General features: G+C 38.9%; 5 protein-coding genes across 5 annotated transcripts; 2 read left to right on the top strand and 3 right to left on the bottom strand.

Annotated features, from left to right (window-relative positions):
* Nucleotides 1–76104: 76104 nt before the first annotated feature.
* Nucleotides 76105–90963, bottom strand: PSAT1 (phosphoserine aminotransferase 1; the record flags this gene model as incomplete). The annotated part of the gene is made up of 9 exons (XM_082013408.1): nucleotides 90703–90963; nucleotides 88310–88370; nucleotides 87100–87169; nucleotides 86079–86284; nucleotides 84322–84494; nucleotides 83105–83274; nucleotides 79502–79630; nucleotides 76816–76953; nucleotides 76105–76210 (listed from the first exon to the last, which is right to left on the bottom strand). The coding sequence occupies exons 1-9, from the start codon at nucleotides 90760–90762 to the stop codon at nucleotides 76105–76107; spliced, it is 1113 nt and encodes a 370-aa protein (XP_081869534.1). The 5' UTR covers nucleotides 90763–90963.
* A 5893-nt stretch (nucleotides 90964–96856) lies between these two features.
* CEP78 (centrosomal protein 78) lies at nucleotides 96857–122966 on the bottom strand (the record flags this gene model as incomplete). The annotated part of the gene is made up of 16 exons (XM_082013261.1): nucleotides 96857–97381; nucleotides 98888–99041; nucleotides 100512–100678; nucleotides 102414–102491; nucleotides 108512–108655; nucleotides 110506–110551; nucleotides 111482–111617; nucleotides 112628–112645; nucleotides 113241–113349; nucleotides 117700–117764; nucleotides 118024–118137; nucleotides 120040–120214; nucleotides 120987–121090; nucleotides 121626–121698; nucleotides 122317–122492; nucleotides 122714–122966. The coding sequence occupies 16 exons, from the start codon at nucleotides 122964–122966 to the stop codon at nucleotides 96857–96859; spliced, it is 2337 nt and encodes a 778-aa protein (XP_081869387.1).
* A 41948-nt stretch (nucleotides 122967–164914) lies between these two features.
* Nucleotides 164915–299249, top strand: LOC309415893 (guanine nucleotide-binding protein G(q) subunit alpha-like; the record flags this gene model as incomplete). Its single annotated transcript, XM_082013571.1, has 7 exons — nucleotides 164915–165050; nucleotides 209458–209642; nucleotides 264661–264815; nucleotides 276982–277110; nucleotides 277970–278099; nucleotides 295336–295489; nucleotides 299059–299249. 7 exons carry the CDS (start codon nucleotides 164915–164917, stop codon nucleotides 299247–299249), a joined length of 1080 nt encoding a protein of 359 aa, XP_081869697.1.
* Nucleotides 299250–320806: 21557 nt separating this feature from the next.
* Nucleotides 320807–411553, top strand: LOC309415547 (guanine nucleotide-binding protein subunit alpha-14; the record flags this gene model as incomplete). The annotated part of the gene is made up of 7 exons (XM_082013092.1): nucleotides 320807–320927; nucleotides 358317–358501; nucleotides 404375–404529; nucleotides 406822–406950; nucleotides 408748–408877; nucleotides 410212–410365; nucleotides 411363–411553. 7 exons carry the CDS (start codon nucleotides 320807–320809, stop codon nucleotides 411551–411553), a joined length of 1065 nt encoding a protein of 354 aa, XP_081869218.1.
* Nucleotides 411554–419345: 7792 nt separating this feature from the next.
* On the bottom strand, nucleotides 419346–536509 carry VPS13A (vacuolar protein sorting 13 homolog A; the record flags this gene model as incomplete). The annotated part of the gene is made up of 73 exons (XM_082013506.1): nucleotides 419346–419396; nucleotides 421751–421825; nucleotides 423365–423488; nucleotides 424135–424220; nucleotides 434827–434941; nucleotides 435970–436093; nucleotides 436366–436411; nucleotides 436766–436929; nucleotides 437039–437114; nucleotides 437588–437701; nucleotides 438653–438734; nucleotides 438850–438995; nucleotides 441307–441420; nucleotides 444550–444655; nucleotides 445141–445210; nucleotides 446512–446593; nucleotides 447155–447301; nucleotides 448183–448336; nucleotides 449463–449698; nucleotides 450048–450177; nucleotides 453021–453154; nucleotides 453848–453976; nucleotides 454886–454924; nucleotides 457725–457871; nucleotides 457957–458061; nucleotides 458888–459283; nucleotides 460489–460786; nucleotides 464548–464651; nucleotides 465812–465972; nucleotides 466886–467147; nucleotides 467292–467450; nucleotides 468799–468900; nucleotides 469642–469998; nucleotides 470516–470608; nucleotides 473029–473261; nucleotides 474462–474682; nucleotides 475033–475202; nucleotides 476137–476261; nucleotides 477104–477254; nucleotides 478084–478231; nucleotides 478938–479245; nucleotides 479888–480055; nucleotides 480482–480585; nucleotides 480672–480788; nucleotides 485924–486080; nucleotides 486159–486218; nucleotides 486479–486558; nucleotides 486920–487076; nucleotides 488576–488748; nucleotides 490468–490552; nucleotides 495489–495627; nucleotides 501104–501221; nucleotides 502032–502164; nucleotides 508723–508859; nucleotides 512596–512710; nucleotides 512800–513001; nucleotides 514378–514520; nucleotides 515322–515416; nucleotides 515967–516102; nucleotides 519503–519565; nucleotides 519932–520103; nucleotides 520790–520896; nucleotides 521122–521249; nucleotides 523276–523333; nucleotides 523768–523848; nucleotides 524083–524142; nucleotides 525332–525391; nucleotides 525720–525829; nucleotides 526523–526624; nucleotides 526902–526997; nucleotides 528004–528046; nucleotides 528573–528616; nucleotides 536410–536509. 73 exons carry the CDS (start codon nucleotides 536507–536509, stop codon nucleotides 419346–419348), a joined length of 9627 nt encoding a protein of 3208 aa, XP_081869632.1.
* Nucleotides 536510–576716: the final 40207 nt, after the last annotated feature.

Below are 576716 nucleotides of genomic sequence, written 5' to 3'. Positions count from 1 at the left end.
GTGATGCAATGTTTTTAAACACTACTGGGGCATCATTTGAGTAAGATATTATAAATATAGCCTTTATTTATAAGGCATAGTATTTCTACAAAGCAGGCGGTTGATAAAGTGAAATACGATTAAAAAATTCCCTACAACAAGGGTGTTTCTGACAAAAGGTTAGCCAAAGAAAGAAGCATCCCAGGTCATCTAAGTCTAGTGAGGTTTTACTAGCTTTATCCTGCTGACAGCAGTAGTACAAAACACATTTACACTACCTAAATTTCACTGAAATCTGCTCTCCTGGAAAGTACCAAGGAATTACAGTGGACACCAGGCTGAATATGAACCAAAAATGTGCTCTCACCACAAAATAAGAAAAACCTCATAGAGTCTACATTAGGACTTTGACCAGAATATGGAAGAAAATTATTATACTCTCTCTTTGATGTTGCTAACCTTGCACCAACAATATTGTGTTCAATCTTGGTACCATTTTCTCTGTATTTTAAATCAGTAACTGGATTTTTAAAAAAATAACGTCAAAGATAAACCCTTACATGACCTAAACCTTTGAGGTATGTACCCCTGGTCTGGAATGCTTACAAAATAATTAATTTTCTCATAAGACTTTTCAGCTTCTTGTTTCAAGCTAATGTATATCATGACAAATCTTTCGTTATCTTTCTAACAGGAGCTACGAAAATTGCCAAAGATGCGTGTGAAAGTCATTCAGTTTCCATCCTTCCATGATGAAAGGTTAGCTCCAACTTCTTTCACGCATCAGTAGGCATTCCTCATAGTCACATGGGAATCACACTGCTAATGAGCTAAATGCCTGATGACTTGAAGATTGAAGGACTGAAAGGCATGTTCCACAGCTTCTTTTAAAAACTGAGGTGAGGTCATAATCCTGACCATGTATTAACAGAAACAAGCAATTTCCTCCATATGATAACATCCCTTGAAATTGCCTTGGAGTAGCCAGATGGAGAATTCAAGGAGGATTTTATGGAACAAAAAGTTTCACATAATATTTTCCCTTCTTATTCATTTACCTGTTCAGCCAGAGTAAAATTGAGTTTTATGTGTTTGTAAGTTTCAAGAAGCTAGTATTAATTTCTATCTTATTTTTGATGATATCACAAAAGTTTAACAAAGGTTCCAAATGCATTACAGGTATAGAGTACATAAAAATTAGGTAATATCATCATGCAGGTCAAGGAAGATTTGATTTATGTATACCATACTATTTTGACGCACAAAATTTTGCAGCAATATAACATGTTTATCTTTTCCTAAAAATGGTAAGTACCAGCAACTCTCAGAACCAGCCCTAAAACACAGTATTAGCATAAGTCTAGTGCAACATGACACAGTATTAATCTAGGAAGGAAGGAATCTAGGAATCATAGAAAGGAAGTTCTCTGGTACCCCCGAGATGAAGAATTGCTTCCTCTTTTACATTCTACCTTCAGCATCAAAGGTAAGATACCTTTGATACAAAGAAAAAAGAACATGACCAGATCTCTGCTTGTGCTCCAATGATCCCTGTGCTGACTGCCCAATAAATCCATGAATACACATGGACAGCCAGAGCTGCTGTAAATTGCAAAAGATACCACCCTGATCATGTCCAGGACAAATAGTAGGAAAAGAAACAGAGTGGGTGTTTCTTCCAGGTCTGAAGTATAACAGCAAATATAGCCTGCACAAATTACAAGGCCTACTCTGACAAATACCTCAACCACTAAGAGGATTCCAGACCAAATTTTGTCCTCCACTTCCTTCTTTTACTCTTTTGTAAAGTAATACAACTCTAAGACAGAAAATACAGAAAAATAAAAAAGAAATAATCAGCTTTATTGTATTTTTCATAGCAACAATCAAAGCAATATCTTTTTCTTTCCTTAATTTATGAAGGAAAAAAAAGGGAAAAATTTATTATATACAGAGTCAAGAAACAAGACTGGTGCATGTCTAAGGAGGAAAGAAAATACCAGCATAAAACTGATTCATCAGCAAAACCTTTATGAGAAAAGGGCATCTGACATATCTGTTCAATATCGGAAATCTTCTTTAATTTACTCACTGTAACAACTCTCACAAACTTGCATCTTTTATAAGAGACAAGGCTCATCAGGACGGCATTTTACAAATTCCTCTACTGCCCTTCTGGTGTGTATTTCCACTTATTTCTTGCAATAAACTGGCCAGTCTATGATTGCTCTTTTCAGCACAATTTTCACGGAGTCATATGTTCATTTCAAGGTCATGCTCATTGCACTCCCCTGAGGTAATTCGTTTGGTGCGGAAGGGGCCTCTGCTTTTCTTGTGGTCCTTCTGTTCACACCGCCAGAACCTCATCTCATCTACGTAGCAGCTTTCTCATTCTGCAGTAATTTCCAGCCTGACTTCTCAAAGCTCTCTACAGATTTTGTGAACTTATACCACCTCACCCCTTCCTTGGCCTTCGGAAGTTGGGAACCACAACAGCCAGATCGAGCGTCCTGCCTGATGCTGCTCAATAAAGCCTGAAAGAGAACTAAGAAATGAGCCTGGACCACAAAAATCTTACGCTTTGTTGAACAGAATGGAAGCAGTTTTGATGAATCTCTGTACTCAATGAACTTTTTACTTCCAGCTCGCTCCATGGGTGAGGGTGGTTCACTGGGTATTATGTTCAAAGGTTTTGTGTGTCTGTAAAAGAGATGCCAAAAGACTCAAGGGACAGGGAGCAAAGGGAGCGAGAAAGCTGAACCACTAGGCACAGCCACAGTAGCAATAGTAACGTGACCCTGAGAAAAAGCTGACAGAGAACAAGCTTTGGGGCTGAACAATGGTTAGGAAGGTGACAAAGCCATAAGCAAAGATGCTGGCTCCTGCTGTGCAGCCACCACTGTACTGAGAGAAACAGAATTTTTATGTTCTTTTCAAATATGCAGGATTGCAACAAAAGTACCTGGCTCTGTCTGAAGTTTTTCCCATTAGTGTTTTTCCCAAAGCCTAACTTTTAGCTATATAGAAAGTAACCAAAATCATCGTATTACTAAATATTATGGGACAAGCCAAACTCTTCTTTCACATTTTGTGGGAATAAAGAACGGTATGGCGAGGGAGAGACTAATAGCTTGGCTCAAATTAATTACCTTTTTCTTATTAGACTCTCCAGACAGCCATTACTTTCGCTTTCTCTTGTGCCTCCTCACTCCTATCACTCCAACATATATTCCATTGAAGGGTCTCAGATTTTGGCACCAGAGAGTCCCAGTCCCCCTCCTCAGGACTTTTCATGACTTTGCCTCCCCAGAAAATCTTTAAGTTTCTCCTCTCTGTACTGTATTCCTCACAAAGCCACTGTACCCTTCAAAACATCTCAGACAAGAACATGGTGATCTCCTACACTCCAGGTAAGCAAGAGCTGATTGTATATTATTTCTCCCATCTCAGGGAGAGAGGGTGACATGATCCTAATTTTCATTTTCTTCTATTTTCTTCTATTCTCCTCCTAAGCAAGGGTGGTGCAATTTCCTTCTGCAGCTGGGGTGTGAAGAGGGGCTGTGATCTAAGCCAGCACCCCAGCCTCTGACTGTCCCCAAGCACTGCCCTTTAATGCATTGTAAACTGACCTTACATTCTTTCCTCCTCTTTCCTCAGGTGTTCAAGGGGTCCTGAATCACAGTGGAAATATTTCTGCAAAAGACACAGCCATATTTCTTGTGCTGAGCAGCCTTAGCCATCCCCAATGTCCAGATCAAGAGAAGAGTATTAGGCACTTGACACTGGCTGATTGATTGGTGTAGGGTCACGTCTAACAGCTGACTGGTATGACAAAGTGTGAACAGTGCTGCCAAACCCAACTTTCCACGTCTCTGTAGATTCATCCTGCAGATGGCTAAGGGTAGCCCAGTGACAAGCCACATGGAAGATTTCACCACCATCCTCCTATCCTGAGTCCAAACCACATGACTACAAAATTAGCTAAGTGCTAAACAAAACCTCTCAACCTGGTAATAGCTGGTGTTAATTTACTGACTCCCACTCTCTTAAAGCCTTTTCAGCAGCAGGCTGGAGAGAAAAACTGTCTTGTTCTTGCCTGCAGGGGTGTTTTGATCAGCTGAAACTTTATCTACACTGACAAGTCAGTAGTGAGCAAGTGTCAGAGCATTTTTATTCAGATCTCCACCACACCTTAGGAGCGTTTCCTACATCTCTGGGAGCTACAAAGAGGTGAAAAAAACAACCCAGAAAATAAAACACACTTCTCACTCAACTTTGGCAATGGCTAAGCATCCAGCAGCCACGATATACAATCAGATTAGCCAAAATTATATGACCTCCCCGCTCTCAGAAAGAAAGACCTGAACCAAGGGTTCTGTGCACATCTTGGGAGGGGGTGGAAGGGGACAATGTTTGTGTGCGAAAGCCAGAGGGAGAGAGTCAGACTACAGCTTATGCTGCCACTCCTCTCCAGAATAAGTATTTCAAGCAACAAATAAAATATAGATGAATGGAATTGATTTAATTTAATCACCATAACTAAGTTGTAAAATCACTTCTTCACTTCATGTTGGGTGAAATATTCAATGGTTCTCCCAGCCCTCTCCTGTTCTTTCAGCTGAGGAGACACAGAGCATCTTTGTCAGCAGAGGCAGCTGCTTAGGGCGCTGAGGCTGACCTCCCCTCTTTCCGCAGCTGATCAGTTCATCCCTGATGCAGGTGAATATGCCCTCAAACAATAGGGGAAAAGAACAATAAATGCACTGACTTTACACCAAACAAACCTGAACCACATTTTAGGAGAAAAGATGCGGAGAGTACAGAGACAGGTACAGAACTGAGGGGAAGTACTTCAGTGTCAGTCGGCAAAAATCTGTAAGACTGAAGCCCCTACTATAAATGCAAGTAACCTCTGAAACAGCTCTTGTTGAAAGGATTGGAAATCTGAGAGAAACTGACTTAATACAATTGAATTAATTTACCCCCAAAAAGAAAGCACTACCAGAGCAAATCAGTACTTCATTATATGCCTATTCTTCCCAGCATACCTTACTGAGGAGAAAAGCAACACACAATGAGCTCATTTTTACTTTATAGACTTCACTCAAGATACAGTCAAATTCATAGACCAGCCACTTATCAGAGGATCTTACAATGTGCATCATTTAAGCATCAACATAAGATGCCCCTCTAGTCCTGCACATCTGTGTTGCGGTTAGTATGATTTTAGGCTATGTCTCACTACATAAACCACTGCACACAAGCTGGGATATTTCAAATCCTTTAATAAAAGAGCATTGCCAAAGCACAAGTTTTAAATAGTATAAATACATTACCTGTTTCAATATTCTGTTTCCTAAAGATAGATAGAGTGGCTAAGAACACACTGCACTGTATGACCTACCATAAGATTATTCTGAAATTTCAAAGACTCACACAAGGAGATGTTGGACTCCTTTACTCTAATAAAACTGTTCCTCATTGTAAATATCTTATATATAAACACAGCTGGGATCCATTCCAGCTGTCATGCTAGGAGATTGACATTTCATGGGTTAATGCACATGCTTTTTATCATATGGCAATGGTAAGAAATCATAAAATTGTAATTTTACCTAATAGCAAACAAATATTTTTAGTAGCATAGATTTATATTTAAAATTATACTATTTGTAAAGTTGCTTTTATGCTAGCCATTTCTGAGGCAAATGTCTGTCTAAGACTCCCTCTGTCTCCCTCCTGGCAGCAAGAATCAGATTTCTTGTCCCATGCTCTCCATCTCTAAAAATTTGTTACCATGTTTTGGCTCTAGCTACCAACAAAAACAAGGTTAGTGCTTTAACCCTCAGTGATTAGATTGATTAGATGATGTATATTTACATCTACATATACATCTACATATACATATACATATAGCAATGAACTCCAAATCCACTCTGAAAAGCAAAGACCTTGGACTCATTCTGGACAGTTTCATTAAAATATCAATTCAAGAATAAGAATCAAAAGTCCTGGAAACCAGGTCAGTGGCAAGCTCCTGGCATCTAACTAAATGACAAGAATTTAACACTTTGCATTCAGTAAGCAAGCAAGACCTCATGGCCCAGTCACCATGCTCCCATACAAAGGCAGAGCCCTGATCCTCCTGAGGCCTTTGTTGTCCAGCTGGGTCAGAACACACAGTCCAAATAATGCGTTATCCTGCTCCTGACTCTTAGCGGTACTGAAAGTAATGTATGTGTTATTCTTTAGTTTTCTGAGATTGGAACTGTGAAGTTGTCACGTTAATAATTCTTCTGAAGTATGCATTAACATTAGGTGTTGCAGTTCTGGATATTCTTGTTCGCTATCACTCTCCTAACCTTTTTGTGACTCATACTAACTTTGGTTTCAACACCATCTTTATTGCAAAGAGTTTGAGGTTTTAATTAAAATTGTATGAAAAGGCATTTCTTTCCCTTTGTTCTTAGCCCATGGTGGAATTCAGAAGTAATGAGTCAATTCTCAATCTGCGTTTCCTAAAACACTGGGTTTTGTCTCCATTTCTAAATATATAATTCTAGAATCAGCCTCAGACATGTGGATCTCAAAATCATCTCATCCAAATTCAGTCACTGTAGTCAAGAGATTAAAAGGAATTTCTTTGTCCTCTTTCTGTTTTTACCAGAAAGAGGGTATTAGTACAAGAAGGACCCACGGACTTTGATTTTTTGCATGGATTTTGTTCCCATGTTTTTCCTTCCCACAGTCTCACTCATGCCAAAAGTTAAGAGTGAAATGAAAGTGACTTTTTTCCCTGAGTCAAGTCAATCAACTGCAGAACAGCTTACGACAGAAGAGGTACTATCTGGCTATGTAGACAAGACATTATTTATCTCATTAGAGGGCTTTTCTGGTTTAGTTTACACAAGGCATTGCAGAACAGGAGAAGCCAGTACAGCTGCAGGCAAGGATCATAGTTTTCCCTAATTCACATCCAAACTAACAGCCAGAGCTCTGCCTGCGTCTATGTGTATAATGTGTCCAGTGGACTTCCCAATCCCACCAGGCAGAAGCCTGTTAGGCTGGTAACAGTTTTACTACTTTCTTGGCAGCGGTCCTAGTTTTCTTGCTGTACTCCTTGATTAAGCGTATTTTGGGCAAGAGAATAGGAGGAAATAAAAACACGGGGATTTTTCTTCCTCCTTTACATTTTGTCCCACCACTTTTGCAGGTTAATTCTGGTCTCTAAACCAAATGTTGATGACTCTTGCCGTTTTGTTTAATCATTCCTGGACATTTATAGCCAAGGGTGTCCTTGATCAGCCAGTTCTGGAGCCTCTCATGTCTGTCAGTGAAGAGAAATTTCACTTGCTTGCCATAGATTGTTGTTGTTATTTTAATTATGGCATTACATACCTTTTACAGGCAGAGATTCTGCCTTACTCTGCCTCATCCAGAGCTGATGATCCGTCAAGAAGCTCTGTGTGTGTAGATATGTATATATAGTGTATATATATATGCAGTATACACACAGAAACACAAGTGACCTGAGACAATAGCCCTAAAACTTTCAAAGGCAGTTAGCTGCCAAAAAGAGCAACCTCCTGTCAAAAGCAGAGACAAAAAGACGGGTACAGAGTAATCTGTGTGAATGAAGAAGAACATGGTAAAAAAACTCGGAGGAGGACCAGCCCAAGAGCCATGGTAGAAGGACGCCCCGACCTGCTGCCATCTCCTGATCACCCCAGCAAACCCATCCCGCAGCCTCAAACAACCTTCCAAAGCGAGAGGCACAGGGTGGCTTCTCCAGCACTGCAGCAAGCAATATTACCAGCCCCATTGCACAGACAGAAAATGAACACGCGTGCTGCCCGCCCGACTCCGCACGAATAAACCTGCCGCCTGCCAGCTGGCACCCTGGCAGGCCGGAGGTAGCAGCCGGGGCAGCCGCCGGTACACGCTGCCTGACAGCACCCTCTCCAGAGGCCTGGCACTATTACAGCCCGCACCTCGCTCTCCACGCGTTGAATTAACTTGTTCTGACTGTCTGACGGCTCTGGCGACCGCCGCGCGGACGCGAGAAGCCGGGGTCACACCCTGCCACGTGCGTGGCCTGTCACCCACCCAGCCGCTAAAACCAGAGACAACCTTGTCACGGGAGATAAACTCCTCCAGAGGGGGAGGCAGGCCACTGGACTCGTGGCACTGCTGGTGAGGGTTGTGCTCGGCTCAAGGACAGCGTTCCCCAACGGGACAGCCAGAGGCGGGCGGGAAGGCGCGCACACCCGCGCCTGGAGGGAGAAAGGCAAAGGCAGAGAGGCCGGGCTGCCGGCGCAAAGGCAGCAAAGCTGGCAGGGACTCAGCTGGCGGCCAGCAGTCTCAGGATAAAAGGGGCAAAGAAAATAAACTTCCAATTCAGCCTGCAAGCCTACATCAGAAGGAAAGGAAACAAACAAAGGGGGAAGAAAGGAAGAGGCGGGGGGAGAGAGGAAGCATGTCTTCCCATTTTGAGGTTAGGTTCTGTATGTGACTAGAAATGAAGCTAGTGAGCAGGGCAAGTGAGTTTCGGAAGGAAAATGCCCTATTAAATTTAGCAGTCAGCACCTGCTGCAGCAGACACCTTTGCTCGTGGCATGCCTGGCACAGCCAGTCAAACCTGGCAGAAAAACTGCTTAATATTTTTTTTTCTTTCTTCACCTTCATTCATGAGCCTACATCTTAAACATGAAGCCCACAGGTGATTATGCTCTGACAGTGCTTTCAAAAAGAGCTCCCGCAGAGTACTCCCTGCCCTGGCTCTTAGCTGTGCTCCAAGGGGGAGAGGGAGGTCTGGCTAAAAACAAACGCCGTTTGTTGTCTCCTCTTGATTTGAATTATAGAAAGTTTCCACTCTGCTCTCTGCCTACCCTAAAATACCAATGAAATTAGTTTACTCCCTGTATTATTTGCCACTAAAGTACTATATGACAGAGAGAGAAAGCTTTTCTTCCTACATGAATTAAAACATTCAGCTTACCAACCATGTTTGATAAGGATCTGTTGAAAGCACTTACAGGGCATAATGCACACTTTGGAAGGCATATATACTCCAGATGTGGTCTGGCTGCTTCACATTCCTGCCGTGACACAAAGAAGATTTCCCATAGGTTAAACGCTTGTATAAATGGAAGTTACAGCTGCTATATGAGGACAGGAGGAGCAAAGTCCCTCCAACTGTAAGAGAAGTTCAGGTTTGAGACCACCTGAGGAACCTGACCATACGCAACTCTATGGGACCTGACGAGATACATCCCAGAGTCCTGAGGAAATTGGCTGGTGGAGTTGCCAAGCCAGTCTCCGTGATATTTGAAAAGTCCTGGCAGTCAGGCGAAGTCCCGGCAGTCAGGTGAAGTCCCTGGAGACTGGAAAAAGAGAAACATTGCATCCATTTTAAAAAGGGTAGCAAGGAGGGCCCTGGAAACTACCAACTTGTCAGCCTCACCTCTGTGCTTGGGAGGATCATGGAACATATCCTCCTAGAAGCTATGCTGAGGCACATGGAGGACAGCGAGGTGATTTGACACAGCCAGCATGACTTCACCAAGGGCAAATCCTGCCTCACCAAACTAGTGGCCTTCTATGGTGGAGTGACCACATCAGTGGACTGCTGGGAAGAGTTACAAATGTCATTTGTCTGGACTTCTGCAAGGCCTTTGGCACAGTCCCTGACAACATCCTTCTCTCTAAATTGGAGTGACATGAATTTGATGGGTGGACTGTTTGGTGGATGAGAAATTGGTTGGGTGGTCACATCCAGAGGGTGGTGGTCAATGGCTCAATGTCCAGATAGAGGCCAGTGACGAGCAGTGTCCCTCAGGGGTCCATACTGGGACCGGTATTCTTTAATATCTGCATCAATAGGAACTGATTGATGAAGTCTGTGAAGACTGATCACTCAGACAGTGGGACTGAGTGCACCCTCAACAAGATGCAGACCATACCAAACTGAGTGGTGGATGGGATGCCACCCAGAGGGACCTGGACAAGCTCAAAGAATGGGCCCCATGAGGATCCACAAGGCATAGTGTAGGGTCCTGCATCTGGGTCAGGGCAACCCCCGGTATCAATACAGGCTGGAGGATGAAGGGATTGAGAGCAGCCTTGCCAAGAACGACTTGGGGGTACTGGTGCATGAAAAGCTGGACATGAGCAGGAATGTGCACTTGCAGCCCAGAAGGCCAACCATAACCTGGGCTCCATCCAAAGCAGCATGGCCAGCAGGTCGAGGGAGGGGATTCTACCCCTCTATTCCACTCTGGTGAGACCCCACCTGGAGTGCTGCATACAGCTCTGGAGCCCTCAGGACAGGAAAGACATGGACCTGTTGGAGCGGGTCCAGAGGAGGGCCACCAAAATGATCAGAGGGCTGGAACACCTCTCCTGTGAGGACAGGCTGAGAGAGTTGGGATTGTTCAGTCTGGAGAAGAGAAGGCTCCAGGGAGACCTTATTGCAGCCTGCCAGTACTTAAAGGGGCCTTATGAGAAAGATGGGGACAGACTTGTTAGCAGGGCCTATTGCAATAGGACAAGGGTTAATGGTTTTAAACTAAAAGAGGGTAGATTTAGACTGGATATAAGCAAGAAATACGACAATGAAGGTAGTGAAACCCTGGCACAGGTTTCCCAGAGAGGTGGTAGATGCCCCATCCCTGGCAACATTCCAAGTCAGGTTGGACAGGGCTCTGAGCAACCTGATCTAGTTGAAGATGTCCCTGCTCATTGCAGGGGGGTTGCACTAGATCACCTTTAAAGGTCCTTTCCAACCCAAAGTAAGGCAACCTCTTCCAGTGTTTCACTGCATCCTGGAGACTGGCTTGGCAACTACATCAGCCAATTCCCTCAGGACGCTGGGACACATCTCATGAAGTCCCACAGACTTAAGTATATTCAGGTTCCTCAGGTGGTCACAGACCTGATCTTGTCTTACAATTAAAGAAAAGAAAATGAGAATTAAACTACCATCTTACATCTATTCATTCTATTCATTCACAGGAAGCCCTTGATTTTCAGAGGGAAGTCTGATGTGCAGTGAGTCAGGAGCTCCAGAAATGAAGGATCCCCTTAGTATAAGTTTTGAGGTTTTTTACCTCTATTACTAGGTTTTTTTCTATAGGCTCAATGTACTGTCATTCACATTTTTGAGTCATCTCTTATCATGGTTATCCAACAGAAAAAGCATAATTTTCCATTGACCCCCTTGATTTTGATAATTTTCAGCCTTCTTCTAGAGTATAATATTATTTTTCATTTGGAGGGAAAAATAATCAAGGTTATGTCTAGTCCTTAGGATCATGTAATGATAACCCTTTAAGCCCTGTAATGTGTGTATAACAGTCTGCGAACAGAATGTGACCAAAACCAACACACCAACATTTTCTGTCAGTGTACCAATTTGAAATCATCAGGATACTCTTGATCCTTATTTAGCACTGAGGCGGTGCACTGTGCCTGGCCTGTAGGAAAGCTTTAACATACCGTGTTTCGTACAGGACACCTTGCTCCCCAAGCCGTATCTCGTTTTCATTTCTGCTAGCCAGCAGTTGAGAATTGCCCTCTGCTACACTTCAGATTCGGAAATAACTTCTGATTTTTACCCTCCAAGGGAACAGCTTCCCTGTCATTAAGCAGAGATCAGTCTTCTGGTTATCTTGATTTTTAACTGCCTGCAATCAATAAAAGATTTAATTATTGTACACTCGTAATGCATAATGCCGATAGTATGACAGAGCTCCTTGATCAGCAACTATCTCCTGTCTACTATGGTTTGCAGACAGAATTATACCTCTTGCTTTTTTTTGAATTATAGTGACTGCTACTTACTAAAATAGTAAGTAAGAGTAGGACTAGGATAGTAAGTATGGATACTGCTGGTATAATGGGGAGCAGGGCAGTGGTAGCTGTGGAGATAAGTTGGATGAGTAGGTGGCCTGCTGTGAGATTTGCTGTCAGGCCAACACCTAGAGCCAATGGGTGGATAAGTTTCGATTATAATTAGTGCTGGGATTAGAGGGATGGGAGTGCCTTCTGGTAGAAGGTGGCCCAGGGAGGCTGAGGGTTGATGTCATAGACCCATTAAGTAGGATGGTGAGTCATAGTGGAAATGTTAGGGCTATGTTTATTGATAGGTGGGTGATTGGGGTAAATGTGTAAGGTAGTAGACCTAGAAGGTTGATTGTAAGTAGGAATATTATCAGCGATGTGAGGATTAAGGCTCACTTGTGGCCTCCTTGCCACTTTAGACACTCTGTTGACTGAAGCAATTGAAAACTTCAGTGAAGCAATTGAAAAACTGACCCCAACTGGACAAAGAGCTGTCCCATGCCATATGACATCACGCTCAGCAATAAAAGCTTGAGGACAGGAGGAGGAAGGGGGGGTATTGGGGGCTACGGTGTTTGCCTTTCCAAGTCAGCGTTAGGTGTGCTGAGGCTCTGCTTTCCAGGGAATGGCTGGACATCTGCCTGCTCGCTCCATGGCAGGCAGTGAGTGAATTCCTTGCTTTTCTTTGCCTGCGAGTGCAGCTTTTGCTTCTCCAGTTAAACTGTCTGTGTCTTCATTTCGGAGTCTTCTCGCCTTCCTTGTGTTTTGTCCCCATCCTGCAGGAGAGGGGAGTGAGAGGGCAGCTGTGGGGTGCTTGGCTGCTGGCCAGAGTCAACTCACCACACACATGTATCCTTTCTTTTCAGCAGAGATTCCTAATAACTATAGAAACCATCTAGAACAAGTCAAAGATAATCATTATAGTTCCAATATATTATTTTTACATCTCCTTTAACACCCCTCCTTATGTAATGGAACTGTGAACACATATCTCTTGCTAACAATCAAAAACATTTCTTGCAGACTTGGACCCTTTTTATTCAAATATCTTAGTATGGTGGATTTGTTGCTGAGATGTTATTACTAAGGCAAATCAATTTCTTGGCACTGGCCACAGAAAAAGGAAAGGCTGGGCAAATTTACCCATATTTCATCTTTCTATCCATGTCCTGGAACAGCTCACATGAAATATCTAGAAAGTACCATGGTTAATTATTTAGTTTATCCCAATTTCTAGCATGAGGGAAGGCATCCCACACATCCTATAGCAGGAAATTGCCAAAACTTCCGCTCTTTTGCTTCCATGTCCGCATAGTCCACAGCCTTCGTGTTGTTCCTGTGAACTTATTTTCTAACAGTTTCCACATCCAACCATGTTCATTTTGCAAATAAATTTAACCTAAAATTGCTTGCTTTGTTACTGTCAGATTCACCTCTTCCAGGTAATACTATTTAACCACAGTCAAGCTGTTAGGACTATAAGCAACAGAATGCAGATTCTTGAAATGGGATTTGTAGTGTTACTCCCAACCTGTGCAAGTTGGGGCATCTCTGTGTGAGCAGTTACTGAACAGCAAAGGTGGGCTGCTGTGTCTCAGCTGCTTAGCATGGAGATCTCTCCTTGACAGTTTCAGCAAGGATAGAATAGCACTTGATACAGAATAAAGTTCCTCTTCTCACTGTTATGGGCAGTTGCCTAAGGATTTAGCCAGCAAAAGTCCTAAAGCTGCTGAAAGAGGGCAAACAAAATTAGTAGTTGCTATGCCTGCTTCACTGTTGGCATCTTCCCACATAGCAAACCTCTGGGTTACCTTACCCTACTAACTTTTTAGTTCTTCAAATCTTCTGACCTGAGAGGATGCTTCCCAAGTGCCCCATTAAAAGGACTTCACAAGATTTCTGCTGCTCTGGTTTCACCAGGTGTTTCATTTCGTTTGGGCAATCTCACCTATGGTTAATTCTCTCTGTTATCTCACAGAGCCATCACCTGAAACCACTGACAGAGTGCTCACAGCTGCAGTATCTTGACCACCATGCTTTTCAGAGTATGAACATTTTGTATTGTAATATATAACAACCGTGCTATATATGTGCACTAACTTCATCAATATGGCTGTAATTCATATTCAAGTTCATTTAGTAATTGCACTTGGCAACACGTGGTTTTATGCTCATATAGTATAAAACAATTAGAAAACATATAAAAATAATACTTTTGACACTTTTACTCATAGCTAAAGACTCTTTAACATCTATGTTTCATTGGATTATGTTACAAGCTTAAATATTTCAGGGTTCCCAGCAGGACGCCTGAATCCAAAAAATTGTTGTAATTTAATTATGCCTGTTAATGAAATTCTCTAGACGTCTATCAGCCTGGAGCTTTATGGTAAACTTCTGAATGTCAAAACTCACAGAGATCAATCTCGTTCAGAATCTGGTCTTGGTGAAGCTAATTTCAGTAAATGAGGCTGAGATAAGCTATGCAAATTTTAGATCATTAAAGGGAGGAAGAGTCTTGCAAAAGAAAGTAATTGTTACACCATTAAATGCTAGCATAAAGAATTCCCAGCATGAATTATGTAAATTTACTTATTAAATAAACAGTTATGGAAAAAGACTGCAATGTCCAAGTGCACTTAATGTTTGGTGCAATCCTAGCTGTTTGAGGCTCAATAACTACCAGTACAATCTTAGTACAGTAAAATAAATGGTTAAACAATTCCAGGGTTTTTTTTATGTTTGTGAAATCAGATCTCTTCTGTCTTCCAAAAACAAGAAAGAAGAAAAGCTAACAATAACACACACACACATACACATCCTACTTCAAAACAGAGATATATGCCAGTATTACCTACATACCCGTACGGGGTATTCAATTTTCTACCACTCTGAGATGCAAGATAGGAAAAAGCTCCCTAACAAATGCCAGTACATCTTTTACAAAAAGAAGATAGGAGACTTCTGCTCTTTTTCACAGTAATAAATCATGTATTTCCAGAACCTTACATTGCATATATTATATCACAGTCAGCAGTAAAGCCTACCTTCCTCCTGTGTTTATAGTCTTATGCATATGAAATTCATAAAATTTTTACATGTGGTTTTTTTGGTGTTGTTGTTTTAGAAAGCAAAATAAAGATATACAGTAATTTACTTTTCTCTCAAAGGTATGTGTACGCAATGAACACATATGTAAGGCGGGCTAATTAATTTACCTTGTACCACCTTGTTGGAAGTTAGGGGACCCTCTCATTACAGCTTGATTAGGTCTGCAGTTATACCAAATGTTACTTCCATCACCTTCCCACTGCTTCTCTTCTTCTCTTCCTGTCTTTGTCTCTCCCCTTTGCTTTTTAACAGCTTCTAACCATTTCCTGTCACATACCGGCTGAGAAAGCTCTCTCAAGTCCCAAGTGCAAATCAGTAAGTTATAGTGATTCATAAAAATAAGGCTGTCATCATTATTGTTCAATTATTGCTGGTTCTGTGGAAAGATTCTTCAAGAGCTGGAGGTTTCTTCACTAGTATTTATAATCTGCATTGAACAGTGCTAATGAATGAGTGGGTGTACATTAGGCTGAAATGCAGTGGTATTTGATTTATACTAAGTCCAGGTCTGATTGTTAATGTTAAATCCATTAAAGTGTCTCTTAGATCTGCCTTAATCTACTTCCCTGCATACAATAGAGCTTAAACATTCCCATTTACTTAGCTGTTCATTATTGGTTGAATACTTGTCTTTATTACATCATCCTATGATAAATTGGACTGGGGATATTTTGAAAAATAGCACTTTATTAAAGCTTCACTTGTCAGAAGCCAGTATCTTAAAAATTGTCGGCATGTTTGGTAAAAAATAACCAGTTCATGTTAAAAATGTAAGAATAAATTCAACATATTCAACCCTAACTCATAAAACCAAGATGTTCAAGGCAGAAATCCACATTTCATCTTGGGGAAAAGAAATTCACAAACAGTTTTCATTTGGAAGAATAAAAGATAGTATGTTTACCTAAGCTGTCACCTTCTGAGTGTCTCCAAGGGAGGAATTCTTTTCTCTAGTTCAAAATTGCTTTCTCCTGAAAAAAGCCATTAGACAAAAGTGTAAATAGGAAAAACAGGGTAGGGAGAACATGCAGGAAATCATCAACTTGCAACTCAGGTCAGGCATTTCACAGCAATTCTGCAAAGGCCATTGAGTATTAAATACACAGGCTGACTACAGCATTTCTTCCCCTCTACAAGAGTTTTCCATTCACAGTACACAGAAACCCAGCCCAGGACTGCTAAGTCAGCCTGGGGTGTATTTCTAATGCTGCCTCCATGCAATACTTCTTTTTTTTTTAACCTGAATGTTTCTGTTGTTGACTAGAATCAGAGAGTTATTCTGTCACTATTTAGCTGTTATTTTCAAACCCTTTGCTGGAGGAGTTGTAGGCTTGATTTTGTCTTAAGAGGAGTGATTGAGGTAATTTGATAGAATGCAGCTCATTTACAAGTAAAAAGTCCTTCTTTTCTGGTGCAGGAGACATTAAACTACGTAGCTTCTTTCCTCACATTCCCATGGTTCTTCTAGCCAAATATTTAACTCCCAAAATTTCTGTCAAGCCAGCAGCCCCATCCTTGTTCACTCTTCTGAAGCATCCTTGAGCTCTGATATTCTACTCCTCTCCTCTCACTCCTGCATTTTCTTGCCTAAACTGATATTCAACAGAGCTTCTTCATCCAAATACCAAATAGTTTTGTACAGATTCTTGTTTGTGTAGGAATACATTGTTAGCTGCCTGCCGCACACATTAAATGAAAATCAACAGCTGAATTTAGCAACCTCAGCACCGCCACTGCTGTGCAGTGTATGTCAGAGTTGTGCCTCTCCAGCAATGCAAAGTCGTTAGAAGCACACCTTTATCAGTATACACCCTGAGTATTTCTTCTCGCTAAGGATATACAAAACCCACATGCTATATAGAACAATATAGCTATAAGGTGTCAGTCTCTGAAAATAGGGTTTGGCCTGGAGTTCCCATGCAGTTGACCAAGCCTGGCCAAATGGCAGGGCAGCTCCTGCACCTCGGAAGGCACAACTCTCCCAGCTGCCCACAAAGGACCATGCAAGCCACAGTGCTTCCTAGCCTGCTGAACCCTCTTAAGCGGTTTTTTCATTGTCCCTCACTTAGAGTTCTGCCCGGAAATATAGTGTAGATCCAAGTGTATAGATTGCTGTAAATTATTCCAACATATCTGGAGAAGATTTTAAAAAGTTTAATAACAAACATCCCCTTTTATCACATCACTTATATAGTAATCTAAATAATCACTGAGATTATCACTTTTTTATTCATTAGGTTTTTCAAAACTTTCCTTGTTTTGTATTCTTAAATTCTCATTTCTTTGGTGTCTAAGAACTGAACTCTTTTTTTTCAGAAATAGTCCTGCCAGCACAGGCAGCCTGCATCTCTTTGCCTGTGTCACTCTAGACTTGGGCAACATGGAAATATGTGAGTTTGGACTGGTAAAAACCTTTGGATAGATTTTAGCCCAGTTCTTCCTAAGGTTAACAGAGAGTTTCCTTTAAATCAGCACCTTAAAGTTGATTAGGATATAAAAGGCTGTGAAATTATTTTGTATTTCTTGCTGTACAGAGCTTTTCCATCTTTTTCATATGTTTCTTTCCCTAGACCTGCCAAAATGTGACCTTCTCCAGGGAAGGCGTCTGCTTTCACAAACTGGAGCAGGCTTTGCTGGCTCCCAGAACTTGCAGGCAAGAAGAATTTGCAAGTGATACAGGCTCACTACTGCAAGCAGAAGACGCTACTTGCAGAAGAATGTTGGTTCTTGATAATACCGTGGATCCTGCTGCAATCCGTCTCTCAGAAAAGACGCCAAATTGTGCAAAATGTTGCAATCTCTGCTTCGTGGCAATTTAACAACTAGACAGCATTGATAAGAACTGAATGTAGATCACTGCAAATCAGTTCTGGTCACACAAAGAATATGTGTTAGATTCTGAAAATGTCAGAAAATCCCATTAAAACATCACACTCTCCCAAATAATAACCCTGAGACCTGCTGGTATATTTTTCTTTTGATTCACTTCTTTGATAGATGTTACAGAAATATTTATCACATAAACTAAATAATATAGGTGGTTAGGAGAACATGCACAAAAAACTACAAACACATTGTGGTATTCTCTTTTTGGTTGTTTTTAATTTTATCTTGGCATTTTCTAAGTTTGAGACAAAACATAAGAATACAATACCAAAAAAAACCCCTTTAATCCCTTTCTGTGTTCCAGGGTGTGTAACAACTGGGGTTTTTTAGTTACAAGGAATGATATTTTCTGACATCATTCCAGTTAGGAGGGTGGGGAGAAGGGATGTGTACAAAGACCACAGTAGATGCTGACATCCTTAAAGAGTCTTAGCAGAAGAACCAAAAGAGAATGGACCTTTGGGAACAAAACTACTTTCACCTGGCTAGGTCTGGTGGTTGATTTCCTGCATCTTGCTTCTCAGGAGTTAGCACAGATATTTCACACCAAAGGTGAAAGGGAATTTTAATGTTTCAGAGGCATATTGTGCCCTCCTGACCCTGCCCCAAAAGCCAAGTCAAACTCAGCATAATTAAGCAGCCATTAAGTCGCACAGCCACCCCAACCTGCCCACACTTCCCAGATTACCTCTCAGTGGGTGTATGCCTAGGGAATCCTCTCCGAACCAGATCCCAAGACTTTAAAGTTTCCACCATCCCATCCTAATTCCCAATCCTAAGATTATTACTTTGTCCATTAAAAAATAGAGGTATCTGTATATATCCTCTTTCAGACAAACCAGTAGCCAGTGCCTGGTATCACAGAATCACAGAATCACAGAATCACTAGGTTGGAAAGGACCTTCAAGATCATCAAGTCCAACCATTAATCCAGCGCCACCATGTCCCCTAAACCATGTCTTGAAGCACCACAACCACATGTGTTTTGAACACTTCCAGAGATGGCGACTCCACCACCTCCCTGGGCAGCCTGTTCCAATGCCTGACCACCCTCTCGGTGAAGAAATTTTTCCTAATACCCAGTCTAAACCTCCCCTGGCGCAACTTGAGGCCATTTCCTCTCGTCCTATCGCTAGTTACTTGGGAGAAGAGACCAACACCCACCTCACCACAACCCCCTTTCAGGTAGTTGTAGAGAGCGATAAGGTCTCCCCTCAGCCTCCTCTTCTCCAGACTAAACAACACCAGTTCCCTCAGCTGCTCCTCATAAGACTTGTTCTCCAGACCCTCACCAGCTTTGTCGCCCTTCTCTGGACACGCTCCAGCACCTCAATGTCCTTCTTGTAGTGAGGGGCCCAAAACTGGACACGGTATTTGAGGTGAGGCCTCACCAGTGCCGAGTACAGGGGTACAATCACTTCCCTACTCCTGCTGGCCACACCATTTCTGATACAGGCCAAGATGCTGTTGGCCTTCTTGGCCACCTGGGCACACTGCTGGCTCATGTTCAGCTGGCTGTCAGCCAGCACCCCCAGGTCCCTTTCCGCTGGGCAGCTCTCCAGCCACTCCTCCCCAAGCCTGTAGCGTTGCATGGAGTTGTTGTGGCCAAAGTGCAGGACCCTGCACTTGACCTGCTTAAACCTCATACAGTTGATCTTGGCCCATCGATCCAGCCTGTTCAGATCCCTCTGCAGAGCCCTCCTACCCTCCAGCAGATCAACACTTCCACCCAACTTGGTGTCATCTGCAAGCTTACTGAGGGAGCACTTGATCCCCTCATCCAGATGATCTATAAAGATATTGAACAAGACCGGCCCCAGAACCGAGCCCTGGGGAACACCGCTTGTGACCGGCCGCCAGCCAGATTTAACGCCGTTCACCACAACTCTCTGGGCTTGGCCTTCCGGCCAGTTCCTCACCCAGCGAAGAGTAAACCTCTCTAAGCCACAAGCCGCCAGTTTCTCCAGGAGAATGCTGTGGGAGATGCTGTCAAAGGCTTTACTAAAGTCCAGGTAGACAACGTCCACAGCCTTTCCCTCATCCACTAGGCGGGTCACCTGGTCATAGAAGGAGATCAGGTTGGTCAAGCAGGACCTGCCTTTCATGAACCCATGCTGGCTGGGCCTGATCCCTTGGTTGTTCTGCAGGTGTGCTGTGAGCACTCTCAAGACAAACTGCTCCATGATCTTCCCCGGTACAGAGGTCAGACTGACAGGCCTGTAGTTCCCAGGATCCTCCTTCCGGCCTTTCTTGTAGATGGGCGTCACATTGGTATGCGAAAAATCAGGTATGTCTTGTTACAAGATTGGTGATAGCACTTCCTAAACAAGTTATACCTTCATGAAATTAATTTCTTATTACTAACAATAATTCAGATCTGTTTGCAATAATGTGAATGAAGAAAAGCCAAAGCACAGATGACAAGATATGAAATCTGAGCCAAAGCAAGATATAAAACCTGAACTATTCTCTCACCCTCGTAGAAGATTCCTCTAAGGGAATGCCAAGGTTCATTAATAAGGCAGTGGAGGAAACTTGCTATGACAAGTTACTTTGCTCACAATTAACTTGCACAGGGAACAGCGTTTGGCTTTGGCTGTCCCAATTTGCAGTTATCAATCTGCTGCTCCCACCTAGCGTGCTTCTAGAAGTTCCTTTAGTGCCTGGAGCATAAACACATTGGTGTTTCTGCATCCAGGAGGTGTTTAAAAAAAGGGAAGTAGCTTTCTGTCAGGTACACACTCCAGCTGAACACATATTTGCCCTTTCATGGCTTGATCCGGTTTCCAGTTCAGATAACAGTCTTTCCATTTATCTCAGTGGTAGGCAGACCAGAATTTAAATGATCTTTCTATGGCAAAGAAAACACTTGCTGCTAATGAGCAGCAGGGATACCTCCTACTTACGTGTGCCCCAGGACTCCCGCGATAGTAAATCACCACCGTTTGTGTTCCCCCATGGTAAAACTCTGCATAGCAATAGATATAGGTTTCTTTGAATAGAAACAGGTTTCTTTGCTTGGTGCCACTGTGCACCTTAAGGATCTGGACACAACTCAGAGGTAATGACATTATTAAAACAGTACTACAGGTAAGGAAAAATAGGTCAGCAAATTTTGCTATTAAGAGTGGTATGATGCACTTTGGAAGTCCAGATTTCAGTGATAAATATACTTATTTTAGTTGAATAACTATTTATAATTCATCATTTTGGTAACAAGAGGGAATAGTTAATTTGCACAAAAGTTGCACTTCTCAGTCTGGGCATGGAAAAATTGGTGATTCATTTATTAAAGAGCAAAATCAAACTCGGAGGACAAACCAGACTTAGAGAAATAAATGGGCTGTGACAATATGTAGTATTTATCATGTTTAAAAAGAAGCACGTCTTCTGTAAAAAAAGCAGTAATATCCTTTTCCTAGTCATAGATTTCTATTCTGCAGCATGCTTTAAAGACAAAAAAGGAGACCTCAGACATAATCCTTTCTCACCAGATACCACATTGTGATAAAAGTTTAGAAATCAAGTCCTGATGGAGGGAACAGCTGGCAAAGTGTAACTGTTTAATGGGGAATACTGTTCTGCAGAGACTTCTCAGGAAAGAAACACAAGACTTGACCCAACATTTCCTATTATGTACAGTAAACTGGCAAATTCCTGAAAGGCTGGCTTTCTTTTCCTAAATTCAATCCAACAAGTCTAACGCCTTTCAAGGAAAACTCAATCCTAAACATGCAAAGGGACAAACTTCCTCCTGTGGGCTGTGAATAATCCCATGAAGTCAATGGGACCACCAAAAGTATGCAAAGATATACATCATTAAGTCTCTCACACTAGTGCCTTACAAAGTATCATTTACTCTCCATTGTATGCCTTCAGTTTTATGGGCATTAACCATGTAACCTAACAAGAAAAACCGGTAGCTCATCACCAGAAGTCATTTCTGGTTATATACACAGTCATTTTGCTTGCAGTAGTGTTTTATCAGTATTGTACAGCTGTCCTTATTCACTGCTTTAATAATTTAGTATGTTGTCCATTAGATTGGGAAAATATTCATTAAAATTTTCTACAGGTATTATATCCAAGTGTGAAAAATAGATCTGAATTTACATTCCTTGTGTGTTTATTTCTTGCATATCACCTAACAAATAGACCTAGCTCTATTGTCCATTATATTTTATCTTGGCGTAACTCTGGTAATTTAATTAGTTCATGTAATATCTGTTAGTATCTGTATAATGTTAAACATTGTTTTTTCCTCAGAGGTACAGAATAAGTTTGCACAAGACTCACTGAAACAGTAAAAACTCAAGGGACATATAGGACCATACTTGCAAAAACACACAGATTTCTAGTTCCTGCTAGGTCCCTAAATCCCAATGGTTTCAGTTAAAGTTGTCCGTTTAAACAATTTTATGGTTTTGGGCCACATTGGCTGCAAGAACATGCAAATTTTCACTACTGTCAATTAAGCTGTCTTAGCCCACTGCCTGTAAGACCTGTCCCAATAACTGCTTTTAAATATGCATGATGAATTAAACTTTCTGCAATGCATATTTGCACACATGCAAAGACTTTCATGTGTGGAGATACATATATGTGTGCATGTGTGTACAGATATATGCGTAACAGAAGTGTCCAAATATGGATTGATGGGCCTACCACACACTACTACTTTTCATAATCTTGGCCTATGATATGCAGTATGTGTGTGAGACACAGGGCTGACATGAACAGATGAAAGTAAGTTTTAATTTAAAAAAAAAAAATCTGTGATTAATATTGCATCCAAAATGATAAAAGTTTGAATGGTTCATCTATCTAGTGAAGTTATTGGCAGGACTATTCACAGAGCAGCATATTTTAAGGAAATAATGCAGAGAACTTGCAGCAAACTGGCTCCAGACTTGCAGAGAACTGTATCATCCTCCCAGCCATATCACCATTTTTCACAGTATGCCATGAGATATTGCAGATGCTTTGAATATGTCCTGCGTTAACCAACAAAGAAGAAAACAGGTGTCATTAACTTATGGTTGACCATGAATTTGAAGCAAACTGTTGAAAACATAAGGTGCTTCTGGATGTCTGTAGTATATGGCAGAAGTTTGACAGGCAACCCCTACAAATGTCAGGCCCCCAAAGCAACAAAGTAGAAAATAAAAGTGCTCCCAAAAACGTTTAAAATGATTCATCTCACCGTTTCGCTTTGAAACGAGGAACAAAAATGGAAGCATTCCTATTCCCTATTGAAAGTAATCACAGTTTTATATCCCTCAGTATTTACATAGAGCGAGCTGTTTATTTAGAATCCTTGGTGATAAGGACACAGCAAGCTCATAACTTATTGTATATTCTCTTTTCATTTTGTCTTTTTTGGGGTGAGAATTATGTATATTTTATGATAACCCAAAATGACTTATACATAAAAAATACAGACTTTAAAGATAAAAAGGATTAGTAGCAGGTAATGCATTTTCCATGAGTGGCTATAGGGCTCTCAGTTCCAGAATGTACAGGCTGCATACAAATGAATTGATAAAAGTCTGAGGCTGCGGATGGGTAGAAAGGCTCATGCTTTGCTGGAGATGGTTCTTAAAGTTACAATAAATCAGACAGACAGTGTCGGCCTTTGAGGATAAACCTGTGATGGCTTGTTGTGCCTCTTTGAATCGCCTCAGAGGCCCAGGGACTAAAAAGTGCCTAGATGTCACATTAAATCTACCGGGAGGATGGAGCACTTCAAAGAGGAATGCAATCAGATCTGATGGAAAATACATTTTCTGAAAGCTACTGACAAAAAAGTAATCTTTGATGTGGATGTTGAATAACAATTGATATTGTCTTTCCTGACATTTTTCATTATTGCTGTCTTATACAGCCTACTTCATGTATTAAAGCAATATTAACTGTTTGACAGGGACAAATCCTCAAACTATCACATAAGCAATTGTTTCTGAATTGTCTTAGCCCACTGCCTGTAAAACCTGTCCCAATAACTGCTTTTAAATATGATGGTATACTCTTTTCCTTGACTAGCTAGACAGTGTCTGAGCCTTGGCATAATATGATAGAGTCTAGGGGATATTAAAAGTGGTTAGGTGGTTATGAGGTGTCATTTGATTATGAGCAAGGTACAGCAGTGTCTTCTGAAGGTGACTAGGTGACTTTTAATGAGAGAGGTCTATAGAAAGTTAGTCCTTAATATTCTCAATCTACAATACACATTTATAGCAAGTATATCTACCCCACAAAATTTTTAATCTCCTGCAATTCTTGCAGCTTAAAAGAAGAAAAAAGAAATGTACAAGAGATCTTTGTTATTTATGCAAAGAAATAAACCAATCTGTAGCTGTACAAAATGCTATAAAATATACTGTAGATAAATCCCCCAGTTGTTACTGGAGAGATATTCAAGCAGACGTAGAAGCCACATGTCATTTCAGTGGACTGCATCCCTCCCGAGGTTTGATGTCTTAACCCCCTACTGTAACAATGTGCTGCTTTACCAAAGACCTTTATAAATCCAGAACCCCTGATTCCTAGATGACCCCGAGCTACTGAGTGTGCAGGTGGAAAGGCAGCTGTGGCTCTAATCAGGCTGGTATACAGGGGTTAACTGCATTAGCAGCAGGGAAAGGCACATGTACAGAAAACCCAAGCCTGAGAGTAAATTGTAACAGCGACATAATGTACTGCTCTCAGGCTCTCACAAGTTACTGGCATTTCTGTTGCACTATAAAACAGTGAAGCTGTGGCTGTCCCTGCTTACTTCCAATTTTGTTGACAGCCTTCAGATTTTCACACTGCTGGAAGATGGTTTAACCAGCCTTTTCTCCCTTATCATGACTACCCCTACCAGAGCCTTCCGCAGTCACTCACTTGTTTCAGACAATTGCTCCTTGTTATGGAAGAGTCCCTCAATGAGGTTTTTGGTGGAGTCCCTCCCCAGGGAAAATGTTTAATGGCATACAGTTAATTTGTTGCATAGCATGAACTGAGAGTAGTTCACTTAAGAGGCTCCACAGAGTAATTGAGAGCATATCTCTAGCAGGAAAGAGTAAGCAGCATCCCTGTCCAACTGCGCAGTGCGCAGCGCGCAGCTGTAATGCGTTGGATATTTTCATTAACAAGCAGAAGAGTTTGAAAGAGAGCATTCAGCTACACAGAAACACACCTCCAACAGGGAGGAAAAGCTGTCATTTGCCACTCTTCTGCATCACCCTTTGCCCTGCCTGTGTGTGCTCTGGAAGTCAGTCGTCCCCAGGGGGACAAGAGCAAGTCGCGTTACTACTAGCATTTCCACCAAACCCAGCCCACGTGTGGCTACTGCCGAATTGTCAGACTCCCTATGGGACCAGGCATTCAGACTTTGTTTCTTCCCAGAATGCAGTTGCTGTCTTCTCCTGAAGCAAAGACAATGAAACATTCTTGGGTGATTCGCAATTGATAAACGACTCTACCCTCACACTGAAAAAAAAAAAAAAAGACATCAGCAACATTCTCATCAGCTTCAAAGTTTATTCTTTTTTATCTCCCAAGCCTGACTGTTGCTTTAGTATTTCAGAGTTGGCTGAGGCCAAATACATCCCAAATATACTTCAGTCTAAAGTTCGCATTGGCCCCTTCAGGACTCCAGCTCCTTGACACTTCAACCCCAGATCCACCAGGAGGGATTTCTTTTCTTTCATGCTCTCCATCGCTCTATCCCTGGTGGGAACTCATCCACTCCCAGGTTTCCTAACACCTTCCTTCTGAGTTATTGAAATGAGGCTGCTTGGCCAGCTGAAACCTCTTTGAAGTCTGGGAATATTTCAGATGTCAAGTCATAAGATTTCCTCTCTCTTTATTTTAGACTGTTGCCTGTGCTTGTAAAAAATCTATGAACTACTAAGCATTAAAACCCCATGCACAGTGAACTGCTGGCACCGATTTTGCAATCCTACAGTAAATGGAGGAAGGGAAAAACCACAGAAATTATTATAATGCATCCTCTGTGGAAATATTAGAAGGATTATTGTTGTTGGGGAATGGGGAAATAAAGATCCATTAGTTGGCAAAAGATGTGTAAAAAGCTTTTAGTTCGGTTTTTATCCCACTGAGGTCAAACTAACTATCCTCACTCTGCACAGGTCATGATTTTACAGCAGAGGAAATCTGGCTAGCACCACATCAGAAACGTTGCAGCCACATGATGCAAAGTAGCCAACCATATGAACTCACGCCACTGCTTCACGTCTCTCTAAGTTTTCTCATGGGTTAATGCTGTGCACACAGGCTTTGTGACAGGCCTGCCATTGCCTGCCTTCCTACAGCCAGCAAACATTTCATCCTGTGCACCCTGCCTTGGACTGAAGCAGTAGCACGTGCCCTCACCTGACTTGTGCTGCTGCTTGGTCTGGTGGGGCTCCAGCAGCGCACATCTCCGGCATTAAACGCAGGGCAGCTACCGCTTCCCGCGCTGTTTTAGGGCTTAATTACATAAGGCACAGAGATAGAGTGTGCAACTGCTACGTTCAGCAAATCCAAGCAAAAAGCAATCAGCAGGTCAGTGAGTAAAAGAAATGCAGTCTTGCATTAACGACGACAAAGCAGTTGTGAGGCAGCTGATTTTCAAGGGGAGCAACCGGAACGATTGCCCGGAGTTCAGGCTCACGGTGACCCTTTCAAAGCTGAAGTTTGGCAGCAGTGAAGGGTTGTCACTTGGTACACAGGAAAAGGAGGAAGAGGGGAAGGGGCCAAGCCGAGATTCCTTCCCATGGTTCTCACCATCACAGGCTTGCTGCAGAAGCAACCAATTTGCGCACTACTACTAGGTAGCCGAGGTCCAATACAGCATTCGTACAGCAGCTACTATGGTTCAGCCCAGCTCCCTCTGGAAACCACAGTCCTCTACTACAGCTGGCCGATTTCATATGCACAAAGCAATGGAGGGCCATGACATCTTACAGGTATTGAATCGCTGCTGCCAGAGTGAAGGAGCCCAAATTTAGCACTTAATTTTGCTCATGTCCCTTTGCAGCCTGTGCACACACTTCTGCACATCGAGCTGGGCTTACAGATTCACGGCTTTCCTGAGCAGAGCTGTGAAAGGATGCAAATTGCTCCATAATTACTCAGATGCATTACAGAGGCCTGTGCTACTCAATGTCCAATTTATAACCAATCAACCCTGTACAACAAGCAGCTCCATGTACAATAACAGCTGATTCTGGCTGGCGCTCAGCTCTTAGAAGTTACATCCCCGCAGGATGTAACAAGACAGTTTTATAAAGCTGTGCGAGTATAAAGAATCATCAAGGTCACCATTCCCAAAAGCACCTAGAGCTGAAATGAAAGACTAAGCAGATGGTGTGTGGCACAAAGTCAAACCTTTCCTAACTATGGTCCTTTTTTCCCAGCTCCTCTGACAAAAGACTGTATGAGAGTTGTCTACATAAATTCAGCTCTGATTTTCCATATTTTGCCTTAAGACAGTTAAACTGATATCAGTTAGTACTGTGATGTTCTCAGTGACCATCTTATGACCATATAATTCTACCTTTGAACAGATAAGTGCTTATAGGCATGTGGAATTTGTATGGCAGCAAGTATTTAAAGTCCTAGCATTCAATATTATGCATTTCACATTTTTTTTTTAAATTTACTGATTTACTGAGCAGAGCTACCGCAGGAACAGAGTATCATCTTCACACTGGTTAGACCAGGACACCGTGGATCAGTATTCTTGAGCTCTGTTTCCTTTTTCATCACTAACTTACTCTTTGACATCTTTGTGGGTGTGTTTTTTTGTGGGTCTTATTCATAGTGTAAATACAAGCACTTGTGCAACTAGCAGTTAATTAATTACAGGGTAATAAATCCACTACATGAATGTGGTGGGTCGACTCTGGCCAGCAGCCAAGCATCCACAGCTGCCCCCTCGCTCCCCTCTCCTGCGGAGTGGGGACAAAACACAAGGAAGGTGAGAAGACTCCAAAATGAAGACACTTTAATTCTTCTTCCCACTGGCACCCAGCAGTGGCACATTCTTTTATACCCTTCCCGGAGACTAAGGCAAGCATTTCTCCATTGCTGACACATTTCAAAGGTTGTTCTCCCCAGCAGATTTTCTTGATGACATTGTCTTCCCCACATGCCCTTTCTCCTAATTGATACCTCATCAGGGAATATTCCTCCTGCCTGAGAAGGTCTCCATGAAACTCCAATTTGAGGCCTCCGGTGCCAATCTGAGCGAGCTACAGAAGATGCTACCTTGCTGCACAAAAAGCTGTTTCTTTTCTCCTCCTGGAGCAGGCAGACTGTGACTTGTGCCCCAACAACATCCTGACATCTGTCAGCTGAGGGAATGTAAGACCCAGCTTTATTTTTTTTTATTTCAGATTCATGTAAATGGATCTTCTGCCCTGTAATTAATTTGCTGCTAATTACAAAATTACTCTCATTTATAGTATCATTTAAAAATGAATTGATGTTAGCCCAGTCTAATTTGCAAAATAAATTAAGCAAATTGTTACTTCATTTTAAATCAAGTAAATCAACCCCTCCATTCAGTCTGCCCGCATGGTGCCACAGCTGACTGCGATGCTGCTGGATGTCGCTGGTGTTCATGTTGTCCCTGCCATTGTCAGGAGCCTCACTCTAATGCAACAAGGGGAAAATTAGGGGCTGTCACTGCCTCTGGTTGTGTGGCATTTTGCTTTTCCCGGACTCCTGTTTAAGCCGCCCACTTTGTTCTTGCTCATTATGAAGATTTATACCATCATCTAGTGGAACTCCCTTTAAACTACAATGCATTAACTCCTAGTCTGCACTTCACATGCAGCCTGAGATGGAGATAGTAGGCAATGAGGTCTTGTATTCAGGTTACTAAATATAAGAGGATTTTTGACATCTCCCAGAGCAGGAAAATTTGCCATAACTGCTGTAATTAAAATCTTGCTCAATATTTGCCTAATGTCGCATTAAATCCATGTAATACGGCTGCTTGTCTCCCCCGTCCCACCCATCCTTCAGTGTTATTTTTCAGGATCTAGAGACATGACAGCAGCAGCACCCAGAGCTAAGTTGTATTATACAGAGAGGAAAAAATCTTACTTAGAAAAGCACATTATAAACCAAGAGAATAAACATGCGTCCTATGCTCTCCACATAGGATAATAAACCATACCTGAATAAAAAAGGTATTTCATCCTAATTTCTCATTACAATGGAACAGACAACATTTCCTCTTGTCTTGTTACAATCACTCTTGTCTAGTAATACACGTATGCTTTTGTCAGACATAGAAATGAGTTACTGTTCTCACAGTTAATTCTATCCACTCTGCCAAATAGCATCAAAGATCTTTCCTTGCTTAACCCAGGAGTCCCTCCAGACAACTTCCAAATGAATTTGTCCTTCTTAATCCAGAACAAGCTGGGGAATCACTTGTAGTCCCCCTCTACATCATGGCATCCAGAGGAGCTTCACAAAACTCTCTGAATCAGCAGGAGGAACACACAGTACTTCCACACCATGGAGCTGATTAGGAGACTGAATCAGAGGTGGCATGGCTTTACATGAGCACATCAGTCAGGAGGAGTATTCCCTATTCAGGGCTCACTCCTCACACACTGGCTCCTGGCTCCTTATCTGCCTTTTCGGCCATTGATTCAATGCAATGAACACCTCTCACCAAACCTCCGCAAGGCGGGGAAAAAGCCATGCGCCCCAACCCGAGCGTGCTCATTGAGCGCACGCCATGAGGTGCACATGGCCTGCTTCCCACAGTCCTGCTCATTTCCAATGTAGATGTGACTGTTGGGCCGGTGGGAACCAAGGAGTAATTGCAATGGCTATCCCAACACCAGTATCCCATGAGGTCGGTGTCCCCCCTCGTACCCGGGATCTGTACCAGGTCTCCTCTTCCTGCTCCCATTTTGTGACGGTAGCCCAGTGTGCCCCTTACATTACTGCTAGCACCACTACCCCAGAGCCAGAAAGGCACCTTCTATTTCTCTTTGATATGTACGATTATTTTCCCACAAAATGTTTTTTCTCCCTTCTGCCATCATGACAGTAACCAGATAGTGCTGTGGGGAGCCCTCCCAGGAAAAAGTGCTGACCATGCATCCGTGTTGTGGATTAGTTTGCTTTTACTCTGATTTAACACTAACATAATTTTCTGTGACCAAATGGCTGATACCTCCCTCGCCCCCAAGGGCACAATTATACCCCTTCAAGCCCAGCATACGAATTTCACAACAGTCAAAAGACAATGTAAAGGCGAATAGTAATCCAGTATAACAGCACTTGTTTTGTAATAAAGTGTACTAGAGAGCTACAGTGCAGCTGTTTCATCTAATCTGAAGCATGTGCAGTCCATATTAATAGTTAATTTAGTCTGCTTTAAAATCACAGCAACCTGAACAACAACAAAAAGGCGTGACCTGTCTTTCCTGGAGGAGCTGAGTCACGTTCCTCTCCAACTTCTCCATGTGACAGAGCACTGCTACAATTAAAGCACAATAATTTGCTTGTTATTCAAGTCAGGCATTAGTTCTAGTAATGGGGTGCTTGGTGGCGAGATGGATTTCCTTGTTAGGAGCTAAGCACAGGATTAGCTGAATTCTCCATGGAGAAATCTTGATTTGTTCAAGGTCTTTCATGTTTTCTACAGAGAAAGGATTATGTCTACTTAAAGAGGGGACTTGCTTAAAAAGCTACAAAGTATAAGAAAAGGATTTAGGGCAGTCGGGCCTGTGGTTAAGTAGCTGAGGGGTAGAGGGAGTTTTAGAGCAGAGGATTATTTAAAGCCATAAAGTTCAAAAAATAATTGGTTTAGCACTACTGGGTCAATGCAGGGTAACATGCTGAAAAGGCAGTTAAGCATAAGCTAATATTCATTTTACTTTGGCTAATTATTGCAAGGATTCAGAGTAGAGGGTGAAAGAAGAAATGTTCTAGCTCTTTCCTTTGGGGTCCAACCGTACGGCACATTTCTGTGCTCCTTTGCTTGCCTATATATATCTGTTGTGACATATATTACCAGCCCAGTGCAAGAATCACAGAGGGCTCTTTCTAAAGCTCTGACATTGTTCGCTTAATGAGGCCATGAAATAGACCATTAAAAGCCTTTCAGAGGACTTGCAGAAATCACCCTTCTCCTGCAGCAGCTCCACTCCGCCTCCCCCTCCTTCTCTCAAGGCATGGGCAATATTATTAGTCCAGTTTGACTCCAAGCAGACCCTCATGATCATCGGTGCTTGTGACAAACCTAAACGGAGGCGTCTTGCCCTCATTGCCCAGCGCGGGGGGGCCATGCCGAAAGCCTGCTGACTCAGGAGGCATGAGGACCACCACGCCTCAGCACAGAACATCCCTTGGCATGGAGGCAAGAGGTACAGGCTTCAGGCCACCCTGGACTTTCACCTTAATCACGCTGCAGATTAATGGCAGACTTCTGAGGACAACAGAAGTAAACCATCCCACCGCAGCTGGAGAGCCTGGTAGACTGAGCACGGGTTTCTCCAAGGCAGATGGGCCACGGCTGGTGGATTAAGAGGCTATGGGCGTATAGAGGAGATACTTCCACAGGAGGAATAGCAGGATGAATCATTACAATCTGAGCACAAGCAGCACAGATGAAAAAAGTGTCGGACGGATGGTCCAAAACAGCTGTTTAAAGGTGTTCAGGCTGGACAACGGCTCAGCAGCCAGAGGGTGGTGAGAAAGAAGATTTCTTTAGTAATTTGCTGAGGATAGTTCAGTGGGTTTGGTGAATGCTAGTAAAGAGAAATAAGCATTCATAAGTGCGGTGGGAGATAGATACACTCTCCAGGGAGAAATGCTCTGAGTTCATTGAGCAGGATGGAGAAGGGAACATTATAAAGCTCTGAAAAGAGTCAAAGCACTTGGATTTCGGTGTCACATGAGGGAACTGGAACAGACTTCTTCCCTGTGTCCATTCCCCACATCATATATGCTCTTTCAGTGTGCTGCGTTCCAGCCACAGCCCAAAAGGTGATAAACAGGGAGGAGTTTACACTACAGCACAAAAATATTAGGGGTCCACAAGTGAATAATGAAACAAGATTATGGGAGCTAATTCTGCTTGATAGCTTGGCTAAATGACAACTCAGTGCATGGTGGGGAGACATAAGAGATGTCAAATACCAGAAAGGTATAAAACCAATCGCTGTAAAAGGGGTTATCTGGAGCCATGCATAAGGTATAATAAGGTGCGGAAATAGAATGAAGAAGTTGTGCAGACTGAGTGTCAGAAAATTTACTGGGGTAGCAAATAGTGTTCCCAAGTGAAACTGCAAACTTGACTATTCTGGAAAATTAAAACTTGTGTGAATGTGAGACTAAGAAATGTACATTAGGGAAACACCACAAGTGGGAGAAAGGAGTAAAACTTTGTGTTTGATATGCATGACATGAGTCAAGGTATGTGGAACCTGGACAAAGTAGATAAGATACTCTAGCAAAACATATATAGTGCCTATTGCTGCAGACTCAGCTAAGCACCTGAAATCCATTCACATCTGTATATTCATCCTTGTAGAGGTTCTGCAAGGTAAGAAAACACATCCCTTCCTATTCTATGAGTCTCAAACTGATATGGAGACTAAGAGCTAAATTTCCAATGAGATTTGGCATTGCCATGCCCATAGCTGCAAACCTGACCTAGCTCAAGCCATGAGGAGTATGCTTACCAGTAAGGTTAACATCTCTTTACCTTTATTCCACTCCCAATGCAGAGACACCTGCAGTCAGCTGGTGATTCTTCACCCTCTGCTATGACCAGTAGACTGAGTTCTTCACAGATTTGTCCTGTGCATGATTTTATTTCCCAAATTCAGTAAATGGGACACTTGTCTTACGATAATCCAGGTACTATTCCTGAATCTTAGCAGAGTTTACCTGTGTAGGACTTTGGAGAAACCACTCTTACTCATTTTGTCTTGACCTGCTCCACCTTGAAACTGAAATACCAACATTTGCAAACACTGTACTATGAGGGGAAACTAATTTATTCATTTTTTTGCAAAGTGCTTTGGATGAAAGGCACTATAAAATTCAAAATATTGTTTTTGTCTTGCAAGATTCATGCTACTGAATAGGTGAAAAGGTTCCTTTGAATAAAAGCTGATGATTTATCTACCTTTTAGTGGTTTCCTTTGTTCCCTGAAGCTACATATTTAAACTTTGCTAGACAGGAATTTATTATAGATACAAGAGAATAGAGCAGTCTTTTTAAAACTCTATTGCTCTGCTCAGACCAAAGTTCTGGGATGAAGTAAAATTGAATCTACTGTTATTACAGATATTAGCTTTTTCCATTTCAAGATTTTTATGGATTTAAAAAAAAAAAAAACCAAAACCAAGTACCAAGTACAGTCAAAGTCATTAAGACTGAGGTAAAAGTCTGGCCCCCACTTCTTACCTTTTCCGGATTAGAGTAATTTGTGAGTATTTGACAACACTCTTTAAATTCCCGCTTTGCTAGCCTAACACAGTAATTTGCCATCACCACCTTCTAGCATCACACATGGCATCTCTTCTGTATGAATACCCAGCAGCCATACTAGAGATGCTAGTGAATTGCAAATACTGGCACAACAAAAAAGCATTTGACGGAGTCAAAACTCCCAGTTCTCAAACCAGGCATCCATTTTTCACCTCCTGATTCCTCTTCAGAAGTGGAAGTGGCTGCGTGAGGGACTGCAATCAGGCGAAAGCATCCATACTTGTAATGACTTATGACTGTCCTGATGGATGGGTAGTTTTGTGATAAATTGAAAATTGTGCGCTCGTGTTGTTAATTATTAATTTTGCTTCCTCGTTTTTTAACTTCAAATCAAAATAAGAATGGAAGGAACAACTTGGGTCATACAGTAGATATTTAACCCAGGGGAATGTACAGATTACCCACTCTGCACAACGCAAGTCATGAAGGCCTTTCAGAATCCTTTAACAAACTGATGTACGCTGATACAGAATACAAACAGCCCCGCAAAAGAGAGGGCGGTGGAACAGGATGCCAAGCTAACAGAGCCAGTCTTATTTTCAAGCGCAGCCCTTCCTGTACCCAGTGAGGTGTTTGAACAAGGAAACGCCTGTAGCCTCCTCATCCGGTGCCTGGACGTGCTGCTGCCAGCCTGCCTCAGGAGCGCTGTGACAAGCCCCCACAGAAACCTCACAGGCCTGCAGCCCTTCTCACTGGAAAAACAGCTTGAAGTGACAGCCAGAGTGAATCATGTGTAGCCATGAGAAGTGGTAGATGCCCCATCCCTGGAAACATTCCAGGTCAGGTTGGACGTGGCTCTGAGCAACTGGATCTAGTTGAAGCTGTCCCTGCTCATTGCAGGGGGGTTGGACTAGAGGACCTTAAAAGGTCCCTTCCAACCCAAAGATTCAATGATTCTATGGTGACTAAATCCAGCTGTTATCTATCGGAGGGTTCATGCTCTTTCCCCTACACAAATGAGCACACAGCCCGTGTAATACACCCCTAGGTATTCCTGTCCTTATGATTTTGTCCTTCCTGTTCTAAATGGCCTTGGTCCTCACGTAGCCTTTTGTTACTTAATTAACATTTAGAGTTTCCAGAGGAGTATCTCCACCATCCTTGGACCATGGAGAGGGACGGCAAAGGAACAGAGCATTAGGAGGTTGCTCAAAGCAGGAAGAATAAAATTTAAATCTGAATGCCATTCAGCTGAGTTAAAGAAATAAAAGCAAACACAATTCACTCTACTAGAGATTTGTGGTTTTCTACACCTGTGAAGAACAGGTACTACCTAAATAATAAAAAGAAAAGGAACTTCCTTATTTGAAAGAATTAATTGAATTTTACTGTACCGTGTAGGTAACTTCTAGATTTCATACCATATCCAGTGAGAGGTCCATCTCAAATCTCTGCCCAATCATTTCAAATATTACCATGTTCAAATTGCTTTCTTTTTTAAGTAGGCTTTTGTGCCATATATATATATATTTTCAACTGGACTTGTATGGCAGAGTAGAGACATCCAGTGGTTTGTTAGATTATTAAACTCATGACTGTCACTGAAGATATAGTACAGAGCTAATTCCATTAGATAATGGTAATTTTAATTTGACCTCAGACGCAAATTTAAGATTTGATATTAAGCAGCACTAATTCAGGAACTTGCAGTAATTTGACATCAGATATTTAATTTAATTTGCTATACATCTAACTACTTTCTTGTGATTTATGTGAAACACGGGCTCCATTTATAATATGGGGTAAATCTTCAATCACCATAAGTCAAAGTAACTTTGCGGAAGTCAATGGAGTTTTGTCAAGTTACTGTCAGAGAACACGGCCTTATCTATTTTGGAGAACTGGGAAGGCACATCTTTTAAGAGTTTCGGATTCCTCAGCAGAAGATGCTGAGTTTTGCCTTGTATTTTCATGCTATTCGTTTAAGGATGCTGGGAGACCGAATGAGAGTGTCAGTTCACCCATCTTGGGCATCTCATTAAATAGCAGCAAATACATTATGGCACTTGAGGAGGGAAAGAAGATTGCTGGGAGCAAGAAAAGATCTGGCAGTTGAGAGGAAGAAGGCAGCCCAATAGAGAGAGACAGAGATTTAGCAGCTGAGTGATGGGGCCAGAGCTCTGGAAACACAGAAATAAGAGAGAAATGAAATTTCGAAGGAAGGGGTGGGGGAAGGGGCGGGGGGGAAGAGACGAGCTAGCATGACAGTGAACCTTGGATCAGAAAAAGACAGTATCAGAGAATCAGAGACAGTTCTGACTTACAGTCTGTAATACTCCATTTACATTCAGCAGGGCTGCACAGAATGTAAGTCAGGGCTGCTTGGGTAGAATAAAATCCTTAAAAAGACAAAGAAAACCCTAAAGCTAGCAGGCCATAGAGAACCACAAAGGTATGCAGCCTGTCAAAGAAGTTGCAAGGCTGTGATTTATTAAAGTGCTGCCTTTGCTAAGAGCTTGATCTAAAACAGGTTTAACCCAGCAGGAGTCTTTCCACGGACTTTGGATCAGGCTCTGAAATAGCAATGTTTGACTGTCTGATAAAGTGAGTAAGAGCGCATATCAATTCTATTCATAAAATCAAGGAGTTTTAAGCTGGTTTATTTCACACAAGCTATTTACAAACAAAAAGCAGAGCTGATGCATGCACAGTGCCTTGTTAGATGGAGGTTGAGGGGTGTTAACACTAATCAGTGTTAATTAGTAGTTGGTATGAATGCCACAGAAAAACTTAAATGAAACACTGAATATATTCACTAGTTTCATTGTTTTTTCACCATTTTAATAGATACACATGCCTGTAGAGGAGGAATGAATACTGGTTTAAACCAAGGGTCGGTCTGGACTAGTGTCCTGCTTCCAGTGGTGACTATAAGCATATGGTCAGTGAGGAGTAAGAAAAGGACATGTCCTTTTGACAACTGGAGGCTTGCCAATGTGATGCCCATCTACAAGAAGGGCCAGAAGGAGGATCCCAGGAACTACAGGCCTGTCAGCCTGACCTCGGTACTGGGGAAGATTATTCAGAGGTTCATTTTGAGGGTGCTCACAGGGCATGTGCAGGACAACCAAGGGATCAGACCCAGCGAGCACGGATTCATGAAAGGCAGGTCCTGCTTGACCAACCTGATCTCATTCTATGACCAGGTGATGCACCTAGTGGATGAGGGAAGGGCTGTGGATGTTTAGTAAAACTTTACTTTAGTAAAGCCTTTGACACTGTCTCCCACAGCATTCTCCTAAAGAAATTGGCAGCTCATGACTTAGACAGGTTTATTCTTCACTGGGTAAAAAACTGGCTTGACGGTCGAGCCCAGAGAGTCATGGTGAGCAAAACTAAATCCAGCTGGTGGCCGGTCACAAGCGGTGTTCCCCAGGGCTTGGTTCTGGGGCTGGTCTTATTCAATATCTTTATTGATGATCTGGATGAGGGGATCGAGTGCTCCCTCAGTAAGTTTGCAAGTTGACACCAAGTTGGGCGGGAGTGTTGATCTGTTCGAGGGTAGCAGGGCTCTGGCAGAGGGATCTGGACAGGCTGGATCGATGGGCAGAGGTCAACTGTATGAGGTTTAACAAGGCCAAGTGCCAGGTCCTGTACTTGGATCACAACAATCCCATGCAACACCACAGGCTTGGGGAAGAGTGGCTGGAGAGCTGCTCGGAAGAAGAGAGTGTGCTGGTCGACAGCCGACTGAACATGAGCCAGCAGTGTGCCCAGGTGGCCAAGAAGGTCAATGGCAACCTGGCCTGTATCAGAACTAGTGTGGCCAGCAGGAGTAAGGAAGTGATTGTGCCCCTGTACTCAGCACTGGTGAGGCCGCACCTTGAATACTGTGTTCAGTTTTGGGTCCCTCACTGCAAGAAGGACATTGAGTTGCTGGAGCGTGTCCAAGGAAGGGCAACGAAGCTGGTGAGGGGTCTGAAGACAAGTCTTATGAGGAGTGGCTGAGGGAACTGGGATTGTTTAGCCTGGAGAAGAGGAGACTGAGGGGAGACCTTATCGCTCTCCACAACTACCTGAAAAGACGTTGTAGTGAGGTGGGTGTTGGTCTCTTTTCCCAAGTAACTAGTGATAAGACAAGAGGAAATGGCCTCAAGTTGCACCAGAGGAGGTTTAGATTGGCTATTAGGAAACATTTCTTTACTGAGAGAGTGGTCAAACATTGGAATAGGCTGCCCAGGGAGGTGGTGGAGTCACCATCACTGGAACTGTTCAAAACGTGTGGACATGGCACTTGGGGACATAGTTTAGTGGACATGGTGGTGTTGGGTTGACAGTTGGACTTGATGATCTTAGAGGTCCTTTCCAACCTTAATGATTCTATGATTCTATGTCCTTATGTCCCATCCTACCACATACTCGCTGGTCACTACATATCTTCACATGAAAAAGTTTTTGAATCTGCTGGCCAAATACAAATGGGAATAAGCAGTATGGCATAGGAAGGCATTAAAACAGTATACTCCCTTGTGTCAGGAGCGTTTTCAGTCTGAGTCTTTTCTTGCAGTTAGACCTACATGTAGATAACTCAAGACCTTCTTACACTGCAGACAAAGCAAAACTGCAATGTTTTTTCATCTCATGTGCTTGGGAAAGCTACACATTAGTGGGAAGCTGTAAAACATCCCCACAATGAAAGAATTTGGCTTCACCCTTGGTCTTGATTTGGTACTGTACAACTACTTGCAAATCCTTCATTTCTGCACCACACTGGATTCCTTAAGCCCAGCGTTCTTCATTCAGAGTTGTTAGCATAAGCCAAGAATTTTTGCACCTCCTATCAGAAGTGTGATCACAGTCCCGATTTTGATGGCAGGTAAATGGAGGGATACTTTGTTCAACTGAACAAAAGAGCTCTGCCTGCAGTAATACTTTTTCATGTCTTCAAAGTGAGATCCTAGGCTGAACTTCAATATTTGACAGAGTGCTCCGTTGACAGAGGTGACAGGGCAACAAATTCATTTTTTATTGAACTGTGTCTCAAAAATTCAGTTAGGGCACAAATGATAAACAAACATTCACAGTGAAAAATAGATCACCAGGTTTCCAGGACAATTAACACCTAGCACATTCTTCTCAGGAGACTACTGAAATATTACAGGTGACATTCAGCACTAGTTTTTCTTTAGTTCCTAGTAGTGCTGGTGAAAATTGCTGGCTTGACATAGGTCAAGAGTCTATAGCATTTTTTTAACCATTGATCAGAGAAGAAACAAAACAAAACAAATATAGAGCCTTCCCCAAACTGCGTACTGTCCCTCTGCATCAACTTGTCAAAATGAGACCAGCTCTAGGGACAAACTAATATTCAGTCTCCATGTTTACCCAAATTTTGCCTGTTCTGCTGCTGCCATGATCATGTTGCAAACTATTCCCTTTTCTGACAGTGTCATTTTTGTGGGGACCAGAATGGCCTCATGTCTGCTACCTCATTTCAGATAGACATCAAATGAAATAGTTTTCAAGTAGATAATATTGAAGAAATAATTTGCACCTTTATTAAAAGTTATCAGAACCTGCTAGCGCAGGAATGAACATATGTAGCTAGCTTTGTACATGGTCAGTAAAAACAAGTATTTGTACCTTTCACAGCTCATGGAGTTTCATCATCATATGTATCTGTGTAAAGACAAAAACTCAGAATAATTTTCTTTCAAGACCTCTTCTCATAGGCTGTTGATCAGAACAGAGAAATTGGCTCACTTCACAAGCTGGACCTTTAGTTCACATAAGGATTTTCTTTATTTCCATTTCCATTCTCTTAGATTCCTACATATGGCCACTCAAAAGAAACTCTGAAGTCAATAATAAAAATAGGTATCAAAAGTTGAGTTAAATTTTAATGTATTCAATTATTCTGATCTCTTGGGAACTGAAAATCTATTACTCATGATACAGATCAGAAGATTTAAGACATAATTTTATTCCTGATGGGCTTTAACTCTCAAAACAAAAAACAGAGAAACAGTGTCTTGACCAGAGAGATTTCCACCTCAGGCTGAGCTGAGCAGCACTTATTTTAGCTCAATTTTAGCAGTATCTCTTTCATTTAACATTTGTAAAACATTTCTGCTAGAGCTTCTTAGAAAAAATTCTTTTGGACATATTTTCTTTATTTTGATGGCTGAGCAAAAAGACAAGCTCTATCACTATTATACTGCTAGGGATTATAAAGACTTTATTAACATTAGAGTTCATTTAAAAGTAAAATGTTATATTACAGAGAGTAGAAAATTTGCCATAATCTGTGCCTTTCTCATGAAAACCTCAGAAGGCAAACATAACGCTTTTAAATAGATGTCCTTTCATTATATACCAGCTATAGAAGAAGGTAACAAAAGAAAAACAAGTTGAATCTATATGAAATATAATTCTTTTCCCACATTCTGACTGCAGAGGAGCCTGAATTATATACCTGGTTATATACCAGCTACAGAAGAAGATAATAAAAGGAAAACAACAGTTGAATACATACAAACTAGAATTCCTTTCCCACATTTAGACTGCAGAGGAGCCCAGGATATGGCTGAGGCATCAGGAGAGTGCAGCTGGCCTCTCTTCTGAACTCATGGGTAGCTTTCAAATACCCAGGGCTCTGAAGCCAATTGTTCTCTCTCTTGAAAGACTATCTTTAACCACCTCAGCCGCATCACATGATATGATTCTCCAGATACTTATTTAGATCCTGTAAATTATATGTAGCATGGTAGGTGGTATAGGAAAAGTGTGTTCTTTGCACGTTGGCCCACAAAAGGCACAAAGCGTGTTAAAGACAACAAGAATATATCCAGCTGCCTTTCGTCAGCTCAGAAGCTGAACTCTTACTGTCATTAGTAGTGCAGCACCCTTAGAGCAAAGAGAAATTTTTCTTCTTTTGCAAATGAGGACCCTTGAGCAGAAGGGAGCGTAAGTGATTTCCCCGGGTCAAAGGGAAGCATGACACTCTGCCAAGAACTCTCTCTGGGTCTCCTTAGGTTTCAGTTCAGGGCATTGAGGTCATTCCAGCTATCCGCCTAATAGCCACCTCTCTGGGACACCTGCAGTCTTTCTGGGTTTTGCTTCATATGTGGCTAGTTAAGGAAAAGGCTAAGGGATTTTTCAGCAAATTAATCTGCAACATCTCCAGTCCTTTTAAAAAGCCTGCTTTGAGTGGACTGGACAGATACATTAGAAAAGCTGTGATATGATGAATAGAAAAATGCAGGGCTCAGATGAAGTCTTGATTAACTTGTCATCCTAATCGCCTCTGGAAACAGAGGGAAGAGGATATTTTATCTTTAAATTTTCATCTAGGTGACATCTAGTGCGGCAGAAGAACATTTGCATTGTTTTCCACTAAATGTGTGAGTGGGAGAATGTGAATGTGAGAGTTCTCGGTGTTTCCTATGTGACAGAAAAAGACAGAATTGGAAAAGTGGTTTTTGAATCTGTATGCAGGAGATCAGGTGTTTATCACAGGACTTATGTTTTGAAATTGATTTAGAAGACCAAGCGCTGACTGGAACCTTTCCCTAAAACCAAACCTAATTTTGAGGTTTGGAAGAATCTCCTCTACTTCAAAAGTATAGAGAAGAAACAAGAAGCTTCCCTGTTCCTTTCTGCTCCTGAATTGGTCTATCTTAGCAATTACTTTCCACTTTGCCAGCTTTCACAGAATGTTCAGGTCCATGTTTCAGAATCAAGTTTTATGTAGTTATAGGGCTTATCTGAATTGGCTCAAGGCTTAAAAACTAGACACAGGTAGGGAAACTTGATAGGTATGACAAAGCACTGAAGAAGGAAGCCTTAAAATGAAAGTTAAAAAAAAAAAAATGTTGAATACAGGATAGACCTGGAGCAATTAAAGGTTTTTACCAAAAATACTTATCCCTGCCTTTTCTCTACCTAAAAAAATCAAGAGGTTGAGACTGTATTGGCTACTTAACTTACTACTTATTGTACTGTAAAGTCATGTCATGTAATATAATTGATTTGTAATGCATGCTGCATGAGCATCAAAGCAATATTACTGACAGAGAAGCACTTACAAAATAAACAGTTACCTGATGATGGAATGATGATGATTTTATTGCATAGCTAGATTGTTAATCTTGTACCCTTGTTCAGTGATACTAGTTATAAAAAACTGACAGAAATATCCTCATGTTGTTAGCGAGCTATACCTGATTTTTCTGCCTCACTGCACCCACGCATACTTCCTTGCCATGGTCTGAAACCTTCCACAATCTATTTAAGCTCCCTATACTTACATATACATCCACTGCCATTTGAGGTTGGTACTTCTCAAAACTCCTGTCTGCAAGGGGGAAAACAACTTAAACAGATCCTGGGTGCAGAAGAGCTATCGCTTGAAGGGACCTTTATGTCCTATTCCCCTGCTCAACAATGTGAAGACATCTGCCCTCCTCTGCCTGTACTTACTCCCACCAGGTAGCTCCCGCTGCCAGAGGAAACCTGTCCACTTTGGGAACAGAAAGGGAAACTGTTCTCCAGCCATCCCCTCTCTATCATTATGTTAATAACCGTGTCCCCATCTGCCCTCCATATTCATCTGCTGTCTTCTGTCTTACACTGAGCTTGGAAGATCCTTGGTGAATGCATAGCCCTTGGTGACTATACTTTCGTTATGCTTCAAAAAAGCTGAGTAGATCAAGAACATTATCCCTGATCCATGCATAACAGATAATTTAGGAGGAGGAGAAGGAGGAGTATCATTATACAAAGTCACACGTGCTGGTTGCCTGTACAATCCAGTACAGTCCAGGAGAGGCCACAACCTACCTGCTGCTGTTCTGAGTGAGTGGAAATGGAGGATCTCACCCACCCTTCTCCAGCTGAGGGCTGGGCTACAGAGCCATAACTTGCTGGAGGGTTGTAAGTCCAAGGGATTTCAGGGGCCCTAAAGTCAGCCATGGAATACAGTAAAATAGTAAGAGGAGCTGGCCAAAACATGATTGAAGACAAAGAAAATCTTTTGAAGGAAAACCATGTGGAATCCATGGAGGATTTGCATGTTTTCCCTGGAAAAAAGAGGCTGTGACTGATTATTTTTAGGGATCAGTGAGTGTGGAAAAAGCAAGGAAATATGTTCTACCTATAACAAATATCCTTAGTACCAAATATCAGCATGCTGGAGTGTTTAGATCCAGAGGTATTCATTGTGTCCACTTCAGTAACGATGTATAAGCCTTTAGGTAAATAAAATTTGTAACACCCTAGCACCACATTTTTAATATTTTGTGTTGTAACTCTTTCAGTGTACCATAGGACAGAGTGACTTTCACCGGGCATTGACTGTGAACCTTTGGAAATTCTCAGGATGGCACCCTAATTTTCATGATTCCAAAGAAATCATTTTTGTGATTCAAAAAATATTTACCAGAGAAAGGAAAATACTTTTTCTCTCTGTGAATTTATTCTAACAAAGTGATCCTGTTGTAATGTTCTCTTACTATTTCTGAAATCTGGAAATGTCCCAAAATATGCAAAGGCAATCACATGAAATAGAAAAACCACAGGCACATATTTGTCTTGCTCTATCCATAGGAATCTGTCACTGAAGAAACGAATCAGAAGGGAAGAAAAAAAAAAAAAAAAACCACTATGTTGGAAGAAAAAATGTTGATGCAGACACACAAACCAATAAAAGCAAGGAAATTCTGAATCCAGGTCACTGCGGACTCCTAAACACAGGTCTACTGTGTTTTGATGCAGCAGTAGCCCATATGGTCTTCCATTAGAGGGTCTCAAAGCAGTGGGCAATGTTACCGTACCATATGTGCTGATTGGAACAACTGTGGTGATTTATGTTAGCATGTGTAAGGATTTTTTCTCCTTCTCATTTTGTTTCTAATTCTTGTTCTGTTAGTAGAAGCCTAAGAATGGACAGCCTGTCATTACATGTTTCCAGCATTAATATTAAATTTGTCTCTGGAAAAAGATGAGCAAAATGATTCTAAGGCCAACAGTGCAGGAATACATGCTTAAAAGTGAGGTCTCTAACCTGGAACTACACGTTTCCACCAGATAAAAGATCCCAGTTTCTACTTTGGCTTCACACTGCTTCAAATCAATTCCCTGCTAGGAAGTAACAAAAAGGCAATGGCCAAAAATGAAACTGATAGAAATCTACCTCTCAGAAACTGAGCTTCACAACGCACATTTATTTCTCGATTCTCCCTTTTAAAACAAAGCAACTGAAAGAAAATCAAACAAACATTAAAAATTGTACCAGTGAGTAAAAAATCTTGCTTTCTGCAAGCAAGAAATAGTAACGCAGCTAAACAAAAAAGGCCAGCATCATCTCTCATCTCTTCAGGAGCACAAACCAGAGATATCCATCACTTTGCTACCATGGATCAGTTCTGTGTACAAAAACCACCACACACCACCCAACAGATATGCCACTGAGTCCTATGTCCTGTTCTGGTGAGTACTGCATTCTTCAGGGAAAGGTTGTAAAAAGAACAAAACAGCTCAGTAACAAAGGAGCAGTTTTATTTTTCCCTTCCATTCTGTTACAGCTCTACTACCCCACCCCACCAAATGCCTTTGTCAAGTGTAAGATCTGCAAGGTGAGGATGCAGGTCATTATTTACAGACTGAACCAGTTGAATAATTAATGAATCTGACAGTTGTTGAGTTTACGTATTTATAAAATATAAAGAAAAAATGGCTTAGAAGGAGATTTCAACAGCACAAAGACAGGAGGCACTCAATCCCTTACAAAATCTTGGGCAACTGACAACCAGCCATAGCAATCGCTTTCCTTCAATTCAGTATAATCCTCTGACTCAGTTTTCCCTACACCTTTTTCTGACTCTCAGAGAAAAACTAGGTGCTCCAGTGTCAGGTGGTATTCTAAGCTGTTAATCTAGAACATGAAAAAAATAAAATTGAGGTAACTCACCCAGCTGTGTGTACATAGACTTCTCTGTACAGGTATATATGGACTGTGTGTACATGGACACTGACGTCACATATATAAGGCACTGATAGTTCCACAGATTGCTTCTTTATCATCTGCATATTTTGCAATTGCCCATACACAATGGAAATTAAATCTAAAATCAAATAAGCTCATCAGATCTTTTGTAGAACTGGATAGCAAACAGAAGTCCTTGCCTAAAAGCCGACTGCAAGGAGAGCCCACACAACGAACCCAAGGAAAGTCATGGGGGTTTCTGTTAGAACTCAGTGAACTGAAGCTGGCCAAAGCAGGACAGAAAGCAATCAAAGAAAGAAGATAAAGCCAGAAAAGAACAGGTCGCCCAGGAAGGTGTGCAAGAAGAAGCACTTAGGGGCAAAGCACTGGCTAGAAAGTCATCCTGCTTACCACAGAAGCAGACTTGCCTCATCCAGTGAAATAACTTCATATGCCTTCCATCTAAATGATGACGTTCCAACAAGTAACGCTGAACTTATCAATTACTGCTTTTAGCAGAAACATTAATCAGTTGCGTTTTGAAGTTGTTTCAGTCTTAACCATTTGGTCTTCAAAGTGCTAGATCTCAGGAAGCACAGAGCTCTGTTTTGGGGAAGTGGAGGACAGGGCCAGACGAGTGCAATGAACTCAATAGAAATAGCGGAGTATGGCTCCATGACTCATTGAGCAAGTCCTTGATTTGGCTACCAAATAGGCAGGGTCAGTCCAGCCACAAAATACTTCTTTCATCCATTTCCATACTATGACAGAATGCCTCACAGTGAGGCCTAAATAACTCCATTTTATTGGTTCTTAAAACACAGACAAATGCCATGCAGAAGCTGATGAACTTGGAAAAGAACAGCAGTAATCAACCTGAAAAAAAAAATTTCTTTTTTTTATCCCTTTTTATTTGATCCTAGTCACTCTGTGCTATAGTCGGTCAGTAAACACAGGGTTGGAAGATAAATAAATACACCCTGGCAGTTGCCTCAGCTGCCACTGCAGTGCTTTCTGACACATAATTAGAAAACAAATGGCAGATTAGCTTAATAATATTCATTAGCATCTAATGAAACCGAGAGTGTTTCCTGTTCAAAGCATGTTGGGCTGTTAGTTGAATTTAAGTAAATTCTGTATTTCCACTCTTTAGCTATGAGAAGAAGACTGGGGGAGGGGGAAGAGAAAGCATACAGTTAACCCTTTCTCTCTTGGCCATGTTATGAATTGATGTTTTTTCCCCAAGTCTTTCTGCTAGTCCTCGGGGAAGGAATGGTTAACAGAAAAACAGGGCCTCCTTTCAGGCGTTGTTGTTCTTCCGCACCCCCTCCCTTCTTTTTTTTCAAATTATCCTAAGTAAGGATTTTAATGATATTCAGAAATCATAGCTGTCTTGCTGAATCGCTGTAGGACTGACCTCCCTTGACAGTTCTTAAATTATTCAGCTATCAAGGGCCTGCTAAACATTAAATTAAGCATCCTCTCTCCCCTGTCCTAAACCATTAAGTTATGCAAATGCACAGATAATGGGGCATATGACAGCTGGAGGCATTAATCAGGCAGCTCTGTCTCTGGGCTGTTGTTATGTAGAAACCGCATCTGCCAACAGACAGAAGAGACACAATTAGATCTCACTTAATGGAATGAGAAGAAACTACCGAGCTCTCTACACTCCTGTTAGGTTGTAGACCTGGGAGGGAATAAGACACTTGGGAAATCTAGCTCGCTCTCTGTTTCTCTTGCTCTCCTTTTTTTTTTTTTATACCTGTTCTTCCAATTGAAATGAAAAATTACCTGTAATTGTTATCATTTGCAAACAAAGCCTGTCAGAAGACCCACCCGCTGTTTACAATGGATGTTTTTCTTGTTCCCTGCTAAGGTTCTTTGGGGAATTTTCCTTCATTTGTTTTTTTAACTAATGTTCTGTCTTTGGAGAGGGGGAGGAAGCAAACAAACAGATCTCCCTTTACACCATTTGAATTACTGCTTTAAAAATGAACTTGCATGCTCAGTCACAGCAAAGAAGCATATTGCTGAGGCACTAGCTGGTTTGCCGTTTGTACATATGTGATGATTTCTTTCCTATTACTTACTAATTATTGAAGGCAAGTGTTTGCACGCAGACTCATCTCTCCTGTCACTTTTAGCACATTTCTTTATCACATATATCACACTCTAATGGCTTCTCCCCTCTAATGGGGGGAGGGGGAGTGGCCAGAATTTCGGGGGTGTCCTATGAATTTCCTAAAGAGGGTTAGAAAACGGTCTGAATAATTTAGTGCAGCTTACTTCAAGAGTGGCTTTAAAAATTTTTGTTGTTCAAACTTTGGGTGATGATGGATGACGGAAGGAAAATACTAAGCTGCGTAAGTATGTAAACATGAGGTACTGTGTTGGAGAGAAATCTTTTTCCTATACAGACTGATCTCACATCTTCTGCTGAAAAATAATGAAAGCCTTCATTAATTAAGTATCTGATAGAATTTTCTTATCACAAAGTTCTTCCTTCACCCATGGTAAACATTCGCCTTCTCCCTGAAAGAATACCTACTAAAATGACTTCATTAAATCCTTTAGACAAAGTCTTTAATATAGATATTTTCCTGTGGAGAGGCTGGGCTTTTAATTCAGATGATGTGTTAACTTGTTTAATAAAAGCAAAGAAAATCAATCTCCTCTTAATCCAGATTTGATTTTTGGAAAGCAGTGACTTTTTTCCTGGGCCTTATGTTAAGATGAAAATGTTTGTGAAGTAGTGGAGCAGATTAGTAAGCATACATCAGTTTGTATACTGCTACTCAAATAAGCCCAATATGTGCTACAGGCAGTCAGCAGCACAGATCTTTTTGTGCCCAGCTGCCATGATCAGAACTCCTGCCAAAGGTTTCACAGTCCAAACTGTGAAATCTAAGCATATGGGTTGAACCTTTAAAATTGATCTCTACCCACACACAAAATAGTCACCACGTCTTTCACCACTGAAAGCCTGAGACCTGGTGATCTTAACTATCACCTGCAGCTGAGCAAAACTAGAACCCAGTCTCTAGGGGAGGAGAACAAATCCCAGAGCCTCAAAATACTATGTCTTCCTCAGCCATCTGCATTGAAAAAAAGGAAGCACTAGGACAAACATTTCAGATGCTCACAGCTGCCAGATTTCCACATTTAGAGGAAGCAGAAGTGGTAGGAAATATAAGCTGCTTCTATTATTTCGGTGACTGTGCCTGTGACAGGCAGTTGGAGATCCAAGACCTTAAGAATGTAGATCGTAAAGCGATGTTAAAGTAATAGTGTAGGTTTTCTAATGACTTCCTTTCTCTGTTCATATTATCTCAGGTGTACTGGGAATTTGGCCGAGTGGATGTACCTCATCCCTACCCCCAGCTTTCAGGTAGAGGACAATTTTTTCAAGGTCAAGGTAGGAAAATGGAAGCCAGGCATAATATAACACCTCCAAACCTTCTTCATTTCATTTTAATTTTTTGACAAACACAATGTTTCAGACATAACGTCAACTGCACATATTTGGTGATGTGTTTCTTCCCAATGATCTTATTGACACCGCTCTAATATCTCTTGTTTCCAAGGTGTTCCTAGAGCTCTGGAATATGAAGCTCTTCAAAAAACTTCCTGACACCAAAGATCACATGCAAGCCGTATACTGCTTTCTTCACTGTTGAGGTGTTGGATGGCTTCTGATTTGGGTCAGCAAATCTTCACTGGTATGTTTTACATTAAAAGTAAGTGATATCCAAATAACATCTTAGTTTTTCTGCAAGTTTAAAAGTATCGTGGCAAATCAGCAATATATTGTATGTGTATAAATTGCATAAGTTCCTGAAACCTGCAGTGGAGAGGATGGGACAGATGCAGATAATCAAATCCACTGTTTGTTCCATATTGTATGCTTTGTGACATTTGACTGCTTTCTAGTGCCAATTCTGAAATTGCGCTGACTTTGAAGCGGTCATCCATTAACAGTAAATGCATTTATTTGTCAAATTCCTCCATGCCAATGCCTACTAGGGTTTTATAATCCTTCATTAGTTTTTCAGCTGTATTTTTCAGAAAAAGCTAAATAGAGGCGTCTGACCAATCTGAGTGCTTGTTCTGGACTCGAACAAGATACACTTGGCATTTTAACTAAATAACCTCTATAAAAACACCTAAATAAGGCATCTGTAGAAAGCAATTACAACCACTCAGAAATTTGTCTGAAGTAATCTTGGCCTATGGTCCTGCTTACATTCTGACATGATATTTAAACCACGAACTTATAATAAGGTATTCTCTTTTTCTGGTCCCTGGTTATATGGTACTTAATACTTTGACCAATATATGTGGGAATAATTCCCTCGATGAACTGCGTGTAGAGGATAAAGTGCTCAAAGATGTATGTATATTGGATTCTATTAGCAAAGTATTAAGCAGATCAAGAGATAAAATATTTCACAACACAAAAAACTTTTTCATACACACTGGCACCATACGGAAGCTAGAGATCACAGAGTACATCCGTGTTTCAAACAAGAAAGTGCATACAAGTTATTATTCTTGCTGTTCGTAATGGTAATTGTCAATGTTAAACAATAGAAAATATTAAAAAGGAGAAAGGTTGCAGCAGCCAAAGACAGTCATTCAATAACCACCTTGGTGTTCTTTCATCCCTGACAGAGTTGTAACCATGCAGTGCTCTCAGACTGCTTTAGAAAGGTGTGTGATAGTCTTATCTTTACAGTTGTTCTTAGGGAAGAGTATGTGTTCAGCGAGACTTCCTTAAGTGAGACTAGACAGTGAAGAGCGTAACACTGAAATTGTTAACTTGATTTGTGGAGCAGCTATCCCACCCTTCTTCATGAAAGCTTGCCCTCAAAGATTATTTTAAATTGTTTTCTATTAATATGCACCTGTATAATAAAGTCTTCTGCCAACATCTGTGAACATTTGGCATTTTTAGTATTTAATATCCAAAAGAAAGGTGTACTGCCATCTTCATATATTCATATGTGTATTACAATGCATATGTAGGTACATTTATTTTGAGAAGAATTAAAAATGTAAGACACTTAAAATGTGCAAGTGCATAAAGTTCTTTACTGGGTTTCTAAATTTGAAAACAGAGTTTGCAATATGTTGTTTGCCTTGACTTTGCAAGTGTTTTTTCATATATGCCAAGTGGTGATGTATATCAAGCTAGGACTGAACATGTAGATTACTTGTTGAATGTAACTTCATTATAGAGAACACAATTCCTATTATTCAGTACAGATATACTATTTGTGTTTCCATATTACAGTGTAATGACTGGAACGTTGTTTATATTTGCCTCTCTTTCAGATACAATTTTTTGCTTATTTATTGCCTGTGGCAGAGTCAAGGTTGGGGTGGTCCTCAGAGATTTAGTGCTTCCTTTCAGAAATTCAAATTTATCTGTAAATAACCTTCTCTCAGAGCTTTGCTACTAATTTTCATGACATCAGGACTGGACTCAGTGTAAATTTACAGCAAAATTACATTGGTTTAGCCTGTTAAGGCAGTAAACAACTTCACTATGGTATGGTACAAAACAGTCACAGACATGGAACAATTAAGGTTTGCTTTGTTATTCCTATCATATATATCAACAGAATTCCTATTTTAGTCTTCCATGGTAACCTTATTCCTGATTCTAGCTGGTTTTACTCACAGGCTCCTAAGCATAACCTGATACTGCTTTCTCTGATGCTTTCCTTGATTGCTTTGACTGATTACCTTCTTCAATGTTCAGTACAACTTTTTTCTCAAAATATAGGACCTGCCTCTGTGTCTCTTCTCATTTCATATGTTTTCAGGCCTGGAACATGATACTTGTCAAGCTAAGCTCATTTTCTATTGCAGAATATTTGATAAATGTCAACATTTCATACAGGTTCCTATCTCTATTAGTAATCACTGGTGTATTTTTTTTTATTGTTCTGAAAGGAAATACATGTTTTTGCCAGTTTTGCTCACATCATCTGTCTGTGGCTGTTATTAGACTTCATTTCATGCTGCCCAGATACTGCATTTTCCTTTCAGGTCTGTTTTTAGCTTGGTCTTACAGAAAGTCAGTGGTTTAAATCCTGGTCCCTGGATGCTTTTCTCTATGTTTTGATGAAAGGTTTTCTCACTGTCACTTACCAGTTTACCTGAATATACCTTGCCATGGGTCTGCTCTGTCTCCACCTTTACACCTTCTGTCAAGGAACATATTTCCAAAGCCGTAGGGTCTGGCTTTCTTCCTCTATGCACTTTCCTTTGGGACTCAGCCCCCACCTGAGTACTCGTGGCCCACCTGCTCCCAAATGCATCCAAAGTCCAAGCAGATCCACAGTTCATTGTCCAACACAAGGCAATATTGGACAGTGCCCGGTTCGGACAGGAAGAAAAAAATTGTCGCTTGTGCCCAGGTATCTGTACACGGGCAGACAGTGACTACAGGTTTGCCTCAAGACTTCCACAGTGTGCATGCTTCCCGGTGCTCACGGACAGATGCTCACCGGCAGAATTCCCATCATAGCAACAGCCCCTTCCTTCTCAAACCTGCATCATGCTGTTTCTGACCCTTCTGACTTCCCTGGTCATCAGTCCACAGAAATTAATGCCAACCTACTGGTCTTCCACGCATTGGCAATCCTTCATCAGTCACTCCGATCAAACCAAGTAGATGGAGCAAGACCAACCACAACCTGTGATCAGGGAAGAAATTTGTCTCTGTAATTAACAAAGCTTCACCGTACCTCATTTCCACAGTGACAAGAAGTGAGTTATTCACATCTTCTACAGAATATAACTACTTTGTGTCTTTTGTAAAACTTCTCATGCTGCGCTGCAGTGAGAACTCTTCCCTGACGTCCAGGGCTACCGGGGATTTTTAAAGCAACAGACCAAAGTCTGTTGGTCTACTCATGTCTGTAAGGATAACTTACGCAAGTGTCATTTTCTAGGATATGGTCTGTGTGTCTTTTTGCAGTTGGCATGTGAACTTATTCAGAATCATTTTTAGGGTCTCCAGGTTTTCTATGAAACTTTTACAAATTTGTGAAACCATCCAGTGGTCATTCACTTTCTATTTTCACCTGTCTGGTTGATTTTTATAATGCCCCAGGCAACAGCAAATTTCCAGTAAAAGCAAACTGGGACACATCCTTTATTTCACTCACTTCCTCAAGACCACTTACTGATTTCCTTCCTCAGATTGTTTTGCTTCTGATCATATTAGAGGCTGGGATTTTTCTCCCTTTCTTTTAGCCTCTATTCTCTAACCGCAGCAATCTATATATCTATGGTTTTATATATACAGAGAGAGAGATAGAAGATATTGATCAGATAAGATATATAATATATATGAGATAAATTATATCTTACTTATATTTTGGATAAGAGTGTCGTATATGTACTTATATTATGTATATGATACATTTTCTACCTTGACACCCAAGATAATTATAGATATCAGCACTTTTTTTGTGGAGTGAAGTTGAACTCTAAGCCTTCAGGCCTTCCTAAGTCCTGAGGCATACTGAAATGATAATAACCCATGGTTTGTTTTGCCATATTACTTAATTAATCCAGCTGCTCTAGAACTGCGTTCTTCCCTCACTGGATATTAAACCAACTTGTCAATCGTAATTGCAGAGCTTCTTTTTCCCTTTTTATCTTTTCCAGACCAATTCTACTGAGTCTATCTTTTCTATCTCTTTATTTCAGTCATTTTTAGTCTAAAGGAAATGTATGATATGGGTTGAAATAAAAAAATTGGTTAGCAAGTTTATGAAATAATAATTTTATTTCATACAGAAACTTAATTAATATTTCAAAAGATTTTAATTATAAATATTGTAACAGTTATATCTGCCAAAGCATAATAAAGTCGTCCACTTACACAATAGCATATAGGCTGCGGTGTTAATATGGGCAATTCTGACACATCAGTAATAAATAACTTCAAGTTTTAAATAAATTTCTAGTCTGTTGTGTTAAAACATGTGTCAATCTGTTAAAATAGGCTCACGGTGCCACTCTGCCACGTGCACGGGAAGATGAGCTCTTCTGAGGAATAGCGGGTAACATTCAGTACTTGCGACATTGCTTCTTTCTGGGTGCACAAGCACACGAAGCTCCTTTATAAAAAGTAGGTGCAGAACTTTCTTGTCTTCATTTAATTTTGCCTTCCCTCTTTTATTGGCGCTGAGCAGGAAACTACATGCAGAAGGTGCTACAAAGAAAACATGAGCAATGTAGTAACAAAATAAGGTAAATGAATAACATTTCTCCCTCAGCAGTTAAACCGCAGGGAGAAGAACTCGCTGACTCTGACGTTCCTGTCCTTTTGAGAGACATGACCTTTCTGCCATCATTAGTGCTATTTTTCCCACCAAATATTCCAAAATCAAGGGCTGTGAGCAGTTCCCTTACAGTCTTCATCATAACTGGGAGTGAGATCAGGTCCAAACGAACAAGCAGACCTACAGCCACACATTTTTGCCAGCTAGAGACCATGAATGAGTCTCAGCTTTTCCCGTCATTTTCCCAGAACAGTCCCCATTTCCATTTCTTCTTGAAAGGTGTGCTCCTCATGTGTCTTTTCTCTGCAAGTCCCTATCTGTCTGAAGTTTTACATGAGTAAATTTTTGTTCATTTCCCAGGGAACTTAAACATAAAAACTACTGAATCAATGCAAACACATGTGATCTACTCTTCTTCTTTATCTCTCTGCACAGTTTTTTTTATTATTTTCTGGAGCATATTTAGTGTTTCAGTCTCTGTGTGGAGTATTATATTTTTTAAATAATGCAATATTACTGACAGGGTTTGCATGATGGAATCATTGATATTGATGTGACAGCCTTGATGTCTCTCTGCTTATTATTATGAAGTATGTCTGCTGTGATGCAGAAAGCAGTGTTCTTGATCCTCTCTTCGCTCTACATGATTAGTTGTGCTGCCCTAAAACAAAATCTTAATTCACTCTGAATAGTGACAGTGATCTTGGCAATCATTAACACTCATCCTCAGTGTGAAATCCATTCGCACACTTTTCCTTTCATTCCCATTTTTATGAGGCAATAATCCGGTCCAGGTGGATACCTCCAGCACACACTTGAATCATCCGTCACCCAGACAAATTGCAGGCAGCCAGGGTACCCCAACAGCACAGGGTGAGCGTGCCTCCATGAGGCACCGGGGATGCTGGTAGGGACGAGAAATAGAGGCTGAAGCATCAGTAAAAGGAGAGAGCACTGGAAACTGAAGTGCTAGCGTTATCCAAAGTGTGTTTTCTTAACATTTCTCAGGTGCTGCGTCTCAGCTACAGCTCAGAGCCGTCACATCTAGTGAGAAAAATTTCCTTCCAACTCAGGCCAGATCCTCTGGGAGCAGTACAGTCGTCTTTTGGGAGCAGTTCTGATCCTGACCCCTGTGAAACAGCCCTTCGCCCAGGAAAGAGCATGAGAAGACAGCAGATGCTACCTAGGAGAGGGGGGCCAGGCACTGGACTAATAGCACACAGTAAAGGGTTCTGCACCCTCTTATCCGCCTTCCGAGCCATCTAGTCCCACCATCTCCTCCAACAGCACCGGTTTTCATTTAATACTGTCACTTCTGCCATCTCTACCATTCATTTCCTTGGGTGCGGAAATAGGATGGAATTCTTAAGAGACTTATGCAGCTGGAATCCCCACGACTGTCTTGACAACTGCTTAAAGAACAAAAGGGAAGAGTCTGAGGCCGTCCTTGCCAGCTTCCAAAGATGATGAACTATGCCATACGCACAGTTCCTGCACTAGAAGTTATCATAAATCAGGCTAGTAGCCTCATGTCTGAAGAAGGCTGTCTCAGCCTGAGAGCACAAATATCATTTTGATGCCAAGTTTTTAAGGTATGTTTCAAATTTACTGCCAGCAAATAAGCTGCTGCACTTCATATCCAGCCTCCCCATTCAAAAAATAAATTACAAATTCATGTACGTACTTAACTGAATTTTAAAACAAGTTAAAATGGGTTTAGAGGCAGAATTCTCTTTTTCCACCTGAAAGAAGGAATACCTTCCATTCTGCAGACCTCTAAGGCACAGTGTACACCCAGAACACAGAACCTAAAATGCACCTCCATGCACCCCTCGTCCATTCTCTGACAAGTTCATGCTCCTGAAACAGCTCGTTTAGCCTGTTTTACTAAAACCTTCTTTTCTGCTTCAGGGCTATGGGATTAGTGGCCAGAAAAACACAGATCTAGGAAGCAAGGGCACATCGTCATAGTTAGGAGAGTTGCAGTGAACAACCTACCAACAGCCACTGCGTCTACAATCACATTTTCTTAAAATTTCCCACTGGTGCAACGGTCTCCTTGTAGCTCGGCCTGCTTGTCAATGGCGAGGTTTTTTGAGCTGCTCAGAACTATCCAACTGACTAAAACTCCAGCAGCTTCTGCTGTGCCAATCACTACTACCAGCAAAGATCTATCGCAAAGCTGACACGTCAGCCACATCATTTTAGAAAAGGGACAGTAGAGAGGAGAGCACTGCCTCTGCCACACAGCCCACGTGGCTCTCTCCAGACTGCCCAAGAGCTCCTTTTGGTGCCTGTTTTAAAGCTCTGGCTATGCAGTGTTCCAGCAACAATAATTACTAGCTCAACAGACCCACCTGGTCTGTGCCTGCCAATTTACAGTCAAAGTTGTTCTTATTTAAGGAACAGTTCCTGGTGCTGTTAGAATACAATGAGTTTCTCTACTCATTTCTGCTCATAAATGACTTTTAGGTTGTTTTGCCGATCTAAAAGTCACACAGATGTTGCATATGTGTATTCTAAACACATACTTCCATTAAACATTCGGTTTACATGTTCTTTTTAATAGCATGGAATTTAGCCATGTTTCATGAGTTTTTAAATGTCCAATACAGTATTCCTTTATTTCACATGTGTATATTTCTTGTTGCTATGCATAACATGTAGAAGACAGCTCTTTGATGCAGTTTGGAAAGGCTGTTTACCTAGTCACAATTCATAACAACATGAAGAAGGCTGCGTGATTCTGGGTCTGAGACAAGGATATGAAACCATCCACTTCTAGAAGCAGATAGAGTACAGAGTAGTACTGACCAATTTACTCAACTCATCATCCCCTGAACTTAATTGCACTTTAAAGTATTAATTCCTAATCACACGGAATTACTTTTGCACATTTTTAGTCTACCAAAAGCTAAGGATTAATTGGTATTTGCATTTTAAAATGTTGTAAGCAGGTATAAAACACAAAAGTAGTGCTACAACGGCAGGGTAGCCAACTTGGTAAAACCTGCATGAGTGACTAGTCCTACTGCTCAGAAGTTTGTCCACATTATCATTTTGTTGCCTCATATCCAGCTCTCTTCCACCATCTTTAAGTCATATAGCACGCATTTTTAGATGGCTTTATTTTCTTGACTATTTGGTTGCAACGCAAAGTCCATCCTCTAGGTCTTTGATGGCCAGCGTAAGCAGGCTCAGTTCACCTCTCAGCAAGCAGGAACCTATATCAGAAATCAGAAAAATGAGCAGATTTTCAATCTCAGCAGACAAACCCCAAGTGTACAAGGAAAATGAATTCTGGAGAGGCTTCTTCAGAGGTATGGTTAACTCACACATTGGCAAGGCCAAGCACATTGTTATACTTCTGCTGTAGAGGAAGAGAGCTTCAGTCTCTCAGCTGTCAACCAGCCGGTACATTTTCCCAGGTCTGCTTTCACTGCAAACTACAGTAGGCTGTAAAAATGGTGCAGTCATGGTTTGATAATTTTTTATGCCAAAACCTTTTGGAAGAAAACAATTTTAAAAATCAATCTCTATCATGTCTGTTTGCTACGTCTCAAACGAGAGAAAGCACTGCAAAACACTGTAAGCACGTGCCAAATGGTGTTATATTTTAAAAACAGGAGAATTAAAAATAAGTGCATCTTACTCCAAACATCAGTGGTGCAATCTCCAGTAAGAGACAACGTAACTCTCATATGATTTAATGTATTTTTTCTACTGGCAAAACCACATCAATGTCAGCTATAGACACAGGCAGCAAGGGAAGACTATCCATGATACCACTTACAGAAACAGGCTACGAAATTATTGCATTAACAGCAATTGGTAAAGGAAAATGAAAAAGGGGAAACTGTTTCTCACTGAGTAATATTAGGTGGCAATTTAGAAAGCAATATGGCATGTGATAAAAGTATCACTTGTAGTCATACGCAATACTTGCAAATCACTAGCTGTATTCATTCTAAGCTTTTTTTTCCTGAAGCTTAATTTTTAAACAGTTCTGGTGGGGGAAGAAAAAAGACATTCGATCTTTGCGTCTAACTCTGTCATATTAACCAAGTCTTTGTCTCCCTCCTGTGTTCACAGCCTATAGTTAACATGAATTTGAGAGAGTTGTGAATGACAATCTTTCAAACATTTACAGGCACTGCTTTAAACTCTTTTTTTCAAGTCATATGCAAAGCAATACGAATATTTCTCACATAAAATAAATACTTCCTAGATAAAGGGTAGTTCACAGCTGATAAAAGCAGGTCAGAAAAAATTGCAAACTAGGCTGAACAAAATCAATGCAGTCCCATTGTGATTCATGATTGATTTTTTTCCCCCTGCTAAAATGCTGCATCTAACATTTCTTGGTAACCTGCAATATAGTATTTTGCAAAAACTTATCCAAGACCTCTAAACCTTTCTTTTAGCTGCTAGACTGCTGAATTTACATGATCTCATCAAGCAATGACTTTCAAAAGCATTAACCTCAGAAGGGAAAAAATGATTCATGCACAGATGAAATATACCATTAAATCTTAAAGTAATCAATTATTAAATTCTGCAATACCTTAGCAAAGTTGCCTGTTTTTATTTCCAAAGGGAATATATGGAGCTAGGGTGGATATATCATACATTCTTGATGCACCTATGTATCTGTGCCCCAACTCATTGAGTAGTGTCAGACTCTTTTAAAAGAACAATATAAGTACATGGAAAAGACCTTCAAACACATCATACAAAATCTACCCTTTTATTTTTCATTTCTTTTCCTTTTTCTCATATTTGAAATGGCCAAGAGAACTGTCTTTGTGAAATGTCTGATATGCGATTTGTTGCTATATTTTTAAATTTTCTTGCACTGTATGTATCCCCTTTTTAAGGGAACCTATAGATCTTTCTCTGTAAGGGAACAAATTTCCTGTTTAAATCAAGTCATACTCCTTAGAAGGCAAAGCACCTGACACATAAACCTCCAGGATAGGAGAAAAGGTGTTTCCAAAGAGTATACATGTACAAAACATAAGAATTTTGTACGAACTCTCAGAAATTTGTAGAGGAACATTCCAAATATTTCCAACAAAAAATATGACACACACGGACAGCTACTAAGCATTCATTTGCAGGGGGGTGGGGGTGGGGAAAGCAATGGCCATTATTTTAATCAAAGGGGAGTCTGGAAAAAGCCACAACATTTCAGCTGTTGAGTTACAGGTCTCTTACTTGCTATAAGCCCATCCCATCACCAGTGGCTTGTAATCTTCCATTTCTCTTTGTTGACAGCTATCTCTACCTTTCCCAAAGGAGAATGAAGACCTTAGGCCAAATCCTTTTCTCATATATGCTTTAGCCACATGCACCTGAAAGTCAGGTCTGGTAGATTCCTTTCAATAAACTGAGGTAGATGATCCAATCCTAGAAGTATTTAAAGCATAACAAAATACCTTTTTTTAATGAAAAGAATCTCTTTTGTAGCCCTTTTGTAGAGCTTGGATATATTTGTTATAATTTCTTTCCCCATTTCCTGCCTCCCCAAAGGTCACAAGAATCTTCCAGCTAATTCTTGCTTTGGTTTGGTAAAATAAGTAGAAATTGAACACGATCTTTAGGCAAATAATCTTTCAATTTAGCCATCAGTCTGCAAATAATTTGATATTACATAGACAATAATTATCTAAAACAATTTACACACTTTTACTATTATTGTGAGTGACTTGGAGGACACTAAATCATTATAAACATTTTAAGGATTGTACCCTAAAATGTTACCTGATGCTTATGTTTTTGACCCAATGGAGGGGTCAAAATTTTTCTTCTTTTTCTAAGTCTCAGTTGCTCCAATAGAAAATATTAGTAGTTCTCAAACCCTTCCATACTTTCAGTTACAGGAATTCTCTCTTATTCAGCAGTCTGTGATCAGATTTTCTGTAAACCTGTACCTCCATTGACTTCAGTAGGATTGCACACAGCTCTCTGAATTTGTCACCCATCACCCTTTTATGTTCTCACTGTTCCTATTTAAGGGAGAAATGAAGTAGTGTTGTTAGTTTTATGGCTTTGAAAATCCCTTCAACAGGGCAATAGAGAGAACATTGAAATATTTGTTGTAATAACTTTTTCTTACCTAGCTAAAGAGAAAGGCAGTATATTAAAGCTAGAAGGAAGTTGCTTCACACAACTTCTTCAGCTGTTACCCTCTTTGGCATACCTACATTTGAACATTTTCTTTCTTCATAATTCTGCTTTCCTCCTTCTACATATTCTTTTATTCAGACAGCAAATGCAACCACAATGAGATGTAAGTAGGATTTGTAACCTATCCTGAGGAGGTTGAGTGATAGGCAGGTCACAAGAAGACAGACGTTGGTGGGTTGATTTGTCTGTGGGATGAGGAAGAGCTCCCACATTTCTGTCACATACTCCTCCTAATGTAATGTGATAGAGTCGTCTTGGGCCAAAATGTAGAGTCAAGTCAAATTCTCTTTGACCTTCAGTGAGGATTTTGCTTAAGTGTTGAAGTACTCAGCCCACAACACAATAGTCTCCAGTAGCAACATTACTGAAAATGAGTTTTGAAACGGCAGTAATATTGGTGCTTTGTTTGGCATTAGATGATGCATGAATTCAGCTGCAGTTAGACAAGCCAAGCTTTCAATTACTGCAGACACCGTAGTGGAAAGAGGACCAGCATGTGGGCAGTAATTTTCATTGTTTGTTTTACTCCTGTATCCTTTGATAGCCAGCTGGTGATGGATGGGAAGCAGTGGAATGATGCAGCCTCCCTCTTCTGAAAGCTGTTCCGTGCTGCAATCCACATACTAATAAAACCATGTGAAATACTGCATTTTTACGAACTGCTAAAGTGATATGACTGTTATATGTTGATAATGATAAATTGAAGAAGTAATTGGCAATAATTTATTGCTCCTCTCCTTGAAAGAAAATTACTCATATGGCTAAATGCTACCAGTATATTATGAAAATGAAGTCATTCTCTTCCTGGGCCATTCTTCTTACAGCTAGAAGCCATGTCTGCTATTTTTGCATCTTTCACTGCTGTCCAATTCTGAACTCCAGGCAAGAGGGACCACTCTTTCTCTTCTTTTTATGGCACACTGTATGCTATGATCCAGGCAAGGATTGCAAGATTCAAATCTTCTGACAGACATAATAGCACCAAAATATTTTTGTAACCTAAGGAGATTGAAAGGAAATATTTCTTTATATAGCGCATAATGATACAGTATAATTTCCTGAATGGGTCACTGGTCCAAGATGTGTAGTGCAACAAATATCTTACTGAGAAAAAAAATCTAAATTAATTTAAAAGGTAGAAGGAATTATCTGAATAATAAAAAGTCATCCTTAGTTATACAAAACAAGATTAGCGTACAATAGCTCATCTTTAGCCCTCGTCTCGGAAAACACATCAAATATTACCTATTTGGGATGAGAAGAAAACTCACTAGATCACTAGTCATCCAGTGGAACCATTTACTTCAACAAAACTTGGCTTCTGTCAAGTTTGTTATTGTAGAGATGTAATAAATACACAACTAGCATGGAATACCCTTCAAAGAGCCAAAAGAAAGCTTTTAATGGCCACATATCTATTGACAGTGGCCTGAGCTCCTGAGCATTCTTTTTTATAGGAAATGTTTAATTGCTCTTTATTGAGCAGAACCTTTCCTTCTGCTTGTAAAAGGAATTATTGCTTTTCCCCTCTGGTTCAGTCAAAGGAAGTTAATAGTCCCCGTTTCCTCTGGCAGCAGAGACAGTTAATGACTGGGAGACTATCATAAACAGGGTTTATTGCCCAAATTACAATCCAGTTCCTAACCAGCCTTCTCTGTTCAGATTGCCCTCCTGGCATTTTGGTGATTTTCTGACTTATTTTCCAGTTCACAAAGATGGTTCTCTGATATTTAAAAATTTAATGTGCCTTTTTTTTTATAGTATTCACAATATATTTCTGCAAATTCTTAAGTGCATTGTGATAGGTGTATTTATTAACTTCATGACACCAGTCAAAGTGCTTCTCAGCAAAGATGATTCTTCGGTGTGCAGCAAAACCTATGTTCACATACTCAAAATAAACTAGTTCATTCTCTGTCCTCGTGTTTTCCTTCTCACTGTAATGTCTAAGTGCTCTTAATAAGGCATATATATAGAAAATATAATTGTATATGCACACACTTGCAAATTTTAAGGTAAAAAATTAACACAGTTCTGTATATGTAATAATCTTTCTTACTATGATATCATAAATGTACATAGAGATTTGCTGTAAAAAGGCTAAAGTCCCTGCTTTATCGTTCTTACAAAGCAGTCTAATGTAATGACCAGGTGTAGCTGGTATTATGGTTGGAATACACCATGGAATGAGGAGACTTAAAGAAGTTTTAAGATGGATTTTATCTAACTAGTTAGCTCTTTATAAACAAAAGAAGTGCTACACAAAACAAAAATTTTAAAACTGGTTTCCCTGAGGGGGGAGATTTCAGGAAGGGAGATTTTGGGACCACATACTTGAGAACTTCTTTGCTATTATGCTTCATAACTAGGTTCCCGATTTTCTAAACAGAGAGATCTGACGCAGACACTAACTCAGAGTGAAATACAACAGCAAGAAATGTGAAAGCCAAATTCTTACCAGGATAAGGAAATCAGTAAAAACACCGTATAAATGCAACCAGTATGTTATACTGTCATAGATGGCCAGCAGTAACAAAACTCTACCAAGATCACAGGCTTGAAAAGTGACTAAGTCTCACCATGAATTCCAAATGCCATTACTGCCTTTGTATTCAACAAGTGTCCAAAATTTTCCATCATTTAAAAAAGCCAGAATATGCAGAAAATGATCTCAAATTCACTGAAAGGGGGAGAAAACAGTGATTCTTTTTAAATGTACCACCCACTCCCTAAGCCTCTCTAGCATCTGAATAGTTCCAGTTCTGTCAGGACATTTCCTTGATGCTGTACTCAAAATTCAGACTGGTGATCTTTTAGAGTTTGTATGAGCATGAGTACTGCAATTCTGAAAACACGATAGCTGCATTATTATTACATTTCATGTTGATATTTTTCTACTCTTAATATAAATAGATAGATCTATTTTAATTGCTCCTTGAATATAGTGAAGCTTCTAAAAAGCATATGTATGTTGGAGGAAGAAATAAAAATATTTGGTGTAGAGATAAGCTCTAGTTTGGTTATGGCTAAGGATTCATACAAGACTGTACGTATACACATGTATCCATGTCTTTATAAGAGGTGTTGCAACAGGCACAATAAAAACATTATGAGCCATCAGGATGATTTATTGGAATGTTTAATTAACATTTATAGAGCACTTCAATATCATTGGCTACAGCGTGCTGCAGGAGTGAATTAAAAATCAACAGTAGCAAGCAACAGAGACTCTATAACCAAGGCATAAAAGACGAGTTTTCAAATGGTTGCTTATTTTTAGCTATTATGATGAGTAGAGTTGTTAAAAATAAACATAATATTTCCAAAAGGCATCGAGTGCTTTGAAGCACAGAATTTTGTTTAAGTCCAGTTTCAGTCTTGCTTTACTCTTTCCTTACTGTGTCAGTTTTCTCTTTGGCTCAGAAACTCATTTCTTAAAGGGTGAGATACAGAATAATAATGCAAAAGACTGCAGCTGATGACAAATCCCTTAACATTTTTATTTCATGTTATTACTGTGTTATACAACAGATGATTTCCCCAGTCAGGTGCCACAGTCTTTAGGGACGATAGTACATGTACAGATTCTCCAGAAGAGCAGCCCCGCTCCCCACTTTCAGTCTGGGAATTGGAGACTTTCCCACAACATCAGCAACAGCTGCACCCCAAACACCCTAGAACAGCTACATCAATCTGTGAGAGAAAAAGCACTTTAAATTAGCCCTGCTGAGCAGCACCACTTTCAAGGGAGCTCTCCTTCTAATAAAAGCCATCAGACATGAAATTTGTGGTTCTGTGTCTTCAGCAATCAAGTGCCATCATTTCACGTTGACAGCAGAGAAAGGGATTAGTAGCCTCTTCAAAGAAAATCAAACTGACATCCTTTGAGTCGTATGTGAAAGTAAAATTGAGGGCCGGGTTGTTGCCTGCAGCAGTTGCTTGTTTCAACCATTCCAGCACCAGGAAAGAAAAAAAGCGACTCTGAGCCCAAACCAGAGCCTTATAACAATGACACAACAGCTGCTTCAGCATTCTTACTCCAACATGTCGTCTTAAGACCTTCAGTCTTTATTTCAACCTGACTAAATCCTGAGTGCCCTCTCCAAGTGACAGTGAAAGCCATAGCCCTGCTAGGAGCAGCTATCATTTATTCAGAAGCCAAGGAGTAGCAGCCATCGTAAAAGCAAATAAAAGATGAGTCCCTGTGTCCTACAAAGCTTACATGGAAAGAGAGACATAACTGAGGAGTAAAACGAGAATCTAGGCAAAAATGGCGTGGTTAGGTTCCCTGTGTTGATTGTACATACACATGGCTTTAAAGGTGACTCTGGCCTTGCACCAGATGTTCCATGTCAGTCTGAGCTCCACCTCTGCTCACTTTTGCAGATCCTCCCAGCACCAAGCCCACTGCCAACAAGTACATTTCCTGACTTCGTTCTGCTCTTTAGCTGATTATTAGTTCTTATTCGGGGTGATACATGTATACTAAACATCACTAGCACTGAAGGTCTTGTCTATTACAGGTAGGCGAGAGGTGGCTTGGAAATCAGAGCCTAGCATGGGAAGGAGCATGGTACAAAGTGGGCACCTGCAGAGCACCCCTTAGGGCAAAACTGCACCCCAGTTTTTCAGATCCCACTGCCTGAGCATAACACTCACTCGTTCAGCCCCATCTGATGCCTCCCCCACTCCCAAAAAAGTATACTGGCACTCCGTGCATCCCCAATGCAGGCATCTGATCACCCTCTCACGCCACAAGCCTGTGAAACAGAAGGATAACCTGAGGTTGGGGTGCTCACCTCTGCTCAGGGGGAGACATCCCCTGGGGCTGCCAAGCGCCTCGCTACCTGCTCTGGCACCCGAGCTCCCATTTGGGACCCCACAGGCTGGCGTTACGGTAAACTCAGTAGCCTGTAGCTCTGTTCATAGGTTTTAGAAAGGCAGACTATATGCCAAAAACCCTACTTTGTACAGTTACTTTACACATATTGTTAATGGGTCCTTTATTTTTTAAGTGAAACAAGCTCAAAACAGATTATCTGATCCCTCAGCCTCATAGGTACCATGTGTTGGATGAGGAGATAACTGGTCTTCAGTTCCAAGAGCCAGATAAATTCAATTCATATCCTTCTATTCCCAAACCAAAAGGACGCATACGGTTTAAAAAATAAGATATTAGAAATATGTTTTAATGGGCTATTAACAGAGACATAGTATAACTGTGTGGCAGACAGCCTTTGCTTTCTATCACTAAACACAGCATTAATGACCAATTAAAGAATCCCCTGAACTAGGTCATTTGCTGATAGAGTTATTTAAACCATATTTTAGAAAACTAAGTTACTCTCTTTGGAGCACATTGGAGAATACTGTGCAGCAGAAAAATCTATGCCAGTAGTAATAATAAGACAGTAAAGTCCACAGCCGTTCACTCAAGCTACACTTCAACACCACCTCAGGAAAATCAGATCCCGAGAATTAAACGCTCCCCCTGAAGCAAATGGCAGCAGCTGTGGGCACCAGGGGCACCTCAGCGCGGGCTGCCGGCGGGGGCTGAAGTGACTCCAGCGGCTGCAATAAAAGACATCGCCTTTTCCAAAGCCTTGCGTCACTGGTTGTGGATATCACTTGCACCGATGCCCATACGCTTAACCTCAAGAGTTTGGGTGATTCTGGGGTGTATTGCCAATTATTGCCCAGGTGGAAGGGCACATCACAGTTTAGATGTAGGAGACGGAGACTCATCCACCTCTCCACAAAACAATGGCCACCTCAGCTGGCAAGGTGAGCTACCTGCCCTTTGGCCCCGAGTAGCTTATCCCTAATTGTCACAGATTAGGAAAGAAAAGGACAGCAAAAATTAAAACACATTCTTCAGTCCCTTTTAAAAGCAAAACAATAATCAGGTCATTTGCTCTGCAACTCTCGCCAAAAGTCCCACCACTAAGGCTGCAGGGCCACCGACTGCTGCAGACCAGGTTTCTTACAGGAGGGACCTCAGCCTGCTGCTGCATGAGCCCCGGAGGGGATGGTGGGAAGCACCCCGATGGAGCCTGTCTTCTTCTCACCGTGACCTCTTGGCTGATGGGAGACTCCTGCCATCTTTATGCAGCTCTGCAAAAATAGATACTTAAATTTTCATCCTTTAATGCAGAGCCTCACCATCTCAGCCTGCTCATCAGCACTCAGCTTGTGAGCACCCGACCCACCGGTCAGCAGCATCTGTCGACATTGGTGCCCAAGCCCTGACTTCTCACCCACCCCAGCTGTCCCTTCTCCTTTGCGCTTCTCCGCTGGTCTCCACGTTCCCATGCCGCAGCCACCTAGCCTTCGCTCTCCCACACCGTTTTGATCTATCTATCTCACTTGCAAAGGGCAGGCTCTCTGGGGACCTGAGCCAGCAAAACCAACTGCCTACTCAACATGTGCAGGTATGATTTCTGAAAGATTTATAGCATGGCCAAGGGCAGGTAGAGAGCTCGAGCACTGCATTGCAAAGCTCTTCAAAATGCTGCTCCAGAATATAGGAACTCACCAGTTGAGTAACTCTGGTCATCTCTTCTCACTTGTGGCAAACAGACTTGCTTTCTTTCTGGAACTCAGAAACAGCTGAACTATTTCACCAGGTTATTTTTCCTGGAAGATCAGCTTGAGGCAGTTATTTAGGAAGGAAAATATCTGCCTACCAATTTTAGCAAAAGTACAAGCTAGTGGACGTGGGCTTTTAAAATAGGATGTTTCAGGCAAGCTTGGTACTGGTGCTGTAAGCATTTCAGCTGTAATCACCACTGTTTTGTGGGGTGGTGGGAATGACTTCAGAGGACCTTTAAAAATGTGTTTTCCTGTGAACGGTTTTGTTATTTAATACATGGATACATGGAAAGAACAATCCCGTCCATGGGATATTTTCCCGACAATGATCATTTTCCAAGTGGGTTGCAAAAGCAGACACCCACTACTGGATTCGGCATTTTGCCTGTGCTCTTCACAGCAAAGGGAGTTTGTGTGGCCATTAAATGACATTGCAAATGGAGTACAACATCTGCTACATGATGCACAGTGCTCTCTTGCCCAGGGTCTGGGCATCTACTTTTTGTAACACGCCCAACCTTGGCCAACTAAAAGGGAATGATTGAAAAGACAGAGACTTTTTATTCTTGCATTCCCCTTGTCACTGCTACTGTTCCCAGCTCTGTCTCTGACTCCCTGAACTTCCCTTGCCTAGAATATTGTCTCAGTGTGAATCCAAACTACCTCTGTCTTCAGTATCTCTTATTGAATAGTATTTTTCTCATAGGATGATGAACAGGTGTACCGTATTTTGTTATAAACAGCACAGCTGGAATTCATAGTGTGTTTCATATTAATTGTCCCTCAACTAATGGAGATCACTTCTCCTTCTCCTTTACACCAGCCCAGTCCTGACTGAGTTGCTCTCCCTTCGTTAATCTTTATGTATCCCACTCAGTAGACAAAACAGTGGCACCAGCAGCATTAAGAGCAGCTGAACAGTTACTGGGAGTGTTGCCATCTCTGTGGTGACCTGTAGGGTACCCTGCAATGTACTGTAACCGACGATGTATCGTCTTCGGTCAGCTAACGGTTTGGATGGGGAAAGAGGTTCAAGCAGCGCCATGGCTCAGAAGACGCCTGGAATAATACACACCGAGGCCCACTGCCAGCGAGGACTCTGGCTTAACTACTGTAACTTTACATCTTGCCGCTACAACTAACAAGCTGACATCAGTTCTCCTTAATAGCACTGTGAAACAGAAGTAATCCCAATCATTTAAATGAGCAGTAGTAATGGAACGAGGGTCATAAAGTCGCCTTTTAGCCTACGTTTTTAACAGTAATTATATTCTTTTCAGAGAATAATCACTAATTTCTAGAACTGAGCTTTTAATACCACTGTAAGATTTTAATCTAGGGACTGGAATTTTTGAGACTTCATTGTAGACTACAGAACACCCCTTACAGATAAAAAGTCATACAATAAGCATCGCTTCAAGAATAAACTCGAAGCAGCCCCCACACTAAGGAGGCTCAGACATTTCATCCCATAAGTATACCACACATTTTTCAGGTGGGGTACATGATGTATATAATCTGTAAAACAGCCTAAAGATACTCTGAACACAGTCAGTCAGACATGTAACAGCCTATTCACTGCTCTTTAAGTCCTTAAATGAGATCAATTTCTCTTTCACGGTTCCATGCCGCAGCATCAGGAGCTCATGATTTCTGAGAGATGTACTGTGACTTGTCCCCAGTACCCTGTGGGGACTGGAAACTTCCCCATTTGTGAATTAGAGCAGCAAGCTGAGCCAGGAGATTCAGGCCTTGCAAGTCACATCAGAGCTGCGGCCACCTCTGTTGCGTTAAGAGGCAGAGCAATTTGGCAGAAACTAAACCTCCTTATGTTCCAGCTGATCCTGAGATATCGGAGGGACTGGGGGTGGCTGGGCTTAGTTTTTGAGTGATGCCCAAATCAGCGTTAGTAGTCCGGTCGTGCCCAACACCTCCGTTGGACTCTCAGGGGTCCGGATGCACTACTAACATCACACGACCTGCTCAGCCGGACACCACCTGAACTCACACGGCCGCACTCAAAGGTACGGTCGCATTCAGGGACAACACACGCGGCTGAGTCAATCAATAGTGCGATTGATTGAAGCAACAGATGCACAAAATCTTTTAGATTGTCGGTGATAAATTCATTGTCTGCAAAACACATGCAGATAGATTAAATACGCCTGGGTTACACACTTGTGGGGGAATAAAGCAGCTCTCTAGAGACTTTTCCACTCAGAATAGCTGAATGTTCAGATCTTACCCAAAGGCGTCCCAATGCAGAGGAAGAGAAGGTCAGCGCATTGGCAGATCCTAAAGGTCAGGAGAATGGGGTCATTCCTGGGATGGTATCTTCCCTGACATCTATCCCTTCTCAAACTATTTTATAATGTTTTACTTTGCAGGTGGAGCTTGAGTAACTCTAGTCATACATACCTTTATCAAGATTGGTCCAAAATTCTCTTGCTTCACATTTAAAAGTACAGACTAGGAAAAATTCAGTGTACAAGCTCATTGAGGGGTGGTTGCACCTTGGGAGGTGGGTAACTTTTGGGATGGAGGTGTGTTTTGGTATTATACTAAACGAAGTTCACTCTGAGTACAGGATTTCATCAAAAGTTGAGAGACTGTTGGCCCAGGGCATCAAATGTGTAGCTTATCAATTTATACCATGTACTTTGAGATTCCCTCGTTGTCACAGAGCATGGCCACAGTGTCTCCACTCAGCTCCATCCTCCATGCAATTTCTCCCAGAGTCAGCACACCAAGTTCCCCTGATGTTACCAACACCTAGGGTTGTCGAGAGAATTGCCACGGTACAGAGTCATTGTACATTAGCTGCGTTCCACCCTGCTTCAATGCTGTTCTTAGAGTGTGAATATAAGTTTGATTTCTAAACCACCCCCAGCAATTATTCCACAACCTCTGATGATGCCCTGGTTCAAGTAAAACACTGCTCATCCCTCCTTCCGCTCTTGTGCGGCTTGCAAACTGTTTCAGTTTTGCATTCTCAGCTATCATCTCTACATGGAGCTGAATCATGCTAAGTCCACAGAACGGATTTCTTCCTGACCTGAACTACAATCTACCCTGTGAAGTGCAAGTGTGTTAAGCTTTATAACATGCTAATGCATTCACTGACTTGTTAAGATCTTTGCCTGGAGTTGAACTCTCCAGTTTTACTCGCATCTAAGCATTGATCATTTGCTTTTACACTGAAGGGACCCTCTCCCAACATCTTGTCCACACACCGGCACAGAGTGCCAGCAAGCACTGCGAGACACTTCAGTACGGAGTGAGGAGAAATGCGATACATTGAACCGCTGATCCCCTTCTGCCCTGGTGGGTCTTTCCCATCAGCGTCTCCTGAGACACAGAGAACTTACCAGCCTTTCACATTTCCTAAATGGCTAGCCTGCTTGCTTGGCTTAATCTGAAATAAAAGACATCTGACTGATGGATACGAGGTTATTCTTCCTGTGTAAAAGATGTAACAAGGAGCTTTTCACAGTCTCTGGGGGTTAACACAGAGGATAATGGATATCAGCACTCCAGATTGTTTATGCTTTCCTAGGAGCATCTTCCTCTGAATATAGTTTTATTATTCTACTAAGGCATATACTTCCTGTCTACTTCTGACTCAGCCTTATTCCAGCACTAAACCTCTTAAGAAGGTGCCTTTGTGCAAAATGTTCTCCCTTCCACAGAGACGGGGAGAACCACACAAAGTGTGTGATGCTTCATATTGCATCCCCAGACAGCTGATCGTTTAAGTAAATGCCTCAATGCCTTTCATTCTGCATGAGCATTCTTAATAAAATAAGCCCCACATTTTCTACAATCAGGAATGAGAATCTTAAATCAGCTAAATAAACGCAGTTTTTATGAAAGTGAGAACTGGAAGCAAATATACTGGGCCCAACAGCCTTCTGATGCTGTTCGTTTTGCTTCAGGCAAGGATTTAGCAATGGTCAGTAGCATTTGGGCTCAATATTTGCAGGTATTATTCCAGTACTGTTGAGGCAAGCCTGTTCTGGTCTGTGAACTGCACCTGTTACTCATTTATCCCCTTCTCAGCACAGATCATGATAAACTTCTACCATTTTGCAATGTGCAGAACAGATTCACTGGTGGTACAAATCTTGAACTAAGACTTACACTAGCCTTACTCCAAAATAAAAGATTTGTTTCATTATAGAATCACAGAGTGGTTTGAGTTGGAGGGCACCTTCAAAGATCATCTAGTTCCAATCCCCCTGCCATGGGCAGAGATGTCTTGCACTAGATCAGGTTGCTCAGAGCTCCATCCAACCTGACCTTGAACTCCTCCAGGGATGGGGCACCAACTACTCTGGGCAACCTGTTCCAGTGTCTCATCACCCTCATCATAAAGAATTTCCTCCTTACATGCAATCTAAATCTACCCTCTTTCAATTTAAAACCGTTGCCTCTTGTCTTGTCATTATAGGTCCCAATGAAAAGTGTGTCTCTATCTTTTTTATAGGCCCCCTTTAAGAACTGGAAGGCTGCAGTAAGGTCTCCCTGGAGCCTTCTCTTCTCCAGGGAGAACTCTCAACTCTCTCGGCCTTTCTTCACAGGAGAGGTGTTCCATCCCTCTAATCACTTTTGTGGCCCTCCTCTGGACCTGCTCCAACAGGTCCATGCCTGTCTTGTACTGGGGAAGCCCAGAGCTGGATGCAATACTCCCTGTGGAGTCTCATGAGCATCATTTCATACACAACCAGTACAGATATTTTTTTTTTGTCAGAGTTTAAGACCCATGGAAGAACTGTAGAACTCTTTCCACATTGGCTGAGACAGTCACATTGCAATGTGTATGTAAAATCATGATCAGAACACAAATTAAAACTTCACAAAAACAAGGGTAACCAATACTGACCTGTACACGTTATCTTTTAAAACTTGAAGGACCTGTGGCTGATTTTTGGGATGCATTCCCTCATGCAGGGTTTGCATCCCAAAAAATAGGGGGTTTTTTTTCATTCAGGTGTGGTTCAGAGGGTTCACCAGCCAGTAGTGAGAGATCAAACCAAAAAAACTTAGCAGAGAGCTAGTGTCAGAATCCCAGATATGTGGTTGCCTTCTCTGTACCAAGTGTGGTAGGGATAGAAATGGTATTCTGGCTGGTATGTATTTTGTATGGAAAAAAATAAAGGTTTGCTGGTAACACAGTGGATTATTTTTCACTTACTGAAATGTACACTCAACTGCCAGTTAAAAGATTTTAACTAGCGCTGTCAAACAAGCAATTTCCTTTCAAAGTAACGCTGTAATTAAAATCATACAAGAGGGTATTCAGAGCACAATGGGACTGCTTCTCTGATTGTGAGAGAGATGTAAAGAAGTAATTGAACGGAGAATTTTATTCATCTGCAGTTATCGTTACAATATGGATCAAGTAAGTTACACATTGGGAGTACATTGTATGGCTGTGCATGCAGAGTGAGAGTGTAGTTCTACCCTCACACTTAACTGACATACACAGGCGTGTTCTGCCACACTTCCTGCTCTAGCCACATTTTTGTTACACCCCTTATGGTGACATTAGCAGTCATGGAGGCACAAAATAAGCCATACCCCTCCTGGATGGGTAAGCAAGGCAGAGGGCTACCCCTTAAATATAGGGGTGAAATGGCTACTCCACAACAACAACTTTATCTTGTACTACCCTCTTAATATTTGTCTTCTGTTGCTATTCCTCCCTTTTAGTTTTACACAACTTAACTCCAAAGCCTTGCCATATAGCCTCCTGTTCACCAGCTGTCACCCAGCATTGATCTTGCACACACTTCATGACTAACTTGGTCCATTGCTGCCTACAGAAGCTGCAGAACATATAGCTCTGCCATCAACATCTATCACCCTTTCTCTTGCCACACCACAGGACCCCTCACACCCGCAGAGCAATATCCTGTCTTAACCTCAAACTACTTCAAATCACCAGTCCTATTTAGGGAGCTGAAGACAAGCCTCCATGCCATACCAAGAAGGAATTACAGTTGAGATGGCCAACTGAAATACCTCCAAAGCCAAAACCTTGAATTTCAGTCCTGACAGAGTGACCAGGCTTGACAGGCAACTCAGAGTACTGGGACATCAGGTGAAGCACAATCACAATTGAGACAAGCATTAACACCTGCCTAGCACCAAGACACAAGGTCTGTTTTCACAATAAAAATGTGTCCAAAAGCAGCATAATTGGGGCTGCCCTGGTAGGGAAGAAAATCTACAAGCCTGTGTGACCCTACACTGTCAGGGCAATGCCAGCCCAGAACTAAGTTTTCCAGGTTTTGTAATTCTTTAGTTCTGGTTTGCCCAGCTACAAAATCTAGCACCAGAGTTTGAAAGTTTCATACAGTTTGCTTGAAGCCCAAAAATTACTGCTCACACTATGGAAAAACACTTATTCAGTTATACAGCAAGAAGAATTTGCTATTACAATCCCTAGTTTTACCATATGTCTCTCAAATATCTTTAGTTTACCTCATGGAAATAAAAGAATCACAGAATTTATAATATAATGGCAAATCTGACTAAGATTTTTAACGGTAATTTATCTTACAGTAGTTTAGCAAATTTCAACCTTTCTCACATGATTTTTTCATACCTTTTTTGTAATTAATCCATTTACTAAAATACTCAATTTTGCTTTTTATGCATAGTGCAAAGGTAGGAGGTTGAATTCAAACCCGGGATTTCAGAAACTGTACAGCTTTTGTTTTTGTTGCATCAAACACACATTTATTCCTTAGCTACATAAAAAAATAAATGCATCTTCACAAGCTAGCAGCTTTTCTATATATCTCCTTGTATCTCTCTGATCATGCTCCTTCAACCATTCAGCAATCCATCTGTAATTATAACTGCTTAGCTTTTTCAGCCTAAAAGGGGACAGTTTGTCACAGACTGCCATGAATCCTAGTTTTAAATTATCAAAAGTCCAATTACCAACAGGAATGGGGATACCTCTTTCCAATTAAAGTGACTGATTTCATGTAAGACCTTGTAACATTTAACTTTTTAATTAAGTACATCCTTATAAAATACAGAGGTTCACCCTCATTTTATCGTCTATCTAGAGAATGAAATACAGCAAACATTAATCATACACCAATATAGTGCCAGACCTAATAATGTTTTCAGTATACTTTGACAACTTCCAATCCATCAGTGTATGTCTTTTGCTCCTGTTTCATTTGAAACATTTACTTGAAAGTCAGGAATAGGCTTAAACTTTTTACTTCCAAAACATCCCTAGGTACATCCAAAAATATTAAGCCAATTACAAGTTAAAAACAGGATTAAACAAAAACTGGAAAAAATGAAAACACAGTACCAGCTGGCACAGGGTCAGGACTGTCCACACTGATGTCCATATGAATCATCTATTTCCACTAGAATTACTAGTTAAGTGAGGGTGTGGCAATCCAGAATTCTAATTCTTATTTAATTCTTTTGTGCCAGGCTTAGAGATGGTACCACAACTGCCATGGAAAGAACCCATTGTTGACAACTGACACAAGTCCCCTGGGACAGGGTACCTTCCTGGGCACAACCTCCTCAGCAGCTTTCTCCTTTCAGGCCAGTCCTGGGAAAGACAGTGGCCAGGGACTTTCATACTACAAACTAAAGAGAATGCTAGCAACTGCTTTTGTGAAATCAAACACAAAAGCTAGGAGATGTAATAGAGAAAGCTCACTAGAAGAGGAATTAGAGCACTGTTCATTTAAAAGAGCTCCTTACAATTCCCTCTCTACATGCACAAACTCAGATGAGACCAGTACTTGACTTCTATTTTTCAATACCTTTGAATGCCTCAGGAGTATTTGTATCACACCAAGAAAAGCCCTACTTCCAAACACCACAATTATTGACCCAGCTTGGAAGTGCTGACATAAGGGAAACAGACCAGGACTCTCAGCAACCCCTTGCTGAAATTCCTCCTAGTGATGAGGGGGACCTGGATTTCTCTGTCCACCAGGGCTCAGCACCCTGATTACATCTTTCAGGGATGCACTTGGAAGGGTAGAATTGTTGTATGGATGAGTCTGAAACAAATCTCAAGTAACTAATTCATTCAGCACATGCTCCAGTCCTCCCAGCATTCCCGCATCCCCCTCACATGATATTCAGTCAATCACTGCCTGCTAATGTAGTCTTCAGTCTGCATTTTGCTTTTACTTTGTTTTTCCTTTCTGAGTAAAAAAAGGTCTAACTGACAAGATGTTAGGCACAGTTCAGAAGCAACAAAGAAGGTCTGTCATGGTTTAACCCAGCAGGTAGCTAAAACCACCACACAGCCATGTGCTCCCACCACCACCGGCCCCAATAAAAAAAGAGTAATAATAATGATAAAAATATGCAAAGTAAGTGATGCACAGCACAATTGCTCACCATCCCCTGACCAATGCCCAGCCCCTTTCTGAGCAGCACCCTCCCCTGCCAATGACTCAGTATATGTACTGAGCATGACATCATATGGTATGGAATATCCCTTTGGCCAGTCTGGGCCAGTTGTCCTGGCTGTGTCCCCTCCCAGCTTCCCATGCAACCCCCACCTTCCCAGTAGCAGGCCAGCATGAGAAGCTGAACAGTCCTTGACAGCTTAGGAACAACTAAAGACATCAGTGTTATCAACATTAGTTTCATCATCAAAACACAGCTCTATGCCAGCTATCAGGAAGAAAATTAACTATCCCAGCCAAAACCAGGACAGGTTCCCTGGTGGGTTCATGAATCAGCTGCATACAGCACTGCAAGCTTTTTTTTCTCTAAATCACATATAAAAATGTGCCTTATAATAGCAAGGCTATTCTAAAATACAAAGGTTTACTAGCTTTTGGAAAGAGGGATAAGCCAAACCTACTGTTGAAAACAAGTACACAAAATTTGAAGGAAGAATTTTAGAAAGTTAAAAAGCTTAATACAGAACTTGAAGTAGATGTTCATGATTGGCAGGGCAAAAAGGGTCCTCAAATCCTTCTCATAGTAATACTCTTGTTTCAATACTAGTTGTAGGAAAGACTATTTTCAGAAAGCATGAAATATAAGTGAGGGAAGCTTGCTTTTTAGGAAAAAGGATAATACTAGAATATAAAATTCTAATACACATTATACACAACCTCTCATCCTTCTGAAAATGACAAAAACAAAAGCTTCAGACACACTGGTACTTCACAGCATGCTGTGATTAAGTTTTATTTTCTTCATCTATTTGTTTAATTAGAATTACACTAAGTTGACAAAAAAATCTCAAAACAGTAGTCATATAAAATGATGACTTTTCAGATAGGAATGTAACTCAACCCTAGCACAAATCCACTGACTTCATGTGAGGTTCCACCAAGAAAGGGACAGTCCATCGTTACCATTATTAAATTGTTATCACTGTACTCACATTACATTAACATAAAAAAATCCCAGTCCTTTACCAAAGAGGTTACAGTCTGAAACCAGCTGCAGTAATGCTAAACACTACAATACTAGCAGATCACTTCTACATAAGTTCCAATAGCAGGCTAGTGTCACTATATGGTCATTGGCAGTAAGTTCACAAGCTGAGAACAAAAAATAACATCAAGGATACTGTAATGGAAGATCTTCAGAAAAATCTTTGCATAACTACAGTTCCTTCTTTAGCCCAGGGTATCAAAATCTGGAATAAGCCAGAAGGATCAAGTAAGAAAGGTGGACCAAAAGTATGATGTAGTGTCAGGAAAAGGCAGAGAGTCAAGACTTGTATTTACTGCAGCTGGGCAAAGACTCACACACAAAGGCTACAGAACAGCAGAGATGAAAAGGCAGAGAAAGTACCGGAGCAATTAGAGAGGAAAGACATTTAAGAAGCACCAGCCAAGAAAGTCTGCTGCACTTTGCGCTAGGAAGTCAGCGCAGAGAAATTCACAGATTGAGTGGAATACAGCAATCTAGTTTGGCACAAGGTTAACAAATTAAACCAAGTTTTTGGCAGGAGCAAATATGCACACTCCAAAATAAGAATATAAAATTAATAACCTAGAGAAGTTTAATATACAAAATGCATAGAGAAGTAAACAACATCTTATAAATTGATTTAATTACAGACTCATGCATCTTAGCTTTAAACCAATAAATGATAATATGAAAAAAGGCCCAGTCCTACAACAGCTTTAACAACAGTGGGTATTGCTACATGGAACTATTATGATAGTACTTCAAGCATGGGAGCAGAAGTCTGAAGGCAAGGTCCTCAAGTTTGGAATACAGATATTAACTCCTAAATACTGCTGGTGGTATACTGTTGGAATATATCTGACAAACCAACTATATATCCTCAGAGAACACTTAACATTAGTTCCAGTTTTACTGTGCAGTCACATAATATTTGTAAAGTACTACAGAAAGCTTATGACAAATTTTACCTCCTGACACTTACTGAAAACAAGGCATTGCTGAAGAAGTTGTTTCTAACTACAAGCAAGACTCAGATCCCTAGCATCTTACAATGCTACTTGTATTTTAACTACACATTAAAAATACTGTTTTACAAATTTTGGAACCAATCTTGATCAGTCTGGAAATCCTCACATTCAGTAAAGCCAAGGCTGACAAGTCATTGCAAGATTGGGCCTCAATCCCCACGCAGTTAACTAAAATAGCTACAGGAACTAAAAGAAAATAGAACTTGTGTGCTACAGCTGTGCAGTACCACAGTAACTTTCAAACCCTTTAGCTTTTATTTCATAGATGTGCAGCATGGCTCTAGCCCCTGGGCATTATGACTGATGCATCTGCATGAAGCTTCTCATGAATGTTGCAAGCTTCTGAACATCTTCTACAGTCACCGCATTATATAAAGAGGCACGGATTCCTCCCACAGATCTGAATTGAAAAGAGGAGGGGAGAAAAAAATAGAAAAGTTTTGTAAATTCTAAAACATATTAACAACGTTCACAGACATTTAAACCTACCCCTACTTCAAAGGGATAAAATTCACATTGTGTGAATCAGAAGCAACATTTAATTTTTCAAGGCAACCTTGCAATCTAGAAAAACCTCAGTATTTATTAGTTACTTACAGCTCCAATGCTGTAGCCCTGTGACATCAAAAAGCTATCTTTTTAAATCCCAAACAACACTGAACATGGGAAGGAACTCTTGCAACTAGGTAGACAAGCCATGTAATGGGAAGGCTCTATACGATGACGGAATCTGACCTCAAGAGTCACCTCATTTGGCAATCGCCCAGAGCCACATTTATCAAATTGGAGAAGAAAGCAGAATTAAGGAGAAAGCTCTCCAAGCCCCACCACACCTAAGCAGTAGTTGAGCCAGCAGTCTTTGATTACTGTCTCTAGACCACTATTCCCACATGGTGCCAAACCAAATAGAAGGAACATCTTGTGAGTGAGAAAGGCTGGTAAATCAATGCACAACATCTGCAGTTTATTCTGCACAGGAAAGGGATTAATCTGACTAATACTTACCGATGCCCTTTCAGAGATATCATGTTAAGTTCCACAGCTTTCTCAAGAAATTTCTTTTCCAGCGCTTCATCACCCTTGATACTACCAATACGGAAAGGAACATTCATTCTGCTTCGGTTCTTTTTCTCCACCGGACATCTAGAAAAGTTGCAGAACGTAATGATAAACCCATTTTGTACTAAATTCACATTTTCAGCTATATGCAGTTTCAGAAAGTGAATAATTGTACCTGCTTAGCACCAAAGCCATTCCTCCATAACTGAAAAGATCACTAATTTCTGTGAAAGAAAGGAACCTCCCTTTTTTAACCAAGTATAAAAACAGAAACAGTAAACGGAAGGCTTATTAACCCTCCCTGACACACTCAAAACTGCCCCAGAGAAATGCACATGAGGCTTGTAAACAGAGCCAATTTTAAAAAAGTAATAAAAACCACCACCCCACCCTCAGTCTCAGTAACATTCCCCAGGTAAGTGAGGTTTACAGTGAACTTTGACTAAGTCTCAAGAAGTTTCTTCTCCATCTTTAAAGACTGACACATTTTTACTCAGCTAGTGACAAGTGCTACCAGAATTGAGCTTGACTCAGCTAAACAGAGCTAAAGGAAGCATAAGAATATAGCATAAGGAAATTTCCATGGACATTAGAGACTTCTGTTAGTGGTTTCAGCCCACCTTCTGCATTAGTATTATTCAGAATCATGAACATCTCAGGTAGATAAGAGATATCTCTAGAATAAATCTTGCATTGCATGGCCACAATATGTATAAGGTGCATCACCTCTCTCATCTCAAAATTTCCTTTACTCTACAGTAGAGAATTCAAGATACATTTAAAGAAAAAATTTCTCTTCAGTTATTTTGTAAAGGTAAGAATGGCTGGCGGGGGGAAGACTTAAATATTTTTCTTTAGTGCTTCTAGTTACAAAGGAGATATAAAGCCTCCAGATTTATTCTTTCCTGAGGCTGTGATGTAGATTCTTGCAGGGATTCATGAGGAGTAAGTTCTCATAAACTGCATATAAATTTCATACCTATTATTATTCTATCTGACAAAAAACAGGTATCATTCTCTTTTAGTTCCTCCCTTGCTCCTTTGTACAGATGTCTCCATTATGAAGAGAAAAAAGATCAATTGTACATGTCTATGCAAATTTCCTGCTTCAGATGCAACCAGGAAAACACACTTCAAAGAGGCCTACGCTTGTAAGCATTCCCATATTTTAATAACTGTAGCTATAACTATAGTTTTTAGACAATCCAGTTGCTATTAGGCAATCCAATGTAACTCGGTGCTCAGACTTTGGAAAGCGAACTGTGAATGGCACACAGCACTTTGTGGAAGAAAGTGTCCATTTGCTAAATGGCTTGTCACACTGCTTACCCAGTGAAGCATGCCACAGATTAGATGGCATATTTAAGCTGGGAAGGCAGCTTCAGATAAATCTTCCTTTTAGTCATGGATATGATAAAAAAAATCCACAGTCTTAACTATATTGCTTAGTAAGATGCATACAGCTCAGTGAAGCTTGCTTTGCCTTCCCAGTTGACTATTTACTATCCCATCTGCATTGCATTTCCCACTCACAGCCTTGCAGACCAGCTTGCCAGAAACAGATTTCCATTTGTCATAAAATGCTTTTTCAAGGCTTCATTTGCTTACCAAGGTTTATAAAAAAACCCTCAGGATTTCAGTAGAGTAAGATCACAAGCCTGATCATGACAGTGCTAAAGGCAAAGCTGTTCTCATTAACTAAATGGATAAGCAAAATGTATTAAATATTATGATTAAACTATATTCCTGCCAATTAACATTGCAGCCAGCTTTAACTTCAAATCCAAATTTAATTTGACCTATCCTAACTTTGACTTGAAAGTTAATTAGGTCCCAAAATGGTTGATTTTATACTGAAGGGGAAAGTAATCTGCAGTTTCATAGTCAATTACTAGTTTTTGAGCTTGGCGAATATTAGAACTATTCCAAATCACAATATCAGCTTTTAACTATACATATTTTGGGTCCTATGAGCTCAAAAATACCTTGCAACAGTACGTGGAAAAAAATTAGAGGGTTAAATCTGCTTTGGAAAACCATCAGAAATAACTGAAGAAAAGAAACTGTACATGAAGAATATTTTGACTACATCTAGGTCTGATCTGTCCATTTTCTATTTCAGAAAGTGTTTTGGAACTTCATACAATTAGCTAATAAAAACACTCTGCTTGACAGAAAAAAAAGGTAGAGTCTGAGTACTGAAGGAGATGGTAGGAAGAATATGATGCAAAAGTGGTCTCCACAACTTCTTGTAAGCCACTTTCTGTTTTGGTATGTTATTTCTCCAAGAGATTCAGTAAGCATACAACAGAATCTGCATATCTGTTTTTGGGATACACTTTTCCTAGGCTCCTGCCTTTTATTACATTTAGAACATACGGTATTAATATGCTTCATAACTGATCTGTGCAGGATAACTTCCTACTGGAATGACACTCATCCTTGGATAGTTATTTCAAGTTAAGTGAATGGTTTGCACAAATAATTCCTGTAGGATTCTAGGATTCCTTAAAATCTCTATATACTGAAAAGGGAGCTTTAAAAATATACCTCAGTCAGACTCTTAAAAGGTATGAATATGTTTGTCTCTGCAACAAATATTGCAACCAAAGAGAAAAGCATAGCAACTTACACATAGAATCCATTAGATTTGTCTATAATATCATAAATCATCCGTGATTTGATTAAACTAAGCTTATCCATAGCTGCAGCTCCGCCATTGTTCTTTATCCATTCCAGTACCAATCCCATGATATAAATACTGCAAGAAAAAAGAACATTTTTCAGTCAGATTATTTAAAACAGAAAAAGATAACAGGCCTGTTTAATAGTTCAAAATGTTATGTTTGATTTTAGGGTGCTTGAGATTAACAACTCAGAATCTTCACTATTTTGCAAGTTACAATTCTAAGCACACGGTATTTTCTGGACACAGATGAAGTATCCTGAAATTCAAATGCTACACAAACCTGTTGGACCAAACTTAATTCTTTGTACCACAGAAGGACAAGTCCTGCAGCTCTGCAATGCTCCCAAGGGCATCCCCAGGCATGCTGCATGGACTGGCAGTTCATTGACCACACAACTGCCTGTCAAGTCCTAGAAAGAGCCAGTTAGCACAAAAGTTAGTGGCATCCCCCCTAAGCAGGTGCTCTAGCAAAGAGGCGGGGTGAAGGGGTGAATCCCAAATGTTTATGTACGTTAATAATGCTAGAAATCTAATTCCATTATTACAAATGTTAAATAAAAACTATAATTCCATTTCTGTCTGAAAAGACCTTTTTCCCCACATGAACAGTGACATTTGGCGAAACAAATAATGATATATTATGGTTTATTATTCATTATCATTCAAGTTCTAAGAGATCTGGAAGTCTACTGGCATCATATGGCTTGGGACCAAGTATTTCAATGCTAGTTACCAAGTGCAACATAAAAAAACCCCCAGGCCTTTTGCCTTTGTGCTTTTGCTACAAACTCAGCTTGTTCAAGTTCAGGCATTTCCCACGACTACAACACTTTACATAATAAAGTGTTCACAAGTTTTTATGGCATATTTCCAACAAGTTTGCTTTTATTAATCCCTTCATTACAGATTCCAAGGGAGTGCTCAGAGAACATTACCCTACAAGTTTCCCTAACACAAATCTAGCAGCAGACTGTATTAAACTTTGTTACTTTTTAATTTTTCAGGGGATGCCAGGGTCAAATCTTTGAATGCTGCAGAAAGAAGGCAGAACAACCGAGGTTACCAGCTTTTATACACAGCTCCTTATAGCTTTGAGAGCAGAATATCACCACACTTATGACAGCATGCTGTCAACTGCCCCAGTGTAAAGGATGTAAGTGAAGTATAGCCTAGGCCCTTGCCAAATATACAGGGCCACATTCACTTCTTGCCCTCACTTCCTTGAGGGAAGCTTCTTGGACAAGTAAGGTTTAAAGAATTCAGCCTTGGAGTCATCCACAAGACCCAGCCAGCTAAAATCTTCTACCCTTCTTTAATGTCAGTCAAAATAATGTTTCTGGAGCAATTTTAAATGCAAAATAAACCCTTGGAGCTTCGGAAATGAGATTTTTATAGCAAATTCATTGTTAATTTTAGCAAAGCAGATTAGGGTCAAAAAGTCAAGCTCTGTAGTGCCAAGAGGTTAAAGCCATTAGCATTACCTTAATTTAATTTCACATCCTGCTGGAGTAGCTTTTGCAAATTCAGTTAATATTTCCTGCCTGTTTGCCAGCAAACCATTAGAGAGTGCAAGCGAAAGAGTAGAGAAAAAGAACTAAGACGCTTTGCCAGTTCCTTACAAAAACTGGAACAGGCATTTACAGCCAAGCCAAACAGATGTGCACCCTGCCAACACTTCTGTCTGTGTTACATTATGGATTCTGGAGTGTACTCTAAAGCGGGTCTGTAGCATGAAGTGAAATCTGGCAAGACAGTCTTTCTCCTTTCTGATCACTAGTAGTTCAACTTCATTTTCTGCTCCCTTAATCTCTCATTACCCTGTTAATGTTACTGACGTACTGAGTTACAGGTAAAGCAGCACTTTCTTTTCAGAAGTTTTTCACAGTGGTTAAAACAAAGCAAGTTAAATTATGCAGCTTCTCAAACCAGAGGAGCAACACTTTTCAATGCTGAGATTAAATAGAACTTTGGTTTTTCAAATGGAAATAGCTTTGTACTTGGAAAACGTGAATGGCTGGCTTTAAAATCTGGCATGTGCAAGTACACAGTGTCCAAAACTGTATGTGTGACTTGGCAGCAAGGAAAATGATCATGAAATAGAGGCTTTATCCATCACTGGGAGAAGACACACGTACTGCCCATGTTACAAAGCTACATTCAGCAAGAAGACAAGAATCTGGAAACATTGTAAGGTTAATTCTTGTCTTAGACACCAGCCCTAAGGATATTGGGTATACACAGCCAATAGCACAAGCGGGCTGACAGCAAGAACACACCATTACGGCACTACATACTCTACAGTATGCATAGCCTTGGGAAAACCAGTTGTGCGTTGTGAAGTCTGGAATAAACATATGCTCACACATTTTATTGTTCTTTTGATAAATTGAGATAAGTGCCTCTATGTCATCACAACAGTACACCCCATAGTGAGCATCAGCAGATTCAGAGATACAGTTTGTCTCTCAAACTTCTACTGAACTTAAGTAAGCAATGGCATTAAGGTAGGCTTTATACACAGGAATCACCATGCTTTATGCCTATACAGTGCATTTGACATCTATTGGACATCATTATGCAACTTAAGTTTGCCAGTTCTGGCACATACAAAAAAACCCTCTAAAACCAGAGATTAAGCATCAACAATATAAGACTGCATTATCAAATTACCTGGATCAAAAGGAAATCTTATCTTTAAAAGTAGAAATCACTATTTTCAAAGTAATTAAGAACCTTCTGGGGAAAAAGGGTACCTGGTTTGAAGATTTTCTTTAAAATTATCATTTTAGTGGACATTGCTATAAAAATGCTCCAGATTAAAAATGGGTAGATACTGACTCAAAACCTAAACATTCCAGTAGCAAAGCATCATCTTGCTAGCTATCAGAACCTAGGAGATAGTAATTTTAAAAGAGCAAACTGTAGTCTGTTTTGCTTCTTGCAAGCATAAAATCATCAGGTACATGCCAATTTCATGGTCTTGATTGCTAGCAATGAAGATTATGAAGCTAGACCGATTTTATTTTTGGATGCCAAGTCTAACTGAGACAGTACTTAAAGAAATATGAAAAGTTGTACTAGAGAATAAAGCAAAGCACTGACTAAAATGCCCTTTTTAAAAAGATCTTTTACAGGGATAGGGTTCAAATGCTGAGAACAACCTCAGAGGAAGTTAAATCAAATTGGTACCAAGTGTTGAAGAAGCAAGACTAAGTGCCAAATTACCTACTTGCAATGATCAAATCCACTGATTTGATTAGAGTTGTGTTCATCTAAGTCAGAATTGGATCCTGAAACTTCTACAATGGAATTATGACATAGCATTTACCTCTAAAAATATTATGTCCTTTATGGCTGAGTCCCACTAGGCAACATCAGAGCCTTCTACAGACACTTCCCATGTTTACACAGGAATCATGTGAAACACTCCAACATAACAGTGACTTGAAGGCAAAATACTCAACTCCTGAAACTCTTTGATAAGAGCAGCAGATGGCAGTGAAGCAGCTTTCTGAATAAGAGATACCAAATAGCAAGGTAAGTTACCTGTAGCACGGTGGAGTGTTATACAAAGATCCATTTGTTGCTTGTGTTTTGTAATCCAGTACTACAGGGCATTCTTTCAGTGCAAATCCCAGCAAGTCCTCACGTACTATTACAACAGTAACTCCAGCACAGCCAACATTCTTCTGAGCACCAGCAAAAATAACACCAAACTTCAACAGAAAAAAAGAGAAGGACTTGCTACATGCATTGACTAGTAGATCTTATAACTGAGTAACACAGCAGTATCATTATACAACAGGCATAGAACTCAGTTGAACAGCTTGGAGAACGTGTTGAAAATGAGCAAGTTGTAGGTCAAAGAAGAGTTAGGTGAAGTTCTGATTTCAAAGTGCGTTTACAGCTACAGTTGTTATCCCATGTATATCCCTTATCAGAACCATGTACCTTCATTCAACTGAGGAAGATAATCACAGAATTCCCAATGATTTGCTAAATATTTATTTAGTAGCCACAAATAATTCTCAAGGCAGCCTATCCCCATTTCACATTATTTTTAGTAAATTTGCTTGGAGTAAATTCAAACATAGACCACAGTATTTTCAACTGATCTGGTATTTCAGAACAGGCATCACATAATCCACCTGTTCAAAGAGGCGGGTCAGGAAAGGCCCAGATGAATGCATTAACAATTGCCCCTTTTGCTATACACAGGTAAGAAAGGTCAAACATGCTACTTCACTAGTCAGTAACACTTCCCACAGGTAACACACTTTACAGCCATAAGCAAGTACTATGTTATGCCTCTATTCTCTATGAAACAGATACATGGAAATTCTGTAAGCCCTTTTAAGCTGCTAAAGTTTCCTGTGGCTCAGTTACTATAAGAGGCTGGGTCAAAAATCCTGATTCACAGTACCCTGCTATAGCCATATATGCTATCTACAGATTAAATATGATTCATAAGACACCTTTCAGCTACAGCATCAGTGAAGACAAATTATCTTGGACAGCTATTAACATGCACAATTTCTACCTATTTCAATATGCTTTTACTAAAAGAGAACAAAATACAGACATTTACGTCTCAAACTTTAAATTCCAACATTTGTATTCACCATCAAATACCAAATTAACAAAACATGATTTCCTTAATTTCACTACTTAGTGTCTCTGGCCATCCAGAAATTTCAGAGTGCCTAATTATACGCATTCAAGTTTGAAAATGCTTTGTCCAGCCACTGTGTTCAATACTGTACCTTGGAAACATCCACAGGTCTGGACAGGAAGTTTGATGACATGTCACAAACCAAGACTGCTCCTTTGACATCAGGTACAAAGTCAAACTCCACACCATGAACAGTCTCATTAGCACAGTAATAGACATAAGATGCATCTGGATTAAGATTCCAAGTGCTTGGGTCGGGAATGTCTGAGACAGACAAAAAAGAAAACCAAAGGTCACTGGAGACAAGTAATTTCCCTGGCATGCAATTTTACTTGAACACGGGACTTCAGTGCAAAGCCAGAACGATTCTGCAGTGTAAAGTATTAATTATCTTGTTACAAGGATGTAATAAATTATCTGCAAAGGAAATACACCAATGCATTCCCAAAATTCTGTGGTGAGCCATCATTAAGCTGGCAAACACTCTTCTGGTTTTCAGCCCTTATTCCTCAAGGGATTTTCATCAGATTTGCAATCCTAGACTACAAACTACTACCCTAGGGGTCCAAAACAGCATTTCAGAGGAATTCAGACACTGGGCCCAAGAACCTTCCTGATGCCTTTGGAACTACTGAAACATCCAAATTCTCACTGGTAAAGTTCTCTAAAGCTGTGTTTCTGTACACCCCCAGAAGCATTTCAGTCTCGTCCAAGCTGAACGCAAGGTTACCTACCTCCCATTTAAGCCTTGCAACTGATTTACAAAACTAAGATCTCCTCTATCAACAGGCAGTATACAGGCATGCCCTGACAGCACAGAACAGGTTTTGCACCGAACAAACTGTTGCTCTTCCTTCTTTCTCCAAAACATGGAGGAAAGAGGAGGAAGAAATGCCGCTATTACCTCCACCATTATTTACTGCCTCTCCCCTCACCTACAGCTGCCAAATGGTGAATACATTCCTAAACTAGGAAGTTATAGGTTCAGATTCCTTGCTGTGCCTCCACAGATATAAGCTTATCTTCCAGTGCCCTAATCATCAGTTCATATAGTAAATTGTATGGGGATATTCTTTCTCTTTCCTGGTGCCACTCTTCCCAGCTCAAATACTATAATTTGGACCAGAGGGCACAAAAGAAAGCATGACTAGGAGGAGTAGAAACCAGAACTCAAGTGTCCCTGCTCCAAGAATTATTTATGTATCTCCAGTGCCAAATTGCACACTTAATGTTCTTGAAACAGACTCTCAAATTCCCAATGCCTCAACTACAGTTAACTTTTTTCCTTCTACACTGTGGTCATTCACATTTTGTCATGTCCAGTAACAAGCTTCAAAAGTTGAAAATGCCTCTTGTATTTCAGAGCCTGTTATGACACATGGGTAGGGAAGGTAAGTATTTGGGAACCCTTGAAAGAAGGAAACAGAATGCAGGTCCCCCATCTCCTGGGCCAACAACGTTAAAATCCCAGACATGCTTCTAAATTTCAGAGCAATCTCACTGAGTGTACCTGAAACACCTCACAATAGCCCTGCAAATAGCTTAAGAACACCATTAACTCACAAAGAAAAGCAGACAGCGCAGACCATTCCCCTACTAATACACATTTGCTTCTCACCACTTATTTTCTGGCATCTCCTCTGCCTAGCTTAACAGATATTTTCTGTTAAACCATCTAACGGATCTCCCAGCAATGAACATTGAGAGATGTGGCAAGCAATATTCTGACGGCTGGGCAGTCAACTCTAACTAGTTTACGTTCAACAATCCAATAGCCGAGTTGAACCAATTTTTAGAGTGATTCAAAAAGCTAAGCATTTACATGGATGGATGTAATCATCAACTTACTTGTATAGGTTCCTAGTTTTGGATGAACGATATTCACTTTGGCATATTTCTCTGCTTCTTTAGCTGCTTTTGCTGACCAAGCTCCAGTGACCACATAATCTGCATGTCTTCCCTCCTTTAAACCGATCAGATTAAGTGGGACTGCACTGAACTGACCAGATCCACCTCCTTGGAGGAAAATAACTTTGTAGTTTTCCGGTATATTGCTGCATGCAAGAAATAACCATTTATATTATTCCCAGAAGACGCAGAATGCATACTACTTGATACTATGCATTTAACAGCAACTGAGGAAGAACACTGTTTTACAAGTCTCTTTGCCAAGAGGTTAGACCAAATCCCATAAACTTACCTCAGCACTGGTCTTGAGCAACAACTTAAGTATTAAGAATAATGCTATACATTTTACTGATAAAAATTTGCTGAAAAAAATCTTTTTAACCCAAGCATTAAGCAAATTCACTTCTGAGCAGTCCTACTACCATAGTACACACAAACCTGAAAGATATTCCAGCAGGATGAATGCTCACTTGCAGTTTTGTCTGTTACTAGCTTCATGGCTTTTCTGTCAGGCTAGGAACCTCACACCAAAATGCTCACAGTAAATTTCAGCTTTGAGACCCTTCAGTTTGCAAGTGCAACTGTACAGTAAATTGTACTTGCAGAGCAAGTGCCATAAGGAGTTGTTCATACAGTCACAAAAATTACTTGTTCAAATTATGCATTAAAACCCCTCTGCCAATTCTGGCTGTGACTAACTTAAAATTTTGGAAGAAAGTCAACTAGTCAGTGTACAGCAGACACATAAAAAGGATCTTAACCTAAATGTCCTTTGTAACATTCAAGTAAGTCAGCATCAAACAGAAGACCAATGTCATCTACAAGATTATTACTCTATCAGACACAGTATCCAAACAAAAAACCACAAACAGGTTCTTTCAAGGAAAGGCTCCATGTTAGTCATTATTGGTGCAACTAGCACAAGCATAAAACAAAAATAAGCAGGAAGTAACTCACTTACAGCAATTCACGCATGAGATTTTCAGCTGTATTTAAAATTTTTGTGAAATCTGAGGTCCGATGGCTCATTTCTTTGGTGGAAAGGAAAGATGAGATAACATGAAACAAAATGGTAATACATGAATGCAATTTAAAATTGTGTTAAGCTTTAAACCTTTTACACTACAGACCCAAATGCCTGAAGGCTTCCATTCCCAGTTCCAACTCCTTCTTTTTTTGCTGAGCCTTCCTAAATACCCACACAGGACTTATACCTCCAGTCTTGTCCAGATCCAGCCAAATCCAGTCCACTCACATTTCACATCCACATGACCTTACTACCCCCAGGAACAACTACATCTGTGTGAAAAAATACTCCCTAGAAAGGTGTAGGTTTTCCTCACTATAAGAATGCTCTCTGCTACTGATGTTGTAGCAAGTATAGAGTAAGGTACAGGGGTTTGTTTTGTTCTTTTATTTTTAAACATGGTTTCTTAATGCAGTAATCCCAACTAAGCATTAAGGACACTTAAAAGGAATTAGTATTATTAAATCCATATTCTTTCTTACATCTGTAAGAGTGTACAATTTAAACATGAATCCAAATCCTGCAGAAACTGCTACACATTCTACTTTTAGCAACCAGTTTCACAGGACTAGTAAAACACTGACCATCTTCTTGCATAAGATTTTTGTGCAACTGGGTCTGAAAAGCCAGTCGGCTACCCATGTGGCACAGAAGACACCTGCTCCTTATGACAGGACAGCACTGCCTTCCTAATGGAAAGGATGGTATACATGAAACCTGAAACATTTTGCCACATAGATACCATATGTAGTATCTCATATACTAAATACATATATATGCATACACATGTATAATATGTGCATACATACACAGTATTTTAGAGATTGTTGTGGGGTTTTTTATATATTGCCCATACATATACCCTCCCCGCCCAAAGATCCAAAAGTACTAATGCTTTGCATATGAATAGTAATCTTTTTTGTTTCTAGTCCTTTGTTTTGGATCACTAAATATCTGGCTATATATCATTTTATAGTCTCCTGATGACTGGTAGAAAAGCAGCATGAAAAAGTATTCTCTGGACATACACGTTACCAGAATAAGGTATTAGAAAAGGAGCTGAAAGACCAAGATCAAAAACTCTTATTAAACAATTTGGTTAAACATCTACATTCTGAAAAATATAGAATTTTTAAAGTTTTACCAAGAACACTTATGCCAAGTCCTTTGTAGTCCACCAATTCTTTCTGTGCTTCTAACAACACCTAAAAAAAAGAAAAAATCCACAAGTAAATTAAGGGACTTTTCCACTATCTGCAGTCACTGATGCATCATGCATATGTCAGCTGCTCCATATAGCAATAACCTGACACTTGTCAAGTGAGATTAATAGAAGTATAGTCACCGATATAATTTGGTTGTATCTACTAGCTGAAGGCTTTTCATAAAAGATAGCATAATTAAAAATCACACATTTGTTGTGCAGACCGTGTTTTAAATTATTATTTCAACAGTTCGATTTCAGAATGATTTCAAGGAAGGGGATGGAACTCCCAACCTTTTACAGGATTATTAATATTTGCATGTGTACTCTTTCTAATCTGGCATCTTAAATCCCCACCCCTCCACACTGTGTTCTTTCACTTGACTTGTACAAATAGGACAACCAAGGTATTGAGGCAAACAAAGGAACAAATCAGCTTAGATAATTGGATACCTCAAACTGACCCAACAGGACAAGGCCTGGTTTTACAGAAGAACCCCTGCACTTTTTCCAAGATGAGCATTCTCTATGTTACTGACAGTTAAGAAAGAAACGAAGCAAAATTTTGAGACCATAAAAAAACCACAGGTCACTCCTAGAAGACCTAGCCAGGTAATCTGCTGCTTCAGCCTTCCATTTTTCTTTCTCCTCCCCTAGCTCTCGCATATCACCAAAGTGGAACTGGAAGCTGTAGATCAGTGGTTGGAATCTAATTTCAGTAAATTCTTGTGCGAGAGCCAGAACATTCTTAGTTCCTCCTAAATGAAGCAGGAGGAAAGGAAGTCCCAGTAGAAATGCCACCCAAACAAATGCTGTATGCATGCGCCCCAGGATCTGCCAAGAAACCACATGCTCTGAACAGTTGCAGGAGCGAGAAACCTACCCTGCTGACAGGGTATCTGCCTGGCTTGTCAACTGTAACAGCTGGTCACCAAGAGGTCAACCAGAACCAGCTGTGCTGCTTTTGATGTTAAGAGATTGTGAAGTTTTAACCACTGTGTTTCACATGCAAACTTACTCATGCCAGAGGAGGGGGAAAAAAGTTGAAGGGAACACACAGACCACTAGAAAGTGCTTGTTAAGCTGCTTGATAACATCCAGTTCTGTTAGTAACGTTCTTTATCTGACAATCTGCACAGGCCTTACAGTAGTACATTTAGGATATGCCTTTTAATAGCCATGAAGAGCTCTGTCCACCTTCTTGCTTCGGTGAGTCCCAGCGCTTTCCACAACCAACGTGTAGCAATGGAGGTGATGCAGTAGTCCGTTTAAGAGTACTGCATTTTTCAAGAGGGGAAAACAGATTAATAATACAGAGTTCAGCTATGCTCACCTCAAATCCTAAACCCAGCTCTCAGTACCCTCTGTTGGAGGGTTGCATACTGCCGCAGTTTGAAGAGGAGGCCCCTTTCTGGAGCCAAGGGTTCAAGACAGAACAAATTTGCACAGTTTGCTACAAAATTGCAAGTTTGTAGATTTTGCACATAATCTGCAAAAGAACATCTCCACGAGAAGAGAGGAGAAAAAAAAGCTGCTGTACAGCAAATTTTTTTACATAAGGAAAACCGTTAAAGAAATAACACGTAAAATAACAAAGAAAACCATGAAGGAAACCAAGAAAAGAACAAAAAAAATACCACAATACATAACTCTTAAGTTGAAATTCAGATGCATACAATTTGGTTGAAACCACCCCCTCTCCATATGTAACTGGATAATCTATGGCTGCTGATGCAACTTTCCAGAGGGTTGAGTCTACACTATACTCATTATCGTTTTTAAATAAAGACCTCTCAGGGAACTACCATGTATTTTATTTTATCAGCTGACAAATAACAAACCCAATATAGCTTCTGCATCTGAGGACTCGCTTTCCACCCCAAAACTGATACAGCCCCTGATGAACGACCACATGATCGGATTCAGGAAAAACTCTGGGAGAGCAATCCTAAAACCACATTAGGCTGCGTTTCCAAAACAAAAAAAAATCCGAACTTAGCAGGGCATTTAGTCGGGTGGGAAAGGGGAGAAGAAATGAGGTTTCGTTGCTATGTCGGTAATTCTTTTTATTACCATTTACTCCAGCTTCCCCCAGCCCTCGCTTTGCAGTCGGCGTCCGCGGAAGCCCCCAGGGGGCCGAGCTGGGGGACAGAAGGGGCAGCCCGCCACTGCCCCACCGCCTCAACCCAGGCGGGAGCGCCCCTCAGCGTCCCCGCGAAGCCGCCTGCCCCCGCCAGCACGGCTCCCTGCACCGCAGCGCTGGGAAGGAGGAGGACACCGACCCCCGCCCTCCGCAATGCCCCCGCCGGGAAGGGCCCCCGGCCCCTACTCACGGAGCGCGGCAGCTTCGCCGGCCCGGCCCCGAAGTTCGCCACCTGCCGCCCGCACTCCATGATGGCGGCGCTGACGGTGCTGCTGACTGCGGTGCCGCCGCTGCTGCCCACCAGCCGTGCCGGCGGCCCCCGCCAATATAAACCCCCCGCCGCCGACCCGCCGATTGGCTCCTGTCACACACCCCCGGGGGCGGGGCTGCAGCCAGCCCGCCCCGCCCCTTGCCCCCACCCCCCCACCCCCACCCCTGGCCACCTGTTGGCAGCGCGGCCACGAGGAGGCAGCGTGATCAGGCTGGCGGCGGCTCGGGGCGGAGCCAGCGGATTGCAGCGCGCGAGGCGGCCCCGCCCCCCCGCGGGCATCCCCCTTCGCGAAACTGCGAGCTCGGCCCCGGCCCCGGCCAAGGTGCGGCCGGGGTGGCTTTTTGCACCCGAAGAAGCCAAAAAAGTGGTGGGTTCCGGGGAAGGACCCAAAGCCGTGAACGGGATGTAACCGTGCCCTGCGCTTGGAAAGCCTCAGAAAACCTTGCCCAGGTCTCATTGCACAAACCACGCCGCGTGGGTGCGTGGGTGGGTGGGTCGGTGGGTGGAACGCGTGTCCTGCAGTAACTTTACTGTGCTTTTTCCACATGCAGCTGCTGCTGCAGAGCTGGGACGCTTGTTCCAAAAGTATTCTGAATGAATGCACGAGAAATTAAAAACGGCAATCCATAGCTAAATCGAATTTGGGGTGATATTTCGTCTTGAAAGAGGTGGTTTCACAGGACCCAAACGTTTTCGTGTGTTGTGTGAAATGCTTTCCTCATAGAGGAGCGGGATCCCTGCCTTCTGCAACCCAAGAAGTATCTGCGTGTTGCGCGCCGTTTCCCCAAACAGCCCGTTGCAGGCAAATTGCTGTTTGGATTTCGTAGAAAGGGAATCAAACCAGGAGAGCTGTGAAACTTAATTAATTTCATGGAGTGGGTAGTGGAGCTGAGACTCGCCTTGAGGTCTGCCAAATCCTAGGCTAATATCCATAAATACTAAACCATTCTTTCCACAGGTGCCTTGTTGCAAGTTCGGTGGAGACATGCAGTTAATACAATTAAACTGTTGTAACTGAAGGAAAGACTTTAGCTCATCCAATTTCTTCAAATTGTTTTAGTGGAAGACATACTGGCTCACACTCAGTTTTGGAAGTAATTTTAAAGGCAGTAGCAATAAATCAATTTTGACAAAACAAGCCATTATGATTGAAAACAGATGGGTTTTACAGAGTCCCATAATTTTCAAATATCTTGGATGAGATTCATGATTCCCATATGTAGCTGCATAAAGAACAGCTCTTGAACACGTTAGTCTGCCCTGTGCTACCCACAACACTGACCCTGCTTTAGCCCCGTTCATGTTCACCAAATTTATCATCAACGTTGATCATCTGGATACCAAATCTGCATTTTTTTCAGAAAGGAAAGTGTTGCTGTCCGTTGTTTTGTGAATACTGAGGTTTATATAAAAGGTCATCACTGAAGAAATATTGACTACTTGAACTTGTTCTTTTTCTGTCAAGGTAGGTCATACCTAGAAGGATAAAAAGAATTTATAGATTACAGCCTGATCTGGTATTTAGTTAATAGATTTTCATCTTATGTGTGTTACTTTGTTTAAAAGACTGTAAACAGAGACAATGGTTTTAGAGCAAAGATAACCTTCATTTCAATAATGGCTATAGTTTAAGAAAAACCCGCCAAACTCGCTTTCAGACACCAGAAACCCTCATCAGTTCTAAAGAGATAATAGCAAATTTCACGGACATTACAACCTGGATACATTATCTTCAAAACAAGGTATTTTTAAAGCATGTCTCAGACCACCCAGAACAACTACATTACTTCTAATTATTAAAATTAGTTATAATTAAATAGAAGCCTCAACAGAACTGCTCAGTAGATGTGTAGTCACATAGATGTGACTACAAAATAATTATTTTTACTACAGTTTCAAATAAAAACAGGGCTAAGAGATATGGGCTCCTCATATGGGCTTTTCCCAATATTAAACCCAGACTACCTATGTCTGCCGGGAGAGGCGGCTTCAAACTCCAACCTCCTGGGGCAAAGGTATTCTAGGCAGGAACGGGTAGTGAAAGCAGTCAAAAATAGTTTAGGTTGGTGGTTCAGATGAGGAAGCCTGGCCACTGCTATGGGAAGTGCTTCAACATCTGAGCAGGATGAGCCTCGAATCCTAACTGTGTGGCACAAACCACAAGGTAAATTAAAACTCTAGAGTTAAAAGTGTAATTCATAACTCTGGCACAAAGAGCTAGAACAGAAAAAGAGAAACTAGGCAAGCTGATGCTGGTGTTGCCTCAGAACAGTATGAGGTATGGCAGCTTTTCAGTTCAGGGAAGTCCCATCCTGACCAGAAGGATCAAAAATAGCGGCTCCTGTGAGATGAGAGGACAACTGTGCTGGAAGCTTTGCCACCCAGAACTTTAGAAAATCTACTTCGTCTTGTGCATTGATGGGGACTAAATAAACTTGATAAGGATGTATGAACTAGGAAGTTTCCTGGATGCAGAATAGTCCACTTTTGCTACGTGCAAGGGATTATTATGCTTTTACAATTGGAGACAATTAAGAGGAATAGTAAAGGTCATACCAGAGTTTTGTTTCTATTGAATTGAGATTTCTCCTATTTTAATATTTTGCTACCAGCAATTATGATTTAATATTTTTACTACATCAAAAACTGTAAATTCATCATACCAATATTCATAGTCACCTGATATAAAACACAAGCTTTCAAAACCATGACTTCCAAGAATATATCAAGCTTCTAGCATGTGACAGAAAACCTGACCCTTCGACTGTCACAAATCCCTGTAGAATGTGAATTTGCACAATTAACACAAAAGCAGAGCAAGATATATTTACTATGATGCATAACTGTAGGGAAATAAAAAATCAGAGAAACTGATATTTAAATAAAGTTTCAGAGTTTTCAGTGAACTTTTGTAGGGTTCATCATGACTTCATGTTGTGCTGGACAGAAAAACCTTCATCGACTACTGCTGGAAAAGAATCAGCTTGCTCAAGGAGAGCACACGCACACGAGTTCTCTATCTGGTACAATAACAGACAAACTGACGTCATTATTAAAAGGCAAATAATTCTGACCACATAGCAACCTGGCAACTGTTTCAGGAGGCAGCTGGGATGTCTGTCCAGCAAACTAGTGAGACTAGCAAATTTTGGTGGGATGTAAAACAAGATGCAGGTAGTTCAGACAAGGGCTTGGGGTTATTTTTTTTTTTCAGAGGTCTCACTCCAAATATTGCAATTCTGAAGCATGCAAAGTAATTTTTGGGAAGCCCAAATGAACAGAGGAAAAGTGCTCGAGTTTTATAAGTAAACAGTAACATGTTCTCTAGCAAATAACTGGCCTATTGATTTGAGGTTTTTATGTCAAACAAGAACACAGACAAATACGTAAAACATTAACTAATAGCAAGAGGTTGAAACAATTTATTTCCAAACTCAGAGTAAAATGGTTTCATAATAATTTTAAATGTATTTATATATGCACACAAAAATCTATCTTTGTTTACTTTTTATTAAAATACTTTATTCTTACATATACTTACATATACAAAAAAATTATATTTATAATTTAAAAATATTTTTTGAAATGCATTTTTAAATCAGTAGTGGAAACCTTGAAACTTCTGAAATATTCATGATAGCCTCAAAAGTTATCCTTCTCCCCCAGGTAACTTAGATCCATTTATCTCTACTGAGTTCAGATCCAACATTCAACTACACTCCATATCCTGACTGTTAAGAGCGCTACACAACAGCACCAGTAACAAGATGGAGGATCCTTCATGTTTCTGATAAAAAAAAAAAAAGTTAAGTACTAATCCCACTGAAAAAAATATGCCCATCTAAGTGATACACTACCTGCTCAATCTTGTGTTAAATGAAGATTTTTTAGATAATTCATACTTTAAAAGCAAATACTAGTAGTATTTAACATAAAATATTATAGGCACACAATACATAAACTGTTTTAAGTTCTTTATGGCATTTTAAGGGACAAATAACAGACTAGTAATTCCTAACCTCAAAAATCTGAACATTTTTTAATTTATAATTTTATGCACCATTTCACAATGATTCAAGTTTTAGTTTTAAAAACGGAACATGTAGCATTTTAATGCTGGAGAAACTGATTGCATGTGATTGTTCAATCAAATCAAAATCACAAGCAGAGAATCATGGCTGAAGCAACAGACCTCAAATGTTTGGGATAATATAATAATCAATGCAATTTTTTAGATATTACCTGCTATTATTCTGAAGTGACAGTCTGTATAAATAATGTACTTTCATTGTGCAATTACTTATGCAATATTGCAATAGCTAAGGCAATCTCATGCTATTTGTTCAGCAGAAAATTTGCATTTGAGGATTCATGAGTTACTTCATAATTGTCAAGCAACTGGAGTCAGGAATTTCTGCAGATCATCCATGTTCCAGAACTCTCACAAGAAATGACAGAGTAAAAAGAAAGCTATACATAATTTTTTTCACCCCAGTTTAGCCCAAATCATCTTGCGTAATTCCCATATGTGAAAAATACCTTCTGTTGCTCCATCACCCACTGTCCCCTTCAGTCTGAAAATGGAACACACGTTGACAAGAAAGAAAAAGTCCGTATCAAACAGGTTAAAATAGGATCATTCAAAATCTCAGCTAACTCTGTAAATAGTGAAATAAAGGCAAAATATTTAGTTTTTTCAAAAAGGCAGCTTTTCATGACCACTGCACAATGTGATGAGTTTTCAACATTTGAAATGCTCATAAAGATAAGCATTATATGTCAGATTCTACTACCCCATCTCTCAGAGTTGCTACTGCAATTTCAGAAATTTCTTTTAAATGAGGACTGACACAAGCACGTGCATGTGAAAAAAGTCATAGAAAGAAGTTATTTTAAGGAATTGAAATTGACTGGTTCATTCAAAAGCAAAATTAACTTCCATTGTTGAACCAAATGACCTAGGCTTAAATCCTAAGCGAAAAGAGTTTTGGTTGTTTCCTTCTTCCAAATGCACATTTTCTGTTGCTTAAAACCACTTTTCCTAAAATTTGCTTAAATGTTTAACATCCTCCTCATCTCTACAATCCTTGCTAATAAGTATAACTTTACAGAACTCCCATTTATATAGAAAGCAGTAGCTAGTGAAGCAAACTAATAATTACATAGTTACTATATTAGGCTCTTGACCTATTGCCTTCGCATGGCACTCAGGCAAGGGTACAAACATAGAAAGATACTCCTTTATTTTTCAGGGCCATACTGAAGTGTCGTCTTGTTATTCCTGGCAAAACAGTATGATTTTCTGTGTCACATCATGCAAATCAAAATCTATGTTACTCTGTGCCGTAGTTCAGAAGCTGCAGATCAGCTGCCTGTGCAAAAGGACAGAAACAAGAAGCTGAGGGGCAAATCCCGGGAGTTTTAACCCAAAGATATTCTTTTAGTTTTACGTTCTCACATTTCTCTAGGTCCTGAGAGCAACTGAACTGAGTTGGTCTAGACATCCCCTAGAGGGCCCTTCCAACCTGTATTATTCTATGATCTGCAGTCATAGCAGTAAGGAAGAATGGCTGTATTTATATATTTCTTTTAGAGATGTTTCTAAGCTCATTTTCAAACCTGAAACTTCCACTACCTTTGGGAATGTCATACCCATACACTGTTAGGCATGAACTGATGTTTGCCCTACAACTATTTTTTCCCCCTTCCATTGCAATACACTCGAAATAAATGAAAAGCAAAATCTGTACTCAAATTAATTTTATTAGCTCAAAACAGTTTACACTCTACAATGGGATCTGTGATACACAATTAAAATCTACACTCCAGGCATCCTTTGTATGTAGTTCAAACTAAAGGGTACCATTCTACCAGTGCCATCACATTTCCAAAAATAAAAATCTAGTGACAAGTGATGCAAACATGAAACAGGAATACCAAAGAGCATGTAATGCTTTACCAGTTTACAAAGTCGACATTACTTTACAAAAAAATCGCAAGCTATACTGAGGCATCCAAAATTTATTTTTAATCTTGCAAATGTAAAGAGCAGTTCAAACATTTTAGAACCATTTCAAATGCTGGTAACACTTTGGATACTTTCTTGTATTTCAGAGCCAGATCCCACAGTATCAGTTCCAGAGCGGCTTACTGTCTGCAGTCTACTTTGGTCTCCTCTTGCTCCATCATTTGGAATTGCTGTTTCATTTGCTCTAGGGGTGTATTTCTTTGAGGAACAACTTCTGCTGTTTTCACCAGAAGCACCACTGGATATTCTGCTACCATTACTTTTAATATGCACACTGGAATCAGAAAATGAATGCAGACTGGTAACCCGTTGCCTTGCTGAGTGATAGCCTTTTGCGTGCTCATTTTGTTTGACTGTCCTCTCAGACAACGTTGGAGTACTATTTCGAGGCTTATCCTCTTTATTTTGGTTAATTGTTTGAGATTCATTTTCTTTCCTTGTGCCTGGCTGGTACCGTTGCCCAGCAGTCTGAAGTTCTTGTATTTCTCTAAGAGCAGAGAATGCATTATTTACAGCCATCTGGGATTGAAATGTGCCGGGAAGAGAAACTTGGATGTCCTCAGCTCTGTTCTGAAATAAGAGATTCCAATGAAGATAGTGATACAACTAGAGAAAAAAAATCCAGTATTGCAACTGCCATATACTACAATCTGCATAGCAAAATAAAGTCTTTGCATAATATAGGAAAGATTCAGAGATAAGAGCAATCACACAACCTTTATTACCTTTCAAAGCAAGCAAGTTTCAGAAGCTTGCTAGGGTGATAATGACAGAGTAGGCATATTACAGTTTCACACCTAACTTGAACTTTATACTACAGAAATGTGTCAGTTATGCTGAAGCAGCCAAAGCCTAATCACGTCTATCATTCTGAAATATGTGCAATTCATTACATTTGCTCACAGTTCACAGTATTGTGATCCCAATAGTCTATGCCACAATACCTAGACGCTACAAGAATCCAAACTAATCAATACTAGAAGATAAGTATGAGAGTAGTGTGTTAGCTGAAGCTTTTTGTAATCATCCTTTGCCACGTATACCTAAAAAACACTTCAATCTCAAGCTTCTAAATGTAGACGAATTAGAAAAACAATGATTCAAATAAACTGCATGAACAAGGTAATGTCACAGTGCATCAGCTGAAAACACTGCGGCAAGCCAAACTATAACAAATGTTGAAGAACCTATAATGAGAACTACTCCACTACCCTGAATAATTTTAGCAGATTCAAACTGCAAAACTGGAAATTGCTTTGCACACCATTAAAAAAACCCAACCATTTTTACCATCATGTTTTAGAAGCTCATGGTGTTCTTGAGGAATTTGGAACACTTAACAGTAATGATATTGATTATAAAAAACATACTGGAATGCCAAATGAATCTTAGCATTACAGTTTTATCCAATTTGGACAAGGTTGTAGGCTGACAGTATCATAATTTTTAATTGTCTTAAAAACTGAAGCCTGGTGCCTGGTCCTTTTTTTTTGTTTGTTTTTAAGGGAACTTTAGTACCTCCCTTGAAAAATACAGAAGGTTTTCTATTTATTGACTTCAGAGTAGAAACTAAAACCTTATGGTGTTAATATTGCAAATTTGTAGTTGCCTGAAATTCATGGCGTGGCCCATATGGAAATCTAACAGGACTGACACGTACGCTGCAATAACTTAAGAAAATTCCTGCTTTTCAGTAGGCGTATTGTACTACCCTCTATTATCAGACCAAGTTTTTCAAACCCACTACACATTATTAATTGGTTCTAAAATACCTAGTCATTGTATTTTCCACTTTTAATGGCAGCATACCACTACTGGAACTTCATATTTCAGAATGAGAAACTTTCTTTAGAACATTACAAAATACTACTGTTTCTGTTCCAAATGGTAATTGCTTAATTACATTAATCATTGAATTACTATGCTCTGTATAAATACAGATACAGCAAAAGATTGCAATAACAACTTCATGGATCATTTGGTAATCATTACTTTCAGTCAGAGGGGCATAACAGCTGAAAAGTACATTAAATAGCATCAAGCATATTGCCACTAGTATTCCCTCTACAGACTTACTTTGCTATTCTGGGTGTGTTCTTGTCTTTCTTCTTCAAAAGACTTCTCCTTTAGCATGTTAGCAGGCTTACTGAGAGTAGAATTCATTTGTGGATGCCCCAAAAGACCAAAATCTGACTGGTCTATTCCAGCTAATACAGCAAGTTGTCCAAGTCTGTAAAATAAAGTTTAATAGGAAATGACACAAAAAATTCTTACCCCATGAAAGACCTAAACATTCAAACCTAGAAGAAGAAACAGAATCTGTTTGAAGTTTTGAAGATAGTTTTTCTATTATTTTCTGAGAAGCCCAAAATAGCTTAAAGAAGATAAAGCTGTTTTCCTGTCTTAGCACAAATTAGCTTGTAGGTTCAAAACTGTCAGCCTTCACTCAGTGTTATGAGGCTAATAATAAAGTTCTCCCAGTTAGCATTGATGTGAGAACAGGACGCTGGCAAGCAGATTCCCTGTCAGGCAGAACAAAGATTAAAACTCTATCATTCAAGCAGAATATTGATGCACATCTCCCAAACTAGCATAGTCTCTAACAGCCAAATCCAATTACATGCTTCACAACCACAGTCATGTTGTTTCACCTGCCAGCTTACAGGTTGGCCAAACCTACCACTTGGTGTTTTAAGCCTCAATAAGAAGTGAGAAGTTGCAGACACCAATTGATAGCACAGCATTAAAACAGAAGCTTATTGAGAACAGCAATCTTTGTGACTGGGGTTCTGTAACTTTCAGAGCAGCCTCCTATTATCATGAATAGAGGTAGGATGCATGTGAAAAATTTATTTTTTTATGTAGTGAGAGAGAATTTTTTCCTTCCTCCAAAGTTTGACATTCATTCTTAAAGTAATGGCAACTCTACCACTTGATCAGCACAAAACTAGAACACAGCCTCAGGGTGAACTTTAGAGGTGGATGGAAGCAGGAGGCAGGGAGGGCAAATAAAATCTTCTGTGGTCTTCTATGAACATGCAAAGTAGACTACAATGTATCTTCACATCATTCCTTCATTCACCTGGAGGAGATTGCCATGCCTGGCTACATAAGCTTTAGAAAACAGATTTGACAACTTAAGCTGAAATTCATTGACAAATGGGAAGGATTAACCTTCCCCTGAGAAACTGCAAGCACAGTGGTAGAACCTTAAGACAAACTTTAATCAATACTCTTTTAAATATTTCAAGTAATAATAAATAATCCAGAATTTAAGTACAGAGGCCAGATGCATCCATCTAGATTTCGGTACTTCAATTAGTAAAATGGGGCCCAAGGCAACAGGACACTTTCTGAAGCCAGTTCAACTGCATTTTGAGCCTTTCATATTATGGGAATGCTGCAGGTGATCTAATGAAGACTTGGAAACAAGCTTAGAAGCTTTCTTCTCTTTTGAAATGCGCTTCTTGAAAGCCTTTCCCAAGAACAGGTACATGAATTCAGATGGACAGTGCTTGGATCATATTTTTCCCACTGAGAAAAGCCTAAACAGTAGGTACATACAGTTAATTTTTCTTCCTTTACTCTTTGCAAGTACAGTCCTAGAGACCTGGGCGGAGGAGGCAGCACACTTCATCGGGATAACTTTGGAAAGAGATCTCAACAGAAACAGTAAGACTTAAGTAAAGTGACAACTTACCCAGCATCTTTAAGGAGGTCTAAAAAAGCATGAAACTTTTGGAAAGAATTCTCAATGCTGCCTAGAACACCTTCATCTTCCAAAATCATGTTTGTTACTGACTGTGCATGAAGAACCTCAGATAGGGAGATATTTAGATTCCTTAATCTTGCATTTTCAATTTCCAGCTATGGAGGAAAAGAAAAAAAAAGAAAAAGGTGAAGTAATTTCTATCATTGTCAGTCAAAAAAAAAAAAAAACCCAACAAAAAACCCAACCCCACCTTTGCAAGCCTACAGAGCAGTATCACAAAGAGAAATACCCAGAAATATAGAGCTTCCTATACCAGAAGTAATCAGGGCACTGCTACATTGAGCTCTGTGCAGGTTTGTTTACCCACAACTGCAGTTCTGTGCTACCATAGTGAAATTGCTGCAGTCACACAAAACGGCTGGCTCAGCACTGTCTTTGGTATGTACAGAATGTTGCAGAGCAAGTAAAAAAAATTAGCTTTCATATCATGTTATTTTGCATGTACTATATGACACATTAACACCAAAGAACTTATTTTTACTAATAAAAAAACCTCAATGAAGGCCAACGCTCTCCTTACATTCACCCCTCTGTATCACAGGGAATACATGCTACTGTATCTCTCCCTTGCACTGTGCATTCCAAAACTGAAAGATGAAGACAATCCGATTTTTCTTCACATTGAACATTAATCGACTCAATGACAAGCGGAAAGTTGAATGGTAACTGTAGGATATACAAGGTTTTGTGTTTGAGGGAAACATTAACTCAGACACCCATTTAAGATTACAGCTAAGCAATCACTGCTACCGCAGGCTTTCCTTCTTTCATCTTTTATGAGGGGACAAAAAATTATAGATCTCTGTAGTGCACTGTACCTGTTAAACTAGGATCAAAATGAACAATTTTAGAGATTACTGCTACTTAGTTTGTGTCCCTTCTCCTGTGACAAGGTGCTAGGTCCAAGCAGTCTAGCATGACAGAGAAAGATTTGTTGGAGTGGGTATTTAGCCTAAAAAGCATTGAAATATTCAAACAACAGATATCCAGCACAGGATATTGCAGGAGGATGGGGATGGCCGCACTGGAGGACTACAATGAACCTTGTAGATAGCAGAGTCCTTTGTGGGTATCTTCTCCCTGTAATGTGGGGCACTATTTCATGCTCAAGTTCCAAAGGGTACCACCACTTCCGTTCCACTCCAGATGACATCTAAGAATCAAATACATTCATTTACACTATCTTACACTCAACTCTATTACAAGAAATTCTGCTTATTGATGCAAAAGGATCTTTTTAGGTCAGCAACAATGGATGGAGGGGAAATAGACCTCACAATTTAACTGTTGTTCAATTCTGTCATAATGTGAAACTGCACTGACGGCTATGGCCAACACACTATGCAGGAAACCATCCGATATTTTTATTGTCTGCAGAAACAGAACTTAAAAATCAAAGGGGCAGAATAAGTCAAATAAACAACATTTGCAACAAACAGCTTTTCAGCACGTCATGATAAAGAAGGTGGGAGACCTCAAAGAAGTATCCATCTGCTGCAAATTGCAAACAGATTTAATCACTTTCTCAAGAAAAACAAACATCAGGACGCCCAGATCATAGGCAATACACCAAATGAATGAAACGCATTGAAAGAGTAGCTTGACCTGGAGTTCAAGGCTCTGGAATAGGATCAACAGAACAAACACACATTACTTAACGCAGATTTCATCATTGTCCTTAGGCTAATAAATGATCCATGTGACTTTGAACTGAAACTCTGGAAGCTACCACATTAGAGGTCATTGATAATTACTCCTAATTAAGCAAGTAGGTAGTTTGATTGGTGCCTCCTTTAAAAGTAAAGATTATTAACAATTAAGTATCATTACCTCCATTATCCGTTCCTCAGCCTTTACTCTGGCTCTTTGTTCTTCCTTTAATTTTTCCACGCATTCTTCCAGCTCCAACTATCACAACACAGACAAACTATCATGAAATTTATCTCAAAATGTCAGATCAACATGCAATATTATACAAAAAGTCAAAGTGTCCAGTTAATAACTAGCACATGACATTCCAAGCAATAACATATCTTCTACAAATATACATGACAGAGGTCTACTGATACGTAACGCTAGGCTGCAAAAAATTATCACAGGAAAGTGGAAATAAGAGTGACTCACTTAACAGATTTACAATATAGCAACAGATAACATGAGATTATAGCACGAGTCTCTTGGGCCTATGACATTACTATCAGGAATGTATGTTCTTCTCTACTCTTCTTCCCCTTCACCTTTTCAAACCTCATTTTTAACTAAATACTTCTACCTCATCAAAAGCTCAAATTGAGCTCTAAAAAAAATCCTTAGTAGCCATACCTAGATTTTCAGACTGTACTCTTCATCCAGGATTTTATTCCTTATTACAGCAGTAGGAATACAAAATTATGGACTGCAAGAATTTGGTCTTTCCAATTGGTTTCACTTAGTTCTTCAGCAGAAAAAGTAAGTTTTTCACAATCCCAAGCTGTTTGAGGGAGTTAAACAGCTTCATGTTGAATTAACAACAACAAACCCAAACATCTAAAAAATATATTCTAGTCTTATTCATGAGATGCCTACACTTGTATTTTAACTTTCAGTTCTAAGTTGTGAAACTCTCAGTTTCAGTGATCAGTAGTCAGGATTTGATAAGTAATCACCACATTTTCTCATACCGTAGCAGAGCATTATTATCTTTAATTACAGCATCTGTAGTCGAAGAACAAATAGGAATTTTTCTTCTTGCATGCCTTAACACAGTCTTCTGGTTCCAAAGGTAAAAACTGTTAAAGTTATCAAGCTGCTCTGTTTTTCAGAGGGCAACCTATATGAATTAACAGTATACAAAGCTTCTTCATTTCTCTATACATCTTGTATACAGACACATATATGTAACATAGGACACTGTTTTTTGTACACACCTTATCAATCAGTTTGACAGAGCAGCAAAGATCCAAATATTACTGAAACCCTTTGTTTACTATCAAAAGCTTACTCAAGAGCATACTACTGCACTTCATACAAGCAATCAACTGAGAAGACTAGTGTGGAAGGGGATGCATAGTAAAAACAATCCTTCTACAAACACAAAGAGGTCTTCACAGGTCTTATACTACGTGAGGGACTTTGAATCTCATTCAAAGATGCAGGTTCTAAAATATTCAAGATACAGCCCTCCCAGTGACAACCACTCAGAGTGAAGATTATGGGTCTGCCACTACCGTCCAGTGAAACCCACTCCTAAATTCCCTAGACTGGCATCAACCAAGCTAACCCTGGAACTAGAAAGCTAGTCATATCTTTATCATCTGAACACATGAGAAAGACCCTCAGAGGCCAGAACGTACAGGAAAACTGCATTTTGGGAAGAGATTTAACAGTATCTAACTGCCATGACATAACAAAGTTGCCTCCAGGCACGGGGTGGTGGGGAAATCTCTAAGGAGAACCCTCAACAAATCTTACCACAATCTACCTCAGCACGTGTGGAAATAATAGGAGCTAGAAATCCTTTTATGGATACAGAAGCACAGCACAGAAAGTAGAGACAATAATTTTCTACATCTACAACTTGACATGTAAGCTGGAATCCTGTAACATAGCTTTGAAGATCAGTCACAGGTACCACAAACCTGAAGAATTCTTACAGTTCCATTTATAGTGTGTGTGTGTGTGTGTGTGCATACACATATGTATTTTAAAGTTTCTATGGTGTAGGGTTTTTTGGCAAGCAACGAACTTTAGAAACCTTAGTTCTATAGTATTTTTGTTGTGGACAGATTTTAGACAATTCTAAAGGTGACAGAACTGACCTTTTTCTTCAAATTGCTGGTTTGTGTTTTCAAAGCGCAAAGTCTTATACAATAGTCAAATTATCAAGATTTTTTAAACAGAAATTTGCAGGCTTTGTAGCTTTTGTTTAAACTTGATTTATCACACAATATTTGATGGTTATGGGCTGACTTCACAAAAAAATTGACAAACACTGCAGTACATGTCCTCATAAGCACTATCAGAAGCCTACATGTAAAGAAAGATGCCTTGCACCTGTGCAAACATATATGTCACCATTAAATTACAAGTATATGTACATTTTATTCTTTGATTTGCTTTTGAGAAATTCACTAGTTTACATAATCCTCTAGTCTTTGTGCAGAAAAAATTTATTAGAATACATCAGAGCACCAAACGTACATCCAGGCTACAAGATTGACCCTTCTAGTTGTGTGGTCCAAAATACAGCACTGACCAGCTTTAAGATAAAGTTGAATAGTAAATATATCTATAGCCCTTAGAATTACTGTACACAATATGACTACTCAACACTAGACAGAGGTATAAAACCGAAGTTTAAAAACTAAAAATATAAAAAAACTTAGTTTTTTTAGGAACAGATCCAGCTTAATTACTTTTTTTAGGAACAGATCCAGCTTATTTACTAAGTAATTAGCCATGTTTTTCTACTTGATGACATTGTTGTCCTTATTTTTAAAAAAAGGGTTACAGTGCAATTTCTGATTCAACTTAATTCACGTAGCATTAATGTGTAGAAAGAGTTACCTTGCTAACTATATTAAGTGTGAAGTTCACCATTTATATCCTTAGTCAAGATTTCAAAATCTGGGAGTTTCCTCAACTACATTCTCCATCAGAGGCAATTCTGACATTTCAGATTCCCTCTAGTGGAAGGAACAAATATTTATCAGTTCTTACTTTTAATTTAAGCAGAAAATAAGTTTTTCATTAGCCAAGGGATTTTTTTTTTTAAATGAAAACACAACTAATGTTGTTCCACTAAGTGGTATGCTTAAAGCCCGTTTTTGAGCAGAAGGATGCAGAGAAGTTTTCAAGGGCTTGCACACTGAAGTGAAAGTCTGGTTATTTAGTCCCTTCAAGGGATGTTTGGAGAACTTTTTTGGCACAGTAGTAGTTTGAGGAGTGCCTACCTCCTACTGTTTATTCCCACTCTGCAATCCCATCATTGTTCTAGCGCAGATGGTTGTCCCACTTTACTGAAAGGCTGTGCCAAAGTCTGCTACAGCCAAATACACTAGATTACTTTTCCGCTAGATCAGTTCCTCAAGTCAGCTCCCCACTCAAGCAGCTCTGCTGTAAGAGCTGTTTAATGACAGTACCCAAGTCAAATTAATGCAGATAAAAAGGATTCTCCACTACTCCTCTCACATTATCAGCCACAGACTTCTGCCACTACCATGCTCCAGTTCTGGAATGCACCCAATCACATAAGCCAGTGTGAGTCACTAAGATGGCCGAAAACTAACCTGGAGAAATATCACAGAGCCACAGAAGGTTGAGGTTGCAAGTAACCTCTGGAGGTCATCCGGTCCAACCCCTGCTCAAGCAGGGCCACCTGTGACAAGCTGCCCAGGACCATGTCTAGATGGTTTTTTAGTATCTCTAAGAACAGAGACTCCACAGCCTCCCTGGGCAACCTGTGCCAGTGCTCAGTCACCGTCACAGTAAAAGTGTTTCTTGATGTTTGGAGAGAACCTCCTGTGCTTCAGTTTGTGCCCATTGCCTCCTGCCCTGACACTGGGCACCACTGTAAAGAGCCTGGCACTGACTTCCCTTTGCACCCTCCCTTCAGGTATTTATATACAGTAATATGATCCCTCTGAGCCTTCTCTTCTCCGGGCTGAACAGATCCAGCTCGCTCAGCCTCTCCTCATCAGAGAGATGCTCCAGTCCCCTAACCATCCTTCTGGCTCTTCGTTGGACTCTCTCCAGTATGCCCACGTCTCTCTTGTACTGAGAAGCCCAGAATTGGACACGGTACTCCAGGTGTGGCCTCACCAGTGCTGGAAAGGATCACCTCCCTCAGCGTGCCGGTAACATTCCTCCTGATGTAGTCCAGGATGCCATTCACTTCTTTGCCACAAGGGCGCGCTGCTGTCTAGTGTTCAATTTAGTGTCCACCATGACCCCCCCGGGGCCTTTTCTGCAAAGCTGCTTTCTGGATGGTCTGATCTCAGCATATATTGGTGCATGGGGTTGTTCTTCCCCAGGTGCAGGACCTTGCACTTCTCCTTGTTCAACTACATGAGGTAACTCCACATAAGCAAGTTGAATCAACTTGCCTTATAATAAGACAAACATGAAAAAAGACACAAGAGAGAAAAAGACTGAAGCAAGAAATGGAAAAGTACTAAGAGACGGAGACGAAATAGAGCTCACAATTTGGTTGTGACAAGTTGTTAATTCAGTTCAGCCATAATGTGAAACTGTGCTTTGCATCAACATAGCAAAAAGGATGAGTGAGGCACAGCAACAGTTTGAGACTGCTTAAACAGTGCTGCAAGATACGCAAACATGGCCTAAAAAAGTATTTGGGTTTTCAAATTCAGAGAATCAGGAAAATCTGGACCTTCACAAGCACAGGAAATTTAGAACCAATTTTGGAGTAGGTTCCTAGAATTTGTAGTTTTACATCCCAGGAAGCTCAAATTAATCACAGATCCTCCCTTCCTTACAGTTGCTCTATATGTAATACTACAGGCAACACTGACAATAGGTCAATATGACAACCCTTCCACAAAGCACAAAACACTGCCTCTGCAGTGTGTCCTGAAAGTAATATTCCTCCCTCTCCAAACACCAAGATTCAATACATCAAGTGTTTCCTGAAAGCACCATACTTGCTGCACAGAAGTTTTTGGCACAATATGCATGTGACATGGAATTCCATGATTCTCAACACAGTGCTCTTGATGAGAGTGTTGAAGCCACTGCACAGCACTATGTCAAGACATTGCACACAAACAGTAGTATGAAATCACCTACAAAGAAGAAAGCTGCTATACAACTTTCAAGTCCCAGCAACATGTGAAAACCTTGAAAATCTTCCTGAACAGAAGGTCTAGAAAGAAAAAGGGTAGGCATAAAGAAAAAATATGCCTCCGCTGAAAAAAAAGGCAGGTAGTTATTTATGTAGTATTTATACGTTTGTCCTTTTGCCTTCCACAGTAACTCTAAGCCACTCTCCCGTTAGGTATAGCTCTGCAATAAGTTAAGCTTCAACTTCACTTCACTTACATAAAGACAGGTATATAGTCTTTACACACAGGAACATCATCCACCCAGTGTGAATGAATGAACCACCACCAAAACCAGACTGGCTATAGGTCTTATTTTTAGCAGCATTCATTTAGAGGCAGTGCAGATTCTCCAAACAAAACTCAAATCCTGACACTTCAGAAACAACCCAGTTATTCTGCCTGGGGGTGTTACTTTCTAATAGTGACAGATTACCTCAGCAGCCTTTAATGAGGCACTGAAACACAACTGTTGTTTTCCCTTCCTTTGAGAAGAACATTCCCTGTCAAGACATTTGCAGCAATAGGCAGTCTCACTACTGCTAGTTTTTTTAGATCTATCAAAGAAGTAGGGGGAATAATAAAAAGCAAATGAAAAAAAGTTTGTTACCAAATTCAGTTATAAAATGGTGCTTTAACACCCTTTCAGTTATTCTTAAAATTATTTTTACACAACAATCATTACAATATTTTAGCTCTTAGAAATAACATTAAATGACATTTATGAAGGAAATACTTGGAAGGAAATAGTGCATGCAATAACACTGATCAAAAGATTTGTGAACCATGATTCAAGACTGGAACAGAGAAATTACGTGTATTGCAGCTATGTGTATTAAGTGAAGTTCCTCTTATTACGGCCGTATTTGACAATATGCTTCTAATGTACACATCTTCAGTAGAACTATTCAGACATTGAAAATCCAGTGCATATTTGACACACATCTTTTGAAATGGATGCCTGTGTAACATAATGCAGGTTAACTGAAAGTTATTCAGAGGGCCTGCTGCATGGCTGGTTATTGGAGTAACCATAATTTCTGAATAAAACATGGTTTAATTGATATAATTTGCCTTTATGGAGTTTAAAGCACAGAACATGCTTCTCACCTGTAATTGTCGATACTTTGTTACATTAATCTTATCCAATGATTTTGCCAAATCCGGATGATGGATAGCATCCTCTAAATCTTCTGTGTCTTCAGCTTCAGATGTAGAAGAGCTTTCTACTGTCACTTTCACAGGAACACCTGTCTAATTACATAAGAAAAACACACCCACTCACAGCATTACACTGTGCAATAATAATCAAAGATTAAATAGTATCAAAAGCTTAATTTAAATGCAATTGTTTCCCAGAGTCCCTTACAACGTATATACATTGTCCCACTATGCAATTTTGAAATAATTTTTCATAAAACCAAATTTAAAAAAAATCATATGTGTGCATACATTGGGTATATGTGGCAAGGATTTAGGAGCAGGGCCTGCAGGGCGGCCCCTGTACAGGTCGGCTGGGGCTGCCCTGTACCGGACACAGCCAGTTCCAGCCGGCTCCAGCCCACCCACCACAAGGGCACGGCTGAGCCCAGCAGCCAAGATAGCAGCATCTCTGGGAAAGCCTGTGTAGGAAAAGGCAAAAAATGCTGCACAGCTGATGTCAGAGAGAGGGATGAGGAAAAAATGGGAGCTGCCCTGCAGACCCCCAGCTCAGTGAAGGAGGGGCAGGAGGGGCTCCAGGCACCAGAGCAGAGCTTCCCCAGCAGCCCGTGGTGAAGACCACAGTGAAGCCAGCTGTGCCCCTGCAGCCCATGGAGGACCACGGTGGAGCAGATACCTACCTGCAGCCCATGGAGCATCCCACACCACAGCAGGTGAGCATGCCCTGAGGGAACCTGCAGCTGGTGGGTAGCCCATGCAGGGACAGGCTCCTGGCAGGAGCTGTGGCCTGTGGGGGACCCACGCTGGAGCAGTCTATTCCTGAGGCACTGAACCCTGTGGGGAGGACCCACACTGGAGCAGTTTGTGAAGGACTGTATGCCATAGGAGGGACCCCACACTGGGGCAAGGTAACAGCATGAGGAGGAAGGAGCGGCAGAGAGGAGCAGTTCTGGACTAACTGCAACCCCCGTTCTTCATCCTCCTGCCTCCTCCTGGGGGGAAGGAGGAGATGGGAGTGAAGGACTTAAGTCGAGCCTGGGAAGAAAGGGGAGCGGATAGGTAAGCGTCTTTGATTCTTGGCATCGTACTGAGATGATGGCGGCATCTCTGGGAAAGCCTGTGTAGGAAAGGGCAAGAGTCAAGACAGGCAGAAGAGGAGGGAACAAAAAGAGTGAGGAAAGAGCAGAGGGAGCACCAAGCTCAGAGGAGGAGGAAGAAGAAGTGCTCCATGGTGGAGCCAATACCCTCACTTCAGCCCAGGGAAGACCCCATGCCAGATAAAAGGGATGGGCCGAAGGAGCTGCAGCCTGTGGACAGCCTGTGCTGGAGCAGTCTTCCCAAAGGACTGCAGCCCATGGGAAGCCCATGCCAGAGGAGAGGATAACTGTGCCAGCTTCATCAACCACCAGACCCTTCTGTGAGCCAATTTAATTCAATAGTACACACTAACACACTTCTCCAGCTTTTCTCGGGGGGAGGCGGGGGCAGGGGGGAGGATGGAAATGAGATGAAAAAGAAGAAAGACGGGATTTTTTTTCCCCTGCTGGTATGTTCACCACAGCAGTTCAGAGATGGGTTCAAACACACGTGTATGTAGTCCAAAAGCAAAAGGAAGAAAAAGAGGAAGGAGGGAGCACAACCTTTCAGAGAAAAATGCTGCTAATTTTCTTGATTGCCTCTGGAGGGATTGTGCCCATACTCAAATCCAGCTTGCTCAAAAGGCTAAGAAACCAAAAGATAGTGGTACAGAAATGGAATAAACTAAGTATTAAACAAGTTTCAATCAAATGCTGATGTAAACTATTATTTTGCACTTCTATGAGAGAGAAACTTTAAAAGTATGTTACATTCTTAACTTTCAGACAATGATTCCGTTGAGAACACTTTCATCTTTTTTCAGGAATTCATCTACTAAATAAACCATCACATGAAAGCAAGAGTACCTGAATCTTCACTGGTAATTCTTCAGTACTGTCCACTGGCCCCCCTCTAAAGTTAGAAAAAAACACTTTTGAGAAAGGTACTTTTATAACATATTATACTTCCATTTCCAAACACAGGATTCTAGGACAGGTGAAGCAGTAAGAGTAAAACCAGCATGAGACACTGCACTCTATCCCTTTAACAGTTATGATATCCTCATTTTGTTCTATTAGTATTCCTACTTAATCATGAATTAGAGCAACATTACTGGATGCTGAACAGTATCTTCAATAGGGATCTTGCTTAGTTAATACTTATGAACTACAGGCAGCAGGAGAATCTGGTGTTCAGCATTTTGAAAAACAAGTTCAATAAAAATAGTTATGTTAGACCATCAAGTAATGTTTATGTTTAAATATTTATATAGCTTCTATTTTGAGGGGGCAAGGTCTAGGGAACACATTAAAAAAACCCCACCACTGTTTCAAAAGGAAGCACAATAACAATATTATGGCTTCCATGTGTAACAATTTTTGTTTTTAAATTTTACTTCACAGGGCTTAGGTGATCACAGCAATTATGTTGGCATTGGGAGAGATGGAGAGAAAGAAGAGATGGGGAAAAATGCCTAGGCACTGCAAACTAGATGCCAAATCAACTACACTACAAGCTCAGAAAACAAAATTGCATCTTCAGCTGTGGTAAGTCTAATAAACAAGAGAACAAACAAGCAAGGTGGGTTTGGTTCTGGGGGGGTTTTTTTGCTACACCTGGATAGGCTAATCATCAAATTATATCTCTTTGTGTATTTTAAAAAGTTCCTGGAATAGAATTTATGTAATATATATATATAAACAAATATATAATATATATATAAACAGAAAAAATTATGGATGCAGTATGAAATTCAGTGTGTAACTTTCAAATACTGTTTTAAAAAACCTAACACTGCTCTCTACTACATTTATCATGCAGGTTTTATGCTTTAAACCTCACCTGCATCTCTTTGCACGTTCTGCAGTCCGCCAAGGAAGGAAGCCTTTTGTGCCTGGTGGTAGTGGTTTTGGTGAATAACTATCTTTCACAGACATATTTTTTTTCCCAGGACTTGCAGACTTTTTAGATGTTAATCCTGTATTGAACAGCAAGAATAGGAGAAAAAAAGAATTCATTATACCTAGTTATTGACTTATAAATTCACAGCTTACTTTTCACAAATAAAATCTCCTATGTAATAAAAGTGACTGTAGGAAATCTACCTTCAGTCTAATTTTGCTGAAGCATTCAAAAACTTTTGTTCTGCTTCTCAAAAAGAGGGGTGGACAGCTTATCTGCTTGCAATTATAAGCTGGTATACTTAACTGTTAAGTTAGGTTGATATAAGTAAGAGACGCTGTTACTCAAAAAAGGAAGCAAACTTTTGTAGCTAAAGAGGTTTTATTCACATTACTCATTTCAGATGCCAAACTACATTGTCTCAAGTGGGAGCTTAGACAGTCCACTAGACAATACGGCTATCTATGTGCTTCAAATTGCCCCCTAGTGGCTTCAGTGTGCAGAACGTTGGTTTTGTACCTGGCAAAATGCCTGAAGCTAAAGCTGGTACTCATGTTGATCACTTCTACAGAAGATCAGCAATATCTTCACTTAAGAGGAATAATAATGAAAAGTCACACTCACTAGTCCAGTCTTTTGTTGTTCTTTACATCATGCACTTTTACTCAAAGTAGATTCAGAACAAATACCTAGTGTGGATGATCACTCTAACCCCAGTTCTGTACGAGTCAGAAACTAACAAGCCCAGAAAATTGTTCACCTAGCATTTCATGCAGTTAAACTAGTGAGAACTCAGATTACGGTTTCTCTGAGATCAATAAAAACCCTAATTTTGTAGTGGGATAAAAATGCATAATTGTGGTAATTTGATTCCAAGTCTCATTTCTTTCTCAGCAAGTAAAGAGGATAAAGAGTAGTTTTCATGTCCTGACTCCCTCCTTCCCTTAAAAAAAAAAGAAGAAAACCAAATGAACAAACAAAAAACCCAGACCACCACAACTATATTTAAGTCAGGCATTTTCTTCTTCCATCACTCTGATCACCACAGTTTATTTGTAAAAAGACTTCAATTTGATTTATGCTTACCTCTCTGCTTCCAGATAACTAGAGTAAAGATGAAAGACAGACAAATGTATTACGGTGAAATTTTTAGTAACTTAGTGAAAGATAGTGTATCGCAGCTATCAGTACTTAATTATAAACATTCAAGGTATGTATTTTATTTTAAACGTATTATTTATAATAGGTTTACATGAAGTTAAAAAAAAATATTAGAACACTTTGTACATCAGTAAATATGCTTGTTTGTTCTGGTAGAGGACAGTCTGCTACAGAAGGGTTACAACACCGTAAGAACAAGGCAACTTACTACCACCCAGCTTCCTAGAAGTGAAATCTTGTGGAGAGGATGAACTCAGAATAAATACATGCAATGCTTCCATATATTTAAGTCAGCCTATCCTACAATTTTTCTAGCCACATATCTAGCAGTACTAAAAAAACCAGCAAGTTTCCTACAGAAACCACTGATGGTAGAAGACACGTTATTGAATTAAGAATAAATAGAATTCTTTTTTAAGACAAGTATTCTGCAAAACACTTAGACACACCCTATATCTTATAATTAAAGCTCTTAAACATTAAAAGATTATTTTGTAGACAAAATTTACTATAGTAGAGAAAATAAAGACAGTATTACCAATACGAATAGTAGCTTTTCCTTTTCGACCACTTCCAAGGACAACAGTTCTTTTCTTTGGTCTAGTTTTCAAAGCATCCTTGGAAGATGGAGATGTCAGCCACTTATACTGCATTTTTTTTTTTTTTAAAGAAAGACATATTATTTTAGTAACTGATATTTAAAGAGGCGCTCATTTAAGATTAGCGAGGGTTTTGTCAGACATATGGAGAACACTGCTAGTTACATAAAATTTAACAATAAACTGTAAAATTAAGGAAAAACAAAAATCCCACAAACCTGCGATTCAAACAGATTCAATGCAAGTCTGAGTGCTACATTATCAGCAAGTGTCCTCAGAACACCACTATAATACCCCATCCAATATTTTCCTTTCTCCTGTGCAAAACACTTTTCCTTTTATAGTAAAAAAATGGCATCAACCCTATGAAAATGAAACTCTGGCTCTTGTTTTTCATTCTCAGAAAGCTGACTTGCTAGGAATGACGGGCTCAGGCCAAAGTTCTCCAAAGTAACAAAAGCTTCCCTAATATGATTTTTGTATTACCAATAAAGTCAGTATTTTAAAAAATATGAAGTTTAATTTCCAGTGCCTGTAATGAGACTTCATCCTTACACAGTAAAAGCCTCCAAACTAAAATTAAGACATAGTGATAATCAAAGGCAATTTCTGTACTTCAGATTTCATTTCGTTACAGCAACAGCTCTATTCTTAAAGGTTCCCTTTTCCACAATAAAAGTTTTATTATTCCGGGTAGATACTCCTAAGTTAGATACTCCTAGATACTCCACTGTTTTTTTCAGCGTGCATCAAGCTATAGTTAGCACAAAGTCTAGCGCTGAAGCAGCTGTTGAAGGAAATGCAGTTGACATTAACACAAAGCTTATCTCAGTCCTAAACCCCACATCAGAGTACTATGAACAGTATGCCAAAGTTATTCCCACCTAATGCACAGGGAAGATTAAAATGCTATTACTGTGCTCTAGCTAACCATGTTTAGTCCAAGTTTATCACTGTCAAGAAAAACTTTTTCTTAAAAAAACTTTAGACTCAAGTAATCCTTGTGTAAGTTTTGCTGGGTCTACAGAAGGATCTAGCTTCTGAGACAAGTGAATTGTTCATTTTAAACTAAAAAAATAAACAAGTAAAATTAGATTGTAAACTTCTAAGAGCAAGAGTATCTCAATTTTGTTTTACTGTGTTTAAATGTGTTTTACTGAATACATAAAAGAGCAGCTATACTAGGTTAAACCTGAAGCCCAGTAGCCAGTCTCTTGTCTAGATGCCTGCTGCTGTTGTACAACATCTAAGTATAAAGACAGCAAACATATTAAGACAGTGTTGAAAAGTAACTGAGTCCTTCAGCTAAGACTATGAAAGCCACTTGTTTTATAGACACCTTCAGTGGATTTTTCCTCTTAAGCTATTCAGTCTCCCTCAGAATCTACACCAACTTTCACCACCTGTGACACCCAACCATATCTATAATTACAATCCACTATACTAGTTACACAGTGCTGCTAGGATAATACAGCTTCCCTCTGTTTTAGCTGCCCATCAAATTTATTGAAATTTTTGCTATATTTAAAGACATGAATTAGAAGCAGGCAGCTCTTCTTGCAAACTTGAAAACCCAACTCAAAAGGCAAGCACCTACATCCTACTGAAAAGCAAAGCAAAAGAACCTATTTTTACGCAGAACAGGATGGAAAGGCTGCTGTGACTGGTATCTGGTAAGCAAGTGGTGACAGTATATTGCCGGCTATTTGTGGTAGCCAAGACACGATCTTTTTGTAGTTATGATGGCTCATTATTATGAGGCCATTCAGAAGCCCAAGAAACTTCCCTCTGTAAAGCAACATAGCAGCACCTTAATACATTTTATGCTTAAGTAAAACCATGGACTTGACATAACAGGTGCCACAATGAGACAGTACAGAATGCAGCTCTGCCACTTCTCCAATATAAACAAATTCAACATTTTACTGAGTTTTACTCATGAGAATTATGACAGTTAGCCTTCGTCAGGATAAAAAGCTGAAACTAGAGGTAGATGAAGCTGGAAGCAGTACTAGGGATGATCATCCATATATCTGCTTAGTTATCTGTGGCTGACACATGGTATGAGTTAGGCCACTTGCTGCAAAAGTAAGCGACAGATTATTTTCACACAGAAAATTACATCTTACAACTTGCGTTCAAGAAGTCTCTACACCTAGGTTGAACTTAGTCCAATTGACTGATTTTCTATCGATATGAAATCCAGATCTCTACCAACTACAATAGATAAAAGAAAAAAAAATCTACTAAATTAAATCATTTCAAAGATAGATACCCATGTTTTCTCCACTACAAGAAGTGGACCAGCACATCCTTTTAAAACCTCATATGTTTGGAGGCAGTACACAGATTACAAAAGGAAGCAATGCAAATGCTAACTGACTGTATTCTGTTTCACAAGCTTAAGCTACAAGAAACAAACACTGCTTGTTTACATTTGTAAACTTAGTCTATAATAGATCCTCCATAAAAAAATTCATGGAAAATCTGGCGAAAAAAATTGAAATTTTTGTATTATGCTAAAACTTGTTAAAAATGAAAGAATCAGAGTGTTAGTTACATCCATAATTTAGAATATGTCATTAGGACACTCATAAATAAACTCTTAAATTGTTTTTACTTGTACGTTGGGGTTTTTTTAAATTATACGGATGAATTTGGACTATTGATAGAATGAAGAAACAGTCCTTGCAGTTCTTTCTGCAACAGACCTTAATGACCAACTGTTTGTCTTCGTTAATACTTCTGACACTTTACTGATTTATTCCCTGAGTTTTGACTCTTAAAAAAAAAAAAAAAAACCACAAAACAACACACCACCAACACCCACACACAACACAAAACCCCACATTGCTGACTTTCAATATAGAGCACATCAAGACACTACCTCAAAGAAAGTCAATTGTTTTTCTCTTCATAATATCCAGGCTTCTGTAACTGAGCTCAAAACCAACTGTAAATTCTAGATTAGGGTAGTAAATGTTTCTGTTTCAAAAGAATATCAACCTCAACATCAAATGTTTGCGTTCATCTTGCTAAACAGGGGGATTATTCCTTTCTGAGTGTCTGCACTGTTTCCATGATAAACATGAAATGTTATTTACAACAGCCTACTCACAGAACTTACAAAATAATGGATCTAGGCTGTTTTTATTTGTGGAAGAAGCAAAGTTACATAGCAAGCTGGTGGTCAGTCATTTTTAATTCATATTGTTAACAAGTTATGAAGAATTACTAGCATCACCAATAAGACTTAAGATACTGCACTAGTTGGATGAATATAAAACAAATGTCTTGAGTTGAGTGCTCTCTTAGTATATGGTAGATTCCCCAGAGAGTTGCTTCTTTTCATGGTTCAACTTTCCAGTCATCTTGAGCGTCTCCAGGCAGATGCTATATTCACGTGATCCCTACAAAATTTGGCAAGTGTTGATTGCATCTGCCAAGGAGAAAAGAGTACTCCTTCAAAACCAACCTCAATTTAACCAAAAAAGTCTTTAAGAGATTGACATGGGGAACTGTATTAATCCCCAAGGAGTTCTGCACACAAACTGCTCAGGTTGTTAGCTACTCCCCACAGGTCCACAGCTATGACTTCTAAGCCTTTCCAAAACCAAAAAAGCAGTAAGTTCCAGAACAAGAACTGAGATTGTTGCAGCTCTGTGAGTACACTCATGTGTTTGCCATCTCCTTTAAGAACTGAATCCCATCTCTGTGTTATAAAGAAAAAGATTCAGTATTTAAACATAAACAGTCCTGATAATAAGTTTATGCATGTTACTGTAAAATTCTATGGACTATTAGATAAAGGTGGCAAGGGGTACTGTACTTCAACTAAATTATGTTTTCTTAGATGGTTAGTATTGGAAAGGATAGTCTTGAGTAACTTAAAAAAATCTTAACTATGTAAATTACTGACAAAAAAATAAGTTTCAAAATAAGTTGTTTTAAATTTTAAATTGTGATTTCCTTTACTTTTTAATGAAGAGTTATTATTACCAGGTTAACAAGGAAGACATGTAGAAGAAAGCCTTCCAGCAGTCCAGCAGCAATATTTACTTAACATTCTATGGTAACGCTCAAGTATACACATACATTTCCGGTTTTATTTTCATTAAATGGATATCCTGGTTTTATTACATGTTACATCTTAAATTACATAAGAAATCATACAAAATGCCCAATACAATATCATGTTACTGCTAGTGGTTTTAGTTTTTCCCTTCAAAGTAGTTTTTGTTTGTTTGTTTGTTTTTTTAACTGAATAAGAGTCATACTTCTGTTTGTAACTACAATAGCTGGTTTAGATTCATTCTGAACAAAGTTGTCCTTTTAAAAAAAATGCAATGGCAGCTACAAAGAAAACCCCAAACTCACTCCAAAATGCTTAACACATACCTCTGAGTTAGCACTATTTCCATTCATAAGAACTCTTTCAATAATGTTTTTCATCATAACGTGATCTAGAATGAATTAGGATATCTTATTAAGAATTTCCTGTATGAGACAAGTATTTATGCAAACAGACAGATCATTAAATCAGCAGTACACATTACCTACACTGCTCCCTTCCCCCTTTTTAAAAATGTTTAGCAAAATACTGTTGCAGGTTTTTTCCTTAAAAGCAGTTTATTTTTGCCCAGAGCAAAAATTTTTTTTACAAAAAAAAAAAAACCAACAGAAAAACCCACAAAGAGGACAAAGGTAAATACAGATACATACCAATTAATGGATTTTTTCTTATGTCAAGTATCACTAATGTTGTATTAGTTTGAAGAGCATCTAATAATGACCTCGCTCCTTCATTGGATATTCCACACTGCTGCAAATCAAGTGCTAAAATGTTTAAGGAAGTAAAAGCAAATATTCAGTGGCATAACCTGTAGTCAAGATCTAATACAATTAATCCACACCTGCTGAAAATCTCCACTTCATAGAACATGAAGCATGAGAAAAGGGGACATGACAGTAACTGCCATGTGTAAAAACAAGACTATTACTTTCAGAGAAGAAAACTAGAAATTTAAATCGGTATTACAGATGAACATTAAGAAATAACTTTGCTAAACAGCTGCAAAGAAAGGAATACAAAAATCACAGCTAAGTCACTGTTCTTGACCATTCCTTGTAGCTATAACATTCCCAGACAGCAATTAATTCAACTGCCCAAGGTAATATCATATATACAAACACACAGCTTATGTCTAAAAAGTCTGAGTCAATACTTCTACATGATCATTGCTTGCACACATCAGTCAGTTACATGGTTGCCATGAAGTAGTACTATCACACCCTTGGCATTCATTTCATGTTGCGCATGCACAGTATCAGAGACTGGTTGAGCTTGGAATGGACCTCTGGAGGTCCTCTTGCCAACCCCCCCTGCTCAAGCAGGCTCACTTGAAGCCAGTTGCCCTGTACCATGTCCAGACAGCTCTTAAAGACCTCCCAGGATGAAGACTACAACCACTCTGGGCAACCTGTGCCATTGTCCGGTCACCCTCACTGTAAGAAAGTGTTTCCTCATGTTCAGGAGAAACATCCAGTGTTTCAGTCTGTGCCCACTTCCTTTTGCCCTGTCAGCAGGCACCACTGGAACGAGCCTGGCTCCATCTTCTTTACAGCCTCCCTTCAGATATTTGTACACCTTGATAAGACCCACTGTGAGCCTCCTTTTCTCCAGGCTAAACAATCCCAGCTCCCTCAGCCTTTCTTGAAATGAGAATTGCTCTAGTGCCTTCATCATCTTAGTGGCCGTTCACTGTACTCTCCCCAATAGCTCCAGCTCTCTCCTGTAGAGGAAACCCCAGGTCTGGCCTCACCAATGCTGAGTAGAGGGGAAGAATCACCTCCCTCAACCTGCTCACAAGTCTCTGCCTAAGGCAGCCCAGGATACCATTAGTCTTTTTTGCCACAAAGGCACTTTGCCAGCTTATGGTCAGCTCGTTGTCTACCAGGACCTCCAGGATCCTTTCCACAAAGGTGCTTTCCAGCCACACAGCCTGCAGCATGTTCTGGTGCATGGGATTATTCCTGTCCAGGTGCAGGACTTCACATTTCCCTTTGTTAAACTTCAGGAGGTTCCCATCAGCCCATTTCTTCAGCCTGCTGAGGTCCCTCTGGATGGCAGCACATCCCTACCTTCCCAGAGGCTGACTGCCCTGTGGTTTCCTGGGTCCTTCTTCCCAGCCTTCTTGAAGACAGGAGTGACATTTGCTATCCTCCAGTCCTCAGGGATGCCTCCCAATCATCATGATCCTTCTATTGAGAGTGGCCTCAAAATTACATCAGCCAGCTCCTTCTGCACTTGTTGATGTATCCCATCAGGGCCTATGGACTTCTGGCTGTCCAGTTTGCTTATGTATTCTCTAATCTGATCCTCTGCCATCAGCATGCATTTTATCTGTACACCTGCTCAAACTATAAAACAATTTCAACAGGTAAGTATTTTATTCCATGTGCAGAATGCTATGACTTATACCACCAACATTAGACATTTTACACTGATATACTGTAGAACAAATTACTTCTCTGAAATACTAGATGACAATACTAGATGACACAACAGTATTCGGACACTTTGACAATTTGCAAAAGAAATTTCTCTTCTTCTTTTGAAAAGATTACTCTTTCCTAGATAAATAGTGAGTTACTCTTCTGGCTACATTTGCTATAACTGACAATTTTAAGTTTTCTGCCTGCCACTACTGTATCTTAAAAGTCAGTACTGCACAATACCTTTTAGCCAAAGGTCCTCTCCTAGACAGTCTGCAAAGGCACTTGCTCCTCTGTCTCCAACAAGCATGTTGCAATTGAAAGTAATCCGCCTCAAGCCAGTCATATAGTCAAGGTCAGGTTTCCTGTAACGTAGGCTTTCAGCCCAAGCTTCACCATGTCTTTTCATTGCCTGGTGCTTTGCAAACAAAGAAGCTGTTATCAAGTGCAAAGGCAAAACCATTACTGATGACAAGATCACAAGCTATCTTTGTAACTGATGTTTAATGGCCTGAGTGCTGATATAAGAAACATTCTAAGTTCAAGAAATACAAGTAATTCTTAAACATTACAGTTACGTCATATTTGTTCTGATCATCCAATTTGCAATGCAAATTATTAAATATGGCTACAAAACATCTTATTACCTTCTTTTGGCAGACAGACACTTTCAACTCATCTTGAATATGAAATAGACACTAGGAAATTATGTGCTTTCATGCAAACCAATGTTAACATTAATTAGAATATTGTACTAGTCACAAGCTTACTAATCAGTTAATTAGTAGCTTCTAATCTGTAAGCTCAATTATTCTTACCCAAAGCTTAAGAATACTTAAGACATTTTTCAAAATTTGTAACAACAAAAGAAGCACTCCCCAAAACAGGTGTCAGACATCTACAGCCCTAATCCTCATTTAAAGAAAAGACATCAGTCTGAACTGCTATTTGTTTAACTGATATTTACTAAGAAATACCATATTTGAATCACACACCACTAAACTAAGCTACTTTTGGCATTCAACGTCAACAAATTTCAGAAGGACTATTCACCTACTTAACTACAGTATCTATATATGCTGCCCACAAAGTGCTTTGATGGATTTAGAGCTTGAAAGTCAAAGAAAAAAAAAACAAATGTATTTTAATTTCTTGTGAACATTTGGTTCTAATAAAGGTGGTTAAATTACCTTTAATACATTTGCTATATGTTCTGCCCCTCGCCATGTGAGGCTACATCCTGTGAAGTTTACGTTTCTGATAGTAGCTGAATTCTTTACACTCTGACATATTGCTGAAGAAAACAAAAGCATGCATGTTATCTACAGACACCACTGCCAGATTATCAGAACACACTTTTTTGCCATCATATTAAGAAGCTCAATCAGCTTTAATAGGCAAAGCCTTGACAAAGAGCTACTGTTGAAATACAAAGTATATTTTAAATACATTTAAAGTGTTCTAAGTTTATATATTTCTAGCGCAAGTGTTTAGCAAAGACTATCTGAAGAAGGTAGAGCATATTTGATTCAGTTTACTTCTGTAAACATGAACAAAACAAGAAAGAGTTAACCTCAAACAGCTATTATGACTTGTTTTAAATAAAAGTATAAACATAAATATAAAGTAGTATAGCTATTTACTAGCATCATGTGAAGAAATTCAAGTCTTTAAAATCTTGTTAAGTCATGTAGAATAAAGTGAAGATCATTATTTTAATCACTACAGACAAATTTAAAACAGGAATGGAAATACTGAAAAACTTACTTACCTATTTAAGGACTAAAAAAGAGAGAAGTATATTTACACATTTTTGATCCTGAACTTACTTTCTAATCCTCCATCTCCAATTGGACAGTAGGCTAAAGAAACACTCTCCAGAGATGAAGTTGTGGCCAAGCCCTTCAGAATAAAAACAATGTTTGTCAACTGGCTTGAAAAGTAAAAGACGTCACCCAGACTGCTCAGAACTCTTTGTGCTCCCTACAAGAAACTCTAGCAGGTTCAGAGGAGGGTCAAAATAAGTGAACTTTGAAGCTCAGTTCAAGCTGATTGACTTCTTTAGCACAGGAGGAGCCATAGCCTATGGGCAACAAGCAGCAACCTCCCTTCCTAGAAGCCTCTCACAAGCAAACTGGAGAGTGTTCCAGTAATACATCTTGAAGACCTGTTTTTATCTCCTTGGTGTCACACAACTTATCTTCTGTCATGTACATGCACAGTAGTTTTAGTCACAACTCTTAGGTTATATGCCCCAAACACATGGCAGAGATGTTGCTAAGAACTTTCCAATAAGCCTTGATGAATCAGGACAAGGGAAGGTTATACGATTTTGACAGATTCATCAAGACTAGATTATAATACTAAATGTCTCAGCACAATCATTCATACAATGGATAACACAAAGATACCTTAGAATAGGAACATCCTCATCTGTGACAAATATTTATAAAATTTAGTTGCTACTTTTCCACATTCTAAGAATATTTCCCATTTATCTGTATACTAATATATGCTCACCTTTGTTAAAAGTATTAGATCTCTCTCCCTCAGAAGCAAACCCTGCAATTCTAAATTTTTTAGTACATCTGATATACTAAGACAGCCTTTGACAGCTTTGCATAGTTGGCCAGTCAAGTCCTTTGGTCGAATTGCTGGAATTTTCCTTCTAAAGTAAGTTTTATATCTTTCAATACCTAGTAAACAACAAAAATTACACATCAGTAAAACCCAGTCCCTGTTTACTTAAAAGCAATCATAATCACACTTTGATTTTTTGCTGCTTTCCTTAAATAGAAGTAATTCCTTAGGTATTACGATTCCTACCCCCATGTATTCAATCACACAAAAGTTTTGTACAACAAATTCTAACATGCATATGTCAACAAATTTATCTTTTATAGCCATCACTACAAACCTGATTCTCCAAGACCCTGTTGATGAAAACTTCTTATTCCAATAGAAGTCAGAGTCTTATTATGCCTGATAGCATTCAAAAGTGGTGCCCAATCAGCAGCTTTGATGCGATCTACAATTAGATCAAGTGCACCCTGAGTCAGGTTAGCCTTCACAGCTTTCAGTGGGACAGAGCCTTGAAGAGCACAAAGGTGTTCATAATGTGAGTAGAAATCCAGCATGCACTGTCTTCTTATTTTGACTGATTCAATCATTTCTTTTATGTGATAAATGTCTCTCTAAAATAAGAAAGGGGAGGAAAAAAAAAAGACAAACTTTTTTCAATGTATAATTGATTTTGCAACAGTCTCAATTCAACATGCCTACCCAAAACATGAATACGTTCATGCATATTGTATAGCATTTCCATGTCTTTGATGTGGCAACCAAAACATTGATGTCTTGTGATGCTCACTACCTGTGTAAGTACAGCTGATTGAATAAGAAGGTGAAAAAACCACAGACCTGCATTTTTATTCTCCCGCACAAATACGTACCCTCGAAACACAAAAGGCCCAATGTTCAAGCAGTAACTGCTGTAAAGTTCTTGTTTCCTCTTAAAATTTAATTCTGTGGTGTCAGAGTCTGCAGATTCCTGGAAGCCTTGGAGACTCCCTGACGCAACATCAAGGGATACAAATGACTATTGCACGAAGAACTAGTTGTAAGCTTCTCTGCTACTTCAATCAAAAGTCTAAATTCTCATAATACAGAATAAAACACGTGTTTTCCTAAATATTTTTGCTATTGCATAACTTACATACTTATCCCAGTAAATTTAGGAAAGCACTTCTCAGGCCCAAGTTTTTGTTACACATTAGTACCCAGGTAGCAAAACAGTATTAATTCCCAAGTAGAATCTCTAAATACTGCTATGGCACAGCTATGCAGAGTAAGTAATTCCACAGTCTCAATAGGAATATTTGTCAGTACATTTAGAGGACCCATTTATTCATATATTTATTTATTACTCAAAACAACATTAATTATCCCACACAGGATATCAAACATTGTTCACACTGCAAACATTTTTTCATATTGTTAAAGACTAGAAAGCTTCAGCCGATCTTCTGAAACACTCTGTATGTCAATGTGATTGACAGGAGCTCCTGACCCTAGCACTGAAGTTTAACCTACTTTGAGGTAGAAAGGAAAAGGACCAAACTACTCAGACCCACAATAACTTCCAATTGTGAAACAACTCTGTGAACTAGAACTCTTTTGCATAGAAGTTCATGTATCTGACACAACCTTAGAATACCTTCACTGGCTCTGAGAATGTACACAGGGGACAATTATTTACTGTCTTTTCAATACAGAAGCAAGAAGACATCAAATGATACTAGCTGGTGACAAATTAAAGGAAAAAAAAAGAAACAAACCACATAATAAAACCGATAAATCCAGTTCCATACTACAAGTTTTTAGGAAGCTATAAGTTTATACAGATTCAAAAAACAGCTGGGCAAATTTATAGGGAGGCAAAAAAATTCCACACAAGACCACTGACCACAGAAACAGTGACCATGCCCTACGTCTGGAACTGCAAGACGCACACAGGACGCTGCATTCTGTGTATACTCCCTGCTTAACACATTTTATTAAGCATGGCCTGGTGGTCTGCTGGGGTTGAAAACATTTTATTTGGCTTGTTAGACGACTGTATTTAAGTATATAATACAGCACCTACCTAACACGCAAATAAACAGCTCTGGTTATAACTGGGGTAAAACAAGGGGGTTTTTACGTTTCACCCACTTCACACTGACACCAACTCCGCTTCCTCAACAAAGTACACCATCACACCAGCATAAGCGGGGGGCTGCGCTCTTCGCCGTCAGAGACGGGATACGAGAAGAAGCGCCCGCGGGGCGGGAGCAGCGACAGGCGGTCCCCTCCCCGCGCCCGGACGGCCTCACCTTCCCAGTAAGCGGCCTCAGCCAGCCCCTGCGGACTCACAGCTGGGCCACCAGCCCCGCGCCCGCTCCTCGATCGCGACGCGGGCACAATCGCGCATGAGTCACCCGCCCTCTCCCGCATAAGCCAGCAAGCCGCCGCCTCGCACCTCCTCCCGAGCCTGCCGGCCACCGCGAGCCGCTACGGCAGCCGCTACGGCAGCCGCCCGCCTCCGCTCAGCGCTCAGCCCCTCAGCGGCGCGCGGCCGTTTCCCTGGGATCCCAGCCGCCGGCCGGCCCGCCCGCCGCCACGTGGCGCGCGAGGCTGACGCCCCGATTGGCTGCCAGCCCTCCAGCCTCCCGCCCTCATTCATTCAAAATGGCCGCGCCACGAGTCGCGACCCCGTAACCGTCGCCCCTGCGCGGGAGGGGCGGGGCGTCCTGTTCCATGAGCGCGCGGCCAGACCCGCGCCGGGGGACGGCATGCCCTCATTGGCCACAGCGGGAGGGTGTGTCGGTCGGTCCCAGCAGCCGCCTCAGCTCCGGTGGGGTTGCGGCCGCTGGCGGCGGCCTGCACGGCCCCGGGGCCCCTACCGCCCGCTCCCGCCGAGCCCCAGCGGCAGGGCCGGGCGCCCCCTTCTTCCCGCTGCCGCCGCCTCTTCCTCCTCTTCCTCCTCCTCCTCCTCCTCCTCCTCCAGCGCATGCGGCTGCTAGTATCCGAGCGCAGCCCAGCCACGGGGTGGGTTGGCCCCCGCAGGCCAAGCGCGGCCCGCCGCCCGGAGCTGCTGTTCCTCAGCCCGCAGCTCAGCCTTGCACCTCGCGGGTGGGTGGCCCCCCCGAGGCTGACCGGCGCCCGAGGAATCGGAGACGTACAATTAGCTATTCCAGTCGTTACTGCCGCGTACGTTCTCCCGCTGAGGGCAGGGAAAGTTTAGCACGTTCCTTTCGCAGCCCCGCGTGAGCGTAGTGTCTTCTGAGCTAGGCAGGAGGGGGCTAAAAACAGCAGAAGTTTTACAGTTGAACGGAAACGGCCGTTTCCGTGTGCTACAGGCAGGCGAACAGACCACCCTTTAGTATGTCCCCACGCACAACTGCATAGCTTTACTGGCAGCAAAGCGTACACAGAAGAAGCCATATAGATACCGAAACATTCTGATTGACAGCAGTAGAGCTGGTCAGAGCCGTCGGGGAGAGATTAAACAACTTCCGTTTTCACAGCTACACATCTCATTAGTTTGCTAGGTTGGTTGACACAGACATGGCTTCCATTCAGATCAGAGAGTTCCCATTAACATTCAGTGGAGAGCATTACAAGGTGCAGCATGTAAGGCAAAATGACTCAAATGTAGTCCATGCGCTGATCCTAGAATTGGCAGTTTGTTCAGGGGTAGGGACACCAACTACTTAAGAAAATGATTACTGTAAATTGGTGACTAAGAGCGATTTGGTTAGGCTTCTAGTCTGCTTGTAAGCAGCAGGACTTAAACTCTAAAGCTGAGCAAACTCCAGAGAAATTAAGCAGGTTAAGGCCCCTAGAACACAGTGAGAAGTCTCTCTGTTCACGCAGATGTAGCGTTACACACCGTCTCTAACTGACATCAAAAGCAACTGAAGTAGCCTCAGTGCTATAATCAAGTGTGCCAGCAGAAGAATTATTTCAGTAAGTCTGAGGTCACCATCTGTACAAGTCGTTTCACCATGACATTTTGTGAATTGAATATAAAAGACAAAGGACACAGGGCCATAATCAGCCAGAGGCAACAGCAGTTTTTCTTTTCATGACTGTATGACAAAATGTTTCCGGTGTTTGTCATAACTCTGGGTACCATAGACTAAACTCAAGCAAGATAAAATGTAAATATTCTTAGGAATCTTTAAAGATTTGCTGTTTGTGCTTCTTAGTTAAATCACTCTTTAACAGGCAGGGACTACTTCAGTGCTAGTCCACATACATTTGAAATTTTCTCTTTGATTAGTATGTCCATAATCACTTTTATATTTTTTTAAAATTCCTTTACTCATTTTATTTCTCTAGACACTATTCAGTCAGTCAGGATTTTGCTCTTGTGTAGCGTGACATCTACAAAACATCTTTTATCTACAAATCAAAGGTGTAAGATGGTAACGACATCTTCTGAAATCATTTAGGGGTGGAATTTTTAGGCATGTCACTCTTTTCTTTGGAAAAAATGAATCTTATCATGCTTAAGATGATATTTCAGAAGTAGTAACTTGGAATTCCATGCATTATAAGCTATGAAAAATGGAAAGCATCTGTGAAGATTCCAGGAGAGACAGACCTGGTGTCTGCAGACATTACATACCTGAGAATCTCCAACTCTTCCATTTTATTGTCAGTCGGTTATGCTGTCAACTGTAGAGACTGGCATTTCAAGATTAATTTTGAATGAGAGCAGCACTGTCACTGCCATGTAAATGAAGCAAGAAGCTTATCTGTATGCAATTGACTAGTCATGTGTTGTGTGCCAAGAATAAGCCTGAAATAAAAGCAAGATGAAGAGTGTTTAGACTGTTGATATAGCTCGTGCTATTTTGTGGCATGTCAAAACTATTATCCCTGTTCTTTACTGTATGTGGCCTTGAAACAGTCACACTAGATCTCTAAAACTGCAGACTGAATAGATAATAATTAAGTTACAGTTAAAGGGGAATTTGACTTGTCAGTAAATAGACATCTCCAAAGCTGAAATTCATCATATTGCAGAGAACCTACCAACGTTGTTTTTCTTTAAAAAATAATGCTGAGTGTCCCTTTCCTCAGCATGTGATTAACTGGTTTTGCTTTGCATTCTATTTGCTCCTCTAAAGTTTAAGATAGCTTTTTTTACATTTTTTTTTTTAATTGAATTTTGGTACACATGACACAGATCTGCCAAAAGGGCTGGGTACTGAGGAAGTGTCAAAAGTGGTCTGTGTATATGAAGCATGAAGTGTAGGCTCTAAATACAGGCTTTGTGAAGTAGACAGCTGTAATATGTGTAATGATGAATCTACAGTTGATGTCTCCTTCTGCATCCCAGTCTTCCATTCGTAGGGTTTTCACAGCCTACAAACTGAAGTAATCCTCTTTATGGGCATTGTGTGCTTTGAAAATAACATAAAGGTTTGGATCATTGATCAGTTGCTAAAAAATTTAATAAGATGTCATTCAAGAATTGTTCTTGGTTTCCAGGAAAAAAAAAATAGGGGCAGGCTATGACCACTTCGACCCGAACCACAGTATTATGTGAATGGGGTATGTAACTACACTCTCTCTTGGTCTGCAAATGATAAAAAAGCCATATTACCTTCCTGTCATTCGTAAGTATTCCATAGTCTTTTGTGGTCACAAACTTCCAAGTAGTTACACTAACCTCATATACTCAATGTAGGAAGAACATAAGACAGAAAATAAATGTATCAGAGCATTGTATCAGTCTGTACACAAACTTTGCCACAGTCAAGATTTACTTATTCAGGACACTAGAGAAGAGGCTGATTTACACTATTAGTTATTGACAAGATACTAACACAATGCATTTTTAATAGCTTTTCTTCATTTCTTGCGTTTATTCATTGCTGTATATAGAAGCCCAACTCACTCAGCAATGAGACTTTTTTTGCTTCATAGTAACTATCCATACAGTTAAAGTAGTATTTAAATATTTTTAAGCGTGTAAAAAACATGTATTTTAGGGTACTTAGATCTTGGAGTAAGCCATTTTACTTTATTTCTTTTATTCATGTTCAGTCATTGCTTGCATAGCACTTCCGACAATATTCTGACAACACTGTGAAAGCCATTTAGTTAATTTTGTCTCATTAAAGCATTAAAAAATGAGACTTGGAATTTCTACTGTAGTGTTTTATGTTTCTTTTTTGGCTGGATGTCTCATTTCTATGTAAAATGTCCTACATTTTGTAATTGTGACTATAACCATTGCTTGCTTTTTCAGTCAGAGACAGTTCCCATTACTGTTTTAGATCTTCAAAAACACGAAACTATTTGGTGAGATACCAGATGTCTTTCACCTAATTCTGTCACTTTGGCAAATGATGTCTTCTTTACCAGTCATCATTTTTCTGAATTTGTGGAACTAATTCTTGTTGTCAGTGTTTTCTTCCTGTATCTTTCTAGGACATACGGTCTTCGGATTTTGTTTGTTTGTTTAATGTATACTAATTCTAATTTTTAATCTGATGTAACACCACAAGCATTTGTCAGTCTCACATCATAGCCAATGTTAGCTTTCTTAGAGACAGCAGGGAGAAAAAAAAGGGCTGTGCATTCTACGCTGTCACTGAGTGGGCAGCAGCTATTTTCTCTTGGCTTTATGAGGACGTCTGGAAGGTATCCTACTTGGCTGATTTTATTCCACATTATCCCTTACTGCATGGTATGTGTTAAAGGAACAACTTAACATTTTGTCTTTTTTTTTTTTTTTTTTTACACTTCTGTATCTAGCCTTTTAAAGTCTGCTTCCAAGACTAAATAGCTAGCAATTTTCCTCTGTTCCGCAGAATGCCAGCTGGCATTGAATGCTAAGTGTCAGAACGACAAAAACAAAATTTCCAAAACCATTTGAAAAAGTTTTAAGAGCTGCTGCTAGGGCAGTTCTTTATCACTTTGTCCAGAAACCTGAGAGGGTACTTTGTTGCTGTGTTCCTCAAACAAAGACATATTGGTAGAGCCTGTAAATCTTTTGCTTAAAGCAAGGAGGAAATAATTATTTAATTGTGTCATCATTAGATGGCTTTATCATATTTTTCTTGGAAGCTCATTATTTCATAATGACAAGTGCACAGTGTTATTTATTATTTGCATTATACTGTAACAGGACACTTTAACACACACAAAACATATAAGACAAACCAAAAAATCTCAGTATCTAACTCAGGGCAGCACAAAGATATGTCAAATAAAAAAAAGGTCCTTGTTTGTCAATTTTCAAACTTCTTGTCAGTAAGACACACTGAGGGATCCAAAGAGGTATGAGACTTGGTATAAAGAAAAATTCTTCTGATAATAAGCAATTGCACAAAAACTCTTGAAACATGAAGTGGGCACTGAAGACTGAAGCAGTGGTAAGGACATATGCTTTGGACAGCCTGAAAGGAATGGAGATGGAATGGACAAGATGGAAGTATAAAATGTTTATGGACTAAAGAGGGGAAAAAAAATAATGTTGAGAGTGCAAGGGTAAATATTCTTTGTTTTAGAAATCTTGAGTTGTACATAGGCCAAATAGATTCAGTTCTTTTCCCTCTGCAATAGCCAGCCATGCCACCCATTCCATGGATTAGCACTCGTTTTAGCAGACTGGGAGCTCCAAGTTCATGTAATGAAGGCTGAATGCAAAGCAGAAGTTGTTCAGTGGAAATAGGATTTTTTTCCTTTCCTCTACCACTGGCTTGCTTTTTGTTCTCAAAAGCTAGGTTTCTTGCCTGCAGTATAATTTTGTTGTTTCTTTCTGTCTCACTGTCATATATGTACAGAAAACCTTTTCTCTCTTTTTGTTTCTCCTTCTTATTGTCTCCCTTTTTGATTTTTTTTTTTAATTTTCTATTTTTCAAAGTAACTGTTTAACAAAATCAACCATCTAGGTACAAAAGTCTTTGAAAAGAAATCATTATTCCCCCAAACATTGTACTGAAAACTATCTAAGATCAGTTTTGAAAATCATACATTGTTATAGCTTTAATAAGAAGCCATAATGAAAAAAATCACCCAGAAAATTAAATGCCTCAAATTTAGGAAATAACTAAATAATGAGAGAGGAGGATATAGAAAGAAAGTATCAACAAAATAGCAACATAATTTACTGTGTGTTGATATATATGATATATTAAATAAGATATCCTATGTACTATATCTGTTACATTGTATATAGGATAAAATATGTAACGTGTAATTATATGCCATTATATATATAATAATATAAATTAAACATTTACAATAATATCTGTAAAATAACATCTCTTTTTCTGCTGAAACAGGTAAGTAAGTAGGTAAAATTTATGATCTAATGAATGTATAAGAAAATGCACACTTTTAGATAACTGTTCTTAACCTTAATTTCTCTCCTAGATTGGGAACCATTTCCTAGGCTTCATTGCACAGAGTATGTCATGCTGTTTTGATTCACTACACAGACCTGCACAGCCTAAGCCACCCGAGTAAGTTATAGTAACAGTAGTAAATACCATATACTAATTTGGAAATCTGTAGTAATTTTGAATATCAATGCTAAGAAAGGATGGAAAACATGTTTTTTCATTAGGGTAGCTCTCAGATATGCTTTCTACCTGCTAATGAAACATACAGATTACAACAGACTCAGTCACACAGAATTAAGTGGTTGAACGGAGGAATATTGTCTATCGTTATTCCAGCTTTGTAATATTAATGCATAAGATGGTATTGCAAGGGGATCCTAGTGCCTGAACAACACAGAGTGTTCCAGATAAAACATCTCCCAAGAGGCATAGACAGGAACCAAGACACCCAAGTAGCTACTGTATTTGGCACTGCTGCTGAACAGACAGATGTTCCCTCTGAATGCCTGTGCACCTTGGCTTGAAGAGGATCGGGAAGAGGCAGCTGCCAGCACAGGATGAAGCAGAATATATTTCTTACACAGCTTTCATTACCAGACCTGTACTTAGCTATACATGATGAAAGAGCTAAATTTCATTGGATTAAGTCAATGAAATTGAATTAATTCATCAAATATTTAGTCCATAATTGCAATAATAAATGTATTTTTCTGTTCAGCTTTCCATCATTATTAGTTTAATCACTTCTGACATTTTACTCAATATATAATGAATTCTTATTTTCTGTTAATAGCAAGTCCCCATGTGACATTAAATGAAGCTTGCTCAGACTCAGAATTTTTGTATACTTAGTTCTTCTTGTGTCTTTGAATTCGAGAGATTTTCTACCAGGGTAATCCAAAGACCATTTTATACTTCCAGATACAAGTTCCTTTCAAAAAGAGAGAACTAAAAGATCAAACAAATATATTTGGAACTGGATAAATGTATTATTGTTTTCGACCTGAAGTAAAGCTTGAATGTAAATTTTACTAAAATATAGAAGGCCAATACACTTATTTTTGTAGTATTTTCCCACAAAGTCTTTTTATTAAAGGTTTGTGATAAACACCATAGAAAATCAGAACTTTAGAAAATACTGCCTAGTATTCTGAAAATTCATGAAAACAGTTAGAAAGAGTGTTTATTATTTTGTATAGAGGTAGTAGTATCTACATATTTCACTAGATAATTTATAATTTCCCAAGGGTGGACTAAAATTTCATCTTGGTAAGTTTTCATGCAGTTTTCTATGTATCCGTCTAGATTTGCATCTGAATTGTAAAGTTCAGAGAGATGTGTATTTGAAGCTTTAGATCAGGATCTTTTGAGGAGACAACCCACTGGGTTGTGATCTATTCTCACAACAATATTCCATCACTTACTCCCATTACACTAAAAGTTACATTGTTTTAGTGGGCTATTTGTGTTATTTTCTTTTTGTTTGTCTGTTTTTACATTTTCTTTGCAAATAGGTCCTTGTAAACAGTTCAGCTGAATTGGAGGCCGTTTTCTGAAAACTTTTGATCAAATCCAGTGCAAGGGAAGGAACGTGTTTTTCTTGTTTAAATCTCTAGTCTTTCTCAAAAGCACTAAGGTTGTCCTATATTAGAAATTTCTTTAAAACTGTTCTTCTAGGTGAAGCTCTCCAATTTCCACAAGAAAGTAAATTATCAAGGTAAATTATTCTTTCATTAAAAGATAAATATTTGTGCTGTTTTTACAGGGCTTTGTAATTATACATTGAGATCGTAAGTAACATTTTTTAATATTCTTGTCAGGATCTTCCTAAAACACCTTTTGCACCTGTCATCTGAGAAAAATGCTTTGCTAGTTCATTATACGTAAGAATGGCTCTTAAAATATAGCAAGTCTCTCAAAATATGCAAGCCCTAAGCACCAAAACCACAGAAATTCACTCAACTTCATAAACGTCTAGCCAAGGCACTGAGTTGGGCACTGAGTTTTCTAAAATGCAAATCAGAAATTGTTAACTTCCTAAAAGTTATAAAAATATAAAAGGAGAAGGAAAGAAAGCTTGATAATTTTGTAATGCAAAAAAGAAAAAAATTAAGTATACCAAAGAACATTTTATGTTTTACAAAGCCAGTTCTATTTCTCAATATAAACAGTTTAACTTTTACAACATGCAAAACATACAAGCAATAAAAGAATTAATGTGCATACTTTTAAGCCAAACTTAATAAATTACAGACTATACTGTAATGACAAGGACAGTATTAATTCCAAATACATTACTCAGAGATTACTAAAATCTTCAGAATGCAAAATTCATTTCACTTCATGAGAGAAGGCCGTCACAGAAAGGACTTTTTAGCACCTGTCTTTGAGAAAAGTAGACCTCAAGAACGATTGTATCGTGTAAGAGAGTATTTTGAGGAAAGTAAGTGACATATTTAAGGATCGTATCACTAAATCAGCAATATTAGAAAATGTTACTTGTCTTTTGTGTAATAATCTGTGGCATTTGTATAAATTAATTTGAAAACTGTGATATTTGAATTCACCGTTTGCCTTTATTAAAAAGACAGTGCACTTAAAGTATTAATTTTAGTTCATCATAACAGAAGTTCATAGAACTGCACTTTTCTAGTGTGAAGTTTGATTCTCTGTTGAAAAGCGCATACAGAACAATGCAAAAATTGTTGCATACGAAAACATTTCAGGCTTTACAATAAGAACTTTTTTGCAACAAAAATAAAAACCGTGATACCACTAATTTCAATATACTTGAGACCAGTTGAAAAGAATCAGCAACATTGCTGCTGTCAAGAAGAGTATTTTTTGTGAACAAATCATAGCAAGGCTATATAACTTAGAACTAGGTTCAATTTTACAATAAATTATGCTCCATTTTCAGAACTAGGTACGGTTGGATAAATAATGGAAGTATAACATTTTGACAATATAATTTTAAGAATAATGAAGGACATATAAAGCAAAATCTAACTATTTCAGACAGTCAATCCAAACTTATAAAATCTTCATCTGAGTTTACAGAACTGTCAGAGAGCAAGTATTTTATTGCTTATAAATTAAATTTCTATTCAGAAGTTGTTAAAAATCAACAAATGTTCATCCCTCAAACTGAAAAGATGAGGGAAAGGCTATGGATGTTGTCTACCTAGACTTCAGTAAAGCCTTTGACTCTGTTTCCCACACCATACTCCTGGACAATCTGGCTGCTCATGGCTTGGGCAGGTGTACCCTTTGCTGAGGGTGGTTGTGGTGAAGACAGTTAAATCCACTTCGCAGCTGGTCACAAGTGGTATTCCCCAGGGATCAGTTTTGGGGCTGGTTCTGTTTAGTATCTTTATCAATGATCTGGATGGGGGGATCAAGTGCTCCCTCAGTAAGTTTGCCGACAACATGAAGTTGGGTGGGAGTGTTGACCTGCTTGAGAGTAGAAAGGCTGTAACAGAGGGTTCTGGACAGGCTGGATCGATGGGCTGAGACCAGCTGTGTAAGGTTCAACAAGGCTAAATGCCTTTGATCACAACAGCCCCATGCATCGGTACAGGCTTGGGGAGGAGTGGCTGGAGAGCTGCCCGGTGGAAAAGGACCTGGGAGTGCTGGTCGACAGCTGGCTGAACATGAGCCAGCAGTGTGCCCAGGTGGCCAAGAAGGCCAACAGCATCCTGGCCTCTATCAGAAATAGCATGGCCAGCAGGAGTAGGGAAGTGATTGTACCCCTGTACTTGGCACTAGTGAGGCTGCACCTCAAATACTGTGTTGAGTTTTGGGCTCCCCACTGCAAGACACACAATGAGTTGCTGGAGCGTGTCCAGAGAAGAACAACAAAGCTGCTGAAGGGTCTAGCAAACAAGTGTTATGAGGAGCAGCTGAGGGAACTGGGGTGGTTTAGTCTGCAGAAGAGGAGGCTGAGGGGAGACCTTATCACTCTCTACAACTATTTGAAAGGAGGTTGTAGCAAGGTGGGTGTCAGTCTCTTCTCACAAGTAACAAGCAATAGGACAAGAGGGAACAGCTTCAAGTTGTGCCAGGGGAGTTTTGGATTGGATATTTCTTCCCCAAACTGCACATTTCCTCTCCAAAAGGGTTGTCAAACACTGGAACAGGCTGCCCAGGAAGTGCTTGAGTCACCATCCCTGGAGGTATTTAAAAGACATGTTGAAGTGGTGCTTTGGGACACAGTTTAGTGGTGAACTTGGCAATGCTAGGTTAACAATGGACTTGATGACCTTAAAGGTCTTTTCCAACCTAAATGATTCTACGATTCTATCTAAATATCATCCTTGTTCAGACCAGTCATCCCTCTAATTCATTCTCCTACAGTGGCTAATGGAAATACTGTGTAGGCACAAAAGCCTGGCCCTTCTCTGTGTTCTACTCCCCTTGTACTTGCCCAGCATCCACATCTGTTTTACTGTGTGTGTTGGGGAGGACCTTCCGCCCTTCTCCTTTTTACTGTCCATCTGTTGCCCGGTACTTTGTGTAATCCATTTTTTGAAGTTGCTCATTTTGTCTGCCTCTACAAGCTTCTGCGCAGCAAGTTCCACAAGGTCAACATCTGCTATGTAAGAACACTGGGTTTTGTTACACAAAATCTCCATTTTTTTTTTCATAAAATGCCCCTTTTTAGGGGATTTAGTATGTAACAGCTTTGCATGCACTTCAGTGACCACCTTCATGATTTTGTAAACTGCAATCATATCCTCAATCAGGTTTATCTTCTCCAAATTGGAGTCCTGGTTCTTCTGATTTGTTCTTGCAAAGCAGCTGTTCCACCACATGACTGTTTAATTGCCCCTTCTCTGAGCTTTCCCTAATTCCACAACATACTTGTTGAGACACAGAAAACAGAATTGGACGTGGTACCCACAACCCACAGGCTCACTGAGGTTTAGACAACAAGGAGATGCCTCTGACCTGTTTTCAACACTTTTTTGGTGCTTGCCAATATCCTGTTGTATTTTCAGCTGCTAATGCACACTGGGCTGATGATTTCTAAGAGGTATCAGTGATGACTCCCAGAACTCCCTCCTGAGTTGTAAGTCTGAGTTAAATATAAAAGCATTTAATTGCATGTATCTGTCATTCTGAGTAGAATCATGTTTTCAGTACTGAATTTCCTATATTTCCTCAGTCAAAATAATAAAACCACATGAGTACTGATTTTAAAGCAGGAAATAGTTCTTTTGTGGTAGTCTTTATCTTTGGCCTACACTTCATGGAAAGCCATTTGTGTGAGTTCAGCGGTAGTGGTTTTGCAGAAGGAAAAAAAGAAAGTGACAGCAGAAAAGCTTTTTAATAGAGAATCAGTTTTCTTCCTATAAAAAATAATTTTCCTGTTATTACCTCTCCTCCAGGGAAGATTTACCTTCTTTTCATTTATCACGAATCTTTGACATTATGCTGGATGCTGCTTCAGAGGTCATACAGCACTACTTAGGACATCCATCTAATATGTGTAACTATTTAAAAGAGCCTGAAACAACAGAGTTTTGGATTCATTTGGCTAGATGAAGTGGTTGGGATGAAGTAGAAAATTAAGGAAGAATTTTAATACTATTATTGTTCAAGAGCCTTGGAGTGAAGTTTTTCAGAAACAAAAGCTGGTATTAGTAGTACTTCACATGTATTCTATACAATCCAAATTAAAAAACTGAACACAAAATAGATAAGGAGGCTTCACCTGTTACAGTAAGAACACTCATATGACTCAGTAAAGATTCTGCAATACTGCTTGAACTTTCTCAAGATGATAGTCATATAGGAAATTTGAAGACTGGGAGTTTAGCGATTAACTGCAGGGTATATATAGTTGATGGCATTTAGAAAACACCAAGAAAAACATCCCATTTTCCCAAACAGTGTATTTTTCAGAATTGTAGCCAAGGACAAGCACATTTTCACAACCATGACATATAAAGACACAGTAACATTTGCCTGACTCAGAAAAAGTAGTCTGGCAGCCAGCCAATCTTAGGCTCATTGTTTGAAAAATATTAAAGGAAAAAATCCAGCATCTCAATCAGTGCATGTGGAAGTAGGAGGGGGGTGGAATGAAGGAGTGGGAGTATAGAAATATAGGAGCATAGAATATACTGTCCTAGTTCTGAGCTGGTATTTGTTTGATGTTACCTAAGAACTGCCTATAAAAATATTTTTGATCAACAAGTAAATAATTTTTTTCCCTGGATTTCACTGCCAATAATGTCTCAATCTGGAAGTAGATTGTTCTTTTATAACAGATTTTTCCACGGTTGTCCTGAACATCATTTCATGCCCTCTTCTCCTGCTTGCAGCACCAATGCCCTATTTCGATTTTCTCTTGAGAAGTCATAAATAAATCATTGTACTGGCAGAGAAAAAATCAAACAGGAATGGTGTTTCTGTTTGTACTCTCCAACATGCGTTAACTGCTGAATATAAATTCACTATATGCAAATATACACTTTATTATCTTTCATGTAATTTCATTAATAGATCATTTTGTTTACATTATTGAGCTCCAACCAGTAGTCTGAAAATTCAGATCCCCTACCCACAAGGAACATTGTAGATAGACCTGTCATGCTGACACTGTTTCTGATGCAGTTTGAAGGTATAATGATATAGGGATGCAGGAGTTTTTAGCCATTATTTTAATTATTTAGTTGTTGCATATAGTGCCTGCTCATTTTACATTATCACCTGAAAGGTCTAATAAAGACCTAAGTTTTACTGTGGCATGTGGCCTAATGCACTATGCTGTATGTGGTGGGTTGACTTTGGCTGGCTTCCAGACATCCACCCAGCTGCTCTTTCACTCCTCCTCAACAGGACAAGGAAAAATCAAACAAGATGGAAAAGCTCATAGGTTGAGATAAAGACAGGGTGATTGCTCACCAATTACTGCCATGGGCAAAACAGACTTGACTTGGGGAAGATTAATTTGCTGCCAATTAAGAACAGAGTACGATGCCGAGAATCAAAGATGCTTACCTATCCGCTCCCCTTTCTTCCCAGGCTCGACTTAAGTCCTTCACTCCCATCTCCTCCTTCCCCGCCCCAAGTGTTACAGGAGGATGAAGAACAGGGGTTACAATTAGTCCAGAACTGCTCCTCTCTGCTGCTCCATCCTCCTCACGCTGTTACCTTGCCCCAGCGTGGGGTCCCTCCTATGGCATACAGTCCTTCACAAACTGCTCCAGTGTGGGTCCTCCCCACAGGGTTCAGTGCCTCAGGAATAGACTGCTCCAGCGTGGGTCCCCCACAGGCCACAGCTCCTGCCAGGAGCCTGTCCCTGCATGGGCTACCCACCAGCTGCAGGTTCCCTCAGGGCATGCTCACCTGCTGTGGTGTGGGATGCTCCATGGGCTGCAGGTGGGTATCTGCTCCACCGTGGTCCTCCATGGGCTGCAGGGGCACAGCTGGCTTCACTGTGGTCTTCACCACGGGCTGCTGGGGAAGCTCTGCTCTGGTGCCTGGAGCCCCTCCTGCCCCTCCTTCATTGAGCTGGGGGTCTGCAGGGCAGCTCCCATTTTTTCCTCATTCCTCTCTCTGACATCAGCTGTGCAGCATTTTTTGCCCTTTCCTACACAGGCTTTCCCAGAGATGCTGCCATCTTGGCTGCTGGGCTCAGCCGTGCCCTTGTGGTGGGTGGGCTGGAGCCGGCTGGAACTGGCTGTGTCCGGTACAGGGCAGCCCCAGCCGACCCGCAGGCCCTGCTGCCAGTGCCCGGCACACCACACCACAGCCCCTCCCTCAAGAAATAAAGTGGCACACCGAAGGGAGAATTTATAGGTACAATTATCGAGATAATGTAAGGCATGCATGCCTCTCAAGCTTGAAAGGTTTTTTAAGGGTTTCTGAAAACTAAGCACAAATTCAAAAATACATTTTTTTTATTGGCCATATGTTTTTAAAGACAACTGTTATCATCTGAATATCAGGAGCAAATGGATACCTGCTGGAACAGTGTTCCCAGAGACAATATACAGCAACTGGTAATGTAATTCTCTCTGAAAGGAACAGGCTAATTGAGAAAGCAGCTACTGCCCACTGTATTTCTAGCCAGGTCAGAAGAGCAATGCAAACTTAAAAACACAATGAATGAACAATATACAAAGTAAACAGCAGTAACAGTCTGATTTTTTATATGAGATGATCCTGACAACAAGGTACATACAGTGGCCACCACAGTTAGTTGTAAGAGATCGTACTGCTAATGACTCAGTGCATACCACAAAGAGTACAAGATAGGAGAATATCCTGCACCAAGTACTAAATAGAAGCTGGATGTTTCTCAAGTGATCGTTTCATTTTTAAAAAAGAAAGAGAGGGGAAGAGAGAAAGCAAAGTTGGGAAGCCACATGTAGAGACAGCATGCAGTCCTGAGAAGAGTGAGAAAGAACAGTAAGGCAGGAATGAATCAAAGCACCCGAAAAGTGGTTTGAGCAAGCTGGCTCTTGTCCTGAATATGTAGCTAACATGGCCTCTTCCACTGTCACAGCTGAGCTTCCTTGTGAAGACTGCTTGTGATGCTTGCTGACCCAAGATCAAGTGCTCTAATCTGACATATTTCAAAAACTGCTGAGAAAACGGGAGAAAAGGCATGCCTATTTGGAGCTGTATTTGCTCAATATAATAATAGTCCTCCATCATATTTCAGTCTTTCTTTACTGTTAGATTTTCTTTCTAACCTTAGGGTTTACTAATCAAGTTAATTGAGAGATTAGCATTTAATTTTGTAGAAAATCAACAGCTTTAACATGCAGGATGATGCTTATTTATCAGGCAGATGATAGTAACTGTTCAACATTTTTTTCCTAAGGTCTGGTAATGACAGATATTCCTTTTTTTGATTCAAATTTATCAAAGGTATTATTAATTTTAAGGCTGCTACTGTGGTTTACTATAAAAAACAGTGCCTTTTGTACTACCAAAAAAGAATGCAAGCACCATTGGAATCAGTGTGTTCACTGAGTCCACACATTTTCCTGAACAGTGGAAAGCCGCAGAATTGGGTGTTTAACCAGTATTTGTTCAATATTGGCAGCTCTATTGATCCAAATAACTATCAGTTGAGAAAATATGTTAGAAAAAAACAATTACAAATTAAAAGTTATGACAAAGTACCTTAGAAATGGATCCAAAAGAAGGTTCTGGATAGGGAACTGGAACAGAGAGTCCCAAAGAATCCCCCTATCCCCTACGTGGCAAATAAGCAGCCCATAAACAAACACATTTAGGCTGGAACCTCAAAGGAATTCCCTGCACATTCAAGCAACCAGATACTGGAATGTGCTTACAGCAGTGGAGGCAAAAATGATTTCTCATGAATCGGAGCTCCATGTATTTATGAAAGGGGTTACACTGACTCCCCAACAGCGATAGGAGACTACACTGTGATCCAGTGAGTCACAAATTTACATTGTGTGACAAATGCACTCCTCCTGTTTGAGCTAACTGAACTTTAGTCCAGGCAGATGCTCAGCAAGCAGGCCTAACCAAAGTTAATCCCATTGTGTGAGGCTACCAGTGAGAACTCAGCACCAAACCCCCCCAAAAAAACAGTCTGGCTGGAAAATGGGCTGATAAGCAGCTGAAACTGCAGGAACACAAAGAAAATCTGAGTACAAATCAACCACTTCATACTATAAATATCTGCAGCCCGCAGGGCTCATTGAGCTCTCCCTCCGTAGCAGCTGGCTGTGTGTGGTGATCTGCCCTTGAGTAGGGACACCCCTCAAGGCTGAAAGACCCCTAACCTGACACCAGACATCAATGGGTTGGTAAGAGACATTTTTTGCATGCATGTAACGCTTAAGCAAGTATAGTAAGCTTAAGCGATAATCTTTGTATCCCATACTAACTTTAAGTGTAGTAAATAGCACAGTGTTGACCACCAATCCACCTGTACTTATTAAATATATTACATATGTAAATTTGCTGATTAGAACTCAATAAACTAACGAGTAAATCAGATCTGTCTGAGTGATGTCTGACTCTTCTCCATGATGTAACACATCACTATCTCTGTTTCTTTATATTCAGAATTATCCTAAGGAAAGAAAGGATTAATTTTTCAGATGAAGCCTGACCGTCTGCTTTTTAAACTATCCAACTGGCATTTTCTGTATGTACTTTTTTTTTCACAGTACAGCTAGCTTTAAGACCAGCAGTCACGTATTTCAATGCTTCAATATCTAGACATGAGATGAACTGTTAGGAAGACACAACAAGGGCTTTTTCTTTGGTTCTCAGCTTTGCAGCCTGTACTTATTTAGCAAAACACTTAAAAAATAATTTCACTTTTATTCATGTAGGTAATCAGTTTGAGGCAAGTGGAGTCTACAGGTAAGTGCTTTGCAATTTTCACATCATACCTGATACTTCTTATTTTTATGAAAAGACACAAAAAATTCAGTGAAACTAAGAATAGACACTTGTTGCTGTATCATATGCAATAAAATACATTTTTTTAAATATTGAATTCCTCACACATATTTACATACTAACATTTAAAACCAAGTTTGTACTGCTATTCATTTTTTATTGCTACTTAAGGAGTAAATAATCAGGATCTCTAAAAAGATACTGATTAGACTTTGCTCTTAACGGGAGAAAAAACACATTCACTTTATGGCCTGAATTAATGTAGTTTATCAGTTAAGGGTTGCATTTTTTGGGGTAGAGAACATGTTATGGACATTTCTTACACTCTGAAATATTAGACTTGTCATCAATACGGATAACAGGATATAAATAATCTAATGTTTTTATTCCAAAAGTAAACCTTGATTTCAAATGTTGTCTCATGAAACAAAACTGCTGTAAGTCTGTGTTGGGCTTTACTCAGAAGGTAATTCAGCACACTTGAATGCCTTTGTAGTTTTGCTTAATTTTACATCTAAGTAGCACAATGACTAGTCAAAGTTCATAAAAATTTATCTAGTGGCATGTGACCACAAAAGTCTGTATGTAGTAAACTCATCTCTATGATCTTGTAATTCTTGAATAACAAACTCAAATTTAAGTCTCCAGAAATGTTTTTTAAAGCTGGTCGATGTTGGGATCACCCTGCATGGCTCGACCTTAAGGAGAAGGAGCTGTGGCGTTGATCTGCATGGCTCGACCTTAAGGAGAAGGAGCTGTGGCACTGAGAAGCTGGTAAACAGCTGGATATCTGCATGGCTCGGCCTTGAGGAGAAGGAGCTGTGATAAACAACTAAGAAGAAGCGAGGAAAACAGGAACACCTGCAAGCAACAATCCTGACTGTGTGAGGGGCGCGTGGACAGCGCGTGATATTTTGTATATAGCCAATTGCAATAGTGTGTGTAACAAGCTGTAACCAATCATGAGTGTGTGCGCAATTATGATATATACTGGAGTCAGACAAGACAATAAACGGCTTCGGAATATAACTCTCATAGAGTTGTGAAGTCCATCCTTCTCCCGCAACTGGTGACCCTGACGTGATACGATCTCTGGGATCTCATCGTTGAACACCGGTCAAGCGCAGAGGACGCCGCAGGAGAAGCCCGGTTGGAAGAATTGCAGTCAGCGGGACTGATGCAAGGAAAAAGAAAAAGGAATACGTTGCAATGGAGAAGCACCCAGCGAGGTGAGGTGAGCAACCGGGGCGGCATGGGGCAGAACACATCGCGTGAAGAAGGGGCGATAGTCAGACTCCTGCTGCATATGCTCTCTAAGAGAGGACTGAAATATGATGAATATACACTTAGACGGCTTCTAATTTGGAGCCGAAAGAAAGGGTACCCCCCCGATCCGTCTGTGGCGTTTAGGGCAGAGACGTGGGAGGAGATAGGAAAAATGTTATGGGAGCGTATTGAGAAAACTGCCGCAGAGTTAGTGACGGCGTGGAAGTTGATATTAACCACATTAAATGCCTTAAAGGCAGAGAGAAAAGCTGCAGCTGATGTGGAGGAGGCTGTTAAACTGCTTTCAACCAATCCCTTCTTAACCGAGTCAGAGGGTCCGGGACCTTCAGCGACTCCGAATGCACTGCCTGAGGTGCCAGATGCACCGGGTGAACTGGCCGCATTAGATAAGTCAGAGAAACAGATCTACGATGATATATGTGAGGGCAAGACGGGACAAAGCTGCCCAGAACAATGTACTCAATGTTCCTCTGTGTGCCCATGTGAAAGATTGATGGGGCGGGCTTCACCACCCCCGAAACCACCCAGGCTTAACCGATCGAAAGCCGTAGTTTTGAAGCCCTCAGCCAAGCCCCTGCCACCTTTACGGCCCCCGTTGCCTGATAGAGGCGACGAAGAAGAGCCTGCTGTAGAGACTATAGGGAGGCAAGAGCCTAGAATGAAAGGCGACCCTAGAGAGCGGTGGAAAGACGTTTTTTTAGGAGCGATGAAAGACGAGGAAACAGAGTTACTGATGGCATTTCCTGTTAGTGTACAGCCTCACGGGCCCAATCGCTGGGACCCATTTCATTGGGACTTGATTAAGAAAGTGTGGAAGGCAGTACAAAATTATGGCTTGCAATCACCTTTCACGCAAGCTCTATTAGATAACATATTCACGGGAATGATTCTTACACCATGGGATTGTTGGCAGATGATAGATATGTTGTTGACACCAACCCAAAGGTTATTGTGGGCAGACAGATGGTATAAACTCTGTATGCAAGAAGCCCTGAGAAACCTGGAGCGTCAAGACGGCGATCCACTTCAGAACATTACTATGGAACAAATGACAGGCCAGGGACTATTTGTGGATGTTAGATTGCAAGCTCAGCTGCCCTTAGAAGCCTTGCAATTAGTTGGGCGACTAGCATTGAATGCGTTGCGAACAGTCCCTGAGGAGGGAAAGAGGCAACCATCTTACACTCAAATTAGACAAGGGAGAGATGAACCATATATGTCTTTTGTTGATCGTCTGAGAGACACTTTGAATAAAGTGTATACCAATGAAGAGGCAAAACTAGCAGTGTTGTTGAATTTGGCAGTAGAAAATGCCAATGTAGATTGTAAAAGAATTTTGTTAACTTTGCCAAAAGAAGCAACGTTAGTACAAATGGTAGAAGCCTGCAACAGAGTAGGCTCTGCCACACATCAGGCAGAAACACTCGCAAGTGCCTTTGCAGCAGCAATTAAGCCATTTATAAATGGAAAAGGGGAGAAAAAATGTTTTAATTGTGGAAAAACAGGCCATTTTAGAGCTCAGTGCAAGGCCACAAGGAAAGGACCTAGGCAGATTGAGACAGGTCATAAATCCTTCCAACAAGGACCCTTTCAGCAAGGAATAGGCCCAGCAGGAGCACCATGTGGTCGATGTCAAAAATTTGGTCATCAAGCCTCAGAATGTTGTTCAAAGTATCATCGGGATGGTATGAAATTGGGAAACGGGTGACCGAGCACGAAGGCACCCCACACGACGACACAAATGGGGAAGCACCACCAGGCTGCTTGGCAAGCCTCAGCGCCCAAACCAGAGGGAGCGCTGGAATGGACGTGGAAACAACAGTAGAAGTTACCTTATGGGACATGTCGGTTTATGATGTCCCGACTAACGCAAATGGACCATTAGGATATGGATTGAGTGCTTTGTTATTAGGACGATCTTCAGCAACAAAGTAGGGACTTTTTGTTCTACCTGGAGTCATTGACGAAAAAGGCCATATTGTGCCAACCACTAGTCCTTGGAACACACCTGTTTTTGTGATTCCAAAGAAAAGTGGAAAATGGAGACTATTACATGACTTGTGAGAAGTCAATAAGGTATAGTGGACATGGGAGCCTTGCAACCAGGGCTACCATCTCCTTGTATGATACTGAAGTATTGGAAGCTTTTGATCATAGATCTCAAAGATTGCTTTTTTACAATCCCTCTGCATGAAGATGATGCCAAACATTTTGCATTCTCAGTCCCAAGTACAAACAAGGCGCAACCCATGCAAAGATATCATTGGACAGTATTGCCACATGGCATGAAAAATTCGCCCACGATGTGTCAAATTTATGTAAATTGGGCTTTACAGCCAATCAGAAAAAGGTGGCCTCAATATCTCATCTATCATTATATGGATGACATATTGTTGGCCGGTGATCAATTAAATCCAGAAGAAATGATCAGGGAGCTCGTTGAGCTTTTAAGACAAAGTGGGCTGCAAGTGGCGCCAGAAAAGATACAAGCTGAAGCGCCTTGGAGGTACTTGGGGTGGATGATCACTGAAACGTCGGTAACCCCCCAGAAGGTTGAATTAAGAATTCAGATTAAAACATTAAATGATGTACAAAAATTGGTAGGAGATGTTAACTGGATTCGACCTATTTGTGGGATCACAAACCAAGATATGGAGCCCTTGGTTCAGCTCTTGCAAGGGGATAGCAGGTTAAACTCTCCTCAGCAATTGACCAAGGAAGCCTGGGAAGCAGTAGCAAACATTTCTGAAAAGGTAACTCAAGCATTTAGTTCTAGGATAGACCCCTCGATAGGGATCACTTTGGCAGTAGTCAATCATGAGCGACATCCCTATGCGCTTATAATACAGTAGATAACAAAGCTGGAATCAAAAGCTGAGAATTTTAGAGTGGGTCTTTTTACCTCAGTAGCACAGAAAAACCATCACCATGAAAGTAGAGTGTTTTGCAAATTTGATTATGAAAGGGCGCAACAGAATTATTGATATGTTGGCAAAGGACCTGAAAACGATTTTAATACCATTACAACAAGAATATTTGACTTGGGCTTTGCAGCACTCGGTTCCCTTCCAAACTGCATTAGCAGAATTTGAGGGTGACATTTAGATTCATTATCCATCACACAAAATGTTTACCTTTAAAAAAAACAAAAAACCTCCCCCAAAAAAACCCAAAAAACAACCCAAACATGAAGTAGAAGAAAAATCAAAGTGTAGTCAATATCCAGTTCAAGGTGCTACAGTATTTATGGATGGTGGTGGGAAAACACGCAAGGCAGCAATAGTATGGCGAGAGCATGGCGAATGGAAAGAACGGGTACTTGTCGTGCCAGGATCAGTTCAAAAGGTAGAACTACAGGCAGTAATTGAAGCCTTTAAATTATGGTCTGAAGAACCTGTGAATATAATTACTGATTCTTTATATGTAGTTGGAGTACTCCAAAGATTGGAAGGTTCAATCCTCAGACAGGTACAGCAGGAACAGCTATATCAACAATTTAGAACGCTTTGGTTTTTATTGCAGAAAAGATGACATCCTTATTACGTTATGCATATACGCAGCCATACCAACCTTCCAGGGGAATTGGTGGAAGGAAATGCAAGAGCTGATCGGCTGACTGCCGCAGTATGGGCTGAACCTGCTCCGGACCGTTTAGGTCAAGCACAAGCCTCTCATGCCTTTTTCCATCAATCTGCCAAAGTTTTAGCGAGACAATTTAATCTAAGTGCAGGTGACGCTAGAGCTATTATACAGACTTGTGCTGATTGTCAACAAATAGGCCCAGGAATCGCAATTACAGTTAGTCCCCGACGATTGCATTCGCTACAACTATGGCAGATGGATGTGACACATGTTGCTGACTTTGGAAGATTTAAATATGTTCATGTTTCAATTGATTTCTATTCTGCAATAGTTTGGGCCACTGCACAAACAGGAGAAACTAGTAGATATGTACAAAAGCATTTGCGAGCTGCATTCGCAGCCCATGGTATACCCCTACAAATTAAAACCGATAATGGTCCTTGTTATGTAGCCCAGTCAACCCAAAGTTTTTTTGCTCAATGGGGAGTGGCACATGTTACTGGAATACCGCATTCCCCAACTGGACAAGCTATTGTTGAACGAATGAATCATTTCCTGAAGTGTTTATTGCAAAAACAAAAAGGGGGAGAGGCTACCATACCACCCCAAGAACATTTGAATAAAGTCTTATATGTGTTAAATTATTTCCGTCTAGCAGAAGGAGAAACATGTAAAAGGAATGACAGGAAGTCTGGTTGAGTTAACACAAAATGTGCAAGTAAAAGTTAAAAATTTGGAAAAGAATATGTGGGAAGGACCTTTTCAACTGCTAACCTGGGGACAAGGTTATGCTTGTGTCATTGCAGATTCTGGAACTCGTTGGGTACCCACAAAATGGGTAAAACCATGGGTGAAACAGTCACCATCGTCATTGTGGGACACATCTTGACACTATCAGGTGTCATCGCAATCTGGATGCCACCTCAGCCAAAAGAAAATGTATGGGTAAATCACACTGAAATTAGCAGTATCATGAGAGGAACATGGAAAGCTTTTAGGGCAAACCGCTCTATAACTACAAATCCTTTGGTAAGATATAATATTGGTTTTCATAGCTTTATACAAGCACTTTTTCCATCACTAGAAGTAGCTTCTATCGCTAGGAGTAGTACAGCTAGAATTGTTTGCCTTGTAACATACTGCTATTAATTTAAGCATAGTTGATATGTGACTGCTGGATTATGGTAAGATGCCGTGTGAACAAAGCCTACGAACCAATAGACGGGGTGGCTGTGGCGCGTGCAGCACGTCTGGCCAGCGGGCACATGCGCCATAGGTTCCCTGTGTTGAAAGGTGACAACCGAGGCGAGTTCCGACACTCGCTGGCCACGTGTGTCGAAACTCGTTCCTTGGCAAATGTATAAATACCAGGATTTCCCGAAGAGCAGGGGGATCGGTATATGGCAAGGCCATCGTTGCCTCCGTGGGGACGCCCACGTAAAGCTGGCACCTACCGACTGCTGGGCTGAGTTCACGGCACAGGACAATACAAGCATGTACAGATGGTCCATCTTCCTCACAGTCCTTAGGTTGCAAATGATCCATCAGGTTTTGTTTTTAGATAAACAAAAAGGGGGAGATGTTGGGATCACCCTGCATGGCTCGACCTTAAGGAGAAGGAGCTGTGGCACTGAGAAGCTGGTAAACAGCTGGATATCTGCACGGCTCGGCCTTGAGGAGAAGGAGCTGTGATAAACAACTAAGAAGAAGCGAGGAAAACAGGAACACCTGCAAGCAACAATCCTGACTGTGTGAGGGGCGCGTGGACAGCGCGTGATATTTTGTATATAGCCAATTGCAATAGTGTGTGTAACAAGCTGTAACCAATCATGAGTGTGTGCGCAGTGACTAAGCGAAAATTATGATATATATTGGAGTCAGACAAGACAATAAACGGCTTCGGAATATAACTCTCATAGAGTTGTGAAGTCCATCCTTCTCCCGCAGGTCATCATGGACATTATTACACAGAATGTGTCTACCGAATATGGTCTTTCAAAGAAGAGAGCTTGTTAGAGGTTGTGAGGGCAGAAGGTGCCAAGAGGAAATACAAAAATGGACAGAAGCAGCATAACAGATCCTAAATGCTGACCAAGCATGTCCTGAAACAAAGAAGTCACATTTGCTTAGTAAGAAGGGCGCTGCTAATTGATGCTGTTTTACTAATAGCGATGTATGTAACTTCTAAGTTAGTTACTCTGTGCTTATTTGCAGCATGGCTGAAGTTTTCTCTGAATGCAGTTCTACTGCTGTCGAGATGGTACACATGAATACAGAGAGGGCTTTGCCATGGCAGAAAGAAGAAAATGTACCTTTTGAGAGAACTTGTATTGTTGAAATACCTATATTAGGACACAGGGCTTCGCACATGTATTTCTCTTACAACTACTGTCAGTTAGGACTGGAATCCCTATGTTCCAGACAGTAAATAGAATTACAGAAAAAAGGAAAAGCACTCCTAAGCTTTTGATTGCTGTCTACCCACATGCATTACAATGCAAATGAAAAGATGCAACATGAACAAAGTGGCCAAATGGGGCAATGGAGACAAAAAATGGAATGTAACAGAGATTAAGCAAAAGGTAGTAACTAGGGTCTACAGTTTATAACACAGAATTCTAGTAACAAGCAGTACTCTCATCTCACTGCTAGAACTGGCTGTCCTCAGCATGGTCAGCTGTTAAAGTATTATATCACATGTAAGCCTCAAGGAAGGACTTAATAAAACTTGTGGAGACTGTGGAACTGTTTTTTTTCCCATTCATAAAAAGAAGAGAGAGAGGGATAGCAATCATAAAGGCAAAAGAAAAAGATTAACTGGTTACTTTAGGAGCAGGAAAATGGAATGAAAACTGCAATTACATTGTACTTTACATTATACAGGGGACAGAAAAATTGTGAATTATCTGAGATTAAAAACAAATGTCTTCATGAATCTTGGAGAGACATCTCTCTAACAAGACAACAAAGTGGGAGCAAAAATCAACCATTTTGATTTAGCTTGTTTATTTTTTCATTAACTATCACAAATGCCTAAACAAGCAACATGACCACTTTTTGAAAAGAGTGCAAGAAGATGCAGTATTGTGAGCCCTGCTGAAGACATTAAACTTGAGAAGCCGGTGATCTTGAACAGGCCATGTCTGCTCTATTGGAACTTGTACTTGAGAAGCCCATAATATATAATCTGTAATACAATCTGTAAATTATAATATATATTTGGGAAAGGTAAACTGTATGCAGATCAAGGGGTGGAGTGTACTGATCCTGACCAGGAGACCACTGTACACTGCAGCTAACCTGGGAAGGCACCATATGGTCAGTGTGGCTTTCAGGCTGGGCTGTGCCGAGCCACAGACACCTCCCTCGGCTGCAGGACAGACATGGCCCATGCATGGCACCAGAGGAGCCTGCGAGCAGCTCCTGCCTGGCACCACAATTGCAACTCTGGTGTGGCCTTGACCTTATGTGAGGCAAGTGACACATGCAGTTCTTATGAGAATGTCCTTTAGAAACAGAGTTGTTTTCTTGTAAGAAAATTACACATGACCTCAAATGACTGAAAGGGAGAGTTTCTCCCCTAGACAGGATCTGTGCTGTGCAATGCACCATGGGAAAATCCATAGGGGCTCCATCTGATGCTGCATGAACACGGGGTGCCCAGCATCTGAGGGACATAAGATGTAACTTACTATCTATACTCCTCTTCTTAGTCTGTCTTTTTGAAGAAGTTATCTTATTAAGCCATTTGTTGTTGGGCCTTTCCTACTGAGATCCAGAAAGATCCCTGCACCAGCTCGCTCTCCCCTCACCCCCTACTCAGTGCAGAACAGATGGTATTTGGCATTATGAGACCAAAGAAATAAGGGTTAGCTGAACTATTTTTTGGAAGTCAGAACGGTAAAAAAGGAAGGTGATTTCATCAGAATAATTTTGAACTCCACAGAGAAATTTAAGCATAAGCACCAATATATATGATATACTATAAGATTTTACTTAGGGTTTTTTTTTGTACAACACTAGCACCTTAAGGTCACCTGTGAAGAGTCTAGCAGAAACTTTATGAGGACGAGTATACCAACAATGCTTGAGACAACCAGCACATCAGTATCTGCAGCTGTTAAAATAATGAAAGCACAGAACCCCAAATAAAGCTCAGTGTATGTGCAAAGATAGACCAACATCTTTTTTTTCTGGAAAAATTAAGTCTTATTTAACAAAGAACATGCTAATGAACAGATGAAAGTGCTTTAATCCTGAGTGCTGATGATAATCTTGAAGTCAGTAATTATGTTACAAACACATCTGGCCATTATGAGATTAAAAAGTTAGATTTGGTGAAATGTATTTGTAATGTGAATAAGCATATGGATTAGACTTCTAATTCTTAGAGTACTCTCTGTTATTCACCATGACAATAACAGAAAGGGCCTCAAAAAGTAGATTTGCAAATAGTCCATTTATTAGAAATTGCAGTATATGGGAGTTCCACAATCACTTGTCTGAAATAATAATAAATCATGTCTTGAAAGCTATCTGGGAAGGTAAATTAAATTCATCACGCTTATGAATGCACCATTATTCACTGATTTGTGTGATCCACAAATTTCAGACCAACATTTAAATTATTTTCAGAGAACTGATTCTAAGGACTGATGCAAATTTATTCTCATTTAAGATGAAAAATGATTGAACCAAGTGCTACAAAAAACACTCACAATGAGCACACCAGCATTTGTTGCCTCACGCAAGAGGAAAATCTTGCAACCTTTTAAAAAATTTCTAACCGCATAAAATGTTTTCTACCTCTGACTCTCTATGTGATTCTACAATACAATTACTTCTTCATTGTTGGGTTAGATGCAAGGAATGGACTAGCAGGTGGATCTCTCCACCTCCACAGCACACCATAAAAGTGAACTCATATATTATAAAGGGAAGTCCATAACTCATTTCTAATCTTCTGGTTTTTATCTTTGCAACTTCCTGTAATACTGCACGATATTTATCTTTAATGTCTAAATGGACAACTTCATTTCTTCATCCCCAGAACACCCAGTAGTATTTGAATTGTCTCAAAAAGGATTTTAATTTCATTTTATGTTGACCTGTGACAAATTTATCTGTTTGGAGCTCAGTTTCTGAAATATTTTTTTATTGAGATAAATATTTCTAGTCACATGGAATTTTTAGCTGAATTTGAGCCTAAGATTATGACACATTCCTAGAAGGTGCTGATGAAATATGTAGTCATTCAGCAAAAACCACAAAACTGTGAGTTTAGGTCATGGTAATTAACAATTTTGGTTATTTTATACTAAATCCTAAACACTGCTCTTCTTATTCAATGACTACTGAAAATTTGATCCAAAATACAATGTCTGTGCTCATGCATGTATCAGGACAGATATATAAGTAACCTTTTTCCACCATTTATCTCTATAGCTTTTTCTAATACCATGCAACACATACATAGAATGCCAATCATTAATTTCTTTAAATCATTATTTGTTTTGTTTTGATTTAACTACATTTAGGGTCTAACCATTAAATCGTTTATTTAGTTAAAGTTGTTATTTACGCAAGGGAAACAAAGTGTGACATTTTACAAAAAGACTCAGTTGGTTCTGACTAAGTGCCTGGTATTACGTAAAAAAGTGAAAAATAAAGAATACAAGTTCTCACTTCAGGATTTTCTCTTTGAAATACACACCAAACATTTTTTCTGAATGCTGTGGATCTACTAAGCTTTGTACACTGCTTGCTTAACACATCAGATGGCACATTTTATTTATCAAATAAAAAAACCCCTAAATGCCACTGATAACATATTATAAAATATGTTTTTATTTAATCTGGTTTTATATTTCATAAATAATTTCTAATGGCAACAGTGATGTTTTGGATTTGAAAAACTACAGTTAACTTTGTTATTTCACTGTACCTTAGAACTGATAGTTTTCTCAGAACCTGGTGTTGCTGGAAGAGAAGGAACAATGACATGACTTACACGTTATATCCTTTGCATCCGCAGAGAGGCAAAGTCTGTACAAAGAGATAGTATCTTTCATTAGAACATCTGATATGTGTAGTTGAAAAAAGGTATGTTTTAGATTGAGTTTGAGCATGCTGCAGATTGTACTGCTTTTTTAAAGACGATGTAATATAGGGCTTTACATATGTCAAATAAAGTTGTCATTAGTTGGTTCAGTAGAGCAAATACATACTGTGGGCTTCTTTACAACAGCTTAAAGTTAAAAAAAAGCTGAGACAGCAACTTTACTGCTGCCTGCATTAAGTCCTGTCTTTACCCACTTAAGCACTCAAAATTAATAAAAAGATAAACAGTCAAGAACTTAGTAAAACTTGAATAGAAAGTTGAAAGAAAGAGAAAATCGTATAGAAAAGGTCAGTGTCTTAAGGGAGAGTCCTATCGCACCCCCCTCCCTTTTAAGATTCTAAACTTAAATTCAACTTGTGTGTTATTTTGGTAAGATGGTATGTTTCTGTTTTCGTGTTTCTCCATCCATTGTTTGGTTACTTCTAAGAAAAAAACAACCTCAAAACCTCATCATGATGTATAAAATGTTGAATTGGTATTGGTATCATTGGTATGCATGCCAGAACGCATTTAGGATCATTTTTACTCATGCTTAGGCCCTTTTTCCATGTGCCAGCTCATTTGAGGTCGTTAAAAATAGAATACATATTTGACTCAAGAACATCAGGAAGTAAAGGGGGAGGGTAGCCATTTATAATTACCTGAAACAGGATAATAGCAACACTGCCGTTTCTGTGCAAAGAAATTAAGTATGATGTTTCATGTAGGCACTGAATTAATTCTTACAGTATGTCTTAAGCTTTTTCCAAGCAAACTCTAAAACTACTCCACAAACTGTGTGCAATGCACTTCTGAACTAAGCCTTAAAAGGGGAACATTAAAGGCTCCTGGTCTGATACATTTAGATCCCCATGCTCCTAAGGGGTATTTTTCCCATGAAAAACACTGCCTCTTGGTACACCAGCCAAATTCTGTTTTTCAGTATATCCACAGGGCTTCTCTTTTCACCAGCTTTAGCTGTTTATTTGTATTCTAGGTTAAAAATGAGTGCTAAGTAAATACTTGCAAAGTTTAGCCATCACCAAACAGCCAAGAAAAGGAAGTAAGGCTTTGTATGTAGGAAAATATGTAGATGCATTCATGTAACATTTCGTGCATTTGCTAAGCAAACAGATGTTCAAACACAACATCTGCCTCAGTTCCCTCCTAGAGCTTTTGGAGTACTAAACTATACCTTATCCTGAACTGAACCTAAAGGCTCGTTCTGGTTGTCTTTCCATCCATATTACACATAGAAACAACACCATCACTGACATGAAGTCATCAGCTTCCTTCTGCTGTGTGCATGTATCTGTTGCCATTTATAGCTATAGGTCCTCAGCTTGAATGGCTTGTCATATGAACAGTGGCATGACAACATTCTAGTGTACCACTTACAAAGTGCAATTGGATTACAACCAAATAAAATGTGTTTCACTCTCCAGCAGCAGATCACTGGTTAACGTTTCTTTATTTCAAGATGATGTTTGACTTCGAGACTGGGTTTCCAACTATTCTGACACACAACAGACTTCTGCCTCCACCCATAAAATCTCCTTTAACTGTTGAGACCGGGCATTCAACCTTTACTTTGGTAATAAACTGACAAAACAAAAGTGGAGTGGAGGGACAGGGGACAGGGAGAACCAAAAAGCCTTTACCAAATTTAAGAAATATAGCTACTAAAACTAAAATATAAACAATGCCAGAAAAATAAAAAAGTCCCGGGTAAATGTCCTACCTAGAATCCTCCTGTCTGAGGCTAACAGCTAATCAGGATTCACATACAAACCCGCTTATTGCTGCCAATGTCTGTTTATGCCAAAGCACAAGCTAGTTCTGAAATATTATGTAGATAAGCTTTTCTAGGCAAGTGCAACTCACATTGTTAAGAGTTTCTTCCGAGGAACGCATGGTATCCCTGTAATACAATACTGGTGTGACAAGGCTTCCGAGTCTTTCTGATTTCATGTGGGTGTGCATCTAGATAAAAATGTATGGGTGAAGGAAGGGAGAAGAAAAAGAAAGTCCCTCATTAATAATGTCCAGTGCAACGCTGCCAGGCACACAATTCAGCAGCACCTTTTCATTCCTTATCTGTACGTCTTTTTGGCTCTTCCATGTATATGTGAAAAAAGGTATCAGTGCTGCATGTGGAGAGAGAAATACTGGTTTGCCTGAAGGCAAAGGAAGTATCTATCAGTGTTTATTATTTAAATGTCTCTCCTCTTTCTCCAATTTTCCATTTTGCAATACCAAAAATATACCCATGTTAATTTCTTGTTGACTGTTCAGCTGTGGGACACAGCTCAGCAGTCCTTTTGGAGGAATAAACTCTGCTCTGTTCTGAGTCCAACCCAATGGCTCAGTATAGTTGATTCGATTTCTATCCAAAGCACCTCTAGGGAGAACAGCATTGCTGGCTTACAAAGTAATCAGCATTGTTTAGGCATCCATGTTGTCAGATTATCATCACAAAACAGAGATTATCATAAACGTCTGAATTTACAATTATCAACATGTCATTAATTCTTAAGAATAATTCCTTATAGCAAAAAGAACCCAGAAGATGTACCTTTTTTTCTTCAGCATCTAGGAGTCTCTTCATGGACATGTAACTGCAACAAGATTAATTGTATGTATGCACAAACATTAAATCCTATCTTTGCACAGGGAATTTAGAAAACTGTTACATGTCAAAGAATACATGCTCATGCACATTATGCTACAAATACCAAAAAAACTGAGAATACAAAATACTTGGAAGAGAAATTAAATACTCTAGTTCTCTCCACTGTTAATAGCATGTTACCAGAAACTGAAAAATAGTCCTTCTTTATTGTTAAAATTTTTCTTTTACCTGACTGACATTTTACCCATCAGAACAAGATCCAGGTTTTCCAGTTCTTTGTGTGCAGTGGAACAGCAGGGGGTGCTCAACGCTTTTGTGCTGGTAAATCCCACAGGATCATGACTAGTTTGTTAGCGTAGACAGGTATTAATGGTAAAAGGTTCCCCCATAAATACAAGAGGTTTGAATATGCAGTGTAATTCAAAATATAGCTATAACTGTTCTCAGTATCAAAACTAAAATTTAAGCACTCATTCTTCTGAAAATTTCCCAGTCTCTTCAAAGTTGTAGATCCAGTAAACATTCTTCACTTTGCAGTAAAAAGTTAACTTCTTGCAATCCCTTTAAATATATAACCAGCAAAACTGAAAAAAAAAAGGGAGTATTTTTATTTATATACTACGTAAGCTAATGCAAACCACAATTCAAAATATAACTGGGTTAGGAAGTGGGCTAACAGAAACACAGCACCCTGACAGCCTGCTTCATTATTATACACACAGGAGGGTAATAAATGGGTTTTATCCAAATATGTATTTAAACCATCTTTGCACTCTACAGAACTCTCTATGTACATCCAAAGCATCATTTTTTGAGTGTTGAGAAGTCTCTCTTGTCTGTCTCTTCAGACAAACAAAACCAGTCATGTTATCCTTTTCCCCACTGATAAATTTCCGTAATTCCCTCAAATATTATTATAGATTCACCAATCTTCCTTGTAAGAATACAGCACTATCTAAATTCAATGTTAAGTGCCAGGGGAATTTGACTAATATGCAGCAATCACTGTACTACTACCATTAGCTGTGTGTCTCAGGCATGAGAATTTTTTCAATTTCTGTCCAAGTTCACATTCACAAATCACCCCATACTGGCTTAGGGAACATACTACCTGCCTTATAGTTATATATATATATCTCTCTCATATAAATATATATATCTATCTTATAGTTATAAGCTGAGACTATAGTTGTAACCAAAGTTATAACTATAGTTATAAACTGAGGCTTACCATACAACCCACACTTTTACTTCAGTATGTAACTAAGTGCCTCAATTCCTGCAGAAGTATTGAATGGAAGCCAATTATTTGTTATCTTCTAACTCAGTTTCTCCACTACTTTAAATACATTTGCAGGAACCCTACTTTCCTCAAGTATTTGTGATGGCTTTACATAAGACTTACAAAGGACTGTTTTTTCTTAGTACTACAAGCTTTTGTAATGGAATCTCACATGAAGATACCTCCATTGTTGCTGTACTTCCACTTAAAGGAAGACATTGATTAGTTTCTGTCTTAAGATCCTTCTCTGCACTCACTTTAAACAACAAAGACTGGAAACAGTCTCCTGATGGACTTCTGTAATCATTCTATAAAACTATATATAGCAACAAAAAGCATTCAATTGCCCACCCAAAAATGCAATTGACCAGGTCATAATTTTTATCCTTATGTCACTGACCACTCAGACATTTCTTCTCGTTTTTCATTAAGAAATTCGGTAGTAATGTGCAAAAAATATTGATGTTCCTATTAATACAAGATATAAAGCATATACAAAGTACAGAATTCATTACTGAAGCTTCCAAATTCTTGCAGTGAATTTGTGTTTGAACTGCATACTGAAAAGGCAATTTTAAGAAGTACTATTACACAAAAGAGAATATTTATTTTCTTTTCATATTCACTGGAAAGGTATCACATTGACTTATGAATTTACATACTCTAATACTATATATGGAAGTTCTGTGGTAAGAAGTACTTGCAGTTTCCAGCCGTGAATTGTCCATTTGCATTCACATACAAATTAATTTTTACACTAAATTTGCTCAATTTTTATCCTTTTGTTTCTATGTTTGCTACCTTTTAAGACCATCAAGTGAAAATACTTAAATGTGAGACAACTAGATGTGAGACAACTGAAATGCATTGTCCCTTGAAATCTTTGGCTGATGGCAGACTCTCTTTGATTTATGGTGTTGAATGATACCTGAACCAGTAATGATAGTGTGTGGTGTCTGCTGGAACTGCACCGATAGTATCCAACTATTATTTACTCTGCTACGGAATTATTCAGGCAGAACAACACAGAAATATTTTTACTTCCGGTGTTGCTGTAGTGGTGATCACATTACAGTTACATGAAATGCATTCTGTGCTGTAAGTACTCGATCCCAGCTGGAACACTTTGCTTGAACTGAAATACAAAAACATTTTTGAAAAACCCGAATCTCCGACACCTACTGCATACCTGTCTTTTGAGTAGGCATTGCTCAGGTATTTTAACCGAGGAAGTGATACAAGGCAAAATGATATTTTTTCACTTTACATACTAAACTTTGGTCTAATGTTGTTAGAAGTATTGTGGCGTGCTTTGATTTTGGATTCTTCTTCGACTATAAAATTATGGCTATTAAGATAGTTATCCATAGTTCTTCTAGTGACATACTTTGGATTGCAAAAAATATAACCTTAGCTGTTACACCCTTCAGATGATGGAAGGAATGACGAACAATACTTCTTAATGAATTACTAAAAGAGAACTACCTCTATCTGAGTACTGTGCAACTCTTCTCTCCCTGTCTTGTGACTGTCATGGTTTAGCCCCAGCCAGCACCTAAGCACCACACAGCCACTCACTCACTCCCCTATCCCCCAGTGGAACGGGAGAGAGAATTGGGAAAAAGCTTGTGGTTTGAGATAAAAACAGTTTAATAGGACAGCAAGAGAGAAGGAAACAACAACGATAACAACAACAATAATACCGACAAAGGAATGTACAAGAACAAGTGATGCCCAATACAGCGATTGCTCACCACCCAGCGATCGATAGCCCATCCCCGAGCAGCAATTCCCACCCCCAGCTAACTCCAGTTTATGTGCTGGACGTGATGTTGTATGGTAGGGAATATCCCTTTGGCCAGCCTGGGTCAGCTGACCTGGCTGTGTCCTCTCCCAGCTTCCTGGGCACCCCCAGCGTTCTTGCTGGCAGGCCAGCACGAGGAGCTGGACTGTCCTTGACTACTTAGCAACAGCTCAAAGCTTCAGCACGTTACCAACATTTTCTCATCCCAAATCTAAAATACAGCCTCACGCCAGTTTCTGTGAAGAAAACCAGCTCTATCCTGGCTGAAACCAGGACAGTGACACAGAAAGAAATAAGGTGGGAATGATGGCCTACCAGATTATTCTAATGGTTAGAAGATTTCTGAGAAGGTACGATGGAGGCTTCATACCATTACGGTGTGTATGTTGAACATCGTAAAGGGAGCTCAGGGTCTGATACTACTACATACAATGATGAAAAACAGCATTATTCCATTGAAGATGATGGAGTTCCAATACTGTGAAACTTGAATGAAACGAGAACTAAGTAGCATATGCCCAAGAGCAGACAGCAGGAAAGCAGTAGAAGTTAGAATAGGAAAAGAATGCTTGAGGTCTGAGATAAATAATCCAAACGACTAATGTCATTAACACTCATAACCCAGCAAAAGCATGAGATGTCCTACTGACTGCAAATGAACTAGACATTATACAAAGTATCTACAGGTTAATAAGTGTGCCTGATGAAATAGCTAAGAGTAACTTACTTTGGAATTGCACAAAAATAGAAACACCAAAAAGAATAAAAGCTGCCTTGTGACAAACAATGCCAATTCAACAAGTTGAAAGAAAAATGTGCTTGAATGTGAAGAACATAAGAAATAAGCATAAAAGGTATCTTGACAGAAACAGCAGTATTTCTATGCTGCCAAAATACAGATTTATCTTTTCAGTCACAGAGGTGGAGGAACGGTATCTCACAGACTATATCCTGGGAGGAACACTTTATCATAGACTTTGCTGAAACTTCCGGGAGATTTTAATCCATGTAGTTCACAAATAATAAAAATACAAATACGATAAACTTGTATCCATTTCATGATGAAAACAGTAGATAAACAATAGGACAAAAGTAATCACAGAGACAGCAGGTGCTAATATCAAACACTTAAGTATCTCTCTTCACTGAGCTGCTGTAGTACTGTGATATCAACTCATACTCTTCCAATCTAATAATGTGTGTCATATGGCTATGTCAAGTGTTCTGGTTTGTTGTTTTTTAGGACTGGAATTTATGATCCTGTTCCACCAGACCTGTGCAGACCATATGAGAACAGCTGGCTGATGCAGCTGATCCAGCAGCTTATTGCCACAGAAAGGGTGGTTGGGACTATCCTGTGCCTAACTGGCCATTTTGCTGGAGCAGGCTCGAAGGGTCATCAGAACATTTGGGAAGCCAATGCAATTCCTTAAACTAACTCAGGAAAAAAACTCCAGTAAAATAGGAACAGTTCCATGCTGCATTAAGGAGTTAAATCAACCGGTGAGGGCCAGGGCTGGCAGAAGAGAAGGCTGTGGGTGAGATGGTGCAGAGCAAGGGAGGGAATTGCGAGGTGACGGAGGGCAGAAGCCTCCCTCTGCCTCCTCTGTCCCTCCCGCCTCCGCTGTCAGCACCAGGGCCTGCTGCCCACGGCGGCCATCTCACCCACAGGGTCTGCAGCCCACAGCAGCCATCTCGCCGACACAGTGTGCTGCTGACAGCAGCGATCTCACCCACCGCGCCTGGCAGAGGGCCTCTGTGTCCCTCTTGTCCCTGTAGTTGCCATGGCACCTTCCCTCCCCTTCAGCCTCTCTCTGCCCTCCTCTCCAGCCGGGGGGAGAACAAGCCCAGGAGAGGACTTCATCCAGCCCCGAGCTCGACCTACCACTCGTCAGCACAGACTTCAGAAGAGAAATTGCAGGCCATGAGGTGCTATTTTACGGAGGATTCCCTCTCATGCCCGAAGGGCGGTTTCTGGAAGCGGCGGTGTGGCTCGGGAAGGCGGCATGCCGGTGCGCGCCGTTGTGCGGCCGGTCAGCCCAAGAAGCGCCGCTCCCCGCGCAACGACCGGGAGCTGCGGCCCTCACCGCGCCGGGGACGGGCGCCGAAACGCAGCGATGCTGACATCACCAGGGCCCCCGACTGACGGACGGGAGGGAAAAGTCACCATTTCCGCTCCGCAGCACGAAGGAGCAGGAAACGGGCAGGTCCGCCCGCCTGCTGCCCCGCGGCCCCCCGGCTCCCCCGGCCACAGCTGGGCGGGCTCGCCGGCAGCCGGGCACGGCGCCTCCTGGCCGGCAGGGGGCGCCGCCGCCGCGCCGCGGGGCGGGCGGGAGACCCGCGGGCCCCGCGAGGGGCGCGCCGGCAGGGCGCGGCGGGCTGTGGGCGCGGGCAGGCGGGCACCCACCCGCTTCCCGCGGGCGCTCTGCACGGCCGCCAAGGGGCGCCGCGTGCGGCCCCGCCGCGCCTGGCAGGCAGCGGCTGCCCGGCAGCTCCTCGCCCGTTCCGCCCCGCTCCGCTCGGCGCCCGGCGTTGGCGGGATGGGCTGGGAGGTGCGCACCGCCACCGACTGCAGCTGTGGCGGGGGCTGCCCTTAACCGTGCCCGCTGGAGTTGTGCGAGCCGTGGCCAACGCCTGGCACTAAGCGTTAATAAAGGCAACTCTTAAAGAAAGAGGAGTCTCTGGGACTTCAGACGGCAAAGGAAAACGGGGAACTGTGCTGCGGCTGTTGGTAGCGTGCTCTGTTACGCCATAATGTGTAGTTTGTGCACGGCAGCGACGCTACACATTCCGCAGAGTCTTTACAGAACATCTGTCCACTGGTGTTGACAGAAAAAATTAGGATGATCAAGACAGCGTTTGAAAAACAAAAGAATATCGAACAATTCTTGCACTTTTTCCCAAACAAGTCATCAGTAAAAACCTCGATATGCAAATAGTTAAAAGGAAATAAATCTTTAAAAATTTCACATAAATCAAATGAACCAATAGGTATTTTAACCCTTCCCTAGTCATTAGTCTGTACCTTAGGACCTTGGCAGACAGCTTTTATTTTGAAATACATTAACACTGGGAAACTTTCAGAAGGTGATTTGTCAAAACAACACATACTGGAACAAACATTATATCAGTTGAAGGAAATCGCAAATACTGGATGTTATTAATTTAACGGTAGAGAACCAGCAGATGCAATTTGCTGGTGGTTCTTAAAAAAAAAGAAAAAAGAAAAAACCGAAACCAACAAACCACCAAACAAAAACCTGGTTAGGATGGCACACTGGAAGTATAATTTGCTCTACTCAGACACATTGATGGCCTCTAAATTAACTGCAAGTACTCACAAACAAGACTGAGACGTACTTGTGCATAGCACTGTGAAAACATCTTCCTAATGCACAATGGCAATCAAAAGGCACTTGCAAGATATTCCATTGCTTACGGTGGGATGCCAACTAACTATGAAAATCCCGTGATGTTGCTATACGCAATCTGCTGGTTTTCTGTCATGTGAGTGCTGGGTTCAGACACTGTTTGGAATCTGTCAAAACATCACAGAAAACGTATCTCAAGCAGAAGAGACAGAGGAGAGTGACAATAAATATCTCCAGGCATATGGCAGGAAGAAATTAAAAACTGGGATAGATTAGTGCAAAGAATGATACAGAGATGATAAAACTGATCAGTGGTTTCCCAATCTCTGACAGCTTCTGAGGAAGAATACTGAAGATGCAGGGTGTTTAATATCATATTTTGCTCCCTCTGTCAGTCTCACTTCTAACTTTTAATTTCCTGTGGCAGCAAGCAACATTAAAATGTCTCACAGGCAACGGGGTTGCTATGAGCCATGCACAGGAGACTACTTGGATAGAGGAATATGAGATTATTAGTTCTACAGGGGAGGCTTATCAGGAAGTATCTGTCCAGGATTAGGTAACAGTATGGATAGTATCTATGGATAATAATTATCTGTATAGGCAATACTGGTGTCTGTCACTTACTGATAGTTATTAGGATAAAATATTTATAAAGGATGTTTCATGTTTCAAAACAACAGCCAACCATTACAGAGATGAGGGCTGGAAAGAAATTTCCGTGTAGGTTTATTATCATGTAATTGTCCATAATGGGCGTTCTTCTGACTTCCACTAAGTCACAAAGCAAATGGGTAAAACAGTGTACAATGGCTATATGCTGATGCCAGACTCAGGACTAGATGGCTCATCCATTAAAAATCTGAAGATATTTGTTCAGTGAAGATTTAAAATCCAATGATATCAACAGAAGCAGTACATACAGATTAAATTTATGGTCCCTGTGGTATCTTTTCTCATTAAAAATGCAGAATCAAATGGCAGTTCTGCATTTGAGGTACACACTGTGTTCGTGCCTTCTACACTGAGAGCATATGAAAGAGTTGGTTAAGAAAGTTGAGTCAGACTTCATCTACTGGGGAATGTTACAGTATTGTCTGAGGTATGTAGCTCTCAATAGAACTGCTGTGCCCACAATTTGCGGGGGGACTTTGATACAGTTCACCCGAAGGTCGCAAATTCATCAACCCATTCATACCCTTTCATTAGACATGATGCCAGAAGATGGTTGTTGAGGACTTGAACTCTGTGTACCAGCGTTCTAGGCACAAAACAATTGTACATCCATCGAGTATCTCTTGTGACCTGTACCGTGCACCCGTCTTCACCCTTTAGGGCCACGGCTTTTAGAAGAAAACTCTGGTATGTTGAGAATTAATTTCCTGAAGAACTTTTTTCCCCTCCCTTTCATTACTTATTCGCATTTTTACGTAAGCCGTCCCTGTAATTCAATCTTTAGAAATCTTTATTGGATTTAATATTAATGCATTAATCTGGGACCGAGAGAGAGAGAGAGAGAGAAATACATAGATATACCTACATACATACAGGTTTTAAAATAGAGAAGATGGTTTGAATGAAATGCAATTTTTTACTGGTAACTAGGATTACACGATTTTGACTAAAACTCACCTATTAATTTACTGGAGTAAAGAAATGTAATTATAAAAAAGATTCCAAGTTCTATTAACTAGTTTTATATATTATACATGAAAATCCTACCATAGATCTATGTGGAAATCATGCATTTTTTTAAGTAATGGAAATTTTTTTCATGCTCTGAAAATTGATTGGCTGTATTCTTTTCCTGATTACTTTATTCTCATTTTTTAATTTCCTCCTAGTCTTACGCCTTATGGCAGACCCTACTTAATTCATATTGTGAGTACATATGAGGAGTTTTAAGAAAGAGTACATGGATTTCAAAACAGATGCCAAGAGGCGCTGGAAAGGACACCGCACCTGAAGCTAGAAGAAGGAAAGCGACATGCCCCTCTACCCACTTCATAGGCTAGCACGAGTTTCCCCCGCAGATGTTGCAACATTCCCAGATATGAACAGTTTAATACGGAGGTGGGCAAGCGAAGGGCAGGTGTGGGAATTTTGCAAAATGTATGAATCCCCAAAATACTAGACGCTGCGTCAGTAGGTCCCGTCCAAAGGTGTGCCGTCGCCCTGGGGGGGCTACTGGAGGCTACGTGCGGACAAGCTGGAGTGGGACTGGGGCTGAAGGCGAGTGAGGCCGGAGATGGGGTAAGGGGTGGCTGAACAGCGGTTACAGCCGCGGAATACCAAGCGCAGCGAGCGTGCCGGTTCGTGTCGGGGAGGCGGGAAGTGTCCCACAGCCCCGTGGCCAAGGTCTTTGCTTGACCCCGCGCCTGACAGACTCACTCGGGCAGGGTGTCAGGACTGCAGGCGTAAAGCCTCCGTGCTGCCCGGTGGTGTACGCGTGTCCCGCTTTGCGCTTCCACTCCGGCCCCAGGCGGAGAAGGCGCTTCTCCCCTCCTTGTCCCTTCCCTCCGGCCAGCTGTCACCTTCCCCCCCCCCCGCCAACGCGAATCATCTCTTCTAGGACGAGCACGGAATAAAAATGTGCGTCCCCGACTGAAAACAAAGGAAGCGAAAGCCACCGCAACGCCTGGCGTGGGGAAAGCGCTGCCTGCAGGACGAGCCGGAGCGGGCTGCCGTCTTCGCGGCCATTTGGTGCGAGAAGCAGCCCGCTCTCAGCCCCCACCTGCCCTCCCCTGCCCTCCGCCACTGTCGCAGGGCGGGCTGGGGCGGCCTTGGGGCGCCGGGCCCAGCTGGGGGCGGCATCTCGCGGGGGTGGGGGCCGGCTCCCCCGGCCGCTCGCCCTCGGCATGCGGCGGCGCGAGGCGGAGGGGGGGGGGAAGCGGGAGAGACGGTCCGCCATATTTCTGCCTCACCACGCCCGCGGAGCCGAGCCATTGAAAAGCCGGGCAAGCCCAGCCCCTGCCTGCCTGCTTGCCTCTTCCTCCCCGGCGGCTCCTCGCCGCCTCCCCCCTCTCTCATCCCTACTGGCCGGGCAGGGGCGAGCCGCGGCGGCTCTCCGGCAGCGGCTTCCCGCGCCAGAGGGGCGAGCGGCCGCCGCGCCGGGAAGAAGGTCCGGGCCCTGAGGAAGCGCTTCCCGCCGGGCGCGCGCTGAGGTTGCCGGGCAGCGGCGGTCTCGCCCCCTTCGCAGGAGTCCAGGCCGCGGGGAGCGGCAGGGAAATGTGTGTGCGGAGGGGAGGAGGGATTAGCGGGCATTAGCGTTTCCCCGGGGGGTGGGGTGGTCGCGTCGGAGGGCGGTGGGGGTGTTGTCCACCAGGGACACTCGGGGACCGCGTTGCCTGCGGGCGGGCGGCGAGGGAAGGGGAGCAGCAGAGCGAGGGGCGGCGGTGGCGAGCTGCGAGCGGCTCGGCTCGGCTGGGTAGCGCTTGCTGCCGCCGCGGTGGATGTTTCCATGTTGTTTGGTGCATGATTTAGAGGAGAGGAGGAGTTGGCAGCTGCGGGTGTCAGCGGCAGGGAGCGGGGATCCGCGCCGCCAGCGGCCCTGCCTCTTTCTCCTCGCCCCTGTGTGGCATCGAGGCAGCTGCCCGCGCTTGCCCTGCGGCGCCCGGCGGGGGCTCCGGGCCAGAGAGCGCCTGTGCCCCCCGGGGCCGGTGCGGCGGGGTGCGTGTGTGTGAGTGCGGGCGTGTGTGTGCGCGCGATTTTAGGGGGGGTGGGGGCTGTGTCTGAACCAGTTAGGAAGAATGACTCTGGAGTCCATCATGGCGTGCTGCCTGAGCGAGGAAGCCAAGGAAGCCCGGCGGATCAACGACGAGATCGAGCGGCAGCTGCGCCGGGACAAGCGGGACGCCCGCCGGGAGCTGAAGCTGCTGCTGCTGGGTGAGTGCGGGCTGCCGCCGCCGGTTCGGCCCGGCCGCCTCTCCGCGCCGCGCCTCGGGCCGCCGGCGGCACGGACGCCCCAGGTGCCGCCGGGGCTGCAGCCCAGGCATGGCCGCCGCCCCGAGCTCCCTGAGGCCGGCGCGTTACATGGCGGGGCCGAGGCCGGGGCGGCGGCGGGGCAGGCCCCGCTGCCCCCGGGCGCTCGCCGCCTCCGCCGCGGGGAGCCGCCGTCCGTGACCCCGCCGCAGTGGGGCGTGTGTGCCCGCCCGCGGGCATCGCCGACCGCGGGACGAACGGCTGCGGCCCCCCGCCGGTGGGCTTGGTGTGGAGGGGGAACGGCCTTCCAAAATGGAGAGGGGAAGGATGGCGGGTGAGTGAGGGGGTGCGGGGCGGGGGGCAGCTGTCGGCGGCGACGTGTGTCGGAGAGCGGTTGGCAAGGAAGCGGATTGACGAAGGGGCTCGCAGCGGGAGTTGCTGTGCATATCGATGGTGGCGGGTTTGATACCTGCATTGTTCTGTGAACCTCGGGGAGCTTGTTGGCTCACGGGTTGCATTTTTTACTGTGATTTTTATTTAACGAGGTAAACTGAGATAAGGGGCTTAGGCTCAGATTGTAGACCAGTTTTTGGAAAGAAAAGGGAACTGTAAAGCCCCACATGCACACGCGAAGCTGAGGAGTAACCTGAAGTATGTCAGGAGGATGACAGGATCTTTAATACCTTTGGAATCCACCCCACTGGTCAGGAAATAAAATATATTATTTATCTTTAATTAAAACAGAGGTGGTTGTTTTGGAGCCACAAGTATGCAGAGACATTGTTTATCTAATAGAAATTTGGCTTATGTTAAAATAAGCCTTTTGAATTAAAATGCATCTGTCTGTATCCAGTGTGCTCTACTGTGTCGTGTAGCTCCCATGGTAAGACAGTTTCTGCCTACGGCTCGCAGGCCTTGAAATATGTCTGCAGCACTGTCTGGTGTGTGGATGAGCGGGGATGTTCCAAGTGGACGCGGGATGTTTACGCTGAAGATTCTTCTCTTGGGTCATGTATATGAAAGTAGTGATTTATACTGGGGGAGTAAACTGCCTTTTCACTGAGGTAAGGACAGTTGAAAGGAGAAGTCAGAATACATTTTACTGCTTCCATATGAATATGCTATTTTCTGCAGTTTGTCGTCTTCTGCGTATGGAGAAAGGTGTTGAGATTCTTAACTGGTGTGGGAAGGGAGTAGTGGAGACATGCAGCACTTCCAGTAATAATGCTCTGTCTCATTTTGGTCTGATTTTGGTTGATGGAGGTGCATGTTGTGACTGTTTCAGGATTCACAAAGAAGATAAAATAGGGGATAGATAGCTTGCCTTTGCTTAATTTTATGGGTGTTTAAGTATAATTACTTAATGATACACATTTGCTTCAGGAGAGGCAGTTAGCCTATTTGACTTGTTATTCAGGTCCATGTTGTTTCTGTAATATTTCTGATTTTTCTTGCAGTATTGATAGAGGCTTCTCCCAAGTTTTAAAAAATGTATAGAATTTACTGAATGAGACCAATATATATTAACCAGCGAAATAATTGAGAGATCCACTTCTGCAGTCAGTAATGCAGAGCTTGTACTGCTTTGCAAGGTCCTCCCACCCGTAACGTGAAGTGTAGGGGTAGGTGTTGGTAGACTGAGGTCCACTTTGTGGCGTCGCTTTGGACCAAATGGTGTGTGGTGATTTGAGGTAGAACAGGGCAGAAGACCCACAGAAGGCGTTGGGGAAAACTCTCCTGAGTGCCTGTGTGAGAGGTTTTTGCATTCATCAGCATCAGTGCAAACCTAGAGTTCTGATACGCTTGTGAAGGTGTTAAGTGTGGTGCACTAGAGACCAAGGGGGTGAACATTTCGGCTGCTCATACTTAACAGCATTATCTGTATACTTGAGTAACGAAACCAGTACAGACATTTTTAGTGTGCACACATTTTTGGTCTCTTCCTTTGTCAGCCTCTGTCATGTGTTTGACTGAAAGTGTGTGTGCGTGTGCAGCTGTTTGGATTAACACTTAATGATCTCATCTTGTAAAATGCAGTATAGTGGTGAACCACTGTTGAAGTCATGGGATTGGGTAGAGATTCAACTTTCAATTTATAAACAAATTTTGAGGAAAACTTTTTTATTAGTGGGTTTATTTTAGGTCTCTGACAGCACTTTTTTTAATCACTCTCACTGCTTCCCCAGCATAGGCAGTTGCTCAGCTATTAAGTTTGTGTAGTTTGTGTGGGTCATTCGCATAGTTATGAGGCAGATAAAACCATTTTAAAATAGAATTGTAATGTCTAAAACCAGTAAGGCTTGTAGCACGAAAACCACCTGAAATTTCTTAATGTTGCCTTTTTTAAAAAATTGAATAGACCTTTACTGTCCCATTACATGTCTTTTCTATTCTTTAATACTTAAATTACTAGTGTTGCTTAATTTTATTTTATGTAAACATAAGCAAACGTGGTATGGGTTTTTTTCCTTCTTTTCATTTTTTTCAGAAGTGCCAACTGTTCAGTCCCTCTTTGTAAAGTATTGTGGGACTTAAAAGCCTAAGTGGGTTAAAGGCTTTTGAATATGTGACTGAGGGATATCCTTCGGCTCATAGGGAGAGTAGTAGCGCAGTTTAAGCTGAACCATGTTGATTGACCATGCATGTTCTTCAGACTTGTTGCAAGTACAAAGTGAAGGGTATTACTAATTCAAAAGGTTTTAAGGCACAAGAAGGCACAAGTAAGGATATCTGTGCCAGATTGTTTTGTTTTACTTGTTCATAAATTACATGTACATAGGTACAAATGCATATACGTAGCAAATAAAAAGGAAAAAAATAAACATTTTTGGATCAGAAGAGGAGGTTCCCCCCCAACTAGTGCTTCCTTGCAAAGTGAGTTAGTTTCCTCTTAACTACACCTCCCCCCCCCCCCCCCCCCCCCCGGTTCACACGCTCGGTTCACACACACACACATGAGCTCAGTTTATCCTTCTTGTGTTTTAATGATGACATCTTTTTACTTTTCATGGAATCAAAGACTTTAAAATGCTAATTCGTTTATGGAAAACTTTTACTGCATGCTAAAATTATTTTTAAGTATTAGTTTAAAAATAAACCCTCTCTGTGATTAAACATTAAAATACCACTTTTAGGTACTTTATTGTACATCATTGGATGTTTTTGGAGCAGATTAGAACAGGACAAAGTATTATTTTACTATTACAATTCTGAAAAGCCAGAATTCAGAAATACGCACTGAAGCACATTACATAGTCGTAGTTCGGCTAGCACAACTTGGCTGTAATGTTTTAAGATGCTTTGTAATAAGTTCAGTCTTCCACTGAATTTGGTTTTAATCTCATGTATTTTCCAAATTCTTCTGGATTTCATTACTGCTGAACACTTTGTAAAACCCTATGATTGTTCTCCAGAGCTTACAGTTGTTAATATCCATCCATTGTTTGCTGTTAGCTGTAAAAACACTTACATTGTTTTTATAATTGGAAAAAAAAAGAGGTGTTTTAATGTTTTATATTGGTCTATGCCAAACAAAATGTACAGTATTCTGCATGCTTGTATTTTAAGCATGTATGTACATACACACTGTTAAGTAGTAAGAGCCATGTGGTCCCCTAGTTCTTACGTATATAATTTTGCCTGTCATCCATGGAAATTCTGCATGGTTTCTGAAAGCAGCATTTGGGCCTGCGTGATAGATTGTAGCTATAAACCTTAAATCCTGGACATCCTCTGCCTGTGAACTTTATATGTTTATATTATACACTATTTTCTCAGTGTGGAATGCCTTGAATATCTAAGAAGATAATCTGGCGTTATCATGATAGCAGGCTAGCTATGCCTACATATCTATAAACCTCGGCCAAATTAAGTACTGGAGGTGTCTGACCATCTTTGCTATTTTGTGGCGTATTTGCTGGTATTGTGTCGTGGGTAAAACATGTTTTTTTTTAAGGGACAGGTGTTTCTTATTTTTGAGATAGATGTGTCAGTGAAGAGAATTGCCTGAGAGAAGTGTCCTTTTATTCTCTGTGCATTAGCAAAAGAAGTAGATGGAAGATAAGCCATTTGAATTAGTGTGAATGGTGATCAGTCTTACATGGAAAGATGCTTTTGAACATAAGGTGAACAACCAGCAAGCATGCAGGATATACATGCATTTATTTTCTTAAACCTGTGTCAGCCAAATTAAAGATTTATATGCACAACTTTGTGAATTAGAAAAGACTTAAACTTCATGTAGGTAAGTTGAAGAGTAAGTGGGTCCATTAAGCCAACAATGGAGTACGCTGGTTTTTTATGACTCTTTCTTCAGCTAGAGAAACAAGTTATATATCCTTGTTTTTCCTGTAACCTGTACTTGCATTCGCTGGTCCTAATCACACTGAACACTTTCAGATAATTTTAGGTAGATATTAACAATTGTAAAATGAACAAGTAGTTAATGTACATCTTGATATTTGTTGTGACTAGATTGGTAAATACCTCTTATTTAACAGAAGCTGTTTCTAAGGAAATACAATTTCATTCTGGATGCAAAACACCTTGGTATATTCTTATATGGACATATATGTCCATATATAAAAATACCTTCTTTTTTCTAGAGGGAAACACAAATCATCATCTGGATATCAGTGTGATAACATACTAAATATTATATTGAGAACATATCTAAGAACATTTATTTATTTTTAGTGCATCACTAAGGGATATTTTGTTTGCAGCCATTAAAAAGGTTTTGTTGCTGTTTTGGTTTTACTTCATTAGAAGTGTTCTATAGCCACTGGAGCTAATAGGAAATAGCTGAGGGCCTGAGCGGTTAAAGCGTTCTGACTAATTTGATTTTATTCATATGTCAAAGAGTCAAGTGACCCCAAATTTGTATCTTGCATTTAGGAATAATATTGAATTCATGCAGGAGGGAAAAGTATATACTGAGCAGAAGAATCCCTTGAGAGTGGACATTTGAGTGTATGCTGCAAAGTTAAGAAATAGTAATTCTGCTTTTTTATCTGCTTCAAACTATTTTTATTGTTGTATAATGGCAATTTCAATTTCATAGGGGAAAGCATTGCTTATGAAATAATATGACAATCTCTGCAAAACTAATCCCAGGAGACTGTGAAATGACATTGTAAGGTGGATATGTGATTGACTGTAATTAACTTTGTTGCAGTAATAGAATGCTATAAACACCAAGCATTTTTCCTTGCCCTGCTGAATGGTCTAAGACCTGGAAAAATCTGTTCCTGCACTCAAATGCTACTATGTGTGAACAGCTGTTCATTTTTAATAAAATTAGGGAAGTTTTTCAGCATTCACCTTTTATTTACTCTAACCATACAAGCTCTGACTGGCAAAAATGAAGAGCAGGAAAGCAGTATAAAACCAAGGAAGAATTAGAATGTGAGAAATACTAGGAAGCCATATATGCGATGTTCTTATCAAAGAAGGAAGCATGCAGCAGGCTTTTAAGTGTTGTTAACTATGTGCAAAGAAGTTAGATGCATTAACACAGGACAGCAGAAGTCTAATAGATACCACAGTTTTAGAAGTTAAAAGTTTTGAAAGACTGGGGAGAGTTCCAGGAATAGCACAAATGTTTTTTCAAGCTAAATTAAAGATTATATCTTAAATGTTCTGAAAGCACATTGTTCCCCCAATAAGTAATGTTGATACAGAGACTAAACTGAAGCGTGATTGTCCACAAATTTTTGTTCTTTGTGAGTTTTCAAAGGACAGATGGCACGGAATAATCAAACTACTCAATTTGCACACTATACTTAGTGTTGAACACTACTGTAGAGTTTTGTCCCAGAAGCCTTGTGCAGATCCAATGGCCAACAGAAAAGTGCTGCTATTGATTTCATTCTGCATTTGAGAAGGTGGTGTGGCTATTCCAGACACAAAAATAAAATCCACTGAACGAGATTCTTCCTTTGTCAGCTATTCAGGCAGAATCATCCGTCGAACTACTGATGGGAAGGATACGCTTTAGGCAAGCCGCACTGTGGTGGTTCAGCTTGTCTTTCTCTGAAGAGGAGGTGGTATGCAGTATATGCATAGCTTGAATAAAGCAACAACATCAGAAGGTTTCTGTAGTTATTCAGTAAACTGAAAAGATAGAGAATGTATTACTGTTGCCTCAGCACAACTGAGCTGTGTATCAACACCCATCCTGGAGCTGTTGTTTCTAAGTTAGGTTGACCTGCTCTGTGTATGGAAGAAGGAATTCCCCTGTTAGGAATGGGCCTAGACACTTTTGTCTAGTGCCTTGGTCTGGTTCTGGTTTTGCTCTGGTCTCAGAGCAAGTAGGTGGGTTAAATGTCTACCCAAGGTCTTGTCCTCGTTGATTGTGTGTGCCTTTTGTTTTGTATCTAGGAGAATGCCATGGTGGTCCTTGTCAAAATGCTTTGGGACTTTGCCTCAGCTATCAAAAGTCCGTTGAAGGAGGGGTTTTTTTCCCCCAAGGGAGATTGTGGAAAGGTCAATTAACATTTGAAATATGTTATATTCTTCCCCCCCAAATATTCTCTTCTCTGAAGAGATCAATGCAGTTAGGTCCTTAACTCTTCTCAAGTTAACTGAAAATACAGCTCTAATCTTGCTAAGTATCACCAAATGTGGATCAGGAGGTCTTTTTCCCAGATGGGGTTAGCCACCTTCAAGTTAAATCCAAGGTAAGAGCTCAGGTTTACTATTCAGTAGAAATTTGGTGTAATTGGATGTGATGGAAACCCAACCTGTTAGATTCTTTCGGTAAACAGGAATCAAGAGTTTAGAAATTCCTGGTTTAGTTACAATATAGCCATGAAATAACCAAAAGAAATCCACTTCTTGATCAGAGTTTTATAAACTGAGGTACTGTGTAATGAACATGTCTTAGGTACGTTTTGAAATGCTCCGTTAGGAAAAAATATTTTAGATTTCATGGTATTTGCTCTTATGACACAGAATATACATTACTGCCTAGTCTTGTTAGTATGTCTGTCACTGCACCTGAGCTATATGCTCACTGGCTGCTAGCATACCACTTTTTGGTCCTTGGCTAGTTCATTGCTCTACCAGCTGCAAACTCAAAAGAAACAAGATAATCTTTGGCAGGAATCCTTGTACTCATTGAAAACATTTCTGTAAGTTAAGGAAAGTTGCTTTTCTCTCCTTGCTCTATAAACCCATCACAGGAGAGTTTTTAACTTGTAGAATCTTCAATGTTAATGTTAATTATCTTGCTCATATTAGAGAATGTTGGAGAAGAATGCCAAAAGCTATCCCAGCCCATGTTTCTGGGTGAACAGAGTCAGCCAGAAAGTCAAACAGAAGGTTTTTGTAGCAGCAACTGCTAACTTATAAGGTCAGGAAAACTCAAACACATAGGAGTTGGGAAAGGTGCCATCATTCCTTGTGCTTTTAGGAACTGATCAGGCTTGGGAAACTGAGGATCAAGTATGGAAGATTTATTTTACTTTGATAGTGGATTTACTAGTAGGTGTAGGGGCCACTTCGTCTCGTAGAGCAGAACAGTAAATGCAATGGAAGTTAAATGCTGAAAACTAAAGCCTTATCTTTCATTATCTTCAGCAGGTTCTTATGTAGCCATCCAGGTAGTTGGATGATTTGATGTTTGCCCTTTTGGAGTGTGTTGTCTAGATGGCATTGAAATCAACATTTTTGTTGTTAGTGAAAACCTTTCAAAGGTGGTTTGCAAAAAAGAACAATTAAAAAAAAACAAGCCACAATCCAAAATACTCCTTTGTTACAAGCATAATTTGCTTTAATTCAGTTGATCCTTTAAGAGAGAAATCATGATTCTTAAGATACTTCTCACTTCTACTTCTGGATTTTTTTGTTTGTTTCTAAAGAAGAAATAATAGTAGCCTGGACACTGAGACATGGTATGGTTGTGCTGGGGAAAAAAGCCCAAAGAATAAAACATAGGGTCTTACAAATGTATTTGAATACCTCTGGTTAAATTCTCTTTTGCCCCTTTTCATTTCATGTCTCTGTGTTGATGGAACCTGACATTTAGAAGTGTTTTCAAAAAAGGTGACAATCTTCATGCCAATTCAATGTCTCCTGTCCTGAGGCTGCCAGTTTTTATTAGGGTTGGTTATGATGTATGCACGTGATCATCATTAACAGTGATGAGATCGGTAGCTTGTATTGGAGTGCAGGCCACCAAACAGCTGTCTGAGTGACTTTTGAACACTGCTGACCTGGCCCATTATTGAAAGCGAGATTTAGAGATCAAAGACCCTTTATCTCATTACCATTCCCCTAATCCGTCAAGCCTCCTTTTAAGTGAATTTTTGTGTGGGGTTTTCGTCTGGGAAGTTATAGGTGTTGCATGTCATGCCAGAAGGATTTAATGTAAATCCCTCATGAGAAACACGTCTCATGTGTGAAACTTTTTTTAATCCCCCAAGATGGGGCAACATTAAAACTCAAGCCAAAACTCAGGCTATAACTTAGCCTTAGCCTTAAGATCATGGAGCAGATCCTCTTGGAAGGTGTGTTGAAACATATGAAAGACGGGGAGGTGATTAGAGACAGCGAACATGGCTTCACAAAGGGTGAATTGTGCCTGACTGATGTAGTGGCCTTCTGTGATGAAAGAACTGCATCAGTGGACAAAGGAAGAGTTACAGATGTCATCTATTTAGGCTTTTGTAAGCCCTTTGATACGGTCCTTCACAGTATTCTTACTGCTAAATTGGGGAGATGTGGGTTTGATGGGTGGACTGTTACATGGATAAGGAGTTGGCTTGATGGCTGCATCCATCAATGTCCAGTTGGGAACAGCAATGAGTGGTATCCCTCAAGGGATCATACTGTTTGATACTGTCATTATGACATGGACGGTGGGATTGAGTTGCACCCTCAGCAGATTTGCAGATACCACCAAGCTGAGTGGTGCAGTTGGTCTACTTGAGGGAAGGGAAGCCATCCAGAGAGACCTTGACAGGCTTAAGGAGTGGACCCATGTGAACCTCATGAGGTTCAACAAGGCCAAGTGCAAGGTTGTGGGTGCATTTTCCCTGCGTCCGGGCAACCACTGATATCAATACAAGCTGGGGGATGAAAAGATTGAGAGCAGCCCTGCCGAGAAGGACTTCAGGGTGCTGGTGGATGAAAAGCTGGACATGAGCCAGCAATGTGCGCTCACAGCCCAGAAGGCAAACTGTATCCTGGGCTGCATCAAAAGCAGCATGGCCAGCAGGTTGAAGGAGGGGATTCTGCCCCTCTACTCCGCTTTGGTGAGACCCTACCTGGGGTACTGCATCCAGCTCTGGAGCCCGCAGCACAGGAAAGACATGGACCTGTTGGAGCGGGTCCAGAGGAGGGCCATCAAAATGATCAGAGGGCTGGAACACCTCTCCTATGAGGACAGGCTGAGATGGCTGGGACAGCCTGGAGAAGAGAAGGCCCCTGGGAGACCTTACTGCAACCTTCTAGTAATAAAGGGAGCTTACAAGAAAGATGCGACAGACTTTTTTGCAGTGTCTGTTGTGATAAGAAAGGAGTAATAGTTTTAAACTAAAAGAGGATAGATTTAGACTGGACACAGGGAATACATTTTTCATAATAAGAGTGGTGAGACAGTGGAACAGGTTGCTCTGAGAACTTATGGCTGCCCCATCCCTGGAAGTGTTCAAGGTCAGGCTGGATGGGGCGCTGAGCAACCTGATCTACTGGAAGATGTCCCTGCCCATGGCAGGGGTGTTGGACTAGATGATCTTTGAAGGTCCCTTCCAAATCAAACTATTTTGTAATCTATGATTAGAGTGCTTTGGTAATAAGTAATTTCCTGGAATTAAAGGTGTTATACCTCTTCCCAACCTGATTGCTGGATGCAATAATGCTTTATTTTTATTTATTATTTTTGTCCACTGAAAATGCGCCTAGAAATACTTCTGCTTTTCTTGGTGGTAAGAGAAAGTTGAGAAGAAATAGCGTGAGATTTTTGTGCTGTGCTAGGTTTCCTTATGGTCTCTATTTATCTCAGCATTGAAGTGGTAAATAAACTAAAGGATATAGTAAACATTTACTCTCATCCATGAAAAGACGCATTTCACTTAGATGACTGTTTCTCCTTAGCAGCTGATTTCATAGAAAGGCAGAACAGACAATTTAGGAGTAAATTTGCTTTAATCAAAATGTAAAATGGAGTATTTTCTACAAATGGAAGAGATTCATCGGAATTGCTGAATTTAAGTAAATTGACTAATAGCATGTTCGATCTAATTCTGATGTTAGGATCAGTAATATTTTACTTTTAAAGATGGCTTAGCTTGTAATCATTTAAACTTGGCTTTTAGTACTGTCTGTGATCATAGGAATCTAGAAACATTCTTTGTCCAGAGTAATTTTTGTTCTCTTGGAGTTTATTTACTTAATTCCATTCATTCTTGCTTCTTATCTGCAAGACATGATAATAATGAATTCTGATTCACTGTTGTGTTGTTGTGTGTTTGGCTGTACAACAGAGTAATACACTATTAATTATTAAATCTATTTAGGGTTAACAGCTAGACTTACGATAATCGGTAAAGATTTTAGCCTTTGAACCAAAACCAGATAAACAATGTGAACAGAATTTGCTAATAGCTTAATTGTGGCTGTACTCCCAATGAGAAATGCAAACCTATGACATTGAACAGTGAAGTTAATATATATGCCTTTAAATTGTTTCCCTTGGAGAAATTTCTGACACAAGCATTCTCTGGGTAATGACATTCTTATGCCTGGTTTGGTTTTGTTTGGGGTTTTTTTTTGTTTGGTTGGTTGGTTTTTGTTTTTGTTTTTTTCATTTACAAGCATGTTAGTTTTGTTAGTGCAATTTTAATTTGGTTATTCTCAGAAAATACTTTGGCTGAATCTTTTGATTTACAGATTTCTTTGCTCTTACATTTTCATGTTGTAAAGTGAGGAGCATAGTATTTAAGTTTTTACATTGCATTCTTGTCTCTGGAGTTTTCCCATTAAACAATACAAAACCAGTAAAGCAGGAGGATATACATGGCTTTTGTTATTTAAAAAGGCGAAATAACATGTTTTTTAAATTGGTAATTATGCAAAGTTACTGTCCATGTGACTTGTAAAGCCACTAGGGCACATTCTTATGTTAGAGTAGCTTAAAAAAAAGTTAAAAAACCACCATGACAGTACTTTGTAATGCCTTTGCTTTATATTTTAGTTTGTATCTCCAAGGAGTGATAGTGTTTTCTGCAGTAATCCATAGCTGGAGAAATGGGTCATCACGTTCTGTGGCTGTGTGTTGTATTTGTCTTGTTTACATGATACCAAGCTAATTCTGCACAGTGCCATGCAATTCTCTAATGCCCTCCCATTTCTTCGTAAGGTTTTTTACGTGCTCAGAGAGCCAAAACTCTTGGAAGTGGTCAGAACAGAGCCTGAAGCAAGACAAACATTTATATGTTGATTTAGAATATCTTTTTTCTTTAAAACGGTATTTCAACCTACCAATCTAGACTGTAGTTTGGGCATAGTAACATTAATTATATATGTCACTGTGCTTAATATCTTTCAGGCTTGCTTGTGTGTTGGGGTTTATTTCAGTGTTTTTTATGGGGTGGGATGTTTTTTGAAACAAAATACGTGGCTATTCCATGAAATGCCAGCAAACTGTCTGATAACCTCTTATTGTGGAATTTATTTTCTGACATGAGATGAAGTATAAGAAAATAACTACACTACTCACGGTCTAAATTCATCATCTTGAACATCACATTTATTAACAACTTCAAGGACAAAAAAAAAATTCCAATATTCCCTGTTGGTAGCTCAGTTTGCATGGTTGATAGTTCAATCCTAAGTATGTATCTGTAGGGTGGATTTTTTAATCATTCTCGTAGCTGTCTTTTGACTACTTTCCAACTCTTCAATGTCATTACTGAAGCACAAGACAAGGAGAATTGAACATTGGTGTGTATATACTTTTTATTACAAGTACAGGAGTAAGATTTATCTTCTGTTAGTTGGGATACCACTGTTGAGGTGTGTTCAAGGAGTGCAACAGCCTTCTGAGCCATGACATTAAACTATTCATGTTTAGATGACTATGTGCCCTTAACTCAAACACCCTTCTAAATAACTGCTTCTCGGGGGGGGTCATTCATTGTTTGACAGTCTTACATTCAACAATATTTAGATGCACATTCTCTGCCTGTTTCCGGTTTACAGGTTATTCTGATTATTTTTCAACATCATATCCTCTTCTTAATTTACCGATCCACAGCTTTTGTGTCACCTGCAAGTACTGTCAGTAATAATTATGTGGTTTTATTCTGTCTTGTGGGTGAATATACTTACGTTTCTTACCCCGATCTTAATATCGCTGGGATCCTCTTTGAAAGACAGCTGTCTGTTGAGGACTTTTGCCTATGCAATTTAATACTCACTGTTTAAACAACTGTTATTTAATGCATGCTATGTTGATTTGTTGTATGATTAGTTGCTTAGAAGATGCCTAGTTCCTCAAAACCACTGACTTTGTCCAGCAAACTGTCTGAAATGTTGTAACTGCACAGCTCTTGGTATGCACGCTCTTTCCCTCACCCCTTTCCCATTCTTTGGGTTTTTTGGGGTCATATTTCAAGAGTTACAAGGCAGGATGACTTCTAGCCAGGCCTCCTAAACCACTTTGATAAGGAGTGTCTGGTCCTGCTGAGTGACAATGTTCTAACTTCAGTAAATCTTCTGTAACGTTTATCTTCAGGGGATGCTACACTGGATACTCTCTCATTGTCATTGCAATTGTGGTCAGAGTTTCCCTAAAAATAAAACAAATATTTGCAAATTATATGGTTTTTCTGTGTTAATAAATATCAAGTGTTCTACTGCAGCAGTTTAGTGAGGGACCAATGTGGGTTTAAGTGTTTTGTGATTAAAAAAAAAAAAAAGGCAAGGTGTCCTGTGGAGCCCTAGGGTTCTTCATTTGATTCCTTCTACAACGATTCATGAAATTTACCAAATTTTTGGTTTATCTATTCCAATTTTCTGCTTTTACCTCCCCTCCTATCTAGGTTACTCTTACTATTTTGCATTTTTCCTTGTTTTGGAGAAATAAGACTGTCTAGGCTATTTCATAAAATGTTCTGAAATGACTCCCAGTTGTTCCTGTTTTAAATCTAAATCCAGTTACTTACACTTGTAATTCTGTCAGCTTTTGCTAAAGCAGCTATTGTGAAACACAGCATACCTATAACATAACTGTGCTACTGGTGTTAGACTTCTTTTGTTTACACATAGCAAATGGTATCGAGTCATAATCACATGCTCCTGCAGTTGCTTTTGACTGCAGTTCTGCCACTTGTTCTATTTGTTAAGAAATATTTCTCTGTGGTGCTTTTCTGGTTTAGAAATTACAATTTGTAAACTTGCAGAAATAACAGGTAATTTGCTTGAGACGTTTAGCACCGGTTACATGGCCCTGGGAGTTTATACCTCCTTCCCTTTTCGTTGAAGTGTTTAAGGAGCCTCACTGTGTTGTCTGTCACATTAGCTGTGATTTAATCATCTGCCACAGTACCAGCTTTTGTGTCAATTTTTCTGTATTAGAATTTAAACCGAAAAAATTAAACCTCACTGTCAGCAAGCAAATTCTGAAGAATTTAAAAAACTAAGCACTGAACTTTCACTTGTGTAAATACTTGTTTCTGTAAATACTTGTTTCTGTTACATCTTCCCCTTCAAATCTGCATATTAGCAGTTTTTTGGGTTTATCACCTAGGCATCTAGCATGTTTGTACAAACAGTTTAAATGAATAATCAAATTAAATGGAGGAATTTTAATTTTAATTTATTTTGATTTTTCTGCTAAATAAGTGAACTTGCCCTCCCCCTCCCATCCCTCATTTTCAATAGTGCAAAGATACTCGGATGTCTCTGGCCAGCCTGCCTTTCTGAATGTTTTTCCTGCTCTTCTAACAATGAAAACTATCCAAACTCTGCAACTTTGTCCTCCACAGAAATCCAGTGACTAGTCCCCAGAACAAAATCTGTCATGTATTCTTTACCTGTCCACAAGTTCATCCCTAAGTTGTTCTGTTTTCTTCTGGTATGGAATAGAAATGCTATTCAAACTGGGTGTCAGGATAATAAGTGTGGGGTGTTTAGGTATTTATAGTTTGCAAGATTCAGACTAATTTGTCCCATGGAATGTATTTTAGGCGCATGTACAATTTTTCTGTCATTATTTCTGGTAAATATAGTTGATCTGTTTGCAAGGACTTGGCATCCAAATAGAGTGCACTCTAATGGAATAGCTATCCCAGCTGTTTGTGCCTGTGCCTCAGGGTACCTGCAGGCTTCTCCTGTGTACTGAATGCACAGTGCTCATGGCTCATACACCTTATGAGCACATAGGCCAGTGCTTTGTATAAGGGTCAATGCTTGGTGAATGCTGGCAGCAGTTGCTTAGCACTTCTGTGAAATACGAAAACAGCTTCAGGTTGCACCTTGAGAAACACTGGCTTTAGGGGCGTGCTCTAAGCAGTTCTGCATCTTCTGCAGAGGGACTGTGTCTATCCTTAGAAGCTGAGTGCTCCTTGTTATCGAGGAGGAAGTGGATGTTCCAGGACTTTAACTGCAGTTGGAAGAGCCTGGGATGCTTACAGGATACCTTCTCCTCCTTACTGTCTAGCTTTCAGACTTTAATGGCAGACTTAATTTTACCAAGATGAGAGTGTGAGGATCATGGGACTACTAGTTACTTGTGGGACTGCATTGTCTTATATAACTGTGGAGACTAGCAGGTTTTTGCAGAATTTTCAGATCTGCACTAACCCAGCTGAAGCATGGTTGGGACTTGACTCGGCACTGACACAGATGCAGCCTGAGCTCCTGTACACCCTGGAAAAAAGGTTTCTTCATCTAGCACTTAGATCTCTTCTGATGGGCAATGAGTTTGAGGTTAGGCTTCTCAGCACAGGAGAGAGGGGAATGGAGCTTCTGCAGAGAGTCCAGCAGAAGGTGCCTAAGGTGATGAAGGGACATCTCTCTGATGAGGAGAGACTGAGAGAGCTGGGACTGTTCAGCCCGGAGAAGAGAAGGCTCAGGGGATCACATTAATGTATATAAATACCTGAAGGGAGGGTGCAAAGGGGACAGTGCCAGGTTCTTTCCAGTGGTGCCCAGTAACAGGGCAGGAGGCAATGGGCACAAACTGAAGCACAGGAGGTTCTGTCTGAACATCAGGAGACATTTTTACTGTGAGGGTGATGGAGCACTGGCACAGGTTGCCCAGGGAGGTTGTGGAGTCTCTGCCCTTAGAGATACTAAAAAAACCATCTAGACATGGTCCTGGGCAGCTTGTCACAGGTGGCCCTGCTTGAGCAGGGGTTGGACCAGATGACCTCCAGAGGTCCCTTCCAACCTCAACCATTCTGTGAAATACAGTGATTATCCTGCAGCATCATCTTGCAGATACTGATCAGCTGTGTCACCAGTTTACCCAGACCTTTAATTAGTGTGTGGGGAAGCCCATGGGATTCACTTTTCACTATGCTGCCACTCACTTATCAGTTACTTACGGGTGTACAAAGAATCATTTTGTAGGCACTCCTGGGCCACTGTGACCGGGTACCTGAGGGGAAATCGGTAAAAACCTTAGTTCTGCAGTTCAGAGGTCTTCCGGTGGCAGTATGCCAGCATGCTTCTTGAGGAGTAGTCACCTTTGCTGCTTAAGTCTGTCTGGTGGGAAAGACAGCAGGGTAGCTTGTTAACCTGTTTGTAAGCTGTATTGGGTAGTATAGGGCTGTCTTTCAGCTGATCCCTGAACATCTGCAGGACTGAGGTGGGTTGTAGCTTCAAGCAGTTGATTGTAGGCTAAGGGACCTCCAGACCTGATGCAGTGTCAGTGCCCCCAACGGTGTCAGCATCATTATGCAAAGTAGGGCAGTTACGGTTTCAGGAGTTTGGTAAATCATTATAAACTGAGTAGACACAGCAGTATTGAAACCATCCAGCTTGGGTACACAGGCTCACTCTGGAAATGCCCTAACACCATGTGTGAAGTTCGTGCGTGATGCTAGCTGTGCCTGTAAGCCCAGACCAGTACAAGAACATCCTAATAAGTGACTCTTGGGGTGTGGTCACAGACTCTGTTGTTTTGCACAGTGCTCAGAGATGCCCTGTCTAGTGCCAACAAATTGCCTTTGCAAGAGAAAATTATTTACAGATCAAAAAAAAGTAACAGAAAGAAAAAATACTCTCTTCTCCTACCCTCTCCACATTCATCACTAAAAGAAGTGTGCTGCAAAGTCAGGAGATTATTAAGATGAGGGTTAATCCTCACTGTGTACATCCATGAAAGAAAGAGGTGGAAAAGACCAATGGCTCTCTACAAAGGTACTGTGCATCGGATATGTGTATCCTAAAATACATACAAATAACTTTTTAAAACAGCCATTCTGTCCAGTCAAGGCTATTCTGACCTTGGTGAAAAGGATGAAGGTGAAGAGGAAGAGCAGAGGCTGCCAGTGTGTAGCCCTGCCATGCTCAGGCCAAGTGCTGCAGTGACGTAGCAGCTCCTGCCTTTGCTCCTGGAAGAGACCAAAGCTGGCAGGACTTTACTCTGGAGTAAGTGGATGCCTGCTAGAGGGGCTGGTGGCTTATCTTGGGGGACTATAGGGGATAGTGAGGAAGGACATAGGCTCAGGTGCAGACAGGCACCAACTTCCAAAGCAACAGGTAGTCAGTCATGTTCCCACTGCTTTGTTGCTTTCTTCAGGAACCTGCCTCCTTGCTAAACACTAGCTAGGAAGGTAAGCCTGTACCCTGTAGCTGACTGGTGTGGTGCACCATGTCTCCAGTGTCCCATCTCCAGTAAAGCATTGCAGAGGGATCTGGACAGGCTGGTTCAATGGGCTGAGGTCAACTGTATGAGGTTTAATAAGATCAAGTGCTGGGTCCTGCACTTGGGTCACAACAACCCCGCGCAACGCTACAGGCTTGGCGAGGAGTGGCTGGAGAGCTGCCCAGCAGAAAAGGACCTGGCAGTGCTGGCTGACAGCTGGCTGAATATGAGCCAGCAGTGTGCCTAGGTGGCCAAGAAGGCCAACAGCATCCTGGCCTGTATCAGAACTAGTGTGGCCAGCAGGAGTAGGGAAGTGATCGTGCCCCTGTACTCGGCACTGGTGAGGCTGCACCTTGAATACTGTGTTCAGTTCTGGGCCCCTCACTCCAAGAAGGACGTTGAGGTTCTCGAGCTATGGGCTATGAAGCTGGTGAGCAGACTAGAGCACAAGTCTTATGAGGAGTGGCTGAGGGAACAGGGGTTGTTTAGTCTGGAGAAGAGGAGGCTGAGGGGAGACCTTATCGTTCTCTGCAACTATCTGAAAGGGGGTTGTGGCGAGGTGGGTATTAGCCTCTTCTCCCAAGTAACTAGCGATAGGATGAGAGGAAATGGTCTCAGGTTGCGCCAGAGGAGGTTTAGATTAGATATTATGAAAAATTGCTTTACAGAGAGAGTGGTCAAGCATTGGAACAGGCTGCTCAGGGAGGTGGTGGAGTCACCATCGGTGGAAGTGTTTGAAAAATATGTAGACGTGGCACTTTGGGCCATGGTTTAGTGGGCTTGCTGGTGTTGGGTTGATGGTTGGACTTGATGATCTTAAAGGTCTTTTCCAACCATAATGATTCTGTGATTCTGTAATCTGCTGCCTTAGTGTCCACTTATGACTGACTGTGATGTCTGGGAGACTGAAGCATGAGATGTGATACATATCTTAGTTTTGTCTGTTTGCTGTGCTGCAGGGAAGAATGAATGTATTGCTGTGGTCTTACAGTAAAACATCTAATGCAGTTCAGTTTGGGAGAGATGGGACATTTGTCAGGCTGCACTGGAATGGGAAGCTTGGCCCATCAGTAGGTGTCTCTTTTAGTAAAAATGCTGCTCAGTGGTTACTAGGCAGTGAAATCCTTGAGGAGGTCTGGACATCAGCAAGTGAGAACCATCAGGTGGTTGTGCTTGGCTCTTCACTGTTATTTTCTAAAAATGGACTGCATTTTTTCCTTTTTTGATAATCCTGTGAGGGTTTTTTGTTGTTGTTTGTTTAAAGTGGTCTTTGAGCCCTCCACCTGTAGAATGTCTTTGCATCTTGACCTGAAAAAGCAAATGATGGCAAGTTGTTTCCCAGGCTCTCCTTAGATGATTCCAGTAACAGCTATTAGTTGAGTCAGCTGTTCTAGGCTGTACCATTTTCTTTCCTTTCGTTGTGAAATCTGATAAATGAAAGGAAGGCAGAAGCCATTTGAAAGCTGGATTATTTTATTGTCTGTGCTTTCTTGGTAGCCTGCTTTAAATGCACTAAGGCCTTTGCTTCCTACAAAGATTTGTCTTGTGGTCTTACCCCTTCCCCTGCAGAATAAAGTACGTTTAAAAAAAACAAAACCAAAACAAACCCCAGAAAACAAAGCAAACAAATCCCTTTGCATGATATGGAATAGAAGTGGAGAAAACCTTGGAGCTTTGGATGCATAGTCTTCCTGCAACCAAGTGTAGTGAGCTTGTTTGTTTTCTAGTGTATCTTGTTCTGTCATGAAGTACCTTGGAATATCTCAGGTTTCCTTCATTGAGAAGACTGCAATGAGGAAATCTAGAAATTAATTTTTATGTTTAGTTTTGCAGTTGTAAATGAAGGTCTTACCTTCCCGCCGTTCTCCCTGTTGACTCAGTTGCCTTACTGATGAATCCTTTTTCACAGAGGGAGGAAATTATTCTCTCCCCAAGTATTGTTGTAGCGGAAGACTTTCTTGACCATTTGATAATACAAATTCCAAAGTTGATTGCTTTCACAATCATCTTGTTCTGAATTTCAGCCCTTTAAGTCCATCAGGAAGCAAGGTAAATTTTTTTTGTGATAATGCAGATTATTGTAATTCTATGTTGTGACATGAATGTCACCTAGGAGTATTTCCTCTTTTTTTTAAGCTAATGGTATCTCTGTAAAAGTAAGTATTATGAGCCTTCTTTTCTTCACAGTAATCTCATTGTAATTACAGCTCTACGAGTTACATTTCAGAAGAATGCTGGAAATGACACTAGGCTTTATTCTTGGATCAATTAATGAATCTACACTTGCCACCATTTCTCAAAGTGGTGATTCAGGCTTATCTACGTTTTGTTTTGTTTTGTTTTTTTCCATTTGCTCTGTAGTGCTTTTGATCCTGTAAATTACCAGGGAATGACTGCATCTTACCAACTTTGATATTTTTCCCGTGATCTACTTAAAAATAATCATTACAATTTGGATCCTGCTGCGTGATTTTGTTTCTCAATGGTAAGGAGTTTGCCTTCAGATGAGGATTTGGTGGATCATTATCTTACCTTTTCTATTTGCATAAGTCTCATACTGAAACTAAATTTTCAAGCAGGGGAAGGAGAGAGGCAAGAGGTGTTCCTGTTAGGGATGCTGCTGTTCCCCCACTAGCACATCACCCAGTTTATAGACTGAGATGGAAAAGAGACTGAGGTACCAAAGCTAAGAGGCAGGTTTTAGTTTACACTGGACTAGAAATACTTGCCTAGGAGTAGTAAGGTTTTCGGGTCTTAATCCAATACTCTACTAAATGTCTGAACTAAGCTTCACATTTAGGTATCGTGGGAACATCTTCTTGTTCCAATTCCATAAAAAGTGACTATTTATAGAAGTTCCTTTTCATTCTTTTCTGTCGTGTACAGTCAGGTACTGATATTTTTGGTGGTGCTGGTAGTTCATTTGTTCCGAAAATCCTTATTGTGAGATGTATTTGAATGCGCTGTTATATTTGGTCTAAACTATGCAGGCATACTGGTATTTGGAAGTAATTTTGACTAATCCTCTTGATTGTGTGTGTGAAAGACCCTGTCACTCTTTCCTCTAAAAGTCTTTTTAAACGCACTGAAATTTCATAATTTATTTGCAGTACATCTAGCTTCTTTAGGTAGAAAGAGGGCTTCTTTAGTTAGAAAGAAAGGCTTCTCGCACTGCAGCTCTCAGCAGGTTTGCACACCTGACTGCGTATGTTCATGCTCATCATGCCACACCATGTAGGTGAAGAATCTGTTTGGAGAGATTGTAGGATTCCTGGAGAGAACTGGGTCCTGTGCCAGCGAGCTCTTCAGTGCCTATATTACTTGCCCATTGACCTGATTTTTAGAAGCCCTTGCAGAATAGGTGAGTGAGTGTGTGCCCATGTAAATAGGCAGAACTGGCAGGATCTGAAGCTGAGAGTCTCCCTTTGATCAAGGGTGAGAATGTGATCATTTTTGTTCCCTTTATCTGATGATGCTTCCTGTGTTTCAACATGTGTATGGAAGATACGTGGCTGTGTAGGGTAAAAGTGAGTGATCTTTCTTGAGAAGCTGAAGTTGGGAGTTTGAGCAGAATTGACCAAACAAGAGAAATTAATTAAAGTTTTGCCATGTCCTGCATGACTTTGCTGAACACTAAGCTGCTTCAAGTAGAAGGGGTTATTTCCTCCTCTGGTCGTATTTTGAAGCAGGGAAAATGCACTCACACTATGCCAGGCTTGCTCTGGTAGACTTACTCATGTCATATGAGTCCCTCTGGGAGGCAAGGAGTTTACCGACTCCAATCAGCATTTACAAATTGTGGCAACCACTCCTTGATTTTGCCAACAGCGGGTGCTTTTGGTCAGGAGCAAAATCCTAAACAGCTGGGGAACTTAAATGTCAAAAACTGAGAAATTGCAGATTTTACTCAGTTGAAGTGTAGGGCAGCAGCGCACTGATGTAAAATCTTCGCGGTTGTGGAGTTGGGCCTAAATTCCAAGTCATTCTTTCTTCTCTTGTTGATGTGAGGGGAATATGTCTTAACAGCCATTGATGAAAGCCCCAGTGAGGATGATCAGTGAAATGCCCACAAAGAGCAATGGAATACACATTTGTAGCCTGAATCAAAGCCATAGTTTGGAGCCCTAGTTTCCAGGTTGGAGGTATGTTCTCATCATGTACCGAACGGATAAGCTTTTGCAATAGCATGTGCATCACCCTGTCATCTTCTGCCTCAGCTTCAGTCAGGAGTCCACACATTCAGATTGACAATAGACTATTGCTGTACTGCCAAGCCTGACAGATAAAGAACTCAAGAAGCTTAAATACAGTACCAAAAAGGTACATTAAAGATAGTAATTAACAAAATGGCTATCTCAAAAGTAACTATCCATGAACTCCTTAAAATATCTTCGGTTGTATTAAGCAAGAATAAATATGTAGGGATGCACAAAACCACTGGCAGGTACTTTTTGCTTCTGTTGTGTGCAGCAATGACATTGAGAATTCAGTTAATTTTTCATGGTGTTTTTTAAGATCCTGATTTGTTAAATATTGAATAACCTTTTAAGGCCTAGAAAAGTTTTTACTATATAAAAGAGCAGATTTCTACTTAACAGAACAGCATCCTAACTAAAATCAACACATGTACTTTGAGTGGGCATGTCAGATTATTAGTAACTTTTATATGATCAGAGTGGCTTAATCAACTAGAGCAAGGTTTTACTGTAGAGAAACCAAGGATGTTCCACATTGTTTTGTGTTTTCACACTGCTCTGTCTTTGGATGGTAACAGCACAAGAGTATTTGTAATACAGGGGAGTAGTTATGTAGCACTGCAAATTTTCAGAGTGCTGCATACCCAGTAGCTAATCAGTCACTCTCACCTCCACGAGGGAGGAAGTAGTTAATTATTATTATCCCTGTGATCATAGATGGGGGAGTGGAGACAAAGCTTATGTCGAAGTTAGCAAATAGTATGAACAGGAGAGTGGGTCTGTAGGGCAAAACAGTGGGTGCTGAGAACCTGATAGCCATGTTCCACGGTGTTGGGTTTTTTTGCTTCAAACCAAGTCTAGTCTGATCCCGGGGACTAAATGGCTGTTGTGGATAAAATGCATTAGGTGTGGTCCTTAATTTCCATTTTTATTGGTTTCATTCTAAAGGAATCAAGCTCCTCACTTGGAAACATTTTGATGATAATGAAGGAGAACACAGTGAGCAAGGGAGATGAGAAGGTTCGTTTAGAAAGTGTTCTCTTGAACTGAGCTTATAGACTAGTGTATGTCTACCCAGATGGATACTCTGGCAGGTGGTTTCAGGTAGGAGTTTTGCCACACCTACAGGTTAAGAAAGCCAGGTCTTCATTTTCAGAGCTGCTAAGCACAGCTAAACTGGAAGAAGGCTTAATGTTTGCTGGCATCTCCAATTAGCATTTTATATACATGAAACAAAAATGTGGCCCTGGTGGTTGGCTACTACTTTGCACAAAAGTAGTGGAACTGGCATTTCACCTCAGGAATTTTCCCTCCCTGCTAGTGCTGATAGGTAATGAAATATTAATAATTTGAAATAGGTTGATTTAGGTTTAGCAACATCTTGTAATTAAGCCTCATTTTCATGAAGAAGATGAGCTACTTACTCTCTTTTTCTCTGTGTCAGTGCCAGTAGTAATTTGAAGTCATCATAACACGAAACAACTGTGAATATATTATCCTCTTTATGGTATTTTTTATTTTAAACTGTCTGAACCATGGTATTTCACTTGTCCTTTGCTTTGCTTTCCATGTTGGACCCTGCAGAAAGTTTATGTTGCAACACAATTAATTGATTAGAGAAGTGTTTATTTTTGATTAGGCATTGTCAAAACTCTTTGTTTATTATTTGCCATTAACATCTAAATTACTAGTCTTTTCTGTTTGATTTGACTTTTAGTTAATGGTTACAGCTACTGTCAGTTCACATCAATGTTCTTCAACGGAAGCATCAGACAAACAGGAGATAATGATGATAAATGTCTCTGATCTTAAAAATAAGGAATTGAGCTGGGAAAAATACAAACAACCTTTCAGGCTGTCCTTTTGTCAGGAAGAAATGAAAGACAGCTCCCCTTCTGCCTTTCTTTGCAGGTACAAATATATTCATACAGCCTTTAAAATAACTTTGACCTATGCAGTGTGTGTAGCTGCACAACAGTGTTAGAAAGAGAATTTTGATGCTGGCTTTCCCATATGTCAGTTCTGTCTACCAAAATGACCCTTTTTATTTTTTTCATGCTTAAAGTGAGCCAGATGCCTTTAACTTGCTGTACAATTATCTTCTACATATTTCTCAGAAGGTTTTTGTCGTGGAAAAGAAAATTTTAATTTAATAAAGAGATGGGAAGCTGTTGATAGCGTGGCTGATAGAGTACCTTTTTAAGTGTTGGAGATACACGCCTTGGAAATTATATCACACTAACTGGGCGGAAAAAATTAATCTTAGTCCATCAGTTGAATTTGTAAGGGAGCAAGCTGTTACACCCTAATGTTACAGGAGTCAAATACTGCCCTAACAGTGATCTGATGTGATACTGATAGCAAAAAGCTCCCAACCTTATCAAGGCTATAGTTTACCACCATGGATCTTGTGTTATTCTTAATGAGAAGAAAAATAGTTTTTTAAGTAAGATGAAGACGAGAAAGCAAAACATGTAAAAAATATTGAGATGGGATTGGACTTGCAGCTAGATAGTCTGCTAGCTGGATTCATGGGACATGGAAATATAAAACATTAATTTCATTGTCCAACTTCACAAAGAGAATCACAGACTGTCTCTCATGGCCTTGCAGAAAATTAATAAATATCTCATAAATTTGATCAGGTAAATCGTCAGTTCAAGTAAGCAAACCATAGTGTAATTATATGATGTGATGCCTTCTAACTAAGATTGCTGGTAAAATACATAGAGAGACACATGTATTCATGTAGCATTATGTTAGCAATCTTCCTTGCAAAAGCCAAGATAACATTTTTGTTTAATAGTCTGTTTTGTCATCATACAGAGTCAAGTCAAATAATGTGTACAGCATTGCTGGTAGGGTGCACGTGAACCAACAGTCCTACACCAGTAGTTGACATAAAGGAATTGCCACTTTGCCCTAGGAGGTCATGTTGGTGATTTAGTAGCTGTCAGTAATGAACTGCTGTTGCAGTGTGAAAACACCCATTGCTGTAGGTGCTTCAGACAGGATCTCTGCGATTTGCCATAAAAATGAGCTCATTATGGTATATCAGTGTGTTATGTACGTAAGCTTATTGATACTGAGGTTCTAATGAGTTTCCAGCTGGGATGGTTAAACCATTTGCTCTTCTGCGGAGTGCTGGGTTGGTAGGTTTTAAAATGCTTTACACAAGGTTATTTATTGCATAAAATAGTGCAATAAATAAAGGCAGGGAAACTGAAACAAGATTGTATTTGCCAAAACCTACTTACCAAATCAAAAAAAGGTGCCAGAAGTAGAACATATTACCTGGATGCCAGTTCAGTTCCTTTTCCAGCAAGCCTTTGCGGTTCACAAATCAAAGAAAATAATTTATGGGTAGTTAGTGAATTGCAGGCTTGCTGCTTCATCCTAGCTGCAAGTTGCACAATCCCTGGCTACAGCAAAGCTCAAGGGCATCTCCTTCACTACATACTTGATCTCGATGGCATTTCCCAGCATGAGAGACACATTACTGGTTAGTAGTCCACGAGCAAAAAGCCTTAGGAAGCCACTGTCCCTTCTGCTTGCTTTAACCTGTAGAGCTTCAGTACCATTCGGTGTTTGTACTTGTCTGTTACGCTTACTCAAAATAAGAGCACATTTCAGCAGTGGTATGATTCAACCCAGGATTATGTCTGTAAAAGGCCCTTGGGTGAAGGCCCGTGCCACAAAGAAACCTCATATTTTCTGGTTGGTAATTTATAATAGTTCTGCCTGGAATAGCCCGAAGCGAACATAGCTTAGGACAGTTCAGTGTGTGCTGAATGTAATTTTTGCTTTTCAATGTGTAGGTACTTCAACCCGTTAAGGCATATTAATCTGGGGCTCTTGCAGAAGCAGCCCAGGAATAATCGGTGGAGCAATTAATTGCTGTGCAAGTGGTTGCAGCCCAGGAATGTTCTTACAGGGCCCTCTCATGCTCAGAGTAAAAGTAGCATACCCATATACTGTGGTCACTGTACAGATTCTTAGTAAAGCCACTGCTTTCTGGGAGTGCCAGGCTTACTGCATGCATGCCAGTAGTGCAGTTGCATTGTGGTTGTGGAGAAAGCCCAGTGATTTTATAAATCTGTCAGGCAGGTGGGCTGTATGCAGACCTGGTAAATGACAGCCTCTGGAAAGTTCTGCTTTTACAGCTTATTTGCCATAGGTCCTTCCCTGCAGCAGGGAAATGTCATGGCCAGCAACTCTGTAGCACCAGATAGTATATAGCATTCCAACATAAAGTTTTTCTTCTGTTTATCTACAGAAATAGAGGTGATTGCATTTCGGTCTTACTAATTCAGGAAATAGCTGTGCAAGGCAAGAGAAGAATCTAAGACGCTACTTAGGCTTTAGTCCACAGTATTAATGGCTATAAAAATGTAGAAGTTGTTTCAAATTTCACATACCTTCCAGAGTTAACCAAATAGTAGATTGCCTTCAGTCATCTATTTTTTAAGAGACAAAGTTTTGTGCAGTTGGAAGCAGGTATACAGTATAGAGTACAAATCTCTGCATCTGCATTTATTTTGTTCCAGATTGTTGTCACAGCATCTGTGTTTTACTGAAGACAGATAATGCATTTTCTAGTGGAGGATATATGGTCAAAAGGGAATATGTATGGTCATGGGGCACCACTAAGCAGAGTTTTTAATAAATCCAAGTGGCACTGTGTGGAGATGTAGTTTGAGTGAAGTAGCTTGGCTGTCGTGAGGCTCTTCTTAACACTGACTTTTGTTTTTAAAAAATCCTGAAGAGGCAAAACAACAATGTAGTAGCATTTTATGATAGCTCATGTAGAAAAATGTTGTGTGGATTTCTTTTTTTTTTCTTTTTTTAATCTCAGTAAAATCTAGCATGTAGCTGACATTTATAGGAAAAAAAAAACCCAAGAAAAACAGGCTTGAAATTGATTCTAATTTGTACTTACTTATTGGTTAAGTACCAATAACCATTAAAAGTAATGCAGGAAAATGTTGTTGACACCTTCTCTTTTTGTTTGTTTAGAAATAAGTAAACATTTTTTTGTAATGAAAATTAAGAACAAAAATGTAAGCACCACAGTGAGGAACTGTTCTGTGGACTGGTAAATCGCATACAGCAGGTGTAACTACACTGGGCTCAAATGTGTTCTCATTCAGGTAATTGTATGTTTCACCTCTGCATTGAGAAGGAATGGGACTGTGACCTGTACACCTGGTTTTGTGATGTAACAGAATACGTTGCAAAGAATTGTTTCTCAAATAGAAGGTAAAAAGCATTAGAATAGGTTAATAATAAACTTGTAACAGTAGAGCTGTACTAGAGTAAATGTAGGGAATTAACGGAAAATTAAGCGTTCTGCTCCTTTCATTCAATAGTTTAGTCTAAAAATGTAGTGGTTACTAGAAAATTATAGAGTGAACTTTTTAAATAAATTTGTCTGGATTTGATAGTATGCTATAACATAGAATAAGTTGCTTTTAGGAGAGTGTTTTAACATGTTTAATCTTCTCATTAACTACTAAGTCCAGCAGGATTTGCTGAAATAAAGAGGACTAATAAATTAATTCGGCAGAGCTTGACATTTGCACGTAACTGAAGCTACCCATGCAAAATACACTGTGTAGTAGCCGATATGTGATAACTACTCACACCATGGTAACTCTGTTCTTAAGACTCTTCTCTCCCATGTTAAAAACTATTAGGTACTTAGGTTACTAAGTTATAGGCAAAGAAGTTTTGAAAACATCTAATGCTCTGTATTCCTTATTTTTCAAGAATGCGTCTCAAATTATTAAAATACACATTGCAGTATACTCTTTTCATGTCTACATACTAATAAGGCCATGGTTTGCAGTAATCTCTTGGGACTACTTAAAGAGTAAGGATGGCAGAATGAAATCCTTAATAAGGATCACAGAAAAAAAGGTCTTATGATTAACCTTTCCTGAGGTCATTATCACTTTCTTTTATTTCTTTTTCCAAGCTGTTCTGTAACTTAATTTTTTTTTGTGTGACTATGTCTTTTCTTTATTACTGATACCAATAGAATCAGTATAGGAGGAGATAAGAATTAGAAAGTTGGGCAGTGCATCTTTTTTTTTCTGTTGTTCTGAAAATGGCCTGAGCATTGGGTCTGCTTAGCTGCAACAGGGTTTACCATTTATTGTAGTTCTAGTAGTGGAACCTCAGTATTTTGACCCTAAGATGCACAGTGTAAAAATCCTGTATTTTTATGCAAATACTGTGTGAGTTTTCTCTTGTGTTCTCTTGCAATCTCAGATTGCAGAAGTCACTTTGCACTCAAGACTCGGAAATTTATCTTTTCAAGATTTTTACATTTTGGAAGCTTCGTATGGAAGTGTAGGAAACATTCTCACTCTTACTTTCTGACTTTCCAGGTTGCTTTGTTGGGAAAAAAGTACTTGGCAAGTTGAAGTAAAGCTGTATGGTACTTGGCAAAAGTGCCAGTCTCTGAAAACTTGCGCAGAAGCCTTTAAAATGTGTTTTTTCTTCATCTTTTGTACTTCAGAGTTTCATCTGATTTCTAAAAGCAGTGAAGATGGCACGAGAAAACGTAATCATCAGAACTTAAAACTGATCTCAGATGGTAATCCAAAAGGATTGATGTTTATCTGAATAGAAACATTAAATTTTATATCGGGGAATAACACAGGATATCTGGGATTCACTCAACTATTGTCTTCTTTTAACACATTTTTACAGTTTTATTGTTTGTCTGCCACAATAAGAAAGTAATCTTTGACTGCATAGTTTGGTCAACAAAGTTGCTTTACCAGAATTGACAAACTGTTATTTACTAGATAACATTTTTCCTAAACAGCTACAAATTGAATACCATCCCCAAAACACTTTGGTTGTCTTTTATGGGACCGTTCCCATGCGCCAGGGTTTACAGGACCAACTTCTGTACTGTGGACATAAATACCAGAATGCTTACATGTTTCTGTAGATCATGTTAAAAGAGAGAAAATCAACTGCAGCTTCTTCATGGTAAACGTTTTTGAGGAGGTTACTGCTAATTAGCATGAGATGTTGATTATATTGGATACCCACACATGATTCGGTAGCTTCTGTGTACTTACCTGGGAGGGTGTGTGGTTAATCTTTTACTAAAGTGCAAAGGCTTCCAGTGGTGGTTGGGACTGTAGGGCAGTAGTTTTGGAGCAGCTGGGCTTTTCTTGCGTTCCTTCTATGACACATGAGACAGCTGGAGTCAGCAAAGTTGTCCCAAAAACCCACAGCTGACCAGAGGAAAAAGGAGGATAGATCAGAACTGGCTATTGCATTGTCTTCTGCCTCCCATCCCTCTTAAAAAACCGAAAACGTTGCGAAGGAATAGGGTTGGCCACTGCTACTAATGAAGGTGGCATCTTAATCCTTTTTCAGTCACCTCTTTCTCACCAGTGTGATGGCAGCCAAATGTGTCTGTGTTGCTTATGCTTGATGCCTTGGGAGAGGGCTCCAGAAACAAATTCCGCATCGTGAGCTTTGTAGGGAACTGTCTTGCCTGCTTCTGGTCTGTAAGTGGGTGAGGGGCTCCTTCCTCACACTGCCTTGCGGAGGTTCAAGCTGTGCCCATGCTGGGGGGGGAGCTGGCTGGCAGCTTGCATGGTGGTATTGCGGGTGGAGGTGATTTCTTTCACACGTAGCTTTGCTTTCCCGGCTTGCACAGTGCAGAGACCTGCAGGGAGGGCTTGGACAGCTGCTGGTGGCTTCATGAGAAGTCCTGTCCAAAGGGCATGAATAGCCACTGGCAGCAACACCGCTGTCTTTGGCGGTAATTTTGCAAATTCTGCAGAACGAGGTCTAAAGCTGTATGGAGGGGTCTGTTGGTCAGAAGCTGTGAAGTTAGTGGAGGAAACTGTGTGTGTCACAGTACTTTTCTTGTGTTGAAGAATGTTAGCATTTTCAGTATTTCTACTCCCCATAAAATGAACTCATGTTGTATCAGATTGAAGGGGCAATAGTGGTGTTATGCTGTGTTTTTATACACTAAGAAGTCTAGGCTATTTTTTAATCATTTTAAGCTATTATCTGTAATTTTCTTTCTTTTTTCCTTCTTTCCTTCCTCCTAGAGCAAGCCTGAGAATGAAGAAAACATTTTTAATAACTTCTGTTGCACCTCCTGGAGTTTTTCATGATACATTTTCACACAGTCAATTCCTATACAAAAGGGAATTATAGACTACAGTTTATCAAAAACATTTTTTAATTTTTAACTTGAAAATCGACAGAATTTCAGATCAGTCATTTCCTCTGCATGTCCATGCACAGGGGCCTCCTTACGGTTGCAGGCATGGTGTAACTTTAAATAAACTAGTTTTTTTCTTTTGTTACTGTGTTTTTACTGCAAGGGTATAAAAAGAGCAATGCAAATGTAGAGGTAAATATAGAGGTGCCAAATATAATCATGTTTAAGCATCATGCCATTGTTGTTTTTGGAAGTAAATCCTTGTTTAGCTTTGGACAGTTAACTGTGTGGTTTGTGCTGACAGCTGGATGTGTGCTTGGTTGCTTGGTTTTTTTTTTTTTAGGTGAACTGATACTATAATGCAAAAAATTAATGAAGAATGTTGGCTTGTGTGGATAACATTGTAATAGCCTAAACCATAAACTAAAAATTTGGACTGGAACACTTTTCATTTGACTACTGTGCAAAGAAATGACGTCTAAAAATAAATGTTCGCTTCCTGGAAGTAAAAGTTTCCTCTAGAAAGAAAAAAAGGGCTAGCAGAAACTAGAAGTCCTTCCCCCCACCACCTGTGTGAGCTGCAATTGTGTTATGGTTCTTTGCCCTGACAGTTAAATTTGTATATATTTTGATGTACAAAATTAGAATAGTAACGGATTCCCATCGTAAGCATGTTCTTGAGTGTCTTGGTCCATAGCACTGAAAATGGCTAGGAATATATTCAGTGTAACCTCTGTGAAACTAGGCGCATGTATAACTACTGAAAAGCAGAATTACATGAATGGAAAAACCCAGAACCACAGAAAACATAATTACGCAGGGACTTAAGTCAATTTAGAACTTTTATCTCCATTGCAGAGGTAAACCAGGATTTATAATGCCAATAACTTATATGCCAATGAACAGCATGTGGACTTAAATGTCAAAAGCAAGCCACATGTCATTTCAGGAGAGGTCAGAGCTATGAAGAGACTCTGGGAAAGAAAGGAGGTGGCTTTTTCTAAGACACATAGACACATCTCGGTAGTGTATGTTATTGTCTAAGGTTGATGTTGTTTGAATAAAACAGTAACTGTAACTCAGAATGCGTCTAGTTCATATGTTTCTTAAGATTTATTTGAATAGCGTAAAAGGATCGAGCAAATGGATACTTTTTCTGAGAGGCAGCAAGGCACATTGCTTATCCATAATTTCCATTGTGTTCTGATTGATATTATCTAACTTTTTTTTTAATTACCTTTAGAAATAGAAAGCAGTTATTTGTTAATCTAGCCATTACTGATGTTTGCCTTGTGTATGTGTAAAGTAAATACCAATATATTGTGAAAAAAATTAAAAACTTTGAGAGGAGGTAATAATCGGGTATATACAAGGCAGGTTACATAATCGGGTATAAACAAATAATGTACCTTCAGTCTATAACAAAGTAATTGCAAAGAGGATCAGCAATTTCTTTTGAAGAGAACACAGGAGACCTAGAGCTGTCAGTTTTGACTTGTCTGAGACGTGGCTGGAAGCTGTGTTCCTTTGAGCTGCTGAAGTAGCTCAGCTGAGCAGGTTAATGGTGTTGGAGCAGGGCTCAGGCTGGCCCACCTGAAGGGGCACCAGCGGTGCATGCGTCCATGCAACAGCGTGGTGCTCTGCCGTGCTGCCTCCAGACTTCTTTTCTGCTGGAGCAGCAGAGCATTAAAATGTTACTCTCCTCAGCCATTGGAAAGTGATGCTTTACGTGGCGTGGCATGCTAGTACGCTGTGCAATTAGAAATGCAAATGCAAAATTATGTGACTGGATGCTTTGACCAGTAAAATCTGCCCACTTGTCCCTGGTGTCTTCTGATACCATGTTCTTAGTGACCCAGTAGTAGCTTTCATCCTTCACTTCCCCCAAGCTTAAAATCTTCCAACTTTTCCATTATTTTCATGAGCAAATGCTGCATCTGACAAGAATGTTGCATTTCTGTAATCCTGTACTTCACATGAAAATACCTGTACGGTGTAGTGTATAAGGCTAGCAAGGATGTCCTCTCAGAACTTAGCTATTCAATTTACTTTTTTTTTTTTTTAATAAAAGCCAGTGGTAGGGTTTTTTTTGTGGAGAATCTAATTATAATTTTTTTAATTATAAAATGGTTCTTTGGTAATATTACCCTTGACCTGATTTCTTAAACTTGAAGAGTGCTGATGGTATATTTGTGTCTATAGAGTCTTCATCACTCTCTTGGTGTGTGTGCATGCACATGGAAGTATGCACATAGGTATTTTTACATTAAAATAAGCAGAGGAACATGATTAAAACATTAATTTTTTCCATCTTTCTTTTATTAATAGTATTCAAATCTTGCTAGATTTGAAAAGGTTGAAATCAGACATAGGCTGTCTTTCCTGAGGTACGATAATATAGCACTTGTGTTGCTCCTGTCCAGCTAATGAACTGGCTGGCCCTGGTCCCCTCTCCTTGCATGGGAAAAGGTGTGCGGAGGGGCTGTTTAATTAGTGTATGGCTCCTTGCAATGGCTGAGAAGACATAAATTGCAAGAGGACAGCAAAAAATAAATAGCTGGTGACTCCCTCCAGGGGAAGCAGCAGTTAAAAAGCACTCTCAAGTTAAGGACGATCTGCCATAAGCTGCAGGAAATGTGCCACAGTATCTGGAACTGTGCTTCCTTCTGGGTGGATTTATAACGCGCTCGGCCTCGGAGACAGCCTGGGTTTCGCTGTGTGCGAGCGCGTGTGCGTGCGCACACCCATGCCCATGGAAACACGTAAAGCTCTGAGTGACACTTTATATGTAGGAACAAGGAGAACACAAATCCAACACTTGAACCTCTCAGATTATTTGAGGGATGAAAATAAAAATGAAGTAATGTCTTTTTATTGTATTGCGGCCATGCCAGAGCTCCTTATCGTTGGCTGTCGGCTCTGCTGAGCTCGGCGTGTGTGCTAGAGGAGAAGGGATGAAGGAAGACTGCTTGTTGTAAGGGACAGGTCCTTCAGGGACAGAGCCTCTCTCAGCGTTGCTTAACATCTGAGAAACATTCTCTTTGAAGGTGGTTGTCAGGAGGAGTAGCCCTGGGCTGTGCGCAGCCCTGCACCGCCATGGGGCGAAAGCCATGGCCATGGGGCGAAGGCCGTGCAGGAGGAGCCCTGGCCCTGTAGGGGAAGGGGAAAGCACTTGCCAGGCCTTGTCATGGCTGACAATTCGAAAGTGGTATCTGCGTTGGCCTTGCCCTCCCACCCCCCAACTCACCTCCTTTTTGCTCCCTCAGCGGCAGTTACGTCTGCTGAAGCTCCCTGCCCTGTTCTGTTTTTTGGTGGCATGTTTTTCCTTTGTTCTTTATGAAATGCTTAAGCCAGCCACCTCTCCCACCCCCCCCATCAAGTTTAATGCTGTGATCAGCTGTAATGACATTGAGGCCAGCGCCAGATGGTGTAGCCAGGGTGGTGGTGCGTGGGAGTGAGATGGATGCTCATTCTAGGAGTGGGTATGAGTAGGCTTGAAACCGGGTGGGTGTGGGTTTGGATTGCCACCACCTCTTCAGTGTCTCTGGAGGAGAGGAGGAGGAGTGTGGAGGCGTCCACTTCACACTGTCGTGAGGGAAAAGGGTTAAATATGAGACGAAAATATTTACTGTAAGACTTCATGTTTAGCTGACGCCAATAAGACAGTATTGCCTTTATGGTGCTCTCAAGATGGGTTTTCTTTGGAAATGAGGGAAGATACACAATGTGCAATACATCTTGTAAGGTAAATTATTTTAAAAATCATGCATTACTGTGGCAGATTCCTCCCTCACTTTGTTTGGGCTTGCTTGTTTGTAGTTGAACTGAAGCAAAAATTACTTTATCATCTTAGTGTTCAGGCTATATTGGACGTTTGAAAGCATCCTTCTGTCTCAGGCCTAGTGCTGGCTGAGTGAATGGACCAGGGAAACTGTCCAACAGGTGTCTGCATACTGACGTATGATATATATATAGTTCCTTTATGTTTCTAACGTAATCTAATAATGGACAATAATACTAGTAAGTTGACTCTTGTCTAATTACATGTTCAGAAACAGCTTGGTGCAGAGGTCATAGAACATGCTCTGAAGCATGAACAGCAACAAATCATGAGCAGAAGAGGCTGAGGGGACAGCCTGAGTGTCTTTCCCCGCAGTACATAACCTAACACAGTGAGACCTGGAATAGCTTTGTAGTTAAAATATTATTAACTCTTCATCTGTTAGAAGAAACAGCATGATCTGCTCTTCTTTTTTATTTTTTTAATCATCTAAATACATAGGAATCTTTCTTTGGCATGAATGAGGGACATACAAGAAGGCTGTAAACTGAAGGGATTTTTTTGTTCATTCATTTTGAGGGTTTTTTCCCCCAGACGGAGTGATCCATGCTATCTAGGCTAAAGCCCAGATATTTGAGCGAGTATCTTTTCTGGAAGCAGTGGCCAACCATTTTTGAGAAAAAAATGTACCAAAACACTAAGAAGCACTTGCTGTTCTTAGTCTTTGATGTAAGATAAGGATACTTAGTAATGTCACAAATGCTGCTTGACATAAGTATTTCATCATAACAGAAGTGCTAATATTCCTATGACTTCCGTTTTTAGTAACAACACATTTAGACTAGTTTTGGTATAGCAAAACAATTAATATTGAAGTGTTTTCACATTCTAAGAAACAAAACACACTTCTGTATCCTTTCAGGTCCTGGATCAAGCCATTTTGTATGAATGGTAGGTCAAAAGTTTATGTCAGACTCTCAAAATAGAGCTCAGAAACATAAACTAGGCTAAATATTATTTAAAAAAACCTTTGGAAAGTGTGTTTTCATGGTTTTGTACTTAGTTGTTGTTAACATAGTGTTAAAAATTAACGAATTACATAACATACTGGTTTTTATTGGCATTTAATGGACATCAGGTATACTCTCTGAGAAGGTACTACTTTAAAATATAAATTTGAAAATAGATCACTGAAATTCTAACTACACCTCATGAAAGCAGAACATGCAAAGTGTAAGGGCTTTGTGTGCATGATAAATACAGCTATCATTTTGTAGATATGTTTTTGTACATGATAATTGTGTTTGAGAACAGAAAATGTCAAGCGATCCAGATTCTCCTTTTCCAGTTTTAATGATGGCAATTTAATTTGAGAAGAATGTTAGTCTGGCGGGGGGTGGGGAGAGTGGGGTAGGGGCAGGGGGAGGGAGGAAGGAACAACAAACAACTCTGTTGCTCTGTCTTAGACATGAAGATCACTTAAGATGTAGGTATTTTACTCCCTCCCATGGTAAAAATAAAGGAAAAATGTTATGATTCTGAATGCTAACAGTGTTTGTCCTTGCTTTTGATTAATCAAAGAAAAGTGGCTTATGCTGTCCCTGAAATGGTGTCTCTCCGAGTTCCTCGGAATAGGAATTAATGTCTGTCTGTTCATAATCCCTCTGAGTAACAGAAAATGAAAGAGACTTGAAAGGAATTTAAACAATGAGCTTCCTGATATGAAGTACTCAAAGCATTCTGAAACATCATCTTGAAGAGTTGATGCTGTTGTTTCATTTTACAAATGTATGTAACAGTAGAAGATGCAATGCTATTAAAATATCTAATTACAGATTTTTATAATACATTGATAATACCTAAATTATTTACCATCAAAACGTCTTCAAGGCTTTTGATAACATAACATTGTATTGTAATAAGCCTTAAGTCAATCACATGGTGATTTTTTTCTCCACCCTTCCTTTAAGAAAATCTTATTTGAGATACTGTTAACCAACTATTGAGTGTTAACCAACTTGTAGAATTTTTTTTTCCTCATGGTTGCATTTTTTTTCCCCAACTTTATTTTAAAACCTTTTATTAGATAGGCTTACTTAATGGCAAGAGTATTTCCTTTTCTCCTATGTTTTATATAACCATCTTCCTTAATAAAGTTTAGAGCCAACGCAAGCCTTATCCCGCAATGCGGGAAACTAGAGTCTTATACTGAAATTAACTCCCAGAGACTTCCAAGACATGTAGGGTTATATGGTCCATTGCCGTGCCCCAACATTTTCAGTCCAATTTATGTGCACAGGTGGAGGACAATGGGTGGACTGTAAAAGAAAGTTAAGAGGTTTAACTCCAATCCTGATCTTTGTCCAAGTAGTAGGTAAGTTAGTTTTAACAGGAAATCAGGTGGTGGTCAGCATATTACTACCATTTTCTATTAATAAATAGCTTACAAAAAACATACATGCTGACTTATAGGTAGTTGTATAAGATACTGATCTGCTCAAAGAAGATATATATTAAAATAATAAGAGAAAATAAAATGTTGGGAGAAGAGGATATTGGTTTATCTACTGGGATTTTTATATCAGGCTTGTTGCTGAGGTGAAAACCAAGCACCTTTGACAACAGTGATCAACTCTTGACTCATTTGTCCCTTGGAGTCTACTTAAGTGAGTCTTCTTTCCAGCGCTGTATTCTGCCCTCAGATGTTGGTATAAAAACCCATTTGAAATCAATTATGCACAAGTGGCTAAAGACAGATTGGGCCTTTCCTTTGTGCAAGGAAGGTAATAATTTGCATCGTACCATCTTTTGCTAATGCTGGTGTCCACTTTGGTTCTGTTCATACTTTTTCTGTGGAAGAACAGCATTCAGTGGACGGACTTCCAACAGTTTGCTGTCAGGTGGAGTTGTGAGTAGCATAAAGAAAATCTTTTTGAGGGTGAAACTTCGTTTGTGGCATTTTTTCTGCACAGATGAGCTCTTCAGGCAGAATTTGTTGAAGTTGCTCCAAACCATATAAAATGGAAGGCTAAGCACAGCCTCCTTTCAAGAGGAGGGAGGAGAAGATCACACAGGGTAGGCTCTTGTCCTCCACTGAACCCATATACAAAGCTCTCTAAAATCTTGAGAAGTTTAGTTTTCCTCTGTAAAAAGGAGGTTGGCTGATAAAAGCCAATTTATCTCTTCTCTCACTTTCTTGCCTCTGAATTATAGCCAAACCATAAGAAGACAGCTCTAGAATTGTGGAAATTATCTGATTATAGCTTGAAAAGGTAATGAGGTTGTTACGCTTTGTTGGGTCGGGTTTTTTTGGGGGGTGTGTGTTTTGCTGGGGTTTTTTTGGGTTTGTGTTTTTTTGTTTTTTTCAGAATTGAAGGTGGAGAGGGGAAGACTCTGACTTCCAGTAGCGGGTTGTTCCTGGCTGCATAGTAGTACAGTGTGGTTTTGATTATCTGGCACAAAGCTATATTTGATTAACTAGATTTCTTGTAAAGGATTTTGAGAGGTTCTGTTTCAGTAAAAAGCTTAAATTAATACTCATTTAAGAAGCTGCAGAACATCAACTTGAATTTTACATTTTAATTCTACCTTCTCAATTGCCAGAAATTCAATGTCTTACTTAGGCTTTATTGTAGCAGTCACTTGGGCTGTTTTAATTGTGTCACTCTTACAATGAGGATGAATATTAGTTTTATTTCTGAGTTTAGTAGCTGCACTATAGTGACAAGCAAAGTTTAGTAGCTGCTGAAACATGACCAGATTAAATTTGGAAGAAGATTTCTCTGCTTTAGAAAGCATTCAGACTGACGGTCTATATAGTGGGAGGTTTTCTTTCCCTTTTTAAGGAAGGGAGAGAATGTGGATCCTATACTCTGCTATGGAGAAGTTCGTTGGTACAATGTGATATTTATGAATATGATAATCCAGAGGAAAAAAATCATTCTTAGATAAAAATAGTTGTTACAGTTATTATAGTCTAGTTTAGGTAAGGAAAATATGCTAGTGTTTTGTAATGGATAACACTTGCTTAGTTTTTTATAAACATTTAAGACATTCATGACTACTCTTGAAACAATTGATGCTAGATTGATGTAGGTGTTTCATATTACTTATTTGATGAAATTCTCCACTTCCTGAACTGTATTCATAAAATTCTACCTGTCCTTTCACTTATCTTGCCAGGCTCTGTTTTGTTGTTACATGAGTCATTCATGAAATGATACTTTGTTTTTCTTCATAGAGTATTGATAGTTATCCTAACTAAATGTTTATAAATCACTAAAATGATGCAGAGAAGGTAATCTAGTGACTGGCAAAATGATTTTATGCTTCCTTTTTTGAAAGCAAGTGGAGTATGCAGATGTAGATTGTGAAGAAAATAATTAAGAAGATGAGTATGTAGCTATTTTAAATTAAAGAGATTCTGTCAGTGGAGTAAACACTTGGCAACAGAACAGTGTGTACACTTCTCACAGGCTATTTATTAGTGTCTTTTAATTTAAACCTGTGCTTTGTTAAATCACTCAAGTTCTCTCCTACCTTAGCTTTTTGTAGTTGTTCCATTCAGTTATTAATGTAAATACAAAACCCTGTGATATTGGTGTACAAACAGACATCAGGAGAACTTAGCTCCCTTTCTGTCTTGTTTTGTTGTCATGCTTGAAACTTCAGATGCTTTCCTGTTCCACAGCCTTTTCTATTAGTCTAACTGAAACACCATCGAAAATGATTCCTAGAATCAAGTGACTCTTGTGAGGTGTAATCTATTAATGTTAAGAGTTTGATAATCACAGAAGGAAGTTACTACAGCAGTACTGTTCATTTTATGGAAAATACAGATATGCCTACTATATTCATTGTCAGGGATCCTAGTATTTTCTCATATCAATTCTACTCCTGTGTCTGAAGTAATTGTCATGTAAAGCCTTTGGTGTTACACCTCAGTTTTTATGACCACAGTGAAAATGGTCAATTCCAAAAATTAATTTATAATTGTTTAAAATTGTTGGAGGTATAAGTTGGTACTTAAGTATCTTTATGATACAGAGATACAATATGTCATGGAGACAATATTTTTTAAGCAATGGAAAAAGAGTTGCACAGAGTACTAGGAGTCCTCAATTAGAAAGGAGTCCTAGGCAATAGCTGTACCAGCTTGAAGCTCTTGGACAACTCGTTAGTTGTGGCCACAGTTGACAGAGATCATGGTCAAGGCTGTAGAAGTAAGGAACCATTTGTAAGGCATCAAAATGAGGAACTTGTCTGTGTAGGTGTCTGTAGGTGCTTGACCTCGATCAGATGGACAAAGCTGTTTAGGCACCTGCTTATTTCACTAGCTGCTGCTTCTTTTGGTGGAGAAGAGGTAATCTAGTTCTGCTATGACACTTGTACGGAGGTGTTATGGGGTGAGCTGGGGAGCTTCCTCACCACCTCAGGGAGTTTCGCTGCACGCTCTACCAGGCTGGCATCCCTCCCACCAGTGGCCTTCGACAGCGAGTCTGAAAGCCGCTGTTCCAAATGGTAGGATAGACTAGCTCCTTTGCTTCAGCTCCTGGGATGATCTCATGCATTCTGTAATACGTTTTGGATATTTTGGCATCTAGAAAGCCAGGCCAATCCAAGGCCTGAATTCTGCACAGTTGTTATGTTTTCATATAGGACCATACTCGGTTTCAGCAGAAATGTGATCCTGCTTCATTCCACTGCTGAACGGCAACAAAAGAAACCATATTTTTTGTCTTCTCTGTAGCTGCATTAGTAGTAGCAGAGAGGACATAAAACTCTCTTCCAAGTGAAATATAACTGTAGTTGAAATCAAATATTTTTCTTTTCATGTGTCACCTCTCTATTACTGTTTTAGCTCTTACTCGTCATAGGAGTTACTCTACTACTTAATACTTGATCAGGTTCATTTCTCCACTTTTCTTTAAATCTGTGAGACAGTGCATAACAGGCTGCTTTTTTCAGGTAAATGTTTGATGAAGCAGTGTAGGTATAGTAATACAGGAAGTAGAAAAATGGTCAGCAGATAGAAGTGTCAGGTTGTGCCCAGTCTGTGCAGTATGTTGGCTCCACTCTGACCCACGAATCTTCACTTTCCAGGTTCCTCTGGGCTTCTTTCTGCCACCGAGTCCCAAGCTACAAGCCAGTCTTGTGCAAACATACATACTATTGATTTAACAGTTCTTAGTAAATATATGTAGATGGTGACTTAAGAGGGTATTGGATTTCAATGGCTCTTTTTTTCCTTGAATATTAAGACTGTCTTTTTCCATCTAGTTTAAATATGACATGTCAAAAAATAAAACACACCCTTTTCTTCCCTTGCCATTTCATAGGTCAAACTTAGGAATAAGTTTGAGAGTTGGGCATAGTTTAGCAGCATTTTTTTCTTAACAGATGTTGGTGTGGATTTTGCTTAGAGAATGGCATCTTTCTTGTTTTAGTTTAAAAATAGACTTATATTTGACCACTCAAGATATTATACTTCAGATTTGTTTAAGTTACAATGCACAGAAATACAAAAACAAGTACAGGTATGAGTTGCACACCCATGGGAAAGAAAAGTTTGTCTGCCTAGGCTTAGTCTTGAATTATTTTTAAATTAGTCTCCTATGTTGTCCTTGTCAGCCACCACATGTTTCGAAGCCACTCTGCCAGTAGCTGCATTGTTACCTATTTAAAAATAACCATGTGTTAAGTTTTTCCAGAAGTTTCACAGGGCAAAGACTGTTGTGTTTCAACATTTTGTAGTTTCATTTTTGTAGGATATGCACCAGGAGTAGTAGTAATAATACAATACGTTGTGCATGATATGTATGTGTGTGTGTAAGCAGGCACATAAGGGATTACTGCTGCATTTAAGCAACCTGGCTTTCTTCCTGGTTCTGCTTTTGGAGATAAGACCACTGGGGGGAATTTCAGATCACTGGTTGTAAAATTCTTGATGCAGCAATATTGGTTGCTATTACCATTTGAAGAAAAATATTTTGGGGAAGTCTTCAGAGATTTGTAAGATGCTAAGCTCTTAAAAGTTTTGACAATCCTCTATGCCACACTGGAATGGGAATTCATCTCTGTTTGACACATTTCTTCACTGCTTTTAGAAGGCAGCTAGGTAATTCTTTTAATTGATCAGTTGGCTTGTTTTTTTTATCTGGAAGAAAATATAAAAAAAGTCAAATGACCAACCATACTGTGTGCTTGAATCAGGACATGTTTGGGGTTTTTTTCCCCAGTTACACTATTGACTTCTCTTCAGAGTACCACCCACAGATTGTATTAGGATCATGTTTTTTTGGTGGTTTTTTTTGGAGTCATTATTTTTAAAAGATGAGGAGGGAGGGTGTTGTTGTTGTTATTGTTATTATTATTGAGATCCTGTTTTGTTGTGTGACCTTCAGCTGTCTTCTGACAGACGAGAAGATATTACTCATCTGCCTTCAGAGAATGGATCCAAGTCTTGACTAATTTGAATGTGCAACGGCAGCCAGCAGAAAATCTACCTCAGTGTATTTTTTCCCTCACTTGGTCTATTCTGCTGATCGTCTCTGTTGCCATTTCATCTTTGCTCTCTCCTTATTATCAGCTAGACACATTCCTGGGATGATGGTGGTAGAAGCAGTGGTTAGCAGAAGCCATAAGGTATTCAGACCCTCTCAGGACATGTAGATGTTTTTAATCAGCTTTTAAGCTTGCTTCTTTTCGCCAGGTGAAGCAGGCCCACTCAAGAGACCTGTTCAGCCTATTAGCCAGTGTTGTTCTTGTTTATTATGGTGATAGGGTAGGATTTTAGGCACATACTGCCAAGCTGTACTTCTCAACTTTCTCTGTAATGGATGAGGCTGTAGAAAGCACAGCTGGTGTTGTATCAGTCAATGTCTTGATCTTCTTATAATGTCAGTCATGGGGTTTTAAAAGCCAAAAAATATATAAGAATAGTCAAATCTAAGTTTGACTCAGTGTTGTAACCAGGGATAGCTTTAAATCCCACTCCCCAGCAGGAATAATCCTGTAATGATTGCAGCTTTGCTTAGCTAACCTTGGTAATTCATTAGGCCAAATTTTTCACTGTTTCTCTGATAGTAAATAACATTGCTTGTTTTCTTCCCAGTTATTTTAGTTTGGGGGGAAGTATCTGATCAAATATCTAGTGACATGCTTGTAAATGGCATTTATCGCTATTAAGCAGTTTCAACAGAAACAAGGCTTTTCTTTTTTACAGAAAGATTTGATGCTACTATTTAAAACAAAAAAGCCATACTTGACATTTTCTTCATATGCTTTTTTTTGTCAGCAACAATGTAAAAATACTTACTTTCTGTCCTTGATCATAACAATCTAAGAGGAACTATCATGTGAAGTTTTTCTGAGTTCCTGTATATTGTGCTGAAAACAAATATTTTCACTTCTTGGTAATTTTTGGGCAGTCCTGTAAATTTTATTACTATCTGTCATTCATATTCTTTTATCTTATTTTCGTGCATTCTGTACTGGAAATTTTCCATGATTTCCTTTTTCACCAGGATACTTTTCACACTTTGCTCCTGCTCATGTGACACTCCATGCAGTTAAGGAGGACTAAAAATGTTCTTATTGTTGCGGCCGGCTTAACCAGAAGATTAGTCTGTGGGCGGGCACAAGAAGGTCGTTCTAAGCATTGACCAGGGAAGGGACAGACTTGAGGAAAATTTGAGATGGCCTTCAAATAGAGAGAGGTATACCATTTTCGTATATGTATGGGTAGTTATACATGTTTTATATCTATGTACAATATAGGTATTTCATATACATATCTATATGAAAAATGTATATATGATATAATTTTCACATACATACCTATATGAAAAAATACATAAAAATGCATAGAGCGAGTGAGGGTCTCAATCTCCAAGTATAGTTTGTTACTGGTCTTTGACTATCAAAGTCTTCATACACTGCCATCCAATTACAGAACCATAATGCTGAATAAGATGCAGACTGAAGTTTTAGACTCTTCTTTGGATTTTAATTTTGTCTTCCTACATATTGCAGTTTTTGTAGACTCACTTTCAAGGTGTAAACAATCTGAAATATCCACTTCTCTAACATGATGCAGATTGCTATTGCTTCAGCCCCATGTTTTCTTGTGTGTGATTATCATGTGTGGTATCGATTGCTACCTACACTCCCAATAAAAAATTCAAAGAATGAGAAGCTTCAGGTTTTGAAACAGAGTAGATAACACAAGCATGTTCTTCCTATCTCTATGATAAATTTGGATTTGGGGATTTTGAAGGAATCGGGATTCCTGTGTAGGGAAGTGTCAGGACCAGAATGGGAAGTCATTTTGTATTCCATTGATTCAGAGATGTTTGGTTGACATTAATTTCTTATGCATTGATTAAAGCAGAATTTTTAGTAAAAGAGATAGGCATCTCATCTATGATTCTGTGCTTCATCGGTTCATGTTGAATTTTGTACTAAATGTGTGACATACCTTGCAGAAAAGCTGGACAGTATTACAAAATTACTAAAAAAAATGTGTGGTATGGCACTTTATTTCACTTTAAGCCATTACTCTGTTTCATAGGTTTCAGAAAAAGAGAAAAATGGTGGTGGCCTTAAAGGTAGTCTAAAGTGTTTTTTACTATATAATAGTTCCGTATTGTCTAGGTTTGTAATTTGGTACAGTGTTAAGGAAAGTATTGTTTTCTCCCCACTGGTAGATAGCAGAAGTGTAAAAATCTCATCTCTGATTCTGATGAACTGGAAGACAGGCAGATACCGTTGACTCAGCATAGCCTGTACTACATCACCCTTTCCACAAAGACTTGTGTCTGGTTAGCATGAATTTGTTGGGTTGTGTGGGGCAAGTTCTGGCTGGTGGGCTAGGTGCTGTCCTGCAGAGGTGGCCTGTGCACGTAGTGCTGCGCTTCTGGCCAGGCTGAGGATCACCCTCAAGGCTGAGGGTGGAAGCAGACTTGGTCTCACTTTTCAGCTTCAGAGCATGTTCTTCTTCATTACAATAATAACCACTTTCTCCCCAGAGAAATCAAAATTGGTCAATATGTAACATTGTGCTTGATTTTCTGGGAATGTGGGTGTAAGGAAGACTTGTGTTAGAAATTTGTTTTATGCTTGCAGGAAATGGGGCTGGAGGTTTCAAAATGATGCTCATGGTAAAGGCAAAAGCTTTTAGAGACTTCCAGCTTAGATTTTTGCAGTGTGAGCTGTCTCAGAAGTGGTTAAGGGTTGCCCCTTTAATCTTGCACTGCACTGCTGTGAAGCATACTTCTCTGACAAGACACCTAAAACATTATCTAAGGTGCATAACGCTGCCTTTGTCCTGGGACACGAGTATCGTGGTATGAGGCATGAAAGCTTTACAGAAATGATTAAAAAAAGCCCAGGCTGAAAGGCTCAAAGCACAGTGCTGAACAATGCACGCTGGTGCATGCGTTTTGTTTCCTGCAGGCCTGAGTAGCTGTGTGAACCACAGGGTTTATGTGGCTCTGCAACTGCTCATTCTAAACTTCAACTCCTCCTTTTAAGCAAATACAGGAATAATGTAGACAAACTCTTCTAGTCACAGAGGATGAGCTCACTGAACTGGAGCAAAGGAAAAATGTTGTGTGATTTATCCTGTGTGAAATTTCCAACACGCAGATCTTAACTTTAAGATGGTCAGAAATGTTCATTATCAAACTACTTTTAGTACAAAGACACAAATTTAAAGGCAGGAGGGAATAACTGCCCATTAATGAATATGAGCCAAATTTTAATTGACACTGATATCACATGTTTCTGGGGTTAATGTTTGCAGGGCTGTAATTGTTAACACTACAACTTGCATTTAAAAAAATGAAACAAAACAACCCCCCAGAAGACAAACCAAACAACAAAAAAACCAGACCAAAACAACAAACAAAACCAAACACAAACATCTATTTGTTCTACACTGCCTACCATAATGTCCTGAAAGTTGGCAAAGGAAAACAAATTTTTTTCTTAACTTCCCAAATTTTCATGATAAAATGTCGTATAGTAGCTGCCTGAAGTTAGATGTTTTTGACAATTATATCTTCAAGGATGGAAGACTTTAAAGTATGTGGTCATATATTTTTTATATATATATATATATATATATATATATTTGGAGTTCTGTTTTACTCTTTAGTTTAGTTGTTAAATCAAAATGCAAGTTTTAATTCAGTGGTACTTCAATTCCTACTGATGCTGCCGTTTGACACTGAACTGGTCCTTGTAGTTACCTTGCAAGTACCACCTCACACTGTTCAGCCCTGCGCTAAACAAGCTGTCAGCATTTTGCAAAAAACGTCATGTTTGTGTCCAGTGGCTAAAGTGTATGCTTCTTGCTTGTCTTGCAGGCACAGGAGAGAGTGGCAAAAGCACGTTCATCAAGCAGATGAGAATCATTCATGGATCAGGTTACTCTGATGAAGACAAGAGGGGCTTTACAAAACTGGTGTACCAGAATGTATTTACAGCAATGCAGGCCATGATCAGAGCCATGGATACCCTCAAAATCCCGTACAAGTATGAACATAACAAGGTGAGATTTTTCTTTATTTCCGTAGCTGAAGCTTTTCCTCTTTTTATTTTAGAAAATATACTGAAGGTCTGAAAAAACTGTGTCACGCAAATTACACTCAAAGTTCAGAAGAAAAGGGCATCTGCCAGGAAAAGCTTCGTTTTTCCATTTGCATCTTCCAAAGTCATTGCAGATTGTCATCACTTTGTTGGGAACATAATGTTGCGATAACCAGTGTCTTGCAGGACACTGCGTTCATGCAGTGGGAAGTCAGGAGGATCCTGTCTGTCAAAATCCATATTGTTAACCTTCTTCAGTGACGGCTTGGGATTTTTTGTGCACATGAAAAAATTTGAAAAACTTGTCCTAATCGGTAAAAGAGACTGTTGAACTTCCCAGTCCGACTGTGTGCTGGAGCTGTCTAGTTTCCCCTCATCCCTCACAAATCAAAATCAAATGTGTAATTAGTATTAAAAAGAAAATTGCATTTGTATGTGTATGTCAGTGTTTTGGCTCCCATGTTTCTGCTGTGTGTAAATCATATAGCATATTGACCTGAAAAGTTAGTTGATTGTAAAGTGCAATCGTTTTTTCTTCAAAATGGGTATTGGCTGTCACTTTGCCTTACTATCTAGAAGTCCTAATAGTAAACCAGGATTTTTTTCCTTGTATTATTCTAAGGAGTATATGCTCTGTACTTATTGTGTGCCGAATTTATATAGTGTTCTTACATAGTTGGAGTTTGGCATTAGGTTTGACATAGCTGTATACACATGGCCAGACCTTTATGTATGTTCACTTTCTCTACATAAAAATAACTTTCTTGAAAGTGGGAGTCTACCTGTGTGCTCAGCTCCTTCACAAGTGTTCCCATCAGTTTCTAATGAGGCTACATGCAGAGTGAAATAGAAGCCACCAACTGACAGGGTCTCAAGGCAATTCCTGTATAAAATCCTTTGGAAGGACAGGGGAAACCAAACTTGCTTACAGCATTGTGCCAGACTAAAGAAGATTGTGGTCTACTACACTTCTGCTTTACATACAAGGTCACTTCACGTTAAAGCAGTGAACACCAGTCAGTTGGTTAATCTGCTGCTTTTATTTTTAAAGGCTCTTGAAAACAAACTCATTAGCCTAGCAGTCTATAAAACACAGGAAAGGCACTTCCTATTAATTTGAATCTCCTATCAGGAAGTCCTATCTCTGGAGAGAATAACTCAAAGTTTGAGTAACAACGTATTTTTAGCACAGTAGTTTTGCACAATAGTTTAGAAAACTGCAGCTCAAGCTAGTATTGATGTGGGTGGGCCTAAAGAAAAGTGACCCTTTTTTGTCAAGTTCTTCATGTTCAGTCATAGGCTTTGGGGCTACAGTAGAAATGCATTTCTCTTGCTGTACCAATTTTCTTACCTTTAACTGATAATTATTAAAATTGGAGTGTTTTGAATCTCTGAATGCTGCTGGAATGTGAAATGCTCTCATGTCTAAAAGTTAAGTAGGTAGTTGCGATCTTTGTGTGGTACACAACATCACAAAAACATTTAGATTGGATCATTTTAATATAATGAATTTAGCAAGATTCAAGTTTTAAGTTTAGCAAGTTCTTGTGGCTTCATAGTCACCAATATATCTCAAGAGGCAGAAACAGAAATTATTTGTCCTGTATTATAATAATCTAGGCTGTTTGAAAGATTATCGGAGTAGTGAAAGTCAATTGAGAAATGTAACTCTAAGAGTGTTGATATCTCAGAAATGACAGTAGAGCATTATAAGATGAAAGACATTTCTTTTTCTTGTTGAACTGCAGAATACGAGCTCTACTGAGGTTTAAGATAATGGGTGAGGGTGATCTCTTCTCTTAGGAATTTGTCTGTCATAGGAAATGGTGGCTTATGGACTGTTTTTTAGTTTCCTTTTGGGTAAATGTTATTGTGTTTCCGTTACTTATTTTTTAACTAGAAGTTGCGAAGTATTCATGTGGGCGTTGAATTTTAGAGTAAGAAGTGTTTTATGAAATGTGGGAGAGTCTTAATTTTTTATAGAAATGTTCATGAGCAATTCTCAAAATTGCCTATCTTTGCAAAATTTTGTGATTGTACAGTACTAACTCATGTGCAACCACAGATACTCAAATGCACATTCTTAAAAAACTGAAATACAGGATTATGTTTTTTTACAGTTTGTCTTTCTAGAAAGCTGAACCGTGTATCCATGCTTCTGTCATTCCTTTAAAATACTGAAATAAGACAACCTTTCATTTTAATCTTCTAAATTATCATATTACCTGTGTTCTTCATAATGGCTTAGAAGCCTTTCTTTCAGATAAAGTAGTGTCCATATCTCCTTTTCTATCCTTTTTTTTTTTAATATGTTTAATATTGCAGAAGATGGGGAGTATACATGGGTGTATATATATACATGGGTACTGTTCCCTTTCAGTGTAACTACCAAGAGACAAGCAGTCTGTGTGCTTTAGCAGAGAGTATCAGGAAGGTGTCACTCCATGGTGATTAACAGGCAGGAAATCTTACTTGAATCCCATGCCCATAATTTCCCATCAAACTTCTTAAATGTTCATGACAAGATAACTAATGTAGGTAAAGGTAACAGACAGGTTACAAGAAAGTTTTTAAAAAAGCTGGAAACATAAAAGGAAGTTTTACTGTAGACCAAGACATTTGCTATAAAGTTTCTGAGAGTGTTTTCTGCTTAAGTTGTTTCTGAATTTATGCCTATTCCCTTTGGGGAATGTTCTACAGTAAAAATAAGCAGATATGGGAAATGCTCTCAAAGTCCAAAATGTTGTTGGCATTATCTTCAAGTCCATGTTTACCTTAGATCATTTCTTCTAAGTCAGACAAATCCACTGGAGCAAACAAAAATACAAATAGAAGTAGGACAATAGGAGTGAGTATGGAGTCAGACTGCATACGTTTTTATCTTGGGTAGACAGTTGGGGGTGTTAAGTGTTCGAGAGGTCTGTGGTGAAATTTGATGTTGAACAAACCTAGGTTGGAGGAAAGGGCCTCCTGCAGACACCTCACCTGATGTGCAAGGAGTGTGAAGGACTGAATCCAGAGCAGGAGTATGCAAACATTGGGGGGGGGGGGGGGGGGCGGTTATTGACTGTCAGATGATTCAGAATGTGTGGGATTTCTGGCCTTTTGAGGGGTATGTTTTGAGGTTCTGTTGTTTTGTGGGTTTTTTTTTTTAAAAAAGCAAGTATGATGTTCTTGGGATGGTGAAATGAAATGCTTTTTGGTTTGGAACAGGGATAATCAAGTGGCTCTTCAAGCAGGTGGAGAAACTCAAACTGAGCCATCTGAACAAACAGTATTCTGCAAAGTCTTGAACCTCTAGCAGTGAGCATAAAGCATGTTACAGGAAAAACAGATTTATGCTAATAGTGTTAGTATTTAATGTGTCGTAGTGCTCAGTTAGTATTTAAGTACTGTCAGATGTTCTTCTCCAGGCTCTCAAAAACAAAGAAAAGTTACCCAATAAATTGGAGCCTTGGAGAAGAGTTTAATGCTTCTAATACCGGCAGGCTCCAGCTGCTTTATTTTGGCAAGAAGTAGATTGCTTCAGAGCCAGTCAACATGGAAGAGAGTATAGTTAGATTTAAAGTATCATGGTCGTTTAACAACATCTATTCAGATACAGGAACTGAAGGTAGCTCCTTGGGAAAAAAAAAAAAGCTATAGTGTAGGGTAAAACCCTGAGAGCCATGTTTCCTCCCATGAGGACATAGAGCTTTAGCAGCTCCAGTAAAGCCATGAACAATTTCCTCATGAGCACTTCATAGAGAAGCCTTCATAAGGACTTTGCCAATCCTAACTAGATTCCAGTGTCACCCCAGCTGCCTTTCTCATCTTTTTATCAGTCTCCTTCTCTCAGTCTTTACTCCTCTCATGCCCTGCCTTTCTCTCTGGCACCTCTCCAGTCTTACATACATTTGACCTCAGCAGGTCTTTATCTACTTACCGGTGCCCTTACCATTTTGTCCTCTGCTGTTTTCTTTCTCCTCCTTTATATTTGCAGAAAATGTAAAAAAAACCCCAAACAACCTCATAATGTAGTAATTTACATCCTGTCCTCTTTCTTTGTTCACTCATTTGCTTGCCCTGTGTTTGTTTAGAGCAGAGGTCTCTTGCATTTGTCTGTATTGCTCCAATGGATTTGTAAGTAGCTTGTTTCCTCTATTATATTCTGCTTACCTGTTTCATACTTTACCCCAATAGAAGTGCAAGTTTTAGGTATTTTTCCAAGTGTGGGAAAAAATGATTGCGTACCAGAAGTAAGCTAGATAAGCAGTGTTCAGTGTTCCCATGAAGAGCTGAGAATATCTTTGTTTAAAATAAACTTACAGATAAATTGACATTCTTCCTTTCCCCAGTAAAATGATAGGTAATTTCACCAATATGAAATGAGAAAAGTGTGTTAGCCTGCAGTTCAACATAAATTTGAAAACTAAATTTTAGCTACTCTTTTTGCAGAGCAGTAAGATTTCTTTGTTCTTCCCTTTACATTTCATTTTAAGTGAAGCTCTTTTGTTTTTTTAGATATGATGTTTTAAGTGATTAACTGCCCTTTGCTAGCAGGAAGTAATAAATCATATACAAAAACACTCATGTGGGGCGTGATGTCTGTGTTTCATCTTTCCAGTTCCACCATTTTAATGTTTCTGCTAGTGTGGAGAATGAACAGGTGGTGATAATGCTGGCAGATTCTTGTAGATTTTGTGATCACTCATACACTAGATAAAGGACCATAAATATAGGAAAACAGGCTTCTAGCATTTTTTTGCTTCCTTCCTTTCTGACTATTTTACTTCTGCTCGGTTTGTTGCTTAGTTATTTTGCTTGCGGAGCGTATTATGTGTGTGAAAGGAAATATGCACGTGAGCATGCTCTCTGACAATGAAAATATGAAATATGCTCGGGGGAGCTTTTGTACGTAATAGAAGTTTGGCATTTATTTTAAGGTAACAGGTGAGATTCTGTACTCTTGGAATGGTTCTGACTTTCTCAATAATTAACAACAGTTCCATATATATATGTATTTATACAATACAATTTTATACAGAAAAGATAAAAAGATAACCATATGTAAGTATTTCTTAGAGGAAAATATTTAACAGTAATAGCTTCCTAATTATTTAATTTATTTCTACAAAAGCCATGCTAAGGTTATCCAGCATTTATTTCTGAAGTAATTTCAGATTGAAATATTTTGGTTATATTTTCCTCTGAAACTTTAGGAAAATACTTTCTTCCTGCAGTAAACTTTTCTGGATACTTCAGATCCAGTTATGTTCTGGGTATATTGTGTAGAACTACTGAAAATTCTTGAAATCTCTTATCTTCATTGTTCATTTCTAGTAACACACAAAAGTTGCTTAAAATAAGGTTTAGTACAATGAATTAAGAAATCTTCAGCTGAAATAGATGATATTTTTCTGCAAGTTTGTTCAGTCTCTTGTTCAGTTTGCACTTCCTATGTGGTAAAAGTTACAATGTCAGAGATGCAAGAAGGCTTTGTCTTACAATAAAATTCCTCTTTGGCTTAGAAAATTTGCAGTAACAGTTAAGCAGAAGTGTTGTTTTAGAAAACCAAAACACAATCCTCCCCCTTTTTTTCCTCAAGTATGATTTGTTTTGTGTTGTGGGATGTATTGCCCGACAGAGGTATCTACATCGTTCCCTTGATTCTCTACTTTTTCTGAAAGATTATTTTCCTCTTTTTTTTCTCCCTGTTTTAAAATAGGTGTAAGGTTTTTAAAAAGAGTTGATTGCATATTCATGCTTCATCAGTCCAGTCAACCTGTTTTCAGACTGTGGACCCATGTTGCTCCACTCTTAGACTTTGTATTCATTTTGTGTGATTGCATAGAGGTGAGGTGTGAGGCAAGAGTCCAGTGTTTTGCTTCTGGAAGAAGACGTTGGCAAAGGGAAATTTAAGCATGAAATTAGTCATGTTATGTTTTGATTTTTTTCCTAGTAGGTTTTATAACAATCAAAACACAAGGCCATGGTTGTGTGCTTCAGCTTTGGCAAAAAACTACGGAGATCTTGACTGTAGATTGTTTAATGTTATGGTGGACCTAAGATACTGGGTATGTAGGAAAATAATTTATTATGAGCAAGTCACTTCTGTGAACAGTCTCACGCATGACGAAAGAGAGCTTAGTATTGGATTGGAGGGCTAGTAACTACCAAAAGTTGGGTTTAATCCTTCCTAACATTTCTTTAACCCTCACGTGTTTTTCCATTTCCTTAGTCCCTATCGTATGTGAGAGTTTGTGGGCACTCGGCTAGCACAAGTGGTACTGTGGAAAAGCTGTTGCAATTAAGGTTTTTTCCATGTTAATTAAGGTTGTTTCATGATGGTGACTTTCCATTTTTCTTAATGTTACATACAGGCCAGAGTTAAAATTTGGTTATTGTTTACTTGTTAACTTTCTAAGCCACTTTGTAGAGGCAGTGTAGTAATAGGTTGCAGGTACACATTTCGCTAGTTTGGAGTGTTACTTGAAAATTTCCAAAATGCAAATTGTGTCCTGAGTTGTTTGCATTGTGAGATGATCTCTATTTTTAGATAATTTTTTGTTTGGTAAACTGTGACTGCTGGTTTGAGAACCTAAGCTCTCTGTATGCATTGTTGGCTGCACAAGGAGGTAGGTGAGTGCTCTTGATGCATGAAGACATTCTTTGCGTCTGGTCCCCAGTCTTTATCCAGCTGTTTTTTTGAACCCTAAACCAAATGCTGCCAGTTGTACACGTTGGATGAAAAGGTAACTGCGTATCACTGGAGCATCAGGGAAGCCTTGGGCACACCTGCCTCCCCCTTGGGGACTCCAGCACAGCCATGTGGGTGGAGGAACAGTGGGGATGTGCCAGAGAGGAAAAGCTGGTGGCATAGTCATTATGTAAGCCTCATAAATCCTATCCTGGCGTTCAGGGTTAATTGCACCACTTCATGGCTATTTTCATGTTTGTTTCTGTTTATCCAACGAACAGAAAAGCACAGGGATGGGAGTTAATGTTGAGTTATTATCTAGTCTGTATCTATTTGTAATCTACAGAGATTTTACTCTGTATGTTGTAGAAGAAAATAATCATCTTGACCTTGGAAAATCTGACTCCAGACTTGTTTTTCTAACTGTACCGTTTGTAGGGCCACCCTATGTCGTACTGCACTGGTGAAAAGCTTTAGAACAAAGTGGACATTAGATTTTTGTGTACACCCTTGTATTAGTGCCTGTTTAGTCAATTACGATTATTTTTGAGGTAGCCCACTAGTTTCTTCTTTAGTGCTGGTTCTGCTCAAGTCAGCGCTCAGAACTGGGAAACGTGGTAGCACCAATTACTTGAGGCTCTTTCAAGGATCATTTAAAGCAGAAATCTGCTGAGTGCAAAACAGGCATTCAGTAGGTTTTACACCTGGAGGATTCAGTAAGTATTCTTACTCAGATTCTCTCAGACCACGCTGGCAATTTGTGGTTGTGCAGAAATAGGATTTGTGCCCCGTGTAAGAATTTTCAGAGTTCTTCTGATACAATAGCATTTTTCTGCAGTTTACTAAAATATTGCTTCTGAACTGACTGTAGATGCAAAGGTAGTATCAGTTACCAGTCCACATTTGCAGTAACAGAAAAGAATCTGTAATTTGGATTGGAAGAGGGGTTTTTTGCGGCTTTTGGTTTTAATTGTTTATTTGTATTAAGGGTACCAATCAAGATGATATTCCAAGAAGTATATTTCTGTGTTTTAGAGCCACAACAGCATTTGTTCAAATACAGTTTGAGGATAGAACTAAGGCCGGACTCATTCATTGTACCAGCCTGTGAAAGCTAAACTCAGTTCTTAAAGGCACTCGTCACAATCAAATAGGAAGAAATTTTAAGCTCTTAGTAGGGTAGGCCTTTTTTCTTTTTTTTTTTTTTACACTCACTCATAAATCCATGTAATCAGATAAAACTGATTTCTGGGATAGAACAGTTTTGAAAAACTTTTAATGTACATTTTTATATGATTCCTTTGACCCTATGCATTTTCTTAAAGCTGCTTTCATTCAAACTTTGGATTGAAAAGGGACTTTTTGAAAGTTGAAATCTTTTACTGTAAAGCTTTAATTGCTTTTTCACTTAAACGTAGAATTTTATGGGTTTCCTTTAGTTATTTTTTCTTTCTTTTACTTTCTCTGTCACTGAAACTTTTAAATACTCTCTTGACCTTTGAAAGTTGAAAGAGTAAAAATGAAGGATTGAAAATAAAGCCATTCAAAACAGTGCAAAAACATACCAGATATTATAAATTCTCTTGCAGCTAGTGGTCTGCAAATAAAAAGAAGGGCACAGGACAGAATGAAATGTGGTGACATTTTTCAGAAATATTTTATGGATTTTTTAATTTAGATGTACAGTAAGAGTTTGGGAAAGAAGTTAACTTCAGTATTCTCTTTTTTTAAAAAGCTGGAGTTTTTTCAACCACTTGCCACTTTATAAGCAGCTTGTGGAAACTCCTCTGCAGTAAAAGAAGTTGGTTCTTTGATGTTGATGGAGGAGCCATCGGTATTGGTCTGAGACATCACTAAAAGTCATGAAGAGTGTTTGACAAGTGCACGTATGTTCTATGGTGTATGCAGTATAAAATGGATTTTTATACAAGAAAGTTGGGAGTTACTTGTCCAATTCAAACTTGCTCATAAGGGAAGGTGTTTAAGGATATGTATGAGGAAACTGAGGAATGCATGAATGGACAGATCTTCTCAGAGGTTGCAAAGGAGCCTCCACACTGAGAATAAGTGAGGTATTTCTGCAAGGGAGAACATAGACCATGCAGGAGGTTTCTAAAGTATGGTCAGGAAGTTTCTATGGTCCGTTTTGCGATTTAGAGGGTCTATGTCTATTTGTACAGGCTTGTTCGTTTTTAGAAGCATGTTCTTCTAGAAATTGTGTAATGATACTGTGTTGTGTATAGTTCATTTATTGCTTGTATCCCATCTTCCTGCTCTTAGAAAGGAATCTGAATGCCTGTTGGCATTTTTCCAAGCTGAGTCTTGGAATTTTTTAAATTTCATCTGTGGGTAGTTCTAGTGCCACTGACCAGGAAAACAAATTGTGCGACCTCATGATGAGACTCATTGTGAAAGGCCTTTTCAAACAGAAAGTTCTTCTGCAGGGCAATGTTTATAAATAAAACCATCCTAATCAGAGAGGGGCATGGCAGTACAGCCTTGTAGCTCATGTCCTTCTTGTGTGATAAACAATGACTTGCACCGCTGCCCTTGCTGTAACAGAATACTCATTCACCGCATTGCAAAATGTTTTAAACAGCAACTCCCTCCTGTGAAAAATTATGTAACTTTTCCTCATCTGTTTCAGAGAAGAAATGTACATTTTAGAGGTAGATTTTTGAGGATGTAGTATTAATGACAGAGAAGCTGTAGCTCTCTCGCCTGCTAGCTCCATTGTTTCCTGATTCCAGTAGTGTGTGCATGCTCTTACTGGTTTGTTTCTGCCTATCTGTCTCTTTTTGGATACTCGTCATCTTTTGCGGTCTTCCTGTAGAGCTTCCTGTGCCTTGCTGTCTGATGATACCATATGAATCAGCAATGTGGGTGGTGTTTTGCCCATCTGACAAATAAGAAAACTGCAACAACAATATTTTTAATTTTTCTTCATTCAAGTCAATGCTACTCAGAGAATTACTTTTTTAATTCACATTGGGATGCATTTCTGTGATCCAGTAGGTCTTTTTTGATTTATCACCTACTGAATAGAATAAGCAGTAGAAAACCACCTTTTATGAACGCATCCCAGGCAGATGTTATAACAGTCTGGGTGTACTGAAACAGACACCATATACAGAAACCTTGCCAACATAAAATGCAATCGAATTCTGGATGTTCAACATTTTAATGCAATTTTTCATTGTCTCTTGTACTACTGGTTCAAATTACATGAGAATTAGATGTTACAAATTCTTTCCTCTTGGGAAAGGGATTAAAATTAGATTTCTCATATGAAGCTACCACAATGAGAGGAAATTTAAGTAAATATGCATTGGAGGGGGTTTGGTAGAAACTTGTGTATTGGTATGAAGAATGTGATGGAGTTGATGTCTCAGTTGTCAAGAACCTACTTTTAAAGTAAGGGTTATTACCTGAAGATAGTTTTGTTTAGTAATGCTTCTCTGCTGTTCAGATGGTCTCATTAAGTCATCATTCTTTGAATATGACATAGTTATTTCTCAATTGGATACCCAATAAGCTTTTTTGCTAAACACCTTTTTGGTTTTGGGGGGTGTTTTTGGCCATGCTAGATTTGACAATTAGATCTCTTTCTTCATGTTAAGGTTTGTGTTTCTTTTCTTTTTCTTTTATCTTGGGTATTCTCCCAATCAGATATTATGCAATTATATTCTTCGGAAGAGTGTAAGAGGAGGGTAATAAACAAGAACTGTTACACTGCTGGGTTTTTTACCTGGTTCCCATATTCCTTTTGAACTTCTAGAATTTTTGAAATTTGTTGAGTTTCTCAGGAGAATCTTAGTTCTGTCCAACAATATGGATCGTGGAATTAATGAAATGGGATCATTATTGGACGTAACTTCATATGCGGCTAGATGAAATATGGTTAAGATGGCTGTGGAGTACACACTTCCTCATTTAGTTGCATTTTCCAGCACCCACTTTGCAGAGACAGAGTTATACCAGCTGCAGAGTTCCAGGGAATTCTACTACAGTGTATGTTAAAAATAAGTATTTCCAAGGGGCTGAGGAACCGAAGAGAAAACAATGCCATAATTTTAGGTCTGCAATTGGCAGCATTGCACAAATACAAAACATGCCCTCTGTATGCTACATGAAAAGAAGGGACAGTAACTATGTCTTCCTTACGATGAGCTAAAATATAATGCATGCTTTTACTATGAAGAAATTTTGTCTTAGAAACTGGAGTTCATAGACACTTTGAAAGGTGGAATAAAAATGTGCTTAACCAGAATGCTACCACACCCAAAATTCAGACATCTGTATTCGTCTGCATCTCCTAATTATGCTTCACTGCATCAGCAGATGAATGTAATGAAAGTAAAAAGGATAAATCTTCACTGTTATGATATGTTAGAGATGCCAGCACTGTTAGAGTTTATAAATAAAATCAGTAACGGAGCAAAGCATTTTGCTCTGCACTTCATAGAAATTTTTTTCCTCAGCACAACCAATTATAGAATGAGGGAAAGGCTCACTCCCTTTAAAATGTTTCTTTTGTTTTAAGGGAATCTTGCCAGTCTGAGCATAAGTCTGCGCTGTCTTTCATATTCTTACAGCATCTTGCTGTGCAGAGGCCTGTGCGCTAGTGACCAATGGTTATATATTAGTAACTAGACCTTAAAATGAAGAACAGTGCTGGAAAAGTGCTCAAAGCCGCTGTTCGGATACTGTTCAAAGGTGGAGCTTTTCCTCCCTCCTTTCCAGTATGCTGGACTTGTGTCTTCATCCAGCACTTCAGCCTCTGCACCTCTTTGCCCCACTTGCAGTAGCACTCCCGTCATGAGCTGTGCCAGGATGACCTCGCGTCCGACTTACAGCATGGAGTCATGAATGGAGAGCAGTGGTAGCATGCTCGGCTTCTGCCATTGTGGATCATCATGAGCTACACAATCTCTTTGAGCTGGGGTTTCTCGTCTGTGTGAGTGAGCTGTCAAAGGTTGTAAGGATCCTGCCTTCGATCTCTCACACTTACAATGGCTCATGTGGCCAGGAGAAAGTCAGTTTTACCGTAAGTGTTGAATGTGCTTGCTAAATCTGCGTAATTTGATCTAAATATCCTATAGTAATGCCCTAATCTGTTTTACTTGCTTAATTTACTTAATTTCAATAGCTAGCATAGCTGCCAATAGGGAAATTGGAGTAGCATATCTAAGAGCCTGAATATGAATCTTGGATAGGATCCCACAGCATTTAAATTAACATTAATGTTACTTACTTTAAAGGAAGAAAACTTAAAGGAAATGAATTTAAGTGCAGTGATTGTCTCTTTTTTTTCCCTTCTTTTTGACCTCTGTATGAAACAAAACTGTTTCTTCCCTTTATATCATTGTACCAAAGTGTTAAGCATGCTAGTCTGGGGTTGCTTCAAAACCTGTATGATTGCAGAAGTGAATACTGGAATTGTGTTTGTGGCTCAGTGCCTTGTGCCACTGTGCAGTCATATAGAAGTACTTGCTCTGCATACACGGGAGCTGGTTCTGGCAATCGGCTGTGGGTTTTTTGGGTGTATGCTACCTGTGCCCAACCTTGGGATCTCCACACTTGCTTCCAGTACTGTGCAGTATTCATGTTGTGAGTGTACAAAGATGTGATTAGACCACCGCGGGCTTTGGTGAAGTAGGGAAGGCAAAGCAGTGTCCTCCAGATCGATTAGCAGCTGATAAAAGTGAGGTCAGCCAAGGAGGATGTTCTAGCTTAACTTGGAGTAGTGCCTGAAAGCTAAAAGCTTCAACGGTCAGGAGGGTATAAAGATGATATATATGACTACCTTATACTTAACTCTCTTTTTTTTTTTTTTCTCCCCCCCCCCCCCCTCTTTTTTTTTCTTTCTCTGTTGTCCATCCCCTTGACCCATTCTTCCTACCCCATCCCTCCCTCAAGCTTTATTAAGTGTGTTGAGCATATATTGCCTGGCTAGCTTTAGGGGTTTGACCTTAGACCTCTCATGCAACAATATAACGTTCTAGAAAATGTCAATAAGTCAATACCAGACCCATCTGGGGGGAATTTTTAATGTACATTTATTCAATGGCTTTTCAGATACAGCTGGTAACTAAATATGCCTTCCACTGGTTAAAACAAGGAACAAACTATTTCCCTAATAGCTAAATGAGGAAGTGCTCTACCTGAAGCTAAAGTAAGCAAGTAAAATTTTGCCACAAGGTCTCAATTTCTTTCAGACCTCATTTGTTTGTTGAACACTTCTTTTCTTTTTAATTCATAGACCTAGATAATTATCACCAAAAACAGGGTAGAAAAATTCTTTTTTTTCCCCTGGTAAAAAATTATGTACATTTGCATCTTTGTTTTGAGATTGAAGGTATAAACTGCTGCTTGTCCAGAAATTTTCTCTGTTCACAAGTCTCTGAACAGGAATTTCACACATTGTCAGTGTTTGAGGTTTTTTGTTTTGTTTTCTTGTTTTTTATGGTGGCAAAGTTTCTTTTAAGAAGTGAAATTTATACTCTGGATATGAAACAGCAGTGATTTTAATTACAATTCAACTTCTAAGTAAGGCAATTTGTAAAGAATTTTGCTTCAAAAATATTTTATTTTAATATTGGCTATGTAAAAAGCAGGAAGAGAGGTGCTAGCTTCAACAAATGCAGGTTTTCTCTGAAGACAAGCTGCAGTAAATTTCCATTAATCTGATGAAATTAATGCTGCCTGTTGTGACATCAGTTCTTTCAAATATTTAAAAAGAAAATGTCTACTTTTTGCTAAAATATGTCTGATGGCATTTTAAACTTTTTTTTAATAGGTTGCTAATTGTACTAGCAACTAGTTTCTAGGCACAGGGGAGGACTTTTGATGTCAATGTTTTTATTCCTAAATCTGCACTCAACAAGGGGACGCATAACTGAGCTGCTAATTCTGCTTTCAGTGGCGCTTTTTTTCGTCTCTCCCTTTTTTTTTTTTTCTTTTAGGGTTAGCAAATCTGTCTTCTGTGAGAAGTAACAAGTGAGTCCTGATTTTAGAAATTGCAAGATTTTGTATAGTCAATTTGTAATAAATAAATGCTAATGCTTTCCATCATCATCCTATTTTTACCCTGCTTTACCACCTCTTCTCCTCTTTTTAATGCACTTAGTTGCTTTTTAACCTTCCACTACCACTGTTTCAATTATATAAAAACAGAAGAATAGGTTTTTCGCAACTGAATAGAAGTCAGACATAACAATTAGGAAGGTGAAGCTTATTTGCCTCGTCTTCCAGCTCTTCTAATTGAATGCTGTTAACAGAAGTGGGTTTGTGCCCAGTAGATGGACAGTGAAAGCATGAGGCTTCTGAGAAGATAACTCTTTTTAATTGCACTGCCAGCCTCCAGAAAGAGTCTGGCTGAGATAACCAGTGTTTTCTTCCAGCCCCTCTGCCTTGTCACTGTTGGTACGCAGTTGTATGGATATGGCACGTGACTTCCATAAGGTAGTACACTCACACAAATGTCATCTGTAGTCTATAGGTCAGCTAAGTTGGGTGTACTAACAGAGTGGGGTGCACAAGGCAAGTAGACTAAGCTGCTTCTGGTAGGAAAAAAATTTGGCTCAAGAAACAGTCATTTTTTACATCTTTAATCAGAAAATTACCTACTCATCATTTACAGGTCTTTTAAACCAACACCCTGCCACTACCCCAGACCAGCAGCCTGTGTTGAGCTGCCATGTAATTTCTGTGCTGTTAACAGGAATGGGTAGTTTACCCCAGAGCTCTTTCTTCATGGAAGCCCCTTTGACTCTGACAGGTGTTATTGTTGGCAGTTAAGTAGTATATAACCACTCAGCCAGGAGCCATAGTACCTGCATTTCAGATTAGACAGAGATGGTAAAAGGCTTTCCTGCTCATTTACTTCAACAAAGCAATTAAAGATGAAAGATGTAGTTGAAATTGTAACCTAAAATATGAGTACTCTTTCCATTTTTTCACCCCACAGGCATCTCCCTGTTGACATCAAGTATCCTTCCAAGCATACTTTATGAGTCTACTGGAAGTCCTCATGTAAAACCTTTTTGAAAAAACTACATTAAACAACTATTTGAAGGAATCTTTAAACTTGTAGTATAAATTGAACTAGATCTGACCCATAATTATTTTTCTATTTCTTCCCCAAGGGCATTTATGACTCAGCATTAATTATGATGAGCCCAGTGGTTGTGCTCTTAATCATGTTGATGAGCGCTTGCTCAAACTAATACCAGATTATTGATGTAAGAGTTTATAAGCGTGAATGAAGGTTGCATAATTGGGCTCAGTATACTTGAAATGTCTAAAAGGTGGGTGTCTGGCTAGTTGTCTTCCTCTCTCAAAGTATGGGACTCATTAGAGCCCTGCTTAGGGGACTAATGCACCTTTTCTATGCTTAGCGTTAAGACTGAGTCTCAATCTGCAATACACAGAGTGCTGTCAGTAATAAAGTCTCTGTTCAAGAAACTTGTGTATTTGTTTATTTCTATAGTCTGCGTTTATTATATAGAAGTCAATTAAAATTAGGCTTCAGACTGTGCTTCAGTAAGTCATTTGGTGAGCTGCGTGAACACAGTTTCTGTAAGACAGAGTTTACCCATTTTTGGAGGCTTTTCTTTGTTGACAGGAACTGCTAATATTACTGAGTATCTGACTCGCTGAAATGAAAAATAACGGCGAAACAAATATCCACAGAAAGATTGCCAGTAGTAAGTAAACTGAAATTCAGTTAGTGCTGTCTTTGACAGTGGAATATTCTTTGGCTTTTGTTTGACTTTGTGTATTTAATGCTTTTTTTTCCTTAATCATATAAATCCGTGGTATGGTCCTTATGCTCCTGCTACCTTACTCCCTCTTTTCCCTTGTTTCTATTACCTGTGAGGGGGAAGAAATAGCATCTCAAATCACATTGCCTGAAATGATTAATTTTAGTCCTCTACCAAGGATGTAACTGCTGAAATAGAATTACAATCTTTTTTCCTTTTTATTTTCTCCTTTTAAATTCCCTTTTAATTAAGGAGGGGAAAAAGTGTATGTTTACTAACAGGATTTTTAAAAAAAAAAGTCTGTAATACAGACAGCAACTCTTCATAGGGATTCTTCCCAAAAAACACATTGCTTCAGGAACAATACTTATATCTTTGGATTTAGGTTTGGATACTTGATGGCAAGCAAACTAGGAATAACTAATGTTACTTAATGCATAGTTGTGTTGTTGATGAGTCACTGTCTAGTTAATTGTGTTCTTTTTTTCATCTGCTTCATTCATTGCTTTTTCAACTCTTAACTGTGAGATGAAAAGCTATTGTAGACCTTGATTGAATTAAATCTTCTAATGATGAGTAAATTGTATAATTTCAGTATGTTGATATCTTTTTTTGTTGTTTCTGTTGCTGCTCCTGAAGCTAAAAATAAATGGTGAATCTCTGCAGTCAGTACCTGAAGAAAGTGCGAGGGGTTTGCTGGTTAACTCACAAAGTTACGCACTTTCTGGCCTTGATGTAACTTCCATGTCACAGTCATTCACTTACCAGCTCATTTTGAGACTCATCTTTGGTGTCTCTTCCCACCTATTGTTCTTAGGGAAACTAAACCTAATGAGCCAGAATTAAACAAAATAATAAAGAGAAAAAACCCAACCCCAAACACAAATCTACAACGGGCAATACTTTTCTTAGTTATTCTTAGATATCCTAAAGGTGCTAGACTGGAATTTTGGGGACTCCCCTTCTTACTAATGTCTGGTTATCATCTTACTAATGATGGTTATCCTGCTCAGTGTAGGAAGAGAAGAAGGAGCTTTTATTTTTTGAAAGCGTGCGCGTGCGTGTGCGCGCGCGTGTGCGCGCGCGCGCGTGTGTGTGTATATCTTGATGGCTGACTCAGGCTGTGTTTTAGGTTTTCCTCTTCCTTAAGAGCTCAAGTCTAGAGGAACAACAATTCTGCATCTCATAACTACCCTTAAGTATTAACAGCAGAATATAATTAGCATAGTGTTTTAATTATATGAGCACTGCTGAAAAAAACAATGAGGTGAGGCTAGTCATGAACTTCTTAATTCCTTCTGTTGGTGTTTGACAGAGCAATGAAAGGCAGCATAAGCAACTCAGGTTTCTGGCCATTAACTAAGGAAGACAGCACTGTTTTAATGTGCATGTGAGTCATGCTTGTTATCTCTGTAAATACAAAAGGAGGAGGCAAGGAAAGTAATGGTACTTCACTTAGAGGTCCACGTTATTAATGAAACAGCCTTGAAAAATGAACCAAAACAAGCAGCTCAAGGGAGTTATGGAAGTGGCTGATCCTTGTCATAAACCAAGCAGGTTTTCACTGTAATACATGGCACTGTTCCGTAATTTGTGAAATACAGTCATGTAGGGGTTGGGGGCAGGGGACCTTTTTATTGTTTGTCTGATTCGGTGGTTTTTACAACAGCAAGTCAGTGCAATTGTCTCTGCCTAATATATTGCTAGTGTCAATGAAACTGCGTCTCTTCTTGACCATTTTCCATTCACTGTAAATGCAATAGGCAGAAGATGCTTCATCAGTTACCTCCTGTGGTGGGCTGATGTTGGCTGGATGCCAGGTCCCCACCAAAGCCACTCTATCACTCCCCTTCTCAGCTGGACAGGGAAGACAAAGTATAATGAGAAGCCTGTGGGTCGAGGTGAGGACAGGGAGAGATCATTCAGCAACTACCATCATGGGCAAAACAGACTCAACCTGTGGAAATTAATTTAATTTATTGACAATCAAATCAGAGTAGGGTGACAAGAAATAAAACAAAATCTTAAAACACCTTCCCTGCATGCCTCCCTTCTTTGCACGCTCAAGTTCATTCCCAGTTTTCTCTACCTCCTCCCCCCTGCCTCCTGAGTTGCACAGGGGGATGGGAAATGGGGTTTGTGGTCAGTTCATCACACACAGTTGTCTCTGCCACTCCTTCCTCCTCAGGGGGAGGACTCCTCACACGCTTCCTCTGCTCCAGTGTGGGGGCCCTCCCATGGGAGACAGTCCATCATGAATTTATCCAACATGAGTCCTTCCCACAGGCTGCAGTTCTTCACAACCTGCTCTAGCCTGGGTCCCTTCCATGGGGTGCAGTCCTTCAGGAACAGACTGCTCCAGTGTGGGTCCCCCACAGTGTCACAAGGCCTGCCAGCAAACCTCCTCCAGTGTGGGCTCCTCTCTCCACGGGTCCACAGGTCCTGCCAGGAGCCTGCTCCGGCGCTGGCTTCCCATGGGGTCACAACCTCCTTCGGGCACATCCACTTGCTCTGGTGTGGGGTTCTCCCTGGGCTGCAAGTGAGTATCTGCTCTAGCATGGAGCTCCATGGGCTGCAAGGGGCACAGCTGGCCTCACCATGGTCTTCACCAGGGGCTGCAGGTGCCTGGAGCACCTCCTCCCCCTTCTTCTTCACCGACCTTGGTGTCTGCAGAATTGTTTCACATATTCTCACTCCCCTCTCCGGCTGAAATTGCTGTGTCATCTTTCCCCCCCCCCCCCTTCTTAAATACGTTGTCACAGAGGTGCTTACCACCATCACTGATGGGCTCAGCCTTGGCTAGCAGCAGGTCCCTCTTGGCACAGAAGCCACCCCTTCAGCCCCCCTGCTATGAAAACCTTGCCACGCCAATCCAATCCATCTCCTTAGTTCACAAGCTCCTTCTGCCTTTCTGTAAGCTCTCCTTGCTCTGTAGTTTAGATTCAAATAAACCTTTAGATGCCAGGCTCTCCACATTTCAAAGTGAGAAGCAAGGAGCCCTGTAGAAATCAGAAGCAGGGTGTTTTGAATCTGGGCTCGTATTTGTGATGCTGATGTGAGAGGCAGTGATATGGGGGAGAAGGCAGTGAGCTGTGTGAGCAGTATGTGTGACACAGCACCGAAGGGATTCATTGCCGCGGTCTAGTTTTTTACTTCTTAGCTTGATGACAACAATGCAGTAAATCATTGCAAACAGACAGGCAGAGGTCAGAAAACTCACCGTACAGGTGACCAAGGAGTCATTAGGCTATAATAACATGGCTGGTTTCATGACTGAGGTGGGTTATAATGGTCACGTATTAGGGTAAGGTCTGTCTCAGTGGGTCTGGAGGACTATACTGTTACTCGATTATCCTGTTTTGCCAGCAGTGATTAATAGCGGTCTTGGTAAGTTTTATAATGCTTGGCATAATTAGTACAGACGTTCATGTGCATTTTTAAAAGAGAATGTGATACTGCAGTGTTTGCCGTTCTTTCATAAAAAGTAACAAGCTATTTTGAAAAGCTGTTTTGAAAACATGCATCAATGATTGTGTATCTTCTGAAAAATGTTTTTTGTGGGAATATTTCTTTTTTCCACACTGCTTCAAATATTTGTGGTTAAAGTAATTTTAGAACAGACTGGATAAAACCATGCCAATCCTAAATGTATCTGTGCTAAAATAATTCTATGTTAACTTACTTGTAAGTGTGTCACTATTAGAATAAAAAAAATCAACATCTTGGATGGTATCAGTTAAAAGCATAGGGAAAGCTTTCAGCAATATATGCTGTATGAGAAAGACAGTAATGAAAATAAAGTTAGGACCAAATTCCAGTTGATGTCAAAAACTCTATGTTGGGCTACACAGGAAAATTACATACCAAAGTCTTCATACAGAATCGTTTGGGTCTGAAACGGGCCTTTTAAGGTCATCTAATCCAACCCCTCTGCAGTGAGCAGGGACATCTTCAACTAGATCAGGTTGCTCAGAGCCCCGTCCAGCCTGACCTGGAATGTTTCCAGGGATGGGGCATCTACCACCTCTCTGGGAAACCTGTGCCAGTGTTTCACCACCCTCACTGTGCAACATGTCTTCCTTCTATCTAGTCTAAATCTACCCACATTTAGTTTAAAACAATTACCCCTTGTCCTATCACAATAGGCCCTGCTAAACGGTCTGTCCCCATCTTTCTCATAAGGCCTCTTTTAAGTACTGGAAGGCTGCAGTAAGGTCTTCCCAGAGCCTTCTTTTCTCCAGGCTGAACAACCCCAACCCTCTCAGCCGGTCTTCACAGGAGAGGTGTTCCAGCCCTCTGATCATTTTTGTGGCCTCCTCTGGACCCGCTCCAACAGGTCCTTGTCTTTCCTGTGCTGAGGGCTCCAGAGCTGGACGCAGGACTCCAGGTGAGGTCTCACCAGAGTGGAGTAGAGGGGCAGAATCCCCTCCCTCGACCTGCTGGCCACGTTTCTTTGGATGCAGCCTAGGATACGGTTGGCTGCTTGGGCTGAAGGCACACATTGCTGGGTTATGTCCAGCTTTTCATGCACCAGTGCCCCCAAGTCGTTCTTGGCAAGGCTGCTCTCAATCCCTTCATCCCCCAGCCTGTACTGATACCGGGGGTTGCTCAGACCCTGCACTTGGCCTAATGAGGTTCACAAGGGCCCATTTTTCGAGCTTGTCCAGGTCCCTCTGGATGGCATCCCATCCCTCAAGCATGTCAACCACTCAGCTTGGTGTGATCTGCAGACTTGGTGAGGCTGCACTCAGTCCCACTGTCTATGTCGTATACTAAAGCATACATGATTTGTAGTAGTCCTTAGGGAATTTATGAGTAAATGTTCAGGAAGTAAGAAAACTCATTAGTTCTTACAAATGAAGGCATTAAATTGCGGAGAAAATCTGAATATTTCTTTTTTACACAGTTTAGGAGTCATATGCACTAAACTCTCTTCTCCTGTTCAGAGCCTCATGAAAATAAGCGTAGTTTGTATTATTTTATGTTTTGAAACACTACTAAAAAGAGGAAAAAAAAAAGATGAAGGGTATAATTTCAAGTTTCATAGGAGTTTGTGGGCTTGTACGGTACAATACTGTAACATTTTATGGTCATATCACTAATGGAATAGAAATATACACAGTAATCTATTCATCGCGTCTTTTTGCTGATTTTAAGATTGTTGTTCAGTATACATATGGGTAATATGGCTAATCTTATCCTCACACAGATTTGCTGCCACATAGCCAAGTTTATATACTTAACAGAGCAAAAATAGTTTATCTATGATTCTCCATAATGCCAAAAATAAAAGGAAGAGGGATGAGAAAGCAAGGAAAAAAACCTTTCTTTTGTACAAATCTTCAGGTTTTATTAGAATAACGTATTGCAAACTGATCCAAACTGTATATACAGGTCAAAGAAAACATACAGCTTGACAACACTTTTATCATCTGCGTTTGACTTCATTTTTGGTCTTCCGGTGTTTAATCATATGGAAGTATACTTCCCAGTTGGTATGTGTGGGAAGATGTGTGGGAAGGAGTCTAGGGAAGAACTCCTGGGAAAATGTAGCAGGTGTGGTCTTTGCAGTGTTTTGCTAAAACTTTTTTTAAAGCCAGAACCAACAAACATATCCAGTACTCTGTCCTGCTCAGAAATCTCCCTTCTGGAGCCCGGGGGTCTGTTGGCATCTTCGTCTGCCAAGATTTGAAGCTTCTGTGGATGATCCGCTGCTCTAAAAGGAAGTTTCTTCTTCCTGTACTTAGATTTAGTGACTGTATGAAAGGTATTTAATAGATCCATAAAACCTGACATTTACAGGTAGCTTGCCTAAACAGGATCTTACTGAATATATAAACTATTGTAATAACCTTCCTGAAATAAGACATAGTTCCAATTATGTAGGCTTTTTCTGGTCAAGTGTGTGCTCACATTTTAGATAAATTTGGACTATAGATGAGTAAGAATATATGGTAAGTTCATAATGATTTTTTTTCATGTCTTTGAAAGATAATTTAGAAGTGTAGGATTGTTTTGTATTAGGTTGTGTTTAAGGAGGTTGTAATCTTCCGTGGAAGTGCTGGAAGCCTCTCGTTTCTAAGGTTCAAATATATGAAGAGTTGGAAGACATTACAAAAAACAGTCTTCAACACAGACGTAGATAAATTTCTTATGCTTCTTAATTTTCTCCTTCAAGTTTGGTGGTAAATAAAGAGTAAGGCTTTACGCTGTAATAGTTTGTCAGAGCAGGCTTATATCAGTTACAGATGCATTTACTATGCAGATTTGTTTTTCCTATTCCTAAGGTACACACACCTTTGGAAGCTGGAGTCTTTATAGTTAGTATGGGAACTGACGCAAACTGTTCAAGAAGTTTTGCAGCACCTTACAAGAGCCTGGAATGCTGGTGAGAATGCAAGAGGAAATACTTTGGAGCAATGGAAAATCAGTGAAACAATGGAAAGGAATAATAAGGGGGGTGTTGCAAAAATTTGATAATTGCAATTTTTATTACAGCAGCATGTGATCCAGTATATAAGACTACTTAGTTTTTTCTCTTCACTGATTTACTGATTTAAAAAGACTTTTGTATTAAAAATGTTTCTTTTTGTAAATATATCTAAAAGGTGATCACACTGACTTCATCAATATTTATGTAGAGTTCAATTATTTATGTCAGGTGTACAGTTCAATAGCCATTTGTTCCTAATAGTATTCTCAACAGAATAATAAAAAATGAAGAAAATTTTATCAGGTACAGAATATAGTTCTCAGCTTTCTTTCAATTTTTTTGGGGGGGGTGTTTTGTTTGTTTTTATTTCAGCATTCAGGGTCTCCTAGTTCTTCTGCAAGACCTTTAATGATCTGCTGTCCACCTGTCAAGGTGTTGCTATTGTTTCTTTCTTTTTTGTTGACAGTAGACTTCTTCATATGCCAGCACAAACTTCAAAGCAAGAATAGTTAGCCTGGACATAGTTTAGTAATCATGATATTTCTGTCATTTTTCTCATGCTGCCAGAAGATATCCCTCCACAGTAATGAAGGATTCTGTTAAAGTAATTCTGCACCTGCCTCCAGAATTAGATGATTCCAAACTGGGTTGTTTTCACGGGTTCTTCTGTTTCATTTAGTCTGCTGAATTACCAAAAGTCAAGTAGGAATTGCTTCAAGGTTTCTTTTTCTTTGTTTTTTTGTCTTTTCCTTTCTCCCTTTTACCATCAAAACCTTGGATTCAACCTAGCCCTTCTGCCCTTCAGTGAGGGATTTAATTTATACCTGGCTTTATTCTTCCACTGTTGTTTTGGAAAATTAAATCTAAGGAAGAAAACCCACAGCACTCCAGACGTTTTAATTTAGGATTCTAAAACTGCTGCAGTTTTTTAGTATTGTGTTCAAAAGTTGCTTAGATCATACCTAATACGCTAAATAAGCTTATCTTTGTGCTGTTATGTTTAGCTGTGCAGGTTTAATGTCTTTCTTCAGTAAGATTAAAAAGTAACAAATAACTGGAACTATAAAACAATTTCTTCATAGTTTATTTGTCCAGTCTGGAGATTTACCTAGATGCTTACTGTACTGAAAGACTAATATATTTATTATTGACATTTAGTAACTGTGATAAGCACTAAGATGCATATCATTTTTTTTCCAATTTCTGAAATTGCAGTACAGTGATACTCTGCTATGTATCCTCTGTTTTTTCACTTACTTTAAATATAACTTAAATTTCAGTTACCGTGTCATAGTAGCTATGTATTTCCGAGTGTAAAACCCTGCAGTTTTCATCATGAATCTGAAAATAGGGAAGTATTTGAAGCAGATATTATGAAGATGATTTAAAATAAAACATTGCTTTAAATGGTCATTGCTTGGAGAAAAAAAAACTTTTTATCTCTTCTGGGGAATCTAAATTCAATGGTAAAGAAACAACAAGCACTTCCAGTTTCAACAACAGAGCACATTCAGCCAAGAAATGTAATGCAGGAAACCAAAAGTAGCAATATTGGTGCCAGTGAATCCTGTCCCATTTATATGGCTTTTGCACATAGGCACACATAGCCCTTTTAGCCGAGCTTTAGTTAAGTTTTAAGTGCTGAAAGGAGAAGCCATAAATAGAGAAACTGAATGTTGGATTAATTGTTACTTTCTCATTAAACAGAACTATTTATAAGGATATTATATGATGGACCTTTTTCCCCTTTCATTTGAAGAAGTTAACATCACTAGCAGTTTAAAATTGCAAGTGAGCTAATTCTGTAGCAGCACCTGTAGCAGTACTTATAAAATGGTCATGCGCTGAACGTGTTTTTATAATTGTACTGTACGCATTCTTGAGTTACAGTTAATTCTAGTTACTTCTGCTTTCGAAGATTTGCAGTGGATGAACAGTATTTCTGCAAATTCATAGCTTTGGGGAAATGGCTCTATTGGCTGTTTTGATAACTGCTCAGTGAAAACATTTAGATAACCCTTCTTATTGATTGGATGGTTTGTTTAGAGTGAATTTGTTGTAGGATCAGATTACTTTGTATAATATTACTGGGTTACAGACTATTAAACTTAATTTTGCTCAGATAGCTTGTATAATTTCAGAATCTTGATGGGATAAAGATAGCTTTGTGTTTGCTGCCTTTATTTGGGGCAGTGGTACTATTGTATCATATTTCATTATCACTTGCTTCTTTTAAAATGTATGTTTTTAACAAATAGAAGAATAGATGTGAATTCCCCGATTCTCTGTTGTTCAGGAAAAATCACTTATATCCTAGGGATTTCTTCCCTTAGCTAATTTGCAGATCTTGAAAAAAAACCAGATTTTTAAAAAGCTTCATGCCTTTACATGCTGCAAAGCCACTCTCCCCTAATTTCTAAAGAAATTTTCTTTAACAACCCTCATGGATCATGACACCAAGTTGAGACTGTCATCTGGTAACTCTGAGAACAGTCGCAGTTACCCTCCTGCCCCAGATGTCTTCCTGGTTGCCTTCCTTACGGAAGGTCTCTCATGTTTCATGGTTATACTTCGCTTTTTTTTCCCTTTCCCTGTTTTTTGCTTCCCCATGTGATGGCAATTTATCCATCAGAGCCTTCCCACTGGGCCTGGGTGGAATTCAGAAGGTCCTCTGTGGGGCTTTTCAGGTAATAGAATGTCAGCTGTAGGACCCCTACCCCAGCAAGAACTCTATGGGAATCATAATTTACATGGACACTCTTTATTTCAGGAAAAGAAATCTTACGTTCCCAGTCTTAACTAATGTGTTTGAGTTTTATGTCTGAAAGTTCTTGTGGTTTTTCGGGTGCATTCCTGAATAGATTGACCTAACTCTTTCAGACAGGAGGGACTGGAGGAGTTGAAATTGATTTGTTTTTCTCAGTTTGCAGAAACAAGATGGCAACGCATGGGAATCCTAGGAATTTTTGGTTATTTCCTTTCCTAATTTTCACAAGAAGTTTTGTATTCTGGTTGCACAAACTTAAATGAGTACATTTTTGACAAAGAACAAAAGACAGCTTTTTGAGTTTTATCAACTGTTTACTGAATGTTTTCAAGAAAAGAAATGTTGATAGAATTAGATCATTTCTTCTGAAACCTTCAGTATCTCCCAAAGAACCATCTGTCTAATTACAATTGAAAAAAAATTTAAAAGGAAATGTTGTGTAACTTTTCATACATTTTGATGAAGCTAGTGGAAAGTTTGTTTCAGCCTTAATTATAATGAAATTACTTCTTTTTCTGGTTCTTTATTTAATTCCATTCTGCACCTTTCCTTGCCGTTTTGGTTGGGTTTTGTGGTTTGAGTTTTTTTCTGCCCCTTGTCCAGGCTAGGAAGTTTATTTTGTGTTACTTGCAAGTAAGTTTGGAGGGATTTGTCAATCACAGATTAATCTAAAAGGAATTCAAATGGAAATACACCTAATTATATATAATGCTAGCCTGAACTGGCATCTTTTTGTGTTCCAGATTCTCAAGGAGCTCTTCTCAAGCCATTTCTCTTCAGCCTTTTCCCCCCCTTGCTTTCTCTTTGCTTAAAGCATAAACTTTCTGTCAAACTTGTTGCGTCCTCGCTTCAAAGTGTTACTGGTGCAAAGTCCAGGATTTACATGCATGCAAGAACATCCAAGCTCAGAAGACTAAATACAACTTGTTCTCTGAAAATTATTTTTCTCTTCTGATCATCTTGCTGATAATCTAGCTCGGAACCAGAAAATACTTCATTGGGAGCACTTTTCTTCCTAGGTTGCAGGGAAGTAGGGAAGAGTTTAGCTCCTTGAATGGGGCTTTTTAATGGACCTTCTCCATAATGTTGTATATAGTCTAAGCAAAACTGCTTTGCTTTGTTTACACTTCTCATTTTAATTGCATCTCCCATGTACGAGTTCTTCAAAGTGAGTAGATTAGTTATGCAGGAGCACAAAACTATTGGTAGAATAAACTAAGAAGTATGCGAGGAGTTATGTAAGGAAGTCCAAATTGATGTTACTTCCTTTAGTTTCCCTCTGAGAATATCTGTCCTTGCCTACTATGTATGAAGAAGTTGTGCCTGTTTGAAAACTTGTTCTGTAAATTTTTCTTTACTCACTTGCAGTTTTTTTGTCTTCTGAAGTAGTGAAGTGCCTTCCCATTTATTTCTTTCTGCCTACATTTAATATTTCTCCAAATGCACCAGATAAGCAGTATTGTAAAGCTTTGCTATACTAGTGACTCTAGAATAATTCCAAGTTACTTAATTTTTGCTTTCCATTAAAACAGAAGATTATATGTATCTCTGGGAGTTGTTAGCCTTTGGACATCTGCCTGTTTTTTGAGGGGGAAAAAAGTAACTGAAACAGACCAGAAGGAAGAAAACTCCCTATGCATGCTGTTTCTTACTGTTTTCTTAGTGAATAATTTAAAATATGTAGTAAAAGGAAGAGATCACTTAATTCATTATTTTAATTTAAATTCATCTCTTCATGATACTGAAAAGTGAAGTTTAGATACAGTTATCTCAAAGCACTGTATATGTCCTCTGCCAGTGGTTTTAAACTGCATATGACTAAAGATGTGAGCTTGTAGAAATAACTCTTGTCCATGAACTCACAGGCAAATAATATTTAAAAAAAAACAATTTGGGAGACCTTGAAATATGTGAAAAACTTCTGAGTTCAGTATTCTCTTAAGATGATGCCATCCATGAAGGCATAGGGGTTTTTTTAGTGGTTTTAAATTCTTACTACCGTGTTGCAGCCCTGCAAAATATAACTGATGTATAATTTGAATGAATTTACTTTGTTTTGAAATGGTGTTCAGCATTTACAGTTCCAGTAAGCTCGGGGCTAAATTTACATCTGGTCCTCATAGCTGTACTAAGTGCATTACAGTCAACATATATGGACATAGCATGTACATTTCCAAGATATTTCTCCTAAGAATATGATTTTCTCTTTATTGGCATATAATATTTGATCTCTATAGATTTGCTGTTTCTAAGCCCAGTGGCTGTTGTCCTTTTAATTTATAGATCCAACAGTAGTGATGATTTCTACTGTCAACATTTTTTACTTTCTATTGCTTTAGATGTCTGCTGAAAAGCAAAACCCACACTACAGTATGCTTATTCGCTTCTACTCTAAAAATAAGTATAATATTTTATAACAAAGCAGGTATATGTTTATCTGTCTATTATTTAAATTGTACTTAACACTTATTACTCTGCAAGAAGTTAATACAGCTGTTTTAACAACGAATTAGTTTCATGTCTTTTACTCTTTTCTGCATATGTCCCATTTTCCCTAGAAAAAAAGTCCTTTCTACGTCTTTAAAATGTTTTGTCTCTGGGATGCAATATTCTACTGAAGTCATGTTCAAAGGATACACCCTTTTAAAAATTTTCCTAGTGTTTGTTTTTCTTAGTATTTTATCCAGGATGAGGCTAAAAATTTGTTTACCAGTAATATGGCACCCTGATTTCATTATTTCATAAAGTTATCCAGAATTCATTTCGGTGGATTGCAGTATATACCTTTTGATAACCTAATATGAAATGGAACATAAATATTAACTGTGTTGAAGACTAGCGTCTTAATTGGCATGTGTTTCACACCTACCAGAATTTACATAGACCAGTAGCAGAGTAGATCCCCTTTAATGGAAAGATTTACTTGGTATATAATGACCTGTCTTTAACTTTTAGCTTCAGATACACGGTAGATATTTCATACCTCCAGAATGACGGTGAACACTTAAAATTTGTTTGACAGAAGACATTCTGAATTCGTACCATTCATATATCTTCCATTTACTTGCCTGGAGTAATATTTATCCAAAAGTGGTGCCTGTTTGATGATGTAAGGCAAGGTTTTGAGTAAGAGGCTGGTGAAGGTTGGAAAATCCTGACAAATCCACAGTGGTTTCAGTGAATCTATACTGATTCGTATCAGGTGGACTCTGCATTCAACAATTACAGGTTACCATTCATAAGATAACAGTACTACAGCAAGTTTTAGAAGAAATGTATTTCAATTTTCTAAAATACTGTACTTCAGCACAAGTGGAAATATTTTTCTTCAATTGTCTAGAGAAATTTAAATAGAATTGCAACTTCTCAATGGAAAGAAACCTTTTCATTTTAAAATGTATTTTTTCTACTTAGGGTTTTGCTTTCATTGTCATAATATATGTTGCACTAACAATGTTTCCTACATAATAGATATTGAATGCATATAAACAGTATAGCACTATTTCTTCCAGGCAAACCAGGCAACAGTGACTCAGGTGTTTCATGTAATTGGAATTGTGATGAAAGAAATCACTGTTGCCACTAAAGGCTTGCTTTCTAGGAAGGCAGTTCCAGAGTTCATTTTACTTCCACTTTTCCAGTTTTATTATGGGGCTAGTATACCTTGTCTTGAAAATATTTTTTTAATATATTCGGAACTCAAAAAATAGGGCTATCTGACAAGGAGAGAAACTGTGTCAGAAAAATGAGACCAGGCCTGACAGAACCCTCAACTCATCCAGCAGTGTCTACTTTTTTTTTCGTGATTTTTTCAACTGTATTTTGTTTTTCAACTGTTGCTGATGTTTTTCAACTGTATTTTAGTAAGATATACATATATGGTTAAATGTTAATACTGCTAGATGGTTACAGAAAACCACAAATCCCTTAATCTCCCTCTTACTTTATTGCGTAATGTACCATAAAAGGTGTTTATAGCATATTTAGGGGCACGATCTGTTCCAGTTGCAGAGTTTTTAAGAGAGCCCAGTAACTACTATGAACACCTCTGCTTAATTTTCTTCAATAAATAACATCTGGAGGAGAGATTTGGAATTCTTAAGACTCATATTGATTAAAAAAAGGAAAAAAGTTTGTCTTAAGTATATTTGCTTGTAACCAAAATCATTCTATTGAACTATAACTTATGCTGTAATCTTGTAATGCAGCAAACTCAGTAAATGTCCTTTTAAATATTTCAGTTTTTCAAAAAAAAATGTTCAGATTTTAGAAGTGGAATAAATACATAACTGTTGTTCTTTGTTTAGTGAAGTAGGAGCAATATTGGCATAACAACAGATCTCACTTAAAAAATTGCAAGCACAATAACTGAGATTGATTTATACAGCAGGTCTTTAGCCTCAGTTGACTTTAAAAGGCAGTTTCTATTATGTATACAAAAAAGGATGTGTGGTGAAGCTCTTCATTCAGGTATTATTGTAGTTTAGATGTTGGAAATCAGAACACCTATGGAATTCAGGTGAGGATTGCACATTTTGAATACATTGCAGTCTGTACTAAAATACTATAAAATGTTTTACAACATAAGCAGCTCAGTTACATTTCTAGAAAAAAATCTGTGGGTTTTCTCTATTGACATTTGAAAGTAGCATTTCTAGCAGATATCTCATGAGAAAAACCAAATGAAGGATATGGATACCAGAGAAGCTTCTTAGTGCTTGGGTCATTAACGTTCCATACAGTAATTTTTGCATCTTTCTTTCTCCGTTGTTGTTGGGTAGGCAAGGATTGCTGCAGTGGAGGTTGCCATAGGGGCTCACAATACACCAAATATTCCTGGTTACCCTCTCCTCCCATAATATTCCCCTGTGAAACAGAGCTTGGGATGCTTTGTGCTGTTGGCCCCCTCTAGTTGAGGGAAGACCTGTGGCCTCCTGCCAGGTTGATTCTCCTCGTGGAGAATCTAAGTCAAGAGTATATATAGTCCCATGAGTGATAAACCTAAGTGACCTAATTTAACTACAAATTCATGAACATTTATTGTAACGTGCTTCTCTAGGGAAATAAATCTAGCACCCTGAAAATTGCAGTAGTCCACTTTTTTCTCAAGAGGCCAAAAACCACCCGGAAGGCTTTTCCAATGTCTCATTCCTGGGCCAAGTAATTGGAAAATTATAACTAACAATCTCCATTAACACATGTCATCTGTGAACATCTCTAATGCCCCACAGTCAAGGGTTCAAACTAGGGCAGAGCTCACAGATGAGCTCAGGGGCAGGAGGTCCGAATACAAGCCAAGTCTCCATTCTAATAGAGCCTTTTCTTTTTTTTTTCCCTCCCCCTCCCTTTTTTTTGTGTTAACTTTTAACAGCAGACCTAGTTTCCAAAGTGAATTAGGCTGATCTGAATGAAGGGCTATTTACTGAATGATTATGTCTACATTTCAGTTAATTCTCCTGTGTGTTCATGTGTTTACATATGGAGAAGCTATTGGTTGGCACCAGTGTTGTAATGTTGTGCTGCAATACTGAAAGAGATTTTTTAAAGTGGAAGAGAAACATAGGATCCACTTTGTTTATTCTTAAAATAGATTTATTAAAAATTATGGTCTGGTACTGTATTTCTCACTCTTCAGAAAAGCATGCACAGAAATAAAAAAATTAATATTATAAAAATTTGCTCCATAAGCAAGAGCCTAAATTAATATAAGAAAATAATCAGTGAGTATAACTACAACAAACGTAGCACTGAACTGGAGCTATAGCTATGATATAAAACATCCTGTATAATGTTTCAGAGAGAAACTCAGGGCAGTAATTTCAAACCCAGTTCCTCAAGACTGTATGATAAATGCATGCAGCTTTGGAATCCAGCAAAGCTTGTGAGTCAGTAAAAGCTCTCATAGTGCCAAAGAATGAGCTCAATTTAAATCTCTGTTTCTTATGCCTAGAAAAGAAAGTGGCTATTCCTATATAAGTATCTTTTTTTTTCTTTTCTCTTTTTTATTATGATAAACCTATGTTCAGTACCATAAAAGCTAGCTGGCTTCCAGGCTTTCTGAAAGAACTGAGAACAGCTTAACATCTTCAAAGAAAACAAAGGCTAAAATGTCTGGTTCTTAAAATGTGTTCCAACAGAAAGAGAGAGTGCACTGCAGTGCAGTAACAAATGAAGGGATTTTTTGGTTTTGGGGTTTTTTTCTGAAAGGGGAGCAAATTTGCCAAGGCCTTCAGCAAACAAAACAAGTTAAAAATTACAGAGTTTTAATCAGAGCTATCTCTATACAATTATTCCTGTATATCTGGATTTCAGTGTTTAATGTGGGATAAAGCTAAAGACGGCAGTAATGGCTAGTAGAAGGTTTTCCTGAGGGAAAAAAATAACAGGAGCATGGTGTGGGTGAAAAATATGAACAACACTGATAAAGATTCAGTGGTGAAAGGTACATGAATGATGAGTTCATGGGTTTTTTTCCTCTACAGCTTTCAATTTCAGTGGTTTGTCTGTTTAATAGTTCTGCTTTCAGAAGATTTCTGTCTGGCTCCAAAGTAGCCAGAAGGCTGTCTTCCTCCAGCAGCGTACCATTGCATTAACACAATTACATATATTTTCTTGGTGATTTTTCATGGCTAAATCTTCTTTTCGCCAGCTGAGTAATAGTAATGATGGCTTAATGATTAATCTCCGGGGTAGCTGCAATACAGGGAAGGGGAACTATTCTGAATGCATGATCACTAATTTCAGATTTTAGTTAAAGATACTATTTTTTTCTGTATAGGTTAGAATAGTGAAATCATGGATTCTAGTTACAAGATGGAGAATGCCCTTCCCTGATTCTACATTATATCAAGGAAAGCAATTTTTATCTCAAAAGTTTTTTGCTTGGCTCTTTTTTTCCCTCCTTTTTTTTTTAAATCATCCTTTTTAGACTAGAAATGTGCATATTTCTGATAAATCAATAAATACAGTTCACTTTAAGGTCCTGCTTCAAGTCACTGGAGCTGTTTTCTTTCTTCCTTTTGGCCTTTAGGGCATACTCCGGTGCACATATTGAGACATGATGTACTTCCTAAGTGTCTTACGTCCTCTTCCACACCATTTCCTCTATTTGCTGTTTTCATAGAATCATAGAATCATTAAGGTTGGAAAAGATCTTTAAGATCATCAAGTCCAACCATCAACCCAACACCACCAGGCCCACTAAACCATGTCCTGAAGTGCCACGTCCACACGTTTTTTGAACACCTCCAGTGATGGTGACTCCACCACCTCCCTGGGCAGCCTGTTCCAGTGCTTGACCACTCTTTTCAAAATGAAAGATAATGTTTAAACATTAAAGAAATGTTTCCTAATATCTAATCTAAGCCTCCCCTGGTGCAGCTTGAGGTCATTTCCTCTCATCCTGTCACAGTTAGTTGGGAGAAGAGAACAACACCCACCTCACCACAACCCACGTCCAGGTGTTTGTAGAGAGCAGTAAGGTTTTCTAGCGTAGATACATTTTTTCATTTGCACAAAGAGGTTTCAAGTATTTAAGTTACAGCATTTTAAACTAGTGAAGCACATAGGCTGTATCTGGCATTTACTCTCTGTGTTAAGTCTTGCTCTTTTCCTTATGTCTGTTCTCTTCCTCTATGTTCAGCACGTCCCAAAGCCTTGCTTTTGTTTCCAGAGTCACTGGTGCAGTACTGTGCTGATGATACAGATTGTACCGAAAAACGTGGCAAGCCACATTCAAACAAATGGTGTCCAGACCAAGTGATTTCCATGATGTGTGTTTTCCGAAAATGAAAAATTAATATTTGTACAAATGCAGAAAGATCAGCCTGTTTTAAATTTGGAGAACAGCCCACAGTATTGTAGCTTGAACAGAGGGTAAAAACTGTGTTGTTACCTGTAGTATACTTAACACAGTAACTCGTTAGAATTAGTATAGATATGAATTACATTTCAGTAAAATATATTCCTATAGTAATTTTATTTTTAAAATTTCTGAAATGACTTTTATGTTATACTGAGTTACTCGTTTCTCAGTTGTATTTCTGTGTGTGATGTTAGCATGTTACTATGTAACCAAATTGATGATGCTTATATCTTGAGTATCAGTTGAATGGAATATTTATCATCTCTTTGGCAAGCAGCTTTGTGGTTTTTATTTAGAACTAAGTAAACCTGTTTGTTTAGTATAAAAAGTAAAGATCTAATATATGCAGTATCATTGTCAAAGTTTAAAGTAAGTGTTAAAATGGGAACTGTAATGGTGGTGTTGCTTTTGTTTTAGGGTTGGTTTCAGCTGTCTTTAGAAAGGCAATCTAAAGGCAATGAAAGCAGGAATGGGAAAAGTAAGATTTCTTTTGACATTAACTTTTCAAAAGGTTATCTTTTCATCTATCGGCCTGCTTCATGGTTTCTTTTCTGTGGTTATTAACCTCACCAGATTCTTCAGTTTCAGCTTTTCTTTTGCAGCCTGACTCAGACAACATACTTCAGGGATTACCAAATATAGTCCACAGTCAAATTCAATCCCCAGTATTCTGCAAAAGCAATTCACAGTTTAATTATGAAAGTGTAGAATGTATAGGCATGCCCAGCTTCTTCTGTTGTCTAGAAACCCTTAAGCATCTTCTCCATCATTATGCAGGTTAGGAGGGGCAGCTGTCTCCTGCTTTGTTTGATGCCATTTGTGTATGGCTCACAAGCTCATGGCAAGCTGCCACTATGACACTTGGATGAGTAATTTGGTTTCTCCCAGAGTACTTACTCTGCTTGTTGCTTGTTCCAGCATCTTTATTTGTTCGTGTTGGAAAGGAAGACCAGCACTAATCTGGGCAAAGCCTCTTGATGAAGAGAAAAAGACTACTTAAGCCACCTGTCTTCATTTTGAGGGGGGGGTATGAACCCCTAGCAGGCTTTAAGGTTCAGCGGTCAAGTTCCTGTGTTGATGCAGGTACTGTTGGTACATCACTTGAACAGTTAATACTGAAACTGAACTTACCTGTCACGAGGTGCTAAGAGGATTGTACATGTAAATGTACAGTCAATCTGGTGGTGCATTTACCATGAAAAATAATAATAAAAAATTATAGCCATATGGTTAGAGCTATGTTTCTCAGTTATTTTTATTAATAAATTCTTTAGCTCACCCACTGAATCTCTGGATAAAAGTGGGGAGACCAGTATAGCAGTATTAGTTTAAATATGCTTCTAAAATACTGTTCTAGGAATGTTTTTAGTACTTCCCTTGGCTTCAGGGTATGCTGTCTTCCTTTTATAATTATAATCCTAGGACAGTAGGAGGTGGTACTGCCCACAGGGTATTGTCTTTAAAGATGTCATTTCCTTTCCCATCCCTTCCTTCTTGTTGCCGTCACTTTTTTTTTTTCTTGGTGGCACATGCAACAGGAAAATGCACTCAGTAGCTGCACTTTGTATGAGCAGCTTTTTGAGTAAATTTTGAGTAAATCAAGGCCACTGAATTCACAGTAATCCTCACAGAAGAGTTGCAGGGCATTTGTAATGTACGAAACCTATAATTAGGCAACACAGCCTTTTGAACCACTTCTCATCATTCATCAAACACATATTGTGATTAGGTTTACAGTATGGTCTCATACCAGGACAAGGCAAAGAGAACAAGACCACTTCCAGATCTCTTTAAGACCATGATGGAGTTTACCTAATGTATGTGGTTCATGTAGGGACAGTGACTTCTGCAGTGCTCATTCAGTACAGAATACAGGAGTTATTCCCATTTAGATTTCAGTGGAGAGACAATGAGGCTGCTAAACAGTTTAAAAGTTAGAGAATTGTTTTTTATTGTTTATTTCCTCTCTTTTTTTTTCTCTTCTAATTTCTTTCTTGACATGGAAGTATTAGCATTAGACTGAAGATACTGCCATTGGTCGTGTCAGTCATGGAGGTGAAGAAGTTTGGGTGTATTTTGAGGTTGATAACAATCAACAAATTTTAAAATTACTATTATTTTTCTTGATCAAAGGTTTTGCTTACAGTTACAGCAGTGGAGTTGCAGGGAGGTACGGTGTATATGATGTGTCAAGACATACAGACAGAATTTGTGGATTCCTATTGAAATAATAAATCATATGAGAGAAGCACCAACAGTGACATCTCTGAAAGCATGGAGACGCCAAGCACAAATGTGTGCTTGCCTCAATTTCATGCTGCTGCTTGTCAAACCTTTGGTCTTTATGGGACCAAAATATGATTTCTAATTAAATTTTTGTTTTCCTCCTCAAGAGCCTGCATTTTAACTTTTTTCCTCACTAACATGTTTTCCAAATGGCATGCACACAGCCTGCTTGTCAGAGCTGAAGCAGTACTTGTGACCTTCTCAGCACTATGCAGTGCCTGTGGCAGGACACTGTGACAGCTTCTACAGAGAAGTGTGCACAGGCAGAGCCTCCCGTTCTTACCCAAACTGTTCTGTTCTTTATGTGCTTTTTTCCCTCCGTTATACTTGAGTCACGTGCTGACCCTCAGGAGGAAACACTGCAAACATTTCTGGCTTTTTTCTGCTGAAATTGAAAAGAGGGTGACCTACAAAGAGCAAAAGACTTGCTGACCTCAAACTGGTATCTTACTTTTATCCCTTATAGAAAGGAATGATTTTACTGCTCTATGATTAGCAGTTTGTGAAAGGTAAATGTGATTGTTCATCCAAATATGCCTTTAGATAAATACTTCTGGTGGTGAATTACTGGGACCTCTGGATGTACTAGTAGCATTCTCCATCATAGAGCCCCTAACTAAGGAGTATTTTTCTGTATTGTGAAAAGCTGAATTTTGAAAAATAATGAGGAAGACTATTTGCAATTTGTGATCAAAGAAGAAAAGCAATGATTACTGCATGGAAAAATCTCATAGCAGAATTCTATATCCTATTTTCTAAGATTTTTTTCTCTTTTTAGTTAAAGCCATATTCTAAAATTTAAAACAGTTCAATATATAGCAGTTTAACACTTGCAGCAACTAGTGTGCTGTGAAAGGAAATTACTGAAAGGAAGAAGATGGAGGAGCAACAGCACTGAAATCTTCTGGAAGCCCTGGGTTCAAAGGTTCTTTTGTCCCATGCCACAAATAAGAGAAAGTTTAGTATCTTCTTTGAACTATACTATGAATGGCTCAGCTTTCCATTAAATGATTTTTATTATTTTATTACAGAATTAAAAATAACTCACTAGTGTGACACCAGTGCAGTGAATTATTCAGCTACTGTAAGTCTGCTATAATCCACAGCAAGTGGATTTTTGGTTAAAAATGGTTTTGGTGGCATGACAGAGATAGCAACTGAGAGCATTCTGTAAAATCAGAGGTGCTCCAGTGTCGTTACGTTGATACCTGAACCAATATATGATTGTATTTGAATAATAAAATTCAGACTTTACTATAAGGGACATTCCATGCTACATCACATAACTACACAGTTATTATGCATTGTTAAGGGTCCCCTCTACCTGCTCAATGTTGGCCTTTTTAACTAAACCTGTCATTACATCACTCATTTGAAAATACATATTGGTTATAGCATCAAAATAATAGTGTGAAGGAAGGTGAGGTGGTGGCAGAGCTATGTCCTTACCACATATTCTCCAACTTCCCAGCCTTCTAAAATTTTACCCTCTTCTGCTAACACTTTCAAGTAGGATTTGTGATCATGATTAAGGAAGAGCATCTTGTCCCACACAAGTCTCCTGCTGCTTTGTGTGTTCGACCGCAGAGGTTGTGTAAGGACAGCAGTCGTTGCGTACCTAAATGCACAGAATGGCAGGTGCCGACTGTGGCATGGGCTGTCAAGTCACCAACCATCGTTGCACCGTTAAGAGTGACCATGGGGCTGCAGTGCTTTTGCAGATGATTTAATGATCTTCCAAAGAAATTGTTGGGTGGCTGCAAGTCCAGCATAAGGCTTTTTCTAATTCCTTTCTGCCAGCTGTGCTCTCTAATTTGATTAATAATGCCCTGGCCTACCTACAAACATGCAGAAGTGTTGCTGGTCTGGGATGTGTCCTGTAGGTGGGGTGATTACCTGAAATCGAAGTACCACAATTATCCAGTGAAATGAAATATTACTCTCCTTCAATCCAATTTGTGGTTCATTTTAGGCCAGAAGTCTGAATTAAAATACTTACCTACCCTTCCTAAAAAAGGAATTAGGATCGTTTTCGTATTGAGAGGGAGTTTGAAGCCCACTGAAGAAAACAGAGGTCTTGATGTTGGTGCTTGGTTAGGGTAACAGTGCTTTGCTGGCTTTTTCAACAAAATCCTTTCTTGTTTCTTAAGGTGAATTAATGATATCTTCTGTTTTAAAGACTAATTATAAACTTTTTATTAACCATCTAGTTCAGTCTTAATACCAACCTTTGTGTTAATACTGTACTTCCAATTCAAAATATTTCTTTGTGTGTGTGTGGTAGTTGCATGCTGATTTCTTAAGTAGTTGCCTGTCTCTGATAGTAATTGTGATCAGGGTAGATAAGGCTTCTTAATAAGTGTTTTTTCTGGATAGCAGAATGTAGTACAAACAGCCTGTCTTTTCTACACCAACAGCTTTCCGAAACTGACTTGATAAGTTTGTCTTGAAGATTTTCTGGGAAACTGCCTTGGGCATTTCTGAAAGAAGTATTAAGGGTATAGAGTTGGAAATCTGTGGCTAAGTAGAATCTCTTGACTCCAGGAGACTTGGTGTGATAGGTCAGTATGCAGCTGTTGACATTGTCCCTAGACCGTTATCTCGTTGCTGTGTCCTGCAGAATCTCCAGAGTGTATTGCACAGCAGGATTAGGTGACTGAGTATGAAAACCTTGCTGTACTAATAATGTACACAATTTTTCTCAACAGACTTTGTTGTCACTTTTCTACCCATCTTACTCGGTTCCCAGAAGCTTCTTCCAGATACAGTTTAATCAAAATTAACTCAAAAAAGCCCTCAGTTTTGCTTTCCTTCACATGGATTTAACTCTTATTGCAAAGATGGGCTTTTATAAACCATTTAGATGACTAAAAAAAATACCACAAGCAAAGAAACAAAACCCTCCAAAAACCTGTATCCCCTCATTTGATGACTAATGGTACGTTTGTAAGGACCGTGTCTTATTTTGGCTGACGTCTTGGGAGGATAATCCATTTGCGCTTTGGCAGATCAATAAGCCTTCCCAAATGGTTGTTAAAAAGCCTACTGTGACCTCTCCCTATAAATACTGTTTAGTTAGTAAGCAAAATTAATCATTTAAAAATACATATTAATGAGGTGTTCAGACTATGAATCAATTCTATACACACCAGGCAGCAAAGGAGGAAGCTTTTCAAGCTCTTATTTGCATGAAACTTGATTCTATGATTTCTGTATAGGAAAGGTGTTGTGTTTTATTGTTTTTTCTTACTCCTTCCTAACGATAGAAGTTGGCAGCATGTTTCAGGAGACTGGTTATTTTGCCTGAAGCCTTGAAAGAGAAGTCAGCAGTGCTTTGCCATCCTTCTTTAAATAAGCTCTTCCTGGCATCTGATTTGAGCCAGCAGAAATAAAGTATATTTCTAGGAATGAGAAGATTGTACCTAATTTATAAAGAAGCTATCACTTTTTTAGGTCACACATGGCATAAAACATTTTTTTAATTCTCCCTCAAGGCATGTTTCAAATTGTTACTCATCACATGGTGTAATATGTCTGTGGTTTCTCTAGAGAAAATAACGTTGGGTTGCTATCTTTAACATCTTGGGGCTAAATTAATTCTTGTGTGACCCTGTTTAAACAACAGCTTTTCATCTGAGATTACATTTTGCCCCCTTACTTCAGTCCTACCAATGCATTACTTCAGACATAAAGGGATTAATGAAAGCAGCCGAAAGAAGTAGTTGATGGGATATCATTCAGCTTTGCATGCCTAGGGTAAGTCTGAAGCTCGTCTTCAGACTTGACTTCCAAGAAATGAGGTAATTGTTTAGAAGGACAATCTTCTTGGTTGGACAACACACAAATGCAACCATTTAAGTTAGTTGCAATTTTTGCAGAGGAAAATTCCTGCTGGAATCATTCATTATTTTGAAAGGGACCCTCCCAGTCCTCTGATACTTCTAGAAATACCAGTTTGAAATAACTGGTTTTGCTGTTATGCGTTAGTCAGCAGAGGGCACTCTCCTCCTTTAAAAATAGAAGAAAGTATGGCTTGAAAATACAGAGGCAAAGTGCTTTGCTTGCAGTGCTTTTGTTTTGTTTTGTTTTTACTTATGAATTATAATTGTGAAATTTGATATGATGGAATTCTGCAGAGGATATTTCTGCAGAGGATTATTCTTCTTCTGAATTGCAATAGAGATATGATGACATGGTTCCCTTAAAAAGAACCTTCTCTTTGTTTCCCTGTGCTTGTCCTTATGTTCCCCACAAGTTCTTCTCTAGACTGCAAATGCAGTGAAACTTCTGCAGTTCCTTTGTGTAGGCAACTGGATGGGGTGGCTGAATTTCTGAACTGTCTGAATCAACTGGCTGTAACCTCTAATCTGTGAAGAGACGTAAAGTCTTTTCAGTTCTAGCTATTTGAATCCCTGAAGCCAAGCAAAGTTGTTATTCCTCTGATCCTTAAAAATGTCTGTAGTGCCAAACTCATTCAGGCTTTGTACAGGAGTGAGGCTCAGCAGGAGTTCTGCAGGTCTGTATGTTTCTTAAGTGAGAATTCACATGCTGAAACATTGTCCTGTTATTTATTTTTTAATGCAGTTAATGGTTGAGTGAAGTAGTGGATTCTTATGGGATTGTGAAGTACAGCCAGTTACTTTGTTTGAAAAGGGAATGAAAATTTCAGTATGCTTATGTTTGCATAACATTCTTTTCCATAAACCCAGTTGTACCACTATACAAAAATATTATTGTGGAAAATTTTGCCATTATTTGCAATACTGGTACTGAATACGGTCTTTAAACAACAGGTGCTAGGACATGAAGCCTGCTTTAAAGCTCTTGAAGCCTGTAATGCATGTAAAGTAGGAGAAGGATTAGTTAAACATTGTGATCTATCCTACCTTCTTGAAAAGTCACTATAGGGAGACTGGCAGTTCAATGTTCTTTTTTTTTTTTTTTTAATTATCTTTCTGTGGGTGAAGCAGATGGAAGATGCTTTTAGGAAAGATTGGGAGGCGGCACTTTTGATTTGTACTACGTGGTCCAATACTTTGAATACTGTTTCCCGATGACAAGCTTGTCAGGCACATGGTATTGAACCATATGCATGATGAGGAACTGTGGTGAAATGGAAAATGCATCCCTGATTCTGTTCTCTGCTCAGAGCTGTTAAAAACAGCTCTAAGCCTGCCCCAGTTTATACCAGCTGAATATAAACAGAGAGTTATTTGAGCTTCTCAGATGCAAGTACACCCCCTCCCGCCTCTGTATTTACTGCATGTAAGCTTGATGCAGTAGTTTTAGTGACACTTGCTTCATGTTTCAACTAGAGTAACACTAAGATGCAGTGCAGTAGTTTGCATTTTTGCTATGTTTATAGGACCTGGTTTAGCTAACTCAAGAAACAATGGTATATTTTCTTATGTGTGTGTACAATAATTATTTGTTGGATTACTGCGCAATATTCGTCAGAAGATCTCATATTGAATGTGGTTCTTGGGGAAAAAAAGAAAGTAAAGCCTAGGAAGTTGATATTTTTATGAAAACATGATTGTATATATATGCTTGAATGTGGTTTGAAAACATCAGTTGATAATACTATCTCTACATAGATAGTGCAGTGATTTGGATAATTCATGTTAGCTACAAAAACTGTTGAGAGTGGGGATCTTGTTGCCAATTCTTGCTTATGCTGGTTCAAATCTGAAATGTTTTTAAGTTAGTTTCTGTCGTTGCAGATTTGAGTTAAGTTCAAAAATAGATTTTATCACTAGAAAAAGATTTTACCCATTTGGGCTTGTCAGTTATTAATTGTGAGGACTTCATGACAATGTAAGTTGATGCTAGTGACTGTCCAACAGAAGAAGTTTCGATTTGGTTTTATGTTCAGATTAGCAATGTCAGAACTCAGATGCTACAGTTCGTTTTGAACTCTTTCAAAACTTCAGTAGATGTCTTCCACTACTTCCTTGGGAATCTTAAGGATTTATCTGAACCAGGGTGTGAACCCCAGAGTCTTGATAGCCACTGAAAACCTTTGAAATTTTGGTGGTAAAAGTAACATTTGGAAAACAAGTCAAAACACAATGTTTTGAGACTATTTCATTTTTAAACCTAGTAGTAAAATGCCATCCAGTGCTCTGGATCTCTCTTTACTTATAGGGAGGGCCTGTATTTCATTTGTTGCTCTATTTTCTTCAAAGCAAAATTAGGCAAAGCCTGGAAAACAAACTGAACTTGCTGAATTAATGTAATGCACTCCTAATGAAGCAGTTAAACGTATATAGATGACTTCTGTAATTAAGGAAGTAGAAGCTATTGTTCAAAATCAGAATATAATTGCATGTACATTTAAATAAAAGGATTTTAGCAGAAATTAATGTAAACAAGTAGGACATTTAGGCAGATTATCTTGAGCAATTTCAGGGCACAATATCTAGCCTCCCAACAAGACAAAAAACAATTATTTGGAGGTGAATTGCTAAAGCAGTTGGAAAGGATATAGCAGTTGGCTGATGAGGTTTCTGAAAGTCAGCAGTGGAATTTGCCCAACTCTGTAAAATGAAAGTGTTGTCCAGAGTGTAAAGTGGTTTCTGCTTCTGGGATCCTCAACAGCAAAAATGACAGATTTTTACAGCACGTGTCAGGAAAGTATTCGCTAGCTACTGAATTTCAGGACCAGTGTGTAAAACATTTCAGCTAGGTTGCTACATTTATTACCAGCAGAAGAAGTGAAAATGCCTAATTTGTAATCTGTTGCAAATGTAACATGCCACAAACTCGAGTAAATATTAAGTATGTTTTTTGGAATAGGTCTTTGCAATCTGCTGTTCAGTTGTTGCACATTGATGTCCTCTTCCAGCTCAGCTTTCCTACCCATGGCAATATCTGAAGAGTGTAACAGCCTATGCAGTCATTAACAAGCAAAGTTGTAATACTTAAAATGATCTGACCTCTTAAAAATACTATCTAAGAAAGAAAGTAGCCAAAAGTCCCCTAGAAATCTTGGAGGATCTGCCTGAAGTGTTAGGTATATGAAACTTTTAAAAGAGAGAATAAAAGAGCCTATCTGTTTTGTTTTAACAGATCTGATACTATGTAGAGCATATTTTATTTTATATCTAAAAATGAAGCAACTAGATCTAGTGAAAAAGATGAGGGAAGAATGAATAACTAAAATCTGAAGTTGAAATTTCTGTTTCTCTCTTTCACCTCTGTTGTCAGAGGAGAACGTAGGGCAACTGAGAGGATACTGAGTTACCTCCTATGGAGCTTACATCTTGCGTAGCCAAGGGAGAGAGTGCAAAGTTCCCCCTCTCCATTTCAATGACAGATAGTTTTGGTTGTAGCTGTTGTTCTTTCTTATGAGGCCAGGAGCACAGAGAGGTTTTGAAAACCAAGTTTGTACCTGCCATTTTCGTCAAGTCTGAAGTCTCTGAAATGCCACTACATTTAAAATGGCACTAAATGCCTGGTAGATTGCCTGGTATACTAGACTCAGGCAAAGCACTGGAGAAACTTTGATAATTAAGATTTCCATGACAGGGAACAAATGCACCAGCACACTACAATTACGTGTCCCCTTCTAGGCAACCTGGAGCTGTAAGAGTTTTGAGCAGTTCCTCAGAAATTGCATACAATTTCCCATCTTTATGGAAAAGTCTACCTGCAGAGCTACCTTGTGCTTATTCCATATCTTACTTCTTGGTCACCCCAGTGAGAGCATTACTGACATGATTATATAGAGTCCACTTCACAAGTTATCCCATTTGGGCAGAGAGATGCCAAGATTGTTGGAATATATTATGTTAGGAGTATAGTAAGACTTACTGATAATACATTGTATAGTATACTGGCACTATATTGATGATATTTCATGTCATATTATGAACTAGAACTCTGTGTTCATGCTTATTTGCAGTGAAATGGCTCTGCGTAAATTAGTCTGAAATTCTAATGGATTTCAGTTCACATAACTGAGATTTCACCCTTTCACTGTGAAAGAATGAAAAAGCTATTATTCACCTTTATTTCCCTCTTTGTGCCTTCACAGTTGTGTATATCTTCATGTTGTAAGTGGGCCCATGGTGAGGAAGGTGCTGCTCTAACAGGTTTTGGGGGGGCTCTGCCTGCTTATGTGTGAATTACTCTATAACCCATACTGACTTACAGCTGGAGCTTTAAGTGTTACAATATGCATCGTTTATGCATTTAAGTTCAACCTACCAGAAACTGTTAGGATTACTGAAAGTTGCTGGGGCGTTGTCCTTCTCTAGTTGAGATTTTAGAATACACAGGTGAAATAAGTATATCTTAGTATGTTTTAATAAAATGTAAAACGTTCTAAATTAGAGGTGTTTAATGTAAATTGTGGCATGATTTTTAGGCAGGAACATACAAGGCTTGTGTTAATGAACATTTGCTGTTGCATCTGCATTTTAATATAATAATATAAATAGAAGAAGATTGCATGCTAGAATGGGCAGGGAGCCTTTTGGCTATCAGTTAAATTATAAACTTTATGGATTAGGAGCCACTTCAAATCTCTGTTTTGAGATTTTCCGTATTTTTTTTATAACTTTGGATGTTTGCACATACAGTTGTTGCAAATGAACTTACTAAATACACTGTCTAGGTAGGTCCCAGCTTTTTACAAATAATTGCCATAGAAAAATTGAACCTGCTTCATGCATGAAATTTGGCTTTCATTCACATTTTTATATTATATATGTATGATCCAGAAGCTAAAGACATTGCTTAAAGAAAGTGGTATTATTACATTTATTTTAGTATCTTCTCCTTTCTAAGTGTGTTGACAGAGTTCTCTTTTCCCCCACTTTGTCTTATGACCTGATCTCAAACAAAGCTAGGCAGTAAGTATTTCTTAGCAATAAAAATAAATAACAGTATAATGAAACAATAAGATAGTTCTTCACTGTACTTTACCTTCAGTGTCCCATCAGTCTGTTAAAATGAATTCAGTCTTTTGGGAGCTTCACAAAAGAACCACTGTTGGCAGGCATTTGGCAGCAAGCAGATGACTGACTTTGTAAAGTTTCTGCTATTTACTCCATTTTTTCGTTTTTTGACTGTCAGCTAGGTCTGAGTTCTTCTGAGAGAAATTTCAGGCTTGATAGCCGTTTCTGACTCGTAATGCAGTTCAGTAATGGGGCACCAGTAGCCTGTGGGAACATCAGACTTTTGGGGTGTTTATCCCCTCTACTCCATTCCCTAGGTGGTACCTGCTCTTTCACAGGCGAGGAACGTGTAAATAAATAAGCTAACAAAACAAAGAGATAAGAAGGTCCGTGTCTTTTTCTGTAACATTCATATGTATCCACAGTTTGGAGTGGCTTCCCTGACCCTGCATGTTTATCATAAATCAGGCAATTGAAAAATATGCTGCGCTTTTTGGCTGTTTTGTCTTTCCATTTTCTGTGGAGTCATGTATTGTCCAGAAGACAGAAAGTCTGTCTCCTGACCTCCAAGATTTTGTGATGCTCTGTGGGTGTTCTAGCTCCATACAGAGGCTACAGAAGAGACAAAGCAGCATTGCTATTTCATGCCCTTTTGGTTGATAAAGGTTTTTCTCAGAGATCTGGCTAATATTTCATTCTTAAAACTCACACTGCTTTACAGAAAAAAGATGACTGATTTAGTTCCCCCCATAACTGGAGAGCTGAAATGGATGTTTACCATCAAGTGTTCTTTTTTCCTGGAATTTATTTGGCTAACTGCTATTGTTCCCATAGTTAACCACTGTGGTAATTCAGTAAAACATTCATTTGAGAAAATTAGTAAAATCCAGCTTAATTTAAATGTACAAAAATAGCTAAAGCAAGTACTTTGTAGAAGTGTAACATCAACTCACTGACAGAAAGGAAGTTTTGTGCGAGTCTTACCCACCATTAATGTAGTCCTGCAGCACAGGAGAGCAGAGTCTTGAAAGTGTGAAACTTGTTCTTAGTAATAGTGCTGAATTATTATAGAATCATAGACTCATTAAGGTTGGAAAGGACCTTTAAGATCATCAAGTTCAACCATCAACCTGACACTACCATGCCCACTTACAGGAACTTTTTGATCAATTGTTTCCCTCTTGAAGTAGATTATGTAGGATCAGGTATCTCCAAGTTCCTTTGGGAATCCCATCATTTTCCCATTACTGCCAAAAAAAAAAAAAAAAGGAAGAAACACCTTTCCTTAAGTTTTAAATCCATTGTTTCCTCACCCTGGCAACATCAGGATGTGAATGTCATGTGGCTTCACTTGGTATTCTCATGTGAGCCATGTAGGTTTTAAAAACACATGGCAATAGACGTTTTTCATATATAGTGTGTTTAGGTGGAATGAACATCCTATCTTCACCTTACTGGCTGGAAGTAACATAATGCTACTGTGTTTTGGTTAGAGGGAGTGATAAGAACATGTAATTCTGCCTCAGAATTACCTTCTTTCCTATTCTGGAGACATACTGTGCTAAAACAATTATCTTTAAAATTAAATAATACACTTAAATTGCACGTTATAGCAATTTAAATTAAATTTAAAACTTTCTTGGAGCAGAGAAGAACGCAAACTGAAAAACAACCAAAAGAAATACTACTTTTGATGTATTTTTGATGTACTTTTGATGGGGGAAGCTTCCTGGCTCTTGGAAAAAAACAATTTTTTATTTTACCTTCAAACCCTTTTAAGGACAATTTTTACATTAGGAAACTGGGGCTGAATTATTTGGCTACAGAAAGCTATGCTACGTCTGTGAAACTTGTTATTTGAAGGAAGATTTTCTTCAAATAATGACAGAGCGTTTTACTAAATTGAAGTGATAGTTTAGACAAAGTTTATTTTTTTTATTTGGGGATGTGTAAAGATGTGTGAGCAGATGTTCGTGTTTGGACATCTGGGTAACATGGTGTGGTATGCCATTTAACACTCCTGCGACTTGTGATGTAGACGCATCAGGTTTTGTACTGTGTCAGTAAACTCATTAGAAGTACTTACAGAAGAGTTGTTACCATTTGAAGGTAATAATTACTTTCCTCTACAGGACTGAATCTTAGTCTCAAATGTAATAATAATCTAGTGGTAATTGCTATTAACTGAACACTAATGTGATTACACTTTGACCATTGGAAATGATTGACCTGTGTGTTGTGACAATTTTATGTAACTGCACTTAGTGGTACTTAGAACCTTTGTGAAGTGTTTTGAGATCGTTAGGTTAAAATACTATGTTATATAATACAAAAATCTAAAAGTCAATATTTGGTTTTTAGAGATACAAATTGAGGAAATTTTGTATTGTATTAAATGTGGCGTTACCAATTCTTTTACCACAGTTTTCTTGTAAATTACTCTGCTTAGAATTACTACGAACAAAACTAGCATGAATGTCCAAAACATAGCCTTCTTCACAGAGAAAGAAATGGCGAAGACTAACAGCTGAAGTTGCCTAAGATCAGTGTAAGGCTGTTTCATTTTACTTCATCTGCCTGTGTCCTTTTGGTAGAGAGGGAATAGCTTATGGATTCTTCACTTCTCTTTTTCTCCATGATTTCTGTTTTCTCCTTTTTTGTAAACCTGCTTTGTTCTGTAAATGTTGATTGCCAGAAGTGTTTGCTGAAGAGTGTTTGTTTCAGTTGGTGGAAGTACTACAATACATACGGAGTTTTGAGAGGGAAGGGGTTAACAGTGATAAAAATGGTAATTCAGGTTGTTCCATGGAATTAGATATTCTATCGAAGTAACAGTGATGTTAATGTTTATGTTGCTTTTATTTGTTGGACAACAGCTTAACAGTGATAGCCAGGCAACCTAAAATTTGTATATGGAAAATAGAGTGACTACAGGGACACGGCCCAGTTGCATAGGGATGAGGTCAGGAGGTCCAAGGTGTGGCTGAAGCTGAACTTGGCAAGGGAAGCAAAGAACAATAAGAAGGACTTCTATAGGTATATCAGCCAGAAAAGGAAGGTCAAAGAAAGCATACTCCCTGATGAGCAAGACTGACAGACTGGTAACAACGGAAGAGGAGGCGGCTGAGGTACTCAGTGACTTCTTTGCCTGAGTCGTGACTGGCAGTGTCGCTTCCCACACCTCTCAAGCAGGACGGGGACTTGGGGAGAAAAGTCCATCCCACTGTAAGAGAAGATCAGGTTCGAGACCACCTGAGTAATCTGACCATACACAAGTCTGTGGGACTTGATGAGATGCATCCCAGGGTCCTGAGGAAATTGACTGATGGAGTTGCCAAGCCAGTCTCCGTGATATTTGAAAAGTCCTGGCAGTCAGGTGAAGTCCCTGGAGACTGGAAAAAGGGAAACATTGCACCCATTTTTAAAAAGGGTAGCAAGGAGGACCCTGGGAACTACCTGAGACCTGTCAGCCTCACCTCTGTTCCTGGAATGGAACAGATTCTCCTAGAAGCTACGCTAATGCACATGGAGAACAGGGAGGTGACTCAACACAGCCAGCATGTCTTCACCAAGGGCAAGTCCTGCCTGACCAACCTCGTGGCCTTCTATGATGGAGTGACCACATCAGTGGACAAGGGAAGAGCTACCGATGTCATCTGTCTGGATTTCTGTAAGGCCTTTGACACGGTCCCCCACAACATCCTTCTCTCTAAATTGAAGAGATACGGATTTGATAGGTGGACTGTTGTATATATGAGAAATTGTTTGGATGGTCACATCCAGAGGGTGGTGGTCAATGGCTCAATGTCCAGATGGAGGTCGGTGATGAGCAGTGCCCCTCAGGGGTTCATGTTGGGACCAGTACTCTTTAATATCTTCATCAGTGACATAGCGAGATCGAGTTTGCAGCAAGTTTGCAGATGACACCAAGTGGTGCGGTTGACACACCTGAGGGACAGGATGCCATCCAGAGGGACCTGGACAAGCTCAAGGAATGGGCCTGTGTGAACCTCATGAGGTTCAACAAGACCAAGGGCAGGGTCAGGGCAGCCCCGGGTACCAATACAGGCTGGAGAATGAAAGAATTGAGAGCAGCCCTGCTGAGAAGGACTTGGTGGTTGAAAAGCTGGACATGAGCCAGCAATGTGCGCTTGCAGCCCAGAAGGCCAACCGTATCCTGGGCTGCATCCAAAGAAACGTGGCCAGCAGGGCGAGGGAGGGGATTCTGCCCCTCTGCTCTGGTGAGACCCCACCTGGAGTACTGCATCCAGCTCTGGAGCCCTCAGCACAGGAAAGACAAGGACCTGTTGGAGCGGGTCCAGAGGAGGGCCACAAAAATGATCAGAGGCCTGGTATACCTTTCCTATGAGGACAGGCTGAGAGAGTTGGGGTGGTTCAGCCTGGAGCAGAGAAGGCTCCGGGGAGACCTTATTGCCATCTTCCAGTACTTAAAGGGGGCTTATGAGAAAAAATGGGAACAGACTTTTTAGCAGGGCCTGTAGCGACAGGACAAGGGGTAACGGTTTTAAACTAAAAGCAGGTAGATTTAGACTAGATGAAAGGAAGACATTTTGCACAATGAGGGTGGTGAGACAGTGACACAGGTTTCCCAGAGAGGTGGTAGATGTCCCATCCCTGGAAACATTCTAGGTCAGGTTGAATGGGGCTCTGAGCAACCTGATCTAGTTGAAGGTGTCACTGCTCATTGCAGGGGGGCTGGACAAGATGACCTTCAAAGGTCCCTTTCAACCCAAAAATTCTATGACTCTGTGAAAACAGGAAAGCTGAACAGTAAATAGAAAAATGATCACACCTCTTTGTTGCCCCGTACTATGATTTGACGTAGCAGAACGAGTCTGTGTTAGCTCTGGGCTCTTTAGATCTATTTACTTCTAAACGGTATCCACACTGTGCTGCTGTAATTGCACCATCCCATAGCCTTCCTTTCCCGTAATAAACATCACATATGTTCCATCTTATAGGAGAGCATCTCATGTTTCATGAAGACACTGTGCTTTTATATACTTAATTTTCTAAGTGAGCTAACTTTCTAACAGTTATTCACACTGGGTGGATTATTTAGCAGAGAGTAAGGCAACTTTTTATTGTTCTGCCAGACATCAGAAAAATCTTACTTTGTCACTGTTAAAAAATTAACCATTTGTTTATAAAAAGAGGATAGGAAACTTCAGGATAGACTAGTAGGGTACATGTAACAAAGTACACTTATGAAGATCTGGATTCTGTATTTAAACTGTATACCTAGCCTCCCTTGTCTTCTCTTTTGGCATGACTCTTTGTCACGTCTCTTAACACTTGCAAAAGAATCTGCTAGGGTGACAAGAAGTTGTTTCATCACGTTTCTCTTGCTGTATTATTAAAACAGATTTTTTTCAAGACGGAGTATAGCAATACTATGACCATTAAAATGTAGGTTTCAGAAGTATTTTCTGTTATCTATATAGAAATTTTGATGTAATCCTCAATAAAAGCTTGCTTGACTGTTCTGGTTGCAGTCCTGTAGTGGTGGCTTAGAGTTTGTCTTGCATGTCTGGTTCAGCTTAAATAAGACAGCAAGAAAATTCAGGGCTCTGATTGCAGTGTACAAATGAAGTTCTCATTTATTCAGCTACTTCCTAAGCTTTCTGTGAGCCCTAATAAAAACAAACAAACAAACAAACAAACCCCCCAGACCTGATATGTGTATGGAGCGTGTCCAGAGAAGGGCAATGAAGCTGATGAGGGGTCTGGAGCACAAGTCTTACGAGGAGTGGCTGAGGGAACTGGGGTTGTTTAGCCTGCAGAAGAGGAGGCTGAGGGGAGACCTCATGACTCTGCAACTACCTGAAAGGAGGATGTAGCAAGGTGGATGTTGGTCTCTTCTCCCAGTAACTAGTGATAGAACGAGAGGAAATGGCCTCATTTGTCTGCCAAATTCAGACTGGGTATTAGGAAAGATTTCTTTACTGAGAGAGTGACCAAGCATTGGAACAGGCTGCCCAGGGAGGTGGTGGAGTCACCATCACTGGAGGTGTTCAAAAAATGTGTGATGTGGCACTTTGGGACATGGTTTTTGGGGCATGGTGGTGTTGGGTTGATGGTTGGACTTGATGATCTTAAAGGTCTTTTCCAACCTTAATGATTCTATGTAGACATTCATTATTCCACTGTTTAGATACATAAAAGTATTACAGCTAGCATTTAAAGATGCATTTTGAATGGGTTAAGTTTGGAACTTAAGTCACAAAGTAACTTGTTTAAATCCTTAGCATTTCATTGTACTGCCCATAAGCCATGGTTTAGGGGCCATTATCCTAGCCTTTTTAGAGACAATGACCAGTAATGAAAAAGTTTTCTTCATACAAGGTCTTTTTTTAGATTCTGTTACGTGTCTGTGGAATTCTTTTTCAAAGAGCTTATGCTATTTTTTTCTCTTTCCAAAATTTAGAAAACGAAGCCGGAAAAAGTGACAAATTCTGGTTTAGGTAGTTTGATACTCTGTTAACCTTTGTCAGCAACTGAAGAATGATTAGCATTGAACCAAGCCTTGTTTCAGCAAGACATAGCACACTTTGTTAATTTAAATACAGTGCTTTAGCACACCATGAAACCTCCTCTTTGTTTATCCTAGCCCATCCTGTGCTGTAAAGTTGCTCAAGGGAAGCAATATCCTCTTTACAGTCCTCTTACAAACTGTTTATTGTGGGCTTCTATGTAAAAACACTTTCCTGCCTTGGACTGATTATCAGTCAGAGGTTGCTGCTTTCTGATATGTTAAGGAACACATACCCCAACTGTCTGCTTTTCAAGACTGTGAAATAGACTAGTACTACTCTCCTTGAATGTTACAGCTGCTTCAAATATCGTCAGGTTTGCAGGAGTCCCCAAAGCAGCGTATCTTGCTATACAGGCCTATACTACCTGTAAGGTATTGTATGAAACACACTTGCAGATTACAAGTCACTAGGGTCAGAATCTGTAAATAACTTAATGACTCCTGTTGAGCTGACAGAAATAATTTCTGCTTTAAGATGCATGATCAAAAATATCTCCCCCTGCCCCCTCCCCCCCAAAGAAAAAAGAAAAAAGAAAAGACAAATCCATAGTCATTATGATGTCTTTGTAATGACTTCCATTCAGCTCCTGGTCTGCTTGGATCTGAGCACATGCCATTGCTCTCAGTTTTGCAATCAATGTAAATTAGACTCTCCACACCTAATTAATATCACTCTACTTGATCCTTTAGTTACCGACAGGCAAGCACTATAGCCACAGGCATTTTCTGATTGGTTTGGGAAATCCTTTTACAAAACAGAAGATGTTCCCTCCCATGTAAGAGTTTTTTTTAAATGGGAACCTTAAAATCAACTAGTATGCAGAGACCATTGATACGAAGCAACCTTGCCTGCTGCGTCTCAAGCATATTGCTTACTCCTGTGGATTAAAGATCCCAGAGGAATTTCTTTTGAAATAGAGTGTGTATTTCTGCCTGGTCTCCCTCATATAAATTATTCTGGTAGGTTGGAATGCTAATTCGGGAAAATTGCAGACACTATATCAAAAGGAATGGGAAAATACGAACTTTTTTCCATGCTTCCTGCATTGATTGTAGCTACTGTTGTAAGGCTCCAAATGGGTGATAACACATACAGAGATAATACAGGACCAGATCCATTGGCTGGCCCAATTAGTCCCTTAGAAGCATGACAGCTTTCAAAAAATTATGAAGATGATAAGTAGAAAACTGACACAATGAAGCCTAGAGATTAAAAAAATACACTTAACTATTAATGGATTGTGGCCAAAAGGGTATGGCCAGAAAGATGAGCATAAAACTATAATGGTATTCAAGCTCAGAATTAGTTTTTAACACTGTCAATAGTTTTCTGAGGGGGATGAAAGAGGAGAAATGATAGCTATTTTGGTATCTCCTCAGGCTCAGATTTCCTGGTTTCAGAAGCTAATACTGTTCCCAAAAATCAGAGTTTTCTTATTCTGAGATCACTTTTTAAATACTTTTGGGAATTGGTGAAGAAGCTATTAAATTTAAGATTTATGTGATTTGATAAAAAGAATTGAATGAGTTTTTATAAGATTGCTAGCAAATAATGCAGAAGTTTTTACAAGTATTCTTATATTCCCAGGAGGCCATGGAAAATGTTGACTGCTAATGTCAAGTATTAGACTGAGAAGTCATCTACACCATCTAGGTTTTGTTTGTGGAACACTACAGCTGAACTAATTGTTACTTACTGACCAGTTTGAATTTGGTGGTATTTACAGAATCCTTCAGTTTTGTCTGTCATTCTGGTTTGTGTTTTTTTTTTTAATGCTTTCATAACAATTACTGAGGTCCCAAAAGAGAGAACTCTAAGAAGGTACAGTTTTCTCAGGGGCAACAGCTTGACTTTTTTCCTTTTGTCCCCCCAAAATAATGTCAATTCTAGGGTAAAGTGAAAGGATAAATAATGACTAAGAAGTACTCAATAACATTTATATTTGCATAAAATGCATTAATAATAAGTCCTTGGATCTGAGTCATGTTTGAGTGCTAAGAACAAAAGTTATGCTCCAAATTTGCTCTTACATTAGTGGAAGGAAACTAAATCCAGTAATTAGCAGTGGTGACACCACACATGATACATGATTGATTCTTCTTCTGCGTTAGATTTATGCTTCTCCATCTCACAGGGTTTCACTAGAATTACTTTTGACTTGTACCAGGGCAAATGAGAGAAAAATTAAGCCAATAGATGAGACCCTGTATTTTCATCTCTGTCTCCACCACCGGACGTCAGAAGCCAGCAAAAGATGTTGCCTGACAAAGGCTCTCAAAGAAGGAAAAACTGTTGTCTATGGGAAAGTATAGTACCTCTGGGAACAAGAAAGCATGGCTGAGGTTTAATAAAGATTTGAAATCTATGTGAAGGCACATTACCTTTTTAAGAAACACAGCACTGATGTGAAGAGCTGTGTATCAGTAGGGTACAAGCTGTCATGAGTCTGCTCAAGCAAGCCCAGGGAAGCAGAAGCAGTGTCCACTGAGGAGATGCTGTTTCTTTTTCATAAGTTGAATCAATTGTTTTGCTGGATTTAACTTCTTGGCATATGTCATAGTTTATTTGGTAAGTTATGTCTTGTAGTGTAAAGTCATATTAGTTGTATGGCAGAAAATACAGAACTGATAAGTAAAACAATGCCAGATCTTGGACAACTTTATAGTAGTCAGTCTGGATAGATAACTGAATAAAGTGGTTACCTTTTAAGATTCTCTCTTCTACCAATGTGGAATACTGGAGCACCTGTTAGAGAATGTTTACAGAACTGTTGGAGGAATACTTCAGTTATGACACATTTCAAATGAAAGCTTTTGAATAGTAAGTTAGTCGTTCAGCTCTGTCAGCATTTTGATATCAGTTGGCCGTAATTTTAGAGCTCAAGTACAACAAAAAAAATAGTATCTGCATATGTTCTTTTACCAGTTTGGCATAAGTTGCGGGAAAATATTCAAGGCACCATTCTTTCAAATGTACACAAGTGCAATAGAATACAGAATTGAGCTTGATAAAAAAAATTACCCAGTTTCACAAGAACATTGGCTTGTGTTTTAGTAGAGTACCATTTCTTGTTACTTGCTTTGAGAATGTAGGGACCCTCTGTGATTTGTCCAGACATTTTTGGGGATGTGTGGGTATCATCCATAAGAAAATAACCTTTGTTAGAACTTTGGAGATTTGGGTTCTGATAACAGAGAACATACATTGAACTTGGAAGATTTTATTTCCTCTTGAGTAAACAACAGGTGCCAGTATAATATTTTGTTAAGTAATGAGAAGTAGCCTTATTCTCCTGGGCTGTCTAAAAAGGGGAGTAGGGATTGTATGTGTGTAAACAGAGGACAAATTTATTAAAAAATAACAAGAACACTCCTTTCAGTATACCTAACTTTAAGTGGAAAGAAGTTTGTGTCCTCATCTCAAATGTAGACTAGATATGAGAGTTGAATCCCTCAGATTTTTGCTTGACCAAGTCTTCATCTGTTGTCGTGTGTGAGTGTGTGCACACGTGTGCATGCGTCTCTACACAGTTACATACATTCATGTGTTTGTTACTGAAATGTATACATAATACTTCCAGGACAAATCAGAAAACATTCTGCAATATTTCTTTGGTAGTTCTGACTCCATAGGATTTAACTAAATTTTAAGTATTTAGGAGGGTGATAGATTTATTAGGGATTATTTTTTATTAGCAACTCCCAATTTTAGACATTACTGTTTAAGAATCTCCATAATTTATAGTACAAATTGAAACTAGAGACAATTTCTAATAATTTTGCTTTTCTTTTTCAGTAGTAACTACTGTTACGTTTGTGGTAACATAAAGAACTTCTCTGAAAGGCAAATTGCCTCCTTTCCATTCTCTCAGGTACCATCAGAGTCTAAACCTGTCAGATTGGTTAACTGGTCATTATTTAAAAAGCATGTTTTACGTGCTTTAAGATTGTACCTGAAAAATTAAAAATGAAAGCTTTCTTTAAAATTAGCTTAATTAAATATAAAATTTAATGGGAATGCTTCATCCATGTCGTCTAGATAATACTGGATTGGAATAAGCATAGTCTTAAATAAGAGACCATATGTACGTTTATTAATTCACTTTCTGTCTTTATATCATATTTATTACTATTTGTCTTTGTTTGAACATACCGTATCATCACTCATTCATAATTTACTCAGTACTCTTACATATTCTTATTCGTTCACCATTTGCTTCAAGGTTTTCTCCAACAAATCAGTAGTACTGTTTCCCTCCTACACCATCACTAAGTTCATTCCCATGAGTACAGATTTTGGTAAAATAACCATCTTTGCATACTTTGGGGTTTTACTGTCTTTCCTATCTTTATGTTGTGCAAGTGTCCTGGGTTCAGTTGCTAATGAGTGGTTCAGTTAGTAGAATGAATGGTGGGTGTTCTGTTTAACAGTGTCTTTTATCATGAAAGGTAAATAATATGCTGATCCATGTTGAGATTATATACTTTCCATAAGAAATTGACATTTATTTCTGTTCTTCCTCAATGCTGGAATTCCCTATAATGGTTGTCTTCTTTTCCTGTCTTAACAACCTTCTTCATGTTGTTTGATTTTTCAAATTGTATATACATGTTGGTGATGTGACCAATATGAAAAATTATTCCTGTTAATCCTGTCCAGTGTATATGAGCTATCTGCAAACATAGAAAATGAAGTAAATTGCACTGTTTTGTTTGTTTTTAATTAGGCTCATGCACAGTTAGTTCGAGAAGTCGATGTAGAGAAGGTGTCAACTTTTGAGAACCCATATGTAGATGCAATAAGAAGCTTATGGAATGACCCTGGAATTCAGGAGTGTTACGATAGACGACGGGAGTATCAATTATCAGATTCAACTAAATAGTAAGTACACAGTGGCTACAAACAACTATATATCGTTTTCTCTTTCTAACAAAGTAATGTTCAGTTTTTATCTTCTTATACTGTAAGTCTGTATGCATGTTTGTATGCATATGCAGCACAAACATACCTGAATATACACTTAGTAAATTGAATTTGGAGGATACTTTAGGGAGCGGAGTACATCTCCTTTAGGTTTATATCTGTGTTTGTTTCACAGAATGACAGTTTGTGATCATTTGAATTATTAAAGTAAGATTCTGACTAGGGATAGTTAATCACTGGTGGTTTTATTTTCTTTTGTTAGAGCAGCTCAAGCCCTTACTCTGCTCCGACATACACTCACAAATGCAAACTGGACAAAAATACTTTCAGTATGACAGTAGTGAATACTGGGAAGTGCAATGAAGGTAGACCTCCATACAATTCGTAAAAACTATAATGCCCCAGAACTCCTGTTTTCCCAGGTTTTCCCCTTTTCCTCACAGATTGCTTTTGCAGTCCTGGTGGTGAGGTAGATAGTACTAAGCAAGTCTCTGTGTTTTCTTAACTGCCTTTCTTTTATAAAAAAAAAGCCTAAACTTTCAAGAACATGGCTGCCAGTAAGACAACAGGAAAAGCGCTTTAAATTAAACTCTGTTTGTTATAGATCAACAATAATAAAAAAGCATGTGTGACTAAACTATCTCTGAATTGTTATGCCTTTAGTTTCTTGGGGCAGGAATCTGATAAAATAACAGTGTGAAATTTAACATTGGAATCTGAGGGCAGCCTGAAGGTTGACTCCATGAAATCCAGTTACTCTTGAGTTATGTAGCATATAGACAAAATTTCTTATCTGTTGCCAAAGAAATGGATAATGGTAAGAGATGATGACTTTTTGGTGTTGACCATTAAAAATACAGTATAGTTAGTTATTAAAAGCTGTGGCAAAATCCTCCATGGTTCCCACATGAATTTTTGTATTAGTTATGAAAATTATTCTGATGATGTCATTACACTCCACATTTGTCAGGTGTACATGAATGAAAGCCTCTTATTGAGGAAAGCACAGAAGAACAGAAAGGTACCGTGAAGTTCCCATTAAGCTCATTGGAACAGGGTTATAGGCATGAGAGGTCTGGGATGACATTTATCTGCACAGCTGTCTGGGGATTCTTGCCTAGTACAAGACTTTATATGTGATTTAGTCAAGACAAACTTAATAGTATCTTGCTTATGCAATTTATGCAGCTGAAGAGCTACAGATACTTGACATAGGTCTCTAGATTTGCTCCGATGTTGTCACTGCACCATGTTCTTCTCCTGGTATATTTGCCCCATGCATAGGGTTCCTGTTGTCCAATGCAGTTTGTTGTCGTGTGGAGCTAGTTACCTCCCCAGTATACCACTTTTATATTTGTGTGTCCATAATTTGGAGCAGAGTGGTGGAAAACCAGTGCCATCTCTCATTTATTGTTTGGATTCTCACTGTCCCCAAAGATGCCATACTGTGTTTTGGGTTTTAGTGGTAAGAAAACAAATAGAATATTACATAAAGTGAAAAAATTCAGGATGCATAAATGGTGAAAATAAAATTTCAGAGCCAAGTTACTGACAACATACTTTCATATTGTTTCCATACTGAAATGAGCAGCAAACGTTAAGTAGCAGGTGAAGCAGAGCTTGTCTTATACTTTGAATTTCTTGTATTTGTAGGTCCTAACTTTATTTCCACAACAGATGTGATACTGTTTTTAAAGTTGAAATAAATGTAGGTATTTTGTGTGCTTGCCTTAAAAGATAAAAATAGAATTACTTGGTCTCCAAAGTAGGAAATAATCATCTGATGCTACTTCAGATCAGATTGTGCTGAATACCTTAGTTTTGACCTAGTTCTAATGAAATTGTTCACCATAGTGGATCTTTTGGGTAGTATTAAAAATGGTAGGGGATAATTCATTAAGTAGCTATAGAAGTAAATTGCTAGTACATTGCCTTGCACAAGGTAAATGTACTAGTTGATTGGTTATTTTTCAAGCTAAACATGTTTAGCAATTTAACATGAATTTTTGCAGATTTGGTGATTTTAACTGTAATCTATTACAATTCCTACTATGGATTTCTGCAAAATCTGTTTTAAATTAGAATTGCGAATCATTGTATATGAGTTTTTAGAAGAGCTTGTCATGTATTTATGCTTGCAAGTAGAGTTTTTTCAGATATGTAAGTCCAGTAAAAGCAATTAGCAGAAACCAAAGAAACATTGTTTCGAAAATATAATGTGTGTGTTTAGCCAAAAAGAATTTGCTAGCTTTAAGTCCCTGACACAAAGCAAGAAAACAGAATGCTTAAAACTTACTACTGGGATTCACAAGGCAGTAAGACAGAAGTAAGCACCCAGTGCCCATTGACTTGTTGAGTCCTAGTGATTTCTTCTGATCTGATGTATAAACCAAAATGGTTTTGTTGTCCACCAGATCTCTTATATGCTTAAAAATATTGACACATATGCTTACGTGTCAATATGTCACACATATTCTTCATTCATCCCTTGCATGAGCCTCTCATCTTCTCAGTAGCTTTCCCGTGTTTTTGTAGTCGTCGTATTTTCAGTCTGTTCCCTGTATTGCTGCTTTTTCACCCCTCAGTGTTATTACACATTGTCTTCCTCAATATCTTCCTCTGTATTTTCTGTTTCTTTTATTGTTTCTAAATTCTGATTCTGGTTTCTAATAGATACTGTATGTTTCTATACTTTAACTTTCTGTCATCTTTTGACATGCTTTTGTCATTGTTAGCTACACTTTTGATGTTTTTACACCCACTGCTAGTACCCTGGAAGAATGTATGAGATGTGTGTTTACCAGAAGAGGTGAGAGTAGATTCTAAGAAAGAAAATTTCCTGCATCAGGGGAGTTGATTTGAACCTCTTTGAGGCTCAGCAAATACATTCCATTCTCTTCCCTTGCCTTTGGTTGCTCCAAAGGTTGGGTGTTCTTGTTGTTTTTAAAACCGATTTCTAGACTTCTCTGTGGTAAAGTCAAGAGTACATAAGGTAAATAGAGATTATTCACTTCCTGTATACATGACAGGGCGACTTAGCCACCTACTTACCACTAAGCCACTTCCCTTTAAGATAGTCTTCACAGTGTGAGACAGATGTAAACCAACACCACACTGTGGATTGCGTTAAGTGATAGCTGCGTGAGATGAGGTCATTCTATATATACTGTACAGGGTGTCAAGACTTTAACCCAAATGCAAACAGGTTGTCAGTCAATGGTATGATTTTCAAAGCCTGGAGAAAGGAGATGCAACAGTCTTACTGTTGTCAGTAAGAGAGGCAGTTGCCATAAGTAACATTCCACAGTTACGTGACAACTTGCAGAATTTGGGTTGCAACTAGAATTTATGGAGATTTTGTGACCATTTTTCCCCAATATGCCACTAAGGTATTTCCGTTTGTGAAGAAAAAGTAGGAAGTGTTTAGTACTGGAAAGTGTCCCAGAGCCTTGCTGAAAAACTTCATCTTTCTCTGGCCCCATGAAATGGAAGTATTATGTCATGTGTACCTCCAGCCAAGGACTTTTTAGTTGCTACACAAGCACTGAAGATATCTGTTTAGTTCCCCTTCTATGGCTGTGTTTTATAACACTTCAAATAATTAAATATAATTTTCCTTCGAGTTCCTACCCTGCTGTGTTAGCGATGCCAGCGGGTATTTAATACCCCACTTTGTTATTTAATGCACTGCCTTTATTAGTCATACATGCCATGGCATTCTCATACATACATGAGAGTCCTTCAGGCTTTTATTTCTGCATTTTCTATCACCTTTAACAAGTTAATTCCTACAGTTACACAGCCATGCACATACCTATGATCATGTGAGTTTAGTTAGCTGGACAGTTAGTACAGAAATGCAGATTCCAGTATTTTACCATGTAATAAGAGCTCCAGGATGTGACTCAGGACTTCTTCAGAATATCACTGATTGTTAACAGGAAAGAAGGGCGTAAATCGTAATGATGTCTGCTCATTAAAGTTCATGTTTCACCTTTTGTGAAACCGTTGCCTGAATCGTAGTGCTCTGGTCATTAATAACTTTTGTGTGATAGTATTTGAGTTTGAAGTTTTTCGTTAACTTCAGCTGAACAATTAATTCCTTCATACCTGTGCATTAAAAGTAACATTTTGCTTCCATGTTCTAGTTCTGAAACAGGTGTGTTTCAGTGGAATTACTGGGTGCTAAATAGGATGTGTTTAGGGGAAGTTTTTGCTGCAGCAATTTACTCCATTTGCTGGTATTGCCTCTAGCAATTAGAACATTCATTCTTTTATTTCATGAAGCTGTAGGGAATTTTTAGGGCATCATGGGACTGTGTGAGCCTGTCAGAAGGACTAATATTGTCCTAAATTGAGACCTGCTATGCAGCTGGCACTGGTAGAGCAAATTACAAACAACTGTCTATCTGGTATCTGTGCAACAGTCATTTGTTGTGGGTGAGAAAACCATATACTCATGATTTTTATAAGATACATTAGTGCATCATTATTTAATAAACATGTTAATACTGTTTATTGATTCTTTCTTCCCTTCATTTATAGAAATGTACTTCAAGGTTCTAAAGCTGTATTTGGGGGCAATTTGTGTTGCAGAACAGTAGATTCTGCTTTTATGTATTCACAGTGTACACAGCCTTACTTGTATAAGCTTTGCAGTAAAACAGCAAATAAAATTAAAGTCTGAAGATTAAGGTCAAGTACTAGCAGCAGAACCATGCTTACCCTGTCTTACGCCGTAGATATAGTCCCCAAATATAAAAGGAAGGTCTGAAGAAAGATGGGCCATGAAATCTACTGCATCCTATAGAAAAACTGAAAATTATGCAACAGAACTAGGGAAGTTCAGAAAGGGAAGTGGGGTTATATAAAGCAGTATACAGTATGTATTTCTTTCAGGATCCTTTTTTTCATGCAGCACTGAACATGTTTTTAGTATCTGTACAATTTTTAAGCCACATTTCCTATTAAGAAAAGTTTGCACAAACATTTTTTTATTTCATGACTTGCTTTTTTTAGTCTTTGCTAAGGCTGGCTTTTAGCCATGTAGGAAACGGAGGGAGACAGCTTGGTAGGATTTGGGTGGGATAAGGATAAAAAGAACACAGTGCAGACTTTTTCCTGCTTCACTGCAAACCTCTTAGGTTTACTGTGTTTACTTCAGATTAAGATTAGATAGTTCTGGAAACTGGTAAGCGTGCCTCAACTTTTCACCACAGGTGCAGAGGCTCAGAAATGCAAACCTCTACAGAAATTCTGAAAACCTAGCCAGTACTTGTTTACACTTAGCTTTTTTCATGGCTCGTGTTTGTACACTGAAAATTTATTCCATTTACTGTGCTGCTGCCTGTTAGCGAACAGGACGCTTGTGGCAGTTACTCTGGCAGCTCTGTGAGGTAGGAAAAATCCTGCTAGAGCAACTTTAACATTTAGTATATGTGAAGTTGAGAGACAAGAAAGTTGTATGTGTTCTCAAAAATGCAGAAAAAGGCTTTTCCCTTTAAAAGCTTGTTTTCCAGCACATGATCAAAATTACTGCTAGTTTGGGGTAGTCACATCAGCCAGTTCAGAGTTTTGCAGAACAAAGACACAAAAACTCCAACCCCTAAAAGCCACACCAAACCCCAGCCACAGCAAGGAGGGTTAGCTGCACCCAAACAAGGATAGACAGTCTCCAAAGTTCAGTCAAATCTTACTAAATAGTTTGCCTAATCAGCCTTAGTCAAAGACTTTGGTTAGGGTTTTATTTTCACTTGTACTGCCACCATATGTGTATGAGAGAGAGCATTTTGTAGAGGGTCATACCTATGAACTATCCTAACTTCGAGAAAAGTACTTTTTTTTTTTTCTTTTTTTTTTTTTTTGCATTAAACCTGTGCTTGAGGGTTGAAAAGATGTAAATGTTCATGGTTACTATCATACTTAGAAAAAGTCAGCCATGTGGTCATGTGGTTAAACACAGTGAAAGCATTTGCATATGAAATGTTGCTGGTAAGCCTTGCTTTTATAGCTGTGGTTACACTGAAATCACCCAACAAATTTTCTGTTAAACAACAAAGGTTGTAGAGTGTCTTGGGGTTTGTCCCTTCCCTCTTCCCCTGTACTCTTATTCTCCCCATATAAAGAAACGGGCACGTTGTTTGCTGGCTGGATGCTAACAGCACATCTTTACTCATTTTAGACTGACCCTTTTATCAGTGTCAGTAATTACCTCTATTTCAGCATGTTTGGTCTTGTTTTAGAGATTTCTGAGTGTGTGTCTGGTTTGGTGCCAGGCAGATCCCTTCTCCTCAGCGGTGCATTTCAGAGGCACTCTGCTCCCCAGAGATTTCTCCTGTGCGCACAAGTTCTCTCAGGCAGACTCCTTCTAAGCACAGGGTTTATTAGTGTGCTAATGAATATTAATTCAGCATCTTTCTACATCCGTTTTGCCTGCCGAGTTTGGGAAGAGTTATTAGGCAGTACTGATTAATAGAGCAATCTCATTTTTAACCTCTAAAAGGGAAATGAGTGTTAGAGATGGATGAAGGCTGTAGCTTTTGTACTTTTGTCTGTCCATGCCTTAATGCCTTCTTATGATTAATTAAGCTATACGCTAAACTTAGTTTAAAGTTACAGAAATCCATCTTACCAAATTATTCCTGCGAAAATGCTACTTTATCACCTGATTACCTGCAACAAAAATCTGACCTCAAAGATGCTGGAAAATAGTAGCTCATGGCTGGAGGAGGGTGTTTGTTTGAATTGCTTGCCCCATGTTTCTTCATGTTGAAGGTGCTTCAAGACCTCATTCACTGAAAGTAAATGCAAATAAGTTTTGGTGGTCTGTCTTCATCAGGTGATGTAGCTCTGGGAAATGAATTAAGGCTGAATGTTGAGCTACCTCTTCGTTGCGGTGCGGGTTATATTTGGCTTATTGAAGAAGGTTGTTGGTTAAAACAACTCTGATCTGTTTATTAAGGTTAGGGGTCTTACTTTGCCTGATTTCTGTATGGGAAAGGCATATAGGAAAGTACAGAGCCTCCTCTGATGCCAAACTCCCATGATCCCACTTCTGCTGTTTATTTTGAAGTGTCGACAAAGAGTACCTTTGAAACGTGCTCTCTTGCAAGGGCATCGTTAGCACCTCCATAGGCTGGCAGTTTCCCTGAAGCTGGCTGCAGGCTGGAACCTTTTCATGGGTGATGTAAAGTGCATTAAAAAAAAGTACTTCTCTCTCAGCGCTGACTGGGAAACAAAAGGCTTCCTCTGCCTCTGGTCAGTGTGCAGGTCACAAGCGTGCTGCGAGACGGTGGCAGTTTCTCCTGACGTCAAGGAAGGGCCGCTGCCAGCAGCTCATTACACACACATCGCCTGGGTAATGCACCTTCTGCCTGTTGCTGTAGCAACCCCTGGAAGATTACCTCAGCAGCCACTGAAATTCATTTTTACAAAACTAATTACACGTACAATTGACTTTTTAAACTTGGTCTGTACTATAAATTTACTCAGGCCTGTGTGGTTTGGCTTTTTTTTTTTAAGTAATTTTATGCAATTTTCCCTTTTTTTGTCCTTTTGTATAATACCTATCTGAGTAGGTACGGTTTGGGTGAGAGGCCATATAGCTACAGCGTGTCTCATCAAAGGAAGACATTTCTTAGCAGGTGGGAAAAATAAACTCAGAATGCCATACAGTTGAGACCTAAATGGCTTGCACAGTTGCTGCTACCTGTACAACTGAACTCCCCATGGTAACGCTGGTGGTTAGCCACTTTTGGACTAGACCTCAGGACAACACTCGTTTTGTGGAAATGTATGTTTATGACAAGTCCAGTGGTTTGTTTGCAAGAGTGCATGTGTAGCCATTTCAAGTATACGTTGAAGAGTTAGCTGCATTGCAAAGGCTGATGGCAGTATTTTGTGCATGCATTTTGAGTTACACACTTATGCTAAAATACTCCATGCATATCTTTTAAGTGCTTAAATTTTTTGTATGTGCTTAGGACTTGTTTGCCCAGGTGAGCGATATATTTGTCAGTACTTTGTTCAGGGCTGCATTAGAGAAGTGCTTTAAAGCCATGGTGAATAATAAGCAGATATACAAAAGAGTCAGTAAAAATCTTCATTTTCTTTCATTCCTCACCCATGTGAATTCAGAGGCTCGAAACATTTCACGTAGCCCTGGCTTCTTAAGTCCTCTTCTGGTTGCAGATAAGCCAGTGGAGGAAGTAACTCCACCCTGCTTTCCTGCTGGAGCTTATGGACTTCCTACACCCCAGGCTGTATCTATCAAATAAACTAGCTTAATTTGAACAATTTCAATAGTGTTTCTTCACTATTCCTAATAATTTTCACAGAAATGTTACCAGGCTGTTGCACAAGCAAAAGAGCTGGCAGCTGGGGATGGGCAGAGGTGCAGCTACAGTAGGGCTTGAGCCAGCACATTTGAAGGTGTAGAAGAATTGGCTAGCATGTTTTGATGTTTTTATTTAAAGTTGCTGCTTGGAAAATTAACTGAAAAGTAAATAAATTGTTAGTTTAATAAGCTGTAGGATGCTTAAAGTCTGTGCTTAAGTTCTGCGTTCCCCTGGTGATCAGAGAATTTCTTTAAACCCCAGCTTTCGTGTGGGGGAAAAAAAAAAAGTTATGTTTCCAACTCTTTTGGTATGAGGAAGATTTGAATATATAAGTCTGTATTGTGGCAGTGAATTAAACTATGATAAAACAAATAAATGAAATTTAAAATTTTCAATGATGCAGGAACAGCCATAGTAGTAATATGTGGAAATTGTGTGTGCTGGTAGTATGTCTTTAAATATTTGTGGTATTCCGGTTGTCTTTTCTTTTTACTTAAACAGTCACCTGTGTTCATTTACAGAGGGATACCCTCTCAGCACTTTGAAATAGTGAGTCAACCCAACAAATTAGTTACTCAGAAAAATCCCCTCCTAATACAGTCCAAAAATTATTCTTGTGCTTCAAGAAGATAAAATGTCTTGGTTTTTGTCTATGTAGTACTATGGCCATAGAAGTATAGTGTTATGCATTTAATACAAAAGTCACGATAATGATTGTTGATTGCTCCCACTGGCGCTTTAGGAAGATTGCACCTGACTGATGAGAGACAATTTGTTTCTGCAATATATGAAAAACCTTCAGATGTGATTTAAAGCAGTGGGTACAATGGAAGAGAAAGTCCCTGATGTCAATCCCAATGATACATGTTTTTACCCAAAGCTAATTTTTTTTTTTTAATTAATTAAGTTACTTTGGCTTAGAGGTTACATGAATTTTAAGAGAGACTTAAGGAGTTTTTAGTGATTTTAGAGTATCTCAGAGAGAACTTTGTGTTGGTGCTGGAGGGAAGGCTTTCAGTCTGATTTCCAGAAACATATTTAATCCCCATGAAGTTGATAGCAGAATGTGAAATTACGTATCTTCATATGGTAACAGGTAGTGTAACTGATCTGCAGAACTGTTAAAGTCAGTAGAAGAAAACACCTGCTCCTTTGCTTCACAGCAACAATGCACAAACTTCATTAAAATCTGAATTCCAGCACAAGTGATTCTTCAGCAGAAATGCCTTTCTTAAAAAAATAAACAAATAAAAAACAACAAATGAAAACTTAACAGAATTTTTTTTTTCTACTTGAAAAGAATTTAATTGACTTTGCTGTATGCTTACAGCATGAAACTAGCAATAATAAAAAGATGAAAAAGTAAGATTGTGCAACAAAGAACTGGGACATTTTCATATAAATAAAATAGTATGTTTGCTTATTAAGTTTTAGGTTAGAAGGAAAAATGGTAGGTGATAAATGTCATTATTGGTAAACAAAAAATGAAGGATATATTCTAAATTGCTTTTGTTGGACTGTAGATTCTGGTTATGATTTTTCAGTATCAGAGATTTTCTTTTAAAAGGGTTTTGTGCATGCTATCTGATTTTTTTTCTGTGAGATGCTCTTACTGGTTTTGACACTGCTTCCTTGATTCTGTGTTGAATGTATAATCTAGGACACTTAGAGACTCCAACTACCTTTGATCTGGTAAGTGAAGAAATCTAGGGAAAGAAATGGGAGTCCATAAGGATGGATAAGGACTGTTCTGTGGACTGTATAGGCTCTGTGAGGTGCTACAGGTGAAATGAGCGAGAAGGTTGCTGTTCAGTGATCAAATGAGTGTATCTTGAGCAGAACTGAATGAGGATGGGGAAAAGATACGTATTTTTTAAGGATATGGAACTAAATGTTTCTGGAACTAAATGACTTCAGTGATTTGTGTTAGGGAAAAAAAAACCACCTCATCTGCCCTTTTAATGTTTTCCAGTAACTCACTTTAGCATGTAATGACCCACAATGCTTCTTTGTACACTTCCAAAATACATTCACAAAACAAAACCAAAACCAATTTTTTGTGGTGTGGGAGGGAAAAAGAAGCTAGTTCAGGGTCTCTTGTCAGTTTCTTATTGTGGTGGTTATGGATTTCTTTCACTTACACTTCTGCTTCCCCAACAAATTGATGTTGTTCTTGTCCACTCTTTTTCTGTAAAACAACTGAGGGCAGATGAAGTCCTCAGACTTTCAAGGCTTTTTCTTATTGGCAGGAACTAATCAGGCTTCTCATAAAATATTTTCGGAGTAGTAGCTTCTGACTTACCTGAGAAATATGATTCAATACATCTTTCTAACTATGTGTAACTTTCTCACATTGAATGTTTACTATCAGATTAATCTTTCGTGAATAAAATCTTAGTGAGGGAGATTTAATAGTGTTCTTGGCTCTGTTCTAGAGCTAACAAATTAATTCTTCCGTATTTTTGCTGTAAGGTAGAAATCAAACTGCTTTATTTCTGTCATTGTTCAGGATAACTTGCTCTCACTATCTTGTTAACAAGTTATTCAGAGCATCTAGAAGAAACCTAATAGTTTCTTCTGTGGGTTTATTTAAAAAGAGCACCTTCACTAATAACTACAAGGAAAAGAACATGTTCAGAGCTTAGTGATACTTCGTCATCATTCAATAAATTACAAGACCATTGCTCTCCTCCCCTAGAATGAATGAGGGCATCTATAGTTTAATTTATCTCCTCAGTGGCTAACTCTGTCATTCTTGTGCTGGGAAGTAACCAAATGCCCAAGAACTTAATTCCTGCAGCAATCTTTCTCCCAGACTTCTACCATGGGGAGAGCCCAAGCTGCCTGGTGCACTGATTTCATGAGATGTCCAGCTCCTGAACCCGAACAGTCTATCATACACACATTGGTACACTTCTTTTTTCGAAGCATGTCTTTTATGATAATTTAAGTAAAACTTTGAGTACACTGGTGCTTTATGGTTGGACCCACCATTAAGAAAGAGCAGAATAGTTTTGTGTTGTGGTCAATGAACCTTTACAAGCAATTGTAGAGCAATTTTGGATTACTTGCTGACTGACTGGGGTGCATTTCATGTGCTGCAGGCTTAAGTTAATTGGAAGTTTCTGTGTGAATGCAGGAATTTCAGGTGTCAGAGATACCACTAAATAATCAGTGCTGCCTTCCAATAACAAGATGCAGAGAATTTTTTAATTTGTCAGTGGGTGGGTTTTTTCCTTTTTAAATTTTCATTCCTAAATTCCCAAACAGTACCATTTATCCTCTTATCATTTTATAACTGATAATGATCTGTTCTATAGCAGTTCAGCATTCCTTGGGAGATTATGTTTGTCTATCCATGTAGCTGTGTAGACACTGCAGAATGAATATTAAGAAATAGGTTACATATTCAAATACAGCTGTGCAATTTTATATTCCTCACACGTTTCATAGTATTATTTGTCTCTAAATTGCCTAGAATTATGTAATTGAAAACTTTGAATCTTTGGTGACTTTGCAAGTGAAAACCAAGCAAACCTGCATTAAAGAAACCAGAATAATTATGCTCCCCTTCTGTAGAATGTATTTGAAGCTATGAAAGTGTAGAGGAAGGGATGATGGAGCACATTTTTATACTTTATCCCCTCTTTTATGCCAATAATGCTCTCTTTTCTGTTGTACTTTTCTACCCCACAGCCCATATCCATTCCCAAGTCTTCCTTTATCTTTTCCTCAGTGGGATGATGGTGTTACTGTCTTGCATTCCTGTTGTTTCTCCCTGTCTATAGCTATCTTAATGACTTGGACCGCATAGCAGATTCCACCTATCTGCCAACTCAGCAAGATGTGCTCAGAGTTCGAGTCCCAACAACGGGGATCATTGAATATCCATTCGACTTACAAAGTGTCATTTTCAGGTAGAAATAAAGTTTTAACACCCACTTGCTTTGTCATTTCCTTTTACATTAGTAATACCATGTATAGAGTATTGGCTAAAAGTGCATAAAAAGCAACTATTCTATGTTTTTAAAATTTGAGCTTGGTCATTATATTTTCATGTAATTGTCCACATATAATAAGGAGCTGCTGTTAAAAGATGTCAGAAGGATGAAAGGCAACTAGGTTTGTCTTTTTCTGAAGGTGGTTATTACTGATAGAAAACTTGCAATTCATCTTTTCAATAATACATATCATAGTTTCATTATGACTAATAATCTGAAAATACAATTATGTGTCCTCGTAATTCATGTAAATTATATAATACAAAGTTAACACTCATGTAGTTGTTTTTTAGAGGGGAATTACTCTGCTTTAGAGAGTAATCACCCTACTTGAATGCAAGTACAGTTGTTTACATACTGTGTTCTATTTGTCCTCTTAGAATGGGGCAAGCTTTAACAAGTTGGGTATTTTCACTCTGGTAATATGGGGGGGAAAAGGCAGACCACCAAGTCTATTCTGTTCACATGTGTTTCTGATGAATACACAGGGCATACACAGCCAAATCATGGCTCGTGAGGCCTTTGTATCTCAGAAATCTGAGGGCTTTGAGTCCCACAATAAATTAAATACAGAAAACACATCATACTTAAAAGCAAATATGATTACCTGTCTACTTACAACAGATTCCATTAAATATCAATGGAAAAAATCATTAAGAAAAACAAACCAAACTATGTTTTCAACTAAATTCTTGGATTTTGTTATTGTATGTGTGTCCTTGTGTGTTTATCTGTTAAGGTATTCATGGAGTTGATGTGGATGTTAATTTTGCAGAATGGTGGATGTAGGAGGCCAACGATCAGAAAGAAGAAAATGGATACATTGCTTTGAAAACGTCACATCTATCATGTTCCTAGTAGCTCTTAGTGAATATGATCAAGTGCTTGTGGAGTCAGACAATGAGGTAAGCAAGCATCAGCAAAAAGCACCCGTTTAAAAAAAAAATAACTTCACTTGTGCATTCCCAGATGTTTTCCAAATGTGTCTGCCAGCAGTCGTACACGACTGTACCCAATGGAGTGAGTAGCACTACAGGGATCAAGAAAGGAGGTGGGGATCAGTCTTCAAATATGGCAAAGCTGATCCCATCCCATGGAGGATTCAAAGAAGCCTATCTGTGTTGTGTTGAAGGGGCATACAGTTGAATATAGAGAAATGTTCTTAGTGTAGCTATTTGTGCAGTTAGTGTTACGTAGCAGAGCCACAAAAATAGGTGGTGGAAATGAAGACAAAGTTTATAGATTCTTTGCTAGAACAGACCCTAAAGTCATAAACTTCATTCCATTGACTTAAAGCATAGAATGTATATTGTACTTTCATTTCAAAAAATAACAGAAGTAAGAAAGTGGATGAACTGAGGAGGCAAAGCACACTAGTATCCAGTATTTTGAATGCAGTTTTACGCAGTAGGGAGATTATTTAATGTTTAGATTTTTTTCTTTCCTAAGGACTATTTTAAGTTGCTCATCAAACTCTTTATGAGTTCTGCACCAGCACTGTCCTCTGCCAAGTTTTTTAACAAACACTTAAAAATGTTAAGTGAAAAAAAGAGAACATTTGAATGTTCCTCATCACTGCATGCATGTGGGTTTAACTGTTGAAGAGAATGGTTGACATAACAAGGTAAAACAGATGTCCCTGGACATTCATGTAGATATGCTGAACTTTCTTCAGAATTCATTTTTAATAAAGTCTGAGAGCTCTGAAAGCTTCTGAATTCATAGACTTTCCATAAAAGAAAAATATCCATGCGTTTGTTAAATAATCAACTATATAATTCAAAGGTGAATTTCCAGAAACGAGTATGTAATCTGCACCAACTTAATCTCTTCTAATTTTGGAAGCTAGACATGTAGATAAAAAGAAAACTGACTCAGACTTGGCTCATTCCAAGCCAAGACAGAAATGTCTGGTTCTGTCTTTTTCTGTTAGCATTATTCTTTCATAGCCACGAAGTCAACACAGAAGTATTAAGCATTTTAGTTATACAAGTCAAAACAAGATATATTGGAAATCACATAAAGGCAAATTAGTTATGGTAATTTTCAAATGCTATTCTAGCTATCCAGAATAAACTTCCAAACTTCCTGATGTTAGCTATTTATCACTGTGTTTTCACACTGTCTTTCTCACAGAGAGAGCTGCTTGTAGGTTTAGGTTTACCAGACTCTGCTTCCCGATTAAATGTATTCTGTCTCATTCAGGTGGCTTGCTCAGACCCTTGCTGTGATTTGCCAGATAACTTCAGTGTGCAGATCATGACTTAGAGCATCCCTACTGTAGAAGGTGGAGCAATACCTTCCTGGGCTGAGTCATTTGGAGTATACAATCTTGCTCTGTGTTCTCATAAACTAAAAAGGTTCACATGTTGGGAACTGAACAGGACATCTGACTGAAGATTTCCTTTATGTTTTGGGCTTTCCAATGACTCAAGTGGTGTTTAAAGTTGTGGTAGCTTTTCTGTAACTACTTTCCAACTATTGCGAAAAAAATCACTTTACTTATAAAGCTGTTTCAAGTTTTCAAGTTTTCACTTTCAAAACACTTGATGGAGGCAAAAGCTGTAAAACTCCTCATTGTCTTGCAGATGGTTCTTCCACCTCACTGCTAAACTATTTACATTTCTTATTAACAACAGTGGAAAACTTCCAAACCTTTTTGTCTTTCAGTTTAAAATACATTCATAACTTTAATTCAAAACAGTTTTTGTTTTCAAGTTATACATACAGACCCTCATGGCGCTTTCCAGCATCCTTAGGCCTGGTTAGACTAGCTCTGGGATGCATCCAGATTGTCTTAGACCTAAGCAGCCCTCTGGGCAGCTTAATTTTGGCTTTCAGCAAGCTGTAGCCTGTCTAGGTTTTGTTGGTATACCAGAACACTTCTTTCTTCCCTTCCTTTTGCTTTCCCTATATCTCTAAACATTACAGTCCCAGAATGCATGGGAAAAGAATGGGTTTATTTATTCTGCGTAAAGCAAAGTGTGGTTTGTATACGAGACATATGGGAGAAGGTTTTAGATGTCTTGGTTGACACCTTGAATTAAGAAATTTACCCCCAGAAATATTTTTATTTTTCACTGGGGTGTGACTAGCTCAGCTGGGAAGACTAATTTAACTTGGAGACTTTGGTAATCAGCCAAGAGATACATTTTTGCACTTATCTTTAAAATGTGAAACAGTATTAAAATTTTAGCACCACAGTGAGAGAGTGTGTGTAAATGCCCTACTTTCTTCATATGTATGTCATCCATGTGATGCTATGATAGAATCTAATCCTTCTTTGATCTGTGTACTTCTTACTGAAATTAAAAGATCTGACTCGACAACTTACAGTGTTCTGCTGCTCCCTTTGCATTGCTTTCATGGCCTGATTAAACAGTATGATTTTTGTAAGATGGCCTACTTTCATTTTCTAATTAGTCCACTGCATGTTATTGCCTGAAGTCTTTTTCTTTGTAGTATGTTTTTACAAAGAAAACTATACTTTTTAATCATCTGTGGCATTCTTTTTAGTTAATTTTTTCATTAATCTCATTTTCATGAGTAAACATAAATCTGTAAGAATTGTTATTTGCCATTTGGTGCATGTGTGTTTATATGACCCTTCATCATTACGAAACTGGTTTAGAGCCCTTAAGACTTTTGATTTGTATTTAAAAATGTAGTGCCTGATAGACTCTCAATTGTAAATCCGTTTCTTCCCTTGTTTAGCTTATTTGAGTGAAATACATTTGGATTATAAATCAGATGAGGCTATACTGAGTTGAGAGGCTTTGCCAGTGTCTCTCAAAGACTTCTACTCGCTGGTTGTATGTGAGTTTGAGCTGGGAACTGTTTCCGTCTTCATACCCTTGGAGGAGTTAAGTATTAAAAGTTCTAAGGAATATATTGTAACTACTCTGTAAGGGGTATCATACATAGGAAATAAGATGAGTTTTCAGACTGCCTGTTACTCAGAGTCCTGTGTAGGATTATTCTTAAATGATACATCTGTGAAATTGCACTCCCATGACAGAGCTGCAGCAGAAAAGTTGAGGTCTTCAAATCTGAAGAAAAGCAGGCATAGCTGCCCAACTCTTTTTTAGTTATGGTTCCTCTAACAGGCAGTACTCAGAAACAACATCATCTCTCCTCTCTCAAGTATGTCTAGATTGTACATAACTAAACATCTGATTTTGGTCCATAAATACAACATGAAACTTGGTAAGGACAGTATCTTTCAAAAATTTCAGGTTATGTACAGTTTTGAAATGTCTTCCTCATCTTAAATACACGTAAAAGGAGAGATAGCTAACTGTTCCAAATTCTGCCCTTAATAAAACAGTAAGTCTGTCTCGATTTCATGGTGGAAATGAGGACAAAATTTGATCCAGAGGACATAATATACTAATTACATTAATAGTACTGTAAATTAAGTAAATCATCCTTCAGTCTGATATGATGTGACGAAGGAGAACATTGTATAAGTTGAATTATCAGATTCTTGACCTTTTCACTTTTTCAGAAAAGTCTGACAGAATTAGAGGTGAGATAAAAAAGGAAGGAATCGTCTCTCTGGTAAATTAATATATCATGTATCATGTCCTTTAGGTCAGGCTTTTGCTCTGAATTATACCAGCAGATCTGGAGAAATTTTTGATTTTATCAAAAAGCACAGTTTAGAACTTTTCCATTCTTAAAATCAACTTGTTTTCTTAAATGAAGGATTTTTTCTAGATAAAGCATATGAATCCATATTCCAGGATATGCTGCATTTAAATATGTGTCACAGATAGCTCTTCTAAACATATAAAATCTCATGCTCTCAGTGCAATAAATGCAAAAACAAGTTCCAGCTTTATAAGAGAACTGGTAACCACTTGCAGTTATGGAAGGACTAGAGACAGAGAATCATAGAATGGTTTGACTTGGAAGAGACCTTTTAAGGTTACCTAGTCCAAACCCCCTGCAGTGAGGAACAGCTTCAACTAGATCAGGTTGCTCAAAGCCCCGTCCAGCCTGACCTGGAATGTTTCCAGGGATGGGGCATCTACCGCCTCTCTGGGCAACCTGTGCCAGGGTTCCACATCACAGCATACCTATAAAATCTGGTTTCATGAAAAGGAGGTTTTCATTATCTTTGCAGACCTTGTTAAGTAGTTAGAAATGGCAAAATAAAGACAGTATTTATTGATGCTTTCACATATTTTTCTTTGGTATTAGCACACTAAAAGTCATAAGGTGTATATGATTTCATATAGCTTGTATAGGTCTATGGTGGTTATGAAAATGTGGGCTTTTTATAGGTGGCAATCTTTGTTTTTCTGTGTTCCCAGAGGAAAAACGGAGAAGACAGGATATAATTTCCTCAGTTCAGCTAAATTAATGAATTAATAGGCTATGTGAAATTTTGAAATTTTCTAAACTATCAAAAAGGAAATACTGTCTTCCCTGAGCTATCATCAGAGGCTGCAAAGCTACAGAGACATTGGACAGCATAAAGTACTCATTGACCACACAAGGTCACAAGAGCTGCCAGCAAACCTGCTCCAGTGTGGGCTCCTCTCTCCATAGGTCCACAGGTCCTGCCAGGAGCCTGCTCCAGCACGGGCTTCCCATGGGGTCGCAGCCTCCTTTGGGCATTGTCATGAATGAGTAGTTTAAACCACTTAAAGAATCACTGCCAAAGATATTAGAAAGCAAATTATTTTAGTATAAATTTGTAAAAAACATGACTTAGCAGAGTTCAATGGTAAGGTCCACTCTATTACTTACGGAAAAGCATACAGGTAGAAATTGAATCAAAATTGGGTTGAAATGATTAGCATATGGATTGGGGAAAATTATTTACACAGGGTCAGGAGAACTAAGTCAGAATTGGGTTGGTGTGATTTATATATGGATTAGGGAAAGAAGATGAGGGACACCCTCCTGTTGAGTCACGAGGTTCAAAGTGGACTCCCTTCCTTTCTAAACTCACACTTGGAGGAATCGTGGGGCAGCTGAGTCTCCACTCCTAGTCCCAGACTTGGTCAATGCTTTATGTCTAAAGAGGTGAAGTGCAGGGATCTTGGTGTGATGATTTAACATACGATTTTTGTGTTTTGTATAACTTTAGAATGGTAGCAATCTAATGTGGAATAGTAGCAATTTAAAATTCACTAACACTGTTAAAATAAATCACAATGTTAGATTATATAATTTTCTGATAAAGCTTAATAACACAACAACTTAGTTAAAAACTTACCAAGATTCTCAAATTACACACACGGATGTAGACAGAGAGACGTATACAGAAATACATAAAGATACATCACAGAATCACTAGGTTGGAAAGGACCTTCAAGATCATCAAGTCCAACCATTAATCCAGCGCCACCATGTCCCCTAAACCATGTCCTGAAGTGCCACATTCACACGTTTTTTAAACAATTCCAGAGATGGCGACTCCACCATACAAAGGTATACCTGCTAAAAATTCCCTTTGAGTTCAGTGAAGCACTCTGGTTGAATGCCTTTGCATTTCTCAGTGAGTGAGAGTTGAGTCTCCAGAGTAGGTCTTTCAGCCCAGATCTCATGCTGGTCTTCAGTGGTGGTCTTCTGAACTTAGCCAGCTTGAGGGTTTGCAAGCTCTCTTGGGACTTGGTGTCCCACTCAGAGGGAGATGCTCATCACAGCCCGCTGCAGTCCAGGAGAGCTCAGAGAGTCTCACTGAGAACCACTGTTTATAGGGTTGGGGGATGATTGACTTTAGGCATCAGTAAATTTCCATCCTTGCCACAATCATTTGCCAGTAATTGCTGGAATTTTCAAAATTCCAGCGATGCTGGTACTGATCTGCCCAAGTCACAATTGGACAAAATATGTTCCGGGGCTATCAGGGGAGGATTAGTTACTCCCACAAGTGATAGTCTGGAGATGGTCAGTCCTGTCTCTACCCTTAGCTACACAAGAGTGCTTGGCATGGTCAGGGGGCTCTCAGCTACCAAACTCTTTGCTCTAAGGCCACGGCTTATCATAAGTTCCAGCTGCAAGGAGGTACAGAGGCGGGGCGGGGGCAATGCACCACATGGGCACCCGCCTACTCCAGCGTGGGGTAATCCGTGGGCTGCAGGTGGGTATCTGCTCCAGCGTGGAGCTCCATGGGCTGCAGGGGCACAGCTGGCCTCACCATGGTCTTTACCGTAGGCTGCAGGGGAATCTTTGCTCCAGTGCCTGGAGCACCTCCTTCCCCTTCTTCTCCACTGACCTTGGTGTCTGCAGAGTTGTTTCACATATTCTCACTTCTCTCTCCAGCTGGAATTGCTGTGTCAGCTTTTTTTTACTCCCCCTTCGTAAATATGTTATCCCAGAGGTGCTACAACTGTCACTGATGGCGCTCAGCCTTGGCCAGTGGCAGGTCCATCTTGGAGCCGGCTGGCCTTGGCTCTCTCTGACATAGGGGAAGCTTGTAGCGGAAGCCACCCCTGCAGCCCCCCTGCTACAAAAACCTTGCCACGCCAACCCAATACACTTGGTTTAAGAAATCCTAGATACATGCCTTCAAGCTATGTCTAATGTTGCCATTACTTCCTGTGTGTCCTCCTTTCACGTATGTTAAACTATTATCTAAGATCTATTTTTTCTATGATCTTGACAAATGCCATATTGCTCAATGGACACCCACAGAAATGCTGCCATAAAGATAATTTTCCCAGCTTCTTGCTTTTGCCTTCTGTTCATCTGTCCACTGGCTTTCACTTCCTTACTACATGGCACCAAGTGATTTGTCTGCTTTAAGGTCCTGCATGATCTAACCTCATACGATAACAAGATTGAATCTTTTGTGCCAGTCTTGATCAGTCATTTAAAAAATATTCCAACGAATACGTTTGCATGTGCTACCATATGCCTCATTGTGAACAGAAAATGTTTCCCAGAAACTTGCCTAAACCTGCTTCATTGCTGCTGTGTGTAGCATATAGTAGCATATAGTAGTGCAGCATGTAGTGGTGTAGCAGCCAGAGTTGTGTGAAGACTGCTGTTTGCACTGTTGAGAATTTTGCTGCTATAACTTGATGCTCTCTCATTCTGCGTTCAGCATCCCATTGTCTTACAGATTTATCCTGAGTTCATAAACTTTTAAAGCAGTGGCTGGTAACCTGGGAGCAAAGCGTAGCTGTGGTCCCCGATCAAGTCTTGTAAGTTTCTGAAATGTAGAATAGCAGGTTCATTTACCAGTAGCAGACATTTGCATGGCACCAGCAGTAGGAGAGCGTAACATTTTTATTTTGAGATGTGAACAGAACCAGTAGGTCTGGAAGTCACTCAAGCAATGTCTCCAAAAGCCGTTGTACAAAACTTGCAGGAAGGGGATACTCAGACAAGCAGAACAGGAGAGATCGAAGGCAGCAGGTGCATGTGACTGGTGGAGTCCCTTTTGGAAGCAGTGTGGACCTAAGTAATCTGGGAATGAAGCTGTTCTGAAAAATGCTTTCTCCAAAACATTACTACAAGGGGATCATTAAAACTGTCTCGTGACTTAATAGAATAGTTTGTAAATACAGTGGCCCTCAGTAAAACTGTGTTGAGCTTGGTGTTCATAGATCACAAGGGCTGCAAGATCATAGCCACGTATGAGTGAGTGAAATAGAATTGGTTGCTTAGAGGGGGTAGTATCTCCATCCTGGAGAGAGTTGTTCAGAGCTTGACTGGACACGGCCATGAGCAACCCAATCTAATGACAAAGTTAATCCTGCAGGTAGCGAAGAGTTGGACTGGACAGCTTCCACAGGTCCTTTCCAACACTCTTCTGTCATTCTAAGCAGAAAAATCATAGTTTGACAAGTGAAAGGAGATATTTTTGTTTGTTTCTTTGTGGAGCATCTTTGTGGTCATGCCATGTGATTTTGCCATAGCTTTCTTTAAAACCCTGAAGAACCCTACTTTATTTGATGGTGGATATCTTGATTAATGTAGTTACCTTCACAGTACTTAATTTACACTGAAGAACTATCTTGCAGTTTTATCAGAAGTAACACTTGTATGAAGGCAAAACAGGATGTTTAGAAAATTAGGACTTCAGTAGCTCAGCCACAAGTGCAAATTAAAACTGAAGGAACTTAGTAGGATGGTTTTGTGTGATGTTTCTGTGCTTCAAGTACTGAATAAAGGCACTGTGCAAGGATATCAATTCTTTTGATTGACGGAAAATTTTGCTATTCTTTGCTTGTCACAAGTAGAAAGGATCAGCGTTGCTTGGTTTCTTAAAAAACATCTTAGTTAAAGTCTAATGTATTAAAATTACATGAAAATAAATTACATGAAACCCAGGATGGGTATTTTTAGTGTGAACTCATTTGTGTGTGTATACAGTTATGTAGATGCAGGCATACATGCTTATGTTTTGAATCTGGATAAAATACATCTGCAAAATAGATGAGTATCTAGAGCCTAGATGGAACTTCCGTAGCGTTCATCAATGTGATTTGTTAACAGGTGGCAAGTCGGTACGGTGTTCCAGTCGCACTTTCTTTTGATGTGGGACAAAAAAGAAATGGCATGAGACCACAGAGTTCAGAATACTTTCACTTTTTATGGAGGCAATTAACTGAAGCACGTATTTCATTTTTTCATCAAAACTATCTCGCTGTTCACATCTGGGCATGCTTCCACTTCTCTTCCAGCACTTTGTGTTCCTTATTCACAGGGTAGTCCTACATGGCTTAGCATGAAGGCTGAAAAAACCCAATGTTGCGATCAGAGCACTTCTCTTTTTCTGCATCCTGAATAAAAATACTTCAGTTGTCTGGCTTTTTTCATCAACATTCAGCCATCCAGAAAATTGAACATAGGGCAGAGGGATAATATGAACTCACTGATAGAATTAAAATCCTGAAATGGTCTTTGTAATTGTTTAACAATGTTATCTCCATGGGAAATAAAATCTTCAGAACTCATTTATTTGGAAACCAGAGAAAATAACACATTAACCGCCTGTGCCAAACGTTGTTACTGTATGTATGGTATCTGTTCATACCTGCTCACACGTACACATACGCATTTTCTTTTTGGTTTGTGGATAAAGAACCTTTCGAATGTAAACTATCAGTACTGGGAAGCATTTGCATAAGGAAGAGCCAGAGCCTCTCTTTTGTTAAAGTGGGTGGTTCGTAATGGAAGTGGGAAGTTGACTGACTGCGAACCCACTTGCAGAGGCTGCCAGAAATGCTGCTGGTAAATGCTGCTATTGGCAGCAATTGCTGGCACAGACAACTGCCACTTATTTTTTTTTAATAACCAGTGTCAAAACTGTCCAGAAAAGAGCCTTTTTCAATGACAATTTAATTTATAAATGTTTTCACCCATTTTTGCTCAAAAATGTGTAGGTATTAATGAAAAACTGATTATTCTGGCATTCATGTTATTTTATCAAAATTAATTTAACAGCCATTTTTTAATTTTAAAAATATTTGACAGCAATGTTTTGACCATGTTTTTTGGCCACTTTCTGGACCACTTTTTTTTTTTTTTTTTTTTTAAACAGTATTTTTGTGCTTTGATGATTGTTGAACATGCTGATTTGATGGATTTCAGCTGTCATTTGGTTCATCTGTTCCCCTGCTGGGCACATAAAAGTGCCATATATTTGCAAGTGCAGTGTTGCAAATTTAAGTTGCTGGAGAGGTGAGAGTTCGCAGCTCTCATCTACGCCCAGTCCTCTACCAGCAGCTTTTTTTTTTGTCAGGCTAGTTTGCAGAAAGACAAGGTGAAGAAAATTAAGGAATTATTCTTGAGCTCTGTGTTTGAAGTTGTCTCTTACTGCATTTGAGCTATTCATCAAAATATTTGTACAACCATCACAGTTCTTTCTTAAATGGCTAGTTACAGCGGTATTGCTGCAAGATTATACTTCATACTGGTGGCAAAAATCTGAAGCTCTTCCCGTTTTGATGCTGTATTTACTTTTTTACATAGTAGAGCTCTCTGCACTTACCTCCCACTTCCTAATTTCCTCCGTAATAACTTTAATATAATTTTAACTTAAATAATTCCCAACTTTAATGTAGCAGCTCTATTAAATTTCTAGACAAGGAATACACTTGGTCTTTCTTGCAGCCAGATGATGCTTCTACATAAATAATTGCTGGAAGTCTTATTTGAAGAACGGAGATATTCCTAATAAATACAGAGTTTCGCACAAAAACCATTCACATGCACAAGATTTTGTCAGGTAACATAGAGTGCAATGCTGCGATACTAAAAAACTTCCGAAATACTAGCCCCTGGGTTTCTTTCTGAAGCTCTCTTGCATCAGTACCTCCTCTTCTACAGTTACCGTCTCTGAATGCCTTCTGACTCAAATGAACGTTTGTTTCAGCATAAATGTAGTTATATATGGAGGGCAAGTTGCTGCCTGAAAAATGCATCTTGTTTACCTCCTTACTACCTTCTTTTTCACCATTTCAACATTTTAACAGACACTATTTAAATTAGTAACAATTTTAAAGACAAAAATTAATTACTACATTTTTCACTCAATATGTAAGTTACAGTATGCCCACTAGGTGCCACTCTAGACAATCGTAAAGATAGTGAAATGGCTGGGTGAAAACTCCACTACTGCTTCTGCGTTGGTTCAGATTAGTATGGTACTTGGACATTTCTGTCAAAGCACTATGTTTATTTGCTGGGAAATACTGCTTTCCCTTCACTGTGTACCAGCTGATGCAGCTTTTAAATGCTATTTTATTGCTCGTCAGGTATTTTTCAGGATTTCTCTTCTTAAACTGCTTATAAATTATGCCAATTTCTATTATTTCTGTAATTGCAGGAGTAATTGCATATTTTTCCAGATAGCAAAGAGAATTTCAATTCATAAGCCCAAACTAGAAATCAGTCATTTTAACATGAAAACTGAAAGTAAATTATTAAAAAAAAAAGTGGAAGGAGGTACACTCTTTTTTTAATGTATTAAAAATGAGGAAGAGTAAGAGTTTCCATTTGGATAAAAATGTGAGAAAACACAGTTTGTATGTCTAGTTATATTTGTGTTAATGTTTAACCATCGTACAAAACACTTAGAGCAAAATCTTTTATATAGTAAGAGGTACGTGGCAGAAAGAAATTTCATTCTGTTTTTATTTATGTTTCATAAAAACAAGTTTCTAGTCATAAAACTGGACAGTCTTATGATCTGTGAACAAGTACAGCCTTTTTTCTTGGTGTTTAATAAGAGATTGGAATAATCTTGTCCGAGATTATATGATCTGTTTATTGTTAACAAATTTCTATTCACTTGTGGAGTTTGTCTGCTGTATTTTTTATTCTGTGTTTCATTATGATATTTTTACATTGGACTGGTGACTCTGTCAGTTTGTGTGGAGGATGGGAGAATTTTATGCTGGCATCTGTGTACCATAACGAGAAAAATAAAGTAATGGCTGACAATATCAATATGTCTTTATGCAATTTGGGACTTACTGCAGACATAGGCAGAGCAGAGAAGTTGCCCAGGCCAGAAGATCTTGGGGGATGGTGAAAACAGTGATCTCGCTGCTCATTTTCCTTGTACCAGCTGCCTCCAAAGCCGAAGAGGCCATGCTGAGCTGTTGCTGCTGTCAGAGGGGATTGCTGTGAAGGTTGGCATCGCTGCTGAGAATGGCTTGTTGGCTACTGAGAAAGCAAGCTCCAGCTTGTAGCAAATAGTCCTTGAATGAAAGACTAAACTAGATGAACTCCAGAGATGCCTTCCAGCCAACAATTCAGAGTCATTACTCTGCTGCCATTCAGTGGTGTTTCAGAGTGGGAGATGAGTGACAGTCACTGTGAGCACTTACAGCTGTTTACATTTAAACAAATTAAATGTGGGGTTGTTACTCATTCATCTTGTGTGGTGCTTAATGGTATCAACAGTGCAGCAGCATTCCTGCTGATATCTCTGTGTCCTCTTAAGTTGTAATAGCAACTGCTGTCATCTGATTGTACTGTTTTACCACTGGTAGACCCAGCCCTTACTCAGAAGACATCCAGGTAGCTGGACCCTGAATGTATTGGGTAGGAGCAGTACTACTGTTATATGAAGAGGCTGTTTTTGGAATTTAACTGTAAATTATTGTTTCTAATTTTAAAATTAGTATTTTCTGGTGAAATAAAGGCAAAATTCTTGTCCAAATAAAAGTGTCCCAATGTTTAGTACAGAGAATATAGAAGGTTGCCTCTTGGGAAGAGCTGCTTAGAAATGGAAGAGCATATGATGATACTTTCCTACTCCTTTCCTAACAGCATCTGACAGCAAGATCTTGACCTAAGCCTAATGATAAGCAAAGGAGTAGCTTTGCAGAAGTACATGCGTATTTCTAGTTGAATTGTGCTACAGTACTTTGCTGAATCCAGCTTCTTGACATGTTAATAAGAAATTAATTCTTCCCTTAATGTTCATCTTCAAAGCTTGTGCTGGATATTTATCAGCTAGCCCACATAAGTTAACTGCACTTGTTCTTCATTATAACTATGCTAAGTTCTTTAGTGGCAAGTTTAACAAAAACTTGCAAAAGTCCTTAAATTCAAAATATAAGTTGCAATGTTTTCCTAGGAAGTCCATCACTTTCCATTGGTATTGAAGCTATGACATTTAATCTCTGTGCTTCCTTTGTTGTGCCTTTACTTTCTTTCTAAATTTTCTCACTCTTCTCTGTTAAAACAGAAACCATGAAAGCAAATGGTTTGATTCAATATGTGGGATAGTTTCAAAAGGAGAAGCCAGAGGCTAATTGTTTTTCATAATGATGCATACTAATTTCAAGTTTACAGTGCTTGCTTTTGGGACTGTTTTTAAAAAGTGCTGAGAGTTTAGTATGTATTTAATGAGATTCTGTCTACCTTCCTCTGAAGCATAGGGAAAGGGAAAAAGCCAGTGAGATTTCCCTCAGGCAATGGGTAAGCATTTTTATTTAGTTGCTAAGAAAGGGCTCAGTTACAGAAAAACAACTCACCTGAAGGTGAGAGTTACAGGGTGGGAACAGAGGAGATTCTTTTTAGGTTTTATAGAACCTTTATATAATAGAACCTTTAGGTTTTATTATGTTATGACTATAGTCCCAGAGAAGATATAGGTATGGTCAATATATAGTGAGTATCTGCCTTCTGTTCAGGGCATATTAAGTACTTTGTTCTCTTACACTTTGATAGCATTGTCCATACTATAAGTGCAGTTCATGGCACTAAGAAGAGGCAGAAAAACTAGTAAAAACCACCAACCCGAGTGTGAAGTTAGGTCATCTATTTACTAGGTTTTTTCTCCCTCCTCTGAGTCACCTTAAATTTTCAACTATGACATTATTATTAGGTCTATGCATAACAAAGTTATAAAAGACTTGGAAAAAAACCAACAAAGACCCGGAGTTAACATTCAATTACAGATTTTGGATTTCTTTGGTTTGATCTTTAGATGTCAAAACTATGACGTTAATGTGACATATGACTACAATACCAGCTCTGTGATTTATGATGCTGTAAGTTACAACTGACATTTTTCATTCAGAGAATCCGTATGGACAATACAAATGCTAAAATAAGCAAGATCTGTAGAAAGAGGCAATAACTTTATTAGGCTGACTTAATCAGAGTAAACAGACGAGCTTATGGGCAATTCCTTCATGACATCGTTGCATCCAAGATTGTTTTCTTCCAGTGAAATAACATTGACCATAGCAGTCATTTAGTAATACATACATAATGTTATGTATGTCATGCAATGAACTGAAAAGGAATTTTCTTAATTAATTATCTTTACAAGGCTTTGCAAGACACTTGTTAAATATGCAAATGACGTGAAATCTACATTGAATCCCTGGAATTGACTGATCTGTCCTTTTAAAGTGCTAGCAGTACCATCTTATTACATATATCTTTTGTGAAGCTGTATTTGTCTGTGGAGCATTGTAATGTGACATAGGTTCAAAGAAGATAACCAGTGCTATCCTAAATCTTTTTTCCACACTTCTGTTGTAAGGGCAGAACATAGCATTGGGTGCTCTTTTCCTTGTGAAGGATCAGGGAAATTCATAGACGTGTCAATTATAGATCTTAGGCAGAGTGACCTTTTTCTTTGCTGATTTGGACAGCTTGAAATCCTTTGTCAACTCCTCAGAAAATGTGTCTGCAGCCTTCCTGATGTCTTACTTTCTGCTGTTTGCTTCATTCTGCAGATGGAGGTGCAGTAAGAGCCGTTCTGTAGTGGTGTACACTCTGAAATAATCTCTATACCAAGATAGGTACTGTTCCTCAGAGCCACCTTTTGGTGTGCAAGACTTTAGTGTCTTACCTTCTTAATAGCCTCAGCTGTAGGACTGTACAGGGCAAGACCCTCGTACCGTAAGAAGTAATTCCACTTCAGTGGGCTCTGGCAACGTAATGTGCATTTTTTATAATTTCCCACAATTCTCTGACTTCCAGTTAATTTTGTTTAGGACTGGATAATTTAATAAAAAATTAGCAAAGGCAACAGTCTACTGCTCTTACCTCTTTAAAGCCTATTCTAGAATCAGGAATAGATTCAGGTTAAGCCTGGCTCTTCCTGGAAATACAATTAACTGGATGACTTTTGGAGGGAAGTGGCTTCTGTAGGAAATGAAGCTTTGACTATACTAAAGCATACAGTGAAGTGAATGAGGCTGGGATAATCTGATAGTGTTTTACTGCCTTCAGTTACTGACATACGAACTACATAGTTTTTCTAAAGCAGTTGAGTGTTTCAGTTGTGTTAGAATGCACATACTGACTACTTCTGTAAACTCCTTAAGGCTGTAATTATTTCCTTTGATAATATTATTTTTTCTGAAGCAGTTCTTTTACATTGCCTTCTTAGTAGTATCCTTTCTTGGCATCCCAGATTGGTTTTGAATTAATTGAACTATCTTTGGAGTCATGGAAACCTGCTTCACCTCTGATCTGTCTGTTGAGTGGAATCCTTAGTAGATACCTTGTCAAGGAGAGGTTTAAATCAGATGCCTCAAATCAAGTCTGAAAGGAGAGAGAATTATAAATTTATAATAGGAAAAAGTGACCCTGTAGAATGCGTTTCATGTTACACAGAATTCATAATTAATATATAGTACAAGACATACTGTACTTACATTGAAGACACAATAATTTATTCTTTATTGTGTATGTTTCCTGGTATTTTTATGATACGCAGCAGATAGGATACCAGAAATTGTTTTAGGGATGATATCAGTGTAGCTTTAGTCTGCATACCTTTTCCACTTCATCTTGTTTGGCATCCCTTTCAAACAGAAAATGAAAATGTGCTTCTGGGTCTAATAACAGTGTTTGCAAAAACACAGTTTTCTTGAGTTTTCCTGGAGGAACAGTCATAAATTTATCCAAATCGATTTATTCTTTTGTCTTTGCAATTCTGTGTTAAATATACGGAAAAAAATCAGCAGTATAGATGAAAATATTGCAGCCCTCTTGAAGGGTTTTTTTGAAAAGAAGGAACACTTACTCTAGATAAGTAATTTCTTTGTGTTTTCCATGCACTTTTCTTACTGCGAAGTTTTCAGTAGCTTATAAATTTACTGTGGAAGACACTGCTAATTGAGTCATGATGCTGTTTCAACTTGTGTCACATTAAAAGATGCCAAGTGTTAATGAGTTTAGGTAAATATTTATAATTTGAACAGTAATTTGTAAGTTTACATTGCTTTCTCTTTTTCATCAACTGTAAAAGTGAAAACTACGCTGTGTAGTTCCCATTGCCTTTCTCTAAGGCCTTGTTTAGAGAAGACATCTATGTAAAATGTTGAGAAGATGACATGGTCTGATTAACAATTAGTCTAAGGACTGAGGTTTTATGTTCAGCTCTGTTAACATTTTGGTTTTTCTCCTTTCTGAATGAAATCCTGGCACCATTGAAATCAATGTGAGTCATAAGAACTGACTGTAAGAAAGCAAAGGTTTTACTCCTCTGCATTAGTTTCTCAAGCTATAACTTGGTTATTTATTTTCACCTACCACTCCAGCATGTGGTAAAGTTTCATAAATTGCTTGAAGATGCTGTGGTGACATTTGAGACCAAACCATCAACTTTTATAAAATGGAAAATTTTTAGGGTTTAGTTTTGTGGGTTTTTGTTGTTTTGTGGGTTTTTTTAAAGTTCCTGTTCTTCATGCTTATATTGTTCTCTTTAAAATACAAATTAATGCAAGTAAAGATACACTTTTTGCAAAACTGAGTTATCTGACAGATTGGTGTATGGCTCAGCAACAGCAGAATCTGCAGGATTTACCTCCTTGCTCTTGTTCTCTGGAGCCCCATTTGGTGGTGACGGTTTTTTTCAGGGGGCTGCAGCTTTAAATAGTAATGATTAAAAGAGTAAGTTAATTCCTTTGTTTTGAACTCTGTTTGTTCTGACTCTCTATAAGCCACATTATGTCAGCCTAACAGTTCTTCAGAAGTGTATCAAATCATCACTTAATTTTACAGTGACAGAAAAGTGTTACAAATAGAACTGTAGGCTTCACTTACATTTCAGCTATAATGTAAAGTGGTTTGCAGGAGCAGTTAAGCAATTAAAGTAAAGGCTAACCCGATGATGTTAGAAACAAATTTAGCAATTTACAGATTTTTAAGATTTTAATGTCATAAGCCTTTGGTGTTGACAGAATGTTCTCAGGTTCCAAATTTACTTGCAACTATTCTAAAGCCGATTTCTTTGTAAGAATTATCTAACTCTGCATTTAAATTTCAGGAAGGGCCTATAAAGTAAATAACGTTCTTAAAACTTGAATTGATTATTATGTCGTGTCATGATAATCTTGTCCCTCCCATGAATCGCATGCATTTCAATACCACCAGATTGGTGACTGGTCATAATTGCATACGCAGACTTTACAAGTGTACCTGTTACAGCTTTCCTGTTCATGACCTGTGTTTTAAAGAATACTTAATATTTGAGCAGTTGCATTTGCAAAAGGAAGATGCCTGCATATTTAATTACCTGCTTACTTATTAACTGCAATTTAATTACTTGAACTTTACATATTGGTAGGAAGGTGCAAAATGTGAAATGGATCCATTTACCAAATAAAGTGAAATTGCATGAATTTATTTTTAAAAAATTTTAAAAAACCCGCTATATTCATGACCACCAAAATTCCACTCTCTTCTTTGTTCCAGAATCGAATGGAAGAAAGCAAAGCACTCTTTAGGACAATTATCACATATCCATGGTTCCAGAACTCTTCAGTCATTCTGTTCTTAAATAAAAAAGATCTCTTAGAGGAGAAAATTATGTACTCCCACCTAGTTGATTATTTTCCAGAGTATGATGGTAAGTATAATGACATCAGAGCTCATGCTCTGTTTACATGACAGTAATAGCCTTGTCCAAATGCTAGATAGATAGATCCTTTCACATATTTTGCTCTTTAAAAAAAAAGGCGCTTTGCAATTTTTAATCATCTAAATTTTTAAAATATGGTTGAATGCTTGTGGGACTTTTAGACTGCTAGGATTTCATTTTATACTGTAATTAATTGTGGTTAGCATAGCAAGAACCTTTAATGGGAAATTGTGACTTTTAGAAGAGTATTGTCATATTATCAGTGAACCACATTCTGTCCTTTTCATAAGTGGTTTTTTGTTTTTTTTTTTTTGAGGTTTGGTTTTGTGTGAGGGTGAATGTCTGAGGGGAAGTGTCATAAGCATTCTGTGGCACTCAGAGAAACCCATGCTACTCCTTCTGCCCTTTTATTATACCTTTTCTTTTCTTTATAAATTATACATTCTTTATGTGAGGCTTAATGTGCTTGTCCATTAAAAAAAATGTGGATTGTACAGCTGGTTTCTACTTTCAGAAAGTTCTCGTGAGGTAAAGCTAAGTATTTTGAGGTAACTGAGTGGATACCTTGGTAACAAAGAAAAATCAATCATGTAATAAAAAGTCTAAAGAACTAAATGCTCCTATTTTTAAAAAAATAAAATCTGTTTTGTCCTACTGGGGAATGAATAGCAGATTCGAAAGCTGAATAGAAGATTAAACCTCTCATGTTCAAATATGGAGAGTAATAATGGGAAAAATTTACATTTTGTTTCCTGTTTAAGGGGAAGGAAACACTGAACAGCCTGCAGTATCAGACCATAGTAGTTGTGAGACAGTGTAAGTTTAGTTTCATAGTGCTAGGCAGAAGAGAGCTGGCTCTTGAATAGAAATACGCTCATTGCTTTGAGTTTACTTAGCATGACCATTTCCCTAGATGACATCCTGAAAGTGAGAATACTCTACAGTCTGCTCTGTTATCACCACTCAAGTGATGATAAAGTCTGTGTTAAATGCTTGTCCAGAAAAAACAGACAAAATTCAACCATTTAGCTGAGAGAAACCCTGTTTCTCCTGTCCTTCGCCATTGGTGAGGGAAAAAAAGATGATGGACTTGTAGGGTTGTTGGACTCTGGAATTCTTCAAGAGTCTTTGTCTCTTAACTATGCAGATCTTGCTGGACTTAACTCCATAGAAAAAGTTATGGTTTGATTTTATTTTTTCTGGTGGCAGGGTGGGGTTTGTGGCTTGCAGAGCTCACCATGTGGTCCCATCTTCTGTCCCAACACACTGGCGATGTGGGAGGTGGGAAGATTTGAGGAAGGGATCAGAACTGGGTGTTTTTCAGCTGGATCACGTCTCCCATCCATTGTCCTTGCACAAGGGATAAAGTAGCATAGGGATGAGACCTGCTAGCCAGGATGACAAATTGGACTGATTGAATTAAGCTAAGCAGTTCTGCTGCAGGGTGTATTGTAACAGCATTGTGGAAGGGGGACTGAGGCATGCTCCGGTCAGTGTATATCACAGGAAGACATCTTTGCATGGCTGGTACTGGAAGACTGACCTACAGACTGGAATGAAGAGCTGGGAGAGGGAGAGAGGACAAAGTCAAAAAGCAGCCATAGTTGGGAGGAAGATAAGAGAAAAATATGGATGCAGTACTTCTTATATAGATCTTGAATGGATCATGTACAGATACCCTTCAAAAGCTGCTGATGAGGGAGCAGTGGACAAGAAACCTACTGATTTATATGGCAGTTCATTTCCAAGTCTCCGTATTATTTAGATCACAACCGTTTCACAGCCTAAATTTAACATTGACTCATACCATTTTTTATAAATTTCTGAGGTCATAAATGTTCTTTTTAACCTCAATTTTCCATGCTTGAACTTCAGTCAAACAAAAATTTAAATTACATGACAGTCAGTAGAGGTGTGATTAGGTAAGCAAATGTGGATACAGCCTTTGAATAGTGCAGTAGATGTTGACAGGGTACTGTGTCTAGCTACTATGAAACTGTTTAACAAAAGTCTAGGAAGTTGTTTAAAACATTAAGTGGCTTATTTCAAAGAAATCATTGTCTTTGAAAGTCATAAGAGTTTTCTTCACAAATACCACAAATTTATTTGTGGTAGTGTGAGACTTATTGTTGCTGCTGTTTCTATAGTCTGGGTGACCAAGCCAAAGGCTGGACCCTGCTGTGTTTTAGAACCTGTAGAAGTGTTGAACAGTCCTCTGTCCTACTTCAGAGAGCTCATGATGTGTTTACATACCTAAATCTCAGGAAATGTGTAATCTGAATATGTTTATGTACGTACTTAAATGTACATATATGTTCATGTGCATACACCCATCTATTGCAGAATATTACTCCTCCTCCACATGGATTTGCAGCATAAGAGAAAGTACATGATTTCTCTTCCATGCATTCCCTGCCTAAATTTTCTGGAGTTACCCAAATTGGAAATGTTAGCAATTGTAAGCTTGAAGTATTAAAAATAAGGTTTCTTATCCAATTATTGAAAAATAGTGTGCATGTGCTAAACTCCAAAGTACAAATTTTATAACTGCTGAAGGACAAAGCTACATATAACAGTGGAGCACTGATATTTATATTGCCATGTAACAAGAGCAGAACTAAGGAAGAGAAGAGGAGGAGGAGGCAGCACAGAAAACATGCATGCTCTGTAGAAACCCAGAAATGTGTTCCAGAAACAGGAGAGCAAGGGAATAATGGCCATTGGAAACAGCACTGGAATAATGGAACAGAATTCAACAATTTGTGGCTGTTCTTGCTTCTGCACTTTTCTTTTGGCTGTGAACGTGAATGAATCCTCACTATTCTAGGCTGGAAGTCATTACTTTACCTTCTGTCTTCTTTAAAGCCGAACTTGTGGTATTGGTTACATAGACGCTGCATCCTTCTGAGAATTACAGCCTTAATTTACATCTGATAGTATCATTATCATACATAATTTAGATAACAAGTGATTTGTTAGTACATGAGCCTTTTGCAATGAAACAGCTTCAGATGGAGAGCATGTGTGTTTTATTGTCACTAAAGTAAATGACGTTCTATGGATGACAGTGTCAGACCAGTTCAGGATGTAGCTTCATTATGCTACCTGTTAAAATCCTCATAAAACTAGTAAATGTTGCAGTGCTAAAAGAACTTAAGTGTAATTTAAATACAATAGGTGTTGACTGAACGGTCAGCAATTCTATTAATGTTTTAAAAGATTTATTAGTATAGCTAATCTTCTGTTTATCATTCCATGCAGTTAGAAATTACCTGTTTTAAACATTATCTTACCAAAGAAGAGTATAGTCAGCAGGAAAAGAGCAGCTTTGACATGATAGCTCTGAGTTGATAAACTTCTGAAGTTTCCTCCCATCTTTATTTTTCATAGTTCCTACCAGGAAGAAAGTAGCCGCTATATGATACTACTGATGAGGAAAAAGTTCTTTATCTTCTCTTACGTGAGGACCACAGACTGACCCTTTCTTGTTTTCTGTTAAAGATGTCCAAATACTGAATCAACTTTAAGAAAACTGACTTGTTCTTCTTAATTATCAGGACCACAACGGGATGCACAAGCGGCACGAGAGTTCATCCTGAAGATGTTCGTAGACCTGAATCCAGACAGTGACAAAATTATCTACTCCCACTTCACATGCGCTACAGACACAGAGAATATCCGCTTCGTCTTTGCTGCTGTCAAGGACACGATCCTACAGTTAAACCTGAAGGAGTACAACCTGGTCTAACCGTGCCTAGGAGGCCCTCCAAAACCAACTTTGCGTGATTAAAGATGTACAAGAGGGACTGTATTATCTGTGAAAACAATTTGCATAATACTAATTTATTGCCGGCCTGGACTCTGTGAATGTCCACAGAGTTTGTAGTTAATATTATGATTTTATTTAAACTATATGGAGGAAAACCAAAAGATGCTGAAGTACATTCACAGCACATTTCCTCATTTTTTAGGCAAAACCACGTGACTCAATGTGTTTTAAATTCTCAGTCGTACATTTACAAAAGATAGCAGTTTTTTGCTATTGAAGCAAAATCAAGCTCGTTTCCTCTTCCCTCGACCCTTTCTCTCTCCCTCTTTCCCCTTCCCCCTTATCTTATACAAGGTACAATGGCCTTTTCTTTCCCAGTTGCATTCCTGGGTGAAGTATTTTCTGTTGAGTGATTTGGTCAGGAAAATACTATCATCAGAATTTAAGTCATCAGTCATTCTAATTTTACAGTATGTACTTTCTCTGAAGGATCAAAAGTATTGATACTGTGATTTTTAAATTCTTGACATAGGTGTCTTCATTCTGTCTTCACTTTTGGGACTAGAATATTGAGATTGCAAAACAGAATTACAGTTGTTCAATGCTATTAAATTTAACCATATTTTTACAGTGCAGAAAGGTTCACAGAAGACAGTAATGAAATAATTAAGACACAAGCTGGAATGTATGTGGAATATATTTAGAATCTCTTTTTAATTGCCATGTGCCATTTCTTTTCTCTCTTTTATTCACAAATGCCAAATAGAAATGTCATAGACACTACATTTTCCCCAGTGGCTACAGCCTGAAACAGTGGGGTTTTTTCAGTTGTGTGGGGTTTTTTTCTTAAGTTAGAGCTTTTTTAAGTGTTCTTTTTCCACAGTAGAAAAATTATTTTTATTGTATAAAATTAATGTTGCCAAATCTGGCTTTTTATAAAACCAATGCTCTTGAAACATAAGATACTGATTGAAATGCCAAACTGATGGGTTGGGAACTGACCTGATTGAGTCAACTGCCAAATGATAAACAAACAGTTTCAGCTCATATGTTCCCTTTTTTAGAAAGTGTTCCATTTTCTAATGCCAAAACCAACAGTGTGAGTGAATATGCTACAAGGTGCACCATGCACACGCATGCAGTCTACTAATTTAAATCTCTCCTTATGTCAGATATGGCATGAGATTATTTTCTATAATAATGCCAAGGCACCTTTAGTTGTATAACAAGAAACTATTAATGAGAGATCACATTCAGGAACCTTTCTTTATAAGGTTGCTTGTTAACTAACTGATTCACAGACATTTGATAGGCTTTCATGCAAAATAGCCTCTCTCAATGTTCTTTAGAAAAGATTTATTAATGTAAATGAAACAGAAAATCATTCTTGAAATATAAATGTGCAATTTTTTAACAACAAAAATGCAGCACACAGTGATGAGCCTTTATTCTGCAGCTTAGGTTGAAAGGTGTTTTTTGACCAGGTGGCTAGCAAGCTACAGAAAACTCAGAGTTCAGACATGTTATTGGATTGATGATCTGCAATGCCAAGTAGCACTGGAGTGCACTTAACACAGAAATTGCTGCCTCATAGCAGTGGATGGGAGGTAGAAAAAAGAATGGCTTATTAGATGATTACCAAAGTTAACAATAAATACTAATGAGACGTTTTTCATCCTTAACCCTCCCAACTCCAAATCAACAATAGTAAGAACAGTTGCTATTTTTTGCTCCCTCTTAAAACACCTTGTAATTTAAAACTGGTTGTAGGTATAGTGCAATTATGAATGCTATAATCATTGTACATACATCTATATATATATATGGCAGCATCCATATTGGCTTTGTAATCATTAATTTTTGGCAAATTGAATGTGCTGTATTGATATGTATCTATGTAATTGTATTGTATGTCTTATAGCTAATTCACATTTTAAATAATGTTATTTTATTTACTTTTTTAAGAGAGAAGAATGTAAATTTTGTCAGTTTATTTCTGACTAGGGATTTGTTGTTGGTTTTTATTTACAAAACAAAAAAAATTACTATAGTACAGAGCGGTACTAGCATCGTGCTGTATAAAATCATTTGCACATTCCTGAGTAGAAGTAAATTGGAGACATTCAGACAGAGGCCATTCACATTCAAAACAATACTTAAATCTTGTCAGGGCTTCATACAGATGTAGAAACCAGTCTTACTAGAAGAATTTACACTGTTATATCTAGGATTGGAACATAAGCCTTTAAATATAAATTTAATTTACATTTGGCAGATTCACGTTAGGTTACTTTTACTTTTCTAATAGGCTTTATTAGAAAAGTAAGTTTAGAGATATTTCAAACCATTGTACATAAGTACTAATGGGTATATGCTGTTGCCCTAAAAATAGCCTGAAAAGATATGGAACATCAGATCAATCAACCAGTCTGTCAGAAACTGCAGAAACTTTAGATACAACAACAACAACCAAAAAGTCACTATTGTTAATGATTTTAAGGAGTTAAAGCATTTTATTTAATAAAGCTAAAGCAGGTAGATCTAGGTTATAAAAAGTGACACTGACGTTGTGAATTAGGGGATCAGAGCAGTGACTCTTACATACAGCATTACAAAATTGGTCCTGATCTTGCTACAGAGCTTCTGTTCTCACAGTTTCACTGTTGATAATATCCCTTCTTTTAATCTGGTAATACTGCCATTGCCCATGCTGGATTCAGTGCTATAAATGAAACTGTAGCCAAAAAAAGAAAAAAAAAAAAGACAGTGGTGTCTAACAAAGATTTGGGCTTGTTTGGGTTTTTTTTTTAATTTGTTTTGTTTTGTTACGGGATATTGGGTGGGGGAGAAGGAAATGTGGTTCTGAGTTTTGTATAAAAACAAAACAAAAGTTTACTCATGCTTTATACTTACATTGTGATTGCAAAAGTTTTCAAGACTGTGCGCCACTGGGCTATTTCTGGTATATTTTAGGTAAGCTGAACCTGTGGCAATGTTTAGATCATTTGAGCATGTTCTGGGGGAAAAAAAAAAAAAAGAAAAAAACAAACAAAAAACCTCAGCATGCCAAGGCAGGCTTTACATGAATCACCTAACACACCATTGCAGTGTGACAGTTTACAAGAACATTTCCTTTTTAAATGACGCAGCTGTTCCCACTTGCAGTATATTCTGTTGTTGTGGTGGTGCTGTTGTTGCTGTTGTTTTAATTGGTGGTTTCTACTATGCCTTATCGTGCGTGAGTCCAGAAGTTCGTGCCTCTAACATGAAGCTGAAGGCAAAAACATCAAGACAGAAACCCTTTTAACTTTGCCAAAATTACGTGATTTCTTTGAATGTCATAAATGGGGAGGAGGGAAGGAAAACGTCTTGGGAACCTGTGTATTCTAGATGTTCACTAGCACAAGAAAGCTGTAATACATGTTTTACAGAAACCTTAAACTTGCCTTTTTCACAAATTAACTGGCACTGTCCTTACATATATAGGATGATGCAGCTATAAGGGCAGTTTACTTTTTATAATTCAGACTCTTGATTGTCAAGGTATATGGACTGTAATTTTTAATCATACTGCCACATGATTGTGAATCACTTTTTTAAGTTTGAAAGTGGGGAAGAGACTTTTTTATGCTGGATATCAGTCAGAACTGACTGCATGATTTGCAAAAACTCTAAAGGGGGTGGGGGGGAGGGCTGCATATAAAGATATTGCTAGACTCCCAGCCTTTGGTTGTAAGGTGCAGAAGACTTTCAGATTACTCAACCTCATGACCCTTTCCTTGTTACACATTCTTCATGGAAGAATGGAATATTAGGAGAAAACAAAGACATGTTAACCCACATGAAAAAATAAAATTTATCCCATTAATTTATTACATGTGCTGCTGTTCTTGGAGCTCTGTGCATGGTTACCCTGCAGACTATTGCATTAGTGAACTAATGAAGTATGCGCAGCATATTAACAAGACCTACAAGTGACCTACCTCTAGCTATGAGACCAGTAAAGTAAATCTGTTTTGGAGAGACACTGCTAAGTTAGGAAGTTAAAATGTCCTGCTGTAGGTAGTTAGCTGCGGTATTTTAGAAATTCCCGCTTTTGCAAATGTGTTCCCTCTTTTGACAAAAACCATAAGTTCCAATATTTAGTACACGTTAAAAAACTACAGCCATCTGTCCCTGTCCAGGTTGTTAGTTTAGTAGAGATCTCACAAAACCATACGTTCTGTTTGAGAAGAAGAGCTACTAATATTTCCTCTTTTTGGCTTTTGGTTACCTGTAACATTTCGAGTTTTATCAGTCAAACCAGAAACATTCCTACATAGTCAAGAGTACACTGAGGGTCACTATTTAGCTGGTTAAAGGGATTTTACTGTAAGTTTCACTCAAGCTTTTTCATAGTAGCCATGCTGCAGGAAAGAAAGGAGTAGAGGGAGATTATGAAGATAGTATGAAAACTACAAAGTTAGCCAGATCAATCTTCCTGTAAATCTGTTGGTTTTGGATTTTTTTTTTTTCCTCAAAATACAGTTTAAGCTGAACTCTGTTGCTGGATTCCTCATTCACCATGCTGCAGGAAATCCTTATTTGACCAATTTTTTGGGGAGGGTGGGGTGTCAGATACATTTCTAAACTTGCAGTATTTAAAAATAAAATCATACTTGCTGTTCTTAAAGTGTCATTTAAATGCATGTATTGTGTGTTATTTGAGGGACAGAATATAGGTTTTTTGGGAAAAAACTAATATTGTACAGTTACTGCCCCTCAAAACTGTTGCTGGTTAAAAATACAGTATTTTTGGCCATAACTTTGTACTACAGTATCTTCATTCCTTGAAATTTGCATCTGGTATCAAAGGCAGCTGACCCCCTCGTGTAGCTCATTGCTACCAACGGACGCTACCCTCCAAGACCTCAGTTCCCGCTTCTTGGCTGCGTGGCAGCCCTACCGCTTGGCCAGCCAATAAACTGGGTGAAAAAAACCCACTCATTTTTTATCTTCTTGCTTGGATGGTTTAGTAGTCTTTAATTCTCAGGGGTTTCAGCCAATTTGGCTAATCAACAGTTCAGACAAGTGCTACACTGACTAAATAGAAGAGGTAGAATTGCATGGCCAAAAAGCTTAGAAGTTGGGAGGGGAAAAAGAGTAACGCTGCCCTCCCTTCAAAACCTAGTCCTGAACTAGTAGGATAGTTTTTAGGATACTACTGTGTAGTATCTAAAGCACTCATTCTGTGCACTTCATGGGCTATTGGCTATTCTGGCTTGGAAGGATTGATCTTTTCACTTTGAAAGGTTTTGATTGCATTTTTATCCTGGGAAAAAAAATTACAGGAGAAGGAAAACGCTTTTCTGCTCCTCTTTAAGAATAACACGTTTGTGTATACAGGGACTAAACCCAACTGTAGTTGAATGAAGCCAACAAGTCACATTTGGTGTTAGGGATGGAGAAATACAAGAATTGGGCTTTCATTCATCTCAGAAAAAAAAGGGAAAAAAATAGTTCTTGTTATTTTCCACTAAGACCTTAAAACAAAGTTTTCCATCTTAAGGTGTTTAAAATGCCATGTCACTGTGCATGACATTCAAGGTTTGCTGTGTCCTTGTCCAAGGCACTCCCTCCTTCTCCATTCACACTTACCTATCACACTGATTAATAGCTTCCTGCCATCTAAAGACAAAAATTTTACAGTACTGGTTTATGTATATACACTCTGGAGTACTTTCTGATCCTTGTGAATGAAATGTAAAGTGGTCTGCTAAAACCGAACAATTGCTGAATTGTAATACAGCTGAAGAAGACCGCACTTCTTGCTTAATCTTACTTCATGTTCCTCCTGCCATCTTGTTCTGATTACTTTTCTGTATCTTTTCTTCATCCTGTTTGCCATAAAGAGAAGGTTGCTTGACGTATCAGGTTCAGTTCTGGTCATCATTACAGAATGGATTATACTGGCTAAATTAAAGACAAATTGTGAATGAGAATAGCTTCAGAAAGTTCCTGTAGTCAGGGGCAGATCCAATTAGCCTTCTGGACAGGCATTTCAGAAAACAAAGCTCTAACACTATAGTTGTAATACAGTCAAATGAAGGATATAGTAGCCTAATGTGGGCCGAAGTACCCATTTTAATATGTCATTTTGCATTGTCAATAGAGAACTGTTTGCCAAGATGTTACTGAAAATTTGCTTTTTTTTCCTACAGTCCTGTATGAGGTGGTTAATGCAATGATCAGACTGGCACTCAACTGAAGAGATGCATTAATTCGACAATAAGTTCAAGTGTATTCTTGCAGAGATAAGTTATTGCATAAGATTACTTTATATGATGCTAACAAAAAAGATGACTTGCATGCAGTAAATATTTAAGATATTGCACTTTTATACATTTATTATAAAGAGGAATCACTCTCTCCCTAAAAATAAAATTCCATTTATCTCAAGATGAAGTATCTGGAGTCTCTTAACAACTGTCAGTTAACTGTGCACACAAATGTGATTATGTATACTAGAGGTTAATCACCAATTTATTATCACATGCTGTGGAATATTTGGTTTATTCTAAATGCTGATTTTGGAAAGGCAGAACAATGTTTTGTATCAATATCATCTTGATTGCTACTTTTCTCAGCATGTCTTAGGAAAATCTTCACAGTTACTGATAGGACCTGATTTATTTTAGCTCAACAAATTGACAGCCATGTAAAAACCATTATTAAGGTTTTCCTTCAAGTACTGTAGAACTTCACTGTTTCATCTGATTTCACCTAATTTAAGCAACCTGAGTGTAACTGAGAGGCAAAAGGCCAGATATAAATGTAAGCAAATAGGATACTTCCCTTGCATAATAATCTTCTAACACATAAATCAATAATTTTGCTATAATTTAGCTGATGGAGCTATTCCTCTCAATTGCAACAGACTGTTGTGGTACTAAGACAGAATAAATCAGTTTTCCCTCATCTTACATAGGTAATCATATTATTCACATTCTTTACCAGATGTCAGAAGTGTTCAAATGATGTTATGACTAATATTTGTAAAAACAGATTAATTGATTTCCAGTAGTATTCAATACAGTCTAGAAATTATTTGCATCTCTTATAGGAGAGTATAGAAATGGTGGCAAAAGTGGAAGATTTCTGTGGTTATGGATTGAATAATTCTCTTCTGATATATATTCACATTCAAACATGCTGATTTCATTTCTGCGAATAAGAAACAAAAGCAACTCCACTGAAGATAGCAAAATGTAATTCTCAATTTAAAACCAGAAGAGCAAAACTTTATATCTCTCTAGAAGGTGAATACAGGACTCATCCTAGGTGATGGTGTTGGAGTGTAAATGAGCACAGCATATTCGTAAGCAGAGAAAAGCTTAAGTAAACTGAGAAACCATTTTTGAATCGTTTAGGTGAGAGTTCACTTGTTCAAGGTTAATAGGAAAATAAAAGCTGGGTATGAGATACTTCTTAGCGTGTATCTAAGAGACTGCTTTAAACGTCAGTCACAAAGATGAGCAAGTAACGCAGGTTAAGAGCTCACTCCCTTGCTCCGGTGTTCAGGAGTTGAGTCCTGCCTCAGAGCGCTCGGAGCGAAGGACACCTCCAGGCTGCAGCAGAGGGGAGTCGCGCGATGCTGCGAGGCGTGGAAGGCTGACCTTACATCCCCCGTCCTGCAAGTGACACGCATTCTGCTAGGTGACCTGCAAAATATGCGTAACTCCATTACTTGCTGCGTCTTAGCATTGGAAAAGGTTGCTGTGACTTCAGTAGCCTAGCAGAGGATCTTTTTTATTCTTCCCTTTCCGGTCGTTCTAATGGAAATGCGAAAGAACGGTTGTCTTATGCTAGGCTACAAAAAGAGGTGAATTCCTTTCCCCAACTCTCCAGCGCTGCATGTCCAGACTTGCTGTCTTAGAGAGCCAAAAATTGATTTGCTACCAAAAATTAATGGACATGGCAGACACACTTAGCTGCTGCAGACTTCATTTTCTGCAATCTATTTATACTACTTTAGTCTTTGCTTTCGATAATTCTGTGCCCAGTACATTTTAGTAGAAGGAAAATAGATTCACTTGTCTGGCTGGAGGTCTTGGGGTAAAAAATTGACTCTGCTGAGAACTACGAAAAAGAAAGCTGCTTCTCAGAGGAGGCTTCTGCTAAGGGCTGGTCATCTGAAATTTCCCAACATTAACTTGCTAGTTTAAGTTCTGCAAGTAACAGAGATTGAAGTGTTAGTGTAAAGAAAGCATGCATTGCCATCACCGAGGGCAGTCTGTCGTGAGCAAGACTGACTCAGGCCGACGTGGCATTTTGTAAAACACTCATGGTGGCAGGGAAGATCCCTCATGGTACACTGCTGTCACCATGACCCGCTGTGCCGTCTGTGAACCCAAGGTCCCAAAGGGTGGAATTTTTAACAGAAAATCTTAGTGTCTGATCTTTCTGCATTCAAAACCAGAGCAGTTCTGCCGCTCCTTTAGTGGAACAGAATTTCTCTACCATGGAGATGTCTTACTTGCTTTCTGGTTTTTTTTTCCTCTCCCTCTCTCTCATTTTTATTTAAAAAAAAAAATAACTTCCAAGGGAACCGGGAAGGCCTACACTCACGTTCCAGACAACACTTTTCAGTAGACTTGTTGGAGCTTACAAGAGACCAATAGGTCTATGAATGTGATCACTGGCTATTGATTTCGAGGATGTAATTACAACATCAAGTCTTCACTGATGCTGTAAAAGGTGGTTTCACGTTTAGGCTTTCTCAGGTGGCCAGAAAAGAAGTAATTGGTGATAGATGGCCATTAATAGTGTACTGAGGTCTACAGTGAGAACAAGTGGGACAGTGAAGTATCCACATACTAAAGCTACTGATGCAGTAACTTTTTGTGGAAGACTAACTCAGTTAACTACTTACACTTAGGCCAAAAGCACACTGAGAAAATAGCAACGTGGAAATCATCGTACCACTTAATGAAAATTCTTTTGAAAATACAAAAAGGTAAAGCCTGAGGCATTTTGCGAAGGCTTTGAGGCTGTCATTAAAGAAAAAACAAATTCAGAATGTATCTGTACAACCATCTATACATACCTAGCTATAAACGCAGGAGCTGTGTCACTTAGGAAATGGCATCTATAAATAACAACATAAAGAATTTAACACAAGGCCAATGCCAGGCCACACGATTTTACATCTTCCATCACAGGTACAAACACTTTCAGTATATTTGTCTATATGTACATATGCATTTCTGTTGGCATAGCAAGCATATCAGGCCTTTTATGATGTCTGAGAGAGTCATAGTCTTACAGACAATGCTTACCTACTTAAAGAACTTCCAGAAAGGTATCATAAAACCATTTTCATTTCATAGATATTAATGAAAACTAGAAGTTGTCTTCTGTTTGATTTTTTTTTTCTTTAAATTAAACAGAAGTTTATTTTAAAGGTGTTTTCTACAAGAGCCTGAGTTTCTTGGCATCTTATGTGCAAGTACAGTGATGGTTGTTCTAGTGGCCTGAAGGATATTAAATATCCTGGATGCTAAAGTAGTGTGTGGTCAAGAGACCAGAAGTATCTTGTGAATGTCTGAAAACAGAAATACTCAGAATGTATGTATTTTGCAAATCTTTCTCTATATTTCATCATTTAAGTCTCATCATTTGGGATCTTAAAAGTTTCAGATGTCATTCTCAATGTCTTTGGTGTTAACACTACCTGTATTGATTTTTAATTTTTTAGAACTATCCTGAACTAGTTAATACTTTTTTAAGCAATTTAACCTGTATTTATTAGCATGTACTACAAAATTGCATTTGTGTTCAGAGAAAAAATAGAGTGGGAATTGCTCACCCACCAAAGAACTGTAAGACGACTCTCTTTCTATCATCCATGTTCTAGCACACCAAACACTGTCACAGCGAATACTGTAAGAACAAACAAGCCCTTAGCAGACTCTAGAAGTCATGTAATTCCCATGTAATTCCTCCCAGCTTCTTGTGCACTTCCCCTCTGGCAGAGCACAAGGAGCTGAAAAGTCCTTGACTGAGTAGAAGCACTAAAACTACTTGGCAGCAACTAAAACCACCAGTGTGTTATCAACATTATTCTCATACTAAATCCAAAAGACAGCACTGTACCACATGTTCGGAAGAAAATTAACTCCATCCCAGACAAAACCAGGACACTCTGACATCACTGTTTGTGTGAAACGCAAGTGAATTCTGCAAGTTAAGAGGAGAAGGGTTTGTTGTCCATGATAGATCAGGACCTGGAACTCTAATACAGGTCTTTATTCAGTAGAGTGCCTGATGTCACAAGTGTATTTAGTTCACCTGCAGTACTTGAAAAGTCATGCGCAGAAGGAAATGCGTCGGAGAATGATAAGGGAAAGAGGGGTGAGGATAAGGGAGTTCCACAGGAAAGTTCATTATGTAAAATATAGGCTAGTGGTCTCCTAGTTACAGCACTGACGCCAAATTGCCTTAAACCCCAAGCCTTTGTGTAGCTGTAATAAATATTGTGGTAAAATCCTTTACCACTTTTCACACATCTGTATCTCATTCTGACCTGTTCCTTCACCACTAATGAGTCCTCTGTCAGACCTGGATATGTCTTCTGACTATGTGTCTGTCTCAATTCTTACAACTCTTTGGAAACAAATCTCAAATTTTTGAATGCCACCATGTCAACATATTTTCCTTACTGAGACGAGCGAAAAGCAGTTGCAGAATTTGAATGAGTCAAGAGTATGGACGCAGACCCTGGGAGAATGCTGTACACTGCATTCACAATGGTTTGATTTGTTTACTTTATAGATTTTTAAATTGCTGTTGGACAGAGAGTTAGTGAAAGGCTTACTGGAATGAAAACTTTCCAGAAAATAAAAGCCTGCAATTCTGTTTAGAAAAAGTGACAGACTTGATTTCAGGTCAACTTAATACTTTCCTTCCAAGGAATAGAAAAAAATCTCTTTTAGATACAAGTCTATGATTTTCAAAAGTTCCATTTAGTTTACAGTCTAAATAAATTCAGAAAGCTCACCGCATCCTGGGCTGCATCCAAAGCAGCGTGGCCAGCAGGTCGAGGGAGGGGACTCTGCCCCTCTACTGCACTCTGGTGAAAGCCCACCTGGAGTTCTGCATCCAGCTCTGGAGCCCTCAGCACAGGAAAGACATGGACCTGTTGGAGTGGGTCCAGAGGAGGGCCACCAAAATGATCAGAGGGCTGGAACACCTCTCCTGTGACAAAGGGCTGAGAGAGTTGGGGTTTTTCAGCCTAGGGAAGAGAAGGCTCCGGGAAGACCTTACTGCAGCCTTCCAGTACTTAAAGGAAAGATGGGAAGGGGCTTGTTATCAGGGAGTGTAGTGATAGGATGAGGGGTAATGGTTTTAAACTGAAAGAGGGTAGATTTACATCAGATACAAGGAAGAAATGCTTTCCTGTGAGGGTTGGTGAGACACTGGAAGAGGTTGCCCAGAGAAGTTGTGGGTACCCCCTCCCTGGAAGTGTTCAAGGCCAAGTTGGATGGGGCTTTGAGCAACCTGGTCTAATGAAAGTTATCCTGCCCATGTCAGGGGGGTTGGAACTAAATGATCTTTAAGGTCTCTTCCAACCCAAACCATGCTATGATTCTACAATTCTATGACAATTGAATAGTAGGAATACGTGTAACTTTAGAAGTGGTAGGTCAACACAGGCGAAACAAAACAATAGCAATAATTCTGAAATGGCGTGGTTCAAATATTTTACATGCAGTATTATAGAAGAAAGGCCTCTTTCCTCCATGCTTTCCTCCATGATTCTGCATTAAAATTAGTCTTTCAGATACCTTTTAGTCAAACCCAGGATAAAACCAGAAATGCATTAATGACATTCATGGCAGCAAGACCTACAAACTGGACTGTGGAGTTCACTAGTGGGAACTTGAGGATGATAAAGTCTACTGAGCAGTGGCTTTGAGCTCTTAGGTGGAGACACAGGCAAAATAGGCAGCATGTTCTCATGGCTAGACATGAGACTGGCTTTGAGAAGTATGCAGTTGATGTTTTCTGACATGAACAACTTTTACATAATATAGGAAATATTTAACTTCTGTCTGGATGGACATTCATGCCGAGTAGCACAAAGACATTAAGGGGACACTAGCATGCTCTCCTAATTTTATTTTGATTATACATTTCTTTAAATGTATTATGTTTTATTTATAATATGGCCTTGTATAAATCTATGCACAGAAACAATTGTTTCCCACAGTACATATAAATATATATATAACTATCAAAAATACCTGTCTATAATTGGCCTGAGAACCTCAAAGCAGCACTCTGGTAACTGACAGACCTTCCTTGAGTCTCTCCCCAGACGAAATGGTGATTTGTAACATAGGCTTTTGTGTCATTAGAGTAAAAAAATGTGAGGGAAGAGCCAAGCGCACCGTGCATATTGTTCTGTTATTTTTTGAAACATATGCTGGTCACAACCAGATGTAGTTTAAATCTGATTTACATGTGAGGGAAAGCAATTTAAAAATTTATTTATTTCATTATGGTTCTTATTAGCCATAATATTTAGCTATTTCAAAACGTTAATGGTGAAACTTAGAATCACTTGGCGTTGCTGTTTCTTTACCAGTCATCACTCAGTCTGACAGCATGTACGATTCTCCAGCTTTGGATGCCATTTTTGATAACCCAGTTCCCTCCCAGCGAAATACATTTTTTTTAATTTGAGGTGAATTAGCCTTTTTTTCCTGAAATGAACCAACATGGATGGGACTTGGCATTGCTGCTGACATTATCAGCGGTTCTAATGTTTTCCATGGTACAAAATAATCAATATATATTTTAATCACTTTTATCTGTCTATTTTAATTTTTTAAGTCAAACTTTCTTTCATATATCATGTCTAATTCTTGTTGAATAATTACTTCAAATATTTTCAGAAACTTTGTTTGGAATTTCCCAGATAATTTGTTTTCTTTACTTTCGTTTCAGCTGAAGGAATCCAAAAGCCCATCTTTCTTAATGTTTCTCAGTCTTGTGATAATTAAAATAACTAGGCAATGATCTGCTCTATTTCCACTGCTTGGTTTGTAGAACTTCATATACTGAATGTTTGATCTTAAATGCATCAATGATCTTTTAGAGGCTCTGTATTGATAACAGGCAGCATTCATTTTTGACAAAATCTGTTTACAACTATTGAACCATATTGTAAGCTCTAGGCCTTTTCTTTTCATCCTGCTACTGTCAACCTCATTAATTCATGCTTGCTACTTTCCGTATTACTCATGTGCTAAAGACAGGATTTCAATTATTTTCCCAATACTTTATGTGGTTTTGATTCAATGGACATCGACATGATTTTATTTTGTTCCTAACCTGTTCCTTCTGCATCTTTGAAGATACTATTCAGATAGAAAGTAAATCCTACTGTGGTATAAAATTTCAGTATTTCCTGTGACTCCAGTTGCAGCTTAGATTTTCCCAAAAGTTCAGTCACTCGACAATTCAGACTATTTTAGCTATCCCTATTTGACTCCTTTAAATACTCTTCCTTACCCTTATCTACAAACCCAATTTTATATATTAACAGTAGCTTTCAGAGCCCTTCACTTAGTATTGTTTACAACTTATATATGTTGATTTTTGTAACTTGGCTTATACATGATTGAGTGGTTTACAGGAGTGGAGCAGATATATCTGATTACAACCTTTGCTCTAAAAAGAGTGCATAAAACAGGCTGCTTGGCATTCTGAGTTGAACATAAATTTTCTCCTGTCTTTATTACCTGATAATTCAAAGCTTTGAGGATCTTAAATGAACCAATGCATTAACTAAAAAAACCCCCAAAGCTGGCAGAATTAGAAAGGGAGGGAAAAAGGATATTAAAAACCACTGAATTAAAAAAGAGTAGAAGTAATTACTCTTAAATCGCCTGGTAGTAATGTGTTAGGAGATTGTTTTCTGGGGAATATGAACCTAGCCAGTAAGAAGGAGTAATTTCTTCCACTAAAAATTATTTGCAGAAACTTTTAAAACACAAAATCTTTGCATACAACCTAAAGTAGCCTTTTTAAAAACTGAATTATGGTGAAGAAGATTAGTTATCAGACCAGAAGCCAGTTACCGAAGAAACCTGTAGTAAAAATCTGATTAGAATCATAGAATCATTTAGACTGGAACAGACCCTTAAGATCATGGAGTCCAACCATTATCTGAGCGCTGCCAAGTCCACCACTAAACCATGGCCCTAAGCACCACATCTACACGCCTTTTAAATACCTCCAGGGATGGTGACTCCACCATTTCCCTGGGCAGCCTGTTCCAGTGCTTGAAAACCCTTCTGGTGAAGAAATTTTTCTTAATTTCCAATCCAAACCTCCCCTGGACCAACTTGAGGCCATTTCCTCACATCCTATCACTAGTTACTTGGGAGAAGAGACCAACACCCACCTCACCACAACGCCCTTTCAGGTAGTTGTAGAGAGTAGCCTCCTTTTCTCCAGGCTAACAACCCCAGTTCCCTGCATTTATTATGGGCAAGAGAAGAGAGTTCCTGGAAGTAATCTGTATACTTGGTACTTCAAAAATGCCAATTTTCCAAAGCTAGGGAAAATTATGAGTGAGGTATGGAATAAAAATAATCACAGAGTACTGCAAAGAAAAACTACAATTCTTAAGAATTTTTTTAGGTCAAGAAAAAAAGATTCAGTAACAAGACAGGTTTGGCTAAAAGTTCTTCTTGACTCAGCAGCAAAGGGAAGGGAAGGGAAATGAAACATACAGAAAAAATTAAAAAGCTAGTAATAAATCCTAGGAATTGGAAGGTAGGGAGTACAGAAAATGTTAAAGGGAAGTTTAAATACCAATGGCTCTTAAGGATATGGCAACACTAAAAAGGCAGATATTTTAAAGTACATTAGGATATATTAGCAATGTTGTAAGTCCTATGTGGTTTTACCCAAATGGTAAAAAATGAGGATGAAGAAATAAGAAGCAGGCATACCAGACGCTGATATCTGGTATATGTCTGAGGGGAACGTAGCAAGGTGCTGTCACGTGAGCACGATTAAATACTTTCTAATCCATTAGTAACTAGGGGTAATTGTGAATAATACTGAGCAGGAATTTAAACAGGCCCAGATAACTTGCAGCCAGAATTTCTGAGGAGGTCTTGTTCTGTTTGATGTGAAATACTAATAAATTATGAACTCCAAGAGAAAAACCAGAAGACTGGAACAGTGCTGCTGTTGTGCTGTTATCAGCTGTAATTTCATTAATTAAAAACTGCCATTAGTCAGCACAAGCAAACATCCTGATACATTTTCAGAAACATTTGCCTGAATGTTACTGAACGCGTTACGACAAACTGAAGAACAGGATGAGGAGTGATACAATCAGCTCTGCCATAGTCGTGGCGTGATCCAGTGGAAATGGAAATGTGTTGCTCTCCTGCCCGTCAGATAGGGGTGGTGGAGCACAGGGAGTACAGACAGTCCATCCAAACCGGCTTTTGTGGGAGGTGGTGCATTGATTTTAGTGAAGTTTAGACTTCATGGTAAAAGATGACATAAAAATGCAAAACTTCACTGTATTTGCCAGCAACCGAAACGTGTATTTTTTCCAAAACATCTCTTAATCCAGTATGTTTCTAAGTCCCTCTTTGAACCCGCAGTTATTTAATGTGTTTATATCAGCACCATGAAATACCTGAACCTGACAGAATTTGAAGACTGCTGTTAGGACTCGTTGCTCTGTAACAGGAGATGGTGGGCTTAATTCCTCCATAGATACTGCAACATTTATGCAACATCACTTCTAATTAGTGGTTTTAATAGCAACAGGATTGCAGGCTTGTAGTTAAGTGTGCATTGGCTCCTTTATTCCTGCACACCATAAGCCTTTACAAAACACAACATTAGTAAGTCTTAACAGCACCACGCACGTGTGGAGCCACTCGGGAAAATTATCCTATGTGGTCAAACCTTTAGGATTTAAAAGAGGAGTCTTTCTCTTATCCTTCCACTTACGTGAATGATAATCTGAAAATTCCTTTGCTTCGCCATATGCTCATTTTCTTTCATGTCTTTTTTATTTCTCCCATGAGAAAAGGTGCACCAGCAGTGCACTTTACACTAACTTCACATGCAATTAAATTAGCAAAATTTGGCTATGATAAGTCTCAGTTGTCTGTTAGAAAGAAACCTGAGCTGCTGCTGCTGCTGGTTGTTTCTGAAGTATTCCTCCTGCAAGGACCAGTTTTGCCTTTTGAGAATTAGACTGATTTGTGATTTATATCCAATTACTTGTTCACTTTCTAAGTGCTACTTCAGCGGGTATCTGTTTGAAGGGAAAGAGTCTATTAAGTAACGTGTTTTTACCACCACTTGGAAGGTGGTTGAATCTGGGATATTTTTCACTGCATCAGTATTTGGGGTCATTAAACCCGTCAAACTTGTTTGGGCCAGCAGGAAAGTTTCCCTGTGCCCGTTCCTTTTACGGAGTGCCGCTACTGTGAGTCACTCAGCAATGACTTGCGCAAAGTACACAGAGTGCCAAAGAAAATAAACAAGTCAGCTGGAGTGAAACCTTATCACTGTGTAGAATTACAAAACAAACTAAGTCACCCACCCTAAAAAGAAAGCCACACATGAATGTTAGTGCAAAACTGAGTTTATTTTAATCTCCCAGTTTTGAAATACGCATAACATTTGGGGTCTGTTTCTCTTTGAATTTCTGTATCCTACATAGCTGTTTACTCCTAAGAAAAGCGGATATAAACCACTACCAAATAAAAAACCTGTATCCATTTTTCACAGGTTAAAATGACCATGCTCTCTGAAGGCCCAGGAAAAAAATAGATTTCTCATTTTTTCGATACTTCTTGAGGGAATGGCAGCAGGATTTCCAACGCTCTTCCACCACTGCTCTCAGTTCTTACCTGCTACCTAGTCATAGTAGGTAAGAACATACTAGTAGCTAGAAATACTTAAGAAAATTTAGGAGTAAAACTGAAATATTAGTGGTATCAGGTATTCTGCCCTGAAGTTCTCTCTCCATACCAACAATAGCCAAAAAGCCACTGTGAGACATCAAAAAAATACCACTTTTAAAAATAGCAAAACTGAAGTTACTTCCCTCATTGAACCTACAGTGACACATTTTTGCTCATAGTTTTTCTAAAGCATAATCTGCCTCACTTCTATACTCGTTGCCTTTTTTATTCAACCAACTACTTCCATGTAAAGCACATAATAAAATACGAGGTTATGAAACATCTAGAAGTTCCTTCTACTGTAGCTGTTCTCCAGGTTCCTACTTCTACCCACAACCATAATATCCACTCTCTTCCTGGTTGTTACAGGGCACTGTTTCTTGGTCTTTTTAGTTGGTACCCTCCTGATTTGAAGATGATGTTCACTCTTAAGGAAGCATAACTGCAATGAAAACCTGATCAGCAGAAAACAGCAGTATATGATTTGGGGTGGTTTTGCTCTTGAAGAGTAATGATGTGCAACCAAAAGAGGGAAGTGCCTGTAGGTGTTTTATGATTTTGTTCCCAAATATTCACTGAAAATTACTTCTGACTGTCCTCCATGAGGTCAAACATGATGACCACCCCACTTAAGAAAAAGGACTGATTTAAAACTTTAGACAGACAATCAGATGTTTGAGTTCTAAGCATTTTTTATACCACACCAGGTTTTTAAAAATCTCAAACCTATCCTTAGCAAAAAGTACACTTTGCTTAGCTGAGGGCAGAATTTTCACCACTGATGGTTATTTATATTGTAACCAGCTCAGAACGGAATCCTGCTTCTGAAATCTTACCTGCTCTGAAGAAAAACTGTACTAACTGTACTGCCACCAGCCTTTTATGTACCCCTGAGTTTTTGGCAGCCTTCTCAAGATTGTTAGGAGTTCATATGCCAGCACCTGTGGGAGCAGGCACATCTGGATAATGGTGGATCAGAGAGAGGAGTTAAAGGGAAATCTGCTGGGCGCTAATAACTGGTCTAGAAAATACCACTAAGTCTTGACGTTCTGCACAGCTTCTTGGAAAGTGACTCTTCATAAAGCCTAGAGGCTGCTGCAGACCAAAGTGGCTGCCAGGTACTTTGAACGGTTGTACTTCTCTTCAGCTGCACCAAGGGAGATGTAGCAGCATTTTGGATAAACAAAGCCCTGAAGAGCTCAGCAGAAAATATTGATAGCCCTGTAATCTGCACAACTCTATTACTCAGCTACGGGAAAATCAAACCGTAAGCAGTGCAAGTTTATTGAAGAAAGCAACGAATAAGCTGGAAAAAAATAGCACTGGTGACTGGAAGAAAGCTTAAGCATATCACATAAATGTTAGTTCCAGGAATAAATTGCCCGAAGAATTTCCCACATTACACTAAATTGCTCTTAGATAAAGAAATAGGTGAAATAAAGTCTAATGCATTGGGAAGAGTTATTCAGCCTGTTAAGAAATATACAGGTAGGGAACTCCACAGTCACTGAGAAGTTGTTTAGAATGTGACTGTGTTATGGCACAAAACCAAATTCACCTAGAAGCCTAAACCCGCTACCTGTAAGAGATGGGAATCTGTGCAGCTTCCCTTTCCCTCTTCCTTTCTTTGATGATGCTTTCTTCTTGTTGTTGTTGTTGTTAAAGAATCACTAATGAGGGAACTGGGACCCTCCTCCACTGAAAAAGGAATTTTTATTGACACTTCTTAAGTGAGCTGATGTAATTCTGTGGAACCATGGAGGAAAAACTTGTATAGTACAATCCTGAAAACTCTTGTGTAGATGCTTATTTTTGCTTTTAAATAGTGCTAATAAAGGTAAGAGATATACAGTAAGAATAAACTTGGACTTCGAATTTTTTCCTTGGAAAGCCAACCCTAACATGGGAACTGAGATATGATGTGAATTTTCAAAGTTGTTAGCGCAGTGGGAATTGTACTGCTGTGTACACCTTTCTGTAGTCCACCAAAAAAACCCCCTAATTCTGACACTTATCTCAAAGTGTATGTACTGGTCATCAAATACTATTAGACAAGGCAAATATTTACTTGCACTAGCAACAAATAACATTATTCAGAGAATAGCCGCATTTGTATGAAACTCCAGGATCAGCAAGCTCAGAGGATTCTGACTCCTTTGAAACCTGCTTCCATTCTTTCTTATGTCAGGAAGGTATTCTAAAGAGTTACTAGCACTAAGAAGTTCAAAAATATTTAGCCTTCAAATTATGAAGCAACTGCTTTATAATTACTCACTCTTACATATTTAATTGGTAAAGTGTGGAGACACTTGTTTTCCATGGACCTAGAAATACTAAGCTTTGTTTTTAAAAGATATTTTACATTCACAATATAAATCCATGCAACTGTGTATTTGTGGGGAAGAAACCAACAAATCAACCACTTACATGTGTTTAAATAAATATTTGCTTACCTTTCTATTTTCTAATGGTTTCACCTATCACTGTTGCATAAACTTTGGGTCAAAAGCTTGTTGCTTGTTATTAAATGCATTTAAAATTCTGCAAGTTCGAAAGTTCAAGTATCATTACAAGTTTTCTTTAGAATAAACCAGTAGAGAAAAAAATTATAGGAGAACGACTAAGTAAAGAATCAAACTCTAAGGAAACTTTGAACACATGCACAGAGAAGGCAAAGGTGAGAAAAAAGTAATTTTTAATGCATATAGGATGTTGTTATAAACCTGAGGATCTAGCTCCTGTGCAATAAATGTTTCTTCCTCTCCTCTCCCCCTCCAAAAAAAAAAAAACCCACAGAAAAAAAATGCTTTCTATACCTGAAATAACCTTGAAAAGAGTTTTAAAAATCATGTGCTGATTTTGCAGACCTTCAGTACAGTTAGAAAGTCACAAATATATTCTCCACTGTTGGCAAACTTGCAAACGAGTCTCAAACTCTTGGGGCATGGAGCATGATTAGTAGCTGTGTCTTAAAACAGCTATGGAGATGATTCTGCCCAGACAACAGAAGGGGCTGATCCTGAAGCCATGGGATCTCTAGCCTGAAGGAGTTCCCACCTCGACCACCCTCAGCATAGGCTTACATGTGTAATTTCAGCACAAGTGAGTACGTAGCTCTTTCTCTTTGGCGCTACAGTAGTCAAGCACCTTGCTTGCAGTTCCATGCCCTCAAAGGAGACGGTGATAATTGTTCTGTAGTAAGTCAGTGTTTTCCTATATAAAGGAATAGCAAACATTATTAATGCTGCTAACTGCTATGTACCCGTACTACAATGGGACAAGAGGAAAGTGCCGCAAGTTGCGCCAGGGGAGGCTTAGACTGGATATTAGGAAAAATTTCTGTACTGAGAGAGTGGTCAGGCATTGGAACAGGCTGCCCAGGGAGGTGGTGCAGTCACCATCACTGGAAGTGTTCAAAGAAATGTGTAGACGTGGCACTTGAGGACATGGTTTAGGGGGCATGGTGGTGCTGGGTTGATGGTTGGACTTGATGATCTTAGAGGTCTTTTCCAACCACAATGACTCTGTGATTCTGTGATTCTACCGCAGACCTTGAACTACTTGTGGCAGGCAGAAAAGCAGCTGTTGCCTGGCCAGGAGGCACCGGAGGCTCCCAGGACACCCACAGGGCACCCAGGCAGCCCTTGCGTTGGCGCTTTACAGCTGCTCTGAAGGGCACCGCTGCTGCTTGCCGGCAGCGCAGCTTAGATGCGGAAGGTTTTCCAAGACTATGTATTCCTTACCGAATGCAAGCCACGAAGCTGAATGCTCGATTCAGCTACGTAAGCAAGGAATGAAACACAGCTAATTCAAAAAAACCACCTCCAACACGAAAACCAGCCGACGCCAAGGGCGGGGGTGTCCCCCTCCCCGTCACAGCTCCCACCCCGGCTTGAGAGGCAAAGGTGTTAGGTGGGAAAAGGGAAAGCAAGCCCCCCACGCGCGGTTTTACGACCCTAACCTCGCAGGTCGACCCTCTAGCCTGCGGCGCCCTCAGAGCGGGGCGCGAGCGGGGCCACCGCGGGCTGCCCGCCCGCAGGCAGCCCCCGCCGCCGCAGGCAGCGCCCCCCGCCCCCGCGGGCACCCGCAGCGCGCAGCCCGGGCGGCCGAAGCTCCGTGACGAGAGCGAGCTGCCCCCTGCGGCTCCCTAACTCCGGCCAGTGGGTGTGTGCGGTTTTGGGGTGGGTTTTTTTAGTTATTTTAGGGGCTTTTTATGTGTGTATGAGGGTTTTCTGTGTTGTTTTTAGGTAACCGGGTCCCTTCGCCTCCCGCCTGCCCCCGGCGCCCCGCAGCCTGCGAGGCCCCCCGCTCCGCGACCCTGAGCCCCTGCGCTGCGAGGGGAAGATCGTTCCCGCCCCGCCGCAGCAGCGGCTCGGCCGCGCCCGCAACCGTTAACCGGCGGGAGGAGGCGGCACCTGCCCGCCTCGGCCCCGCGGCCCCTCCGGCGGCGGGCGGAGAGGCGGCAGCCCCTTTGCCGCGGCGAGGCGCGGCTGGCGGGCGGCTCTTCCCTCTGCTCCCCGCCGGCGGCTGGCGCCGGGGGCCATGGCCGGCTGCTGCCTCTCCGCCGAGGAGAAGGAGTCGCAGCGCATCAGCGCGGAGATCGAGCGGCAGCTGCGCCGGGACAAGCGGGACGCCCGCCGGGAGCTGAAGCTGCTGCTGCTGGGTGAGTGCGGGCTGCCACCGCCGAGCCGCCCGCCCCGGGGCGGGGAGACCCCTCGCCGTGGCGGGGGTCGGCGGGTTCGGAGGTCTCCCGCCGGCGCAGCGACAGCCGCCGCTCCCCTGCCTGCGGCCGGGCTGGGCGGGAGCGGCCGACCATCACAGCCCTGTGCCTGGGGGCTTGCTGCCGCCGTGGTTCTCTTTCGAGAGAAACCGAGCGGAACCCAGACGTGCCCGGGCACCGCCAGGAGGCCGCGGTGGTGCGCACGGTACTGCTGTGGGAAGGCGTGGTGAGCGAAAGGCAACCGCAAGCTCAGGAACGGCATTTACACGCCGTCGCCTGGCGCGTGGCCTGTCCCGCGTCCGGGAGAGCCCGGTGGTTCTTGGTCTCCCGCACCATGTTGAAGGCCTCCCGGGGCGAGGCAGGGCCGGCCTGCCAGGCCCTGCCCGCATGCTCCTCTTCGGGGCCTCTCTGCTGAGGCATCATTTTCTACGTCAACCACTTGACTTTTTGAAATGCGTGCTGTTTCACCGGTGGTAATTCAGCTTGGCGGAGGTGTTGGTGAGGGCTCTAGCGCACGTGAAGTCAACGGCCTTAAGCCTTTGGAGCTGTTGCTGCTCACTGCAGATGCGAAGCAGAGCTGCGATAGCGTGCTGGCTGCTCTGATACGTGCTGGGGGGAAAGTAAGGCCACCGCAGTGACTGAAAGAAAACAAGAAACTTGAAACCATCTGGTAGAAAACCTTAAACTAAGGAGAAGCAGCCTCAGCCTAGGAGAGCTTTATTCTTCTGTGTCAGCTGTTGGTGCCCAAAGAGCTCCATGCGGAAGCTGTCAGGTGTCAAAGCTGCCAGTGTGCGAACAGCTGCTCATGCTACAACCAGTGCCAGCGGCGAAGCCTGTGTCCGTCGTGCAGCGCGTTGGTGAGCTGGCGCTACCATGTGCTCCTGCCGACACGCCCTCGCTAGGGCCCCTGCCTTCATCTCTGCTGCCGACGGGTCAGCATGTAGCAGCTTCCCCAATGTACCTCACCAAATAACCAACCGGGCTTCCAGCAGTAAGTTTTTAGGAAGACTGAACAAAACTGTAGATCAGAAAGTAAGCTTAAACAGGCTGCTCTCAGTGCTGAATTACAGAATGATTTTAACATAAAACCGATCTAAAAAAAACATGAAAACCCCAAACACTGACTCACCCTCAGTGCCTTATATGTGGTTTGCTATTGCCTTTGCGTGTTACCTGTGTAGAAGTCTGTGCCTGACTGATGCAATAGTCTAAATTGTCTGTTGGATTTTGGATTTTGCAGTAAATATTTGTAAGAAATAAGAATTGTCTGTTAAAAAGTCCTCTAGCGCAATGTGTTATCTGTGCTGTGGATGTCTTGAAAGACTGTGAAGTAACTTTTATTCTAGTTTGCTTTTCTTCAGTATAATGCTCTACCTTTATGCAACTTAAATGTTATGAAGTCTACTGTTCTCACACTTCCTCTTCTGTTTGCTTTTGGACTGTCAAACACTGTGCAATGTTGCTTTGCTTTAACTGAAAACACTGTGGGTGTTTTTCTATATTTATTTACTGTTTTTACCAGAAAAACAGGTGATCATGAGAACAGTTCAGTTTGTTTTGGAAAACATAGGACTAACAAAAAAGCCCTCAGAAACCAGAACGCTTATGTTGTCACTCTGTTTGCATTTTTTCTTACAGAATTGTAAAACGCACCTTCTCCAGGTGTATACAGCAGTGTACTTCTATGATTATTGGATGTTGTGCACAATTGAAAGAATTGTTTTGTTGGACAGGTTGGCTGTTTGAATGTAAAGCAGAGTATAAAAATAATACTTAGAGTTGGGGGTCAAGTGTAATTTTATAGGTTTTTGAACACGAAATAGCAGATTCTTAGTGTGTTTTTAGTAAAAGACATAGGGAAGTAAATGAGAAGATAGAACTTATCAGGCAAATCATAAGGACCTGCTGCATCTAGAAACTGAATTTGTATACTTTCTTGTCAGAGGTGACGTGAAATTTTTAACTGTGGGTGTTGTCCTTAGGTAACTCCTGGCTGTGTTCCTGTGGACAGCTTGGTCAACATTGTTGAGTCATGGTGGGGAGAGCCCATGAATGACCAGCCCCAGGAGGCATGGTTCTGGAGTCTGGATTTTTCCAATGCTTAAGTTATTTAGATGAATACATTTTTCATAGCTATCTCAAAGGAAAGCTTTTGGCTAGCGTAAGACTTTGGTTTGATGGAGAAATGAGGGTGAAATTGCATGTCTGTATTAGCCATGAAGTCAAATGAGGCTATTGGTTTGTTTTGAGGGCAAATCTGTCCATTACAGTTTTGAGTCCAAGTTTAAAAATGTAAGCAACTGTAATGTTACAACTTTAAAGGGCAAAAGTAAGTTTATTTACTGTTTGTGTTATTCTGCTGGTTCTTGTTGCACTGTAGTCAGCTTCTCCTTCTTTAAAAAGTATTTTATTTGCTTGTTGTCGTGCAAAACCATCACAGAAAACCTCGGTTGGAGCAATAGTATTAATCACTCATGCAAAAAGACTACAAACCTGTTGAAGAAGCTGTATGCTTTCAAAGAGGAGACCTTTCAAAAACACTTACCTGTAGCTGTACTCATGGGCCTTGGGGGAATACCAAGCCTTTTTTCAAACTATCTGTTGCAATAACCAAACTAAAACTTCATTCTGACCTAGGTGGGACATTACCAGTGTATATAATACTGGGTAACTTGTTTATGGTAGTAATTAAGTTATTTTCTTGATTGGATATGGATGTCACCATATACATTCAGATACTGCAAATATACTTTAGAAAGCGTAATTTGAAGCATATAGTTCAGTTCAATTGAAAAGTAAAAATGTATCTCCTTGTCTGGCAAATTTAGCAGTTCCTTTAGTCTTTTACATAATAGGAAAAAAGGTGGTTATTCTGGATTACTATCCATCCAGCAGTGTTTTGTCATCAAAAAGTGGATCTTCAGGGAATGATGCAGGAGTGGCATAAACATGACTTCTCTCCTTTCCTTAGCCTGTACTCTCAGCTTCCAACTGCTCCTGTGTCAGGAGCTTCCTGAGCCACAGGGGTGTTCTGAGTTTTCAGCAGCTCTCAGTGGATTCCTCTTCAATGCATTTATCTAGCATCTTTCTGCCATCCACAGCATTTTGTGGCAGGAGATGGTCAGCTTAACTGTGCTCTGTGTCGAAAAGCGTGTCCTTTCATTTTTGATTGGCCTCCTCTTTAAAACCTCTTAACATCTGTTGTAAAAGAGACAGAGGACTGTCAGTGCCTGTTCATTCACCCCCATACCTCTCCTGTTTTACAGACCTGTTATATCACTCTTCAGCCATCTGTTTTCCAAGTTGAAGCAGTAAGTGATTTTTTTCTTCACTGTGCCCATGCACATGCATGGCAGCAGTGTGCTCAGAAAAGGGGCTATAATATATCTTGAAATCTTTATTCTTGAGAAATATAGAATCATAGAACCGTTTAGGTTGGAAAAGACCCTTAAGATCATGGAGTCCAGCCATTATTTTGAGCACTGCCAAGTCCACCACTAAACCATGGCCCTAAGCACCACATCTACACGTCTTTTAAATACCTCCAGGGATGATGACTCCATCACTTCCCTGGGCAACCTGTTCCAATGCTTGACAACCCTTTTGGTGAAGAAATTTTTCCTAATTTCCAATCCAAACCTCCCCTGGACCAACTTGAGGCCATTTCCTCACATCCTATCACTTGTTACATAGGAGAAGTAACCAACACCCACCTTGCTACAGCCTCCTGGGAAATGGCTAGTTTTTTGTTTTGTTTTTTTAAAACCTCAGTTTTCATTGTTACCCTTGAATGCTTGAGTATCTGTTCCCTACTTGCCTTTTTTTTTTGCTTTTTCCGCCCCCCCATGCTTTTAGTTTTTTTCCCTGCTTTTTGGGGTTTTTTTTACTTTTGGGTTTTTCTTTTTTTGCTGTTTTTCTTTTTTTGCTTTGCCTCTTTTTCCGCTGCCCTTCCTTTTTTTTGCCTTTTTTCCCTGGTCTACCCCCTACTCCCCCACATCAAATGCATCAGGGTTTCCCTTTTGACAGTGGTTGCAGACTTTGGAAAGAGCTCAGATTGTTCCATAGTGCTGAGACCTTTTGCAGAATGGACCCCTTTGCAGTCATTATGTGTTCCTAAATAAAGACCCCATTAAAAACTCTTAATTAAAAGGGATTTGTTGCTTTGAGAAGCATGCATTTTAAAAAAAAAAAACTACAAAATAAGTTTAATGGCTAAGAGGACTAGTGTTGTATTCTTTTCCTGGTAGCTTATTAAAGGACATAATTTATTAATAAATACTTAAATTATGATTGTGAATAAAACTTCAGTGTAAAACCTCTAGGCATGGGGAGGATAACACGGCTTATGAACACACATAAGCATCAGACTGTGAACTGTGGAGGTGAGCTGAGGTGGTCCTGCTGAAGTCCCAGTGAGGCCATCTCAAGTGGGTTTTCTTCCAGCCTGCATCATTATAATGGTGCAGAGAGGGTCATGTTTGACAGGCGGTCAGTTCTCCATCGTAAGCCACGTCAAGACAGAACAGCTTCTCTTTCTAGGGCTTGTATAATGCAGACAGATGCATTCGGGGGCAGTAATCCACAGCAGCTTTAAGAAATGATAGAAAGATGGTAGATGGGCAGTACATTGACTCATGATTGGAAGTAGGAAGATCTCCAGCCAGACAAGACTGTGACAGATTTCAGTGGAGTAAGATTGCACTTGTGATAGACATGCTGTCATAGGCCTTCATTTTCTTTTAAGCACCATTGATCATACCACATGTGGGTTGTCTATGTTCCACTTCCCCCCCCCCCCCCCCCCATAATTTTAGGCCATGTTTTGGCAAGGAAAAAGAGCAGTAAATAGAATCAGGCTCTACTGAAACCTTTGCTGTCATGCATGGAACACTGGAGTCACGTACAGTTTTTCCATTTAAAACATACGTGTAACAGAAGAAATCATGAACCTGGAAGACTGAACCATGTGATACCATCATTCACTTTCTAAGGTACTAAAGGAATTGACCAGCACTGCTTTTTGCATTTCTCAGAGAAGTGTGCTATATTTAGAGAGAGAGTGAGCACGAGCATGCAGATTTTGACTGGCTCCTAACTGCAGCAGAAAGTCCTGTGGAGGCTCATCTGATTCTGAGGATTGGACAATGGTCTGAAATACGTGATAGAGTTCTCCTGTGGGATGTGTCTTCCCAGTTATGCCAAAAAAGAATGAGTTTCTAAACACCTACAATCTAGTATGAAACAGTCCAGTTTTACTTTTTCAGTTATAGTTGGGTATGTGGACAGGTGCACTGTATTGAACCAGAAACTTTCATATAGGTGGAAGAAATGCTTTCTGGCATTCATTGCAGTAGCAGAGATCTCTTTGGACCTTTTGGTTCCTTAAAAGAAGGCATTAAGATTTCTACAGGAACCACAAATTAGTATCTCTGAGAATAGGAAAGTTCTAGATGTGTCAGCACGGTTAATTTTTTTGGTGGCACTGGGCAGTCTGTCATTCATGGATGTGGTAAAATGCAACTTACTATTTTTGAGTAGTGGCATAGTACTAAGAAACCTGTCTATTATGAAACCTATTTGAATTTGCACAAGTCTGAAAGATACGGAGAAAGGAAGTATATCCCTATCAATCTAGTGATGGTAGAGTTGTTCTTACCAAACTCCTTAGTACATTTGTCCATGTTAATCTGAACAGCAGACTGTATAAATTAATCTTAAATAAACATCTTTGGATTTAATATAAGATGAAAGAGGGAAGACTGAGCATCTAGAGAGAATAGGATTTTTTTCTTAGCACACTAATGGCTTTGCATGTTGGTTTGTCAGTTTTCTGCTCTAACTCTCACTGTGTTGTAATTACCAGAAACATTTTACTTTTCCATTTTGAATGTGGTTTTTATGCATTGTTTTTTATTACTGTTGGTAACCAGATCTGTCTGTGGTGCATGAAAGGCTGGTGGAAACCTTAAGGGCTGAGGCAGAGCTGAGTTAATCAGTGAGCATGACTGTATGTGGGTGTTGGAGGGCACAGTCAAGGCATCTTAGTCTGTGCAACCACATACTTCATTGCAAATACAGACATGAGAAAAACTGCTGCTGTGCCTCGGCTCCTCAATGTTAACTGGCAGTAATGGCTCATGGTATATCTTCCTGGGGTATGTGCAGTAGAGGGGTACTTATATCCTAAGTCATGAGAGCGTATCTGATAATGTTTGCTTGCTTTTTTGTAGCCTTCCTCCTCCAAGCTGTCTGCCTGCCTTTGTCAGACATATTTACTATATCTCTGTTGGCTTCTGTGAACAGATTTTATGAAAAACTGAGGAATCCCTCTGCTTATCTACCTGTTAAATTTGTTCTTTCTCTTTCCTACGAGTTTGAAAATTAAAACCAAGAAGAAATAGTGTAAAACTAATCTAACTTGAATAGATGCAAAGGGAGGAGGCTGTCTTAGTTTGAAGAATAGTATATTGACATGAATGTGGTTAATTCTTGTTAATTTTGTTTTAGCAGTTTGCTAAACAGGATTCCCAAAGTTGACTCTAGAGAAAACTGATGCAATAAACAAGTGCTGGTTATGCCGTGAGATTCTGATTGGGTACTACGGTAAAGAGTAAATGAGATAATCCATTTCTTTAGAAGCTAATCTGAACAAATACTTGATACAAATCAATTTCAGTAGCCACAGGCTTCGTCACGACGGGCAGTTGTAGACTTTTTATAAACTGTTTGGATTGTGCATGGCTTAGGGCATCATAAAGTCCGGAGATAATGTAAGTGTATGTAAGAACAGATCTGTCAGTGTACAAATACATCTTCATTCTTAATTATTTCAGAATTACATTACAGATAGTTGGATCAAGGTAGCATCCTTTTTTAACTTAGAAAAACTCAATGTGCTTTAATATTGAGAACCTGATTTTGCAGCACTGAAGGTAGACCGTTCCCTGGAATGAACATGCTGGGTGGCAAAACCCATCATAATTTATACCAACTAACTCAAACCTTTGCTCAGATTTTTACCGTTCAGTATGTGTGTCAAGACAGTAATTTTACTTGAACTGGATTTTATTTCTGAGAAAGGTTATGTTGAAGCTGTCGAATGGTAATTAGTGAATTCTTCCTGTGTACCTTTTAATTAAAATAGCCTTTCTGCTCTTTGAATAGAACAGTTTAAATCTTTCTCCTGACTTTATCATTATGCAATTTTAAATGTTTTAAGGATTTTATAAAGATAACATTTCTTTCTTTGGAAGTTTAGGAAGATTATCATTAAATTCCAGCGCTTTGTGCCAAAAACATTTTTTTGTCTTCACTGGGTACTAGTGAATGCCCATTATTTTCCAGCTCTAGTATGCTCTGTGCTTCGTTTTGGGAGAAATTAACTGCTATGTGTCTAGTTGATGCCATCATTATAAAAACATCAAAGAATTTTTTAAAAAATGTTCAAAGGGATAGCAGTTACTAGACAACTAGTAGCAGTTGTTGTAAGATAAAACAAGGACAATGCTTTGAGGAGGAAAAGGATTGCATGGCTTTGTTGCCTTTAGTTTTGTAGTACCTGGTATACAAAACCCATGAAATATTACTTTGGGAGGAGGACAGGTTAGTAGTGAAGAGATGAGGACACAACCTGTTGAGAATGCTTGCTACCTGTAAGGTCGCAGAAAGGTAATTCACTGAAAGGAATAAAGTGGCATCCCTGCAGATCTTCTAGAAAGTGACACCTTACTGTTGACCATTTGGGCTTTTTGGTGCACCATCATTTTCCAAGATAGCTAATGTTCATTCTTCATGTTTCTTGAAGAAAGCAACAGAACAGAGTAGGGGAGAAAATGCAATTGTTTCTGTGACTGCTATCATAGAGGAAGATAATTGAATAACTTTTTTCATTTCATCCCATCTGGCGTTGTTTCCAAAAGAAATAATAGGATAATAAGCAAGACAAAATCAGAATTTTCTGAAATGATTGTTTTACTTAGAAGGGAGGTTAGTGAGTAATATAATCATTTTATCCTTCTGAAAGAGAAGGAATGAAGAAATGAACAATTATATTTTTATGATAATACTATCAAACCTTTTGTTAACTGCTAAGTGATTCTTGTTAGGATTGCCTTCAGGTTACTTTCTTTTACTGTATTTCCTTCATCCTTATTTGTATGAGTTACTTTGCCTAATATTAGTGGAAAGATGTAAATCGAGTAGTATGTCTTTCTGCTTTGAAATCGAAATACAAGGACTAGCTTAAGATAAGTGCTCAGGATTCCACAGCTCCCCCATTATGCAGGAACACCCCATAGTGGTGGGCACTCAGCTAATGTAAATGAACTTGGGAGCTTATACATTGCAAGCTTTTATTTTGAAGTACTGAGGAACTACAACTTAAAACCAAAGCCTGACTCTTCGTTGAAGTTCTCTCTGAGCAGCAGTGGCTGGGTGAACTAAGCAATAAATTGTTTCGTTTGCACAAAGCAAACCCAATAGTGCATACATTCATTTTATCTGATTTGCTGTGATTCATACAGTCTGTGCTATGGCTTCAGTGCTAACCCTTTCCAAGTGAATGACCTGTTTGACTGTTCAAGTATATTAATAAATTGCCCTGTAATATCACAATCACATTTTGCTCCTATAATTTAACTAGATCTGATACAATGATAATCTACTTTTCTTTAATGATCTATGTAATATTAATAAATATGTCTAGCTGGCTAGCTTCGCTTTGACCTCCAGAATAACTTAATATGAATGAAGGCATCCAAAGAAAGCAAGGACTGCTGTATGCTATTCCTTTACCTTCTTTTTGTGGTTTAAGGTGGCTGTGCCACATCTTTATTGATTCATAGCTACTATTAAACACATTTTTTTGTAAAAAAAAATAATTTAGCAATGTCTGTCATGTGGCACTGACTCACTGGTTTTTTTTCCACTACATAAACAGACAACCTCTCCAAGTAATAGATGTTGATCTTATGCCTAGCAAGTGCTGATCCATGACAGATTAGTGCTTGGCTTCTACTTGAGTGTGAGAATCACATAAAGCCACTATTAATTTTGTTCCTTTTTGATTTATAAGAGCAGATGGTCAATTTGAACAAACAAATGCTTCTGAAAGAGTGCTCCTGTTGGAAAAAATAAAACATAAAAAAATAAAATATTGTCCTGGGAAACAGTTTATCTCTAGGTTATGAAGTGAAATATTAAATACAGGCTTTAGTTATTACGTTTTCCTTTTTCCTTTCTCTTAAATCAGTTCCAGGTCTAATGATTTCCTCCACTGAGGAGAGCAGGTTAGATCATTTTTTATAAGTACTAGTATACAAATTGTTGCCTCAAGAACTTATGTTTAAAATGTACCTTCAAAGCCCTTGAGATTGATTTTGCCACTTCCTAACATTGTAAATGTGCTGTGTTTAATTTGATCTCTTTATTTTGGATAGTCATCTAAGCATGCAGCTTCATTTGCAAACATCAAAAAGGGATCAGAACTCATTTGGAATTTGTTTTCCAAAAAATGTAGATATAGCTATCTTTGCATGCAGAATGCATGTTGTATTATCCAGCATATTGGAAGTTTACCTTGTCTATGTTACTTTTCTCTGGCTTCAGTTTTAATGTATTTAGATATTGCTCATTTTTTTTCTCATTCTTTCTTCCCCCCCCCCCCCCCCAAAAATTAACTCCTTTGAACTTAATTTGAAAACTGTTGCGTGTAGCTGCCTTTGCCAAGTAAGTTTTTGTGTCAATATCATGTAAGGAGAAACTTCTGGAAATTTGTTTTTAAACTGTTTTGGATCAGGCACCAAGTATTTCTAATTACAGTACTTTACAAATGTATGTGAATATTTTCCACTTCAGTGGTACCAAGAGTTACTTTTAGGCTTACTTTGGAGGGAGTGATCAGCTTGCTGATGTGACTTGAACTCTGGTTAGCGCAATTGTTTATAAACCTGAGCACTGAGAAAGCTTACTGAAAACATACTTTTGGGTTTCTGCTCAGAAGGGTTAACTTCTAGCTGGCAGTATGTAATGTTGTGCAGGTTGCCACTTTCAGTATACTAAAAACAAAGTTAAGATTTGATTCAGGTAAAGAAAATCTTGTTCTAAAATTAAAATCTGATTACAATAAAGCACGTAGGAAATCTGAGGAAAGAAATAACTGGTAAATAACAGGTAGCTACTAATCCATTCTACCCAAGTACTTTCCTATTTTCAGTCAGTAAATCGATCTAGGCTGTGATTTAAAGGGCTCTGAGGAAAGGTTTTGATTTCTTTGCTTAGCAGATGATGAAAAAAAAAAAGGTGAAAAATTACGTCGTATTGATAACTTTTCTCACTGAAATTTCCATTCTCTATCATATTTAATTGCTGAAGCTTAGCAGTAACTCAGAGACTTTTTTTGGTTATGTGTTTTAAAGTTCGTGTTCAGTGGCTTTTGAGCTCATATATGAGTTTATTTACATCAGAATCATAGAATGATATTACAATTTCTGGATGTTCCAGCTGTGTAGTTAACCCAGGTTGATTACTGCAGCATAGGAAACTTTGAAATGGTTTTTCCATCACTCCTATTTGCAGATTTTTTACTGATATATGAGTTGAAAACAGAGCACAGAGAGGGAGCATTTTCCTCTTGAAACATATACACTTTAAGCAAGTATTACCAAAAGCAATGTGAAAAAATGTGAAATGGTAAAACGGTAATTATGTAGTTTTTTCCAGTCTGTGGTTAGCACAGAAATGTTCATGTTTCAGATATGTTAACGCTATGTGTTTTTGTCCAAAAAAGAAGGAAAAAAGAACAAGATTTGATAATGGGTTTAGTATCTTGGGTTTTTTAAGTTTTGCTTTAGGAAAATTAAATTTGAGGCCTCTTTAACTCAGGTAGTACAAATTAAGCATACATGCTCTTAAACAAAAATCAAAACATAAAGGCCAACTTCATTAGCTGTGATTTAGCTTCTCTTTTCTCAAATGTGCTTTTAAAAAGGTGTCCTTTTCCAGTTGATTGAATAGTTGCTATTTTGTACATTTCTTCGAATATTCATACTCTTCTAATAGACTTCTGATATGAAATAACACAGGGATTATTAACTTTCTCTAGATAGCATTCTGAACTGTAAATAGGAAAATAAACTGTGTCTGAAAATGAATTACTGCTTTTTTTTCTTGGTGGCTGGAGAGAGTAGGCTTTGCTGTCTGAACATAGTAACTGCTGGTAGTAGTGGTGACTGTATAAGTATTTTAAATTAAACCCAAACTCATTTCTTTCAGATATATTTACACTGGTTCTTTTTAACCTGCAATTTTATCAGCCCAAGGCCATAACTATGAAGAAAAATGTAATAGGAACAAAGTTCTCCAGCTTTGTTTCAGAAATCACTTCCATTCTGTGTTTTTCATTTTACCAGAGGCAAAAATTGTGTAAATGATAATGTGGGAGTTGATGCTGTCTATCATATTGTATGTTCACTTATTTCCAGGCTTTGAAGCACTGTTGCTCTTTCTGCAGGCAGAACTCTCAGCACATAATGCAGGATTTTCTCTTGAAAACTATCCTTTCCATACAATTAGGATTTGAGGATGTTTTCTGTAACAGCATGGGTAAGCAAATCTTTGCAGAAACCTTTGTGCACAGTGACAACTGCTGTTCTTTATGATTATCATCTCTCATCATTATGGAATTTCAGTGTGATTATGTTAGGAAATTGGATTTAGCTTAGAGAATTATTTTTCAAAACGGTATTCCAACTTGCTAAGAGAAAATTGAGTGTGCTTGTAATGAATATTGAATATGAGTTAATAAAACTTCATTAAAGTTCAGGAATACATTGAGGTATTTCATCATTGAAGTTCTGTTGGGTTCCTCAGTAGTAATACTCCCCACTACTGAAATAGCTATTTCCACTATGAAAGTATTAGTTTAATGATGAAACCTCTCTCAATGTTGAGCTAGAACTGGAATAGCTTATTGGAGATACCTTCATTTGCTATCTTCAGACTGAAGCTGTTCCATAAAAGAAAAAATTAATGTAAAATAACAAATAAAAAGGAAGAATGGGTTCCTAGATGCAGTACATACTTGCAATGTTTTGCGGTTCCACTGCTAGTGCCAGGTCTCCTGTAGTTAATTTCTTTTAAATGTTATTACTTTTCCTAGTGCTTGTGCTTGTGCCCATCTTTTGCTGAAAAAGCATTAGAACTTTATGTAGACCATCTTGGAAATATCTGTAGTTAGCCACTGCTTGGGAATTGCATGGAACACTAACTGAAAAGCAGAACGCTTCCAAGTAAACACTAAAAATGTGTCACAAAATAAGCCTTGTTTTTTTTTTAAACTTATAAGTAAATACTTTTTGGACCTAAATATTTCCAAGGTAATTGTGCCAAGCACCTACTCATAACCATAATATATATTTTAAAAAGCAAGTAAGTTTCCAACCTGATACATTTTCTTTTGTAGGAATAGCCAAACAATTCATTTTAGCCCTTAGGACATATCCATTTCACAATTCCTATCTTTGTGTTTGAAATTAAAATGTGTTTTGTATAAAAACTTGGCATTCATTACCCAAGCAGGAAGCTTTTATGCTTAACTTTGTTTTACTGTTACTTCACAATCTGAAAGCCACGTGTCAGCCTGTGTTTTTTCTGAGGTAGCACCTTCTGGGACACTGTGCTGTGTAACCTTTGAGTATCTCTTACTTGACACAGGGGTCCTAATTTCCAGCTGAAGTTCTTAAATGCTGGAATGACATAATGGATGTCAAGGCAAGGACTTTGCAAACGTGTGTTTGGGAGAGGTTCCTGCCAGTCCCATAGTGCAGGGTTGCCAGACCTTTACTCTGCATGTGTATTAGCGTGCTGTAGGTTTCCCTTTTTCTTCTTCCAACTCATAGAGCAGCGTGAAAACTCAGTAGATGAAAGCAAAGTTTTTTTCACTGGAAGATTTCAGTGGTTATGAAACTTCTTTTTTTTTCCTTTGCTAACTTTTGCCGTGTCAATCCTTTTAAATTCATTCCCAATGCTTTCCCTGCGAGTTCTTGCCATCTGCATGTGTACAGGCATCTCCCAGCACAGCTGTATCGACAGGTTGCTGTAAAATGACGCCTGAAAAGTCTGGTTCTTATTGCTGAGAGAAAGAATAAAGGGAGTGTTGTGTAGAATTATGAGCTGACCTGACCACTGCCAGTCTGTCCCCGAGATTAAATCAGCCATAATTTCCCATGTTAAAAATTGAGGCCCTATAAACCTCAGGGTGGGAGTTCATTTAGGGGAGAGCTGCCTACCGTCCTGCTACCACATGAGACAGAAGGATTTCAAACCTCTGTTACTGTTTTGAAATTGTTTACATGCCAAAACTCCAGATGGGTGAGTTAAAACTAGTTCTGACAGATTTAGGAGTATGTCTTCTATATAATGCCAGTAGGCTCAGTGAAACTTAGGGGAATTTCAATGTTCGGATGACGTGAGGGATTTTTTACTTCAGGGTGCATTTTTTTAAAATAAAATGAATCTTAAATAGGTATGTTTTTAAAGGGCAGCAGTTTCTTACAATTTTTTTTTAATTCTAACATGAAAGAGTCTGTTATTGTAGTTGGTGTAAAGTGTGCTATTTAGTACTTTTAAACTTAATGGAGCAGAAATGTCTTTTAATCAGGTGTACTTATCTGTAAAAATGGAAAAAAAATAATTTTAAATTTGAATTTATTTTATTTTGCACTATTGGGCTTGGGTTTATTATTGTTTTCTATCAATGCAGCCTTCAACAATGTTTAATTTGGTAGTTGCTTACACTTTCAATCCTGCAGTTCCTATCAACTAATTGTTTTTGATACCTAGATGTTTGAAAATCTCAGTTTAAGCACCGAGAATGATAAACAAAGGATCTTTTGTGGACTGACTGCATGTTAACTCGAGTCTTTTATTTGCCTATGTGGAGAAACAGCTGGTGCTCTGTGAAATGCAGACTAAAAAGAGAAACCTGCTTAGTACTTGCAGGCTTTTTATTGCAAATCATGTATGTAAAGCATTTCACACTTTTGAGCTTGTGTCTGAGGTAGAGGTACACATGTTAAATACAAAACAGTATTTCTTGTATATAGAGGATTGATAGAAGTATGATGATAATGGCAAGGGAATGGTGGTACAGTATTTCACCGCCGTGTTTCAAACCTTAATTCAGATGGTTTTGAATTATGACCTATGAAACCAGATGAGATAGGGAGATTGTGTATTGATGCTATTAGCATCTCACATAAAGAATATGTAGTCTAATCACAGAGGTCTAATATTTTGCTGCTTTGGAACAGATAAGGACACTGTATATCTCCTCCTCTTCCTCTTCTGGAGGAAAATACAGTGTGTGTGACCAAGTATACTGTTGTGGGAATCTATTTTTTAATTGTTATTTTCTGGAAGAGCTGCTGGGCATTTTGGAGCTCAGCACTTTTCTGCTAGTAACATTTGCTGTAATCAGGCTGTGGTTTTGATCATCTGACAGTTCTCATTAGGGCCAGTCTCAAGGAGATCAGTAAGTAAATTTTACTCTGAGTGATTTGTGTAAGTACATATCTAGCATCTGTTCAAGCAGTTGAATGGCTTCCACTGTGCTGGGTATGCTTTGGACTTGGAGTGCAATCCCTAACGAGTGTCTGTTTTACCTAGTAATTGACCATTGCTACAGGTAATTTTGTGGCTATATGTTGGAATAAAGTACATACTTTATCACTTTTTGCTTTATCAAACTCATCTGAGTTATCTGTGTTCACACGTGCAATTCAGGGAGATGTGTGGACATATTTTTTCATGCTCATGTATTACAACTATTTCATTAAAGAATTGTTCTGCAGTGTCAAAAAGACCTTTGGTCACAGTATAAATATCCTCAGAAATTCCTAGGAAGGCTGCTTTAATTAGATGAAACAATTGTAACTCAGGTTATTTGAAGCTGCCTCAGATTTTAGTATTAGTATGATTTTTCTTAGAAAATTTTGCTTGACTACCTTTTTGAACTGGCTGCTCCTTCATGGCTGCTCTTTTTTGATGGGCCACCTGTTAAACCATTTATACCTCCCTGGCAAATAACTGCAAAATTAATCTTTACCAAATTTGTCTTGTCTCTTAAATTGTTGTTTGGCTATTTATCTTTCACTTCTGGGTCTGGAGTAGGGTTTTGTAGTTGTTTCTTAAGTGCTATACATAATGTATATTGAAAAGGTTGGCTATAGACGTGTTCTGTGTAACCAGAAGGACCTGTATGGGTCTGGAGACTACATTTTTCTTCACTGCAAACCATAACATCTAGATCTGAGTTTTGGTCATTTCCTTAGAAGGATTAAAACTCTGCATTTCAGGAAGACTGATTTATTCTCCTCTTTGTCTCTTCAGTAAGATCCATCCAGCTGTGTTCAGTTTAATGCAACAGCCACAAGAAAGCAAATATTAACAGGTTGACATATGTTTATATTCTCTGGGGGCCAGGATATAAAAGGTAATTCTTGTATAAGTTCTTTTACTCTTTTTGGGGGAAGGATTGGAGGGCATCTATTGCTTTGCCCGTTGAGTTCAAATGTTAATAATAGCTGTTTTCTTTTCAGGTTACAGTGGTTTTGATTAAGCTCATGACCCCAAATCCTGTTTAGTTTTTTGCCAGTTTACATGTATGTATATTATTGTATTCCAAATGGTTTTATATTATTGTATTTACATGTCACTGGGTACACTAATCTTTTTAAGTCCCTTAAGAAATTTGTAATAGCTTCTTCTTATCCTTACAGTCTTTTGATAAGTTCTTCAGCCTCCTCAGTGCCCCTGAAAACCAGTTCCCTTTCATAATACAGCTGTGTTTCTTGGCTAAGGTGTAAGTTTGCACTGCACCCTCTATCTCAGTACTAATCTTAGTATTCACATAATAAGTGCAAGTGTTCCGTGAGGGCTTTCAGCTGTTAAACTTAAGAAGGGTTCAGTACCAGTAGCTGGCTTTTGGCTCCTGCTTAGGTTCTTAGCATTAAATTCTTTTTCTGTTTCTCAGTTATGCCCTACAAGATCTTGACTTCTTTGAGGTTTGGCAATGGTTGTAGATTCAAAGCCTAAGACTGAACTTAGAAGTTTGAACCTAAACCACATTGGGTAACTGCATTTGGTGTTAGCAGCTGTGGAGACACTTAAGGAACACTTAAGCCTGAAGGAAGATGGTAAGTGTTAACTAAATGTGTACAAGTGACATAATTGGTCTCTTTAATTAATTGATCAAACTTGCCATTGTGGCAGTACCTGTTAGGATATAAATCTAAAATGGTCTATGAAATGGTGAGGGATATTATGGTCATAAGTGGTTGCAGATGGTTGGACCAGCATGCACCAGCATGTGGTTCTGGCCCCTTAGAGAAACCAGAGTCATTGGCAAGGAACTGTGACAGCAAATGACTGCAGCTTTTGTCAGATCCACTGCAAAAGCTCTGGTTTGGTAGCTATGTGCCCATGGAGATTCACTGAAGGACTGTGTGGCATTATTCAGTGAAGACTAGCTGGGAGTTGATTGCATCTAGTAAGTTATACCATTCTGTATCTGATCTGCTGCAGTACTGTATTGGGACCTGGTTTGTTAGGTGCAGTGATGTGGTCCTCTGGGGCTGGGAAAATATTTTGGTCTCAAATCAAGAGATTTTGGAGGTGGAGACAGAAGGCTGGGGAATCATGTTCCTTTAGAGTCAGATTTATTTTTTTTAACAGCTCACTGAAATAGCAAAACTAGGAAAGATAGGATTTTCACCAGCCTAAATTAATTCACCTTTTCTTTCCCTTGCTGAGCTATAAAATTTTAGTAAGGTGTAGGTCTGGTTCAGCCACTTTCCTGTGTAACTTCACGGAAATGAAGGCATGACAAAAAAGGCACTTGCATATGTACAGTTGTATGCATTGTGTGTATGCAGACACGTACATACACACACACCTCAAACAATGGGTGCTGATCTTGGGGGCTTCTTACTTTAAAGCTGCATGTTTAGATGCGGAGTGATTAACTTCAGCAATGTCCTACATGTTCAAGAAGTGGTTAGAGAGCTTGCTTGCTTGCAGCAAATAAGCTACCACATTGAAACTTCAAGCAGGCATGGGCTGTTTTGTGTGTTCTGACACCAAAGCTTGAACTGCAGTAAGGAGATTACTAGGTTTCTTGTGTGGGAGCAACCTCAGTTCTGGAAGTCGTGCCTGTGTAGCATCTGAATGGCAGGTTATTAGTTGAGGCATGGTGACATTCAAAAACGACTGCTACTTCTGCTATCTTGGTATGTTCTCACCAAGTTCAATTACCTGTAGCACCAACAATTTGCTAACTGAAGAAGTGGGATTCTTTGAAGCACCTATGGACAGATTAAGGGGCTGCTGCAGATGAAACAGCAAGAATACCATCACATCTACTTTTCTTGGCTATTTAAAAATAAGTTGGGAATGATTGCCCTATATTTCTTCAGCCTTGTAAACAGCTAGCAAAATTTTTAAATTCCTAAATTTAAAATAAAAAAATAGAAACTTTTATTGCTGTTTTTTAAAAATCAGGAAAAAATACTCATTTTGAAAGCAGATTTTGCTAGGATTTATTATTGGTGGTTTCTAAAGTTTTCTACAACTCAATGCAAAGACTTCAGTTATCAGCTTGTTCTCACAATGGAAAATTGTCATTGTGTACAAATACAAGTTGTAAATAGTGTCTGTCATCCTGTCATGTTAAAGTTTGAAGGTATGTAAGGTAATCTTCAGAGCTTACTTATATCTATAATAATGGGGTTTGAGTATGGATTTGTCCCCATTCACCTCTTCTTTCACAACAGTATTTAAAAAAGAAACCTGTGGAGCTGCTGATTCAGGGAGAACCAAAAAAGTGGAGCATGAGGACTATAATTGGTGGTTGAGATTGGGGGGGGGGGGGTTGTTGTTTGTTTTTTGACTAGGCACAAAGTTTGTTTCTGGCAATCCATAATCGTACTGACAGACTCCAAAATGCATACCTGCTACCTTTTCTGATACAAAGTCAGTACTCTTACCCTTTTTTGACCAACAGTAACTAAATAATACTGCTAATAAAAAAATCTCTAGGAGAATAATAGGTGATCTGCAATCTGTGGTCCAAAAATCTACACTAAATTTGGGTGGTATGCAGAACTGGATACACAACAGCTGTGCTTTGATCGCACTCAGTCTCTTAGGAGACTGTTTCCATTTAGTCACCACTCCTTGTCTAGGTAAGATCCTATTCCGTCCATCTCCCAGAGCTGTGTAGGACTGGGGGTGTTCAGGTTCTTCTCTTGTCCTCTTTGTGAATCAGATAGCTTTTTCAAGCTCAATATTATGTTGGCTAAATGGAAGTTTTATGTGAGGTGCCCTTGCCTCTGGATACAGGGTTTCAGTCAACTTCCAGATACTCCCTACCACGCTGTTACTTTGGGCTGTGTTTTTATCCACCCAGTCATAGAATCACAGTGTCATCAAGGTTGGAAAGGACCTCTGGATATAATACCTCTGTATTATCCACGCTCCTGCTCAAAGCAAGGTCACCTAGAGTAGGCTACTCAGGACTGTATCCAGTTTGGTTTTGTATATCCTCCAAAGATAGAGACAACCTTCCTGGTTGCATGTTCAGTCACATTCACATTAAAAAAAATTTCTTCTGATGTTTAAACAGAATTTCTTACATTCCAATCTGTTTCCATTGCCTCCTGTCCTGTCACTGGGCACCACTAGAAGAGTCTAGCTTCATCTTCTTTACTCTCACCATCAGATATTTATGCATACAGATTAGACCCCCTGAGACTACTCTTCCCTATGGGAAACAGTCCCAGCTCTCTCAGCCTCTTCTCATATGAGATGCATCATCTCCATGGCCCTCCACTGGACTCTGGTATGTCTATATTGCTGTTACAACGAGGAGCGCAGACCCAGCCCTGCACTCTGTATGTGTCTTACCAGTGCTGATTAGGGCGGAAGAATCACCCCCCTCAACCTGCTGGCCACACTCCTCCTAATGCAGCTCAGGAGGCTGTTGGGTTATGTTCAACTCAGTGTCCACCAGGACCTCCAGCATCTTCTCTGTCACGCTACTTGCCAGATGGTCAGCCCCCACCATGTACTCATGCCTGGAGTTGTTCCTTCCCAAGTGCAGACCTTTGCATTTCCCTTTGAACTGCATGGGAAGAAATGTTTCACAGTGAGGGTGGTGAAACACTGGCACAGGTTGCCCAGAAAGGTGGTAGATGCCCCAAGCCTGGAAACATTCCAGGTCAGGCTGGACAGGGCTCTGAACAACCTGATCTACTGGAAGATGACCCTGCTCATGGTCCCTTCCACCAACCCAAATCGTTTTATGGTGTATGATTAGTGTTTAGACTAGGCCTCAAGTTGATCTTTTGGTAAAGTTCAAAGTGTGTGAATGCTGAGTGCTGCTGATCTCCCACTTCTGCTTTTGGTCTCATGAGTTAAGTTGGGGTTTTGTTTTTGTCCCATCTATTACAGGGCTTGTCCAGGCACTCCCACATCTTCTCTTGGGTTTATGCCAAACACACATGCAAAAAGGCTGATGTTCAACTCTGCGGTCACCGTTCTCATGTCACTGAAGTAGTTTGTATTTCACTGGTGGTATGCATACCAGAGCTGAGAGTCTTGATGAAATACTTCTTACACTCAGAACTGGTCTAACACTTACTAGTGTGGTGGTTTTTTGTTTTAATCTTTTCAGTTGTATACACCTTTTTTACACCAGCATAATTGTCATCAGCAGTTAAAAATCAGTTGTTATATGCTACCACTCCTATTTTGCCTCTATAACAATGGCATCTGTAGCTGTAGCTATGTAAAGAACAGCTTTCTCTCCTTCTGCCATGTGAAAAAAATTACTGATTCGTTTTTGTTGTCTTTTCCTTGTAGCTAAAGAGAGCACAGCATCATTGTTCTTAAAATTCTTCAGTGCAAGTTTGTGTTTCCTAATAATTACTTCTAGGCTTTTCTCTGTCTTTAGTTTTAAAATAGTCTGTCAGAGTAGGGAAAGCAAGAAACAAGGAGATGAAAGATTGAACACATATTGAAAATCACTGTATGATGTGGATGGAGAAGGAAGATGCACATAATATTTTAGTGGTGGTAGCTTCCAGATGTCGTAGGAGCAGGCAGTTACTGCCATACTGGTATGCTAGGCACGGTGGACCTTATATTCTGCTTGCAGATGCACTGGTGGAGGCTTGCCTTGCCAAGTGGCAAAGTTTTCCTGATCAACTTTACATGCTGTGTTTCTCTACAATGCAGAAGGTGGGGTGGTAGATTGAGAAATCCAGGGAAATAGGGAAATTTGGTTCAAAGAAAAGATTAGAGTGTACCTTTTGTTCTTCTTACTTAAAAACGCATTTGTTCTGACAGATATGTAGTCCCAGTTTAGCGTGATAGAATGTGAAGCCTGGATTATCTCTGAAGCTCTTGTAGCCCGCAGAGATTTGCTTACTAGTGCGCAGCTACTTCTTCCTTGCCAGCTGAGGGAAACGGAACGTACAGCACCCATGGAAAACACCGGTAGCAGGCTGTCTGGCCCAGCCTGCTTCCCTGAAGAAAGGGAGGGAGAATGGTGTCTGGGAAGACGGTGGGGCAGGATTAGGAAACTAAACAGCAGTGTAGGACTGTTACATGATTTCTTGTAGTCTATGTTGATGTTATGACAATTAGAACGAATACACTTCAGTTTGTGAAAGTCAAAAGATAGGATATGCTGACTTTTCAAGGAAGATTCAATTTAGTCTGAATATTGCAGATGGAAATAATGAGCAGATTTAGTTTTCCCAGGAATATCAGTAACCAGTACAAGTATGTTTGGAAGCTAATATACTTCATCGAAGAAGAAACAGAATGATTTTATTGTCCAATATGTGACAAGCACAAGTTAACAGTCATTGAATGAGTTTGGGAGAAAGAGGGAAGGTGGGAGTAAACCTCAGAAACTTCAGTATGTGTAGCTCAAATTATCACAGAATCACAGAATCACTAAGGTTGGAAAGGACCTTCAAGATCACCAAGTCCAACCATTAATCCAGCACCACCATGTTCCCTAAACCATGTCCTGAAGTGCCATATCCACACGTTTTTGGAACACTTCCAAAGATGGCGACTTCACCACCTCCCTGGGCAGCCTGTTCCAATGCCTGACCACCCTCTCAGTGAAGAAATTTTTCCTAATACCCAATCTAAACCTCCCCTGGTGCAACTTGAGGCCATTTCCTCTCGACCTATCACTAGTTACTTGGGAGAAGAGACCAACACCCTCGTCGCCACAACCCCCTTTCATGTAGTTGTAGAGAGCGATAAGGTCTCCCCTCAGCCTCCTCTTCTCCAGACTAAACACCACCAGTTCCCTCAGCTGCTCCTCATAAGACTGGTTCTCCAGACCCCTCACCAGCTTCGTTGCCCTTCTCTGGACATGCTCCAGCACCTCAGCACCCTTCTTGTAGTGGGGGGCCCAACACTGAACACAGTTTTCGAGGTGCGGCCTCACCAGTGCCGAGTACAGAGGCACAATCACTTCCCTACTCCTGCTGGCCACACTATTCCTGATAGAGGCTCACTTTGCTCAGGCCTGCCTGTTCTCTGCATGCTCGTCTCAGTCTTCCTGTGTAAAACTTTCAATTATAAACTATGGCAACTTGATCTTCATTTGAATTTCATTAAGCTGTTCAGCAGTGTGGCATTTAGATTCTCTTATTCATACAGAAGTTTTCAAGTTTTTAAAAGAATATGAATAATATTTAAAAATTTAAAACTACTGTTCAATGTTGATAATCTCCTTAGATTATTACTGTTTTTTTCACTTTTTGACTAGCTTTTCTGCATTGTACAGGAAATTATTCTACTGTAATATAATTGCCAGCATTACAGGCAAAGTAGAGTGTTTTGGGGTTTTTTGTTTGTTTTGTTTTTCCTGTGACTAAAGCCAGCTGTATTCCATCCAGAAAAGAGTGAGAGAGTTTTTCCAGTTCTGTAGTTCTGTTCTGGGGCTCAATAGAGACTGCTTCCACACCCCCACGATATTTTTTACTTCTCATAGAAGTGGTGAGACTCATAGGTTTTGGCTGGGTAGCTTTCTTCTGTCCGCTTTCTTCTTTAGTCTCTGGAAGAAGAGAGGTGCATAAAGAAATGAGAAAAGAAATGCCCACTTATCTTTCTGTTTTATACATTTGAACATGTACAGATGCCTTTGGCTTTTCAGCACAGAGATCACTGGTACCAAAAAGAATGGACGTGGGTTGCCCTGAGCAGGTGGCAGAGCAAGTTCTGAAGGTTTGAGCATCACATGTCACAGCAAAGTTCTACTGTCTCAGTGAGGGCAGGGGGATTAATTTGAGAAGATAAAGCTAAACTGAACCAAGGCCACTTTAATTCTGACCATCAGCATCCTATGTGAAGATGTAACGTATTTTAGAAGCTTTTTCATATTGAACCTGTGCATCTTAGCATGTTGGCAGTTTCATGTTCACAGATTCCATTCTTACACGAGAGATGTTGTTACAACGTCCTTCATTGTGGAGGAGGAGAACATCTCGGCTCTGCAAGAAGTGCCCAGAATCCCAAGTGTGGAGTAAAGAATCAAAGGAAGAGGGATCAGCACAGGAGTGAGTGCTGAGCTTTGAAAGATGGAGTCTGGTCTTCAGTTGTGTGCCAGAAATTTGAATTTGTAGGTTTTCATTAGCCATAAGAATAAGGGAGCCCAGATTATTTTGGGGTTTTCCGATTAGTCAAAAAAAGTGCAATACAGCATAAAGAACTAGAGGGTGACTGCTTGGAAAATAATAGGAAAGGAATCTGCCCCTTCATGTTTTTTCCATAGAACACTGTTGAAACAGGATTTTTGGGACTGCATTAAGATGTATCAAGACATTGATTATCAGTGTTTTTTCCCTGGGAATGAGCTGATGAGAATCTAATTCTGCCTGATGCTGCTGGCCAAAGTGCAACATTAGAATTGATCAAGGAAAATAATCTACTGAATATTGGACTTATCAGAAAACAAAGCAATAGCAAGGCTGTCCTTTTAGATGTTCAGCTATATTGTGATCTAGATAGCGTAAAGGACTTGGCCTTCATCACATACCTTGGCATACCTTGGTTTTCAACGTGTTTTAATTATAGCAGTTTTATTTGGAGTCTTTTTTACATTACCGTTCTGTTTCTTGGGATTAGTAGTAGTTTGTAATATGTATTTGTCTGAAGGATTGCACAGAAATGTAGCTAGAAATGTACAGATCAAAAAAACATACAGTCCCAAAAAAGAAGAAGGATGAAGAGTGGGAAGAAAAGAATATAACGTGGAAAGACCTGTTGGGTCTTTACTATTTATTCGTTTATTGTCTGCTTGGATTTTTGTGAAGACTGCGTTTCCAAAAGTGCTAGCTAAACTGAGGAAAAAGGAAGAAGTGTGTGGTGGAGACTAGAAGGGGGTCAGGAGGGAATATATAAGAGAGAGGTGAGACTGATAAGGGATGGAGGGAGGATGGGAAGAAAAGGGAATCTGAGAGACTGTGAAGGGAGGGAGAAAGTGGGCTCAGGAAGAGCACTGTGTCAATCATTTCATATGCTATTTACTTTCTTTTCTTTTTCCTTTACATTTAGAGAGACACATCTTTGTCTTTTCAAATCACATCACTGTATGATAGAGCCTTGCTGGTAGTACTTTTTTTTAGCTTCTTGATTGGTAGTAGTTTTTTTAGCTTCTTGATTAAATTTGATCTGGTGGTGCCAAAACAAAGCTTCTTTCTCAACATTGACAGAAATCTCTCTGGATTCTTGTATCATGCTTATTTTCAGATCTCTCTCATATGAACTTCAGAACCAGAAGAACTTTGGGGGTTTTGCCATTCCATTACTTTTTAATTTGGTGATGAAAGAAGTTAATTAACTGCAGTATCAGACATTTTATATGATATAAATGAAACTTACTATTAAATGTTAATTAAGTATAAAAAAACATAGCACTACTATATGTGTATGACCTTTTTAATAATTATTTGCCCCATTTTGCATCTCTTTAGGATACTCTAGTCATCAGTTATAGCATGCTTGAAGTGGAAACTTTCTGTCATTTGTTTGCAAGTATTTGCAGGAATAGTCTGGGGTGAGGGTTAGACTAACTATAAATTCTCATATTGACCCTGTTTAGCACAGTGTCTCTCTGTCAAAGATGAGTTTTCAGACTACTGCGTTCTTAAAATACTTAGAAACATTGAAGTCTATATCCTGTCCATCACTAGATAGACTAAATTCCCTTTGAAGTGAGTAAGAGCCACCCATGTATGTCAAAGGCAGGATGTGGCCTTTTATGTAGTGAGGCTGCTGTAAAGGGACACGCACCCCTTGGTGTTTGTTATGAAAAAAAATCTCATGCCTAAGTATGTTTTGTGGTCCATCACAGCTTGAAGTGAGAGTGTGCACTGGCTTCCAAGTGCGTGTTTACCAGGAGTTTTAATGCAATTCTAAATTTGATCATAAAGTGGGTACACTTTTAAGGAGGTAATAGCAAATTTGCCGTCTTTTTCTAATGACCCAAGACTCTCAAATACATGTTTCCCAACACCCCCACCCCACCAGGCATGTGGTATTTGTAAATGAGCATGTCCCCAGGCTCAGTACTTTAATATTGCCTCTGCTGAAGTCAGTCACTTGCGAAGTGCTCAGGAATTGTAGCCACAGCAGTAAAAGCACTTGGCAATAAGCATTGAGGAGATGTAGCAGAAGGTCTGTCTTTGGTTTGGGTGCATCTTGCAGTTAGTTTAAAGTCAGTGCTTGGAGCATATGAATGTTGTCTGGAACAGCTACTGCTGCTCCTGATGGAAGATCTTTGTATAAATGTGTGCATATATGTAGTTTGTTTCCTATTTTATACTATAGAGCTGGGCTGCAGCCTCTTGTTACTGCTGTCCAGTAATGATATTTTACTGTTCACTAACTGCAGAATTCACTGTTTTGTGGATTAATCTGAAAAGGTATTTGAACTAAAACAATAAGATTTTAAAGTAAGGTATTGATCTGAAACGGGATACTTTGATGCAGGGAAAGACTCAAGAATGATCGATCAGCCTTTCTAAGCTGCCTCACAGTAAGTGACAAGGTAGGGTTACTGACAGTTATATTTTGTAAGCAAATTTTGCCTCAGGTGTGGTATCTTTTTGATACAAATACAGTGTAAATTTGCCTCATCCTTCTATTTCATAAATGAAGTTGCCAAAAGTTGGGTTGTGATATGGACTAATGGACACGGCTTATATACCTGGTGACATTGCCTTAAGTAGACAACTTGAGTTTGAAGTGAGTGGCCTCTGTTCTGTAGGAAAAGTACGTTATTTGGGGAATAGTCACTGTCGGTTAATTATGAGTAATGTGAGACTATTGTGATTTCTTTAAAGGAATAACCTCTTATGAACTCTGATTAACAAAACAATGTTTTACCCCGTCTGCTGATGTAATTCCTGAATGTGGTATTAGTTGTGGCATAAGTTGAAGACTTGAGAACTAGCTAAACCAGTGAATTTGGATCTTAATGGAATTACTAAATTCAGGATGAAGAATAAGGAGAGGGACAGATGATTCTGTCTTATTTGAAGGGGAAAGGAGCTCAGCTGAGGGGAATGTTTAGGGATCTTCATTCCTATAGAAATCTGTTAGGACTGTGGTTAAGTTGTGCACTTACAGCTTTGCTATGATGGTGTTTTTCAGCAGATTAATTCAGCTGACTTTAATGAGTTACTACTGAGTAATGGTGCAGTAGAGAACTGTGCAGAAAGGTTTTCAATTATGTCCTTGCAGGATAAGAAGCTTTACGCATTTGTTTTGCTGGAGGGTTTCAGCTGTCACAGTTTCAGACTCAGCTTTGCACTTGATGGATATGTAACTTTTCTTTTTCACAGCTACAGAAATATTCTAGAGCCTTGCTTTCAGGTCTGTTATCACTGAAAAAGAGTTTTTTTAACTTTCATTTTTCATTCTGGGTAAATGAGTTGTACACTTTGTGTACCATCTCCTCATCTAAATGTATACCTTTAGTTTGATTTATTGGAAGTGCGTGACATGAATGGTCTTACTGATACAAAAACAATATCCAAGGAGACCATGATTAAATGATAGCTGGACAGCTAGAAGTAGCCTCATGTTTGCATTCCCTGGCCCTCAGTGGGGACCTCAGCCATCCTGATATCAGCTGGAGGGACAACATGAAATGGCATAACCAGTGTGACAACTTCCTGACCCAAGTGACAGAGGTCCCAACAAAGAGAAATGCTCTGCTGGAACTCATACTCACGAACAAGGCAATGTGGAGGTGGAAGGCAGCCTTACCTGCAGTGACCATGGAGCAGAGCTCAGGATCCTGAGTGGAGAAAGCCAGGTAAAAATCAAGTATAAGTACACAAGTAGCAAAAGGAAGATTAGGGAAGGTGTGGGCCCATTGCTGAATGGGATAGGGGACGTGGTGGCACAGGACATGGAAAAGGCTGAGGTATTGAATGCCTTCTTTCCCTCAGTCTTTACTAGTAAAGACATCAGAAAAGTCTTCAGAAATCTAAGGACCAGGAGACCAGGCAGAAAGTGTGGAGCAAGGAAGACACACTCTTGGTGGAAGAGGGCCAGATTAGAGAATAATTCAGCAAGCTGCATATACATAAGTCCATGGGCCCTGGTGGGGCACCCACCAGTACTGCGGGAACTGGCTGATACTGTGAGGCCACTCTCAATAGTCTTTGAGTCGTGGTGACTGGGAGAAGTGCCTGAGGACTAGAGGAAAGCAAATGTCACCCACATCTTCACGAGGCCAAGGACCCAGAGAACTACAGCACAGTCAGCCTGCCCTCGATCCCTGGGGAGGTGATGGAGCAACTAATCCTGGAAGCTATTTGCTCATTAAGGGCAAGAAAATCAACCAGTTGATTTGGGGACTCATGCTGGAGCAGTCTGTTCCTGAAGGATGGCACCCCATGGAAGGGACCCAGGCTGGGGCAGTTCGTGAAGAACTGCAGCCTGTGGGAGGGACTCTTGTTGGAGCAGTTCATGGAGGACTGTTTCCCATGGGAGGGACGCCACACTGGGGCAGGGGAGATGTGTGAGGAGTCCTCCCCCTGACGACGAAGGAGCGGCAGGGACAATGTGTGATGAACAACCCCCATTGCCCCATTGCCCATCTGCCTGTGCCGCTCAGGGAGAGGAGGTAGAGAAAATCAAGTGAAGTTGATCCCGAGAAGAAGGCAGAGGTGGGGGAAAGGTGTTTTAAGATTTGTTTTTAGTTCTTATTATCCTACTCTGATTTTTATTTGAAATAAATTAAATTAGTCTTTCCCCAAGTTGAGTCTGTTTTGCCCATGACAGTAGTTGGTGAGTCATCTCTTCCTGTCCTTACCTCAACCCACGAGCTTCTCATTATACTTTCTCTCCTCTGTCCAGCTGAAAAGGGGAGTGATAGAGTGGCTTTGGTGGGCACCTGGCATCCAGGCAGGGTCAAGCCACCATGGATCTTCTTTTCTATCTTTTTAATAAAATTATTTAAAAAGTACTTTTAGTAGTAATGTTTTCAAGAGTAGCAGGCACTTTTTGGGGGAGACCGTAGCTTTTGCCTGCTAAGCATGTGAACTGTTTTACAAAGCCTTATATCCCGTGTGCAAAACCTTGGAAGATTTGACCAGAGGTTTTAAGTTTTGGTTCCAATGCTGATTTTCCTTCAAGATATTTGGAATGACTTAGAATAATGGAATGAAAACTAACTTGATCCTGCGCTTTTACCGCACAGAAGACCAGAATGATCTATGGAACTTTTGCTTTATATAATTGTTCCTCACTAAAAATGCATGTATTCAAGCTTTTTGGGGATTTGTAAGAACCCTGTAATTGAATGGCTTATTTGCCCATATATTGTCACTTCCACCTTCATACTTAGTAGCAGAAATAACATTGAAATAGTGAGTTATGTAGGTGTCAAATAAGCAATGCCAGTGCAGAAGCAGATATTCAGCTATATGCATAGCACTAGTCCATATGGACTTATAAATCATTGAAAAAAAAGTGTGGTGTTCTTTTCTCTACAGAGCTTTTGATGGTGATTATTAAATATGTTTGGAGCCTCCCCCGCTGTTAATTTAACTTCAGAAATTGCAAAACTTTATTCTTAATCATGTTCCCTGTCATCAGCAGGGGAAAAGTCACTGGAATGTGCTTTTAACATGTGGGATTTTAGAATGAATGAGAGCTGTTTCCCTGGTAACAGATGTGGAAGATGGTTCTGAATCCTACAGAATGGAGTATGTGAAATAGCTGCTGGTTTTTGGGGGTTGTTTGTTGTCCATCATCGTCCCCATCCCTGTGCCGCCAAATTTGTTTTTATACATTGATGGAAGGTTTTTTTTGTAGAGTTGGTTAGTAAAAAGTGACAGATAATACTTCAAAATACTGCCTGGCACAGATATCAGGAATGGTCATTGGTAAATGAAAAAGAGAAGTGAAGACACATTTTGGTTTTGGGTTACATTCCTATGGGAAAACAAGAACAAACTGTGTATGAGTTGTAGAGATGAAGTCTGCTTTGGCTTTTCTCCAGGTCATTAAAAATACTGTCTTGTCCCTGCCTCATAGTAGTGGAAATGGTTGTGGCTTTATTTTCATGTAACTATGTGCATTATATTGTGAAGCTAATTTCAGCACTTAATATGGTACCTCCATGAAAGTAGTTAACAGAATGGGCAGAATAGTCCTCCAAGATCGCTGAATGACTCTAAAGATTTTCGTTTCTGATAAACCTCAAAAATTTCCTTTCTCCTGCTTCAGGTATCCTCCTTGAAATAAACAGAATTTAATTCTGTATAACTTTTCTGCCTCTGTTGTTTTAAAAATACAAGTTTTTGTTGCTCTAACATTATAAATTTTCAGTAAGTCAGGTTTATTTACTTGAAAGCCTTTTTTGTTATGTCCACATTTGTGCACTAATACCATTTACTTCTGTGCATCAAACTGTTAATCTTACAGTTGTAGAAAGAGGTTTCCTTCTGTCAGCTGAACAAGCCTAACAACTGCAATACAAAATATTGCAGAACCTGTTTAAATATCGCTATTTTTCTGTAAAGAGTCAGAACTGTGCCCTGTTACAGAGGCTTGAGAGGAGAGGCTTGAGGCTACTGAGCTTTGCAGAGCTGATAAGTTACCTATAGCTATAAATGTGAGTCTGTCAGTGAGCCTTTTCCAGTGGCCACTCATAACTGGAGAAGAGGTTTAATACTAGATTCTGGCCTAAAGATGGCATCAAACATTACTTTTATGGCCCTGTGCCTTACCTTTTTGTTTTACTTGTGGCATTTTAACTTCATCATGTTTATCATGCTTGACAAGAGAGGCAACTGGGAAGGTAATAACAGAACTTCTCTTGCTCCTGCTGGGACCAGGGAGTTTGCTCATGCTGATATCCAGTGACTTGGCCCTTACTAATGCCACAGCTGTTGGGTGAGACACAGCTGCCAGGACAAGAGTGAAACCTGTTGTCATGCAGCAACAGATGAAATATGTTTGCTTACTAACTGACCTACATCTATTCATGTAAGGCAAGTGGAAGTGAGTGCCCAGGCAGGTCTATACTGTAGATGGAGGTATCATTGCCGTTTGAGAGCTGATAATGGTGACAAACTTTTTAGCAGGGCCTGTTGCAATAGGACAAGGGGTAATGTTTTTAAACTAAAAGAGGGGAGATTTAGACTAGATAGAAGGAAGAACTTTTTCACAAGGGTGTGGAAACACTGGCACAGGCTGCCCAGAGAGGCGGTAGATGCCCCATCCCTGGAAACATTCCAGGTCAGGTTGGACGGGGCTCTGAGCAACCTCATCTAGTTGAAGGTGTCCCTGCTCATTGCAGTGGGGCTTGGACTACATGACCTTCAAAGGTCCCTTCCAACTCAAAGAATCTACAATACTATGAATGGTCAAGAGCAACCCAGATCTCAGTCATTTGAACAGCTCAGGTGTGGATCCAGGACTTAGAGCAGGCTTTATCACCTCTGCCAAAGCTGCTGTTCTGTTGTTTTTAATGATGGTAGGGTTAGGAAAACTAGTTAGTTAGATTTGCTCTGTCCTTAGCAATTACAGCCTTCTAGTTTTGTTGTGGCTTTATTCACAGTCTGCTCATTGATGTAATGGAGTTGTACACATGAAGCCTATAGGAGAATGAGAGCATAGAGTTGTGTTATGTGGGGTTTTGGGTTTTTTCTTTTGTTTGTTTGTTTTTCCCCCATAAAGAATTGAGATATTAGACTTGGAAAATAAAGCTGACAGGCAAAGGAGGAGTTAAGGACAAAAGAGACAATGGCCAAAACAGATACGTATTTTATTCCTTGAATTAACTGTGCAGAAGGAAGACTGTGCACTCTACTTAAGGTCAGGGTAGGGAGAGGGAGTACAAAGCTTTTAAATCAACTTGTCAGGGTTATGAGAGGTCAAGGTGTAAAGCAGGATGGCTCTGTATATTACCATGTATGTCATACCAAAATTCCAACATTTCTTTTAATTGAGAAAGTGGATTTGGATAGGTAACACTTACTTATGTGGCAGTCAGTAGTTGGAAGAGTCAGAAAAATGAGTGGTTGAAGTGGCTGGAATGAGGATAAATATGTGACATTAACTAATGTATTTACCTCTCATCTTTTAAGAATTTTCTGTCTCTTGACCTAGTCAGTAGAATATGTATTCCATGTTTGGCAGCAATGATTTAACAGATCATTTCCTGAAGATAAATGCATTAAATGTATTCTAGGCAAGTGTTTACGACAATTGCAACTTAGAGTAAAATATACTTTGCTGGTGGGTTTTTTGGGGGGCGGGGGGGAGTATTTAGATTTTTTTTTTAAATGCAGATAACAGTTTTGAACTTGCATGTAATAACAGAATTCTAACACCATGGAGGTATACAGCCACATTTTAAATCCCCCCATTCTCTAATGCTTCTAGAATGAATGGCATTAAGATGTGATGTTAGGTCAACTGTATGAGGTTTAACAAGGCTAAGTGCCGGGTCCTGCACTTGGGTCACAACATCCCCATGCAATGCTACAGGCTTGGGGAGGAGTGACTGGAGAGGTGCCCAGCAGAAAGGGACCTGGGGATGCTGGTTAACAGCCAGCTGAACATGAGCCAGCAGTGTGCCCAGGTGGCCAAGAAGGCCAACAGCATCCTGGCTTGTATCAGAACTAGTGTGGCCAGCAGGAGTAGGGAAGTGATCGTGCCCCTGTACTCGGCACTGATGAGGCCGCACCTCAAATGCTGTGTAAGTTAGTTTTGGGCCCCTCACTAAAAGAAGGACATTGAAGTGCTCGAGCGCTTCAACGAAGGGCAACGAAGCTGGTGAGGGATCTGGAGAACAAGTCTTATGAGGAGCAGCTGAGGGAACTGGGGTTGTTCAGTCTGGAGAAGAGGAGGCTGAGGGGAGACCTTATCACTCTCTACAACTACCTGAAAGGGGGTTGTGGTGAGGTGGATGTTGGTCTCTTCTCCCAAGTAGCTAGCGATAGGACAAGAGGAAATGGCCTCAAGTTGTGCCAGGGGAGGTTTAGATTGGATATTGGGGAAAATGTCTTTACTGAGAGAGTGGTCAAACATTGGAACAGGCTGCCCAGGGGGGTGGTGGAGTCACCGTCTCTGGAAGTGTTCAAAAAACATGTGGATGTAGCACTTCAGGATGTGGTTTAGTGGGCCTGGTGGTGTTGGGTTGATGGTTGGACTTGATGATCTTAAAGGTCTTTTCCAACCTTAATGATTCTTTGGTTCTGTGATTGTATACCTCCAAGGTATATAATATGTCAATATTTTATTGATGTATTATCTGCATTTTCTGTGTAGATACCTGCTTTTTATTATCCTATTACCATTTTTATTATTCCTAATATAAAAACTGTACTCCATTTTTTTAAGCGTGACTACCTTAAGTCTTAAAACACAAATTTCATTTTCTGTATCTCCATTTGTTTTCCAACTATTTTAATGAAAAAATTCTCAATCCAAATCTGATTGTGTATGCAGTCCCATCCTGAAATGCAGTTATCTTTAGCTTAATATCTCACAAGTATGTATGTTGGCACAACTACTCCATATTCAAACTCTTTTTGAAAGCCCTGCCACTTTTTAACATGCTTTGAAATGGTGCTCTGTCAAGTTGCGCTTCAAAAACTGTGTTTCATTTTAAGCTGATGAGCCCTGAAGATTTTTTTGTATAGTTTATAGGAATGGAGAAACAAAGAGCTTGCATTGTTGGATTTGCACAGAAACCCTGTATTCTGGGTTTATGATAAGATGCGCAGCTAAGCACATGAGTAGTTGCCAGAAGGAAGAATACAGAAGGAAGACTGTGCACTCTACTTAAGGTCAGGGTAGGGAGCACAAAGCTTTTAAATCAACTTGTGTTCAGGATTATGAGAGGTCAAAGGGTAAAGCAGGATGGCTCTTTTTACTACCCGTGTAGTCCATACCACTCTATAAATCACTTGAATAGGCAATTTTCATTTGCTGTATGTTGATATAGATTAGATCAAATCATTAACCTTAAATTTATTTTGAAAGTAAATTGTATACATGCAGGGAAGGACTGTAGCTTGGATTACAGATGATGATCTTTTCAAACCTGATTCCATCTACCAAACACCAACACCTTTGGTGTTTGTGAGGCTTGGAAAAAAATTTCTTTCTTTAAAAACCAAAATTAGATTTTTTTAAACTTAATTTCACAGCAATGTTACATATCCCTGGCAGTGAAGTTAACAGTTGCACAATGTTTTTTCTTCAACTCAAACATTAGTAGAGGGCACTGCTGTAATGTGATAGGACTGTTTATTATGAGTTATGTAAAAATTTAGGCCAGAAATTCAACCTAGATTTATCAGAGTGTTTTCCTCTTGAATACAAGGGTTCCACTGGCAGTGAAAAAAGTTGGTGATGGGGTTTTGTTTTGGTTTTAAACTGAATTGTATTGATGTTACTTCTTAGAGCTGACATGCCAGGATTGCCTTTTTGAGGGCTGTGATATATAATGTAATCTCAGCATTTTACTAAAACAAATTCTTCCAGGAATTTGTTTCACATGTATTCCAGCATATCTCCACATTCCATCTCTCTCAAGTAAACTAACAGAATGCCAAAATTAAAGAAATCACAAACATTTGTTGAAAGAACAGCTATATTATTATTCTTTTTACAGAGAAATATATTAAATATTTCTTATTGCTTGATTAAAAACTTGCTTCACTCTTTTTCTGATGTGTGCTGTAAGCCCTGTTACATGGACAGCGGAGCTGTGCTAGCACTCTTCTAGAGAAGGACTGTTGAATAACATGGGCTTGAATAAGGGACAGCTACAGCTTTGAAAGGAAGTCCTCAATAGGTGATGGAAAATACAAGTTCAGAAAAATGGCTATGATATATGAGTAACACATAACACACTATACTTTCCTAGGTTACCTGGGTTTTGTTTGCTGTTACTGTTAATCATTGGAGCCCTACAGCTGCATGATCTTTCATTAAAGTGATACTGTGGTCTGCTATGGTACTGAGATCCAGAATGATAAGGTGGGCACTCAGCAGCTTTATTATATCTGAAGATACAACAATTCCACTTTGTTATACCTGAAGATATAAGAATTCCTCTTTTTGCTAATATATTTTTGACACCTAGTGGTACTAAGTGTAAATTACTGAAAGTTTATTAATGGGAGTCCTGTTTTACCAGCAGTCAATTCTTAGCAAAGTGAAGCAAATCCTATAGCTCAGCCAGAATGGAGTTAATTGTTAAACTTCTGCAAAATTACAGTGAAAGTTTTAAGAAAGAAGTATAATTGGTATTTTTTGCTCCTGTACCATCCTTCAATTGGGGAAGAACAAGAAGAGGCTGTCTGCGACCCTCTCATATAAAATCTCTGTGAGATGGGAATGGATTTGTTTAGTCACATCACACTTATGCTGAGTAACAGGAAATATAGAGAAAATGAAAGGTATTGTGGAGAGGGGTTGAACAATTCTGAGAGAAATTTTTCTGCTCAGCGTTAGTCAAGTTTGTAAGGATGACTGAAAGTTGCAGAAGGATAACACGAGAGTAGGCAATGAAATGGCGGGTAAAGTTAATTGTGGATCAGTATAAAGTAATGCAGAGGGAGAACAACTACATAGCACATGCAATCCTTCTTTTAATTACTTACTGTACAGATAACACAATGATGCCGCTTCACAAACCTAAGTTTTGGCAGCACCTTAGTATGTGAAGTTTTGGTACTCTAAGTATATCTCAGGTAAGCAGAACTGAGAAAGCTTCAGCAGGGGTCAAAGAGATGGTCGGGCTAAGGAGTATCTTGCACCTGAGGACTGAACTGACCTGGTTAGGACTCTTTAACCAAAAAAAAAATACAGCTGAAGGTGAATATGTCTGGTGGGTTGACCTTGGCTGACTTACAGGTGTCCATCAAGCTACTCATACTTCTCAACAGGACAGAGGAGAAGATATGATGAAAAAATTCATGGGTCAAGATAAGGACAGGGAGATCACTTACGCCATTACCATAACAGGCAAAACTGACTTGTCTTAGGGAGATTAATTTATTGCCAATTAATTACAGAAAAACAGTGAGAAATAAGAAAAAATCTTTAAACAACTTCCTCCCACCCCACCTTCTTCCCAGGCTCAACTTAACTCCCAGCTCTTCTACCTCTTCCACCCGAGCAGCACAGGGGCATGGGGAATGGGAGTTGTGGTCAGATCATAACACTTTGTCTCTGCTGCTCCTCCCTTCTCATGGTCTTTCCCTGCTCCAGCCTGGGGTCCCTTTCACAGGATAGTCCTTCACAAACTTCTCCAATCATTGGTCCTTTATATGGGCTACCATTCTTGAAAAACTGTTCCATCCTGGGTCCCTTCCATAGTGTGCAGTCCTTCAGGAACAGACTGTTGCAGCATGGGTCCCCACAGGCCACAAGTCCTGCCAGGAGCCTGCCCCTGCATGGGCTATCCACTGGCTGAAGCTTCCCTCAGGGCATGTCCACCTGCTCTGGCATGGTGTCCTCCATGGGCTGCAGGTGGATATGTACTCCACCGTGGTCCTCCATGGGCTGCAGGGGGACAGCCTGCCTCACCATGGTCTTCTCCACAGGGGAATCTCTGCTCCAAAGTAGGGAGCAGAGCTGCCTATGGAGCACCTCCTCCCCTCATTCTTCACTGACCTTGGTGTCTGCAGGGCTGTTTCTCTTACATTTTCTCACTCATCTCTCACACAGGTGTTGCACAGCTTTTCTTACCCATTCTTAAATATGTTGTCGCAGAGTTGCTGCCAGCATTGCTGATGGGCTCAACTTTGGCTAGTGGTGGGGTCCCTCCTGGAGCTGGTGAAATTGGCTTTGTCTGACATAGGGGAGGCTTCTGGCGTCTTCTCACAGAAACCACCCCTGCAGACCCCCGCTTACTAAAACCTTGCCATCTAAACCCATGTGCTGGTTTTGGCTGGGATAAAGTCCTCCCAAGTAACCATTGCGCATGATGGAGACTTGCTTTCCTGGAGATGGCTGAACACCTGCCTGCCAACGGGAAGTGGTGAATGAATTCCTTGTTTTGCTTCCATGCACGGCTTTTGCTTTACTTACTAAATTGTCTTTATATCAATCCACGAGTTTTCTCACTTTTACCCTTCTGATTGTCTCCCCTGTCCCACTGGCTGTGTGGTGCTTAGTTGCTGGCTGGGGTTAAACCACAACAACCCAATATAATATGGTAAAGCTGTATAAAATCAAGTGTGTGTGGAGAAGGTAAGGGGGAAGATTTATTGAATACAAGAAACGGATATTAAGCCGGTGGATCCAGGCCAGAATAAATTATGTATCATGAGTGATAGAGGTCTGAAACTCCTTATTAAAATGTGTTGAGGATCCAAAAAGTTTCCATGGCTTTAAGGAGAGACCAGCCCAAATACTTCAGAGGTACGGTAGGGCTACCAAATACGTAGCATCCAGCTAATGATCATAGAGTCATAGAATCACAGAATGGTTTGGATTGGAAAGGACCTTAAAGATCATCTAGTTCCAACCCCTCTGCCATGGGCAGAGATACCTTCCACTAGACCAGGTTGCTCAAAGCCCCATCCAGCCTGGCATTGAACACTTCCAGGGAGGGGTCATCCACAACTTCTCTGGGCAATCTGTTCCAGCGTATCACCACCCTCACAGTGAAGAATTTCTTCCTTGTATCTAACTTAAATTTACCCTCTGTCAGTTTAAAATCATTACACCTTGTCCTATCACTGCATACCCTTGTAAGAAGTCCCTCTCCAGCTTTCTTGTAGGCCCACTTGAGGTACTAGGAGGCTGTTACCAGGTCTCTCCGGAGCCTTCTAAGAGAAAACTAAGTTCATCTAAGCTAAGTACTAACTTCTAAGATGCAGGGAGCGTTTTGTGGAGGAAGTGTCATATATTCTGGTGCCTCTTTTTACTCTTCTCTTGGCCACCACTTACAAACTTGGTTGGAGGTGGGACACTGCCTGAATGGACCCATGATAAGAGTCAGTGTAGGTATTTTTCTGTTATAAGGCTAATAGGAAAGAACAGATGAACAAGGCTTACGTCCTGAAAAATATTAGGAAATACACTGTTATCTCCTGCAAATGGGCTTAAAGCAATATGTACATGCAAAATATTATAGGAATGATGTAAGTTCATATAGGACTTTAAAAACCCTAGTAAACAGATATTATAAAAATAGAATCAATACTTCCCAGAGTAGCTGACAGTAATGAATGCATTTTTCATAATTTCAGTTAGCATGTTTTAATCAGTATTTATATAAGAATCAATAGAAATGTGGAACTAAGTAATGTGGCGTAATGATAAAACTCTTCCCCAAATTGAAGATTAGTGCAGGCTTTATTGTTAAGGTGTAAATGGTACATAACTTTGTACAAAGTTCTCAATGTTGAGGAATTTATGCAGATTTCTTTTGTACTTTTGTACCGTGCTTGTTTTGTAATCTGACTTCTACCTACAAGATGCCTAGATTAAACATTGTAGGATGTGTTATGATAAGATACTTATATACATCTTTTACCAAAAAAACCATCCCAAACCCAGCAATGTAAATATTTTGACTAAAGCAATATAGGTTATGGAGAATGGAAAATCCAGAAATTATTACTGCAGTTAATGATGACTCTTAGGCATGATCAGATAAGGTGCACATCCTTGTTTGTGTATTTACAAATATTTTCAACTGATAGGATTTGCAAATACAATTTGCAATTTTTGTCTCTCTCCTCTTTCTCCCTCCCCCAGGCACAGGAGAAAGTGGCAAGAGTACGTTCATTAAACAAATGAGGATTATTCATGGATCGGGTTACACAGAAGAAGACAGGAAAGGTTTCACAAAACTGGTTTACCAAAGCATATTTACTGCCATGCAAGCGATGATCAGAGCGATGGATACTCTGAAGATACAGTACACATCCAAAGAGAATGAGGTAAGCCAGTACAAAGAAAATTCTAGTTTCAGCCGATGACATTTCAGTTTGTACACAAATTATTTGAGTCATAACCTTCTACAGACAGAACCTTAAAAATCCATATGTCTTGTGGGGAGATCAGTGCCCCATCCTCTGATTCTACAGAGCAACAGGGAGTTCCTAGTGGAAGGAGGGGAAGGGTGAGTGGGGATGGGATGGAGTTGGCTAGTAAGGGAGAATTTTCAAAGTTGCAAGCTGGTTATAAGTACCAAAAAAATTATATATTTTTTTTAATCTAAAGTGTAGAGTTCGACTGTGCATGACAGGAATATGCAGATAGAGCCTCGTTTCTCAATGGAGCTCCAGAACAAGGAATTTTCGGTCTATTGTAGGTAAACATCAGATCTGCTTGACGCTAGTATACTTTGAAACATAACACCTAAAGCCCTTTAATGGATTTAGTAGCAACCTTTATGTCCTTAAATAACTTGAAAATGTAGAATGTCTTCTCCAACCGTTTTTTAATTTTAACATATATATTTATGTATATTAATGTATGTAATTGTATGCAATTACATTTTTTGTTTCAGAGCTTATGTATAAAAATATAAAAAAATTATGCTTCAGTTAAATCAATTGCATCCTTTGCATCCATCCGTTGCATCAGTTGCTCAAGTATCATGAATAATATGTAAGCAAATTATTGGGTGATGTTTGTTTAAACTAAGAGGGATTTCCAGTTGGCTAAATTTTGGTGTTAAGATAGGGAAGACTGCATAGGAAGTATCAAGGCAGAACTAATTTGTAGAATTTATGGATTTATTAACTGAAGTACTATATGAAGAAAATACATTGATAGCCCACTTTTCATTCAAAAAATATGATTGCATGTGAACAATACAAAAAACAAAATTATGATCAATTTTTTTTATTCAGTTTGCTTGTGTTATTTATTATTCTTAGGGTTATAGAGGAGAGGGATAGAAACTGTTTTTTAAAATAAGGGACTAGGAAATTAAAATTATTTTATTTTTTTATCACAAAAGAACAGATAGTGTCAGCAAAAACAGATTTTGGACTTCAGAGAACTGAGGTATTATGGTAATTATTTCCTATGTAAGAGAAATATTCTGATGGTTAGTAAGTTGTTGTTTGTAAAACATCTTTAAATCCTTAAGGCGGCAGCAATTACAGAAAAAGTAAACGTGATTGTGAATACACTTCATCCTAATTCAGATGTGTATATTTTGATAAAAAATTATGATAATCAGAATCTATTTGAAGAAATACATTTGCACTGCCTCCTACTGAATGTTAGTGTTTGTTTTGTTTCTTTTCTTCCCATTAAGAACGAAACACAAAGACTTAATAAACAGCAAAGTTTTTCTCATTCTGGGCTTTTGAGAGCTGAGCTGGATACATTCCCATAAACACACTCTTCTGGCTAAATTATGTTCTTGGTGATAGCTGTGCTGCCAGTGTCTTCAGATTCAGAAGATTATAATACTATTTTACAGTTGTTGGAGAGAGGCAGAATTTGGTCTTGTGCTTCTTTATTCAAGGTAACAAAGTGCTAAACGATAAGAACACAGTTTGGCAAGCTCAGCTTCAGTGGCATTTAGAAAGCAAGGTAATTTTTGTTTACACACAGAGAAACTCTTGAGAGTCAACATGAAAATAACCATGCGTCACTCCAGTCACTTTGCAGGAGACAGCTGCATTTTAATCTTTCATTTAGGTGATTAATATAATGCAAAGTACTCTAAATCTTGTAATTGCCTTTCATTAAAGGTTCTTAAGACTGTAATGAAAAATGGTTGACCTCAATAGTTATAAACAGAGGACTTGTGATTCTGCTGTTATAATTGTATTGCAAATGTGTGTCCAGTGACCATACTGAAATTGTCCAGCATGCTTCTCTACATTTCAGTATGATCATCTTCTCCATGGCATGCCTTCTTTTCCCTGAAAAAATTGTTTCCTTCTGGCCCTTTTATTAGTTTTTGTTTGTTTGTTTTTTCTGTACCCAGTTTGTGCTTTGACCAGGTCAGGTTTTCTCTTCTGTGGGCCCTGGAATTCTCTGGCTGCTGAGTATCTTCATTTAATGTTTTTGTAGCGGAGAGCAGATTGTTCTGCACCGAGTGTCTCTTCCCTGTAAGTGTGACGTGTGTGAAAATCCGTAAGTCATATGTGAACAGGATGTCCAAAAAGGCTTCTTAATCCTCTTAATGTTTGCAAATAAAAGCAAGTTTTATAGAAGGTGTTTAAAGAAGTTTATTATTGCTGTTGTCAACTGCAAGTATTTAAGTAAATGGTCTGACTTTCTATAGAGCTGCATTGAGTTGAGAAGGGGGTTTTGTTTTGTATTGGTTCAAAGTTGCTTGGATGAAGTACTTATCTGTGTAGTCATGCTTGACCTTTAACTTCAACTAAGCAAGCAATTTTTATCCTAATTTCAGGTGGTGTGTTCTTTGGGATACTTTGTCTTATCCTCAATTTGAAGTTGGAAGGTATCATAGCATGTTTTGGATATATTTTAAGCATGAATCCTGTAGATGTTTAGGAACCTAATAATTCAAGGTATTATTATAGTACTGTCTAAACCCCACAGTTTTGGAATGGATTTATTTATTTATTTATTTATTCTCCTTTTTTTCCTGTTATAACCACTCTATAAAATTTGCTGATAGAGGTGAACCAGCTGGGAGGGTGAGGGTGGAGGAGGTAATATTTATTATCCATATGTCACTTTATTCAATGTCATAGAGTGGAAATTGGTAAATTGTGTGTTGGTTAAGTAGTCAGTTACAGTACAACATGATTTACAGTCTCTAAGGATAGTCTTTTTGTGTGAAGGAAGGCTTTAATCAACTACTTTTACAGACATTTCTTCTTTCCATATGATAATAGAGACTGCCAAAAAGCAAGATGAAATTTAATGGCAGCCTGTCTCTTGGCTTCTTTAAGAATTTGTGATTGAGTTAATGTGAATGTTAAGATGAGTAAATGAAAGAAGGAATGCACATGTGAGGCACAGAGAAATAAAAAATGAGCTGATGGCTGAGAAGTGGTGAAAGCTCTTTTTTGCTGAGTCTTTTTTTAATCAACTTGAAGTGTAGGAAAAGGAAACTTCAAACATGAGGAGGAAGAAATCAAGTGATGTTGGAGAAAGGGAAAATACAGCATTCCAGTTGTAGGTATATGTCAGCCTGAAAAGGCAGATTTTAAAATATTTCTTGGTTGCTTGACTGTGCTGGTCAGTCACATCTTGCTGCACTATGATAGTTTTCGCTGTATTACAGATATGCAGAAGAAACAAATTGTTTAAGCCTATCTGAACTGGGGATGCAGAAGAGATTTTAAAATACTAGTTTACCAAAATTCTTCCCTCATCTTCCAAACTAACATGTATCCAGTATTGCAGGAAAATCACTCTCTTTTTCCTTCTCCACTTAAGGCAACATTAGAAATTTCAACTTAATTGCACTTAAAAAAAAAGTATGCACTTAGCCCACTGGGAAAACCTTTTTGTATAGCTGTTCAGGATGAGGATCATAGAATAGGAATTCAGTCCTGTTGTTGTGGTTTGGTTTGTTTTTTAAAATACCGTGGTAAGATGACAGTGCATATGTTTGTAATTAACAACAGATCTTTGTAGCAGTATGAACAATTACTTTTTTTCCGAAGGAGAAAAACAGAATACTGTGTAAAAATGCATTTCAGAAAGAGGTCATCACGTTACATCTCCAAAACAGGAGATTTCTGGCTTTTGGTAAGTATTAATCTAGTGTCCTCTGTCCTACAAAGTTGCCCCGGCATGAGTGTGTGTCAGCAAAACTAATATTTTTCTGAACAAAAGAAGCACTACAATGCCAAATGAATTTTAGGGGACAGGTAATTAACTTACGTCAGAAAAGGGGAATGCAAGAAGACAAGTACAGTAATTGTACTTCAATAATTTGGGAATTACTGAAGGAAGCCATGTAGCTGGGACAAATGGATAACACAGCAAAGAGTAATTATTAGTTCATTTCATTGCAAGTTTGCATTTGAAGATGTGGAAAATGACATAACACAGTTCTTTCTTCTCTTCAATTTTTAAACCGTAGCAGAGAAACAATTGCTCATAGCAGGTGCTTTATTTTAAGAGTAATCTGATGGTATTAACATTACTTTATGCTTTTAAAAATATTTTTATTACAATCAAATATAACTTTAAAGATGCAGTACTTTGGTGACTGATCTTCATTGTGCTAACATTAATGCAGTTGATAAAGGGCTAGAATTTATAAGATGTATTTTTAGCAGTTTTATTTTACAGAGACACTAATTCAAAATGTTCCAAAACATATTGCATCTTCTTCATAACAAGCATGTTTAATTATGGGCCAAAGCACAAAGTCTGGGCCTATGCACCCCTAAACAGAGGTTTCAGTTTGATTTTCCAAGGACAGAAGTTTCAATTCGATTTTCCAAGGAAATTATACTTATGTAACCAGACTAATTGTATCTGTCTTTGGACCTTCTGTCTGATACCAGTTGAATTCCACAGAGACGTTGAAGTTAAAAAGCTGAAATTCTTAGCTTCAGAGAGTTTAGAGCTGGTAGACAGTTAAAAATAGAGAAAGGAGAAAGCTTCTCCAAGTAACCCAATTGAAGTAAAAGCAAAGAGTCAAAAGAGGAAAGGCTACTTTCAAAGTACATGCAGGAGGAACCGGCATTCACTCAGTCAAAAAATGTGATTTAGCCGCTCATGCATAAGCATCATATGCTTAGACACTTGGGCACATAACATGAGCTCTTCTGCTCATGGGGACATAGGTTTTTCATGTTATTTTTTGTTTTGTAAGTTATTTTTTGAGTGAGCACAAGGCCTCATTCTAGAGCAAGGAGATTAAGTATCCACTTTGGGGATTAAAGTTGTGTGCTGCTTTACATGAGCAAGTATAAAACATGTTAATACTGAATTAACTGCTCTCCATGTGGCAGTCAGGAAGGAAATTTTCTACTTCCGCTTCGTAGATGACAACCTTCCCTGCCACATACGGGATGTGCATGTTCTCAGTTGGGACCGTGTGCATGTTTGTTGGCTTTAGGGTATGTGGGACTTACTGAGGTTTTGTGGGGAGTTCTTGTTTACTTGTTTTGTGTTGGTTTTGTTCTGGTTTTTTTATGATCACATTCATCAGAATGCGTTACTGTATTTAAAAATTGCCAGACCCCTAATGGGACTGTCTCCAGTAATACCACTGCCTTGAATGGTGGAGTTCTTATTCTGGTACGACATAGTAAAAGTGTGTGTGTATAAACAATGATGCTAGTTACTAATTATTATTAAGAGACCTATGGGAGAGGGCTGTAGAGGCCTGTAAATGTACAGACTATGCCCTCCTTTTACTTTAAAGACTTCTGAGTTTCTCTACCATGCTCTCTTGTTGATGAGGGTGAATACTGGGATCTATTTCATTTACTTATCCCTGCCAATACTAGAAGGGTTGTTTGCATCATTGTTCGCATTGCTCCACTGAAGGTAAGTACATGTGACTGGCTAGGTTTATAGTTGTTCTTTATTTCTTTTTCTTCTTCTTTGGTAAAGTCAGAATCATGGGCTGCTGGCAGATTTCCTTTCTAAACAGCTTCTAGACAGACCTAGATGCAAAAGCAATATTGACATGCTTTTGCTTTTTTCCTTGGTGTGCTCCAACTATCCACTTCCTTGTTTGCTAGTGAAATTGCTGTATTCGTTTGTTCTTCAAAATAATTGGCTGTTGGTTAGAAATCTTAAGGTATTTCTTTACGTTTTAAAGTCTCAGAGCGACCAGAAACCTAACAGAGTTTTCCTTCTAACTTATTCACAACTTCATTCCAAGTTTTGTGTGTCTTCTTGTTAATTAGTTCAAGGTGGAGGGTTTTTTTTACTTTGTTTTTTTGGTTTGGGGTTCTTTTGTTGTTTTTTTTTCCATTCTGTCAGTAGAATCTTATGTTTAAGTTCTATGTATTTTCACTTTGCTTTTGGTCTTTTGCGCTAAGGGAGATGGTTTAGCTGACCAGAAACAGAGTTAACCTTTCCAATTCTTTCAACTAATTATAACTGACTTTTGGATGTTTTAGGAAAAAAACATGTAAAAAAATGTAACTGGAGCAATATCACAAACAGAAGAACAGAAAGGAGAAAAAAGTATGTCATAAAAAGCATATACATTTAAGGTTTCTGGAAGGAAATTAAGGATGGGACAGTTACTGTGTATTGGAAAGTTTGGGCTGAAGTGACTTACTTGAGCCTCTAAACTGAGTTGCTTTTGTGATGATGGTGTTTTTTAATTTCTTGGGTCTCCTCATCTTTGAGGTAGGTGTGTAATTCCTTCTTTAGAAGGAACATATTTTCTCTTAAAATAGCAAGTGTGCTTGTACTTTAAATTCTCTTGGTTTTGAGAAAAGTAAATACTGGTGGATACTGGGTTCATGATGAGAAAAGTTAAAAGTTTTCTGAATACATGGCCTATATTTTCATAAATATGAAAGTTTGGCCAGAGGACACTAGTTGATGTACCAAAATCAGCTACTTCTCAGAGCAAATGTTTTGCTAGACTTTTTCCAGAAAATGTCATATCTGTATCTTCTGGAATTCATTGAGGCTTTTTCTCTTGGCATGGCCTTTCATCTAAAATGTTCTAACTTTAGAGTTACTATTTCTATGCAGCAGTTAAGGACCTGCTAAGCCACCTGGATACCCACAAGTCTATAGGGCCTGATGGGATCCACCCAAGAGTACTGAGGGAGCTGGCGGAGGAGCTTGCCATCATTTATCAGCAGTCCTGGTTAACAGGGGAGGTCCCAGATGACTGGAGGCTTGCCAGTGTGATGCCCATCTACGAGGAAGGCTGTAAGGAGTATCCCAGGAACTACAGGCCTCTCAGCCTGACCTTGGTACCAGGAAGGATTATGGAGCGGTTCATCTTGAGGGTGCTCACAGGGCATGTGCAGGACAACCAAGGGATCAGGCCCAGCCAGCATGGGTTTATGTAAAGCAGGTCCTGCTTGACCCACCTGATCTCCTTCTGTGCCCAGGTGACCCACCTAGTGGATGAGGGAAAGGCTGTGGATGTTGTCTCCCTGGACCTTAGTAAAACCTTTGACAGCGTCTCCCAGAGCATTCTCCTGGAGAAACTGGCGGCTCGTGGCTTAGACAGGTTTACTCTTTGCTGGGTAAAGAACTGGCTGGATGGCCGAGCCCAGAGAGTCGTGGTGAATGGCGTGAAATCCAGCTGGCGGCCGGTCACAAGCGGTGTTCCCCAGGGCTCGGTTCTGGGGCTGGTCTTGTTCAATATCTTTATTGATGACCTGGATGAGGGGATCAAGTGCTCCCTCAGTACGTTTGCCAACAACACCAAGTTGAGTGGGAGTGCTGGGCTGGCCAAGTGCCGGGTCCTGCACTTGGGTCACAACAACCCCATGCAACGCCTCAGGCTTGGGGAGGAGTGGCTGGAGAGCTGCTCAGCGGAAAAGGACCTGGGGATGCTGGCTGACAGCCAGCTGACCATGAGCCAGCAGTGTGCCCAGGTGGCCAAGAAGGCCAACAGCATCCTGGCCTGTATCAGAACTAGTGTGGCCAGCAGGAGTAGGGAAGTGATTGTGCCCTTGTACTTGGCATTGGTGAGGCCGCACCTTGAATCCTGTGTTCAGTTTTGGGCCCCTCACTAAAAGAAGGACATTGAAGTGCTCGAGCGCTTCAACGAAGGGCAACGAAGCTGGTGAGAGGTCTGGAGAACAAGTCTTATGAGGAGCGGCTGAGGGAACTGGGGTTGTTCAGTCTGGAGAAGAGGAGGCTGAGGGGAGACCTTATTGCTCTCTACAACTACCTGAAAGGGGGTTGTGGTGAGGTGGACGTTGGTCTCCTCCCAAGTAACTAGCGATAGGACGAGAGGAAATGGCCTCAAGTTGTGCTAGGGGAGGTTTAGATTGGATATTGGGAAAAATGTCTTTACTGAGAGAGTCGTCAAACGTTGGAACAGGCTGCCCAGGGAGGTGGTGGAGTCGCCGTCACTGGAAGTGTTCAAAAAACGTGTGGATGTGGCACTTCAGGATGTTGGTTAGTGGGCCTGGTGGTGTTGGGTTGACAGTTGGACTTGACGATCTTAAAGGTCTTTTCCAACCTTAATGATTCTGTGTGATTTACCATAGCACACAAAAGTATACAAGCACATAGCAGCATCCTAGAAGCTATGCTAAGGCACGTGGAGGACAGGAAGATGATTTGAGACAGCCAACATGGCTTCACCAAAGGCGAATCCTGCCTGGCCAACCTAGTGGCCTTCTGTGATGGAGTGACCACATCAGTGGACAAGGGAAGAGCTATGGATGTTGCCTGTCTGCATTTCAGTAAGGCCTTTGACACGGCCCCCCACAACATCCTACTCTCTAAAATGGGGAGATACAGATTTGATGGGTGGACTGTTGTGCGGATGAAGAATTGGTTGGATAGTCACATCCAGAGGGTAGTGGTTGATGGCTCAATGTCCAGATGGAGGTCGGTGATGAGCGGTGTCCCTCAGGAGTCCATGTTGGGACCAGTACTCTTTAATACCTTCATTAATGGTACAGTGGGACTGAGTGCACCCTCAGCAAGTTTGGAGACCACACCAAGCTGAGCGGTGCAGTTGACGTGCCTGAGGGATGGGATGCCATCCAGAGGGACCTGGACAAGCTCAAGGAATGGACCCATGTGAACCTCATGAGGTTCAACAAGGCCAAGTGCAAGGTCCTGCACCTGGATTGGAGCAACCCCCAGTATCAGTACAAGCTGGGGAATGAAGGGATTGAGAGCAACCCTGCTGAGAAGGACTTGGAGGTGCTGGTTAATGAAAAGCTGGACATGAACCAGCAACGTGATCTTGCAGCCCAGAAGGCCAAGTGTGTCCCAGGCTGCACCAAAAGCAGCACGGCCAGCAGGTTGAGGGAGGGGATTCTGCCCCTCTATTCCACTCTGGTGAGACCCCACCTGGAGTGCTGCATCCAGCGCTGGAGCCTTCTGTACAGGAAAGACATGGACCTGTTGGAGCGGGTCCAGAGGAGGGCCACAAAAATGATCAGAGGAATGGAACACCTCTCCTGTGAGGACAGGCTGAGAGAGTTGGGGTTGTTCAGCCTGGAGAAGAGAAGGCTCTGGGGACACCTTATTGCCACCTTCCAGTACTTAAAGGGGCGTTACGAGACAGATGGGGACAGAACTTTTAGGGAGGCCTGTAGCAATAGGACAGGAGGTAATGGTTTTAAACTAAAAGAGGGGAGATTTAGACTAGTTATAAGGAAGACATTTTTCACAGTGAGGGTGGTGAGGCACTGGCACAGGTTTCCCAGAGAGGTGGTAGATGCCCCATCCCTGAAAATATTCCAGGTCAGGTTGGACAGGGCTTTGAGCAACCTGATCTAGTTGAAGATGTCCCTGCTCATTGCAGGGAGATTTGGATTAGATGGCCTTTAATGGTCCCTTTCAACCCAAAGATTCTATGTAAATAACCTGGCTTAATGTTAGTGCATTATGAGTAACTGGGCAGAAGCCCTTCAGCATGCAGTGAATTTATTGTGCCCAGTTATCCTATTACTTTACAATGTTATAAATCTTACTGGTGTAAGTAATACATATAAATAAGAAGTGATCTGATAATGAAAAGGAAGAACAGCAATGATGGAAAAAAATAATTAATGATGTAGAGCTCATAAGGGAAGACTCCAGACTTAGATTTGTGCTTGGAAGTGAAGTATGGTATATAAGTGCAAGTACTAGAAGGATACGTGCAAGTGGTTAAGATTTTTTGGCTTTTCAGTGTAGACTTCAATGTTCTGCAGACCAAATATCCTTTCTGTTCCCCATACTCCTTCCTTCGTAACAACTGAATAATTCCATTGCCGCCTTTGTGGCTGCGAAAGCATTATTTATTGGCAACTGAAACCAAGGGAAGCTTGGTAAACAAGTTTCTTAATTTTGCAGAAGATGGAGCAGTGTACAGTTATTCTCTATGCTGTGGATTAGAGACATAAAAAGTGGCAAAACTTTGCTATAGAGGCTGAAAAAAAGTCACTGTACAAAGGCTGCTGTGGCTAAATACGTTTTCTCACCCGGCTTCTCTGTCAGAACTTGCTGCTTCTGTATCAGAGTCAGGATGGAAGCATATGCTTCTGACTCTGTTGCCCGAGTTCAATCTGCCAAGTTCACATCTGTAGTTGTCACAACAAAATTAGCCAGAGTTCATCTCTCAGAGCCCTTGGGCAGCAGGATGAGGAAAAAAGGACTCTCAATCAGAAAGCAACAATAAATTGTCATTTTTTAATGATTGATTTGTCAAAAGCTCTAAGAAAAGAACATTTAAAACAACACAAATGTCTGCGTTTTCGGATTTGGCATGAGGAGCTGAGGTTGAATCAATCCTGAGAGGAAGATACTTGAAAATGTGTGTCGCAGCTGGAGGCTTTTGATATCTGCACACAACTGGCTGTATGAAAGACATGTTCTCTGTGGAAAGGCTGTGTGGCTGATTTTGCTGACAACTTTTTCCAGTTCATGAAGTTTTCTAGTGAAGTCTTCCTTGCATACTTTACTTTTTATTAAAATAGAAATGAGTGAGTACATACGCTTAAAAACTCCTAATTCTTAGAAGAAAGTCATACTATTGAATAGAAGTATTTACTGTAATATGGGACTAACTCCTTGCAATGGAAAATATGAGGATTTTTTTTAATGGGAAGTTTAATGGTTATTTTTCTAAAGGAAAATTGGAAAATTTCTATGTTGCTGCAATTAAATCTCTTAATGAACAAGAAGACAAATAAATTAATGGCAGATGAAAAGACCAATTAGTAGCAACTCAGCCAAAATCACTTAAATCAGCATCTGCTGTCATGTTAGAAATTAAAAAGCCACTTCAGAAAGAGCAGCGGCTAGAAAACTCCTCTAGGCCTGCTTCTGCCGTAGTGCTAAAGCCTGTGACACATTTTGTGGATTTATGATCTGCAGACAAAATTATTCTTTGGAATGAATTTGCCACAAAGAAGAAGTGTTTTTAGTGTTAGTCTATTTCCTAGCAAACACCATGGTCCATTTTTTTACTCTTTTTTTTTTTTCCTTACATGTATTGAAACATGATGCTTATATTCTTATAATACATATTATATAGCAGAATAACTGCTATGTTCTTACACTATATGAAGTGGTTCTAAGGATCTTTATATTGATGCTGGTCAGCAAGCCTGTGTATCTGACCCTCTTTCTTGGAAGGGTACAGAGCAATTTTGGGGACAGAATATGCTACGCTGTTACTGGATGTCTCTTTGCATGCTGCCAGTTGTTTTTTCTTGCAAGCCGTTTCCACATCTCCATTTTTAACTGGGAGATTAATTTAGAGGCATGGAGAAATAGGCTTGGAACAAACATTTGTACCTTTTACACTAAAGAGCATTTTTATCACTTATTTTTATTAGAAAAAGAACTTTTTCTGTGATTTTTTCACCTTTATTGAAAATCTGCAGTAGTGTAGAATACATATTGGGGTGCAAGTTACAGAGGAGAAATCCTGAATTAATTTTTTCATTTCTTGCTGTACAGTGAAAAACCCTATTTCTTAGAAAAAAAACGCAGTATATTTTATACACGTATTTACTCACTAAGTAAATTAGTGTGACATTGAAGAGTAAATCTCATGTTTTTGAAGTATTTACATTGTTACTTAAAAACTGAGGTGAAAAGTTCACTAATTTCCCATTAGGCTAGAGTGTATAACAAATTTCAAAGCAGCAACAGAATAAATTGACTATAGGCAATTCACATTAAAGAAGAAAAAGATGAGGATGTAAAAAGCTGTAGTAACATATGCTACTATTTATGAGCTTTAAGAAACTGACTTCATGTCAAATCTCTCTAAAGCAAATTAATTCTTATTTGGGAATTAGAGTTGTTCTTTTTCCACTTAGTTATTTGGCTTCTTAAATCTACAGGTCTGTCCCTGTGAATCCCTCTCTAGTTTTTGTTTTCCATCTTAGAACATACATTCATCTAAATGAGCAAATACACAATTTTAAAGGATGTCAGTATTAATTTATCCAGGAGTCCCTGTTTGAAGCTGAGACTGCGTGGTAGGCAGTACAATAAAAAACATAGAGTCATTGCATGCTTTATGGCTGGTATGTTTCTTTCCTGTTCCTGCTGTGTTCTTATATGTGTTTGTGCTGCTGGTATTACTTCTTTTTTCCTCATATCTCTTAGCCATTAACAAAAATTAATCTCAGCTTTCTAGACAACTCTGAACTTTCCAATATTCTAAAGAATTTTTGTCATTTGCAAGTTTCTGAAAATGTTGGCTGAAAACATTGGCTGAAACATCTTGTGAGAATTCCTGGGAATTGGCAAGTACTCTTTTAAAACAGAAATCTAAGTCTAAGTGTCCAAGGAAACTGAAAAGGCAGCGTAAGTGATAGTATGGATTGTTCAGTTGAATACAGTGTAACAAATTAATTGTATGAACTAATGACTAATGGCCAACATTTTCAAAAGGATGCCTAAAAACTGCATGCATTGCGAAAATGTCCTGAGAGAGGAGCTCCAGTAACGTAAGCTGTTAATGGCGTTATTATTGGAAGAGTACTGATACTAACTGTTAAGCACTCATAGTACTTATTTGTCCACATTGTTGCAGTGAAAACACTCTGACCATCTTGGAGGACTTCTCCCACATGTGCTAGATGGCAGCCATCATGGCAGGATTTCACATAAACACTTGCATTTGCACACCAGGGTTTGAGGTATTTCAGCACTTCAGTTACGCATTCAAACCATGTGTGCTACCATGAGCTAAAGCTGGTCTCTGGGAAAAGGTTTGATGGGATGGGCAGCTGATGGCTAATGGAGTAAGAGACAGTAGTCAGAAAGAAAAGGAGGTTTCTTGACTCCACATGACCTCCAGAGATCTCTTCCAACCTCAACCATTCTGTGATTCTGTCAAGTCTACAGGGATGGTGATGGATGGGCAAGGCAGAGGGAATGGCCCTCCGAGCAGTGTGGGAAGAGGTAGTCTGGAAGGTAGGTAGAGAAGAAGAGGACCAGAGGGGATCTACAGCTTTAGGAAGTTTTGTCAGCCAATACCTAAGAGATCTTTTTGGTATTTGGAGACCTGACCTCCATAGCTGTGAGCAACAAAATCATGTGTGCTGCAATAATTAAAGGTGTGGCAAAGCCACAAATATCTAGCATTGAGTTTGTTAGTCTTAAAGAGACTTGTCACAAGATTTACCAAAACACTAGGCTTTTCTCCTTGCCTTTTTACTTGTTTCTTTTGCTTCTTCTTAAAGGGACAATTGTTGTCTGATGAACAGAAGCAAAGAGAAGGGCTACAGACACTGTGGATGTCTCAAAAAGAAAGTTGTGAAAGGTAAAAACCTAATTCTGCTATAGGAGAAAAATTTAATTGTTAGTAGAAAGACTAGACTGACAACACTTTGTTATTTCCTCTTTTCCCTCAAGTCAATAAAAGTAGAAACACTAAGGAATTTTTCAAACATAACCCCTGTGACCACAGATAATGTTAAAGTATTCTTGTACAAAAAGAAATGGTTGGGATCAGGGATCAGAAAGCATTTAGGGAAGCTTAAGATAAAGGTGTAGGAAACCCAAAGAGAACGGGGGACAAAGAATGAACTAGAAAGACGAGTAGGGATTCTAAAAGTAAATAAAACTTAACTTAATATTGTATAAGTTCATATTTTACTTATAGTTGTCCTTTGTTAAATTCCTGAGGGTCTCCTTTTCCTTTTGATGCTAGATATGTGCTTGTAATTCCCCTGCTCTGCTGGCTTCTGCTCAATGTTCTTGCTAGGAACAAATTAAATTAAATACATGGAACATAACACACATTGTGCTGAATTCCAAGAGATAACATTTCTTAAAAGTATCTCAAAAGCTGGCTGTTTTTTTTCTGTTATGCCATGCAAATATGCCCCAAAAGTGCTTGGCACAAAGATGCATTATAGAATAACGTAATGGACTGGAGAGATGGTACTATGATTACCTGGTCTGATTTCCTGTACAACACAGACTGTAGGACTTTCTTACATTCCAGCTTGGCTATTTTCCTAAAAGTTATGCTCCAATTCAAAATAAAATAAGATATCACTGTAATAGTAACTTCAATTCTTGGTGAAGTATTCCAGTGACGGTTTACTCTCATAGAAGTGGATGGAAAAGGCGCCTTGTTCTGTTCTGTGCCAAGCTTCCACTTTTGGCATGTGGATATTGTTACATATTTGCTGGTTATCTTGCAAAGTCATCTGTTACTTTCTGTTCTACACTTTGAGTGATTGAGTTACTTGTGCCTATTCTCTTTGATCCCTTAATAGTTCCAGTTTTCTCATGAAGGCACATAATAGGCATGGCTCCAGTCCTTTAAACAGGATCAGTTCCAAGCTTCATCATGGTGTAGGCTAAAAATCAAGAGACAGGGTGGCTAAACTAGCTTTTCCCCACGTCTCAATGTGACATGATACCTGGCTTGGAGGGTCACAAGGCAGTTGGGAAACTTTGCTCTCTGCTTTGGTTTGGAGCTCCACATTAAAATAAATACAACCACAGTGGAGTGCAGGGTGGTTATTTCCGCTGCCTCTGTCAGCCTAGTGTCCTAGGCAGCAATCTCCCTTGCATAGGTGCAAGTTGTCTTGAATGGTAAAAGAATGCCTTTCACCATCGTCACAGCTTTTCTATGAGCTCTCTCCTGGGTGTTTGGCTAGTGATGATCAGGATGATCAAGATGAGGATCAACAATAAAGAATTGCATGAGATAAAAAATAAAACAGCAGATTATATTTGATGTAAAAGGAAGTTGTGGTGCATATAGGGAAGAGAAATCAAAATTTCACACAAAATTATGAACTCTATTGCTGCTCAAGAGTGATATTTTGGGATCTTAATACATCATTCCATGAAAATGTCAATTCAGCACTCAGTAGCAGTCAAAAAAGAAAGAAAGTTAAGAAAGAAATGGAGATCTCTGTGCCACTGTATAATCCTGCACTTGCCCAAGCCCTGGATTCTGTGCAGTTCTGGTTCCCTGTTGCTAAAACCATATAGTAGGCCTGGAAAAGCATGAACAAAGTTATGAAATAGTTACCATGAAGACAAGTCACTAAGGACTGAGAAAGAGACAGATGAGGGGTGGTTATAGTGGTCTACGAAACTTGGAGTAGCATAGAGAGGGTTAGAAGAGGTTGAGCTAGTCTTAATTTCTTCAACATCAAGAACTGTAGAGCATCAAATGAAGACTGAAAGAAAAACAAGGTGGCTCTTCGTAGAAAATTAGTCAAGCTTTGGAATTCCTTGCTGTAGGATTGCAGGCAGCATGAGAACTTACTCATGTAGGTTCAAGAGCTCAAGCAGTCATAGTCAAAGTCATGGAAAGGAACTCTCCTGAGGGTTATTAAATATGTAGAAACCACATATAGATCACAGCCTCACTGAACTGGAAGCGACTGGATGCTGGAAGATGTACATGAAGGGCAAATACCGTATGTGCTTGTAGTCTTCCCTAGATGTCCCATTTGGTCACAGCTGAAGACTAGGATAGAAGGACATTTGGTCTGATGCAGCATTGTCCGTTGCTTTTAGAACTCCAGTTCTGGAATTTCTATAGGGTGGCATCCATGTTAAAAATGGAGATAAAGTTCTCTGCTATTGCTATTTTGTGTTGTTTTATTTTACGACCAAGAGTCTTTAGCCTTCAAATTAGCCTTTGTAACCTCAGTGTGGCATTGGAAACTCATGCTCACCCGTCTACATGTAAATAATCTAAATTGCTGTCAGTGAACTACCATCTGTTTGTTTTATCGCTTTGTTAGGTTTTGTATCATGTCTAAACTTGATGAGATGACCAAACTGAATGGAACTATAAGAAGAAGCAAAAGAGCAGAAATGTTGAAAAATATATCACCTGTTTAAATGTGGTCATTCTTTGTGCATAAAAATTTAAAACTGGTTTTAACTACAGGTTTTAATTAAAATGTGATTTCAGAAGGCTGTGATTTACTATGTATACTAAGTTATAGGAGTTGATTTTTTCCCAGCAGAGGTATGTATAGTGTGAAATTCTGTCTATTTCTATTGAAACAGTATATGAAACTTCTATAGTACATCTGCTGTCAAAGTATCCATGCAAACTTAACTTCATCCTCATATGACTTGCAGCAGAATGAAGCACTTCATAAACAAATATGTATTTTTCCTTAAGAATTTTTGTCACATTCAAGTTATACATGACTTCAGTTTCCATTACTGGTTGTGGAGTTATTTTTTTAACACTGTAATTACAGGCACTGGTATTTGCCTGTATTATCTAAGAAAATATGGAAGAAAATTGATCTAAACCATAAGAGGCAAACATTTGATTAAAGATCTCAGGACTTTGTTTACGTTGTATGCTCTACAGACAACCTGGAGCAGTTCTGCTGTGCTAAAGCAAGTTTAGGTTGATAACTTAGTTAATATGCTTAAGCTGAGATTTATTTTTTTTTACATGTTAAGATTTCATGAGATTCCTCATAAAGAAGAGATTGCTGAAGGTTCTGGTCAGTACTTTGTTTCCCAAGAAAATTAGTTTTACCATGTGGTTATCACAGAGCTTTCATGGAATGCCTGAAGCTTGTATCGACACTAGTGTTTTACTTTGGATGAAGATGTGTTTTAGAAAAGAATCTCCTTATCATCTTCAGTTGCTGTTCTTTGGTTTGTATGTTTGCTTACATAATGTATTTTAGAACACCGGAATAAACTAGTTGATAACAGTGAAGCAGAGGATGCTTTTGTCATTGCAGAGGAGGTAAGAATACCTTGTTGAGTGTGTTTAGTCTCATGTTGCAGTCTCACAAAAAAGAACATCTATGGAGTCCTTTTGGTCCTCTCTGTTACAGAAGTATATCGATTGGACATGACTGTCAGGACACGTTCAGGAGTACTTACAGCAGATTCAGAAGAAGAAACAAAAATTTGTCAGAGAATAAATTCAAGTTTAATACTGGACACCCTTGGTTCCCAATGACCAGAAGGCTAGATGCTGGACAGTCTGGGTAAACTTAAAGTAACATACCTCTATTTTTGACTCCTGAGGTTATTGAGAACACTTACTTCTTGACAGAATAATTAGGCTCTCACAGGAGTGCTCTTAATTGATATGTATCATTGTTCAAGAATAGATATTTCTTTCTTACCTATATTAAGGCGCGTATCAAAGCTGCATCCTTATTTTTAGTACAAATACTTTACCAGGGTTCGGGTATTTAGCTAGTACTTGCATGCAGCTTTAAGTATCACGCAGAGATAGTTTTGCATTCAAATTCTCAGATTATTCCCACTGAATAATCTAATTTCAATAGTTTGATGGTAGCATCATTATAAAGTAGTGATTCATTTCTGTTGTCTAATAATACAATCTCCTGCCATTAAGTTTCTTCTTGTGTATTGGGTGGTACAGATTAAGCTCAACTCTTGATGATGTTGGTTGTTAACAATAACATGAACAGTGAATGTTGCTACCATTCAGCATTGCTGTTCATGAACCAGCATCTTATTGTATTGAGCCTTATAAAAAAGCTAATTTAGAAGTGTGGGTGATACCCAGGAAGTTCAAAATGGGCAAGATAAAAGATGTAATTCAGACAATAGACAGTTGTGATCAGTATGAGAAACAGTGGCCGTAATTTCATACTAACATCCTAGCTTTGTGAAGTTTTGTTAGATGTACATCATGGTAAACAGGTTTTCTCAAGAAATTGGAAAGAAAAGAATGAAGTTCATTTCTGGAGGCTTAGAGTGAGCTCTTTCTAAACTTGCAAGGGACTTCCTGGGAGGAAAATACAATGGGATTTGAACAGGATGGTGTGGGGGCACAGGAGAGAGCAAAATCGAGTATAGAATTGAGTCACTGATAAACCTGGACAGATTAGTTGAATATCACTGGCTGCGGCATAGGAGATAAAGATAACTCCAGGATAGTGCTAGTTTCTTGTCTTGAGGCAAATTGTAACATCAGATCTGCTGGCATGCAATAGTCAGCTGTGTGTCCTGGCCTTCTGGGATCAATGTTAAACCCTTCAAAATTTGGTAGACTCTTCACCAAGCAGTTTTCTCTTTTGCGGGCAGTGATGCTGAAGTCATAAAAGTAATCTTTGTTAAGTGAGTGCTGCAAATATGCTGTTTCCACTCACAAAAGATTCTGCTGAATCAGAACCAAATGAAAATGTCCTCTGCTGTGGAGAATTAGAATCAAATATTTGACAAAGCAGAAACATAAGGCAAAGTAAAGAAATCACTGTTTTGAAAAAATGTGAAGGATATCATTGGGCAATGACATTCAGAAATGTCCGATGATTGTTTCCAATAGTTAATGCACATTTTCAGTCGATTAAAAGGGAATCTAAATTGTGAGAGTAAAGGTCTATTCTGTACTCAAGTGAAATCCAATGATGAGACTTGGTGGGATAGTTCATCTGTTCTCCTATCAATGTGCTTTTGGGCTTGTCTCCATACCCTTGGGAGAGAAATGTGAACTTTTGTGCCAAAAGCAACAGTGAACACGTCTGTACTTGCTATTTTTATAAGTGTTACAAGAGAAAAAATGAAACTCATGAATTTTATAAGATGGCTGCTTGGCAATAAGGCACCTGATGCATTGTGTTATTAATGATGATCTGTGTTAGGAGCAAGCTGACGTTAGAAGGAAAAGAAATGGCAATTCATGAGCTAGGCACAGGCAAAATACTGGTTAGCCTCTCATTTGTTTAATGTGAGATACCTGACTTTTATCTGTTTGTTTAATTTTCACTTCTCTTTAGTCAGTTTGAATTCTGTCGCTGCAGTCTGCTAAGGGAGAAAATTTTCTTTGTGTGACACAGCTTGTTGAAGGAAGGAGGAGAATGAGAAAGATGAGAAGCAGAATACCTTGGTTAGATACTGTTCACATTGCAGTAAGATAGTAAATCAGGTGGTTGGTGAGATGTCTTCAGGAAATAGTTACTCTGGACACCCTTGGTAGTAGTTACTCTGGCTTCTGCTGGCAGACAAACTTTATGTTTCCACGGCAGCCAGACACAAAAGTTTGAGTCCACTTTGTGGACTTTTGTTTTCCACAATGGGGTGCTCAATTCCAGGGTAGACTGGCAGAAATGTGAATGTGAACACTGACTACAGCGTAGCAGAGCTAATACTTTCAGACAGTTTCCATCTTCAGTCCAGGGAAGACAAAGCATAACTCACTGGAAAGAAACAACAGGATCATTAATACAGCACACTGGTTGAAGTGCCAGAGAGAACTGCCTGGTTCTAATGTGGCTTGTTAGAGTTGATGTTCACATCAGAAGTCTGTTCCTAAGCTGAAGAAATTCAGATGCCCTGAATTTAGTTCAGAGGAGAGAGCTGGAAGTTGAGTAACAGCAGCTTCTCTTATTTCAGGAATGGCAGGCCTGTTATTTCCTATGCAATTGCACATAGGTAGTGAATTTGATGTTCCTGAAGGCCAGGAGATAGTCTGCTGGTGAAAAAGGTCTGATTTTTTGTGACGTTTGTAGTTGCTGTTGCAACTACTTCTTTAATGATGTAAGGAAAAAGGACTTCTGATGACATGGTAAGTTTGTACATTTGTAATTTATGCTTGTAATTTGGTACATTTGGTTTTAGTCTTTCCTAATATAGAAGATCTTATGATACTACATTTATTAGGCTTTTGACTACAGTTGCACATGCTTGGAATCCACACTGGGAAGTGCAGCTTTGTGGTGTTGCTAGTGTTTACATCAAAATTTATTAAAAATAAGCAAAATCATAAACCTTGCTCATCTTTTACATCCGTTGCTCCTTATGTAGAGATCTACCGGTTTAGGAAACAAACCAATTCATTACTTGTGCATGGAATGGTATTTTACAGCCTCTCTCTCGGTTTGATACAAGAAACATTTTCATGAGCTAAGATGTATAAAATAGTAAATCTATGCTGAAGATTCTTCTATATTCACGAGTGTTTGGAAACAGGGAGGGCCTTCCATAGAAACAGATGACATGCAAAGAAAAAAAGAATCAGTATTGATTATGTTGTATATAATTTTTAAGGCGATTATCAATAAAATACCTATAATTGATTGCATATATGTAGAACTAGAAAGTAAATTCTAAAATAATAAGAATAAACAGACCACGCTACATTTTGTTGGTCTTGGTGTGCCTTTGGGGTGTGTGTATAATTATATTATACTATTTGTAGACCAGTAATTACTTTTTTTTCTTTTGCAACCTGCCATCATAGAGTATTTCTGTGACGAATTGAGGAAGAAAATTAGAGGTTTACAATAACTTAAATTACGAATATAATGCCAGAAATATTTCATAGTTACTTAATATCTGCCTGACCCTCCTAACACTGAAATAGATTTCTTAATAGGCTTTACGCTTAAGGTTGGCATTTGTTGAGACTGAAGTATTTTATAGATATTGGAAAACCTGGTTTTGAGACACCTGTTTTTTTAAATGGATTTTTAAATTGCTGGCTGTTTTGTACTTCCCAATTTTATTGTTTGAAGCAGTTCATCTAACAACTGTATTCAAAACTTTCATTCACCCTTAGCTATACCACACTACCCCCAAAAGAAACAACAAACACAACAACAAAAAACACGAGGAAGGTGTTGAATCTAAACAAGGATTGGAAATACTGTCAGGCTTCAGTGAGTGTTAAAGACAGTCACAATTTCTGCTTTTAATATCTCCTGAAATACACCTGTTTTAAATAATGTGAAGAAATGAGTAGAAGAAAGTAACAAGCAAATCTCTTAATAATTCTGAAGATGTTTCTTAGGAGTGGGTTTGCACCTTATTTACTGTTTGATGGGTCTCTTGCCTCTGTCATTTGCGCAAGTTGTGGAGATGTTGTCTCCGATGTCTTCACAGAGGCTGTTTTGAATTCCCTGGACTACTGTTTGGACAGTCTTCATTAGTAGAAGTCACTCGTCCTCCCATGCCTCTTAAAATCACAATGATATTAGATGAAGGGATACAAGAAATACTGTGATCCCAGTATTAATAGTAGGAAGAGAGTAGTAGTTGAAAGGAACAAAACCATCCGTATTGACAGTCCTACGCCCTGTCTATGAATATATTGTTTGTCTTACATGAGATTACTTATAGTGGGAAGCATATTGAAAATATGAATAACTTAAGAGATTTTAGTGATATTTTGTGGTTTTCTTAAAGTTTTACCATTTAGGAGTCAAATTATTATGAGATCTTTGCTTTTGTTGCATAGCTGTCATGCTGTGTAGAAAATTTGATAATGTGTCTCAAACTCAGATAAAAAAGACCAAATTTTAAAACTGATATTTAAAATACAGCCACAGCTGCATTTTAGGTACATTTTATGCTAAATGTAATATACATACATACATACATAAAGGTACATAATGCTAAATGCTAAAATGCATTTTTAGGTGCCTTTTAGCTGCTACTTTAGGTACAGCTTCTGATTTGTGAAAGTTTGGGTTTGACAGCCGTGGAAACACAGAATCACAGAATCACTAGGTTGGAAAAGACCTTTAAGATCATCAAGTCCAACCATTAATCCAGAACCACCATGTCCCCTAAACCATGTCCTGAAGTGCCACATCCACACGTTTTTTGAACACTTCCAGGGATGGCGACTCCACCACCTCCCTGGGCAGCCTGTTCCAATGCCTGACCACCCTCTCAGTGAAGAAATTTTTCCTAATATCCAATCTAAACCTCCCCTGGCACAACTTGAGGCCATTTGCTCTTGTCCTATCACTAGTTACTTGGGAGAAGAGACCAACACCCACGTTGCCACAACCCCCTTTCATGTAGTTGTAGAGAGCAACAAGGTCTCCCCTCAGCCTTCTCTTCTCCAGACTAAACAACCCCAGTTCCCTCAGCCGCTCCTCATAAGACTTGTGCTCCAGACCCCTCACCAGCTTCGTTGCCCTTCTCTGGACACGCTCCAGCACCTCAACATCCTTCTTGTAGTGAGGGGCCCAAAACTGAACACAGTATTCAAGGTGCGGCCTCACCAGTGCCGAGTACAGGGGCACAATCACTTCCCTACTCCTGCTGGCCACACTAGTGCTGATACAGGCCAGGACGCTGTTGGCCTTCTTGGCCACCTGGGCACACTGCCGGCTCATATTCAGCCGGCTGTCAACCAGCACCCCCAGGTCCCTTTCCGCCGGGCTGCTCTCCAGCCACTCCTCCCCAAGCCTGTAGCATTGCATGGGGTTGTTGTGGCCAAAGTGCAGGACCCTGCACTTGGCCTTATTAAACCTCATACAGTTGGCCTCTGCCCATCGATCCAGCCTGTCCAGATCCCTCTGCAGAGCCCTCCTACCCTCCAGCAGATCAACACTCCCACCCAGCTTGGTGTCATCTGCAAACTTACTGAGGGAGCACTCAATTCCCTCATCCAGACCATCAATAAAGATATTGAACAAGACTGGTCCCAGAACCGAGCCCTGGGGAACACCACTCGTGACCAGCCGCCAGCCGGATTTAACGCCGTTCACCACAACTCTCTGGGCTCGGCCATCCAGCCAGTTCCTCACCCAGCGAAGAGTAAACCCGTCTAAGCCACGAGCCGCCAGTTTCTCCAGGAGAATGCTGTGGGAGACGCTGTCAAAGGCTTTACTAAAGTCCAGGTAGACAACGTCCACTGCCTTTCCCTCATCCACTAGGCGGGTCACCTGGTCATAGAAGGAGATCAGGCTGGTCAAGCAGGACCTGCCTTTCATGAACCCATGCTGGCTGGGCCTGATCCTTTGGCTGTCCTGCAGATGCCCTGTGAGCACTCTCAAGACCAACCGCTCCATAATCTTCCCTGGAACAGAGGTCAGGCTGACAGGCCTGTAGTTCCCAGGATCCTCCTTCCGGCCTTTCTTGTAGACGGGCGTCACATTGGCAAGCCTCCAGTCATCTGGGACCTCCCCTGTTAACCAGGACTGCTGATAAACGATGGAGAGTGGCTTGGCAAGCTCCTCCGCCAGCTCTCTCAGTACTCTCGGGTGGATCTCATCAGGCCCCATAGACTTGTGGGTGTCCAGGTGGCTTAGCATGTCCTTGACTGCTTCCTCCTGGATTATGAGGAGTACATTGCGCTCTCCATCCCCGTCTTCCAGCTCAGGGGGCTGAATATCCTGTGGATACCTGGAGTGGCTATTAAAGACTGAGGTGAAGAAGGCATTAAGTACCTCAGCCTTGTCCTCATCCTTGGAGACAATGTTCCCCGCCATATCTAGTAAGGGATGGAGATTCTCCTTGCCTCTCTTTTTGTTGTTAATATATTTGTAAAAACATTTTTTATTATCCTTTACGACTGTGGCCAGACTGAGCTCTAGCTGGGCTTTTGCCTTTCTAATTTTGTCCCTGCTTGACCTAACGAGATCCTTGTACTCTTCATGAGTTGCCTTCCCCTTCTTCCAGAGGTGATAAACTCTCCTCTTTTCCCTGAGTCCCAGCAAAATCTCCCTGTTCAGCCAGGCCGGTCGCCTTCCCCGCCAGCTCTTCTTACGGCACATGGGGAGCGCCTGCTCCTGTGCCTTTAAGATTTCCTTCTTGAAGGCTGTCCAGCCTTCCTGGACCCCTTTGTCCTTCAGGACTGTCTCCCAAGGGACTCTCTCTCAGGCCAAAGTCTGCCCTCCGGAAGTCCATGATAGCAGTTTTGCTGAGTCCTCTCCTTACTTCACTCACAACCAAGAATTCTATCATGTCGTGGTCGCTAAGCCCAAGACGGCCTCCGACCACCACATCTCTCACCAGTCCTTCTCTGTTTGTAAACAGCAGGTCCAGCAAGGCACCTCCCCTGGTGGGCTCACTCACCAGCTGCATCAGGAAGTTATCCTCCACACACTCCAGGAACCTCCTAGACTGTTTCCTCTCTGCCGTGTTATACTTCCAGCAGATGTCCGGTAGGTTGAAGTCCCCCACAAGAACAAGGGCCAGCGAATGCGAGACCTCTGCCAGTCGCTTATAGAATGTCTCATCCGTCTCTTCATCCTGGTTGGGTGGCCTGTAACAGACTCCCAGCAGGATGTCTGCCTCATTGGCCTTCCCCCTCATCCTTACCCACAAGCACTCTACTTGGTCTTCACAATCTTCGATTTCTATGCAATCAAAACACTCCCTAACATACAGAGCCACCCCACCGCCTCTCCTTCCCTGCCTATCCCTTCGGAAGAGCTTATAGCCATCCATTGCAGCACTCCAGTCATGAGAAGCATCCCACCATGTTTCTGTGATGGCAACTACGTCATAGCTGTCCCGCTGCACAATGGCTTCCAGCTCCTCCTGTTTGGTGCCCATGCTGCATGCATTGGTGTAGATGCACCTGAGCCGGGCTATAGATTTCAACTCTGGCACGTTGAACCTACCCCTAGGTTCAACTCTAGTGAGCCCGGTTTTAGCCCCTCCCCCCTCCAATTCTAGTTTAAAGCCCTCTCAATGAGGCCTGCCAGCTCATGAGCAAGAATCCTTTTGCCCCTCGGCGTCAGTTGCACTCCATCATTTGCGAGGAGACCTGGTGCCGTGTAAACCGCCCCGTGGTCAAAGAACCCAAAATTCTGACGACGGCACCAGCCCCTGAGCCACGTGTTGATCAGGTGTGCTTTCCTGTTCCTTTCAGCGTTCTTCCCCGTCACTGAAGGGATTGACGAAAACACTACCTGTGCTCCCGCTCCATTGACCAGTCGCCCCAGTGCTCTCAAGTCCTTTCTGACTGCCTTCGGGGTTCTTAGCGCAACCTCATCGTTGCCAACCTGCATGACCAACAGCGGGTAGTAATCAGTGGGCCGAACCAGACCAGGGAGTTTTCTGGTGATGTCTCTCACCCAGGCCCCAGGGAGGCAGCAGACTTCCCTGTGAGTTGGGTCTGGTCGACATATTGGGCCCTCTGTACCCCTTAGGAGGGAGTCACCTACAACAATCACCCTCCTCTTTTTCTTAACTAAGGACGTCTTGATGCATGGGGCTCGTTGACTCACCCTAGGCACCCCCATGAATGGACCTTTGTCCTGTGCCTCACATTCCAGAGACCCGTACCTGTTGTGTAAGGGCAGCTGGGACGGTGAGGGAGGCCGGGAGGGAATTCGCCGACCTCTCCGAGGAGGGACCTGCTTCCATTTCCACTCATCTCTTAGGTCCTCTCCTTCTGCCCGGCAGCAAGAGGACAGGGGATCTCCTGCTGCTTGTGGAGCCTCCACCAGCTGCCCCTGCCTCAGGGCCGCCAGGGAGTGGCTCCACCAATCTATCTCCCTCTCACACTCCCTAATGCTCCTCAGCCTCTCCACTTCCTCTTTCAGCTCTGCCACCAGGCTGAGCAGGTCGCTGACCTGGTCGCACCGCACGCAGGTAGTGTCCCCGTCGGTCGCTGGAACAACCGACAGGCTCAGGCACTCTCTGCAGCCGGATACTTGGACAGCCGCGTGCCTGAGCAGGAGCTCCGTCTGTGTCGCCACAGTCTTTCTGGCCCCGGTTTTCAGCCGAGTGGCGACCATGGCTGAGCTCCTCTAGGAGGACGATGGCCACTTATACTGTACCCCGCCCGCACGCCTCCCCTGCACGCGCGAACTGCCGCGCAAACTGACGTGCCACGCCCTCCTGACGTGCCACGCCCTGTTTGCCCGCCCTGTTCGCCGCGCTCCGCGTCGCTCGCGCTCCCGGGGGCTGCTCTTGTAGGCGAAGGGTTTTGGCCGCCGCCGCCCTGGGTCCCGCCCACGCTGAGTCAGAGCTGCCGCTCGTTAGGAGCCCGCTCCGCCGGCCGGGGGTCGGGGGGGGAAGCTGGGGCACCCTCTCGCTCCCTGTGCTGCCGCCTTCGCGGTTTGGCCGCGTCGGGAAGGCTCCCCCGGCGCGATCCTTCGCTCCGTAGCCCTTCGCCTCGGTGGCTTCGCCGAAAAAACAGTGTATTTCCCTTTCCAAAGCAGACATGTACTTTGAACCTGGAGTACTGCACCCAGTTTTAGGTTCCCTGATACAACCTAGAGACTGAGAAACTGGAAAAAGCCCAATGAAGGGCAACCAAGATGATCAGGGACCTGAAGCAGGTGACGTGGGAGGGGAGACTGCGGGAGCAGAGTTAACTGGAAACGAAAGGAGGGTCTACTCACAAGTCTTCAGCTCCCAAGAAAGATACAGGTGGTTGTAGAGAAGATGGAGGCAGGCTCTTCAGAGAGGTGTACAATGAATGAACAAGAGGCAAAAGTTACAAGCTGTAGTGAGATAGATAGATAGATAGATAGATACTAATTGGAAATATGAGACAAATCTTCACAGTGAGAGCAGGTAAGTACAGGAATGGTGTGCCCAGAGAAACTGTAGAATCTCCCATCCTAGAAGAAAACCTCAAAGCGTCCCTGGAGAAGGCACTGAGGAGCCTCATCTAATTTTATATTAGTCATGTTTTGAGCAGGGGTCAGAGCTGGTGATGTCCAGCATTCCCTCCCAGCATGCCTTAATCTGCAACTGTATGCACTGGCTTCTCTTTCAGGCTCCTTGATGCACTGGGACACATGGTCACTGAGAGCATTTGACTCCTTCAGGTGTAGGCATTTTGTCTTCAGCTTCCACAAAGTATTTCGGAAGTGTTGTCATTTGCTTTCCTAATCTTTGTATTCAGTACCACATAAGAACATAATCAAGAATAAATGGAAGAGATGAGAAAGTAAGATTATGATCTCTTGTTAAATAGGTCCTAGCATAGGCATGATGCTTTTGTGCAATCTCTTTGATTAGAGGGGTATTTTTTTTAACTTGCCTGGTTTACTCTTTTCTTCCTAATTTACCCATGCATTGTTCCCTTCATGATGTTGATCAAATACATATGCTTTTACATTGCATCTGTGCTTTGTACATAGCTTGGAGTTGGACTTGTTTGGACGTCAGTTTCCAGTTGCAAATGCGGAAGGAGAAAATGTAAATACAAACTAACTGAGACAATTTTTGAGCTGATAAATCCTAGCAGGATATGTTCCCATTTTCGCTACATTTTTCCTACCCGAAAAGTTCGTTATTCAGAGGTGAAGAAGAGAATTTTTTAAAAAATAATGCTTAGAGTGCCAAAACATCTTTGTATTTGAAGTACAAACTTTTTTTGGAGGCTTAATTTTGCAGCATAATTTTGCAAGCTGGAATTGTTGAGGAAAATCCTACAATAATTTGCAGTAGTGTGACACCACTATTCTTATTACACTTGTCAACTGGAATACAAACAAGCACAGGGTGATTTAAAATTTGCAAGAGAATTACAATTTAAAAGTAATTTGTATGCATGAAGAATTTGTTTACAGTTATTAATTTGCAAGGATTTCTCATGAAAGGTTTCTGGCTTTATTCCTTGTGAATAAACTTCTGGGTGGTCTGGGAAAGCAGATCAAAACCCTACAATGTAGTTTTAATTGGAGAAGACATGCTTGTGTAATGAAAGACTACTTTGAATGGTCATAAGTGATTGGACATTAAAAAATAGAAGTCTTTGCTTATATGAAAATTTCAGAACAATTTTGTTTCAGAGACAATAAAAGGATCCAAAGTATCCAGAGAACACTGAGGATAAGCTAATAGTTTCCATTATAACTTTGTAACTTTGAAGGAAATAATTTGAAATTCATTTTCCACAGAAACTAAGTGGTCAATCAAGCAGAGGCAACTGAATTCAACTAAAAATCATAAATCCTATTCTGACACATGACACCAAAAGTCCAGCCAGTCCTACTAGTGAGCCTTAAGGCCCACTAACGAGCTTATAAAGAAAGCCTATAAAAAATCAGGTGGGTGTTGTTATACTGATCCTTTACAATGATCCTTTCTGGTGCCTGCATGCAGCATGAAGCAGAGGCCAGAATCAAGACATTCATAGTTCCACTAATGAATGATCCTTTTCATTTTTTTAGTTTGTTTTGTTTAATCTGTCAGTTTATTTTTCGAGTCACTCAGCACTGTGAAATTCTTCTGCATTTACTCAGTGTCAGTTTTGCCTGTCTTAATTTTGAGTTATCTTCAGGCTCTGTAACCTCAGTAAAGGTATAATCTTTTGCGGGTTTTTTGTGGAATGGAGTAACATACCTGATCAAACCTGCTGCTGAACCCTCTCCTCTGTGAGGATGGTTCATCTAACTCCCCCGTTTTTTTTTTGCCTTTCAGCTCCTTCTTAATCCACAAGATTGCTCTCCTATCCTCTGTCTGTGATAACTTGCTATCTCTAACAGCATTTATTTAAGGGCTTTGCTGCAAGTGTATCCAAGTGTATTAATATTAGCTATGTCATGCTTCCTGAAGTAGTCGATGAGTTACTTAAAGAGGTCTGATTGATAGGTTTGTGTGCTAGGACTTCTTTTACCAAAGCCACTTTCTCTGTGCTTTAGAGGATTCCAGCATCCAACAGGAAAAAACACTGTGACGGAAACAGGTGCCAGTGAAGAAAAGCCATCAAAGAATTAATTCTTCCAATTCTGTTATATGCAGTAGGCCTTTTGTGCATGAAGGAGTGTGTCCTTTTCCTTAATGGAAAGAATTGTCATTTGGGCTGAAATAATTCATCATGCGGACTTAGGCATGATGCTGTATCAAGCCTTTCAGCACTCATCTGTTTCGATGTTTTTGTTACAGGGATGACTTAAACACATCATAATGAGCAAGGTATCTTAAACAATTGACCCCATCTTGGTGGTGGTGTGACACTTTGCATAGAGTAATATACAGCAATGACGTTCAGAAATGCTTAGTACACATCAGAACAGAGATGAAACTTTAGGTCTTCATTCTTCAAGTGAGTGCTCTAAGATCCAGGTTAGGAGGTGGAAGGAATGTCTCTTTTTCCTTTTTTGTTTCTGATTAAATAACTTTGACTTTGAGAAACTATTTCTGTGTTTTTTAGAGTGTCACCTGGAAAACACAGATGTAGATTCCTAGGCTCCACTAAATATTTGCTGTCAAGGACTGGCATTTGCAAGTACTGTTCCGCTAGAAGTTCTGTGACGTCAGTGAAAGCTATGGAAAGTGTCCGTCTCTCAACTATCTCATCACCTGCGTGTGAGTGTTTCTGCTCTCCTGGAGAGGAAGGAGGTGGTTTCACATCATGGAAAGGGGAGATTCATTCAAAGATTATTGTTGGATGAAACAGTGTGAGATCTTGTCTGAGGCAGGTTGTGTACGGCTTTATTTATTAGAGGGCTGTGATTTTTATATTCTACCACTACCACATCTCCCAGTTGGAAAGTATTATGGTGACGTCTATGGAAGTTGTACCATAGCCTAAAGTCTCTTTGGTTAGAGGGTCTCTGTACTTAACAAGGAAATGACAGTGAATCTCATTCCTTTCCTTTTGCATTTCAAAAGTCAAAACCAAAATGCAGAGTGCTCTGCTTCCCCACATTTGAGCATATGAGGGGGAAAAAAAGACTGGACTTTCATGTTTGTGGACTTTAAAAAGCTCAGTGGAGAGCAGTGAACAGGAAGTGGCTTTCATGAAAATGTGGAATTAATTTCTTAAATAAAGTTCATTTGGTCTATTCATTACTTAAACCGATGATTTGGTAAATTAAACAGAAGCTGAGAATGCGAAATCTTCAGAGCTTGGCGAGATAAATTGTATTAACAGAAGTGTAACGTAAGATTCTCCATATCCCTGCTTGAGAATCCAGGGATAATTTGGATTATTTTTTTATATATATATATATAAAAATAAATAAAATATATGTATTTCTATCTTGAATATAGAAAAATAACAGTAACATTTGCATTTTGCAGTTGTCTTCATTTGCTTTTCTGTTGGGATTAATAGTGCATCTGGTGCCCTACATGAGCTGAAGGGGTTAAGAAGGAAGCATTTCAGACCGGTATGTCTGAAGCCATGCTCACATGGGCTGTGCTGTGAGGTGTCAGAAATGTCTTTAGAATGTAATCTCTCTGGGCAGGGACGTGTTATGCTTGGCAGCATTCACCTGCTGTACAATATAATATACCCTTACAGTGCTACATAAGATAATATCCAAGGAATTCACTTAGCAAGGAAATTAGACAGCCTAGCAGCCTGGCTCAGTAGGAAAGCATGCACTTCCAAGGACATTGTCCTTAAAAACAGTCCTTAGTAATGGGTGAACATCAAAAGACTTGGAGTTCATTTTAGTTCAGAAGGGAAGAGCATCTAAACTAATTATGTCTACAAATATGGACTGGAAATCTGGTAAAACAGATTGTTAGATATTGTTAGATATCTGGTACTTCCTGTGTTTAAAATTTTTTAGAAATTGAAGTCCTGCATTACTTCACAATGATGGTTGTTTTGTTATTTCAGAAAAGATGACGGGAGAAGTTTGGAAGAACCAGCCTAGTATGTAGTGCAGTATAACTAAGATGTTAATCCTAAAGACTGAAATGTTAAAGATAATCTCATAAACTAAGATACATTTTGGGGAATCATCTAGCATATTTAGACTATAGCCAGTTGAGGCCTAAATGTTCTTAAAGATGCACTTTTCCTTAAATAATTCTCTCATGTTTCCCTGTATACTGAATTAACAAGAGTATTTAATATGTGGTGTATTCACTGAGAAGTGATATCTTCATTTTAATGCATTTCATGTGATGTCCTTAGTCAGAATTGTTTTAAAAAAACCCAAACAAACCCCAAATCCATCAAGACCCTTTGTTTCTGAATATATTGAAAGCTAGATTCTGAGACGAGGAAGCTGAAAACTCAGAGGCATCTTTTATTATTTAGAATGATTATATCAGCCTAGTTCTCGGTAATTTTCTCACTGTTATGCAAATAATCATACTTGGCTCTATTTGATGAAGCTGTTACACATCTTAATGAAGCACACTCAAAAATAACTGTCCACAATTCTAAACCATTTCTGCAAATAGTTTGTATCCTGTAAGTACATTAGTAAGGCTTCAAATGAGTGAATTCTTGAGGTCTGATGTGGCCTGTCAAATACTTTTAAAATGTCTAGCTGTTTAAAAAGCAATATGAAATGCAGAGGGTTGTAGGTGAATGTTGCATGTCATTATTGAGTACTGTTGCAGCATTGTTTCCTGAAAGGAATCCGTGGAACCATACTGTATCTGCCACTTTTGCTCCTGTAGCACATTGCAGAAACTTAAGGTGGCCAGAAATGTAATTTTTTTTCAAATGCTCTTAATATGGAGTCTCAAGGACGTGATGTATTTCGTGTTATTTTCAAGTTTGATGTTCACATGTGTCTTAAGAATGAGACAATATGTGATTTCATGCAAGGTACCTGCTGATGGCAGAAGTGGATTGAAGTGGATGAAGTCAGAAGTGAAGTTCACCGGGGATGGGAAACTGTATAGAGACCAACTGACACAATCTTATTCGAGGAAAGCAGTTTGTTTTCAAGAAGGCATTAATTTATTGGCAGTCTTGGTACTTCAGATGCGCAGAGACAAAGCTGTCTAGCTTGTTTAGAGCTGTTTGAGAAGAGATAAGTAATAGTTCTTGGTTTTCATGTATATTCTGTTTTTTAATGAGACAGTCCTGGGAAAGAAAGACATTTTTTTCTTTGAGATGCTCTTGGTTCTATTATAAAGTCTAAATCACCTGGATCTTGTCTCCAGCTGCCTGCAAGGCAGAACCTCTATACACTAATTTAAGAAGTTGGAGCTAGAATGCAGGAACACTGAATTACTCAATTCTTGCAATTTGATGTACTGTAAATATCCAGGATTATTCACAGTTATTCACTGTATAACTTCCTTTGCACAATGCATTCACATGTACATTAATACAAGAATTTTCTGTTTCCAAGAGGTTCAGATATTTTCTGGTAGAACTGCAGAAATAAATGAGAGGAAATTAATCTTGTAGTGTCAGTGTTTACTCTCTCATAATTTGATATCTTAATAGGTGGAAAGGTGCATCATTTTGAGGGGGGGAAATCTAGTGAGCTTGCACTAAACTGTAGAGGTTAGACATCCACATTCTTGTCTTTTTTTTTTTCTCCTCCCCCCGCTGCCTTTTTTGTGTGTGTGTGTGTGTGTGTGTATGCATGTCTTCAGTTGGTTGGAGAACCTCTTTGTGACCCCAGTAGCTCTTACATATATAATAGTCACATCTTTAAAAACCTATTTATGTCACTTTTGTCCTACACCTGCCAGTTTCCTCTGTGAAAATTCCAGTGTTTTAAATCTGTGCACCTCAGAACTAAGAAACTCTATGCAAGTTCTTTCTGAAATGTGTTGCTGGACTAACAGTTGAATTTGTTACTTTGCCAGAAGATCAGTCAGTTTCATCTTAATGCTTGCATTTTGATTTGTTTTCTTTCCTGACTCTGAATTCGCTAATTGAGTCTCTTCCTCAGCCTAGGGAATCTCAGAATAGTTTTTATCAACAGGAGTCCCACCTCTCCTACCGGTTGAGAGGTTTGCTCTACACACAGGGCTGTACAGAACAGAGATGCAGGCTTTTGGGTCTGTGAACCTCATTACTTCCAAGGAAGGAAACCAAGGCATGGATGAATTTCCTAATCTTGGCCAGCTGCATTTTTGTGTTTTGTTTTGATTTGAGATGAACGTTATCTAATCACAACTTTTTTGCCCTGAATTTGCTTCCTTCCTTTCAGGAATCTACACATATTGTACCTCCAGAGAACTTTATTCATGCTTTTCCTGAGTTACCATAAATCTGAAAGAACTCCATTGGAGTCACTGGTGGAATATGTGTACAAACCAACCAAATAGCAAAATCCCCCAGTAACTTTCTCCCTAATTTGAACACATATAAAGTGAGTATCATTATTTGAAAACATATGTTTTTTTTCTTCGTGGAACTTTTTTGTAATGTATTGTGATTAATTCATAAGGCTTTTCTATTGTTTCATAAAGCTGGAATAAATTTAGTAAGTATTAAGTCTGGTTTCTTAAGTATTCTGTGATCACACTATGTACATGGCTGCCTTTCTTCACCCCTTGTAAACTTTTGAACCCATTGACATGTGTCAGCCAAAATTACAGAGGAGAGAGGTATCAAGGGTAATTAAGTTCTGGCAGGTTTTGTGATAAAAGGTGGCTGGATAAAGGAGAAAATTGTTCTAAGTATTGGTGTAGAAAAAGGAAGTGGCAAGAAAGACTGGACAGAAGAGGATATACAAGGCATGTGCTCTTGTGCCTGATCACTGAAGAAGTATGAATGCTGCATCGTTGCAGAACCCAAAGGCACATTTTGTTAGCTTTTGTGTGCTTAGAACTATTCCTCTGGTTTAACCTTTGAAACAATGATAGAGATTAATTTACCTCTTCACGTTAAACTTAGTTGTCTTTTCTTGTAATATACAGTGAGTAAATGAGAAGCTATGTACAGGATTAGCTGAATTAAATTCTGTAGCCCAAATGTCTATGTTCCAGGGTTAGGTAATCAGAATTATTTATTCAGGAAAAGAGAAAATTTCTATTATGGATATATATTTGTGTATTATTTGAAGGGGATGAAAATTCAGTTTAATACTGTTTTTTAAGCACTGCTGTGAAACACAGCTAGAAAAGTAATCATCTAATTAATTTATCATGCCAGTTGACTTAACAGTAGTATGTTACTGCATTACTTACTATATATGCTTGTTCTAGGCTGTTCTTTTTTATTAGTATTTAAAACAGCACTGATTGAAATCTGTGTAACTGTTGGAATTTAGTAGGTCCAGTGTAAGTAGAAGAAAAGTAAGCATAAGGAATATCAGAATATATTCACTGTTTAAAAGTTTCTTCTTTTTCCGATTTTCTGGAAGCCATAGTTAAACCAGCAAATCCTGAACGAAAACAAGATAAAATTATTTAGAAATAACTCTAGTCAAAATAGGATACAGACATATATATGAAATGTGTTTTTTTTATCATCATCTAGTATAAGTTGAATTAAACTATAGGTTTTGGCATCACAGACAAGTAGACAAATTTTCCTTAATAGAACCTGTTTCTCAAGTAGCTGGCATCTTCTTGACATAATTTCTGCTCAAAATCACTGGAAAAAGAGTAATTGGAAAACAGAGAATAGACCATGTGGGGGTGTCAGAAAAGTTTGTGAAAGTAAAGACTATGGACCAAACATCTCAAATACTCATGTGAAACATTAATAGATAATATTAGTGCATTACCCACATGTGGAAATACAATGGCATTGTATGGTATATTGTGACCTTTCAATAAAATTTACACTTTTTCTCTTTTTCTCTTCTTGTAATAGCTGCATGCTCTTGAAAAAGAATATGGCATTATCAAATTAATGACTTCTATCTTTTGTCCATTTCTCTTTCTGATAATCTGGTAATGTCTCTACGTCTGATCACATCTGTATCAAAGAAGGAAGTTTTTTAAAATGGAGCAATTCAGCTAGGTTGAAATATAACTAACTAACTGATGTGTACTCAGATTTCTACTTGATATCTCCACATGTCCACTATTGCAACACACATCAGCAGCAGAGTTAAACTAACCTGACTCAAGGAGAGTGTCCTGTGAGAATGCTAGTGTTTGCCATTTGTGAATGACAGGAAACACCCATTTTGTGCTGTTTCAGTACTGCTGCATGTAGAGCTGACTGGACCAGAAAATTATGCAAACCCAATAGAACTGAGATTCATTAAAGGTAGTCTGAGGAATTGCATAGACTCAAATGTTATTTCTGAAATACGGTAGAAGATTAAAAAGTGCAAATTCTCCATAAAGAAGCATGATAAGCAATCCCGTAAGTCCACTTCATGAATTTGAGAGACTAGCTGACTAAAAGAATGGAGAAATCGGGTGATTGTATATGGGGTGTATCAAAGCCTGAATGAATGATGCATGTATCTATTAGATACCTCAGTGCTCAGTTTTGTGGGGTTATAAATAATGAGGTTGCACTGAATGACATGCAGTATTTTATAAACAGGCTCATTTAAACAATTTTGGCTTTACTTCGACAAGTATGGTAGGCTGTATTTAGAAATCATAGAATCATAGAATAGTTTGGGTTTGGAAGGGACTTTCAAAGGTCACCCAGTCCAACCCCCTGCACTGAGCAGGGACATCTTGCAGCAGATGACGTTGCTCAGAGCCTCGTTCAACCCGACCTGGAATGTTTCCAGGGATGGGGCATCTACCACCTCCCTGGGCAACCTGTGCCAGTGTTTCACCACGCTCATTGTGAAAAATCTATACCTTGGAATTAGTCTAAATCTACTCTCTTTTCATTAAAACCATTACCCTTTGTCCTGTCACATCAGGCCCTACTAAAAAGTCTGTCCCCATTTTTCTCATAAGGCCCCTTTAAGTACTGGAAGGTGGCAATAAGGTGTCCCCAGAGCCTTCTCTTCTCCAGGCTGAACAACCCCAACTCTCTCAGCCTGTCCTCACAGGAGAGGTGTTCCATCCCTCTGATCATTTTGGTAGGCCTCCTCTGGACCCGCTCCAACAGGTCCATGTCTTTCCTGTACAGAAGGCTCCAGAGCTGGATGCAGCACTCCAGGTGGGGTCTCACCAGAGTGGAGTAGAGGAGCAGAATCCCCTCCCTCAACCTGCTGGCCGTGCTGCTTTTGATGCAGCCTGGGACACACTTGGCCTTCTGGGCTGCGAGATCACGTTGCTGGTTCATGTCCAGCTCTTCATTAACCAGCACCTCCAAGTCCTTCTCAGCAGGGTTGCTCTCAATCCCTTCATTCCCCAGCTTGTACTGATACTGGGGGTTGCTCCAATTCAGGTGCGGGACCTTGCACTTGGCCTTGTTGAACCTCATGATATTCACGTGGGCCCATTCCTTGAGCTTATCCAGGTCCCTCTGGATGGCATCCTGTCCCTCAGGTGTGTCAACTGCACCACTCAGCTTGACGTGGTCTACAAACTTGCTGAGGGTGCACTTGATCCCACTGTCTCTGTCACTGATGAAGAGTACATCAGTAAGGATCCCTGAGGGACAGTGCTTTTCACCTATCTCCATCTGGGCATTGTGCTATTGACCACTACCCTCTGGATGTGACCATCCAACCAATTCCTCATCCATTGAACAGTCCACCCATCAAATCCGAATCTACCCAATTTAGAGAGAAGAATTTATCTACCCCCCGCCCCCATGTAAGGGGCCATGTCAAAGGCCTTACAGAAGTCCAGGTAGATGACATCCCTACCTCTTCCCTTGTCCACTAATGTGGTCACTCCTTCATAGAAGGCCACTAGGTTGGTCAGGCAGGACTCGCCTTTGGTGAAGCCATGCTGGCTGTGTCAAATCACCTCCATGCTCTCCATGTTCCTTGGCATACCTTGGTCCATGATCTTCCCAAGCACAGAAGTGAGGCTGACAGGTCGGTAGTTCCCAGGGTTCTCCTCGCTACCCTTTTTAAAAATGGGTGCAATGTTTCCCTTTTTCCAGTCTCCAGGGACTTCACCTGACTGCCAGGACTTTTCAAATATCGTGGAGAATGGGTTGGCAACACCATCAGCCAATACCCTCAGGACTCTGGGATGCATCTTGTCAAGTCCCATAGACTTGTTTATGGTCAGGTTTCTCAGGTGGTCTTGAACCTGATCTTCCCTTACAGTGGAAGAGACTTCACTCTCCCACTTGCCATCTTGCAGTCCGTCCCCTAGAAGGGTGTGGGAAGAGAGATTGCCAGTGAAGACTGGGACAAAGAAGTCACTGAGTATCTCAGCTTTCTCCTTTTGCATTGTTACCAGTCTGTCAGGCTTGCTTGTCAGGTGGGGGTATGCTTTCTTTGACCTTCCTTTTCCAGCTGACATACCTATGGAAGCCCTTATTATTCTTTGTGGACAAAGAGTTTTCATCTGACTGTATTTGAAACAATAATTAGGGATAAGTGTAGGTAACTGCTCGAATATGATGTCCTTATATATTGGTGCGACAGAGAAAGACGCCTCATTTTTGTATGTACAGTGAGGGGAAACACAAGCAGCAGAGAGAAGGTATTACCTTGCTAGATGGTCATCTGAATGTCATGCTGCTATAGAAAACTTGCTTTCAGTTCTGCTGCTTCAACAAGAGTTATGATCTGAAGGATTGATCTAATTATATAAAGCATGCCTTATCTGTATATTGCTTATTATATTCTGATTGAGGAGATGCGGTTAGTTTGTCCTGCTAGAATAGAAGAGCAAAACTGAACTGCTTTGACCTCACTAATGGCTTCTCTGTTCCTTTAAGTGTTCACATAAAGATATAGTAACTTACATAAAGAACTTGCATATCAAGCTGAAATTATGAACATGAGTAGTAGAATGGTTGCTGCTGTTCTCTGTGATAGAAAGTCAGGCTTAGGTAAGTATGCTTGCATACAGAGGAAAAACTTGACATGTGACCGAAGTGTGCTTTTAGGAGAAAAGCTAACTAAAACAAACAAACTCCCCCTCAGTAGATTGTAAATTTTGTGATTTATTGTGAGGACTAATTTTTAGGTTAGTTACAATGTGCTGATCTCTGTATTAAGATAAGTTAATCCTTATCTAATGTTCCTAGGAAATTTTCCCCCTACACACACACATCCCTTAAAACATGGGGATGGAGTTTGTCAAATGTTTCTCACCCAATACAGAATCATAGAATCATTTAGGTTGGAAAAGACCTTTAAGGTCATCAAAGCCAAACATTAACCTAGCACTGCCAAGTCTACCACTAAACCATGTACCTAAGTAAGTGCCACAACTACACGTCTTTTAAGTACCTCCAGGGATGGTGGCTCAACCACTTCCCTGGGCAGCCTGTTCCAGTGTTTGACAACCCTTTCAGGGAAGAAATTTTTCCTACTATGCAATCTAAACCTCCCCTGGTGCAACTTGAGGCCATTTCCTCTTGTCCTATCGCTAGTTGCTTGGGAGAAGAGACCAACACCCACCTCACCACAACCCCCTTTCAGGTAGTTCTAGAGAGCGATAAGGTCTCTCCTCAGCCTCCTCTTCTCCTGAGGAGACTGAACAACTCCACTTCCCTCAGCTGCTCCTCATAATACTTGTGCTCTAGTACACTTAGCAGCTTTGTTGCTCTTCTCTGGACATGCTCCAGCACCTCAGTGTCCTTCTTGTAGTGAGGGGCCCAAAACTGAACACAGGATTCAAGGTGCGGCCTCACCAGTGCCGAGTACAGGGGTACGATCACTTCCCCACTCCTGCTGGCCACACTAGTTCTGATACAGGCCAGGATGCTGTTGGCCTTCTTGGCCACCCGGGCACACTGCCAGCTCATGTTCAGCCGGCTGTCAGCCAGCACCCCCAGGTCCTCTTCCACTGGGCAGCTTTCCAGCCACTCCTCGGCAAGCCTGTAGCGTTGCACGGGGATGTTGTGACCCAAGTGCAGGACCCAGCACTTGGCCTTGTTGAACCTCAGCCCATCGATCCAGCCTGTCCAGATCCCTCTGCAGAGCCTTCCTGCCCTCAAGTAGATCAACACTCCCACCCAACTTAGTGTTCTCTGGAAACTTACTGAGCATGCACTTGATCCGCTCATCACATCGTTGATAAAGGTGTTAAACAGAACTGGCCCCAGTACCGAGCCCTGTGTACATCGTAGGTGAAAACCAAGCCTGACATTTGAGTATGTTACTTCCAGTTACCATGTGGTTTAGTTAGTCTAGACACCTTTTGAAAGCAAATCTTTTTTGGTACTAATATTGGTATTGCCAACTCATTGCCAATACTTACTTTAAATAAATACATAGAGGAAAGTATGAAAGAATTGAGTATTTAGTTGTTCTTGCTCTCAGAAGGGGAAGTGAAAACTTCTGTTTCCATGAGTCTTTGTAATGTCAGAAAGGTTACACAAAATTGTCAATACATTTGTGAGAGAGTTCCACAGTAGGTATCAGCTAAAAATACTGTGCAAAGTGAGTAATCACACAACAGATTTTTATATATATATATATCTGTCTGCATGTAAGTGTGATGATAATCACAGGCAAACATACCCAGATAGCCAGAATATCAGGTAGATTTCCTTGTTTTTACTTCCTAGAAAGATGGCGAGAGGCTTTTAAGCTTCTTTTTGAGTGATTTTAAACTAAGTAACAAAGCCAAACTGAGATATGTGTTGTTCTGAGGCGCATATTTACTTGTTCATATTTAGTCTTACCTCTTAAAAAGTTATATTTTCTCTATGTACCTTTAATGCACTTCCAAGAATATTGGTGTCACAATCCAAAGATGGTACATAAAACATAAAAATAAATATTATAAAAAATGGAGTTCTTAACCCATCAAATTCCAGTGATCACAGGTTAAAGAAATAGTGTGTGACTGTAAATCTTGTTTTGATCAATCATAAAACATCAAATCTTAAAGATCTGAATGGTTTAGGAAAAACTATCACTAGCTGATATTCCATTTGAAAAAAAAAAAAAAAAAGTAAGAACAGTCGCTGAAGAGAAGAAATTTTTTTTTTTCCTATTTGGAGAGAGCCTCGAGAGTTCATTTATCTATGTTCTGCTCAGCAGTATCAGCTCCGTTGATTTAAATCTTGATATTCATGTAATGTGTTCTTAAAGATTTCCAGTAATGCAAACTGCTTTGCACATTCTCTTCCACAGCTTATCATTCCCATTTTGTCCTAGCCACTATATCAGACAGAAGGGGTTTTTTTTATCCTCTACTACAGCGATAGCTGCTCTCCTTTTCTTCCTTTTTTTTTAAAAGGCACTTACTGTCTTTTCTCATATTTGAATTAAATAACTACGCCCTTTTATCAATTATGAGTTTGATTTTCTTCTTTGGACATGCTGATAGTCCACAACACTCTTGGAAGTGTGTGTTGAGAAGCAAAAGTAATATGTCACTTGTGGCCTTGTCATGTTAAATAAAATGTAGGCTGTAGTGGGGCTTTTGTGCCTTTCATACAACTCATGTGCCCTCATTCATCTCTCTGTGATTTTGTTTTGTTTTGGAAAACTGTATTTCTAATTTTTATTCAGCTTGTTCACCTCTTCATCATTATTTGCAAAATTTCTTAGTTGACTTTGTGCTCAAAAGAAATTTCCAGGAAAATTGCTATGGAGAAGTAGCAGTGGTAAGCGGTCTGCTGGACCTTTCTGTTGCAGCTGGTACCTGGAATCTAGGACACAGGGTGTCAGAGTGACAGACACCTTCAGAAGACAGTCGCAAACAACTAAAATCTTTGGTTCCCTCCCATGAGTGGTGGTTGTGAATCTCAAAACCTTCATGCTATGCAGATTATTGATCTTGAAAGGTGTCTATCTGTTTATGAGATAAATACTGCCAAGGAATGGGAAAAATAATTTTAAGGAAACTAGCAGTACCCCCTACCCCCAACCACAGTTCTTATTATTAAGAAACAGAAAATTGGCCCCCTGTGTAAGGCCTGAGAAAAATTACACATGCTCTTAACTTTGAATTTGATTAATAGCATTACTAGCATGTTGAAAGTGAAGCGTCTGCTTAATCTTACAAACAAGATTTCAGTGATCATTCACATTATCAGGAAGGAATGTTGCATTTGTCAGTCTGCAGTCTGTCTCCAGCCAGGCTGAAGATTTTAACACTGCATACATTTTCTATGAAGATGAAGAGGAAAGGTTAACATGTGTAACACCCACTTGGATTAAAAGACCAGCAGAAAATTTTGTGTAGATCAGAGGCATTTTAGTTCCTCAGTAGAGGGGCTCTCTGTCTTTCTAGACTCTTCTTCCTTCAAAATAAAGGGAAAAGAAGTGCAATATTTTTGTCCCATATCAATATATGCTAGCTACTTAATGCTTTAATAAAAGGGAGAATCCCACCCCCCCTATTTAAACCATGCTGTGGTTTCTTAAATGTTGGAAAGAATACACATTCATCTCACTCTTGCACAGAGTCCTTTAAAACCGTTCCTGATGGTAACTGATGGCAGTGGGTAGCTAGAAAAGAAAGACGACCAAAAAATTGTAAAAGATTAAAACCTTCATTTCAAATGGAGGTCATTAAATCAAGCTGTGACCCAAATATATTTGCAGTATGCCAAACAATGACCTCCGTCTACTGTAGAGTGGAAAAATGAACCAAGAAATAAAGGGTGTCACTTGATTATATCTAGGAATGTTATACTGATTGATTGATAGATTTTGTTTCTCCCCTCTCCCTGTAAAATAGATGTGTTTGAAGTTTGGAAGCCATGCATTAGGTGAATGTGTACTTGTGTATTTGTATTTGTACCTGTGTATTTATATATGTGGTTGTGAATTTATACGTGTACATGCTTAATTTTAGTCCATGTGTATTTGTATTTGTACCTGTGTATTTATATATGTGGTTGTGAATTTATACGTGTACATGCTTAATTTTAGTCCATGTGTATGTAATACTGCAGAATCAACTCTTTTGTGTTTGAAGTTGACCAACGGTTACATATACATGGATGTACTCTCACACATAATTTAACAAAAGGCAAATACGTAACGATTAACTGCAAACTGTTTCATTTTGTGAAGAAGAAAACAAACATCTTGTGATTGTCTTTTTTTTTTAAGGGTCATCTATTAGATTTTATATAAGACCTGACTGTGAGGTCTTGTTTTCAGTCAGATCTTTGCCAAAAATTTTGTGTTGCCAGTTACAATGTGGGTGGTGGTTTGGCCTGGTATTTTTACAGTTGCACTGCTGAGTCTTGCTTTGCTTACTGCTGGCTGGTGTACTGTTTACTGTTCCTGCTGTTATCATAGATGGGGGGACTTATAATGATTGAAAACTTAAATGAAAAAATTTACTACAGCCTATGGGTGGCAGACAGAATAGGTTCAGTAAGAAAGATAGAATCAAAGCTTATGGTAAGTGGTTGGTGCACAGCCAGGATGGTATCAATTAATTATGTTAATTCACAAAAATTTAATCTTCAACTTAATCTGCTGTTCCTATCCAGTTATCCAGACTACAACCATGGACCTTTTCATAGCCATAGAACAATACACTATTAAAGCTGAATGAGAGAGCGTAAAATAAACAGTATTTAGAGTATAATGTCCTAATTCTAAAAGCTTGAGTCATGTAGTTCCCTTGCCCTTTTCATTCCTTAATTTTCCTCTTCCAAAATGTTCTTTCACTTAGAAATTGAAACCAGCCCTCATATACTTCTGATGCTAATTAGGAGATCCTGGCACCAATGTATACATTTTAGTGCAGCTCAGCCAGTTGTGAGCTTCCTCTTCCCAAGTTTTAAGGGTAACTTGTTCATATTCAGTTCCTCCTGTACCCAGAATGTGTAAACAAAACAATTATAGGTAGTCCAGTAGCTAATTTTAGAACTCTCTTAGTGTGTACTTTACCTCAGTAATAGAGGTTGAGATATGAAAAATACCATACCTCAACCAGGGGAGCTATATGCAGTGCTTGTAATTCAGCAAAACTTGGTAGCTTTGCTGGTACCAGGAGAAGATTGACTTAATCATTTGAGTCTCTGTTTGGGTTTTTGTTTTGTTACAGTTCAAAGAATTTGCAACAACAGCAATAATAGGCCAACAGAATTGAAATTCACATAACTTCTCAGTAAAACTAAAGATGTTATTTGTTAATCAGTAACTTCTACTAAAATTATGTATGGCCTGGGAACAGCAGCTTCCTATCCCCATTGTAGTGAATTATAAAACCTTGGGGGGGGGCGGGGTTCCCCGTTTTATGCATTCTCATTTTATTTCCTTAGAAATAAACACACCCTATTCATTATGTCAAGTTAGCTGATGGGATTGTTTGAAAAAATGAGATGAAAATGAACACAAACATGGTTTTAGTAAAACACAATGACTTCCAAAATATATTACATTGTACTCCCCAGAAGGTCCATTTGTGGGCCTAACAATAGTATGAAGAAGAGGCGAGTGTTTAATTGCATATTTCTGCATATTCTCTAGTGAGCTATTATCTGTATTTCAGTGGCACTGTGTAAGTAAAAATTGTTAGGGTTGTAAAATGTGTTCAGTGATACTCATAAACTTCCTATTCACATAGTAAGAAAACTTAAACTCCTGCTGTAATGTCTTTCTGAAGCGGTACACACCCTTAATTGGCTGTTCTTGTAACCTCCTAACACCAAATAACCACTTTGTGTCCCTTCCTGTGATCCTTTTTGCTGTGGTTAACATGCTGTAGCTTCCAAGTCTGACTTTTATTGGAGAGTTTTGTAGTTTGTTTTGCCCAGCCAAAAGAGGAAGGACCTGCAGTATGAAAGGGAAGTGCAAAGACAGTAAATATAAGTGCTTAGAAAAATAGGAGCTTCATTAGTTCTCACAGCACTTCTAAAATTAATAATTCCTGGTTTTACCACGGGGCATTTAGGAAACACTTTGGGTAGTTATTGCTACAAACCAGACTGCTCTTCTCAGAAAGCTTTTTAAAGGATTAATAACCTAGGTTACGAGTGAAGAAATAAATATGTATATAAATCCAAGCCTTATAAATACAAAGAGTTTCATAAGGTAAACCATAAAGCCATTTTTGGGTTCTATTTAACATTTAGTTTCCTAAGAAATAGGACTGGGCTACAAGGTGTCAAATCAAATATATATTTTCTCCAAGTGTGGAGGTTCAGACCCTCCAAAAAGAAGCTTTACCAAAATAATCAGTCCTGTGCATCACATGTAACAGCTGGAGATAAAATTTATTAACACATCTTAAAAAAATTACAGTTGTTGCTCGTGGTATTATCCATTTCTTCTCTGGCAAAGATTTGTCCTTACTACAAGGAGTACTACTTACTTACGACAAGTACTACTACTAAATACAAGTTGTATTTAATATTATACTCATTCAGCTGGCATTTGTGTATGTTTCTTGGCATACACATACTTTCACAAAAGATAAGCAAGCTGCTTTTACCCAGTGGTATTACTGTGTGGAGTGAAAAAGGCATATTCAAGACTGCTCCTGATTATTTTGTTTGGTTTTGGTATACCTTTGTGATGAAAACAGATTAACAATTGAACCTTGAAGTGTTGCTTTTTATACACCATCAGTTGCCCTTAATTGCAGAATAAAGTTTAATTTCCAGTGGAGAATGATGTGATAGATTTTTAAGAGAATAATAGATTTTTAGTATTCTAAACAGCTTATACACAGGTTTTGAGTGTATTTGCCAAACAATTTTGCCACTTTGTTATATATGATCTATTTTCTTTCCAGGATGATACTGTTTGTCTTTTGGTTTTGTTTTATGGTGCAATTTTTTTTTTCCAGTGGAACAAATATATTCTCCTATTTCTGTTGTTTTTAAAATTACTTACACTTATTTTATCATCTGTATTCTTTTTTCTACCTGCACCATGTCATCAAGAAGCAGAGGTCTACTTAAAAAAAATCAGCCTGAACTGAGGTAACTTCAGCATAGGGGTTTTGAATATTAAAATGTTACAGCACTTCTAATGTAACTATGATGCTGTTCCTGCTTATACTGTGTTTAGAGAGAGCATAATGTGCTATACATATTTTAATTAAGAGTGAATTCTGGAACTCATTTGTTGCTTGTATTTCATTTAAAAAAAATATGCCAATAACTGACGTTGTTAACATGTGCTTGTGCTGTTTTGCATTTCCCCTCTTTGTTCCTTGGTTCAGTCTGTAATGATTGAGGATTTGTTTTGTTTTGTTTTCTTCTCATGTTAGTGAGCCCATTCTGTTCTTTCTGTAAATCACCTACTGCTCATGTATTACAATGCTGCATATTTCCACAGTCTCTTGGGCTAACTTCGTAGTATAAGTGACCATTCTATAAAATGCCATTCCTGCTTTGAGGGAAATGAAAACTAAATTTCTGGTGTTGCCCTGAGTTGCAGAGGAAGTTTTTAAAATATGACCCTGTCCACTCGAAACATTAAAGTCCACCTCTTGCCAAAATCCCATTTAAGTTTTCATTATGTTTAAACTACTTTCATGGTATGCTGTTGGCAATGCCAAAAGGTATTTGTTACAATGTAAAGTTATATTATTACTAGGTGCTGACAGGATTTAATTACCCATTTCTAGAATTGCTAGTGGTGGGATTGCAGAAAAAAATAATCAAGGCTCTGTGAGCCTTGTGGGGCATCTTACATCATTCATTTACCCTTTATAGTGTTTAACCAGAGAAAAAAAAAGAATGTTTAAGCATTTTATCAGATGTCAAGCTAGCTTAGAGGAGCTAGAGCCAGTTAGAAAATTTATTTACCTTTCAGAGTTTGTGACAGATTCAAAGGCCACATAGTTGCAATACTCAGCAAAAATCCTTCAGTGGATTAGATACAACAATTTTTGAAAAACAAGGTCCTGATTAGGAGATCCTGGTCTCCTTTAAAAGCAAAACTTACATTTATTTTTGTAATACCACTTACGCTTAACAGCAGAGAGCAAAGAAAAATTACTTCTTTCTGCAGGGTAGTATCTTGGCTGTATCTCACTGAGATAGGCCTTAAACAGAAGATAGCTTGTAAGAATTTTATGCCTGCTTGATGACTATTTATGCTAGGTCAGCCTCCTGTTTGTCCTGAAACAAACCAAACCAACAAACCAACCAGAAGTTGCAGTACTAAAGAAAGTATCTAGAATTTTAGAAACATTACCACTGTTATAAACTGGTATTGAATTTCACTGAGTTTAAAAATAGTAGGTTTAGACCTCCTTCTGACCTTTGTCAAGGTCCCCTTTTAAAAAGAAAAATCACACCTGAATGACAGTAAGCAAAACTAAATTGGTTAAAACAAGTAGCAGTCATTGGACATGAAAAATTAAATGCATTCAAGGATTAAAACTGCTTATTTTCTCCTAGGTTCTTTTCTGATGCTTAGTCTCATTGATGGGAAGTTTATTATAAAGAAAGAGGAGAGTGTGTACTGCATGCCAGTGGCAACCCTTTCTCACAATAGTGTAAAAATCTAATTGATTAGGAGAGTGCTCAGATGATCAAAGAAGTGGAAGTGGATAAAGTGAGAGTGCTGGAAACAAAACAAGTTGAAGCAATCAAGAAACTCTGGGAAGACCCAGGAATTCAAGAATGCTATGACAGACGAAGGGAGTACCAGCTCTCAGACTCTGCTAAGTAGTAAGTACACTGTGTAATTACAAGGGCAAGCCAGGCTCAATGAAGCTAATCATAGAATCATTTAGGTTGGAAAAGACCCTTAAGATCCTTGAGTCCCACCATGAACCTAACACTACCAAGTCCACCATGTCCAACCATGTCCCTAAATACCACAACTACATGTCTTTTAAATACCTCCAGGGTTGGCGACTCAATCACTTCCCGGGCAGCCTGTTCCAATGCTTGACAACCATTTCAGGGAAGAAATTTTTCCTAATATCCAATCTAAACCTCCCCTGGCACAACTTGAGGCCATTTCTTCTCATCCTATCACTAGTTACTTGTGAGAAGACATCAACACCCACCTCACTACAAGCCCCTTTCAGGTAGTTGTAGAGAGCAATAAGGTCTCCCCTCAGCCTCCTCTTCTCCAGACTGAACAACCCCAGTTCCCTCAGCCGCTCCTTGTAAGACTTGTGCTCTAGTACCTTCACCAGCTTTGTTGCTCTTCTCTGGACACACTCCAGCACCTCATTGTCTTTCTTTTAGCAAGGGGCAGCCGCACCAGTGCCGAGTACAGGGGCACAATCACTTCCCTACTCCTGCTGGCCACACTAGTGCTGATACAGGCCAGCATGCTGTTGGCCGCCTAGGCCACTGCTGGCTCATAATGAAGAGATAGGTTCACTTTGATTTTATTTAGTCACACATGTGTCTCTGTTGGCCTGTGGTACACAGCAAATTTCAAGTTGGAGTGATGAAACAAACTAATTTTAGGCTTTCTGAACATACCATCCCAGTTCTGAGGTCAACACAGCTGGTACATAACTGAGTTTCCCTTGGGGAAATGATGAACACCAGCTGTACAAAATATATTTACAACAAGTGGTCAGTTCAGACAGTCCAGCTACGTGAAAAGTTTAGGATATAAATAAGAATGAAGGTAAGTCTCTCCCCCAATTTTCAAAGAATTCAATTGTGAAAAAATGATTGTTTTATGAGAACTGTTTTTGCCAACGTTGAAAAGTAACAGGGTTAAATTTCAGCAAGAGACATTTAGATTAGTCATGTATGGTTGTCCTGGTAAACTTTAACTCAGAATAGGTACACAAAGGGAATCTGCTCATGTGTGTTAAGTGTTATCATTCTTGAGAGATGCTTGCGTAGCTTGTTCTTAAATCCTCCACTGGAAAGGATGACACTTAATGGTCTGCTTTAGCCTCATTTTCTAAGAAATCAGCCACAACTGAAAGTGAGAGGTTTTAAAAATTTTATTAAATCTTCCTTTTAGTGTTAATTAGAATTGAGATCTCAATAACCATTTGCTGGAGAGGAGGAGTTTACATAAGAGAAATCTTTCTGCATAAGTGATTAAGTGTTGAGTATTTTTTGTTTTGGAGCCCAAATGTGAGGGATGTTTGGGCAGCAAGGGGAGAATACACCGACACCCTCCCTCTTCCACCAAAGGAAAAGGGAGGAATTAGTGTTTAAATAGAGGAGGATTTGCGCTACAACCGTGTTGTGCGATTTGGAATACACCTTACAGTTTTTGTAGGCTTTGTTAGGATTTTGGATGATCTAATGTTGCCTTCTAGTGGTAGGAAGATAGATTGCAGAGAGGAATACCGGGCATCCGTTCTTTGTGTCTTGCTCATAAACTGCTCATTTACTGATGCACAGGAATGTCATCCTAGAATTTAATCCCAGCCATGAAGAGCATTAAGAGCCTTCTGAGATTAAGGAGGGTAAATTTAAGAATGACTGCATGGGCAGACGAGAAACTAAATGCATCATCTTTTATATTAAAAATAAGTTCAAAGTATTCATGTTTGCAAAGCTTTCCATTAATTACTTTTCTGAATTCTGTCCAGCAACCTTTCACATTTGTGTGCAATATTAGCATCACAGATGAAGTGACAGGGAATAGAGTACTGTCGGTAAACATTATGGCTAGGACTGGTATTTATATTTGTGTTCAAATCTTAATTCTGATGTTTATTTTGAGGTAACAGCAAAGATTATTCAAATAATCATTTTGGGTGTGGGCTGATTGTTTATAGAACATTCAGGCATCACGTCTTTTGACTAATAGTATTCTGTCTGAAATGCACATGCTAGTTTCAGTTAAAGTACAGGGTTTTACTGTTTTATGCCAGCAACAATTGCACTAAGGCCATGCACAACTGAATTTCTGTTTAGCTGCTTTTGTGGGAGCACTTCTGTGATTGCTGGTTAGTACCTTGGGTTTGAATCTGTGTGATTAATTTATGATAGTGCATTAACCTTGTTTCTGTTGTGTATTTAACTTTTCAGTTATCTTACTGACCTTGATCGTATTGCTATGCCCTCATTTGTGCCAACTCAGCAAGATATTCTTAGAGTCCGAGTGCCAACTACAGGAATTATCGAGTACCCTTTTGATTTAGAAAATATTATATTTAGGTAAGACTGTCTGTCAAATGTCTCAGTATACAATTATGAAAGGAGTTGCTGCACCTTGACTTCTCAGGTCCTTTAAGCATTTGCATTCAATGAGTGTTGCATGTATTTCCAGCCCTTTCTTCAAAGTTAATAGAGTAACGTGAGTGTTGTTTCAAAACATTTCTTTTCAAATTTACATTACATGAAAAAAGCTTTTCAATTCAAGCAGCCCAATTACTATGTATTCTGAGCTATTTGTTTAATTAAAAGCCTTGGATGGGGGTTGCGCAGAGGCAGGATATTGGTAGTAGCCCTCAAGTGAGTTTAGAACTTCCAGTTAGATAAAGTTAGGGAAGGGAGTTAGAGACACGAGTAGAAGGCGGGGGGGTGGAGTAGAGGGTCATGACAGTTGATACTTCTGTTCTTCCTGCCATATAATATTAAAAAAATTATGTTCACTAGAATTAAGAGAAACAAACGTACTCATAAAGTTGAAAGAAAGTCTGAGAAGCACCTTAAAATTATTTTATCCGCTACAAGACAAGCTATTGCAACAGGTGGGGTTACTGATTTTCTAAGGGAAAGCATTTTTTTAATTTCAAAATTGCAGAATTCACACTAGCATGATTATAGTTGTTCTTCCACCAAACCACCCGATTCATCATGAACAAACACCTGCCTGCAGTTACAACACAGAACCAGAATCCACTCTGATAGCACATGGTCAAACCAGACTAACCGTCATTTTGTTTGTTTTTTCCTGGAAAACGCAATTTTCTAGGGAACACTGTGACCTGGATAAAATGTGAGGGACTGACTTAACTGTCTGCAAAACCATAGGAATTTGATGTGGAACTAAGATATTTGTGAGCATTTTGATTGTTTTGAGTTGTGACATATGACTACACTGGGGTTTTTGGAGGTGGAGGGAGGGTGGGGCTAAGGGAGATTTTGGAGTGTGTGGGGAAACAGAATTGAGTAAGTTCAGATCTGCCTTTGATAAAACTACTAACTCTGAAAAAAAACAGTATTATATTCTGTATTGTGCCTCAAGTGGCTTGTAGACTTGTGCTGGGCCCAGCTAGGATAAAGTTAATTTTCTTCATTGCAGCTGATACGGTGCTGTGTTTTAGATTTGTAACCAAAAGAGTACTGATAACATACCAGTGTTTCAGCTGTTGCTGAACAGTTTTTGTACAGCACCAAGGCCTTATATGTTTCTCTGCCCCCAGTGAATTAGTTGGGGAGTGCACAAGAGGTTGGGAAGGGACACAGCCAGGCAGATGACCCGAACTAACCAAAGACACATTTCAGGCCATATAACATCATGTTTAGTGATAAAAATAAAAAGAAGGGGCTTTAGGGAGGTTGGCCATCTTTTTCTCAGGAACTGTTTGGGCATCAGTCTACCCACAGGAGCTGGTGATTGCTTGCTTTTGAATCACTTGTTTTGTTTTCTTTCTCTCTTCTTTCACTTATCCCTCACTTTTTAAACTTTTTTTTTTCTTTTAACCTTGACCCCCAAGTTTTCTTGCTGTCACTCCTTTTTTCCTCTCCCCCTGACCACCCATGGCAGGGAGGGGTTAGTGAGCCAGCGGCTGGCTTGTGCTTAGCTGCCCACCAGGATTAACCCACAACACCACTGAAGAACAGTAGCACTACAGCGAGTCAAGCTGAAATATTAAACAGAACATACGATGTCAATATATACTTTTCACAGTTCAAATTTATCTCAGGTGGGCGATCTATTATAAGGCCTTTGGTTATACTTAAAAGTATTTTATGAAAATGATTAATATGTGTATTTCTTTTTAACAGGATGGTAGATGTAGGTGGCCAAAGGTCAGAAAGAAGGAAGTGGATCCATTGTTTTGAAAGTGTTACTTCCATCATTTTCTTAGTTGCATTAAGTGAATATGATCAAGTTTTGGCAGAATGTGACAGTGAGGTAAGGAGCGGAATTATATAAGGTACAGAAAAATATATATGCTTTTTAAGAAATTTACATGTGTTCATAAAAACATTTGTAAATGCTATAATTACATTAAGAAGCTGATCAAGCAGTCACAAAGTTGTATGAAATTAGGAGCCTGCCTATAAAAGTGAACTTTACCTTAAAAGACAAAACATGGTTTTGAAATGTTTTAAATCACTTAAGCCATGTCAAATGTTTGAGAATTTGAGTATCAGGGACATCTCTAAGCAAGGAAAACTAGCCAAGTCATCAGTAATTAGGTTTTTTGTTTGGTTGGTTTTTAAATCTCTGGTGTTTCAAAATTAACCTGTGCATTAATTAAAGAAAATTAAAAGAAAATAACTTAAAATTTACCTCCTTCCCAAGGTTAGAAAGCATGAGTTCTCCCATCTCTTCTAGAGTACCATCATCAGCAGTAGCCAGATGTTGTAGAGAAGGATGCAAAAAAGAAAACAGTAGGCAATTAGGGAAAAGCATATTAGTGGAACTGCATTACATTTGGTAGTCGTTTCTTTACATCCTGCAGTATGAGGATTCCTTCAAATGTCCTTCAAAAACATAATACCATTTGAACTCTAAAGTCCCAAAGCCCTTACGGATCTCTTCCTCAAGATCTGTTTGAACTCTGAAAAGCATACCCTACTTCACTTGCTGAAGTGTCACAAAATCCACTGTAGTTGAGAGAGCGTTTTCAAAGTTTCCTGTCATCTTTTGATGCATGAATAACTTTGAGAACTGTAATTTTCTTTTTCCTTTCACTGTCTTGAACATTTTGTTATGCTGACTTTGGACATTAGAAAATAAATAACAAACTGACTGCGATCACAAGCTTATCCCCAGGAACTCCAAACAGCAATCTCTGAATGTGATGTTCCTTAGATCTCTCTTGAAATGGACAGACTTTATTACTAGTATAGATGACTACATACGCTCTTGTCCTTTTCCTGTGTTACAGTAGGTTAATACCAGATACTTGACCTGATGCACCCTGTTTCATCTCTGACTGTGCTGTCAAAAGAGGCTTTCATAGAGCAGCTGCTCACTAACTCATAGAAGAATTCAAATAATTTCTATTATTGAGGCTTGCCTTGATTTCACATGCCATTTATAGCAATGATCCAAAACCTAGTAAACAAAAGGATATAGAACATGAAGAGTAATGATCAACCAGTGAATTGCAATTGCGTGTAATTAAAGTAGTATTCCTTAAAAAACTTTCAAAAAAACCTTTATGATCTCTGGCTGATATGATTTGCATATGCTACTGTCTAAAGAGTGTAACTTCATGTTAACTTTTGTTGTTGTAGAACCGAATGGAAGAAAGCAAGGCCTTATTTAGAACTATCATTACATATCCCTGGTTTCTGAATTCTTCAGTCATTTTGTTCTTAAATAAAAAAGACCTTCTAGAAGAGAAAATCATGTATTCCCATCTAATTAGTTACTTTCCAGAATACACAGGTAAGCATTTATCCCACACTATCTTCACAAAGCTGAAAGTCATATTTAAATCAGTTAATTTTTCCTCATTAAATTGAACATGGAAAGTGAAATTGTGTAATATATTTGATATCTATGCTTTTCTACTTTATCCTTTAAAATACAAACTGAAGTTAGTCAATTTTACTGGAACTTTGTGGTTTTTTTACTGGAGCATTGTGGACAGAGTATTAAGAGATTTCTTACAGCCATTCTGTTACCATTAGAGTGGTATAAATACAGTTGCTATTTATTTATGAGAAGAAGCACCTTTTTCATCTTTGATCTCAAGAGACAAGATACAGGGGGACCTTGGGGAATACAGCTATAATCAAACTCTTTATATAGTAAAAACCCATAATATAGTTTTACATTCATTATTATAACTTTTTATCTATCTAGAAGTCTGAAGTTAAAAAGCAGCCTAAGTAACTTTCCTTAAGAAATGTTACTGATACTTAAAGTTGCCAAAAGAATGATGAAAATAATCACAGATGTATTCCATTACTTAATACAGTATTATATTCTGCAAGACATGTATTGCATTGAGCCCTACAATTAACAATGAAAAGTTGTAATGATTTAATAGCTACAGAGAAAACACACATCCCTCTTGACCAAAGAGAATCCTGTTTGTGTGTTTTAGAAAATTTAATTTCTCTCGTACTACATACCACAATAATGTATCAATCTATTAATATATGCTGAGTAATTTCAGTTGCATAGGTTTTTATAAAAAACTACTTTGACCTGTAAGGTTTACTGTTGAAAAAAGCATACTCCCTACATTTTAGAAAGCAGCGTTTTAACAGCCCTTTCTCCACTCATATATGAATGAGAAAATGCCAACATGGGAGTATGCCTTTATGGCGATGTGACATTTAAATATGAAATTAGCCTGTTAAGATACTGTCCCTATGTTTCTTCCTTGACCCATAGTTTTTAACTGTTCAAAACTACTAATTGTGCTTTTGACTAGGACCTAAACAAGATGTCAGAGCTGCCAGAGACTTCATTTTGAAGCTGTATCAGGATCAGAATCCAGACAAGGAGAAAGTAATCTATTCCCACTTCACTTGTGCCACAGACACAGAAAATATTCGTTTCGTCTTTGCTGCTGTCAAGGACACAATCCTGCAGTTAAACCTGAGGGAGTTCAACCTGGTTTAAATAAAAAACATGGCTGCAGCCACAAAGTGTGGCTGCACAGCTGCACCGTTTGTGTTGGTTAAAAAAAAGGAAAAAGGTGTCTTTTTAAATACCATTTACAGAAATGGGAGGAGGATTTATATTTACTGAAGTATGGATTAAGAGACCTTTAAAGAAGGAGTTTGAAAGCTTACTTTTTAAGTTATACATTTAAAACATTGTATTCATATTTCCCATATTAGTTCTGTCTGTGAGTTAAAAATTTTTTGACAGCTGTGGGAATTAAGCATGTTTAGAAGAATGTGCATAACTGCATTGCTGTCCAGCTGATGTTTTCTTAAGATCTTGTTTCTTTTTTTTTTTTAATTTAGCTTATAAAATTTCCCACAGTGATGCCTTAGAAATGACAAGATAGTGTTATTTTAGGGTGCTAGACATTTTTATATGCTTATTCTGAGCAATGTAGTTGAAAGACTAGGGTAAAGCTATTAGACTTTTTAGAGGCATCTCTTGGTAGCCTTGATAGGCCAAACCTGTTAATGTTCTAGGAATCATTACAAAAAGATTAATTACTGGTGACCTTTGCATATCACTGCCTTTTTGTTCAAGTGCCTTACAATAAATAAAATACCTTTCACAGTTAAGGAAGGACAGATTAAGATCTTGTAGGCAGTCCATGGAATTTACTCTTTTCTGAAGGGGAAAAGCATTTCTCCAACAGCAAGGCATTTAGCAACCGTTCTCAGCATTCACTGCCACAGGAGCTCAGAGATCATCCACAACTGCCTGCGATAAACTAGGCCTTAAATTCCTCAAAGTCACTAACATAACTTGCTTTTTGTACTTTGCATTTGCCTGTCATTGAGCTCCACGGATATTTTTGCATGGATTAGAGGGCAGTAAAGCATCTCCCTCTAGAAGATTTCCAGCCATTTTCCCATCTTCTCCACCCCTTGCCCAACTACAAATCTCTCCACTAAAGATGCCAGCACCACTAATAGCTCAGTTGATTCTCCTTCACTGGGTCAAAAATTCTCAGACAAAATAATAGACATTAGGGCAAACTTCTTTACCCATGCAAAATTCATGGTAGCCACTGGCACTTGATCAGCTAACGCTGGTAAGGAGAGTGTTTTAGCAGTACAGTCTGGTTTTGGCAGGAATACAGCCCAAAAGATATGCTGAGGTTCTCCTTTATTTAAATACATGAAAATTCCATTTTTACAAGAAGTATTACAGCAATAGTTTTTACTGTCAGCATAAAATAGTGCTGATAGCTTCTATGCAGCACAGAAAAAATTCAAGTTAGGTTGACTTTTCAGTTTGAGCAGTGCCTCTCTGTATTCAGCCAGGTTGATAGCTCTCGGCAGTTCAGTCCTGCAAAAAGCAGACCCAGACCCTTCACTGCTCACAAAAAATGTTTACTGTTTCACATAAACAGCACAGTTCCCTTTTGTCCAGCAGTACAGATAAAGTATGTCCAGACCTGGTTTTGGTTGCTGAGGAGAAAACAGCCTGTAACATTTGATTCATTTTTCTTTCTTTAGTGTTGGAACAAGCAGGAGAAGCCTGTTCTTACACTGCTTTAACATTTTTCTGTGAGGGAAGGACACTGACCTATGTGTTGTGCCCATACGAGTGAACAGCAGTGATTAAAACTGAGGGAACAGTGCAGAACACCCTGGGATGAGGCACAGGGTGTGGTGCCTTTTGCTGAAGGAGAAGTGGCCAAGGGGGGGTAACAGAAAGCAGGGAATGAAACGGCACGTCTGTGCGTGTGTCGTCCATGTCCCCGACACATCATCTCTGCCTTCCCTCAGAAGTACTGACATCATGACAAGTCCTCAGACGTGCTGTCCTCAAGTAACCACTGTTGCTAAAAAAAGAATTCAAAACCATTTCTTGTCATAAAATCTGTGGATATTGGAGTTTCACAGTACTTAAGAACTTCCAGTCACATAAAAAGACGATGACAACAATACTTTTTCTAGGGCAGCAGATTTGATGGAAGAAAGCATATGAAATGCCCAAACGCTCGAACTGCTGGATCCAGTTTTGAGCCCCCTCGGAACTTCTGAAAAAACATCTGTTGAAAGTCTTAGCAGTTTCGTTTCTTGAGTCAAGATTTGCCATCTATGTGAAGAGCACATTGGCATCATGAATTTGGGAGCATGGCTTTGCTGGAGTACAAGCTTTGCAGATTGAGAGACAGTTACCATTTACAGGACCCATCAGTACATGAATGCTTTTCTTTTCAGATTTCACAGCATTTAAAAACATTCTCAAGGGCAGTTACGAAGACAAACTTCTGCACATAGTTCTCAATCTGCTTGATACAACAAGGAATAAAAACCCAGAGAGATAAAAAACTAGGAGACGTCCAGCAAAAAGAGAGTTCAGTCTTTCTCCCTTTTTGCCCATTAGTGTCTTATCTCGTCATGCCTGTTCATTCGTCATTTGTTTCAGCCTTAGTTGTACCGATCCACAGATGATAAATCAGTAACAATTAATGGCATGGACTTTCTTTTACTCCTTGTAGGAGGAGACTTAAAAGCCAATTTACTCCTCCCTTGAATTAGTACAAGAATATTTAGAATTCTTGTTCCAGAACTGCCCTAAAAACAATAAAAAATTTTTTATACAGATCCTGGGTCTGCTGTGAGCAGAATTTTAGATCCTTAGATCCCATCTGCAGTCACAAAAGCAAAAATTGTGACCAAGATCATGGTCGCATTTCTTAGGTGAAATAACAAAGCTCAGACTCCTAGGTGATGCATATACGTACTTGCATATACCGGCCAGACAATTCCTAATTAATCCACCAGTAAAAAAAAAAATAACAGGCAAATCTTGACTGAGTGATAGAGTTGTAGATGGGAAGAAAGGTGTCATCTCTCTGCTAACTTGCTCAGTTTTAGACAGAAAAGTATAAGGCATCCAAGAATCACATTACCAAACAATGACTATTTGCATTTCAAGATAGTATGATAAACACAAATGTTTTCTGTATGAAAATCTGAAATGCTTTGTAAAATATTCACCTGCATAATGAAGCAAGTATTGTGATACACCTGAAAAACAAATCTAAATCTAAGAAACACTTTGCACCGTATCTGAGAATTACAAATAGACAATGCATATTAGCAGTATTTTTCACCAACAGTTTCCACATTCAATAATCCTGTTCTTTTGAAGCACATGGTCTCAATTCCTTTTAAAAAATTATAAAAAAACCCCCAGACCTTACGCAGTATTGAATTAATTTCCATAACAGTCTGCACACAATAACAAGCCAGACCACTCCTTTGCCCCTTCTAGTTTTAGCAACACATGTAAGCATAGAACCTTACTTGGCAGAAGTTGCAGATAAGTTGGTCAACACAGGAAAAAATTCCCAAACTTCAGTAATTAACTGTTAGGAACTTTGGCCACCTATATCCTTAGTTCCTGGGAGATAAATGTTTCATTGGTATTGGTTGCTGCTTTAATTTTTGCTGCATCTTCAGTAAAGATTATTCACTGCAGATGGAGAGGGATCAGCCAGGAGTATTAAATGCTGGAAAAAGGTACTGTGGAATTCTGTGACTTGCTGAAGAAACACTGCACACTCTTGGCTTGTACCATACTTACGTGATTCCAAGCAATGCAGTCTTTAGGTAGTTCTCTTCTGTAATTCGAATGTGAAAGGCTCAAGAAGGGGAAAAGAAAAATATGAATCGTTTTGTGGAACAGTCTCATTCTTGAAGCTAATACAGTATCAGGAAATACACACAAATATATACAAATGTATTTAAATGTCATATGGATATGGAACTATTTATGAACAAGCCACAAGACTTAGAAGTCCTATTAAGGTATGTGATATATTTATTGAAACTGTTTTACATCAGCATAATAATTAGGAAACTTAGTGTTTGTAGTTCAAGAATATGCTCCAAGTATTAAATTTCAACTACCATTACATAGTAATATTAATCTCTTATTGACTAGTGTGTGATGTTCGTTATTTGCAGATAGATGGCTAAAAATAACTCAGAAGGAACAAAAGACCTTAGTGATTTGTTTGATATGTATTTTGTGAAGTGCTAAAGATAATAATAGCTAATGGCATACATACAGAAATTTTTGAGGGGAAGAAAGATGATTTCGTAAGAGTCTCATTATAGAATGATAAAATAATTTTGGTTGGAAAATACCCTTAAGATCATTGAGTCCAACCATTAAGCTAGCACTGCCAAGTCCTCCACTAAGGCACGTCCCTAAGCATCACATCTACACGTCTTTTAAATACCTCCAGGAATGGTGACTCAGCCACTTCCCTGGGCAGCCTGTTCCAGTGCTTGACAACCCTTCTGGGGAAGAAATTTTTCCCAATACCTAATCTAAACCTCTTCTGGTGCAAATTGAGGCCATTTCCTCTTGTCCTATCGCTGGTTACTTGGGAGAAGAGACCAACACGCACCTCACCACAACCCCCTTTCAGGTAGCTGTAGAGAGCGATAAGGTCTCCCCTCAGCCTCCTCTTCTCCAGACTGAACAACCCCAGTTTCCTCATCTATGTTTTCTCAATGTGGCAACAGAAAGAAAAAATACTTAAGGGAGCTTATACATGCAAATCCAGTTATTAAAAACTTGTCCTTGTAATAAACCAAATGTAAAGACTAAAGTTTTTATTCTGCTTTCACTGAGATGCCTGCAACAGAAGCTTAACCTTGTGTTCTTAGAGACAGGATTTGACTTATTTGTCAATTTCTACCTACAAAATTCTGAGTAATGGTATTACCTGTTAATTGAAGAAGTATATAAAGAAAACAAATAATCACATTCCAGTCAAATAAAATTCTGTTTCACTTTATTCGAGGTGAAAAACAGGTCGCGGAGGGGAGGGGAGGAGTGTGGAAACCAAAAGTGCCATGTCATGCAAAGCCATGCAGCTGAACAAAAAAAGCTGCAGTTAGACTTACAAATGTCTTAGCAATGTGTCTAGCATCTTTGATTCTGTTTGGTTTGTCATTGATTTCTTAGAGGTAATTCAAATCCTTAACAAACTACTACTGATAACAAATCCTTAACAAACTACTACTGATAACCCAAATAACATATCTTAAAGGTATTAAGTTTAGGTAACAGTCATCTAGAAGAGAAACTGTTCTTCAGTACTTCAGTAAAGGCTATGGTATACTTTTAAACACAGCGGGCAGACCAAAATGCCTACATTTTAATTTTTATTAAGATCCCCTTGTCTAATTGCATATACCTTTTAAATAAAAATCAATATATCTATTCTGCCTTTTCATTGAAAAAAATGCACATATTGCAGTAAGGAATGAGGCACAGCAGAGTGGACATCTCAAACAACTTGAGTGTAGTACTGTTCTGCAGTAATCCAGAAAACTACACAATGGCATAAGTCTGAATAACTTTCTTCTTGCCCACGGCTGATATATAAGTAAAACAGAGATAACTGGTGTCTGCCAAGAAATGGCAAAATTCATTAATGACTGTATGGAGAAAGTGTAACGGAAAAACAAAGGAAAAAAGATACAATTTACTGACTAGAAAAAGAGAAATACAGAAAATCAGGTAGTCATTACAAGTGGAGACAAGAAGGGAGGTGGGAGAAAGGTCCCATGTTGACTTCTGAACACTTCCAGTGTTTTAGTTCCTGTGTTAAGGCTTTTAGTTAGCAAGAAGATAAAATATTTTCTAGTCCAGCAAAAAGGCAATTTTGAGGGAATTGTTATGTTTTCCAAAACAGAAACTTAACCACAGACATGAACATTTAAAATAAATCCTTCAACATTAATGGTTAAATTGATCAAATATTGCTGAAGATCCAGCTCAGATTTGAGAATCAGGGGTTTGTTGGCAAAATGAATGTAAGAAAATTAAGAACTGGAGATAATATTAATTGGAATAGAGGCTCTGTGAAGATAAAATAGTTAGAATAGGGTAAATTGAAAAGCTACACAAATGGGAATGTACAAAATACTTGCAAGAGGTACTAGAAGTGAAGGTTGTAGCAGATACTCAGTGAATACTGGGGGGGGGAGACAACACAGTAATCAAGAATAAGGATCATAATGAGGCTATTAATTGAACTATCATGCCTGAGATGAAAAGTGATAGATGAAAAACACATTACAGAATGGTACTCAGTGCACCTAGTAACACCACTGATCTAAGGCAAAGTATTCTATTAGTTTGGCAAGATCATAACCTGAGTTAATACTCTTGGTACATGCTTGGTGTACAAACAAGGAGTAACACAGTCGTCACAGTTAGAAATTCTCTTAAAATATTTTGATTCAGATTACAATTTATGGGAAAAATTACAAGAGTACATGTATTTTGTAACCTGCTAAATGGTCACCAAAGGCAAGACTTACAGTAAATTAAAGAACTCCAATTGTAGGTTAGCATGCTAGTCATTTTAGATTTTACAATAATGCGACTATGTGGGTATCTCGAGCACCACCAGCAATATCAGAATTATATCCTGTAGCTATAAATATTCCAAGCAGTTGTTTGGAAATATTTTGTCAACAGGTACTTATTGTATGTACCAGACATTTTGAAGACTTTGATACGGGAGTTTATGGAAACCTTCGTGTAACACTGTACCATTTCCTGGACTTTTTACATCGACTGCAGTAAACAGCCACTCAACAATAATGACTACTACATCTAAGAAATAAGCAGAATTGCACATATTCAAGCTCCCCCATTAAAGTTCTACTATCTGGGTATGAAACAAAAAGTTTCACTGGGTAAGAAAAGTTGATAAAAGCAACTGTGAAATTTTATATTTATTATTTAATATAAATTTGACTTTATTAGTCACTTGCTTAGCACACGATACTGTGTAATCCAAGGCATTTATTTTTGGTATGCAACAGTGCACTTATAACCCCATAAACTCCTTTTTGTGTTGCAAGACTGTTAATAACTTTTATTTAAAATAATAGGCTTTAATTAATATTTTTAGTGCAGAGATATATTAATTCTCCCCATTATACATTTTTGTAAACTGTTATATTTTCTGTGAATATTGGTAGAGGTGCTGCAACATTTCCTTGAGTAGAATATAAAAAAAGTTCATACTAAAAGTGATACTGTATTGTAAGTTCATCATGACCTGGTCCATTCATCTACAAAAAGAAAGTACTTGTTAACTAAGCAGCCACTCCTGTGATCATCTAAATTAGACCTCTCTGGTCAGTAGCCTCCTTCTTAGAATTTGAACTGTAAGACTAGTGATTATTAAGTTAACAGTTCCTCTGGTAAAGAAATTTTAATTTTAACACAGCCTCAATTCCTATGAAAGCAAAGACCGAAACCAAGTATTGATTTTCAGAATCAAATCAGAACTGAAATATTTGCTCTGACTAGTATCTGACTAATCACAAGCTAGTATCAATCTGACTAGTATCATAAGCATTATTCCAGAGTTCAATTTCAATGTCAAATGTAATGGTAAACCAAATTAATTTTACACTGTATTTATAAAAACTGAACTCTGGAATTCTTACGTAGAAAAAAACCCAAACAAAACAAGCCAAAACTTGGCAGAATTTTTTTCATTGCCAGATTTTTTTTTTTAACATTTCATCGCTAGATTTTTTTTTTAACATTACATCATCTATTTTTGTGATACAGCCATAGACTGTTGTGACCATGATAAACTATTTCATAAGTCTTCCTTCCCTCCTGTTTTTGCTTTTGTTGCTGATATTCAAATAGTTCTGCTTGTTAAAGATGAATTAAAATGTAGCTGTTCAGCGTGCTTCGTATCTTGGTGCTTCTCCATTCATTACAATTTTGGCTGATTCTCTCTCACTTCTTCCAGTTTAGAAAGGATCCACTGTGTGGAGAAAAAGAAAAAATAAAAATGTTTCCCTGGTAAAAACCATACAAAGCAGCTGAAAATTAGACTGGTTGGCCAGACACTTCACTGCCTGTTCTCTTCCGACCTGAGTTTTAACACAGTGCTCAAAATTCTAATGTAGATTATAAACCCCTGATTTGGGGGGGTATTATGTATATTATAAATCTCCATGAAAATGGAGGCATTTAAGTACCAATATCTGACATTGAATACCCCAGCTAATTAAACTGGCTAGGTTGACATTTCAGTTTCCTGGTCTGTAATTCAATGAATATTTTTAAAAATAAATCACATCATCATTTCATCTACATCATTGTTAATGCTCTGCATTAGTCTACAACTTTAGACAACTCACAGCTGACAACAGAGGGGCAAGGATAACAAAAGACAGAGGACAACAATAGGTTGCAGCAGTGTGATAATACAGTTATTTAGAAGCTTTCTTCATATTTGGTTTCTTTTCAGGAATTTCAAATTCACATGTTTACTGAACATGGAAGGGAAATCAGTTTCCCAAGAGTCTCAAAAAAAAAAAAAAGAGGTGGGGCAGGAAAAGGGGCAGTGACATGGAAATCTAGGGTAGGAGATGAAGTTATACAAAGGGATTGCCATGAGAAGGCTGCATAATGCTTTCAAGGAAAATGAGTGGATTATTACAAATCGGATTCTGTTACCAGATCAGGTTCTATGTTACAGATCTTCAGGATCCCCTCTTCCCCATCACAAGCTCACCCCCTCAAGGAAACCAGAGCTTCTGTTTAGCAAGATGCTGAAGGTTTGAAAGAAGAATTGGCTGTTCAAGAAATTACTATTCACATCAGAATATGGCACTTCTCACAGATGGAACAACCTTGTAGTGTCCACTACACTGACACAATCTTAGGAAAGCAGTGTCACTGGAATGACCTCATAGCCGTCTTACTATAAAAGGTGCAAGTTTCATTTTCACTGTTGCTAAAACACTTCCCTCGGTGTCGTCTCTCTATATACGCAACAACGAGCAACACATTTGCAGAAGCGCGTTGGGGGATAAACAGCCCAGAAGCAACTCTCAAAGACTTATTTCATGTACGGTTGCCCCTAAGGCCCTGTTGGCAATTTTTGAATGAATCTCTAAGATAAAACGACATTTCCTACCCAACCTGACAGTGACCTTTCCCCTCATACTCTCACTGCTGTTGGTTTTGTGGGGTTCACAGGCCTTTCTCCAAAATACGCAAACCAACATTTTTCTGAAAAGTGCACACGACTTTTTCAGCTTGCTTTCCCTTGCTTAAGACTTATGGCATACTTAATACAATGCACTACTATGATTTTTGGAATTGTCCGCTATTTAGCTGGGGCATAGATGGGATTCCGTTCACAGAGACTACTGGACCTCCACACTGCCCCTGTCCCACCACAGGAGAAAAAAAAAAAAAAAAAAAAAAAGGCACTCCATGCCTCCAAAGAGTACAGACAAGTCAAATTTCAAATTTAGCATGGGGCCCTCAAATACCCTTGGTATTATTTGTAATGCTTTTTGAGGTAAGAATCAAACAGTATCACTCAGCTGGGGTTAGAAACTACCCTCCTGAAGACAAAAACAACCTTAACTGATGAGAAGATGCAAAAGCAACTTAAACTAATGAGAGGATGCAACTTTCACAGGCAGTTTCAAAGCATGACCCCAGGGTACCATAGCCCACTGGTGTGAATATATACATGACTAATTTACTGTTTGTGAAAATAATGAGCTATGCTCATAAAAACAAGGCAGAACTTTCGCAACCCAGCTACCTTATAGTTCTGGCAGCAGACCTGAACCGCTCCTACTGTCTGTTGTAGTAAAAACTAGTCATGTCAAAATGAAGAGATCATATAGAGTATGTGTATAATAATAGTACTCATATAGTATATAAAATTAACTATTTGTGTTTCTGTTAGGGATTTTTTTCATTCTTCAACCAAAACTGTATTTTGAGGAACAGAGGAATGACACCCCACCCTCCTCCAAACAAAACCAAGAGTAATTTACAAATATTGTTTGTTCTATTAAAACATACTATTTTAAATCACATTCTTGATTGTTTAGTTAGCAGTACTGTTAAATCAGCAGTTTCAGAGACAGTTACAGTTCCAAAGCTTTATGTAAGGGAAAGTTTGGTGTTGGAATTTAGTACTTTTGAAATTCAGTGCTGAACAGATCATTGCCATTTTCATCTGTGTAATGGCTTTGTGGAAATACTGAATTTTAAATGTACATAGTTGTTTCAGGGTAAAAATATATTTCCATTTCGCTTTTTAAGGCAATTTAGCACAGAATAATTGTAATAGTACTTGAACTTTACCTTAGCATCCTCTGGACTTTTAAAATTAATAATTTTTCCGAATTCTTTGGCATGGAACACAGACTTAACTCGTTCCTAAAAAAAAGGTAATTCAAAATTGAAGTTAATTTCTTCAAACTTTACAACAAAGAAGTTATTTACCGTTAAGGCAGCTATAATGGTTCAAACAGCCACATGTACCCATTACACTAATCTGAGTATGTTTACATCACATGCACACACCCTCAGAAACTTAATTTTCTGCATGAAAGCACAGTGGAGTGGAACACTCCAGCAATAACAGACTTCCCTTTTTACCATGGAGACCCTGCAGACTGGACTGTCAAAGTGTGTAGGAATGGAAGGCAGATAATGGAGAATGTGGGGTCACAAAATCCAGTACTCCCCCAAGGTTCTAATTTTTCATTCTCTTTTTAGTTGTCACCTGGGCGGACATTCCGCCAATACTGACTTACAAGTCTTAGGTAGTGAAAAGAACAGCTTAGGATTCAGAAAGAGAACACAAGCAATGCTTTGCAAAATACAGCTTTGAACCAATGGTTTCCATAAAGAGCATACTGCAGACATGTGAATGGACTCTGAAATGACTGCTGTGTAGGGGTAAAGACGGGCATGTTATTCAGCATTGTCCAAAATGGCAGAAACTAAGAATTATTTCATCCTGGAAAAGTTCACTTGCAGTCAGAAATCCAGTTTGGAAGATTCCAAACCGATATGGCTCTGCCTTTCATGCTCTCTGCAATAGAAACAAATAAACTGACTGAAAAACTGGTTGACTTTGTACACTGTCAAGACTGTCCTGACAACCAAGATGTGTAATACACACATGATGCCTATTAAAAACAGAAACAAAACAAAACTCTGGCAGGTAGATTCATTGATTGTAATTGAATTCAGTTACCACCTCAAGAAGAATTTAAGAATTTTATTTTTTTAAGGAACTTTGCCTCTGTAGGTACACTTAGTCATTGGTGGTCATCTTTCTCCTATATCCTTTGCCAGTTTACCAGGGAAAGAAAGTTTGGGGATTTTTCAAAGGAAAACTTACACCTGAGAGCAACATTCTTCAACTTGTATTGAAAGGGATAAGCATATGTCATTGCGGTTTTTAAGATGATACTAATATCTTATTATACTTTTGAAGAATTTGATTACTAGCAAATGGAAAACAAATCCTTGAAGCATAGCACATGCAAATGTATTGCTCTGATACATTTGAATCTTTGGGATTACAACAATGTGGAAGTCCACATATTGTCATATTTCCACAGTGCCACAGCATGCAATAAAAATGTTCTGCAATCTTCTGAGAAGGTTTTGATATATCACCATTTTCCAGACTACGAATACACCATGAACTGGTGCATACCAACATAAAATTCCCAGGCCTCAAACAGTAATTCAATCTGCAAACACCAAGTCACCATTCTGCTTAGAACAGGCTGAAGCCAGTTATCTGAAGAGTTTGCCAGTGCTAAATTTCAACTCCCTTCTCTGAGTGCATCTCCACTAGAAGAGAGATCACGAGTTCAAAGGAGAGAGGTCAGGAATTCAAAGTTCTATTTTATAAACAGCAACACAAAAAGAACACAAAACTTGATTAGGTTTGCATACCTTGGCTTCAATGCGTAATCTTCTGCCATCAACGATGAATGGTTCTTTGGTAAATTCATCGTAAGTGTATTGCCATTCACATGTCAGCTGTCCAAATGTCCCTTTTGTCACAAATAACACACCACTAGGCACCAGAAAATAAAGTTAATAATTTAAAAATTAATGTAAAAACACTCAAGAGTTAGCAAGTTACCCTAGCTCTAGTGAAGTCATTAATTGTTCCAAAATAGTTCTCATCTAATGATATGTAACAACCATACAGCATACTTTCCAAAAGAGTGAATTTTGAACCCTCTTCTAACTTATTAAAATTTTCATAGCAAAACCGTAACACTAGTTCTAGCTGTATTTCTACAAACAGTTGTACAGACTTCTTCTTTGAGAAGGATGCCTGATACTCCACTGTTAAGACATTGACTCTGTTGCTGTATTATCCTTTTTTTCTTCAATATGCTAATATGCTAATATCCATTGACATCACTCTAACCAAATTTATAACAAATCTTTCTCAGCTAAAGAAATCATAAAACCAACATTCCTTTTCTCTCCTTAAATAGAGAAATTACTATGACACTCCGAATAACATACTCTTGTGCTGAACAATGCCGCTGCTGAACAAGATTATTAACAGCACACTAAGTGTGCCTTCCCAATATTTGACATGTCAGTCACATCATGATAAAAGCACAGTTACTGATCAACAATTATCAAGGCATACACATTTTGATGATAGTGTTAAGTACTTATTATTCAGAGTCAAAACTGTTTACCTTTTTGTTACCATTAACAGATCTGTACTGTTGACCATAGCATGTGCAATATATCTGAGTTTTGCAAATCTTCCGTTTTCAATTTTCTAAAAGAGATAAAAATTTTATACCTTTGAGTATGCTAGTATCAATTCATGTACAAATTTTGTGCTTAAAAATGTATTTATCCTGCAAAAGTATAAATTATAATAAAGCATAGAGCACATACCTTTAAATTAAAGGCTACTTTCATACACCAGAATATGACTAACAGATCTGTGACAACTAATGTTCGTAATTACGTAGAATTATTTGGTTGCTGTTAATGCAGCTATGCAAATAAAAATCAATCCTAACCAAAACTGGCAAGGAACAATATAGTTTCTTAAAGTATTTCGGGACTCACTTTTCTACATATTTTTAGTACATGCCAAACTTCTGCTGACTAATACAGTTCTGAGACAAAAAAAGAACTAAGGATTAATTTCCTAATATATGTCAAGTCACCTTCAAAACATTGGAGTAAATAGGAATAAATCTAGAACCCACTATCATGTAGACAGTGGGACTTAATAATGCACTCAAGGTAATGCTTAGCATTTCTCCATATTCTTGTTTCCCCTGAACTTGCTTAATCTTTTCCTACAATTGCCATGAATATTGTAGCAGAATATTCTTTAATAGACAATAAATTTTAAATACTGATAACAGCAGATGAATATTTTTTAAAAACAGAAGCTCTGAAACTTTAACATGATGTGACAACCATTGGATTTCTGACTTTCTGAGCAATAAGTGATTAAACCAGAGATCAAATTAAGATTTCTGCATCTTATTTGGGAATAGCAACATGACTGCTTGCATACTTCCCATCTGTTACAAATCGGAAGCAAAAACAGATTAGTATAAACCAGTATGATTCAATAATGCCTTAACTACAAACATATGTATACCAATATTTAAAAACATGTAGGTTGGTTCTCAATGCAGTTAAAATAGCAAAACCGTTTAATAAGTATTCATCACCACTGTAAAATGATAAAGACATTTAATTAGGTATACCCTACAACTTCAAATTTGGCTGCATGTATAACTCCACTTGCCCAAAGATCATTTTTGTAATGATGCCTTTCCTCAAAGATGCTGAATCTCTAGTGACTAAAATGCAAGAACATTTGAGTAACGGCTTCCCAAAAGACAGCTTTCCAGAAAGCTCTCAGAAAGTTAGGATTATTTCTCTCCCCCCAACTCTGTTGGGCTACAAAAATCACAGCTGTCGATCATGTCCCTACTTACATAAGTCACTGCTTGAATTTTTTTCTGCAAGAGCTAGTGCCAAGGGCAGGATGAATACAGCAAGAAGAATGGCTTAAGAAATGAGGAATTAGGGTCTTGGAAAGCAGATTTGGTTTGGTTTGTTTTCCGAAACTCCTTAGTCAAGCTTTGTCTAGGGGTTGCCATGCCTCTGATTTGAGTCTCCCCCCTGCCTCTCATATTTAGGTCCAAGCTCCTGCTTCAGAACTAAATAACCAAAAAATCCACTCTCAAGGTAGCCTCCGCAACATTCCTGCACCTGACCCATTGGATGGTTAGAAGACAGCAAGTTGGTGTGGACAGAGAGCATGGATAGGATGCCTGACCCAGACAGCAGGCTACTGGTCTAGTTCTGTGTCCTGATGGATTTTCAGTGTTAGTGGCCTAGCAAGAAAAACAGGGAAAGGGAGGAGAAGGCTGACAGGAACTTAAAGAAATAATGTGTGTGGAAAGAGCAAGGGCGGTTCAGTAGAGGTATCGCTCCATTTAATCTGCAAGACTGTGACAAAGCCAACAATTTCTCCTACTGACCAAACACATTATACATATTGCAAAGTATGACCAGTAGAAGTATGACCATTGCTTCCATTAGAAGCAATTATAGGGGAGAAGCATTTAGCAATTTAGCCGTACTAGGATGGAGGGGATCTCAGGTCTTTCTCCTGTATCAAAGCAGATCACTTCCTTATGCTTGGCATAGCACTGAGGTAAGGCTCTCCATCCAAATGTTAATCCCCTGTAAGCAGGATTTAAGGCGGCGGGGTTACCTCTTTCTGTCTTTCATTAGCTTGCTAGTTAGTTTTCAACAAGTCACGTCACCCCACTGTAACTTACTCAGTTTACTGATACTGAATTAAGAATTATGGCAATTATTATGGAAGTACAGTACTTAACTATCACACAGGTTGCAATCTTAAGCAAAAGCTATTTAAATGTCCACCAAATTCCACAAAAAATGTTTCATTCTACTAACATTCACAAACACATGATTTTCTCAGCACAAAAATACTGTTAGCATGTGGTATGTGCTAATTACTCCTCACTGTTAGCTATGAGTCAAAGATCACAACCCATTATCTGTGTTCTACAGTTCTGTAGACAACAGACAGCAACTGGGAAATAAAGCACAGGAAAATGCTGCAGAGTCCATCTGCAAAGGAAATATGCCAGAGCTGAGCTGTAACTACTTCTGAATTTTCTGCCTTTAGATTTTTCTACCCTTCATTTGCAATCTTTATTGTAAAAAGCAATACCTATTCAGCAGGAAATATATCACAGAGGGATACACCAACTTACTGCTGACAATTCTTACAGCAAGATCACTGCTGCGCTCTGCTACTGAAGTGCCTTATACAACTCAAACATAAAAGGATGTATAAATGATCCCTCAATATAGTTGCATAACTATGTTTTTTAAAAATTCACAGTATTTAGCTATTAATAGATTGGAGAAAGCGACTTGAACCACTGTTTGGTGATGCAAAACTACAAAAGTTAACATTGATCAATCATCGTTTGTTCAATGTTAGTTTCACCACTGTAAGAAAACAAATACTAATTTTTAAAACACAACTTCTGTATTTCAAATTAAAAATTGTTTAATAACCTGATTACTTTAGTATACGTTATGGTTCATTGAATAGACATGGAAATTGAATGAATCTTTTGAAAAAAGACACTCCAGCAGCTGTAAAATGCAAAGTAATCGAAGCAGAAATCCCCTCCTTTGCAAATTATTCTTACCTGTAGTACAAATGCTTAGATGTCACTGCAATAATCTAGCAACAGATGTGATCATTTGTGCAGAGATAGATATGCAAATATGCTGTGTCTTAAAAGTGGCACCTCAGCATTTGGAAAGATTCCTAATTACACCACATTCTAATTTATTGAAATTTACTGAGGAGGAAGCACGGAGGCCTTTCACAAAGTTAAAAATGAAACAGCACAGAGTGTAAGTAGTGGAGACAAAATTCAGAAACTTATGATCCTTCTTATGTAGTTATACCTCTAAAAAAATACTACTAGTATGTGTGATAGAAAAGTCAGAATATTTTATATCCTTCTTGAGTTCATTTCAGCAGAAACAACATGTTAAAAAAATACTATGAAGACCATTGCTACTTAAAAAGTAGTTACACTTGCTACTCTCCTCTCTTGATGTTCAGATTAATTTGAAGTTTTCAACTGGATTTTAGATTGCCAGTATTATTTCCTTATGAACTGATTACTGTCGAAATGTGTGAGTTCTGAAGGCAATTCATTGTTGTTGCTAGAAACTGATATTGAATGTAACTTTGAGCTCAAATTATAAGGTGACTTCTTCAAAAGCTGTAGAATTGCTACTTTCACCAGGCTAACCTGGTACAATTGCATATCCGATCTTCCCCACAGAAACATTTTATGATTCTTAGCAGTACCCAGGTTGCTTGTTAGATCTAGCTTGAATGTGTGTGAAAAAATTGTTAAATAAAACACTCTTTTTTCTGCCATGCGAAGTTCTCTCCTCATCCGTGATTAATAAAAACTCATGTTAATCCTTTATTGCCTACTCCCTCATTCCAGTTATCCTATTGTGCAATGTCATCCTACAAAAAGCAAAGCTTTTGTCCACGATGTTAGTGCCTGAATTCAAGATTCCATTCAGCCATGCTGAACAGCAGATCTGAAATTGACATGGTTTTGTTCAAATCAACAGGAAATTGTGGTCAAGGTTAGCATTTCATTCGAAGGCCACAGTATGCAGGACAGTAAAAATTGGGACAACAGCTTTCTTTCAAAACACAAAGTTTCTACTTCACAACAGAAATATAATTTGCCTATGCTGAGTGGCAGAATTATCTTGGTCAATTTTTCATCTGAATACCAAGAGAATTAATTTGATGAGCTGAATGGAGAACCCATACTGATCCATACTTTCATTGTGGTGACCACATCTAGACATTCCCTGTGTTTCCACAATATGACCAAAGTTCTTTGATTTGTAGCATCTGAAGCAATTACTGTGGAAAAATATTTCCATTTTCTTTTCTGTATTCTCTGGCAGCAATCAAGCTGGTGTATGCTTTGCCTAGGACACTTCTAGTTTTTACTTGCTTTTCCACTATATATAAGCATTTATGCTTTAATCACCAACAAACTCAAATGAAACTGGGTCACAAAAGCTTCCATGTTCCTCTGAAACAATTGGTGTTAACGAGTGCCAGCTAGCTTCCCGTAAATATATACGAGTCTTCTATTTCGGGACAGGCAATTGCAATGTAATAATATCCAGACATCGCACATTTAAGTGGTAAGAATCCTGCTCTTTCCTTTAACCTAGACACAACAGGTTTTCCAAAGGAGGATGGATAAGGACAACTGTGACTCAAGAGAGCATCAAATGAGATAGCATGCCTGAATGGATGCCTGGTACGAGTCAGGAGAATGCCAAATAAAAATGAAGTTATTTCAAACTTTGGAATGAGTTTCTCCCTCTAATTTTATGAAGTGAAACCTCAGTTTTAGAGTACTTCACAATATGGATGTTTATGTTTTGATTTGAACCGAAGCCCAAGGGGGGTGAGAGAAGGATAGAAAAGAGGAGTATGATACACTTTTCCCACTCCTCAGATATTCTTCCTGGCAGACTGAAGCTTGAATACTAAGAAACAAGGGTCTGTTCAACCCATTCCAGCATTCTGCTACCTGATCTGAATCTGACCTCGTGACCAAAAAAGGATCACTGAACTGAAAGCTGAACACCTCCAATACAGTAGGACACAGTATTGAAGAACAGCTTTGAACTATTGTCTTCTCTATGAGCTCACATCCACTGCAGCACAGTTGGGCAGCAGCCTTACGCAACACTGTAAAAGAGCCCTCACAAACTTACACACTGTAAAGGCAAATTAAAAATAAAAAAAGGATTTGAATTTACTTTGGCTTTGGGTAGGCACTCAGCTGTGTCACATAGAACTCCACTGATTTCACGGTGCAAGTGTTAATGACTTATGTTCATAGGGATGAGACTAGCCTATCTTTCAGCTTTATTCCCTGGCAGGGAAAGACCAGTGATTTATGGCCGGTCTGTAGCTTCCATAAATTACTAAAACCAAAGGTATAAACAGCCTATTAAATGATCCCCAAAACTACCTATAGTATTCCTCTGCAGTGAATTAAGTCTATAAAGCCTCTCGAGGAAACCAAAAGACCAAAGAACCCTGATCAAAAGGGATGTACCGGATAACATCAAAGACAAGGAGCAGTCAATTCTTCAGCTCAGCAAGGAGGAAGCACATAAATTCATTCATACAAGTCACTAAAAGAGTAAAGCTAAACAGTTTGGAAAAGCTGACTCATCAGCTTGTTCTGTAGCTGACAGCAGAAAACTTGGCAACCTGAGCTGAAAGGATAGCACTTAGTCCTGGAGTTTTCAGCACTAGACTTCAAATTCAATTCACCAGTGAAAAAGGCAGGGGGAAAAATGTGCAGCCAAAAGTTAAACTATTAATATACATTGAAATGAAGGAGGAGAGGAAAAAAAAGATGGTCTATATTTTTTGACATTTTACTTCAAATCCCCAAAGAAAATAATCTCTAAATTGTTGGGGTTTTTTGCATTTTTGGTGCCTTAAAGAGCATCAATATCAGTTAGTTAGCTACTATACTTTTCACAGTTTTTGGTTCCATGACTTAGAGAGAAATAAATCCTGATATCCCAGGTGATAAAATATTTTATTATCCTATATCCAAATTATATCTTTTCCCAATGTATCTTCAGAGGACGCTTGACTCAAAAAAAACCCAAATAAAATACTTGTACAAAGTTACTACATTTTTTATTAACATAAAAACTTCAAAAATAGAACTATAGTTCATGAAAGAGACAAAATACTCTAAGGAATATAATAATATTTGCTGGCTATATTGGCAAAATTTTTTTACTGTTTTTTGTTGTTGGTTTTGGGTTTTTTTTAGTTAGCATTCTACAGCCTTTCAATACACTGAACAAAGGAAGAACTCTTTTTAGTAATATTACAGTGGAGCTTGGATTAGTGATACCTGACCCAGAAGTACTACCACTCATGCTAAATTTTAATTCCACATTCAGTAACGATTTGTAGAATTATAAGTTAAAAAACCTTAAAAGTTATGTCAATTTGATAGAAACAAATGTATTATTTCTAAAAACCAAATTCTTATTTTTGCAGGAATGTTTTTTCAGTCAAAAAATTACTACTTTTCTTTCTAAAGCTGTTTTAGAATGCGGAAAAAATACATTGTGTTATGAAATGGAGATGCATTGTCTTTTAAAGCAGTCCATTACAGAAGGAACCCAAAATTTTATAGGATAAAAAAGAAATTGCACTAAAAAGCCAAAAAGGAAAAAGACAATGCCAGGTAACAGATTCAAAGTTCCCCAAACCCACTAAAGCTAATAAAGTGCAGCAAGTAACTTTTCCATAAAGTTGTACCTAACAATTTCCTCAACTTTTAGGCATGACATGTCTTTTTTCAGGATTGAAGATCAAAATAATTTCCTAGATTCTTTGAAGAAAAACCTGAGATTCATACGTATCTGAAATTCAAAATCCTTGCCACAATGTTTCAGGCATTGCACATTGCAATTACAGTCTTTCATCTACTTCTGCAAGACATCTTTTTGAGAAGACACTATTACAAAATAAGTAGCAGTACATGATCTGTAACAAATCTTAAGTATCAGTAGTTTCAGGTAAAACAAGCTCTCGAGTTTGTTCCTTCTTTTATCTGGGAGACTATACAGGCATATATTCCTTGGCTCACTGCCCAAGAGATCAGACTGCACAGCAGCTTTTGAGGGCATGGAGCCAGAATAAGCAGTCTTATTGATTTTAATGGTTCTACCCTCAGAATTCTAGTAACTGGAAGACAATAGACAATGAAGGACATGACATCACCTTTGGTAAATACGCAAACATTTCAGAAGCTCTTATTGCTTTAGAGCAATTCTAATTCTTTAGATGTTGGCAGAATAAGTAATTCTTAATACAGTACTTACTGATGCTATCTATTGCAAGACATCTTTAAAATGCCACACAAAAATCTAAATTTAGCAACAAGCCACAAAAAAGAATGAGAACGTTGTGCAAGCATTCCAGTGAATACAGAATAAAACAATTTTTCAAGAAACAAATAACTTGTAAACCAATATTGGGGAATTTACAAAACAGAATTATAGTGGTTCAATATTGTTGTTGGTTTTTTCCCCATGTCTATGTAAACAAAAAACGTAAATGCTTTTGCACGTTACACATATTTCAGTACACAGAGCCTTGGAAAAGTACTGGTATTTTCTCCAGCTGTCCGTGATTTTACATGGGGTGGGCTTTTTACTTTTCTTTGTTGCTATGAAAAAAAAAAAATTAAGAACCAAGTAATTTATGGTCACAATCAAAAATAACTAAATAAACCGTTATTTCACACATCTAAGGATTCCAAAGAATACACAAAATAAGTATTTTAAAATTACGGTAAAACAAATTATAAATGAAAATTAAAGGTTTATGTTAAATGTTCCTTCCAAAATATTTATGTTTTATATTTTAAGTATCTTTATAGGCCATTTGGTGTTTTTACATGATCTAGTTCCAGGAAACATGAGAAACAATGTTGGAACAGAACAGATGAATCCATTTCAGATATACTTTAGACATGTTTATTGTTAAAAAGAAAAGCAGACAAAATACTTTTGAAATATGAAATAAATAAAACAAACAGCATTTTAACACCAATAGTGACTGTACAACTCAGTAAAGTTTTACTAAACATATTTAAAAACATTCCATCTAGCAAATTGTAAATAAAACCTGTCAAACACTTATATAAATGCAAAAACATTAAATACACTTGATAGAAACATATCTGGCAATAAACTCTAAGTCATGGTATTACTATCTCTTCATATTATTCAATACTATTTTCACCTAATGTCCAGTTTTATCTCTAAGACTATTTTTATTATAATCTTTCCTCCTTTGCTTAGCACTGATCATAATACAATTTATTTCCCCACATTTTTGTTTGCACAGTTTTAAAAATAAAAATTTAATATCAGACAACCCCAATTTGTCAGTGGGAATTATAGCAGCAGCATTTAATACTTAAAGATCAAAAGAACGTGACAAAGGCCATGTATATCTGTTACAGTCCGTATTATCCTAACTGTCATCATCATCACTACTATTGTGAGTCTTAGTCCATTCCCTGTAGGCCTGTCTTTTCTGAAAGCATGGTAGGGAAGAAGAAAGCAGAAGTATTAGTTTAGAAGCATTAGTTTTGCAAATCTATTAATTAAAGCAAAATAAAACCCTAGAAAACAAAGAAATTCTGAAATGACTGAAATCCTAGTTTAGGACACAGTATGAGCACACAAAATAACCTATATCCTATTTCCTTTAATCAGCATATACAATCTCTAAATCACTAAAAGAAGTTTTATTCCACTCTAATCCAGTAATCCGTTGAAAATGCTACAGCACAGACCTGTATGCACAGAAATAATACGAAGGGGAGAATAATCTTTTCTTCCCCATAAGAAAATACTGTGCTATTCAAACTGCTTCAGACAGGGGACATGTAATACACTGAGTCTGACGCAAAACAAAGAAATATCTCTAGAACCAGAAACATTAAGAAGCAAAAACATTAGTACACTTGAAGGTAAAGTAAGATTAAGACATTAAACATGCTATACTAGAAATTAATGTCTGGAAAAAAATTATTTAATTTATTATTTTTGGATTTGACTGTCTACAGGGAGAATTACAACCCTGTTTGGAGCTTTCAAAACATTTCTTCAAGAGTAGTTCTGCCTTAGAATTGTCAATAGTGAGAACTAATATGAAACACACCATTTTTCAACTTCAGCTACTTTCAAGTGGTCACTGCCACCACAAAATATGACAGGCATTACACAAGGCAATGCCTTTATGCTTTTCTAAGTTTGATAACAGAAGGTGGTGGTAACTGTACTCAACCACACAACAGAGAAAGAAATCAGAAATACTGATTACATTGCAGAATTTTTTAAAGGTTTCTCAGCAAGAAAACTACCAAAATGCAAAAATATACAAATTTAAGAAGAAAAAGCAATGCAAAGTCATTAGAGAAACCTGAGCATTAGAGCTGACTCAGTTGACTTGCTAGCATTTGTTTTAGCAGTACACTTTAAAACAGAAAAGGGCATATTTTGGAATTCATCTTCTTACCAAAAAGAGGAGAAAGATTGATGAATGGCATAAATTTATTGCTAATATTAGCTTCTAACTAGGCTCTAGTTAAGGTAATACTGCTTTTATAACACTAGCTTTAAATTGGAGAGCACAGGTTAATGCTACCTCATTAGAAGAAAGGCAGAGGCAATACTATTGTTATCAAAGAACATTCACAGCCTGCTGAAGTAGATCACCAGTGAATGGTATGGTGAACATAGCTGATATGCCCCACATAGGACAATCCTCTTTTACCAGAAAAAAAGAAAGACACACTAATGAAATGCAGAAGAAACAGAAACAAACAGATTGGAACTCGACATGAAACAAACAGGTGTGGCAATTCTCAAAATAGTCTAAAAATCCTCTCCAAAGGCTACTTCATTCTTATCTACTTCTCCAAAAAGGTTATTTCTGCATGACCTCGCCAAGGTTTCCCTGGCACACTGTGAATCCTTCAACATGTGTTTTAGAAATTTTGTTTACATACATGCAATCACTAATTACTACTTTGTGTTTGAATATTTCTAAAATGCAGTTTTACTTCTGAGAAAAAATAGAAACTTTGTAAGCTGCATTAACAGTTGAAGTTATTTCCACTTTGATATGTGAATCAAATTTGCTTAAATGGCAGCTGAATTAAAGAATAACTGCTGCTCTGCATGTTCTTCATGCAAACAGTATTTCACTTCAAAACTGTTCACATTCTTTTGATGACTGTAGTATGACAGAAATACAGCCGTTTTACGTGTGTTTAAAATGCTGGTTTACATAAAATTGAGATTAAAAAGTCACTGTTTAAAATATGCACTATAAAATTACTGAAAAAAGTATCTTTGTTTATCATCACTGTTTATCAAAAAATAAAAGTTAAAAACATAAACCTTTTTAATTACACATATAAACATTTTTATTCTTTCAAAATGCTCTGTATCTTACACAAAACTCTACAGATATACTGGTATAAGTTACGGTGTCTTTCTCAAAAGTTGTATCACAGAAACTAAATCACCAAAGTAGTCATAAGCTAAGAAATTAAATCTTGATTACGGCGTTACTAGGTAATGGGTGGTAGGGAATTTAAGAAATGGGAAATTCTGTAAAATATTTATTTCAACATATGATGAGTCAAAATGTATGTCAAATTATCTTTCATTTTCTTCACCTGTAACATTTGACTTCCAGTTCCATCTCTTAATCTGTAAGGTCTAATAACTCCATCTTCTCCAAAGAAGCGAGGTGGGCGCAGGCTTATCACATCTTCTGATGAATCTGCAACTCTGACAATAAAGCAGCAAATTTAAGTGTCAGTACCTCTACTCAGCTACAATATTTAGCAAAGGCTCTAAATTATTTTAAATACATATTAAAATCATGTACTAGTACAGCAATTGTTGTTCTCTATGTATGTACATTTGCACATGAATAGACATTGAGTAGATACTCTATGGAACAGTAATAGATTTCACTCAGATATCTATTTCAGAGAGTGATTATCAGAAAATTAGATGGCACAGGACAGCACTGCAATATTTAATTAGTGTCTAAGTATTGTACTTCAAAACTTCAAAATTGAAGACATCTGTGCCATACAGAACTTCTGCTCTGATATTTTTCTTGCATTTCGCTGCTGAAGAGCTTAAAGGGAAAAACAAAAGAGACGTCAATCTTGTGAGAGCAAATATGGTCCAGCTCACTGAGAACAGGGCCATTAAACAGCTGTATTCAGATGAAGACACTAAGTGCTCCCTCAGAACACACTCTTACGTCTTTATACATTACAACGTGAGATAATCTACCACAATGGGTTTATTAAAGTGAGACTATCACAGTATTCAATATGTACTCCTAACACAGTACTCAATCTGAACAACCAGGACAGATCCTGGCATGATCTGGTAGTCTTGGAACTCATGTCATACAGTAGTAATAATATAAAAAAGTAACTTTTGATGCAGCTGAGAAGCTCTTTTTTCCTCTATATTTGGGGTAAAAGTTAAAAACCAGCACTTGCAGGAAGTCCGATTGCTGAGGCTTTTAAACCTGTTTCTTTGTAATGCTAGGAATACGCGAGATTTGACGCTGCATTTTTTAAATGCTGTCAACTGTGTATTTTTTTTAAAAGTCACTATTTATTATATAAATAACAATATGGGTAAGATTTTTTTCCTAGCTCATCCATGTTAATGACGAAGTGCAGAGATCCAGAAAAACTGACACAGAAGTGATACAAAGACACAATGTACTGCTGCTACTACTATTGTCTGTTTCATGCCACATGTCATTCTTCATACTTAATTTTACTTACTTTTTAATGCCCTGAAATGTGCTGCTTGCCATATCTATGATTCCTCCAGTAGGCCTAGCTACTGCTCCCACTAAGCCTTTTCCAACACCTTTGAAAAAACCAGCTGCTCCTTCTTTCTGAGCTCCTGAAAGGATTAAGTGCAGCAAATCATTAGAAAACACTGAGTCTGTCTTACAATCTTAGCAAACTTAATTACCATTTAATTAGAAATCTTATTTGATATGCAACTACATAATCTCCCCCATACACAGCTCATGTAAACCACATTTAAACTAAAAGGTAGCAGGAATATAAAATCTTTATATACATTTTATAACTCAGATTTATGATGTCTCATCAAATATCAAAAATATTCCATCATATGAACAGTTAATGCACAAGATGACCTCAACTTACCTCTTATTGGTTTTGTAACTATTCCTGTTATGCCACTGACAAAACCCTACCAAGAGAAACAAAAGAGACATTATAAATATGCTTCCAGATTATATTTTTCTTTTTTTTACATTTTTCTCACTACTTCATTGGTGAATAGCCTCAAAGGACATCTGCTAGAGTATTCTAAAATTCACTACAAGCTAGCAGAATTAGAGGCACTTGCATCACAGTTCCTACCTTCTCTTCTACCCTCATGTATTTTTCTTTAAAACTATCACTCAATTGTGGCCATATATTTGCAAAATAAGAAATAAAATAAAGAGTATCAACTCTCTGGTGACTATGGCAGCCTCTATATTTGTTACTGTTGCCTGCATAGAATTCATAAATCTTTTTATAATTTCTTTTTTCTCCTTACAGAAACCAATCCTTTTCCACCTCGAGTGATACCCTCTCTCAGACCAGTGGGCTGTTTATTCATGGCTTCTCTCCTTTTCTGCTGATAATCCTCATCCATAGTTATCGCAGCTACTCCTTTTGCCATAGCACCAGTGATTCTTGATGCAGCACCAGCTAATCCACCTATTGGAGAATCATAAAATAAAACAATGTAAAATGCCAATGCAATTTACAAATACCCGCCTATATTGCTTACTATTAGGTATACTACTGTGACAACACTGAAACTTACCAACAGCTCCCCCTACTAGTGCTTTAAGTCCTAGTGCCATTCCTTCTATAAATTCTTCAGGACCTTGGATGGCTCCCTAAGAAAAAAAGAATGCATTTATGTTAAGCTTCAAATAGCATGCAATATATTTTTTCAAATCTTACATTTTTATTGGAATTTACATATAACAAAGAGAACAAGAGCATGAGACCGAGTGAGAAAGTCTGAAAGTGCCCATGAGAGCACCTGTGAAAGAAAGAAACACTGTTTTAGAATATTAATTCATTCCCTGAAGCCTGCTTATTTTAAGGCAAATGGAAGAAAAAGTAGATTTCTTATTTTAAAAGAACCATAAGGAACAGTCTTTTGTGAATTAAGTTAAATGGACTACACTCTCCTTTTTATCTCACTTGAGTTTTCCAGTAACTTCTCCTGGCACTTTCATGTTGAATTTTCAATTCTAAATCTAAACTTAAAGCCAAAGAAGTTATTAATATATCCACATTTTCAGTATAATCCAGATCTATCTACTTGTGCTACATTTCATAAGAAGGCAGCAGAGATTTTTACCTGGTAAGGTTCATAGAAGAATGCTTCTACTCCTTCAGACAAGCCTCTAATGAATCCAAATGGATTACCCAAGACATCAAGGCCAAGAATAAGTACATACATCTGTTTAATAGCCTAAAATAAAAATAGTTCTTAGTAAAAATATTTCAGAAATTACACTAAAGCAAAGGCAGTGTAGTATACCCAGATTTAAAAAAAGGTGAACATAATGTAAGTTTAATACAAAAACTTGAAAATTATTTGGAAAAGTAGTATTAAAAAGGATCTTAGAGTGACTAGATCATATTAAGTCAGCCAAATAAATATTACTTCTTACAAGAATTTCACAAATAACTGACATTAATGCCCTTGAGGTTTTACAAAGCAAGCACATTACCTAGATTTTTCTCATACTACAGGACAAAATTTGGTCTGTTTGCATATGTTGAGAAAATTTTGTTAATTGTCACTGCAAAACATTGTAACTACATCTAAAGGAACTGTAATTTGATTTTTAAAAAATGTTAAGCATCTCCTAAGAGATTTCACATTTTCCCTCAGGGAAATGGAATGGTCAGAGAAAAACAGGTAACTTGTGCCCCAAATAAAACCCTGTATAGGCTTTTTTCCCTTTAAAGATGGACAGTAGAAGTGGACTAATTCTTTTATGCAAAAGCGAAAGCATGTCTCCTGGATTCTCTCCACTGGATGACAGGACCTGAACAGTACGCAAAGGCCAAAGAGGGATCATAAGTCATATACTACTAATGTCCAGGAAAAAGCATTAATATTTTGATGCCAATTCTACTCTGTCAGAGCTGCACTGTTTGCTTCCACTATCCATTCCAGCAAGTTTTTTTGTTATCCATGCATTTTTCCTCTGTCATAATTTGGAAATGGCACTTGCCCCCAAAATCAAGAAAACAGAATTCAACTGAGTAATTGTTTTGTATATGTTTATGTATTTAACCTTTGTACAAACATACAAGGCTGAAAGTAATTGTTTCTATGAAAATAAATAAAAAGTGCACAGCAGCGCTTTCAAAATATAAATTTATTGAAATATTAAAATTTACTTATTCTAACCTGTTTTGAATAATGCCTTACAACTGCTGATTGAAGCTGTTGTGTAGTACAGAAGTGATAGCTGAGTTCAAAGAATGCCAACCTGGGAAAAAAAAAAAGATAAAAAGTCCTTATTATGCAGAGCAAAATAAAAACTAATATATGTAATACCGGTTTAATCTTTGGAAGTAATCTCTACAATCATATTTTTAACTTACTTGAAGACAACATCTTGTACATCTGTGAGGGTGGCCCCTATACTCTTCAGCAGGAGATTTAAAGATTGAAGTGGTATCAATTCATTCTTTCTTTCTTCTTTGTTACTATCTTCTCCACCCGTACTGAGTGAAAAGCTTAAGTGTAACTAAAGAATAAAAAAGACATTGGGAAATAACACGGTTGGTTATTAGAAGTATTATATTTCTATCTTTACAATATTTTAGATGATTTGAAAATTGAGATAAGACATTTCTAATCTCGACTGAAGTCAGACTGACTCCATAACAGAGAACACAAATATACCATGTAGGTCAATTAAAAAACACTGGCATTTAAAGTCAAGCTGAATAACTGGTACTACCTGTAAGAAAACAAAAACTTGAAATTGCTTACTCATGTTTTCAGATAAGGTCTCCAGAATCTTGTAGCTGTAAGTTAGGCTATTAGCTTGCTTCCAAAACATTTTGTTTCTACAACTAATACCCAAAAATCAAAGCAGACTGACAATGATAACATAGCATGGTGTCCAAGCAAGAATGAGAAACAGAAGCATGAAAACAAATAATTACTAACATAAGTTTTACAGGTGCTAAATAAACACTGGAAGATGTATACAAGGAAAACCCCACCTGCGCAGAAATTAAAGTGACAATCTCAAAACATACAAACATTCAGGAAAATTGCTCAAAGGGCTCTATAATACACAAGTGTATTCAGCAGTTTTCAAAATCAAATGAGAAGTTATACCTGTTTCCAATTCTCTGAAGACACCACCATATTCCATTTATTAATTTATGGTTTAACAGAGCTTTACTGTAGCTCGTTTCAAAGACACATAGCTCGTCTTGCAGAATCATTGTCACTTAATTCACAGCTCTATATTGACTTCATAACTGTTGAAGACTAATCTTTTACTAGAACCGGAAGCCCTTTTATTCCATGCTATCTCCTCCATGTAATTTTTCTTCTCAAATATGACAGAATACATTCAAAAATAAGCTGTTGTTTACTTTCTTACAAGTTGTTCACTTTGGTATCTTAACACGTAAAGGGCATTTTACTTTTGTCAAGCCCTGAGCAGTTTTTGTAATAAAACAACTAGAAACATACCTATGAACATCTAAGATGTTCATAAAGATACATGGAAACAGCTACTAAATATACTTGGAATGAGTTAGGCTAAGCTGCTTACATAAAGCTAGCCAAGCATTTCCTGGAATTACCTGTTCTAATAGCAGACCAATTCTAACATCTCACCAGATACTGTAAAGAGGTGAGTCTCAAACTGTTCTTTGATCTATTTCCCATGGGATAGAGGGGAGATTTTCTCATTAGGAACTGTTATAGAGCCTACAAAGTACCATCATGGCATTAACAACGTCAACTACGCAATAATCAAAAAACAAAGATCAGTAAGGTAAAAATGAATGAGAGTTAGATTTGGGCAAACAGGCTGCTGTTTCTATTAAGTATGCACATACTATTCAACAGCTGTACCTGCATGTTTACGGGCATGGGGAAGTAGCCAAAAGTAGAATTTACAGGAGTCAAAAAACTGATTTTCCAGTGAGTAATGATAAAGCAGTGTTGTGGTTTAACCTCAGCTAGCAGCAAAGTACCACGTAGCCGCTCACTCACTCCCCCCACCTCCAGTGGGGTTGAGATAAAAACAATTTAAATAGGACAGCAAGGGAAAAGAGAAAAAAAATAGTAAAAGAATATACAAAGTAAGTGATGCACAATACAATTGCTCACCGCCCGCTGACCAACGCCCAGCCAGTTTCCAAGCCACAGTGCCCCTGGTCAATTCCCCCCAGTTTATAGATTGAGCATGACGTCGTATGGTATAGCATGGCATACCCCTTTGGCCATTTGGGTCAGCTGTCCCAGCTGTGTCCCCTCCCAGCTGGCACAGCTGGCAGGGCATGAGAACCCACAAAGTCCTTGACTAATGTAACCACTACTTAGCAACAACTAAACTATCAGTGTATTTATCAACATTATTCTCATACTAGATTCAAAACACATCACTATACCAGCTATTAGGAAGAAAATTAACTCTATCCCGAAGATCAGAACAAGCAAAAAATGTCATTGCACAGTAATGCTGGCTGTGTATGTTTTTTAGAAATGACCTCATGCCCCAATGCACAACACGCTGTCTGCACACAAACTATGGCATTTGCAAGAATCTCTTGAATAATAAAAAGAATTACTGTGTATGAATAAAGTAATGTATATGAATGAAATAATCAACTGTTTATATAAATATTTAATAAATATTAATGTAAACCCCACAGAAGTTAGTGGTAACAAGGAAAGCACCTTTCCAGGACATTTTTATTCTACATTTGATCACCTCTATGTTATGTCATTTCAAGCGCCTATTGTCTTGCAGGAGATAAAAGTTCTTCAGTTAAAAAGCAAACACAGGCTGTAATGTGAAAAAGGTATACCTTAATTGGAGAGATATGAAAGTATTCATACAAGCTGATTTGTGATGTATCCATTGACGACACACTCATCAGTTCTTCTTGAAGAGATTCAACATCCTTTTTGAAAAGTTCTAGCTGTGAATGCATTTAAAAAAAAAATTTCTTTAAAACTTGGAGTATATAAAACTACCATCATTTGTCACCAAGATGCAATACGTTGCCTAATACTACTTATACTCTCCTGATCTTATTTTTTTATTTAAAGAGTCAACATTTTAGAGGACTTTATTAATTAGAGTTTGTTTGCTGCCTTTTTGTATGAAGAGGAGGAAATACACATATAAAAAGACAATCCAACATATGTCTATTTAATAGTAATAAAAACAAAAACAAAAAAAGCCCTACCCCAAACCCCCCAACCCAGTCTATTTTTATGAAAGTTCAAATACCAAATATTTTCAAGTCAAGTTTGGACAATTTTTGCCTGGGTCAAACAAAGGGCATATATATGAACACATAATATAGTGCTTAGGTTTTTACACACAAAAAAACCTAGATCAAAGTCTATTTTCTGTTATATAGAAACGAGACTTTTACATACTGAGAAGACCTCCAGCTAACCCTTTTCTCCTTCAAAAGAGAGAGTTCCTTTACAACAGTTTTTGAAGAATCAGCCAAGTATTAAAAAAAAAAAGATTTTTTTAATAGTAACAATTATAAAGTTATAGTCAAAGATTTAACTAGTCAAAGAAAATGAAGCTGTAACTGAAAATAATGTCAGAGGACCTTTCAGAACACTAAACCTAGGTACCACCTTGCTATTTAAACAAGCAAAACAGTCAAGGCACTACATATTAAGTAAGGATCAAATCCTAAAATTATGCCTTGCAATTACACTAAAAATGAAAGTGCAGAAGAGGGCCTCCTCTAATCTCTGGATTCAGTGATTCAGCCCACAATGCTGGTCTCAAATCATTAATCTTTCCACTGGGAGGGGAAAGAGAACAAAATACATTGTATTTTTTTTTGCTACAACCATGCTTTGAAAATTAACATAATTCTTCAAACTACCACAATAATCTAGAATTCACAGGTACACCTGGTATCAAGGGATGTAACAGACTGTATGCCCTAGCACACGGCTGGGAACCACTAGTTTACACTACCTAATTCCCACATATGAAAATACAGTGGCATATCTGAAACAACTCTAAAGTAAAGTTATTAATGTTTTTGTAATTTTATGTGTCACTTTAACATATTAAATATCTGATTTAAGGAACCCTTCAAATTTCCTTACATTTTGTAAGTCAAAATTAGACTGCTACTTGTATTTTTAAAGATGTGTAATTAAGGTTGTGATGTTTAACAAAACTGTACTCATCCACCCTTTAAAAAAACATTACAGTACTCAGTTTTGCTTCAAGAGTTTATAATATAATAAGAAAAGACTACACAGAAATACATGCTTAGGCCTTGATTTAGTGAATGGTGCCTCTCACCAGAGAGGATCCCATTCTTTCAGTTAAAATTTTACTCAAAGCTTACATTACCACCAAGAGACATGAGTTCCTAAGTCAATAAGCAATTAATGTGTTTTGTGAGTCTTTCCAAAATTCTGGTGCCACTACAGCTCTGCAAAGAACACACAGGCTTCAATTTACAGCAGCAGGAAAGACAGACAGGACTAGGAAGAATCAACTAGATCTTCATGTCTGATAACTCCCAATTCAAGTTAGCGACATAAGCATTCTCTGAACCAGAGAGTACATTTATTTTTCCTTTATCACAGGACAGAAAACAAGGTATAAAAAACCCACCAAAATCAGAATCTTCTTTTTAAAATTCAAACCAAAGAACTCCATATGCTTACGAAACAAAAGTAAGAAACTGAGGGTATATCTAAGATATTATACCAGGCAAGAGTAGAAAATTTGCTTAGATAAAAATATCTACAGAACTATGACCCATAGCAGACAAGTCCTACAGCAATGTATTCTGCTTACAAAATGTTAACAAGATTCCTGTCTTGCTTGAAATATTATTCCAGAACTTAATTCTCTTATTGTTCCATAATTCCTTCCAATTTTCAGTTTATATTTACACTGGAGCAATTCTTAAAGCTTTTTTCTTCTAGTATAATCCCTGAGCAGTACTACTTTTTTAACCTCTGATGGGTAGATACGGGGAAATAAAAGCAAAGCAAGTTGCCTTTCTAGCATACCTCTCACTTGCCAGAGTAAGACAATACCTTTTAATGCCCCATCATAAAAGACCTTTTTGCTCTACTCATCCAGGCAGATCTTTAGTGCAAATATGAAGATATGGTTCATTTTTCAAACCAAATTTCTGGTTCATTTTTCACTAGTAGCATTTTTTTGAGATGTAGACAAAACCCATACACTTTCTGCTAAATAATTTATTACCAGCTCATTTTGTATTGACATTCAATTTCAATACTCTCTAACAAGAACAGCATGCCCAACACACATCAAAACTGCACTGTATCTATACACCTTAACAACTTTTTTGGTTTTCTTTTGCAAATCCAAGAAACTCTGGCTCCTCTGTTGCTTTATGGTAGTAACTGAATTTTTCATTATTATTTCCCAAACAGACTACCTTGCACTTCGTAGTATTATATTGTATTTCTACTGTTCCTATGTACAAACTGCTCTCATTCTCCATGTATAGTAATTCATTTCCCTCCCACTGTCCTCTACACTTGGTATCAACATGTCAACTACATCATCTTCCAATTTTTATTTTCCATGAAATTACTGAAGACGCTTTCACTTTCTAATGAACCTCTCTCTCCATTCCATTTATATTCTCTTGCTCTCATGGGCAGATAAGTTTCAGTGATCTCCTGGCCAACATTTTCCTAGATTTTTAATTTTTTTTTAATGAGCTACATTAAGGAAAAGAGTATTATTTTCACTTCCTTCCTGTCTTGGGTTCTTAATTAACTCATCCCTCAGGCATTAGTAAGACCAAAGAGTCTACAACAGCATTAGTTTCATTCTTTTCAGAAGGTTTTGAAGCCTTCTTTGCATAGCATGCAAGACGAGGATAAAGGAAAAAGTTCACTGTTAGCCTTGGGCAACAGTAACTCTTAAAAACCTCACAGCGTCATACTAGTCCCAGATACAGCTATTAACCGGTGTTATGGACACAGAAGACCAAGTTGTTTTTCTTTTTTTAAATGCAAGTTGAATAATTACAAATTTAAAATCTATTCATCTTTAAACAAAAAGTTTCCACCTCTTGGTCACTCGGCACATCAGTCTGTGTGAAGAATTCAACCAGTGCATACAGGAAGCCAAGATCTAATCTGAGATCCATCTCTTGAATCAGGACCTTAAAATACCTATACATGAAACAAAAGACAATTATTAATGTGTTTTACAAAAATGTGTAACACATAAAACTTAATCTAGGGAATTTAGGCCACTTATGTATTGACTTCAGGTACTTCTTTTTTAAGGATTCACCATTACTGGTGAAAAGAAAGCTTCCCATAATTAAGATAAATAAATTTCCTGTAACTAGAACTATTTTAATCAAATAGCAGCATTATACACTGCATATAGCACCATTAAACACACATTTTTTTCTAAATTAAAAAAGACTAACAATCTGCATTAAAAACGCACTTAAAAAATCTTTGCTTTACTCTGCGTTTATGTGGATAAAGGGGGCTGAGCTTTCATGTCTCTTAGTGCTCTGATCTTTCCAAGAAAGAGTTGGTGTAAAATTATCTTGCATTATGTTTGCCCCTATAATAACTTTAATTTTAAAGCTTGATTATACATAATCAGTAGCAAAAGAGATGGAACATGTCAGAATACTTACTTAATATGAGATATTTGTGAATGTCCTGCAGTTCTCATGACAATACTGACATCAGTAAATGGTTTTGGTGCTATCAAGTTATAAAATAAAAAGAGATCAGCACACATTTTTGTGATATACATACCTTTTGTATTTTTAATATGAAAATGTCATATATGTTCAGGATTTTCTCAATCCTGTAAAGTAGGATTACATAACGGAAATGACTGGCAAACAACTAAGTCAGGGAAAAGAGCAGGAACAGAAAGGAACAGGAAGACAAGTATAAAATGGAACATCAAATTTCTATTTCACTGATCTCTGAAAATGTACCATGTTCATTTAAAAGCAAATAAATATTGATATAATCTTAGACTTATATAATTTCCCTAGTCATGGAATAAGATTTTTCCAACAGCTGAGAAAAATATATAAACTAAACAAAACCAACAACTCTGCAGATTTATGCATTCTAGTTTAAAACTGGTCATATTTAAAATGAACACCTGACAGCTTCTGCACAAAATTATAAGCAGTATTTGTCTCAATCCAGAATCCTCCCTGAGATTACTCTGGTCTTCCAAGTGACTTTGCCCTGAACGTGTTAATGGAAGACTGCAGTTCATCACATAGTATACTGACATTGAGCTCTATGCTCCAAGCAGTGGAGAAGTCAGAAGACTACATTCAAAACAGGCAAAATATAATCTGCCATCTACAGACCTTGTAAATGGTGCCTCACGTAGCAATTTTGAGTTTAGACTGGCACACATTTGTTTTCTTATGAGTTAAGATTATTTCAGATAGGTCACTAAGTCATCTATTGCATACAAGCAAAGAAAAAAATAAACAACATGATTAAGATAAACAATTTATTTGGGGCAGTAGGGAAAAAATCGATTGAACAAAGATGAAAAGTGAATCCTCACTGCCCCAGAACTCAATACAGAAATGGTGCAACAGATTCACTACCACGAAGATAAGCAACGATTTGATCTTTTATTTTCAGCAGGCAACTCTTCTCCTGTATCAGTGAGCATTAAGTTTTAATTGTGGTCTGAATGCAGCTGCCAAAAGCCCATTTTAAGCTTGATCCAAATGTACTTTCACATTAAGATCACTGAATTACTGTGTCTAAAACATGGGCTTAAAAGGTGTGATATCAATGGATGAAAGAAATTTTGTTTTCTTCTGACTGTTAACTGTTTAAATGGTTTTCTGTACATCTTTGTAGAGAAAACTGCTTCGCTATCTCTAACATTAGTATTTGTGTTATCTGTAGTCAGTAAGCTTATACAGACTTCACCTGATGAAGTGACATGGTTAACTTCAGTACAAGCAAGTACTTTAATGTAATTCTTCGAAAATGACAAGATAACTAGCACAACAAACCTGAATCCAAGGTGATGGACTTTGGAGGTTTGATAGGATAGAACACAAAGGGAAATATGGCTCCAGGAATCTGGTTTTGTATCTAATAGGGGTAAGGACAGGACAAGGTGCAGCATGTTAGCTTTTCAATAGTGTAATATTTTAAAATCAGGACAAACACAGGAACTATGAACATTACCTGTAGCATTCCACCAATTCAAAAGCAGAAAAGAAAGCTGCTATTGTGGTTCAAAATATCTGTATTTTCAAAATTAAATCATCCAATCAAAATAGTCTAGAAAAGCTTCTCTAAATTGGAGGTAATAAACAGTTCAGAGAATTTTTCCAAAGGATTTGTTTTTAAAAACTTGATCATATGCAAGACAACAAATTGTACCTATTTTTTTGCTGGTTGTAAAGAAAAGCCACAAGAAAAAGCATGGAAGATGAATGGTATGTTTTTCCTGAGCCGTCATGGTTGTCTGGGCTTTTTTCCAGAAGCATTTAAGTAGTATTTCCAAAGACTGAGAAGAAATGATGTAAAAGCCAATGCATACAATTAAATCAAAACCAAGACAAATCCAAACTGCTAAAAATAAATCCAAGTCTCCACAAAAGTTGCTCTTTCTTAATAAGTAACTCACTGTTTTTTGACAGGACTCACCTGTATCCTGTAAATCTGAATTCTGAAAGACTTCTGATGTGCAGATGAGCTGTATTCTACTTTTAAAGCTGGCAGATAATTTCTTCTGATAGGAATCTCGTTTGGTTGTTGAATTTTCATGTTCATTCCATTAGGAGTTAAACATACCTATTGTATTATTAAAGAAAATTTGTTATGCTATATGTTTCAAAAGACAGCTTTTTATACTATACTTCAAAATTTATACTGTTCATTCTAAAGATAGCTTAGCAGTAGAAGTTTTGCAGCTTTTAAGTCAGATATCACAACTTTTCTTTATTTAAAACAATCAAATTTTTTCGGTAAAAGTAAAACTATGAAATACTGCATTATTTGGGGGATTACTAGCATTTCATATACGGCTTTCTAGAGGAAAGGCAGAGTAATATAATATAATGGTCTATGACTGAGATAAACACTGGTTCATTTACGTATACCATGTTCACTTACCTCCAACACAATTCTATTGAGTATCTAGAATTTATCTACAGACAAGGACAGCAGCATTTGGAGCATAATGTGCTTCTCCATTCCAGAATAATTTCTGGAATGATTTTTTCATATGTATGTGGTTGACTGACACAGCTGAATTATCCCACAATAAGATACTTGAAAAATACAAGATACTTGAAAAATACAAGTGCTAAACCAACTAAACCAACCAACCCAAAACTAACACCCTGCCCACCTCCCTGATACAGAAACCAAATACAAAGCTTCTTTCCTGTAGCTTTATGCATATTTAGGCCCATGTCCTGCAAAAACGTTACACTTCAATTTCAAAGTTAGAGGCTAACAACAAAAAGTCTATAGCAAGCTTTCAAATGTTTATGGATTTTTTTCCAGGGATTTTTTTCTAGACAAAAGTAAAGAAGGGTTTTCAAATTGATTAGGTAAATCAAATGATCTCAATTGTCACTGGAAGCTTCTTCAAAGGTAGCAAAATGGATACATTATCTTTTTCCTGTGTATACATGTAAACATTAGAATTAGAGAACTATCAGTATTACCAAAACATTTGATTCCAACTCAATAATCTTATTTTCTGAAGGAGTTAGCTCACTGTAATCTTTGAATTCTTGTTCTAATTTATCAGTCTGCTTAACACTCATTGGTCTCCATCTTGACTTCTTCTTGGGTTTTGTCTCCCAAACCACATCAGAACTTTGAAAACAAAACAAAGGGCCAAGAGAGAAGCATTAGCTATTTCAAAACAAGTTTTACCTAACATAGTATGATGTTTTATATGTTACAACTATGGAATGAGAAACCATATCATAAAGCACTACTACAGTAAATAAAAGTCACCCAAATCACCACTGCCTTCCTGGTACTAAGTGGAAGCCAGTCTCTCCAATACAATGCAAAAAAGAAAAGTTAACAGCAACTCTGTATAACTTCCCACTTCGATGAAGATGGGCATGATGATCTTAGAGGTCTTTTCCAACCTTAATGCTTCTATGTAAGAATTAAGAAACTTAATCAGGAAGCTCATTTGCAACAGTACTGCCCTCCATTACTCTACAATCTCAATGTACTTTTCTGCTTATACTCCTCTATGTATTTTGGCACAGCTGAATTTACTAGAAATTGAGAACTTCAAGTCAAGATGAAATGCCTCCTGAATTGCCTCTTATTTTTGGTAGTTTCTTCACTCTTTCTGTCTAAACTAATTTTAGTTTACACATTTCCTCTACCAATTTTCACAAGCTACACTATATCCCACAAATCCATAGCTTCCCAGACACAGGCCCCTAATCCAATCCCTTTTAGCTACATCTGTGCCTGTGTTCAGATACATCAATGGCAGAACCACCAAAAAAGGTGAGCTAAAGGGCAAAACAACAGCTACAAAATAGAGTACTACCTTGCAATTGCTGGGAGTTTTCTCTTTGTTCCCCTCTGCCCACCCTTAATGTGCTGTGATCCTAGAACTGGCATGGTGAAACTTGTTTCTCCATCAAATACAGACTGCCTTTTCCTCAAAACTCTATTATCACTCCCCAAACTACACGGACAGGAAATACTTCCATTCAATGCATTGGGAAGTTTGCCACGCAGAGTTACAATTATGTGGTGCAAAAACATGTACATCCAAATACAGAAAGCATGTGCAGTAATATAAAACACGGTGAAACATTTCTCTTTACAACAGGAAAACATAATGATTTGGTCCTAAATACTCTTATCCAGACCTCTTCTTCCTATCCATCACACCCCAAAATGAACTTCAGTGAGTGAAAGTACCTGAAGTTGAACATTTTAGATTGCTGCACATAAAATAAGTTACCTTGTAATTCCAATGTAGGACACCTCTTGCTTTGTATAATTATTAACCAACGAAATTCCAACATCTTGCAAAGACAGAACAATTTCTTGTTCTGCTAGTTCTGCTTTTACACTTTCATATGTCAGTTTAAAAACATTCTCATCTTCAGTGATCAGGACAATACGCTGCAAACCTTCAAAAAATGACACTAAATAGACTGCTTTTCTACAATCCAGGCTGAGTATTTCCATTTTGTCCTACAACAGAGGAAAAGTGTTTACAACTCTATTCATCATTTCACTCCACAAGCAGATGCAAATGTCTTAGCAACACTAACAACAATAGAAGATATTTTTTAAAGGTACGGGAAAATAATAAAACTTTCAATTATGAAGTTTTACTACAGTCTCTCACACATGCTTTTGAACTGAATTCAATGCTTATTGGTACAAGCTCCAGGAAACACAGAGTTGTTACTATTCCATGTTTGAACCTCATATATGAGATTGTTGATCATATTCATTACATATGGAATTCCATACATACACTGATGAACAGGATAATAAATCAGATGGCATTAAAAGGAGATTTAGATGACAAAGGTACCTCTTTTGGGGTAATTTCCTCAGTTCTATTTCCACATTTCCATTTCAATTTTCTAGATCCTGCTGGGTCTGCCCAAGTATATAGTACTGCCTTATTTGGCTGAAGACAGTCTTCCAGTTCACTGAGGGAGCTAGAACGAAGTAATATTAAACCAAAATACCAATGAGTGTTTTGTGTCAATCACTTTTGCATTCTAGCATTTCAACAGGAACACTTAAATTATTTTTTCAAATAATGAAAAAAAAACTTAAAACAACATTATGCCTGAAAAAACATGCACAAAACCACTCTCAGCACAATAATAAAACCAGTATTTATAATTCAAAATAGATACATATATTGGGTTTGCATGGCAAGATTTTGGTAGCAGAGGGGCTTACAGGGGTGGATTCTGTGAGAAGATGCCAGAAGCTTCCCGCGTGTCCAAGAGCCAGTGCCAGACAGATCCAAGATGGACCCGTCGCTGGCCAAGGCTGAGCCCATCAGTGACAGTGGTAGTGCCTCTGGGATAACGCATTTAAGAAGGGGAACAAGTTGCCGTGCAACTGCACAATTGCAGCCGGAGTGAGAAGGTGAGAGAAACAGCCCTGCAGACACCCACGTCAGTGAAGAAGGAGGGGGAAGAGGTGCTCCAGGCGTGGAAGCAGCGATTCCCTGGCAGCCCCTGCTGAAGACCATGGTGAAGCAGGCTGTCCCCCTGCAGCCCATGGATGACCACAGTGGAGCAGCTGGATGCCCGAAGGAGGATGTGACCCCATGGGCAGCCCATGCTGGAGCAGGCTCCTGGCAGGACCTGTGGCCCCGTGGAGAGAGGAGCCCAGGCTGGAGCAGGTTTGCTGGCAGGACTTGTGACCCCATGGGGAACCCATGCTGGAGTAGTTTGTGAAGAACTGCAGCCTGTGGAAGGAACCGATGCTGGAGAAGTTTGTGGAGGACTGACTCCTGCGGGAGGAACCACATGCTGGAGCAGGGGTAGAGGAAGGAGCAGTAGAAACAATGTGATGAACTGACTGCAACCACCATTCCCCGTCTCCCTGTGCCACTGGTGGTGAGGAGGTAGAGAAAGCCCATGAAGATGACAGGGGTGGGGGGAAGGTGTTTTAAGATTCATTATCCTACTCCAATTTGATTGGTAATAAATTAAGTTAATTTTCCCCAAGTTGAGTCTGTTTTGACTGTGATGGTAATTGGTGAGTGACCTCCCTGTCCTTACCTCAACACATGAGCCTTTCGTTATGTTTTCTCTCCCCTGTCCAGCTGAGGAGGCAAGTGATAGAGTGGCTTGGTGGCACCTGGTGTCCAAGCCAAGGCCAATTGACCATGATATGTATACTTTAGAAATAAAGTATACCCAGTAGATTTTAAATACTCTTCCTTCTCACTTGTGATAAACAGGGAAACATTAAGTAGAAAAAAACCCTGAGCCAGTAGAGCTTAAAAACTAAGAGAAAATTCATTATTTGTGCTGTCTAACATTAATAGTCCCAGAGAAAAGTGTGTTCCAAATCCATTTTTAGGAAAGGTTTCCCCTATATGATTTGCTGAAGGGAAAAAAGTGCAGTGTTTAGTATCTGGATACAGTGGGTATTTTCAGACAAACAGATTTTCAACTTCCCCCTCACATACAGTTAAAAACTGGCAGACTTGTCTTCTACAGCTTTCTGAAAGGAGCCTACCCCCAGAGGGAAAGTGGAGAGGGAGGTACTGATCTCTTCTCACTGGGATCCAGCAACAGAATGAGTGGGAATGGTTTAAAGCTGTGCCAGGAGGTTTAGACTAGATGTTAGGAAGCATTTCTCACTGAGAGGGTGGTCAAACACTGGAACAGGCTTCCTAGAGAGCTGGTTGATGTCCCATGTCTGTCATTGTTTAAGACACATTTGGACAATGCCCTTAACGTGCTTTAACTTTTGGTCAGACCTGAGCTGGTCAGGCAGTTGGACTAGATGATCATTGCAGATACCTTCCAACTGAAATATTTTATTCTATTTGAAATGATTCTATTCTGTTCTCAATAGTTCATTACACAAGTTACATATTACATTACATACACTTATTAAATTTACTAGGGATGCCCACAAGGCAGCTAAAAAAATAAAAATCACTAATCTTTACAGATGAAAACCAAAGCAAACAATTGACTGTATTCTTCAAACATGAATATACAGCTGCAAGCTTAATTTGACTAGCAGCTCTTCCACTTTTCAAGTAAAAATCTTTAAACAAAACTGCTCCGATTGATTGAAAGGTTAAAATGTAAAGACTGTTTGGCTTTTAAAAAGAAACAGCTGAAGAATGCTGTAGATATGCTTACACTTCTCACCACTTCACAGTATCTGCTTACAGTAGAAAAGCATTACAAAGACATTCCAGCTTGAGAACAGAACCAGTATAGCTGCATGCAGGTGCAAAACCAAATTTTCACTGATTGCAGATAATTAATTTTTATTAAAATAACCTTAGTTTTGGCTTGACAAAATTTATGTAACTACCTACCTATTTTTCAGTCCACTCCATCTCTCCCATAACTTTTTAACCCATTCTTTCAGCTAGATCTCAACTAAGTATGATAGAACAGTAAAAGTTTCAAATCTAATTACATTTACAACTCATTTGTTACTTATTCTGCACAGTCTGCACCTGCACAGTTCCAGAAAAGCCAAGCACAACCTTTGCCCCCACCAGGAATGTAAACAAATATAGAGGACAAGACCACAAAATTAATATTAAAAGAGACCAGAGAGCTTCTTTAGCTCACAAAACAGCTTCTTTACTTGTAGGAACAGGCACCTAGCACTATATAACACTGCTCTGTTAACAATTAATTTTCTTCAATTTATAAAACAAGAGATTTTTGGGTACTCTGAGAAAATTAGACAGACATTTCTTAAGAAATAGGCATGCTTACAATACATAAAATAACAGTTCATATATCTCCATGCAGACACCCACACTAAAACTCTTCTTACATACCTTTGTCCATACTCAATAATCTCCTCTTTAGTATGGTTTATCAACAGAAATGGAGCTGCACCATCATGGTAATTAGAAAAGGTGATCACTGTAGAATGTTCAGTCAGGTTAACATCCACTGTAATTCCTCCAAGCTATCAGGTGTAAAAATTATAAAATAAGTAACAACAAAATGAATTTCTAGTGAAGCAAATGTAATTTAAGTACTTTGGAAAACTTCTACTCTCATAAGATGAAACCACCAAACTGTCAAACAAACCACCGGTTTTAACATACCTTTAAAATATTTCCCTGATCTAACTACTAGGTAACAGGCATTGCACTTAGTAATCAAAACTATGGAGGACTTTTGTACTTTGTCAAAATTTAGGCTGGTAGTAGAGGAACCTTCTTGAACCATTCGTACACGTTAATGTGCTTGTAAACATTCTACTATTAGAAACACTCACATCCTTGAAACCTACTGCTTAGATGAGACTATATGCAACATAGCAGTAAAGAGTGGAGTCAAGTTACTTTCCGAAGTAACTTCATGTTACTTTAGAACTAACATAAATACTTCTCAGCCTCAGCTAGAGAACACTAGCAAAACAATCTCCGTTTCAGCTTCTATAGGTCTGCTTCGCTGAGAAGCGCTTAAAACACCTACTTATATCTGTGTGTACACACACAGGAAACAGAAAGCATGAGAATGAGAATACACTTGCGTATACATAGTCTTTTCCCCAGATAAGGTTCTGCAATACTTGAAAGGCAGAAAGCTTTGAGAATGGAAAAGAAACAGTTATTTTGATTGTTTCACCTAATTTCTGCAGGCAATCATTTACCTTGTTGTCCAAATGCAGTAGCAGACAGTTTTCTTGCTTATCAAAATTTATCTTCTTTGGGGGGAGATCAGAATTTTCAACTCTAACAAGCAGTTTGTTGGCATCATTTTCAGGCCAAAAGGGAATGCACTAGAAAAAAAAAATTCAGATATTTTAAAGTAAGTGAGAAAACAACCTATGTGTTAAATGGCATTCACTTTAGCCCGAAGTTCACCTACTAAAATTCTACCCAGAAGTGTATTGAGTTGGATCAGAAGCTCTATTAAAAAACCTAAGATTAATAACTTACCTGAACACAATAAACTGAAAGGAAATCAGATATAATTCAGACTACAGTGAAGAAACCAAGGAGTTAAGGAGCTAAAAGTGAAAACAGTAAGACTTCATATTCACATGAAGAAGTGCATTTAAAATGGATAATGTATACAAAATCCAGAGTATAAAGCTGAGCATGGCTACAACACCGAAATGGCCAAGCTTGTTACAAAAATCACTTAACAAAACTGTTCTTCCATGAACAATCCACAAACCTCTTGCCAGAAAAGTCTAAATTACAAATCAACCTTGTGACAATCAATGACAAAAAGGGGTATTAGCATAAATACACCCCATAGTAACTTGAGTACACAGGACATCAACATACTAGCTGCAGTATTCATATCCACAATTGAAATCATAGCCATTTGGCGTTTAAAAATCCCACAGTCAATCTCTCTTCAATAGTTTACACACCAAATGGATAAGACAAGGAAGTAGGGAAGACAAAAGTTTTAATCGTAACTGATGAAAAGTTTCCAATCAATTAAGAGAGCCCTGCCATTGGCACAAGCTATGATTAACAATATCTCTCAACCAGCAAGACCCAAAGTCTGTCTAGATAGACCAGTTTTCCTGTATTTCAAACTGTTCACCTGCAACATCCAAATCTTCAGGAGCATCTTTCTCCAATGTAGGTTAAGAGATGAGATGTTTATATTTAATTGTGTCTGAACCCTAGAATTAAATCTTCAGTGGTGAAAGACTAGTTCACCAACTTACCATGCCACTAAGTTCCCTTTCCCATTGTTTCTCACACCACAGGAAGCAGGAAGACAAAGGAAAAAAATATAGTTAAACAGCAAGATTGAAGGTGTTATCTACATCAACATGTATCCTACAGACAAAGGAAATTTAAATTGTGTTGTAAACTAGCATAAAACACAGCAAGTAAGTCTCAACATGGAAACTAGGAGACCTCAAAGGAAATTCAGGGAGAATCAGTTAACAGTAAACAAAAGTTTAAATTCAAAAACAAAATTATTAAGAAGGATTGGCTAAACAAGAAGTTACAGAATCAACCACAGAGAATTGAAAAATAAATTTTTGCAATAGCCTTTAGCCACAGAATGATGCTGTTGCCAAATGTTTTGCCACACACTTGCTAAGTACTTCACTAGATACTATATTTCTACAACAATCTCCATTACCTAATAGGATCTTTAATTTATATTTAGCAGTGGTGTCATGTACAGTCTTCAGCAATGTGTTCCTTCTTTCTTTCTCTAAGTTTGTATGTTGGTCAGCTGTCCTGCGCTGTATCTAATTCAAAGGATTGTCCTTGCGCAAGCCATTTCATACTAATCACTGTTCAACAACTTCTATTACAACCTTTGAAAAACAATGGATTTTTTCTAAAAATAGTAATTAATTTCTGATAAGATTCACTGCTTTCCAGGCAGGGAAAGTGTCCAAGAGGAGATGGGTTCTACACAAGGATTGCCTTTTCCCCTGAGAAGACAGGCTATCTGTCACTAAGAAAGATGAGTGGGTAAAAAAAGAAAAGCAGCAGGAAGGGCTCTGCTTAACTTAAAATGATGAAAATAGAATGGAGGGAGTGGGGAGCAAGCTGAGATATGAATTAAAATTTCAACAAACTTGTATTTTTTAAAAGATCAATCTAATGTAAAAGAGTAAAGTGAGAAGTATTAAAAAAAAAAATCATCGACATTAATTAAAAAAAAAAATCTAGCTTAGCTTAATAGCAGAGTTCCATATCTCAACAACAGGATCAGATGGGAACTTGTTCCTGGAAATCTGCCTTGGATGCCCAAAGATAGACCAATTGTGGCTGGACTCTATCTAGGATTTAGAAAAAATAAGAAGTGTACTGGATTGAGCAACTGGGTTACAAAAGAAAAACCTTGGCAGACTTAACTGTCACAGAAAATATTTTTAGAGACTGCTTATCAAAAAGGAAAATATTGACACAATGCGGAAAGGCAAGCAATCTTAGGAGTTAAGTTTGGAATAATTTAGGAGGGGATTCCTCTGTTGACCTCTGCTACTCCATTTGATAAACTGCTGTATCTAATCTTTCAAAAGATATTAGGAGTGATCCTAAAATCTAAAAAGTTCTCCCTTGATATCGGATAACTGAGACTAAGATCAATTAATACAACTATGAAACACCTGAGAAACAATGACGCTTGTGGGACAAGCTAGAAAATTCTGTAAGCATATCAATAAAACAGCCAACAGAGAAAAATCACAGATTATATATAGCAAGGTATTTGAACTTTCAAAACTATTATCTTTAAATAGTTTTTGCAGAAAAATTCAAAAGTTCCTCCAAAATAATTCAATTTATTCTAATAACAACTCTGTATCAAATATAAACCACAAAACACCTAGAAGTAATAAAATTTGACTACATTTTCTCAAAGTAAGAGGTTAGATATGAAGTGGCCTATGCCACTACACATGAACCTTTGTCATTTTAGAGCTTTATCAATGAACTAGGTGAGGAATCATGCATGTAAAGAACCCAAAAACTATGTAGAGTCAAACAAAAGTTTGGTTTAGAGCAACATAATAATATTGGGAAATAGAACAAATGCGTAGGCTTATGGCAAACAGCCTATTCTTGAGCAAAAACAAAGAAACTTTTTTGAAGATGGTGATAAACATTATGGGAAGCTGAACTGACTTAAACACTTGAAGATCTAAACATCATTGTGTACACTTAAAAATAACACCACAACAATTACAACAAAAAGCAAGCAAAGTAGTATCTATCAATTTAATAAACTGAAATAATGATATTTAAATGGTATTTCTCTTCCATAATCATTAAAGATTATCACTATATAATGCACACTTAAGAAGCATTACATAGCATACAAGGGCAGTATGGATCATCAGCTTTTGTAGTCCTGCATCACTACCCTAAAGAGTCATTGTTTTTCCTACATGTCCTGGAAGGCACAATGGCCTCAAAACTCAACACACATACAAAACATAATTGTGGGATACTGCAGTGCAAACACCCAAGCTGCATGCCCAGTCTGCAATAGTCTAGACCTCAGCAGCATAGACAAAAGCCCATTTCCACACGACTTGGCCTGGGGGCCAGTGATGCCTCTCTAGAAATAATGTATTAAGCACTAAAAAACACCAGTGAGGTTAGTCCCAGAAGAACAGTTTGGAGCTCTCTGAACTGATCCACATGAGGGATCTTCTTCTGATATGAAAGTGGCATAGCATGTACAAGGTCAGCCAAACCACCCTATCAGATACCACTGCAAAAACTGAACAGAAGTTTCAGTGCCCCACAGAAAGAGGTAATATAGTAACAGTACAGGTCTTTTTCTCATACTATTTATAATGCAGGTAACAGAGAAAATATTGCAATTATAATGTAAACCAGCTTTACAATGTGTCCTAAAGGTACATGGAGAAAAGCTAACAGGACACAGATAATTTATTGAAAAAGAACAATACATTTAGAGATTGTCACCGAACACTATGCATGGCTCGTTTTCCATCAGTGAGAGTTCAAACTGATTTTTTTTTTCCTCCTTAGAGAAACAACTTTGAATAGATTCCTTTATAAGATTACCTGTTGCAAAACAATAGGAATCCACTTCTCCTTGCCTTCTTCAGCTACTTCCAAAGTGTATTTGCTTCTATTTGAGATCATAAAAAATGGAGTGAAAGTTACAATTCTAGTAATATTAAAACTGCTGTTGTTTATGGTGACACCGACCTGTGAATAGAAAGACATTGTTACAAGAACGCTGTTCTTTTCTTAGCTCATTTAAAAATGAATTTGAAAGAAAAACTTAACTCACTTGATATTCCTTTTTATGACTCTTGCATTTCACAGAACCATGACTTCCAACAGTGTCCAGTGAAAACTGATCAGAGAGTTCACTGTCAGTTACCATAAGTTGCACCTATGAAGAAGCACCCTGAATTAATTTTCTATTTACAAGTCACTGACAACATTTAAAATCATATATAAAATACGCATATATATAATCTTAGATATGTGCATACTGGAAATACTGGTGTTTCTATTAAAAAAAGTCATGACATAACAAATGCCAGTGTCATCTCATGAAGACATTTTCTACCACCCTTAGTTATAAGTGATGTGGATGGAATAAGCATTGTAAATGTAAGATACTCCAGAGGATCCAGCCACGTATGGATCCTTTCCAAAGCTTATCACAATTAAAATCTCAAAAACAAATCAACAGTCTTGTAATCTCTCATATCATTCATCCGTCAGTAATATTCAACGTTAAAAAACACACAGCAGACTCAAATAGCAAACTGCATCTTAACCCTAGTTTACTACCAACTCAAACCCAATCTACCAGCACCACTGCAAACATTCATTTTTCAAGTAGCATTCATTTTTCAAGTACCACAGCTTCACATTTCTAACACAATTTCTACATCTTATTTAGAGTAAGGACCTTTATTCATACAGTTTAAATGAAATAAAGAAAATTCTTTTATTTTGGAAACACTTCTCAGTGAATTTTATTCACTCCAAAGATGACACACTCTTTCATAACAATAGCTTTGATAATGTAAGTTTCTCAACTCAAGCAGATCTGGCAACACACTTATTTAAAATATTCTGTCTTTAGACATACATATCACAGGTTTCATGCCCTTCACAGAGTACAGCATAGTGTAGGTAACTTTCAAAGTGTAAAAATGTTTTCATACAACAACATAGGGGAGTACAGGTTTTACAAAAATTAGTACCTTGTTATTTTGGAGGAAGTTTTTGGGCTGGAAAGAAAAAAGTAGCGGCTTTTTGTAATCTGGAGGATGCTTGCGGTGAATACCATCAGCTTTGTATTGCAGCATTCGACCAGTTTTATTTACCATCCAGTACGGACTGTGAATTGCTATAACCATCTGCCCAGTTGTGTAGGTCACATGGACAGCAATATCCAGTTCAGTCTTATCCAACTCCGTGATGCAGTAAAACGTCGTGAAGCTGATATCTGCTAAATTGCTTTTTATATGGTACTCACTTTTCCAGTTCTGATCAAGATAATTAAGCAACTGTAAATCTAGTTTTGTTTGATCCAAGACTGCATTATGAATTTGGGCTGAACATCCTTCTTGTAGAGTGTCATATTTGTTCCCATTTCCCTTTAAAAAAAAAAAGACACAGTGTACATTTACGTGAGTCATACTCAAAATTCATACCAACATTTATTTTATAGCTAGCTTTGAAAATTAAGATGCAAGTTAAGGCAAAATTTCAAAATGCTTATTATGCTATTTAACTATGTTACATTCTTAAATGTCTACCTTAATATTTTTTTTCCTGTAAAATGTTGTATCCATGGTCATCAATATTTAACACCAAAAAAAAAATCTGTCACTAAATTTAAATACATAAATATACTTAAATGACAGATTTCCTCCACTTAGTATTTCTTTCACTAAATTTAAATTTCTAAGAGACATACAGAAGAGAACCTCCATAGATTTGGTAGAAGCTCTAGTAGTTATAAAATTTTGTCACAAATACGCAATTAAATTCTACTATTCGAGTCCAAATACTAATATTTGCGCTAAATATTAAGACAATCTGAAAAAAAAAGTTTCAGTGTCTCCCGTCTATCTTTCTACTATCCCAAGTCTACATCAGTAAGTAGCGGGACACAACCATAGCAGATCCACAGAATGAAACATAGTGCTGAGGATGAACGTCCATACTGTGCATGTTTTAGGTGTTTTACTTGAGACTGGCTCTCATCTGCCCCGGAATGAGTGCCTATTAATAGTCAAAAGTGCATGTCATCATTTAATTTCATTTGAAAAGAATATTAAGTCTAGCACTAGGCTGCAATTCAAGCCAAAACTTGGCAAAAAGGCATGCATGTGAGAGTTCATTAAAAGCATCCTACTGCTAAAAGTCAGTGACAGTGACAGCACATAAAATGCTACTGTAGGCTGACCCATGTATGTCACTTCAAGCAGTCATAATTCACAGGAAAAACTATACTGTTTAATTCAATATTCAACTATACTGCTTAATTTAATTAAGTGTAGCTTGAGCAAAGTGACTCTCTCACAAGGCTAAACTTGTACAATGTAAGTTTTACTTTGTATATGTATCTTAAGTATGACTTATTACTAAGCATTAATACCACCATTTTTCACATTCAGGTACTGTTCCATTTCTATAGATACAGACTTTCCCTTGCAAGACCTGTAAACTTGCTTGACAAATACCCTAACAGAAGCCCCCTCTTTTAATATCCATTTATAAACATATGTCAACAAGCTGGTCAGCTTTCATACCATAGGGTAGAACATCACAAAAAATTTAAACATTAAAGAATTACCTCTACAGAATAAGTTATTTCATAAGGAAGAAGATTGCGGAGAAGAACAGAAGGCCATAAATGGACAACATATGGAAAATCCCACTGATCTTCCACACATAATGAAGATGTCAACATGTCTTTTACAGGAACAATATTGATGATAAGTGAATGGTTAGTTGACCTCACAGACTGGCATTTCCTTTGTAATAAACTGTCAACGTTTTTCATAATTTCATCAAATGTAATTCCTTCACACAGATCATATTCTCCATCCACTCCATTTTCATTGGCTAGTGGTTGCAAACTCAATATGGATCTGTAAATGAAAATATTTTTTAAACACTCAATAGGAGATTGAATTTTTCAATTATGAGAAACTACTATGCAACACTTACGTTCTAGTATTATTTGGAATTTTGAAGATTTCTGACAGCAATTCATTGCCTGCCTTTACCTTGCTTAAAGGAGGAAGGAAAAGGTGGTCTGGATCCCAAAAGTTCATGGAATTGTACCAATTGAGGTTTTTTGTTCCATACCTCCACATACTTCCCTTGCAAAGATGGCACTGCTTGGAGATTCTTATGAAAAGGCTACTGAATTCCCCTACAAGTGCTGCTATATTCCTGTTCCAGGCAAAAAGCCTGGATGAAGCCTTCTTAACTGCAGCTACAGGAGGCATTGAGCTTGCAGGATCTCGTCCTGCTGGGGGCTCAACCACTCCAACATCTGCTGGAAAAGTAGCATGGTGAGCTGGAGGCAATCCAAGAGACTCCTGGACTGCATGGAGGCTAACTTCCTATGTCAGGTAACAGACAGCCCTACCAGGGGGATGCTGTATTGGACCTGTTGGTCACCAACAAAAGTGAGCGAACAGGTGACGTCAAGTTTGGAGGCAGCTTGGGCTGCAGTGATCATGCACTGGTGGAGTTTGCAGTCCTGAGGGACACGGGGCACGCAAAGAGTAAAGTCAGGACCCTGAACTATAAGAAAGCAAAATTCCAGCTCTTCAGGGAGTTAGTGAATAGGAACCCCTGGGAAACTGCCCTCAGGGACAAGGGAGCAGAATAGCGCTAGTGGATCTTCAAGGATGCTTTCCATAGAGGGCAAGAGCTCTCGATCCCCAAGTGTAAGAAATCAGGTAAGTGAGGCAAGAGACTGGCATCGCTGAGTGGAGACCTCCTGGACATACTAAAGGGCAAGCAGGAAATGCATAGACAGCGGAAGCAGGGACACGTATCCTGGGATAAGTATAGGGACATTGCCCGGTTGTATAGGGATGGGGTCAGGAAGGCCAAGGCGCAGCTGGAGCTGAACTTGGCAAGGGATGCAAAGAATACTACAGAGGTCTTCTACAGGTATGTCAGCCAGAAAAGTAAGGTCAAAGAAAGCACACCCCCACCCGATGAGCAAGCCTGACAGACTGGTAACAATGGACAAGGAGAAGGCTGAGGCACTCAGTGACTTCTTTGCCTCAGTCTTCAACGGCAATCTCTCTTCCCACATCTTTCTAGGGGACAGACTGCAAGACAGCAACCGGAGGAGCAAAGTCCCTCCCCCTATAAGAGAAGATCTGACCATACACAAATCTATGGGACCCGAGGAGATGCATCCCAGAGTCCTGAGAGAACTGGCTGATATAGTTGCCAAGCCACTCTCCATGATATTTGAAAAGTCATGGCAGTGAGGTGAAGTCCCCCATGACTGGAAAGTGGGAAACATTGCACCCATTTTTAAAAAGGGTAGCAAGGAGGACCCTGGGAACTACCGACCCATCAGGCTCATCTCTTGTGCCTGGGAAGATCATGGAACAGACCTCCTAGAAGCTATGCCAAGGCATATGGAGGGCATGGAGGTGTTAGAGACAGCCAGCATGGCTTCACCAAGGACAAGCCCTGCCTCACCAAACTAGTGGCCTTCTATGAAGGCCACTTCTATCAACTCAGTGGACAAGACAAGAGCTACCAAAGTTGTCTATCTAGACATCTGAAAGGCCTTTGCCACGGTCCCCCACAACATCCTTCTCTTTAAATTGGACAGATACAGATTTGATGGGTGGACTGTTCAGTGGATGAGGAACTGGTTGGATGGTCGCATCCAGAGGGTAGTGTCAATGGCTCAATGTCCAGATGGTGACCAGTGACGAGTAGTGTCCTTCAAGGGTCCATGTTGGGACCAGTACTCTTTAATATCTTCATCAATGACATAGCAGGATCAAGTGCAGACTCAGCCAGTTTGCAGGCAACACCAAGCTGAGTGGTGCAGTTGACATGCCTGAGGGACAGGATGCCATCCAGAGGGACCTGGACAAGCTCAAGGAATAGGCCCCTGTGAACATCATGAGGTTCAACAAGGCCAAATGCAGGGTCCTACAACTAGGTCAGGGCAATCCCCGATATCAATACAGGCTGAGGGATGAAGGGATTGAGAGCAGCCCTGCCAAGGACTGGGGTGTACTGGTGGATAAAAAGCTGGACATGAGCTGGCAATGGCCAGAAGGCCAACTGTATCCTAGGCTGCATCCAAAGAAGTATGGCCAGTAGGTCAAGGAAGGGGATTCTGCCCCTCTACCCAGCTCTCATCAAGATCTCACCTGCAGTACTGCATCCAGCTCTGGAGCCCTCAACACAGGAAAGACATGGACCTCTTGGAGAGGGCCCAGAGGAGGGCCACCAAAATCGTTAGAGGGATGGAACACGTCCTATGAGGACAGGCTGGGACATTGGGATTATTCAGCCTGGAGAAGGCTCTGGGGAGACTTTATTGCAGTCTTTCAGTACTTAAAGGAGGTTTCTAAGAAAGATGGGGACAGACTTTTTAACAGGGCCTGTTGCAATAGGACAAGGAGTAACATTTTTAATGAAAAGAGGGTAGATTTAGATTGGACAGAGAGAAGAAATTTTTCACAATGAGGGTGGTGAAACAGTGGCACAGGTTGCTCAGAGAGGTGGTTGATGCACCATCCCTGCAAACATTGAAGGTGAGGTTGGACAGGGCTCTGAGCAACCTGATCTAGTGGAAGATGTGCCTGCTCGTTGCAAGGGGGTTGGACTAGATGACCTTTAAAGGTGTCTTCCAACCCAAACTATTCTATGATTCTATGATTCTACCATCATTTCACTTCTATGACAGACCTGCAGAAAGCGCCCTTCCTTCCAGTCACATAAAGCATCAAGTTTATGGATTATTTACACACATGGCTCTTGTAAGGCAACTGCTTTAATCCAATCAGCTCTCCTTGACTGAAGTTTTTGGTTAGTAAATATTTCCTGGCTGCCTATTGGAACTCACCCGTGTATCTGTGCAGTGAGTCAGAATGTCACTAAACCTTATTTAATAAAGATACAGATAGTTGGAAGTATTAATGAACTTAGATTATCTACAGTAAAGTGTAACTTTTTAAATGGAAAAAATGCACAGCTGCCATCTTAAAAAAATGGGGAAAGTGTTTGGGGGAAAACAGAAAGAAAAAGTCCCTGTAATCATAAAAACAATCAAAGCAACCTTATCTGCCTAAATGTTTGTGACAGATCAGCTAAATTGTACATACAAACTCATTGCAGTTTTAAGTGGGTATTAGCTTGAAGGTGGCAATAGCATAGTTACGCTGGATGCCAAGCCTTTCTAAAGCTGACAGGTCTTTTTCGACATCTGTGATAGACTTAAAGTGTATTAGCTTCAAGTTTTTACTTCAGAATCAGAAAAATCAGGAAGCTTTTAAAAAAAAAAAAAAGTTGTAATACATCATTAGACATCACTCCACTAAGAAAATAGTCTGTACTGTGTTGATAACAATCACTGTGTTCCAGAAGCACCTGGGCTTGGATTCGTAAGGTAATCTACCTAATCTAAGTTGTTCAGCTAAATGGATTTCGAAAGACTTCCAATTCAAGAACTGAACAGTATTCTGTTTAACTAACACTAGACGCTCTAAGAAGATCCTACCTAATAATGATAGTACATTATTTATTACAGTATTAGGTAGCAAAGGGAAACTTTTTTTTTTTGCATAGTTGTATGGATACAATAATCAACAAGATATAAACATATTCCATGATAAAAAAAAATTCAGTACAGTACCTGTAAGAGGACAACGGTATGTTGAATTCATTTTCTGGTGAGGCAGTCCCCAAACATTTTCCTTCCTCAAAAATATTTAATGGGATTGAAAAATGATTCCTTATCTATGTGAAATAAAAATCCAGTGACATACCTTAGTTAAAACTAGAAAGAAAAAGTGTTTTAAGCCTAACAGAGCACAGAATGAGAACTCTCCCATTGTTCACCTTAGCCATTTACTATTCAAGGTCAGGTATTTCAAAAGAACTGTCTCCAATACCAGCAAATCTCCTTAAATTATTTGGTTGTGCAATTTAATGCTATATTTTAATTATGAAATTAATACATTAGCTGTAAAATTCTTTTCAAGATGAAACATAAAGCCCTGTAAAACCAAAAGACAAGTAAATCTGAACTATATAATAAGTTTCCAACTTTCCAAAGAACTTCCTCCTAAAAATAGATCAGATACAAGGGTGTGTGCGTCAAAATCCATATGGTAGAAAACACAAAGGATGTCAAATATTTATTCAGGGCTAAATCGTCAACACCCATTATAATTTGGGGGGTATATAGTTCTCTTGCCCTTTGCAAACATTATTTTTTCTAGTTCAGAGTTAATTTAATGGAATTATTAGCTGTGGAAAAAAAATTAAATTTAATATAGGGAATCAGTAAATCTGGTTATTAACCAAGTCATAAACCACTCTAGGCTAAAGCAGCCAGTGAAATGTAACAGGAACACTATCATTATAGAACACTAATATCTGGACCATCCCCGTACTTGTAAACTATATAATGTCTATTAAAAATACTATTCAATCAATAAAGATATATGCTCAAAGGGCTCACTCTTTTTAGCTGACTTTGTACTAAATTTGAAATTAGGACAGCAATGCTACAGGACAAAGAAAAAGAAATAATCCAGCAGAAGGTTAACCTTATGGAACCAAGGTAATGTTAAGAGATGTTTGATCACTTCACACAAAGCAAAGAGTTCAACAAGACTGAAATCAGAACTAGTATTAGGATGAATTATCCTGATCTAAAATCTGGTCCATTTCCACCCCCACTCCACCCCCTGTCTTTGTTACTTTGAAAAAACTTTTTATTCTTGAAAATGTCTTCTTAACTACCTTATAATACACAAGAGCAAAGTTATATGAATTGTTCAGATAAATTTTTAAAATGTTCTTTTAAATGTTTAGTTAAAGACTACGGGAACATATTAATTCATGAAAAAATACAATAATAATGAAATCATAATGTATGGAAATACAATAACCTGAATAGGAGAACGTATAGTTATCATCTTGCTTCCTTCAACAGTATCAATTTGGCATACAATGGACCTTTCAACACCAGATTCCTCATGTCTCACTCTGTAAATACATCGACCCACTTTTGTCAAAGGAATCTTTTCCACAGTGGAATGATGATGTGGACCTAGAATTTACAAAATGAGAAATGGAAGACTCAAAAGGAGCATAAAGACACATTTGAAAGACAGAAAAGTGCATTCAACAGAATTTTCTGTATTGTCCAATCTATTTAAAAAAAAAAAAAAAAGGAGATGAAAAAGTTCAACCATGATTTTTAAAATGCCAATTCTGCAGTGTTACTAAAGAAACAGCAAAAATTCTTTTTTCACCACAGGAAAAAGAGTAAAGGAGTCCATCACTCAAATATTTAAGTGGGTTTTGCACCACTGCAAATAAAATTAGTGCCTGAAGAGAAATGTTTACAATGTGTAATGGCTTATAACAAGGTATAGCTCATACATATTGCAAAAATAATTCAATTAATAGATCTTATGTTCAAGACCAATTTGAAAAAACATTTTGAAAAACTGTCAATTGTTAAAATAAATCAACTTAAACTGTTAACACATAAACTATTAAAAATAGCTAAATTTTATCTTTAACTGTGTTTTGTTTTAAATTATTTAAAACAATTTTTTCTTAAAACACCTCCCTTAAGAGTAACTTCTCCTATGAACACATATATATACAGGCCTCAGAATTCTAAAAAAAAAAAATTGGGGTAGCTGAATTCTACGTTAACATGTGAATGCAAAAAAAAAATTTGATTGCAGTAAAATTATGAAAATAAGGTTAGCTACCTAAATCATTTATCAACATAGAAAATCTATGCTACAAAAATGAACCACCATGATACATGTGACTTTTAGCTGCAAAGACTAAATCAGGATTTCAAATACCACCATGCATCTGGAATCCAAAGAAACACTCCTTTCATGTTACATAGTCCCCCAACACTTACTGACCTGTACAAGATGCAGTATTATGCATCATGCAGTATTCACAAAACCAGAAGATGTATGAACTTTGGAACTTACAGATCTGAATGTAAAATCTCTTGCTACTCAGAGTTGTCATTGCTGTGAACTGGTCACTCTCATTTTTAGTTCTGACAAATTCCATATTTAAACTCTCTCCATCTCTTAAATGAAATATTTTTGCTCCAAATTCAACATTAAGGACACTAAAAGAATCACTAGGCGAGACAGTGATGGGAAGTCCTAAAGAATTTATTACTACAAATGGAGCTCGGTCTTTTTTGAAGATGTCTGAAGTTTGATTAGCTGCTTCAGCAAATGCCTAGAAAGCAAAGTATAGATACAAAACACAAATATATTGAGTAAGACTTCATCAAGGCAATCTTTGCCAACATTCATTTAACAATTCTGACAGTGAATTGTTAAATTCACTGTTAAATTAGCGCAGTGAGCTAATCTTTCTTACCGTGCCCAAGTTACTTAACATTTGTAGCCCACATTTGGATAGTGTAATGTTCAGCTGGTCTTTTGAGGAAACATTTATTACTGTTTTATATTCTGGAACTTTGTAATTTTCTTCTTCTGCATCTGATTCAACCAATGCTTTTTTAGCCTTCTTCTTCATCTGAAAGGAGATTTTTAAAGAATTCTTATGTGACCACTCCTTCTGTAGAAGCAAGTTTCACCTCAAGACACTTGTATCTCTCCCTTTCCCACTTCTATGTCCTGCCATGGTTTGCCTTTTCTTTTTCATATTTTTATTCTCAAATAAAAACAAAAGAGGGAGAGAATAAAGAAGGCAAGAGGCAAAAGATGTATTTCAGAAGTCAATGAAATTCCAATAACAGTAGCTAAAATTATGATTATTCAAAAATAAAGAACACACACTTATATACTAACTACTAACATAGCCAGTAAATACTATGTGAAAACATTCTTCTTAACATATCTAATAACACTGTAAAAACCTATTATACATAATTGATTTCCTATTCTTAAAACAGTAACCCCAAATTTAGTCTTTATATGTTTGCAAACCAACCACTTATTTTGTATGTTTTCATTTGTTTGAAGGAAAAAAATAAAAATGACATGGAATACATTTTCCTGGCCTCCATTATTTCTGGAAATGATGTATTTTCAAACATTATATTTCAAATCTAGGCCAGAAGATACGAGGTTTGACTCATTATCTTCTACCTTTCTCCTGCATTAGCTCTTAACATCTTTCTGGAAAATTCTTAGGAATTTCTTAATTGCAATATCTCAGTCTGCAATCTTCACCCTTCTGAGGACATTACTGTAGAAAGTTGTTTGATAATAACAGTCCCAGGAAAGGGGCAGCTTTTCCATTCTGAGCAATGTCTCAGACTAAAAATACTTGAAAGGTCTTGAAAACAATCAGAAAACAATTGTTTGCAAAAATGCAATAAAACAGTTAAGCCAGAAGGAAGAAAAAAACAAAAGTATCTCTCTTCCTTAGATAAATGCTTATCTACTTTGAGACCAGAATCTAGACTATTTCCTTATGAAAGATGAAACTGAAGTGGCAAGAGCACTATTCCCACAGCACACTTTGTGCTAGCCAATAACAGGTATCAGTTTTTCCAATACATTTCTGCTACAGATACTACTGTGGAATGAGTGGCCTTCTATCTTTCCAAAGTCACTGAAAGCATCATTAGCATATGACCTAACTATACAGAAACTGATATAAAGCCATAAGAATTATCTAGTGCAACCAGAGTCAAATCTTCTTGCCACCTGAAAGACAATATTATTTAAAAGATCTGTGAGTGTGGATCTTCACTTGTGCAAGAGCTGGTTTCATTCACTAATGGGGAAAAAAAAGTCTCAGTACTAACAAGAAGGAACAAAATTGTTAAATTAATCTCAGCAACGAAAGGTGCACACCATTTGCTTTTTCTAAGGTATTGAAATGGAAGATTTGAATTGTGCTTTGGAAAATATACCTTGATTTCAAGAACCCATGGTTTGAATAAATCAGTCTTCTCAACTTCTAGTGGTTCAAGCAAAGGTTCCCACACTCCAAACATCTCGTTAAAATAGTGTACCTATTGAAATACAGAAGTCAATTTGGAAATTACATACAACCATTAAATCAATGAAAGATCTATAGATTTTAAAAGACCTAAAAGTCTGATTTACAAAATTATTTATTACTTTGGTAACGTAAAAGATTTATAATCAGATTGTACTTTCCGCTCCCACCATAAGATGAAGCAAATGCATTAGAAAAATAAATGAGGCAGCTAAGTCTCTACTGCAAAGACCCACTTCCAAATAACAGGTATAAGGTCTGTCCCTTAACATATAATTTTGTCTTAAACTGTAGGCACTGGAAGTCTAAAGCACTACAAATAAGGAAGAATCTACCTACTGAATTTTATGTCACTATTTTTGAAACATGAGACAGTTTGTACAACACCAGTACCACATAGTATTTTATAGAAATGACACATGAGTATAGCCTACTGTAATCTTAAATTAAGATTGTTAAAGAGTTTTAGCCAGTCACTACTCCAAAATTTAATATTGGTGCAACCGGACTTTGGGAACTTGTGTAGAGTGTAAATGTGAGATTGCATAACACAAATTACTGCCATTAATACACTACACCTAACGCATTAGATTTTCATTTTAACTACCTTAACACCTCATTCCCACCCTGTTCTCACAACATGTATCTGCAGGAGTTTAATAAAATATATGGATTATTTTTCTTTCATTGTCTAAATAACATAACGGGTTTAATATCTTAAGAAAACTTTTCTTTCTTGTGTAGGATTCCTCACCTCTAGCTCAAGATGAGAACGTAGGTTGATTAGTGTACTCCAGTTTTTGACTTCTCCAAGAAATGAGGACTTGGCTAAAAGCATCGGTACAGTTCGGTGCCCAACCCCAGCTTCAAGTGTTAGAAAAACAGATTCTATATTAATTTTCAATGACTCTCCTGTGGGAACCAGTTCAGCAGTTGGGTTTGTATCTTCATTTTCGTTCAAGTCTTCAAGAAACCACATTTTTAGATTTTTTATATCTTTCTTATTCCACAAGTCTGGAGGAATTTGACTAATCTCTTCTTCTGTTGTTTCTGCAGTTTGATAAAGGGCTGATGTGATAGTAATTACTGTGTTTATGATGATTGGTGAAACCTACAAATAAGAAGTTGGAATAATTGGAAATGAGAAGCTAGTACAGGAAACTGTCAGCTTCTTTCAGACACAAAATTGTAATGAATATGTTATGCTAACAAAACACTTCCATTCTCTACAGGACTCTTATCTTTGAAAACTCATTCCTCTCCATAAGGTACAGTTCAAGTGGTTCAGATTTTCAACTGTTGTCTTTCTTCCAGATGGGAGCTTTCTAAACTACCTCATCCAACACTCCATCTGAACACTTCAAATCCCATTTCTGCACATCAGGCCATTTTATAAAACACAGATTCCAAAACCAAAGCATTGTGACATGATTGCTAGTTTTCAGTTTTGTTTGTTGTCACATGCTAAACAGATAGATGACATGATGAAGAACAGAAACAATTCCCCATTTCAGTCATTCCTGATTTTTTTTTTTTTTTTTTTTTAAGAAACATATCCTGCAAGCAACTTTAAAGACTTCTGAGCAGGAAGAAGTAGAGAATTAAAAACACAATGAAAGTCTACCTACTTTTATTGTTAGAGATTTAACCGTTAGATCAGCTGTCTGTGGATTAGTACCCGACTGTTTCATTTCAAAGAAGAAGTCACAAGGCTGTAATACCTATACAAAAGAGTAAAAACACGTTAAATACAGGAAAAAAATCCTTTAAAAATCATATGCTTTTAAATACTATACATCAAAAGTACCAAAAGGAAAACAGTTACCATTATTTGATTCTCCAAAATTAAGAGTAATCTGAATAATAACAACACACTAATAATGTGTTCAAACGTAAAGAAAAAAGTATCAGAAGCATCACCTCAAACACAATCATTAGATTCAAACGTCAGCTACAGTAAAATGCATTACACTTCAGTAACTCCATTCTTCAGGTAAAGTCTGCAGATGTCTTCAAATACACCACACCATCAAAAGTGTGACTTTTGAGGAGAACCAGACTTCTCAGTTAAGGACAGCACAGCAACAACAGTTACAGCCTTCTTGAATAAAAATACCACCGAATCAAAATCACTCAGTTACAGCTTTATTTTACGAACAGTCCCTGCGTACTCCCACTTGCCAAGGTTTATCATAACCACATCTAAGTTACACTAAAAACAAAATCATAGTGCTATGTGATTAATATTCACTCAGATGTAGTAAGACCCTACTAATACTGTATTGATAGGAAAACTTGCTCTCCAGTCCCTACCTGAGAAGATAAGTCTCTCAAAAACTGTAAATTTCAAACCACATTGATTTTGCAATCTTTCCCAACATCTCTGTCCATATGCTGGGGGCATAGAAACACCCTGAATCAGTTTTACCACACTCTTCCCATGTGAATTTGATCTAACAGAATTTTTTTCCCATATTATTATTTTATCCTCTGCAGCTCAAATTATTTTTTTTTCTTTTTCTGTATTACAGCCAGGAATGAAAAATAACGCTCTCTAGACCAAGGTACATGTGAAAAACGTACAGAAAGAACCTCATCACTTGTTCTACTCTAAATCCAGAAGCCAGTTTTCTGGGTATTCCCAGACACCTATTCATCAGGAGGATGATTTCATCCATCACTAGTGTCCCCCAAAGTTTAGGCAATATAAAATCTTGACATCAATAGCAGTCTTCAGAAATCTTGTAATCTTCATACCAATCATACATTTTCTTTCTTGACTAAAGGAGGCCATGGAATGTCATCTGAATCTCTATTTCTCTGATTATTTTCCTAAACTGAAATGGTATTGTTTACAGAAAGCCTGGGTCCAGAGATTTGCTTAGATACATGTTTTCAAAAGAGGCAGTTATGCTGCTACCTGGAGAGAATGTTGCCTTTTTTGTCCTTTGATACTCTCTTAAGAGCTTTATGAAACTTTTAAAGAAGGTACTGTTTTAAGCATTAAAACTAATGTCCCCTGAAGTGTTTTTCCTCTTTATAGCACAAGCATCTTGTCAAATACAGGTCTTTTTCTCTGTTTCTATGGTCTTAAGATAAAAGATTCTGGCAGAAGATATTCCAGTAAGAGTGAAAGCCTGATGTGAAGCCTTCTAATTGCTTTCTACAAAGCTAGCCACATTTGTGCCACATTAGCCAGTTACGGAAATGGAAGTCAAGCAACTTTGCATTGTGTTGTGGCTATCCGTGCAAGTGCATCACTTTCTCAATGACTGAATTGTCAATAGATTAATGCAGTCAAAGACTGTGTCTAACCAAGAGGTAAACTATGAAAGTATCTGATAACGAGATGAAGTGGAAGTACCAGTCCTTTGTGCTTACAGCTTTGGTCTTTCCTATGTAGCTCTATAAAGTAAACAGGCATTAATGCAAAGCTGAAAAGTTTCATTCTTCATAACTCACCTGTGGTCTGAAGACACAGATAACAGTTGGATATATCGTCAAATTGAATTTTTTCTCTGATACAACAATATAATTACAGAGTTAACTGAGGTAAAGTTTGCTGTAGAGGCAGAAAAGCTGTAATAAGCTCCAGGAGTCAACGTATTCCCACCTGGCCAATAACTAACGAGTCTTATTCTGTTGCCAAAATGTAAGCAGGCAGATTTAATAAGGGATCTATGGATCTTAACACAAAGGAATTTATGCACAGCATACCATAAGCAATCTATTTCATACTACCTACTTCCCATTCTGTCTGTGGCCATTTGTTATCCATTTACAGCTATTTAATGCAGTTTCAGACTGAAAGTATTCCAAGTACTACACTGCGTTTGAAATAGTGTACACTCATAAAATACTATTTATTTGGCTTCCATGGGATATAAGAGATTATTAACATTTTACTCTTAATTTTAGCTTGTCACACAAACCAAACTGCAAAGCCACAGATCGAGATGATGCTTTTGGCATAATCATAAAAAACAGATGAAAGAAATCAACAAAATAAGTTAGACACAAAATTTTACTCATATGTCTATAATATACATTCTAATGATGGAAGCATCAGAAGTAACTTGCAATCTAGTGGTGTAAGTTACACAGCACCTTTTAAATACAAACTGGATGTCTGAAAACTCACCGTAGTAATGTTCCCTTTCCTTTTGTCTGGAAGAAATGGGCATGCTTTCATTTGTATCTCTTTAACAGCAGCTGTCATGCTATACCTTTCAGGGCTATTTTTAATGAAGACCTCACACTGCGTTGTAACCACCAATGCAGGAGCATCACTTCTTGTTAAATCAGCCACAAACACAATCTCTGGATTTTTAACAATGATGTTCATTTCCATTGTAGATACAGGCTGCACAGGTGCTTCAAAAATATAAATTAAATTGGATGGGTTGTTCAAAAATGAAATTGTCATTATTTACATCTCTCATAACTTATAGAGAAGTTTTAAAGATTTAGTGATAAGATCTAGGATAACTGGTGTCAGAAAACCTGCAGATAGCTGCAACTGACTTATTTCTAGGCTCTTCATTGGAGATACAAAATCATTAAAGCTCTAATTACTTTCAGATTCAACAAAAGATTCCACAAAGCTTCTTCATCACAATGAAAAGGATTACAGTACCACCACTGACACTAGCAAATGTATCAGCTTCACTACATATCTACATCAGCCAGCTATAATAGGGTCTTACCAAAATGCTGGACACATTTTCTGCTCTCTGGAGCAGCAAAAAACATTTCTCAATAGGACCATAATGCAGCATTTACTAGTGCTTAATGTAACCATTTGCAGTGCAAAAATACTTTCATGTAAGACTTCTTAATTTGTTTAGATTTTGATCATCTACTAAATAATCACAGCAGGCCTAGCTGAGGTGGACACAACTAAGATATTTAAGGCACAGGAAAACAAAAACAAAAAAAGGGACTTGCTTTGTAGAACCTGATGTGAACTATCTGAGGCCTAGAAACATAAATAGCCCATTTCCTGCTCTGATGCCCTAATGGACTAATTTCTGACGTCAGGTAAAGATCCTGCACTAGAAAGAACAAATTGTGCACTCAAGCTAAAAGCCTGTTTCCTGATGTAGGGAGAAATGTGCATCAGTGGCCAAGTGAAATTACATTTCTGGAGAGCAATATCTGGCAGGCTGAAATCATGTTTAAGCATAATATAATATGCTCCATCATTCTTAGGAAGGATGAAAATTACGATGGTGGCAATCATCATTATAAACTTAGTTGAGACTGCAGAGATAGCCAAACACACCTAGAGAGCCAGCTGTAATTGCCCTTCTCCATTTTATTTTATTTTAGACATACATTTTTAGGTATTTCCTTTGTCTGGTAAGAGAAAGTTTCATTTGTAAATAAAGACCAAGGGACATGGACCAATTTCCATAATGCAAAAAAGAAACAGCAGAGGTTAAAAGAAGCTGTTCTATACACACAGACACAGGAAATAGCATAAAAAGAGTATTACAATTTTGAAAATAGTATTGAAATACCAAAATTAAACAGATATTTAAATATAAATCTTTAAATATTTCCAGTATGTACCTTGCTCCTTTAAAGGTAATGACTGTTTGAGATTTCTCTGCGCAGCAGCACTTTCTGCATTAGCCTTTAGGAATATATCTGCAACAGTAAGTAGAAACTCCATGCTTGCACAAAGGTATATCTCTTGAACAATCACATCAAGAACAGTGCCATCTCTCCCCTGCTTGTAACTTATATCCATCATAACTTTCTTTTCAAATCCATGTTTCATTTCCACCATCCTGAAAAACCATTAATGCAGTATTTAATGACACAATAAAAAAAACTGACAAATACTGAAAAACACTCAATATTTTCACTCCAGCTGCAACACATTAACAAGAGTGTTTTATTAATTAAAACATTAACAAGTTTGGTTTATTTCATATTCAAAGTTTATTTCTAGCATTTATATTGGTCTCTCATGGACAACATGTGGAACAAAAGGCAAGTAAGACACGTAAGTCTACAGTAACATGTACTTTAAGAACGACCTTCACCAAAATAATTGCAGTTTTAACAGAATACTAAAATGGAAACATTGGGAACTTGTCAAACTCCAATAAACAGTATTTTATGTCAAAACACAGACCTTGGGGTAGCCTTCTGGATTGACCGTCTTTTATCATCTAATGTACAGTTTGTCAGCTTGACTGAAGCATTCATTGAACCATCTGATAACATTTTGACAGCAGCTGACATCAAAACTAACTTAAACTCTGCAAGCTTCAAAAGGTCATCTCTCTGATCCAAATTTGTAACCTGTTTAAATCAAATGAAAATATGTTTGTAGGTTTGCTTACAGGTAATGGAAATAATACAAACGTGTGATACACAGACTTATTCTAACTGGTAAGACTTCTAAAAATATATTAAGTAAACACACTGGTAATTCAAAAGACAAGAAAAATTAATAACATACAGAGAAAACTGGGGGGGAAAAAAAAAAAAAAAATCAAAGCTTTACCCTTCTACCAGCTTGCTAAAGCAAGCTTATATTAGTGAGAGGGAGACAATGTTTAAAAGAAAGTAGAATTGTCATATGCAATTTTGGTTTCTTTGCTGTTTAAAAATACGTAGTATATGCAAAGACATCAAGTAAGAAATTAAGTTTTTTCTCTTATGACAACTTAGTGTTTAGCCAGATACTGGAAAATTGTTTGAAATCTAAAATAATAGACTACAAGTTTACAATAAAATATTACCAAACTCTTATTTAGAAATTTGCTGACAAGTTTTGTAAATTTCAACCAAGAAAAAAAAAATGCATTCATACTGTAATACAAATTTAAAATATCTGTCCACAATTTTATTTAAATATGTGTATGTGTCCACACATGTGTAACTAAAGAATAGGTTGCATGCCTTTGCATTTTTTTTCTTAACAAACTGTATTTTAAACTAAGGTAAGTTTTCAGCAAATTTTTAGTCAGATCACAGAAGATGCCACATATTATGTGCTACCATTGGTTATTCTCTTTCCTGTAATATCTGCCATGTGATTTAAATTGAAAATTTTATTTTATTTTTTGATTTAAAAGTTAAAACAGCTGTTTAGCATTTCCATCACGTTTGTTACTATTGCTAGAAATAATTTTCTCTGCTTATAAATTAAACTATTCCTGTTCAGAACTTCCAGAAGTCTAGGCAACCTTAAAGCTGTTTCTTTCTCTTTGTAACCAAAATTAATATTTACCTGTTTTGAATTTGGACTATACAATACTAAAGTCAGAGAGTCGAATCTGAAGTCCAATTTTAGTGTTGTTTTTATTTTCATAGGTGAATGCAATTCCACCACAGCTGATGTCACAACAGTTACACCTTTCAGAAATCAGAAAAACACTTAATATTAAAGAAAAGTACCTGACAGCAAACAAGGAAAAAAACAAGCAAAACCAACTATAAAGACAACAACTTCCCTTTCCTCTACATGTAAATCCATCCACACTTAGCTCTCTGTAATTACTTTTGGCAAAATCATGCAATGTTTGAGAAAAAATACTCCGCTTACACAGTCTACATGCAATTTTTACCATCTTCAAGACACAAATGCACAACTTCCCCTTAATACTATACAGTATCATATGCAAGATTGTAACAAAGAATACAAGTTTACTTTCATCCTCATTCATTCATCTTGCCACATTTTTGCTATTTTTCACAATTAATAGAAGATTTAAACAAAAGATTCTTTTCTTACTTGCTTTTTTTAGTGTGTGCTGAACAGTTCATGGGCAATGATGCCTACTGAATAGGAATAAACTTTAAGGATGCTATCATAATGTCAAGGCAAACAGATCTAAAACTGAACAGCAAGAGTACCAGCATACATGGGAAAATAAGTAACACAGCAACCTTCCAAAGTTGGGATGTTACCAAATCCCGCAGACAGCCTTTTAGGTGCTCACTGCATTATTGCCAGTAGAACAAGACAGTCCTTACATCAAAACACATGCTACAAAACTCACTACAGTGGCCGAGTTGCTCCTATTCATTATCATTATCATTGGTTATAGCTCAAACCACAATGTCAAGATAACAGAGGCATACTGTTAAAAACAACTGAATCTGGCATCCTTTCATGAAGGCAACTCCAACAGAAATAATAAATTGACAGTAATAACTCAAAATGTTAGACCACATATAATTTTAGAAAACATTACCTGCAGAGTGCTGTGAAGTACTATGCATATCACTACAATGGCTAGTTGTATCTTTTGGTTCTGGTAAAGATGTTGATGCACCAGACCTTCCACCTATATTTTCATTTAGTGTCCTCAATATTGTGGTAATATCTTCCTGACTGAGAATTAGCTTAAAAAAAAGATTGTTATTAAACTCAGAACAACTCAGTTAATGAAAATTTTGGTAACTAAAATCTAAGTTTACAAATAAACAGAAAAACCAAATTAATCTCATCTGAGTCTCTATTTAGGAGACTAAAGAACCAAGTAAAATGTTTTCCCTAAATCCACACAAGCCCTTACAGTAACTTCTAGAAATCAGAAGTCATTCATACATTATTTTGTTTTTGTCTACAAACTTTCTTTACAGAGCTACAATTTAGAAAACAAATGTTAGAAGTCATGTAAGTATAGTTTGACTTATAGTCACCCAAAATTGTTATCTGCATTTAGTCACAGGTACTTTGCAGTAATGGTTACTAGTTCTATTTAAAAATTTCGCAAATTGGTTTTCTTCATACAACGGACATATTTTATATTTTTTTATGTTAAATTTAAATGAGCATGTACACTAACTCAGGCTTGTCAGGGGCATGAATTCAGCAGATGGTGGTGCTGCTAATGAACAGACCAATAAATCCCAACTTTTTCCAATCCTCCTTTGAAAGATACTAACTGACAGGTAAAAAAAAAAGGCTATAATAGCATACCCATCTCTAACTAGCAATAGTAATATCTAGTACAAAATCTGCCTGCAGTATCACAGATGAAATAGAGAGCTTAGATTAGAACAGAAAGCTATTCACTTCCTTTCTCCCTGTAAAACAACAAAATCCACTCTCCCTGTATGTCTTGAAATCAAACAAGAACCTAACTGAGGAACATGGACTTCTATGGACAGAAAATGAATCCATTTTCCACAGATATTTTAACAGCTGCTTTCAGAAATGAGTACTTACATTCATAGGCTTCAGTCGGCCAGATATTTCAATATCAGGAACTTCGTTATACCATGCAGCAGCTAAATTTCGTTCAACAGCTACTTCCAGATTGAGTGGCTGCAGCAACTGTACTTCAGTTTGCAATGAACCTTGCTCATAGCATGATCTGTGAACAGAAACAAAATACTCCCAGCTTGACATACTTCACCTACACATTCTAATAAACATGTATCTGTCTTTTCGTCATCTTTTTGACTAGTACCGTAAAATAGTCTTCATACTGCTCCTAGTATCTCTAGTTAAAGCCTTACCCCACCAGCTAGACATCTCTTCTCGGCAGGGAGGAGACACATCAGGCACACAACATACTAACTTCTTGCAAGTTACAACCTCTTACCTGCTCTCCACTGGAGAGCAATTCCTTCTTTCTTCAGTACTCCTCAAATGTGTTTGAAAATTCCTGTCTCTTCCCTCTCCCCCTTCCAATCCCTTGCACCAAGGCCCATTTTCAAACACTTCATGGCTGACTTGTTCTATTTTCTGCTATGTATAGCTTGAAAACCCCATCAAAATAGCCACTTACAAATAGGTATAACCTGTCCCAAAGTATTAAATTATACATAAGCCTATTGTTCTACACAATATTCCCTAAACAAACACTTGCTTCAATTAAAAGATGTGTAGATTGCTATTTCTCCTAAATCATACATTTTAATTGCTTTCACAAAATCTTTTGCTGTTGTATTTCAAGATAATAGTGTATCCATCAATGACCAACCATTAATTATTTTCGTAACAACTTCTCAAAGCTCTCCAACTGAAGTATCCTGAAAGGATCACATGAATTTAAAAAAATCTTGACACTAAGTTACCTGTATAACTTTAGTTCACTCAATTTCACCGTCATAGAGTCAACAACAGGTGGGAGATTATATAGTGTTTTTGTTTTAGCAATAAAGAATTGGTTCTTCACAGTGATTAGACCAAGATCAGCCACCAGGACATTCGCAGACATTGCTGACTGTGGAACGATCACAACAGGTGCTTTAATATTGATATCTAGTGCCAGACGGGAACTACGTTCCGCTAGCTCTTTTACACCTGTTGCTGCTTTCTCCGCTGCTTGAACAGTTGCCTCAGTAAGCGCTTCCTTGGCAGCTTGGAAGTTATTTATAAAAGCCTAGGAAAAGAATACAGATATTGGGAATTTTATTAAGAATAACACTACAAAAATACTAAGATTCATAGTTTTTTTAATAGCAAACCATCTTAAGATACTATTTTTGCTACACACTTCTGAATTCTTTAACAGAATAATCTCCCCCCAAAATAGGATGAAGTATGCATATATATATAAAAATAAGTTTCCATGCTAAATATCTGGCAAATCAGATGGTAATAGCAATGACCTTGTAACATGAGTTGTATGAATGATGTTTTATTTACTCATATAAAGACTGAAAGATAGATTCACTTAGCAGAATTTCCGGAAAAGGCATTAATTTTCATGGGTTTTTTACTTATATTTTAGTGTTATAAACAATGAATAGAGTGTATATTTAAAAGCTGCCACAAGCCATTTAAGTAAAAAAATTACTAACAATAATAGCAAATACTGTTGCTTAGCCACCCACTCCACAATAACAAACATATGGAAAAGAAAAGTAAATAGCCCAACCACCAATCCCAGTGAAGCTTTTATAATAGTATATAAGACTTCTTACACAAATGGGCACCACCCCATATGGGATGCTTTATCCTTTTCTAGCTCAGACAATGTTATCTGAATGCTAAGGAACAGTACCTGGAAAATTTAACTTACCAAAATAGATGAAACAAACTTGTTGACAAAAACTACTTGAATACACCCAACAGTTAAGTAAATACGATTGTCAACAACATCCATATTTGTATATGCAATGCCATCTGTAGCATTCACATATGATATCATTCTAAAGTTGAAGACTTCTTTTCCTGTGATGTAAAGGGCCTTAGGAAAAAAGAAAGGAGTACCTTTACTGTAAAAAGTTATGACAGAGAAACTGAATTCCAAAATAAAATGTAGTACCTCACACTACTAAAACATTTTTATTTCAACTATTTCAACAATAAATGAAAGGAAATAGCTGGAAATGTTCAGTTGGGATCTCAGCTCGAGTAATTCTGCCCATTAAATTCAAGAAAATGAGGAGCATAATGAGTAGCTTAGTATCACAGTTGCACAAAATCAATGTCAGCCTAACAATCACTGGTTGTGGGAGCAAAATTGATCTGCCTATAGAGAATAACGCTCCCAGCAAATACATAAAACATTATTTAAAAAAACCCACCACAGTTAAACAGTAGAGTCTACGAAGTAAGTTCAATTTAGCATCTATATTCCATTCAGAAATCAACGATACATGCAACGGCATACCTTTTTATACAATGCCATCTCATCAGAATCCACAATAATGATGTTCTTTAATTTTGCAGTCACTTCTGTTGCTGCTTTCTTCATGATCACTTGGCTATCTAGACCTTAAAGACAAAAAGGATACAAAAAAATCTAGATACTATTCTGGGTATGAAGTTTTGTGCCTTTGTGATTAAAGTTGTGTTCCTACCTTCGATGTGAATTTCAGCTATTCTATGTTTTTTCTCTCTAATAAAGATACGTAAACAGGCTAAATCCGCACAGATATTGAGGTCGATAACATCTTCATACTTCGATTTTTTTGATGCTGTGGGAAATACAAAATAATAAAAGTCACAGTTCCTCAAGGAGGAGATGTAATATTTTAGTATCCCTTCCCCAAAGCCTAGTTTGTATCAAACCTGCAGCACCGACAAAATGCACTGCACTCATCCTAGCATGTACTACCCAAAGGAATTGTATGTACAGGATTGTATATACTGGAGTCCTCATGTGCTTCACAAACTGTGGTAATCAACTTCAGTATTTTATTAACTGCAAGAAATACCCTTAACATACATCTACACAGCACAGTGCAAAATTACAGATAGGTTATTCAGGACTACGCAGTTTACCTCAGATAGTAGTAATATGATACCTACATTAATACACTACTCTATCTGTTCTGTTGATTAGTCATCTGCAATCAATGGTTTTGTTTACATACAGTAAGTGACTTTTCATTAAATCCATACAACCTACATTTTCTAACCTTAAGTTTTAAACATGAAAGCACTATAAATATAACTAGACACTGAAGAGAAGGCACAGTGGTCATCCTTCAAAATGAGTATGGGCAACCTTAAAACCTACAAAAGATACAAGGACAAATATAGTGCCTTTCAGAACAGAGGTGTCCAAATATTCAGTCCATTTTTGGTTTTCCCAAAACTGAATAAAAATATTCTATTTCATGTTAACAGAAATAATCTCTGTTAATTTTAAGTATACATGACTGATGCCATACACTACCTGCAAGTACAGTGCTAAATACAGACATCAGCAGATAGTAATCAACCAATAACTTATTCCATTTTTTCTGAAAGTCAAATCTGAAGTTATATGTTACTTCAAATGACAAAGGGAAATATGGTATCTTGTATTGAGGGACTTTTGAGTCCTAAGTGGTAAATTCTTATAGGTAATCTATATACAAAACTAAAAGCAGCAAAATTAAAAGTAGTAACATTCAACCCATTTTTCCATAGCCTAGCTTTTCAGATGAGATATTACCTGTAAGTATTGTGTGTGAGTACATTAAGGCTTTCTTAACACTTACAATCAAGCTATCATTCCATAAATACATCAGCTTCAGTCACATGATTTTATTGTATGTTGCTAATAGAAGACAAGCCACAGTAAATTAACCAATAACTACCGTCAAAGTTATGGCTGTGTGACATATTAATACTCTTTCCACATCTCATCCCAACTGATCTCTCATCATTCCTAAGGCAAATACTCTCTTTCATCTTCCTCCACCAGCGCCCAAAAAACAGACGCTACAAACCTTATTTTCCCTCATCTTGTTAATAACCTGCTTGGCTCCAGACATGATAATTACCTTTCCTTTCACAATGCTTAAAAAATTAACATAACTGATTTCATTTAAGCACATAGGGAAAATGTATTCAAATCCCAAGAAGAGCTGTGCATCCAAAAGCCTAAGGGTTGTTTTTTTTTTCCCAATAGAGGTACCGTTTCTGTTTCGAGCTCTTAAAGCAAAACACAAACAGGCTACTAGCTCACCAACCTCCCATAAAAAAACCATCGACCCTCAGCAACACTGTGAATTAATCACTGAATATGAGTATACACTAGACTCAGGCAGAGTGCTGTCTTACTCACTAGAAAGGCAGCGCAAATTAACATTCTCAAAAAAATCTCACCAAATGCTGAAAATGTGATACTTAGGGTTTAAAGATGCCAAACTAGTACTGAAGTTTAACTCCAGATATTTGTAAGACCTAACATCAGTGAATGCAGACAGCCTCAGAAAGATCTCAGTGTACCAGCGGGTTGGCTAGGTCAGTCACATAAGGGAACTACTGAAATCAGTAACACAGAGCAAGTATTACAATACTTCCACTAGAATCATCTTGAGAATACCCTCTACCATAGTTTTTGTGTGTGTGTTTTCCTTTTTGTTTTAATAACTACAGAGAATTTAAAACTGGACCGTTCACCATCTTTAGAAGAAGGAACAGGCAACTCAAAAAGAATACAAGGATCTCATTAGGTCAAGCAGAGACAAAATTAGAAGGCAAAAGCCCAGCTAGAACTCAATCTGGCCATGGTCATAAGAGATAACAAAAAATGTTTCTACAAATATATTAACAACAAAAAGAGAGCCAAGGAGAATCTCCATCCGCTATTGGATGTGGGGGGCAACATTGTCACCAAGAATGAGGAAAGGGCTGAGGTACTTAATACTTTTTTGCCTCAGTCTTTAATAGCCAGACCAGCTATCCCCAGGGTATTCAGCCCCCTGAGCTGGAAGATGGGGATGGAGAGCAGAATAAACCCCCCATAATCCAGGAGGAAGCAGCTAAAGACCTACTACACCACCTGGACACCCACAAGTGTATAGGGACAGATAGGACCCATCCGAGAGTACTGAGGGAGCTGGCAGAGGAGCTTGCCAAGCCACTCTCCATCATTTATCAGCAGTCCTCATTAACAGGGGAGGTCCCAGATCACTGGAGGCTTGCCAATGTGATGCCCATCTACAAGAAGGGCGGGAAGGAGTATGTGGGGAACTACAGGCCTGTCAGCCTGACCTCAATACCAGGGAAGATGGAGGAGTTCATCTCGAGGGCACTCACAGGGCATGTGCAGGACAACCAGGGGATCAGGCCCAGCCAGCACTGTTCATGAAAGGCAGGTCCTGCTTGACCAACCTAATCTCCTCCTACGACCAGGTAACCTGCCTAGTGGATGAGGGAAAGGCTGTGGATGTTGTCTACCTGGACTTTAGTAAAGGCTCTGACAGCATCTCCCACAGCATTCTCCTGGAGAAACTGGCGGATCATGGCTTAGACAGGTGTACACTTTGCTGGGTAAAAAACTGCCTGGACAGCCAAGCCCAGAGACTTGTAGTGAACGGAGTTAAATCCAGTTGGTAGCCAGTCACAAGCGGTGTTCCCCAGGACTCAGTTTTGGGGACAGTCTTGTTTAATATCTTTATCAATGATCTGATGAGGGGATTGAGTGCTCCCTCAGTAAGTTTGCAGATGATGCCAAGTTGAGCAGGAGTGTTGGTCTGCTCAAGGGTAGAAAGGCTCTGCAGAGGGATCTGGACAGGCTGGATTGATGGACCATGGCCAACTGTAAGAGGTTCAGTAAGGCCAAGTGCCAGGTCCTGCACTTCAGTCACAACAACCCCATGCAACACTAAAGGCTTGGGGAAGAGTGACTGGAAAGCTGCCCGGTAGAAAAGGCCCTGAGGATGCTGGTTGACAGCTGGCTGAACATGAGCCGGCAGTGTGCCCAGGTGGCCAAGAAGGCCAACAGCATCCTGGCCTCTATCAGAAATAGTGTGGCCAGCAGGAGTAGGGAAGTGATTGTGCCCCTCTACTTGGTCACACCTTGAATACTGTGTTCAGTTTTGGGGCCCTCACTACAAGAAGGATATTGAATTGCTGGGAGCGTGTCCAAAGAAGGGCAACGAAGCTGGTGAGGGGTCACTCTTGTCTGGAGAACAAGTCATATGAGGAGCAGCTGAGGGAACTAGGGTTATTTAGTCTGGAGAAAAGGAGGCTCAGGAGAGACCTCATGACTCTCTACAACTACCTGAAAAGGGGGTTGTGGTGAGGTGGGTGTTGGTCTCTTCTCCCAAGTAACTAGCGACAGGATGAGAGGAAATGGCCTCCAGATGCACCAGGGGAGTTTTAGACTGGATATTAGGAAAAATTTCTCTACAGAGAGAGTGGTCAAGCATTGGAACAAGCTGCCCAGGGAAGTGGTGGGCTCACCATCACTGGAAGTGTTCAAAAAAGGTGTAGATGTGGCACTTCAGGACACGGTTTAGTGGGCATCGTGGTGTTGGGTTGACGGTTGGTCTTCATGATCTTAGAGGTCTTCTTGAACCTTAATGATTCTATGATTCTATGATAACTAGCTGGACCCTCAGTGTTTTATGATTATTGGAAGCAATAACTGCAAAGATGTCAGAAGTCCTTCTCAGAGTAGAAATGAACGTCATTGGCATAATGTTGAGCATTTAATAGAGGCATTCATTTCAAAGAAGCTCCCAGACACAAAATGAAAAAATGGTGGTGATCTGTTTGTTTGGTATTGCACAACAGTATCAAAAGTCTGACCTGCCAAATTCTTGGTCAGAGAATGATAAAACTTCATAGCAAGTAAGCTATTCAGAAAAGATTAACATTCCTCAAATATAAGGTAATAAAATAACTGTAAGGCGATCAAAAGCCTCAATTCATCCCAGGAAAAAAACCAAAAAAACCCCAAAAACAAATAACCCAACAATTTGGAGGGGAGGTTGCCTATACTCAGTGCCTTGAATACACAGCAAAGGCATGCCTTGACCAACATGTCAGAAAACTACACATAAAAGGAGATGAGATTAACCTTATTAGAGCAGAATAATTCCTTCATACCAATATTGTTGGATAACAGACTGACGTGCACCCGTTTTGGGATGCAACAGCGCTAATGCTTTTGCATGAGTATCTATCTGCAGGTTGCAAACCTAAATAAACAAAAATATACTGATGATGGGAAGAAAGTGTACACAGTCATTTCACTGAGGAGTTACTGAAAAAAAGTAATTATGCTATTATTTGGAAAGCAGAAAAGTGTCTAGAATATATTTAATACACTTATCACAATCAGTTTTCACCTTCATACTAAATTTTCTAATCCATAAAGTCTTCTATTTCCTTACTTTTTATAAACACCTTTTCTGCATAAATGCCATAATGCAAAAATACTTTTCTCACTGTATGGGAGAACACCATTAGGAACATAATGACTCCCAGTAAGCTACCATTCAATGCAGATTATTTTAACCAAGTCAATTTTAGCACATATCTTCAAAAAACATGCTTAGTATTTCTACTTCAGAAGATGTCAACAACTGCAGCATCTACCTTGCGTTGTAATTATACAGTTATTCCTCACCTACACACATCCAGCCAAGGAATAAGAATATACCCTTGCTACTCCATAGTACTTGGATTGCTAACATTCTTATTAAAACCAAAATTAAAAACGGCTTTGAAGTGGATAAGTAAATACACTAAACAAAATTTCTCATTTCAAAAGTCATTGACAGGCTTATGAAAAACAGAAAACATGTCTGTTTTCTTCCGTATATAAATAAGTGAAGAAAGAGGAATGAAGACAGGGAAAGAAACAGAAAAGAATAAAGAAACTTACTTAATTTCTTAAGAACATCCTTCTTCTCCTCTATTTTTTCATGGGCCGGTTCTTCTGTAACTTTAGTTTCTTGTTTGGGTAGAAGATTATTCAGATAGTTCATAGCATTCAGCAGAGCTTCAGTATGCAAATGAACATCTAGGGATGAAAAGTTCACCTAAAAGAACAAATTGTGTATCTCCAATATGCTTCTCTTCCCATAATGAGAAAATTATGATAAAAAAAGATATGATACCTTTATTCTCTGTAGAATATTCTGATAGACAGTTTTCAGTTCTGGTCCATTAATATCAGCCTATTTCACCAGAAGTGCATGTAAAACAAATAAACAAATCAGAAGTTTGCAAATTCCATTACAGCGAATTTGTTCTAAATAAATAAATATACAACTAAGATGTACAACCTAATCCATTTAGGGAGCAGACAGACTTTGCACATGACACTCAATATGTTAAGGAATTAATAAGTAAGGAAAAACCTTCAACAATTGCTCAGTAATACTGTACTGTTTATGATTGGCTTACAATTCCAAAGCCATCTCTGCTCTTTTCTCACCTTTATGTATTCCAGAGTGAGAAGATCGTCTTCTACATTATCCAAAGTAGTAATTATGTAAACTGGCTTGTCATTATCATCTTAAAAAAAAAAAACAAAAGAATTAAGAAAAAAATTGTCACATTTTCTACAACTTTTTTAAGCATCTATATATAAACTAGGCTACCATAGCTGTCATTATTATTTCATCACAAAACCTCTTCTGCAGACCTAAAATAGTTAGATGTCTCTACTAAAATCATCAGCACTAAAACATGTTTACTAAAGCATTACACCAAGAGAATGAGTTCCTGAACTACTTTTCCCTTCCCCTCTCCTCACATTCAATTTAGAAAGCAAATCTTCCTAAGTTGACAAAAGAAAGCCCTACAAACTTTTTCACAAAGATAAATTCACAGTGTTATTTGTGAATAATTTTTTGATCAGACTATAAATACTTACCCATATACTCTGGGCACAGCAGACAAACTTCACGAAGGAAAGCATTTGCAGTCATGTCAAATGTTCTTAATTTAAGTTCAGTGCCTAACCCTACAATATCAAGCTGCAGCACAGGTGTCTCAATATTACCAGTAAGACGGCATAATTTAATTAAGACCTAAAAAACCCAAACAAACAAACAAACAAAAAAAAGGTAGAGAATTATCCTCTTAGCTTTTATATAGGATTATATATTCACTGCTTAATGTGTATTGATCATGTAATTTTATACAGCAAATGCCCTGGAAAAAAATAAACAGTTCAACAAGCAAAATTGCTAGAATACTGTTTGCTGCTATTTTAAGAAAAACTTCAAACATGCACACATGTAATACCAAAATTACACTTACATGAAATAATTTATCTTTAAAAATGGCTATGTAAAGCTTTTAGTCATGTTCAATCAAAACTACATTTTCAGTCAGCATAAAGAGTTTACTGCTTTCACTAGAATTTCTTTGAATTATCCTGCTAAGAATTAGATTCCAAGCTGAATATCAGGCACGAGGTCTTCCTACTTTTTCACCCATGCATGACAAAAATGTTGTTAAATAAATACATAGCTGAACTGTTGTTACCTATCCTTCATAACCAAAGCAAAGACATGTACTCTTCCTTTCCACGTAACGCTCTCTACAAATAGGGAAAATCAAAACCAAACCCAGTAAGCCATTGTAAACTATAAAGCAAACAGAGAGAATCTTAACATATTCTCAATAGTATTGTTTTCTTACATATTGTAAAATAGTTTCCGTTACAGAACATTGTAAAATACAGCACCTATCTTCAGACTAGTAGTTCTTAAACAAGGTCTTCTCATCACACAAAACCCAGTACATTTCAATTTTATTTGTTTATGCATTTTCTGTAATGTGCACTATACAATAAGATACATCACAACTTAGTTATGATGTGTTGAAGCCATTCTATAAGCACTACCCTAAAACAGAATTCGTGAAGTTAACTGAATTGGTATGGTTTATTTGTAAAGTTATACAGTGAGTAGCCCAGTAACACTGTCATAGTCATGATGGTCTAATGACAAAGGTAACGATAGTGGTAAGAGGCCATCTCTTTCCCTACGACCAATTATTGCAGTTAGAAACAGTGTCTTACATTTGGCTAAAACACTCTGTTCTTTTGCCCCAAGTCTGAAACAACAAGAATAACACATAGAACACTTCATGGTGAACATGTTACAAACTGAGGTGTGAGGCCAACAGAGCCCGGGAAAAACTGGAGAAGAAAAATATGGTGCTTGTTACAAGATGAAACATTAATGAAGTTTTCACAGTGACCACAGCAGTATCTGGAAAAAAGATGTAAAAGCTACATCTTAAGCCAAAATAAATATTTAATGTGATTTTTGAGTGATAGTTAGGTAAGTTAAAGTCAGTAATAAAATGAGCTGGGAAATAAAGTGGATAAATCAACGCATTTCAGTGACAACAAGGATGCAGAAGCACAACTGTGACTTGGAAAAAAATTCTACAAAATAGTTTCAGCAAGAAATGGGGAATCAATACTTCTGCAGACATGGATTCATGAACACAACAAACAGGGAAAAATTACAGTTCGGATGTGCTTCAGAAAAATGAAATTGAAAAGTAACTTTACCTCAGCTACTTCAAACCTTAGCTGGAATTCTGTCATATTTTTCAAAGACTCTTGTTTAAGTAGTTTTTTTCGCCTTACACTGCTAGCTCGCTTGAGAGAACCAGATGGGGCTTCAAAAAATGGCATGTCTTCCACAGGACTGCTTAGAGCATCATAAAATTCTTCTTCTGATTCTACGGGTTAATTCACAACAATATTACACAAACATTTTAGACAGCCAATGTTTTGCAGTACTACGACGTAGATTTTTTGTGTTTACATCTATAAAGGCTTAAATGTACAGGCATGGGAAGATGACCTAGCTGATAATTAGCAAACAACAAAGTCTGTTTCTACCATTGTCTTCGCTCTTGCCTCCACAACTTTTTACCACACCTCCTCCCTTTATCATGTCATCATAAATCAGTTCTCATCAACTCCTTTGTCAGCACTCTCTCACTATGGCTATGCAAGACAGCACAAACCATGGCTTATCTTGCCTTCCGTGTGTACTAATAGTTTAATAACTCTTCTGCTGGTCTGACTGCTGCTGACCGTACAGAAGCCTGTGCCTCACTATCAGTGGCATTACTTTGGATCTCTTCCTGCTGAGGATCTCCCATTTCAGAAGCAACTCCTGCAGACTATCAAGCTTTTAATCTACGTGACATTATTACAGCAGTATAAACAAGACAAATATATTGCACCATCTTATACAGCTCTTGTCCTTCACCTAAAAACCATAAACAGTGAAGTTAAAGGTAACTGTGGAAGAAGTATCCTTCTTCTGAAAAAAAAAAAAAAAGAATAAGTGACATTAAGAGGTGTTTTTTAAGGCTTAAATGCACTCTTGAGTCTGGGGGACTAAAAATAGAGAAAGAAAATTAAACACTTAAAATGATTGCACAATTGTATGTATAGTATAGATTAAAAAACAGACTTGATTCAATCTAAATCTAGTTATTACTTTCTCAAATTAATTGTTGCCAGTGCTCTCTCTCATCTCACTCTAATCTAACTTTCTCACTACCTTTGGGCACTTAAAGGAACTCACAGAAAAAACAGATGAAGATACACAAACACGTATTTCTATACATGCTGTACACACACTGAATTTAAAGTGATAAAGTAGATGTGAAAATTAACTTCGCTGGTAATTTTGCTAGTGTTTGTAAACCACATATATCATTAACTTGAGAGAGGAGAAAAAGTATTGTTCTTTTTTCTCCAGTTGAGTGTTTTATCATGACAAAGGTGATTGGCACTGAAATAACATTGATGTATTTGATTATTTTTGAAGTAACTACTAGATGAAACATTACAATCTAGTTAAGCTGTCTGAACAGCAAGGCAGTATTAAACATGACCAGTTTCTCCACAGCCAATCTTCTGTTTGATCCTGTACAAGTCAAAATGATGTCTGTTTATAACACCACAGTAGTTTCTAACAGTCATTGTTTCAGTATTTTGTAATTTAAATAAATCCAGCTAAAGCAGGAGGAAAATCCTTCACCAGAAAAAAAATAATTTAAATCATCAGAGGACTAAGTATATACTGAAGCACAAAAATCACATACATACTACCTCAGATGTTCTGAATAGAGATTTGTAGTAACATATGCAAAGACAGAAGAAACAAACCCATCCTAACAAATAAACATTTTACTGCTTTGCCTTCAGAAAGGGAATGGCAAGAACAAGCATACAGAATTTTACTGTGATGAGAAAGTACACAAATATTTTTTACAGAGGGAATTATAATACACTGCACAGAATATAACACTACTCAACCTTCAATACTGAAACAAATCCACAAAAGGTCACTTAACGCAAGAGAAACAAATTAATTCAATGAACTCAAAAACTTGACTTGACCTGTTTATTAAATCAGGCTTTAAAATAGATTGCATTACCTGATTCAGCAAATGAATGAAGATCCAAAACAGGAAAAACACCTTGTGACAGATGTGGTGCTGAGAGCACAGGGGATATTGCAGCCTAAAACAGAATATACCATAAAATTTGTTGCTTGAATTCATCGGTCATGCTATTCCATGCACATTTGCTTCATGGAACTTAAGGAAATCAGTCTTATTTTAAGTGCAAATCATTGCACTTAAACAGTTACATTACTATGAATAAAAGCATTGGGAGAAATGAGGTCTAAATCAGGTAGAAATAGCAGGTACTGCGCATTCATCTAGCTACAGAGAGAATACAGAAGGAAACATGGCAAAGAGGTTCAAACATCCAACTTCACAGATCAAAAGATGCACAGAAAGAGCACATCATATGAAAACTTGGGAAAGACAAAACCAAGTCCCTCACAGGACTATGGTATGGCAACTCAGAGAACAGTAAAAAATTAACTGTTCTTTTCAAAAAAATCCCATGACATTAAAAAAAAGAGAAAAAAAAAGAGAAAAAAGAGGTAGAGAAAACATTAGAGTAGACAGGCTTATTTCTAAATTTCATAGAATCATAGAATCACTCAGGCCGGAAAAGATGTTTAAGATAATCAGCTCCAACTGTTAACCTAGCATTGCCAAGTCCACCACTAAACCAGGTCCCTAAGCACCACATCTACACGTCTTTTAAATACCTTCAGGGATAGTGACTCAGTCACTTCCCTGGGCAGCCTGTTCCAGTGCTTGACAACCCTTTCAGGGAAGAAATTTTTCGTAATTTCCAATCTAAACTTCCCCTGGCACAACTTGAGGGCATTACCTTTTGTCCTATCACTTGTTACCTGGGAGAAGAGACTGACTGACAGCCACCTTGCTACAACCTCCTTTCAGGTAGTTGTGGAGAGCAATAAGGTGTCCCTTCAGCTACCTTTTCTCCAGACTGAACAACCCCAGTTCCCTCAGCCGCTCCTTGTAAGATTTGTGCCTTAGACCCTTCACCAGCTTCGTTACTCTTCCCTCGACACGCTCCAGCAACTCAATGTCCTTGTAGTGAGGGGCTCAAAACTGAACACAGTATTCGAGGTGCGGCCTCACCAGTGCCAAGTACAGGGGTACAATCACTTCCCTACTCCTGCTGGCCATACTAGTTCTGATACAGGCCAGGATGCTGTTGGCCTTCTTGGCCACCTGGGCACACTGCTGGCTCATATTCAGCCAGCTGTCAGCCAGCACTGCCAGGTCCTTTCCCACTGGGCATCTTTCCAACAACTCTTCTCTAAGCCTATAGCACTGCATGGGGTTGTTGCAACCCAAGTGCAGGACTTGGCACTTACCCTTGCTGAATCTCATTTCTTCATGTATCTGGAAAAAAAGAGATGCTAGCAGAGTCTTTAATTGTGAGATGCAGTTATGCATAACCCATAAGTAAATGCAAATGTGTGAAATGTCACTGGTTTGCCACTAGAGCAGAAAAAAGACAAGAATCGTCACTCCATGTGTTATCATATATGACAGAATTAAATTCTCTTAGTGAAGGTAACCAAATGGTTTATTCTCCGAAGCCAGATTGCCCATCAAGCTTCAAAGTTGTCTCAGTGGTTTGAGTTTGTAAAGAATTCTCATCTGCATGTTTCACATGCATATTTAATATACATGTGCCTTGCACAGAGTACTAAAGTAAGGAGAGACATGTGTGTTATCTGTGTGCCCATTCTTCTTGATTGCCTTTGGTTCTGGACTGCATAGACGACAGTAGGTTTTTTTCCCCCCCGTTGCTGCTACTTTCAAAGCCCAGTCTCAGACAATTATTCAATAACTCACAGTATCTTACAGAAATCTAAGTATTATGGCAACAAAGTAACATTCATCTTCAAACATGGTTGTTCCCAAGACTCCATTTTTAATCTCACTTCACATTTTATCAGCCTCTCTTCTCAGTCTCCAGCCTACATAATTTGACCTTACTGAATATATCTATATCTGAGTGATAGATACACCAAGCCTCTAAGAGTCTTGTAACTGTGAAAGTGTCTCATCCATAACACTTTCACATTCTAAGAAGACAAAGAGAAGAAATTGACTTCACAGTACCAAATCTCAGCAGGTTTGCTGGTGACGCCAAGCTGAGTGGTGCGGTTGATACGCCTGAAGGACAGGATGCCATCCAGAGGGACCTGGACAAGCTCAAGGAATGGGTCCCTGTGAACATCATGAGGTTCAACAAGGCAAAATGCAGAGTCCTGCACCTTGGTTGGGGCAACACCTGGAAGCAGTACAGGCTGAGGGACGAAGGGATTGAGAGCAGCCCTGCCGACAAGGACTTGGGGGCACTGGTGGATGAGAAGCTGGACATGAACTGGCAATGTGCGCTCGCAGCCCAGGCGGCCAACCGTACCCTGGGCTGCATCAAAAGCAGCATGGCCAGCAGGGTCAAGGGAGGGGATTCTGTCCCTCTACTCTGCTCTGGTGAGACCACACCTGCAGTACTGCATCCAGCTCTGGAGCCCTCAGCACAGGAAAGACATGGACCTCTTGGAGAGGGTCCAGAGGAGGGCCACCAAAATGATCAGAGGTATGGAACACCTCTCCCCAACAGGCTGAGAGAGTTGGGGTTGTTCAGCCTGGAGAAGAGAAGGCTCTGGGGAGAGGAAAGTTTATTGCAGCTTTCCAGTACTTAAAGGGGGCTTATAAGAGAAATGGGGACAGACTTTTTAGTAGGGCCTGTAGCGACAGGACAATGGGGTAATGGTTTTAAACTAAAAGAGGGCAGATTTAGATTGGACAGAAGCAAGAAATTGTTCACAATGAGGCTGGTGAACCACTGGCACAGGTTGCCCAGAGAGGTGGTAGATGCTCCATCCCTGGAAATATTCCAGATCAGATTGGAAAAGGCTCTGAGCAACCTGATATAGGTGAAGATGTCCCTGCTCATTGCATGTCCTTTAAAGTTCCCTTCCAATCCAAACTACTCTATGAAAAACTAAGCCTTCCACACTGAAGTGGACGGCCTTCTTGTACTAAAGTACAAGAAAGTGCAGGGTACAAAAACCTAGAAGGACCAGTTCTGAACAGTCTTCTGTTTTCACAGACCAAGAACAATTCCTCCACCAACTCAAAATGTAAAGAACAAAGTTCACATGTGGAGCTCTGAAAAAGGATTTCACATCCTTTTCTGTTCAGAAGTGATGTGATAGCAACAAAGCTCATAATTTCAACTCAAGGATGAAAGCATGGGAGTATATCTGCCACCATCAAAGCAGCAAATCCACCCAAATTAGCTGAATTTAATACCAGCAATTAGAAACTTTCAAGCTCTGCAGTAGATGGAAGCTTGAGAAGACAGGTTTAGCCATAGGTTTTAATATAGATGCTGCATATGATGCAAATACATTCACACCAGCTCAACAGTCTTTACTCACCTCATCTCGTACATCACAAGTAATGTACAGGTAATACTAAGCACATCAAAGTCAAGTAAAATATTTTAAATGTCATAGTTGAATTCTGTAATTAAATTAAGTATAGGCAATGTTGTAAAGTACAGGATAATCATGTTATATGATATATATATAATATATCATATATATATTTTATATATATAAATGCACATTTTATTTACATAAAACTAAAATCCCATCACTTATCCTTGTAGAAAGTTAGTCTGTGATTAGTTGCACAAAACAACAGAAACTAGGGCAGCTTTTGGCTGGGGATACTAATACTGTATGAAGAGTGAAAAAGCAGGTCAGAACTAGCTAGAATTTTAACATCACCACTAAACAGATGGCAGGAACTACATGTTGAAGGAAAACAATCTTCACTCGATACATCCTTTCAGTAGGTACGCATGTCTAGTCTTGTGCATTTGCAGTTACTGAATATTATGCTAACATAACCCATAGAAAACACCACCAAAACTTGAGCCAACAGCCATCAGCAACAAGGCAGAACAGTTTGTATGAAGTTGGAAAAGTAATTATTAAATAACCTTAAAAAAAACCCAGAAATTACCATTATTCCTTTAGAATCAAGTACACAAAAGATTAAATAACTGATAATTACAAGTATTTACAAAATGGTTAGCCCAGTTTTGTCTTTGACTTTGAGATTTCACATATATTCAAATGATAGGACTGCTTTAAAGATACATAAAACATAGCCAGATCATGCAGGCTAGAGTGATGAAAATCATCAATTCGGAGTTCATTTCCTACTTTTGTTAAAAACAGCTCATATCAAAAGGTAAAACATACTTTTCAGCAATAATAAGAAGAAAGTAGCAATCCTGTCCTGAAGAAAGCAAAAAACAGAGACCCAAACAATTTTCACTAAGGAAAGGGAGTGAGGAAGTAGGGAGAGAACTCACTCCTCATTCCTAAACCTTAGAAATGCAAGGCAGAACTGCCACCCCCTCAGGCATGTTGTATAACTGAATAAAGGAAAGGGAGGAGAGCAGTGAAGTCAGCTGAAATGAAGTTGTCACTTTTGTCAGGCAGGCACTGTTTAGCCAACATTTGTCACAGATAGTGTAATTTTTTTGTTTTGTTTTTGAAAGTTCAACTCCTGTCTGACTAAAGATGCACATAATATTTCAACTTTAGAAAATTCAAGATTTCAACCTTTTCTTCACTAAACAAAATAGCTGAACACAAACTCTGGCAGCACTCTGATATGTGTGTAAATTTGACGATACAATTAAACTAATCGTCAACAAATGAGATATCTTTGTTAATCAAGATTAATATGAACTACAACGCAATTTCCAGAGTAGTAAAAGTTTGAATTTAAAATAAAAAAACTCCAATCACTGAACAATTATTTCATAATTATTGACTAAAAATGACAATACACTAGCTAAGTAAGAAGCAGAATTTCTACAGCTTTAGAGAATTAGCTAAGTTTTTCAAGAGGTACTAAGTAAATGCTTATTTTCCACTCTCTTGTGCTCCTTTCAAAACTGTAATGCTAATAGCAAGAAGGTGTTTTTCTGATGATTATTAACAAAGTATTTTTTTTTTAAACCTTACCTCAGTTATTTTTGGAGGAGAACTGGTAGCAGGAGCACTTTCTGGCTTAGGAATGCTATCAATTAGCTCCAAGATACTTGTCAGCTTCTGGTCTGATATTTGGATAGAAAGTAAAGGCAGCTGTCCAGACAGTTTGAACCTGTTGTTTATAAACAAAGTTATCTTAAAACTATTTGAAACCTTGACATTAATTTTCTTCTCAAACACACACAAGTCATGGTCAGAAAAATCACTCATGTAACCATTGCGTGTAAAATATATATAAATATATATATATAAAAAAATTCTGTTGCACAGTTACTTAACCAGCAAATACCCAGTTATTAACGTAATTTCTATTTCCATTTGATACAGTGTCTTGTGGATCAGAACTGCAAATAATACCAATAACCACTTCTGATTTGGCTACATAAAGAATATTTTCCTCACAATCAGAAATTATTCCCTTTTGTTAGCATATTTAATGTAATTACTTGTAATAAATCACATAGCTAAGCCTTCACATAGTATTTTACAGCAGAAAAGAGGGGGAAGGAGGTTGCATAAAAATCTTTACAGCCCAAAACTTCAAGCAAAATATACAAAATACTTCCTAGAAGTTATGTATATTTAAGCTGACTCTAGCAGTAGTCTGGATACGCATAAATGGCATACCTATAAAGGACATAAAAGAATAAAATTACAGTATTTAAAAATGAAAGCAGTAAAACATATTTTAAGCCTGTTTGAATAGGCTTTGGCCAAAAAGAAGTAGAATCTCTTCAAATGTAGACACTGAATTTTTAAAGACCTAAAACCCATCCCAGTTTCTCACAGAAGCGAGCAAAAGTAAGGAGAAAACTGGCTCCAAGAATATTATTATGCTCTCGTTACAACATCTATTTAGAACAGATAAAGAGTTCTGTTCAATAGGTCAACTGTCTCCAACAATGGGTAGCAGCAGATGCTTAACACATGCGGTGTAAGGAACAGGATCTGCTATTTTCTCTCAGTTTTGCTGTGCTTAACTCACAGCTCAATCTTCAAAGGGAGATGCTGCAACTACAAAACCCCTCAAAATTTTCAAAGTTAGTGAAGGGTGATTGAGACTACCAGTGTAACTGGAAAAACAGATCTGCATACCTGAGCAAGCCAAGCACAAAGTTGCACGTGTGAAACGATGTGTGAAAGTACCTCGTTTCCTACAATTTATTCATTTCTTCACATCCTTAAATTCTTAAGGAATTAATTCTCAACTACTTTTGATTTTTACTTTTAACTCCAGTTCTGTCAGAGAGAAGTTTAGAACTTTTTTTTTCTTTTTATTTCTTTTATTTTAATGGAGATGTGCAGGGTCGATGTGTAGCTGCAGGGTCTGAAAGGACCTGCCCATCTACTGCTTAGTGCTGCAGGAATCTAAGACAATTAGCAATTCTCACTTCCATTGGACTTAAATCTCCCTACAAAAATTCATGTTCATAAGACATTTTTGATGAATGTTTGTACAACAGACAGCCCATGCAGTTACATGGAAGGCATGTAGCAGATACAAGGCAGGTAACTGCAAATAATCCCAGGCTCACTACAGTGCTCTTAACAAAAGCCTTTAAGGTTCAGAAAAGGTCTAGAAGCAGAATACAACAACTCCCAATTTGTAGAGACTGAGGTATGGAGGAGCTAAGTACTTCGACTGACGAGGAAATCTATGCAAGAACTTCTTCCAAGTTCAGAGTATTTGTATTTACAGAGTAGGAAATGCTAAGGATACCATTCTCAAAGCTGCAAATAAGTAGATCTAGAATTTTAAAATATTTTTTTAATGAACACTATTATATGGAAAGAAGCTTTTAATGTTGGTATCCTAATACTGGCTTCATACACCTTCAAAAACCAGATGACAGACTCTCAGACACCTCCTTCAGAAAATGTGGGAAACGTATCACAGGATAAAACAAACATTAAAAAAAACCTTACATAGGCTAGAAAACTACAGATTCCTATTAGTGCTTCCAAATGTGAAGTGGCAGAAACTATAAGCAGCACTGCATTCTACTCTCAGAAATGAAAGGCAGGCAGATATTCATATCCAACCACAGAATGAAAGCCCATTTTAAGGCTTAGGAAACATAAGCAGATGAAAATACAGGTTAACAGTGAAAGGCCCTTGACACAGAGGTCTTCAACAAATGAAAATTACATAAATTAGTGTTCTCTTTGATGCAGCAATATAGAACTGTGCCTTCCTAAACAAAGCCAGCACAAAGTCCTTGTGAATTCATTATTGTTTTTTGAACAACAAAATCACAAGGAATCCAACTGGATGCAATGGTCACCCAAGGAACCACAAGCATCAAAGAATCAAAAAAAATACAGACACCAAATTATCTGCTTTTTAGATAACTTAAAGTAAAATAGGTGCCTTCCAAACTAAGTGACTCACTCAAACTGCTACTCCAGTAAATAAAGCAATTTTGGTACTAGTTTTTGCTGCAGAACAAACATTTTTCCACTCATCTTTCTCAACAGAACTATGCTGTTATACAGCACAGTTCCAAACATTAATGAAAAAAAGATCAGAAAAAAATATAATGCTCACTTTATATGCAAGTATACTTATAAAAAATTGCAATATAAAGGAATAGCTACATGTGTACTAAAAATACATTCATATATGTATAACTGATGTGAGCAATACTGTCACATTCAACTGTCCCTATTCAACTATTATTACTAAAATTTACAGTTTACAGGATTTTTGCTGACACAAAAGTTATTAATTTTTATCATTTGTGCACAATGTCATCTAGAGATCACATGGATCTAAATATTTGTACATAAGCACTCATTAACTGACTATTCTTAAAAGTAAAAAGAGATTATGCAGTGATAGTAAGAGATTTGGCATTTGAAGTTACATTGGTCCTGACAGTACTGATGAGCTTGGGTAGTCAAAGCTAGAGACAACAGAAAATAGAATCTTCGTAGTTTTAACTAATCTGGGAGCTATACAACCAAATGGAAAAATTTATCATACCATCCTAACTGGATGTATACTATACAGAAGTTCATGATTTTCAGACTTCAGACTTTCAAAGAGCTCAAAGCAAGACGGAAGAACAGCAAGCCCTTAAAGAAAAGGTCAAATCTCCACCATCAGGTAAAAAGCTGCTGCACCAGTCATTTCACAACTAGTAGAATAGTCTAGACTATTTAGAATAGACTAATAGACTCTAGAATATTGTAATACCATCTGCAGAATACATCCTGGAAGCACTTGGAGACTGAACCAGGTACAAAATGAACAAGTTCAACTGTTGAACAGAGTTCAGATTGAACTCAACTCAAGTTGAGGCACGGTATCAAGAAGCTAGATTTGAAATGGTTACTTGCTCTTGGCGCAGGTTAAAATATTAGATGTGATTAGTAACTCCCTGTGGTATAAGCCTACCTAGTAGCAAACTGATGTCCATGGCATTCCTAAAAGTTATAGATAGTGCAGCACTCAGAAGCAGCAACTGTTCTCCAAGAAATGTTCTTATCTCAATAGAAGAAAAGTTTGGCAATTTCTAGTCACAGGTAGAAACTATTTACTGTCAAGTAAGTGACTGTATGAGAATTTCAAATACAGTGTGCTGGTTTTGGCTGGGATAGAGTTAATTTTCTTCATAGTAGCTAGTATGGGGCTATATTTTGCATTTGTACTGCAAACAGTGTTCATAACACAGAGATGTTTCCATTATGGCTGAGCAGTGCTTACACAGAGTCAAGGCCTTTTCTGCTTCTCACACCACCCCAGCAGCAAGCAGGCTGGGGGTGCACAGCAAGTTGGAAGGGGACACAGCTGGGACAGCTGACCCCAACTGACCAAAGGGATATTCCAGACCATATGACATCACGCTCAGCATATGAAGCTGAGGGAAGAAGAAGGAAGGGGGGGGCACGTTTGGAGTTATGGCATTTGTCCACCTGCGTAACAGTTACACATGATGGAGCCCTGCTTTCCTAGAGATGGCTGAACACCTGTCTGCCAATGTGAAGCGGTGAATTAATTCCTTGTTTTACTTCACTTGTGTGCACAGCTTTTGCTTTACTTATGAGTTTTCTCACTTCTACTCTTCTGATTCTCTTGGGGGAGTGAGTAGTTGTGTGGTGCTTAGTTGCCAGATGGGGTTAAACCACAACATACAGAAGTAATAGCCATTAGGGAAAAATTCCACAGAATCAGTCTAGACACATAAACTGCTGAAAGGAGAAGCACACCTGGTAGCTAAGTCAGTTAGACAGGTAGTAGTACTACAACACTGCAAGAGGTGTTATCATTAAAAGCAGACACTCCTTAATCCAGATTATAATAGCATAACTTGGACAGATGCCAATTACAAACCTACATTAAAATAACATTCTGTTATATGACTACAGAAATGAAATCTCACTTTTCCTCTCTGGGCTTTCTGACATAAAGACAGATTCCTGTGAATTGTATTTCCCTTATCGCAGCTTCTCCACCAAACAGAGAAAAAGTAAGGAGAGAAAGAATAAGATGTTTTGTAAAATCAAACATAAAAATTCAGAATCTGGCCTCTCAGCTTTCCAGAAGGTGGCACCATTATACCATGCCATCATTGGTCTGCATTCACAATACACAGCCCTGGTAAGGTACATTATTTTTAGGTTTTTTTCATGACTAAGTAAACGTTAGATTCTTCATAATTCTTCTATTTCACAAACTGCTTCTTGATTTTGCTGACTGTACTAAACAATTTTCTGCAATAACCTAGGTCTATTTTTATGCCATTAATTTTCTGAAGTGCCTAGCTAAAATCTTAATTTCCAACAGTGTTAAGAATGAAATAAGCATATGCTACCTTGTTATAGCATAGGACTGTGATCCTCATTAATTACTTAAGCCAAACTACCTTGTAATGCATTAATATGCTAGTTTGCAAGTACTTCAAAACTGATCAAATTTTTTAGGCAGTAGTGTCCTTATCATATATTCATGAAGACACACTTTCCAAAATATGTGCAAAGTGTATCTTTGCCACTTTGACTCAGGGATCTTTAATATCAAAGTTTCATCATTAATAGTAACATACATTTTCTTCTGCTTGAGTACAATTTCCATAACAACAGGTTTTTTGCTAAATAAGCCTAAGTGCAAACTCAATGCATTAAGAGCTGTTTCCCTGAGAAGTGATCTCTAATATGTAAACAAACAAGATGAAAAACCAAAATGAAAGAGAGAGAGTATGACAGCACATTATTTTTCAGAATATTTTGTGTTTTGTTTACAAAAGAGACTTTCTAAGTTTGGATTTTTTGCTTCTCAGTAATGAGAACGGAAATGTAGCTATTAGAAAGACCTAATTAGAACAGGTATTACTATTGTTAATAAAAATCTTTAAAAATATTGTACATACTTCTTTTATAGGAATATAACATTCTATCATCTCTTTAATATCTGGCAACTTATTGGGTTTAATCTCTATTTTTCTTGATGAAGGTATTTTACTTCCACGACTCACGTGTGGCTGATGTAAAATAGTGCAAATATAATTAGATCCTTGACTTTTGTCTTTTTTTCCCCCTAACATAGTCATTTACCATAAAATATAAAAATAGGAAAAAACACATACTTGGGCATTCTTGCATCTGTAACAACCATAGCCCTGCTAAACTCCACTTTTACATCCAAGGGCTGCAAGATATGTTGAGATGAACATTTCAGTTTCCGAGCCTCTTGCCAGTTCTCATCTAGAAGAGCAAAGAAAACCTATGCTTTAAACACTGAAAGAGATTCCTTCTCATTATCACAAAATGTCACACATATCACAAAATTAAAGTATCTGATATTAGGTAGTATATATTGCTAAAAATTCAGGTGATATGATCTCTTTTACAGCTCTATCAATACAAGCATACTATGTAAGATCCAAATTTCAGACATACAAGACCAGTTAATCTCTACCATTCACATCTAAACAGGTACTCCATCCATGCTGCAGAATTCTAAGGGCCCAATTCTTAACATGCATGGTTCAGACTCTGGGAGTTTAGGCTCCGGATTACCCTCTGGAATCAGAGGGTTATAAGACTTCCCTGGTTCTGACTCTTTCTATACTGGTAGTTCCCAAACTACTACTAAAATTTTCCTTCAGAAAAAGTCCTCTGTGAGGACTTTGCCTTCACAAAACAATCAAACTTACAAATACTCATGGATTCTGCTTTAAATTTGGAGGGAAGTAAGGAAAAGGCACTGAAGGAAACTACCATAAATAAATTAACTACACTCATATTTATTATACAACAAATCAAATGAGAAGCCTTCAAAAATAAGGGATTTATTGTAAGTTTATTTATTTAGCAAAAGCTGAGGTTGGAATCTAAAGCCTAAAGGTACCTTTTAGAAATTCGTAACATGTTTATATGACTGAATTTAGAACATGAGTTGGAAGAAGTATGTTCCAAAGATTCTCCATTGTTTCAGTTAAAAATGTAAAAGGTACATAAACCACCAAAATATTTTTACTTATGTAGAGAAAGATTACTTTCATGAATACTTACCATGTTTGCTGTACAGTAACTGTATACTGCTGAGCTGGATATCAAAACTGTCATAAGCTCTTGACATTATATCTTCAATAGTGCTTTGTCCTACTTTGAGTTCTGATAAATCAGAACGACTTTTGCTTTTCATCTTAAAAACAGTCACAAAAAAGCATAAATCAATTTCAAAAATATTCAAAGCACTAATTCTACAAATATTTGATTCTACCATGACAAAAGATTAAATTTAAAGTCCTCATTATAAGGTCACATAACAAGAGTCTTACAAACATCATGGCACAGGAGATATCTAAAGTTAGTAGCCTGTATCAAAATGAAAAATGGAGAGTATTAAACTCTGTATCTTCCTCAAGGAAAGAAACAAAATAAAAAAATAATTAAAGTCTATGAAGTTTTACACAATATATTTTGTACAGAATAATTTCTTTCAATAAGTGACTCATACCCTGAAGTATAAAGTCTCAAACCCTTTTTAATCAGTAGAATAACTGTTAGGGGGGGTTTATATATAAAAATATCACTGCATTAGTCATTTCAAGTATTAAAAGTTTTTTAATCCTATTCAGTTTAGTTGTGGCATTACAGTGTTATGTATTAGTCAAACAGTAAAAGGAAAAGGGGGGTTTGGACCGTTCATCAATGTTCAATGTCTTTCCTTTAGTATCAGCCAATATCCCTTTGACTCAGCTTTGGGATGCCCATACTTCTTTGGTATTTCGCATTTGTATCTGCCCTCTCTGCTATTCATCTCCGATGAAATGTGGCTGTCATCCTTAAATATCTAATAAACTTGGATCCCTATCTCTTTTTGTCAGACCCAGATAATACAAGCTAAGGTTCATAACTGTAAAACAGGTTTAAATACTAGTGTCTAAGACATAGCGTTTCTTTTTCCTGTGCTATTGAACTATGACTACTTTACATTAAAAAACAACTTGCAGATTGAAATTCAGAATTACCAAACTAATATTGCCTGTCCAACCCTAATTAAGTCCGCTTATGTATCTGCATTGAGATACAGTTTAAATTTTATATGCCATTTTCCCCCTTGGGGCTTGACCTTATCCAGTAAATAACTGAGGAAAGGAGACTGTTTTCTATTAAACATACTCATTCAATGAACGACGTACATCTCACTTAAACATATGTCAAAGTGAATACAGAATTATTAATCGTATCCTGAGAGGCATGTAATTTCTCTCTTTTGGTATTGCTCAATTCCTTCATCTTGCTTTCAAATGCCTATTAAAGGACAAGAACCAATTCAAGAATCACATTCACGATGAAAATTACACATACATTTTGGAAAAAAAAAATCTCACAGACACATTTACTGGACTCTGGTTTTGAAACGTATTCTTCTATGTATTATTCTGAGAGTAATTTCCTATGGGTGGAGTAGAGGAGGTAGGCTGTTTGATTCCCCATCTCCATTAGATCTAGGAGGCTGTCTGAAGCTCTCAACCAATACTGAGTTGAGGCAAATCAACCAATATACAGATTGATTACTGAACTCTACAAAGTGGCTGTAAATGATGAGCATTTAGAAGAGCTGGTAAAATTATTAGTCACTGAAATATGTGACCTGGTTGTAAATCCAAATTATTTTTAGTATCTACACAGCAATGTTTTTCACTAATTCCACTTTCTGAAGCACCTCGTATATTCTTTTTCAACAAGGCTAAGTACAAGGTCCTACATCTGGGTTGTGGCAGCCCCCAGTATCAATACAGGCTGGGGGATGAAGGGATTGAAAGCAGCCCTGCTGACAAGGACTTGAGAGTACTGGTAGATGAAAAGCTGGACATGAGCCCCCAATATGCGTTCACAGCCCAGAAGGCCAACCGTATCCTGGGCTGCATCAAAAGGCCAGCTGCTTGAGGGAGGTGATTCTGCCTCTCTACCTGGCTCTCATCAAGATCCCACCTGCAGTACTGCCTCCAGCTCTGGAGCCCTCAGCACAGGAAAGATATGGACCTCTTGGAGAGGGTCCAGAGGAGGGCCACCAAAATGATCAGAGGTATGGAACACCTCTCCCATGAGGACGGGCTGAGAGAGTTGGGGTTGTTCAGCCTGGAGAAGAGAAGGCTCTGGGGAGACCTTATTGTGGCCTTTCAGTACTTAAGGGGGTTATGAGAAAGATGGCGACAGTCTTCTCGGCAGGGCCTGTAGCGACAGGACAAGGGGTAATGGTTTTAAACTAAAAGAGGGCAGATTTAGATTGGACAGAAGGAAGAAATTGTTCACAATGAGGGTGGTGGCACAGGTCGCCCAGAGAGGTGGTAGATGCACCATCCCTGTAAAAATTCAGTGTCAGGTTGATGGAGCTCTGAGCAACCTGATCTAGTTAAAGATGTCCCTGCTCATTACAGCGGGGGTGGACTAGATGACCTTTGAAGGTCCCTTCCAACACAAAATATTTTATGATTCTAGCTGAAACCCACATGCTCAGAAAGTCAGTCTGTGGCAGAGACAGAAAACTTACTTCAAAGCTTACAGTCTTGCTAAAATGAAACAATTTGTTATTAAAAAAGCAGGTACGGCAATCTAAATAAATAGTAAGTGGCAGAATCATTCTTATCCAGAGTGCAAGTAAAAAAAAAAAACACTAAATTGCCTGTATACACATAAGATCATTTGTCCTGAAAGAACACAAGTTCACCAACGAGTAAGAAGATTGATCATATGTAGAAACAGTCTCTTCTTTATAGGGATAAACTGTAACTTTCACAGAATCACAGAATCACTAGGTTGGAAAGGACCTTTAAGATCATCAAGTCCAACCAAATACATTCAATACATCAAACTACCTTTTTGACTTTTCCCTTGCACAAAGTATCTCAAACATATCTCTAATTTTATCCAACTTATTTTATGAATTGCCAATATGTTTACTTTTCTCATTTTAAATTAAACTGAATAATTCTTCAGGTAGCCAGCGATAGAGCTGCAACAAGAAGCCCGAGGGCAATCAAGAGAGACTTCAGGGCCTTGGGACAACTGGTCAAGGGATCAGGGGCACAAGTTCTATCTTCTATCCTTCCAGTTGCCAGGAATGATGAGGAAAGAAACAGGAAGAGCCAGCAGATCAACACCTGGCACCAAGCCTGGTGTCACCAGCAGTATTTGGGGCTTTTTGATCGTGGGTCTCTTTACATAACACCAGACCTGCTGGCGACAGACGGGGTACACCTGTATCAAAGGGTGAAAAGGATCTTTGTAAAGGAGTTAGCAGGGCTCATTGGAAGTGCTTTAAACTAGATCCAAAGGGGGAAAGATATAAGCCAGGCTTGCTAGAGGTAAGTCTAGAGGTGGCATGCCAATGTCTGAAGGACAGTGTACTAGCAAGATCCTTTGGTCTGCTGTCTCGGTGGAGGTAGAGGATGGAGATCCATATGGCAGCAAAGACGCAAGGGTTATTGACGTGTCAGAAACCCCAGAAGCACCTGAGAACCGCCACATAGGAATTAGGGCTTCTCTCCTGCAAAAGGTGGTGGGATGAACTGCAGTGTACCTACACCAAAGCATGCAGCATAGGCAACAAACAGGAGCAGCTGGAAACCACTGTGCAGCAGGAAAACTATTATTATATAGTTGCCATCACAGAAACATGGTGCCATGACTCGCACAGCTGGAGTGCTACAATGGATGGCTATAAAGCCTTCAGAAGGGATAGGCAAGGAAGCAGAGATGGTGGGGTAGCCCTGTGTGTTAGGGAGAGTTTTGATTGTCTATTGTCAACATTATTAGGCTCTAATGTTGAGTGTTTATGGGTATGAATTGGGGGAAGGCCAACAAGGCAGATATTGTGGTGGGAGTCTGTTATAAACCACCCAATCAGGATGAAGAGGCAGACACAATATTATATAAGTAGCTAAGAGAAGTCGCTAGCCCTTGTTCTCATGGGGGACTTCAACTTACCAGATGTCTGCTAGACATACAGGAATGAGGAAACAGTCTAGGAGGTTCCTGGAGTGTGTGGAAGAAAACTTCCTGACACAGCTGGTGAGTGAGCCAGCTAGGGAAGGCACCCCGCTGGACCTGTTGTTTGTGAACAGAGAAGGACTTTATGGGCAATACGATGGTTGGAGGCTGTCTTGGGCAGAGCGATCACAAAATGATAAAGTTTCCAATTCTTGGAGAAAGAGGGGGCTCAGCAGAACCGCTACCTTTGACTACCAGAGGGCAGACTTCGGCCTGTTTAGGACACTGGTTGACAGAGTCCCTTGGGAGACAGTCCTGAATGGAAAAAGGAGTCCAGGAAGGAGACATTCTTCAAGAAGGAAATCTTACGAGTTGCAGGAGCAGGCCATCCCCATGTTCCAAAAGCTGGCAGGGAAGAAGACTGGCCTAGCTGAACAGAGAGCTTTGGCTGGAACTCCGGAAAAAAAAAAAGAGAGCTATGGCCTTTGGAAGAAGGGGCAGGCAACTCAGGACTAAAAGGATGTTATGAGGTTACAGAGAGAAAATGAGAAGGGCCAAAGCCCAACTAGAACTTAATCTGGCTACTGCCATAAAAGACAGTAAAAAAATGTTTCTATAAATACATTATCAATAAAAGGAGGGCTAATGAGAATATCTATCCTTTACTGGATGCAGGGGGGAAACATAATGACACAGGATGAGAAAAAGGCTGAGGTACTTTATGCATTCTTTGCCTTGGTCTTTAAGAGCAAGTTCTCCAGGTACCCAGCCTGCTGAGCTGGAAGACAAGGAGCAGAATAAAGCCCCCATAATCCAAGGGGAAATGGTTAGTGACCTGCTACACCATTTAGACATATGCAAGTCTATGAGGCCAGATGAGATCCACCCAGAAGTACTGAGGGAGCTGGCAGAAGTGCTCACCAAGCCACTTTCAGTCATTTATCATCAGTCCTGGCTAACAGGGGAGGGCCCAGTTGACTGCAAGTTAGCAACAGTGACGCCCATCTACAAGAAGGACTGGAAGTAGTATCCAGGGAGCTACAGGCCTGTTAGCCTGACCTCAGTGCCAGGGAAGGTTATGAAGCCGATCATCTTGAATGTTATCATGCAACACATTCAGGACAACCAGGTGCGCAGGCTGAGTCAGCAGGCATTTATGAAAGGTAGGTCCTGACTGACTAACCTGATCTGCTCCTATGACAAAGTGACCCACCTAGTGGATGAGGGAAAGGCTGTGGATGTTGTCTACCTGGACTTTAATAAAGCCCTTGACACCATCTCCCACAGCATTCTGGCTGTTCATGGCTTGGACAGGCATACTCTTCACTGGGTAGAAAAAAGCTGGATGGCCAAGCCCAAGAAGTTGTGGTGAACAGAGTTAAATCCGGCTGGCGGCCGGTCACAAGTGGTGTACCCCAGGGCTCAGTATTTGGGCCAGTTTCTTTACAGTATGTATCAATGAACTGGACAAGGGGGTCAAGTGCACACTCAGTAAGTTTGCAAATGATATCAAGCTGGGCGGGAGTGTTGATCTGCTGGAGGGCAAGAAGGCTCTGCAGAGGGATCTGGACAGGCTGGATCAATGGGCTGAGGCCAATTGTATGAGGTTCAACAAGGCCAAGTGCTGGGTCCTGCACCTGGGTCACAACAACCCCATGCAATGCTACAGGCTTGGGGGAAAGTAGCTGGAAAGCTGCCCGGTGGAAAAGGACCTGGGGATGCTGGTTGACAGTCAGCTGAACATGAGCTGGCAGTGTGCCCAGGTGGCCAAGAAGGCCAACAGCATCCTGGCCTCTATCAGAAATAGTGGGGCCAGCAGGAGTAGGCAAGTGATTGTGCCCCTCTGCTTGGCACTGGTGAGGCCTCACCTTGAATACTGTGTTCAGCTTTGGGGCCCTCACTACAAGAAAGACGTTGAGTTGCTGGAGCGTGTCCAAAGAACGGCAACGAAGCTGGTGAAGGGTCTAGAACACAAGTCTTATGAGGAGCGGCTAAGGGAACTGGGTTTGTTCAGTCTGGAGAAAAGGTAGTTGAGGGAAGACCTTATTGTTCTCTACAACTGTCTGAAAGCAGGTTGTAGCAAGGCGGGTGTCAATCTCTTCTCCCATGTAACAAGCAATAGGACAAGAGGAAATGGCCTCAAGTTGGGCCAGGGGAGGTTTGGATTGGAAATCAGGAAAAATTTCTTCCATGACAGGGTTGGCAAGCATTGGAACAGGCTGCCCAGGGAAGTGGTAGAGTCACCATCCCTGGAGGTATTTAAAAGACGTGTAGTTGTGGCACATAGGGACCTGGTTTAGTGGTGGACTTGGCAGTGCTAGGCTAATGGTTGGACTCGATGATCTTAAAGGTCTTTTCCAATGTAAATGACCCTATGATTCTAATGACTGAAAGGTAATTGATAATAAGAATAATAGCAATATTAAAAATAAGAAGACTATCTAATCATGTAAGTAAAAAGTTTACTATTCTAAGGTAAAAAAAATTGTTAGACATTTTCCACATAACAATTCAAAGCATCAACAGTGGTTTCATTCCACAGGAGGATTATTTTCTAACAATTCTTATGGGTTGAAAGACTCTACTGAGAAGAGCTCAATAATTTCTGCCTTGACTGGAAAGCAGTTTAAAATAAACACCTAATACAAACTGCAAGAGGAACTTTTACTTAACTAGTACCATAAAATTCCAATTAAGAAACTGGAAATAACATAAAAGCCAAATTATCATTTTCAGTAAGTTACTTCATTAGGTAAATACATACCTTAAGACTACCAAGATCCAGAAGTATTAAGTTTGACGTACTGTCATAGAATCCTTTTTGTGGAACAATGATGTATGAAGCCATGAGGTTAATTTTGAGGTCAAGAACTTTCTGAGTTTCAATAACATACAACAATCCTGAAAAATAATATAATTTGTAAATATAAACAAAGTAATCCATACAAAAGCAAAGGAATTAAAAGAAGGTATAAAAGAAAATTCAGGTCTAACTTTAAACGAGCTGTGAATACTAGCTAAGTTTAATTGCAGGTACAAATGCTCTTCAGATTTCTTCTGTACCAATAGCTATAGACAGCCTTTAAAGAAGCACCAATTAGATGAACTCATGGTAGCTAACAATGCTAATGGACAAGTAGAGACAGTAACATGACGCATGCATGTCCAAAAAAAAATTTCATACTGACCAAGATGAAGTGTGAAGAACTGGAATGTGTACTGTAACTTGGCGATTGCTGGGTTAACCTATTGTGGTCTATAGATTCAGAAATTTAATTGTTCCAGAAGTTCTTATTGGGAGTATCCAACTGGTACTGTTTTAACTACTGCGATATTGAAGTTTACACCGATTCTGCTGACAAGCATCTCCATCTTGAGATGCTGAAGATTAGCAAATATAAGGTCTTACAAAAATTCTGTTTAAAAATCATGCAATTAGTTGGGAAATTCAGACTGTCAGAACATTTGACAAAAATTCTGGTTTTTGCTCATCTGAAAAGGAATTAATGGTCTTGCTTCACATTAGCATTGACAACTGCCTTAGGATGCAGCCACAGCTCATGAAATATTTACAGATGCAACAAGCTGATGATCACAGAAGTAGAGATAACAAATTATGAAGATGACAACATGACACTGTAGCACAGTCACATTGGTAAGAAAGCAATTAAAAATGTTCCAACATTATCAAAAGTTGTGCTGCCACTAAAGCGCTAGATTAGCCAGTGAGGAACTGGATGGCAACCACATTTCAGGATTTGCAAGTTAAAATACCTTGGATTAATAAAAAGATTTTTTTCAGTTTTCAATGCCTAACTGTATTGGAGTGATGTAGAAAGTTCAAGAAAATACCTTCTTTTTTCCTACATTTGGGAAGGGAACATAATTGAGTCCATAAATTGAACTCTCGGAAACTAAGCTTTTTTAATGTCTTTTATGGTGCTGAAAATCGTAACTATTTTGGTGTAGCAAGTTCCTTCACTTCTGCAGTTCACAGTTCCCCAGTATTTTCCAGCTATCTTATACTGCTTAAAAGATAAGTGTTAAGAATCCTTCCCTGAGAAAGAACTGCAAGTCTGAACATATTTATTATATTGATATAATTTGAGTTTCTTTATTCTACCTCTGAGATTAGTGTAGTCCCCTGCAACAGAACATTCTGCAGATCAAATCTTCTTCACCTGGTACTTTTGTAAGTCTCAGCCAAGATTTTCCAAGCAATGCACAGCATATTGTTAGAGGTTTTCATCAGGCTTCTCATTTGTGAGTGGAACAAGCTTTTAGAATATGGGCAACTCAGCATTCTTGTGAAGGTTAAGAGTCACTGGATATACCTCTAAAGTAATGCTATGTCTAAATTGTAATAGACATATAGCATGAGTTCATATTTCCACCAAAAAATGAATCATGATCAGAAACAGAGTATTCGGTGGTAATGAGCAGAGAAGCAAACATATTGAATCTAATCAAATTTTTATAAAATTAGTCTCAGGAATGAACTGTGGTATCAATATATTCAGTATTGCTGTAGAAGTTTCTGACAGAAAAGACAAGAAGTTATATCTCGTCATAAAAGTACGTCACGTAGATGCTCACGTACCCAAGAGTCGGGCCACCGAAGAACATCAAAACAACCATCAGGTGGATCAGGCTGCTAAGATTGAAGTGGCTCAGGTGGATCTGGACTGGCAACATAAGGGTGAATTATTTATAGCTCGGTGGGCCCATGACACCTCAGGCCATCAGGGAAGAGATGCAACATATAGATGGGCTCGGGATCGAGGGGTGGACCTGACCATGGATGCTATTGCACAGGTTATCCATGAATGTGAAACGTGTCCTGCGATCAAACAAGCCAAGCGGTTAAAGCCCCTCTGGTATGAAGGACGATGGTTGAAATATAAATATGGGGAGGCCTGGCAGATTGACTATATCACACTTCCACAAACTCGCCAAGGCAAGCGCTATGTGCTTACCATGGTGGAAGCAACCACCGGATGGCTGGAAACATACCCTGTGCCCCATGCCACCGCCCGGAACACTATCCTGGGCCTTGAAAAGCAAGTCTTATGGCGACATGGCACCCCTGAAAGAATTGAGTCAGACAATGGGACTCATTTCCGAAACAATCTCATAGACACCTGGGCCAAAGAGCACGGCATTGAGTGGGTGTATCATATCCCCTATCATGCACCAGCTTCCGGAAAAATTGAACGATACAACGGACTGTTAAAGACTACACTGAGAGCAATGGGTGATGGGACATTCAAACATTGGGATAAACATTTAGCCAAAGCCACCTGGTTAGTCAACACTAGGGGATCTACTAATAGAGCCGGCCCTGCCCAATCAAAACTTCTACGTACTGTAGAAGGGGATAAAGTCCCTGTGGTGCATGTGAGAAACATGCTGGGGAAGACAGTCTGGGTTACTCCTGCCTCAGGCAAAGGCAAACCCGTTCGTGGGATTGCCTTTGCCCAGGGACCTGGGTGCACTTGGTGGGTAATGCGGAAGGATGGGGAAGTCCGATGTGTACCTCAAGGAGACTTGATTTTGGGTGAAAACAGTCAATGATTTGAATTGTATTATGTTAATTGTTCAGTATGACATTACTACTATGGCTGCTATCTACCATATCAATGGTATTATAGTAAGAATCACCCAGACTGATGAAGAATGAGCTTCACTGAAACCAAGCAACGTGCAGCAGTGATGAAACCAGAACTGGCTTCAGCAGCTTGCGCCCAACAAATCCCTCGAGATCGACATCTTCGACCTGCAGATCATGGACAGGGACCGTGCCAGATGACAATCCAACACCACATACCATCTCCCCTGCCCTTTGAGACTGCTATGATGGATGAAGCCAGAGTCATGGACTGACTGAACTCCATAGACATTTTAAGTGATGGCCCATGGACTAAGAGAGTGATATCTGTGTGTATATATTAAAAGACAGGAAGAGTAATAATGAATAATTGGAATGTATTGAAAAGTATAGGACCTGGGCATGACATAAATGGTATGGAATAAGGGGTGGATACTGTCCTGGTTTCAGCCAGGATAGAGCTGGTTTTCTTCACAGAAGCTAGTGTGAGACTGTGTTTTGGATTTGGGATGAGGAACTGTTGATAATGTGCTGATGTTTTGGGTTGTTGCTGAGCCGTCAAGGACAGTCCAGCTTCTTGTGCTGGCCTGCCAGCGAGCAGGCTGGGGGTGCACGGGGAGCTGGGAGGGGACACAGCCGGGACAGCTGACCCAGACTGGCCAAAGAGATATTCCCTACCATCCGATGTCATGCCCAGTACATAAACTGGAGTTGGCCGGGGGGTGGAAATCGCTGCTCGGGGACGGGCTGTCGATCACGGGGTGGTGAGCAATTGCTGTATTGGGCATCACTTGTTCTTGTACATTCCTTTGTTGGTATTATCATTATTGTTCCCTTCTTTCTTTCTGTCCTATTAAACCGTGTTTATCTCAACCCACGAGGTTTTTCCTAATTCTCTCCCCCGTCCCACTGCGGGAGGGGGAGTGAGCGAGCGGCTGCGTGGTGCTTAGTTGCCGGCTGGGGCTAAACCACGACATCCTAGAATCTAAAATTTGTCTGAGTGCAATAAGAAGAGCATGCAGCACTTGCCTGTTGATGTTTTTTCACGGAACTCTTCAAGCTTCATCAGAGTTGCTGATGTCAATTGCTCTAAATGTACATCTTTCGGAGGCCTGAAGAAATCCACTAAGCTATTTATTGTCATCTATTAAAATAAAGCAAAAATAATTCATAGCAAATTTACTATTAAGTAACATTTTTCAGGATTTATAACTTATCAAAATATTTACTTACTGCATCATATACTATTTCCAGTGGCTGTGATTCTATTCTAAGCCTCTGATCTGCTTTCTCATCCAAAGGATTAGTCTCAAACATTATGCTTAGGAGTGAGGTACTCTTGTCGGTATAGACCGTTCGAGAAGATAGGAGACGGGGTGTACATTTTTCTCGGGACATGCCTGTAACTTCAAGTGAGGTAATTTTGGTTTCAAATCTGTAAAGAAAGGTAAACAGCATGTTCAGATGTAATATCCATCTGGCTTGATGAAATTAGATGGTAAGAATATAAGGAATGAGCTGAAAGAAAAAAAACACACCAAAACCAAAAAACAAACAGAACAGCAGCAACAACATCTCTCTGCCCTACCTCAAGTATAAATAGCTTAGTCTAAGGATATAACATGTATATCCATTTGTTAACTGCTTTCCATTTCATGGTCTTTTGCGTCTATTAGCCACCCTTGAGTAAGTAAGAAAGGGGGTCCAAGTTATTCACTTCATACAGTTTTCATGAGGACAAGTGTCAGGGCAGGAAAGAGACGAGAATTCGGGAAATTCGGAAAACGGGAATTCTGTAGCATAAGCTCATGAATTAGATAACACAGTTTGTATCAGGGAGCAGAGATACAGCAGAGAGGGAAGGGTTCCAGTGCAGAGAAATAAAAGAAACACCACAAGAGAAGCACCAGATTAACAGCCTCAGTAATCTGAGGCAGTATTTTTTTAGGTGTTTTTGGTGGTTTGTTTTTTCCCCAATACCCTGTCCACCTCTTTAACAGCTCTCAGTTGAAAATCATTATCTCTCAACACTCTTAGGAAAGTGTTTCACCATAAAAATGTAACATTTTTTCCCTTTTTCTCAGTATGATAGCATTATTAAGGCCATTCAATTGCACAGGAGTACAAACAGAAAACCTGCAAGCAAAACTTAAAAAAAAACCCTATGCATAAAACGCAGCAAAATCAATAGTATCTTAATATCATACACAGATTATACTAATAGGCCCCAAAGTAGAGGGCACAAGGTCTAAAACAGGAAGGCTACCCTCTCCCAGAATTTCTGTTGTTACATTTGAAATGAAAATAAGGTATTTCTTATCACTGCTTTTCATCACCTACTGTTGAGAGCACAAAACCAAGCCAAAATCATCATTACAGACAGCTTTCTTCTGCAAAGCTAAAAGCTCACCTGAAACTGTCAGTCATGTTAGTCAATAACTTTTCAGTCATGTTAAATACCTACACACAAGCAGTTATGAGATCAACTTGCTCAGATTAAATTTCAAAAGTAGTAACAGTCACTTTTCAAAGCAAGAAACAAGTTCATAACCGGATTGCTTGTAACATAACGATGAAAACTGAAATAAAGGAGAAAATCTGTATTGGAACAAAAAATTCTGAAGATGGAGGGAACTTAATCATGGAAACAGTATTCATTCACTTTGTCCATCAGCTGCAGGATGATTCTGCTCCCAAACTGCACAAGAAATGCTAGTGGAAAATGGAACATCATAACAGAGCCTTAAAATGCCTATTAGCTGTCATCAGCAGTTCATGAGGAACAAAATCAGTTTGATAGAGAAAGTTCACCTTATTGCTTGTGCACCTGGTCGTTGGGTAAATACTGTACTCAAGCCAGTTAATGCAAATTCTACCAGCTCAGGAGTTTGCTTGTTTTCTCTTATTGATATAGACATGCTTAGTAACTTCACAGAGAACTTCATGGCTTCATACTAGATATGCAGGAAAAACAAGTGTATTATAAAATACATAGTATACATTTCAGTACCATTTACAAAGAGATAAAAGCACAAATACCAGTTTGATACTATTTTTCTAGTGCTATGAATAGCTTGTATCATAGCTGCTGTAAAAGTCATTCCCAAATACTTATTATGAAGAGACAGGGTTAGAGTAAGAGTAGACTATGCTTACAAACATATGTCTTTGATGTTACTACACCACATTTTGAGATAAAGGGCCTCTAACACAGAGTTGAAAGGTAGTCCATTGTACTGTGCACGGTACCTCACATAAAGATAACTTATCAGACTATTTCTCAATGGCTCAAAAATGTTGTTCCTCCCCACTACAGTCCTTCAATCACCTCTTTCCTTATGTACTCAACTACCTCATCTACTATCACTCAAACAATAGTTAAGATTCCAGTGAATCAGTTAGTGCACTTTCTTAAAAAAAACTTCTGAGTATTGTAAAAGGATATATGAAGCATTCCATAATTTACACAATACACTACTTACATGATTTTATTCGAGCTTGAGCGAGCAAAATTTCATTCTGAACTTTTTCAGAGTATCCAAAATAAGCTCTGTAACCACCTGCTTGGAAGTACATCTAAGGATGCTCTGCTCTGCACAAAGCCAGCATGCAGTAACTTAATTAAGAGGTGTCAGATTATTCAAATAGAGAGATAGAGCTTCAAGTAATTTTAGAAGTGATTTCCTATCATCTATACATTTTTGTTAGTAGATAAAGCTACCAATTGTTTGGTATCATTATCTCTTACGACTTACCGATTTTGGAAGTGTTGGATCCACAGCTGTTTCACTGTATCCAATTGCTGCATAAAGTTTAGCCTTCTCTTCAGGTGTCATCAGCTCTTCAAGACCTGTCACATTGCAAGAGGTTAGTTAAACTCAATATAGGTATCTGAAAAATGCAAATACTGTTATACACTTTCCAGCGCCTGGCAGCCCTATAACGTACAGTAGATACTATCAACATTGTCCTGAATTAGTAAAAGCAAAAACCCTGAGGTTCAAAGCAAAGTCTTGAGTCTCTTAAATCGTGCTTTAAAATGCAGTTATACTTTTATTCTGACCTACTCTATTTCCTAGCTTGCTAACTATAGAAACAACCTTTTTGATTTACTTTCCATATTCCACAACCTTTACTAGATGCCCTGCACTTAAGTGAATCAAACTCTAATACACTACATGAAATAGCCAAATTACAAAATAAACAGAAGTAAAATTGTTTACATTCCAGTAACTGCTATTGTTTTCTAGCACAACTTCATCAGCAAAAAAAGGCTAAGAGAAAATGTGAACGTAAATAATCCGATAGCCTAAGCAAATTCAAAGTTCCATTGCTAGGGACCTATTATTCTAATAAGTAATTTTTAATAATAGGAAAAAAATACCAACAAATTAACATACTTGAACCCTTTGCTTCTTGTTTTTGTTCATCCTTTTTTTCACCTGACCAGCTCCATATCCAACTAAACCAGCCACCAGAATTTTCATCATCTTGTTTTACTCCTGGTCTGTAGATTTTTAATCCAGCTTTAGTTGCCTGAAATTTAAAAAAATACTCAAAAAAGTAATTTTCTTCATGCTTCTTTCTTCATTTACATAAGAAAAATAGAGACCCAAGACACACTCCAACACATCAAATCATCATTAGACAACTATTGAAGAGGCAACTTGTTATTTTTTAGTTTTTCTTTTAATAACTTTTTCAAGTACACAGTGCATCATCAGACCAATTCTCAACTGCATAAAATCAATCACCTTTCTGAACAAAAAGAGCAAGCAAAAGGTTGGTGATTTTAAGTCAATAAATGTTTCTTACACAGCAGATTTTCCCCTAAATAGCCAGCACAGGCCAAATCTTAAATTATCCCTATATTTTTCATTTCAAGACAAATGTCCAAAGCAATAGTAAAAAAATCATTACTCTCGTAATAGAATATTTACTCTAAGGAATATAGAAAGCTATTCCTGGATCTGATACATATAACTATTAACAGTAAGGAAGCCCTCCTTTCTCCCACATTCATTATTTCAACATCTAGGGGATGTCCTGTCTGATGCCAATGACGATTCCAATATTGGGTCCTCACAGAAAGTGCAAACTACATCCAGACTTGAAAGTTTAGCACAAGGGATGACAAATGAACATCAAGTGATCTAAGAGACAGAGGAGTTCCCAAAACTCTAGAGGACCACATAAACTAATTATTTTTCTTCATGACTAACATGATCTGAAAAGATATAAACACTTGCAGATAAGCCCTGAAATTAGAAATGCTCTAGTAAATGTGATACCCAAAGTGAGTGAGCCAGGGATCCATTCTCAGCATTCAGAAAACCCAAGATCTCTCTGCAACACAATTAGGGAAAACAGCTGGCTATAAATCAGAACTTTTTATGGACTTGTCACATCTATCCACCTACAGGCCAACAGAATGCAGGACTCACCACAAAAACATAAAGGCTTCTGAACTGATACTATTGATTCACCTCAGAGAGATGATGCAGCATGTCAGATAAACAACGTAAGACCTCAAAAAGTTTGAACAAAATCTTCCAAAGTCCTCTTTATAAAGGCTACCAAGTCATCAAGCAGATATCACAGAGCTAATGGTCCAAGGAAAGAAAGGACAGAGCCTTAGAAAAAAAGGCTGTTAAACCTCTGAAATTAGGCGTTTCTAGGACACCAAGGAGTTGGTTTTGAGGAACAACTGCCATGGAGAAAAGGAAGTGATGCTTAAAGCTATGATTCTCAAGATGTCTGAAGCAGCAGGTGGCACCAGAGTCCAAGGTAAGAAAAGCTACAGACAGAAAGAAGTGGAACTGCACTTCTGCAAGGATGAAGAAAATATTTGTGCAGTATGAGAACTAAAGAAACTTCCTTAAGAAATCCTCTTGAGCTTTCTCTGTCCTCCATTTACAATGGTTTAGTAATGAATACATTCATCATCTGTGGGAAGATTACTCAGCAAGGTAAACTGTTTTGACTAAAAGACAGGAAGAATCAAGAGCGTCATCCTGTGTTCTGACTTAAGTGAATTGTCTAGAAAGTCTTCCCTAGATTGAAACCACAAAATTTCTCAAGCTATCTGATACAAAGACTTGATGTTTGGCTCACTGAAGCTGGTGTTTGGTACTTAGGGCACTAGTGATACAGATTAAAAAGTGGCCTAAGCTTTGGAATATAAAGTTCTTTCTACAAAGTTCCCCAAAAATCAGATGATACTGTGTGTACAAATGTGAGTTCTGGGGAACGTGATTTCAAGGTCTAGAGAAAAGCAAGCCCTTGGAATTAAGCTCTTCGGGTATGTTTTTAAAAAACAAAAAGCTTAACAAATAGTAGAGTCCTTTATGTGGCTTTACTCAGCCCACATCTAAAGGCTGCTCCTTTAAATTCCGTCAAGATACCAAGATAGTAGTAGATTTGCCTCTTACAAGTCCTTTGAGACCTTTTTCAGAGGCACGACCTGATAGCAGCAAGACAGATGGGTTCTGACAGATAGACGGAGGTAGAACACATTCTATAATCAGTGACCTGATTTTCACTACTTGGAAATAAATTCAGAGAGCTAGCTATCAGGTCTTTCAAGATGATTTTCTAACACTTTTTAAATGCAAGGCTTAAAGCCCAAACAAATGAAAATTCATTTGCTTGCAACCTACTTATAAGCACTATAGAAACCTATCTTAAAACTCAGGACTGGGAGGTGGTCAGGAATGCAGTATGACATAACCTTTTGTAAGCAGCATGATCACACTAGAGAAAATAAGAATAAAACTAGATAGGAAATTCTTTGGGATCTCCCTCACCTTGCAAAAAGTAGGATGAAAAAGATAAAACTAAAAGAAACTATATGGTACAAGATACATGCCAACATTAAAGGAGAACTAAAACAAAACAAAAAACCCTTCTTGTGAAAAGCACTCCAATTCAGCCAAACAACTGAAGGGGACGAACATGAATGGGTCTTCTGATTCTGTAAGTCTGAATAACAATCATACAAGCATCCAAATGTGGATGTACATACAGACAACTAGAAGAAAAAAAAACACATTTATGGATTCCTGTTCAGAGTTTTGATTTAGAAGTACCATATCTATCACTGCAGCAACTGTGTTCACACCATACTTAATATACTCCACAAACAAACAAAAAAAAAATCCTTTCAAGCACTGCCGTGAGAAATGGCTGATGTTCATGAAGTTTAATTGTCAATACATTATTTGATATTCTAATCTTCAGATTCTGATTACTTTTTGTCACATTGATTATTAATGGAGAAAGATCACCTCATTTGATTTCAGAGAACCTATACAGATTTCACTTCAGTCTCCTGGAATGATGCACAGATACTACACTGAAAACTCAGAAGCACATTAACCTAGGAAAAAAAAGGCTAACAAATTAAGTGTAACTACTCAAGTCACGTTATCTCGCGTAACTGTGATTATCTACTTAAATGTGTTCTGCATTTGCCATATTCCGAGTAACATTTGCAAATAGTAACAAAAGGTCAACATACTACAATACACGTGTTCAGCCTACATGATAGCATATCAGGAAGGAAAAGAAAAAACTAATACGGGGGGGCGGGGGGCAGGTAAAAGCCTGAAGCTTTGGGTATAATGACTTCCAACTTGACTTATGCTATCATCCTTTGATCATGTTTTCCACAGTAGATCTTCCTCACCAGAAGTAGAAAGAAAAATTTATCCCTGATCAGTTATTCTGAAGAAGCAGTACATGGAGCTATTTAATTTTTGCTTAATTACAAACTGAAACTAACTATGCCTTATAATAACAAATGTGAAATACAAGGAAAATAGCAAGACTGTTATGATGCACAATTCAACCACTAGGACTAAAATTCACCTGCCTAAGATCTCCAAAACCTCATGTTGCAGTTATTCTTAGACTCACTTAAATGATGAAATTTTACCTCAACTTCTGCTTGTTGCCTTGCTAGAGTGATGTTAAAAATATCCAAGGCCTTTTCGAATTCCTAGAAAGGAGGTGAGAAATTATTTTCTGACAATTGCATTTAGTTAGATTTCACAGCTCAGTTTTAAAGGAAATGACACTAAACAACTCTTTCAGTGCAACCCAAGTAAATTTGCTTAAGCTGAAAACTTAAAATAAACCTGGAAAAGAAAAGCATCAGTTTAAGTTTTTCTTCACTGCAGTTACTAATTTAAAAAATTATCTGTTTGTTACTACTACTCACAGAGAAAGGTACTTGATGAAGTTGCAAGTCTGGCCACTGAAAATTTTATTTTAACTTAGTACTGACTTAAGAACATACAAACATTAAAATTTAAGAAAATAGCAAGATGAACAATATTTAAGACTCTAATGGAAAACAGCTAACCTCTAACAATTTTAAGATTTCTTCATTAGGTTTTTTTGATGTTATCTTTGTTTTATACATCTCTTTATAGTTCTTCACTTGTTTCCTATGGTGCCGAATATGTTCCCATGACCACATTTGGAGCTTAGGTTGAACATTTACTTCAAGGATGCCATAAATAACATATTTCCACCTAAAAACAAATACAAATTAAGTACAGTTTACATTTATTTTGGTATACTGAAAAGACACCTAAAGCGATGCAGACCCCCACTAAATACAACTTCAAGTCATGAAAGAGTGAAATCACTTGTCTAATATCACACTTCTGATCAGTAGAGGAACCTAAGGATTTTACTTTTTTCCACACAAAGTTGACAAGTTGCTATTTCATAAAATTAAGAAGTAATCTTGTATTAAAATGTCCACAAATATATATATGCGTGTGAATAATCAAAACGTATCTGGAAGGAATCTTCTGAAAAGAAATCAAGTATCTGCCATCCATGTTGAAAAGATTTGCCTATTTTTAGATAATAGCTATGTTCTTGTAATAGTACCTAACATATAATGGCATCTCCTTCATTGAAAGAGAGTTAGGATACTAAAATACTATCAGACTTAAGTTTCCAATAATGGTCTTTAAGACAGCAAATGCAGGTTATAAAATATTGTGTCCTTACCTTAGGTTTGAAGTCCTCACCAATGTTTTTTAATTACTTCTAGCTTAAGAAAAACAAAAAATACCACAAGAGAAGACTTTGTTTCAGAAGGAAATGAGTTAAATGAGTTCTAATCTCCTTAAGTAAGAAACAATCCCTTGGTAATCATTGCAAATTAATAACTAACAAACTATTTTCAAAGTCTGAGGTAGCCTACCATGTCTTGGCATTGTTGTGCAATGGAACATCAGGTCTGTACTTCCTGTATGGCAGATTTCGCGTCATCATATCAATAGACTCAAGAAGCTCCATAACACTGAAGTACTAAAAAAAAAAAAAAAAAAAAAAATTCAAACTGAGTGTTATTGTCTTTCTGAGAATGTGAATCAAGCTTCTGTTTAAAGAGAAAATAACTTACAAAGAAAAACAAGACTATAAAGTGTATCAATTCTGCATGTTTATGACAAAATTTCAGACTGCTTTTCTTATTATTCTTGCAAACTAACTTTTTTACCACATTATATATAACTTCAGAAAAGTAGTTTATACCTGTGGCTTATTGAATTCAACAGTTATATCCTGTAAATTTACATCTAAATCCATTTTCGGTGATGAAAAGTCAACATCAGATCGAGGATTCATGAGGAGTTTGGCTCTAGCTGAAATTGGGCGGAATACTAAAAACCAGAAGTTGATAGAAAAAGAACAATTAAATTATTTAAGACAGCTATAAATGATACATGATACTTATCAGCTCAAGTTATGCCAGATTATTCATTTAAAAATGATCGACTTCAAAACATGAAGACTTCCTAACTTTCAGCTTAAAATATAATACAATCTATACTGAATTTCTAGTTTCATTCTGGCAACATTTGTGGAACATTTTCAAAAAATTTCCTGTATGCAATACTGCATGGCAGGTATTTCAATTAATAGTTTATATTTGCAACAAATCTAACTTTTTTGGCTATAAGCTATTTGTAGGACAAGATAGTTTCAAACCAAGCACTTATTTCACTATAATAACCCTTCTTCCCTAAGGATTTTTTTTTTAATGTTACTGTTTGATAAGTCATACTCACAAAAGTGGATAAAACCAAACATTCTACATTTCTATATCCAAGCCCAAGTAAGCACGGAAAAAAGTCAATATGAATCCTACATAAAACAGAGCACATGACATGAGAAATATTCAGAGCAGAAATGTTTTAACTGTTCCACAATTTGGCAATGTCAGGCATTCAATATGGCCTTCAGAAGCCATATTTCGTGCAATTTTCCCATCTATTTCAGCAATTGATCCAACAATAAGAATTTGCATATTACTTGAATTTGAATAGATCATATTTTTATTAAATGAAGTTCCTTTGATTTCAACAGAAATCCTGATTGACCATCTGCATACCAAATATTCTAAATTCACTGAAAGGTTCATACAAGTGGAAATAGGCATTTTTGCAAGGTGAAACAATATTTACATTAATTTATCTTTGTTTCATTTTAAGCCCTGTATTTCTTGTGAAGCTTATTTTACTTTTATCTACACATTTTATGTGATAGTATTTATTTAATTTTCTCTCTGTATTTAGCTTCCTAAATTTTATTTTCCTGAGCTATGTGTAAGTATGCTTGCATTTAGAGCAAATGACAGAAGCAGACTTTGTGCTTACTACCTTTCTAACAATGTCCCAAATCTAAAGAGTTGCTCTGAAAATGCCAGAATTTACCACAGAGTATCAGCATGATGTAATTCTTTAACTATCTGCATCTCTGATGGCACTTCTAAATTTTAAGAGTGTAAACCTGAATCCTGACATATTGCATACTATTTTGAACTTCTACGTAAAGTTTTAGACAACTGATGATGTCTAAACTTATTTTCTTGTAAAAAGAGTCAAAGCTAGCAACTGAAAAAGATAGATAACAAATCAGAATAATTACTGGCACTCAAATAAAGAGGTACAAAAGGTGTCCTCTTTCAGGCAAAGGCAGCAAGAAAAACCCATAAAATTAACAGTGCCCTTTTTAACCCTGGCTGTAGCAAACTGAGGACTTGTTTGCTAGAGAACAAGCGACTTCAAAGGTCATTCTGCCTCGCAAACAGTTACTAAACCATCACACAGATGTGCATGAGAAATAAAAAACATGTATTTTCCATCCAATGAAAAAGTAAACAATCATCACTTTTGAGTGGAGCCAATGCGACTTTCAGACTAATGTAAGGAACACTCAAAGCAATGCAACTTGCAATATGGCAACATTAAAAAAAAAAAATTTCAGATGTGTGATTACTGTTTCCACCTCTAATGAAAAAAGATACACTTCACATATGGCAAGTAACCTCAAAAATGTTACTCTGTTACTCAAACCAATCTTATTCACAAAGTTTACATGATGCACATAGTATTGCTAAACTTTTTAAAATAAGGAATTATCAATGCATGTCAACAATGAGGATTTATGTATGACATTCCATTAGAATGAGACGTGACTCAAGACTCGTATCTTAATCAAAGGCTTTTTATGGCTACAGCTATGGTACAGTAATCACTGTCAGGCAGTTATTCCTACAAAAGAACTAAACTGCATTCCTTACTAAGATTTTTTTAACAACAGCCAAAGCAGCAACCTCTGACAGGCATTAAAAACGATGAGTAAAGTATACATGCATATCACAAATACAAATAAAATACCACTTACCGAAATCATAACCCTCTGGAACCACGTTGTGGCTGGCAATGCCCTGTTTTAAGTTAACCTACAGACACAATGGAGTTAAAAATAAGTTGCAGTTTTATTTCATGATAGTTTTAAAATATGAAGTGTTAGCATTTTAATACAGGTTTCAGATAATCCCTCTGATACACAGTACAACCCAAAATATTAATCTACATTTTAAACAGGGTAAGACTACTATTTTTAGCTAACAAAAATCACTGAACAGGAAGATGACCATATATTGTGTATAATTTTGTAACTGGCAAAGGACTTTTTTTTTTTTTAAACTTCCTCAGATGGGTGTTGTACTTTCACCACAAAAAACTTAACATTTACCATTTTTCCTAAGAAACAAGTAACAAGAAAATGCTCCAGGACATTGACATAAATCAAAGCAGAACTGAATGTGAAGCATGCTCCATGCTTCACAGTATAAGCTAGAATATTAGATACATTATCTCATGCTTTACTTACCAACGATTCATCACAACCACCATGGTAGAACATCTCCGATTTCACATTCCAGTAAGCAAAAAGGTTATCCAGTCGTACAAGCTGAAAATACAACAGAACACATGTATTAATACCTAGAAATTTCAGATTAATAATTTGGATTTCACAAAGTCTGGACGAATAAAAATATTCAGAATGTTCCCTGCAGACTACACATCCTTTTATTTTAGACCCTATACAGTCATATGGTTTCTTGATCTCACTTTCTGTGGAAGGAACTCTAATTCATATTGCTTTATTAGTAATTCTTTCTTTAGCGTACAGTTTATACTGTACCTTGTAGAACAACTTTGCAGTTTCATCATGTAAACATGGATTCCAATTCTTATCCGACGTCTGAAATGAGAATTAAAGAAAGTTATTCCAATATCTGTAATACACCAACATTCTATCATCAATGAAACAAACTCAGGGGGGGAAAAAAAAAAAAAAAGAGGAACATCACCATAATTAAACCCCACTGAAAATAATGGGATGCCATCTTCTGATTTGAGATGACTAAGCCATTATTTTAAGTGGCAACTTGGTAAGGCTACTTCGCCCCCACCTCCGCCAAATACATACATGTATGTGCAGTGACTGGTAGGCTGCACACAAGAACCAAAAGCTTCTTTAAAATTTTGTTTTCAGGATTGAAAACTGTTTCTCTTCACACCAGTATTATTTTTAGGCAGGCTCTTTGAAAAGAAATAAACAAGGGACTAGAATTCTTTTGTAATTCTGGAAGTAGCATTTCAGTTTCAGCCCAGCAGAAACATTATATGCTATTACACTTTTTCAAGGCTAATACGCATTTCAAGAGTGCAGTAGTAAGAACACCAAAGCTTTTGTTCACTGTGAAAAACTGTTTAGGGCAAGGGGCTGGAAAAAAAACTTTCAATGTGCTAGGAACAAGCATTCATAAGACAAGTGTTTCATTTAAGGACGTAACATTTACTTAGACATATTTTCTTCAAGATTATCAGTTACACAGCAAAAGTTACCAAATAAGAGCAACTCAGTGGAATCAGCATATTGCTGCTTCTAAGTAGTCTTCCAGAAAAAAAATTCATAGTCTATGATGACTATTACTAGCACTTTAAGGTGGAGCTTGCAGATCAAAGAATGGAACTACAGTTTGAAACAAGATGCCATCCTCTTTTTTTTTCCCTTTTTTCCCTCCCCAATATCAAGTAGTAACTTCCTTTCTTGAGGCTCATAGCAGTTTCAGTAAAATATTCATAGATTCTGAATAGCTCAAATCCAGCAAAGTCTGGTACTTGGCAACCAAAGTCTGGTATTTGGTGCAGCAGGCAGAAGATTAAGAACTTCCTCCCAAAGGTCTGTTTAAATGCTCTTTAATGGCACCCCCAGACACAGTATTTATGCTGGATTTGATAAGCAAAGTAGTTACCATAACACATCGCTCACGATTATGGGTATACTTTCATTAGACAGTACGTTACTAAACAGTACACTAATACACAAAAATGTAACAACCTATCAGTATGTATCATCACACTTTTTAGACGAAAAGTAAAATTACCTGCAAACTTAAATTCTGCAGTGAAATCCCAAATGACAAGGGGTTATTCCGATTTGTGATCTAATAGAGCAGGGGGAAAATACAAAAAAAGGATTATCTTATGCTATGCTCTAAATTTAGATTTGGAAATAAATAGCCAACAATAAAAAAAAATATAGCAAAGATCTGACAACTATATGTTCTTTGTACACAACCATATGCTTTAAATATTTTTATGATTTGGTACAAGCTTTTTTCAGTTTTCACTTTTAATTTTTGTTGAAGACTGAAATTTCCAACACTTTACTAGGATCCTCTCAACATGGAAAGCAACTAGGAGAAAAGAAATAAGAGTGGTTCCTAATTTTATATTACAACCCCTCATGCTGAGATACACAAAAGTACTTACATCATCTTCATAGCGAATATGGATGTTGGAAATTTTCACCTGAAGATTTTTGATAACCTGAGTGACTAGTTTTTCTACAAAAGTGTCTTGTTTCTCTTCTTTTGCTTTATCTAAGTTAAAGGAAAAGCATTTAGTATTTTGTTTGCATTAAAGTATTTTTAAAACTACACTAGAGAAAACAATAACGTAAAGAAGTTTGTATGATATTCACATTTTCTATTATGTTGTACTCTAATTGTATAAAAACCATTTCCATTCAGTATAATCTATAACATCTATACCCTCAGACTAGACAGTTTCATCTTTATTATCTGCTACATGAAGAATCAGGTTGTTCAGAATTATGACTTGTACCCAGTGATACCCAAGATGGCCAATACATATTTCTTGAAAGTACCAAAAGTTGAATTTAAGACGGTAAGACTTAATATGTATCCAAGAATAAATTAAACAGAATCTTTACAAAGGTGTAACTATAAAAATTCTTTGCTACTGCAAGCAAAGTTAAAGAGTTTCTTATGAAAGAAGAGGAAAGAAAATGTCAGGCAACATATGACACAAGCAAGCAACATTTCAAAAGCCTTTATAAATAACAGAACACATCAATGATTGAACGTTTTTATTTTCAGGATGCCTGTTCTGCAATATTGATGGCAGCTATACCTGAAAATCTGTAACTAATAGGTTTTTAAGTATCAAGAGGAAAACAGGAATCTAAAACACTTTAAGTGACAAATCCAGCATCTTTCTGGATTAAACTTAAGAAAGAAATAGCATCACTTTCATTAGTGTTTCCCACTTACCTTGGTCAGCTATTTTTTGCTTTGCTTCTTCTATCCTTTGCAATTCCCTTTGTCTTGCTTCCAAGAGTTGCCTGGCTTCTTTTTCAGCATCATATTTTATGCCTAAAAAAACAATGTAAAAGGTATAATAAAAAAACCTTACACATTTTTGGAAGATGTGAAAATTACTGCTTTTGAAACCACTTTTTGTTAATAGCAAAAAAGCAAAAAAGTGACTAAGTGTAAAATGTAAATTTAAAGACACCCTATACACATTATCTAATTGTATTTGCTAGGAGTATATACTACAAATAAAGCTCATAAAAACAATACCAAGCCATTCCAGATACTTCTGAAATCCCAACAGTCTACAGTCACTTTTTTCTTTATATTAACTTACTGGCTGTGGGCACAATAAGCAAATAAACTCCATCAAGAACTGCCTCAACAGGTTGAGTATAAAGATTTTGCCATGGTATCTGTAGGTTAAGTTGACCTACAAACACAAAAGAAAAAGTTTGAGGTATACAGTTAAGTAGTTCACTGGAGAAAAAAAAAAAGATTAGAAAGATAAGTGACATTAATTGACACAAAATCTCTGAACAGTTATTACATTAAACAGAAGAAACTGTGCATCCGAGGTACATTTCTTTGGGTTGTTTTACACACCACACAAATGAACATGAGGCAAGTTTTTCTATGAGCAGAACTATTAAGTCTACAGTTCCTCTCCTTAGTCCCTTAAATTATATTCCTTCTTCCTAACAGCAACCTCTCCCTCCTTGAAAATCCACTGCAGCACCCTCATAAACCAAAAAAACATGAGCAGCTCATACACAATCAGTTAGCTAAGTACTCCTAAAACCAGCATTTTAAAAATACATATTTTTCTTTATTTTTCTGTGGAAGGCAGTCTTTAAAGTAAGGTATGCGTTTTGTGAACATGGAAACCCTGTGGTTGCAGTGTTTCTCATTCTTCACACAAGTTCCAATTTTAGTAAGCTATGAAATCAGTCACAGGAAAATACATACTTCCAGGATAGATTTAAGGGAAACACAATAGCTTCAGACTTACTTTGCTTTAAGAAAACACTAATTTTTAAGGACAATCAACTTGCAATGAGAAAACTTTCCATATTAACAAAAACAGGGGAGGAGGACAGAAAGCGAAGTGGAAGGCAAAATCATTTGTGGAGTCTTGCTGAGACAAGGTATGAGATCCAGACCTGCTCAGCTGCTCATCTTTGATATGCTGGGTTCTTATCTCATTAATATTGAAGTGATTAGGCAAGACTCCAGTATATTTTAACTTTACCACCTCAGATCAAGACAAGGAGCTTCTTCAAACATTTTTTTTCAGAAAAGTCAAAATTCAGAGCATACAAAGCATGCAAATCAAGGAAACTAGGAAAATAACTTGCTTAGGATGCCTAGAGCCACTTGCAAGGAAAAGTAGTATGTTTAATAACTCCTGCATGGGTTTATGATAAAATGCAACTTACTGATATGTCCTGCTTTAACTTTAAAGGGCACATCCAGCTGACTCTGAAAGACAGCAGTTTAGAACATTTAAAGGTCACTTCAGCAACTTGGAAAATGTTCCCATATAGGAAAAGAAGATGATGATAACTGTAACAACAAATTTACCTTTTAACCACCGGAAAAAAAACACTCAATATAAAGGAACATGCAAGTGTTTGGTTACTGGCCTAGACTATTAAGCCATGCTAGGCTAAATACATTCCCAAGAGCAAGTGTCTAGCTTCATAAGCCATAGAAAAAAAGTCTTTCAGTACTGCTTTTGAGCTACCCATGTTGTTTTAGCAATTGCTGAGGGTTTTTTGAAAAACAAACAAACAAACAAAAGCAAAGCTAAATGAAGCCAGCATACACCTTCATCTTTACATTTAATTTCAAATTAATTAGACAATCCACACAAGTGCAGAGAAAACAGAACAGTAGGTTTTCACTTAATGCATCCTTAAATAAGAACCAAAAAAGCATGCACCACCCAAAAAGTTGTTCAGGAATCGTTTTTGCAACAGTTTTATATTTATTTTCACTAACTTACCAATGCATTTTCTTTTATTTCAAGATTCTTCAGTGCTACAGCTCCTAAAAATCAAAGAAGCCAATAAGTAAAACTACAATAAGCAAAGTAGTAGTGCTGCACACCAAACATCTAAGTCTGAGTCAGTGCTGTGGAAGACACCCACAACCTACACCTCAAATAACCATCAAAGATTATTAAGAACACACTGTTCACTCACCCTACAAAATAATACCTGAGATTTTCTCATGGAGCCTGCATGCCCATGGAGAAGAACCTAAGATTCCTCAAAGTAAAAATGCTGGAAGTTACTGTCACATTTTATAAGGACCCATTTTGAAATTAAAAGTTTGCTTCTGTTGCCTCGACCATCTGCTTCCGATGCTTGTGGAAATCTAGCAACATTAGAGTGAATTTTTAGCCCTCAAAAGTTCTTACATTTGCAAGTTATATTTATAGGCTTAGAAAAGTTCACAGGAAGCATTTCAGTAAATCTAATTTTTAAATGTCTTAAAACAACAATAAATTCAGTACCCTGTAAACACATAAAATTTGAATTGCAAGATCTGTTTTTACAACAAACTTGACATCAGACAATTGCCATAACAAAGGAACACTGGAAGGGACCAGGAAACTCATAACTTAAAAAAATGCACATAGTCAGAAGGAATGTCTTCTGCAAATTCCACTGGAAGAACACCTGCAACAGTTACCATAGAATTAGTTGTACAGTGTTAACAGGCGCACATGGACCAGACACCTGATACATCTGAGCAGGGGCATAAATGAGACTGAGGAAACCAGAAGCAGATTACAGGCCTAGAAAGGAATACAACTTGAGATTGCAAATTGAGATTTGATTGACTCAATAATGCTCTCCTTTTGGGAACACAAGCTAGAAATGGCCAAACATATGGGGAGACAGGAGTTCCAACTGCAGGAAATGGACTGCAATTATATAGCACTGAGGGCATTACACTACTGTTCAAAGTACGACCAATTTTGGAAACTGGACCCTAATCTCAAAAATGCATGCATTAGAGTAGTTGGCTCAAGTTGCTGAAATGCTGTGGAACAGCTGATCAACTAAACTAATCCACCCATCTTGTAGTACTGGCAAAATACTATAAAGTTTTTAATTATTTAATTTATTCATTGCAACAGCTATTATATAGATTTCTACTGGAAAGTGATATCTGACACGTGCCACCATCAGCCTCTCCAGAGAAAAACTACATGCAGAAGGAGGTTTTCTGAGAGCTGGTGGTTCTGCTTTTAAGCCTTACAATACACACATATTAACAGGAACATTGGAGGGGGGTGATGATGGTGGTGATCAAAGAAAGCATTCCCAGCAGTAGTTTATAACTACTCTAGAACTAGTCTACATTGCCTTCACAGGTAGTAACAGGGTGACAGTTTTTATATGCCATTGGGTTCAATTCTACTCTAAATTTATTCCATGATAAAGCTGACCCTACACAGACCATTTTAACACTCATTAGAGAAAGTTTCATTATAAGACATACGCACAAAAAAAGCATTTGCTTCTCCAAGAAGTCATCACTAATTGTAATCATATTCATGGCAAGTAATTCTAATGGTATCCAGAGCAAAGGTTCAGGTTTGTAACAAAATTACCATGCATGTCATGCAATTTTTGCATGTCAGTTGGGCCATGGTAAAAATGGTCACAGGCAAACTCTAAGACTACATGACACATGAAGCAGCTTAACTGGGTTTAGTTTCTTCACTTTCACTCTTGGCTATGTAAATATTACCTTTCATTTATCAAGGGTTTGGCACATGCCACATTTCAGCTGATGCACGGTAACTTAATCTGCAAGAATCTGGCAGCCCTAATGCTTCTAAAAACAAGGTGCTGCAAAGTGAGCAAGGATTATTACCTCAAGTACTGACAAAACAATATTTTGCAATAGAGAACTATAGCTCATTTTACCTGAGCACATCATAATGACAGAGAACAAACACGGTATCAATACTGTTTCAAACAAGAAGGCTTTGACAATTCTACATGAAATGTTGGGATTGGAAAGTGGGGTAAATAGCCCTTCACCATTTTTCCTATGCTTATTATTTTAGAATTAATAAGTTTAAAGGTTTTAGTTAAAATCATTAGAAGAGAAATAAATTACTAAAACTTCAATCATCTCCATTTTGGTATAAAATTACTGAAACACATTCACTGAAATACCCGTTTAGTTACAAAAACCTCGATTGAGGGTCTGACCACAGAGAATAAATTATCAAAGCACACAAAAGGCTACTACTGAAGCACTATGTTTTATACATTTATGCAACCTTTCTTTACCCAACATGTGAGAGAGAGTGCAAGAAAGAGATTGACCAAACATTCCTGCAAGTAAACATGAACTATTTCCAAAGTTACCACGCCTCAGCTGACAACCAATTCTAACACTCATGATTCAAAAGGCAATAATTGACTATGTTAGTATTCTCTTCCATTGCCAAAATTTAGTCTCTATCAATCTCACTGTTTCACTTGCAAAGAAACATAGCTCCAAGTGCAATTGCACTGAATCATGACTGTTGTGCAGGGAGCAAGGGGTAAGAGGTAAAGAGAAAAAAAAAGCCCTCAAACAGAAGCAGGAAAATCGGGGAAAAAAGGCCTGTTACAGGACATAACACAGTGTCTTGGAGCACTGCCAATGAATTTTAATTGCAAGAATTTCAAAATACGTCTAAGAGTTACTTGTTTGATTTTGTTGGGTGTTTGGGGTTTTTTTTCCCCCCTTCTTGGGGCAATTAGATGTTTCTTTGTTTTGACAACAAAAATGCATCCAGATAAAACTCCATTTAATGGGCTAAAAATTGCCCAACTAAGCAACCTTGAAAACTGTATATACAAGTAGTTGGGTTAAACATGCAGGCTAACAGACAAAACAATAATAAAAACCAGAACGTTTTCAAATACCTATATCTTTATGCTATATTATAAAGCAAATTCTTAGATTTACTGATCTCTGGACATTGTAAATAATACAACAAAATCAAACATTGTCAAAATTCTGGAATAAGTAGGTTTATACCTTTATTTTAGATACTCAAAATAACTTCATGAATTTGAGTGCATGAACCAACATCTACTACCAAGAGCTTAGCTTGCAAAAAGATGATAGAAAATAAGATAACACTCAGTAAACTATTTTCCCAAAGAGGCCTAACTGAAATCTTACTATGAATGTCAACAAAATTAAAGAGGGGAAGAAAATTAATCCACATAGAACGCCTGCAGATTTAACATATGTATTAATCACATCTCTGCTGTCTTGTAAATAAGAATGGGGGGGAAAGCGGGAGCAGGCAGGGAAGGTAGCTGAAAGAAAGAAATTAAAGATGATAGGCATCAGAAACTGAAAATACCTCAGCTTATACCTGACCAGCACCCAGCACTCCTGCACACATATTTTAACAGAATTTCTGCTCTTTAGCAACAGCATTGACAGCTTGTGAATCCCTTTGATCACTTTATACAAACTGCTGCCTTCGCCAGTCATTTCCCACTTGTGTTTGTGGTTAATTATTTCTGTTCAAGCATACCTTCTGGAGACAAGCTGTAAGTCTTTGAGGACCAGAGTGTCTGCCAAATACCTCCTCTATTGACATCTATTGTAAAATAGGTCACAAAAGGCAGAAGCTATTAGATATTTTTCACCCCTCAGCCAATCCAAATTACTAATATGTATGGTGGGATTGCACCTGCTCTACCTTTGCATCTGCTATATCTAGACAAGGTAAGGTATGCAAAAGTAGTCATCTTCTATTATAATAAGTGTAGCCAGAAAAAAGTGTGCTCACAAACTTGTGTCCATTATCTGCTTGTATCATCCTACTAATGTAGCTGCTCCAATAAGAGACACCAGCTATTCAAATAACAAGTTGTGTTAAGTAAGATGTACTTGAGACATTACCTAATAAATAGGTGTGCCAAGCCTACAGTGAATTAGGCATTTTAAAGGGCAGTACAGAGGGTCTGGACAAGACACTGAATGAAAAGTTATCTAGACCCAGTCAGAAGAAAACACTGACAACATAGACCTTGGTGAAACTACTGTTTGGTCTTTCATAGTGTTTGTAAACCTCAATGACACTTCACTTCTTCTCAAAGGTAACTGTCAACATCTCACATTGCTTCAATTATTTCTTCAGGTATTGATGTATAACTTTATTAGATTTATTTGAATGCTCTAGACCTAACTTATCAAAACACTTAATATTTATCTAAGCCAAGGGCTTACACATTTGGTAATGCAGCTCACTGAAACTATCTTTTTAAGTGAAGACCAGAACAAGAGGTTTAAAACATTGTCCTTCCCAGCATAAGCCATCCAATAGCCTTCCTTGATGCCTGCCTAACACAGTCACTCTTTCCTCTGCTTCATACTAATGGAGTTCTTAAGGAATATAATTTCCTTCCTGTTGCATTCTTTTCTGAGCCTTGGCCTTTCCAGTATTGGCCTTACACATTCAAATTAGAACAACTTTTTTACTTGTATAGGTTGTCCTACGTTCTCTTTTCTGCATTGCCTTTTATATTTCAGGTCATTCAGTTCTTGCAACTCTCTCAGCCATGAGTCTGTTTCCAGACATCACATCTTTCCTCAGTATAGAGACAGTCTGCATTTTTATCCTTCAATATGAAGGTTTTTTTAACCAGAGGAAAAAAACCAAGAAACAAAACCAAAGATTTTTAAACATTTTTGTGGGTATTACTACATTCATGTATCTTGTTCGGAGCAGTGTCATCAAACAACTTTGCTACACAGATCGATTCTCAATAGCTTTAATACGGCACTTTGAATTACTCAAAACTGAAATGAATGTTAAGCGTGTTCATTAAAAAGTCATTAATAAAGCTGCCAAATTTACAGAAACTTAAACTATATAAAGTTAATCTTTATCCATGTATCCAGAGTCTACCAACAGGTTACCAGTCTTAATCTAAACAGGCCAGCTATGAAATACCACAAGGACATAACTCATTCCCTACAGCATGTAAAAAAACCTCCCTTGGGTATTTAATCATTCAGAGGTGAAAAAATATATGCCTTTTAAAATTTAAGATACGGATATATAGCACCTGTGCAGTGCTACAACATCCAAAAAGCACTGGCCATTTGTTACAGGGAGAAAAACCTTCCTTTTAATCACTGCTAAAATATTGAAATTAAATTGTCCTAAATCCATTGAAGACTACTACATGATTCATGTAAAATTTAGCAAGTTTATCATGGCACAAAGACACTGTATGAAAACACATAGCTGTAATGGAAACGCTTTCAGAGCATGCAGACAAGCATGTAAAAGTATTAAATTTACACAAAATACGAAGACAAAAAATAATACTATTTTTCTAAAAAAATAATTTAGTTGCATAATTTCAGTAATTAGGAAGCATAAAATTATCAGTAGACTTCAGATATACTGTGACTGTCAGTATCTACTAATCAATGATGGCCTCCATATAAAGACAGTAATCTACTGCTATTACTACTAATAGTTACTGCCTTTTAGATAGAGGAATAAAATTTCGAGGTCCTCCAAGATCTTTGGAATGAAAGAAATATTGCAGTTGCACACACCATTAAACATACTTTAAGTTGCAAACACAAGTGAAAACATCATGCAATAGATCAGGAAAAATAAACCTCTACAGTTGATGCTTCAACAATGCTACACAGTAGTTCTAGACATGTCAGAGGAAGATGTAGCTTCATACATCAATTCTCACACTAAGCAAGTAAACAGGCGATGTAGAGAAAAACTAATTTTCTTCTAGTACAAAGGCACTGTACTGCAGAAAATGGCATTTAATTTAAAGAAAAAAACATATTGAAGTCTCTAAAAATATCAAAACTACTTGAAGAGGAAATAATAGAAAAATCCCAAAAACAAGTTCCACATATATAAAAAAATAAAACAGCTGAATATCAAAACTCCAAAGGAAACATTAGTGAGATCTATTTAGGGTTTTTTTTTTAAACTGTGAGAGCTATTGTGCATCTGATCTGGTAAGAGTTGCCTCATAGAATCATAAGCTGCCAAGAGTAACCACCAGCCATCTACAGAGCTGGAAAAATAAGCTTTTACCTTTTTGTAATGTATAAACATTGCCCAAGGCATTTACAGAATGCTCCATATTTTACATTAATTATTTTGCTTGCCTTCCCTGAACAGAAAGAAGCAGCTATGATAACTGAAGAACTTGTTAAGTACACAAACAGTTAGTTTGATACACTTCTGCTGAAAGATGCAATAACTCAGCCCCTTCAAATAAGACAATAAAATAATCTGTAACAATCTGTAATAAATATGCTATATTGAGCCTTACTGCTACAGATCAAGTGTACTTTCTCTCCAGCAGTTATGTGTGCTAAGACTCCACACAGACATTGAACTTTGCAAAGATCCTACAAATGCCTTGAAAAACTGAAGGAAAATCACTTCAGCGATGAAACTGAATAAGGATGCCATTTCAGAAAACAGAAGTGTGAAACAAAAACAGCCAAGACGCAAAATACTCCAGGAGAAGCTTACAAAATATGCTTAATATATAGAGTTCCTAGAAATGAAATTGTACGTAGGGAATACCTCGAGGATGCTTCACACCTGCAGACATATGAACGCACATGTAAAAAAAAAAAACCCTGCACCTCTGTGTTTGCTTTTGCCGATGCTGCAGACACCTGGAATGTACATTCAAAACCGAGCCAGGAGTGATCACTGCACACGCATCTGTCTTACCCTTCTTATGCTATTTTACGTTGCCCAGACATACTGGAAAGACACCTCTGTTGCTGTTTTCTTGTACATAAGTTACTAAAGGGACCTCAGCAGAGCACATTCAAACAGAATACTTCCCTCCCTTCAGAACTGGCATGGTACTTTATTTCTACGGACTACTGCTTACCTCGCCTAACACAGCTGGTCACAGCCTCTGCAAACACCTACGGCAGTCTCTGTTCCCGATTCTTTAACGCTAAAAGCGACAAACACTCTAGAGGTACAGAGGACGGCACCAAAAAAAAAAAAAGGGCATGTCGCTGGTCGCTGCGGTTTGCAGACCAGCACACCACCGACCCTGAAACGCTACCAAAACTCCAGGCGGTTATTTTCAGTTTCTTGTTTCCGGGCAGGGAGAAGGCCGGTAAGTCGGATCAATTTCGCATCCACCCAGGCCGGGCCACGCCGCCCCGAGCCGCCGGCGGCTCAGGCTACCCGCCCAGTCCTCCCCAAACTTTCCGCCAGTGCTGTAAGCATCGCGCTGACCCCGACACCCGCAGGCGCCGCAGCCAAGCCATGTCCCCAGCCAGGAAAAGGTGGCGAGGGCAGCTCCATACGGGAAAATAAAACCCGTGCCGGCGTTCATACAACTTAAACACTTTGGACGTTTTTTTTTTTTTTTTTCCCTTGTTTTGCAGCTCCTCCGGGCCCCGCGGCCGCCACCCGCCTCACTGCCCACCCACTGCCGCAACCGGCTGCTCCACGCCCCCCGTCGACACCTCCTCCCCAGCCCGCCCGCCCCCACGACTATTTTTAAGCTGCCGGGCTGCCGGGCAGGTGGAGCGGCGGCAGAGCTGCCGGGCAGGCAGCCCAACTTGACGGCGAGCGCGGCACCGCCCGGCCCGGCGGGACGCCCGGCAGACACCGCCCCGGCCTCCTCCCTTGCGCGGGCGGCAGGGCGACCTCGAGCCCGGCCGGGAAGCGCCGCGGGGGTGCCGAGGGCGGCGGCGGGCGGGCAGGCAGGAAGGCAGGCGGCCTCCTCAGCGCGGCCGGGCTGGGCAGCGCGTCGCCCCGCGGCGCGGCAGCCCCCTACCTCCCCAGATGCCCAGCTTCAGCTGGGAGCTGTCCAGGTTCACCACGTAGTCGCCGAGGAAACGGTTCAGGACGTCCACGACCAGCGACTCAAACACCATCCTGCCCCACCGGCCCCCGGCGGCGGCAGCAGCCCCGCTGCTCCGTCTCCTACCCCCGCGCGGCCCCGCCCCGCCCTCCGCCACACACACTGCAGCGCCCCGCCCCGCCGCCCGAGGGGGCGGTCCCTGGGCGGCGCCTCTGCCCCGCCCACCTCCCGCCAGCCTCCTAGACGTGGGCCACCCCACCCAGGGCTCCGCGCACGCGCCCTGGGCCGCTTTACCCGTGCGCAGGCGCGGTAGCCTGGTGCCCGCTGCGGTCTTGGGGGGGGGAGGGGCGGAGGGGCGCGGTGTGCCTGAGGCTACGGGAGCCGGCGGGGGCCGCGCCGCGGAGCGGTGAGGGGCAGGGCGGGGTGGCTGCCTCAGCCTTTTGGCTGGGTCGCTTAGCGCAGTTTCCGAGGGAAATACGAGGGTACCACACCGGTTAGCCCCTTTCGTTTGTCTTTAGGATACCAGTTAGGTTGTCCAAGGAGTTTAAATGTGGAAGCCACTACGATTTTCTGAATAAATTTTTTGCCCAGGCAAGGCAAGTGTAAGAATTATTACATCTCTCAGCTATTTGAAAGTGGCTGAACTATCATTAGCATAATGACTAAAACAAGTTGAATTTAAGACAGTTCTCCAAAGAGCCTGACGCTCATGCTGTTTTCTGGCTTGGGGATCTGCTGAATCAAACTGAAAAATCTGGGTCATGTCTGCCCTGAGTGACTGTGTGCTGAGGCCTCCTGCGCTCGCAAGGTTCTTGTTCTGCCAAACAGCCACAATGCATTTCTTTGATGATACCAGGAAGAATATAATTATCCTCCAGCTTGTTCCTGGAACTGCAACAATTAGGTTTGAAATTAAGTTAAAATATTCTATTGACGAGCAAACCGCTGAGTTTTTATAGCATGTGGTATTAAGTTTGGAAGCTTGGGGGGTGGAGGAGGGCTGCCCTGTGCTGGACACACCAGTTCCGGACATCTCTGGCAGACCTACCACAGGGCACAGCTGAGCCTCCCAGGCATGCTTGTGGCACCTCTCTGATAATGTATTTAAGAAAAGGTAAAAAATGCTGCACAACAGCTGTGAAAGAAGTTATAAAAACATGGGAGAAGCAGCCCTGCAGACACCCAGGCCAGAGCAGCAGGAGGGGCAGGAGGGGCTCCAGGCACCGGAGCAGAGGTTCGCTGGCAGCCCCTGGTGAAGACCATGGTGAGGCCGGCTGTGCCCCTGCAGCCATGGAGCTTCACAGGGGAGCAGATCTCCACCCGCAGCCTGTGGAGGACACCATGCCGGAGCAGGTGGATGTGCCCTGAGGGAAGCAGCAGCCCATGGAGGGCCCACTCAGGAGCAGGTTTTCTGGCATGACCTGTGGCCCGTGGGGGCCCATGCTGGAGCAGTCAGTATTCCTTTCCGTCAACGTCACCGAACCTTAACATAACATAATATACCATTTTAATTAGAATGTCTTACGCACTGGGGAGATAGGAATGGTAAGACTGCCAGAGATGATACACTGTTTCTTTCCTTTTCATAGTAATAAAAGAATGCTACCTAACCACTTCTCCTGACCTCTCCTTTCACAGAGGCATGTATTTGCCTACTTACCCACAGCCTGACACATCAGCAATGCCTCACCTCCCCCCAACATGCAGAATTTAATAATTTACAAAGAAGTAGCTTGATTTACAGAAGCACACTTTTATCAGGGACATCATTGTTGTTTGTTTATTAATGCAAGGAAGGGGAGAGACTGAGGCTGAAGAAGGATAAGAGGCAATGAAAAAACATACCTTCTTGTTGACACTTCAGGTTCCTCTGAAGTTTGTTGTGTGTTGTTTGAAGAAATTACCTCTGCATTTCCAGTTCAGAGAATCACAGAATCATTAAGGTTGGAAAGATCATCAAGTCCAACTGCCAACCCAATACCACCATGCCCACTAAACCATGTCCCAAAGTGCCACATCTACATGTTTTTTGAATAGTTCCAGTAATGGTGACTCCACCACCTCCCTTGGCAGCCTGTTCCAATGCTTGACTACTCTGTTGGTAAAGAAATTTTTCCCAATACCCAATCTAAACCTCCCCGGTGCAACTTGAGGCCATTTCCTCTCGTCCTATCACTGGTTACTTGGGAGAAGAGACCAACACCCACCTCACCACAACCCCCTTTCAGGTAGTTGTAGAGAACGATAAGTTCTCCCCTCAGCCTCCTCTTCTCCAGACTAAATAACCCCAGTTCCCTCAGCTGCTCCTCATGAGACTTGTTCTCCAGACCCCTCACCAGCTTCGTTGCCCTTCTTTGGACACGCTCCCAGCAATTCAATATCCTTCTTGTAGTGAGGGGCCCAAAACTGAACACAGTATTCAAGGTGCGGCCTCACCAGTGCCAAGTACAGAGCCACGATCACTTCCCTACTCCTGCTGGCCACACTAGTTCTGATATAGGCCAGGATGCTGTTGGCCTTCTTGGCCACCTGGGCACACTGGTGGCTCACGTTCTGCCAGCTGGACCAAGTTCTTGAGTTTAGCACCTTTTCCTCTTGAGAGACAGCAGTAAAATAAAAATAAATACTACATTAGAAAGTGAGAAGTTAGATCAATAAAAAGCAAAATGCAACAAACAAATTGTGCACATCAGATGTAACTGTGTCCATGCACAGAGGTAAATGAGAACATTTATGCAGCAGGCTTTCTATAAATTTCTTACACAAATCCAAACTTATTTCTTATAAGTTGTCTCTAGAGAAAAGTGTAAACACAGGGCTTTTCTTATTTTGTGACTAAATCACATATCTTCCTATTTAATTGTGGAAAAGCCAGTTGTTAACTCCATTTACATCTACTCCTGTCCACTTACTCTTCTGAAGTCGGGCTTTGGCAGCATGCTCCTCAGGATTCTCTTCTACCAGTCAGTTTTCCAAATAAACTTTTCTTTTGTAAGTCTGCAGCTCCTTAGGGTATAGGTAAAGCTTCTTTGTCTTATTCAAATGCCTGCAAAAGGCATTCTTAAGTCAGAGGAACAAGTGTCTTAGGTTAAGTAGCATTTGTATTGATCAGAAGGATACAATTTTCATTTTGTTACTGCAAAAAGATTTTTCTGTTATGATGCAGAAAATCTTTCCACTGTAAAAAATACAGGTGAATCTTCCACAGCAGTCAGCTAGGCTTGAAGCTCTCCACCTGAGAAAAGCTGCTTACTGTTGATGAACTCCTAAGCCTAGTGCAGGTGACCATGGATAAACACGTGTTTTCTACTAGCGACTCTTAGGCAGTTAGAAACCTGTAACATTTGCAGACTTTCCAAGGCAAGGGGGTTCAGTCCTTTTTCCCCCATACCTCTTCATGTCCCACAGCTTGCTAGCGCCAGCCAGCGCAGTGTGATTTCAAGCCCAGCTGGAGCAGTAGCTGAGAAGTAAGGGACAGGGTACATCAAACAGTGGAATTTCTGTGGAGCATCTGTCCGGTTACATAAACCAAAATTTCTCCCTGGGATTTCCACAAAATTTGAGAACTTTGTCTACATACGTGACACAGTCACAGCAATTTTTCCACTTGAACTGGTATTCGGTGTGTTCGGGCAGTCCTCACAGAAATCCTTTAGTAATCTCTGTGCTTTCCCCAATTTTATAATCAAAGGTCCTTATACCTCAATGGCACTTCACACCCATAACAAAACTGTTTTACATCTGGCTGAGTATTAGCAACCCGGTGTCTGGGCTCCCGGTTCATACCATTTCTTCAAGCTCAGCCTGGAGGCCAGTCTTCTCTGTGCCAAAGGGGGATCACAGGTCAGCTTACTGCTGACCTCTGTGTGAACGCTGCTCAGATTTCTACTGAAGTGACTCAACATCTCACAGGTCTGTCAGGATGGCACTTCATCTTCAGAGAACAGTGCTGCCCTCTGCTACAGGACAATGACAGGCAGTGTTCTCAGTCACACACTAGAGTTCAGGGAAGCAAATTTGCTCATAGAAAAAAATGTACATGATGTTTCTGCTTGTTTTTATTCTCCTCAGAAAATTCTGATTTCTGGGATCTGATGAAGTCACATAACTTCAGACATACTGCCATGCTTCCATGTGTTTTCATGTTCATAAATATGAACATTCTTATCCTTGTTTCTTCCATGTTGCAAATAGTGTTTTCAAAATGGCTTTGGCTCAAAGGATGAAGGGTAGTGAATCAAACAGGGTGAACTATGAACCTCATTTAGTGTGTCCCAAAACGTGAATTCTATCAATCTTACAGGGATGTCAAAATTTATGAACTATTTCATGAACTATTTTAGAATGCACTCATAACTGCAGTAAAACCACACATCACAAGGAGGCCTTATTTCTAAACCTTTCAGAGCCATGCAGTTTTGAATCTCCTTCAGAATCAGCTGAATCATGGTGGAACAACATTTGCTCTACTTACACAACCGTTTCCTCAGGACAAGGTGAAATACATGTAAGTCCTGGCCTACTTCAATTATACATGCAGCAACGTAGTAACTGCTGCAAAGTGCAGTAATCTTTCTCAGTAAGTCCATAGTGCTGAGCCTAAACTGCTTAAACTCTTTGAAACTCTGAGACAAACCCACTCCTGAGTTTTCTATCTGATCTTGGTATGCAATAAAAACTCCAAGGTCTGCCCATTAGTAAAACATTTTAAAGCCAGTTCTTGCAGTTCTAGGAACAAACTAGAGAGTGATTATATTCTTCCTGCCATCATCAAAGAAATGCACTCAGCGGTCTGGCAAAACAGAAGCTTTAGAAGTCCAGTAGGCTTCTGAGCACATTCACTGAGAAGACTCTGATCTTCAAGTTTTATTCAGCAGATCCCTAGCAGTGTAAACTGTGGCTTTCCTCTTGCTATGGGGAAAAAACTCTCTCTTGCTGATGTCTGCTGGCAGCAATTATCAGTTGCTCACATCAATACCATCCGGTATTGTGATGCCTAAGGAACTAAAAAACTCTGGCCCTATATGTTAATTGTTAACAGAACACAAAGTAGAAGGTTTCTGCCTTAACTGAAGAGGTGTCATAGAGCAAAAGCAGGGAAACTAATAACTTTGCGATACTAAGGATGCGCTCTTACTGTAAGCGCATCCAAATAAGAGAGTACCTGTGCAGAGGATTTTAGGTGGAGAGTCATCCCAGCTGGAAGAGTAAGAACAATACTTCATAGTTTGCACTGGCAGATCTCCTATACTTGTGTCAGAGAGCAAGTACCTCATGCTTTCTGCTTCACCTACAGCCTTTTCCTGTAAGATCAGTAATGAATCTCATAGACATTTGACAACATAACCTGGATGTACGTTTTTATGTTGCATACCACATGAAAACATGTTTCTAAATCAGATTTACAACTGCAGTATTTGAACTAATAAAACATGGGTGCAATTATTTCAAGTATTATTTTTAAATAGAACATCTGAAGTCCTTAAGTTCCTCACTCATCATTATTCTCTCTGACTGTATTACCCTATTACAGCTAACTTGCAGTCCTTGTCTTGTAATTTGTAAAACACAAAGAAACTGTAGTAGATGCGTCAGTTAAAACACTGAGACCCTATTAATTCCAAGAGGGGCACAGGTATTTTTGCCTAAGACTGTGTTGATTTTCACTGCAGTTCTTTTATTAAGAACTTTAATTTTAAATGACAAAACTTTAGATCTCTTTTCATCATCCCGTGAAAAAAGAAATCCTCATTAAAACCAGGAATTTTGCTGGGTTTGATAATTGCACTTCACTGCTTTTGAAATTTTCCTGGGACTAGGGACATGACTACACTACAGTTAACCTTTTTTTCCTCTAAATGGCTTATCATAAATGTCCTCAACTATAATAACATGCATCCTGTAGATTTGCATTACTTGGATTATATTCAGTAGCTGGCCTCAGCAGGCCTCTTTTGCCAAGCTACGCTGTATTCTCCTTTTGCAGTACTATGTCACACTTGATGAAATTGAGAGATAATGCAGGAACAGACAGCAGCATAGGGCATGAACCTGTAGATTTTGTCAGATACTCAGGATTGCTGTCTGGAGACAAGCATTTTTCTGTAGAAGACATAGATTTGCATTGCAAAGGCCGAATGGATGTCGTTTTGGAAGTACTGCTCAGAAAGGTGTTCTGACTAATAAATTGAACTAGTGAGGATCTTGAAGCTGACTTCTTCATAAATGGAGAACAGTGTGATGTTTTTCTGTCACAGTGGGCAGTACTTTCTTGTAAGCCTTCTCCAATAACATTGTAGTTATTACATGTTTCATGTGAACTTAGTGGTAGTGTCTGCAAATGATTGTTTAAAACAGATTTCCTATAGATTTGCTTTGAAATTTCTACTTTTTGTGTATTTCTAGTAATTCTAAAATCTATGTGGAATAAAGATTCCTTTCCTGTATGCAGATGTCCCAGGAATTCGAAAATACCATGTTTTGACAATTGCTGTGCACTTTATCCATATGATTTAGTACAAGCTTTGCCATTTAGCCTGATGTTCCATACTCCTGGTTTTATTTTGGTAATTTGCTAATTTAACAATATTGTTATCAGTATTATTATTATTGTTATTGTTATGATTAATTGTGCTTTTTCCGAATGAAGGAGTGAGACTTCTGAATTTTTTAATTTTTTTTTTTTTAATATTGAACACAAGATATTTCTGTAGAGATTAGATATATTGGCCAAGTTCTATTCATTGGTCTTGATAGTTTTGGAGGAATAAAGACCTAGGAATCTTTTCTAGAATCAAGATATTTCTTGGCAATTTGGAGTTCCTTTCTTGTGAACTACAACCTTCATTAGTTGAAATTCTTTGATTTTCATCAGATGGGCTTATTGCAGTGTTTTCATGATTTATTTTAATCAATATAAATAGCTGAAGGATTATCTGGGTTGATAGGAACCTCTTTTTAAATGATCTAAGGAAAACAAGAAAAACAGTTAAGAAAAATCAGAAGAAACAATGACTATTTAAAAACTCTATTTTTAATTTCCATTGGGGTATTTGAAGCAGATTGCATGAGTAAAAAAAAAATCACATAATGAGTAGTCAGCAGAAAATATGATAAACAGAGTTGTAGTCTAACATAGCAGTAGACAAAAAGGTTTTTCCAATATATTTGTCATATTGGCAGATCATCTAGTTGATTAAAAGAACTGGTAAAGTACTATACATAACTTTATATGTACTTTCTTCATACTTCATAAAAATAAATTTAAACCAGATTTCAGAATTTGCATTTCATTTTAAATCTGGTAAATCTCTCATAAGCAATGAAAAGCAACATGACATAGAAGGAAAAATAGAATTGGAAATACTACGTTTTCTTGTACAAAGCAATACACATTTGTCTTACCATCTGGAAATACTGATGTGGCAGGATACTGTGTGTTGGCAGGATAAATTTAAATCTGACACTAAGCATATTTTGTTTTAGGTCCTTGTCTTTTTCTTGACTCATGAAAGTGCTTGTCAGGCAACAGAAGGCATCACAAATAAAGCCCTGTTTTCAATCAAAATCAATAGACTGGTCTGAAAAATTAGTGTTGATGAAAAAATTTAATCTTAATAAAAGGACGCCATCTTCCCTTTGAGCAAAACATGGACTAAAGTAGATCACTTACATTTCTAGTAGGCCAGGATCTGCTTTATTTTGCAGAGGGGTATTAGGATTAAACCGGCATATATTTCTTGCAGTTACAGGGGTTTTTATAACCTATACACATGTAGCATGTAATTTGTATTGATAGTGACACAAGAAGTAGATAAACACACAGCTGAAAGTATGTTATATGCTTAGCTAGATTGCGAATATTTGCTTATATGCTGCATTATGGGACCTTGTGTTCTTTTTAAAATCAATATAGATTTATTGAAATTAAAATGTCTTTTATTTCTCTGATTCTTAATGCCTACTATGTCAAAAAATTTTAAAACCTTTCTTCACTTGAGACACATTACACTATTATATTGAAATGGCTTTGAAATGAATCTTTAAATATTTTCATTTAAATGTAGTACCTACCCTACTATCTGGAAAAAAACGTCTAGTTCAAACAGTTTTCATGACTTTTGTATCTTAACTGTGCTTCTCAGAGCAGACATACAGTGAGGTTTCATAAGTGATGGAAGGAGAGACATTTTAATTTGAGGGCATTGTGTAGAATTTGTTACAAATTAAGAAGCTACAGAAAGTGGCTGGACTGAAAACGAGCCTAGAGAAAAAGATCTGAAAGGACTGAGACAATATGGGCAAGTCCTATAACTTCATAGCTATTAAAAATTTTTTAAAAAGCCATGCTGAGGTACACTTCCAAACCTATGGATTGTGACAAAAATTTTTAACATCTTTTTAATAATAGCAATAATTCCTTACAACAAACTGATTCAAAGAAATTCAAATTTAAGAAATTCAAACTTAATAACATAAAAAGTGTTATTAAGCTGACATCTTTATTACAGCACTGGACTCCTGGGGGATATCTCCTCCCAACATGCGTGCCTCGTGTTACCAGCATCTGAATTATATAGAGTACATACATTCATATTCATTGCAATTGTTAGCATACTCATGGCATTTCCAAGAAATGTTTAACATACTCAAATGTCCCTGACGCATGCGCTGTTAAATGAGCCGGTGATCCTCTGGTGGTCTCTGGTGGGTTTTTGCAGTACTTGGTCCCCCTAACTTGTCTGTCCTCCAGAGGAACTCTTTTCTTATCTACTTACTTAGCTTGTATTTTAACATTGTACTGGTTCTTATCGGTTCCTGCCAGTTACTTGGTTAAGATAAAAGTTCTCCACAGTAGTTATTCTTACACAATCCTTGCACACAAAAGGAAATTTACAAAACTCACATTTGATTGATTTTACAATGTTAAATTGATGTTAAAACCTTCTTCCTTGTCTCAGGCCTTGTTTCAAAACACATCTAAAGGATTTACAGTTTAAAAATAAATATCATGACAGACCATTAGTCCATCCAAAAAGTTCCCAGATGAAGGATCCCTTCTTTGTTTTAAGCTGTTTAGAAGATAATTTCTCCACCTTTAGTTCTTGCTCTACTGCTTTTCTATGTTTTTGATTACTGCGGACAATCAAAAAACTTCTGGCACCTTTTAAGTGTATGATTCACTGAAGCCAAATGTTCTGTAGAAATTCATAGTTAATGATAAATTTTATCTGATAAAGTATTATCAAATAAACCAAAATTTTGAGTTGACAGAGTAAAGCAAAAGTGAATGGCCTACTCACTTTGAACACACATTGTGTGACAATTGCTCCACTATTAAAGCACTTGAAACACTGAGACCTTTCATCCTTTGAGTTGTTAGACCATTTCAAACCTATTCCTACTGTATTTTTACTATAGCTCACAAGATTTTGGAGCTCGCTCCTGACCCTTACTTTTCTAGTGTAGGTAAAATATGGGGCAAGGATTACTCTAAAGAGTTCCAATTGGGGGGAAAAAAAAAAAAAGAGAGAGAAAAAAAGGCAGCAACTTGAGCAACTCACCTGAAAAGTGGGACTTTGTGGACCGTCACATACACTCTGAGTTGGGTTCCCAAACAGCCAATTTTTGCAGTAGCATTTGGTTTTACTCTGTGTTTGGAGGAGCAGCATTAGTGTCATTGTAAATGATCCTCCTCTCAGCAAAGTAAAGAGAAGTGTTACCACTGATTCCAGTAGAAATGGCATCAGGGCCCCAGCAGGGCAATTATGAATGCTGGAAATACAAGCAATCTGTATTTGACATGACAAATTTACACAAGAGAAACCAAAATTAGTCATAGGATACAGATGCTATTGACGGAACTTCTCACGGTACACTACCTGCTATTTTGTATAACCCAGACCTCTTTTTGACGCAAATGGCAGCTAGATATAAATTCTTTAATTTTAGGAAATCATTTCACAGAACTCATATGCCATCCTCATCTTTTTCTTTACTCCTAGCCGCTGCGGGTGAAACACAGCTCCATTTGTTCAGCTGCAGTGTACATTCCTACTGTGCTGCAGAGACAAATACCCGCAGTATGCTGCATATCCTGCACAACGTGTGGCACTTTGCTTCTATTTATACGTGCTATGTATTTGTTGAGCATATTATTTGCATTTAATTAAACATTAAGCAATAGTCTTCAATGAAGCATAGTCTTCCTATGCTGCATTCACGCTTCTGTTGTGCTACTGAACCTCAGTCAGATGATATAGTTGTGCTGTTGGAGCTGTAGTGCTGAAGGTTGGTGGTGGTGGTGGTAGTAGTAGAAGTAGTAGTAAAATGGTGGTTTGTACGCTAGATTTAATGTGTAAGACTGTTCAGTCTGCTAAATGCATGTCTCTAAGAGGGTGTTTTTGCTGTGGGAAAAAGTAGAAAGGGAGGAGACAAGAGAGAAAGCAAGTGTGAGGTGTCAGATCTGAAGGTTGGTGTGCAGATAAATGTTTTTTAGTCTGTTTCAAGTTGGCCAAACCAGAAATATGGCTGCTGCTCATGAAGTGTGCATTGCTGGAACTGTTTTGTAGTAGCTGTATTTTTAAAATAATTTTATATTTATAAATATAAAATAATTTTATATTTAGAATTATAATAATTTTCTCCTGTGTCATAAGTCAGCTGATAGGAATGTATTAAAACCAAAAAAAGAGCTTAAAAGGCAGGACTACATATGGAGAAACAACAAAAGTGGCAAAGATCAAATGCTAGTGGGAAGCCTTAATTATAATGGAACCTGTGGACACTAAACTTGGCACATGGTGTTTTTCCTCAGGAGATTGCAGGAGTCAGAGTGAATGAGCTAGTAATGTTAAGGACACTGGAGAGCCGTCTTTGTTAAATGACAGAGACAGCACCATCTGGTGGGTATATGCAGATTTCTCAGCATAATATCGCATTGATGGGCTCATGCATTTTCTGGCAGTTTGTATTCAGCAAGTAAGTACAATTAACATTAATAATCTTACGTTATTTTATGTCCCTTTTTAAATGAAGTGCACAGGGCAAACATACCTCCTCGCAACACAAAGGCAGTTGCATTTCAGGTGGAAATGGCCTTTGGAAAGCACCCTTGGCAGCGCAGCAGCCATATAGTAGCGAGTGGGTGTTCCATACGGAAGTATGTAGTGCAAGACTATGTGATCTTCCCATATTGTTAATATCCTTAGGTACTATAGGTAAAAGGCTGAGAAGGGCAGATAGATCTTGTTGCCAAAGACACTCCTGCAGGTTTTGTCTCTGTCCACAGTGTAAAGAAGACAATGCAGATGCTAAAAATCATTTGTAGAAGTCCTAGGGATTAATGCCACATTTGTCTCTCCTTTTAAAAAGCCATAGATATTGTAATCTATGGAGAGGCCCTGTAGACAGGCCCTGGCAAAACAGCTCCTCAAAGGACCGTTTGGAGGTGGACTATGACTACCCCTGCTGCAGTGGGTTGTTAACTTGCCCATCTCTGCTCAGTCCAGAAGGTTGTCCCTTACTTTACGTACAGTGAATTTTCCATATCATTATAGTAAGTCATTAAGTATTCTTAGCATGACTTTTCCTCTTGATTTGTGACGTTAAATATTTTAGGTATCAAAATGAAAACTCAGAATGATTAATTTTTTTTCTTATGAAATGATGAATAAAAAGTTGGTGACCCTGTTTGTCTAGATAATTTAAAAATTATTTCTAATACTGTGTAGTCCTGACTGTAGAACATGATTTTGTGACAAAATTACAGTTTTGTGTACAGTTTCATTTATTTTATCAGCAGTAACAATAGATTCAGCAATACTTGTGTACATCTTTGAATCACCTTTTCTTTAAACTTTACACATATTAAACAATGATTATTTTTACTATTTTACATTTCTTACCCTCTTTTCTAATATTGCAGCAATATTTCATCACATGGTCAACTACGGACCTAAGTATTCTCTTGTAAGAGAATTTACCAAGAACTTTCAGATTGTCTGAATAGTGCAAAACCTTATTACATGTTTATTCTCTAAGTTTTCAGAGAGCGCTGTTTAAACTGTTCACAGAGCACTCTAATGATTAATAACAGACATTTCTAGGCTGCTTCTTGGTTTCTGCCTGTTACTGTGATGTAGAATTGCGTCTAGCAATTTCTTCACTTACTTTTCCTTGTACTGGATTGAATTTATTTATCTACAGTACTCTGAAATCAAGGAATTTTTTCAATGGGGAGAAAAGGTGTGCTATGAGGACAACAACTCAGAAAATGGTCATCTGCTTGTGAAATTGTCTCTCTCCCTCAGTTTTTCTTCAACTGAGCAATTATCTGTAGTTGGAAGAATAATTCTTTAAAAATGCCTGAAGTTTAGCTTGTACCTGAAGTCACTCAGGTCAGTAAGACTTACTCTATGGGCTGTGATGCCTGTTGAAATCCTGCTCTTCAAGACATAGCCACAAGCTGGCCATACATTATTTGGGAAGAGTAGCAGTAAGGAAGGGATGCTTAGGAATTGAACTGAAGTACTAGGGCATTGAATGCATATTGGGGTTTTACCACTTAAGTGCGTTGGCCAAAGGTAGGCAGCTTCCTCTAGGCAGCAAGCAAGGCAGGCTACCTCCCATGCTTGAGAGCCTTCCCAGTGAAATCCATCTAAACCGCTTCTACTTCAGGGAGTTTCTTACATCACAGCAGGGAAATCATAGAGTTTTTCAAGGCTTAGACAACTGAATAACAGTAATTTTGTGACTTTCAGTGGCATTAGGAGATTTATGAAGATGTAGAGGAGGTTGCTTAACAGTCTCTGAGCACCAAGCCGAATGATTTACTGAAAATTACTTTTTTAAACTGAACAGGGCAGGTCTGAAGTGATCACCATGCTAAAGAAAATCATATGTTCATAAACTGCGGTATGGCATCATGCATGCATTTTGGATTAGCATTAGCTTGGTCATATATTTAGGCTAATTAACTGTTTTTTCTAGAAATGAAGGTCCTAGTCCAATTCCAGAACTAGCTTATTTGGAACTAGCTTGGAGGCCCTTGTGCCACTGTTTTGAACTCACATGTCTTCTGGTATTTTGGACCCTCAGAATTTAGGGCCTTATCTCCTATTTCATATCTCTGCTTAATTCTTGTTGATTTGTGCCTCGGAAGTTGCTTTAGAATTCTCCTGGTCTCCCCTCCCACTTCTCCTAATACAGCATTAATGTTGACTTTGAGGGTCCAAAAGCACAATTATATTCCCACTGTCAAAAGGACTTAAGCCCAAAACCTATTTTAATCTTCTGGGGGTTTTTTTGACGCATCTGGTTTTTATACAAATGTAAAACTTCCATACAGCATAAAAATACAGCACATAATGCATCAGTAAGAATATATATAGGTATCATATAGGACTTTATATAGTAAAACATAATGTCTGTCACTGGTAACTTACCAGTAGTAAAAATCTCTGAGTTTTAGTATCTATAAAACATAATTGCATTGCAAATATTTTGCCCCAATTCCTTTTTTAATGTTGCCAAAACTCAATACTTCATGTATACTTTTTGTAGACTTGCATCTGTGAGATATAAACATTGCTATGAAATCAGATAGTACATATTTTAAAGTGTGGTATTTCATTTTGTGTCTATCCCGAAGGAGTATCTCAGTTTGAACAGCAGTCTTTTTAAAATACATTTGTGGATTTGTATAAAACCAGAAGATGGCAGCAAGTGTTGACTATAATTTTGTACCACTAACCACTTCACACCTTCAGAGCAAATCGATATCCTTTGTAATGCAAGCGTTTGCTTTGAATGTGATGTGTAACAGAAAAGAGCTGATTTACATTTGCATCAGTACCATTATTCTTGCACAGGGAAGAGAGCTAATCCATTTCAAACAGATTTATCCATTTGAAAAGACTAATGCTGTGAAGGACTGTCAGTGTGTATACGCCAAACAAATAATGCAATGATCTTTCTAATACTTTCCCTGATAATACAAAACCACATGTATAATGACGTTTTTTCTTCATACTGCCATCTCTGAAGCTTTCTGCAGCTCTGCTTTGGAAGATAGACGGTATTTCTGAATAGGCATGTCAACAGTTGAAAACAATAATGTGGAGGGAAGATACCTTATGTGTTGATTCCATGGTAGTTCAGAATGAGAGTAGTGCTTCCATGGAGGTTAATGGGAACATTTAAAACTGAGGTCTAATTCTCTTCAGTGTATCAGGCTGTGTCTCATTCTGCAGGATGGGTGCATGGCTTCGTTCATTGAGCAACGACCCAGCAAGTAGAGGTGCAGGAGGTTTAACACTTTGTTTCTGGATTTAAATTTGGGTATTGTATATAATGTCAATTTGTGGAAAGGTGGGAGTAAATGCAGACTACACTCTGCATATTTTTATTAGAATAGCACACTTGCCCACAGCAATTGACTGGAATAACTTAAAATCCTTTCTGGAAATCACATACTGAGCCACACACTAAAGCTAGCTTTGAGTGGATAGTTCAACAGATCTTGCTGAAGTTAGAGAGAAAAAGTGCTCCCTACATGATATAAGTTATAGTGGATCATAAAAATATAATGAACCTCACATCATTAAATAATAATTTTCTGATATCAGCATCCTTCAAAGAGTTTAAATTCAAAGAATTGTAGTGTAACTATTTTGATGTAAGGGTTAGGTATCATCAAAAGTGACCTGGAAGCCACTCAAGATTTTAAAAGCTTTCTGAATATTTTGCTTCATCTGGGCCTTTATAAGCCTGAAGGATCTTAGTTTATTTAGTTTTCCTCAGACAAGTCATTGCATAACTTTGATTATCCTCATTGACTTGGTTTTGTTTTTCCAGTTTATCTGTTCAAGATACGGCTGAGCCATGGGTTTTATACAGTGGTATATTGATCTTTATTGAGTCACTTAATGATGTTGTCTGGTACTCTTTTCCCATTAAATCATAACATTTGTCTTGCTTCTCTGTAGCTGCTGATAGTCCAACAGTCATACAGTGAGGGAGGGAAATGAAAGAAAAATACAACAGCTGAACTAGTAACGATATTTTTTTGTGTTGCAACAGCATGTTCAGGAACATGCTTCACTACCTTCTAAATAGAACAGCTGTGAATCTTTTTATTTTTTTCCTCTGTCCAATGGGAAAAGTAGTGGGGAAAAATGGACAAAACTTATGAACTACAAGGCGAAGTAAGTAGCCATAATAAATTTCCAGGAATCAAAAGAAAAAAGACCAGATTTGTTGGATTGTTTTTTGTAAAAAAGATTCTGTGTTGCACTGGTCAGGGGATTGTTGGTAAGAATATTGTTCAGGGATCTGAATGCCATCCAGCTAGTAGAAGAACAGAAGACAAAATTAGTGCTTTGAAAAGTGCAAATGTCCAAGTGTCTTAAATTAAACTATCACCCACCCATACTATAAGATTAAACAGCAAAGAAAACAAATTGTTATACCTACCTGTCTACTGGTCATTGAATACTACTGAAAACTGGATATGATTTATTTCCAAAATTAAATTTAGTTTAGGAAGTCATGCAGCCTTTTTAATCAATCCTGAAAGATTCTAATCACTTTTCTGGTTTAAAGACAAGTTAAATAGAAATCAGGATTTAGACAAGTGGTAATTACATAATTTTTTTCTGCTAGATCAGCTGATTGGTTTAACCAGGTGATTCTCTGGTTCGTCAAGTGATTGGTGAATTCTACAAGAAACTTCACTGGTTTCCTAATATAAATAGGATATAACAATGATTCTAAAATAAACCTATTACTCCAAATAAATATGCAGATCTAAGAACATGTTGTTATTCCACAACATATTATACACAGTGTAACTTATCCTCACAACAAGCCTACCTGGAGTTATAACTGGAAGAAATGTGAAAGAGAACAACTAACACTTTTAGTCATCTGCTACTGCAGATAACCATAAGTTAAATGTCCTTTTTACAAAATTAATTACAACATTCTTCATTATTGCAGCAAAACAGTGAATGCTTTCTTCAAAACTAAACACAGGAAAGAGTGGAAAGTGCATTTTCAAAAATCTGAGGCTACTGTCAAATATAAATTAGTATTTAGTGCTTTGTTGGCTAACTCAACCTCTTTGAAGAATGAAGCGTGCTGCTTACACAGTGATGGGTTCACAAAATCCACTCATTTACTTGACATATTTTGTAGTGCTATTCAATCAATGGGAGAACCAGAGATTAGTAATTGAGAATGAATGTCAAGTAGTGTGAAGACTCCCGAGTTCATAAAGCTGATAACTCTTTGTGTGACTGCATTTATCTCTTTACAGCTGATATGGTCTCCCTTGTTTACCAGCCTTTGACAGAACATGTATTATTCAACTGCTGGCACAGCTACACTATGGTGTTTGTTTCTGAGGATGACCAACTCTGTAAAATTATATAAATGAAAAAATAAAAATTAGATCTTGATTTTGAAGGCATATTGCCTGTAACAGAAAAAAATTACATAATAAAGCAAATCAGTGAAACATGAGAACATGTGGATTAGTTACTTGACTATATGAGTGATGAATTCTCACATCTAGTAATGTTTCATAGTTTTTTCTCTTCTGTTTTTGGTTTACCTTATCTATCATTACCATTAGTACTCTCTTACATAGTCTATTCTAATCCCATTCAAATTAATTTCTTAGTACATCGTAGAATGCAAAGCCTCTTGAAAGTGATTCACTGTTGTAATATCGCAATTTCTGCTGGATTGCTTAATCAGTAGAGGGATAATGGTATAAACCAATGCACCACAGCTCTGAATTGTTCTGTTATTCAAAGACGTCTACATAGTAAACTGGTTTTACCACAGCCTGAGAAAACTACACTTTTGAAAAAATTTTTTTTAATGCTTTAAGATGTTGATGTTCCATCAAATATACGTCAGTCATATTGAAATAGATTGATCATCTCTAACAGCACTATTAGAAAAGAATATAAGATATTTCTGTCTTCATGTAGTCTAAAGAACTGCCAAAAACTTAGAGAGCTTCTTTGGCCAATATTAAAACTCTTACGTATTTTCTCAATACCTAATTTATCTCAGCAAGGAGGCAGGCTTTAAGAAACAGTACTATTACATATACACTCACATTTTTTAGCTTCTGCTTTTTTCCCAGCATGACAAGTGCAAGAGGAAATCTCATGTTTGCAGGCCAACTGTGTTTTAAAGCCTGGCCTTATTTCTGCCAGCTCTTTAATAACATACATTTTTCATTTTAAATACATTTCCATTGCCTATATCTCAACAAAGCTCTCTTGTAAACTAGCAGGCAATTACACTTACTGTACCACAATTCACGTCCTCACACTTCCTTCCTCAGCTACAGGCTGCCCAGGATGCACAGTATTTCTGCTTTTTCCTCTGCTCTCTTTGTCTCTTCTTCAAAGTATCTTTCTTCGTTTATCTTGTTGGGGCTGATTCCTCTTAGTATCCTACTAAATATTCAGGGGTTCAAAAGTATGACTGGGGTTCTCCTCTGTAAGTCTGCTCATTTACCTCCACCCCCCGTGGGGGGGGTCAATGCAATACCAGTGCACAGCGTACAACCTGCAGTAACTGATCTTCAGATAGATGTGAGGCGGAGTTAAAAACAATGTTATGAGTCTTCTTGCTTTTCAAAACAAAATTCTTTTGACTATTATTTTCTTCATTTTCATGTATTTTTAGAAAGGAGACAGAAGTGGAAGTTTCAACTATTAATTTTGTAGGAGGATCATGGTGTGGCCAAACTATTGAATGACACCATGAGAGAAGTTATGCTAATAGGAAATTCTTAACAAAATAAGGTAAGGGTCTGATTCTTTGCAAATTCTATTTCACAACACTCTTATTTTTCAGACTTGTCAGTACTGTTATCCCAGCACTCATTATTAGAAGTTTAGTGGTTGTTTAATTGTAAAAAATTGATAGGATGAAATAATTGGCATTTGCTAGGTCCCTCAGCTACCTTTATTAGCTCTTCTGTGTACTTATTTTTTACCCCCATTCTGTGTTCGCATGCATTCTTGGCAGTTCCTGCAATCACTTTGCTTACAAAAGAACTTTGTTTTGTTCTATATTTGACTACAACCTCTAGTTAACCAACTTTGCACTAATTGGTGCTGAAATACAGTCACTGGCATGGACTTTAAAATACAGAATGTATTCTTCCTCAGCAGTGAAACCATACAAGTAGGTATGCAGTGATAAGCATGTAATAAATTTAACATGGATATATAAGGATATTTATTACCCTTCAATCTTCCAAAGTTTCAGCTTTTGTGTTACGTATAATCTGAGAGATGAAAAAAACAGTATTTAATTTAGATTGGCATACAGTCTTCCATGTGACATACATTTAGATACGGCTATTTGGCTTATGGAGTATCTGTACTCTCTACTGCTCAGGTACCTATCAAATCATATCACCAAGAGTCAAATTACAGCTTGTTCTGGCAATGGATGGAACAGCCAGACATGAGAGTGTGGAGAGACATGATCATTGTCTGACACAGATCTTCCTTGTCTTAAAATCTGTGACAAATATACAGATTAAAAAGAAACTTGGATTTGTACGTTCCTTTTTTTCCCCCCTGACATAACTTTACACTGCTAAATGCATGGCATGTTGTCTATTTACTTCGGAAGTATTTAATTATGTGTTTCCTCAGTCTGGATTTTACCTGTTTCAAATGCAAGAATGTGTTTTGTTGCATCTCCAGTAAAAAAACAACTCTGGAAATCCTGGAATTTCATTGAGAAATGCCTTCCAAATTAATTTATCTGGAATTTAGATTTACTTAAATCCATTTTTCCTAGGACAAAAAGAAAGATTTTTCTTTCATAAATTCAGAACAGTTACCTGTATCTTCTAGCCTGAAAATAATGACAATCCCCTACCTTCCTTCCCATGGCAAAAGTTCATTTGACAGAAATAACTGCTAAATAATTTAATGCTGAACTTGACAATATAAGCCCACAATTGTCAAGAAGCTTTTCTGGAACTGCAGGAATGAGAAAATCGGTATGTGGTGGGTTGACCTTGGCTGGACACCAGGTGCCCACCAAGCCATTCTATCACTCCCCTGCTCAGCTGGACGGGGGAGAGAAAAATATGACAAAAGGCTCATGGGTTGAGATAAAGACGGGAGATCATTCAGCAATTACCATCAGGGGTAAACCAGACTGAACTCAGGGATATTAATTTATTGCCAGTCAAAAGTCAGAGCAGGGTAATGAGAAATAAACCCAGATCTTAAAACAACTTCCCCCCACCCTCCCTTCTTCCCAGGATCAACTTCACCCCCAATTTAACTACTTACTCCCCCTGATCGGCGCAGGGGGACAGGGAATGGGGGGTGTGGTTGGTTCATCACACATCTCTGCTGCTCCTTCCTCCTTGCTCTCTTCCCATGCTCCAGCGTGGGGTCCCACCCACAGGAGACAGTCCTCCACGAACATCTGAGCAGACATCATGTGGTTTGGAATACCCCTTTGGTCAGCTTGGGTCAACTGTCCTGGCTGTATCCCCTTCCAAGATCTTGCCCCTCCCAGCTTACTCGTGATGGGGAAGTGCTGGAGAGACAGCCCTGATGCTGTGCGAGCGCTGCCCGGCAGTAGCCGAAACACTGGTGTGTGATCAGTCATCATGGTTCTAGCTACCAGTACAAAGCACAGCACTATGAGGGCTGCTATGGGGACAATTAACTCCATCTCAGCCAGACCCAATACAGTGGGTCCTTCCCACAGGCTGCAATTCTTCACAAACTGCTCCAGCCCGGGTCCCTTCCATGGGGTGCAGTCCTTCAAGAACAGGCTGCTCCAGCCTGGGTCCCCCATGGAGCCACAAGTCCTGCCAGGAGCCTGCTCCAGCCTGGGCTTACCACAGGGTCACAGCCTCCTTCAGGCACCCACCTGCTCTGGTGTGGGGTCCTCCCCGGGCTGCACGTGGAGATCTGCTCCAGCGTGGAGCTCCATGGGCTGCAGGGGCACAGCCGGCCTCACCGTGGGCTTCCCCAGGGCCTGCCGGGGACCCTCTGCTCCGGCGCCTGGAGCCTCTCCTGCCCCTCCTGCTGCTCTGACCTGGGGGACTGCAGGGCTGTTTCTCTCACATCTTCTCACTCCTCACTCTGGCTGCTGTTGTGCAGCAGCTTTTTCCCTTCTTAATTATGTTATCCCACAATTGCTAATGGGCTTGTCCTTGGCCAGCGGTGCGTCCATCTTGGAGACAGCTGGCATTGGCTCTGTCAGGCATTGCTGACTCTTCTAGCAGGTTCTCACAGAAGCCACCCCTGCAATCCCCCACTACCAAAACCTTGCCATGTAAGCCCAATACACATTATTACAGACACCTGTGACATACTTACATTGAAATATGTCCTGATCGTGTTTCATGAATACATGATATGATACAAAATTCTGTGGATTTTTAAGTACTGTTACATATCAATAAATTATAAATATAAAAAAAAAAACCCTGTAGTTGTTCAGGGTTTTATTTCAACATGTTAATATTTTGTTCATCTTTGCACAAAAACAAATATTTATAAAATAAAATATTATGTATTCTATGTTTTTAATACAATACAATAATAATAATTTCAGAAGTATATATATATGCACACTTCAAACGTGAATCACATGCCTTTTGAATTAACTGCCGTTCATCTATGAAAGTGAATGTAACGATGCTTAAACAGAAACTCGCCATGTGTATTAGCTAATTCAAAGTCAAACATTTACAGAACCGTATCAATAAGGAACACTAAACTATGGCATTAATGACATTAATTCACCATAGCAATTTAAGCAACTTTCAAATTTTTATCAGAAAGTGAGAGTGTAAGTCAAAACTGAAGAAGACTTCAGCTGTTGAAAGTTGTTTGAAGCCCATTGAGCATGAACCAGGCTGCTGAATAATGCAGACAAGATAATGAACTGGAGATAAATGATCCCAAGCGGGCCCCTGCTGAGTGCCAGGAGAATATGTGTGTATGGTAGATTTATTATCTTACCATCTTTTGCAGTGACCTCGAATTTAGAGAAAATACCTGAAACGTTTATATGTGTATTTTTATTTCTAACTGCAGGACAATGTTCTTACTATTTATCTGGAGCATCTGTGAGTAGTTGTCTGTTGAAGATGTAGAATCAGTTTGCTAAATTCTTCTTTAAGGTATGTAAAAGTAATTAAAACAGATTTTGAGTAGGAATCTCAGTCAAATCTGTTTGTGAACAAGCATGGCTATTTATCTTCAGGGCAACAAACCCAATAACTTCTGCAAAGGGTTTTTTTTGAGGCTTACTCCTCTTTTAAGAGAAAAATCTTATTTCATAAGCATTGTTACTGTTACTTGTTTCATGTCTACACCTACCATTCTGATAAAGAAATAAAGGAGGTTGTAAAGAGTTACTTAATACAGATCATGAGGACTTTCACACAGACTTAACAGATGTTGGTATGCTTTTATGTTGTAAAGTATTAGTGTCACTGGCTACATTAAGGTACATTCATCAGAGGCTGTGCTGGGGCAGAAGCTCCTTTACTTCACTTGTCGCAGGTACAGTGTGAGTAATACTCAGAAAGGCATTTTGGATTTGAACATCAATTCCCTATATTTTTCTTTTAACTCCATCATCTACTTAGTGTCCACTGTTTTATAGCATTTTTCACTCTCAGACAGCTCCTAGGTGCACACCACCTTCCTCTTCAGTTCCCGCAAAAACTTTTTTCCCAGCAGTGGGACCCTTGGCAAAAGAAATTGCAGTTAGGCCTTCTACTGGTTCAGCCTTCTAATGGTTCAGCAGCAAGGGAGGTGGTCTTGAAGGTCTTGAATGGGTCCAGGAGATAAATTTTCTTCAAGTTCTGCTTACACTACAATCACATTTCTATGAACATATGGGATTAGGTCTAGGATTTTAGATTTACAGAGAAATTTCATTGCAGGGCAGCTTACCTTTTAACAGCATCATTTAAATTACACAGTTTTACAATTTAACCTTGGATTCTTCTTCCTTAGCCTCAGCCACAGGAACTGTAAAGGACACATGCAAGGATTACAATACCACTGGTTTTTTTGCTGTTGGGTGCTTTTCTCCTGCTAGAGCAATAAGCAGCAGAGGGTTACCTCATTTCTTGGATACCCTTTCAACTTCCAACAAAACCTGAGAGCCTTCTACAGGGAGGTTACTACCTTGGTGGACAATGGGAGAGCAGTGAATGTTGTTTACCTTGACTTGAGTAAGGCATTTGACACTGTCTCTTCTAGAATCCTCATAAACAAGTTCACAAAGTAGAAGTACTTAAGTGGGCAGTGAGGTGGACTGAAAACTGGGGGAACAGCAGGCCCAGATCACTGGTGGTTTACCTCAGGGGACAATACAGGGGCCACTACTGCTTGACATGTCATCAGTGACCTGGACACTGAGACAGAGCACACATTCAGCAAGTTTGCAGATGACACAAAACTGGAAGGAATAGCAGATACACCAGAGGGACCTTGACCGGCTGGAGAAATGGGCGGGGAAGAATCTCATGAAGTTCAAAACGGGGCAATGCAAAGAATTGCCTTTTGGGACAAACACCCCATGCACCAGTACATGCTGGGGGCCGCTCAACTGTAAAGCATCTTTGCAGAAAAGGGTCTGAGGGTCCTCGTGGACACCAAGTTGAACAGAAGCCAACAGCCTCCAGAGCTGCAATAGGCAGAGTGCTGCCAGCAGGTTTCTCTACTCAGAACCGGTGAGATACATCTGGAGTGCTGAGTGCAGTGCTGAGCTCCCCAGTAAAGGAAAGATACAGTCATATTGGAGTGAGTCCAGTGCACGGCCACAAAGGTGGTAAAGGATCTGGAGCATCTTTCATATGAGAAGAGGCTGAGAGAGCTGGGACTGTCCAGCCTGGAGAGGAGAAGGCTCAGGGAGATCTTATCCATGTGTGCATAAATGCCTGAAGGGAGGGCATGAAGAGGGAGCCAGACTCTTCTTTAGTGGTGCTCACTGACAGGACAAGAGGCAATGGGCACAAATTAAAAACAATAAAATTTCAAACAAACACACAAAAATATTATTATACTGGACGAGGGGCCCAAACATTGGCAGAGGTTGCCCTGGGAGATTGTGGAGTTTTCTTCTGTGGAGATACTCAAAACCGACTGGATGCAGTCCTGGACAACCTGCTGTAGGTGACCCCACTTGAGCAGAGGATTGGATGAGATCATCCCAAGAAGTCCTTTCCTGCCTCAATGATACTGTGATCTGTGATTCTGAGTGGTTTCTGGGAAAGACAGGAACGGTATGCTTTTTTCCTGGCTCATGTGTGGTATGTGTGTGTGCTGCTATTGTTCTGGAAAACAGAAGCTTCACTACTAACTTCTCCAGATAGTAGTGATATAAGTATTTATGAGAGTCTGGTTTGGTGGTGAAAGGAGGGAAGAGGAGAAGAAGGAGGAAAAGGAAGATGTATTTTTAGTTCATTTTTTGTTTATTCTGCACAAGGCCATGACCATTTTTTATCAATATGACACACATTTCAGTAAATTAATGGTATTCAACAGTTCATATGAACCTGTACATACTGAACAATTAATATATTTTAATATTGAAATGAGAAAGTGTTATTTTATGCGGCACTCAACATGTATTCATAAATAATCATGCATACAAACATATTAAGTCATTTAGAACTGTAATTAGTAATTTTCAAGTCCTGGCAGCCAGCAGGATTCAATTGGAATATACTGTTTGGCCTACTTGGCCTTAATAAAACTTTCAAAGACGGGGCAGCATGTGCTTTTTAATCTGTTTCTCAATGGCTAGTAGTAAATAAATGAACATGAGGTTGGTGGGTATGACAAATTAATATGCACACTGACAACTTATAAACACAGCATTGCTTAGGGAATTACTATATGAATATATACAAGCAATTATATGTTTTAAATGATTTATTTCATTTTCCAAATAATATACCACTGAAGTGGAAATTGATAAAAAAGAGAATACAAATACAATATTATATCAACTTTTTACTGAACTTATTAAGTGGAGACCCTCTTAATGAGGAAATTAATGAATGAAGCAGCTCATTATGGCTAAGCATTCTTTGTGATCGTTAAGAATTTGTCAGCATAGACCTGTCATAGTCAGTTTAATTATGATTAATATCTTATCTTGAATTCCATCTCCATTCATATCTGAGAAACAAATGCAAACCCTATTGCATCATCAAAGTTCATAAAATAGGGTGAGTTGCTGATGACCTTATATTTTATTCATCTTCACATTCATATTTATCAGTTTTTAGAAGAACTAAAGTTAATCTTAAAATATTTTAAAAAATACATTTATTCAGGGTATGTTGTACAACTTCTTGTTCTTCTTAGAAGCAGGATTCTATGTTCAAGATGAAATATCTCAACAGCTTTATTACACTTATTCAAATGCAGTTACCACTATTCTATGGCAATTTGAATAAGGAGAGTGACTATCTTAGTCTCTAAGATTTACTGTCAGTAAGACTCACTAAACTGTGTAATTTAGCCAATTTAGCTGATTTTATTTAGCCAAAGCTCTCATAAACATCAGTGCAAATTGTAGTTTGGCTGTAATCAAGGTTTAGTCTGTTAGCTGTATGTTTTTTTTCTGTGTGTGTGTCTGTGAATTGATATATGGGGAGTATGTTTTAATTAGTTTGTGTTTCTAAGGGCCTGTCAGTCATCAATGGCTCAATAATTCCCAATATTTGACCCTATACTGAATCAGTTAACTCTTGCCCCCTCTAATAGTTCAGTCTGAAATAGTCCACACACGGTCTTTGGCTGTGTTGTACTGGTTACATTAACATCATTATTTTATTCTCTTATTTTCTTAACAAAATAACTAACAAAATGATGTGGTCAGACTATCCATCTGTAATTCCTCTTTCCTTTTTTGAGTACCTTGGCTAATTTCAGCCAAGCCTCCACCTTTCTAGGGGATTACAGGTCTCAAAAGTGTGACATTCCTTCAACATTCATGAAGACTGGTGGCTAAATGAAAAACTGAGCAAAGATATGGGAGTGATGGACTTCAGGGAATGTAGGATTCAAATCTGTAGTGCCCCAGCTTTAGTGTGTCCAGTGCTCACTTTGTTTTGTCTTACAGAGTTTCAAAACAAATTATTTTGCCATTTCTAAGAAAGTGACCAGAGCAAGAGATGATGTTTTATCTCTGTTAAGGAATTTAACATGACATTTGTTGGACTAGAGGTGCTTCTTGATTAAAGTTTCTGAAAATACCAATGCTGTCACATGATAACGTACTTTTTTAAATGTCATTATTTTCATGCACTACATCCCATAAATGAATCAGGGCTATATGGCAACAGCTTGGGCTTGTTAAACCGCATCGTCATGAGCTGCAGAAGTTAGGCAGGAGTTAGGCAGATCTTCAGGAGGGGAAGAGGTGCTTGCTCAGTGAGGAAAGAAAAAAGGGCAGAGGACTAAATTCCATCCTGTTCTCTTTTCTGGAGCCTTTGAGATGACACTAGACAAAACCACTAAGCCAACATCTTTACTGATGGCCATTCACTAAGTGTTCCTCACATTTGAGATACTTAGGGAAAATTTTCTTGAAATTTCAGTCAGCTGAGAACGTGATGATTTGGAAACACTGAAATAAAAAATTTTCATCTAACTCTCATACGTATTAGCATAAGCTAACAGTAATACGAATATAAAAATACAGTCTTCTAGACCCCTTGAAAGAGCCAGACTTTAACTGTAAGGGGAAGTAGGATCTGCAGCTTCATTTTCCTGTAACTTCCAATCACTCTTAAATTGTTGCCAGAATGAAAATAATGAATGGATACTATCCATCTTTCTCTTTAACCAGAATGACATTTTGATGTCAGTATTTGAGAAAAGGGACTTATCTCACTGAAAACTGCTTCACGTAAATTTACCTACATCTTTTTCAGTCACAAGCATTTAAACTGTTCTTCATGGGGTTTATGATGTGTTCTTCAACACCAAAATATTGGGAGATCAGTTCAACTTGAACCAACTGTGTGAGTCAGGGCAGGGAGGAGGCCAAAGTCTCATGAAATCCAGCAAATCATTCTTTCTTGTGCATTTTTTTCCATGAAAGTGAAGAATTTTAATTTTCCTGACCATTTGAAGACTGTTTTGTTTCACTTCAATTCCCTAGTATAACCAGAGACAAGTGTAACTCACCAATGTACAAGTCTGTAAAATCAAAATAGTCTGTGTGAATGAAAGATTTGAAAGACCACATTTTAATTATGAATTCCCATAGGCATTTGGGGTCATATGTTTAAGAGCATGTGATGTACTCTAAAAGTTATGTCTTTCAGCAGTCTCCATTACCAACTCCATGAGTCTGCCCTTTTGAAAAGCACCCTCTATCATACTTATGATGTTGCCTTACTTAAGTGGGTACTAATATAAGTCTGCTGAAGGCTTGATGTACTCCAGTGACTGTCGCAGCAGTGAATCCCATGGGGACAGCATGGGTTTGAGCAATGTTTTCTGTGCTGTATTGTGACTTTGCAACTTGCTTCCAGGTCATATCTAAGTCTTGTCACTCTCTCTCCCTCAGTATTTCCAAAGTACTCTATTTCTACAGCTGTATCTCTTTCTTTCTTCTCATTCATATTGTTTATCACAAGATCATCCTCCTACTTTATCTTTACTTTCTGCACAACATTGTTGTTAACCTCTGCTTAAAGAAGTTTAAAATCTCGTCTTATATTCTCTATGTTTGCTTTCCACTCATTATATCAAATCTCAAACCTCTCTTTGCTTACTCGTTTCCTGTATTGCTCCCATTTGCTTCCACTCTGCCAGTGCTCACAAGCACTTACATTCATCACATTTCGATATAACAGTTCTTCCTATTCACAAATGCATTTCTGTGTATACATGATTCAGGCTCCCTGTTAGAACCCTTGCAAACCCCACCTTATCCACATTCAGGTTACCTCTAAAACTCATTTTGGCTGTTTGGTTTATAGAGATTTTTAATAAATTTTAATTTTATATTTTTATAATTTTATAGATATTCTTTTCTTTTTATAAATGGTATTCAATTTGTCTATTATTATTCTCCTTCTGATCTTTGACTGTAGGTAATGGGCTCTTCAGATCAAGACTGTCTGAGGTATCCAGTTGGCATTATTCATCCTATCGCTGAAATCATTTTAATGACAACTTAAATATCTAATCACACCATCATCACTCTACTTGTATGGAAATATGAAAAACATTATGCTAAGAAGCATTTTCAAAATATAAAGAAAAATAATTAGGGCATGCACCTTTTTTCTGTTTGTTTATTCATGTAAGATCTCTCATTTATAATAGCTTGTATAAAAAAAGTCCATCTGTAATGTTAGTCATGGGTAGTTCAAGGAATATACAGACCTAAAGGTGATCGCAAGTTAGAAGAAATAATTTCCTGGGATCAGATTCTCCCTTGCTAACATTTACCGTAGCCACTTACATTTATGCAAGAAAAGGATGAACCAGCACCTAAGTAAAGCTCTGCATTTGCTTTCATTGATGACCATTTGTACCGTATTTTGTCCTAGAATAGATAGCTGTAAAAGGTCGTGAATCAACACCCTGAAAAGTCTAGATTACCCTCAGTGGTCTAGTACTGACCTGCTTATGTTGACAGCGTTTTCATTCTGTGTAACTGGGTAGAAGAACAGAGATCATTAATGGAGTCTAAAGGGAGGCTCCACAGCTACAGCTGCAGAGGCAAGATTTATAGTATTGGCAGAGCTATAGGAAGTGACAATTCCTGTTTGCTTCACTGGAATGCTGATACTTGGACGTAGGTGATTTTTCACCTCGTAAAATAAATAGTACGAAGTGAGAATGATAAACATGGCTGGATAACTGCAGCCTGACTTTTCAGTCCTCACTCACATAGGACCCCTGTTTCTCTGCTCAGTATTTACTGGGATTATGACTTACCTCTGCATTGCTCTGGTTTTATCATCTCTTCATTGATTTCTGTGTACACTGAAAGAAAAGGAGCCGGGAATTGAGCATAACAAGGTATAAGTATTTCAGTGTTATTTAAATACACATAGGTAGGAATAGTTTCACAGAAGAATGTGTATGCCTGGACCAGATAGCAGAATCCAGAGCCCTGGATTCAGGTGTCCAGCATCCCCACAGAAAATATTTTCTTCAAGATGGGATACATCAAAGTCCCTTCAACGAGATGCCTAACGTAGCCAGTGATGACTGACTGTTAAGCTCCATTCCTTTATTCTGTGGCTGGGGGTGATGTGCGTCCTGGCTGCCAGCAGCTCTGTGAAATAGCATTCACTCGGTCTGCTTGAGACCTGGTTCAATTTCTGTGTAAGGCTGGTGAAACTTCCCATCTTCCCGGAGCATGCTGCTAATTAGCTGTCCCATGCCACATACAGCAGTACGACGTTCCCTGGGTGGTTAGTCTAGGATTAAACCAGCCAGATGCAGGGACACAGCAAAGTGCTCGGCCCTAGCCCTTGCCATCTTTAAGGACTTTGCTCCTTTTTTATTTTGTGCATAGAGACTGAAGGCCAAAACCTTTTCCCCGCTAGGCAAGAGATTCCCAGACTCAGTCATATTGTTAACGACATCTCCGAGCAGCCAGGACACGTGACAGGAAGAGAAGACCTTGTTGAGGCCAAGAAAAAAGTGACGGATTCACTGAAGAAGTGGAAAAGGAGGCAATCCTGTGGAGGCACTAGCAGCTCCCGGTTACACTGCTCTGCTCAGAGGAAAGATCAAGCAGCTGGGCAGCTTTCTGCCATCCCCTCTCCCCTTCCCTGGGCTGCCACCCCATGTATGACCGAGACCAGCCTCTGGACCACTCTGAAGTGGACCCTACCCACTAGCAGAACTGGTATTGTAGCATGACGGTACCTGCAGAATTTTTGGTTTTGCTGTTTTATCAAATTCTCTCAAGAAATCACACATACTATAAATTACAATTAAATAAACTGTATCGCTATATACAATATTTATACTACTTTCATAATGGGATATTGGATAGTCTAATGAACTAGTACAGTGCTGATGCTGTTTTCCTATTCTCATTAAGAAGTGGTAGCTCTACTCCTTGTTCTGAGTGGCTAATCTAATATATTTGATCCCTAGGCAATTGTGACTGTGTGCCAGAAATGCAGAACGTGTCAGCAATTCTGCACGTAGAACTGGCAGATCTACAGTTTTTCACCAAAACAGAAGACTGATCCGTCTGCTGATGAAATCAATGGAACTTTTGCTTTTGATGTCGCTAGCAACAATAGGAGAGCTATGACGTTTCCTTGCTTAGAGCTTTATTTATTCTGACTATTGTAGGGAATTTTTTTTTAACTTCTGCTCCAAAAGACATGGAATCAGTGGTATAGACTGGCACAGATGAGCCAGTGGTCTAATATAAGCTTTTTTACATCGAAAAGGCACAGCAGTAAAAAGACTGCAGATAATGACACAGCACAGAATCTGGGTTGTATTTTGCCAGCCATTCCTCAATTTTAGAAGACATTTCTTTATTTTTCAAGCTTTCTTCATTGTTCAATATTTGTTTTATGATCATCAAGAAGGTACTTGTGGAAGCCGGTAATGTTTCTCATGGGGATGCAGTCAGAACTATAACCCACTAATAAACATAAATTAGGGTATAACTCAAGTTAACCTCATACTAGAAAGTAGTAAAAAAAACGGAGAATGTGTCTCTTGGAATAAACTTTAATAGCCATAAAAAGAACTGTAAGGGGAAATAATGTGTAACTGAAAGAGCTTCTGGATAATGTTTATTTGTGCTGGCAAGATGAAATAAGATGTCAAGCACTGGAGAGAAAAAAATTATATAAAAAATGAGCTTTTCTGCTTCAAACTCATTAACTGTCAGTGTGGAGCCTCAGTCTGCATAATATTTAAACACGTGACAAAAACAGAGTTTTGGAATTGGAATGGTGAGAAGTGGCCATAGGAGCAGCATTATAAAAATTCCAATAATGGGCACTTTTTTGAAGTCTCTGCTCTCAAGTTAATGAGATTATAAATATGATCCTTATCAGATTGCATTTTAAAAAGAAACAAGTTTTAGACTTATAAAGAAGGACTTCAACTTGGGCAGTTCATACCTTCAAAACTCAAAGAAAAAGATTGGTGGGTTGTGGGGAAGGCAGAGTTCAGGAGTTTTGAACTGCTCGAATTAGCAGTACTTTGCCTTGGACCAAGTATATTTTGTGCACTTGTAAAAGGCAACAGACAAAAATGGAAGATTTATCCTGTGTATAGGGTTTTGATGAAAGGGGAAGAGCAAATTATTCTGCTTTTGTTCATGGCAATGATCACTAAGCATAAAGGTCCCTGAATCCGTGAGGTGTGTATGTTTCACTTTTGGATATTCCCATTTTCCTTTAGTGAATCCATTTCATTATGAGACAAAAAGACCTGTCTAACTTTCGCTTTGACAGGCTGTTTTATGTCATTTTTTGTGTTTCTGCAGCACACCTCCACACACACAGAAAAACAGAGTTTTGCTTTGTTTATGAGGAGCACAAAAGTCTACTATTTCAATGGACTTTGCCACAAAATACTTACATCACAAAATCACTGGAAAATAATGTGGATAATTTGTTTGTAGATAATTTGGGATTAGTTGTTTTGTGAAAGACTAAAATACTGGCTTTGCAAGGTCATTATGCAGAAATTATGTCTCACAATCCTCAGTTTGGTGTTTCAACAGCTCTTCTTTTTTCTTCATTGCTATATTAAAGGTAAGAGAATTTATTACAGACCTGTTGCTCCACCACTAGCTTGGTGGAATTTTTCAGCAGAGGTGTTCGCACATAGGGTCAATCTGTGTTTTTATAGCTGTCTCCTTGCTGCAGTTGCAAGAGGAGTATTTTGGAAATGTTGTGTATCTTTACTCATTTAATTCTCACCAAATAGTTTCCATGCTGCAAAGCAGTCTTCCATACCATCTTCTAAAGGTTTGTTATTTCAACTACAAGACTACAGTTCTGGGTTGAAGACAAATGTAAAATATTATGTTCACGTTTGCTATTTGTCTCATGCAGCTTACCTGATTAGTTGCTGTTAAAGTGAGTGTATTACAAATACTACCCTTCCAGGCGAGTGAAAAGGGTAGCCTGTAACTTCAGAAGTGCCACTGGGAATATATTTGACCTCACACCTCCAGTCCTGACATTGTTTAACCATACCCCACAACTAGTGAATTTCAATTATTTGTTCAGAGGAGCCATTCATAATTGCCTGGTGTAAGCCTGCCTTTAGGATGCAAAGCAGAAAACAATGAAAATGCTACACTGGTGAATTAGAACAGCAGCACTTAAACGTATAAATTAACTGGGCCTCTTTTCACAGCTTTCTCTTTCTATTCTGAGAGGCCTCAGTCTGGTGACATCAAAGACAGGATTATGTGAGAAGATAAAAACTTGATCTAATGTCCATGTTTGAAGTCATGAAAGTCCTCTTCTCTCCAAGCCAAAATAACCCTCCTTATAACACAATGAGCTAGGGTCCAGGTGCAGGGGGGGAAGGTTTCGGCAAGGCACTGGGGATATCTCGGAGAAGCCAAAGAGTTGTACATTAAGCCATAATCTTCCCAAATGTGCTAAAAGATTGTATGTAGGCTTTGGAAGCTTTGTCTTGTCGATTAATTTGTTAAGTCTTTCTTTTAATTGAAGAATGCTATTATGCATGTGGCTGGATTGGCCTTTAATGAGAGCTTAATCTATTTCACCTACATACAGGGAAATCTACATTATGATATATGAGGAAGAAACAGGGAATGCTAAAACACAATGTCATCTAAGAGTACACTGTGACCATATCTTGTTAGCTTCCGTGCACATTACATTCCATTTCTGATGTATCTGGTGCACTGCCTACAAATTACAAAAGGATTTAGAGTGTAAGGCAAAATGATGAGCTTTTTGTACTTTGAAACTTGTTCCTCTCAGTGAGGGAACCTTCTTACATTCAAATATTCTCCCACATGGTGAAATGATCTGCTCTGAGTCTCTAAAAATTGTCTGAGACCAATGCAAATTTTCACCTTGTAAAGATGTACAGCTTCAGTACTTCATAAAAGAAGACTTTTATTTCAATGTGAGCATCTCCAAAACACATGCCCTTAAAAGTTCTTGCTCGTAAAACAGTGAAACAACTACCATGGGCTTGGACAGTGTCTCAGCAGGCCAAAGCAAGTGCTTCTGTCCAGCTTCAAATGCATGCCAATTGCTGTAAGATTTTATAAACATCAGACACTAGTGAGAATGTTTGCCATTTGTGCAATCTATGAACCTGTTATGTGGTCCTCTCTTTGTGCTTCATTTTCAGCTTACGACGTACATTTACTAACAGAAGAGATATAGAGATAACAGTCTTTTAGATCATTAACTATGGACAATCATATGCAACAACAGACATGAAAAATAGGGTATTAATATACCACATGTCTGATATTCCCCACAGCCTCAATTTCAGTACTGGACAATTTGCAATAATTTTACCATATTCAGTTCTACTCCAGGGGCAGAAGAAGATTTCTCAGTGGTGTATTTACAATGACTTTAAAATGATGTATCTATTACAAGTATTACTACTGTTTACTTACCTTATCTACATGCTTCCAGACAAATGTTCAGTTCCAGACAATATACTTCCAGCTATGTTTTTATAAAAATACTGGAACAAATATCTTTCACTCAATTTGAATTATGATGGCAAATTGAATACTACTATTCAACAGTCTGATTTTATACTGATTTTATGTGTATGATCTGTGTAACTACATATTTTGCTGGCTATAAAGTAGTTTTATTTCTTGCTTTTATAGTTGTGTCTAGGTAGATATAATTTCTAACTGCTAATTCTCAAACTCCCTGTCTAGCTATATCTATTACTTGTAAGGTCATTTCTTCTTTCCTCCACTGAGTTCAAGTAATTAAATGCATCCTGCCCTTTTCATTTGTAAAAGGTTTAGAATTGGATACACTGTTGAATGGAAAGATTTACTAGTGTGAGATTCATGGATGAGCCATCAGTAACATCTTTGTTAAATTAGTCCCTGACAGACAGGGTATTTTTGGATGTTTCTTCATGATGCAGAACACAAAAATCAGTGCTAATTCTATAGGCAGGTAGTGTATTAATTGGATTTCACCAGCATACATAAACCACTAGAATATGTGTTTTCCAATGGTCTTACTGCTGTGACATAACACTTAAGTCAAATCAGTCTTACAGGTGGATATTTTCTTCCGGTCTAGCTTTCAGGCAGCACAGTGATGTTAGAGTGATCGGATAAGTACAAAGAAAGGTTTTCATTACTTGATGGGAGTGGGAAGGCACTCATAGAATATTTTCAAGATGTTAAAGGGGGAGCAACTTTAATCCTGCAAGAGGCCCTTGAGGCTTCTTTTAGCATTTGCAGTTCTGGGTGGTCCAGCTGAATCCTTTGTGATCATTAAGGTCCCCCTAAGCATTTTGATGACAATGCAGTTCATGGAAATTCTTGGGATGAGGACCTGCTAAAATATTTAACAAGCTCTCAGTATCTTTTGCTTCTTCTATGCAGCTTTCATCCTCCCTGTCTTCCTGTATGTTGTCTCTGCTACATATGGGAGCAGGAAAGATTTGGTAAGCAAAATAATTGAGAATAAATAGAGAGTTGTATAACCAAGAAGAACTGGGTAGTGTCCATGCTAGAGCTGAAAGCAGTTGCCTAATAGGTTAGGTGTGAAACAACAAAAAGCTGACATCCATCCATCTATCCATACTTGGGGCTGGACACTGCCATCTGCCAGCACCAGGACCTCAAGGCACAGGGACACAGTTCCTTCAGGGAGCCAAAGTACCATGGCCCCTGGGAAAAGGGATAATACTAATTAGAAACTGCAAAGCTCAAAGGGGTGAAGAAACCTGATGAGCTAGCTTAGCTCAGTAAGCAAAAGAAAATATTTGGCTCAGATAAGGCTCAGAGAAAACAGGAAAGTTGTCTAAATTCAGACTCTCTCTGAGGCAGTGCTGAGACCCAAAGCTTATTTTCATGAGAGTGCCAGTGGGTTTTACTGCTTTCTTCCAAGTAGGACAGGTACCAGCAACTACCCCAGAGTTTTATCAACACAGTGTTCTATATCATAAGTCTTTAGTTGTTTTCATCTATGCATTTCTGGGAATTGAATTAAAAGGAAACTATCAAAATGATAGGCTCTTCCGCAAAAGAAGGGGAAGGGAAGGGAAGGGAAGGGAAGGGAAGGGAAGGGAAGGGAAGGGAAGGGAAGGGAAGGGAAGGGAAGGGAAGGGAAGGGAAGGGAAGGGAAGGGAAGGGAAGGGAAGGGAAGGGAAGGGAAGGGAAGGGAAGGGAAGGGAAGGGAAGGGAAGGGAAGGGAAGGGAAGGGAAGGGAAGGGAAGGGAAGGGAAGGGAAGGGAAGGGAAGGGAAGGGAAGGGAAGGGGCTTGCAAGTGAGGCTTGAACCAATATTGGTGAGATATAGACATAGACTCTGACTCTGCTACCAGCTATCTAAGCAAAGTTACGTTTTCTTTCTGTTCTCCACCTGTAAAATAAGACAGTAGTGCCATTTTTTTTCTTCTACATCTATCTCCGTTCAACATCTAGCATGAAAAAAAAAATTGATCTTGACTGGAACCACTGATTTCCTGAGTGAGTAGACTGAAAAAAAGTACTTCACTTCTCCTCTGACTTGCAATTCCCCAAGAAATGAAAATGTTATGGCTTTGATTTTTTTTTACCTATTCTTTTGTTATGACAGTGTCTTTCACTAAGGAGATCCTGCAGTGTTTTCATCATTTGGCTTGGTGAGCTAGAAAGTAGTGTTCCTATAAGCATAACAACAATATTGAAAAGTTTTGGAGATCATAGACTAGTCTCTGAATGTCCTGGCTATATTGGGTAAAAGTAATTGAATCATTTCCTTATTTCCTTTCATTATATCCACCAGAAAGATTTGAATAGAAACCATGTGAATCTACCCTCCTTCTTAGCCTTCTGTGGCTGCTGGGGTAATTATCAACTGGATGTCTGTATCCTCATTAAATATTTAATGAGACATTTTAAAATCAAAGAAATATCAAAAGTAAAATCATCTTCATCAACAGCAACAAAAGATTAATTTTGTGAGTCATCTTCAATTTGCCCTTGTTAACTTTGAGTAAAAGCCATTGAACATCCCTTTCATATTTAAAAGCCTAAAATGTATGTCTGCACAACTTCTGAATCTTTCTCTATTAATAAGCTGATTCATGGACAATTCTCGTTCCTTTGACATGTCATCTGTAAGTATTATGTAAGTATTATGTAAAACTTTCAAATTGACCTTCCAAAATTTTGAGATTGAAGTATTACATTTCACCAAATATTCTCAATCTTGGGAACTTCATCCATAAATTTCCAATGTTCTTGCATTAGATTCGCAGTGTAATTTTTAGTGGTTTATATCTGGTGTTTTTCTTTCAAGAGGATTGACAGTATTGTTAGAAAAAATTGTGTAAGTGAAGAAAAAGTGAAATAATTTAAAGCAAATTCTGTTTACCAACCCTGTAACATTTTTGGTGAGGCTTTTCAATAAGAAAATGTACCTCGCAGGCAACAAGGATGTTCCCATCTGTAACATGAAGTTTATTTATTTCAGGCTGCATTGGTACACGTTTCTTGACTTTAGTATTTCCTTCTTAAGTGATGAAAAAGTGCCAGAGATTTTGTTTTCTTTGACTCAATCATGTTACAGCAAGAGATGCTATAATGGTATAAATTAAAGAAAAGGCACACAACGACACCAAGGCAGGGATTGTTGACATGAAGATGAAAAAGTTCAGACTGAAAGGGTATAGGAAAGCTTTCCTGTTGTTCAAAAGAGTCAAATCCCTTCCCAGGAGAAGAGAGTGAAACCTCGGTAGATGTCTTGCAGCTACCCTCCACAGAAAAATTTTTGTGCCAGAAAGATATGTCCTTAGGAACCAATCCCTTCCTGCCTTCTCCTGCCATGAATTAAAAAAAAAAAATCCCCACTCCCAACTTTTGTGACTTCCAGAAAAGTGCTGGTAGTCATAAAGATGCTTGTCTGATGGCAGCAAATCACTGCCACTGGTGTGGTCCCACTCTTCTTCATGGCCCTCTAAATAAGGATGTTGTTACATTGAATTTTCTTCCAAGCTCACATGTACCAGGAAAGACTTTCATAAGCCGTCAGTAAAAATCAGTTAAACAAGATGTAAGCACCTACCGGTTACAGCCATAAATTTTATTAAGCAGATGAATTATCACAATAATTTGCATATTTACTAATCTATTATGGTTCAAATTTATACCAACCACAGTTAAAAGACCACATGGGGATTAAGAAAACTCTTATTTCAAGACTTAGGAGGGGATAAATCCAAATCACACATCCCACATCAAACAACAGGTTAATAAAACACAAATGGCTACTACAATCACATTAAATTCTCTTATATTTTTCCCAGAAAATTATCGTTTTCCAGTAGCAGTTCTATGGTGCAAGCGGTACATGAAAATACATTCTTTTCCTTCCTTCCTTCCTTCCTTCCTTCCTTCCTTCCTTCCTTCCTTCCTTCCTTCCTTCCTTCCTTCCTTCCTTCCTTCCTTCCTTCCTTCCTTCCTTCCTTCCTTCCTTCCTTCCTTCCTTCCTTCCTTCCTTCCTTCCTTCCTTCCTTCCTTCCTTCCTTCCTTCCTTTCCTCCTTTTACCCAGAATTAATCATTGACTGAACTTCAGATTATACAGATCATCATGAAAGGAAAACATGATCCACACTGGGAGTTTGTTGTGTAGTACACAGAGTTAAAAGCCTTTTTTTGCTAGAGTGAAGCCTGATAATAAATAAAAATTAGCAGCCCTCACCAGTAAAAGAACCCTTTGCCTAATAATTTATTCGCTGGGTAACACTGGTGTTCAGCCAAAAACGTACCTTTGGACAGTAAGGGGCAATGATTAGCTGGTAAAGAACATCAATTTGGTTTCACTTTTTTGAATGACTGCTTTAAGATGACTCTCTGGCTTAAAAAGGGGGACATCTTTGGTCCCTATGGTTGTTCAAAGGGATGTTAATGTCTGTTGTCCAACTATTATTTTAATTAGTGTTATGTAATAAAAGCTGTCCATGCAGTTTGGGCTTAACACCTTTCTCCCAGGTCTTCTGCCTTAAAAACAGATTTTTGTATCTCATTGAAAACAAGTCCCTCTCCCAGTGTAGATTAAGCATCCATGTGAAGTCTAGATAAATATTACAAGATTCTGTGGTATATTGTGGATGTAAAATGCTTCAAAACTTGCTCTTTGAAGCTCAGCATTAGAGTTGGTTTTTTTCCCGTGTGTCAGGACTTGATTATTTTCTCCTTCAAAAAGCAAACCTGAAAACTTCAGAAAAGTTTCTTTTCACAGGTCTTGTAACCAGGGAAGGAGGTGTAGATAAAAGTAATACACTGACACCTCTGTCAATGCCTACAGCAGCATGGATGCCTCAGATGTGCAGCGTGTAGACATGCCCAGTATTATAGTACCAGGACACAGATGTTGGAGTTGCCTCTCCATCTTAGAGGGCATTCAAATCTGTACCTAGGCTCAGTCTACACTATTAGATATGCTGGCATAATATAAAAAGGGGTCTCAGTCTCTCATGCTGAAACTTCTAATTGTTAAAATTGATTTCACCAGAAAAGAAGCAAATTAATCCAAGTCGGTCAGTGGGGCACTCTCCTTGGAAAGAGGACCTTGTACATTCCTGGATCATTTAAAGTATTTTTCCTATAAAACATATGTGGTTAGCCTTTGGAGTTTGGGTTCTTTGCATCTGCACCTTTGCATGCATCCATGTATAGTCTTATATACCATACACTGAAATAACTTTAAAGTATTGCTTTGATTTAGGACACTTCTCTAGGAATGGAAGTCACAGACCCTGGTCCCCTCTCTGGTTAAGAACAATTGTCATAGGTCAGCCCAAATGTTCATCTAGCCCAGTGTCCTGTCCCCAACAGTAAGCAAACAGCAGATGCTCTAGAAATAGTAGGACAGAAGAAGCATGTAATGATACTTTCAGAAATACATTACTAGCATAGCAAATCTGACCAAGGGGTAGCAACTTTTCATGTTTATCTGACATGAGTTTTCCAGTTGTTCTTCAAACCCATGTAAAATTTTAACACCTTTAACATCCTGTGACAATGAATTGCAGTATTTAATTGTGTGCTGTGTGAAGTACCTGCTCTTTCTGTTTACCTTGAACCCTTTTGCTGACTCCCAGTTCTGATATTAAGAGAAAGAATGAGCAAGCGTGCCTTAGTCACATTCTCCAGGTCTCTCATGGTTTTGTAAACTTCTGTCATATACCTCTGTATATCCTTGCTTTCTATGCTGAAGAGTCTTAGACTATGGAATTGCTACTTGTACGGAAGATGTACGTTTGATTATCCCATCTGGTTCTCTCTGTATCCTGCCAGTTTTAATATTACCTGTTTTCAGGTGTGAGGAACTCATAGAACTTCCTGATGCATTCCAGTTTACTTAGAATTTAAAAAGGGACACGGTATTTTCTGTCGTGTTCTCTGTTCCTTTCCTAGTAATTTTGCTTTTTGCACAGCTAATGACTATTAAGCCAACATTTTCATAGAGCTATCTACCATGACTTCATCAGAAACCTAAGTTCAGGACCTATTGTTATGTATATAAAATAAAGATTATTTTCCCCACGCATATTAGTTTGCATATATCAACAACAAATTTCACTTTCCGTTTTATTATCCTGTAAGTCAGTGTGGATGTCTTTTGGCAACTCACAATTTGTCAGCTATTCTTTTTTATTAGTCTGAATGACTTAATATTGGTAAGCGTTTATAAGTTCTCTGTCCGTAAGTCCTCTTTTACATACCACTATCATGAATTTCTGAGGCACCCAACACCAGTCCAAGTGGTACTCTGCTGCAAAAATTTGCCATTTATTCCTATCCTTCCTTCCCTGTCTTCACCCATTACATGTTTTCTCCAATGGCTGTTGGATGCTGCCTTTGTAGAAAAGCACCCAGGCTCTGTATCTTATTTGACATGTCATGAAGCTTACATTTGTTGTTGCTATGTGATGGTGTAACTTCACCAAAAAGCATAACTCTTTGCCCTGTGCCATTTCGCAGTTGACTGGTTTCGGTACACGGATGTGAATTTGAATCCTTTTGAGCTGGAGAGATCTTGCACTTAGATTTCCTTCAGAGGTTCTGAGAAGAGTGCTCTAACCCATTAGACTTTCCTACAGGGGCAGTGCCAGTGACCACACTGTCTGAGCAAGGAGGGAGAACCGCTGATTCTTTAAATAAATTAGTAACATACTTAAATATCTCCAGAACAGGAGTCTGTAGGCAGTAAGTTTTGGCATTTAGCATATAGATGTCTAAAATTACACCTTTAGTTATCTAACTAAAGCTGGTTAATCTAGCCACACGTTCAGCAAAACTCCAGAAGCACAGGTGGAAATTTACATTTCGAAACTGAGAGTATTACAGTTTTCAAGAACTTACAGGAGGTAATATATTAACTATATCTTAAAATAGGCTTTATGGATAATGTTTTAAAATAAAGCCTTACAATAAAAGAGAAAACCTGATCCCACAGGCAGCAGCAGCATTAATTCCAAGCAGATTTGCTAGATCAACTTCTGGACAGAGAAACTTCAGGACTGAATCAATGGAGCCCAAAATTTCAGTTACAATACTGGTAGTTACATGGTAGCAGATGTCACTGAGATTAGAATCTATCCACTGAAACACTGCTATTGTATTTCAGACCATAAAACACATTAATTCTAGAAGTCTTACTGTTTTTGCTTTTCTTTCTTGGCTTGCATGCCCCATGGACTCATAATACAGAGAGCGGTGCCTTGGTTAGGAATAGTTTCCCATAGGTAGAAATAATAATCACTACATTAGCTAGCCACAATAAATCAGAAGCATACTGGGGTGGGATAAATGCCTTTTCTTGGGCCTCCATTCTTCTAACATTAACTTTTACTTCACTACCTTTGGCAATCTAATGATATGAAGATTAAGTTTGCTTGTCCTGCCTGCATCTGTTTCTTCCGTTCACAACCATCCCACCTGCACCCACTCAGCAAAGACTCAGCTGCCTTTTCGGTGCAGAACACATAACGTGCTTTAATCTGAAGGCAAGCGGTGTCTGCATGAGGTGTGCTGGT

The sequence above is a fragment of the Phaethon aethereus genome (assembly GCF_964289735.1).
Source record: "Phaethon aethereus genome assembly, chromosome: Z".
Taxonomy (NCBI): domain Eukaryota; kingdom Metazoa; phylum Chordata; class Aves; order Phaethontiformes; family Phaethontidae; genus Phaethon; species Phaethon aethereus.
Note: the sequence above shows the minus strand (reverse complement) of the source record. Positions and strands in the feature narration are given on the sequence as shown.